Source organism: Pleurodeles waltl, chromosome 3_1, assembly GCF_031143425.1.
Source record: "Pleurodeles waltl isolate 20211129_DDA chromosome 3_1, aPleWal1.hap1.20221129, whole genome shotgun sequence".
Lineage (NCBI taxonomy): Eukaryota > Metazoa > Chordata > Amphibia > Caudata > Salamandridae > Pleurodeles > Pleurodeles waltl.
The window spans coordinates 161,822,975-162,334,486 of NC_090440.1; the positions used below are offsets into that span (position 1 = coordinate 161,822,975).

The 511,512-nt window shown below is 45.9% G+C and overlaps 1 protein-coding gene across 3 annotated transcripts; it reads left to right on the forward strand.

Annotated features, from left to right (window-relative positions):
- Positions 1-30,857: 30,857 nt before the first annotated feature.
- ACSBG1 (acyl-CoA synthetase bubblegum family member 1) lies at positions 30,858-481,248 on the forward strand. Of its 3 annotated transcripts, none has more exons than XM_069222050.1 (14): positions 30,858-31,049; positions 216,226-216,329; positions 251,742-251,962; positions 266,576-266,664; positions 328,936-329,056; positions 333,606-333,686; positions 338,812-338,961; positions 339,971-340,147; positions 385,035-385,216; positions 403,866-404,099; positions 445,080-445,297; positions 453,066-453,205; positions 456,805-457,051; positions 480,484-481,248. In XM_069222050.1, exons 1-14 carry the CDS (start codon positions 30,970-30,972, stop codon positions 480,558-480,560), a joined length of 2,121 nt encoding a protein of 706 aa, XP_069078151.1. In that variant the 5' UTR covers positions 30,858-30,969; the 3' UTR covers positions 480,561-481,248. The 3 variants fall into 3 exon arrangements, with proteins under 3 accessions (XP_069078151.1, XP_069078150.1, XP_069078152.1); XM_069222049.1 differs by lacking the exon at positions 30,858-31,049 and adding an exon at positions 47,994-48,269; XM_069222051.1 differs by lacking the exon at positions 30,858-31,049 and adding an exon at positions 176,129-176,232.
- Positions 481,249-511,512: the final 30,264 nt, after the last annotated feature.

Consider the following 511,512-nt stretch of genomic DNA (forward strand, 5'->3'; position numbering starts at 1 on the left):
AGTGACAAATGACACCCAAAACAACAAACCACATATCCTGATTGATCACTGCACTCAGCCATGTGTTGGCCCAGGAGAGTAAATTGTTTGTGGACTGTACACTGTTGTGTCCTAGGTCACTGGGCCGATAGGCAAGTCACATCAGCATGCACCAACTTCCATACCTACACAAACAATTACTCATCTTGTGTGTCACACATGGCTCATCTCCAAACTTCAGGAGGAGATGGCAGACACTAACTTGGCAATGTAACAGGCAGGAATATGCCCTGGATTCACCCTCTTATAGCTGTTGTGCTCCCCTCAAATGCCCACCAAGCTCAGGGTAGGCCACCGGCAGAATACGGGCCATCAGGGCGGTCAGGCTCTGACGTGCACCCCGCCTACGTTGGGAGGACAGCCCCAGCTGGACCTCCGCAATCTTCCAGGCTCAGTGCTTCAGGTCCTCCCACCTCTTGCGAAAGTTGGCGCTCTGCCGGTTATGGACCCCCACAGTCCGCACCTTCAGGGCGATGGCTCTCTAAATCCCTTTCTTTTGATGGACGTTGACCTGTATAGATGCAATAGACAAATAAAAAGGTTACAGTTCCACTGTTTTGGCCAGCTGGTTATAACAAACACATTTACGAAACACCAAGCACAAACATTTGGTAATTGTCATGCTGATGAGTACAGGGACATTAATACACGCTTTTGGAGTCATCTGCAGACTAACCCACTACCTTGCTCATGACCTACACTAACTAAGAAAGCCTACTGACATAAGGTATCCCAGGCTCAAGAAACATGTACTTTTTGAACCACAATGAAACACAATACACCATTGTCACCTTCTGAAGGGTCAACCCCTTGGGCCTGACTGGGCAGACACATTTACATCCAGCCACATTGACTCACAGCATATAGTCCCTACAGTCAACTTCCATAGTACAGACTATTTGCCTGACAGTTAAGTGACAATGAAAGGGCTGCCCTGGGTGGCATGGAGAGTCTCTTCTTTGCCCCTGGCCTGAAAACACAAATCCAACATGCATACTACCCATTGTTAGACTCATGGCAGTATTACACTTCTTGGCCACAGTGCCCTTCCAATATACAGTGGCTTTATCTGGTGGTATGTCTCAGCCTCTGTTCAGTGGTGTGTTAAGAGACAATGATGAAACACATTGACAGCTATATCTAGTTCCCCAGACGTGAGGATTTAGCCAATGTGTAGACAAACTTCTATGTTTTTTAGCCTCCCACATGTGGTGGGAGTGATTGATGGCACACATGTTGCCTTGGTGCCACCGCACGCTAGTGAACAAGTCTGTTGCAAAAGGAAGAACTTCCATTCTATCAACGTGCAAGTTGTCTGCTTGTCAGATCTCTATATCTCAAATGTCTGTGCCTGATTCAGCCCATGATTCCTTTGTAATGTGGAACACTACCATTCCCCAGCTGATGTCACAACTGCAACGAGAGAGGACCTGGCTGGTTGGTAAGTCACATCTGTCCTGATTTTGTGTGTGCAATGGCAGGTGCTACAATCATGAAGTGAGTAACTCTTTGTGGCACTTATGTCTCATTCATAAACAGGAGACTCAGCATATCCAAACCGTCCTTGGTTATTGACGCTGCTGAGGAATCCAACTACGCCCGGGGAAGTACGCTTGAATGAGGCCCATGGAAGAACACAGTGGGCAGTGCAGCTGGCTTTTGGCCTCCTGAAGGCCAGATTTTGCTGTCTGGACAAGACTGGGGGAGCTCTCCTCTACCTGCCCGGGAATGTGTGTCAGATCACTGCGGCATGCTATATGCTTCAAAACATTGCCCTGCAGAGGAATATCCCTTACATCACAGAGGAGGGGTAGCCTGAGGTGCCTCCTAGTGAGAATCCTGAAATGCCAAATGAAGATGATAGTGGTGAAGAGGAAGGAGCTGATTCGCAACAAGATCTCATCAACAGCTTCTTCTCATGAGTGTAAGTATGCCATGAGATGTCATGACTTTGACCGTACAATGAACTGTAGTTGTGATAATGTGTGAAGTGTATTTTTGGAAATAGTTAGAGAGCTGATGCTCAGGCAAAATCTTCTATAGAGTGTTTGATGAGCAAGCTTTAGACACATTTTGATGATGTTGCTTTGGTTGTGTCAAATGTTTCTAAGTGACTTTGTTCTCCAGACATTTTCTATGGGACTTGTGTCATAGGTATGTTTTCATAACTATACTCCTTGTTTTGTTCTTTGTTCGGGTACCTTCACCATGAGATCTTCGTTTGGGCACTTCAGAGTTGTGACATTGGCAGGTATATTGTGATATTGGGTCATACAAATTGGACATGGATTGTTCCTGGGAATATTATTCACAGACTTTGGGTGTAAAAGACCTGTGTCAACACAACTTGCACAGTAAAAGAATGGAAGTGCAGAAGACTCCATTCGACTTGTTTGTTGTTGTGTGGTGGCTATCATACATCATGTGTGTCAGGATGTGGTCAGTAAAAATGTTGTTATAGGCCAAATTCATGTCAGTCCCCCTTCACATTGGCTAAACACTCTTTTAGTCAGAAATATTTGTATCTGTCAATGTGTTTCATCATTGTAGGCTCATGTGCCTGTGGCACATCACTGACATTTGTTTGTGTCACACTACCAGATGCAGTAGCACTGCATTGTAATGACCATGTGGTCAGGAACTGTTGTACAGCCATCTGTCCGAGTGTTGCATTCTATGAGGTGGGCTTCCTTTTGAGAACTAGGGGATATGTCTCCAGCTCATGACATCAACCATACTCATTTTTGCCCATTTAACAGGACACTGTCTGACATGTCCATTCCTACAATGATTTTGTTACGACTCGGTCGTCCCATTTCCAGGGGGCGCTGTAAGGGGACTGTCAGAAGCCTGGGAATCACCTTGAACTCCTATCTAGAGTCCCTTGCTGACTCCTGTTTGTTTCTCTTTTCTCCATGGTACACTTGTGTAGGACTACATTTGCTTCTTGGGACTGCAAATCCCATAATGCACAGCTTGGTAGTCAGGAAAACCCGGATTCTGTTTCCCATTGTTTTCAATGGGAGAAGTCCAGTTGCTCCTTTTCACTGGATCCTCTCCTCCAGGACTTGCAAGTGTCCGAAACCACACACACCTGAAACCTCTCCTGTGCAGCCCAGCTTGGAACTGCTTATAAGCAGCCATTTCCTCAAGCTCCCCGTCGTGCATCGGACTTCAATTCCTTTGTGTTACAGACCCCTTGTCGGATGGTGTTCCAGTTTTGTTCCAGCTTTGTTCCTGTTCTGTTCCAGCCTGATCCTGTTTCCTGTTTCTCTGCCCTGCTCCTGATTGTTCCAGCCAGAGTCTGCTCCCTATTTCTTAGCCTTGTACCTGTTTGTTTCTTCCAAAGCCTGCTCCCTGTTTCTCTGCCCTGCTCCTGCCTTGTTTCAGCCTGAACCTTCTCTCTGTTTCCCAGTCCTGTTTACTGCTCATTTCCTACTCCCTGTATTCCAGTCCTGTCCTTGCCTGTTCCAGCCAGAGCCTGTTCTCAGTTTCCCAGTCCTGTCTCTGTCTGTCCCAGCCAGACGTTTGCGCCCTGTTTTCAAGTCCTAGACCCGCCTTTGCTTCAGCCTGAGCCTGTTCCTAGTTCTTGCCTCTGCCTCTTTGTTTGTTCCCTTCTGTTTCTGTTTCTTCTTGGTTCTTTGTGTCTGGTAAGTGTTCTATCAGTCTTCACCAGTGTATACGTGTCCTCCTGTGTACTGGGGTTGGCTCCTGGTTTCCAGGAGGCAATTCCAGCCCCCATCCTTGTCCAGTGTTATACGTTGTATTTCGTGCCTAACAGTGACAGTGTGCTATTGCTGTTTTCTCAGGAATCGCCACTGTGTTTCCAGCTGGACCCACAAGAGCATGTCCTGTGTATGTAAGTACTATCCTTGTTTGTGCTCTAGGGTCCAGAGACAGAATCACTTCTGCTGCCTCCTTTCTATGGGGCTGGCAGGGTGACTATCTGTAAGAGCAAACTGCACAGAGGCATTGAGATTCCCTGTCACTGTGGGAGGTTCTGCGCCTTACTCTGTGTACAACCCCAGCGTTTTTGTCCACTGGTAATCCGTTTCCTGTTTGTTCACACAAGGGTTGCTCTGCTTTCACTTTCCTGTTTCCTGTGCCTATCCATAGCTGTCCTTTCCGTGTATGCCTTTAGCTGCTCCTCTGCCCCAGTGTACTACCTCTTTAGGATATTCAGTGACCTCAAGGGGTGTCCCAACCAAAGTCCTGATCAGACCCGCCCGAAACCGTGACAGATTTGGGGGCCTGTTCCAGAATATTTTGTGGCCTACACAGTCTGATATGGTCATGTCTGATTTTCTAAGTATCTGACTTCTTGACAGCCTATGTGCTGAACAATGCAATAAAATATAATCTTACACAAGACACTTGTGTGTATGTTTTCATGCGTAATGGTTGGTGTTGGTTGTAATCCTGAGCTGGACACAGTAACCATGTAACATTTCCCTGCTTGCACAAGTAGCTTGTAGCTTCCTCATATAGTTCACATGGTCTTACATTTCTACATTGCTAAATGTGAAATTGAAGACAGCAGACAATGAGTTAGTGATGGGTGAATTTATTACAATAATAATAACTAAACAAATACATTTGTGACATGAAGAAATGAAAACTGTAAAGTGAACTTCATGGTGAATGACATTATTGGAGTAGATGCCACACCATTGGAAGTCCAAAGTCCAGAGTGCTCTTCCCATTGGAACTGGAATGTGGTTCAGGATCAGTCCACACAGTGAATGTGTGACACACAAAGGAGGACATTAAGGGAAAGGTTTCTTGTTGGCAGTTGTGGTGTCTTGCCATCCGCACCTCCTGGATTCTTGCATGGACGTTCCCGCCTGCCAGGGAGTGGGAGGATCAGCTGCTGCAGAGGCTGGGGTGTCTGAGGGTGGTTGTGCCTCTGGTAGGGCCTCCCTTCCTGTGGCTACTGCAGATGTACTCAGCTGTGTGGTAGTTGGCCCACAGGAAGGGGTTGATGTTGGTGTGAAAGCCCCTCAGCACCCCTGTTAGAGTGTCCATGTTGGTATTATGTTGATCCTTTTTTTGGATCATGTACCTCTGCAGCTACTTCATTTCTTGGAGTTCAGTTAACACCTGGCCCATAACACCTTGGGACTCCTGATGGACCCCCCAAGACGTGGCTGATGTTATCCTGGCCCACAGCATCCCTCCCAAACACCCTACCCCCACAATCCTCAGCCCTTGGCCCAGGGTGCCCTCTCCAACTTGGTCTTTGACCCTCAATGTCAGGATTGTTAGGTGGCAACTCAGGATCTAGGCCTGGGGAGCACGAGATGGTAGAAACTGTGCTAGGTACACAGGCTGGGTGGCGAGTTGTTGCGACAGGGCTGGGAGGTGTCATTGTGGGACTCACTGTGGCTGTCTGACCAGGGTGCCCAGATGTGCCAGGCCTGTCCTCCACATCCAGGAGTGTTGTCATCACTGAGGGCTTTAATCCAAAGGGGGGGGGAGTGGGAGTCTGGTCGGTGGATGAGGTATGTCCAGGTATTCTAGCAGCTCGAACTGTTGAGAAGGAGATTACATTATTTGTTGTAATGTGACATCTACCCCCATAGGTATTGTGTAACAGTAAGTAGAAACATTGGACATTCATAATTTGCAGGTTAGCCTACTGTGCCATGTTACCATGTTATTGGAGTATTTGACATGACATGTGTGAAGCTTGCATATACTATTAGCCTCAAGCAGCACAATAAATGAAAATGACATCTTATCAACAGTGAAGCCAACACAGGGGAGAGGCAACATGTGCATTTCAACATTAGGAGGCCTAGTTGAGTGAGATACAGGGAAACACACAACTTTGTTGCAGATATAACTGCAGGCATCATGTGTGCAGTGCTGTGTCAATGTGTTTGCTGCTGCTACCAATCTGGTGATGCAGCTTGAGGCCTTAGGAATACTTGGTGTACACACTTGGTAAGGTGTAATTCATGTCGTCAATAGCTTTATCTTGGGATACCAGGTCAAGATGGAGCTAGGTAGACGGACACATCTCTGACTTGAGCATGATCTGTATATTACCAACCCCAGGTGAGTAAACAACATTTGAGAGTTAACAAACAGGTGTCTTTGAACACTGGGCTGGTAGTTGTAGTTACAGAAACAGAGCCTATTGAGCTTTGTAGTCAGGTCACACCCTCTACTTCACACACTTGACAAATAGTATCCTCCCAGGTGAGTTAACAGCATTTGAGAGTTAACAAACTGGCGTCTTTGGGCATTTGAACACTGGGCTGGTGGTTGGAGTTACAGAAACAGGGTCTATTGGGATTTGTAGTCAGGTCACTCCCTCTACTTCACACACTTGACAGATGTTGAGTATTAGTATCTGTGATGTCATGTCCAACAATGCACATTGACAGTCTTACATCTCAGATACTCTGGGCATTGAATGTGGGTAAGCCCTACCAGCCTGTCTCCAGCTTCTGAAGCCCCTGCTACAAAAAGGCTATACATCCTGCAGGACCAGCGACCCCTTAAAAGCCTCAAGAGGACTTCCTGCACACCAGAGGACCATGATCTCCTGTGGACAGCTGCCCTGTCCAGAAAGAAACCCCAACAAAGGACTCCAGAGCCGCCTCGGATCCGTGAGCCCTTCCCACACTGCACCCGACAACCAAGGCCTGTGTCCAGGTGGCCCAACGGACTAGAGCTGGTCCCCATGTGATTCTGACCTAGTGCCCACCCTGGGTGGACCCCTCCTGTCCACCACAATGACGCCTGCAGACTATATCCAGAGGATCCCCTTGTCTGTGAGCGATCCAGATGAAGATAACTGACACCAAAAGGTAGCCTGCTCCTGCAGCCTCCTGGCCTTGGGGAACCCGACATCCAGTGCAGCAATGTGCAGCAGGCAGCTCTCCCTACTGTCCAGCCTGTGGTTTCTCCGAACCGACCTTCTGGACCCAGCCTGCAGCCTACTTGTGACCCCCGGGGTCCCACAATTGAAAAGCAAAGGGAGTCCGACACTCAGTTTGCACCCTGCACCCGGCCGCCCCAACGCTGCTGAGGGTGCTGACCAGTAACCCCCCAGTGCTCTCCTAAGCCCCCCAGGTTTGCCCTCAGAAGACAAGGGTACTTACCTGCAAGTAGGCCTGATTTTGAGTGCCCCCAATCTCCATAGGTCCCCATTTTTAAATCCTGCAACAACCTTGACCACCCGGCTGGCCCTGTGTAGCTGGTGGTGGGTGTATGGGGTTAACTTAAAAAACAACCTGTGGACAGCCTAATCCCCGGAGACTGGAACTGTAAGTCTTGTACTTAACTTGAAACTGTACTAACTTTTCTTCCCCCAGAACTGTTTGAAAATTGCAGTGTCAACTTTTAAAACAGATTATTGCTATTAATTTGAAAACTGTATAACTTGCCAAATTGAAACAAAGTGGTGTTGATACATATGCTTGCTAGTTACTTGCAAATGTACTTACCTGCAAACTGAAACTTGTGGTTCTAAAAATAAAGTAACAAATATATTTCTGCTATATAAAAACCACTGGCCTGGAGTTAGTCATTGAGTGCGTGCTTCCTTTATCGCCTGTGTGTGTATAACAAATGCTTTGCACTACCTTCTGATAAGCCTAACTGCTCGACAACACTTTCACAAAAGAGAGCATTAGTATTATCTATTTTAGCCTCTGTTAAGCCTCTGGGGAGCCCCTGGACTCTGTGCACACTAAATCTCATGTTGATATAGTATATACACAGCCAGCTTCCTACAGCTATACACTGTTAGTTGTAGTGGTGATGCATAGGATCATGGTCAGTAAAGGGGTGTGTTTTATAGTGTGCTCTGCAGGTGTGTCGACTGGGCCCCTGATTTACAGCTGTGTTGTTTTTTAATTCATCCAATGGGCATTTGTCTGTTGCTTTGCTGATTACATACCTTGGTGGTGGTCGACAGCAGTTGGCTAACTGCCACATGGGGCATTGACTGTGTTTATAATAGGCTTGGTGTTTGGCCGCGACGCTGGTGGTATCGGAGTATGGACCGCCAAGATACCAGACTGCCGCACTGCTGGCAGTCGGCTGGTCTGCCTATATACATCGTAATATGGCAGTCTGGGGTTTGCCAGCGCAGCAGTCTTTTGGGGACCGCCCTCTTGGTGGTCTGGTGGCCAAACTCGTAATCAGGCTCAAAGACTGAATTTATGAGTTTAAAAATGTTCATAGTTAGGTGGAGATCAGCGCCACTCTGGCAGAGCTCTCCTTATGGAAACAGTAGGAAAAATACTGAAGTTCATTATCTTTTTTAAGTATTAAAAATATTTTAACGTAAACTATAATTGTAATATACTTTAAATTAACATTTTTTAAACTGCAAGTAATATAATATAATGTTACAACACTTTCACCCTTCAAAATACATTTTTAATAAATAATTTAAGTATAATAAGTGATTTTATAAATATTGTTAAACAAATAAAACCCACCCTTACCAAATTTTTTATTTTAAATTAATATTAAGCACATGTACAATAAAATATCAAATATTTAATTAGCAATTTTGTGTACATTTTACTTATACATACCTATAGTTATAGATGTAGGTATTGATATAGGCATATCAACCTTATTGGGACATATCCAATTATATTGCTGAATTTTTCAGGACCAATGTACATTACACGCAATCACTTGTTTGCAAGATCTTACTTATTCTGAAGGTTTTGATTGTCATCATTTATTTAATAATTTATTTGAGTGTTTGTTTTCTCACTATTTTGTAATTATAGATATCTTTTCAATGTGTGGCAATTTCCGTCCAAAGGGCACAACTGCTTGATTGATTTATATGGGGATTTGACTATTTAATGGGCTCTGTGAGTTATGCCAATTTTTGTTGTTTATTGGAATTATTTACATTTATCCTGTCCCCTTATGGGCTTATTGTTTACTTTGCCCATAAGTATTGACCCTCAGTCATTATCACTGTTTTATTAAATTCCCGGTAGGGCTTCTTTGTATTTATTTACTGCCCTCCTACATGTTAATTCTTTAGGATTTATCCTTCCATGCAGTGGGTGACCGAGTGTTTTCTTGATTAACTTCTAGTTCAATTATGTTTTGGATGCATTATTTTCTGATTCCGTTTAATGTACGGAAATCATGGTCATAGTACAATCAACTAATGGGTGTGTAGACAACAACACTGAAAAGATTGACCCTATGTACTAAGAATGTTACCAATTTGGGCACTCTAGGGGAGAGTCCAAGTGCCCCAAGAAGGCACAATCCCCCACTGATGGGCGTACCCCAGGGTTGGCCAGTGTAGCATCCTGGGGAAGAGATGGCCGCAAATTATGTGGGATTCAGCTGAGGTTGGCCTAGTATCCCTGGGTGTCAAGGAGATGGTGTCCAAAGCCCATGTGCCATCCATAACTTCCAAGTATAACCAGTGGGTCATCATCAGTGGGCAGAAAGTGGAGGGTCTGAGGGACACAGGATCCAGTGGGGTTACTGTTAAGTCATCTGGTATACTCAGAGCAGATGATACTAAATACATTCCACCAGGTTGTTGTAGCAGACAACCGTGAGAGCCACTTCCTAGTGCCTCTGTTCCTTCTGGGTAGGGGACGTTAGGGTAGTTGTGAGCCCTGCCATGCCTGTGGATTGTTTGCTTGGGAATTATCTGGAGCACACTGCCTAGAAGCAAGTGGAGCTGAGGTCACATCTGGAAATTTTGGAAGTTACTTGAGTGGGTCTGCATGACCACCCTGTTCATGAATGGCCAGGAGGGGAGTCAAAGAAGTCTGCAGCTGGTAAAAATGGCCTAGGCAGCTGATAAGAAAGGGCAGGATGGGGGCGTGGGTAGCCAGCCCCCAAAACTCTCACGGAACAGGTTGGTGGGGTACCAGAGGAGGCTGCCCAGAGCCTATAGGTTGATAGTGGTTCATCCAGTAAAAAGTTCTGTAACGCACAGAGACAGTGCCGAACCTTAGTGGGCATGAAGTGGCAAGCTGTAGCCCAGGCAGCTGGTGACACTTGTTGGGATCATCTCATCCACTGGGAGAGTCTAAGGCACCAGTGCATGGGCAACACATGTTTTTGTGGTCCCTCTGTACTACAGCGCCTTCCTACTGGGATGGCTCATGACATATTCCTGGCAGGAATCTGTGGCAGCACAAGACCTTTGCAAGGCTTCTCTCTCACTTTTATTGTCCCTAAATGAAGACAGCCTCAGATACTTACTGCAGGACATGTCCCACCTGCCAGTTCAGTGGGAACACAGGCAAAAAGCTCAAGGCTTCCCTGATTCCCTTACGTGTCATTGACATGTCCTTTAAAATGGTGGGCATCAACATTGTTGGACCCTTTCACTCCAAAACTGCCCTAGGCTACAGTTTTATCCTGATGTTGGCAGACCATGCCACTAGATACCTAAAGGCCATCCCTTTGAGGTCTGTAAGTGCACCTGCAGTGGCTAGGACCGTGATAGGGATTTCTATTGGAGTGGGGTTAGTTCTTCAAGGAAGTGGTGTCTGACAGTGGCACCAACCTTAAGTCAGCCTACATGAAATCCATGAGGGAAGAGTGTGGGGTAACCTATAAGTTCTCCACATCCTATCATTCTCAAACCAGTCGGCTTGTTGAGAGGTTTAACAAGACCCTGAAGGGCGTGACTATATGCCTAACTGAAACCATGAGGCAGAATTGGGACGTCCTCTTACCATGGCTGCTTTTGCCTACAGGGACGTACCACAGAAGGGAGTTGGGTTTTGCTCATTTGAACTCCTCCATGAAAACCCTCTTAGAGGACTTATCACTCTGGTGAAGGAGGGGTGGGAGCAAGCTTCCAAAAAAAACCTCTTTCCAGAGGTGGTTAGCTACATGCTAACTTTCAGAAACCAGATGCAAAAATTCTGGAAGAAGGCTTTCAAAACTTAGATGTCAGTCAGAAGGCCATGGCACACTCATATGACCAGAAAGCCACTCTGGTCGATCTTCAGTCTGGCCAGAAAGTATGGGTAATCGAATCAGGGAACCTAAGGACCCTCCAAGACCATTAGACAGGGTCTTTTGAGGTGAAGGAGAGAGAGGGGGGGCACCTACTTGGTTGATCCTCAGACCCCTACACATCCCCTGAGAGTACTCCATGTGAATTTTCTCAAACCATACTATGAGAGGTCTGAAGTCATTGTGCTCCTGGTGATAGATGATGGAGTGTCGGAGGACATGGAGCGTCTCCCTTATGTCCTATCATCCAAATAGAAAGATGGAATACTGTTAAGTCCCTACCCGTCTCCTACCCTGACCGCAGAACAGCAGAAAGACCATTGCTAGTTTTGACACAGACAGAGTGCCTCCCTGTTCTCCCTCACTCCTGGGCTTACACATCTGTGTAGGGGGGGTATTGGGGCAGATGGGGGTATACCCGGAAATAAACAATGGAGACAGTATGTTTGTAAAGAACAACATGTACAGACTGCCAGATAAAGTGAGAACCAACATAAAGGAGGAAAGCAAATTGCTTGAGTTGGGAGTGATTAAGCAGTAGTCCCTGGTCCAGCTCAATAGTGCTGGTATCCAAACCTGAACCCAAAACCCAGGTTTGGTGTGAACAACAGGGGGCTCAATTCAGTCACCAAGACTGATGCACACCCTTTCCCCCTGAGCTTAGGAACTCATAGAAGGGTTCGGGGCTGCCAGGTTCATGAGCACTTTTGACTTCACTTCAGGATAATGGCAGCTTGCTCTAACTGAGAGGGCAAAAGAGAGGTCAGCATTCTCTAAACCAGAGGGCCACTTCAAGTTTCTGGTGATGCTCTTTGGACTAAAGTATGCCCCTGCAACCTTCCAGTGATCGGTGAACAAAGTCCGAGCCTGGATGAATGGCCTTCAGTGCTGCTTACTTGGACGACATATGCAAAAACAACAAGGTGATGAATGGAATGCTTGAATTACTCTCAGCCACTGGCAATCGCTCGGGCCACACCCCAATCCATTGTTTTTTTGCCCACCATGCCACCTCAGTTTGGTCCCAGCCACACACAAATAAGTCTCAACCTGCTCCTCATGAGAACAGTCCAGCCCAAACTGCCATGGCCAGGTCCTCCCTGAACCGGAACACAAGCAATCTAGGATCCGTTTCACTCTAGTTAGGGTTCTTAAGCCAGGGATAGCTTAGTTCCAATGGCACAGTGAGGCCAGGACCCACATCTGGCCATACCTGCCACACTTAGGGCAGAAAAAAATCAAAAACAGCAAGGTGATGGATGGAATACTTAAATTAATCTCAGCCACTGGCAATCTTACTTGGATGACATAGCTATCTACAGGAGCAGATGGGAAGCCACCTATTTCACCTCGGGGAGCTACTATCAAGGCCAGTAGGTGCCAGATAGGGCAGGATTCCACAATGTGCTTGGATACCTTATGGGTGGGGATAAGGTGCAGCCCATTCAGGCCACAATAGAGACTATACTGGCTGGCCTGGGAACCCCCTCAAACCCCAACCAGAAAGTCTTTCCTGGACCTCACTGGAAATTACAAGAGGTTTATTTGGGGGTAAGGCACTATTGTTGCTCTCTTAGCTGAGCTGACTTCTAAGAAGCGGTCCAAGAAGGTGATCTGGATGGAGGCCAGCCAGAAAGCATTTGACACCCTCAAAGAGGCTCTGTAATGAAGGCCCCTGATGTTTCTAAGGAATTAATTGTACAGCCTGATGCCTCAGAGCATGGCATAGGGGTTTTGTTATCACAATGGAATGAGGAGGTCTATGACCAACCTGTAGCCTTTATTAGTAGGAGGTTACTCCCCAGAGAAAAGAAGTGGAATGCTATTGATAGGAAAGCCTTTGTGGTTGTCTGGGCACTGAAGAAGCTGAGACTATAAGTGTTAGGGACTGACTTCTGGGTTCAAGCAGATCACAGGACCACATGCCCCTCAGATGGCACATGCACATGTGGGGTGAGAATCCCAAACTGCTAAATTGGTCCATCTCTCCCCAAGTAATTGATTTACAGAGGAAAACTATCCTTGGTCAGACTACTCCAATGCCAATGGTCTGCCTAGGTTCTTCCACCTTTCAGCTGGGGGTGACACCTTAGACCTTTCAGCCTTAGTGTAATCTTCCCCAAACCTTCTTGCCTTCACCGCTCCTATTTTTCTGAATTTGTTTCTGTTGGCCTTAGGACTCTGTGGTCTTTATCACTGCTTACCGGTGCTAATGTGCTTGTGCTTTCGCCCTAAAACATGGTAATATTGGCTTACCCTAGCATATGTCTAACGCTAAGCGGTTTTGCAAAACTATAGATCTAATTGCAACTAGTTCTGTATTTACAAAAAAATAGTGTTCCAGAAGTGCTGGTTGCCAATTTGTCTACTACTGCTGAAAGCTTTCTAATTTTCCCATCATTTAGAACAACAACTACTGGTTGGATAATTGCTCCAAACATATCTCCAACTAATTGATTTCCATCCCTTACACTAGGCGGGTGTCTGTGTGAACGTGTCATTGTCAAGGTATCTATACTGGTTGCATGATACATTTTAGGAAATATTAGGCCTATATAGCAAATACCTTCCCAGTCAGTCGGTAATTGAAACTAAGTATCCTGTCCACAAATTAAATAAACTCCAGGACATTTACTCCCCATCATTTCAAATGTGTTTTCACAGCTGTTAATCCCTACATGTTTCTATCTAACTTGGTTTCTTCTTTTGTATACACAAATTTTCCCTTTTTTTTCTCCTGTCCAATTTTGATTTAGGACAAGCCATTTTCTTCCTAAACGTGTCTTCTTCCTCCTCCACACATTTTTCAAAATATTGTTTCTTTTATTTCTACTGTGTGAACTGCTGGTTCTCATTTGCTCTAACATCATCACAAATATCTTTTCTAATGGTCTTATTAAACAAGTTCAATTGTTTGCATATACCTTAACTGTATCCATTGGGTGGAGATGATAACAAATAAAGCAAAACAGTTTCCTTTTCTTTTGCCTGTGGGTGTAAATTCATTCTCTTCTGTAAAGGAACCTTAGAAAGAATCAAGTGAATAGTAGAACATATTCAAAATTGTCATGCCTATGTATTAAGCATAATACTACATGTAATTGCATATGATAAAGGACTGTTATGGTATGTTAACTCCCCTGCAGCTGTTGCCCAACATTGTTGTCAGTGTGACATCATGGGGGTTCAAACAGTTCTTTGCTCACATGAAGCAAATTTGATTTTGGGACATTTAGGACTTGGTTCATGTAGTGCAAAATACCTTCTACAAGGTACTCTTGATCTCTTTGATCTCCTTGGTGTCTGTTAATCTCCTTCTGTGTCACTTTTAGCGCTTGATTCAGCCTCTTCAGCAATTGTTGGCAGTATGAGTTCAACTGACACAATTGATCTCAATTTCTTCCAACTATAGCTCTGTGGTCAATCAACACTGTATGGGACTCTTCTAGATCCAGTACTTGTCCCTTCGCCTGGATCTAATGCTTGTTCTAGTGGTGTCTCAACCATCACTTCAAGTTGAGCTCTTTCTTCTTTTTCTTCTCCTTCACCAGAAGCTTCAATACCACTTTGTGAAATTGCAGGAATCTGGATTGGTCCAACTATCTGTAGTTGCTTTTTGTCTCTCTGCTGTTGTACCTCTTCTTGCGGGTATACAACTTGTGGCAGTACTGACACCAGTGCTCTTGGTTCTGGTTCGAAGAACACTATTTCTTCATATGGGGTCCTTGTTCTGTGTGTGAAGCATGCACCCTGTTGAGTATTCCATCACCTTTAACAGCAGTATTGGTGATTAAGGTCGATGGGTAGGTGTCCTTTCGACCTGGTGATTAAGGTCACCGGGTAGGGGTCCTTTCCACCTTGGCTCCAGACAGAACTTTCTCACATGATTCTTGATCAACACACAGTTGTCAGGGGTGAGGTCAAGACACTGCGCTTGACTCGGATTTGCAGTGACAGTTCAGTCTGTTGAGAAACAGAATGCGTCAGCTAGTCCTTTGAGGTAATCGAGTATCATGTCATCTGTGATGTTCACGAATGCATTTTCAGGTACAGCGGGCAATCTTATTGCAATAACGTTGCATGCCTCATGAAGATTTCCTGAGGCGATAATTCAGTTCTCCTGTTGGATGCTCATCAACACTAAGGGCACAGCATCAGGCCATTTCAATGAAGTGGAGGCACAAGTGTTTGCCAACCTTGACTTTGTAGTACAGTTAAGCTCTTCATAAATTCCAGAGGCTTCTGGACGGTAACTGGTGTGTTATCTCTGCTCCACTTGTAATGCTGCAAACAACATCCTAAGGACCTCATTTTAAAATGAGACCCTCGATCTGACTCCAGAGAAACCAGAAATCCAAACTTTGGTGTGAGCTCATGCAACAGCAGTGTAGCTATAGTGAGACTGTCATTTTGCCATATCGGGTAGGCTTCCACCCATCGAAAGAAAATGCACACTATAACCAGGACATATCTCAGCCCATTGCAAATAGGCATGTCAATAAAGTCCATCTGCATCCTGTTAAAGGGACCACCTGATCTCTGTACATGGCTTAGTGTAACTGGTGTCTTTTCCTTACATTCTTCTGTTGGCATGTCACATAGCAGTGACACAATTCTTCTGCAGGCCTCTTGAATCTGGGGTTAAACTAATTCTGTCTGTATAACCTAACCATTGCATCTCTCCTTAAGTGTGTAGGGCCCTGAAAATGTTGTGTCAGGGGAAACAGTAAACTATCTGGCAATTCTGGTCTTCCATTAGCTGAAATCTAAATATCATTTGTGTGTTTCCCACATCCTGAGAGGATCTATCCCTGTTGTTCTGCATCTTTCTGCAACACTTTTACTTTTCCCTCTGTATCAGCAATTGACAACAATATTGAAAAAGCAGTGTCTTCATCAGATTCATTTGTGTAGGTACCATGAAATGTGCAGGCCATAAGTACACCATACAGTGCAACTTTATCAGTGGATCGATTTCCAATTGTGATAGACCCATTGTCATTTCTGTGAGGTGCACATTTAACAACTGCAACTTCTGTGGGTAACTGCAATGGATCATCTCTTCATATCCTCTCCATTCCTAATGGGGCTGCCAGGCGAGGTCATGAAACCCCTCGGTGACCATACCTGTGCAAAGTCATGGACCACACCAAAGCCATATTGACTATCTGTAAATATAGTCACTCTCAATTGGGTTGATGGATTGCATGCTTTTGTGAGGGCAATCAGTTCTGCAACTTGTGCTGAGGTAACACCTTGAGGCCATGAAGCTTGTACAACTTCTTGAATTGTACAAACGGCATAGGCTGCTCTCAGAGCACTTTCATTGGTTCTCATTCATGAGCCATCTAAAAAAATTACATAATCAGACTCAATTTATGGTTCATTTTTTATGTCTGGTCTTGGCACATAAATCCATTACATCTGGACAATCATGCTCAACTTTACCATCTTCAAGTTAATTTTCAGGGTGTGGCAAAAGAGTGAAGGTGTTCAGTGTCTGACAAGGTTATAAAACAATATTACCTGCAGCTAAGATCTGTTGTTCACATTTAGTTAACCTGCTGCTGGTCATGTATTGGGTTTTGTCCTGGCAAGCAAGATTTCCACAGAATGGGTAACAGTTAAAGATGTCCCATCAATATGTTTTTGCATCTGTCGATTCTGACACTAACCGCCTCAACCTCTTTAAAGCAGCTGGGCAGACCTATGGCTACATGGTCAAGGGTAATTGAAAAATAAGCCGCAGGTCTTAGAGAATCTCCATGCATCTGAGTAAGCACTGACAGAGCACAGCCCTCCCTCTCACTAGAAAACAAAGTGAACATTTTACTGTAATCAGGCATTCCTAGTTCCGGGACATGACAGAGACTTTCTCTCAGCTCTAGGGCAGCTTTTGAGCACTTGTTAGCCCATAGAAGTGGATCAGGCACATCTTTGTGCGTCAACCTTAGTTGAGGCTTAGCCGTTTGGGAAATGTTTGGAATCCACTGTCTACAGTAGCCAACAATTCCCTTGAACATTGTGACTTATCTCAGAGTTCTGGATGAACTCATCCGTAGTATTGTTTCCACTCTCTCCTGTAACACCTTCTGTACTCCTTTCTCAATGATACGTCCCAAATATTGGACCTCCTCTTGCCAGTATTGCAGTTTGTTTGATGTCAGTTTATGTTTGCTCTCAGCAGGGTAATTCAGGAAGGCTACGGTATCCTGCTTACATGCTTCTCAAGTTCTCGATGCCACAAGTATGTCGATATATTTCACAAGAACTAAATCACAGGGCATCTGTAAGAATTCAAGGTTTTTCTAAAGAATCTGATTAAAAACGGATACCGTTGTGGAACTCAACACCCTGCAAGACGTCTCTCTTGAAACATTAAAGCTAACAAGAATGGGCTGTCTTCATGCAATGGTATGAAGAAAAAGGTTTGGCAGAGCTCCAAAACAATAAACCATTCTGCATTACATGGAATATGGAAAAGGATGGTGGCTAGATTCAGCACCATGGCCCAACATGGAACAACAATGCTGATAATTTTGCGGAGATCCTGAACAATCCGCTATTTACCATTAAGGTTTCTGTAATCCCATGATCGGAGAGTTGCAAGGACTCCCAACAATCTTTTTTAGGATTCCCTTTCTCAACATGTCTTAAATTATTGGTGTTATTCCCACCACTGCTCTGGGGTCAGATTACATGGTGCCGTTCTTGGAAAGATGGCATTAGGTTTCACTGTGATCCAGACTGATTATACACCTTTTATTAGTTTGATACCCTTCCCTGTCAAATTCCAAACTTCTAGGTTCACATTGTCTTTCAAATCTGTGGGCAGTTCATCCAGGGGTCTTACTAGGTACATTCCTACAGCTTCTTGTTGGACCAATTTAAAGTCTGCATCCTCATCATATGTTTGAGATTCAACACCATCCAGTGTACAGTATATTTTGAAATTTAACTTGCACAACAAATCTATTCTTAGCAGGTTCACATAACTCAAGTCACACACCACAAACACTGGACCTATTTTTACTGGTACTTCTTCTGAAAATGGATTTGCAATCTGTTTATTTGTAGCTCCTTCAGCTTGGATATTCTTTCCATGAGGGGTAGGTTGGGAACTTCCTCTGCTCTAACAGTGGAGCGGGTAGCACCAGTATCAATCAAGAAAGATATGGGGTCGTCATTCACTTCTCCTTCTACAAATGGTGCACTCTGGTTTACCTCCAAAATTGCACCAAGTATGCAATCTTTTTCCCACCTCAGGCTCCGTCATTGTGAATTGTTAGAGCCAAAGCTCACACTGTCTAACATAGGGAACTGTTATAATGGGTTCTGGTTCTGAATCTGTCCATGGCACTTTAGAAATCTTACAAATATGAAGGATTCTCTCTCATATTTGGAAGATAATTTGTAAATGCTGAAAGATCTCCCCTACTCCATGGCACATGGGCATTCACTCTACCTGGTATCTTCCCCATTGGATAAGCCAAAGCTTCTTATTCATCTGGGAGACCTGAAGGTGGTTCCCCATTTAATTCAGCCATCCATGGTTGTTTCTTTTCATATTTCTTTGCCCGTTTGCTCTCTAATTTTCCAAAATAGCTCCATTTTGATGGCATTTTACTAATTCAGTAATGTGTGAACTCATTCCTGAAGAATGCATTGTCTCAATGGCTGCATCATCCAGTTGTACCTTAAAACTTCTCTGTAATAGAAGACTCTTTGAGAACTCAACCTTATATTTGTGCTCTAATTCAGTTAATTTATCATGTGTAGGAGCAGCACACCTTGCAATTTCTTTACACAAATAAACCAATATTTTTTTCTTGATACTGGTTCACGTGCTCAAGATCTAAACATCCCCTAATTACTTCTTCTAGTTCCACCTTTAATCTTGGGACATTTATTGGTCTCTCCTTCTCTGTCTCCTGTATGATAACAACCTGATCTACTGTAGTTCCTGTCTTTTATTGTTGACTACTTTGTTAAACCATGGGAGAAAAATCTAATTTTCACACAAACTGGTCTCTCCCTGGGCTAAAGATGTCGTAAGGAGAATCCTTCTCACTTCTCAATGCCCGAACAGTTTGCGGTGGTGTCCAAGCAACAATCTGTGAATTCTGCGAACTGCGAAGGTAGTCCTTCAAGAGCTCCTTAAGTTACAGACCTTGGGAAAATATTAATCTGAGCAGTTTTTGTGCTAATCTGTATTGACTGTGCTGTTATAACTCTAGTAACAGGTGGTGGTACAGTCCCAATTGAAGCAGCATCACCCGGAGGAATCATTGTCAGGACATTTTTCAACTCCTGTGGGCACAGTATTAGTAATAGCAGGCTGTACAACAGGTTGTGTCACTGGTAATGGTCTCTCAATTTGTATTGCATTTGGGTCAACACATTAGATGTCGGTGTACTCTTAGTAGCAGGGGCTACATAAGGTGGTGGACGCGCAGCTAATATGTCCTCCAAAATGCCATCCCATGAACCAGTTTCGGAATCTGACTTATTTTCTTCTTTTTCATCTTTATCTCCCTGTGCTTTTGACTTTTTCGGTTTCTCTGAGTTCTCAGTGGTATAGCTGGGAATAATCTAGCTCCCTCAACTACAGCTTTCCTCCATCTCTGCTGTTGCTCATCCCATTGAGCATCTGCATTGAGCATCTGCATAATTCTGCACTCTCTTTGCCTTATTCTGGTAGTTCTCTATATCCTTAGTATGAGCAACTTTCAAAGTGTAGTGTCTTGCAAGTTTTAGAATGGAACCTTTCTGGCTCCAAACTGATTCTGTATCAGTGGAGTTCACAGGTACACGCTGAGAAAAAAAGACATGGGATTTACAGCTCCGTATATGGCGTAGTCATTGGTGGGTATCCAGGCTGGGGAAGACGTTACCACTGACGACGAGATGCGGGATGAGTACCCCGAAGAAGAACGTGCTCTCATAGAAGGTTTGGCATGGTCAAAGCAAACTGCTTGTGTCTGCCATGTGTGCCTTCATCAAAGTGCTAAATTGATGATTTGCGTATGTGAAGTCAAAACAAAACTCCAGGGGTGTGAAGCAGTGGAAAACAAAGAAAGCTTTATTCAGAAGGCTATGTATTGTTGGTCTAGAAGCTACGACCAAGACCATACAAAAGGTTACTGTGCTGCCCCTCAAAATAAAGTTATACATTGTACGGAGCATTAATGCTGAAGACCAATATAATAAAGTTTGTGAACTGCAATCAAGGACAACCATAATTTACCACATAAAATTGTGAATAATAGTGCTGGCTGACAGAATAGGTAAAAAGGAAGTATAATGTTATCACAATTACCAGTGTCATGAGAAATGGAGCATCACGACCTAAGCACCGGACGGGGAGACCTAAGAAGAAGCACTGGGGTTGTGGTTACTGAGCTGTCCAATACCTGAAGCGGCACACCACCAAAGCTGCCAGGTGGCGGCTCAGAACAACTTCAGCGGTCTCCACCAGTGACGGGGCTCCAATGGACTCCAAGAAGAAGGTCAAATCCCAAACGACAGTCCTGGATGACCAGGAGGTCGAACTATTGTCCGGCCTCAACAATACTGGAGATTCTAATGGATAGCCAATAGCATCTGAAAGAGCTCCAAACTCAATACCAGCCACACCCATGAACAGTTACAATGCTGCTGCTTTCCTGAAACCACCACCACCTTTCGATATAGATGAAAAACAAAATATTGGCGATAGATGGACTACGTGGATAGAGACATTTGAACATTTCATTCATGCTCTTGAAGAGAATGATAACAGAAAAATTATCAAATATCTTAAAAATCTTGCTGGTGATGGTGTGAAAGAAGTCATAAAGAAAATGCCAAGAACTGACGTAGAAGTCATGTACGGTCAGATTACAAATGCTTTTCTGACAGGGGTATGACTCCTGATCCTGCAAAAGTACAAGCTTTGTCAAATGCTGATACCGCACAAGATATTTCAATGGTACGCTCATTTTTTGGCATGGCAGGTTACTGTTTAAGAAACATATAAAAGACTTTGCCACTGATAGTGCTCCAATATGTTCAGCAGAATGTGAAAGAAATTTCAAGAGAATCATTCACACAATTGAAAATGCAACTGAAATGGCATACTTTAATCCAAAGCTTCATACAGAGGTTGTGATCGAAGCTACTCTGGTCGGGTTAGGCACTATCCTTGCACAGCATAGTGGATGCCCAAATGCTTGATGGTGTACTCTGGCCTATGCTAGCATACGTTTGACCCAAACAGAACGTGTTTACTCACAACCTGAGAAAGAAAGCTTGACAGTGGTATGGGCTTGTGAGCATTTCCATGTATTATTGTATAGAAAGCCCTTTACCCTGGTAACTGTTCATCAGTCTTTGCTGACCAACTTTGGCAATCCAAAAGCCAAGATACCTCCTCACATTGAACAATGGGGACTATGATTGCAGGAGTATGGTTATACAGCTCTGCATCATCCAGAAAAGGAGCATAATCTTGCTGACTACTTTTTTAGAGTACAGATACAAGGTCGTGGTTCCCCATCCAAGACGGCTGAACCCTACATTAACTTTATCATCAAGTGAACTACACCAGCTGCTGTCTTGTTAGCTAGCCCAGGTCAAAACTATCACGAGCTATGATAGTGACATGCTCAAGTTAAAAGACATAATTACACATCAGTCGTGGATCAAACACACTCAACCTCTCACCAATAAGGGGGAAGTTCAAAAATGCCAAAGATAAATGTTCCATAACTCATGAAGGGGTTATATTGCGAGGGTCGAGAATCCTGATTCCAGAAAGTCTGCAACAGAAAGTAATTGAAGTGGCTCATGAAGGACATCTTGATATTTTTTATACAAAGAGAGCTCTCCGAGACCGAGTTTTGGTATCCATACTTAAAAGAAAGAGTTGAAAAGAAACTCAAGGCCTGTCATATATGCAACTGCCTTTTTATCAATGTTACTCAACATACTTTGAACATGTCAGAAATCCCTAAACATTCATGGGAGAGAATAGCCATCGATTTCTTTGGTCAACATGACAATGGACATCATTTGATGGTGATTGTGGATCTCTGACACTGAAGACAACAGCTTACAGTAACCAGATTGGGTTCTACAAGCAAAGTGCCAAGAAGATTGATTGAAGACATACAGTTGTACATGTTTCTAAAATCAATACTGATTTTATTAAACAAATGCAATTTAGCATTCAGCAGAGGGGGAGATGTTGTGTCCTGCATGTTTTAGGAAGGAACATTTCTGGCTCCAAACAGACTCTGTATCAGTGTGATGTAATTGCTAGAATAGAATGTAATGAAAGCTTAGTTTAGAATGTTGGAGTTCACAGGTATACACGGAGGAATAAAGAAGTGTGATTGACACCTCCCTGCATAGCGTAGTTATTGGTGGGTATCAAGGCTGGGTAAGACAGTACACACCAAACATTCAATGGGTGACATTCCAGTCACTAGGCCAATGGGTCTTTGATGTTAGATGAAATTAACCAGGACTGCACTTAAGTTCTTTTATTCAATAATGAGAGTTAATTTGCATTTTAAAGCTTTATTAGTCAAATCTTTTAGTAGCTCATCTTTTTTGAATTGGTATTAAATTCATCAATTTAAATCATCAGTTTAGCCAATGATCAAAATAACATCCAGTTATTCATAATCAATGCATACATTAAAGGAAAGAATCCCTATTCTAATTGGTGAGGATTGTTAGTGGAACAGTAAAAAGGTGTCAGCCAGAACTCATACACAGTTCTAAGTCAAGTGATCAAAGCATAAAGCTTTAGTTTCAAATATCAGAATCAATCAAAGCAGAACTTCCCATACAGAGAGGTTCAAGAAACTCAGTAGAGTCTCAGCATGAGCAGCATAGATTTTGGCAGGAACGTGGCATATGAGCGACTCATGAACTACTCTAAGAACACGCACAATTATAGATACTATAATCTGAGCTTTTGCAAAATGTTGCTTCTTCGTTCTTCAGTCAGCCAATCATCTTTTGATGGCTTCGTGGGAACAGGAGCACTCCTTTGTCTTCTCACCAGGACAGATTACCAGAGATGGCAACATGAAGTGACCACTACCACTTCTTGTCACTAAGTGCCCTTATTTTTAATGTTGTATGATTCAATCTTTTATTCAGAAAAACACAATTTGTATATGGGAAGACTCATCTCTAACCTTCTAAATAATTACTCTATTCTTCTATCAATAGCTGCCCTTTTCTTAGTAGAAAAACACATTTTTATCAACACAATGTTTAGTTTTACAGCTGATTCTCACCATTCATTTGCTTGTAGAAATTGCATTTTTTAAGTATAAACTTCTGTATTACCTCAGTAAAAGATAGATGGCCTACACAGTATCCTACAATGTTCGTAGTGTAATTAGAACAATTGAATGTTGGGAGCTCCATTGGAGACAATGGAGTGCTCTGGGCTTTTACTGGCTGGTAAAAGCCTGGAGCATCAACATTCCAATATTCTTTGTTCACAGCAACAGCTGTGAACAAAGGCCTCACAGGCTCTGTGATGCGTTTGTTTTATTTATTAGAACATTCTGACCTCTAGTGGCAGAATTTTCCTTATTGTCTTATAGCCCTTCATAGCTGGGCTATAGCCGCAATTAAAGTCCCGCTTCCTTGTTATAGGCCCAAGCCGAGCAGCCCCTTAAAAGCCGGTATAGCCTGCTCCGGCGGGCTTTAAGGCTATAGTACAAACTTTTGCAGGGTTAAACGACAACAACTGATTCAGTTAGTACATTATGAAAAATATGTCCATGGGAGGGTCAGAAAAAAATAGCATTTCACATTTTTGTAGTAGGTCAGTTTATCAGAAAATGTTGCTTCAGCTATCTAAGCCTAATAGTCCATCTATGGTCGTCTAGAACATTTTACTCTGCAATTTAAAAGTGTTTATTTATCTTATGAGACCTACATGTTAATTCTGCATGTTACTGCATTAATTTCTCGACAATTAAAAAGTGTCAGCAGAGACCAGCATCTGAAATTGCGTTTTTCACATACATTTTTCATTTTCTGTAATTACGTATCATGAATGCTAACTAGGTGCCTTCAAATTCAGATTTTCCTAGCTTTAGTAAAGGAAAGTCTAGATTTTATTAAAGAAGCGGAGGCGAGTATTATGCTTCCTTTTCTTGCTTTATTTTAAACAGCATCCAAGACAACCAAACAAAACTACATATCCCATGAAACATAGCGAATGATGTAAATGATGAGGTCATAAAGAATAACCAATGGAAAATGTTCAACCACAATAATTATCTTAACTGCGAACAACAAGTCCTCTTTTCTTGCAGGAGCAGATCAAAGTGGACGGAATAAAGGAATAATGATCAAAATAATGGAAAAAGCCATTAATAACGTGAAAAAGTCCTTGGCAAAGTCCAGGGAAGAAGGAGGAGACGACTTCAGGTGGATATCACAACATCCGGAAAGCATTGACCGCTGATCGTGGGAGCAACCAGAAGATAGATCTTTCAGAGGAAGGGTCTTTGACACAAAACCAGCATGTTCAAGACGAAGCGGTTGGTGCAGGGGGAACCGGCACTGGAAAAGAAAGGGTGGGTTAATAAAAGCGGTGGTATAATACTCGCCTCCGCTTCTTTAATAAAATCTAGACTTTCCTTTACTAAAGCTAGGAAAATCTGAATTTTATTACAAGAACGGAGGCTCCTATTATGCTTGTTTAAAGCATATTAACAACAGAATCAGCCATCGAAGAAATAGGTTTGCAATAAAACGTCTTAAAAAGGGAAACATTAGACCAATCTGCCGATCTAAGAATGTCCTCCAATCGAGCTCCAGCCAAAAGAGCTTTAGAAGCCATAGCACCTCTGGTCGAATGTGCTCCAAAAGAAGCAGTGTCAATACCCGCAAGGGCCATGACCCACCTAACCCAGCGAGCAAGGGTAGGAGAGGAAACAGGTTTATGAGGTTTAGAAAAAGATATTAGCAACTGGGAGAAAGAGGACATTCTTAAATCAGCAGTTCTAGCAATGTAAACTTTTAAACATTTAGCAACACAGAGTTTAGGACGTGAAGGGAAGTATGGATAGTGAATCACAGAAATGTTAGTCTTAGTTCTTCTATAAATCCTAAAAGACACATTAGAAGGAGAAAACTTGACAGAGGAGACGTCCAAAGCTCTAACATCAGAAACACGTTTCAAAGAAACTAAGCATAACAACATAGTTAACTTTGCAGACAGATACTTCAAAGAAAGCGAATCATTATCAAGCCAAGAGTTAAATAAATCCAAAACCAAATTCACATCCCATAAATATGTGTATTTAGACGTCGGAGGATTAGAAAATCTTACTCCCTTCAAAAGCCGGCACACCAAAGGATGTTCCCCAACAGGTTTGCCATCAATCCGGATATGTTCGGCAGAAATGGCAGATCTATAAGTATTCACCGTTCTGTATGCTTTCCCCTGGGAGGCTAGAGAAGCTAAAAAATTAACGATTAAAGTCACATCGGCTGAAAAGGGATCTGAATTCCTGTCCAAACACCAGCCACACCAGGCCAACCAGGCAGACCTGTAAACCTTAGATGTTCCTGGGGCCCAAGAATGGCGGATATACAGGGCAGCTTCTTCCGAAATTCCGGGGGTTCTCCAGGCTGACCCGAAATCTTCCATGCCACAAGGGTTAGAGTTTGGTTGAGAACCATATCGTGAGGACGACCCTCTGGATCGAGGAGGAGCTCTGGAAACGAAGGAATCAGAACCGGACAATCTATTGATAATTCCAGAACCGAAGGGAACCAAGGCTGTGTCTGCCAAAAGGGGGTCACTAATACCAGGGAGGCTCGTTGACGACGAACCTGGGCGAGGACTCTGGCTATCATCGCAAAAGGAGGAAAGGCATAATTCAGATCGGGAGACCAGTCCTGGAGAAAAGCGTCCGTAGCGAGAGCCTGAGGATCCGGTCTCCAGCTGTAAAACTTTGGAAGGTGAGAGTTTAACCGTGAAGCGAACAGATCTATTGACATGATACCGAACTTTGAAGAAAGATTGCTGAACACTGAAGGATGAAGCTGCCAATCGCTGGAGTCTTTTAGATAGCGTGAACACCAATCTGCTATTGTGTTCATTTTCCCTGGTAGATATTGAGCCGTGACCGACAACTTCCGAGGGAGGCAAAACTCCCAAAAGCTTTTGGCTAGATCCGCAAGGGGCTTGGATCTCGTTCCTCCCAGATGATTGATATACTTTACTGCGGAAATGTTGTCCATCTTTAAAAGAATAGAACGACTTACCTTGTCCTTTGCGAACGTCCTCAGAGCAAAGGAGCCTGCAAGCATCTCTAAACAATTTATGTGCAAGACAGACTCCCTCTCTGACCATACGCCTCCAGTCGAGACGTTGCCACATCTTGCGCCCCAACCTGTCCGACTTGCATCGGATTCTAATACTAGATCTGGGGCCGAAGAGAAAATAGCTCTTCCGTTCCAGGCTTCCAAATGATCGAGCCACCACTGTATCTCTGCACGAGAGTCTTGATCCAACAGGACTATTTCCGAATACTGAAGACCTTTTCGGAGATGGCGAATCTTTAACCTTTGAAGAGCCCTGTAATGTAACGGACCTGGAAATATGGCCTGAATGGAAGAGGCCAAAAGACCTACAATTCTCGCCAGAGACCGAAGAGAAACATGGGAGAGACTGAGGATCTGTTGTAATTCGCGTTTTATTCGCGTCACCTTCTGAAGCGGTAGTGATAGAGATGTAGTTTGAGAGTCTATGAGGAAACCTAGAAACTCTACTTGAGTGGAGGGAATTAGAGAAGACTTCTCCATGTTTACCAGAAACCCAAGGGACTGTAACAGGTGAAGGGAAACATGTAAGTGTTGCAACAGGGTATCCTTGTTCTGAGCCATTATAAGAAAATCGTCTAGATAGATGATTAATCTTATGCCCTGGGCCCTTAAAAAGGCTACCACCGGCTTCATTACCTTTGTGAAGCACCAAGGAGCCGAAGCGAGCCCGGATGGGAGAGCTTTGAACTGGAAAATCGAACCTTCCCATTGAAACTGAAGGAATTTCCTGTAAAAGGGATGGATCGGAATCGCAAAATAAGCGTCTTGAAGATCCAGACGGACAAACCAGTCGCCCTCTAACAGAATGTCTCTGAGATGGAGGATTGTCTCCATTTTGAAATGGTTGTAAACTACGTAGTTGTTGAACAGTCTTAGGTTTATAACTGGCCGAAACTTTTTGTTTTTCTTTTGAACCAAAAATATGGTACTGAGAAAACCCGAGGGATGAAAACATGTCTGCTCTATCACATTTTTTGAAACCAAAGTTAAAATTTCCAAATTCATCAGACGGGATTGTTCCTGAGAAAATCTTAGAGGAGGAGGAGGGGAAGTTTGGGAGGGAATCTGATAGAGATCTATGCAATACCTCTGAATGGTTTGAAGAACACAAGGGTCCGCGGTAATTCAAAACCAATTTGAAAGAAAATGGGTTAACCGACCTCCCACCGGAAGATGGCCAAAATTTAAAACTCTTACCTGAGACTTGTCCCCCTCTCTGACGGTAACCTCTGGTCCTGAAACCTCTCCCTCTTTGAGGATAGAATTGAGGTCTGAACTCGGGGGAGTAGAAAGAGGAGCCTCTGAAGCTGCCACCACGGTAGGTGAAGCGGCCGGTAAAGCGGCTCCTTCCTTTACGAGCCCTGCCAAAAACCCTAGAGTTGAAAATCTTCTTCATCGAGGTTTGGGCTTTATCCAGTGTTGTAAACGTAGAAACATATCTACTGAGTTCTTTGATGAACGAGTCCCCAAAAAGAAGACCGCTAGCCTGCAGTCCTTCCTCTCTGGACGCCAAACTGCCCAATTTAGGTTCTATTTTGAGCAACAGACTCTTTCGTCTCTCCTGGGACATGGCAGTGTTCGCATTTCCTAATAAACAAATTGCCTGTTGGGCCCAGTTGGACAAAGCATCAGGATCAATTTGTGTACCCTCCAGCCTGGCATCTTCAGCTAAATCGAGAATTCTGGTTAAAGGACCAACCAAATCTAAAAGCTTGTCCTGACACACGGACCACGCACGATCAACTCCTTTTTTCGGATCCTTTCCAAATTTAGAGAAGAATAAAAGCATATTAGGATCTATCGCAGGAGTGGAAGTTATGCTGTGCGGGAGGGAGAGACGGGGACATTATGATCGCAATTTGTTTCTTGTGGCTTTATCCAAAGAATGCCTTAAATGACACAAAACTTATTCCGCCACATGATCAGAAGGAAACCATTCGGTGGAATTTGGGTGATGAATCAAAGTGGGATCAAACATTGGTTCTCCCAGAGCATCGAGAACAGTAAAATCATAAACACGAGAAGAACTCGAATCAAATGGAGAATTTTTTTGCCTTTTCTCCGAAGGCCCTTGCCAGAGATCATCAGGATCCTGAATATCATCAAAATCCCCACCATTATAATCCATATCGTCATCAGTATCCCTCAACTGCGTTATTTCAAGAGGAGAGGGATCCGTTTCCACCGTATTAAGCTCCTTACGGGGGGAAGGACCAGCAACCTGGGGAGAGTCATCAGCGCTTGATTTCGCCTGAGCTTTTGTAAAAGAGCGTTTTTTGCCCCTGACAGTTTCAGAAACATCAGAGTTTTGAGCGGACAATTTTTTTAAAGATGATTCCAATTTTTTGGACATTTGTAACATAGATGTAGATACCGCCTGTTGAACCGTATCCTGAATAAAAGAATTCAAATCTGCACGTAAATTGTCCAAATCAACTTTACTGGAGCTATCCTCTCCTTTTTTAGCCATTATTAGCTAAGAAAATAAATAACTAGTTAACAAATAAATGAAGATGCTAGGCAGAAAAATATCCACAAATTGAAAAGAATGCTAAATAAATTCCAAAGGAAATGCGTGAAGAAAGGGTTAAGTTAAATAACACCAAGAAAAAAGAGTGGGCGTGGAGAGGACAACACTCTCTCAGGGGAAAGAGGTGTGTCCGGTCTCGCAATCCCCGAGCCGGAACAGACGTGAAAGGAAACCTCCTCAAAGCCGCTAACAACGTTGGACCGAAGGGGAGAAACTCTCCGATAAAGCGAGAGTCTCCCGTGAATTCCCCAGGACTGCCGAGCTGCTCCGAGGTAAGCGCTGAAGTGAAAGACGCTTACCTCAGGAGCGCGAGGCGGGAGAGCCGAACGTTCTTCAGAACTTTCGGCTCGGCCGCGAAAGCGCGACGCGAGCGCTTGAAAACGGCAGTAAATGTTAAAGAAAAACAAAGGAAACGATTCAAATATACATCTTAAAAACAAAGGTTTTTTAAAAATAAACAAGTAATGATTATAAGAAAAAAAACAAGTACTAGAAAATATGACAATACACAACATGTAAATGTAAGATGAGGTAAAAGAACTTATCTTGACTGCGAGCAGCAAGAAAAGAGGACTTGTTGTTCGCAGTTAAGATAATTATTGTGGTTGAACGTTTTCCATTGGTTATTCTTTATGACCTCATCATTTACATCATTCGCTATGTTTCATGGGATATGTAGTTTTGTTTGGTTGTCTTGGCTGCTGTTTAAAATAAAGCAAGAAAAGGAAGCATAATAGGAGCCTCCGTTCTTGTAATAAAATCACCTGGAGTGGCATTCACATTTTAGATCTGCCCATAGGACATGTAATGACTGGAACATGCCCTCTGTCCATTGCTTTTTTTGGCAGTGCCATTCGTGTTTTTGAGTCGGTCCACAGGACAGATATTGAGGGCCTGGTTTAGATCTCAGCAGAGGGAAATACTACGTCACAAACGTGATGGATATCCCGTCCACCGTCTTACGATCCCATTACATGCCATGGAGATTGTAATACGGCGGACAGGATATCCGTCACGTTTGTGACGGAGTATTCCATCCACTGAGCTCTAAATCAGGCAATATGTGTTTGGAGTGTCAGCAGCCATGAATGATGGCATTTTGCACCTTCATGTCCAATTTTACACTGAAGTTGGAGAGCATCAATGGGTAGTAAAGAAGTCCTTTTCCAGCAACCACCATACCACACAATAGCCCACCAAGGAGCTGAGGGTTGTTGTGTGCAGCAAAGGTACAAAATATAGAGACAACAATGCAATTTCATAGATTGAGCATCACTTGTGTAGCTTGGCACTAAATCCACAAACAGCACCACAATTTCTACTGAGTATAATGTAAAAGCTGCCCAATCCAAGATGGCCGCTCTACACTTGCAAGATGATGGGACTTAGCAGATACATTACTGGTATACTGATGAAGGGCTCTGAGCCTGAAGATTCCACTGCTTGAAAAGCAGCCAAACATATTTGATGCTTTTGTTAACGTTATTGAAAGGTCAGCTAGAGTTTAGTTTCTGGTTATGGCACTTCGAGCAGTCAGCTGTGGTACAGTCATCTGCATAGTTTCCACAAACATTTAGTGCATTGGATAGACATGCTAACACTTCATCAGTTTTCTGTTTCATGAAATAAAAGTAGTAAGGCAATTTTGTCTGCTTCTGAAGTGTGAATATTTTTTAACAGAAATAATATTTTCTAGTTGACTCACTTTTTGTGAATAAACTGACACGCCTCTGTTTTAGGATGGCTGCCTCTCATACTCTAAACTGAGGTTTACTTTGTCTTTCTTTTATTTTCATAACTTCATTTTGACAGACAACTCTGAAGGTGTACATATAGCACCACACGTTGCTTAGTTTGCAGCTGCAGCGTCAGTCAAGGAGGGAAAGTGTGCAAGCTGGAACAAGCAGCGCTGTTCCCGCTGGAGGCGTGTCGGTCTCAGTTTATGTAGCTCCACTGCTAGCTCTAGGAACGAGAAGCCGACGCCTACAAGAGCAAGCATACTAAACATTATTCACAGGTTACTGACCTCAGCAAACTCTCAGCCTGCTACCTCTCCCTCCGCCACAATGAAGATCCTGAAAGCTGCTGCCCTGGCGCGGATACTGGGCTTCACGCGCACCAGGCAGATCCTGTTGAACGACTTCAGGTAGTGTTTTGGAATTTGTCCAAATTAAACCATATGCAACAGTGCTCATGTTGACTCTGGCAAAGCCAGCCCAACAGAGAGAATTATTTACTACACTGTTTCGTAGCTCAAGCCCATGAGGTAAGAGCATTCGTTGCAGTTGGTGCTGGCAAGCCTGCTTTGCAACATTTGATCGCTTTGTATATGGAAAACGAAAACAGCCATCGTTGCAGCCACATGAGTAGATTTTACAGTCCTGTTGAAGTAGTGATACTGTTCGCCTGAGTGACAGCTCACTATTAGAAGTACATATCTATGCTTCCTTACAAAAGCGCATGCGCTCCCAAGACATCCTTAAGATCCCGAATAACCAACGCTACGAGCGGCCTTCTAAGCATACAACTTGCTTTTGCAATGAAAACGGCACCTTCATGACTACTCTTGGCGAAAAGCATAATTATTTGACAATGGCAAACAAGAAATATAGGTGAAATCCTGTTAGCAGCTAATATTTTAAATCTTAAATGTTTTTCTTAAGAATGTAATCTCTTGTGTTTCAAAAATACTCACAAGGAAATTACCTGCTTCCCAAAGGACTCTGGCTTTTTACAGGTTGCGAAGACTATTCTGTGTGTGAGTGTATATGAATATATATATATATATATATATATATACTGCATATTCACTGAAAAAACAAACATGTTATAGTTAGGTTTTGAAAGAACACAAAAACTAATGTTTAAAAAACACTGGAATTCACCAGTTATAGTTAACTTAGCTGTCTATAGCTTGTGTCCCGACATGCACTGCTTAGGACCTCACATAATTCGTCACTCGTGACATGTAAAATGTCATCTTTCCTGACAAAATGTCATAATTGATAGCCCCGGATGACATAACTGATTACATGATCTGGCCTACTGCTCCTCAGATTACTCTATGAATTGATAAATAAAAATAAAAAAAAGTAGGTAGTAAAGGTCCACAAATATATTCAAAATAAACTGACTATACGCATATGTGTTATGTACCAGAAATAAACAGTGCAGTGCTAGAGACAAGTCTAATTTAGTTTGGTACAAGTTATATTGTGCACACTTTAGCTACCAGTCAAGTTTTAAATGCAAGCAGTAATTCTTTTGTACACGGTAATGACTGAGCACAACTAGTGTGAGTTGCACACATATGTTTTACATAGTTTGTGGTATACATCAACGGCCTTTTGCCAAAAGGTGCAAAAAACTAAAGCTTCTCTTTACAATTCAGTATTCACCTGTGGATGTCAGTGCACAAACTGACTTTAAAGAGTGGTCATGTAGCGCTACCATCATTTTTTGTATAAACCGGAGATTTATAAAATGCAGATATTTATTTCAATTCTGTGACATACATTGTTGTAGAATGTCTAATATATTGGAGACTCCCCCACAGGCGGTTCAAGTTGCAGTACGATTTTAAGTGTAGTTCTGATGGTGGATGCCATTCTGCTCATTTCAGGAAAATGTGTAGGGTAACTTTTGGCTTCTTGGGCTTGGCCTTTAAACATATATTCTCAATCTCAAGTCTTCTTGGCAACATTTCTTACATCACAGGTAACACAAGATAAGCAATTAGCGGCATTCCCCCACTATTTGTCAATGCGTGACATTTATGTCCCATGGTATGTTCTCCCTGTAATGACTTAAGGTTCTGGGAAAGATTTTCATCTGTTCGTAGTTTCTTAATAGCTTGCAACACAACTTTAACTGTAAACTGAGCTAAGCCTGTCCGGGGAGCCCCTTCTATTGGGTATGTATGTGTTTGAGTAAAGGCATACTGTTGGCCTTTATGGTGCACGTAGTCAGACTCGCCATCAGAAAGGGTCTGGGGCAGACTATCCATAATGTCATGTTCTGGCCACTCTCCTCTTGAGGTGCTGTTTATATAGTGGGTAGGGGGCGCTGCATGTTCACGCTGATTAGGCCTTAGTTTGTCGTCCCCCTCACACCTCATGGTTCACAGTTATCCCATCTCTGGTCTAGCTCCTCTTCTGCACTCCCGGCGCTTGTGCTGTCTTGTTCCCCTTGCGACCCCAATTCTGGTGTGGTTTCCCAACCATTCAACTATAATCCCAGTACCAGATTTCCATGCCATCGCTATTCTACATGTAGCCAAGGCCAGGGCTAAGTCTATGAACCTTGTACCCAACCTACGCGTAGCAGGTCTTGGGAAATTCCCCAGGAAACACGCTACCATTGTCTGTGGGGGTGCCCACCCAATCCGGTCCGCAAGCTGCTGTAGTGCTGCCACCCAAAACACTTGAATAAGGGGGCACTCTCACACCATGTGTTTGAAATGGGTATCCAGTGTGTTACATTTCAGGCAGTGCCTATTTTCCCCTCCGTAGATCACCTGGAGTCTGTGTGGGGTGAGGTACGTCATGTGGAGATGATGAAACTGTATGCATTTTAACCTAATATTGTGCAATAATGTCGAGGGTAAGCAAAAATGTTATCCCATTCCGTGTCTAGTACATCATGCCCCAGCATCCCTACCCATCTGGTTTTGAGTGCGTTCATGGTCAATCGCGTCATGGCAGTCAACGCCTTATATATCCACGTCACCTGTCTTGTGGAGGTGCCCAATGTTAACAATGTGTGCAGTACTAGGTATTGTGGGGGTTCTTCTCACCCCGTTCCCCATAGGTCTCGTAATGCGCACACTAATGCCTCATATAGCAGAAATTGACCAGGTGGGAGAAGATATTTTTCAACCAGGTTGGCCAGTCAAATCAGTGTCCCCATTTCAAAGCAATCTCCTGTCGTTGCCATCCCTGCCTCTGTCCATACCCTTAATTGTTTTTTGGTAAAATAGCACAAAGGTCTTCCCAATGGTAATGCTCGTGTATACATCGGGGCTCCCCGCGCTCGTCTTGTTCCCCCACGCCATCCATGTTTGGCAGCCTGTATCAACACTCCCAGTTGATGCAGCTGGGTCTCATGGCGCAACAGTTTAGCAAGAAGTATGTTCTGCTGAGATGCTAGCCCCAACCGACACAAGCTCCGGTCCTCTATTTCATCAGTCCATCTGGCCACCCATTGTAGTTGGGCAGCCTGATAATACAACTCTAAGTCCGGCATCCCCAGTCCTTTGTAAGATATGCAGTGAGACTCTGTGCCTGCCCCCATTCCAGATGAGGTCTCCTAGCAGGCTATTACATTGCTTGAACCACGTCCTTGGTAATTTCACAGCGATGTAAGCTAAATAATATAACAGCCTAGGCAGCTTCACCATCTTGGAGAGTGGTACCCTAGGCATCAGTGGCAGGATCAAAGTTCTTCAAAATGCCACACTAGCATGTACAGAGCACAGCGACCTATCTAGGTTCCCTTCCTTCATATCTTCTAGTTGGTGGTATATTTGTATTCCTAAATATTTAAAGGTCACTGGAGCTCACTGTAGTCCCGCCAGGATATCACATGAGGCTGGTGAGTCCCGCTGGCATGGGAACAGATAGGTCTTGGTTCTGTTGACCCTAGGGCCTGAAATCATGTTGAAATCCTCCAGGCACTGAATTGATTGAAGCGCTCCCGCTCTACCATTGGATAAATACAGTAAAATATAATCAGCATATAGGGATATGTTGTGTTCCAGGCCCTCTATTTTGATACCCTCTCTCTTCCCGTTTTGACGAAAGTGTTATGCGTTGGGTAACTTAATTCACTATAGAGAGTGCTGCATAGGGCCTGAGCATACCTTATCATCTAGTAAATAATGACCAAACTGTTTTTTGAATGGTGTTCGAGGCTTAAAAAGGTTGCTGATTGCACTAACGTCTACAGAGTCATTACATTTCTTACTTACCCGAATAACACTAAAAACAGATCATAATATCTACTCAGTGATTTCACAACTATGCTTCATGGCCTGCAAGTTGAAACGAGTTGTGCCCATTAGCAGTAAGGAGGAGATAGAAAACTGCTTCTAGGTGTTGCTTGCTGATCAGGCCCCATTATAAAAATGTATAGCAAACTATTACATTTATTAGATGATGTCATCTATGATGCCATCAATTATGTCATTTGAGATGTCATCAGTGATACAACCAATGATAAAATTTAACATGTCATAGGTGAGGTAATATGTGAGGTCGTAAAGAGGAGCAAGCTATAGTTAGTTCACTAAACTATAACTGGCATTAATTCAGTGTTTTCTGATGTTATTACAATTAGCCTCTGTCTCAATCTAACACCCAACTATTAAGTCAATTCAGCTGTTGTTTTTTTTCAGTGACTTTATCTGTGTTTTTAAATACATGGTAAGGTCTTAGGGCCTAGCGTAATTATAGTGTTACTGTAACCTTTATTTTTTCAGTTAAAATATATATATACTTGTTTACCAAAATGTTAATATATTAAAATTAGGCAGCTACTAAGCAACTGCGAAGGTGGATAGGGTGTGTATGCAGATCCGGAAAGGCGATGCAGAAGTCTTTCTCTTTAACTAATTTAAGCCTCCTTAAATAACCTTATGCCTCATATTACTGAAAACCAAAACCTCCCCTCACATTTTTAGCCTGCTGTTTGCATGCCTGCATTAACATCTCAGCACTCATTTACTTCAGCCAGCTCTTCAGGAAATTATTTAAATTCAACTCCTCACAAAATGGCATTCATGAGTGCCTCTCTGTTGTCATGAATACAAAATGTTAGCGCTCTAGTTCATTATAACTCTGGTGTCCTGAATTTGAACCGATAGACTCCTACTAGTGTTGCACATACCTTTTTCACTCTCCCTGTCAAAATGTTTTGCTGAAATGGACAAGGAAGATGCTTGAGAACTCATAGAAATTTTGATCTCATCTTAGCTTTCTAGAGCATCCACCATAATTTCTATGGCAAAAAGAACCTCTTAATTTTTCTTTTACTGCTGTATCCTCTATAAGAAATGCTTACAGCTTTACAACTTTGAATCCATCAAGATGGTGTTATGTCACAGGTTGTCAATATGGCACACATTTGTCATAAATGCAGAATTCTAGTTACTCATTAGAACTCTGTGGCAAAGCTGCAGTTGATCACAAAGGAGTTTACTGGTAGGGTGCTGCTAGTAGTGAACGTGCGTTTTTCAATTTGCAGGTCAGGATGTTTTACAGAAATGGAGGCAAAAGAACTTATAGAAGATGTGTCCTCATTTTAGTTTTGTAGAACACTAACAATAAATCCTGTGATAAAATGACCCCTTCATTTTGTTCATTTCTAAAGGATATGTGTTACTTGTTATAGGTTTGATTCCGTCAAGATGGCGTTGGTGTGTCACACTTTTATCATACTTACAATTCAGAATGTTAGCGCTGTAGTTGTTTATTAGATCACTGGAAACTGTAGTTGATTACTAGGAAGTTAACTGACAGATTCCTGCTGGTGTTGGAAGTACTTGTTTCACTCTGCATGTCACAATGCTGTACTTAAATGGATGTAGAAGATATTTGAGAACAGATAGAAAATGTGTACTCATTGTAGCTTTTAAAGAGCACTAGCCAACATTTCTATGACATAGCGAACCCTCTCATTTTGTTCATTTCTAAAGAAAATGCTTTACTGCTTCAATTCCACCAATATGGCATCCGGTGTTGTGCCACTGTTTTGTCGTAAATACAGTGTTAGCAGTCTAGTTGTTCATTAGAAACACTCTGGTCAAGCTACAGTAGAACACTGGGGCATCAAGAGGCAGATTGCTGCTTTTGGAAGTACATGGAAGTACATGGTTTATACTGAATATCAGACTTTCTTCTTTCATGGTTGAGGAAGCTAGTGCAAACATTTGGAAAATGTGCCATCATTTTAGTTGATGGACACATCCATATAACCTCTATGAGGAAAGCATAAAGGAAAATAGTTTCCTTCCAAACACGGTCCATCAAATCCCAGTAGGGTCTGCATTTTTCAAAGGGGAAATCACTTTGGAAATCACCGTATTTCCTAAAATTAGCATTGGTACCACAAACATCTTTTATTATCCTTTATATGTGCCGGTTTTTGTGAACTTCAGAACCTAGCAGTCCCCATAATTCATTTTAGTGGGAACCATGTCCCAGAGTCCTGTATTGACTACTAAGACATTTCTATGTTTTTACCGGACAATCAGGGGAGGTGGTCCCTCTGGGACTCTCCCACATGCCCCTGAGTGTGAAGGTAGGCTCACCTTGCCTCCTTATATATTTTCTTTTTCAGGACACCGGGACCATAGCCTAGAGTTATCTAATGGTGCCACAGCATATTGTTGAGGTTGTGGATAGCCAATCAGGATTGACTAATCCCCATTACAATGGCTAATTAGAACATATCTGTACAGGAACAATCCAAAAATATATTTTCTTTAACCCCTTTGTGACCACCAGAGCATGCCTTTAAATGTGAATTTCTCAAAAACAGTTGACCAGATATACACCAAACAATTAAGCGCAGACTCTCTGTATACAAATGTTCAAATTTTCTGCCACATTTGGTGTAATTCCATTCAGCCATTTTTTTCTGTATCACTTCCCAAAATGTCCTAAGGTAATTAACATTTGAAATCAACCTTTTGCATCCCTCATTTGTCTTGGCCCCCGGTTGACAAATGGGTACTAAACTTTCCTGGAAGAAGTTGAGTGTGGTGAACTTTTTTAAACACGTTTTGTGAAGCCTTCAGCAGGAACATTATTATCAAAACAAAAGCTGCTCTTCCTCTTGAAACCGTGACCTAACTACAACTACACAGTGACCACTGCAGTTGTGAAATAGGCAAAAATATTTGCAGGTGCAAATCGATGTGATATGTTAAGGACACCTTTGGCAACAATACACTGACATTCTATTGAGAGTTTCAACAGTTGGCTTATTAACTTTCTAGTGATACTGCTATATAAGTTAAATGTCATATCTGGGCTACTGTGTGGGCTCTATCTTATGTCAGAATATCAATACCAAAAATATCACCTAAGTATTGTGACTTAAGTATTGTTCACAAAAATATCAATCTATTGGTTGGAGAATTTAATTAAATGATATTTAGGACACTATAATTTTGTCAGTCAGTATCTAGGTACCATACCACAGTGTATGCTTACACCACGCACACGTATGGCTAAAGTATATCACTGCAGAGAAGACCATTCTACTCTAGCTGGCTGTAGTTGAAAACCATAGCTGTGACACATTGCAAGGAAGAGTGTTTTGCCATATAGGAATCCTACTTTTATATATTACCTAATTCACCCGAAGTGTGTTTTCTAAGCTTACAAGGCTGATTATTTAAACATATACATAAAATGGGGCATACTAAAAATGAAGAAAATGCGAACAGTTGTATATCAAAAAAGTTGCTTGTGTAACCCAAATTACATTTTCCAGGAACAGGCCTGATTGTGAATAAAAAATATTTTTCATCACTCAGCATCGGGAAATGGCAGGGAAATAATTCAGAGTTGTTTTTCAGCGGTTACAAAGATATAATTCCATGACGAAAGTAGATTAGTGAAAAAGCAACTTTTGAAAAGTGTACTGTGTGGTGTCCGAGAGCAATGTTGATTCAAACTAGTTTTCCGGGGGCAGAGCTAGCTGTCGAAGTAGATGATGGCGCCTTCTTAGAGCTATGCTTGGGTTACCCTTTGTACTGGCAATAACATTCACTAAGTGACACTGGAGATATCAAGTCCGACCCTGAAAGAAGTGTGGCAGTCTCAGGAACTGAACAAGAAGTATCCTGATGGAGGTGAGGCATGAATCAGCATGAAGCCCTGTTAGCAAGTGGCTAGTAGGTGTGTATTCGCAGAGAGCGCAGGCCCTGAAACAATAAGACTATAATTGTGAGGCTTGGACTCTCCCTAGCCCAGAACAGCAGTGGTGAAGATTGGCTATAGCTATAATGGTAACTGTGCACAGACAGGGCCTGGTGGGGGTCATGGTTACAGAGAGAAGGCTGGTGTCCTTGAACTGGCGTGGTATTTTTTGAGGGAAGCAACTCACTCCATTGTGTCATGCCTTAACTGCAACCTTAAAAAACTTTGATTGGGACAAAGAATGGATGCTATCTGTACAATGGACTGCGTAGTTGGCTAAACTGTTGCAGTAAACAGATGTGGAGGCCCCAATAGAGTGCTGTGGTATGTAATAAATGACCTTACACTTTGAAGCAGTCTGTCTGATATCCAACATTTCCACTATGAAGACCTCATAGACACCAGGTGGGGGTTGGGGAAGCCACAAGTGAAACAGGTTCACCCAACGTGAGAATTCTGTCTACATTAATCGGGTAGAGTAAGGCCAGTGATACGACCGCTTGACAGTAAGTGCCAGAATCTACACAGACACAGAAAGGTACCATACGTAGCTTCCAAACCATAAAATCCGAAACAGAGCCTGAGAGTCCAAGATGTGAACGCTTCCTGGACTGAATGAGATCTATACTGGCTACATCTGGCCCCATGAAAGCACCCCCAGGTGGACTTTTTATTTATTGATTCTCTTGTAGCTTCTCAGTGCCATAGTCTCTGAATTAGAAGCAGTTCTTACTCTAGGCAGTGCAAAGAAACATTTCCTGAAATACTAGCACTCAATGTCCTGATGTTGAGACCCGCCCACCAACTCATTTAAAGAGGCAGTTAGGGGAAAGTAGCAGAAACAACCATAAGAACGAGTAAAGTTATGCAGGACTCAACAATAAAAACCATCATTAAAGAACTATTGGCAATGCAATCTTCCACCTCATCCATTTAAAAAAACACCTCCAAAACCTCAACAGAAATTGTCTCCATACATTCACACCTATTAGCCTTCAACTCATGCCTGAATGTGACTGAGAAAAGGCTGGCAAGTATTGAACAAAAGTTAACAGCCACAACAGACTGGGAACAAGTCCATTACTACATGCAAGCAAAATGTATGGATCTGGAGGACAGAAACAGGCGGGATAACCTACGTTTTTCAGGTGTTCCTGGGAAGATAGAGGAGATGACCACATGGGTTTTATGCTTCAGGTTATTCCCGAAATCATCAAGCTAGAGCTGTACCCGCCCCTGGAAATGCAAAGGGCCCACAATCCGAATTCAGACCAACCCCAACAAAGGCACTCCAAGGCAGGTAATCATCTGCTTTCTATGTCATCAGTAAGCATGGAATGTGATTAAGAAAGCCAAGTAACAAATTCTTTTTATATATGAGGGTCATAAAAGTCATTTTAATCAAGAATTTTCCTGTAAGACCTTGCTGAAATTGAAGCGCTTTCTGTCCTTGAGACTCTGGTTGAAACAAATTGACATCCACTTTGGCCTGCTGGATCCAGCCACTGGCTACAATGCTGGTCACTAAAGATTACTGCACAAAAGAATTTGATCACCCTGGCCAACTTAAACTGTTCTTGGTTACTTTGGCTCCTGTGGACATGGATACAGCACAACCAATAGAGATGCATCACTGACTAAGAAACAGCACAGATGAGATAAATCAGTCTCATCAGCACAATAGAATAAGGCTTGAAGAAGGTACTAAGAAGTAGTCGATTGGACCCAAACGCAGAGACTGGTTGGTGGCAGCTAGAGATATGTCCAGATTACCTGATTACCTTTGAAGTCGAACTGAAACAAACATCCATATTATGTATTGTCATCAGGCCCCACTGAAGGGCAGAGATGGAATGAGTCGGTCTTATGACAGATCGGTACAACACAGGGATATGTGGCACTGGTGGCAAACCGACAGGCAGTACTACAGTATGGTGAGGGCTCAGGGTTTGATTGGGGAAAACATGTTTTGTTGAACGTCCCATATCCTATATAAGGTTGTATCTGGGGGAAGGGTCCAAGGCAAATTGAAGCAAACAGGTGACTTTCCAATTATTATCAACCCTGTCACTTAGGGTGCCCCATTGAGGTCATGCAACACTCCGACTTGCCAATTGCAGTTTCACAATGGCATAATGCAAAGCATGTTTTTTTCTGTAGATGACTACTTTACCACCAAGTAACAGTGGGTTTACCAGTAACGCTTGCGGTTCCCTCCTGAGAATCACATATCTTCCACAGACACGGGTCTTTTGGACAAAGAATGGATACTTTTATGCAGTTAACAACTCTGGTCAATTTTAGAGGATACAATTGTGACCACACTATGTAAAATCAGTATCTTTTGGTGCCAATACTATGCACCGACTACACTAGCCTAATTACGCCCACAGTAAACCATCCTATCTGATACTACCATTCCATCTGACATATTATTTCTACTGTATTGAACTGTTGCAGAGCACCTTTATGTAAGTCACAAGAGATCTGGTGATTCTCTCAGTCAATGTAAAATGTCTCACTCACTCACAGCATTCAGCATAAGAAAATATTATCACTCCTTCATAGATCCCGACGGGACATGTCTTTGATTAAGGAGACACATTATTTCCAAATGGAAAGCGGGAACTTACGAAGAGACTAGGTTGGAATAGAATATCATGACTGCGGTAAATCTAGGCCTGATGATGCAACCCCATTGGAAAAACCTTATCATAAAAGGGGGAAGCTATTCTGATTCACAAAAGATTACCAATGAGAGTACTTCATACGTGGTTGAATCCAGAGGGCCATTACATACGAATTAAGCCCACTGCCCAACATCATACACTGATCTAAGGCTCCATCTATGTCTCGATCAGGGATGAAAACCACCCAACTGTCCCAGGTGCTAGACAGAATATGAATCCCAGTGTCCAGTACCAAAGTGCTTCTGGATGAAGCCTGGTACCTTGTCCTGGACCTCATACTAGATAAATCTGACCACCATGGGACACCCAGCCATAGAGACAGACACATGTTCAAAACATTTGTGACCGACTACAGACTAATGGATCCATGACTATTGACCAATCCCACTACTCGCATTATGCTTTCAATTTTTGTGTACATGGTACATGGACTAGAATAGACTTTTATTTGGAAACAGACACCTTTTTGCAAACTGTAACAGAAGTGGAAATTGTACCAAATGGCACTTCAGATCATGGTGCAATACAAATACGATTATTACTAGATATTTCTTCACCTCATTAGGACAGTGGCAGTTCAGTACCCCTAGATTCAAGGTACCTGATGCTAAGTGTAAAGTGCAGGGACTACTGAAGCAATGTCTAGAAGAGAACTGACTCTCAGTGAACTCCCCTCATATCTTATGGGAGAAGGGAAAAGTCTAAGTAAGAGTAAAACTGATGTCGGACCAGACTATTAGGAGGCAACAAGCGCTTGCTACCCAGAAAGCTTGCAGTAAGGAGAGGATATGGCTTGTGGCTAAGTGAGGATGTGGCGTTACGGCCAGAGCTGCCAACTTTGGAACTGGGAACCCAGGTTTGAGTCTCAGCTTTGTGTCAACATCCTGTTATTCTGGTCAAATCACTTAATCTCCTGTGCCTAAAAATGAATGTGACCTTTGTAATGTAACTGGTGCTCATGTAAATTGTTCCAGCACTTTCGGGTCAAGTTTGCACTATATAAAACTTCAAAAAAAAAGCTCTAACTATGAGAGGTAATTCTACTTACAACCCAATACGCCAACATTTCCAAGACAAACTTAAGGAGCTATTACAAAAGAAGTCTGAACTCAACTAACTATACACTCCACTAGCAGAAAAGACTGTGTTTTACTTATAGATATTTTATCTGCTTTTGGTGGGTTTTATAAGAACTTGGCCATGGTAGAGTGCCTTGAAGCCCAATAAGAGGAGGATGACTTTCTCTCTCAGGTTGTCTTACCCAAGATGGCCCTAGAAGATGCTGCAAGCCTATGTGAAGTTATAACAGAACATAAAATTGGGCAGGTTATTGATTAACTCCCTTTCATCAAGGCTCTGGCAATGGACGGCTACCCAGCTGAATTCTACAAAAATCAATAAATCCTATTTGCTACCTGAGGTTTATAACGCCTTAAAAGCTGATATCCTTAAACCAGACAAAGATCCATGTAGCTGTTGAGTTATAGACCCAATTACCTACTTAATGTAGATCCCATGATTTTAGAAAAAGTATTACTTCACAAATTGAAAGGAGTGTGCCCAAACTTGATACACACAGACCAAGTTGGTTTCATACCAATCCACTTAAGGACACTAGCACATGTGTTGTAGCAAGTACGTCTTGACAATGAAAATAAACTAGTGGTTTCACAACATGCTGAAAAGGCCTTTGACTGGATGGAGTGGGGTTACTTATTCAAATTTTGAAAGGCATGGGAGCTCCCCCTCCACTTCAGAGCCACCAGCTCCCTCCTAGAATTCATAAAGAAACTGAAAACCTGACTGTTTAACTAGGCTCCACTGATACAAGTCAGTTCACACTTTCTACAGCATCTGGTTACTTTCCTAGGTGTAAGTACACATTAAAAATAAACATAACACAAGATAACATAACATAACACACCATTGCCTAGTATAACATAACATAGCATGACATAACAGACTTGACTCTATCTGCAGGGTCATCCCCAAACTTTTTGCCTTTTCTCTCCTGTTTTCTGAAGCCATTTTTGTTGACTTTTAGGACTCTGTGCACTTTACCACTGCTAACCTGTGCTAAAGTACTTGGACTCTCTCCTGTAAAACACAATAAAATTGGCTTACACCCAATTGGCACATTTAATTTACTTGTAAGCCCATATGAAAGAGGTAATACATGTACCCCAGGTACTGATTGTGCCACCCACTTAAGTAGACTGGCAAACATGTCTTAGCCCTGCCATTGAAGCCTGTGTGTGGAATGTTAAACTGCCACTTCAACCTGACAAAATAAACCTTTTGCCATGGCTAAACATTTTTAGGTGGAACACACAAGCGCTTCCGACCTGTTGTCGTCTATTTTGTGGGCTTCAACCATGCCCATCTTGCACCCATCACTTTCATTTATTTGTGGGTTTGCCTTTCAAAATTCCCTTGATTTCATTTGTCAAAGGCATGCATACATGCATACATCATACCTTTTCCGGTGTTTAACCCTCCTCGAGAGCACTGGCCAAATACTGTTAATATACGCAGCATGTTTTACACATGGTTTCTGGACTGCTTTCTTTTATTTTTAGGTCGAGGTTCTGTTTTGTTACCCCCCTTCGTGCCCCGTGGCGCTCCAAGGCTGCAACCTTTCCATTTGTCCGGCGTTTCTGAGGGAATGCGAGCAAGGCAAGTGAAACAGTGGCATTACTGCTCCTCTCTACTGTGACATTGGGGTAGTTGTTGACCTGCGGCACCGGGTCTGTGTCAGTGGGTGCTCACCACCTTCCCCTCAGTCACTCCGGAGGAGCTGCCATAGCTGGGCCTCAGTTCCAGTATAGACGGTCTTCTTTTATTTTTTGTTGCAAAAACAGTTAATGAAATTGGCCGATTTAGCATATCTTCCTGGTGTCCTGAAAACCAAACTGTGGGAGGCTCCTGTGTAGCATTTAGGATTGCTTCAACTGCTCAATGCTAATTCGACAGGAATGTAAGCAACTCGCAATCGCATCTCACCCCACAACAGAGACCAAAATACGTTCTCTCTCTAGAAAGAACATAAATTGCCAGAGTTATTTTGACATTTTTACATTACATGCACTTTTTGCCTAGTACACGTTCTTTGCAGCAGACATATTAATCCTGTGCACTACCTTATGATGACTCCAAGCTTCCACTAGACAAAAGTGCATTGTGTTTCCAGAAAGAACAGGGTTGACCAGTTAATGTAGCAAAAAAAAGTCTAGTTATGTATTTACAATGCCAACTCAAGTAAATGCGAGACCTATTGCATTACAAATGCTTGTTTAAAACATGTAAGATACCTGCAGGGCAGGTACTACACAGCCCAGAGGTCAGGGTGCAGTGCAGTTATAATGTTGGCCATGCACTTTTGAGTTTTACATGTCCTGGTCCACTACTTCAAGGCATACCTTTCCCATAGGATAACATTGGGTTACCTTATTACATATAATAAGTGATAAGTTTAAATTGGGAGCAGGTAGGAATGTTGTGTTTGGGGGCTACAGGATTGTATTTTAGAATCCTCTTTAGTGTTAAAGCCTGATATTAAGCCACAATTCTGTAAATGCTGCTTTTAGAAAGTAAGCCTTTTCTTGTCCCAACTATTTGGTGCCGGCAGGCTGTACCCTGGGTCACATGACTAGGTGTATCTGGCAGTTGGTCTTTATGTATTACTCCCAGACCATGAGACAAAGGTGAAATAGGTGTTGACAGAATAGACCATCTCTGAGTTGATAAGAGGCGAAGTTGTCACCTATCACACATGCCCATCAGAAATACTCTGCCTCAGCACACTTACAAAGAGTTCCACACTAGTTTTTTGTGCTCCCCGACAAGCTGGGGGTAGACAGGGAGCGGGAAATTCCAGACATCTCTGTATTCGGGAGGGTTCCAGAAGCTTCTCTCTCTTCAAGGTGGGCACCGGGTATAAGTAATGGACTCTCAGACCCAACTCTAGATCACTTCTGGACCTGTGGACTTTGCAGGGAAGGATTGCCCAGCATATGAAGTCTGCCCTGCTGCCCAAGCTCTCTTCTGCTGACCAAGGACTCCTTACTGCTCAAGGCCTGCTGTTGCTGCACCAGGAGTCTTCTGCTGCAAAGAGCTGCCCTGCTGAATCCAGCTGCCTGTGTGGACCCAGAACCCAAAGAAACCAGTGCTGCTTATCTTATCCCCTGCACAGACGCATATCAGTGCAAGTCACTGCAAGCCCAACTAGCTTCTTCGACAACGACGCAGGACTTCATGAAGCAGGGCCTCACATTGCAGTTGTTCATTGACAGCCATCAACTCTGGCGCTGTGCGACGCATCTTAACCCGGGACCTTTTATTGCAGCTTTTCATTGACAGCTTATCAACTCTGGCTCGTGCAGCTTGATGCAAGGACTTCGCATCTAGACACCCAGACCCCAGGTACTTTTCAGCAGACTGAACTCAGTCCTGTATCTGACCTGCACTCTATTGCAGTCGATGCAATCTTGTGACTTGGACCAGGTCCACGGCATCAAGATTACGCACTAGTGGGTTTGGGGTTTGCTTGTGTTTCCCCCTGATAAGATCTCTAGTTGCTGCTTGTATAGGGTTTCAGCTCCCTCAACCAGCAACCCAATATCTCACAATAGCATGACAAGTTATTATACAAACCCAAATTGCCTGGTAGCCCCACTCTCAAGAGTGTAATCTACTTCCCCAAATAGGGCTTAAGGATTGGCCTCCTGGAGGTAAATAGAGCTGACTCTGGTAGCCATGAGGCTAAAGTGGTATTAGCTGCGACCTACTATCACAGACATGCTATCTGAGAGGGGACATGAACAGATGCCATCAAGACTGTTACAGCTGTTCTTCCTTTGAAGTGGAGAACCAACATGGGTGTCCAGGATCTGAAATCATTCGTTCTGAGAGCCTCCTCAGACATTCATCTGTGTTCCCAGCTGGATGTGAAGCTAGTTCTAGCACACAGGGATGAGCTGTTCCCTCATTTCAACAGGACTGTGCCTGAAAGGGAATGCCAGGCTCGTTCATGGGGCAGAAGACAAGTGCCAATTTGAATGAGGGCCTCTATAAAGGTTTACACTAAGTTGAAAAAGAAAGTGCTGAATAAGTAGGAACGTTGCCAGCGTTAGGTCCATGGTGTTTTCCAGTCATTGGCTAGTCCACAAGATAAGCATGGCATCTCAACACCACCTCCTCATACATTTCTGGACATATCAAGACATCTGGAAGAAGAAAAAAGATTCTGCATGACCACTGGTTAAAGATGATTGAATGATCTCCTGTGGCTGACTGGTACCAGGTAATGGAACTATTCTCTAAGTGTCAAATGGGTGGCCTCTGTTGCTGTCCCATGGACGCTTTCTGAACAACAAGAAACTTCTTAGATTTGGGTATTGAGGCAACCTAAGACAGTAAGCACATTTGGTGGGCAGAACGTCTACGTTTGTCCTACACAGAGCTTTTTGGGGGAATTGAAAAGATATAGCCGGACCGTTCATTAGCGGTATCCAGCCTCATGGAGCCCTCCCAAGCTACAGCCTCCACTCTTGCCACGCTAGATGACTTTGTCTTTCAAAAAAGTGATTAAGTCAAAAGGTAAAACTTTTGTGGGGTGACAAAGCTACCCCAGTGCCAAAGCGATCCAAACAGCAACGAGTCTGCTTTGTACCACTCAGAGCGTTTGGCTCCAAAAGCAAGGAGTCAGTGGGATCTCGACTGTACTATATCTGACTTCAAAGGACATTCACATGCTTCAGCTTCTTGTCTCGCCCTAAAGGATTTTGGGAACTAGAAAAGTAACAAAGTCCCAAAGTGAAAACTTTGATCTGTGTGATCCATCAGGCTCACCCGACCCTGCTCCGTTGTGGTTATCATGAGAATCGTGCCTAGTTCATGGTCTACCTTGAACGTTATATTCAGTGGAGGTTTGTGTTTTCTTGGCACTTTTTTCCTTAAAACTTTTTAAATCTATATCTCTTGTGTTCCTTATCTGATTTGAACAATTTGTGTGTATTTTTGCATGTTAAGATTATCTTGATATTTCTAAATTGATTTGTAATTTTTATTGCGTTGTGTTCTTGAATTGGGTGATGTGTGGCACCGCTTGAATCTAGAAGACATTTCTCTAGGGAACTGCCTTCTATTTGTGCCATAGCCACCAGGGCCTGCATTACAAAGGGGATGCTCTATTCCTGCTTGCAAGGGCACACCTTTAAAAAGGTGCGCCGGGTGCAAACAGGTGAAGATGGGTAATGAAAAAGGTACGAAGGTACTCTTTACCTACCACAACAGGCTTCCCGGCCACATTCTTTGAGCATGTGCTGACTACCAATAGCGCCCTGCCCAACTCGGCTACAATTTACAGCTCACTCGTCACTTTGCATGTTAAAAGACTTCAGAGCTCATTGAAATTCTTCTCATGTCGGAATAGAGAAAACGGAATAAAAAGAGAACTTTCAGCAGTAAAAAGTTAAAGATATGGCAAGTTATTCGTGGAGACGTTTCTGTTCGCGAGCCACCGTCCCTTGCGCTGTTTCCCTCGTTTTACTTCAAGTGAAACAAACGCGTACTGTTGTTTGCCTCGAACAGCTGAATGGAGGGTTTGGCTAAGCCCGTTTAATTCAGGAGCTCTCTTGTGAGCAGCTTTCGGTGGGTTTTCGGCATGCCTTTCAGTGCAGAGCACGTCAGGAAAGAGGCAACAACGCCTACCGTCCGGCTACCAGCAGTTCAAGGCGCCTGCACGCACAGGTAAGTACACTGTGAATACCTTATGCTAATGTAGGCTCGAGTGCTATGTGTGGACTCGTGCGGAATTGGGAAAGTTCTCTGATGGTGTGATTTCACATGCAAGACCAAGCAGAGCAATTAGTCTAACTTGAATTCCTAGAATTGTTCATGTTGTATACTTGGGGCACGTTTACGACTGTTAGTTCCTCGTCGCCACCTATTACTGGTAACACACAAATAACACATATTATTCCCCATTCAAAGGTTTCCCAACTCAAAAATCCGTGACGTTGGTATCTGTTCCTGGGGCTGTAATCCTGCTCGTAAGCAGGAGGTTATGAATTATTCTTGGGGTTCTAAATAAACTGAGATCCCAAATCCTGGTACATAGAAAATCGTAATGTTTCAGCCATTGTCAGTTCCAGAGATATTTATTTTCACATCTGCATCGTACTGAAAAGTACATCTGCAATACGAAATGTATGTGCAAGCAACAAAAGAACCAAAATAGTTGCAATACCGTTTTGTCTTTTGAAAGTGACTATCAGGGTAGCTGTATTGTGCATGTAGCCAACAACTGCATGTGAGGCATTTTGCCAGTGTCCTTATGTTGAAGCTTTCCCCAGCAGGAGCACCAGATCTTTATTTCATGTCTATGAACAGCTCTTACCACGCACTGTCAGAAAAACAACTACTCCAGGATTAATTTGCATCCCCCAATGCGCTGAGTTGGTCAGTCAGTGGTGCTATTGCCTTCCTTTCAGCTGTCATTTAGCTTGGCAAGCAAAGTATTTCAAAGATGCGTGTGGGCAGGGCAAAAGGAACCGACACTTCAAACAATAGTGGCTGAAATAGATTGAACCAAAGCCCTCACTCTGTGTATTTGGGTATGTTGATGACGTGTATTACGGCAGACAACTAAAACTTCCTGTAGCCAGACCTAAGAAGATGACTATCTTTTCCACCAAGGAGAGATGCGACCGTCTCAACAGGTATAGAAATTGAGCATGAGGAGGGTTCCAACTTTCAGTTAAAACCAATTGTAATAAATAAAACACTATCAAAGGGAACCTTACCTTTTTAGTAGAAACCAGAGAACACCAGATTTTCCTGCCTCTTCCTATAGGCAGTTTTCTGTTATGGGAGTTCCTGCTATGACCCACTGAAAAGTCACCAAATTGGCCCTTTCGACCGTCTGCAAAGTCTTTGAAGCCACGTCCACACCTATTTGGGAACATGGCTCAACCCCTATGGATTTAGCTCACTCTTCAGTGCATGTTGCTGTGGAGTGGTTAGCAGGTTCACTGCTGAGTTCTGAGCAGCACGGTCTTAGTAAGGGCAAGCAAAGCTTTGTCCTCCTCACCTTCACTGACAGCGGTACTAAGCTTTCCTTTCCGAAAGCTCAGGTATCAAGGCTGTCAACAAAGATCACTGTGCATACAGACACCTCTAGAATCATTGTCCTGCACCCTATGCTCCTGTTCCTAGTTTTACATAGTGATGGTCTAAAAAACATGCATTTAGGAGCTGTATCTCCTTATACAGAGGGATCTCGTAAATTACTTGAGGAACCATGCTGAGGCCCAGAAGAGGCACAGTCACTGGTTTTGCTGAAACAGAGCTACCTACAGCACATACATTAACACAGAAAATCTGGGAGCTACAGACAGACTCTGAATAATTAGGTGACACACCCAGCTCTGTGTTTCCAAATATCTGCTGCAGACCGCACAATTTGAGGAAAAAACATGTGCAGGGACTAATTCTGCATCTGCATAATTAAATAGAGGGAACATCTTCCTGATTCAGCCCCAGATCACCAAATTACATTTGTGGTCGTACTACCTCCATGTCAAAATGGAGCTTGAAACCTGTGGTGCAGACACAAGACTTGACTCTTGACAAAATCACCTATAGAAACGATGTCAATGTATTTACTCTAATTGTAGAGGTGTGCTAGTTCCTTTCACTATGATAGAAAATACACCACAACAGTGAATGCTCTAAAGAGTAGTCACTGCACTGATTTAAACAAAGGCTTACCTGCATGGTACAAATCAGTTCTCAGTGGTCCCTGTATTGATTTTCAGATCAACATAACAAAACCCATGCCTATGGCCCAATAACATAAATTTATCTTCACTCATGGGATGAAACGCACAGGCAATTTACTCAAGACATCCTACTGATCATGAAGTTTCTTTACTACCTCTTCTTCCTCTTTATACATCAGAAGAATTTCCTTTCACCAAAGACCCTGTAGCACATAGTAGTCACATTAATTCCTCAGCATTAATGTAGAGCAAGAACAGGCTCAGATTATCACATTTATTAGCCCATTCATTTGTCGGTATCTCAAGGGAAAGAACAGGCCATTGTGACTCTCTTACTGTCTTACAATAACAGAGATATGAGCATCATGCAATATATATCACATGTCATAGATCACATGTTACACGTTCAGATTCTTCATTCTGTCCATCTTTGAAGAACACAGTAGCAGAAAGGTGTGTTAAATGCTAACCATTAACCATTTATCGGCTGCAATTCCTCCTTAAGGAATTGCAAACATATCAGCATTCATGCACAACTTGGACACTGGGTGGGAATGGACTGCTACAGATTGGTGTTTGACTGCTGGGAAAAGTGAGGAGGCAGTGAGGTGAGGAACATAATGAAAAGTTACTTGGAAGAACAAATTCGAGGATAAGGTACAAAAACAGGAATTGACAATAGCATTGTGCAAAGGGAGAAAATAAAAGCTATATTTTTTAAAAGCACTGGTAAAACACCATACCTATGGTTTTTTATGGTGCAAAAAAGATAAACACTGATAACTACTAAGTTTTACGATTTTTGAAAACATTGGAAAACACTGAAAACCCCCCACTGGAAAAAGAAACTCAGAACAGGACACAGTTTTTGGAGCATCTCATCCTGGAAATACTCCAAAATATACTCCTGTCACTGGGAGGAAGGAGCACTTTTTCCAGGTCAGGAGTTGCTAGAACACGTCCAACTTTCATCACGTTTAGGAGAAAATGTACTGACATTTGAACATATTTTCCACCCTGCAAAACCAGGAACAAACATCATTTATGTCACATTTTCATTTTTAGGGCTTTATAGACCAATTCATTGTTTTTTAGAGTTGTTGTGTTAACTTTTAGCAGCAATGATTTGTAAAAGAAAAAAAACTGTGAACCGAAAATCTATTTCCTGGTGACATGGAGCGAGCTGACATATTGGCCTAATTTTCGATATCTTTGACCTTGGGGATTCTGTCTCCTCCCAAACGAGCATTGATTGATGTAGTCTCTGATTCCTTGAACTAGCTTTGCAGTGCTTTCCCAGTGACATCTGCATTAGATATGTGTTCATCACGGCTTGGAATACATTAGGGAAACCTCTACAGCGCTTTCCTCCGCTCCTGGGTGGATTGTTTTAGGATGCGAAAATATCAATACTCTCCGTTGTTGCTTCCTTGTTGTTGCTGCCAACCTTATTGCTGTCCTGGGGTCAGGCAGCATCGTAAGCAACTGAGCCGACTGTCACTCCTTATTACAAAACAAGGGCTCGCCTGTGTAACCCCACCCACCTGGGCTATTCACAGCAAAATCAAGAAGTGGTGAAGAAATGGGGATTAAATATTAACAACACTAGTTAACTGCAATAAGGCATTCAGTGCTTATTGTACCATGAATAAATAAAGCAAAGCATTTAATGCACAAACTTTAATGTTGCCATCGTGCATTTTATCCCACAGAACTCCAAAGTCCCTGAGTATATTTCCATATTACAACAAAATGACATTTTTATTATCTACATGGTTCACCAACAAGTCCTTACTCTCTTGTCCCCTCTAGTGATTTGTATTATGGGTGCCCAGAGTTTAAGTCTGTGCAAAAGTCCACCGCAGAAGTAGTCAAATAAGGAAAATCAAAAATCACAAAATCCTTAATTTATTTATCCTCCCTTTTTCCGCCACTTGGTCAGTTATTTTCATCTGTAATGGACTCATCTAAGCATAATCGATGCGTTTCGGGCTAGTCCCATTCATGGCCTCTTCAGGATGGAACAGAAAAGACAAGAGGCAATTTGCTTATAGCAAAATCTTAAAAACACTGAATCAAAACTAATTACCAAGACCATAGTGACTTGCCTACACACACATGATAGTAAAAAAAAAATACCGGTGATGTGATGATACATACTGCACAATTGTAAGCTAAAATATTAAATTTGTGTATGATCCAAAAGTACACAAATTTAGGAGGCCACCTCAGGCCACATAGTGAAAGTGCACAGATGACTGCGAGGTTCTATGGGGATATAAGTGAACATAGTTTATGTGGGCCCCTGAGGTCATATATATACACCCCATCAGACCCCTTTCGACAGACTGGGGAACCTTACCCCCCCAAGGCCATAAGTCACCAAGTACATAAGGCCCACATGTGTGTCACAGCCAGGAACTCATCCTGGACAACATACCACAATTACCATCTGGGGGAACCCCTATTCGCCCCTCGGGTGGTACGTGTGGGGAGGGCAAAAGAAGCAGCAATATAAATCACTAGAGGGGACAACAGAATAAGACTTATTGGTGAACCACGTAGATAATGAAAATGTGGTTTTGATGACTGTCACTCCGTCAGTGCCACTTATTTGCAGCTAGAATATCCAGAGCATTTCCACCATTATGCCACTCAAGTTCACCTCTGGTTCTTTATCCTTTTTGGGAAGTAACTGAAGGTCCTTTTTCATTCCTATTACTAAGCTTCTCCCCAGAATAAGCATCATACGCCTTCAAGAGCAGAGACAGCAACCACTGCGGGTCCTGGAGGCCAGAGAACGTGTTCTGTGTCACTTGTGGTTTAAACAGCTGGCTCTACTGCATATATCGTGATCACCGTGATTTTCACTTCTTTCTCAGCTCCTTGTGTTGGTACATTCTAGAGATGACTTCACAGTTTTGATGACTGTCCGAATGGTGTCCATTTGTTTGTATGTTACGCCCCGTTTGTCCTTGATCATCCCCACTAACCTCGGCTGTGGGTCACACCTGAGTGTGCTTTCAGTGTTATCTTTGATCAGGATGGTGGAACTTGGTTTACAACAACTCAAGATTAGGGCTGCCCCTGGGTTTGAGTTTTTTAATGAATTCCAGATACCAATGGGACAACTGTTTAGCCAGATTGTTTCTTCTGTTTAGCTTCCTTGACTCCCTCCAAATCTTAGACTAGTGTCCAGTCAGATAATCTTGAAACTAACATGGGCCTAAATTATGAGTATCGAGTGGTCGCAGCTGCTCCTCTTGGCTAACCCTTTGATACCTCTGGCACCATCCTTGTTATTCTGGAAATAGGGCCCACAAAGGCAGCAGTAGGAACAGAAAGTACACAAGGTTGTAAAGCCATTGCCAAATGCATGCATTTTCCACTCCTTACCCTTCCAGAAGACCCTCATCAAGAAATGATAGGCTATCAATGGGTTTATGGTGGGTCAACACTGTGATGTCATCAAGTATCAAACAGTGTACTCTGTCACTATCAATACCCTTTGCATTTTTGTGAATTGACGTCCATGAAAGCATTAGGAGTATGCCCCAACTACATCCCTATACAAAGTCTTGCAGCTTGACTAATTCCTCCTCAAACGCTGCACATTGTTTATGGGAGCATCACATTAGCACTAGCACTGATGGGAAAGTACATATAGTTTTATGTAAATAACAACTAACAATGGTTCCTGTGGGGTGATTGAAAGGCCCATTAGAAAAGAATCAAGGCAAGCTGGTCTTAGGCATCTTGTGCAAATGATAAAGATCAATAACAGCACCCAAAAAAATGCAAGTGGGCTTTAAGGCATTTGATAAAACAAAGTTATCAAATATAGATGATGGGTGTTAAAAAAATTACGTTGCAGTGCTCATAGTGCTCAGCAAACATGATGCAACAAGGTGTGTAACCAAACTGTGCTAGATAATGTTGTTGGTTTGGCTGTTTCTAACAATTAGTTCTAACAAAGATGTGATTTACCTCATTCGGTCAGTTCATAGCAGGGATTTTAAATGATAGGTCACATGTCCAAACAGGGAAACTTGGTCAATTTGCTTGTATGTTGATAATGCAATTGATTTGTATAGTATGTATGCTACGGGTATGCCTTCCTAGCCTTCAATTGGGATAGCTGTGACTTTGAATGATTCCCCAGAAGCATAGTTGTCGTATATCGTAAACATCCAAGTTACATTGGGATATAGGGTCCCCAATGTTTTTGTATACAAACAAGTATTTAGAGTGGCATCGTGGAGTAAGAAGGTGAGAGGGCACGTGGACTGGACGATATGCCACAATATAGCAACTGGTACATGAAAATGGTAAACATGCATTTTGAAAAATCCAGTCTTACCTACAGTGGTGTTGGATGTAGGGGTGCTGGAAATGCTGCAACACCCCCAAATAATGTATATTTGTATGTGGTATTTGCATATCACAAACCAAACCTAAAGGCAGTGGAGAGCTGTAACAATGTCTCAGTAAGGATAGAGTCAAAAACTAAATTGAGGTAGATGCTTTGTGAACTTACTGCATTTGTTACTGGTACTGCATCATGATGTACATCTTCAACTCTTCCCTGAATTGGAGCAGGGTGGGGGGGTACTAATAGATATGGGGATGTTGTCCCACAGTCAGTATATGAAAATGGCCTGTTGCCTTATTTGTTTCTTGTTTACGCTTCTCTGTTGCCAGTGTGAAGCAGACGTGCTGAGAGCCACCAGAGATGTTGAGTTTGTCCGCCCCCTAGACAGAGGTGCAGGTCGTGGTGGCTTTAAAAAGATGCAAGTGGTTTTGAAGACAGCTTGGCAGAACTAAGGAAGCTGGTGGAGTTCTGTCAGGATGGTGACGATGTGATCATATTTCTTCAGGCCCTAGATGAGACTCACAGTGGCATGTAGGAAGCTCTTAAGGAGGATGTGGGGGTGCATTGGGGATTCAGAGAGAGACAGTGAAGCAGGGTGGTTTCACCACCAAGATTCAAGACTACGAAGGCCTGAACAGTAGTTTTAAACTTGATTTCTAGGAGAAACAGTTTAACTTTCGTCAGTAGGAAGAGATGATACCAGACCGTCTATGTTTTCTTAGCAAAGTGTTTCTTGAGGATAACGTTGGTGCCCAAGGTGAATCCAAATTGACTTAGTATTGGGTGAAAGTTGATATTCAGTGCTATTAAGGTGCATGTTTTTAAGCCACATTTGTCATATTTCTTGCTTATTGTTCTTGGCCAATAACAGTTGTTCTTTCTGGACATTCAGGTATGGATGAGATGTAGGTTATGTGTGAGCCGTTGGATGACTGGAGCCAAGGAGACTTTCAAGAAGATTCCATATGTTGTGTATTTGTACTTATTATTAGTAAGTGCAGATACACAAATGTCTCACAGCTGTAGAAGGATAAATAAAAGACACAGAAGCAGAAGAAAGATACAGGCTAGGTGTATGGGGTTGCCAAGTGCCTTAGAATCACACCTGTTTAAATATGTGGGTTTTCAATGCCTTGCACGAAGAAAACAGGTGGACTCTTGAAAAGATTTCTTCTGGAAGCCTGTTCTATTTTCTAGCAGCTCTGACAGAGAAAGCTCTGTCCCCGAAAAATTACATCCGGGTTCAAGGAATGGCCAGCATCCAGTGCCCTCTAGATGTCCAAGATTCTAGGAAGCTTTACAGCATAATTGTATACTTTAAGAACTGTGGACAGTGCCATGGAGATATTGATAGGTTATGGGCATGACCTTGATTAGGACTCCCTTACTGAGTGCCAATAAATTTGGTTCAAAAGTAGTGAAATGTGCTGAAACCTAGGTCTGCCTGTAATTAAGGTGGCTGACACATTCTAAAATAACTGTACCTGCTTTAGAGTCCTCTCTGATATCCCCATTGCCATGGCCAAGATGAAATAGAACTAGTGTTTGTATTACCAGCATGTAATATGTATGCTTCAAATATGGAAGGATTTGTTGAGAAGCAGGTTCTAGCAAGTGACCTGATGTCCTAGCAATAGCTCTGAATCAAGATAGAAGCGCAGGCTGGCACAATCCTGGCAGTGGCGGGCATGGATTAACACACTCTGGCCAAACCTTTTTGTTGGTGCAGTTTAAATATAGATGCTGAACAAAAGTGGTGATAAAATTGACCCCTACGGAACTGCACATAAGGAGATATTGGGCGATATTGTGAAAGGTGACATTATTGTGGACTGTGTACCACCAGTTAGAAATCAGCAGAACGATTGTAAAGTCAATAAATTACATTCAAGCTGTTTTTAACCTCTGCAGTAGTATGGCTGATGGTGTCAAATGCTGGTGACAAGCCCAACAATGCCAGGGCAGCAGTTTCCTTCCTGTTGATCATGAGCAATATGGCCAAGAGGATAAGCAAGCCAAACGATATAGTTTACCAATGTTGTTTCTAGTAATCAATACCTCTATTTTCCATTTATACAGAGTATCTATACTGGCGAGATATAAATCAGCCCCTATTTTTTTTAAAGGGTAGAGTTATGAGAGAGTTTGAGTATTAACAGGAGTAGATCTCTGAGTGATTCTGTGCATTAACAATTGCAGATCTCTTTAGGTAGATTGTGTATTAGAATTAGTAGAACTTTCGGTGATGATTTAACTGGGAGCAAACATTTTGGTGACTGTGCATTATAAACGCCAGAGCTATGAAACAGACAGGGTATTATAAAAGCCGTTAGTATCATGGTTGAGCAGAAATCCATATCTCCAGGCTACAAGAGGCATTATCAAGAATAGAGTCTTTGTTTTCAAGAGCAAAACTTAACAAAAGCAGATCTTTTAGTTTGTTACAAAGTGCAAGACTCCGACGACTCTACTGTTTCTACACACAGAGCTCAGAGTTGCCTTGGGAATCATCAAGGTCAGTGCTTACGGTGATATCAGCCTGGGCTATATTGTTAACACTGTTCTATTTGATTGCAGATATAATTCATAGACGTTATCAGAGGAGTTTAGGCAATTTTAGGAAAAAAAACATTAGGTGAGCCAAGATCAGACCTTTGAGTACCTTGTTGTAACATCAAGATTAAATCAAGTTTCAAAACTTATAGTGAAAAAAGAACAATAGCAATGAAAAACATCTGATCTGGGTTTCTTTGTACCAAACAAACATTTAGAATCTTTAAAACAGTACTTTATTCTACATCTTCATAGAATATGCTGGTATGATTACATGTACTTACATGTGACAAGTATGGCTTTTTTAGATTGTGTTACAGCTTCAGACAGAAATCTGTACATGAACAGAAAGCTATGATGAGGGCTTTATTCCACTACACACCTATGTCAGAGACTCACAAAAGCACACATTCTAGCCTAAACGTTTTTGCTAATTTGTTTGACGTGCAGATTTAGTGACCCAACCCGTTTTTCCAACTCTCTGTAATTTTGTAGATCAGCTCTGAAATGTGTGCCAGCTCCCTTGCTTAGATGTGGTGCATAGATGTGTGCAGGTTGGCTGCGGTGCTGTCAATGCTCCCACATGCGGGGTCTTTTATATGTACTCCACCTCTCTCGTACTTGGTGAATATGAGAAAATTATCCTGAGTATTATTTATACTAGTATTCAAAATGCATTTGGTGAATGCATTGTATTGACTTTTACACACATTTGTAGACATTAGCTCTACTATACACCATTTATTGAGTTATAACTATGCACTAATGTGTAAGCTGTGCTTCCAGTTTTTCATGACCTACACATCATAATCACTGCCTTAGTGTTATCAACAATTGTACTAGGCATGATCTTTAAACAGACTACTTGTTGCTGGAAATCTTTTATCTTGGGATTTGTTTTTGTATTCCTTCTGCTTTGTACTCCTCCACTCTTTACACTCCCCGTCTTCCATTTATGCAGGGCATTTTTCACCCATTGCTTTATTTTATGTTTGTTTTGAAAGTAAGCCTTCATGGCCTTGCCCATGTTATATGTAATATACATATAGATTTTTTAAATTTTAAAATACTCCATTGCTTGCCGTGGCCTGGTTAGCTCGCTAAAATGTCTTACACAAATAAATATTGACAACTCTTAACACCACATATAAAGCAGTTATTTGCGTTTTGGTGTTTGCCAACGCAGGCACTAGAGGTGAAATATATAGGACAGACATATTACAGTGGTCAGAGGATCATTGGGTAAAGAAGTGACCTGAAGCACTGTGTATTTCTATAGTCACTTTTCTCATGCAAATCCTGATCTCCTTCTGCAAAGTAATCCTACTGGTGCCATCATCATCATAATTTGTGTTATATACATATGAATAATACCATACTAGATCAGGATGCACTTCCTTCAGTATTTTCTGATGGTGGTTCTCACCAAACCCCCTAATCAAACTCAGTTGTGCCCATTTGTTACCTTAAATTCATCATTGTGCTTCATCACTTTTGTCACTCTCCTCACTGCTTGTCTGTATCTGATTTAGCTCTGCGTTCCAGTGACAAAAACATTAGTGCTGCTGGCTCCTGTATGACTGTCTGCCTCAGTGTGCTGGCACCAGGTGTAAAGTATCAGGAGATCCAGAGGCACTGTGTGAATGAGATCATTGCTGTTGAGAAGTTTTTTTTTCCCAAGGCTGACTCTGTCTCACTGGGCTCCACTTGCACCAGATACTTTAATGCAAACTCAGTGAGAGATGTACTACTTATCACTACCTCATTAAAGTTTTAGGGCCACAAGTACGAACACATTTTCCCATAGACACAGAATGGGTAAAACCCTTTGATACATCTGTTCCTTACGTCCTACAACCTCCCCATTCCTCCCCATCACTATGTACAAGCCAAGTGCTCATTCTCTCCTCTTATGCTGGTGCGGCAGTGTCCAGTGGTAGCCCAAGCTAACCCCCATTGCTACCACCTCGAAAGTCTCTGTCCTGCTCTTACAGTCATGACATATTTTCTATGCTGCTGCTTGTGCTGTACTTCTACTGTGTGCAGCAGTTTTCGCACCTTACTCACCCACTTGATTCTGGTCTACCCCTTGCCACTGCCTTCCTGCTAATGCATCTTTTCAACCTCCTTGCAACCTGCACTACCCTTCTCCCCACACCTCTTAATATTGCCAATAGTTTTGGCTTTTGTATGGTGAATGTTTGTTTGCCAGGCTTCACTGAGGTCGGTAACCTGCAGCAGTGGCAATGCAACAGCAACTCCATGTCTATCAGCAGTGCAAGATTCCTCGGATGTGAAAAGTAAGCATCCGCTATTTCTATGCAATGGTTCAACTTCTTTGTATTGCTCAAAATTATGAATCCGTTTCCATTATAGGCATTGATTGCCATCAATAATGCATAGTTAGAATGGCATTGGCTTCCATCTCCTCTCTTGACTAATATAAGTACCAGTGTCTTGAAAGCACTAACTATAACTGCTGAATTTCTATGGGTTTGTATGAGTAAATTCAAAACCTAACTATAATGTCCCTATAACTTTTGTTTTTTAGTGAATTTCTATGTTTTTTTTAACATAAAGTCATTCTATATACTATATGTTATTCCAACCCAGGTCCTTATAACCAACCCAACCCCCGCGCCAAGCATGGCCTTTAGCCATGCGCAGCTCAGTTGGCCACAGGGCCTGTCTCAGTTAGTGGATCTGTGAGTGGTTGTGTGACTGTCTGAGTGGGTCTGAAAATGGGTGTGTGAGTCTATAAGTGGGTCTGAGTCTATAAGGGGGTCTGAGTGGGTGCATGAGTGGGTGTGTGAATGGGCACATGAGTCTATGAGTGCATGTATGAGTGAATTAATTAGTGTACGAATGGAATGAATTAGTGTTTTTTTTTCAAATGTTTTCAAAGTCACGAATGGTCACAAATACAGTGCAGGGTGAGGCAAAATATTTCTTAACCCATAATTTGCACCTAAAACACACCTATATCACACCCCTTGGGTCAGGGTGCCTTCACCCTGACCCCTTATGCCACTTTCAATTAGGATTTTCACCCCAGGGGACGTGTCATGTGAAATAAAATGGCAGCCACAACTTTCTAATATGGTTCTGGTCAGTCGATTACAGTGCTTCTTTTAGCATGTACATTCACCAAAATCAGCAAATTTTCATGAAATATTCACAGAATTTCCTAATTATAATGTCCCTGTAACCTTTGCTTTTTCAGCTTATATGTATATATATTACCTACTGGCAGTTGCCAGTAGGTAGTTATAGTTAGGACCATGTTTCCATACAAAAAGTGTTTTTTGACTTGCCTATATCTTTTGCACCATTTGATGAATCTTCACAAAATTTCCCCCCCAAAAAAGGCCCAGTGATTCCTGTTGCGCACAGGAAGTTTTGGGGTGATCCGTCAAGCGGGGCCAAGAAAACATGCGTTTCCCATGTTAATTCTAATAGGACCTGTCAACATGTCTACATCATGAACCACTGGATGGAATTACACCAAATTTAGCAGAAAGCTAGCTGCCAGTATGCAGACTGTTTTTTGTTATTTGGTGGAAATCTATTCAGTACTTTAGGAGCTATTTAAGGGCAAATACATTTGTATATCTCTGGCTGCTAATATTTCATGATTATCATGAATAATTTGAGAAATGTTGTGACTTTTCGCAAATACACATGCGAAAAGAAGCATTGCAATTGGCTGATGCAACCTGACTACAAAGTTGAGACCGCCATTTTATTTCATGGGACACGGTCCCCGCGGGTGAAAATTCAAATTGAAAGTGGCATAAGGGGTCAGGGTGAAGGTACGCTGGCCCCATGGGTGTGATATAGGTGTGTTTTAAGAACAAATTATAGGTTTAATATAATCTTGTGTCAAGTCGTGTGGTATTTGTGAAAATTCACACATTTTTGTGAATTTCAAAGAATTATTTGCAAAATATTCGCAATTATGGAATTTTTTTAAAGAATAACCACGGACTCATTCATACACTCATTCATTCACTCATACATGCACTCAGAGGCTCAGGCGCCCACTCACACCCTCATGCACACACTCAGACCCTTTCATAGACTCACACACCCACTTTCAGGTCCACTCAGACACTCACGCACTCACTCACACATCCACTGAGGGAGACAGGCCCTGTGGCCAACCTGCCCTGCGTACGGCCAGAGGCCATGCGTTGCAGGTTGTGGGTGGTTATAAGGGCTTGGCTGCAAGGCCAGGCCTTGCCAACAACCCCCACAGCGCATGTCCAAAGACCGTGCATGGCGGGGTTTGGAATAACGTATACTACTTAAAACTGCTTTATGTTATAAAACAATCGAAATTCACAGAAAAAAAACAAAGGTTATAGGGACTTTATAGTTAGGTTCTGAATTTAGTCGTACAAAACCATAGAAATTCAGCAGTTATAGCTAGATTTCTTTCAAGTAATTATAACTTGCACCCTAAGGTAACTATAACTTGCGCCTTCGCCACATACAGCTAATTACTCCACATGTTATGCCATTGATGAGATCTTGTATGGCATCATTGCTATCACTGCAACGTTTGCAATAACTTTATTGATAAGAAAGCTGTGCATGACAAGGGCACGAGTTATAGTTCTCTTAGGGCACGAGTTATAGTTACTTGAAAGAACTCTAACTATAACAGCTGAATTTCTATGGTTTTGTATGAGTAAACCTAACTATAATGTCCCTGTAACCTTTAGTTTTTTCAGTGAGTATAATAAATATTTAGTTTGCAGTGTTACTTTGCATTTTCCCTGACTTTCAATGTTATTTGCATCACACTTTCAAAAAACGCTTTTCCTTTTGAAACTAGGTCCTAACTATAACTACCTACTATATATATATATATATATATATATATATATATATATATATATACATCTGTTTGGGATATACATGTATATCTCAAACTAAATATAAATATCTCAAACAGATGTATATATTTTACATACCTCTACCCCAACGACAGACGTTCTCACAAGCTTCTTTTGTTTTAAATGCCCAGTTTAGACTTACCTCTATGTTCATAGTAATAGACCATAAAATACCCCTCCTCCCACCATAATGGGCTGCACATATAAAGCTTATATAAAAATATACGAGGTACTGACAAACATAGGGTGGGAAGGTGTATTATAGCCTAGGATGAGGAACCCCTAACCTCAGGGTAATGAAGATTACCTGTAACTAACATATTAGTTGCTCCTTTGGAGGTGCTCCTCGTCCTAGGCTTAACATGTCAAGGATGTACAAACTAATATAATGCGTTGGCATCAACAAATGTAAATATATTCTGTTCTCTTTATTCGAACATGATATGAACATGCAATTACCTATTTGCAGTTTGGAAAATACTAGAAGGAAAATATTAACATCATTACTAAACACATCCAACCCGTAGAGTTTTCTAAATGTATTTGGCGATGACCTGCTGACAGATGGGTTTGATTTCTAGTTTCCTGTACTGTAAAACCTTTGTCCTTTCCAACTAAACTAACAGTATATTTTTTAATATCCAAAGATGAAGTAATCAAACCAAAAAGTCCCCTCCAAAAGTGGCGTAGATAATCTCCTTTAATATATGGTAATGTTTTTGGATCTTCTGTCTGAACTTTAGATCTGTTTTTAAACATCATTATCCAAGAACATTATCAGATATGGAGAAGATACCACTTATGATCCTAAATCAGAAGTTCTTCTGGCCAGTGCTATTGATATAAGGAAGGCTACCTTAACTGAAAACCACAAAATACTTACCTCTTCCATTGGTTGAAATAGTTTCACTTGCTGACCCTTTAAAACCATTGTTAAATCCCTTTCAGCTTCTGGATTTAAACAACTGGTGTCTTCAATGTAAACCTCTTAGGCGGGGTAGAGGCTAACAGAATAATATTGTTGAAAGATTCTCTAAGGGCTCTAAACGCTGCCTATTCAACGAATATAGTTGCTGAAGCTAATCTTTTTAGAAACCCTTCTCTTAAATTAAATCAAATACTCTAAATGGTTCATAGGTTTTCGGGACTAAGCTGTCTACCTGAACACAATTTGCCCCATATTTAGAGTAGTAATTAAGCATGGAAAGCTTTCTTGAGGCTTTGATATTAATTGCTACTCCTCTGGAACTTGCTAAGTTCTCTACGTCAGCCTTTCAGTTTCCAAGTTATTACAGCTAGATTTCTCTGGTGTTTCTGCAGCAGGTCTGGAAATTTGAGAGCTGAAGGATAAATTAGAAGATGATAATATTGTTGAAATTTAGTGATGAAAGCATGTTCCCACTGTACTTGTCTGTCTGGATATTGTCCATCCGTGGAATATACATCACTCTCATGGAAACAACATGGGTTTCTGCCCAAGAGCCAATGGTAATTGCAGTCTGCGCTAGAGCTTCAATTGTTCATGTCCTGCCGCCTCTTGATACAACTCTTTGCCACTTCATTGTTGGTCCCGATCAGTACCGGCCATTGCTCCAGGTGACAAGCAAAGACTTGCAGAGCACTGCAAAGAGCCACCAACTTCCTCTAATTCAAAGCCAACTCCACCTGTGATAACTTCTGACTTATTTCCCTGCTGTGTAGAGTCGTCCTGTCAACCTCACCGACTGACAACCGTTGTTATTGTCAAACGAGCTGAGTAATGAAAACAGATTCCCTTCTGTAGGTTTTCTGACACAAACGTTTGTCCAAGGACGTTGGAGTACTTTACATGAGCACAAACACATTACACTGAGTCAAACTCTTTTTTGTTTACGCACAGGGAGATTAAGTGATTTGGCCAGATTCACAGGTTTGGCCGACGACAGGACTTGGACCTGGTTCTCCAGTTCGGGAGTCAGCAGTGCTGGCGGTAACTTTACATCCTCTTCTTAGGGTCTGATAGTTGCAACTGAAAAGATGGTGTCTTCTGTTCTGGGAGCAAGACCCTCCCCTGATTGGTGGCCAAGGTAGCTATGAATAGCTTTTTTTTTTTTTATAAAGATTTTTTTTATTTATTTTGGTTAAAAGGAACAATTAAAACACCTTATAACAATAAATACAAATACCGACAAACTGACACCATCTTTGGGATATAACACCTGTCACATCCGACTTGTTCGTCTTTTTAGTCTTAATGATCTTGACAGCCCCCACGAGTTCCATGTAATTGGGATAGGGATTAGAGTCTGGGCATGGTCCCATCTCCAGAGCACAGGGTCTGCAGTCCTCGTTATGAATAGCTTTTACTAAATTTTCCTGATACTTGACTTATTGAAATTTACGTGAGACTACGAGGTATAAGAAATCAGCAAGGCTTTCACACTGGTTTCGGCCTGTAAAAAAACAGAACTAGAAATCAGCCAACCACCAAGATAAGGACAAATCTGCATGCTTTGCAACTGTTAATAAAGCAACCACTGGAACCAACACCCATGTGAACATTTTTGAAGATGCTGAAAAACCGAATGGGAGAACTCTAAAATTGGTAGAGATTGTCCTTGATGACATCTGAAATATTGTTGACGTTTTGCACGAATTGGTATGGGAAAAGAAGAGTCTTCGTGATCTAACATTACTGAATAATCTTAAAGGAAGTATTGTCTGTAATGTCATCTTTCTCAATGTTGCGGACATACTTGTTCACATCTTTCAAGTCCAAGACTGGTCCGCACGTTTCATTCAACTTTAGTACTAAGAAGTTTATCAGACGCGGTCCATATTCTTTCTGCTGCTCTAGAACTGGGATGCCCCTATATTGAAAAGTCTGTATCACATGCAGCATTGCTCGTTTCTTTTTCTCTGTTTCTGGCAGAGGCATTGCTCTGAACAATTGATCTCGAAATGGTGTCACAGATTTGATGTAATTACCACATCTTACTTTCCAGCTGAGGAAAAACAATTGCAATTCTTCCTTCCTCTTCACTATTGCTGTGGGTTGGATGGTTGTGACCACGATTTCTCAGACATGACCACAGGCGTGAAAATGAAAAGGACGCTTGCTCTGGAGAAAGTGAAACGGTTTTCTCTGCAGCATTTTTTCACTGCAAGGCTTCTAAACTGTTGTAATATCTTCCTTTCCTAAGTTGAGTTGTCACTTATTTCTGAATGAAGTAGTTTTTGCCCCAGGAATGGTAGATGATGAATGAAAGATCTCTGGCCCCGGTCCATATTCCAGAGTTTAAGCTACAAACACCTTCTTCCTGCTATTGCAGTTCCTGTCGCTGTCGATTAATTTCACAAGGCATCAAAGGTGGTGTCTAATAGAAAGTGTATTAATAATTGCATATTACTCAAAATGTGGGAAGGATCTCCTCTTTCCTGCAAGCGGTCAAACAAGAACTGGAAATCTTTCAGCGGCACCTGGATGCTTAAGATGCATAGGCCCTCATTCTGACCCTGGCGGTCGGTGATAAAGCGGCGGCCAAGCCGCCAACAGGGCGGCGGTCTAAAATATGCAATTCTGACCCTGGCGGGAACCGCCAACACAGCCCGCCAACTTAACACTCCGACCGCCACAGCGGTACAAACAAACAGCGCGGCGGTTCCCGCCAACAGCCCGGCGGCAGACAAAGTACCGCCCACCCTATTACGACCCACCAATCTGCCACCTTTTCCGGGGCGGGAGCACCGCCGATAAGAACACGGCGGAAACAGACTACGAACGGGAAAACGCTCACCTCTACGCACTCCACGCGAGATTCCGGCAGTATGGAGCCAGAGTTACAGGTCATCCCCGCACTCCTATTCCTCCTCATATACCAGGAGCACGCCCGGCGGCGCGGAAGACATCGGTGAGTACTGCACCTACGACACAGGGGAGGGAAAAGATTACCGGCACACACCCACCCACCCACACCCACTACAACACACACATCAATGCATTCCCACAGATCACTGTCACAACCCACAAACCACCCCCCTCCGAAATAATGCAAAGACCAAAAGAAGAGATCATAAACGGGCAGATATATTGAAATATGTACGCCATTAATCCCAATAAATAAATAAACTATGTACAAAATATATACAGCTACTAAATGTAGTCCAACCACTGTCCGTGGATCACAAGGGTCCTGTGCAAAGGGGCAAGGCCCAGTCCCACGACAAGAACTCCACGGAGAGAACACTGCAGGGGCATCAGAAAGAAAATAGGACAGGCACCTCAGGGGGAAGGGAAGGGGGGGCACCTCAGCCACTTGAGTACACGACGCCAGATCCACGAGGGGACTCCATGACCACTGGGCCATCCTGGGGAGAGCAAAGCCACAGTCCATACAGTCCATACAGTGGGTGGCCTGCCCACTGGGCCATCCTGGGGAGAGCAAAGCCACAGTCCATACAGTCCATACAGTGGGTGGCCTGCCCACTGGGCCATCCTGGGGAGAGCAAAGCCACAGTCCAAACAGTCCATACAGTGGGTGGCCTGCCCACTGGGCCATCCTGGGGAGAGCAAAGCCACAGTCCATACAGTCCATACAGTGGGTGGCCTGCCCACTGGGCCATCCTGGGGAGAGCAAAGCCACAGTCCAAACAGTCCATACAGTGGGTGGCCTGCCCACTGGGCCATCCTGGGGAGAGCAAAGCCACAGTCCATACAGTCCATACAGTGGGTGGCCTGCCCACTGGGCCATCCTGGGGAGAGCAAAGCCACAGTCCAAACAGTCCATACAGTGGGTGGCCTGCCCACTGGGCCATCCTGGGGAGAGCAAAGCCACAGTCCATACAGTCCATACAGTGGGTGGCCTGCCCACTGGGCCATCCTGGGGAGAGCAAAGCCACAGTCCATACAGTCCATACAGTGGGTGGCCTGCCCACTGGGCCATCCTGGGGAGAGCAAAGCCACAGTCCAAACAGTCCATACAGTGGGTGGCCTGCCCACTGGGCCATCCTGGGGTGAGCAAAGCCACAGTCCATACAGTCCATAACAGACCCCACTGCCACTGGAGGAGGCAAGTTGGCCAGAGGACATCCTGCAGCCCTGCCCGAGATAGATCCTGCCCTGCCACGTCTGCCAAAGGGCCAGCGGTTCTTGCCCTGAAGGGCCCAGTTCAGCGGTTCATGAGACGGCGGGCCCAGTTCAGCGGTTCTTGAGACGGCGGGGCCCAGTTCAGCGGTTCTTGCCTTGAAGGGCCCAGTTCAGCGGTTCTTGAGACGGCGGGGCCCAGTTCAGCGGTTCTTGAGACGGCGGGCCCAGTTCAGCGGTTCTTGCCTTGAAGGGCCCAGTTCAGCGGTTCTTGCCTTGAAGGGCCCAGTTCAGCGGTTCTTGAGACGGCGGGGCCCAGTTCAGCGGTTCTTGAGACGGCGGGGCCCAGTTCAGCGGTTCTTGCCTTGAAGGGCCCAGTTCAGCGGTTCTTGCCTTGAAGGGCCCAGTTCAGCGGTTCTTGAGACGGCGGGGCCCAGTTCAGCGGTTCTTGAGACGGCGGGGCCCAGTTCAGCGGTTCTTGCCTTGAAGGGCCCAGTTCAGCGGTTCTTGCCTTGAAGGGCCCAGTTCAGCGGTTCTTGAGACGGCGGGGCCCAGTTCAGCGGTTCTTGCCTTGAAGGGCCCAGTTCAGCGGTTCTTGCCTTGAAGGGCCCAGTTCAGCGGTTCTTGAGACGGCGGGGCCCAGTTCAGCGGTTCTTGCCTTGAAGGGCCCAGTTCAGCGGTTCTTGCCTTGAAGGGCCCAGTTCAGCGGTTCTTGAGACGGCGGGGCCCAGTTCAGCGGTGCGTGAGACGGCGGGGCCCAGTTCAGCGGTTCTTGAGACGGCGGGGCCCAGTTCAGCGCTCCTTGCCTTGAAGGGCCCAGTTCAGCGGTTCTTGCCTTGAAGGGCCCAGTTCAGCGGTTCTTGAGACGGCGGGGCCCAGTTCAGCGGTTCTTGCCTTGAAGGGCCCAGTTCAGCGGTTCTTGCCTTGAAGGGCCCAGTTCAGCGGTTCTTGAGACGGCGGGGCCCAGTTCAGCGGTTCTTGAGACGGCGGGGCCCAGTTCAGCGGTTCTTGCCTTGAAGGGCCCAGTTCAGCGGTTCTTGAGACGGCGGGGCCCAGTTCAGCGGTTCTTGAGACGGCGGGGCCCAGTTCAGCGGTTCTTGAGACGGCGGGGCCCAGTTCAGCGGTTCTTGCCTTGAAGGGCCCAGTTCAGCGGTTCTTGAGACGGCGGGGCCCAGTTCAGCGGTTCTTGCCTTGAAGGGCCCAGTTCAGCGGTTCTTGAGACGGCGGACGGTCTATGGCCAACTGCTAAATGCCTGGTGGTGCCCTCCTGGGCAGCGGGGATGGTGCTCCTTCACTGCCCACCTGGGCTGTGGGTGGTGGGGCCCTCCTGGCCAGCTGGGCTGGGTCCTCCCTGGGCAGCAGCTATGGGGCTGGTGGGCTCTCCCGGGGCAGCTGTGCCGGTTCCTCCCGGGGCAGCGGCTATGGGGGTTGTGGGCTCCTCCTGGGCAGCAGGCCTGCTGCCTGACCTCTCCAACTTGCTGCCCTTGCCCTCCTTAGTCGTGGGCCTGTGGCCCTTTCCTCCCTTTGGAGCTGTGGCTGGTGACTGTCTCTGGGTGGTGTCCGGGGGGGATGTAGAAGGCGGGCTCCTGCGGCGCCCCTTCCGCCTTCTGCTCCTCTTCCCAGGGGGTGGGCTGGCTGTCCCCTTGCTGCTGGGCGAAGATCCAGACATGCGGGCTGGCGGGCTCCAATACCCCTGCACCCTTGTCAAGGGGGCTGCAGGGCTGGTGGTGGCTGAGGTGCTCTTCTTACCCCGACGAGAAGGAGGGGGGGGCTCAGGGTCAGGAAAGAAGTTAGTAGTGGCGAGGAAGAGCTTCTTGGGACAATGGAGAGTGGTAGGTACAGTGGGAATGGGAGTGGAGGGAGAGGATGTGGTTGTAGGTGAGTCACGTTTGCTGTCTTTGGGTGCAGGTGCAGGAGGGATAGGCTGTCGTGAGGTGGATGGCTGTTGGGTGGGTGGGTGGCTGCGTTTGTGTGGTGTGGAAGAGGGGGTGACAGACACAGTGGGAGAGGACACAGGGGACGTGTAAATGGCAGTGGGGGTGGTGACTGCACGTGTGCGGACTGGAGTGGAGGGTGTGCTGGTGATGGAAACACTGGCTGATGGTGAGGTGAATGGAGGTGTGAGTGTAGACGTCACAGGGAGGGAGGAGGGAGACGAGGAGGTGGGGGTCACAGAGGTGGTAGTGACTGTTGGCATGTCTGCATCGGAATGTTGCGTGTGTGAATGTCTGCGTGATCTGTGGTGCTTATGTTTGGATGAGCTTCTCTTGGGTGTTGAGGTGTGTGCAGGCTGGTCTGATGGTGTGGGTGGGACAGGCAGAGGAACAGGAGACTGGGAGGAGGGAGTTAGTAGAGGCAGGCAGGAGACAGGGACAATGGCTGCCGTCAGTGCTGAGGCCAGAGCCTGGAACGATCGCTGATGGGCAGCCTGACCCGAATGAATGCCCTCCAGGTACGCATTGCTGCGATGAACCTCCCTCTCCACCCCCTGGATGGCATTCAAAAGGGTAGTCTGCCCAACAATGAGCGTTCGGAGGAGGTCAATGACCTCCTCACTGAGGGCAGCGGGGGTAACAGGGGCAGGGCCTGAGGTGCCTGGGGCGAAGGAGATGCCCGGCTTCCTGGCAGAGCGGGCACGGGGCGAACGCGGAGGGGCTGCTGGGAGGGCGGAGATGGTGCGCTGGGTGGCGGCTGTACCTGTAATGGCGGGGGGCACGGATGGTGCCACCCCCGCAAGGGAGCCCCCTTCCGAGGACGTGTCCGTGTCGCTGCAGGCTCCAGTCGTCCCCGTCGTGGAGCTCCCCTCGCCCTCCGTCTCACTGGTCCAGTCTGACTCTGTGGCATGGCCCTCCTGGGCCATGTGAGATGCAGCTCCCTCCTGCCCCGATGCCACTTCTCCTCCGCCTGATGATGCTGATGCACACAAGCACAGAAAGACAAACAAAAAGGGGGGGGGAGAGAGAAATAAAGGGATATTGAGTACATGGATCTCCGGTACAGTTAGCGGACATGACAGACACAGATGCCCCCTGCACTAAGTTGCGCACTTGGGGTACGCTACGCATTCCGTGGAACATGCCCTACACGCCTAGAGTTGACAACTGCACCCATGGATGACACGGCCCAGGGATGGCTGTACTGACAAACTACTGAGGGTGGTGGCTGGGGACACAGGGGCTTACGGGGGTGCCCAGCCTACAGATATCGCCCTGGCCTAGGGGGACCCCCAGCCCTCCTCCCCCACCCAGACACCTCCACTGCGCGACAACAGAGTAGATAATGCTTGTACTCACCCCCTTGTGTCTGCTGTGCTGCCCTCACGCGCCCATCCAAATCAGGGTAGGCCACCGCCAGGATCCGGAACATCAGGGGGCTCAGTTGACGGCAGGCACCCCGCCTACGTTGGGAGGCCATCCCCAGCAGAGACTCGGCGGTCTTCTTGGTCCCGCGGCGGATATCCTCCCACCTCTTGCGGCAGTGGGTGCCCCGTCGATGGTGGACCCCCAGGGCCCGGACTTCCTTGGCAATGGCACGCCAAATCCCGATCTTCTCATGGGCGCGGACCTATGTGACACGTACAGGGAGGGAGAAATACCACGTTCAAGTTACTCAGCATTTTCCTTTCCAGTGGCCCAACGCCCCCCATCCCCGCCAGCCCCCCCGCCAGGCCCCCCGCCATGCCCAACATGCCCCCCATCCCCGCCAGGCCCCCCGCCATGCCCCCGCCATGCCCAACATGCCCCCCATCCCCGCCAGGCCCCCCGCCAGGCCCCCCGCCATGCCCAACATGCCCCCCATCCCCGCCAGGCCCCCGCCAGGCCCCCCGCCATGCCCAACATGCCCCCCATCCCCGCCAGGCCCCCCGCCAGGCCCAACATGCCCCCCATCCCCGCCAGGCCCCCCGCCAGGCCCCCCGCCATGCCCAACATGCCCCCCATTCCCGCCAGGCCCCCCGCCAGGCCCAACATGCCCCCCATCCCCGCCAGGCCCCCCGCCAGGCCCCCCGCCAGCCCCAACATGCCCCCCATCCCCGCCAGGCCCCCCGCCAGGCCCCCCGCCATGCCCAACATGCCCCCCATCCCCGCCAGGCCCCCCGCCAGGCCCAACATGCCCCCCATCCCCGCCAGGCCCCCCGCCAGGCCCCCCGCCAGCCCCAACATGCCCCCCATCCCCGCCAGGCCCCCAAGCCAGCCAGTGGCCCCAAATCCATATTGAATTAAACTCACTTGTTGGTCTGGAGGACCGTAGAGTAGCGCATACTGGGGGAGGACCCCATCCACAAGTTTCTCCAACTCCTCTCCAGTGAAGGCAGGGGCCCTTTCCCCAGTTGCAGCAGCCATTGTCCCTTCCAGACCGAGGTCACAGCAACACCTGCAGTATAGGTCCTCTCCTGTGAAAGTTCAAGTCGCAAGTGGATAAGTAGATAGAAAATGGCGGTCACGTCCGCGGCGGTGCGTCCCGCCACCGCCGGCGCCCTTCGCCATTGGCTCCTGAAACCCATAGGCTTCAATGTTAACCAATGCGGCTTCGCGCCGCGGTCTTCGCCCGCCGCCCGCCGCGGTGTGCCACGCCAGCGCATTGACCTCACATCCCATTGTCACACTTCACAGGTCAGGCAGCCGCCATTTCCAGGGCCCACATGGCTCAATTTCAACTGCGTCACACAGGCCTAGGCCTTGCATAGCCACTCAGACACGCCATTCACTGCATAGAGAATCGTATACTGTGCTAGCTGTGAGTACGTACCTGTGGGTTGCCTGACTGTGTGCTCCATGTTGTCCTTCCTAGGCACCGTCCGCTGGGTTGGGCGAGGAGACGGATGAATCCTCCCGTGTACCGACCGCTGGTGGACCTGTCGACAATGGAAGAACGCCACATTATCCTGACCTACCGTCTTAACCGTGCCACTATCCATGAACTGTGTGCCTAGCTGGAGCCCGACCTGATGTCCCCCATCCGCCAACCCACAGGGATTCCCCCTCTGGTGCAGGTCATGTCAGTACTACATTTCTTGGCAAGTGGGTCATTTCAGACAACCGTGGGAATTGCTTCCGGGATGTCTCAGCCCATGTTTTCGAAGGTGTTATCCAGAGTGTTGTCTGCCCTGATGAAATCCGTGAGGAACTACATCATTTTCCCTGAGGTGGGCGAATTGGCTACAGTGAAGGGTGATTTCTACGCCCTTGGACATATTCCCAACGTAATTGGTGCCATTGATGGGACCCATGTGGCTTTGGTTCCCCCAAGAGACAGGGAGCAGGTGTACAGGAACAGAAAAAGTTACCATTCAATGAACATCCAGGTGGTGTGTTTGGCTGACCAGTACATCTCGCATGTAAATGCCAAATTCCCAGGGTCAGTGCATGACGCCTACATCCTCAGGAATAGCAGCATCCCTTACGTGATGGAACAGCTACAGAGACACCGTGTATGGCTAGTGGGGGACTCTGGGTACCCCAACCTGTCGTGGCTACTGACCCCAGTAAGGAATCCCCGGACCAGGGCAGAGGAACGGTACAATGAGGCCCATGGGCGTACTAGGAGGGTGATCGAACGCACCTTTGGCCTCCTAAAGGCCAGGTTTAGGTGCCTGCATATGACCGGTGGATCCCTAATGTACTCACCTAAGAAGGTGTGTCACATCATCGTGGCCTGCTGCATGCTTCACAACCTGGCTTTGCGCCGCCAGGTGCCTTTCCTGCAGGAGGATGGTCGAGACGGTGGTGTTGTGGCAGCGGTGGAACCTGAGGAGAGTGACGAGGAGGAAGACGACGGGGCTGAAACAGACAACAGGGACAGAATCATTGAACAGTACTTCCAATAGGACACAGGTAACATTTCAAAGATAATTTAGTAAATGTTAACTACTCTGCAGCATCTCTGCTGCCTGTCTATTTGCCCCAGTGTATGATGACTGAGTTTTGGCTTTTCCCTCCCTATTTCAGATCTGGGGTCCCCACTACGAGTCCTGTGCTTCGTTTCCCCATGGACTACAGCTTTGTGGCAGCTGTTTGTTGACTTCACCATGTACAAGGACATATTTGCACTGTCATGTCAATTACAATCTATTGAAATCACAGCCAGACTCCAGATATTTTGGTGCAAAATAGGTGTTTATTGAAGTGCTCAAAATGGGATGGGTGGTTTCAAGTGGGTGGGGGCTATGGTGAAGGAATGTCCATGGCAGAGTCCAGAGTAACAGTCACACAGGTGCATTGTCCAGAGGCCTGTGGAGAGATGGAGCATGGGCAGTTCAAGGATGGACAGGGTGACAATGTGGGACAGTGGGATGACATCAGGTGGTATCCTTTGCTGGCGGGGGTCTTGACATCCTACTCTGTCTTCTTGCGAGATCTCAGGGCCCTCTTGCGGGGTGGTTCTTCTCCTGCAGGAGGTGGGGGTCTGGTGGGCTGCTGCTGTGCTGGGGCCTCCTGTCCACTAGCGCCGGCGGAGGTGGATGGCTGTTCTTGGTCCAGGCTAGTGGCAGGGGCCCTTGGGTGTTGTTCAGTGTCCGCCCTGCTGTTTACGAGGTCCTGCAGCAGCCCTACCATGGTAACCAGGGTGGTGTTGATGGCTCTGATGTCCTCCCTGTACCCCCGATAGTGTTCCTCCTGCAGCACCTGGATCTCCTGGAACCGGGCCAGTACCGTCGCCATCGTCTCCTGGGAGCGGTTGTATGCTCCCATGATGGTGGTGAGGACCTCGTGGAGAGTGGGTTCCCTGGGCCTCTCCTCCCCCCCCTGTCGCACAGCTGCCCGCCGAGTTGCCCTGTTTCCCTGGGCCTCTGCCCCCTGGCCGGTGTGCCCACTACCACTGCCCCCAGGTCCCTGTTGTTGTTGGGGTGGTGGGTTATCCTGGGTGCCCTGTAGTGGTAGACACACCGCAGATTGACGCGCCCTGGAGACAGAGGCATGGGCCCGCTGGGTGGGAGCTGTGCTGGTGTTCCCAGAGGGGTTAGGGTCTATAGTGGCCTGTGCCTGTGTGAGGGGAACCGACTGTCCAGAGGTCCCCGATGGTCCGGGCTGGTCATCGATGTCCAGATCGACAGAGCTGCTGTCATCGCTGACGGCCTCTTGGGTGGGGGGTGTGGATAATTCTGGCCCCTCCGCCGCGGTGTGTTGACGGTCGGGTCCTGCAGGGGTATAGAGGTATGGTTATAGTTTCAATGTGTGGCATATGGGTGTATCTGTGGGTTCCCGTGTCCCCAAGTGCTGGCATTCGTGTGTGGGGGCTTTGGTGAGGGTGGCTTGTGGGGGGGATGTGTATATGCATTGGGCATGCTTTGGTGATGGGTGTCCATGCTTAGTGGACGCATGCAGGCCTAGGTTTTGGGATGTGTGGGTTGTGATGGTGAGACATTGGCGGGGAATAGGTGTGCTGGGGGTGGGGGTGAGGATGGTGGTGGGGGTGAGGATGGTGGTGGGGGTGAGGATGGTGGTGGGGGTGAGGGTGGTGGTGAGGATGGGGGTGGGGGTGAGGGTGGGGTTCGAGGATGGGGGTGAGGGTTGGGGTCTGATTTGGCATGCAGGTGGGGGGGAAGCAGTATTGAAGCTTCAACTTACCAGTATCCATTCCTCCGCCGACTCCTGCGAGGCCGTCAGGATGCAGGATGTTCAAGACTTCCTCCTCCCATGATGTGAATTGTGGGGGTTGAGGTGGGGGTCCTCCGCCAGTCTTCTGCACGGCGATGTTGTGCCTGGATACCATGGAACGCACCTTCCCCCGTAGGTCGTTCCATCGCTTCCTGATGTCTTCCCGATTTCTGGGGTGCTGTCCCACTGCGTTCACCCTGTCGACAATCCTCTGCCATAGCTCCGTCCTCCGGGCAATGCTGGTGTATTGTATCTGTGTGCCGAACAGCTGGGGCTCTACCCGAACGATTTCCTCCACCATAACCCTGAGTTCTTCGTCTGTGAAGCGGGGTTGTCTTTGGGGTGCCATGGGGTGGTGTGTATTATGTGTGGGGTGGAGTATGTGTATTTAAGTGAGTTGAGTGTGGTGGTGTGTGTTGTTTTGTGTGTGGATAGTGTGTGGGTGATGGTGTTGAGTGGCTGTGGCTGTTATGTTTTGGATGCTGGTGTCTCGCTCTTGTCTTCTTTACGAATTTTTAAGCGTAGGGGTTTGTGGGTGATGTGGGTGGGTGTTTTATATTGTATTGTGTGTGTGGGAGTGGTGTGTGTATGTGTATCAGGTGTGTGGGATTCAAATCGTCCAATGTGGGTGAGTTTTGTTCGTTTGTGTGTATTCTGACCACGCCGGTGTGTCCCGCCAATGGAATACCGCGTTTGAATGACTGCCGCGTGGATTCGTGGGTCGAAATGGCATGGGCGTATTTCTGTTGGCGTGGCGGTGGAGGTTTGGTCACCTCCACCTTTCCGCCGACCGCTGGTCTGGCGGTCTGTTGTGGCGGTCGGATTTTCGGAGGTTTGCCTTCTGCGGGTCAGAATGACCGTGGCGGGTTTCCGCGACCGCGGCGGGATTATGGAGGATTTCTGACCGGCGGTAGGCGCCTTTTACCGCCGAGGTCAGAATGACCACCATAGTCTTGTGTTCTTAGAAAATTCAATGCTGTGGATGGTCTCTTACAAGATGCTACCACTTTCCTTTCTGCTGCATCTGGAAGAGAGACTTTTTCACAGGCTAGAGATGAAGAAGAGACCATACTGTACAAAATAGAATTCATCTAGGTAGTCTGCGATAAACAAAATCCTCAACTCTAGCTTGTAGCTAGAAACCTGGGAAAGGTGTTGTGTCTTGGGTCCTAGGCCCACATACTTCATAAATTATGACACGGACACGGTGTGTATCATTGCAGAACTGGCCACGAGCATATGCACTCGGGCTCTTTTATTAACAGTGTCACCTGACTGGTGATGCCTGTGTTAGATGAGTGAAGGGTGTGTGTTAAGGCCCGCCCTCTGGGGGTGGCTATGTAGCAAAACACTAGAATGTGTCCAGCAGGACACTACAGAAAAGATTCCTTGTCAATGTCCTTCCCCTCTTTGAGAATGATATCCTTTTAAGCATCATGCAGCAGGAGATCATCAATATTGTTTGAAGTATATCGGGCAACCAATTCATCTTCAGCTTGTTACACCTTTGATTTAGGACCTCTTTGATGTGCGTTAGTATGTCAACAAACTGATGTCCTTGTAGATATTTCCCTCTTGAAACTTCCTCTTGGTCCTCCTCCATATCAACATTAAGGCCTTCATTACAACATTGGCGGTAACTACCGCCTACCGCCATGGCGATGGCCGCCAGCATACCGCTGCCGTGGCTACCAGCCGTCTACGTGTATCATGACCGCGACGGTATTCCGCCAAAACACCGCCGACGGTCATGGCGGCGGACGGCGGTAAGGCGGAACTGCTGACAGCAGCACGGCCAAGCAAGCAAAACACCGTAGACTGTAGCATGAGCAATGATAGGGCCTGCCGGTGTTTTGCTGGCGGACGCTGCTGCTTACAGCAGTGCCGCGGACCGTCTCCTGCCGGAGGACCCCCTGCAAGCAGGTAAGTCAGGTTCTCCAACAGGAGAGGGGAGTGGGGGGGTGTATGTGGGGAGGGTGAGTGTATGTTTTGGAATGCATGCATGCGGGCGTGAGTCGCGATGAATGCGTGCGTGAATGAGTGATTGTGAGAGTTGTGTTTTGAATGCATGTGTGTGACAAGGTATATTGGTGTGTGTTGGGGTGTGTGGGTATGTATGTGTGCATGCGTGGGTGGTTGGCATGCATGTGTTCATATGTGTATATGGGTGCACGTGTGGGTGTGTATATGTGCGGGGGCAGGAGAGGGAGGGGGAAGGCGGGGGAGAACTGTGGGGAGGGGGGAGACCCCTATCAGTGCCATGGAAAGGATTCCCTGGCACTGATAGTGCCTACCACCATGGTTTTCGTGGCTGTAAGTTTGGCCCGAAAACCATGGCGGTAGGCCGGGTCGTAATTCTGAGGGTGGCATTGTGACGACCGCCGGGCTGGAAACCGAAGTCTCCAGCCCAGCGGCCGTTACCACCCTGGCGGTCGGTGTGTTAAAGTGGCGGTCTTTGATGGCGGTTACCGCCAGGGACAAAATCCCTTTTTTTTTTTTACCGCCGGCCTCGGGCGGTATTAACGCCGCTTTAACACCGACCGCCAGGGTTGTAATGAGGGCCTAAGTCTATGTCTTTTCTCTGGAGGATCACTCAAAGCAGAATTAACTGCTTCTTTATTCAGCCCTTCTAGATCCTTCCTAAATAGGGAAATCACATCCTCAACTTCTTTCTCAGGTTCTAAATGTTTGCAGTGCTCAGAGCACTTAGCGGTCTCTATATTAGCGTTTCAAACAGAGCTATGCTAAAGCAGTGCTCTTTGTTTGTATAGATAGCTTAGCAATGGATTCTTATCTTGTAAGACTAAAATTCCTGCTAAAAATACCTGTGCTGCCTTGTGTCAGGTAAATATGTGCTTAAGTCCATTACCAGAAACTGGGAGCACTGACTCGAGTCAGCGTCCACATGGCACAACCCTGACTGCAGCAGGGCTCGCCACCCCAGTTCAGCATGAGCGGGGAAAGCACCCGACTCCTGCACTCCTAAAATAATGTCCAGTGTAACATAACTGTAGCAAGTCTGCTTTTTCTGCATGGTCACCCCAGGTTTCTCACATTTTCCTACAACCTATTTTTGCTGGCATTAGACGCTATACTTTATCCATGCTTAACGGGAGTAAAGTGACTGTGCTCCCCCCTTTAAACAAGGTTAACCTGGCTTATCCATAACTGACATACATAACTTGCCTATAGGAAATGCACCCAAGGCCTGGACGTTATTTGCCACCTGTGGACTGCAGTACCTGTTGTGCCATCCACAGGTTTAGCCTGTAATAGAGAGATACAAAAAAAGAGATAAGGACAGATAGAGATACTGGCAAATAGAGGCAGAGTGATAGAGACAGAGATAGGCATTTTATAAACAGAGACAGCCAGATACAGACAGATAACGACCAAGACTGATCAAAACAGATAACGTGACAGCTAAACCGAGGCATGTAGAGACAGCCAGTGAAAGGGACAGATAAAGACAGAAACACTACGAGATTGAGAGAGAGAGAGACACACACACAGATAGAGACAGAGGGCCTGATTACGACCTTGGCGGGTGGTTACTCCATCACAAACGTGACGAATATCCTGTCCGCCGTATTACAAGTTCCATTATATCCTATGGCACATGTAAAACGTCGGGAGGGATATCCGTCACTTTGTAACGGAGTATCCTATTCGCCAAGGTTGTAATCAGGCCCAGAGTCTGTAGAGGTAATGATAGACAGAGGTGGAGACGGATAAAGACTGACAGAGCGATGGAGATAGATAGGAAGAACAGATCAAAATTGTGACTAGTGATCGCCATATTGACGTATAGAGACAGAGATGGGTAACTAGAGAGACAGAAAATGATAGATATATGCAGAGATGCAGATATAGGTAGATAGATAGATAGATAGATAGATAGATAGATAGATAGATAGATAGATAGATAGATAGATAGATAGATAGATAAATAGATCAGCTAAAGAGGCAAGCTAAGGACACACAGACCATAATATTGTTTTTAAATCGCCGAGATTTGACACAGCACCATGTTACCAACAGGAACAAAACCTAAACAAATTCGATGGATGTTTCCATTATCAATTGGTTAGCTAAAATATAGGAATCAAAATAGAAAAGCAATAGCAAATAGTCCCAGAGACAACAGAAAAGAACACATCATGGCCAATGCAGTACTACTTTTCTTTAACAGTTAAACTAACCCGCGGCAAGGCAAGGTTGGGCCAATACCCACTTTTCCTGTATATGATTATGGCGGTCATTCTGAATGGGCGCTCCGCGGTCAGAAGACCGCGGAGGCCATTCTGGCTTTCCCGCTGGGCCGGCGGGCGCCCGCCAAGGGAGCGCCCGCCGTCCAGCGGGCGCCCGCCAAGGGAGCGCCCGCCGTCCAGCGGGAAAGACCCTGCAACCCAGAAGCCGGCTCCGAATGGAGCCGGCGGTGTTGCAGGGGTGCGACGGGTGCAGTTGCACCCGTCGCGATTTTCACTGTCTGCTAAGCAGACAGTGAAAATCTTTCTGGGGCCCTGTTAGGGGGCCCCTGCACTGCCCATGCCAGTGGCATGGGCAGTGCATGGGCCCCCAGGGGCCCCACGACACCCGTTCCCGCCATCCTGTTCCTGGCGGTAAAAACCGCCAGGAACAGGATGGCGGGAAGGGGGTCGGAATCTCCATGGCGGCGCTGCTTGCAGCGCCGCCATGGAGGTTCTGCCCAAGCAGGGGAAATCCGTCGGGAAACCGCCGGATTCCCTTTTCTGACCGCGGCTTTAACGCCGTGGTCAGAATGGGCAATGAAGCACCGCCAGCCTGTTGGCGGTGCTTCCGTTGCCCCCGGCCCTGGGGGTCTTGGACCGCCAGGGTCGGAATGACCCCCATAGTGTGATTATATATCTTGTAGAAGCTAAATCTATTGTCAGGCCAGACTTGATGAGTAGTATTTATTTTTGAAGGTGCAGAAGTGAAGAGACTAGAACATTTATCCTACTGGCAGCAACACCGCAAGCATTCACAAAATATGCAGAAAAGAGCACAGTGGTCTGAAGCATCAAAAATGTGCAATCTATTTATTCATAAGTCAGAATTAAGAAAAATGGTAAAGAAAAGTCTAGCCTTAATGGAAACCAAAATCAATTTATCATGTGGAAAGGAGTGTAAATGTCATCAGACTGTGGTCATCTTGATTAAGTTACACGGAGCACGAAAATGACTTCACATTGCATAGCATCTAGATGTCAACACAGAGATGGAAAGTATGTGACATTGAACAGGAACACCTATATGATGTCAGACAGCAGGCACCATAATTCACATAAGAGGGCATTTATGTAAGATCGCACAGTGAACTACTAGATAGTAGCACACCTCCGATCACATCTCACAGGTGAAGCCCATTTAGCATTACATTAAGTGGCATCGAGATAATATAACTTGGGGCTTATCTAAAAAAAAGGCCACACAAAGGCATCCAATTGGAGCACCAATTTGACATGAGGAGGGAGTCACCTGGACACCTTTACATGAGCATGCAGAAGCATGACATCGTAGGGGCAGGCACCGAGATGGTATCACATTCTATTCTATTCTTTTCAAGTTTTGTATAGCGCAGGGCCTTAAGACTTTCCGAATAAAGATGGAGACCCATTACATGCATTGCTCGATGGGCCATGCGCTGAACTTTAGAATGGATCCTCTTATGTACTGAAAGGCACTGCCTAACACACGATGATGGAGTGAGACGCGCTTCTCCGTCCCTTTGGGCTCTTGTTCTGCTTCCACCGCCATCTGAAGCACTGGGCCCGGGCCTCAACCAACAAAACAACGGGAAAGGCTTCCTGCACTAACCCTCCCCTCTGATAAACTACGATTGCTGCAATCCCTGGGCTGAGGTCAGCTGCCAGCAAGACGCAGTGAGGCTTGACCAGGGCAGGCGGCTCTGCCATTTTGAGCTCTGCGCCAGCACTCCTGCAGTTGGCCGAGGGCACTGGGGCCATGCGGCGAGCGCTGACTGCGGAACCCTGTGCTTTCTCAACTGAGCGGCCCACTGGAGTGGCCACAGACGGGAACTGTCTACCTCCACTGTATCGGATCATCGAGACCGCCGAGATCCCTGATCTCTGGGTGGCCCATCGGGACAAAGCAGGAGGCGGGCCAATGCGGTGGAGATGCCAAGGATGATGCCTGGGCCCAAGTCATACAGGAAGGGCCCAGTATGGGCGCTGATGGGGCTCTGACACCCAGGTGAGCCTGCCTGATCGCCACTGGCCTGGGGGAGCGCCCTGAGACTAGTTGATTGTCTGGATGGCAGGCCTAGATGGGGAATGGTCCCGCCAACTGACACTGCATGAACCGTAGGTGAGGGCTGTAAAGCTGCTCGTGACCGCAACTGCTGCCCACAGTGGGCCTTGGAATCCGCACCTCACTTAGCTGCACCCCAGAGAAAAGCTTTTACACAGCTTACCCACACCTACCTGCTGAGCTTCCTGGAACACTGCATGAGGGCATTGTCACTGGCCCATTGTTGACGGGGTGCCATACTTGGAGAACCATTTGCAGACCCACCTGGAAGGCAGTGCAGAGCTCACCAACACCATGGGGGGCCTGGGAGTGCTCGCTGGACTCCCTCCACTGCCTCTGACTCAGCCTGCTATTCTCTCCCTGCTCAGACATTGAGACCTCGGCCTGGAACACACCCCTCCCACTTTTCCGGGTGGCCCTGCATTGACTGAGAACCTGGAGGCATCGCACTGGAGACTCCGCGGAGTACAGCCCTACCAAACACTTAACAGGGCAAGCTCGGATAACTCGCTTTGGCCTTCCTGCCCCCCAGCAGAGACCTCGTAGTGGCCAAAGTGGGATGAGGTTGGCACCCACTGCCTGGAAGATTGGATTGCCTGCACATGCTTCAGCGGCCTGGGGCCCAGTGGTGGGGGAGTGAGTGGGCGCCCATCCAGCAGCTTCAGCTGCACATTGCTGTGGTCATCTGCCCCCTGCTCCTCAGCAATACCTCTCCCAGCACTGTTTGACTGTAAACCTTGTGCAATCCCCCCGACCTCCCTTGGCTGAGAGCATCTCCCAGCAAGGGCGTCCCTAAGGGGCAGAGATCTCACCTTCAGGCCTAATCACTTATAGGAACTGGACCTGGGGTGCTTGACCTGTTGCAATCACGGCTGCAGCAGGATAGGTGGGGGTCTGCTGTATGGCCTTGTGGGGAAGAACCTTGACGCGGCACTCATGAGATCCTGCTTGCTGGGCACCTAGTGGAGGTGACTCCACACTGGCATGCAGGCCTCCCTTTGGCAGGGGCTTAGCATCACTCCTTGACAGCGGGTAACCACTCACACTCCTCACTGTCCAGTGGCGGCTTCTCTGGGCGCTGGCTCCTGCACTGGGGTGTGCCTTCCTCTCTCCCTGAACTGTGCCCCGCAACAAGCCGACCAAGAAGGTTCTGCGTTTGTCCCTCTTTAATAAACCTGCTATCGCAGAGAAGGACAAGGAGAGCTCTTCCCATGACGATCCTGACAACCCTCCCTCTCTTTTCTGATTACACAGGACTTCATGGCGCAATTTCTATAGGAAATCTGCTCCCTTAAAACAGATCTAAAAACTTGCATCAAAGATATCAGGAGGGATGCTAATTAGCTAAGGAGGAAAATCCTCAGTACCACGGACGTCTCCGTTTATAGTACTGAGGTGTCTTTGTATGTAGTGAGACAGAGATACTCAGGAGGACCCGAAAATTAGAGCCTGACCAAACGTTGCCGGAGCCATGTCGCATAAGCTCTCATTATTCCAATAAGACTACTGGATTTGGGCGGCAGAATCACTTGCACTGTGGGAGTCTGAACCCACTACAGGTGACACCTGTCGGCCTATTCTGGGGTTTTCTCTTGCTAACTAGCAGTACCTCATCTCCACCCAAGAGCAGGGATGATCGGGCAGCCAAGCGCATGACACAATGGGTTCCTCAGGGAAATCGTGGTCACTCAGATCACATCCTTTTCTCTCAGTTACATTAGTCTTATGCATACAAGGACAATCAGAGGCAGTATATGTTTCAATAAGGCTTTAATGAAGCAACTGCATCTTAGATAATAAAGCATGTACTACAATAACTAGGACGATAAAGCATGACAGGATTAAAATTGTGACAAGGAGATTAAAGCATAAAAATAACGCTACCATATTGTCACTAGAATCATTCAAATAATTCCTACCTAGGCTATGTTAGAGCACAGCATGTTAAGCTCTAGTTCTGCCCTTTAGATTCCCCTGGAAAGACATCATCCCTCATACCTGAGCAAGAGTCCTGTAGTCTACATAAGCAGCTGTAGCAAAGCACTCAGCAATCAGCATACAGTTGTGGTCATCTTGCTGGAATCTCCCTCTAACGTACATGGGTCAAAGTAGTGTTTTTATAATAAAACAACTGATGTTCCAAGAAACGATCCCTACGTAAGAGTGTGTATGATTCGATGAACACTAGAGACAAAGCTTTACCGGCAATCTATCTTACCGCAGCCTTGAGAAAGCACAGAGTGAAAGAAATTTCTTGATTAAGAACGCAGTGCTGACCTAGGCAAAGAACAGCTAGATAGAGAAAAATAAAACCAGACCGCAAATGTGGCTATTGTTGAAAAGAAAATGAATTTTTTTTTATCTAGGTTAAAGTGCACAGCGGCAGGCCTAGTTTGCGAAAATAACATCTATGGAGCTATAACTAAAATGGCTACACAACACCCTCCCCTTGCCGGTTCAAAGCCTAATTATGTATAAGATCTACTAAAACACAATCTAAGACATATATATATGAATCTCAATAATGACAAGTCAAAGGGACACTTGAGCATGTATAAAAAGGACAATTTAAAATGGTAACTGTGGTGTAAAAAGGCCGAATTTCAGAGTCATTTTAGAAGTTGCCAGTCGAATCTGGGATAATTGAAGACAGGAAATCTTCCACTTCAGCAGGTGATAAAGTAGGAAGTTCATCCCCAAGGAAAACCAAGAAGCATTCATGTTCCAAAGCCTGAGCTCCAGCCAAGGCAGCAACATTCTGTGGTGTGCCCAACAATAAGTTTAGATCTGCATCCTCCATGAATGGCAACTCATAAGCAGCTTCCCATAACAAACTCACCCTCAACGCGCATGTCTGGTAATGAGCCCTTAGCTGATCAACAGATCAGCGTCCAATGAAAGCACGCCCCGCGTAGAAAGACAGACTTACAGTGCATGTTCGAATGAGCACCAGAGGCACCGAAACACAGGCTGCACACAATGCAAAACCGGTCTGAATGACAGAGACCAAGCACACTCCAATTGCTTCAGGAGTGTTGCTCCAAAGTACTGCATCATGCGTTTACGACACAGCTGCGCTGGTGGGAGCGCTTTCAGTCCTCCTTGTTGCAGCATGACAGCCATTGCGCAGAAAAACTGGGAATATTGAGTGGATGGCTGATGGTATTAAACCGAATATAGAGGACAAGGTGTGAATGAAACCAGAACCAACAGCCTTAAAGAAATTTGCAATTCCAGTAGTACTGGATGCATTAAATATTCGTCCCACGAGCTCACCAAAGTGTCTCGGAAAGTTGGTACTTAAAAGGGACTGTATCTCTGCTGATCACCTTGCCACCTGAAGTGCAGATGTGGGCGCCACATGTTTTGGAATAATAAAGCCTTGAGTCTGCTCAACTTGTCAAAATTCACATTTGAAGTAGCGATATGGGGCCAAATCTCTGCTACTTCCCTCTGTCTTGTGGGAGTAAAAAGTATGTTCCCGCAGCATGTAACAATCTTACAGACCGAAACAGCATAAACTATTCCTTGAGGAGGACATAGCTGCCATTGGAGAGCACCTGGAAAGCAATTCAATTGGACTGGAACTCCCTTCAGATAACAAGCCAAGTTTGCTGCTGAAGCGTTGCACGCCCCGGGCAAGGACAGCTGTTTACACACCATTGAAAGGCTGACAGAAGTCTTGCCTTTACTACCGCTAAGACAGACCTCTTTCATGCCACTGAGATATTTGTACGAGAAGGGTAGCTCCCACACCTCATGGATGTAACTATCTCCCAGCCTTTCATATCTGCCTACTGGAAGGTGTTTTAAACAGGACGTGAATTGAAGTGTTGAAATAGGCAGATTAATAACCCCGTTTTATTAACCACTCAGCAGATGGTATTTCGGCCACAGTAAAAGGTACCTTTTCTAACTTTGCTCCTGATCTATTTGCCTTAACCGGGCAGCAGCTTCTTTTTGGGAAAGCTTCCAAATGTCATTATAGACTGCATATAAGAAGCGCTTTCTGCGTTGTTTTCTGGGGCCTAACAGGAAATCTTGTAAGTCAGTGTTATTAGACAGGAGTCTCAGGTGTTCTCTAACAGCATCTAGTGAGTAACTCTTCAACCATTGCTGGCATAGTTTGCCTACACTGTATGTTGTTACTATACCCACATGTTCAGATGACACATAGCGAGGGTCCGGCCTACTTGTTCTAAAAAACCCTGTGGAGTTTATAAAACGTGTATGACACCCATTGGTATATGTTGGCCACAATAACATCCCTAAAGAACGTGACAGTGCCATTCTGGACCCATTCATCAAGCTGGTCTTCAGTTGCATTTATATACTTTTGCCATTTGTAAAATTTTTGCAGGGGAAGGAATACTGGGCACATTCAATTCCTTAATCTTTGCTAAGCTTAAACATCTTGTCTGTTGTACAGTTTCATTAAAATATATAATTTGAACAGGTATCAGGCATGCTCTAAATAAAGCTTCCTTCCCCCTTATTTGCCAATTTCTTGTTCCCCACACCCTTTTTAAGTCAATCGACTTCAGCCAATATTCATAGCCTTCTATAGCCAACGGGGAAACAACGGAATCTGAATAAATTAATTTCTTATCTGTCAATAATATATGTACATTTTCCATCCATGGCAATTTGAAATAATGTGACTCAGCATTTTTAACACTGTGCCCAGAAAAATATGCACATTTTTCAGAATATGTTTTAGAACTCCCTTGTGGTAGAGTTGGGCAATGTTCTCATTGTGAGTAAATAAAAATAGTCTTTGGGGTGCTAGCTCTGTGAATGAAATCGTGCCCATAATAATTGTAGCACACCATATCACCATATTTCTCTTTAGATTGATAAACATCCTCAATTTCAAATACAGCAAAATACTGCAATTCAGTCATCATAGAATCAACTGTTTTCACATCCCAGTCATCAGAAACAACTCTGGGTATTATTACATCGTTCATTGAAAGTTTAAACACATATGGTATTTGAATGACCTCCGTGGGGCCGTATATATCAAATGTGACTTAATCCTAAACAATCCCATCAGGAATTGGTATAGCGGAAATGTTCACGAAAGACAAGTCTCTGCGGACTTTGTGAGAAGAAAAATTGGGTTTTAGGACCTCCTCCACCAGTTCAACTGTTTATTTTTCAGGAAGAAAATGACCATGTATTAATAGCCAGAATGTTATGACAAAGCCAATCCAAAGGAGGAAAGCTAATACAGTCAAGGAAATCCACAGATAGTTCCATGGGAAAATAAAGTAATTTGTTTTAAGCCAGGTTATCAGCTTACGTGTTTTTGGTAGTTCAGATGTAGAAGAGGCAAATGAATCAGAGAAAGTGTGGTTGATGTCAGCAATGTATCCAGAAGCAGTTTGTTCAAAAACTGGAGCCTTATTTGTAGGAGGAGAACTGGCGGGGGTCTCCCGCGGTGGTTCACAGTAAATGACGCCATCCATCTGTGTTGAAGTTATGTCAAATCGATCAGTAATTTCTATATAATTTATTGTAATAAATGTTAGTGGAACTAATGCAAGAACATTTTCAGCCCTCCCCAAGCTCGGAGAGGTGTCAGCGTTCCTGCTCAAAACTTGTACAGGAACGTCTTGACCAGTAGTGAGAGGGATTCGGGAACTACTGGCTACTCCTCTTGGTCTACTGTGCAGGATTGGCCACATGGTGTAACTTGACATTGTCGATAGATACAAGGCGATTTTCTTTAGCACCAGCCATCGGTGGTAGAATGCCAGTTCTGGTACTGTGTATTCCCAAGACTGGGACCGGTGCACGATAAGAAGGACTGAACTCCTTTTTCACAGCAACCTTTTCACGTACTAGATCCCCAACTTTTGGAATCCAGCTGGTGGATGTTATTGGTAAATCCTTAATTCCTGCGGAGGCAGCACTTGCAAAATCGTTGTTGTCACGGAACTGTTGTAATTCCTAGAAGACAGTGACACGTTTGTTTATGTCAAAAGGTGTTTCTGCCTCCTCCACGCCAGATCTATCAAGATCTGGAACATACATTTGAGTTCCAAACAGGCACTCGTATGAAGTATGACCCCCCCAGGACCGTCTAGGCAGATTGTTAAGTGCTCTCTGGACTCCATACAGGTGATTAAACCAACTACGACCCGTACCTAGTACTCTGGCTGTTAAGGACTGCTTTAAGTCACGGTTTCGTCGCTCCACTACACTATTTTCCTCAAGATGAAATGAAGACGAGTAATGGAGTCGGACCCTTAACGAAGCCATAGCGTTCCTGAATGCCCTTGAGGCAAAAGCAGGGCCCTTGTCCGAGTGGAAAGCCACAACTGCAAATGTGCTGATAAAGACTTGCAAATCTTTAATAACAGTCCAAGCGTGAGCCAAGCGTTATTGCTACACCCATAGAAATCTGGAGCAAGAGTCATCAGCGACTAAGATGTATTTGTATGCACTGTCCGGTGTTAGGGGACCGCAGTGGTCCAAGTACACACATTGTAAAGGTTTGTTGGAAATTAGGAGAGGTGTCTGCGGTGGGCGTTTGACGGTGGAGCCCTTTATTTGTTGGCAGATGTCACAACAAAGGGCATACTGCTTGGTCTGTTTGTATAGACCTGGCCACTAATAACGTGCTTGCAATAATGATATTGTAGCCGCCACACCAGCATGGGCAGACGCAATCCCCTCATGCGCTGCTTTAATCAACTCTGGTCTCATGTATTTTTTGGGAATTACTCGAACCCCCACACCTGCTATTTTTACTTCAGCTTCATATAAGCCTGCCATTCGGCAGGAATATTTAGCGGGAAATGCTTTTGGAGAGGGCGTGCCTTCAGCCATAGCTTTTACGACAGCCCATATGTCATGGTCTGGTTTCGTTCCAGAACGAGTTACTGCAGCAATAGCAGCCATAACTACTGTGATTTGGCTGCTTCATCAGCGAGTGTATTCCCATCAGCGTGTATTCGAACATGCTGGTGTCCAAGCGTATGTTTGGTAATGTTTCTTTCAGATCTGCTACTTTCTCCCACAGAAGTCTGTATTTCATGGTGTTGCCTTTAGAATCTCTGAACCCATTCTGGTGCCAGTAATGCAGGTATTCATTGAAAGACTGGACACAATAGTACGAATCACAGACGATTAGTGTTCACCGTGCAGGATCCGTGGGTTCCAGTGCCATCACCAGGGTCTTTAGCTCTGCTAGTTGTGCTGTGCAATCCCCTAGGGTTTGCATGAATGTATGCTGGGGACAGAATTTATTATCCTTTATGTAGCCACTTATGACTGTGCAAGCAGCGGAGTATTGATGTTTTGTGCCTCTTACAGGTTGTGCTGAGCCATCGGTGTACATGACTCTTTGATATTGATCAATAGGCAGTGTATTTGCCGGAACTGGGTATTCTAGTTCATATGGCAAAAATTCTTGAATTTGTAATTTTGGGTTGAAAATATAGTCAACATCAGTGTCTGTCAAAGACGTTGCCCACTGAATCCAATGTGGATGTAATGCTTTAGTGTTTGGAATGCTGGCTTTGGTAAACATCCTCAAGGGCTGGAACTGGAGATACAACAATAATGCGTTTCCCCTAGGCCAGTCGTCTTCCTTTGATGACAGCCATCTAAACATCAGTGAGAATTTTCTCAGTGGGAGCAAAAGATTGTTCTGCTGCTGAAATCAAATGTGATTTGTATGCAATCGGGACTGTCTCACCATCATTAAATGTTACATAGGTGAAACCAATAGCATCATCAATTAGTCTGATGACCAGATGTTTTTTGTTGTCCCTCGTGTGTAAATGTTGTGCTGCAAGCATGTCTGTTTGCAAAGCTCTGAGAATGTGTGTGTGTTCAACTGTCCAAAATTTACTGTCAAAGGCTGGACGTATTAAAAGTTTTATGCGTGATGTGTAATCTGGAATGTAAGTTCTGCCAAAATTTGGAAAACCCAATAGGGATTGGAGTTTTTTTATGGTATTTGGAGGTTGTAACTGTGCGCATTTTTCCAAGAATTGTGGCGCTAGGCTCTTTCCTTCACTTGATAGCTCAAATCCCAAAAACAGGACGCTAAGGAAGGCTATTTTTGTTTTCTTGAAGCAAAATTTATAGGCAGATTCGCCAAATCCCACAACAATGCTTGCTACCTGTATTAGATGTTGCAGCAATTCATCATTTGTGAGATAGATTTCATCTACATAGGGCAATGCTTCAGGATCAATGTCGTGCAATATTGAAGTCGCACGAGCCGTGAACATTCCTGGACTGTTCTTGTACCCCTGGGGTAAATGACAGAATTTTTTCTGGGAGCCTAGTGCGCTGAAACTTGTTAAGTCTCTACTCAAAGGCGCTATATTTTGGCAGAAGAAACCATTGGAAATATCCAGTGTTGTTTTGTATTTTTTGTGCACTATGTTGTTCATGAGTGATATGCTATGTGAGTTTTGTATAGCGTATGTGCATGTATGACTGTTTAAATGTCTGTAGTGTAAGACTATTCTGTACGAAAGGTCCGGTTTAGCTACTAGGAATAAGGGATTATTCATTGGTGAGAAGCAGGGTTAAATTACGCCCTGGTATTCCGGTTGTGTGAGGATTTCCCTCACGGGTGCTTTAGCATCATGTTTAATTAGATACTGGGGTTGTGGTTGGGTTGATTTTTAATAGGAATTACATGATAGGGGGAATCTCTATCCCATCCTACGTGGTTGTGATATTACGCAGGTGGCTGCGCTAATGCCCAATCGATGGTGCAGGATTCTGCGAACTCATCGGGAGCAAGGGGTGAGAAAGAAGGTTTGATAACATCTTCCCCATATGGGCAAGTACGGATAAATTCAGGTGGTCAATCCCTTTCGGCCAGTAGAATATCATATATATTTACGACATGGTCCTGAAAGATTGCGTCAATTGTGCGCTCAGTGTCTCATTCTAACTGTAACGTTACTTTGTACACCCTCACAGGAGACACGCATGTCTGCAGTTTCAACTTGTAAGAAGTCATCAGTTGCTTTCACCTCCAGATGCTCTAGAACATTCTGGCGAACTATTGTGACCTCTGCATCGCTGTCTAATATCGCTAATGCCCTCTTCTTGTTCTTCAATAGAGCCCTTTTCTTGAATGGTATGTTGAACTGCAACTGCTACCACTTTTTTCTTTTTGTATTGGGGTTTTTGTTGGGGAAGTTTCTCTTCTTTTTTAACAAAACCTTCTGTTAAGCGTTGCAATTGCTGTCTCGGTTTCACGTACTCAGTTCTTCGCTCTGACTGCCCACCTCTCTCCCTGCATATTTCCGGTGAGTCCTGAAAGGAACGAGATTGGCGTGTATCAGTATATTGATATCTGTCAGACATTTTTATATTATCTCTATTTCTGAGGTTATATCTATTCTGTGGGGTCTCCGTATACAGAGATTCTCCCCTTTCTTTTTTAGGTGTTTGTTGTTTTTTATCCCAGCGTTTCTTAGCACCCTCAGGAGCTTGCTTGGTAGAATATTTATTAGATGTACCCTGAAGTTGTGTTTTTTTTGGGTCTGTCCTCCAGACTATCTCAACCAATCCTAGAGTAGGTCTCCGCGATAATCTTTGGCAGCTCCCGTTCTTGATCCTGTGGAGGAACATCCTGGAGCTGCATGCGCACCGCTAGTGCAACTGCTTCCCCTTCAAGGTTATTTAATATAATTGAGGATACTGTGGCAAAATTGTCCATTAGTTGCATCCCCAAGTCCAGGGCCGGGGCAGCCCCGTATTCACCTTGAATTTGTTTCAACACTTCCTGTAAATTGGCAAGTGTCGGTGTACCATGTGCGGTAGTATAGAGCGTGGCAAATACTGTGCCCCATGTATTGCTGTTTCATATAGTGGGAACCATCCCAAATGGCAAACACATAGTTAATATTCTATGCTTATCCGAAGTTCCCGTATTGGGAAATACTGCTTCCTGTGTGCTTATTTTTTGAGCTAACCAAAACTGAATTTCTTCTCGTTTTGTGGGTACTTTACCCATGATCGAATGTACAGTTGCCAGATTAATACCTGGTGTTACTGCATGTGGTTGTGCCAGAGCAGCACATGCTGGGTTTGTATTTAATGTTTGCATTACAAACTGTACTAATCGTCTGTATATTTCAGTCAGCTTAGCATATAAGCGGCGGACTTCAGCTACCATCAAGGTTGCTGCATCAGGGTGGGGTGTATATGTGGCCAATAAAGGCCAGGTAGGACCGTCATTACTTAGAGGACCTAACCTAACGTGTAAAATTGTATGGGGTAGGGCACCATCAAGCCAATTCATGTGTTCTTGATAAGATAGAGGTATTTCTAGATATGCATATGCTTTGTATTGTGCAGGTATATTTGCAGGTGAATAGTGATGAAATGTATTTGTGTTCCCATCAGCTGCTGCAATGTGACTCAAGAATAAAAAATGTCTGTTCTATAGATTGAATGAGCCTCAACAACAATTGTAACTGACCCCCCTGGGCCATGTGCCAATAAATGTGCAGTAAGGGGTGGTCGCATATTGACTGCAATTCCTACTCGTTGCGGATTCGCCATAGAGAATGGTAAATTTTGTTCAGTGATAAGCACACCAAATGGGGATTATCCTTTTAGAGTTCAAGCTTGAACAACCGACAGCGTTAGTTAGGTACTCCCTACTTAGCTGAGGAGGAAAATCCTCAGTACCACGGACGTCTACGTATATAGTACTGAGGTGTCTTTGTATGTAGTGAGACAGAGATACACAGGAGAACCGAAAATTGGAGCCTGATCAAACATTGGCGGCGCCATGTCGCATAGGCTCTCATTATTTTAATGAGACTACTGGATTTGGGCGGCAGAATCACTTGCACTGTGGAAGATTGAGTCTGAACCCACTACAGGTGACACCTGTCGGCCTAATCCGGGTTTTGCTCTGGCTAACTAGCAGTGCCTCATCTCCTCCTAAGAGCAGGGGTGATTGGGCAGCCGGGCGCATGACACAATGGATTCCTCAGGGAAATCGTGGTCACTCAGATCACATCCGTTTCTCTCAGTTACATTAGTCTCACATATACAAGGACAATCAGAGGCGGGATATGTTTCAATAAGGTTTTAATGAAGCAACTGCATCTTAGATAATAAAGCATGTACTGCAATAATTAGGACGCCAAAGCATGACAGGACTAAAATTATGACAAGGAGAGTAAAGCATAAAAATAAAACTACCATATTGTCACAGAATCATTAAAATAATTCCTACTTAGGCTATGTTAGAGCATAGCATGTTAAGCTCTAGTTCTGCCCTTCAGCTTCCCCTGGAAAGACATCATCCCTCATACGTGAGCAAGAGGTCCGTAGTCCACATAAGCAGTTATAGGACAGCACTCAGCAATCAGCATAAAGTCGTGGTCATCTGGCTGGAATCTTCCTCTAACGTATATGGGTCAAAGTAGTGTTTTTATAATAAAACAACTAATGTTCCAAGAAAGAATCCCTACCTAAGAGTGTGTATGTTTCTATGAACACTAGAGACAAAGCATTACCACATTTACTGGCAACCTATCTTACTGCAGCCTTGAGAAAGCACAGAGTGAAAGAAATGTCTTGTTTAAGAACACAGTGCTGACCTAGGCAAAGAACAGCTAGACAGAGAAAAATAAAACAAGACCACAAATGTGGCTATTGTTAAAATATTAAACAAAGCTGAATAAAATATATCTAGGTTAAAGTGCACAGCCGCAGGCCTAGTTTGCTAAAATAACATCTATGGGGCTATAACTAAAATGGCTACACAACAGGTGAACAGGTGGATGACTTAGAGCACACTGTCAACGCATTATCAAAGAGATTAAGAGATGCTATGGTGATGAATAGCAACCCTGGAGAAACAACAGGTTGAGCTCCAAGCTAAACAGGAGGACCTTGAAAATATGGGCCAGCACAACAATATCCATATCTGAGGAGTGCTGCGAGGTGCTGAGTGCTCTGATATCATGGCAATCACAGAACCATTCCTCCAATCAATAAAGGGAGACCCAGATGACCCCCCTACCAACCCTGCACCGTGCCCACCAGGTAGCCAGTGCTGCAGGCCGTCCCAGTGCCGTCCATGACATTTTGACTCATGTCCACAAGGTTACGGAAAAAGAAGCTATCCTACGCATAGCATGGCAGAAATCTGATATGATCTTCCAGGGACACATGCTGAAATTGTTTCAGGACTTATCCCCCACATCGCTACGCCGCAGGACTTCAAAACTCTGACAGAAAAACTAAGGAGCATGGACATTAAGTATCAGTAGGGACAACCATTCGCACTGCTTTTCAAGTGGGAAGGAAAGAGGTGCTACCCGTGTCTCTCAGAGAGGTGTAAAGACTGCTTGGCATCGCCCCATCTGACACTCCCACTGGGACACAACCTACTCCAAATTCCACCTGAAGCCAGCTTGGTGCACAGTCCGGAATCAACTCTCTGACAGATGCCTGAGTCTGTGAACCAGGAAGCAAAATTAGATATTATTCAACGGCTCTGCACGATGGATGCCAGCACTTTGTCAACCGCATCTGCTGTGGGCTGTCTGTGACCAAGGCGTGACACCAGGCCGATAAACTGCTGCCCTACGGACTACACCTCCATACTTGGCCACTGCTCTCTCCATATGCTGCGCCTTTCTGAACTTCATCTGCTGCTGATCTGATGGCTCCCCCACAGCGATCCGGTTTACGAAAGGGTGACACTTCTGGCAAGATGCAAACACGGTTGTACCAGTCTACGTAGACACCGGTCGCACAAGTTGGACTTGGTTGGTCAGTAATTGTTGTATTTTTCCTATTTCCTTTTCGGGTCCAGAAGCTTCTCTCTATATCATGATGGTCTTGCTTTTCCTACTCTACCCATTGGCCTATCCTTGTCCTCTACTCACTGGGACCATTACCCGAGGGTGACTATGCTACAGACCGCACTGCAAACAGGTTTCCCCACATGATGTCTTTCACTAGTGGTTTTAAACTTCTCTCACTTAACATACGCGAACTCAACTCCCAGAGTAAGTGCAAATGCGGACTCAACTCCCAGAGTAAGTGCAAACAGGTTTGGGGCTACATTTTGCACCATGACTCTGATGTTGTTTTTCTACAGGAAACACATCTTTGGGTGATTGACTTCCATAGAATGGCCCATCAAAAATACCCTGTATGCCACTGGGGCTACACAGACTCCAAAATGCTGGGGGTAGGTGTGCTTTGCAAGTCGGCCTTTGGATCCCACATCACCAAAGTAATGAGGGAAAGAGGGGCTGTTCCTCACATTCCAGCTGCTTTGTGGGGAGAATAAACTCACTTTGCTTAACTTATACGTTCCAAATACAGCACAGGATGCCTATATCCGGCATATCCTACGGGAACAACTCCGGGGGTTTGAAGGGGAAATAATAGTCAGAGGGGACTTCAGTTTGGTCTGGGATCCAGAGATTAATCAACACTCCACTATCTATCAGTGAGCAGGAGCTATGTCCTCACATTTAAAGAGGGATATTGCAGATTTCGGTTTAATGGATGCGTGGTGCCACGTACACCCGTACTTTCACTTCCATGTCCACTCTACGTATTCCCACATTGATAATATTTTTGTCACCGATGCCCTCCTGCACATCCTAGGCTCTGCAGAGATCTCAGATATCTCTATACTGGACCATGAAGTAATCCCTGACTACTTCCCCAGTAACAATGAGCATGATGTATTCCTACACTCATGCTGGAATGGGTTTAAAGCCCATATAGGGGGAATCGTATCCTCGGTGACCATTGCACAGGGCAGGGAGGTCCGGCTAGTATACGTTGGTTTAACCACTGATATTAAGAGCTTGGAGCTGAAAGACAAGGCTAACTCCACCCAACGGAAGACCCAACACTTTGCTCCCACTTAATCGCCCTCTTGAACACAAACGCAAAATATCTACACTAAGGTACTCGCCAAGAGGCTGGAGTGTTTCCTCCCGGGCCTTATCGATCCTGACCAGGTGGGATTTGTCTGTAATCGCCAGGGAGCAGATAATGGCCCTCATTCTGACCTTGGCGGGCGGCGGAGGCCGCCCGCCAAAGTCCCGCCGTCAGGTTACCGTTCCGCGGTCGAAAGACCGCGGCGGTAATTCTGACTTTCCCGCTGGGCTGGCGGGCGGTCTCCTTCAGACCGCCAGCCAGCCCAGCGGGAAAGAGGCTTCCACGATGAAGCCGGCTCGGAATCGAGCCGGCGGAGTGGAAGCTGTGCGACGGGTGCAGTTGCACCCGTCGCGTATTTCACTGTCTGCGCAGCAGACAGTGAAATACATTTAGGGGACCTCTTACGGGGGCCCCTGCAATGCCCATGCCAGTGGCATGGGCACTGCAGGGGCCCCCAGGGGCCCCGCGACCCCCCCTACTGCCATCTGGATCTCGGCGGTCCGACCGCCGGGATCTGGATGGCGGTAGGGGGGGTCAGAATCCCCGCGGCGGTGCAGCAAGCTGCGCCGCCGCGGAGGATTCAATGGGGCCGCGGTACACTGGCGGGACCCCGCCAGTGGTGCCGGTCCGACCGCGGCTTTACCGCCGCGGTCGGAATCCCCATTGAAGCACCGCCGGCTTGTCGGCGGTGCTCCCGCGGTCCTCCGCCCTGGCGGTCAAAGACCGCCAGGGTCAGAATGAGGGCCAATGTCCGTAGGGTAGCACACCTGATAGAAAAGGTCTACCACCATGAAATCCTGGTTTGTCTTCTATCACTAGATTTGGAAAAGGCATTTAATAGAGTGAAGTGGACCTTCTTCTACTCATAACCTGAAGAAAATCAGACTTAGCTCCAATGACCACCACGATTATGGCCTTTTATACCAGCCTAACGGCCACTATCCAGGGCAGTGGCCAAGCCATAGACCCCATAACTTTAGGCAGCGGTACTATACAAGGCTGCCCCTTGTCACCACTATTGTTCGCGCCATTGGTCATCATAATTTGCTGCACCAGGGAGATCGAGGGAATCCCTTCTGGAAGACAGGTACATAAGGTTAACCTCTTTGCAGATGGCCTCCTCCTTACCCTGGCATGCCTGACACCTCACTCCTGGCTGTGGTGTCTTGCCTACACACCTTTGCTGCAGCTTCGGGCTTTAAGGTCAATATGTCAACGTCAGGCATACAAAACCTGACTATCCTGCTCCTAGGTGTACCTATACTGAGGAGACTGACTCTCTTCACTTGGTCCTCAAGTGCGATCAAATACACGGGTCTCAATCTAACACCTACATTCTCCACATAGACGGCAGCGAACTGGCCACCATTACGCTCCGTGATAGTGGAGGACCTCGGGCTCTGGGAGAACCTATATATCTCGTGGCTGGGGAGAATAAAGTGATCAAAGTGAATATCCTCCCACATGTGCTATACCTCTTACAAACCATCCCCATCCCAATACTGCAAGACGACATCCTATGGCTCTAGCGTGAGCTGTGGATGTTTATTCAGGGGAGGAATAAGCCCCACATTTCTACTGCACTCCTGCGGCTCTCCTGATGCAGCCCCCTGACAGAGGTGGACTGGGGTGCCCTATTCTGCTGGAGTACTACTAGGCAGCACTCTTTCAATACATCTCAGGTTGGGTATCACACTTAAGTGAAATCCATTGGTTCCATATGGACAGGGCGGTAGCATGTAGACACTTGTGGGACCTGACTTGGCTCCCTACCCATGCTTGCCCCGGTAGAGCGTATGCTGCTACCCCGACCAAGACATGCTAGATATTTGGGGCAAGCTTGACATATTTAGAGGTTTGACCTCCTTTCCCTCTCTGAACACTCCAATTTCCCATAACCCTAGCTCCTTCTCAATCTACCCATGCCTTCTGGGCTTGGACCGACAGGGATTGTAGGACTCGCTGTGACCTCTTCCAGGAACCCGCAATGAAATCTTTTGAGCAGTGAAAGACTGGATACCACCTCCCTGAAACATCTAGACTGCAAACCCTCCAGGTCTGGCACTGGACACTTCATCCTTCCGTTTACCCAGCAGTCACTCAACACTATACCCCATTCAAAATTCTGGTGAAAACATGTGACGGCTCGAAAGAGCTAACCTCCAGCACGTACCAAACACTCCAGCACGCAACACATGCTGCTACGCATCTCGCATCCCTATCAAACACTCTGGAACAAAGAAACCGCTGAGGAGATTACACCAAAACAGTGGCATACTCTCTGACGTGATATGGCTAAAATATACTGCAGCCTGTCCCTGAGGAAAACGGAATAGGCTCATGTTACAATGGTATTAAACACCTTTCGGCTATCTACCCCGGCACATCAGCCTTATATTGGAGGTGCAATCTAGAAGTGGGCGACTTCGTGCACATCTGGTGGTCCTGCTCCCCTATACACAACTTCTGGAAAGAGGTCCTGAGCCATATAAAAGCCGTGGTAGGTTACCCACTTTCTGCTAGTTCTCTCACTGTCGTTCTGGGACCCGACCCCAGCACCTGGTTGGCATGATGCACACTGACTGGGTGCTCATTAGCTACATGCTACAGGCGGCGAGGCAACTGATTGCATTAACATGTGAACAGAAAGCCCCACCATCATTAGTGCAGTGGATCAACTGCCTTTGGCATGTAATGGCATTAGAGCAGCTTACCCACAAACTGTCTGGCATGGATGCCAAATTTTCAGAGAATATGGCACCCCTTACTCACCTACTTTTCATGAATAGAATTCTCCTGCTTCACTCCGCCAAAACTGAAAGCACTGGAATTGTTCCTTTGACCTCCCTTCCCCTCCGCTACACATTCTAACATATCCCACCATGCACCTAACAGTTACCGAAGCCCTCCCAATGATAAATGACACTCATTGAGGCCTGAATAATGATTATTCTTGACTCTTGTTATGATATATTGTTTATCTTCCTCTCCTGAATCCCTCTCCTGGCCCTCCCTTACCCCTAAACAGGCAATGCTTATGTTCTTAATACTGTGCGCCACACATGAACTGTAGGTGCGCCACTCGTTTTTTCATTGCTATGTATAGTTGAGCCTTCTTTGCTCTTACCTAACAACAATGTGATCCTATAATTGTTTTGCCGTTGTATTTCTTGCATACATTGCTTTTGCGATCTCACCTATTCCTGTATACCTGTAACCTCAATAAACAGAATTCAAAAGAAAAGCCTGAAGCAAGTTGCAGACAGTTTCTTAGCTTTTGCCAAGGGGAGAACATGTAAATTACAAAGCGTGGGACTTAGGGAACACCCCAATTAATTGGATAAATGGCTAAAAAGAAGGGCTTATCACAGACTTGAAAGGCTCTCTTCTCTAAAAAAAAGCTGCAAAACAATTGAGGGTAGTACCTGTAATACTTGCTTCTCTTATTCTTTGAACGAGAAAAGGATGAGAGACAGTGTTGAAAGCTGCACCGAGATCCAGCATAATCATAGCTGCTGAGTCACCACAATCCAAGATGGTAAGGAGTTCTTCTGTAGCTACTACTAATGCGGCTAAAGTGCTACTTCCTGGACTGAATCCTGTTTGAGAGGGATGAAGAAATGATTTATTTTTTCAGAAAGCTCGATAGATACTTATTAACATGATTCTCCTAGATTTTAAAAGCTATCAGGATTATGGAACTCGGCCTGTAGTTCTCAGTCAGAGCAGATCCGCTGAAGGCATCTTAAGTAGAGGTTTAACTGTGCCATGTTTCCAAGCCAGGGGAACATTGCCGGTAACCAAGGAGTTATCGGAGATTCTCATTAAAATTGGTACGGTGGTATCACCTGCTTTTAATAAAACATATAATGAGTCTGGATGTAGCAATGAGCCTGATTGTATAGACGCTAGAATCCCTTCAATTTCTTCAGTATTTAAGGTAGGAAGTGAGTTCAACTGGGCTGTCGTTATTGGGTCTTCAGGGATAATGAGGCTTAGTGCTCCAGTTCTTGGCAAGGAATTTAAGATATGTTTTATTTTATTACTGAAGGAGTTAGCAAACACATCACAGCGGTCTGTAGAGGGAGGTGGCCCTGCCATGCCGGTAGGTATCTTCATGAGGCTATTTACTACTTTATACAACTCCTTAGGGGAGTTATCATTTTCAATTCTAGTACTGAAATGAGAAACCCCAGCCTTTCTTATCGACTGTTGGTGTCTTTTTGTGACTTTCCCATGCATAGGAGATAATTCAGTTACATCAGAAGGGGCATCTAGTACCATGCCAGAAAAGGCAGCTAAATAGTATGACTTAAGAGGCAGATAAAAAGCATCACTCGTAGACACCAAGAAGAAGCCATATATTATTAAAGCAGGATATATCACAAATCAGTAGTGCCTCTCAATGACATCACATCATAGGTGCTCCCACTTTATCTGTGGGGTCTTACATGGCATCACAAACATGGTGATGGTTTCCTGCATACAAGCTCAAAGCATGAAGGGCGTGTTTCCAGAAGTTTCAGGTATGAATCTACAGAAGACACCACAGAGAAAGCAAGGGTTGCAGCAGAAAAGTTCAGTGTACAGAGATGTAATGCAGGCCCCACCAGCCCCTGTGGCGCAGAGGGCCCCCAACCTTTAGGGGACCTCCTTCCAGCAAATGTTATAAATGTCTGTGAGCTACTGAAGTCCCAGGGGGCCCTCAGCACATGTTTCTTTCTGGGAGGCCCATCATGTTTAGTTACACTACTGTCAATATGCTACCGATCAGAATGACCTCACAAGCCATCATGGGGCATTCTAAACACAGGCTCCGCTTCTGAATTTCCTATTTATAACCACACATGGGCGGTTCTAGTGAAAGACATGACAACATGGCTGCCAGCTACACCACCAGCAAACGACACCGTCCGCAGGTTGCAGCTATTTTTCACTACATACTGTACAAGTAAAATGTCACTTCACTTAGAGCGGCAAAACACTTTCACGTGAATGTGAAAACACGCAAAGCATTATGGGCCTGCCTTTGGCGGCCTTCGCTTATTTTACACTTATATACCAGGTCATCGCTATTTTAGCCCCTTTATGACACAAAAGAAGCTTGGGGAGCTTTCATCTTCTAACACGGGCCACGTTTTATGACTTCGTGTTTAGATGTATGTAAACATACTGCATCCCAGAGCTTTGGTTGGTCGCATTCTTGAAGTTAAAATGCCTGTCTACAAAAATGTGACACATCAGTCTTCACTGAACCAAAGAAAGAAAGTTCCTATCTTATGGCAAGCTCTTAGACCTGACGTGCGCGCTGGTAACAACAGGGATAAAGCTATTTTCTAATCCTGTTACAGTCCTTGAAATTTCAATTCCTTAGTAAATGCAAACATAAATGTTTTGATCAATTGAGACAAGGTGATTCCCCCATACCAGTGATATTTTCTTTAACATTTTCACTTCCTGTGAAAATGTTTTTGTTTCTTCTGGACACCTTTGCACAGAAGCCTGCGTGCCATAAAATAGATATTTCTCAAGGTTTGCCTTTTGATGTGTTTTGCTGCTATGGAGTAGGTCAGCAACTATGTGAAATTGTGTGAGCGCAGACTAGCCTGAACCATATTTCCGGACCCTGAAGTGCAAGAAAAATCTCATGCAGTGACACAGAGGAAGGGGGGTGTTGGACTCAACAAAAGTTCCATTGATGCAGACCGGTCGGAAAGTGAGCACAGAGCCTTCCAGCCTTTGTTTTCTGGGACAAGACCTACTTTCCCAGGAGCAGCATTCATGGCATGAATGCGGAACATTTCACATTAAAGAAAGAGCTGTTGCTGGTAATAAAATCCTTTTACATTGTGGTTCGTGAAACTTTTAACTTAGCACTATCAAACAAAGCTGCAGCAACAATGTATAACTCAATTATTTGTTCTAAATTATTCTAATTTTCAAGTGAACTTTTCTTTAGTAAGATTTGCAGTTATTATACGATTTTCTAAAGGTGAAGTGCATATCCACCTTTTATTTTGCATCTTATTGCCATTAACGGCTCCTCCGCAATGGCGGAGGATCGTCGCCCCACTGGCTAAGAGCCATCAGCTGAGAAATAAAACAATATTTCAGTTGAGCCTGCGTGTTAAGGTAAGGGAGGGGCGGGCTGGGCCATGGCGGCGGGGGGAAGGGAAGAGGGTGGGTTAGGAGTGGAGTGCAGTAAGTGCGCATGTTAGTTTGCCCGGCCGTCTTAGGCCAGACAAACTGACATGCACACTTAGGTTTCTCCAACTTGGCAGCCAGGTTCTAGAAACTGCACAGACCCCAACACAGTGTCTTAGCTGCAGACCAAGCCGCTCAGACCAATCCTGACGCTGCTGTCATACGAGGTATAGCATGAAAGCAGTGCCAGGATTGCGTGGATGTGCTGATGCCAGAGGGACTGCTGGGACACCGTCAGAAGAGGAGCGCGAGGCGGCCGGTAGTGTCAGGAAAGGTACGTATATTTTTTATTTTTACTTATAGCCCCCATCCTGTCCTGAGATTTGCAGTGGCTGCTTATTGCTTAAAAGCAAGATGGGGAGGTAGAATGCACATTAAAGGGGAGATACTACAGACACTTGGCAAATTAATCAGTAGTCCTTACAGATCAAACATCATATTATAGTGCCTTGATGGAGACAACTTTTTGATTATTTGGGAAGGCAGCAAACAAGAAGCAGAAAAAATACCCCATTTGTTGAGTGTGGTTGAACCCTATTTAAATTTTCTGCCAATTATCAAAGAAGTGAGTTGGCTTTCCTGGATCCATCTAAAATAAAACGGAGGTAGTTGAAAGACTGCACAATCTGTATGAGACCCTCTGTCTGAATGGTCAATAAGAAGAAACTAGTCCTTGCTCACAATTACCCTGCAGTCACACACAAGTGGGGTTGTGAAAGGACTCTCAGCCACAGATTATCTGTGGCATGCTTCATCATCGAGTCCCTCATCCAGAATGATTCTGTTCCTTGGATCTGTCACAACAATGGAGTGGCGGTTGCACTCAAGAGTTTCTACTAAATCCACTTGTGAGAAATTGGGTTGTTGGTTGAGTAGTGTGAAAACCCTGCTCCAGCAACAGTCACAATCCCTGTCAGGGTGATCCATGGAAAGTCACTAATTTAACCTTTCCTTAACCCTCTGGTAGCTTGGCAGAAAAGCAGCGAGGCTTAACTTAGAGACAATGTGTAAAATATTTATGCAACACACAAAAAGTAATAAAGTGAAACACATCATAAGGAAAATCTCACCAATTTAGAAAAATAGGATACATTTTAATAAAGGATTTGACACCGAAACGACAAAGATCCAACCAGTAGCCGTAGAGGTATGATTTTTCAAAGTTTGAATTGATATCTAGCACTTAAAAGATCAGCACACCAACCTGAGACTTATAGTTGCACAAGACCAGGGCAAAAATCAAGGTTATGGCCGAAAGCAGGGGAGTGCGGGTCGGATACAAAGGACTGGATTAGGCCCGGTCTACACTTATCTTTGGGCTTAGAAGAAATTTTGTGCAAAAATGTCTGAGAAGGTGAAGTTCGGTGGGGCAAGGCAGCTAACAGTGTCCCAGGAGGAGGTGTCATCATTGGATAGCCTCTGGGCGAAGTTGCAGTAAAGATTTCTACATTTGGACTTAGTCTCATTTTTTGGAAGTTGAAAATCTCCAGCAGGATGAATGTGCGGGCTGTAGCTGATAAGGAATTCTCAAGCCCAGATACCCCTTCTGTGAAGAGCCACTAAAAAGGATTTGCTCCTGCAGAGAAAGATGGATGATGCACCTTGGGTGGTTCAACAAGCAGGTATGTTCCGGTCTCCTCTCGGAGCACTTTTTAGCCAAACTTTTTTAAGTCCCAAGTTTTCAATTTTTTCCACTGAGGCACCTTTAGTACCACTTCCAAGAGTCCCCCCTTTGAAGGTAAGGACTCACTCAGGCTGGGTCAGGGGCAAATTCACAATTGTTGAAGCCTTTTCTGTACCTGAGGCCCTGACCAGGAGGCACACTTAATCCCCCTATTGTGTGGCTGTCTTGAAGGAATATACAAAGGCCAACTACTACTCACACCTAATCATGTGACCCAGGAACAGACTGCAGGCACCGAATGATGTTGACAAGAAAATACCAACTTTCTAAAAGTGACATTGTCAAAATTGTGACTTCAAGTCCAACTTTATCACTAAAGAAGATTTTAAATTTCAATTCCTCAGATACCAAACATGACTTTCCTACCTATTCCCAAACAAAAGTTAGCACTTACCCTATGGGCAAGCTAGGCCAAGCAGCAGTGAAAAAAAACTTTTATGAGTTTTTCACTACAGAACACATACATCTTAAAAGTACATGTCCAACGTTTTAATTACAGTGCACCCTGCTCTATGGATTATCTAAGGCCTACCTACAGGTGACATGTGGAAAGGAGAGTTTAAGGCTTGGCAAAGGGGTTTTTACCAAGTCGAATTGGCAATTTAAAACTGCTAATAGACTGCAATGGCAGACCTGAAACTTGTTTTAAGGGCTACTTAAGTGGGTGGCACAGTAAGTGCTGCAGGCCCACTAATAGCATTTAATTAACCAACCCTGGGTATATGATATACCTAAGTCCTAGGGACTCATAAGTAAATCAGAAATGTTAGTCGGGTATCAACCAATTTACCATGATTTTAAGTAAGGAGTGAGAACACGCGCTTTAGCAGTGGTTAGCAGTGGTTAGGGGCACAGAGTTCTGAGGCCAACAGAAAAAGAATTCAATACAAATAGGGGTGAAGGCAAATATTTTGGGGGGTAACCCTACTTAGATGGCCAAGTCCAACACCACTGATAGAAGCTCTATCTTGAATTTCAAAAGCCATCAACCTTGCACTTTAAGGGAAAATGTGCCACTAGGACAGTTTTTAAAAGTGAGATTAAATTGTTCAGATCTAAATTCTTATGACATACAAGATGAAACTGTCAGTGATAAAATAACAGACCAACACCTTGCTAAACAGTGAGTCCCCGATTACAAGTTAGATGATATACATGAGAACTTCTGAGTGGAGTGGAATGCTACGTAACTTCCTAATCCCTGCCTGATGCACCCTCAGGGATGCACCACCAGGAAGGGGTCATTAATGTAGCATCATTAATGTGACATCATTAATGTGGTTGTTCCTGGCCATTATAGCCTGGTAGCCTTGGACACGAGTTAAAAACAATAATAGCTCTATAAACCACCGTTTTATGCATCAGTATCGCCATTCGGCCATTGTAACAAATTGCCCATTCAAACAGATTGCAAACTCGGACCCCTTGAATGTTACAGATGTTCAGTAAGATCAACCAAAGCAGGAAGAAACTATTTAGTTTGTGTTAAAGACGCTACAATACAAGTATTTTAGCTTAAGCTTGTTTATGAACATACAGTATAACACGAGGACTCAGAACTACATTTTTCAGCATCACAGTGACCCCTTGGTTGTTCACGTTTCAAGTTTCTTGTAATTGCTCAGTCACTTAACACTATTACAAAAATGTAAACATTAGGAGACATAATTAAAAGGCCAAATTCAGTGTCAAATAACACCTTGCCTCAGTTTACAATATTAACTGCAACAAGTGTAAATAAAATGAAATAAAAGTGCCAATCAAATAGCAAAAATACATTTGAAACCTTAAAGTGCACACTGAGCAGACCAGCAGTACTTTGCCGTCCTCTGCAGCAGCAGGTACATTAACATGTGTGAAAACCCACTAGAGTAACCGCAGGCGCACAATAGGCTGCAGCTTCTCGGCCAACATGGTTTTGTTAAAAAATGGGGAGCATGTAAATTTACATAATGATATATAGCTGCCCAATAGGAAAAATGTACTCGTAAAAACAAACGAAGTGCATGCAGGAGCGAATCTGCCCTCTGCTGCAATTAATTCTTGACAAAATGTGCAACGTCCCAAGGGGGATCAGGAAGAGGAGTGTGCTTGGGCTCAATAAAATACACCTTCCCAGGCGAGCAGGTAAAATGCTAAGGAGGATCTAACCCAAGGTCTTTAACAAGCACTGCTAGCTTTCAAGCTTTTCCCTCTCTTCTAGATCTCATTTTGTCTCACCTTTCATACACAGTTGTGTATGAAAGGTGAGATCCAGACTATTAGCTGTTTAGCAAAAATGTGCAAAGCCGCAGTGGAGATCAGGAGCAGGGATGTGCCTAGACTCAATAAGATACAGCTTCGCAAGGAAGCAAACAGTGTTAAGCAGTGCTTAACTTGTACTTGTTATATCCGGTGCTGAGCACCGGCACTTATTTTTGAGGGCCGGGGCTTATTCTTCTGCCTCAAGCATTTGCTGCGAGCAAAAGACACATATGGGAAAGACGGAGGAAGAGAAAAACGAAAAAAGCGTCACAAAGGGAGAAAAGAGAAAGCTGCAAGAGTGAGCTGAAGGGGCAGGGAGTGGCTTTATATCGATTGAAGAGGCCCGAGATGGCTTCAGGATTACGCCACCCCGGAATTCCGTGTTCCCACATTGCAGCAGCCGCGTGATCAAAAGGAAGGCTCTGAGCACCGGCACGTTTTTATTTACAAATTAAGCATTGGTGTTAAGGAAATGTAGCCCAAAGCCTTTGCAAGCACTATTAGTATTCAGCCTTTCCCACCACGTCTAAAGTCTTGTTGGTTTAAACAAAGGGGTAAATAAACGATAAGTCCCAAGTAGAAAAGTACATTAAATCTACATGCAGTCCGAGAAATAAGTAACCATGAACAAGGATAAAATAAGCAGACCCGTGTCTCCCCCTATTACAGCCCTCAATATTACCAATGCTACTGGGGGAAACTGAGGAAAACCCCTTCTCGCTATTTCGGTACTTATTTGCTTTATATGTGATTAGCTACACAGATTAAAATATGCACAGTCAGACAGGTTACAAAATACCCCATAAGGGCTTCCAACAGGGCGGAAAGTTTAGGGGGAAATCAGGGGGGCTTAGCAGACCCCAGTTGTCTGTCCTGTGCTGCCATTTTCCCTTCCACGTTTTTAAGGAACTTCACAGGGCAGCAGTTCAACTGTAGATCTCCTGGGGTGAAAAACAAGAACATAGTAATGCGGCTTGTCGTCTTCGACATAGTCTCATTCACTGCAGCTGCTCAAGCCTGGACTTCGCTGCCAAGAAGGTACATGTAATTGCGACGGAAGCAGGCCTAGGCGATATCTCAAAATCAAACAAGGGCTCTTCTTGCTAAAACGACCTTATCCTCAATCATCGAGCGGGATTTATTGGTTTTGCTGACCAGTTTCTTTAAAGCATAGGTGACTGATGGAAGTTTCCCATGGGTGGGTTAACCCAGTTATAGATAGCGACTCATTGAGGTATTCTCTGTCAGCCTGAAGTGTCTTTGTTCTGCAACTCATTCCACAGGTGGAAATTCAAGGTGTTGAGGGCTGCCTTCCTGATTTTATTCCAACAGTTTATGTAGGTCCGCCTTCTAGCCAGAGTCTGCCTCTGAAGACTAAGGGCCATATGTACCAACGCATTTTCCCATAGACACACAATAGTTAAAACCCTTTGATACATCTGGCCCTAAATTCCAACCTTATCTGCGCTGGGGATGTACATCTGAGGAGATTGAAAATAATTCTATACGTTCTGATCATGATGCTGCCCAAAATGGTTCCACACCTCCCTCTTAGAGGTTCTCTCCCACACGCTGTAGAAGATAGCAACTTTGCGTGGACTATTTGAAGAAATAGTGCCAGCATTGGACCTGATTTTTTCCTCTTCAGATTTTTAAAGGTTATGACCAGTCCGTTGCCTTTTCTTTTTATTGCCTCTTTCTGGGGGCAAATGCCCCATTTTTGTTGATGATCTCTCCCAAATATACTGTATGTATTCATCTACTGGGTCAATACGCCAGTCCCAGCTTGGTGATATTCTGCATTGTTGATTGACTGGTTTTAGCTTTTTCAAAAATGGTAGCGAGGCTGTTTTTTACTGAATATTCCTGCGTGATGTTAAGCAAGTGCTGTAGCCACACCTGAGTGCAGCTTATTAAGACCAAGTTGTCAGCATATAAGGGACTGGAGAGAACCATGCCTCCTATTTTTGGAGCGTGGGAGTTACAGATGTCTAGATTTGGTGTTAAGTCTTCCAAGAAGAAATTGAACAGGATGGGCACAAGAACATACCCCCTGCTTCAGGCCTTTGGTTGTTGGAATTTGTCTAGAGAGGTGTGTTCCAGTGCCCAGCTTAACCTGCACCCACGTATCCGTGTTCAGAAGTATAATCAAATACAATATAATAAAAACAAAAAAGTTCAAATTTACCAGTTTACACCAAAGTTTACCCAAATTAATGTGATCAAAAGCTGACCTATAGTCAATAAGGCACAAATACAAAGGCAGTCTTGATGCTTTTGCTGTATGAATCATAAAGGACAGGTGTAGGAGGCTGGCCTGGCTTGTAGTGGGTACCAGAGGTACTTACACCTTGTGCCAGGTCCAGTTATCCCTTATTAGTGTAGAAGAGGTGTTTCTAGCAGCTTAGGCTGATAGAAGGTAGCTATGGCAAAGCAGCTTAGGCTGAACTAGGAGACATGTAAAGCTCCTACTATACCACTGGTGTCATATGAACAATATCATAAGAAAACACAATACACAGTATACTAAAACTAAACGTACTTTATTTTTATGACAATATGCCAAAAGTATCTCAGTGAGTACCCTCAGTATGAGGATAAGATATATACACAAGATATATGTACACAAACCAAAATTATGCAGGTAATAAGCAAAAGGAAGTAATGCAAGCAATGTAAAGTTACAGTAGATTGCAATAGGAGCACATAGGTATAGGGGCAACACAAACCATATGCTCCAAAAGTGGAATGCGAACCACAAATGGACCCCAAACCTATGTGAGCTTGTAGAGGGTAGCTGGGACTGTAAGAAAACAGTGAGGGTTAGAAAAATAGCCCACCCCAAGACCCTGAAAGGTAGGTGTAAAGTGCACCCACAACCCCCAGGGAGCCCAGAAGTCGTGATAGGGGGATTCTGCAAGAAAAACAAACACCAGCAATGCAACAACAGTGGATTTCCGGACCTGAGTACCTGTAAGACAAGGGGACCAAGTCCAAGAGTTGCGACAGTGTTGAGAGTGGGCAGGAGCCCAGGAAATGCCAGCTGCGGGCGCAAGGAAGCTGCCACCGGATGGAAGAAGCTTGGTGTTTTGCAAGAAGGAAGAGGACTAGGAACTTCCCTTTTGGAGGATGGATGTCCCACGTTGTGAAGAAGCTTGCAGAGGTGTTCCCACGCAGAAAGACCGCAAACAAGCCTTGCTAGCTGCAAGGGTTGCGGTAGGGTTTTTGGATGCTGCTGTGGCCCAGGAGGGACCAGGATGTCACCACTTGGATGAGGAGACAGAGGGGGCGCCCAGCAAGTCAGGGAGCCCTCAAAGAAGCAGGCAGCACCCGCAGAAGTAACTAAACAGGCACTTAGAAGAAAAGTGAACCAGATTCCACCCGAAGTCACAAAAGGGAGTCCCACCACGCCGGAGGACAACTCAGAATGTTGTGCACTGCAGGTAGAGTGTTGGGGACCCAGGCTTGGCTGTGCACAAAGGAAATCCTGGAAGAGTGCACAGGAGCCGGAGCAGCTGCAAATCACGTGGTACCCAGCAATGCAGTCTAGCGTGGGGAGGCAAGGACTTACCTCCACCAAACTTGGACTGAAGAGTCACTGGACTGTGGGAGTCACTTGGACAGAGTTGCTGAGTTCCAGCGACCACGCTTGTCGTGCTGAGAGGGGACCCAGAGGACCGGTGATGCAGTCTTTTGGTGCCTGCGGTTGCAGGGGGAAGATTCCGTTGACCCACAGGAGATTTCTTCAGAGCTCCTGGTGCAGAAAGGAGGCAGGCTACCCCCAGAGCATGCACCACCTGGAAACAGTTGAGAAAGCCGGCAGGATGAAGCGATACAAGGTTGCTACTAGTCGTCTTGCTACTTTGTTGTGGTTTTGCAGGTGTCCTGAGCAGTCGATCCTTTGGCAGAAGGTGAAGAGGGAGATGCAGAGGAACTCTGGTGAGCTCTTGCATTCGTTATCTAGTGAGATCCCCAAAGCAGAGACCCTAAATGGCCAGAAAAGAAGGTTTGGCTACCTAGGAAGGAGGATTGGCTACCAAGAGAGGTAAGAGCCTATCAGAAGGATCCTCTGACGTCACCTGCTGGCACTGGCCACTCAGAGCAGTGCAGTGTGCCACAGACACCTCTATTTCCAAGATGGCAGAGGTCTGGGACACACTGGAGGAGCTCTGGGCACCTCCCCTGGGAGGTGCAGGTCAGGGGAGTGGTCACTCCCCTTTCCTTTGTCCAGTTTCACGCCAGAGCAGGGCTGGGGATCCCTGAACCGGTGTAGACTGGCTTATGCAGAGATGGGCACCATCTGTGCCCATCAAAGCATTTCCAGAGGCTACTCCTCCCCAGCCTTCACACCTATTTCCAAAGGGGGAGAGTGTTACACCCTCTCTCAGAGGAAGTCCTTTGTTCTGCCTTCCTTGGCCAGGGCTGCCTGGACCCCAGGAGGGAAGAAACCTGTCTGAGGGGTTGGCAGCAGCAGCAGCTGCAGTGGAAACCCCGGAAAGGCAGTTTGGCAGTACCCAGGTTCTGTGCTAGAGACCCGGGGATCATGGAATTGTCCCCCTAATGCCAGAATGGCATTGGGGGGACAATTCCATGATCTTAGACATGTTACATGGCCATGTTCGGAGTTACCATTGTGACGCTGTACACAGGTAGTGACCTATTTACAGTGCACGCGTGTAATGGTGTCCCCGCACTCACAAAGTCCGGGGAATTTGCCCTGAACGATGTGGGGGCACCTTGGCTAGTGCCAGGGTGCCCTCACACTAAGTAACTTTGCACCCAACCTTCACCAGGTGAAGGTTAGACATATAGGTGACTTATAAGTTACTTAAGTGCAGTGGTAAATGGCTGTGAAATAACGTGGACGTTATTTCACTCAGGCGGCAGTGGCAGTCCTGTGTAAGAATTGTCAGAGCTCCCTATGGGTGGCAAAAGAAATGCTGCAGCCCATAGGGATCTCCTGGAACCCCAATACGCTTGGTACCTCAGTACCATATACTAGGGAATTATATGGGTGTACCAGTATGCCAATGTGAATTGGTGAAATTGGTCACTAGCCTGTTAGTGACAAATTTGGAAAGCAGAGAGAGCATAACCACTGAGGTTCTGGTTAGCAGATCCTCAGTGAGACAGTTAGTCATCACACAGGGAACACATACAGGGCACATAGTTATGAGCACTGGGGCCCTGCCTGGCAGGGTCCCAGTGACACATAGACTAAAACAACATATATACAGTGAAATATGGGGGTAACATGCCAGGCAAGATGGTACTTTCCTACACAACCCCCCCCAAATGAAGGACAATAAGACTAGCCATGACCTGATGAGTCTTCATTGTCTAAGTAGAAATATCTGGAGAGTCCATCTGCATTGGAGTGGGTACTCCCAGGTCTATGTTCCACTGTATAGTCCATTCCCTGCAGAGATATGGACCACCTCAACAATTTAGGATTTTCACCTTTCATTTGTTTTAGCCAAAGTAGAGGTTTGTGGTCTGTCTGAACAATGAAGTGAGTGCCAAACAGGTATGGCCTCAACTTCTTCAGGGCCCAGACCACAGCAAAAGCCTCCCTCTCTATGGCAGACCAACGCTTTTCTCTAGGGGTCAACCTTCTGCTGATAAAAGCAACTGGTTGATCCTGGCCCTCAGAATTCAGTTGTGATAAGACTGCCCCTACCCCTAATTCAGATGCATCAGTTTGAACAATGAACTTCTTGGAGTAACATGGGCTTTTTAGGCACATGGCCTGTTTGAGCTCCTCAAAAGCTTTCTGACAGCTAGCTGTCCACAATACTTTTTTAGGCTTCTTTTTGCTAGTGAGATCATTAAGTGGGGCTTCAATGGAGCCATAGTTTTTAATGAATCTCCTGTAATACCCAGTGAGGCCTAGGAAGGCTCTCACCTGGGTCTGTGTTGTAGGGGGAACCCAATCCATGATTGTTTGGATTTTCCCCTGAAGTGGTGCAATCTGTTCTCCACCTACCAGGTGTCCCAGATAAACCACCTTTCCTGCCCTATCTGGCACTTTGAGGCCTTGATAGTGAGGCCTGCCTTTTGCAGGGCCTCCAAAACTTTCCAAAGGTGGACCAGGTGCTCATCCCAGGTGGAGCTAAAGACAGCTATATCATCTAGATATGCTGCACTAAAAGCCTCCAACCCTTGCAGGACTGTGTTCACCAACCTCTGGAAAGTGGCAGGTGCATTTTTCAAACCAAAGGGCATCACTGTAAATTGGTAGTGCCCTCCTATAGTTGAAAATGCAGTTTTAGGGTTAGCATCCTCAGCCAATTTGATCTGCCAATACCCTGTAGTCAAATCAAAGGTGCTTAGATACTTGGCAGATGCCAGTGTATCTATGAGCTCATCTGCCCTGGGTATAGGGTGAGCATCAGTTTTTGTTACCTGGTTGAGACCTCTGTAATCTACACAAAACCTCATCTCCCTTTTTCCATCTTTTGAGTGAGGCTTTGGTACAAGCACCACAGGACTTGCCCATGGGCTTTCAGAAGGTTCAACCACTCCTAGATCAAGCATTTTCTGAACCTCTTGTTTTATGCAGTCCCTGACATGGTCAGGCTGCCTATTGTATGAGGCTGGCCTGGCTTGTAGTGGATACCAAGGGGTACTTACACTCTGTGCCAGGTCCAGTTATCCCTTATTAGTGTAGAAGAGGTGTTTCTAGCAGCTTAGGCTGATAGAAGGTAGCTATAGCAGAGCAGCTTAGGCTGAACTAGGAGACATGTAAAGCTCCTACTATACCACTGGTGTCATATGCACAATATCATAAGAAAACTCAATACACAGTATACTAAAAATAAACGTACTTTATTTTTATGACAATATGCCAAAAGTATCTCAGTGAGTACCCTCAGTATGAGGATGCCAAATATACACAAGATATATGTACACAATACCAAAGATACGCAGTAATAGCAAAAGGAAGTAATGCAAGCAATGTAAAGTTACAGTAGATTGCAATAGGAGCACATAGGTATAGGGGCAACACAAACCATATACTCCAAAAGTGGAATGCGAACCACAAATGGACCCCAAACCTATGTGAGCTTGTAGAGGGTCGCTGGGACTGTAAGAAAACAGTGAGGGTTAGAAAAATAGCCCATCCCAAGACCCTGAAAAGTAGGTGTAAAGTGCACCTATATTCCCCAGAGAGCACAGAAGTCGTGATAGGGGAATTCTGCAAGGAAGACCAACACCAGCAATACAACAACAGTGGATTTCCGGACCTGAGTACCTGTGAAACAAGGGGACCAAGTCCAAGAGTCGCAACAATGTCGAGAGAGGGCAGATGCCCAGGAAATGCCAACTGAGGGTGCAAAGAAGCTGCCACCGGATGGTAGAAGCTGTGGATTCTGCAAGAACGAAGAGGGCTAGAAATTTCCCCTTTGGAGGATGGATGTCCCACGTCGTGAAGAAGCTTGCAGCGGTGTTCCCACGCAGAAAGACAGCAAACAAGCCTTGCTAGCTGCAAGGGTCGCAGTTCGGGTTTTTTGGTGCTGCTGTGGCCCAGGTGGGACCAGGATGTCGCCACTTGGATGAGGAGACAGAGGGGGCGCCTAGCAAGTCAGGGAGCCCTCACAGAAGCAGGCAGCACCAGCAGAGGTACCGGAACAGGCACTTGGAAGAGGAGTGAGCCGGAGTCCACCCGAAGTCGGAAAAGGGAGTCCCACAACGCCGGAGGACAACACAGAAGGTTGTGCACTGCAGGTTAGAGTGTCGGGGACCCAGGCTTGGCTGTGCACGAAGGAAATCCTGGAAGAGTGCACAGGAACCGGAGCAGCTGCAAATCATGCGGTACCCAGCAATGCAGTCTAGCGTGGGGAGGCAAGGACTTACCTCCACCAAACTTGGACTGAAGAGTCACTGGACTGTGGGAGTCACTTGGACAGAGTTGCTGAGTTCCAGGGACCACGCTCGTCATGCTGAGAGGGGACCCAGAGGACCGGTGATGCAGTCTTTTGTTGCCTGCGGTTGCAGGGGGAAGATTCCGTTGACCCACAGGAGATTTCTTCAGAGCTCCTGGTGCAAGAAGGAGGCAGGCTACCCCCAGAGCATGCACCACCAGGAAACAGGCGAGAAGGCGGCAGGATAAGCGATACAAGGTTGCAGTAGTCGTCTTTGCTACTTTTTTGCGGTTTTGTAGGCGTCCTGAGCAGTCAGCGGTCGATCCTTTGGCAGAAGGTGAAGAGAGAAGTGCAGAGGAACTCTGGTGAGCTCTTGCATTCGGTATCTGAAGAATTCCCCAAAGCAGAGACCCTAAATAGCCAGAAAAGGAGGTTTGGGTACCTAGGAGGGAGGATAGGCTAGTAACACAGGTAAGAGCCTATCAGAATGAGTCTCTGATGTCACCTGCTGGCCCTGGCCACTCAGAGCAGTCCAGTGTGCCAGCACACCTCTGAGTCCAAGGTGGCAGAGGTCTGGGGCACGCTGGAGGAGCTCTGGGCACCTCCCCTGGGAGGTGCAGGTCAGGGGAGTGGTCACTCCCCTTTCCTTTGTCCAGTTTCGCGCCAGAGCAGGGCTGGGGGATCCCTGAACCGGTGTAGACTGGCTTATGCAGAGATGGGCACCATCTGTGCCCATCAAAGCATTTCCAGAGGCTGGGGGAGGCTACTCCTCCCCAGCCCTGACACCTTTTTCCAAAGGGAGAGGGTGTAACACTCTCTCTCTGAGGAAGTCCTTTGTTCTGCCTTCCTGGGCCAGGCCTGGCTGGACCCCAGGAGGGCAGAAACCTGTCTGAGGGGTTGGCAGCAGGAGCAGCTGCAGTGAAACCCCAGGAAAGGTAGTTTGGCAGTACCCGGGTCTGTGCTAGAGACTCGGGGGATCATGGAATTGTCTCCCCAATGCCAGAATGGCATTGGGGTGACAAGTCCATGATCTTAGACATGTTACATGGCCATGTTCGGAGTTACCATTGTGACGCTATACATAGGTAGTGACCTATGTATAGTGCACGCGTGAAATGGTGTCCCCGCACTCACAAAGTCTGGGGAATTTGCCCTGAACGATGTGGGGGCACCTTGGCTAGTGCCAGGGTGCCCTCACACTAAGTAACTTAGCACCCAACCTTCACCAGGTGAAGGTTAGACATATAGGTGACTTATAAGTTACTTAAGTGCAGTGGTAAATGGCTGTGAAATAACGTGGACGTTATTTCACTCAGGCTGCAGTGGCAGGCCTGTGTAAGAATTGTCAGAGCTCCCTATGGGTGGCAAAAGAAATGCTGCAGCCCATAGGGATCTTCTGGAACCCCAATACCCTGGGTAACTCAGTACCATATACTAGGGAATTATAAGGGTGTTCCAGTATGCCAATGTGAATTGCTGAAATTGGTCACTAGCTTGTTAGTGACAATTTGAAATGCAGAGAGAGCATAGCCACTGAGGTTCTGGTTAGCAGAGCCTCAGTGAGACAGTTAGGCATCACACAGGGAACACATACATATAGGCCACAAACTTATGAGCACTGGGGTCCTGGCTAGCAGGGTCCCAGTGACACATAACATACATACTGAAAATATAGGGTTTGCACTATGAGCACTTGGCCCTGGTTAGCAGGATCCCAGTGAGACAGTGAAAACACCCTGACATATACTCACAAACATCCCAAAAGTGGGGGTAACAAGGCTAGAAAGAGGCTACTTTCTCACATCTATAGATTTTACTTTTGACAGGCACGCTGTCTCCAGTATCAATTGTGTGTTCACACCAAGATGTGGTGCCTGGCACAGTTGAAAAGAGTTCAGAAAATTGTCCAAGGAGATTTATGCAGTTGTCTTTCTGTTCTGCAGTCAGACAATCTGCTAAGACTACCCCCTCCACTAAAGCATCATCTTCAGTGGAGGAGAAGAGATCAGGGAGAGGGTCACTCTCTTCTTCCTGTCCTTTATCTGTTGCCATGAGCAGGGTGAGATCAGCCCTGTCATAGTAGGGTTTTAGGCGGTTGACATGAATCACCCTAAGGGGACTCCTGGCACTGCCCAGGTCAACCAAGTAGGTGACCTCACCCTTCTTTTCAACAATTAGATGGGGTCCACTCCATTTGTCTTGGAGTGCTCTTGGGGCCACAGGCTCCAATACCCACACCTTCTGTCCTGGTTGGTACTGAATCAGAACAGCCTTCTGGTCATGCCATTGCTTTTGGAGCTCTTGGCTGGCCTGAAGGTTTTTACTGGCCTTTTTCATGTACTCAGCCATTCTAGATCTTAGGCCAAGTACATAGTCCACTATGTCCTGTTTGGGAGCTTTTAAAGGTTGTTCCCAACCCTCCTTCACAAGTGTTAGTGGACCTCTTACAGGGTGCCCAAAGAGGAGTTCAAAGGGGCTGAAGCCCACTCCTTTCTGGGGTACCTCCCTGTAAGCAAAAAGGAGGCAAGGTAACAGGACATCCCATCTCCTCCTGAGTTTTTCAGGGAGTCCCATTATCATACCTTTGAGAGTTTTATTAAACCTCTCTACCAGTCTATTAGTCTGTGGATGATAAGGTGTGGTGAATTTGTATGTTACACCACATTCCTTCCAAATAGCCTTCAAGTATGCAGACATAAAGTTGCTACCCCTGTCTGATACAACCTCTTTTGGGAAACCCACCCTGGAAAAGATTCCCAGGAGGGCTTTTCCACTGCAGGTGCTGTAGTGGTCCTTAGAGGAATTGCTTCAGGATATCTTGTGGCATGGTCCACAACCACCAAGATAAACCTATTGCCTGAATCAGTAGGAGGGTCAAGGGGGCCAACTATGTCAACCCCTACCCTTTCAAAGGGGACCCCAACCACAGGTAGTGGAATAAGGGGAGCCTTTGGTGTGCCACCAGTCTTGCCACTGGCTTGGCAGGTCACGCAAGACTTACAGAAATCTTTTGTGTCCTCTGACATCCTAGGCCAGTGAAACAGGGGGACAAGCCTTTCCCATATTTTGATCTGGCCCAAATGCCCAGCCAAAGGAATGTCATGTGCCAGAGTTAGGAGGAACTCTCTGTACTGCAGGGAATGACCAATCTCCGGGCTGCTCCAGGTTTTGGGCCCCTTGCCTCTGTGTACAAGAGGTTGTCCTCCCAGTAAATTCTATGTGAGTCACTGACATCCCCATTTTGCTGCTTGACAGCTTGCTGTCTGAGACCCTCTAATGTGGGACAGGATTGCTGTGCTACACTCAGCTCTTCCCTGGCAGGCCCCCCTCCACCCAAAAGCTCAGCAGTGTCTACTGCCAGCTCATCTGGTGAAGGTTCTGCACAGCGAGGAAATTCTTCTTCCTCAGAAGGAGAATCATCTGTAGAGGGAGGGCTAGTGGGTAGGGATTTACCCTTGCTACCCCTAGCTTTAGGGAGCACTTGGTCCATTGTTCCAGGATCCAAGTTACCCTGTCCTTTTTGCTTTTTGGCCTGAGCCCTTGTCAAAGCAGAAATATGCCCAGGAATGCCTAGCATTGCTGCATGAGCCTCCAACTCCACTTCTGCCCAAGCTGATGTCTCTAAATCATTTCCTAGTAGACAGTCTACAGGTAAATCTGAAGCAACCACAACTTTCTTTGGACCAGTAACCCAACCCCCCCCCCCAGTTGAGATTCACAACAGCCATGGGGTGGCTAAGAGTGTTGTTATGAGTGTCTGCCACTTGGTACTGGTGACCAAGTAGGTGTTGTTCAGGGTGTACCAGTTTCTCTATTACCATGGTAACACTGGCACTTGTGTCCCTGTAGGCCTGAACCTCAACACCATTTATTAGGGGAAGTTGCTTGTACTTATCTATATTAAGGGGACAAGCAACCAAGGTGGCCAAATCAATGGCACCTTCAGAGACTAACACAGACTCTGTGGTCTGGCTTTTAGTAGGTTTGCTCCCACCACCACTGCTATTACTAGGGTCACTAGAGTTTGCAGTAGGGGTTGTGGTAGTGGGAGGTTTGGTGTTTTTCTTTGGTCAGCTGGCATCAGTTGTCCAATGGCCTTTGACTTTACACAAATAACACCAAGGCTTTTTAACTTGATTTGAAGAGGATTTGGACCCACCACCCCCACCAGAGGATTTTTGTGGGCCTGATGAAGACTCAGTTTTACTTTTGTCCCCACCCTTGTCAGAAGACTTACCATCCTTCTTCTTGCCATCCTTGTCACCCCCTGTATGAACTTTTCTGTTCACTCTTGTTCTGACCCATTTGTCTGCCTTCTTTCCCAATTCTTGGGGAGAGGTCAGATCTGAGTCCACTAGATATTGGTGTAACAAGTCAGACACACAGCTATTCAGAATATGCTCTCTCAGAATAAGATTATACAGGCTTTCATAGTCAGAAACTTTACTGCCATGTAACCACCCCTCCAAGGCCTTCACTGAACAGTCAACAAAGTCTGTCCAGTCTTGCGAGGACTGTTTTCTGGTGTCTCCGAACTTAATCCTGTATAGTTCAGTGGTTAAGCCAAATCCATCCAAGAGTGCATCCTTCAAAACTGCAAAATTGTTAGCATCACTTTCTCTAACAGTAAGGAGCCTATTCCTACCCTTTCCATTGAAAGATAGCCACAACATAGCAGCCCACTGCCTTTGAGGGACCCCCTGTACCATACAGGCCCTCTCAAGTGCACCAAACCACTGGTTAATATCATCCTCCTCCTTGTAAGGGGGAACTATCTTGTGCAGATTCCTGGAATCATGCTCTAACAGGAGTACTATCAGGAATACTTCTTCTGCCACCATGGGGTCCAAACCCCAATCCCTGTCTCTCCTTCTCCAGGTCTAGGGATTCCCTGTCTAGAGCCAGCTTTTGCTGTTTAAGCTTCAGTCTGGTCTCTTCCACTCTCAACTTTTTGAGTTCCCTTTCTAACATGTTGTCTTCAGGGTGGGTGGGTTGGTAATGTTTGGACACTGAGGATAAATTAGAAACAACAGAGGGAGATCTGTCCCTAACAGATTGGACTCTTAACAACCTGGCCTCCAGGAATAAAAACATCCCTACTATGATGGGAGCTCCTATTACTACCAGCATTGCTATGTGGTCTGCTGAGGGGCAGATTTGGAATAGAACCCTCCTCACCTCCCTCAAGGGGTTCCCCTGAGTCAGAATGGGAGCTATCTATTAACTTCTCATTTGAAGTGCCAGCTAGGGACTCATCATTTACAATGAGCATGTTATACAGAAACTCTCTTGTAGGGTTCTTTCCTATCACCAAACCTCCATCTAAGCAGAGACTCCCTAGGCTCTTGAAATTTAAATTGTCATAGGTAGTATTGACCATTTTAAGAGCAGACTCTACAGCAGACATGATAAAAGAAGGTTCAGAGACAGTGAGAAGAGAGAAAAAGTTTCAGAACTTTTTAAAGAACAGAGAAAATAAACTTTTTCAAACTTTTTAGAAGTTTTAGAGTACTTTTCAGCACTTAGTAGAAAGTGTCAGAGGAGAAAAGCAAAACTTTTTGGTTAAGTGTACATACACTGAACTTGTTTTGTATATTATTCTCTTATGAAAAGTACACAATGACAAAGTGGTAAGTAGTTACAAGTACTTATCCCACCGCTGCACAACCAATGTATGAGGCTGGCCTGGCTTGTAGTGGGTACCAGAGGTACTTACACCTTGTGCCAGGTCCAGTTATCCCTTATTAGTGTAGAAGAGGTGTTTCTAGCAGCTTAGGCCGATAGAAGTTAGCTATGGCAAAGCAGCTTAGGCTGAACTAGGAGACATGTAAAGCTCCTACTATACCACTGGTGTCATATGCACAATATCATAAGAAAACACAATACACAGGTATACTAAAAATAAAGGTACTTTATTTTTATGACAATATGCCAAAAGTATCTCAGTGAGTACCCTCAGTATGAGGATAAGATATATACACTAGATATATGTACACAAATCAAAATTATGCAGGTAATAGCAAAAGGAAGTAATGCAAGCAATGTAAAGTTACAGTAGATTGCAATAGGAGCACATAGGTATAGGGGCAACACAAACCATATACTCCAAAAGTGGAATGCGAACCACGAATGGACCCCAAACCTATGTGAGCTTGTATAGGGTTGCTGGGACTGTAAGAAAACAGTGAGGGTTAGAAAAATAGCCCACCCCATGACCCTGAAAAGTAGGTGTAAAGTGCACCTATATTCCCCAGAGAGCACAGAAGTCATGATAGGGGGATTCTGCAAGGAAAACAAACACCAGCAATGCAACAACAGTGGATTTCTGGACCTGAGTGCCTGTAAGACAAGGGGACCAAGTCCAAGAGTCGCAACAGTGTCGAGAGTGGGCAGGACCCCAGGAAATGCCAGCTGCGGGTGCAAGGAAGCTGCCACCGGATGGAAGAAGCTTGGTGTTTTGCAAGAATGAAGAGGACTAGGAACTTCCCCTTTGGAGGATAGATGTCCCACGTCGTGAAGAAGCTTGCAGAGGTGTTCCCACGCAGAAAGACCTCAAACAAGCCTTGCTAGCTGCAAGGGTCGCGGTTAGGACTTTTGGATGCTGCTGTGGCCCAGGAGGGACGAGGATGTCGCCACTTGGATGAGGGGACAGAGGGGGCGCCCAGCAAGTCAGGGAGCCCTCACAGAAGCAGGCAGCACCCGCAGAAGTACCTGAACAGGCACTTAGAAGAAAAGTGAACCGGAGTCCACCCAAAGTCACAAAAGGGAGTCCCACGACGCCGGAGGACAACTCAGAAGGTTGTGCACTATAAGTTAGAGTGTTGGGGACCCAGGCTTGGCTGTGCACAGAGGAAATCCTGGAAGAGTGCACAGGAGCCGGAGCAGCTGCAAATCACGCGGTACCCAGCAATGCAGTCTAGCGTGGGGAGGCAAGGACTTACCTCCACCATACTTGGACTGAAGAGTCACTGGACTGTGGGAGTCACTTGGACAGAGTTGCTGAGTTACAGGGACCACGCTTATTATGCTGAGAGGGGGCCCAGAGGACCGGTGATGCAGTCTTTTGTTGCCTGCGGTTGCAGGGGTAAGATTCTGTCGACCCACGGGAGATTTCTTCAGAGCTCCCGGTGCAGAAAGGAGGCAGGCTACCCCCAGAGCATGCACCACCTGGAAACAGTCAAGAAAGCCGGCAGGATGAAGCGATACAAGGTTGCTACTAGTCGTCTTGCTACTTTGTTGCGGTTTTGCAGGCGTCCTGAGCAGTCAGCGGTCGAACCTTTGGCAGAAGGTGAAGAGGGAGATGCAGAGCAACTCTGGTGAGCTCTTGCATTCGTTTTCTGGTGAGATCCCCAAAGCAGAGACCCTAAATAGCCAGAAAAGGAGGTTTGGCTACCTAGGAAGGAGGATTGGCTACCAAGAGAGGTAAGAGCCTATCAGAAGGAGCCTCTGACGTCACCTGCTGTCACTGGCCACTCAGAGCAGTCCAGTGTGCCACAGACACCTCTGTTTCCAAGATGGCAGAGGTCTGGGACACACTGGAGGAGCTCTGGGCACCTCCCCTGGGAGGTGCAGGTCAGGGGAGTGGTCACTCCCCTTTCCTTTGTCCAGTTCCGCGCCAGAGCAGGGCTGTGGGATCCCTGAACCGGTGTAGACTGGCTTATGCAGAGATGGGCACCATCTGTGCCCATCAAAGCATTTCCAGAGGCTGGGGGAGGCTACTCCTTCCCAGCCTTCACACCTATTTCCAAAGGGGGAGGGTGTTACACCCTCTCTCAGAGGACGTCCTTTGTTCTGCCTTCCTGGGCCAGGGCTGCCTGGACCCCAGGAGGGCAGAAACCTGTCTGAGGGGTTGGCAGCAGCAGCAGCTGCAGTGGAGACCCGGAAAAGGCAGTTTGGCAGTACCCGGGTTCTGTGCTAGAGACCCGGGGGATCATGGAATCGTCACCCCAATGCCAGAATGGCATTGGGGTGACAATTCCATTATCTTAGACATTTAACATGGCCATGTTCGGAGTTACCATTGTGACGCTGTACATAGGTACCTATGTACAGTGCACACGTGTAATGGTGTCCCCGCACTCACAAAGTCTGGGGAATTTGCCCTGAACGATGTGGGGGCACCTTGGCTAGTGCCAGGGTGCCCTCACACTAAGTAACTTTGCACCCAACCTTCACCAGGTGAAGGTTAGACATATAGGTGACTTATAAGTTACTTAAGTGCAGTGGTAAATGGCTGTGAAATAACGTGGACGTTATTTCACTCAGGCTGCAGTAGCAGGCCTGTGTAAGAATTGTCTGAGCTCCCTATGGGTGGCAAAAGAAATGCTGCAGCCCATAGGGATCTTCTGGAACCCCAATACCCTGGGTAACTCAGTACCATATACTAGGGAATTATAAGGGTGTTCCAGTATGCCAATGTGAATTGCTGAAATTGGTCACTAGCTTGTTAGTGACAATTTGAAATGCAGAGAGAGCATAGCCACTGCGGTTCTGGTTAGCAGAGCCTCAGTGAGACAGTTAGGCATCACACAGGGAACACATACATATAGGCCACAAACTGCTGCAGCCCATAGGGATCTCCTGGAACCCCAATACCCTGGGTACCTCAGTACCATATACTAGGGAATTATATGGGTGTACCAGTATGCCAATGTGAATTGCTGAAATTGGTCACTAGCCTGTCAGTGACAAATTTGGAAAGCAGAAAGAGCATAACCACTGAGGTTCTGGTTAGCAGAGCCCCAGTGAGACAGTTAGTCATCACACAGGGAACACATACAGGGCACATACTTATGAGCACTGGGGCCCTGCCTGGCAGGGTCCCAGTGACACACAGACTAAAACAACATATATACAGTGAAATATGGGGGCAACATGCCAGGCAAGATGGTACTTTCCAACAAAAGGGTCAAAATGTTGGGTATAGTTCAAGTTTGTTCGGAAAATCATGTCTGATTTGGCAGGATTATGGCGTTGTCAGAGGCCCAATAAATTAGTTCCTCAGGAAGTGTCCCAGCAAAATATTTGGCCCCATTGTCAATGAGCGCTACAAGGCAGTAACTTTTTGCAGAAGATTTATCTACACCTTTAAAGATAGGGGAAATAATGGACCCTCTTCAGGAAGCTGGTATTGGTCCCTCAATTGCAATTTGAAGGAAGACAGGAACAAGTTTCTCTGCCCAGTATCCTGCATCATACTTAAACAGGGTTGGAGGGTTACCTTTTGGACCCGGGCCCCCTCACGTCTGCCTTTTTCTATTTGCCGTCTGATTGCCCCACTGTTTATCAGAGGTGTTTTATTAAGATGGGCTACGAAGGAACGAATGGTTGGCGAATTGCCTTAGAGTTGTGGCTGTTTAGAGTTGTTGTCAGTGTTCCGTCAAGGGCCTGACTAGTGGCTCCTGAAGCAGGCAGCTGATTGAAGTGTTCAGACAAAACTTAGCCCAAGTCGTCCGTAAATGTCTGAAGGCCTGGGGCTTTCCAAAGGCAGCAAAAATAAATGACATACATTGTAATGAGTCCTTAGATTTTAGAGGGTGAGTAAATGTGTCCATCACCCTGTGTGAAAAAATGAAGAAAAAGAGTGAATAGAAAAACACCCAGTAACAGGGGTGCGAAATGTCTATACCCTGACACCCAGGAGACATTGTTAGGGTCAAGGACAACAAGTTTTCATGCTTATTTTGTCTTTGGGACACAAAGGGCAAACCCCCTGCAGCACAAACCCTTTGGCTGTAAGTTTACTGGCAAAGGAACTGTCTGCAGTTGAAATTATATTTTTGTCCATATGTTAATACTGTTTAAACTCGTATTTATTGTTCATTAATGGAAAGCCTTTATTATTAGGGTGAACGCTTTAAATAAATATTGTACGGTCGGACTGCACAACTGACACTGGTATAAAAAAAAAATGTTTACACTCATGTTTGAAACGTTTAACAATATGAGGATACGTATAATGGTCCCAGAGTGCTCTCTGATTAGATACAAATGTTTAAAGAAGCTTGTAATCAAGACTGATGATTCTTTGCTTTAAAACAAATGTTCAGAAAAAATGCAACTAGAAAGAATGTTTTCCTAATTACTGTGAAATTTTAGGTACCACTTCTTTGCAGTATCATTTAGTAAAATGTATTGATTCATGCTAGTATTTCCAAAATAATCATAAAGGAAAATCAGTGTAACCAGTTTCAACAAGATTATGGGAAACATGAAAATAAACAAGCACTGGCAAAGCAAACTGATCTGACATTGGTGGTACGTCTTTTGGTTTTGTCAATGTGTGTCTTGTTTTGACATGGGCTTTGTAAAACATTACTGATGTGGGAGGTGTCAGACCCTTACCGTTGGCAAACAATGGCAAAAAGCAAAAAAAAGTTAGCTTTTTCTCAAAAAGCACACATTTCCACAGTAGTTAGTGGCACTGAAAAAAACTACTTTGTGTGCCAATAGGCTCCTTGTGAAAGAGCAGAATGTGATCACTCACAGTAAAACCATACGATAGATGGATAGAGAGAGAAATATAATTTTAATAAAAACAAAAGGTCTGGTTAACGCCAGACCTAATTAGGAGCCCAAGTCTTAAAAAAAGTCACAGAAGTGCATCCATGGTATAAGTTTTTGCATTAGTGCAGAAGTATGGCTTTCATAAATTAACAGGAATTTACAGAAGTAGACCAGGAAAATATTTGTGAACTGTATTTTAGCTTGAGCAAATATGCATGTGTTGATTTGCTCATGCGAAAATCTGTTGAACTTTTACAAGTTCATTTTCCATTCAACCACTTTTTTCCCCAACCCTGGAAGAACTTTTACTTCTGTCCTTGTCAGGAGTAAATTTCCAGCTTTTCTTAGTATGGGAAAATTTTAGAGAAGAGCTGGTGAAAATCTTTAAAACACCCAAGTCAGTAGGTTTGCACATACTCAAAGGCATTCCAACCCTGGAACTATTGCTTACTGCTACCTCCATCCCCAGTATGTAGATATGCGGAAGGGTGGCACAATAAAGAAATTGCTAGTATTCAAGCCCTATTATAGAATTAGCTCTGTCATTATCAGAGGCTATTATCAGAGCTCTTATATAATGAGATTGCTACCATCATTTGACGCTGCACTACATGTCACCAAAGAGACAAGTAGATTTTTTTATAGGACAAGTCGATTTATGAAGCAACCTATCCCATGGACAAGTAGATATTCTATTACATTCCACACGCCTGAAGTGATAATCCAATTAACGAAAAAGAATAATGTTTGATTCACAGTGGGCTATATCTACAAAATTACAATTAAGTCAGGTAAAGAGATAATATCCAAAGTTCTCTCCTTAGTGATAGAAAAAGATATTATTAGGAAACAGACTGTGCTGAAGAGGAAAGTATGAGCCCCCATCACCATGCATTATGTAAAGTTACACAAATTGGGTACCAATTTGCAGAATGAAGTGAGGGTACCTCTGTGTACAGTAGGCCAAAGTATTTCTCTTTCATTGTCCAGTAGTTTTCGCAGCAGCATTTTTAGGTCACAAACCATAAAAAAAGAAGTACATCTGTATGTAAGAATAATAATGATAAGTCCAGGATATGTGGGCAGTATGCAAGCATATAGTTCAAAACACATACATTTGTTGAAATATTGCATGTAAAATAGATAATATTGTTAAGTAAGAAAGTCCTATACAAACCAGGCCATTGTTAATTCACTCTGAAGGCAATATACATTCCATTACTTTGTAAAACGTACTTAGTATAGGAAGGCAACCTATATATGGACAATAGATGTACCGTAGTTAGGACTAAGACAGGCTTATTACATGTAAATTGCACTGGATTAGATGGTACGGAGGCGCAGGGGCAAATTTGGGCTTGATGGGAAGGGGAGAGAGCAAAGGCCATGGTGTAGTTATAAAAATCCTGCAACCACTCATTGCCATAGCATATGTAAGGAGCAATAATAAACAAAAGCAAAACACGGATAATGGTAAAACATGTGTATCTTAGTTGATGAAGGTGTCAAACGATAATTGAACTCAGTATCAGGTGGGAAGATGTGCTGAGATACAAGCATGTTACTGTGACATATTTGAAGGGGCAGAGAACAAACTAGTGCCAAGACGGACAGTGATTAGCCATGCTATTAAGGGTAGTAATTAAGTCCATCAGTTATTTGAACTCTGATTAAAAGCAAAAGCAAGAACAACAACAACAAAAGCAGAAAACAAGACAAAAACAAACAAAAAAATCAGCCCCCCATTTAGGAATTGTGGCCTTCCTAGGTCCAAACTTCCCATACCAAAAAGGTTAATGACCAACTCACAGCCGTTACAGAAAATGAGGGCTTCAGCTATTAACAAGTCCAGGGTAATCCCGAAGTGTCACAGGGCATCGGTTAACCAAAGGTAGATTTGGAGTTCTGTTGGGGCGCCATGTTTTATGTTCAGTTTTTCCCTCTTCTATTACAGTTGATCTTGTCTATGGGCTAAAATGAGCACCACAGGATGGCCGCCATCAGGGAGTGGCTGATGAAGGAAAGGCTAACCTGACATGTATTATTGTAATAAGAACAATGCTAACAGTTGCGGGACTGTATAGGACATTATGCAACAAAATCAACTACATGTGTCACACCTACCTGAGGAAGTTAAACTGTGTCCAGTATTCAACAAAGTGGAAATGGATCTCCTGATAAGTGTAAAAAAGAACTCTGTGGCAATTAAATTATATGAGTAACCACATCGTAGGCGGAGAGGTGGCCGCCATCTTAGATGTGTGTATGGTTATATTCCGTAAAATGTCTTGATGAGTTTATAGAAGGTTTTGAAGAAGTGCCCCTCTAGAATGGATAAGCTATGGTATTAACCAAAGCTAATGAGTAAAGCAAAACAGGTAAGTGAGGATAGGAAGTGGTGCCAAATGGGAATATTTCTAAGTACCATATAGATGGCAAATTGTTAGCCACCATCTATAGAGGTGTCCGGGGTAATAGAAAGTGCAACAGTAGCATCTTATATAATTTATGAAACCTTCCCCACTTATGATGTTAACAGTAGGCTCCGGGGACACTAGATATTGAAGGAACAAACAGTGTTAGTTAGATGAAACTCCACTAAGGTTTTTTTAATAGATACCACCTGGGTCTATATATGCTGTTAATGTATTTAAAACATGAGTGAGAGGGGTTCTCAGTGAGAGATAGAATCTACGGACTTGTCATTTGGTTCTTTAAGAGATAGAGCCTACGGATTCAAAAACGGTCATTTGATATGGTACATGTAGAATACATATCCCCTAAGTGAATGGGGCAAAGGAATAGAAAAGAGAGTAACCCTGTATTGGGCAGTGTAATACAGACATGTACAGGCAATCAGATGAAACAAAAAAGACACAAATTAAAAACAGCATGTGCAGGTGAGAACTCTAACCAGAAAATTGTTCCTTAATTGAGTGGTATTAGATTATCAGAAACATGAATTTAGAGAAAAAAAATATTTAATCTCCTCACGAAAATGATGGTGATAGTTAGAACCAGTAGTGCCATTCAGCATCTTTGTTTAGTTCATGTTGTACTGTGTCAAACCAGATGATTAAGATGCTTTCCTGTTGACGTAGTTTAAGTTCCAGGTCCACACCCCAGGGCTGTTGTTTTAATTTAATAAGCCTACAGTTTTTGATCATTTTTATGGATGCTTTAAAAATGATCCTGGATTCTTGTTTTAAAAGGTCTGATGGTACTGCTGATGTAGTTCTGGTTGCATGGACAGGTAATAAGGTAGACTACATTTGTGCTTTCAAGGTTAATGAAATTGCGTATAGAAAATGTCTGCCCATTGATTGAGACTTGGTTGGTTTTTGAAATGCCGAGTTTGCAAACGGAACAATTGTAGGAAGTTGGCTCTGTATGCACTATTTCAAAGTAAGGAATAGTATGCACAGAGGCCAAGGGTTCCCCTTAGAGGTAAGATAGTGGCAAAAAGAGATAATTCTAATGCTCTATTTTGTGGTAGTGTGGTCGAGCAGTCGGCTTATCAAAGGAGTAGTGTTAAGCATTTGTTGTGCACACACAGGCAATAAATGAGGAACACACACTCAAAGACAATTCCAGGCCAATAGGTTTTTGTATAGAAAAATATATTTTCTTAGTTTATTTTAAGAACCACAGGTTCAAAATTTACATGTAATACTTCAAATGAAAGGTATTGCAGGTAGGTACTTTAGGAACTTTGAATTAGCAAAATAGCATATACAGTTTTCACATAAATCACATATAGCTATTTTAAAACTAGACAGTGCAATTTTCAACAGTTCCTGGGGGAGGTAAGTGTTTGTTAGTTTTTGCAGGTAAGTAAACCACCTATGGGGTTCAAGTTTGGGTCCAAGGTAGCCCAGCGTTGGGGGTTCAGAGCAACCCCAAAGTTACCACACCAGCAGCTCAGGGCCGGTCAGGTGCAGAGGTCAAAGTGGTGCCCAAAACGCATAGGCTTCAATGGAGAAGGGGGTGCCCCGGTTCCAGTCTGCCAGCAGGGAAGTACCCGCGTCTTCGGAGGGCAGACCAGGGGGGGTTTTGTAGGGCACCGGGGGGGACACAAGTCCACACAGAAAGTACACCCTCAGCGGCACGGGGCGGCCGGGTGCAGTGTGCAAACAAGCGTCGGGTTTGTAATAGAAAGCAATGGGAGACCAAGGGGTCTCTTCAGCGATGCAGGCAGGCAAGGGGGGGGCTCCTCGGGGTAGCCACCACCTGGGCAAGGGAGAGGGCCACCTGGGGGTCGCTCCTGCACTGGAGGTCGGATCCTTCAGGTCCTGGGGGCTGCGGGTGCAGAGTCTTTACCAGGTGTCGGGTCTTTGAAACAGGCAGTCGCGGTCAGGGGGAGCCTCGGGATTCCCTCTGCAGGCGTCGCTGTGGGGGCTCAGGGGGGTCAACTCTGGCTACTCACGGTCTCGTAGTCGCCAGGGAGTCCTCCCTGAAGTGATTGTTCTCCACAAGTTGAGCCGGGGGCGTCGGGTGCAGAGTGCAAAGTCTCACGCTTCCGGCGGGAAACGTGTGTTGCTCAAAGTTGCTTCTTTGTTGCAAAGTTGCAGTCTTTGGTGAACAGGGCCGCTGTCCTCGGGAGTTCTTGGTCCTTCTAGATGCAGGGCAGTCCTCTGAGGCTTCAGAGGTCGCTGGTCCCTGGGGAAAGCGTCGCTGGAGCAGTGTCTTTAGAAGTGGGGAGACAGGCCGGTAGAGCTGGGGCCAAAGCAGTTGGTGTCTCCGTCTTCTCTGCAGGGTTTTTCACCTCAGCAGTCCTCTTCTTCTTAGATTGCAGGAATCTGAGTTCCTAGGTTCTGGGGAGCCCCTAAATACTGAATTTAGGGGTGTGTTTAGGTCTAGGGGGTTAGTAGCCAATGGCTACTAGCCCTGAGGGTGGCTACACCCTCTTTGTGCCTCCTCCCTGAGGGGAGGAGGGCACACCCCTAATCCTATTGGGGGAATCCTCCATCTGCAAGATGGAGGATTTCTAAAAGTTAGAGTCACCTCAGCTCAGGGCACCTTAGGGGCTGTCCTGACTGGCCAGTGACTCCTCCTTGTTTTTCTCATTATCTCCTCCGGCCTTGCTGGCAAAAGTGGGGCCGTGGCCGGAGGGGGCGGGCAACTCCACTAGCTGGAGTGCCCTGGGGTGCTGTAACAAAGGGGGTGAGCCGTTGACGCTGACCGCCAGGTGTTACAGTTCCTGCAGGGGGAGGTGTGAAGCACCTCCACCCAGTACAGGCTTTGTTACTAGCCACAGAGTGACAGAGGCACTCTCCCCATGTGGCCAGCAACATGTCTGGTGTGTGGCAGGCTGCTCAAACTAGTCAGCCTACACGGATAGTCGGTTAAGGTTTCAGGGGGCACCGCTAAGGTGCCCTCTGGGGTGTATGTTACAATAAAATGTACACTGGCATCAGTGTGCATTTATTGTGCTGAGAAGTTTGATACCAAACTTCACAGTTTTCAGTGTAGCCATTATGGTGCTGTGGAGTTCGTGCATGACAGACTCCCAGACCATATACTCTTATGGCTACCCTGCACTTACAATGTCTAAGGTTTTGCTTAGACACTGTAGGGGCATAGTGCTCATGCACTTATGCCCTCACCTATGGTATAGTGCACCCTGCCTTAGGGCTGTAAGGCCTGCTAGAGGGGTGGCTTATCTATACTTCATAGGCAGTGTGAGGTTGGCATGGCACCCTGAGGGGAGTGCCATGTCGACTTAGTCTTTTTATCCCCACTAGCACACACAAGCTGGCAAGCAGTGTGTCTGTGCTGAGTGAGGGGTCCCCAGGGTGGCATAAGACATGCTGCAGCCCTTAGAGACCTTCCCTGGCATCAGGGCCCTTGGTACCAGGGGTACCAGTTACAAGGGACTTACCTGGATGCCAGGGTGTGCCAATTGTGGAAACAAAAGTACAGGTTAGGGAAAGAACACTGGTGCTGAGGCCTGGTTAGCAGGCCTCAGCACACTTTCAAATCAAAACTTAGCACCAGCAAAGGCAAAAAGTCAGGGGGTAACCATGCCAAGGAGACATTTCCTTACAACAATGTTTGCAGGTGTAGAAATCAACTGTTTGCTGAAGGAAGTATGTTGTATCTTTCTTCTCCTGAAGGAAAGAGGGGCATCATTTTCCCCTTAAATTCCCCTTAAGTGTTGGGCTCTTTTAAAGTTCAACTATGAAAAGCTTTAGATATCATTGGCAACAGCTGGATTGCTGGTGAAGAGGGACTAATGTTCACGTGGTAATTTATGAATGTAGTAATGTCCATTACTGAGTTTTGTGATAAAACAAATTGGTGTAATTTTAGTATAATGCAGAATCATGTTCAAGTCAGTGGTTGCAAAGTACTCCTGAGTTTTGGCCAATATTAATGGATCATATCCTCTCTTACACAGTCTGTCAATGATTTCCTGCTTTCTGTTCATAATCTTCTAGTCTACTGCAGTTCCTTCTTGCATGTCTGTATTTCCCATCCAAAATATTGATTATTGTGTTTTACAGTGGCAACTAGAGGCATGAACTATTGAATTTGCAGCAGTCTGTTTCCTGTGGATCGTAGTTTGTAAGCAATTCTGGTCAATAAAGAGAGTGAGACCTCAAAATTCAAAAGACTTTTTTGAGATTGTGTGAATTACTCATTTCTTGGGCCGGAGGCTGCTGATAAATTGGGTAAGGTCGTTTTCACATCCTTGCCAGATAAGAAGAACATCATCTATGTATCGTCCCCAAAAAATGATGTTGTTTGAGAAACGTTCATCATTGTCATTCCAAAAAGCCAGTATCTCCCAACTTTTCCCATGATTGAGGTATACAGACATACTACTTCTTTGGTAGCAAGTATGTAATCAGGCTGCCAATTTATGTCCTGGAGTTTTTGAAGTATGTTCTTTGTGTCTTTGATAAAGGAAGGCAATTTTTTCATGAAAGGTTGCAGTTCTTCATCAATGTGTTTCCCTGGATTTGAGCATATTGAGTAAATTCCTGCAATTATAGGTCTACCCTTTGGTGGGGTACCTACTTTGCAAATTGTTTGTAATAAATATAATGTCAGTGTGGTTGAATGTTTAATAAACAGGTAGTGCTTTTCTTCCTAAGTGAGAAGGTCTTTGGAATACCAGGTGGTCTCTTAGTTTGCTTTGTATTTCCTTTGTTGGATTGCTGGATAATTTCATGTAACAGGTGGTGTCATTCAGTTGTTGATACAGCTCATAGAGATAATCCTGTTTGGTCCAGATGACAATGTTTCCTCCTTTACCCCCGTCCTCGATTATGATGATGTTATCCTAACGGAGTTCTTGCAGTGCTTGGATTTGTTTGTGTGTGGTATTTAGGGGGAGTTATTTCCTTTTGGATACACATCTTTCGTGCTCCTTGATTAGGTCCCTCATTATAGCTGTAAAGAATAAGTCTATTGTATTGCCTGGTGATAAAGTAGGCGTAAAGCAGGATTTAATAGGGAGATTGTTTGGCTTGGAGTGTGAGATGTCAATACCTAGTTCAAATGTTGTCTAGGAAAGGGACATGGATTGATCAAGTCCCTCATTGCTTGACAAATTTGCCAATAAATTAATTCTTTCAAAATCCTGGATGGTAAGATCACTTGTTTTAGGTTGGTGAGAGGTTAATGGTCTGGTCATGTCTTTGTCAGCAAAAAAGGATTACATTTTCTAGTAAACTTAAGAAGATAAATTTTAGTTAGGTCCCGTCCTGCAGTCAGGCAAAAGGAGAAGCCTGTGTTCAAAATCTGGATATTTGTCTTAGAAAGGTTTTTAGTTGTTAAGTTCACATCTAATTGGTTGTCTGAGTTTTGTTCCTGGCTTTTTGCTTGCTTCTGGCCCCCGTCTAGACCCCTGGTGTACTTGGTTTTTGGGTTTTTGTACTTGGTGGTCTTGTGCAGTTGTCTAGTGCTGTGCCCAGAAGATGTCTTCTTACTTTCTTGTAAAAATTTACCCCAGGACATTAGTTCTACCAGGGTCTGTTCCCTCAATAGGTTCAACATCCAAAGAGGTAATAATTTCAGAGGAACTAGCTAGTTCTGTGGTAGTGTTGGTTGTCTTTACGTTGACGTAGTTTTCCCAGAAGTGTGTACAGTTTCTAGTTTGTAGTCTGTCAGATCACGCCTAAATTTCCTATTTTACCTCTGGATAATGTCTTCCTCATACTCATCTATGACTTTATTGAGGATTTCATAATTCTTTTTAGTTATATCTTCTCAGTTTGCTTCCTCAGTCCTTTTTATCAGGGTATCGACCTTCTATCCATATTTTTCAAATTCCTTTTATGCTATCTCTACAAGTTGACTCAACATGTTATTTGATGCTGTTTGTAGATTATCTTCCCATTGCTTGGGTCTCTCTGTTGGTGGAAATATAAGGATTCTAAGGCCCCTAGAGATGAGGCAATTTTCCAAATATTTTTTAAGAGATGCAGCTTCCCACCACTTGGAAGTTTCCTATTTTCACAGCTCTTTCTAGTGCTTGGAATGTGATTTTAGCTGGAAGTGGATTGGTTGGATTTGATTGACTTGTGCTAGCCCCAGATGCATCAAAAACTTCATTGGGTCGAGTCTTCTTGAGCTCTCTGTGGCTCTGATAGTCCGCCATACGTGACTCCAGTAACAGATTCTTGTTGTTATCAAAGTAATCTCAGTATCCTGGATTGTACAGGTGAAGGTAGTGTGTAACACGTTATAATGGTTTTCTCATTCTGCAAACTGGCACCCAGTTTATATAACTTTACATTCTGCATGGGGCCGAGGGCTCATACTTTCCTCTTCCTCTCGCACTTTTACCTTAATGTTGACCCCATTTTTAAACAGTACATATTTTGGCACAAACATTAGTCTATCCCATTTAAGGTATCGTAAACACAGCAGCACCGCCTATTTCCTACTAATATATTTTTCCATCATGACGGTGTGCACTTTGGATATTATCTCTTTACCAGACTCATTTGTAATTTTGTAGATATAGAACACTGTGGATGAAACATTATCCTTTTTCAATATTGGGATTATCACTGGGTGTTTTTCCATTCACTCTTTTTCTTCAGTTTTTTCACATCGGGTGGACACATTTATTCACCCTTTAAGATCTAAAGACTCATTACACTGCATGTGATTCATTTTTGCAGCCTTGAGAAAGCCCCAGGCCTTCAGCTGTGGAGAGCGCTGAAACATGTGTTGGCTGTGTTTTTTCCAAATGCTTGTTCTTCTTGCAGGTACTTTAGAATTTCCTCTACCAGCAGTCTTAAAGCCTTTGACCTATTTATGCAGTGTACATAGAGATTGACGATTTCAACCTCAGTTTTAGCATTTTGGCAGTGAAATGTTGTCCTGATTGCATTTATTGGCATCGACTTTGAATATAACGCCTTGGTTGACCCTACACTTGTCAGCGACATGTAAATTGCCAGGTCACCCTTTAAGTGGCTGTATTTTGCTCCTCTGCAGGCCATTACAGAAACATTTGTAAAGCCCTGTTTATGAAAAGGATCTTTAAGTCATGTCTGGAGGAGGATGATGTTGAAAGATTGCAGATGAGATAAAAGTTCTGGATCCAATGTTTTGCTTGCAAGGCCATTAATGTTCCAAGAACACAATCATAGAGATCCTAGCTGTTCCTTGGAACTTGTATAGTTTGCCGAGTTTTGTCACAGGTTCTGTGATCCACAATTTATTCTTTGCCAGAGCCATCTCCATTTTGGGTCCAGAGCCTTGATTGTTTCCTGGGTGCTGCTCTTGTTGGTGGTGATTTTGCCAGAGCCCCCTTAAGGACTGAGGCCCTCATTACGTGTTTGTCTGTGGTGAACAGGGCTTTAACGTTGATGCCGGTTCGTAATCGAGTCAGCGCTAATGTGGTGGTGTGGCGGGTGCAGCAGCACCTGTTGCGCTTTCCACTGCCCGTAATTCTGGCAGTGGAAAGCGCAACGGGGCTGTCCATGAGGGCCCCTACACTGCCCATGGCAAGTGCATGGGCGGTGCAGGTCCCCATGGGGCCCCCGGCATCCCCTTTCCGACAGCCTTTGCATGGCCGGGCTACCACCATGCAAAGACTGACAGAAAGGGGACTCGTAACCCCCAGGGCAGCAGTGCAAGCAGAGCTGCCCTGGTGAATTACAACCGCTTAGACCGCCAAGCTGTCGACTGGCGGCAACCTGGCTGTGACGGCGGTCCGACTGTGGCACTTTCGGCACAGTCATATTCTCGTGGTCGGACTGCCACTTTGGCGGCGGACCGACCGCGACCGTGACCCTGGCGGTCTGGTGACCCCCAGAATCATAATCAGGCCCAGAGTGTGTGATTGAGGGTGGCCGAACTTCTTTTCTAGTTTGATCCATGCTTATCAGAGTAACAGGGTATCCTGGTTCGTGGTAGTGTCTCAGACTAAGTCCCTATTTCCTGAACGTCGTCCACTCATTCAGCACTTTCTGGGCTATTTCAGGAGACCGCCAAGTAGCCTTAGGTGCTCATTCTCTAGTAGATTTCCAGAGCAAACTAATTCAAGTGAAGCAAAGTTTGCTGATTTTAGCTTTTCCAGATTGGTGGTCAGGGCTAATAACCATAATATATTGCCCCTTTTTAAAGTGTTGCATTTACCTTTAGGGTTATATTCTGGTAAACGTATTATGATATTTCTGTCTGGCTGATTGTCGGGCACTCTATGAGGATCACATTGAGTTCTGCTGATATGTTGTATGCTTAGTAAGGGAGCCTCTGGCGGGTTGGGTTTAGTGGTTCTTAAGATTAGGAGATCTTCATTTGATACAGTGGGTTTGGGAGACACTGTCTGAGCATGCTCCTGCTCTACAATGGGCCGTTCTTGTGTCTTATTAGCCCTTAATGTTGATGAAAAGTTTTCCGCTAGATCACCTCCCAATTGGAAATTAGACAGGACCCTAGTTGTGACATTAGCCCCTATCTTTGTGTCCTGGGAATGACCTGACTGTTGTGCTTCTGTACTTGGTGGAGAAATGCACACATCTTCTAAACTTGGAGATGTGTGGCTCGAGTGCGTGGAGTTTCTATTATCCGTTACTAATTTTTTCTTCCAAGGCATCAGCAGTTACTCTGTCGCAACATTTGCAGCTACCACCTGCAGCTTCATTCCCGGACTCCTTGCCCACTACTGGTGAAACTTGTAGTTCGAGTGACATTGTCAGGTCTTTGTTCTCCTTAGACCTTGTAGCTATTCTAAATATAGGGTGCTCCACAATGCAGTTGGTGGTAAAGTTTTTTCATTTCGGCCTTTCCTTCTTTGCTTCCGTGTAGCTTGAGCATTCTTCTTCTGCCCTAAAACCTTGATATCTGTTGAGTTAATTTCTGGCTTATTTGAAAATATTGCCTGCTCATTTGATGAAAAATTCTGAGTCCCTTTGGATGTATCGATTATATTTTGCTCTGGACTGCTCTTAGCAGAAGGGCTAACAGTGTTATCTTGTAGTGAGCCTTGACCATCCAAGGTGGAAACAGGAAGCTGTCACTGCGCTCCTGTTGCAGGCCTGCTGGTTTGTTTTGAATCTGCAAGTAGGTCACTGAGCATAGTAGCGAGGGAGGATAGTTTGTCCAGAAGTGGGACACAGGTGCAGCTTGCTTGTAGTAATTGGGAGTCAGATTGGACTTGCTTAGTAAGATTATTTTGGTTGTCTATTTTTTCATCAGTGCTGGCAACAAAGACCGCTAACATGATAATTAATGATAGCTGGATATCCAGTTTGTTGGACTAGTATTGTAGGACTTCCACTGATAACTGCATGGTGTTTAAAAGGGATGTCCAGACGCTATCCGTCTGCAGTTCTTCTTCAGGCCATGGTTTAGTTTTGCTGCATTGCATACTGCCTGTGTAAAGTGAGCCCTGATTATACAAAGCTATCATCTCCTCCCATTCCTGAATTGTGAGGTAGGAGATGTCCTTGTTTGTCACCTGGGCCTCTTCTGGGACTTGCTGGCCTAGATGCTCTCTGTTGACATTGACCTTTAGACCGTGGTTGTGCTGAGTGGCCATTGTGAATGGAGTGGCCAGATCACTTGCCCCTTGATTAGATATTTTATTTGGCTGCTGTAACTCGTTAGTCAAAGTTGGTGTTGCGCGAGGCGAGGCCCTGCAATAACCTGAGAAGTCCTTGTGGTCAACATATATTCCTCCTTTGGTACCCCCAGTGGAGTCATTGGTACTGTTAGGTGAGCTTCCTGCCACTAGCTGAGAGGTCTGCTGACTAAGAGGGCTGATGCTTGAGGACCTCTCATAGCCTGAGTCTGTGATTTATTACATGTTCCCTTTGGTATTTCCATCCTCAATGGAGGGAGTTTTCTGAATGGTCAGGTCACTTTTGCTGGAAGAGATGCATCCGGTGACAGCTGCCCCTTTTTGCAGTCCTTGTATTGGGATGCCAGATAAACTTGAAGCATCTAAGTGACAAGAGACCCCTACAGACGGGTAAGAAGCAACCTCCGGTTTCAGCGGTGTCAGCAACCCGGTCCGCTCCTCATTGCTGAAATAGGGGAGAGATCTGGCGTCCTTCAGGAAACTGCATTTTGTATATATTTTTGGCTGAAAGCTGCAGATCAGTGCCTTTAAGGTGGAGGCACCCTCATTAATACTGTGGACCCCAGTTGATAAGCTTTCTCCAAGCTGGTCCTTAGGCTCTTTATCAGTAAGAACTAGAAAGTTCTCTCTAGTGGTGGTTGGTTGTGTTGTTGGGTGGCTTGGCTGGTGCATCTTTTCCTGGAAGTCCTGGTGGGGATCACTCCCCTGACCTTCCACAACGTCATTGAAGCTCGGCCTGAAAACTGTTTATAGGAGCCTGTGGGGATGCTCTGGGTAGGAGAGGGCTGGCGCAGAAAAGAACTTGTGTGCAGAGACCCTGCACTTACTAAGGCTAGGATGTCAGTGCCGAGGTGACAAAGCATCTCTCAAGGTGCTGGCAGTTGTTTCAATAGTGGTTCAGCAGTGTATGTGCCTGGGGAAGCTACAGTTTACACCCCTGCACAGAACACCAGACTCAGGGTGTATAAGTGCTAAGCCCAAGCGCACTGCTGAGCACAATCACTACTCTCCTGATTGCAGTTAGTCTGCATGACAATTGATTTGTCATAATTGTGAGAAAATGGGTTATTAGTTGACTGGGGTGTGAACCCTGGTCAAGCAACAGCCACAATCCCTTGCAGCGTCCACCACAAAAAGTCACTAAATATCCCCATGCTTGACCCTGGGTAGCTAGGCAAAAGAAGCAGTCAAGCTAAACTTAGAGGCAATGTGTTAAGTATTTATACAGTACACAAACAGCAACAAAGTGAAAGAAAATGTTAATACTTTGACCCCAAAAGCATCAGAATCTGATTAGTAGATCCAGAGCTATGAGTTCTTAGAGTTCAAGGGCCATAGGTACGAACACGTTTTCCCATAGTCACAGAATGGGTAAAAACCTTTGCTACATCTGGCCCTAAGTTTCAAAATAGCAAGGGGCTTATTTAAGAAATGTGGCACTGTACACAGTGCAACACCACTTTTCTTGTGCCCCTTAGCACCCCCCTAACACCACCATGTGTGCGCCATAAATAAAATACAGCACACCATGGTGCTAGTAAGGGGACTTGCATCAGAATTTTTTACACTAGTCCTGAGCTTTGCAGAATTAGCAATTGAACTTAAAAGTGCAGAAAAAAATGATGCAAAGAAATCTCTTAGATTTCTTTGCTTCATGTTTTCAACCCTTCTAACATTAGAATGCTCCCTTTGCGTACATTATGCCTGGTGCAGGCATAATGTAGCACAAAGTGTTACAAAGTGGAGCAATGCATGCATTGCTCCACTTTGTAAATATAGCGCTGTGATTTTGGCCTCGTTGGGCCACATTAGTATAAAAAATAATTGCTAATGTGGCACATGGAGGCACTAGGGGCTCTAAAATATGCCCCCAAGTCCTCAGTTTTAAAACATGATCATCTGGGCACCTTTAGCACCACAACCAGGGGTCCAGGAGTGGAGGGAGACCTCTTGGGGGTGCAAGACTCCCTTAGGCTGGGTCCAGGTGCAGGCTTAAGATGGTGAGAGCCTCTTATGTCCCTGTGGCTCAAAACAGGAGACCAGCTGAACTAGCCCTTGGAGTCACTTCTGGAGTCCTGGGTGTAGGTGGTGAGGCAAGGCACTGCAGCAGGGCTGGTCTCTGAAGGTCTCAAGCAGAAAAACAGTCCTTCCAGGTACAGCAGCAGTCTGGCAGAGTGCACAGCAGGTCACAGCAGCAGGCAGTCCAATGAGAGTCCTCCCACAGGTCTAGTAGTGAACTGAGGAGCAGGCCTGAGAGTGCTCTTTTTATATCTTGGTGCCCTGCTCCTAGAAGTTGAGAGAAGTTCCAGAAGGGTTCTCTGAAGTTGCAGGAATTTCCTGCCTAGTCTGCCTTGGCTCCTAGCTTGCTGCATTGACAATACATGGTTGTTACGCCTATTGTGAAGTGGCAGAGCCCAGCCTATTCAGTTGCAAGCGGAGCTATGCTTAGCTCCGCCCCCTCCATCAAATCAGTTAATGGCCCTGCTAATCCCCCTATTGCGTGACTCTCTGGGATGAATTTACAAAGTCCCAAATGTCAGTTACACCCAATCATGTGACCTAAGGCAGATTACAGGCACAGAGGGCAGGAAAATGCCAACTTTGGTATTTTCAAACTTGTGATGATAAATCCGACTTTACCATTAAAGAGGGTTTATCATTACAAGTTCATAGGCAACAAACATGATATATCTATCACCTCTGGTTTAGGAATTACAATTTATTAATTTTAATGAGGAATCCCCAATGTCACCCTATAAGATGAGTATGCCTCTCAGTAGGGAGAAAAGAGGTTTGGGAGTTTTTCACTACTGGGACATGTAAAACTAAAACGTACATGTCCCATCTTTTAATTACACAGCACCCTGCCATATAGGCTGCTGGGTGTTATGGGTGACTTATATGTAATAAAAGGGGAGTTTAAGGCTTGGCAAGGGGTTTTAAATTCCAAGTCGACACAGCATTTGGAAACTGCCTTCTGGTTGCAATGACAGGCATGGGACAAGTTTTAAGGTGCCATTTAAGTGGGTGGCACAATAAGTGCTGCAGGTCCTCTGGTAGCATTTAATTTTCTGACCGTGGGTATATGGTATACCACTCTACAAGGGGCTTACGTGTAAATTAAATATGCCTATCAGGTATATGACAGTCAAACTATGTTTAGGGGAGTGAGCACATGCACTTTAGCACTGGCTAGCAGTGGTAAAGTGCACAGAGTCCTAAGGGCAACAGAGCAAAAATCCTGACAAAATGGAGGTAAGCAGACAAAATGTTCGGGAGAAGTCCACCCTAGGGCTGACAGCTTTAACAGTCATCGTTGGATGCAAAGGTGTTAGAGAGCAGGCTTCCTCAAGTTGTAGCACCCTCATGAGGTGGTGACTGCAAGTGGACTCCTGGTGGCTGTGGTACCGTGTTAAAAGCAAGTGGTAACAGCAATGACATTAGCAGAGCATAGTGGAGCTCAGCAGACCTTACAGAGAGGCGCGGGCCACAAGCTGTACCTCGACCTAGAGTATCTGCGTACATGGCACGAGCCCTCCTTCCCTAGCGCGGATGCCCTAATACCATTTTGCGCCAACTAGAAGCCAGCAGGCCAGGAAGCCAGGAAACTTGGAAGCGGAGCACTTAGCGTGCCCTGCCTCAATGCAGCTTCACTGCTTACTTCTTTGGGCAGGGGCGAGGCGGACAAGGGAGAAGAAGGCGGCTGAAGGAAGCTGCCAGGATGTGATAGATGCAGAGTGCAGGCAGGCAGTTGTGTGGGCACAGGAGCCGCAAGACTGTGATGCAGCAGTAAGCCTGTGTCCTACCTCCAGGAGTTGCGTGGAGTTTCTGCGGGCTCTTAGGTGCTTCAGGCTTCGGGTCACCAAGTTATCTGCTAAGCCCCACTGTCCTCATCGCCTTCCACGCTCGTAGCTCCAGTGTTCCTGCTCCAGTGTCCCTGCTCCAGTGTCCCTGCTGCTGCCTCACACATCTTGCACAATCACATTGGTTGTTCATTTATTGATGTGTATGCTAGACACCGCAATAACATAGTGCATTTACACATATTTATGAATGTAAAAGCTGGAGCCTGCATCAAGCAGGGCAAAGAGGTCTTCTTGAAAAAACTCAAGCCTAACTCTTTTGATAGTTTCTTTTATCCTGGCTGGGGGAGACCATAGTGAGTTGTACAGGCTACAAGACTCAAATATTTAATTTCTGGTGGTGCCACATGCAACATACTTCTACAACATTGGTATTATGGTGCTCGACCATAAGGGTGAATTATGCCCTTATTTTGTGTGTCATTTTTACAGCAGTATAGTGAACCGTTCCCCCACAGGGATGCACGTCCCCACTAACCCCTAGCCTAAAATACAATCACACATCTATATAGGTGTAGTGAGAAAAGCTTCTAAGGTAGAACTTTTCTTTGAGTGCAATTGCGTTACTATGCATGTTTTTGTGTGTGAACATGTGCGGTGTGCTGTGCTAAGTCCGTCATTATCTCTACGAGTGAGTATACTTTTCCATATATAAATAGTTGATCAAGGTGCTACAGTATTCTTACACCTTGTTGACTTCAGATTGTTTGGGTATGCACATTAACCCTAGGAGAGAGGTATGAGCAAATCCTGGTTTTCTCTGGCACACAGGTTATACATGTATTTTTTCGACTTCTTTTCCTCTGCACTTTACATTAGTAACTAAGGTTAAATGGGACCTTTGGAAGGAAGTGTCATCCAAATGAGCCTGTTCGATTCAGAAAAATGCCCCCCTCCGTTTGGCATGGCAATGATGTCCAAAATATGTTGCTACTCTAGTCAATTAGTAAGATCACTCACACACCTCCTTGTGTCTCAGTACTTTGTCTTCTTGAATTGATTTGTCAATAAAACTGCTTCTGTCTACCTCCATGCAGGTTTGACCCAATAGGTGATCACTGCACCCACCTACAATAGGGAGTATCTGCTGCTCAGTAGGATAATCACAGGATAATTCCTCAAAAGACCTCATGGTGATCCTGCCAGCAACAACAGTTGAAGGCAAGGAGTGTCCTTGATGATGAAGCATGCTACCTAGTGTGGGTGAATGGTCCATGCCCTTTTTTATTACAATCTACATCAGTCCAAAGTGTACAGCCTCAACTAAGGCAGCCAAGTCTTGAATCCTGAAAAACGTAAGATATTCCTTAAGGGCACAGTCTTTGGGTAGGTGAAATGTATTGACAGGGCCATTCCTACATTTAAGGAAACCTTTGGTTTACTAATCAATCATCTACTTTCCTTGTGGAGTAGAACTAGAGCAAACCAGAGATGCAGAGGATTACATATCGAAGTTTTCACATTTTGTTACCACAAGGCTCCTCTTCAGGCTTCACTGCATATATGTGTGTAACAGTTGTAGCACCACCAAAGCAACGGAATGTCATAGACAGTGGGGATTTTAGTGGTTAGTGTAGAATAGGAATAGGGGAAAACAGTGCTTAATTTGAGCCAGCAGTTATAAGTGGGGTCCAGCTTTTACTGATCAGACTTTCACCCAAAGCAAAACGCAAAAGGAGACCCAGAGAAATACACCAAAGAGGAAAAATATGTAGAAGAGAAAGAAGGAAAAACAGTAACAAAAAAGGAACCAGGGATAAACAAGAACCTGCAATAGTGAAATAAAGGGGCAGGGAGTGTCCGGTGCTGGTAGAAAGAGGCAAGAAGTGCAATCTGTACTACTCTGCCTTGGTATTTGGCACCCTGGACATTTAATAGCGCCAGCAGCAGGCTTCTGAGCAAAACTTGGGCCCCATCACTTATTATTTTATAAGTTAAGATCTGGAGGAAATGTAGGAGTGAGGATAATGCATCAAGGACTTGAATTCCCTATGAACAAGGGGAAAGGTGCTTGACTAAAGTTTGCAGGGATTGCTGGGCAGTTAGGGTAGTGTCTTGAGTTGTGGGTTGGTAAAGCAGTGGGGTGAGAATGAGTGGGGTTCAGAATCCTTCTGTGTGGTCTGGCATCCGGGTGGTAACCTTGTGTTGAGATGCTGCATCAATAGCTACATTTCCAGCACCTTGCAGAAGTGGATGAGCGTTGGAGCGTAGGAATTGTTTATTGGGATTCAGTTTTAGATCCTGGAAACATAGCACAAGAACACTTTGTGTCCCATATTTTTCATCCTGCATTTCCTGACTTTTAGACTAGATGTGGGAGCTCCACCGAGATCTTAATCTTGAGGACCAGGTAGGGGAGCGATCTCAGTGGCAATGTATCTCAGTGGCAATGCCTAGAGCACCTTACTGCAGATGGCATAGTAAAACACTGTCTTCTCTAAACGTTTTATCTTGGGATGCTGTCTCAGATTTTAGAAGCATTCTCATAGAAAAACTCTTCCTGTTTTGACTATTAGAAGGGGAGGGAGGGGAAAATAAACATATCAGTGCTAGCATGGATACCTTATAAGAAGCCATCAATTTAATCTGTTTAGGGGCTAATTTTGAGTGCTGTGCAGAATCTTTTGGTGATGACAGTGGCACTAAAAACTTTAGTACCAAATATTACCTCTTTTGAAGAAACCTTCAGCAGACCTGGAGGATCTTAAGAACTTTTACCCTGTGTCAGGTATGGCGCAGGCATAAAGTGACGCAAGGGGTTACAAAGTGGCGCAATGCTGTTGCCCCACTTTGTAACGATGGCGCATCGGAAATTCCTACCTAACGCCACATTAGCATAAACAAAAATTACTCTAATGTGGCGCAAAGAGGCGAAAGGGGCTTGTAAATATGCCCCTTGGTGTCTGACCACATGGTACAAGACTATTATGGCATAGATATAATTTACAAAAATATTGGCCTACTGGAGTTAATCACTAAAACCTACACCCACTGGAGCAACATTTTTGTAGACAAGATTTAGACCACTATGTTTACGACGACAATATTTTTGTAATTGATATTCTGACATATTTAGCACCATCTGGCCGAAGCTATTTTTTTCTCTCAGTTATTTACCGCCTCCTTTGTGAAGTTTCTAATGTATATGTCCAACTCTTTGTTTCCTCAGTCCCCTACTGCACCCTCCCCAACTCAGAACTCGTTTCTGAGCACAATCCTTTCATGCTGCTATTGACATTTCCAACTCATTCTGTCTTTTTATTATTTTCCTGTAAACTATCTCTCTCTCAAGTGGTTATCTGACTGAAATCCACATTTATTTCCTATTTTTAAGACATAGCGTTATCTCTGCTCGTTGGCTGTTATCGTTGTGATCTCTTTTCCCTTTTTTTTGTTTTGTAACACTGGCCTTTGTCTTTATAAAGCGCACTAATGCCTTTGGGCATGCTAGCGCTGTATAAAACTGGAAAAAAAAAAAAAAAAAAATACCTCTATATTTACAGTTAGCATGAAAACAGTTAATATAACAAGCTTTTGGACATTTTTACCTTTCTGGGTTACCATCCATAACTTTTGTGTCATTAAAACAAGTGCCACAAATTCCATGCAGAGTTGCACAATTTGGAGATCACTCCAAAAATCAGTGCAGTATGTATGATAGCTGAATTTCATATTTGTCCCTCCCGCTGGACTTTAAATTACCCCGTAAATTTAGGTGTACATAAACTGGTTTACCAACATCACCCCCCTGAGCAATGCATTGCTCCATTGATGTGCTTGTGTGGCATCCTATGGAAGGTAGGTGTGGAATGTTTCCAAACAAACAACAGCATTCCATTCTGGACAACTCCTTTCAGCTTCCCTTTTACTATAGGTGCTTATGACAGAAGCTCCAATAAAAGTTTCTTTAATCCACCCACCTGTCATATGAGCTGTACCTCTGGGCGTTAGAGTTTACTTTCCTGTCCTCCACTACTTTAGGTCTAAAAACTTTTTTTTCTTCTGGAAAAGTGATTTCCAATGTGTCTGTTTTAGAGTTTGTTTAATGCCACCCAAAGAAATTGTGGTGTCATTGAAGGATTATCATCTTTACCTTTCATCCATACAACTTTCAGTCTAATAACATGTCCTTTCTGTAAGAATCCAGGTTGTCGGGAAATGGTGGACTGTGAGAACCCTGATTGACACATACACATCCTTACTGGGAATGAATGGCCTTGATCCAGGGTAATACCTACAATCGTAGTAATAGTACTGTTGCTCTCGATGAGCTAGGCTGTAGTGGAGAAATGTGCGTACAGTGAATGTGGTGAGAAGCACGGTATCCACAGAGTGACCTGCTAAGAGATAATCCAAATTCCATTTGCAATAGTGCATTCAACCACTATCACTGGCTGGATGAAGACTGGGTGGAAGTGATACATAAGTGAGTGTGAGATCCCTTTTCCTTGACATCAGATGCCACATTTACTAAAGTTTATGCTGGTACTCATGCAATGCAGCACAATTTAGTGCTGTGCATGCTTGCCTTCACAGTGGTGAGTAATTATTAATTACCTTTTGCGTGGCGTCGTTGCATGAGTATCCTTCTAAAACTAATGAAAGTGATCCCAGATGTATAACCAGCAACAAAGAAAAGTTTGATCATATGTATGGGAATCCTCTGTTTACCACCACAGCTTTCAGCAATGTCCACTCAATGTGTCCGTAACCCACATGTTTGGTTCATCCGTCAAGACCTATGTAAAGTACTTGATTGTCCCAAAAGCCCACGCTATATAAATATGTCACACTATAGCCTTAGCTGAAATACAGAGACCCTTTTAAACTTACTAAGTGTCTAGTCTCTGAGGAATGTAGAGCAAATCATACAACGTCCTAGAACAGAAACGGGGAAACATTTATAAACTTAATGTAACTGAAATACAGCTAAGGGTTATCCATGAGAATCGAAGAAAGATATATTGTAATGAAAATACTGAAAATTAATACAACTTGAATATTTGTGAAAGAGATAAAAGTATGCTTGACTTGAAGGATTCAGGTGGGATGGGAGAAAGCAGGGGGAAGAAGAGATATGAGATTGTAAGATAATTCCAAAAAATCGAAACTTTTCAAGCACTAGTTCTAGTCCTGAATTGGTTGCTCTCCTGACTAAGCAAGGAGCCAGGAGAGGCGAAGAAAAAACTCTGAAACCTGGTAATCCTAATTCCAGCTTGGTCATAGCTGGAGAATACATCTGACTTGTACACACTACTCCACCTGGACCAGAAAAATCTTCCTCCAGTTTTTCGCCACTCTGGAGCACAAACGTCTTTTGTGTCAGAAAGGAAGGAATAAAACCTGACAATAATAATGTCTCTCAAATGATGATATAGGGTGTCTGTGAAGGAAAGACCAAGGACTTGAAGAAAAGATCTTCACATTTTAATGGATTGTATAGCACAATTTTGAGGGACCAAAGTACTAGCTTGCCGCATTGTTGTATACAGTATACAGAATACAACTACCGTCTTCTCCTAAAGTTTTATTAACATTTTCATGAAAAAAAAAAAAAAAAACATTAAACATGGTTCAGTGTTTTTAATAAGCACATGCAGCACTAGTGACACTTTACAGAAGCAAAACAAGTAGACCGCATCCTTCTTTCGCCTCTGCCGCAGTCTAATTCAGAATGGTAGAAAGCCTCTATAGTCTGATGCAGTCAAGGGAATATAAAGGATGTTTTCATTGGACTCGTTTGTTGACCTGTCCTTTCATTTTGTAGGTTAATGCAATTTCAATAGTTTTAACTTATTAATCAGGCTTTACATCCTTTGAGCCTCACAGGTCACGATAAAGTGCATGGTTTAGTGGGTTCTGGGGTACGCCAAAAGGGGCATTGAGTTTTAAGATAGCGTAGCAGTGGATTCCATGTTGTAAAAAATTAATCTCTTTAATTTTTCACATTGGCATTTCCATTGCCATTGTAGTCCATATTCCTCAAGCCTGGTCATGGGGTTGCTGACTTCCATTTGAAAGCGCTTTTTTGCTTTGCTGCCAGTAGTGTATTGACGATTAGTGACCGGTCTCATCTATCCATCCCTTCTAACCTGGAGAACGCAATCCCAAAATCGCCACTCCCTGGTTCGTTGGATTTGTATCCCCATTACATTCTTTATATGGCTGAGTACTTCTATTTAGTATAATTTCAAAGTTGGGCAGCTTCACCACATTTGTTTGGTCACCACATTGTCTCTAACAGTGTATATTTATGTTTAACACCATTTTTCGGAATCTCACAGCAGTCTTGTCTCAATTTGTCTTAATTTTGGATGGCGTTTCTCTAGTTTGAACACTACCTGAACTTTTCAGTATATCTATCCAAAGTGTTTGAAGTTGGTTTTGTGCTTTATTTCCCCCTAATGCTCTTCCCCATGGTCATTCTGCTGTTTTGTTAGATTCTATTAGTATTTTATATAAGTTAGATACGAGGCCCCTGATAAATTCACAGAATGATATGTATTTCTCAAAATGTTTTAGCTCCCTATTTCCTGCTCCTTTAAAAGTAGATGAAAGAAGTCAATATATTAACTGTACGTAATGACATTTTTCAGAATTTCCTATTGAGAATTCATTTTTACAGATAAATAGCCCCACTTAAGAGAGGTTTGTAGTCATTAAGCAGTCTCCCATCCCCTCACGCATTCTAGCCAGTCTGGGTTTTTATACCCCCTTATACAGTTGTCACATGCCTTATGGAGATCTTGTACCTTATTCTTCAGAAACTGGGTAGGGTGGGCCTTGAATGACTATAGTATTCTTGGTCATATATTAATTTTAATGCCTGACACTTTCCCCAACCATGACATAAAAAGGGGCTGCTAGTGCCTTAAGTCGATTTTTATTTCTGTTAATAGTGTAGGGTAGCTTGGGTTGCATAGCCCCTGAATAGTTGGTGTTACAAAGATCCCCAAATACCTGATCTCCCTTTAGCCTTTCTGAAATGTATGATCCTATCTAATTGTTCCTTTGACCCTTTTGCTAGTTCTAATTCCAATATTTCAGATTTCTCCAGGTTTACCTTAAAGCTTGAGACCTTTCCATAATTCTAAATTTCCTCCATTGCTGATGGGGTAGGCTACTGTGAGTTTTTTACCCTTATCAGTATATCATCAACAAAGAGGTGTATTTTGTATGTCTTTTCTCCAAACAGCATCCAGTCTATCTCCTCTAACTCTCTGATCTTTTGTACTAAGGGTTTAATGACCAACGAGAAGAGCAGAGGTGCTGGGGATTCCTGCCTTGCACCTCTCTGTAATCTAAAGCTGACAACTGTTAACTATCACTCTAGCCATAAATGCTGGGTAATTCACCATAAATATCTAATTATCTTTGATCCCAACTCTATCTCGAGTAAGATGCATTTAATAAACAACCCGTATACTCTATTAAATGTATTTTCTGCATCCAAGTGTCCAGTATGACCATTGGTGTCTTACAGTTGTTGTATTTTTCTGTGGGATACATAATCCTTGTCCATTATTGAATGTCTATTTTAGTTTTATAAATTCTGATTGGTCTGGTTCTATCAGATTATGCATTAAATTGTCCAGTCTATTAGCTAAGACATTTGTGTACATTTTGAGGTCTAAGGTGAGTAAGTCTATTAGACTATAGGCCCATTACTCCTTTGATTTCCATTCCTTATGGGTCAAAGAGACTTTAGTCTCCTGCATCGATTGGATAGATGTATCAGTTTGTTTAAATGTACTGTATCGTCTCATTAGCTGGGGCACCAAGAGGGAGCTAAAGGCCTAATTTAGAGTTCACCGTATTACAAGTACATCATATCCGTTATGTTTTCCAAACTCTAAATTAGGCCCTAAATCTTTAAAAAAATGTGTTATGTTGTGTTGTGAAGATACGCCCCAGGTGCAGACTACTTAACCCATGCCTACGGCTTTTTAGAACAGTTCTGAAATAATGTTTACAACAGTTCTGAAATAAATACCATCCTTTTCATTGCCTGGCATCATTATGTCACTGAAGTCCATGCTCAGTTTCTAGCGACTTCCTCCCTCCTTCTTAGTTACAGTGTGTAATTATTTCTATTTCATTCCTCTTCTAGTTGATTTGGTACATTTTTGTCTTCCTTTATTTCTTGCCCTAATTCCTTGTCCTAAGGCCTTTATCTTTAAAATGTTCTGTTCTGTTCCCAAGCACAGCACCTGTTTTCTCTTTCTCCGGTTGTTTGATTGTATAGTATTTTTTATTCAAATGAGGAGTTTTAAGCAAATGAGAAGGCCCATCTGCATTTTATCCTTTTCTGTCTCAGTTCTTTTGTGGTCTCCTGCACGGCTCGTCTTTTGTTTAATTTGTTTTGCTATATGTGTTAGAACACCTGGATCTGTCAGTTTTCATTCTTGGAGTCATGTCGTCTGGCTTCTCTCAAAATGTTTTCCTTTACGAATGGTAGGACCAATTTCACCAATATATATTTTGGCCAGGTTACTAGTGAGGTCCTTGGTGGGCCCACTTTATGGACTCTGACTATTTGTCTTATAATGGACACCTCTTCTTTCACTACATAGGCAAATAGGTTTCTGCAGATTTTTTCTACATGGGTACCTTTCATATTATCCTTCACATTCTTGAGTGTACTTTTGTCTCAAAAAGACATACCCTCCTAGTCATCACATCATTCTTTCAAGTCTTTCGAGTGTTTACATCTGTCAGTGTTTCATGTGTTTCCTCCATCAGTGTGGTGAGTCTTTCGATGGTGTCTCTGTCTCTCATTGACTATATTTCCGTAGTCAGTTCAGATATCTTTGTGGTCATCTCCACCATAGTTTTTTGTTATTGTTATGACAAAACTTTTCTCAACTTTTCTTGGAGGTCCACTATGCATCTCTGAAGGTCTCTTTTGAAAAATATGTTTTGTTTTGTTTGGTTCCTAAGGATTTTCCATTGCCTGTGTAGTAGGATCCAGGCGTCACCTACATCTCCACTGAGGATCTTTTAAACTCCTGTATGTGATGGTGCAAAGCTCCTGTTCTTATTTTACTTGTAATAAGTAAGTGTGTTTCCAGGTATTTCACAAAGTTTTACACTCTGCCTTCACTAATTGTATTGCATAGTTCATAAAGCCATCCACATTCTCAGGCCCGTATTTTAGCTTTTAAGGGCTCCCCGTCAACATTTTTGGTCTGTCTGTGGCCCCAGTCCTTCTTCTAAGGCTGCTTCCTGGTCTCCCCTTCTGGTTTCCTTTTATTTAGTTTTCTACTCTTATCCAAAACCTATGTCCTTTCTTTTCTTTTCGCTTGTTATTTGTGTCAGGCAATCACCTCTTGGGGTTTGAGTCCATACCAACGAAGTCCCGAATGAGTGTGTATCTCTCCTGCCTCCAGCATCCAGGTTTGGTGCGGTGGTCCTCCCTACATTAACCCTCAATGTCCTCTCGACCTTGGCCCAGTCAGTTACCTATGAGTAAATGATTCAACCACAGGACAGGAAAAAAAGAAGGAGTGCAACCAGGCCCACCCACCCTAAGCTGGGTACTAGAAAGGAACAGAGTTCCCTAAGTGCTTCCTGTTTGTTACCTGTCACATTGTTTGAATATGGGAATGCTGAGACCTTTGCTGGGCATAGGTTTCGGATGCTGCAGAGGTAGTTGTTCCCCCTGCCGGGATCGAGAGTACACTCCTCTGCCACTGCTCTGAGGGACTGAGAAAGGATCCCTAAGCTTGTGAAGACAGTGGTAAGCACATTTCATGTTGGGCGGTTTGCATTAATGCTGTTCATTTCAGCTGTCTTCTGGTTACCCTGTCGACAATTGAGTGCGGGCTGCAACTAGTCAATCAGTCATGTTGCGGGCAGAGGTTCAGAACTTACCACATTTCTTCTCATCAGCATTTAGACACGATTTGCAGCTGCGAGTTCTAGTTTGATTGTGCATGCATGCACTTTGGGACGCTTAGCAGTGTCGCATTTTTCACATATGCACAGGAGTTCCCAATTTGCTTCTTGTTCACGGGGCAACCAACAAACAGCATTCTGTATGAATTAACCCACCGGCCTTCAGGTAAGTGCTCCTAAGAGCTAAGGCACTAATTCTGAATTTGTTGCCAGTGTTTCCATAAGGTCACATTCTTTCTTTTGCATTGTGGGGCCTCATGGGCAACATTCAGGAAAGAAAAGGCATCATTTTCCATCCTCCGCCGCTTCCTCAGACAGTTTCACCTCATTACCGCCTTAGCCAAAGAAAGGTAGATCTAAGATAAATTTTCAAGGATTGGCAGCACTCCTCTTCTTTTTGGAAAAAAACATCAATCAAATACATTTTCTGCTTTTAAAAGCAAGTCTTTTCAACAACCTTCTAGAAAGCAGCAGAATTTGGACAAGGCGTCATGATTTCAAGGTAAATCTTTCTCATCCAAGTTTCAAAAGATGCAGAGGCAAGACTCCTCAAATCCCAGTCAGAGCTCTCAACTATTTCAGCAGATGGTACGAGGTGCGAGATGTGTGGCAGAATCCATTATTATCAAAAAACCTGGCAAATGACCACTTTAGATAAATGGGTTCTCAATGTGACCAGTAGGGCTTACAAAATAAAATACTTCTCGTCTCCAAGGACCTCCGGGATCATTTGTACTCCTGTTCCACACTATCCAGTGAGGCTCCTGCCAATGAAGGAAGGGATCCATTGTTGGATTCAGAAACAAGCCATTGTTCCAGTGCTGAAAGGGGAAAAGGGGAAGCAATCTGTTCAAATGTATTTCTGGTTCCAAAGCACAATGGCGGATATCAGTTGGTGATAGATCTGAAAGCCTTTAACTAGTTGGTGAAGACATTTCTGTGAAAAACGGAAGCTCTTCAGAGGATCATTTCTTTGGTGCAACCCAGATAATTTTTGGCGAAATTGGACCTGGTAGAAGCTTATCTCCATGTCCCAATGTTCAAATCTCATCAGAGTTATTTGAGGTGTTATGTACTGGGTCGACATTGGCAATACAGGGTGTTCCCGTTTGGTCCAAGGGTATTCACAAAGCGGGTGGCTTCCCAGGTTGCTCATCTCCATCTTAATGGGATCTCTTTTTTTCCTTCCCTGGATGATTGGTTTCTTTAAGCTCCTTCTCTACAGACCATAACCCATCATTTGTCCATGACCATAGATATGCTACATCATCATGGGTTTGTTCAGAACCTACTGAAGTGTCAGTTGAAAACATCTCAAGAACTGGTGTTCATTGGAGCACGGTTCGATAAACTCCAAGCGAAAGTCTTCCTTTCAACTGAGAGAATGATGTGTGTACGGAATCTGATCACTCTCCTTCTTCAAGAAGAGGACCTGAGTTTGTTTAAATGGAAGGAATTACAAGGTCACATGTTAGCATCAGTAGTCACGGTTCAATGGGCACGTTTACATCTGAGGCCTTTGCTTTTCCATTTGAAGAAGTATGGAACTCTGCAGTCGAGGGACATGGACATGATGATTTCATTGGTGTTTGGACTCCAAGAGTCTTCACAAGGGATTTTTGATGCACCCAGACCCTCCCTTGGTTTTCAAAACAGATGGCAACACCTCGGGCTGGAGTGTGACATTGCACGATCTTGTCAGTACAAGTGAGGTGGTCTCGGACAGAGGCCTTAAGATCATTGAACTGGAGAGAGATGGCAGCAGTGTTTAATGCTCTTTGATTTGTCCAGCCACAGCTACACCAGACCAATGTATGGGCACGATCAGAAAACATGGAAATGCCGCGTATACCAGTCATCATGGCAGCATTCATTCTCACCAGCTGAACAAGGTGGCCTGGTCTCTGCCACTCTGGGCAGAACAGAGCCTCCTTTCTCTCTCGGCGGTCCATATATAGGGTCTCGACAATGTGGAGTTCCTTTAGGAAACTATGCAGACAATTTGGCAAACTTTACATGGACCTGTTCAGTTCCAGTACTAATGCTCTTTCTCCCATGGTTCTGATCCCGGTTTCTGGAGCAGGGGGGCATGTGGCATGGTAGATGCTCTACATCTTAAATGGTCGAAGAAACTTCTGTTTGCTTTCCCCACTTTTCCTTTGATGCAGAAATTGTTGATGCAAATTGTTCAAGAGCAGGCCAAAATGGTGCTGGTATTTCCATTTTTACTGAGGTAGACTTTGTTCCCTTTGTTGAAGGGGATAGCCCTTAAACCTCCAAAGATTCTACCCCTGTATCTATCTCCTGTGAAGTTCTGTCGACCTCTTCTCCCTGCACATCGGTTTGGATGTTGAAAGGTTAACTCTGGAGAGACAAGGGCTACCTCCAGAAAGTATTCAGGTGGTTCAAAATTCTAGGAGAGCTTCCACCATTTCTGCTTAATTTTAGCCTTTAAAACATTTTGATGACTTGTGTGCCAAGATTGAGTGTTCCTCTGTCTATTGTTCTGATGCTTCTATTTGTCAATTTCTGTTGGATAGCTTTAACAAAAACGTATGCCTATCCACTTTAAGACCTCACTGGCATGTGATCGAGGCCTTTTATGAGTAAAATGATGTCATTAAGCAGGCATCATCTTTGGTGTCTAGGATGTTTATATGTTTTGCTCCTTCTAAACCTATTCTCCCTCCTGCTGCTTGGGATTTACCTTTGGTTCTTTGTTCCTTGCAGGTTCCTCCTTTTGAACGTTTGACCACAGTGGATGTCACATTTCTCTCCTATAAGGTTCTATTCTTGGTGGTGGTCACTACTGCTGGATGGTTGGGGGAACGATCAGCTTTACTATATTATTCTCCTTTTTTGACTTTATTGGGGATTGCGGTGGTACTTAAGTTACATCTGGCTTTTATTCCTAAAGTGAGTCCTACATTTTATTCCTCTCAGGAGCTAGTTTTTCTGACTTTCTTTCCTTCTTCTTCTTCTGAAAAGTAATTGCTGCATTTATTGGATGTTTAGCACACTCTGTCCATTTATCTTGACAGATCAAGAAGTTTCTGAAAGACTGACTCTTCATTTGTCATGTTTAGGAGACCAGGACAAGGTGAAAAAAACTTCCAAGGTCACCTTAACATGCGGTATTAAAGAGACTGTTGCTGTCGCTTAGCCTCACCCTGACTTTCCTCTACACTCTGGGTTGCAGAATCGCTTTACGGGAGGGGCAGTGATATTTTGGGCAGAGCTGTATGGTGTTACAGTGGAAGAAATCTGCAGAGCAGATATTTGGGAGTCAGAGCATACCTTTGTTAAACACAGTAGCGGCTGGTATCAGGGAAAATAGTGGGGCAGCGCAGGGGGCCAATAATAAAACTAAAAACTTAAACAACAATAAAAGAACTTACCTGGTGCTCAACGCTCTTCTGCTGCTGTGCACGGCTGAGGCTCCCAGACTCCCCTATAGCCAATCCAGGGGCAGCTCTCATACTGGTAATACCCATGAGAGCAGCGTGGGGATTGGGCGAAGCTGGCTGGTTTTGAGCTCCATCAGGGACTGGGAGCCTGCACTTGCTGTTGTTCTCCAGCCAGCAAAGCAGCTGGGTTGGAGCGATGTCAGTGCGCATGTTGGTTCAGCTCTTCTACGACGGCCAGGCAAACTGACATGCACACTGACAGCAGTGCCCTCCACTCCTCCACCATTCGGAGTATGACCCCATCCCCAAGGCTCGGTCCTGACAAAAAAAAATAATCATAATAATATTATTATTATAATTGTATTTTTCTTTTGCCTTTGCTGGCAGTGGGAGATGCTCCACGGCCATAACAGTCGAAGCTGCCGCTAGTTAAACATTGCAGTTTGAAAGAAATGTGTAATGTACATGAGAACTTTGGTGAGGATGTTCTGCATTCAGTGCTTTTATAAGTTATTTATGCTGTCTCGATACTGATAACTGCAAAAAATATTTGTGGTGTTGCTTTATATCCTGATCAGTTGTTCTTTGTAATTTCCCATTTTTAAAGGTCTGTCTTTTGCTTTTGTATATCTGATAGGTAGTTGACTGGGTTGAGGATGAGGGGCCGTAGAGGTAATGCCCCGATTGCTTACTGGTAATCTCCATTACTCTTAGTTCTCCTTGTCATCACCTCAGGTATTATCCCACCCACTGTCCCTTGTTCCCAGACCTTTGATAAAGAGGCTCTGGATTACAGAAAGCACGGGGGAACTCTGTTCCTTTATAGTACCCAACTGAGGGTGAATGGGCCTGCTTGCATTCCTGTTTTGTTTCCTATCATGTGATTCGATCATTTACTCATAGGTAACTGACTGGGTCGAGGATGTGGATGGCTAAGAATGATGAAGATTAAGTAAGTAATTGGGGCATTCCCACACCTGCTGCTGTCTCTTTCCTGCTTGGTGTGAAACTTGAACTTGCCCATGATGTCATCAGTCTATAGCTCTTTTTCAGTGCACCACCACCAGACCTCTCACCTCTGGTGGGGCCTTCACAAAGACAAAGTAAGTGTTCCTCGCTTGTCTTAGGCACTGCCCATGGCATATCATCCTTTATGTTTCTGCTGTAATTTGGATATCTGAATCTCCATTGTTGTAGAGGGATGGGGCTGATGCATTTTTCTTTTATTTGTTGGTCATCACCACCACCAACATGGATGAACGGGTCTTCCTGCCGGCCCATAGATCAGTCGTTCTGGAACACTAAGACCATTTCTATTCCTGAAAAGGCATATATGGCGGTCACTACCTCTTCTGACGTCTGCATTAAATTGTTTTCTACTTCATTTAGTGCTTTTTAATGCTGTGGGGATGATCTCAGTTGGGAACTCATCTCTAAGTCATCTTCTTTGGCCCGGTTCTGGCCATGTTCTTTGCTATTCTTAACGCCTACCTGCAAACTGACCATTGAAGGTACATAAATGTGGAGTTAAGAATTGTATATCTCTACTTATTTATGTTTGCTTACCTTCTCAATAATGTGGTAGTCGATGTTTTGGATACACAATTTTCTATGAGCATTAAACCTCAATACATTAATAGGCCATCATTTTAATGCATCTCAGAAGTTGACTTCTTCCAAGCTCACTCCATCTTAGTTTGAAGCCGAAGGGAGAATCCATTAAGTTTAATGTTTGCTACTTGAACAAAGTGGTGATCGCAACTTACAAGCTTGAACCCTAGCAAAGCTGATTCAGCATTCCAATCCCCCACAGGGCAGGAAGTTGAATGCTAAAAATTGGGTAACAGTAACATCTGTTATTTTCAGCGCAACAAATTATTTGGGGCTGTTTCAAGAAGAGCAGTGCTTGCGGTTGTTGTATAAACTGTAGACTGCACAAGTTGGAGACAGAAAGAGGCAAACTCTGCTCACTTTTTCTCAGCTGTTCTGTCTGAAACTAAAGCCCTAACTCAAGAGATAAATTGGGTTAAATTAATTCATTTTACATACTACAGGCACATGAAAAGAGGCTCTCCGCTCTGCACCAGTGTAGCCCGATATGCACCTAGCAGTACGAACAGTTGAGTATGAAGAAAAGTTCAGAATAGAGCTACATACCTGTTCCGAAGCAGTTGTCTTGTCCACAAGTCATATAATAGCTAAGTAGTTGAGCAGTTGTACAAGCCCATCTAGAACAGCTGAAAAATGTGGAGGGGGAGCCACTTGAGTGTTTTACGCAGCCTCCCTTTTTGACCAATAGAATGAACGAATGGAACCACTCTTGAATCCCCACAAGGAGAATAAATTGCTTACTACGCTACCGGGATCCTGACTGCTATATGTGAGACCTCAGGAGGCAACATGTGCTGGTTCAGAACATCGAGAAGTTGAAAGAAGGTCACAGAGATGGCAGACAGCTGGTACAGGCGAGGGAAGCAGCATGACACAAGGGTTCAGAATAGATAAACAGACTGTAGCAACAGACTACTGAAAGGCACAAGAGGTTCTGGTGCTGCTTAATCTCCCCCTCCTCGGAGGCCAATAGAATGCTCCATCTACTGAGGGTAGAATGTTCTAAATTAAAATGGGAGAAACAGAGACAAAGATTGAAATGTTGGAGCCCAAGGCTTATACCAGCCATTATCAGTGCTGAGCCACTTTATTGTCTTCAATGGAGCGCTCAACATTCCAGTGTTGTAATTTTGATTACTGCCACACCAACAACAGAATCATTTTTATGGTAACTTACCCTTGTTTCTCCTGAGAGGTAATGATATTGACTCTATTGTATCACCAGGTAGTACAGATCTGGAGCCATAATGGAATACTGAATATTAATTCCTCATTTGCTGAATGGTAGAAATAATATGGGACAATAAATCAATGTAATCACAATAACTAATCACAACATTTCTTTTTTATATGCCGACTGCCTTCACAGTGAGAATCAAATACATGAGTGTGGAGTTTTGTAACCCTACAGGTGTGCCTATGTTTGATAACCACACTAAAGGGCATATTTACAAGAAGGTGGCGCATCATAGATGATAGACTTTTTTTGCCCCACCAAAACTCCAATAAGGCACTGGATGGATGGATTTCTCTAAACTGGTGTGGTGTCCATTTTGTAGTGTTTTCACTGTATTACTGTGTGTGTTGGGACAAATACTTTACACATTGACTTTGAAATAAGCCTGACTGCTTGTGCCAGGCTACCAAGAGGGTAAGTAGGGGTTGTCTTAGGAGTGTAACTCCCTTACCCTGACTAGAGTGAGGGTCCCTGCTTGGACAGAGCACAACCTAACTGCCAACCCAAGACCCCATTTCTAACAGTTCTCACCCTATGAGATGACCTTTGTTGACTCTGGTCACATACCTTTGCTTCATGCTCCCTTGTGTTAACACCTAAGTTTTCACACACATACCAGGACATGGAGTAAGGCACAACTGACACCAAGCTTTTGTTTTATACTTTCTTATTTTTGAGAACAGAAACATGTTCCTTCACTTCTCCCACTTGAAGTGGATTTGAATACTGAGAGAATTCCTTTTGGATATGACTCAGTTTCTTAATTCTTAACCAGTTACCTGCCTTGACTGGCAATTTGTTCTGACCTTAACCAGCAGTAACATACTTCTTTTGTACTTCATGTCTCACATCCACCACACACCCCACCTTCTTAGAATTATAACCTTCCTGCCCATTCATTCTTTGTTCAGTTTAAAACCAGCAACCGTACCGCTTAACAATTTAAAAGGTGGCACTCTTGTGCTGATGTGAGGTGTAGTCCTCAAGGTCCACACCATGTCTGTAGCCACAGGCTTCAATTCCAACCCTTTTGCCAATGCTAAATGCAGTTCATCTTTAATGATACGATTTGTCCTCTCCACCAACTCATTACTGCTGGGATGATATAAAGATGGTCTTAAGTGCTTAATGCGAATTCCAAAAAGTCTTGCATCTCCCTAGATACCAACTGGGCACTATTGTCAGTCACTAATTCTTCAGATACCCCTCCATCAGAAATACATCCTTGAAGAAATTAATGACAGCATTGGAATTCACTCTCTAAACAAGTTTAATTTCAGGCAATTTGGTAAAATAATCATTCAGAACAAGGTCATACTTTGGCACAGTGCCCAAACCACCATTTAGCCCTGATACATTGAAAGCTAACTTACACTATGACGAATCTGCTGTGACACTGGGAGTGACAGGACTGGGGTGAGTTAGTTGCATATTGTTGATAAGAGCACATGTGTTGGAAAATGGGTCATTGGCAAGGGCAGGTAGGTACCTACACCTAGCAATAGGCCACTAACCTCCACTTAGGTCCAGTTAGGTCTCAGTAAATTAAACCCAGCTCAACCCTTGGTAGCTTGGCAACGAGCGACAAGCCCTCCTCGGATACGCTGACTGGGAGGTCAACTTCCTACGCTCGGACTTAGTCTCTTTTTTGGAGATTTTCTTCACTGGGACGAACCTGCAAGTCAGGCTGGGTCGCGGTTGAGGCAAGCCGGCTAGAGTTGCCGCTGCGGGTCGGTCCCTCTATGGAGCTTTTTTTTTTCAAAAGTTCTCCAAACTCCTGGATCTTCTCCCAGGTGTTCTTTTAAGGTTCTTTTGGGGTCCACAGCTCACCCCAAGGTTCCAGAAGCTCTGAGATGATCCTTGGGGGTGTGGACTACAATTCCCAGAATGCAGCTGGCACAAACTCCTTTTTGTCCACTGGACAGTGGTCAGCTGGTTGATTTCTTCAGGAGTTGGTGCAGGGGACTCTGGTTAGCAATTTTTCACCTGTAGCAAACAGGGAGTCCCTCCTTGGACCAGTTGAAGCCAGGCAAAGTCCTTTTTATGGTGAAGCCCAAGTGTGCAGCTGGTGCAGTCCTTCAGAGTTCAGGGTCCAGGTGCAGGCCAGGGGTCCAGCAGGGCAGTCCTTCTTCTCCTGTGGTTCTTCCTCGTTGGAATCTGATGGGGATCTGAGGTGTGGGTGCAGGTCTGCCAGCTTTATCCTTGCTCCTGGGTGAAAAACAGGGGGTCCTGGTTCTCCAATCAGGTGCAGGGTCCTTCCCCCTGTGATGACCATTTCCTGGGAAGTGTGGCAAAAATCAGTCCCAGGAGGCAACATTCTTCAAAAATCCATCATGGCTGAAAGTGATTTTTGGAGGTTACATCTGGCTGAGCCCACCCACTGGTGTGGATAAAAATCCTAAACACACCCCTCTCCTAATCTAATCAAGGGGGCACCTAACTGTCTGGGTTTGCAGGATGTGGGGTGTTGCTGGTTTGCTCCAAATGTCCTTCTCTGCCTTTGAAGACCAGTTTGGCAGCCCTCCCCCTTCCTGCCTCACCATCTGCTGAGGGGAGATCTCCTCCTACAAGCACATCTCTTTGTGTGAAGCCAGGCCACTTCTTATCTCATCAAGGCAGCCTGGCCAGGCTGCCAGAGGTTGGCCAATCAGAGCACAGCAGCAAAAACACAGCAGGGCTGAAGTTGGCAACTTCTTAGGTAAAGTTTAAAACTCTTTACCTGAACAAGTTATATTAAATCCAACAACTGGAAGTTGTGGGATTTATTATAACAATTAATCTGATACCAAACTCTTGGTATCTGTTACTTAAGGGAAATTTTAAAATTAAAATAAAGTCTCCCCATTCTAGCCTATGGAGGCCATTCACTATAATGAGGGAAAAACAAATTTGGCTGTTTTACCTCACCAGGGCTTATAAAACTATTTTTATAAGGTCCCTGCTTATAGTTACATGGCACCCAGCCCTAGGGGCACATAGGGCACACCTTAGGGGTGACCTATATGTAAAAATAAGTTTGTTTAAGACTTTGGAACTAATTTTAATTCCAAAGTTGCATTTGCATGTAACTTTAATTTAAAAGCAGCCAGCAAGACAGGCCTGCCTTTAAAATGACACTGGGCACCTCAGCAGTGCACCTATGGGGGCACTACCTATGCTGGGGTCCTTAAACCTCCATGCCCTACCATATACTAGGGACTTATAGGTAGGTTAACTTTGCCAATTATAATTAGCCTAATTTGCATATCCACTTTACACAGAGCACCGGCCCTGGGACTGGTAAGCAGTACCCAGGGCACAGCCAAGAGTCAGTAACCACTAGTATCTGTCCAAAACGTTTGGGGGTGACCAGGGCAAAAAGGAGAACTTTCCTACAACATGCACAACAATTCCTTAAAAAACTGTCAGTGGCCATGTCGACTCGAGGCCACCAAAAATCTTCCCTAATTTATGGCATGAATGCAACTAGACCTTTATAAACTAGAGTTAACACTTTGCCACAAAGGTTTGAAGGAACTACCAAAAATCCACATCTGCATAAACATCATTCACAATGGATAATTATTCTGAAACTTGTTGGTGAGGAACAAGATGCTCATGAATTTCTTTGGTAGCAGGCCAGTGGTTTCCGGAACAGATAAAAATGGTGCACAAGCTGCAATTCTCTCGATGAGTATGGCCTAGTGTGGGTGAGCTGCTACCAATAGTTAGTTCTGCTGTGTTATCTTCACTATGCAACTTCTCTGGTAACAAGATATGGTAACCAAGATATAAATGTTGCAAACGTGTGCCTGTCACCGCGATGGCAGGCTTGAAGTGTCCACTTGATCGTACCAGCTCAGCTAAAACCACGTCTTTGCTACTATGAAACCGTAAACATAAGGTTAGACAATGAAATGTTTCCCCAACCACTGAAATAGCTGCCAAAAGAGTCATTGACTGACTTCTTTACATCAGGTTGGGGACAAATTCCATCCTAACCTCTTAGTATAGCCACCAAAAGGTGTGATGCACGCAGGAAAATGGCTGTTTCAACATGAATTCAGGCCTGAACCTTGCCTGCACGGACCTCCTAGTGATGCACGTGCAGACACCAAAATCCACAAAATTGCAGCCAATCACGGCATAGGAACGCTCGCAGCTCGGGTAGGTAAACTGAGCAGATTGTGAGGTACTGCCCTCCCCACTTCGGGAGAGAGTCTGAACGTAATCCCCGACAGCCTATGAACTCTAAAATACTGCAGACGCTTATGCCTACCAGTAAAAGGAGCAGACTTGGTGCTAGTGGCAAATCATAGCCACTGAAGAGTAGACACATGCAGGTAAGTAGAACAGGTTTATTCTCTAGCCACCTACGACCAGGGCCCAGAAACAAATTCCTCACTAGGAACCTTCAGCCCATAATATTCTCCAGCAACAAGGCAACATCAACATTTGATGATACCCAATATGTGTTTTACCCTCTGTTTGCAAGTTATCAGTGGTAATCCCCTTTAAGCCATTGTGTGAGGAGAGAAGGTCCTGGTCCTTAGTGAAGCCACCAACGGGAGCTGATCCTGGGCCAGAGAATGACAAGAGACCCCTTAGGAAAGCTGTCTAGCACTGGAAGCAGCTGTTTGAATTGCCACAGGCAAACCACTGTGCTTCTCAGACTCTGCAGCACCAAGTGAGGTTAAAGTTCCTGTGCAAAGGCCGATCCATGGCAGGCACAACTCCCCAGAAAAACTGGTCAGTGCTTCCCCCCCATCTAGTACTTACAGGTGGCACCAGAGCATCAGCTGGGTCTTCATCTTTTCTTTCTTCTGTGGCTCTCACCAGGAGTTGGACTCCTCGATTGCTCCTTCAATCTTTGGTTGTGAGTGGCAGCAGGGGGATGCTGGACCCAGCAATGGGTTATGGCAAAATATAGTTGGCAAAAATATTGCCTGACATAAGTATAGTCCTAAGTAGTGATTATGAAAATATAGACAACTTTAATCTTTTATTATTAATTCCAATGGGGCAACATTTGTGTAAACTATATTTGGAGCACAAAATGTCAGATGATATCTAGACCATACCCAGCTTTGGGGAAGATTGACATCATCTCCAGTTGGATGAAAGGGCAGCTAAAATGGCAGCGGTTGCAATAGCATCCCAGCCCAACCACCTCACAGGTGCATAAGGTCGATGACAGACCATGTTTTAGGCCACATTCCCCTAAATAGGAATGCATAGGGCCTAGGGAGCAACTTAAATGATAGAGAACACAGTCACTAGCAATCAGGACTCAACAGAATCTGAGTTCTTCTCGCTCCAGAAAGGCATAACCCAAGAGAGTGTGTGAGGTGTATCAAGATACAGTGCGAAATCACCTTTAAAGTCAAAATAAAATATAACAGTCCATTCGGATGGTGTGATGTCTCAGCACTTTTAACAATAAGAAAGTAATTTATTGGCAAGCTTTCACAAAATGCTCACTTCTGCAAGTAGTGTCCAAATGAGCATTCGAACAAAACGTGCGCAACTTCTAGTATGACAAGGATAATGTCTCACACCACTACAAATTATGGTAAGAAATGTCAGCCTCGCAGTCTTGGTAAACAAAACAGTTCGTACTCAGAACGTGTAAACTCGCAGTCTAGAGTTTAATGAAGGTATCAACACTTGACATTCTTCCAACTGGTGATGTCTAGCTTCTCTTTGGCTAACAGAGTGCACTGACTCTGAGCTGCATATATTTATGTATTTGGCCCTCGGATGATACAATGAGCTGCCTGGCTGTTATGCAGAGGGACTTCTGTAGAGTGAGATTGTTTTTTTTCTCCATTACTTTGTTTTCTGTAGATGGGGAGAGCTCTTTGGTATACTGCAGAACTGAAGGGCTTAGCTTGCACACACATATTTTAGTTGGAGTATGGCTGTTCACATGATTTTTCCAGAAATGCACGGCCGTCCTTTAGAAGGGTTTTGATGCTGGACGCGGAGGTGGCATGTCAAGAAATGAGTTTAAGTTTTAATGTTGTAGATCGAGGAGTTTTCGAAGGATCCAACTGTTTGTTCTCAGGAATTACAGAAACCTTAAAAAAAATCATGAACATTTCATGAAAGTATTCAAGTGCTTAATATACTTCCCACTACGTCCTGGTTATTGTCTTCTGCGAGTTCGGTGCCCTTTTCTGCAGCCAGTGGTATTATTATAAATAGATCTTACACTTCTCTAACTAAGTACAACTTTCAATTTCAGTGTAATTTTGTGAGAATGTTTGCAGGATTCCCTCCTCATTCACAAAAAGTAGCTTGTAAAACACACATTATTACAACTGTATTATTCCTCTTTCCTTTTCTGCTTAAGGAACAAACTAACTGAACATCTTTCTTTTCAATGCATGCTTTACAGAGAAGAGCTAAGGTTGATTGCCCAGTGCTCTCAAACCCACCCTACTTATGACAGTTTCCACTCGTTCCTTATCAACCCCACCGCTCACATGTGGGAGTCGAATATCCCTCTCTCTTTCAGCCAAGGCCCTTATCAAGGCCCCAGCAAATTATACTGTATGCCTTCCTCGCCCTGCCAGACTCTCCGTCCATGCAGATTGATGACCAGTACCTGCTTTAAGTAAAGTTCTCAAATATACCCTCCATGTCAGAGTATTTCTAGCTACCCCCAGAAACTTCTCCTTGCAGTATTGATTCTCTCAACTTACCTCCCCTCCAAAAGTTACTTTTTGTTGCATGCAAGGCCCCAATCCACTTATCCTTGGGTATAATTACAGGGACTATACTTGAAGGCAACATTCCTACTGTCCTCTTTCCTGGTGGCCACTTTGTGACGCCGCTCCATCAACCTACTGTCAGAGGTTTCAAAAAATAATTTGACAACGATCATGTGTTCAATGTTCCCCCTGTGCTTTCCAAGGTCTTGGCACAAATCTTTTCCAAACTGTCCATAAATGTGCTGGCATGGCCCACTAGTAAAGTGGTCATAATTGTTATTCTCTGCTATTCTGTCATGGACTTATGCTGTGGTAACAAGACTTCTGGATTTTGGGTGACAGCACCACCGAGTATGGGGACTGAGTACGTTCTCACACCGTGTGACAACTGTCGATCTAACCCTTCCGGCTAGCTAGCAGCACCTCACCAATACCGAGAGGTAGAAGTGGTTTGTGGCTGTCCATTGCATGACACTCAGACTCCTCAGGAAAGTCGAGGTGGAACAGATCGTACCCCTTGCTCTCAGATATACTAGTCTCATACATGAAAAGACAAACAAAAGCTTAGTCCAGTATATGTTTTATTGAAGCAACTGTATTCTACATAAAAAGGCATGAGTTGTGATTATGAGGATAAGGAAACACATGACTATTACAACAGTAACCAGAAAAGAGAAACACTAAGATTCCCACCATATTGTCACAATGGTGTCCCTAATATCCCTACCTACACTACTAAGTGTCTACATGAGAGTGATAGCAGTGTTGGCCCTAATCTGTCAATCAAGTCCTGGGAAGGAAGCCCAATCCCCAGAGGTAACAAAGAGGTAACAAAGAAGTGTGTTAGTCTGCTAGCAGTCCTCCCATACAGACAAAAGAGGAAGTGTGAGGTTTCAGCAGAAACTGTAACGGCGTGCACCTTGAGGTGGCAAGCTGGCTGGAATGTCCCCTCTGCCTTTTTTTCAGACAGCCTTCTGTTTTATACTAAAACATGGTGGTATTCTGATAACTGTCCATGCATGATAATATGTCTTGTCTGTCAGGTAGACATTGCGCTCTCTGGATCGCCAATACCCGGTAAACTATTGTGTATAGCCTTGGAGTGAGCACAGGACGAGATGTTGTGCAGAGAAATTAATAAAAATTCTGCGTGGAAGGGCAACTGACATAAACTAATAAAACATTGCCACTAAAATGAAGCCTTTGCTAAAATAATAAGAGAAATAAAATTGCAAGTAACTAGTTGAAAGGGCACAGACCTCAGACCCAAGCTAAAATAAATATGCCTACATAAGACGCTAAAGTAACCTCACGACAATTCATCATTGCAAATATTGAGGTAAAATGATACAAAGATGGGCAGTGACACATCTTTCAAAAATACTGTTAAACTGATTTCTTGCCCTGCTTGTGTAATGCCGTGCAATGTAACACATGCAGTAAAATGGGAGTATGTCGTTTTGTAATGCAGCATAGCACAGGGCTCACTTCAGCATAGCACTGTTCAGCTGTAGTTTCTCCTTCAAAAGGGAGGGAAATTGCACCCAAGAGGATTCTTTTAACACTTAGAGCCAAATATATATATTGACAGATGAGTTATGCTGTCACAACAGTGATGGATATCCCGTCTGCCAAAATCTAAATCCCATAGGATATAATGGGATTTTGCTTTCGGCGGATGGGATATCCGTCACCATTGTGAGGGAGTAACTGGTCCGCCAATATTTAAATCAGACCCTTAGTTACACAGACAATTAGACTGAAACGTACTACACAAGGGAAAATAATCATACCTTCATAATATAACGAATATTGGATTAATCCACTAGAATCAAAAAAGTAAATGCAGCCGTAATGACAGAGACCTTTAATGCAAAAGGACAGAATATAAATTCACAGGAGATAGGGGGTTCAGTAATCGCAAATAGCACATAAATGCGATTTCGCATTGAGTCCTGAGGATGGTCTTACTTATGCAGTAACCTATAGACCGAAATGCTGAGGCAAGTGTCACTTCTTGCTTTGCACGCAACTTTTCATATATAGTCATCACCCAGAATGCACAAGCACAGTGAAGGAATATTAATAAGGACACTTCAGTAGGCAACAGTGGGCTGGCACATGTGTATCTCAAAAAAGAATAGTCAAAGACTTTCATTATTGTTGAACCTATATGTGCTATTTGCTGAACCTCTTATTTGCAGTGAATTTATATTCTGTCTTTTTGTATTAAATAACAACAGTGATGGCGTAGCCTTCCCGTCAACATAATGGTCCACCCGCCTGATTTAAGAGCAGGAGACTACTCCTTTCTTCTGTGGTTAGACCCCCTCTAGCTTCCCAACAGAGTAATAGATGTCGGACGTTGCCCTATATCTGCTCACCAAATTAATATGGCAAGATATACAGGTCAGTTGTCATTGTCCGTAGCAGCCAGGAAAACCTTGGCTGTAAGGGGCAGTAAAAACTGCAAATTGCCCCCCTCGCCGTGGAGAGGGGGCCTTGTGTTATTTTTATTTTCAAAAACAAATTCCACTATGGGGTTTTGAAAATAAAAAACAATGTTTCCATATGGCTCCGACATGTTTGATGGAGCCGTATTGCAAAATTACAATGCCGTCATAGGAACCACCGTGAAGAAGGTTCCTGTCAATGCATTAAATATTCACTGACTCAAGGGACATTTATAAATTTGTCAGTCGGGACTTCCGCCAGGGCGATCGAGTACTGGCAGAGGACAGGCCGACTGCCAATATATAAATCAGACTCTTAGGGGGTTATTCTAACTTTGGAGGAGGTGTTAATCCGTCCCAAAAGTGACGGAAAAGTGACGGATTTACCACCAGCCGTATTACGAGTCCATTATATCCTATGGAACTCGTAATACGGCTGGTGGTATATCCGTCACTTTACCGTCACTTTTGGGACGGATTAACACTCCTCCAAAGTTAGAATAACCCCTTAGTGCTTAAATACTCCCCCTGGTTGCAATTTGTTATATGCTCTGAAGGGTTTCTGGGATACACTTTTTCAAGTACACCTACCGAAGTAAAGCAAAGTAAAATCACGTGAAATTAAGAAAAATAAGTAAACTAACCATTATACTTTAAAGTGTATTCACCGACAATGACTCTTTACATTTGACTGCAGTGTCTGTTACAACATTTGAATAAGAGGCACCTATCGTCTGTCCTTATTTACATATCATGCTGTGCGGATCCACAAACCTGGGTTAGTACAGTGAGCCGCAGCCAGGTTCACTTTCCTGTTCTGCCAGTGGGCTGTTGCAGCTCTGAGCATGGCAACCAGAATATAGATGGTAAATCGCTTTCCATCTTCAGTAAAACCTTTATATTTTTTGTAAGACTGCTCATAAAAATGCATCACGTAGTGAAAAATTATAACCAGTTTGGAACAATAATATACAAATTGGTATTCAAACTTCCAGTATCTGGGGTATCTCTATGTACTATGAAAGCAATTTTACTGATCTGCTCAGGAAGTAAAAATTAGAATTTCTTACACAGCCCTATGGTGCTCAAACAAGAATGTGTGCAGCAGGGTTTTAGTGAGAAAGTTTGTCCTTGTTTATCTCCTGCTGTCCAAATATCTTTGAAGACTGAACAAGGTGAGACAGTTGTAGGCTTTGCTGGGCTGTGGAGTTGAGAGTGCTGCATGAATCATGAATGGGTCTGTGCATGATGGTTCAATTCTGGAATCAGAGGATGGTTTCTGCAGTTCATCAAAGCCCAGAGATAGGCTAGGGACCTTATGTAACTAAAATGAAGTCTTTGGAGTATGGAGCCACAGGTAGGGGTTGTGGGTATTGGGGCTTGGCTTGATGACTTCCTGTAGGTTTTAGGGCCAAAATGTCTGAGAACAGGGAGTTGAGTGACCATAGAGAAAATTACTTTGTATTTATTTGTTTATTTATTAGTTTTGGAGACTGTTGCGTGTCCCCATTTACTTACTTCAATGCATTAAAACTCTAGATACAAGAGACTACTTTATGTGAGTGTAGTGCACAGGAGACTGATTGGTGAGATAGGAACAGTACCTAGTGTTCCTCAGTTACAACCTCTTTTTGGTGAAGAGCTCAAGTGTAAGGGAGTTTGAAAGTTCAGTTTTCTAAACCTAGCTTCGGCATGTTTAGCAACCTCTAGCCCTGAATTCCAAAGGCCCAGGCTTCATGTTTCACCAGTTTGAATGTGCATTTGGTGATTAGATGAGCAGTCACTGAGCATAGCTAGGCACATAAATGGGTTGGTGATGGTCTAGCAATTTGGGCATTTTCCCCTCAAGGCTTTGTGAACAATCCAAAGGATCTTAAAGCTGATCCTTACATACAGTGAGAGTCAGTGAATTTGTTTACTGCTGGTTTAATGTGGTTAGATTTACAGAGGTTCTGGCACATTTTGGTTCGCCTATTTTGCAACCTTTGAAGTTTGTCTAGAAACTTTTGGGAGCAAGGTGTAGATGATGATGCAATAGGCAAGGCTCTTGTGACTTCCACATAGTGGGGTGTGCACCCTGAATATCGACCTCAAAATATTGATGAGACAGACTTTCGAGGAAAAAATATTAAAAAACACATTTTGACAGGTAAGCAAGTTTACATTTTCTATACCTAGCTCAAAATATATGTACCTATGTGGTACATATATCAACTAGATATGTACATGGAGAGTTAGGAATAGGGAATCCATATTTCCATATATGCAATTACCTTACCATATTTTGTCCCTCAGTATTATTGTACCAAGATATTCTCGGGGTTGACATTTAGTAGTACAACCCTGAATGGTCACTTTGAAGTAGGAGGATTGTTCAAATGAGCAAGAGCTGCATATTGACCTCCTTGACCAGTGCATTGATTTGGTAGAGTTTGTCATAAAAGAGGATTCCCAAGTTCCTTTTTTTGGTAGTGTTCCAAATTCAAGGCCCAGAAAATCATAACTTACTTGACTCTGCCTCTGCCAAAACCAATAATTGTGTTAGGTTCATTCCTGCAGAAAGACACCTGGGCCCTCATTACGAGTTGGCGGTTCTCGGGCAAGACCGCCATGAAAAATTCCTGCGCCATCTCTAGTGTTGGCGTTACAGTGTCCGTCATATTACGAGTTACAAACACCAACCTGACGAAACACAGCCATAAATCCTACACAGCCAGTGCCACTGACGGCGAAAGAGCGACTGACCATCTGCCTGGGCCGCCACGCCAACACCATTCCGGCCTCCATATTATGAGTCAAAAGTCAGCACAGTTGAACCTGCACGCCGGCAAACCATTGCAGTGCTCACCGTGGCGGGACAGGAAATCACCGCCAATAGAAGGCAACACCAGATTGGACAGCCCGAGTACCCAACACCTGAAATACATACACACACCTGTTCACCGCACTGTAATACACATCCCCACAAACCCTTGTGAATATCACCATGAGCTAGAGACCCATGACCCACGAACCACTGCACATTGAGCATAAATATCACACTTGGCATGCACCCCAACAACCAGCCGCCCTCACAGCATCTCACACACATAGCACCCCCCCCACAACATATCACACCCCAAGCACCTACTCTTCACCGACAATGAGTTGGTGGTCATGGTGGACGAGATCATCAGAGTAGAGCCACAACTGATGGGAGCACAAGTCCAGCAGACATCGATGGCCAGGAAAACAGAGCTATGGCAGAGGATCGTCAACAGGGTGAACGCAGTCGGAAGCTGCCCACGCACAAGGGAGGATATCAGGAAGAGGTGGAATGACCTAAGGGGAAAGGTCCGTTCCATGACTTCCAGGCACAACATCTCACTCATCAGGACTGGCGGCAGACCCCCACCTCTCCCCTTAACTTGACATCCTGGGAGGAGAAGGTCTTGGACATCATGCATCTGGAGGGCCTGACTGGAATCATTGGAGGGCTTGACTCAGGTAAGGAAACAACTCCTCCCGCGCACTTACCACTCAAGCCTGCATGCCTTCCAAGCACCCACCACTCCCTATCCCATCACAAACCACTAGAATGCACCCCCCACTATCACCCCACCTTGCCACTCTGCATGCCACACCACCCCTCGCCCACCATTCACATACCCAGCCCACGCAATGCATGCCAAACCTTCACTACCTCCCCAACTACCACTCCCACAACCCATTACTACGCACGTCCGGATCCGAGTCACACCCACACCTCACAATGGAGCACCTGCATAGACAACCATCCCACAGCCCACCCCGACTGCTAGCCAACACTGCCTCACTATCTATGGCAATTACAGAAATGTCAAACAGCAAACCCACAACCACAAATGAAATGACAAGCATGGCTCAAAGCCCATATACCATGCAGTGTCTGCATTGCTGCAAATGTCATTGCCATTCCTGGGTAACCAATCCACCCACTGCAGCAGCACACCATGACACCACAACAACATATCCATGTACTAACTCTCACCCTTTCCATCCACAGCTCACCCTGCTACTGCCACTCAGTAGAGGATGCCAGAGTCAGACAGCCCTCCTCAGGATGAAGGCCCAAGTGGATGTCTGAAGGACGACGATTTGCTGGGCCATCTGGGGTGACTGGCCAGTCCACCCTCAGCAGCCGCAACCTGGACACCCCGGACTCACCCTCCTGTGGCTACAACACCTCAGCTAACCCCTCCTCCCCAAACCTGTGCCTCAGGGACCACTCATTTAGAGCTGTGCCCCACAGTACAGGAGCCTGAGTCAAGGCCACCTGCCTCAGACAATGAAGGCCCTGGTGCTACTGGGAATGGACAAACTGTGCCACGGCCACAGGCACAGGTGGCCAGGGGTAGTGGGAGGGAAATATGGTCCCAGGGAGGGTGCAGCAACAAAAGCAGACCGGCTCGGAGCCCCTCACCCAAGTCCTGGGTGTGTACCACCAAACCCAGGACACCATGGCCCAGATCCTCGATACCCTGCAGGAGACCCAGAGGCTACAGAGGGTGAACCATCAGGAGGCCATGCAGCAGTGGCAGACCCACAATCCCACCATGGCCTTAATAGCAGGGGTGCTGGCAGACCTAACCACCATCCTGCGTCAATCCACCTCCCACCAGCAGGCCCCTGCCATCAGCCTGAGCACTTCTGGGTCATCCATGTCAGCCACAGCCAGTGGAAAGGAGGCCCAGCCACAGGACACAGGACACGCAGAACACCAGCACCCCCTCCCCTGTAGCTGAGGAGCCCCCCTGCAAGCGAGGGTGTCCAACCAGACAACCAGCCTGCACTGATGCCAAGACTACCGCAGGGAGTGAGCCACTTCTGGTCATACACCCTGGTGCGTCACAGCCACACCCTGTTGACTGTCCACTGTCAGAAATCTGTTTTCCAAAGGCCATCATATTGGACTTCAACTCCCCAAAGGTGGGCTAACTACTCTTGATCCACTTGCCATGACCCCACTCATCAGCCCTTGCATTTGTTAAATCATTAAACCCCTTTGAGCACAGTACTGCCTACGTCTTCATTTACCATGAGTACAAAATGTACAGTCATGACATGTGTAACAGCCAGACCATTGTCCTACCAATGTATGTGATAGTGCCAGAAGTGGGAGCAATCATTGACAAGTTCAGCAATACAGTTAGCAGCACCACAAGCAAAGTAATGTGTAAACCCAATGCCCACATTGAACACACAACCCTGGTAGCAGCCGTGCACACTGCAGAGATTGCAACTGGTCACATAACATGGCTGTTACACGTACCTGTATGTCAGTGAAAGTATTGTTGTATCAGCTCTGCTCTGGCATCAGCTGCATCCTCGTCATCCTCCTCCTCAACACTCCTAATGTCCCCTTCATCAGCCACTGGCACAGCTGTACCCTCCTCAGCATCCAGTAATGGGATGTGACGTCTGAGAGCCAAATTGTGTAACATGCAGCACGCTACAATGATTTGGCACACTTTTGCTGGTCTGTACAGTACGGCCCCCTCCAGCGAGGTGCAGGCACCGGAATCTTGCGTTCAGCACTCCGAAGGTGCTTTCAATAACCCGTTGGGTCCTACCATGGGCCTCATTGAAACGTTTTTCCGCTGCTGTAGTCGGATGCCTGAGAGGTGTCAGTAGCCATGGCAGGTTGGGATACCCAGTCACCTGTGTGCACATAGGTAATAGGCATATTGGAAACTGTAGGTAAAACTGGAAGGTGGTGTAGAGTGTGCAGAATACAGAGGCACTCATATGACACGTTACATACTGATGAGCCAAGCACTATCCCTTTGCAGTGGTGCCATCAGGTGTTGGATGCAGTTGTTCCGCAGAATGTAGGCATCATGCACTGAATCTGGGAACAGGGCAGTCAATAGTGTGATGTAGAGGTCTGCAAGAAATACCACCTGAACATTGGTAGAGTAGTAGTTCTTACTCCTGAGTGGCACCATGGCAGTGTGGGTCTCATCAATAGCCCTGATCACATGTGGCACATGTGCGACAGCGTAGAAGCCTGCTTTCACAGTGGGCAAATTGTTACGTTGGGGGAACCTGATGTAGCTGACCATTTGTTTGAGTAGGGCACATAGGACATGCTTCAAGACGTGGCGGAACATAGGCTGGGACGTTCTGGCAGCCCAGCCCACTGTAATGTGGAAGGACCCTGAGGCAAGGAAGTGGAGGACTGCCAACATCTCTGTGGGTGTGATGGCATTAGGACGACGTATAGCGGGCCGCAGATCTGGTTCCAAAAAGCTCACAAGCTCCATTATGGACTGACGGTTCAGCTGATAGCACTGGATGACGTGCCGCTCCTCAAGGGTGGCAAGATCGACCAGGGGCCTGTAGACGGGTGCATTTCTCACCATCATTCTTCCACCGTACCTGGGAATAAGAGGGAGTAGCAATCATAATGTGCGTTGAGGACTGTGTCGACGTAGTGGAGCTGTGCACAGGTCACTGTTAAACATCCATGCCCCACTCCATGAACCCTCTCTATACACATTGTAGCTGTAAAATAGCAGCCGCCTGTCAGGACAGATGGAAGTGAGCGAATCCCGCTGGCGTAAGATGTCATGGCGTTAGGCAGGTGGAATTGCCGTGCAACTCCTCATTGGTTAACATGGTTGCCTATGGGACACATGAGCCAATGACGATCACCGCCAGCGCTGACGGTGCTGTCCGCGGCAGCCGTGACCGCCATTTCATGTGCTCATGTTCACATGACTCCTGGCACTTGTGCAAAGAAGACCTCCACTGCATGTGCTGCTGTGCTCTGCCACTGGTAGGCAAGATGCCACGTGCTGCAGGGGATAGGGCCTCATCCTTGTCACAGGAAGAACTAGAGGACTAGTGAAGGGTGTCCTACCCCTGTATGCCCAGTTATATGGGGCACCAGGGCAGCAGGTGAGTCCACAATGATTGCACTGTCTGTGAGTGGATACGGATGTGGACGGGGCCATGGGAGCAGGATGAGTGACTTGTTTAAGAGCCTGGCTGAGGGCTATGAGGCTAACTGGAATGTTGATATGTGCGCATGTCATGAGATGTGCTGTGTCCAATGCAGTCCCTTAGATGCCACGCTACATGACAGTCTCCTATTCTCCATGTCATCCCTGCAGGTGAGCGCCCATCAGAAGAAGTGGATTTGGCGTGCCATCGCCAAGCAAGTGCAGACCCTGGGGGTCTATGCCCGGCGGAGCACCCACTGCAGGAAGCGGTGGGAGGACCTGAGACGCTGGGCGCGGAAGACCGGTGAGACCCAGCTGGGGACGTCCTTCCAACGAGTCAGGGATGCACTTCGGACCCTGACCCCACTTCGGACCCTAACCCCCTGATGTCCTGCATTTTGGCGGTGGCGTACCCTGAGGTGGATGGGCGCCTTAGGGCAGCACAGCAGCCACAAGGGGGTGTGTCCACATTCGTACTCAGGTCATGTCATGTGTGATAGGTGCAGCCTGTGCTGTGTGCGAAGGCAGTGGAATGTGTGCTAGCTGGCTACTTTCAGATTAGGCCTGGGACACATTGAGGTCAGATGTTCTACATCCATGTGTGAAGATGCTGTGCAGGATGTGAGTAGGTAAACTGAACTGCTAAGGAGTATCGATGACATGGCAACTATGAAGTAGATAAGCTGGGTATCTGTTGTGGACAGGGATCGTGCATTTGGAGTTCACACACATTGTACTCCCAACTATCCAAACTGTGTTGCTGGGGCCATATCCCTATTTGCTGTTTGTTGCATGTGGCGTATGTGTAGTTTGCGTAGTCTGAGGTTGCACATCACACAGCTAGATGTGCATGGGTTATGTGGCTGTGCAAGTATGCCTCCAAATGCCCATAGAATATATACTTTGGGTCTTGTGATCTTGAGGAGACATGGTCCAATAGGCTGGTTCCGCCATGTGTTGAGGGTATGGCTTTCATCCTGTGCAGGATTGGATCTGTGTCAGCATGAGTGATATTCATGTGCATGACAGAGGGGGCACGCATGGGCTGCTTTTGGAGTTGCATGTGTGAGTGAAGGCATGGCAGCTATTGTAGTATGTTGTGTATGTTGTGTTGAGTTGTATGGGGCTGTTGTGGTGGCATTTGCTCCCTGTCTCTCTTTCTCCCACCCTGTCTGTCACTGTACCACCCTCCCTCCCTGTCCTCCTCTGTCTTTGTGTGCATCAGCATCATCTGGCGGAGGAGAAGGGGCACCAGCGAGTGGGGAAACTGCATCCCACGGGACCTAGGAGGCTGACACCAGCAGAGCCGAGGGGACCAGTGGGACGGAGGGCGAGGAGAGCACCACGGGGAGACAGGATCAACTACACCATCATCCGATTCTACCTCCGATGGTGACTCCCTGGTGGTGGCGGAACGTTCAGGCTCTATGCCTGCACCATATATGTCCCCCCTTACCAACACCGCCCTCCCTATAGCTCCCCACCCAGTTGCCCATGCACACTCACCCTAAAGGGTGGGCATCTCCTTCGCCGCAGGCACCTCTACCCCTGCCCCAGTCAGCCCTGCTGCCCTAAATGGGGAGGCTATTGACCTCCTGAGGTCTATCTCTGTTGGGCTGACGACCATTGTGAATGCCATCCAGGGACTGGCATCCCAGATGCAACAGTCTAATGCATTCCTGGAAGGCATTCACAGTGCCCTGTCTGCCCTTCAGAGATCGTTTCAGGCTCTGGACTCCTCATTGCCGGCAACCAGTGTTTCTTCTTCTTCCGTCCCCCCTCCAACTACCTGTTCCCACTCCCTCATCTCTGTCCCATTTTCCATCCTAAGCACACCGTCATTCCAGCATGCATCCCCTCCAACAGACCCAGAGTACAAGGACCATCACATGCACCACAGACGCCACCACCTACATGCACACAGACACCATCCAGACGCACACACAACAACATCCACTCCCTATACTGACTCCCCCGCCTCCTCCCCCTCACAGTCATTTCACCACTTACACATGCAGACACCACGTCATCACTCGCATGTCCAGACACATGTTCCGTCACTGCCACCATCACCACAGCAGCAGACCCCCGTACATGCACCTCATACACCACATCTGCACACACCACAACAGTCACTACAACCATATGCAGCACATCCACCCTACCTGCAGACACCACCCCAACATTCACTCACACATTCCCCCTGCCATCTCCCTGTCTTTTCCCCTCCTTCTCCCAGTACATGTATACGGCCACACTCATCCATCTAACACACACCCAGCACACACATGTCATACACCCACGCACCAGCACCCAAACCACATCCACGTACACACCAGTCAACCATCCCCTCTCCCTCCACTCCCAAACGCCTTACTAATGACTTACCCGCTGCCCCTAAAAAAAAGATTTCTCCATGAGTTTTCTTTGTTCCCGTCCCCTGGTCCAGTTCTTGCCCCTTCCAAACGCACTGCAACCCTAGCCAGACCTGTGCTTTCCACCTCACTGTCTTCCTTTAGGCTGAGCCATGCCCCGTAGACAGTAGTCTGAAGTGCTGCCAATACAAGCACACCTTCCCCTCACACCTCTAGCACCGGTAGCACTCCATCTGGCTCCCCTGCTGTTGTGGCTTCCACCGCTGTCTCACCCAAGAAGGCAGGTAAGCAGGGCAAGGCTAAGGTGTCCCCCCGTACGCGGGACAGTAAGGAGGGGAAGCCTGGTGGCAGGAGGAGGGACCCCCATCCAAGGCATGATCACCCCCCCATCCCTGAGGTGCCTGCATGCCCCATTGCTGCTCCTGCCGTGTGGAGGTCTGCACATTGCAGTCAGGATTCAAGCTGGGCAGTCCTTATATGCCCAGGACTATTGGACAGTGATGCACTGGCCCTTGTGGCATTCTGTACATAGTGTTATTTATTGCGCTTTTATCCTTACAAATAATATTAATCTGAACCAGCACTGTTGGTGTCGCTCCTACATCGCTTGTGCTGGCTTTCCTTGCGCATGTGTGTGTGGTGACTGCATTTGTGCGTGTGTGTGTGTACTAATGTCCTTCCCTCCAGTGTGTGCTAGGCTGGGGTACTTACAGCTGGTGTCTATGTCGGCGTCGCTGTTCCTGGATGTCAATGGCCAGCAGGAGCATTGGGAAGACTTGCAATTTGTGTGCCATGGCGCCTATGGATGTGCGTGTGTTCCAGAAGGTGAGTGCTTCCTTTCATGTTGTTCGTTTCCACCATGTTGCGCCGGAAGTCATGGTGGTGTGCAACCTTGTAATACAGTGGGTGAAAACTGTCTCACCACCAGCCTGAAGAGGCCTTCCGCCGGCAACAGCGGTGTGTCCACGGTGCCGGTCCGGACTGAAACTTGATTGTGTTCTGCAGGTGCCTTCCCAGTACTCGTAATATGGCGGTCTATACTGCTGGGCCCGTGGCGGTGCACTGCCATCTCCACCGCGGCGGTCCACTGACTGCCAAACTCATAATGAGGGCCCAGGTCTGTGCATGAGGTGACGTTGATTTCTAGGTTCTCTAGTCTCTTTGCCAGCCAGAAATGGATCTGAATGTCACTTGCATGCATTTGGACATTCTCGTGGAGGCACATAAAAGGCATGTACATTTTCAAAGGTAGGCAAAAAAGGAGTCAACCTTGTGGTAGTCCCTATTACATAAATCGCATGCTACTCAACGGTAGGGGAATTTAATCTTAATTGGTGATTAATAAGGGGGTGGCTTTAATCTATGTGTTTTTTGTAATGTTTCGTAACCTCTCATTCAGTGATTTGCCAGAATAGGCTTGTGGCTGGTGATTTTTTTTAGGAAGGAAGTAATAATGTTAAGTACTCAACACTTATAAATGGGGTTGGTTTTTGCAAAATACTGTCTGCATGTGGTTCTACACAATACTTGCTTTTAAGAAAGTTGGACCACCTCACATTATTGGCTGATAAGAAAGCTCAATCAAAGTGCAGTCTGATAAAGTGAAGGGAACTTATGCACAAAACTAATTGTGAGCTCTGGCACAATTTCCATTCCGGTTCAGTAGAATTTTACCTGAATTACCAGAAGCTATTTTGGTTATCAAAGGAGACAGAAGATCACTATAACATAGGACAGAAGGGTTTTCTCGTGTAATAGGAATGCTAGACTGAGACATACATTCTCTTTATAGCAATTTTTCAACAAGTAAAGGATTTTTGGTCACTAGCGACTTCTTTAGTGAACTCTAGCTGGAGACCTCACTGGAGGTGAATACTCCTGTAACATTCTGCCAACTGGGTTAAACAATCCAGCTGTCAGACCATAACTTAGCCTATGCTGTTCTAAACTGACCATTCTAAAGTCCACAATGCCTTTGCTTTCAAATTAAATGTGTTCCTAAGTGGTTGCATAACCAGTGGGCTTGCCACATCCTTACCCTGTGAGCAAAAAAGGGATCTGCCAAGACTCTATCACCCATTGCCAGGATAAACATCTCATATGACATCGTTTTCAGACCAACACCGTGTTGGCATAATGCAGGTGGGCACATAGCTGTGCAGTCGTAACTACCTTCAGCTACCAATTCATGAGGTCAGTCGGAAATTTACTCATATTCTCACACAAAGCTGATATTTTCAGAAGTGGGGGTATGTGAATGTTTTGTGTGATGTGCTTCCTGTGAATTAGATTTTAAAGTTGCTATTGAAAATGGAGTTTATGATCTAAAATGTATGGTATGACTTTGTATGACTATTTTAATCCTATCTAAGAATTAAGATGAGAGCTGAGTTCAGTACTGTGGGTATTAAAGATCCAAATGTTCTCATCAGTTTTAGATTAACATAAAAATAAATACAATTTATTTTCATGATTAGCGATTCATTAAAGTCTATAATACACTCACAGCCTTATAGGTTTTCACAACCTTGCTAACGTGTATTTGGGAAAGCCCCCAACAATAGGACTAGATTTAAACATTTGTGATAAGAAAAAGGTAGCATTTTGCAGGAAACTTTACGTTGTGTGCACTTGTAGATAATTAAAATAAGCATGCATGTGGTGTAAAATTACAGAATTTGTTTTGCCTTATTGATTTAAAGTACATTGTTTCATACAAGATCATGGGTTTATCCTATGAACACTGATAATTTGCTTACCAGATTTCTACAATATCCAAAATTAGCATTGAATTGTAATTCAGACCAAATAAAATAAGTATGAAATGGTGGAAGTCATATCATCACATTTACAGTGGTACGAGGGTGCAACAAAGTTCCACAAAAAAAAACAAATGAAATAAGATACAATCTGAAATTCGGTTCAAATTTTTAAAATGGACAACATAATTTTTTTGTGCTTCAAACGCAAAATCAGGCTGGAGGGATCTGGTTATTAAATATATAGAACCCCTATAGGTTTATCATTACATTTAGTGAGAAGTAGCAACACATGTACTCTTTGTTACATTGAGTAAAATAGTTGTCTCTACTAATATGTAAACCACCATCCCTTAAATGATCATGCAGAAAGGACTTACATTCATGTATGCCTTCATAAAAGAGGTTGAATTTCAATGTGAAAGTTGTATTAGGCATCCAAATCCAATACAATTGGGGTACCATGAAATCACAATATAATAAATTAGTATGATTCCTACTAGTTCACTGCTTACCGAAGGTAATTACTGGACATTTTAGAGAGTGTCATATCATTGGCATAGGCATCAAGAAAAGGATACAATATGTAACCAAACAACTATTTGACAATTATTGACTTTTAAGAAACAAAAGTTTGATTTCCCAGCCCAACATCGAAGTGGCATATAAATTAATGAATCCTTCAATCCTAAATTGTTTCTTGACACAGCAGTGCACTGTTGATATTGTATTTCATTTATTTCCATCTCTACTCTGTTGAGGCAGCTTTTTTGCATGCCAACATATATATCAATGTGTGGTTTGCAGTGATCAATTTATATGTTGCGGGTAGATGAAGAAGCATGTAACAAATCAAGGAAAGCCTGAAATATTGCATTTAGACCCCCTTTGATCATTTCTCAATAAAGAACCATCACTAAGACATTTGTTTCTCCTCTTGTGATGATATAATTTGCATCAGGTTTAGACTTTGGTGTTGCATCATAGACGAATGGGTTCTGAGGATGTAAGTGAAATGTATAAAGATTTTTTCAGACACATAAGGCCCCATTATGAGTGTGGTGGATGAAGAATTTCGTCTGGCAAACTCCCGACAGGGTGACCGCTGTGTGCGCGCCGACCTCCCCACCCGACCTATTATGGATTTCCTGCTAGGGCGGCGGGTAGAAATCTGAGTATCCGTCCGCCGGCCTAGCTGGAAACAGACTACAGCATTGTCTCCTGCTCGAAATCGAGCCGGCTGCAATGCTATCACCTGCAGGGTGCACAAGAACCCTCACAATGTTCTTGCAAAGCAGACAGTGAACATTGCAACGGTGCTGGCCAGGGGGGCCCCTGCACTGCCCATGCCAAGTGCATGGGCAGTGCAGGGGCCCCTCTGGGGTCCCCTGCACATGTTCTCCGCCAGCCTTTTCATGGCAGTTCTACTGCCATAAACCACTGGCAGAAAATGGGGTGGATTAGGACAGCCTGGTGGATTAGGACAGCCACCATCCTCCTGACCACTGGGATCTGAAATCCTGGCAAAGCTGGCAGTTCCCTGGCGGTCCGACTGGCAGGGTTGTAATGTGGCAGTTGGATCGCCCCATTGGGACAGTTCAGACCGCCACCGCGAGTGTGGTGGTCTATAGACTGCCACACTCGTAATAAGGCCCATAATGTTATTGCTAATGTTATTGACAAGGTGGCCCTCAAAACAGCAACAAATGTTTTATCACTTGATGATATGGACTAAAATTGTCGCAAACAATATTTGCTCCAATGGTAATTAAGAGGATAGGGTAAATTTAGTTCAGGGTTTTTACTAGCATTTACCACCAGCTTCCATTTGGTGATAACAGCAGGTGTAGACTGGACAAAATGAGGCAGTAAATGCAAATTGTACACAAATACTGTTTTTTCACTTCCTCCTTTCCAATGAACATCTTGTTTTCCAAAAACTTGCAGTATATTTCAAAAGTCCTCCATTTTAGGTTCATAGGGGTGGCAATTTCGTTTAAGCAAAAACGTAGATTTACACATAAAACACTATTAGTTAGACAAGTATGCAAGAGAACTGATTCGGCACAGGGTCAGTTAAAGGCAGAGTTTGATGGTCTTGAATGTTTATGCCCTGCTCCCATTGTACAAAGCCTGTTTGGAAATTTTTCGGTGCATGATGAGTGGAGATTATAATGGAAAAATTAATGTTTTTTTTAAAAAGGTACAGCACACATCAGACATAGACCACTGGTCACTTCTGCCGAGCAGATTTTGTTTCCTAAGTTGACATAGGTAATGTCTGACATACTGGCTCTTACTTGTCTTGAATTTGTGATTTATTTGGGGTGCATGCATCTTTCTCCTAGCTAGATTATGTTTTTATTTCAGCACATGGCCTCCATTTAGTTTTACGGGTGTGTATGCTGGCAAGTGGCCAATCTGAACGCTCACCACTCAAATTCACAGTGAGAAATGTTGATAAATCCACGTAAGGGGTGCAGTGCCGTAATACTTGATTGTGAAAAGATGAATGGTGCAATGACTTCCTCATAGAAGAAACTAGTCAAGTCAGTCATCAGAGCCTATTCTATTGCATACATTTCAAGAGTAATAAAGGGCAAGCTAAAGGCCACAAAAACATTGGAATCTCACATCCTCAATCTTGAGAGGCAATACCAAGACATGGGCCACTGTGCCAGGCTTAAGGACTTGAAGAGTAAGAGAATATCCCTACACTTGATGTGGCTACAGTTTTATAGATGGCATGCCAGCAGCAGATCTACGAGTGTGATAGTAATATTGGGAAACTATTTGTTTAAGTACAATAGGGGAACTCAATCACATTTCATTGGACTGCTGAATACATGGAGTGCTGGACCTGGAGTGCTGACTACATGGTCACAGAGGCTGGCCAATGGCTCAGCCATTCGCAGATTACTATCAGACATTATACTCACAAGATCACATCACCCAGCTGTAGCTAACGTTATAATTGAGATTTTCCTATCCTTGGTGTCTGAAAGGCTAGATTTTCATAAAGACACGGAGGCGAGTATTATGCAGTCTTTTCTTGCTTTAATTTTAACAGCAGCCAGGAAAGAATTAACTACATTTCCCAAGAAAAGGGAAAGGAAAAACTACAAAGTGACATCACAATGGGTGAACAACCAATGGTACGTCGTCAAGTATAGCTATTAGTATATTGACTGCGAACAACACAACCTCTTTTCTTGATGCGAGAACTAAAGAGGAGGATAAGTAACTAATAAAACAGCATAAAATATGGCCATAACAGCGAAAATGTCCATAAAACAATCTTGAAGCTGGTGAGCGGAGAGACGAGCCCAGGAAGGAGAACTGTTGAAGAAGCCATCTTGTTCTGAAGGGAGAACATCATGTGGATTAGGCGGAACCAACGCTGGAAGAAGGAGTTGGAACTGAAATAAAGAAACAGGGAAGGGTTAATAAAGTGGAGGGATAATACTCGCCACCATGTCTTTAATAAAATCTAGCCTTTCAGACACCAAGGCTAGGAAAATCTCAATTTTATTACAAGACCGGAGGCTCATATTATGCATGTTCAAAGCATAGCAATAACAGAATCTGAAACATGAGAAATTGGTTTACAATAAAAGGTTCTAAACGTATTTTTATTGGACCAGTCTGCAGACCTGAGAATATCCTGCAATGAGGCTCCAGCCCAGAAAGCTTGAGAGGCCATGGCACCTCTAGCAGAATGGGCCCTAACGGAATCAACATTAATCCCAGCTAAAGACATGATCCATCTGATCCAACGGGCTAAGGTAGGGGAAGAAACAGGTTTATGAGGCTTTTGGAAAGAAATGAGTAACTGGGAGGCGAAGGAGGGTCTCAGGTCTGAAGTACGATTCACATAATTCTTTAAACAAGTTGCAACACACAATTTGGGTTGAGAGGGAAAAAACGGATAATAAACAGAGGCAAGGTTAGTTTTAGTGTGCCTTCGAACCTGAAAAGAAACACCTAGAGGAGAAAAGAAAAAGGAGGACACATCCAAAGCTTTAACATCTGAAACACGTTTAAGGGAAATCAGACATAAAAGCATAGTCAACTTTGCGGACAGTTGCTTAAGGAAAGGAAAGCATTATCCGGCCAGTCAATGAGGAATCTTAATACCAAATTAACATCCCACATTATGCTGTACTTAGGAGATGAAGGAAAACATATCTTACTCCCTTCAAAAGCTGACAAACGAGATGGTGCTCACCAATCGGTCTCCAATTGACTCTATAGTGCTGAGCAGAAATGGCTGATCTGTAAGTATTAATAGTATGGTAAGCTTTACCCTGGGAAGCCAAAGAAGCACGGAAATTCACAGCCAATACTACATCAGCTGAAAAGGGATCCGAATTCCTGTCCATACACCAGCTGCACCAAGCGCCCCATGCAGATTTATAGGCCTTGGTGGTACCACGGGCTCTAGATTGTTGGATGAGTTTGAGAGCATCTTCCAAAATTCCTGGGGTTCTCCAGGACGACCCGAAATCTTCCAGGCTGTGAGAAAAAGGGAATAGTCGAGGACCATGTGGTGCTGACTACCCTGGAGATCGTCGGGAAAATGAGGAAGCCAGACCGGACAGTCGGCCGCTAGTTCCAAGAGAGTTGGATACCAAGACTGAGCTTGCCAAAAGGGGGTTATGAGAACCAGAGCGGACTGCTGCCTGCGTGCCTGTGCAAGGACTCGAGGAATCAAAAGGAAAGGAGGAAAAGCATAAAGAAGAGATGATGGCCAGATCTGAAAGAAAGCATCCGTGGCGAGAGCCTGCGGATCCGGTCTCCAGCTGAAGAAGGAAGGAAGATGGGAATTGAGGAGTGAAGCAAAGAGATCTATGGAAAGGTCGCCAAAGATGGAAATAAGACGATTGAACACTGAAGGGTGCAGCTGCCAATCGCTGGAATTCTGAAGATGTCTGGAGTACCAGTCTGCAACTGTATTCAATTTCCCTGGCAGGTAAACAGCTCTGACTGAGATGTTTCGAGGAAGACAATATTCTGACAGATGCTTTGCTAGGGTTGATAAAAGCTTGGACCTGGTACCCTCTAGATGGTTGATGTACGCGACGGCAGTAAGATTGTCCATTCAGAGAAGAATGGTGCAACTTACCTTGTCTTTTGTAAAGGAGTGGATGGCAAAGGAACCTGCAAGCATCTCTAAACTATTGATGTGCAAGAACGACTCCTTCTGAGACCATGTGCCTCCAGTTGAGAACTGACCAAATCTTGTGCCCCAACCAATCCGACTTGCATCGGATTCTAATACAAGATCTGGGGTGTCAGAGAAGATAGTTCTCCCGTTCCAAGCATCTAGGTGCGTCAGCCACCAAAGTAGTTCCTCCCTGGACTCGGGGTCTAGAGCAAGAGGATCAGAATAAGCAAGGCCCCTGTGAAGGTGGCGAATCTTCAAACGTTGAAAGGGGCGATAATGGAGGGGACCTGGGAAGATAGCCTGAATCGAGGAAGCAAGAAGCCCTACCAGGCGAGCCAGAGTTTGGAGAGAGATATGAGGAAAAGATATGGATTGACAAATTTCCTTTTTGATTACGAGGAAACCTTGTGCTGGGGAAGTTGAAGAATAGAAAGAGTAGTGTCTATGAGAAAACCAAGGAATTCCAGTTTTTGAGAGGGAACGATTGCAGATTTTTGAAAATTGATGAGAAATCCCAACTTGAGGTGAAGATTTTGACAAAGATGTAAGTGGGAAAGAAGCAGATCTCTCTCTTGTGCCATAAGGAGAAAATCGTCTAGATAGAGGATGAGGCGGACATCTCGAGATCTGAGGAAAGCTGCTACGGGCTTGAGAATCTTGGTGAAACACCAAGGGGCCGAAGAGAGGCCAAAAGGCAGGACTTTGTATTGATAAAAGGAGTCTCCCCATTGAAATTGGAGATATTTCCTGTGAGAGGGATGAATTGGTACCGTGAGGTAAGCCTCTTGTAGATCTAATCTGACCAACCAATCGTTTTGTAGAAGAATGTCCCTGAGGTGGAGGATAGTCTCCATTTTGAAATGGCGATAGAATACAAAATTGTTGACATTTTTGAGATTTAGAACTAGCCGAAACTTCTGGTTTTTATTTTGGACCAAGAAAATGGTGCTGAGAAAACCGGAAGAGTCAAACTGAACTGGCTCTATGGCCTGTTTGGAAAGGAGAAATTGAATCTCGTTGTGGAGGAGTTGGTGTTGTTCTTGTGAAAAAACCAAGGGAAGAGGGAAAGAAGATTGGAATGGGGGTGATAAAATTCTAAGAATGGACTGAATCACCCAAGGATTTAACGTGAGAAGAAACCATGAATCTACGAACAAAGCTAATCTGCCTCCTATCGGAGGTAGGCCAGAATTGAAAACACTTGCCGGACAATTGTTCTCCTTTATTGGAGTATCCTCTGCTTCAGTAACCTCTTGAATGGCGGGGGTAGAAACGTGGCTTATATCCTGAGTAGGCAACGGGCTGGTGCTGCTGAGAGTAGGAGTCTCGGTTGGGATATTGGCCCCTGAGGGAGAGCCGGCAAAGCGACTCCGGCCTTTGCCGGCCCTGGAGAAAACCTGTGATGAACAAATCTTCTTCAGAGAGAGTTGAGCCTTATCCAAAGTGGCAAAGGTGGAGACATACTTGCCAAGTTCTTTTATAAAGGAATCTCCAAATAAAAGGCCATTAGCCGAAGGACCCTCTTCTTTGGAGGCCAGCGATGCCAAATTGGGGTCAATCTTCAGAAGTAGACTCTTCCTTCTTTCGATGGATAACTGGTTGTTTGCATTACCCAGCATACAAATAGCACATTGTGCCCAATTAGAAAGAACTACAGGGTCTATAGGAGACTGCTCCATTTTTGCCTCTTCTGCCAAATCGAGAATCCTGGTTAGAGGACCCACTAAGTCCAACAGCTTATCTTGGCAACCAGACCAGACTTTATCCACACCTTTTTTAGGATCTTTGCCATATTTTGTAAAAAAACGTAAGCATGTTCGGGTCAATGACAGGGGTAGCAGTAACATTGGTGGATAATGAAGGACGGGGACACTCAGACTTTAGTTTATTTCTGGTAACCTTGTCTATGGAATGACGTAAATAAAAAGAAACATATTTTGCGTCATGGTCAGTGGGAAGCCATTCTTTAGAGTTGGGATGAACCATGAAGGAAGGGTCGAACATAGGTTCACCAGAATGGTCCACTAAAATTTGAGACACAGGCTGAGCGGCACCACTGTCAGAAGGAGAAAATTTCTGCCTTTTCTCCGGAGGCCCATAAACATATTGATCAACAGATCTATGCACATCATCAGTATAACTGAGGGAGTCATTATCATCATCATCATCCATGTCTCTCAAATGGGTAATATGGATGGGGAGGAAGGGGGTCCCGATTTAAGAACCTCTCGGGTGGGAGGACCAATAGAAACAGAAACTCCTTTTGAGGGCCCCGGAAGGGAGGCTGTACGTTTCTTGCATTTGCTAGAAGGCACCTCATTTGAAGAAATGATTTTTTAAAAAGAGGCTTCCAAAGTCTTTGACAAATCTAATATTGAAACAGACACACCCTGTTGGACAGAGTCTTTTATAAAAAAAATTAAGGATTCTTGGAGAAACTGCGTGTCTTCTTCTTCAGACATATTGAATTAACACCAAAAATATATAACAAATGAATAGAAAACTGGTCAGCAAAAACGGGGTTAAAATACAACCTAGGAGAGGGGGGAGTGACCTGGGGATAGAGGCGTGTCGAAATACCAGAGAAAAACCCTACCGCAACAACAAGAAGAGGCGGTAACCTAATGTTAAACCCCTCCCAGGGGGAAGGAACCAGGAAAAAACCGAAGCGAAGAGCGAATGCGACCGTTGGAAGACGCAAGGCTGCAGAATGGCACACGCACACAAGCGCTAACAAGAGGAAAAAAAGCAGAATAGCAAGAAGGTATGCACTCAACAGATAAAGTAAAAAACACAATAACTGTTAATAAATATATAAATCACTGAATATGAATAAAGATAAAAGGAGCGAGTACTTATCTTGACTGCGAGCAGCAAGAAAAGAGGTCTTGTTGTTCGCAGTCAATATACTAATAGCTGTACTTGACGTCCCATTGGTTGCTCAACCAATGTGATGTCACTTTGTAGTTTTTCCTTTCCCTTTTCTTGGGAAATGTAGTTTTTTATTTCTTGGCTGCTATTAAAATTAAAGCAAGAAAAGACTGCATAATATGAGCCTCCGGTCTTGTAATAAAATTGACCTCTCCATGGAACATTTTACCCAGATTAAAAGAGAAAAGCTGAAGGGTGTGATGTCAGCCAGTGAACTAAAAAATGCAATATATCAACTTCAGTCAGGGAAGACCATAAGTCACAGCATTCTCCGTGGGTACATTTTATAAAGGGTTTGCATTTGATTATTCTGCACGTGTTAGGAATTGTTACAAGATTCACTTACACCAGGCGAACTGCTGCCAGACATATGTGAACCACTAATCACAATATTTCTCAGATGTTATACAGCGCCAGCTACCTTATAAATACTAGGCCAAGGTACTTTTCAAAGCTTTGCAAAGTGCCTCTTTGGCGTAATTGGTTTCCTGGCCCATGCCAACCAGGACCGTTTTATTCCAGGGCAGTCAACCCATCGAAACAAGAGTATCTCTTAAATACCCCTGAAGTTGCTCATCGGCTGGAAAGCCCATGGACATGTATCATGGTTGAAACACAGAAGGCATTGGCATGGGATTATTTTTTTGCAGTCCTCCAGAAAATTAATTTTTGACCTGTGTTATTTAAGTAAGTTCAGCTCTTTTGTTCAGCTCCTAAGGAGCTGGTGACCAAGGTGAAGGTTCAAAGGGTGCTGTCCAAACGTTCCCCATTGTCAAGGGTCCAGGCAAGCCGGTCCTTTGTTGCCTCTGACTGTTAGCAGAGGCTCTCCCTGTCTCCCTATCTAAATGATATGGTACTCTGACAGACTTCAACCAGTTAAGAACAAAACTTATGATGGGTGCAGTAGCCTGTAAAAGGATCTCAGTCTGTACGACTGGGGTCATACACTCGCCCAATATTTTTCAAAAGCTTTGGAGAGAAGGAGAAGCCAATGTTAGTTTGCAACAAAAGAAGGGATGTAGTAACATTCTCATGAGAGTGGTTAGGGGTGATCCATGCTCAGTACAGAAGTATTCAGCTAAATTATACACAGGTCCTTCTGTGGGGAATGCAGTGGGATCCCTTCCCTCTTTTTCTTCATTGCCACATTGTTGAGGTCCAAAGGGCCTGGTGAAGTGTGGTTTTCCAAAAGTTCTTGGTGGCAGTGGCAAGGGTTATTTTGGACATGCCTGGATGGCAGATCACTCTTTAGCTCAATAATGGAAATCATGGAGGATGTAGAATGTGACAGACATGTCAAGATCTTTATTAACGTGCGGTTAGCAATAGTTGAAAAGTGATTTATCAGAATTGTCAGCGGGCATGCTCCTACCATAAGGTATCAATGTACTGATGTTTGGCTTTTGAAGCTGTTGACAATGACTGTAGAAGAACAAAAAATATGTGGTTCAGTGATGTACACTTTTAACATTATTGTAATTATCTGATTACAACAGACATTGAACGTGGATATTTATTGTGCTAACTCGATTAAGAGTATGAGCCGAAGACAGAAGGTGCAATTTGAGGATTGGACATTTATAATGTACGTCGCATGCTGCGGCATGAATGTATATCCAGATTTACAGTTCTTTACTTCAAAATGAAATTGTTTATTTAAAGGTTAGTGTAAGTCCAGCTTTGAGGATTATCCACCTGATTTGTATTGTGCATCATGTCTGTCAATCTCAGATGGTAACTGTAGACCAACAGACCCATTTTCCCAAGTATGTTTCTAAATCCACCATTGGAGTTTATGGTAGCAAACACATTTTGAAGACAGGTTTTGTTGTTTGCTCAAATAAGTTAGAATAAAATAGGAAATATAGTGATGGAAATGGGACACTTACTCAAATAAGTTAGAACAAAATAAGAAATATAGTGATGTAATGGGACAGTATCACCGGGAATCACCTGTGCCACTTTTCTGGATGTAGCCATTTATTTCAGGCTTGGGAATGCAGCTGTCTGTGAGACGTATTGTTACTATTTTTTTTAAATACACAGAGTCGACTTTGTTCCATGCTGATGAGTATTACTGCCTCCCCTCCTGCTGTTAGCTCCTTCTTGTAGTGTTCCCCCTCCTATGAAGTCCTTGCTTTGCCAAACATGATGGGCTATTTACATCTGAAAAATGCACTCAATCATCACAAATTCACTCATTTAGCTCATACGTGCATTTATAAAGCAGTCCAATATTTGTTTTAGCAGTAGGCTTTAATTTAATGTTTTGTCAGGACTCATATATGAGCCATTACCACCACCACACTGACTTCCACCATCACTAACACTGCCAAAATCCTCACCATCACTATCACCCCCCCTTACCACTGTCACCATTACCATCACCATTTGTACCACTTCACAGGTGCTCCTCCTACTTTTACAGTCAATGTCAATTTGTTTTAAAATGGTCATCTCCAGGTCAGAAAAGAACCCTTAACACCTGTGGAGTACCCCAAGTATCCTTACTGTCTCCTGCCATCTTCAATCTTTACATGGAGGTGCTTGGTATTCTAGTCACATATAACAGCTTCAAGATTCACCCGAAGGTCTATGATACAGAGCTCTACTTGAAAGTCTCCTGTTCTTCAGACACGCAATGCCTCAAACACTGCTTGCACACCATCCAGACCTGAATGTACAGCGCCTTCATAAAGCTCAACTTAACTTGTTAAAATACATGTTTCATACAAATAAATATCGCACTACCCCATTACAACATCTTTTAGCTTTCCAGGGAGCGCAACAGCTCTTCCTGATAAGGTCAGATTGGATTTCATGGTAACCTCAATATTTTTCTTTGATACTTTGGCAGACTTTACTGGAACACTATTGTGACAGGTTGTTTGTTCCAGCTGAGAAGACATTTTCCAGCTCTCCAAAAACACTAGAAGGAACATCTCCATTCATAGATGGAATTCCATTACCAGGGCATCCATCATTCTCCTCTTCCCACAACCACAGTTTGGGACTCCCTGACTCCTACCATTCTTCTTATAATTTTTCCAGGACATGATAGTTTACTAAAAGTCCAAACTTTGCCACTGCTTAATTTAGCTCTCCTGCTCTTCCCCATAATTAAGACATTGTCCTGGATGTAGGCTATTTCAGAAATGTCCTGCAACAGTGTGTGCATCTTTTGCTGGAATACAGAAATAGCTGAAGCCAACCCAAAGGGCATACAGACAAACCTAAAGCACGCAAAAGTTGTAATAAAACTGGTAAGGTAAGGTAATTTCTGGGTGAAGAGGTACTTATTGGAATGCCAAAGCTAGGCCGATAGTAGAAAACCAAGTAACTCCTTTGGTCTTGGCTAGTAACGTATTGATTTTAGGCAAAGAGAATTTATCAACTATGATATTTTTGTTTAGATTTCTAAGATCTATACACAACCTTATCTTTCCACAAGCACTCCTCGCAAAAACTAAGGGTGCAAGCCAGTTGTCCCTTTCTTCTGCAACATTTCCAATTCATGGAAAACTTCATCCCTGACACTCAACTGTGTATTCCTGACTTTATGGCTACAAGGTGTCGCCCCTTCCTTGAGTATAATTTGCGTACAAAATTCTTCAATTCACTCACCTTACCCAAAAATACTTCAGGAAATTCCTTCTTCAGTTTCTCTACAAGGACCGATTCAGATTCCTCCATCAAAATCACTTGGTCCATGATGTTTGGATTCAATAAGATATCTAAAGCTATCTGGTCAACATATAACTTACTTAAAGTATTCCTGCCTTTAAACTCAAAGGGTAACGTCCTGTAACCCAACATGGGAATCTCTTCATCCTTTAATGCTACAGGGTGTATATCCGTTTCTTTTAAATCATTGCCTAACATTTCCACAAACTTCTCTTCCCACACTTTTCTATTATTGATAATGTAAGGTGAGCCTGAGTCAACTACAATTACAATCTTGACTCCACTCGTAGATATAGCACACCTGGGCTTGTTCTTAGACACAATGTCCAAATTTAACACTGGGCAATCTACACATAACACTCCCTCTGTTTCATTTATATTATCATCCTCAGAGTGATATGAATCAACTTCTTCAGATAATAGTTTCATATTCTGCGAAGATTTTTAATTTTTTTCTTGCATACCTTAGCATAATGTCCTATGACTCCACAGAACAAGCATTTGGCTGTGAGTGCTGGACAGTTCTTGTCTCTAGCAAGGTGATCTTTGTTACTGCACCTGAAAGAACTGAAACTCTTTATCTCTTGATGCCCCTTTGACTTTACGCTTCACATTTTCATTCTCCTTCCATTTGCTCTTTCGTGTTCCTGAAACCTTGTACACTTTTGCATCCTACTTATCCTTAATGTCAGATATTGTGGATGTTGTGGCAGCCTTGCACACCTCCTAAAGCATCAGTACTCACAGATCTTTTCCCAGGGGTGACAAAGTTTGGTCTGTCATGTCACTGAGGGCCACATTGATGCCAGCAGGTTTGCAATTGGACGTTAGGGAGGGGATTGGCGGTAAGGTGGGTGGATAGGAAGTGAAACGTATGCATCTAGTGTCTGAATTGCACAATGCGAAACCAAAACGTGGGATTAATCCTAGCTTCTCCACTTAACTAAATTGTGTGATTGATTTATTTCGTTTTCCCTCTTTTTTCTTCTTTGACACGTATGAGGATTTCGGAATACATGACTTCAGGATTTGTACTGTACAAAACCTTCTGCTGTGTTTGATTTAAAAAACTAGAATGTTGTTCATATATCATAGGAACCTAGGCCACTCAAAGAGTGCATGGAACAGCTGACTAAACCCTTAGTTCACTATTGGTGTTGTTGTCAGGGTGGGAGAGAAGAATGAAAGTTTCTAAATTCATGTTTGAAAACTATTACTTTAAAAAATACTTCTCAGTACACTTAATCTAATGTACTAAGGTGAATGGTTTTGCATGTCAGTAAAATACGCTTATTGAATTTGGAACAGGCTTTATCATACCTTTTCACTTTTGCTGCAAGATGTCTTTAAAAATTAAAGTGTTTCTAGATTTAAGTGGTGCAGGACACCCTAGTTACTTCCATTGTATAATTCAAATTAACCTTTAAATAAAGGCTTGTCTCTTTATTTAACATATTTATAATGGTTGTGCTGAGCCAAGTGAGCAGCTGTTCAGTGCTGCTGATGACCAGGGGGCCACATGTAAAGGTCAGGTGTGCCGCTTGCGGCCCGAGCCATACTTTGACTATCACTGTCCTAGAGAGTTCATTCTTTTTAACGGATGCTATGGTGTCCTTCAGAGATGAATCACCATTTACCTAAAGCCTTTCTTGTAAGTTTGAATTGCTGGTGTGCATAATGATTTGATCACAGATGAACCCACCGTGTAATACACCAACCTTACAAGAAATTGCTAACCTTTTGAGTGCGGACACATAGGCCCTCATTATGACTTTTGCGGTCCAAAGACCGCCAAAGCCACGGTGGCGGCCGGACTTACTCACTCCTGGCCATCCGACCGCCAGATTATGAACCTGGCGGACGGACCACCAGGGGGCCACCGCCAGGATCATGGATCCTGACGGGGTGGCAGTGGTCGGAGTTGTGGTTAGCCATGGCAGTGCTGAGTTCAGCACCGCCATGCTGATTACGAGTCCCCTTTCCTCCAGCCTTTTCATGGTGGGGTCCCCGTCATGAAAAGGCTGGTGGAAAGGCAGTCCTGGGGGCCACAGAGGGGCCCCTGCAATGCCCACGACCATGTTTTGGGCAATGTAAGGATCCCCCTCCCCTGCACCTTCCTAATGTGCATTGTCGAGGCAAATGACACTGCACTGGTTCCACTGGGTTGACCGGCTGAAGGCTGAAACCTGCTAGTACAGGAGGTTTCCACTGGTCACCCCAGTGGAAACATCGTAATAGGACCAAGGGGAGACCGCCTGCTCCGCGGCAGTCGGCCCATCAGCTTTGAAATGAGGCTTATAGTCTTCAATATGTTCTGATCTCCCTTGTTTTCTCTGGAAGAAATTGTTATCTATCTAAGGCCGCACACAAGGCTGGCTGGTAATAATTGTCAGGGTCCTCTAACACATGTAGAAACGCATTCTGTTCGCCCCTGTTCCGGCTTTCTGTTCTAGTTTATTATATATACGTAACCCTTGGGGCCCAAATTGTGTAAGGGAATTTTCTTTTTTCTAGAAGTAGGAAAATTCCTCCAAACCTTTCTCCTCGATGGCCGAAATGTAATTAAGAAACTATTCCTTTCACTCTGGCTATTTCATTTCAGGTTCACCAGGACAGGGAAGAAATGGTAGGGGAGGGGTGAAGAAAATGTTTGAGCACACATGTTGTTAATACTCAGTCACAATCCCTTAACTTTTATGGTACGCTAGTAAAAATATTAAAATGCTGTTACGTTTATACAACGTGAAATACAAGTATTAATTTGCACTTTCACTTATAAAAATTGAGATAAAATTCACTTATACTTATAACGTGAAACGTGTTTCTAATCAACGTCATACTCAGGTCAAAATGTTACTAATAAGGTTCTATATGTTCTGGCATGTGTATCGCCGTCGTTGGTCTGGCAACACGCTGTAATACTGTGTCACAATGTGCAATTTATCAACAGTTACCTGAAGTAAAGTTGTGTGCATCACCATGCTGTAACTGATGTGCATTTTTTGTGACCTACTACAGTGGTGTGTGCACGTTGTAATAAGTGTGCGTGTCAGCTTCCTTACAGCTGGCTTCTGCCTCGTAATACTCAGCAGATGGTGTGCGCTCATTGTAAACAGAGTGTGTGTCACCTTCCTCACAAGCCGGTCTCTCCCTTGTGACAGACCGTGAGTGGTGTGCACGTCACCTGTATCTCTTGAAGAGTGTGACGCACTGTAATCCATGTGCATGCCACCACTTGTGTAATATTTAAATTGCAGCCGTTACTGTTGTTTTGTTGATGCCATTAATATTTTCCTCCTAAGCTGGCCGCCATATATGACATTGCTGCATGGCGCTGCGTGGAGAGCTGAACCTGCAAAGCCACATTTTGCTGCTCCTTTCAAAACGGCCACTGCAAGTGACATCAGTGCAGGTGATTGTCGTACGTGAGTTAACGCACGAGGCCGGAGGGACAGAGCTAGTCTGTCTTCTATGTTTAGACGCCTCATGACGCCACGACCAATCTGTAACGAGGACGGTCGTGACGTCAGGGGGCGGCGCGGCGGAAAGGCAGAGGCGCGAAGAAAGCGCGGTGTTGCGGCCGGCCGGCTGCTCGTGGGCCTTATTTCTTGTGGCAAGAATAAAAGATATTAACATGAAATCTGCCTCCTTCGCATCCTTCATACTTGCCACTACAAATGGCGACGAGGGTCACAGCTTCTACCAAGGCCCACGAGTGTAGCCCACCTTACCTGGTGTTTCGGGAGGCCAGTGGAAAGCGCTGATATCTCTTCACTGGGACTACGTGCAACCCCTAAGGCGCTGATGCTGCGGTCTCCACACGATTGACTTCGACGACTCCTACCGTTCTGCGCAGCCCAGTAGCCTCCCGCTTTCCGGCCATGTCGCAGACAGGTCATATCTGCGTACCTCCTCTCTTCCTGGACTCTCCCGGTAAGCCATGCATGAAGTGGAAAGGATGGCTGCGCGCATTTGAGAACTATATTATCTCAATTGATGGTCAGGGGTATAGCCCCGAACGGAAAAAGTCTTTGCTATTCGAACTGTTGGGGAAGGCTGGACAAGAGGTTTTCGATAGCCTGCCGGTATATGTGAATCCCCATGGAGCCACAGCTCCGCTGAATGAGTACCAGGAGGCTATGCGGCAGCTTGAGCTGCAGTATGCAGAGGAGTGCAACATCATGGTGGGGCGCCATAAATTCGCACTGCGGAAACAAGAGGAAGGAGAGACTATCGAGGAATATATTGCATGTCTACGTGTCCTAGCTCAAGATTGTGAATTTGCAGTGATGACTGATACGTACATTAGAGACCAGGTGGTGTTCTACTGCCATTCAAAGAAAGTGCAGGAACGTTTGCTTTCATGCAGGAATCCTTCGCTGAAGGACGTAATTGCCATTGCAAAGGCAGTGGAACGCTCCATGGTATCTTCCAAGGAACTGGCGAACACTAGTCAGGCTTCAAATGTGTTCTATGTACAGGACAGCCGTAAACATGTGCCCGGAAATTCAGAAAGGGCAGCGAGTGATAGAGGGGGAGGCAGGAGGCAGCTCGTCTGTTATAGATGTGGGTCAAAAGATCACTTAGCGGATAGCAGGGCCTGCCCTGCCGTGCACAAAAGCTGTTCTAAATGCAGGAAGTTGGGCCACTTTGCGGCAGTATGCAAAGCAAAAAAATATAATACGGGCATGAAAGTGAGCTCGGTAAGCGAGAATGATACTGATGCGGATGCGGACATGGTGTTGTCCATTGATGGTGAGGACGGTAGAGTGAAGGGTCCCATTGGCTCCGTCATGATTGGTGTGATAAAATTGCCATTTACGGCTGATTCTGGTTCCCCCCTTACCCTGATCTCTGATAGGACATTTGATTCGAAGTGGCAAGATGTACGACTGCACGAGACGGATGTGAGTCCAAAGGCCTTCGTTGAACACGACATAGTGATGAAAGGTTACTTCTGGGACTCCCTCACCTTTCGAGGGCGCACTGTGAGAACAAAGATATATGTGGCTGAAAATGGGAGGAGCCTTGTAGGATGGAAGGACCTGGCGAAGCTAGGTGTGATGCTAGTCCCTGGGGCGGAAGATCCCATAGTTCTGAGAGATAACTGGGTCAATTATGTGCAGCCTGATGATTTACATGATGGATTAGCTGAGGTCCTCGAAATGTTTGACTCCGTTTTTGAAAACAAGGTAGGGTGCGTAAGAGGATTTGTGCATGCTATACGGCTAAAAAAGGGTGCCCTACCCATAAAACACAAAGTCAGAACAATTCCTCTTTCAGTAAGGGGGGAGCTTAAGGCTGTTCTTGATAAGCTGAAAAGGGAAGGAGTAATAGAGGAAGCAGGTGCATCAGAATGGGTGTCCGCAATCGTGGTGTCCAAGAAGAAGAGGACAGGGGACATTCGGTTGTGTGTAGACCTGCGATCACTGAACAGAAATATCCTGGTGAACTGCCATCCACTGCCCAACATTCAGGAGATATTGTCGGCCACAGCAGGATCGAAGTTTTTCACCCTGATAGACCTGAAGTCTGCATACCACCAAGTATGTCTCACGGAGGAATCCAAGGAACTTACCACCTTTATTACCCCGTTTGGAGCATACAGGTACATCCGTCTTCCATTCGGCCTTGCATCGGCCTCGGGCGTCTTTCAAAAGCTAATGGACCTCCTCTTCTGCGATATGAAGGGGGTTGAAGCATTTCAGGACGACATTCTGATACACACGGAAGACGAGAAGGGGCACTTAGAACTGCTGCGCAGAGTGTTGGAGGTGCTACAAAAAAGGGGGATGACAGTCTCCAAAGACAAGTGCAAATTCATGAAAAACAAGATAGAATACTTAGGGCACGTGCTTACCCCTAATGGCATCGCGCCGAAAGATGATTTAGTGAGGGCCATACGAGATGCCCCTTGCCCAGGAGACAAAGACACCTTGCGATCGTTCCTGGGACTCAGCGAATACTATTCCAAGTTCATGCAAGGATACGCAACCACTGTGGAGCCTCTAAGGAAACTGCTACGGAAGAACGAAAAGTATACGTGGACACAAGAACAAAGCGCTGCCTTCGAATCCGTCAAGCAGGCAATCGCCGCGGCCCCAGTATTACGACCGTACAACAAGGACCTCCGGAATGTAATCACGGTTGACGCCAGTGCCAAGGGAATCGGTGCAGTATTTTGCCAATTCCAAGGGAAGAAGGAGAACACTGTTGCATTTATATCGCGGTCATTGAGCGAAGCAGAGAAGCACTACAGCACCATCGAGCGGGAGACGCTCGCGTGCGTCTGGGCCGTGGAGAAACTGAGAAAATATTTGTGGGGCAGGGAGTTCGAATTAGTCACCGACCACAAACCCTTGATATACATGATGGACGGAGAAGGACGTGGCAATGGCAAAGCCAGCTCTAGGCTCCTACGTCTACTGTCTAAGTTGCAAGAATATCACTTCACCGTCAGACACATCAAAGGGGGCCTCAACTGCAGGGCGGATTGCCTATCTCGCATACCGATCCCGGACGAGGAGAATGATTCCCTGGACGACACGGAGTGCGTTGTGGCAATGGTTGACGCAACAGCCATGTGCGAGGGATCCATATCAGAGGAAGAATGGTTGACGGCTCAGGAGAAGGACGGGACTATGCGGAGGGTGATGGACCACATGAAGGCTCATTGGCCCCCTATCCGGAACTTGCACGGGGCACTCAGAAGTTTCCAACAGATTAGTCCCGAACTCACCATCGAAGGCGGCTTTGTGAAGAGACACGAGCTGTTCGTACCTCCGGAAAGCTTAAGAGACAAGCTAATCAGGATTGCCCATAAAGGCCACCCGGGCAATACCGCTACAAAGAATCTCCTCAAGCAGTACTACTGGTGGCCAGGGATGTGCAGCGATGTCAGCAGATTCATTGATCGGTGTGGACCGTGCTTAAGGGCCGATAAGCACTGGAAGACGACAAAAGGAGAGTTGCAGCTGGTGGACATACCTGCCGGCCCGTGGAACAAGATTGCCATTGATTTTGCGGGCCCATTTACAAGGCTACCTGACGAGTGTAGACATCTCATCGTCCTTACGGATTACTTCTCCAAATGGATTCACTACAAGTTCGTCAGGGAAGTTACCACTGAACGAGTGATCAAGGCATTGACGAAAATTTTCGCGATTGAGGGACAGCCGAAGATCATGGTGTCGGACAACGGCACCCAGTTAGTGTCCAGGCGGATGACGGATTTTCTGTCCAGGTTGGGGATTAAGCAAGAGAAAACCCCGCTGTACAGCCCGAAGAGCAATGGGCAGGTTGAGCGTATGAATAGATTCCTCAAAGAGGGCGTGCAACAGGCGATCGCTTCCAACATGAATGTGAAAGCGTTTCTGGCGGACAAGGTGAACACTTTCCACAACACGCCCAGTGAGGTTACTGGACACACTCCGTTTTATTTGATGAGAGGGAGAAGATGCATGAGTGAGCTTACCCCAAATTAAATAAGTGGTATGACATGAACCGGGAAATTGAGGCAGAATCTGATGAGAGATTGAGAGTCAAAGCAAGAATAGTGGCCAAACAGGAAAACAATAAGAGGTACGCTGACATGGTGAATAGAGCCAAAACTAAAAATATAGCGCAAGGGGATTGGGTATTGGTGAAGAAACCCAACAGGGTGATGAAGGGGGAGTCTGTGTTTCAAACCCCGGTGCGTGTGCAAGGAGTGACAAGAGGGGCAGTCTGCCTGGAAGGAGCGGGGTGGCGGAGCAAGGACGACATAGTTAGGCTCGAGGCTGGGCAAGAGAAAATCATCATGAAAGATGTCCGTGTGGATGGGGCCGAAGGCACGGATGATGTTGATGAGTGGCAAACTCACGAAGCCAGGGATGTAGTCATTGATGAGGAGGAATGTGTGAATACGCCTTCCAGGCCAGGAATAAGTGGACAGGCGAGTGCGGAGCGATGCGAGAAGGCATGGCGTGGCTTGACGGCTGCCTCAGGACAGAATGGCTGCAGGCCCGAATCTGTGGAGAGCGACAGTCACAATGTAATGGGGTCAAGCCTAGAGGATGCGTGCGCCGTCAAGGCGAATTCACTTCAGTATGTTACTCCGAGCAGGCCAATTAGGCGTATCCGAGCACCCAAGAGGTTCGAAGATTTTGTTATGAGGTGAAGTTCCTTAAGTTTCTTGTTCTGTTGAAAAGGGAGATGTCGTACGTGAGTTAACGCACGAGGCCGGAGGGACAGAGCTAGTCTGTCTTCTATGTTTAGACGCCTCATGACGCCACGACCAATCTGTAACGAGGACGGTCGTGACGTCAGGGGGCGGCGCGGCGGAAAGGCAGAGGCGCGAAGAAAGCGCGGTGTTGCGGCCGGCCGGCTGCTCGTGGGCCTTATTTCTTGTGGCAAGAATAAAAGATATTAACATGAAATCTGCCTCCTTCGCATCCTTCATACTTGCCACTACAGTGATCCACTAGTGGTTGTCGTACTGGCGTGCCTGCACGGTTAGTTTGTGACTACAGGCTTGCACGAAGATGTGTCAGAGATAGGGTGACCAGATTTTGAGGAGCAAAAACCGGGACAGGTCAGACATAAAAGAAGGACTAAAGACATTACTCTCACTTTTATATCTGGCCTGTCCTGTTTTTTGCCTAGCTTTGTGAATGTGTGCCTATACGTGTGTGTGTGTGTGTGTATGTGTATATATAAATATATATACACATACACACACACACACACACACATTTACAAGACTACACATATAAAATTTGCTATGGCTTGACCTCCCACCCGCACCCCCAACCCGCCTTTCTCTGCTCCCCACTACGTCTCTCTGCTGGGAGTAGACAGGGGCATGGGCGTAGGAAGTGTGGGGGATGCAGGGGATGTATCCCCCCCAGATTTTGGAGGGTGGGGGACACGGAGGACACGGGGGACAAAGGTGGGGGGGGACAAGGGGACAAAAAAAATTCCCTTCTCACTTCTATTATTCAGAGGGCCATTAGTGCACAAAAGCGCTACTTATAATAGCCCTGTACCGACCATCCTCCAACCTGATGGTAACAGAATGAAGGTGAGTCCGGAGGCCCCCTGCGCCCTATGCCCTTTTGTCATCCTGTTTACAGCTGTGAGTATTAAGGGTGCTCATAAGAACAAAGGGCATGAGGAGGAGAAAGGAGTTTTGGATGATTACTGTCTGCATCACCTGCCCCCTTGAAGAGGAGAGCAACAGGACGCCTTCAAGAGGAGCTGCAAGACAATGAGGAATATCTAAAGAGGAAACAGAGTCCCACTCACCCTGATGCCTACAGGCTAGAAAGGAGACTCTGTGAAACACAATATTTGTATTTGCCTAAGATCACACCAGTTGGTGAAACAGTGAAGTCGAGATTGGGCCCAGATTTTACCTTTTCACACAACAATTTAGCTATTAGAAGGTATATTTTTCTAACATTTATGTTTAATGTTTTGTTTTCTAGGTAATGAAGCGCTTGATTACAGCGTGGCTAAGAGGGAGAAGCCATATTTCATTTTGGGCCTAGTGTTATTATTTATGTTGTCGTTATCGTTACATACTTTTTGCATATTGAAGTATATAATAATTTCTAATATCTTATCCTCGCTGTACTCTGAAACAATCTACCCTATGCCACTGTACCCTACACCACTTTTCTCCACTCTGTGCTACTCTATGGCACTGCAATCTATGCTGTACCACTCCACTCTACACCACTCTACTCTGCATCACTCTACACTACGCCAGTGCAATCTATGCTGTTCTAATCTAACCATTGTACACTACACCCCTGCACTCTGCCAGTGCACTCTTTACCACTTTACTAAAAACCAGTGCCAGTCTACTCTGCACCACAGCACTCTATTCCACTGCTTTCAATGGCACTGTACTCTGCGCCACAGCACTCTATGCCACTCTACAATACACCACTTTGCTCGGCGACCCTCTAATCTGCAACATTGCACTCCATGCCACTCTACTCTGCACCACTGCACTCAATGCCACTGTACTCTGTCCCACTGCACTCTTTTCTGCACCACTGCACTCTAATCTACTCTACACCACTCCACTGTAGGGCACTTCATTCTACTTTGAAATCATCTCCTCTATGCCACTGCAATCTATGCAACTCCACTCTATGCTATGCCAGTCTAATCTACCCTGCACCACTCCAATGTACCCTGCGCCACTCCAATCTGCTCTGCACCGCTCTATGCTACTGCACTCTACATCACTATGCTCCACGCTGCAACAATCTACTCTTCAACACTATACCGTACTCTGCAGCAATCTACTCTATGCCTCCGCACTCTATGCAACTGTATTCTACTCTGCACCACTGTACTCTAAGCCACCCTTCTCTACTCTGCATCACTCTACATCACTGCATCTACACCAATGCATTCTATGCCACTCTACTCTACACCACTGCCCTTTATGACACTATACTCTGCAACACTGCATTCTGTCACTGAACTATACTCCTCTCTACTCTGCACCACGGCACTCTACTCTGCACCGCTCAACTATATGCCACTCTACTGCACTCTACACCAACGTACTATATGCCACTGGACTCTATGCCACTCTACTCTGCATCACTGCACTCCACCACTGCACTCTACACCGGTCTACTCTACCTTGCACCACTCCACTCTACCATGCACTGCATCACTCTATGACACAGCACTCTGAACCACTGCAATATATGCTGTGCCACTCCACTCTGCTCCCCTCTACTCTCTACCACTCTGCGCTACTGCACTGTACGCTAAACCAGTGCAGTCTTCGCCAATACACTCTACACCACTTTACTCAATACCACTACACTCTACACCAACCTACTTTGTACCACTGTGCTTTATGCCACTTCACTCTAGACCACCCAGCTCCACTCTATGACACTTCACTCTGACATTACACTCCATGATACTAGACTCTGACACGCTATTCCATTAAACTCTAACACTTTCTCCACTCTGTAACTCCCTACACAACTCCCTATACGCCACTCCATTTCACTTTACTCCACTTTATGCCACTCCACACCACTCTATGCCACTTCAATCTACGATACTCTACTCAACGCCACTTCACAACCCTGTATGCCACTCTACTATACAACAATGTACTATGCTCAACAACACTCTACCCAACTTTCTCTATGCCAGTTCACGTTACTTTACTTCACTCTATTCCAGTTCACTCTTCGTTACGCCTTTCCACTCTACAACACTCTGCCACTCCACTCTATGACACCATATTACACTGTGACACTACTCCACTCTACTACTAATTTATGTCATTGGCGCTTGATTAGAGATTCAGATCTCCGTTGATTGCCTTGTCATTTATATGAGACGTGAGTCAGATTTATCTTCACCGTTTTGGTTGCAAGCACTCTGTAACATTTTTAACTCAAGCTTAACGAAGGCTTAGGATGATCCTGATACTTTTCTAGGGGATTGAAATATCGTCTGCCAAAGTACCTTGACTTGAATTTGTGATATTGTACATAAGTTGGCTTAAGCATAGGTACTTTGAGCTGATGACTTCTTGATTCACTATTTGAGTCATTCATGTAAAAGTCGGTGTATAAAACTTGTAAATCATTATTGTAGATGCTAACCTTGTAGGAAAGTAGCCTCTTTCTAGCTTGGTTACCCACACATTTGTCCTGATTGACAGTGTGTTTGAGTGTGTCTTCTGGGATCCTGCTAATCAGGACCCCAGTAGTTATGCTCTCTCCCTTAAATTATGGTTGTTGCATACTGGTAACCCAGTATTTCACCCAAAATTGGCATACTGGTGCCCCCTTATAAGTCCCTAGTATATGGTATTTAGGTACCCAGGGCATTGGGGTTCCAGGAGATCCCCATGGGCTGCAGCATTTCTTTTGCCACCCCTAGGGAGCCCATGCAAAGGCTTCTGCAGGATTGCCATTGCAGCCTGCGTGAAAAGGTGCATGCAGCCTTTCACTGCCAGTTACACTGCACCAGGTCACTTATAAGTCACCCCTATAGCAGGCCCTCCAGCCCTGAGGGCAGGGTGCAGAGTACCTGTGTGTGAGGGCACGCCTACACTAGCAGAGGTGCCTCCACGACCTCCAGGACCATTTTCCCAGACTTCATGAGTGCGGGGATGCCATTTTACACGTGTACTGGAAAAAGGTCACTACCTATTCCCAGCTACATAATGGTAACTCCGAACATAGGTATGTTTGGTATCAACATGTTGGAATCATACCCCAAGGCTTTTGCAAGCATTGGTTGTATGATTTCATGCACTCTGGGGGCTCCTTAGAGGACCCCCAGTATTGCCATTCCAGCCTTCTGAGGTTTTCCAGGCAGCCCTAGCTGCTGCCACCTCTCAGACAGGTTTCTGCCCTCCTGTTTCTTGAGAAGCTAAAGCCCAGGAAGGCAGAACAAAGGATTTCCTTTGGGAGAGTGGTGTTACACCCTCTCCCTTTGGAAATACGTGTTACAGGCTTGGGAGGGGTAGCTTCCTTCCCCAGGCCACTGGAAATGCTTTGAAGGGCACATTTGGTGCCCTCCTTGCATAATCCAGTCTACACCGGTTCAGGTACCCCCAGTCCCTGCTCTGGCACGAAACTGGACAAAGGGGAGTGACCACTCCCCTGTCCATCACCACCCCAGGTGTGGTGCTCAGAGCTCCCTGGGTTTTGCAGTCTTGGATTCCAAGTTGGCAGCAAACTCTGGGAGCATCTGAGTGGCCAGTGCCAGCAGGTGGTGTCAGAGCCGTCCCCTTATAGGTGCTTACCTGTTTAGCTGACCAATCCCCCTTTCAGGGCTACTTAGGGTCTCTCCTTTGGGAGGTTCTTCATTTTCAGATTGCAAGACTCCCGCAGGAATCCTATGCATCCTTTACTTCACCTTCTCATCAAAGAAACTGCATCTGGACCCTCCAGGAACTCCACAAACTGCAACAACGAAGCAAGGACAACTTCTGCAACATTGTACCTTCAGCTCTTACCAGCAAATGCAACTGTTTCCCGGTCGTCCATCCTCAGAGGACAGCCTGTCTTCAGCCTGCACCAGAAGAATGAACGAATCTCCCTTGGAGTGAAGGAGTCATTCCCCTGCTTCAGCAGGCACCTCTCTGCAATGACGACCATCTGCGTGGGTCCCCTCTCCTGACAAGTTGCATGGATCCTGCATCAGGGGTGGTGGACTGAAGTGGTCCTGTTGGTCTTGACCTCCTACTGTCCAACTTTGGTGGAGGTAAGAGATTGCCTTCCCAAGCAAGACAGTACCCCTGTGCACCACGTGTTTTTCGGTTGCCAAGGCTTGTTGGCATCCCTCTATGAAATTCTTTGTGCACAATGTAGCTCTGGCCCCCAGCACTCCTTCCTGCGATGCACAGCTCCCTGAGTGGTTCTCTTGCGGCGTGGGATCCTTTGTTTTTGTGCTGCGTGGGACTCCTTTTGCAACTCTTTTGTCCCTGTGCTGGGGGACTCCTGTGTGCGCTGGCTGGTCTTCTGTGGGCTCTATGAGTTGCTGAGAGCCCCCTCTGACTCCTCCTCCTGGGTAGAGTCCAGCAGGTCCCTCCTGGTCCCGGGCAGTGGCATTTTCCGCTAACTGTGAGCTTTGCGTGTGCCAAGGCTTGTTTGCGGAATCCAGTGATGCAACCAGACTGCAATCATCCATCCGGTGTGGGATATCATCTGCACCAACCAGGAACCCGCATCCATCTTCTTGAGTGCAGTACTAACTGTTGCTCTTCATCAGTGGTTCTTCTTTTGCACCTTGATTCGGGTTAGCAGGGGCTCCTGTCCTCCCTGGACTCCTCTGTGTTTCTTGGACTTAGTCCCATTCTTCCACAGGTCTTTAGGAACAGGAATCTACCCTTTGTGTCTTGAAATATCTTCTGGTTCATGCATTATCTTCTTTCCCGTGTTCTTGTGTGTTCTAGGAAAGTTACTGTGATTTACTCCTGCTTTCCTGGGCTCTGAAGTGGGTTCTATTACTTACCTTTGGTGTTTTCTAATACTCCCAGCGCCCCTCTACACACCACACTTGTCTAGGTGGGAAACCCACATTCGCATTCCACTTAGTATATGGTTTGTGTTTCCCCTAGGTCCACTTCTAACCATTGTGATTTTCACTAATTGCACTGTTTTCTAACTGTTTTTATTGCTATTGCTGCATACTAGTGTATATAATTGGTGTATTACTTACCTCCTAAGGGAGTATAGTCACTGTGGTATTTTTGGCATTTGTGTCACTAAAATAAAATACGTTTATTTTTGTAACACTGAGTATTTTCTTTCATGTGCCTGAGTACTGTGTGACTACAGTGGTATTGCATGAGCTTTGCGTGTCTCCTAGATAAGCCTTGGCTACAGCTACCCCTAGAGGGCCTGGCTTCTAGACACTGCCTACATTTCACTAATAAGGGATAACTGGACCTGGTATAAGGTGTAAGTACCATAGGTACCCACTACAAACCAATCCAGCCTCCTCCAAACCACTGCACTATATAGCTTACTTTTTAAATTTTTCTTGTAATTGGTGACATTGGGTCATCCAGATAACTTGTTTAATGCTCGAATACCAGTCTTTCTTGATTTCCCCTGTCAATGTTTTCCCACTACATTTGATCTTTTATATTTTGATTGAATAAATGCATGAAACATTTCATTTGCATACTACTTTAATATCATTGTTTATGGGAGTGGTGTTGCAATTTATTCAAGGGACCCCTGTTCCTTTAAAGTTAGTTTACTGCTCCCTTCTAAGTCAGTCTACTTACTCCATGACACTACGCCATACCAGTCGATGACATATCATTCTCCTTTAAGCCATTAACTTTGAGCCATGCTGAATAGTAGTCTCACTGGTGTACAGCATGGCTAAAACACATTGGCAAAGGCAATAGAACTTGCATAGGCAAGACCTATTGGCTTTGCCAATGCTTGTTTTTAAGGTATGAACTTCAGGGTGACTTGCAATATCCTTATGTACGCAGGGAGTATTTTACATGGTCACACCACCAACTTTCCCACAAACCACTTAAAACCTTAGTGCATAGCTTCTGTCATTCCAAGCTATTAAAGTAGAGCAGAAGAAAGAAAAGCAACATTCCATTTTCTGCTTTAAACAGCTGCATTAATTATGCTCTGTGACCTGATCTGCCCTTTACCTTGGCTGCTAGCTCTGGCAGAAGGCATTGTAATGTCAGAACTCGACTGTAATAACCCTATCATAGTCATTTTCTGATGTCTTTTCTTTATAATTAGTGAATGTCTTTTATTTATACGCAGTGACTTTGTTCATCCCAAACAGCCGTTTCTACAGAAATTAGTGACTGCAGTTTATACAGAGATTAGAGAATCCATGTTTATATAGCCTGTAACTCCAAGGGCTTCTTCAGTTGAAATGCTTCCAGTTATGACTGATATGGAGCTGAGCTTCCCAAGATCACACACAGGAGTAGAAGTGTTATTAGAACTATGGTTTCCGAAGACAATTTACAACTGTTGTACCTAATCGCTTTTGATATCTCCAGTGCGGTTCCAATCGGCATGAGGCGAGGGGCATGATGGGTGTGGGGTGCAAAGGGTATGTTCTTCCTTTTTACCCTCCCACCTTTATTTGCTTGGTGCTTGGTGCATGAAGATGCAAGGTTAATCAGCATGTTATTTTCATATGTGAGCGAATTACTTTGTAAATGTAAATAAAAATAAAAGATACTTTCAGACTGTGATAACATGCCTTCCTTCCTCCCTATTTCACTTCCAATATATATGATTGTGTATATTTATTGTAGCCTGCAGTTCGTAAACAACGAGCGATTTGTATAGGGTTGATTGAAAGTCCCCAAGGCTGTCCCTGTCCCCCCCAGAAATGTATTGTCTCCTACGCCCTTGGACAGGGGACTGTGTTGCCTGACAGTAACAGACAAAGGGGGTTATTCTAACTTTGGAGGAGTGTTAATCCGTCCCAAAAGTGACGGTAAAGTGACGGATATACCACCAGCCGTATTACGAGTTCCATAGGATATAATGGACTCGTAATACGGCTGGTGGTAAATCCGTCACTTTTCCGTCACTTTTGGGACGGATTAACACCTCCTCCAAAGTTAGAATAACCCCCAAAGTACTTTCATTATTTCATACTTTGTAGGCCTCTTCAGCTTATGCTTCCATAGATGATCTGACCTTTGTCCCAAAAACCGGGACATTTATGTAATGATCTGACCTTTGTCCCAAAAACCAGGACATTTATTTAAAATTAGGAGAAGCGTTGGGACACCGGGACAGTGCTCTAAAAACCGGGACTGTCCGGGAAAATCCGGGACGTCTGAACACCCAAGTCAGAGACGTCTTGCACAATGCTGAGTCTTGTGCACTGCGTCTTGTGCACTTCCCAGCCGCCACTTGCTCTCCCCAAATCTATTTAAAAAACTCCAAAATTACCATGTTGAGCACCCAAAGGCCTGCAGTGCCAATCAGCCTTCCCTCACTGCCTTCGAAAAATGCCCCACCATATCAGAAGCACCCAGAAGACTACCGTACACTCAGTGGTAGGATGGTCGTGGAAACAGTGCAGGCAGGGTTCCCTGTACGTGTCCACTACTCATTGCCAATTTGTAGTGAAGACAACTCATGGTAGGATGAGTTAAAATGCTGTTAATTGGTTAATCAAGCATAGGAATCTTCATTGCTCAGAGCTTAGCCAGCAGCCACACCCGTAGGTTCTAGGTACTAGAATAGAGTTATTGCTATGAAATGAAACATAAAAATATTAACAATTCAATTCTAAAACATGAAATAAATGACTAAACGAGTAAAATATTAAAAAACTAAAAAAACATATTTACAAAAAAAGTGCTTAAAAGTTTAAAACAAATACAAATATACACAAATAATGGAAAATTAAAATTGTAAACACATTTCAATAATTAATATATTTAACCAATATAAAGAAAAGTATTGGAGTCTGGTAATAATAGACCTACTAGTCCCACTCCATTGTATGCAACATTAGAGAAAGAATAGGACTTCGGATGGGTCAACTTTATTATTCCCACTCCAAACAGTGCAATAGTGAGAAAAGTGTTGGACTTCGGAGGGGCAATATTTACTATTTCCACTCCAGTCTGTGCAACAGTAAGGAAAGCATTGGACTTTGGAGGGGTAAGATATACTATTCCCACTCCAGTTTGTGCAACAGTAGCGTAAGCATTGAACTTTGGAGGGTTAAGATTTACTATTCCCACTCCAATCTAACCAACAGTAGGGCATTAGATTTTGGAAAGGTTACATTTACTATTCCACCTCCAATCTGCACAAGAGTAGGGAAAGTTTTGGACTTCGGAGGGGTTTGCTTTAATATTACCACTCCAAACAGCACAACAGTAGGGTAAGTGTTGGACTTTGCAGTGGTTTCATTTACCATTCCCAATCCAAACAACGCAATATTACTAAAAGTATTGGACTTCAGAGTTGTTAAATTTACAATTCCCACTCCAGCCTATACAACAGTAGGGAAAGCATTGGACTTCAGGGGGGTCAGATTTACTATTCACACTTCAGTCTGTGCAAAGGTAGGTAAAGCTTGGGACTTTGGAGGGGTAACATTAACTATTCCCATATAACTTTAAGCAACAATAGGTAAACTGCTTAATTTCAAACACATAATGGAGGTTATTACAACTTTGGAGGAGCTGTTAATCCATCCCAAATGTGACGGATATACCACCAGCCGTATTACGAGTTCCATAGGATATAATGGACTCGTAAAACGGCTGGTGGTATATCCGTCACTTTACTGTCACTTTTGGGACGGATTAACACCTCCTCCAAAGTTGTAATAACCCCCTAAATGTTTACAAGGCCCTATTAATTTTGACAAAAATATAAAACTCTATATAAACATTATTACTTAACATAAAATATATGCATATATATTTAAACAAATAATACAATTAAACAGTTTACAGAACTCTTAAACAATGTAATAATTAATTTCCAATTAAAAAAGAATTGCTATTTAATTATTACTTAACTAACTTACCACCTTGCACCCCTACAAACCCAGCAAACCTCACCTAAAATATAAATAGAATAAATAAGTACACCATAATTTACACAATTAATCATTTACATAATTAATTAACAATGAATTATTAATAATCAATTATTATTTAATTAACTTCCGGCCCTATTCCCCGACAAACCTACCAGCCCACATGTAAAAATATAGCTAAAATGTATAATTATTTCACAAATTATATAATTATTACTTAATTAACTATTTAATCATACATTAATAATTATCATGTAATTATGACCTTATTACCTTCCCACCCTATTCCCCTGCAAATCTGGCAACCCGCAACTAAAATATAACTAAAACAAATCAGTATTACATGATGTACGTAATTAATATCAGTCACAAACGTACTTAAAAATTAAATAATTCATTAATAGTTCATCATTACTTAATTAACTTCCCACCCCTTCCTCCTACAAGCCCAACAACCTGTTTTAACACTAAAAATTACTGTTAGCAATTAAATTAAAAAATCTAAATCACTTAAAATTACAACCTGTATTAAAAAAAACAATTTATCAGAGACAATAATAAAATAAATATATACTAATATGTACTAAAACACAATAAAATAATTAAAAAACAACTTCTTTCTACAACTATATTTTTAAAAATGATATTAACAACAACAATATTCTTAACAGCATTATTAATTACTTGAAAAAATATTCTTGATAATATTTCTGCATCACAATGTTTATGTATCACCACATTTTTTCCCCTGTTTTCCCCATATTTACATCAGACTTACAAGTGTAAAACAGAAAAAAACAACATAGCAGGCCTTCTCCATCTATTCACTCATGATCTGGAACAACATCTCTGTATCTATCAGGACCCACCCTAGCGCTGCTACAATTCAGTAAAGAGTTAAAGACTCACTCCCTAACAGAACACTGCATCAAAATGCATTACCACTGTCACCATTACCAAGAACACCAGTATCATCACAACCATTACAGCACAGCAGAATTTGTGCATCCCTATGTTTGGTTGCTTTACCACAAATAAGCCAGACTGATTGGTTTTGCCAGTGGATGTTTAACCTGAGCAGTCATTGTGTGTGTGTGTGTGTGTGTGTGACTCTTCATCTTGTTAGGCAGTGCATATTTGGCTTCTTTGCGTATTGCCTTCCAGCTGACGCTTTGCAGTGAAAACACCACCCAAAACACACCACCACACCTAGTTAGAAACATAAAGCTTAATTTTATGTGTAAAACAAGAACCAAATGACAAAATCCAATAAGTAGAAGTCAATATATGAATTTTTAAAGGTTAAAATGTAATATAATGCTTAGAAGCATTAAGCGCCAGTTTGGGGCTTTCTGGTCCTACTAAACTGGGTTAAATCCAAAAATTCAGGCCAACCATGATAGAGCGTGGGTCTGATACAGTCGCAGACAAGTCCTGCTGAAGTTTTACCATCTCAGAATTGAGCCAAGAGACCTGTTTGCAGGGAAAAAGTTTGTAGGGAGCAAGGAAAGCATTGCTGGCAGTGGTCTGTGGGCACAAAGAATCGGCCGGGCGTTGCAGACGGGTAGAATGGAGCCTCAGAGTTGTGAACGAAGCAGAGAGACAAACTTGTGGTGGCTTGTGCTGATTCTTTTGGTGAGTGGTGGGCCCGTTCGCAGTTAGAAAGAGCCCAAAAGCTCGATTTCAGGAGCCAAAAACCACTTCCAAGGGCCCAGGACTGGAGAGGTGACTATTGGGGGTCAGAAGCTAGTTGAAGACAGGTTCAAGAGCTGTAGCAGGTGAGTAGGAAGTGTAGGTCCAGTCCTTCTTACTTCCAGGCAAGAGGGCAGCAGGTCAGGTTAACAAAGCAGTAGCCTGGGAGAGTAGCTGCTCAGCAGAGTAGCAGGCTTTATAGCAGCTAAACAGTTCTTCTTCCTGGCAGTTTCAACAGGTCCAGAAGTGTACTGAGTTGATGGTGTCAGAGGTCCAGTACTTATACCCAGTTGTGTCAATAGAAGTAGGGGAGACGTCACAGAAAGGTCTTTGAAGTGCACAGAGGTCCTCCCTGTCTTCCCTGACTCCAGACTCCTACAGGGGGATATGTAGCTCTTTGTGTGGGGCAGGACACTGCCCATTCAGGTGTAAGTGTCAGCCCCTCCCTCCCATCCTGCCCAGGATGGCCCATCAGTCACACCTAAGCTCCCTTTGTGTGTGTCTGTCTAGAGGAAATGCACAAACCCAGCTGTCAACCCACTCCAGACCTGTATTGGAGACAGACACCAAGCACCAAATGGCTAAAGTAAGAAAATGCCAGCTTTCTAAAGTGGCATTTTCAGAACTGCAATTTAAAAATGAAGTTGTGATTTTTAATTGTGAGTTCAGAGTCACCAAACTTGGCAAACTTATTGCTTCCAGATTGTGAATTACATTAAGATGTAATAAAATAATCCCAATGTTATGCTATGGGAGAGATAGGCCTTGCAGTAGTGAAAAACAAATTCAGGAGTTTTTCACTACCAGGGCATGTAAACACTAAAAGTGCATGTCCTGCATTTTAAATACATTGCACCCTGCCCTGTGGGGACACATAGGGCCTACCTTGGGGATGTTTTATATGTATTAGAAGGGAAGGTTTAGGCCTGGCAAGAGATGTATCTTTCCAAGTCCAAATTGTAGTGTAAAACTGCACACACAGCCTCTGCAATGGCAGGACCCAGACATGGTTAGAGGGATAGTTAAATGGGTGGTACAAGCAGTTCTGTAGGACCACAAGTAGCATTTAATTTACATGCCTTCGGCACATGTAGTGTACAACTTTTTCACTACCAGGGCATGTAAAATCTAAAAGTACATGCTCTGCCTTTTAAATTCATTACATCCTGTGCATTGGGGCACTTATGCCCTACCTTGGGGTGACATATGTATTAAAAAGGAAGGTTTATGCTTGGCAAGAGGTTTATCTTGCCAGGTCCAAATGGTAGTGTAAAACTGCACACACAGGCTCTGCAATGGCAGGCCTGAGACATGGTTAAAGGGATAGTTATGTGGGTGGCACAACCAGTTCTGTAGCATCACAAGTAGCATTTAATTTACATGCCCTGGGCACATGTTGTGCACGTTACTAGGAACTAGGGACTTATAAGTAAATTAAATATGCCAATTGGGAGTTAAGCCAATATTCCCATGATCTAGGGGAGAGAGCACAAGCACTCTAGCACTGGTTAGCAGTGGTAAAGTACACAGAGTCCTAGTCAGCAAAAACGAGATCAGACAAAAAAGGGAGGCAGGCAAAACATTGGGGGGAAGAACATCCTAAGGCTATCAGGTCCAACACTAGTGATGGTCAGTTTTTCAGTAATTTTCACTCCCATTTGATCAAGTTTTTTTTTTTTCTCTTACCAAACTGGCATAGTTAGTGAATGGTTTTAGAATTATACTACTGAAAAATCTTAAAGTACATTTTGGTAAGAGCAAGCACACATTGGAGACTTGCAATATCTTTTTTGGGTACTTATTTAATAGAAGCCTGAAATAACTGTATTAAAACGTGAGCATAATTCCCGCTTCCGATTGAACTGTGAAATAAACAATTATCTTTTCAGCTATTTCTTTTGAACTATTTTTTCTATAAGACCTTTTATTGTTTAGCAGATAAGGAGAGATTTACAGCAGTGGGTTCATTTGTTGCACTGCTGAAGTTTCTTTACAAGAAAACAGGATCTGCATGTTATCTTACATTCTAAACTGCAACGGCTCTTGAAAATAACATTTATCTGAGCAATAACATGTTTTCAACAGTAAAGATGGCACATTTCTTCTAAATAACTGCAACCTTCGTCTGTCTTCTTGAAGAAGGAATAACAGGCTAAGGATTTAAGTGACCACGATGGCCTTGTTTATAAGAAATAAAAAAGTCACTGCACTTCATAAGATTTTAGTAAATTACTTCGGATTTCTGTGGCTTTGTAAAGAAAGTCAACCTTTGACCTTGTTTACCCAGAATTCCTGTGTGACTTTTAACATTCTTACGAAGTATAGTAGGGAGTTTCTTTATCCCATATATTCTTCATTTGACTGTGTAGGTTAGAACGGAATACAACTGAATAGAACATCATATTGTGTCTAGGGGAGATGAAAACATGCCTGACGGACATTATGAAAAGAGATGCGTGAACATCAATGTTACAAAAGTTTAAATACTTTTTGTTAAGAGGATAAAGAGTCACACATCAAGAACGAGTCCACAACGTATATGCTCAAATTGTTTATTCCTCAATTAAAATGTTACAAGTACCACTTCCAGTTCATGAATGCCATTCATAGATCTATCCCCACCATTTATGCCCTCTGGGCATTCTCTAGCTCTCATGCACATAATTCATGCAACAATAGTCAACCCGCCAACAGTTCAAAAAGCAACATGTCATTTGTTACATATACAACTCCCAACAGTTCAAATAACAACATATGTAACATATCTCCCCCCCAAAAAAGTTAAAGCGCACAATGAAAAATAGTTCCAGCGAGTAATCACTAAATACAGACAACTAATTATGAGTAATTACAGAACATAGTCTTTGAACCTTACAAGTAATCTGCATACTCTGCTACTTGTTGTACATTCACTATTGGCATTAGATCTTCCTGAGAGAAACGGATTAGTTGGTGCACTTGTGGATGGTGTTACTCCATCATTGTTTCCAAATCTACATGCCGTATTTGGTACATCGAAAAAAAAACATCGTTGTCACTTTCTCTACTTTCCGCTTCATCCTCCCCACGTCTTCCTCCTTCCTCTATATTCTCTTTGAATAGAGAAAACACATTTAAGATTCCACACTGTTCCTGATACTGACATGGACTCTGTAATAGTGGGGACAAATGTCTAACCATGGGAAAATGGGGGGTGAGTGGTTGTTGTGACTGTAATGTTTACTGAACCTGTTGAAATGAAACTAATGAAACATATACCAAAAAAAATCCACACTGTTCCACCAAATAAATGCACAGCATTTCCAAACACTTCCAAAGGTTTAATCTGATCTGACCAGCACACTGATCTCTTGCTTACTGGTGTGTTTCTCTTGAGAAGAACAAAGCCACAAACATTCACTTTCACTTTGCTACAAATGCCTTTTCTCATATCCATCTTTCATTTTGTGCTTATATTCCTCTACCACCCTCCTTATTTTCTTGAAATCTACTTCAGTATCATGGCTCTTCTTATTCTTCAACCACCATGGTACAAGACTTGGTTTACACCCTCTCAACAATGCAAGTGGACTAATGCCAGTCAAAGAATAGGGAGTGGTTCTATACTCTAAGAGCACTGCTTGCAATGCCATCCTCAAACGTAACCCTCTATTAACAGATAACTGAATAGCATCTTTCACCACTCTGTTAAATCTCTCCACTTGACCACTGGATTCTGGATGTAATACAGAGATCCCCCTATGAATGATACTACATCTAGATAAATAATTTTGAGTATAATTGCTAGTAAATTGCGGACCATTGTCTGAAACAATTTCTTGTGGCGTTCTCTCTCTTCAAAACAACTCATCCAAGAACTCTAACGCACTCGCCGATGTAACCTCCTTAACCAGTCAGACTTCTGGCTACTTTGAGAAGTAATCTATGAGAACCGTCCCAAATGCCTCATACTTAGGTAAGACTGCAAAAGGACCAATGACGTTTATGTCCAATTTAACCCATGGTCCTTCGGGAAATTCACTTGGGCACAAATCAGGAATGAGTGGTTTGGCTGACTCATCACTAAACGCATAGTCACTACACAATCTTACAAGTTGATCACCCATGACATCAATTCCAGGCCACCAAAAATTGTCTCTGATACGTCTCCTGGTTCTCGATATTCCCAAATGACCTTGATGTGCACAATCAATTAATTTCTTCCTGAGACCAAAATGAAGAATGAAGTTGTCACCTCTCATAATTAGTCAATTTCCACACTTAACGTCTATTGTACCTTGAAGAACCCTTTCAACTCTCCCAGAACCTTATGTTCCTCAGGCCATCCACTTACCAGAAATTCAGTTAGCAACTTCAAAACGGAGTCTTTCCTCATTTCATCACCCCTTTCAGATTCAAGAGTGGCAATATTGTCTATAACTGTCAAATTCACATCAGCGTCTGTAAATACTACTTTATGTTCTTCATCCGATTCATCAACCGGGTTTGCAAAAGACATTGGTAACCTTGAAATGCAATCTGCATGAATATCGTTTTTCACTGGAATGTAATCAATTCTGTATTGAAACACTTGTATTATGGATGCCAATCTGGCCAATCTAGCAGTCATTACACGTCCTCCACCTGGAGATAAAAATGTGCACCAATGGTTTATGATCTGTTTTTGTATCAAAATAAATCCCCCACAAAGGCGTTTTTGTAGTGTTCCGAATCCCACACATACGCAAGAAGTTCCCTCTCTATTACAGAGCAATTATGCTCAGCTCCACGGAGTGTTCTTCAAGCATATGACACTATCTATTCTCTTCCCTTTTCTGTCTGCATGAAGATTTCTTATAGACTGCAGTGACTTGTACCACAGCTTCTATACATTCATTTCCCACAACATATAGTTTAAGACAAGGTACATTGCTTATGAATTCTTTTAACTCATTGAAGGAGCCTGTCCTTGCTTCATTCCACTCAAATTTTGCATTCTTCTTCAACAGCTCCCTAAAAGGCTTCACCTTCTCAGCGTAGTTTTGGATGAACTTAGCATAAAACTCAGTTAAACCTAAAAAGGCGATCAATTGCTCTTCGGTGTCTGGTAAAGACACTTTCAAAATCCTTTGACATGACTACATTTTGGTCTGATAGCTGAGCCACTTATGAGATTGCTCCCATATACCAAAATAGCCCTGGAAGGCAATTACCCTAGGTACTCCCTCAAGCATTTATCTCATTAAAGGCTGTAAAGCAGAGGCTGCACTGCCTAGACCAAATGGCATTCTACAATAAAATAATAATCCTTCCAGTGTAATGAATGATGTTAGCATTTTTGCTTGACCTGGTGGTATGCACTAGCTAAATCCAGGCTAGAAAAGACCTCTGCACCGGCCAGAGTTTGATACCATTTTATGTAGATTTGGCAGGGGATGGGCGTCCACCCAAATGGCATTATTAATACTGCGTAAGCCAATGCAGAGCCTTATTCCCCAGATACTTGCACTAAAATAACAAGAAGGAACATCCAAGGAGATGATTCTAGAGGCTCAATTACACCTTTTTCGTATAAATCCTTTAGTATCATTGTAGATTGTTCCCTACACGGAAACAGTACACTTCTGAACTTATGTCTTGCAGGTATTGCATCACTGTTCAAAACTGTATGATGTTTAAAACCTTTATATTCACCTACATTTTCACTAAAAACCCATATTTTTTTTACAATTGTGACATAAACTCATTCACTTGTGTTGAATTTCCACAAGTACTGCCTTTCCATTCTTCAACTACATAGACAGGTGTACTTAACTTAGGATCCAGCCTAATGCCCATTTCAACTTGTTGAGGCCATCCAAATAATGTGCACCCCGTTCATGCTACATATACTTTTCCTCTAGCACTGCAACCCAAACAATCCAGCCCTCACCAAAACTATCCTCCCAAATCAATTTTATGTCCTGTATATCCCCCAGGAGCAGCATCAGGTGGTAGTAAACATCTATCAGGCCATACTTCATCCATAATCCCTTGGTCAATAATAGTGTACCAAGAACAGGAATCAACTAGAACAGAAATTTGTTTACCATCAGTATCTATATTGCAAGAAGGAAACTCTTTTTTGACCGATCCATCACTTACATTCAACATAGCATTTGAATCTTGTGCCACTTCTTCAAATTCTAACTGGTCCTCACATACATTTACAGATTTTTTTTGCATACTTTAGATCTACACCCTCTACTGTAATGCCCTTTTTAATGCATTTATAGCATACTTTACCCATGGCAGGGCAACCTTTAAAATGACTGAAATGTGAAGGATTTATGCACCTACAACACGCTATAGTTTCTTGACCTCTTCCTTTTTTAATATATGTTTTTAAATTTGTCATTATGTTTCGTGACAACATGAATCCCACCACTCGGTGGACCACTTATCTCTTGTAAAAAAACATTTGAAATGTTCTTTTGCTTTGGCAGTCTCAATGACCGCATTAAGTGACCTATCCAGACCAGCCCACAACCTCTCCTGGACTTTCTTACTAGTGACTTTCTTCATGATCTGATTTCTTAATACCTGCTGATACCTAATATGCTCAAGATCACAAGTTGAAGCAAGTGACTGTAACTTTGAAACAAATTGATAGGTTCATTGACATTTTGCTTCCTGCAATAAAATTTAAATCTCTCCATAACAACAATTGTTTTTTTCCATATCTTAAGTATATTTTGAAACGTACTGATAAACATTCAAGCCACCAGCACTAAGTAAGCCTGGTAGATTTTTATACTCATTTAGCCCAAAACCACCTAAATAGTGCTTTAATAGAGACACCTTCCAAAAATTCTACATACGCAAGAAACACTGCTTTCCAAGTTTCCCAGTCCATGGGAGGTTCCCAGGTGCTAGCAGAAAGAGAGGGGATGGTGCAATGTTTGAGATAATAATGCTTAATTATATATATAAAATAGCAACATTTCCCACAGATGATTGTAATACAGTATATGCAGTTACTAGGCAAAAGAACAATTTAGAATACAATAAAAATGCACTTCACTGTTTCATTCCTACTTATGTATGCGCATTACTGTAAACCGGCAAGTAAACGTAATTAATAATTACTTGGGTGTGTGCATCACCCTCAATGTGCTTGTCAAATTGGAAGCGTCCACTCGCCTCCTCTTCATACCCAGAAGCAATCCCAAATGACCACTACATTTTTAATGCATGGTGTGAGGATGTCACACCAGCCCAAGAAGCTTTGCAGTGAAATGCATTCAAACCGCTGACAACCAGCAACTCCTTGAGATGACGCAAACGGAATCTCGCACCCAAGGCGGGTGCCGATCATTTCAAAAGTGCAGAAATTTGTTCCTGCTATGCCTGCAGAATACATCATGTATGGGTGCTACTCAGGATGCAAGCACGTCTTGCAAATACTTTCCCTCATTGTCCGGCAACCAATACAGTTAAATCAACGATCTCCTGCAGTCGTTCCTCCATGATCAACGTGGATCCAAATTAAAGGCCATGGCTACCCATCCTCATCACCAGTGTTAAGAGGATAAAGGGTCCCACAGCAGAAACAAGTCCTCAATGTAAATGCTTCAGTTGTCTATTACTCAGTTAAAATGTTATGAGTACCGCTTCAAGTTCATGAATGCCGTTCAAAGTTCTATCCCCACCATTTATGCCCCCAGGACATTCCCTAGCTTGCACGCACATAATTCATGTTACAATAATCAACCCCCAACCAGTTCAAACAGCACCATGCAATTTGTTACATGTATAACTCCCAACAGTTCAAACAACATATGTAACATTTTTGTATGCTTTATGTATTAGACAATGTACATTTAATTTAATGTGTATATTTTTATTTCATTTTTGCTGACCATGATGATATTGTGTTAGTATTTTGGCAGGCATACAGAAAATGTCAGCAGAGCCGCCATTAGTTGCTGAGTCGTCACAGCATGTGAAGCAGGACACACAGACCAGGCCTGACGAACCTTCAGGTAAGACTTGAACACTTTGAAAATACAGTGATGTACCACGGATTAACGTGTAGAGAAATGGGGGAATTTCTCAACAGCTGGGGCCTTTGAAACCGCAATGCCCCGTAGTGGTCCAGCGGAATCAGATTTTCAGAAAAAAATAATCTTGCAAAGTGTGAATCACTGCTACACCTGAGGGTTGTGTTTTGTGGCCTGCTCAGTTACAGTTCTGCGTTTTATGATTTTTAATGGAATTTGTACCAAACAAATGGCCTGATTTAGATTTTGGCAGAGGGGTACTCTGTCACAACAGTGATGGATATTCCATCTGCTGAAACCTAAATCCCGTAGGAAACAATGGGATTCAGATTTTGGTGGACGGAATATCCGTCACTGTTGAGACAGAGTAACATCTCTACCGAAATCTAAATCATGCACAATGTCTCCTAAACAGGTTGTTGACAGTGCCCTCTCTTGGTATTCTTGGTCACTGACTCTGTTCTGCACACGGGCAACGACCCAAGTGCAGCAGCTGTTCCCTCACACCTTGCACCGAGGTCCACTCAACAGAGCTCCCCACTGGAACTTGTTCCCTCCAGGTGTTCTCCTCTTCCTCACAGGGGACACCGGTCTTTGTAAGCATTCAGGCGCTGGTGCTCCAGGCTTTAGGGCAGGTGGTGGTGATGACACAGCCTACAGGGAGAGTAGCAGGCCTTAGCACCCACTCATAGTCACAGACAGTCTTACAGAGCTTCCCCTCCTCATAGAGCCCATCTAGCTGCTTGGCAGGTGACCATTTTTGAAGTCCCATTTCGAGACACCAGGTGTGATCTAGGGTCTGGGTTGTTGGAATTTTGAGGTTCTGCTTCATTTCAAGTACATTCTTCTCCTCTCCCTCTTCCTCATTGAAAGCTGTCGGTCACAGCAGAAGGGACTCTGAAGCTGATAGTCCCACAACGCAGGCTGTGGGAGTAACTAGAGTTCACACCTTGATATCAGCCACAGTGATATGTGCATCAAAAGGTTAATCTCGGGCTCCCAACCCTACTATTTATGATTCCTTTATCAGTTCTTCCTAAGATGTGTTAAGGCCCCTTCCTTGTGATCTCTCACTGAATCAAAGTGCACACTTTAAAGTATACAGGGGAAGCTTTACTCTCTTCTCCCCAGTGTGTCCCACCCAGTTCACAGAAATGAAGCAATAAAAAATCTAAAGTAGAAATGCATTCCTACCTAGCTTGTATATTTCTCACTGGACACTACTCCTCAGAAAACACTTACCCACTAATATCCACAAACCTTTTTTTTCATTTACTGTGATTTTTTAAACATTTTATATATTATTTTAAGTAAAGTGGAGCCTTTTACTTATTTGGGAGCTTTAATGGATTCTAAACTTAATAAGAAGAAAGTGGGTAAATTGATAAGGGTTGCGCGGATGTATGTGATTTTTCTTTGCGATTAGGTCACAAACCCTTGAGGCCTATGTTGGAGATTCATAATGCCACATGGTTACCTATGGCCACCTTTGGTTGATACATCTGGGGTTACGTGAACCTAGATGCCTTGGGAGTGGCAGAAAATAATTTTTTAAAGGGCCTCTTGGGTGTTGGGCAAGGTACCACGTCAGAGATTCTTCATGAAGAGCGGAGAGTGGGTTATATTGGTGATTATATCCACTTGTGCCCACTCATGTTGTGGTGTGCTAACTGGGGGAAGGATGAATTAAGTCTTAATAGGGCAATTATTGAGGATTGTATGCAATTAGATGGCATGGCAAATATACCTTGGTTGTGGTGTGTTAAGGATAATTTTAAAGCCTTGGGGAGGCCTGAGCAAGCAGGATGTCGCTTGGCTGAGGGAAGCTTTTCTTAAGAATGTGGCTGCAGACAGGGAAGCTTCTGCCCTACAAAAATTGTCTTTTAAGAAATTTGCTGTGATAAAAACTGTGCCTGATATTGAGTGTATTTGTTTCTGAATATGCCCAGTGGTTCATGTTGATTACTTACTTATTTTAGGACTGACCTATTCCATCAGCTGATTGCCCCAGCTGGGACATGGTGTAAAGCTTCTGACCTCCCAGCTGGCTCTTGTGATATGGTCTCTATTAATGATACTATGCATGGTGTACTGAAATGCCCTTTTTATATCCCCTTAGGCATAGATATATAAAGCCCCCTTTTTGTAACTGAGTATTTTACTCAGGTGAGGCCTGCCTTTTTGTACTTGCAACCTTTAGCCACAGAAAAAGTTTTTTTTTTAATCAAAGTTATTTATGACTGTATTAACTGCTGCAAGATAAAAATTAATTTATGTCTTTCCCATGTGATTTATAAATGCTGTAGACAACTGTGTTTAAGTTCATTGTTCTGTTTTATGATATTTTAATTTTGCAAGATCACTTTTTATTCTGTATATTTATGAGGAATATTTTTATGATGCTTGTTTATGGATTTCTGAATCCGAATAAACTTTTTTTTTTATTGCTTTTTATTGGTTTATTGAAACAAGGTACAAACATTAGGCATGAACCAATTACGTTTTAAACAGTTCAGTGCTTTGTGCATTTCCAGGTGGGAGGACAGCTATTCGCTCTTGTTCACAATGCAAAGAGTTAAATTTGTGCTGTAACATTATTGTGCGCTGTTTTATGTGTGTATACTACATGATGTGGGAATGCACGTCAAGTTATAAACAATATGTATGCTTCAAAGATCACAGAACTTGGTAGGACTAAGGGAGATGGAAGTTAACTGTTTATAGACATATGGGGTAGAATCAGCACATTGTCATAAGTTGTAGGTTTTCAGTATGTCATGTGTAGGGGTGCAGGTGGGGGGCATGTTGGTTGGGGACGCTCGTATCGATTAAATCGGAAGCGGGGGGTCCCTAAAAGGATAGGGGGGGTCTGCATCTCTGATTGTATACCAGAAAGTGTTACCTGGAGGTCACGCAGACTAGTCACGTGTCCAGCTTCCATAAAATGTCACAGCTTACGGAGGTCTGGTATCGTCACGGGAATGCTGCCCGAAATGAGCGAGAATAGTTGCCCAATTTTGTGAGATGGGCCGAGGGCAGAGGCCCCCCACCTCCTCCCAGCGTAGGGCTTCCTCCTCCGCTGCTCCCCATTTATGTTCGGCCTCCCTCCAGGCCTACACCAGGGGTGGGACAGGTGATCGCCAGTGTAGCGTGATTGTGCTGACTGCCAGGAAGGGGGTTGAAGCTGGGAAGCGAGACCGCACTTTATGTGTTTTCTTCCGTTTAAAAATGCCTAGGGTGCTGGATTCCCATGTGTTCAAGTCTGGTAGTTCCAACAGTCCCAGTAGGGTAGTGTGTATTGAGGACGAGTAAGGGTGAAGTGTTGGGCAATCCCAAAGCATGTGGCCCAGATCCGCCTCCTCTTGGGGACAGCGTAGGCATGTGAGGTGTGCTGTGGGATAGTATTTATTGAGACTGGCTGGGTTAGGTACGCTCTGTGTAGGAGGTAAACTTGTATATTCTTGAAACAGGAGTTGTAGGAGACTTTCCTGGGATGGGATAGTGCTGTTCCCCATACCCTATTGGTTAGTTCCCTGCCCAGGTCTGTCTCCCATCAGCACCTGAGCGAATCTAGGGATACACAGTGAACGTCAAGTATGGCTCTATGTAGCAGGTGGCGACCAGGACCCTTGGTGTACATTGTTTGTATGACGGAATGGTGCTGTGGTTCAGTGTCCGCTTGTCCCCAGAGTGCCCGTATGGTAGCGCATAGTTGTCGATGGGTGAGAAATTGCCCTGGTGATATATTGTTATTCTTCATGAGCTGGTCGAATGTGAATAAACGGCCATCAAGATATAGGTTGCCCATTACTGCAACGTCATTGGCTGTCCACTCCACTAAGTGGCGTGATGTGTAGTGGCCTGGGGGCCGGGGCAGTCCCACCAGTGGAATATTAGCTGCATAGCACGGGTGGTCTCAGGAGAGTCAATATATCCGTAGCATGCAGGTGCGGGCTCCTGAGACCTGCAATGGGCAGGAAGCGGGGGCATCAGCCTCGGAAGCAAGAGGCCGCAGACAGTGATTGTATTGAGAGGGCCCTAAGGACCTGCCCACTGCAACAGCCATTGGAGCTGCGCTGCTAGAAATTAAGCCTCAAACACTGGGGCTCCCAGTCTGGCTTGGTCTTGGGGAGTTGCAACTTCGAAATCCCCAATCTATGGCGCTGTCAGCCCCAGATTAGAGTTCCCATCAATGTATCCAGCTCTATGAAGAAAGCACGGGGGACAGCTAGGAGGTTCGCAAAGTAATATAACAGTCTAGGGAGAATGAGCATTTTTGTGAGTGCTATTCTTCCTATGGGGGGTAAGGGGAGGGACTGCCAGAATGCCGTCGGTGTTTTGATGCCTGCCATCGCTCTATGCAGATTGCCCTCATATAGGTCTTCCGAGGTTTGATATAGTCGGATCATGAGATATCGAACCACCTGTGGCCCCACTGAAGGAGGGCGAAGCCTAATTGAACATCAGGGCGTGGGGTCGCTGAGTGGAAAGGGTAGACCACTGACATGGCCCAGTTGATTCGTGAGCCCAAAGCAACAGTGAATTCCTCCAACGTGTTATATAGCGAGGTGAGGGGCATGTTGATATCCCAGCAATATACCAACATAGCATCTGCATACAACGAGGTCACATGTACCCAGTCGCAGGGGTCCCCCTTCTGTCTCAATCGGATCGCCACAGGCTCCATTGCCAATATGAACAGGAGAGGGGATAGTGGGCAACCCTGGCGAGTGCCTCGCTGAACTGGGAACGAGTTGGAAACTAAAAGACCCAGCCAGACCCAGGAGGAGGGTGCATTGTAGAGGAGGCGGTATATGCCAATAGACGTTCTCCCACACCTACCCATGTCAGTACCTGAAATAAGTATTCCCACGATAGCGTGTCAAACGCCTTCTCCACATCCAAGATAAGGGCTTCTGCATGTGGGAAAGAATCTTGGAGTTGATCCTGTATGTGAAACAGGAGGCGGAGATTTTGCAGGGTATTCCGCGTCCTGGACAAATCTATTTGGGGCTTCATCCACTAGGGTGGGAACTATTTGTGCGAAACGACTTGCTTGAACTTTGCCTAATACTTTTTAGTCTGCTCCCAGAATAGCTATCGGTCGGTAGGAGCTCAGGGTAATCAGGTCTTGATCAGGGTTAAGGAGAGATTCTCGGAGTGTTCCGGGCACAGTGCCTCGCTGCAGTGCTTCATTGTAGACCGCCACAAGCTGCGGGCTGAGCTTAGTCGCAAATGTGGAGTAAAACTCCAGCGGCACACCACCTAAACCTTGGGCTTTATTTCTGGCTAAGTCTTTAATTGCTTGATGGACCTCTTGTTCCGTAATTATGGCTTCTAGGTCCCTCCTGATGATTGCAGGGATACATGGAATGGTATTTTGTGACAGGAAGTCGGTGACGGCCTGGGTAGAGGCCGCAGTTGGGGCATCATATATTTGTGCATAGTAGAACACAAATTCTTGCAGGACTGATTCCTGATCCCTAAGTGTCTCTCCCGACTGACAGCGTATTTCTGTAATTGTGGTGGTGCTTGTATCTTGTCGCTCTAGCCAGGCGAGCATTCGTCCAGACTTGTCTCCCTCCTGGTGTACTCATGCTGCATGGGCTGTAAAGTTGAAGCGCCGCAGGCACTCCCATTGAGTGAGGAGCGCTTCACGCACCCGAATTTGCTGTGTGGTGGTGTCCATAGGAGAATCAGGGTGCCTGTCCAACTCAGCCAGGCGCACCTCCGCCTCATCCAACTCACGTTCTAATGTTCTGTGGACATTCGTGACTTCTTTGATGCATATTCCCTGTGTGACAACTTTGAAGGAGTCCCATTCTATAGCACGAGTCCCCGCTGTGTTATGGTTTTCGGCGAAATAGTGTTGTATGTAGGTGTCTAATGCATGCGTAAGAGCAGAGTCTTCCAACACATCACTTCTAAAATGCCAGAGGGGAACAGGGGGTCACGGTGGTAACCAGTGCAGGTCCACCACATGGGCGGAATGGTCTGCCACGATTCTGCCTAGGTAGTCGCCGTGTGTCACCAGTGGGATTATAGTATGAGAGCTCAGGAAATGGTCCAACCGGACATAGAGGTGGTGGGGTATGGAGAAATAGGACTAATGTTTGTCATGTGGGTGCAACACACGCCAGATATCTTTGAGAGACACTGTTCAGCCCAGATTGTGAGATGCGCCGCTTGACGACACAGTAGTGTACGGGGCAGGGGTGGGATCTCTTCAGGAAGATGTCCAGGACATGGTTGAAGTCGCCTCCCAAGAGCCATGGGAGATGTGTCTAATGGGCGAGGTGTGTCGACAGGCTGTCTCAGAGATGGTGCTGATCTGTGTTAGGGGCATATATGCTGCTTATCAAGAGTGGTTTCCCATTTAATCAGCCCTCTAACAATAAGAAGCGGCCCTCAGTATCAATTATGACCTGGTTTCCTGAAATGGAAGGCCTGGCCGCACCCAGATCAGTGCCCTTTGTGCAAATGCAGAATAGGTGGTAGCACGAAGAATTCCACGGCAGCGGAGCCTTGGTGCCTCCTCCTCAGTGATATGTGCCTCTTGTAGTAATACTATGTTGGCGTTTTTATGACGGACATAGCAGTAGACTGTGTAGCACTTCAGTTCAGTGTGCATGCCCCTTACGCTAAGTGTGAGGAAGCGGACTGCTGTAGGTGTTCATTGAGCTGATGTGGATTTGTTTGGGGGTAAAATGAGGGGGTCCCTTCTGTATACGCCTATACTTATACTAGCTGCTTGCGCACTGTCATGTGCTCCTGTCTTGTAAATGACTTGATAGATTGCTGTCCGGATGGAGAATAATCACATATCTTAGGAGAAAACAGTAGTAGGGGGTTGTCAAATGGGGGGCGCCCCTCGCAACGGGGGAGGCACTCAAGCTGAGAATGCATGATGTCAACTGTTAGAGTTAGGGGTGTAGTGGCCAGTGCTGCAGGGGTGGTGTGGGTGTGAGCCATGTATACTTCTATGTATGGTGTCTTCTGTAGCGCAGGGTAACTGGGAAATAGGGCAATTCTGTTAGCCTTGCTTTACATTTTCAGATTGAGCAGTTCAGTTTATACTCGTTAATGGAGCACTCGGTCTGGCGACTGGCAACAATGGGGGGGAGGCCTCAGTGTAATATGCGCTATGCTTGTAGCAGTCCTCATAAATGTCAAATGCCTTCCCCACTGTTTCCAAATGTGCAGCCTTTCCCACGCTACCCCGGGCAGGGACCGCCAAACAGGGGTGCGGCGCTCCAGTCTCTTAGATTGAGATGGTTGAGTCCGTGGACTAATCATCTGTCGTGAAAAGGTGATGACCCATGTCATCTTTGGTTGTTGGGGTTGTCGCTCTCAGGGTGGCCGCAGCAGTCAGCGCCGCTTTTCTCTCCTTACTGATCTGTTCCAAATCTGGAGAGCCAGCTGGGATTCCCCAGGAGGCCACCCTCTTATGCAGCCGTGTCGTTTGATTCCGCCAAAGGCGGTGAGATCGGGGGTCCCCCACCACCATGTACTGAGATGTCATTGTCTCGGTGGTCCAACCATTGCGTCACCGCTGATGGATCCGTAAAGAAGTGCGTCTTGTTGTTTACAATGATCTGCAGATGGGCTGGAAAGAGTAGAGAGTACTGTAGTCCCTATTGCCGGAGGCTGCGCTTGTCTGCCAGGAATGCGGAGCGACGCTGTTGAACCTGTTTGATGTAGCCCGGGAACAGCATCAACGTTTTGTCTTCAAGCCGATGAGGCGCTGCCTTTATAGCCGCTCGAAGATAGCATCTCTGTCCCACTAGTGTAGAAGTTTTACTAGCATGGGATGTGGAGATGACCCGGGGGTGGCAGGCGAGCGGGGTCTCTATGTGGCCTCTTTAATGTGTAGAATGGTGTAAGGTCCGAGTCTGGCGTGAAAGAGTGGAACCAGGTTTCTAGAAAGGCTAGGGTGTCCGACCCCTCTGCACCCTCAGGCATCCCGATGATTCTGATGTTATTTCTTCGGGAGTGGCCTTCTGCATCATCCGCTCTCATCTCCAGGCTCTGGATCCGAGTGCGAAGGTCCCACAATTCAGACTGATTTTCCGTTATCTGTGATAGCAATTTGGTGAGGGTCTTTTTCCCATCTGAGACTTGTCTACCAGTTTTCGGTGGTCATCTCGTAGGAAACCAAGTTCCGTGGTCAGTGTTTCCAGATGGGCTTCCATAGACTGCTTGACTTGTGCTATGTCTGCGAGCACTTAGTCTAATTTATCTGACATTGTCGGGGCATCTGCATTGCCCTGGGCCAGGGATGCTGCACCCGCAAGCACCGGGAGTGAGATGCTGAGGTCTGTGAGGTCGGTGGAGTGGGGCGCTGTCTGCCCATTGTAGTTGCAAGTCCTGGTTGGGTCCCTTTCCTGTCTCTCCTGATACCAGAGATGCGCAATAGTGGACCCAGTGCGGTGTGATCCCCCGGGGAGCTGGTCCCGTGAGTATCTCAAGCTCAAAGGGCATAAGCACCACTAGTCTGCTGCTGTCAACTTAGTACTGTGGCACCGCTGTTTCGCTCAGGGACTCTTTGGTACAGTTCAGTTCATCACAGTCATTCCCATCCACTCCTACGGGGGTGCAATCAATAAGGTCCATTTGGGTGTCTACAGCGTTCTCACAAGGCCTCAGGCGTACCTGATTAGCTGCCAGCTAGCGGGGGCCTTCTCTCCAACTGTTCCCCGGGCCCGGCTGGCTGCGTTATCTCTCTGGGGGTCTCCCTTTTTTACCAGTCCGGTTGATGTTGGCCTCGGGGCAAGGCTACTGCTCCTGCCGCACACCCCAGGTCTTGGGCGCCCTCAATCTCTTCCAGGCACTGCATGGTCCAAGGGCCACCGCCGCTTGATCCCCTCCACATCCGATCCCGCACCTTACTCAGGCCGCCTGTCTCAGGGGGCCCCTTTGTCTTCCGCTGTACCACCACGCTTCCCGAGGCCTGTGCTCCAAATTATCCCTCTCACCTTATGACTCCATGGCATGTGGATCATGGCTGGTTATGATGCAGCCCAGGGTGGGGAGTGCTCTCTCGGCCGCATCCAGTGGTCCTCTTCATCAGCGGAACGCCACCGGTAATCAGGCCCAGGACATATCGAGCCGTGCCTCATGACCGCCTGGTTTCTGGAGTCGGGCGGCCTAGCGTCAATGCTTTTCGCTGTGGGTTAGTGCAGCTGACTCCAGAGGCAGTGGATCACGGCTACTGATCCTCTCGACTGTGTAGCTGGGCGCACCGCCTCTGGCCGCAGGAGCGCGCACTGGTAGGCCACACACTTGTGTGGGTGCAGTAGCTCACCCTCCGGCCGGGGCCAGCTCTCTGTCCTCCCGGGGATCCAGTGCGCGGCTAGTTGAATGCTGCTGCCACCGCACACAGGATATCTCCTGGCGAGTTGGCGGCCCATGACGGAGCTGCACTAAGGTGCATCCGCCATGTTGGTTTGCTTGGCCCGGCTCCCTGATTCCGAATAAACGTATTCTACTACTACTATACTATTTTACTTTACAGTGAACAAAATACACACACCGTTGCGGATTTATAGTTTGATTAGTATGATTTTCTCAAAACAATCAAATCATCAATAATGAGGCAATATATCAATATATATTTTAATTATATTTTGGATATACATATATATCTAACTCTCTATATTTGTTTATATATATATATATATATATATATATATATATATATATATATATATATATATATATATATATATATATATATATAAATTCGTCAGAAGGTGCCAAAGATATATGCAAGTTAAACAACGCTTTTCCTATGGAAACATAGTCCTAACTATAACTACCTACATAGTATATATATATATATATATATATATATATATATATCGAAGAGCAAAGCGGTTCACTGACAGGCGCTGCGCTCGTAAATACCGGTGCAACTGCTCTGGGTGAACCAAACCCAAAAATAACTATTCCATCCAAATATTAGCAGGAGTGATGGAGTGCACTGCTAATATTTGGATGGAATATATATATATATATATATATATATATATATATATATATATATATATATATATAGCTATATGTATTACCTACTGGCAGTCACCAGTAGGTAGTTATAGTTAGGACCGTGTTTCCATAGGAAAAGCGTTTTTTGACTTGCATATATTTTTGGCACCGTTTGACGAATCTTCATGAAATCCTCTAAAGAAAGTGTTGCACTGATTCTTGTTGCGCATGGAAAGTTTCGGGGTGATCTGTCAAGCAGGGCAGAGAAAAAGGGGCCAAATAAACATTGCGTTTCCTATGTTAATTTCCATAGGATTCTTTAGAAACGTCTACAGGCCGAATAACAGGACGGTATTACACCAAATTTGGCAGAAAGCTAGCTGTCGGTATGCAGATCACGCTTTTGCTTATTTGGAGTAAATCCGTTCTGTAGTTTTTGAGAAATTTAGGGAAATTTGAATTTGTATATCTTTGGCAGCAAAGTATTTGTGAACAAAGACTAGCTTGTGCAGGCAAATGCACAGCTCTAATTGGCTGCCAACACTTCAAACCAGGAAGTGTTGGCAGCCATCTTGGGACTCGGCTTGAGCCGAGTCCCCAAAAAAAAAGTCCCCACCCACAAAGAGGGACCCACCCAGAGCAAAAAAAAAAAAATTCAATTATTTTTTTGCCACACACTCACAATATATATATTCACGGAAGAAACTAAAGGTTAGAGGGACGTTATTGTTAGGTTTTAAATTTACATGCACAAAACTTTAGAAATTCAGCTGTTATAGTTAGTTATTTCAGTTAACTATGACTTGCGGCCTAAGATAACTATAACTCACTCGTGCCCCTGCCTTGCACAATTTTCTCATCAATTATTAAATTGCAAATTTTGCAGTGATAATATCAATGACGCCATAGAAGATGTCATGAATGATGCAGTATGTGGGGTAATTAGCTGTGCATGACAAAGGCGTAAGTTATAATTATCTTAGGGCACAAGTTACAGTTATAGCTCAAAATACTGCTCTTTGCATGCAGGAGCAATCCTTTTATCTGTGTCCTGCCCCCCTTGACAGCAGGCAGGAAAATAGATGAAAAGTCTGCTCCCAGTGAGCGGAAACAGTTTACCTGCTCCCACCCACTGGGAGCAGACTTACAATTTGCTCTCTCTTGACAGGAGCTGTCAAAGCTCCTGCCAGGCGAAAGCAAACTGCTATCTCCCGAGGGTGGATAGCTGGGAGATAGGGAGCCAGCCCTGAGGATGTGGTCCCCAGGGCCATTAACGACTTTAGGTGGAAGGAGGGCACACGGCCCCCCTCCTTTCAGTTTGCAGGGGCTGGCCCCCCAGGAAGTGGTGGTCCCCAGGGCCGAATATGGCCCGGGAGGTGGGCTGTGTGGCACTCCTCCCTTTATTTGGATTTCAGGCCCTGGGGAAGTGGTGGTCTCCAGGGTCCTACAGGGCCAAGGGGCAGGGAGTTTGCACAACTCCCCTCTAAAGTATTACTTAAGGCCCGGGGAGGTGGTGGCACCCAAGGTTCTTTTGAAACATAGATAGAGGATCCGACTGGCCCACTCCAGTGTCTGTATCAAGCCACAGGGAGGTGGTGGTCCCCAGGGTTCTGAAGAGCCAGAGAAGGGGAGGCCCGGGCAGCCTCACTCCTATGTTTAAATAAAGTTCCCGGGAGGTCATGGCCCCTGGGGCTCCAAAGAGCCTAGTGAGGGGGCAGCGTATGCCCCCCACACTAATCGCTTTATATGTGGCATCGCCAGGGACGTGGCCCACCCGGGGGCTAAACTGTAAAAAAGCGTGAAAGACCGCTCTTAATTTTTTAAAATTTTTGCCCAGATTTGCATATCCTTTGCGATTTCCAGGCATTGCCCTGGTGGAATTTCTTGGGGGGGGGGGGGGCAGAACCAGAGCTAAGGGGGTCAGGGTATTCCTAACCTGGTCCCTTTTTTTTTCTTTTGTTTTTTTACTTTATTTTTAGGAGTCATAAAATAGCTCCCAACACTTTCTGGTTGAAGTGTTGGCAGCCATTCACATATCAGCACAGGGACTGTAGAATCCGTGGAGGATCCGCGTCTCCCTAGATAGCTCTATTTGTTTTCCTTTAATGTCTCAAAAACTACTAAACAGATTTATACTAAATAACAAAAAGGGCTCTTTGTAGACCAAGAGCTACCTTTCTGCCAAATTTGGTGTAATTCTGTCCAGTGGTTTGGGCTGTAGTCATGTTCAAAATCCCTACGGGAACATTGCATGGTGAAAAAGTGTTTTGGGACCCCCCCCCCTTTTTCTCGGCTCCCGCTTGACGAATCACCCCAAAACTTTCAAGACAGCAGCTGGATTGGCAAACTAGTTTTGAAAATTTTGTGAATATTCATCAAACAGCGCCAAAGTTATTGGCAAAACAGAAAACGCTTTTCCTATGACAGACCCACTCAGACACTGACACACCCATCTCTGAGTTGCTCTTCATGAGCCAGTGCCAGCAACGACAGTCTGCGTCGACTGCCAGGGCGAAGCTCCATAGACGACTCTGCGTGCCAAACAGTGACCATCCCTGATGCCCGACCAGCTCCACACGCGGACAGCAGTCTCCTTGTGTCGACCACCAATGCAAAGCTCTGCTGCAGCTCCCAATGTGGAATCAGAGAGAGTAAAATCTTCAGCGGGTCGATCCTTGTCCCTATTGCCCACCTGTGCTCCATCGCAGTCAGCTTAAACCTATGACTTTATCCCAGTTCAGCGCGACCAGATACCACACAGAGCAGCTGGTATTGTCAGTAAATTGAATATTCTCAATTTAGTGACCTTGGATAGATACAAGGCTGAATTGACCTTGATATGATTCAAACTCCTGCCCTTCAAGTCATCAGAAGCAGGTATTTAAAAGAGTGTCATCTGGCAAGCTCGTTGGTGTGCTAGGTTAGCAGTGTGTGAGTCCTCACCTTGCTTGACAATAGCTCACTTGGAAGGTGCTCAGATGGAATCCAGGCAAGAAAAAGGATTTGTGGTCATCCTTTTTCGGACAGTCCTCACACGAATGAGTAGAGCAGACTTCACAGGCATCAAAGTAGCATTTGCTGAATGACAAGTGGCGAATTTTGGCTTTACAGCATTAGGAAGTGTGTTTTTCAATAATTAATTATTAATTGATTGGATCAATTAATGTCCATACATTGCAGCCAATTGAGCAAGTATTAATGCTACTTATATTAAGTGTAGATTTAAAGTGCACTAAAAATAGCATCTTGACTTTGACGTAAGGAAACCCAGAGCTAAGAAACAATGCACAAGGCAGCGTGTTAGAAATTGGAAAAAGATGATTCTTCATCTGTTTCCTGAATGCTAGAGAATCGTCTGTGTCTCTCAGAGAGAGTCGCAGGGACTTCCTAAGGGGCCTAAGTAGGAAAGAGGGTGCCCAGGATCTCTTTCTTCTGATGGTGGCTCTGTTCAATTCAAACAGAAGGTTCCTGAAGTGCAAAAGAGGCGAGGTGGACCATTTCACTCAATTATGGTGACCAGAATGGCCATGTGCATAAAAAGCAAAGGTGCATTTTAGAGATGACTCTGAGGTCCAGGTGGTTGTGAAACAGGAGACAATGCGGAGTGCGCAGAGGCTGACAATGGCATGTTTGGAGCCTGGCAAGACCAAAAAGAAGCCATTGGCATAATCTTATGGAGAAGTAACAAACGTAAAAAGTGGCCATAACTCCGAGGTCAAAGTCTACTATTTTGAAAATCACACGGGTGTTTCGGATTGTTGTCTTACTGGGAGCCTGATGACAAAACAGAATGATATAAGGTGTCTACCAAGTTCCTGAAGCTTACTTCTTGTAAATGAGACGGGGTGCCTTTGTTGTTACATTCAAAGGTAGCAGAAAGGTCAAGAAAGACCAAGGTCACACACTAGTGTTGTCAGTGCCAGCCTGTCAGCAATCACCCGAGATAGAAGCCTGCCACAAATGGGTCTAAGATATTTTTTATTGGACCCCACGTAAGATTTCTGTTGGCTGCGCCCTAATGTTTCCATTATCTTTGCTGGATTTGATATGTTGCAGATTGACTGAATATTGTGTAGATCCCAATGACCGAGACTCGGCCTCATCATAAAAAGCAGTAACAAGTGTGTATTAGTGAGGAGGGAATCCTGCTGTGGTATATTGTGATACAATAATAACTTCCAGTATTATGTGCAGCTTTTGTATGGAGTATAAGTTCGTGGTAATAGTCTACATTGGACACATTAGACTAGGTTTGCCATTATTTTCTCAAACACCGACAGGTGACCATTTAGCTTTGATTAGTGAGAATGAAGACCATTTTGCAAAGCTGTTACTCCGAAGCATATTAGGAGATAGTGGGATGAAAGTAATAAAAACATTGGGTAGCTGACTTAGCAAGTGACGTTGGCTGTTCCCGGATACATCGTGTTCGCGGGCTGGTTTGTCACTTTCTAACCTCCTTACATTTTGAGGCTGATAAAGCCAAGCAATGAGGAAGTAGCAGATGAGAATACATTTAAATGCCAACTCAGGACCTGACCACTTAGGCTGTAGCACCAACTGCATTACTTAGGCTGGCAGACAGTGCTCAGGCAGAAATGTGGCATGGTGTTTGACTAAAGCAAAATGGCCACCATAGCGGGCAAAATAAAGCAGACAAGTTGAATGGAGCAGTGTAAAAGAGCAACAGGACAATGGCTTATCCGTTTCATATAAAAGCTTCTAACACTGTAATTTACTGAAATTGAAGAGCACGTTCTACAAATTAAAGGGACATAAATTAAAGAGCACTTTCTACAAATTAAAGGGCCATACCATACCACTGAGTAAGGCATTTCATTCAAAAGAGGTCCTCAGCAGGTATAACCAATTTAGAAGTGCAAATGTAAAAAACATTACCCTTGCATCCTCAGGACCTTAGCTAATTCGTGGAAAGGCTGGTGTGGTGGCTTATGCATCTTGTAAGGCTGGATAGGATATGGAATTTATTAGGGTCTTCTTCTAAGGGTAGAAGGTAGAGGTTTGTGTTGCCAGCTGGATGATGTCTGCTTCTCCTTGTCTTAGCTGTGGAGAATAAAGAACCCATTGCTTATTTCTAATAATTTCTTCCGTGTGACAACAGGGGACGTGTCCCTTTGTGCATTCAGTCGCTATTCAAAATTGTTTTTGAGACCCAATGAGGACAGGGAAGAAGTCAGGGTCTGTGCATGACTCCATATATCCTCAAGATCGCTCTCAAACTGACTTCTAAGGGACTCCAGTAACAATCAACAATAAGTATGCAACTCTACCCGGATACGTGGAAATGTAGTAGAATTCCAACCAGATCTCCTTTCAGTTGCCCCAGAGACATCTTCCAACATGTAGATACGAATAAACCAAGTTCCCAGATCTCAATACAGTGTCCCACAACACCTGCAGGAGCACAACAAGAACCAGCTCCTTACTCACACGGATGAATGTAAACCAGATGGTGAGTGCAAGTTTTAGTTGTGTGGCAGAGAGACCTGAAAGAAATCTAGCATCCTCTAAAATACATAAAAAAATTATGACAGTGATGAAACCAAGGGATGCAGCTGTAATAATTTACAGTAGCAGACAATTTGTGGAAATATGATATTCAGAGTAATTTAAAACTAAGCAGTTGATGGGCAGTGAAACAAAATCAGGATACTGGTGTTCTGACAGATGCTCAGCCTACAAAGCAAGATAAATCTACCTCCAAAGCACTCAAACCATGCTGGTAAAGCCTGATGCATGATGCAGTTAAGCTACAAATCCCTAACAAATTATGTCAGTGGGTAAGCAAAATCTATAAATTCAATAAGATAGCACCAGGTTGCCAGGCAGCACTAATAGACGTAATAGTGGCCAGTTATGTAAAGAACAAAGAGGTGTTAGACCACTGGTTGAGAAGACATGATCCAAGCCTACAACACAACCACTTTCAAAAAGAGAATTTAATGCGAGCTAACGTCATTCCCTTATGCCATCTGTGCGCCATATTTTTAAAATGACGCACAATGGCGCTAAAGAATGGCTAGCGTCGTAAAAGAAGACGCTAGCCGTGATGGATGGCATTAGGGGAAATTACACTACTGGGTAAAAAATGATGGTAGGCTGAGTAGTGGCAAAATATCTGCCGCTAGTCAGCCTAGCGTCATTTTTTGACGCACAAGCAGCCAAAAAATTACTCCTGTCTAAATATAGACAAGAGTCATTACCACTACCCCAATGCCCCCAACAGGGAACCAGTGTCCACAGTGCAAGCCCTACATACCCAATGCCAGGCAGGGGGCCCCATGTAAGGGGCCTCCAGTGGCACATCACACACATACACTTACCTGCAGCTTACCTGGGATGGGCTCCCCCCAAAGTGGGTTGGCGCTTCCTAGAAATGGAGTCTATTATCAAAACATAAATATGGAGTTAAGTTAGCGCAGCTGTAGCTTCAATATAAATGACGCTAAGGCGATGCTTACTGTCCATAAGTATGGGCCAGGTCTATTACAAAGGTTGGCATCTGCTGACAGTATAAGAAGAAATATAGCTAGAGACAACTTAATGTGCTTGACCAACGTGGGACCCATATTGGAACCTCTAAACTGCTTGATATCCATATAATCTTTAGATCCTGTGTTGATGAGATCCATTTTGAGCTAGCTAAAAACTGATGTCAATGCTTATTTAATTTTTGTCCTCTGGTTGAAAAAATAATAACTAGTGAATATTGGAATACCTCTGTCTCCAGCATCACTGAATCATAACTTTCCTTCAAATGATCAACTTTAGGGAGCAGTGTAGTTCTGGCTGCGTGCTGTTTCCTTCCTTTACCTTTTTGATATAATCAACAAATGTTTAACTGCAGTTATGTACTCTCAGTTTTTCAATACTCATGTAAGAAAAGCCTATGTTTGCCAGATTGCTCAATTCCCTCCAAACATTGCACTCAGTCCTTTACTTCTTTTTACAAATCATTGATAGGACATGGCCTGGTTAATTTACGCAAATGATGACTACAGGTTCTAGAAGTACTGACTTGTTAAATGAAATAACAGGACCAAAAGCATAATGCTTAGCCTGCATCAAACAAGCCAGCAAAATATGTGCTAACATTCAAACAAACGTGTCTTTCCTTTTAGAAGCAAGAAAAAAGAACGACATTTTAAAGCATTCTTTTGATTTGTTTTACTGTGTTAGGGAGATATTTGGAGTTCTCGATACCTTATTTTTATGAGTCTGATTAGAAACTAGTTGCGTTTCTACTTGGCAACAAGATGGGGTAAATAGCAAATGCTACAGCAAGTCTTTGTAATTCTTTTACTCTGCCTAGCTATCCCCACCTTTTTTTATTTGTATTGCTGAAGTTTGATACCATACAACACAGATAACTCTGCTTTGGGAATGAGGGTATGCCCTTTAAGCTAGCTGGCATCCATGTATCACATAGCTCCCATCCCAAATGCCTGTCTCAAAGTTCTCTCTTCATAAACTGTACTTTTTGTCGGGCATCAGCAGTTGTCTACCAATGACAAAAGCGTCATGCTAGCTTGTTAGAAAGCTTAACTTTATTGTGGAGCCATGGGGCTTCCACAGCCCTCTCGCTAAATATCTTATAGAGCCCAAATTCTATTCCCCAAACCCAGTTTGTTATTTGTTCATTTTAATATCCAAGCCCCATTAAGTCAAACCTAAAAGAAGTGTATGCGGTATCTGAACATACACAACAGAGGTGCATACATAGAACGTAAGACTGCCATAAACCCGAAAAACAGACTCACTCCATAAGTCATGAGTCTGGTCGGATTATGACATCACTTCCTAGACACCCCTAATTGTCATGTCACTGCAGACTGCATAGTCTGCACCTGTGGCTGGTCTAGATGCGCTCGTGATTGTTCATGGTCATCTTTGACTGCAGTGACCATGAGGTAACCATGAGGTGAAGACCTCCCTGGTGAGTTCTCAACCAGGGGCTACCTACTGTCGCCTCTCTGACACTGTGTGCTCCTGTGGCAGGCATGCAGATAGTGTGTTCTGGTTGCACCTGAGGGTCGCTTTTTGTTCTTTCATTAATATATTTTACCATCAACAGGGGAAATGTAAAAGTGTCATATAGATACAAATTGAGATTATCCAGTGGAGATTTTGGGAAGTGCTCAGAGAACTGGGCTGATTTTAGATGTGTTTTTCCGTGGGCAAAGTACCTCAAATAATTTGTGTTTATTGAGTGATCTGAGGGCCAAGAAAAATATGGAAGCAGAACTTGAAATGTTGCAATTCAAGACGGAAGCCAACATAACTAGGAAAGGGCAAGGTCAGCTTGACTCACCTTTTGCAATCAATGTCACGAATAAGCCAGAGAGCTGGATACTTCCCAGATGGGTCAGGGGCTCTAGCTCACATTCTGAGAGGAAACCCTGCTTAGATATTAACACCCAAAACACCTTTTGAGACAGTAGTGGAAGAGAGTAACAGAGGGGAGAGAGAATGAAAGAGAGAAAAAGAGATGAAACCAAAAATGAGAGGGATGCATAAGTATACAGAAAGATTAAAGATACTATTTTTTACCTTTTTCTTTCTAATATGTAATTGATTACAAAAGCAGAAAAAACAAAACTCTGCTAACTATTTAGCTGAGTTGTGACTAACACCACAAACAAAAATGTATATTATATTTGCATAATCCCAAAGCAGAATATTTTGCCGGTCAGGTGGCCCTTCATATGTAAATGTCTTTGCTATTTATATGCAAAACTTTAATTTCTTTCCTTAAGAAAGTAGCAGGGTCTTTTGCTGTTGGTAGCAAGATAAATATATATAGCTTAACAGGAATCTTTCTTGATAAAATGGTCATTATTTACTAAATTCTATCCCTGGGATTTACTAATAGCCAGCTGTCTCAATTTCGAGGAAAGCATATGTTGTATGTATAAAAATTATCGTTCCAGGATACATTGCATTTCGTGATTGAATCTGATGCGTGTGAACATCTAGCAACACACAATAAGCACCATCAATAATAATAGAGAGAGCATATAGAGATCATCGAAGAAAACTATGGCAACACAGTCTTACTTGTTAAGACTTTTACAGCCATAACATTCAGATGAGGGGTCTCCAACCTTCCTGTAACAAGAGCTGCTTATGTTCAATGAAAATCACCCTAAGCTTCTCAGATTATTAGTGATGGAACAGTGATCACACCAGACAATACAAGATTTCATTAGTGCCCATCATGATGAAGATTGCTAGCAGTGATCACCTCTTTACATCCGGCACGGTTTCCAGCAAGAGGTAAAGAACAGTTTTGTCAATTTCAAATGCCTCTACACGGGGCATACATAAACCAATGCCCTGGCACAAAGGGTCTGGTATAATAATAATAATATTCTGCACAATGCCGCATGATTTATCTCTTAAATATCAGCTTTAAATATATTTGAAAATTGAGCCATTTTTCTCCAGGTGCCAGTTTATGAGTTGTGAAAATGCACGCAATTTCGTCTTGAATACACACTCTCAATTTTATTATACATAAGCTGATTCAGCAATGCAAAAGCTAAGTCGTGCACAAGAAAATATTTAGAGGTAGCTGGAGAGCTACGAGGAGCTCACAAGCTACTGGTGGGGAAGCCTGATTCAGATTCGTTTGTGGTGGACATCGCTTATAAAGTTTATGGACCCAGCTGAAATTATGATATATTAAGTAATGGACATACTTCCTCTTTTTTCCTTCTCTTTTTAGTGTTTCTGTTTTCAAAATGCAGTCCTTGTAGTCTCATCACTGAGTCTAGATCCTGAATTGTCCTTAAGACCAAGACATTAATGATTACAGATCCCTTTTTCAGCCAGTAACCTAAGAATTGATGGTTTTGTAAAGTTAACAAGCCAATTATCTCTCTAGATTTCAAAATAAATGACAATGTAATACTCTTTAAGGGGGCTTTTACTAACACATCCTTTCTTCCGAGCCACTAAAAACTGTACTTGGCGTGAAAGTTCACAAAATACCAGGAAGGCCAAGACCATGCTAAAAATAATCCTGTTGAAGAAATGATATTGTGATACTGTTAACATATCATTTGATAAGATATGTAGACAATAAGTGAAGGCAAAGGCTACAGGGTTATCTAGTATGCTAGTGTCACTGCCTCCTAAAACACCGCAGAATCTACTAGGCGGACAGCACTGTCAAGTGCACTATGGCAATTTCTCTCTCCCCGACCCAGAACCCTGTGTTATGGCCTGATATTTTTTTTTGCTTTGGTCTCTAAGCGGTGGTTCTTTTTGCACAGCAATTGGTTCGTTCCCCGAGAATATTTTTGTGCTGTGGCAGATTCAGTAATCTGTCAAAACACAACAAGTGAGAATCAGTAGAAGTTGACAATATTCTGGCACATGCATATTAATAAGGCGTGAGTTCGACTGTAAATCCCACCATAATATGAAGATCCTAAAGGAGCATGCAGTGGTCCCTTATATTTAACCAGCAGGAGAGTGTTATTCATTCCCAAATCAAATCACCTTTCTGATATCTCTGTTGTCAATAGGTGTGATGTCAAAAGTAAATGGGCTGTCCAGTGCAGTCCCAATTACATCACGTCCTGGTTTTGACTGGAGCCCACACACACAATACTGGTTTATGTACAGTACGTCCTTTTAGAAACAGTATTGGTGCAATGGAAGTTTTTTCTGCAAGGCTTCTCCCTGCTCCTTGGAGTTAGTTGTTTGGTATTTTAAATACTTAAAATAAATGCCTGCAGTGCAGAGCATTGGTAAATTGGCCAGAATGGTGCTAGGTGTTGTGCTTTGGCTTTTGAGATGTCAGTAAAGACGGTCCTTAGAAGATGGAGCACAATTTTCTTTATGTTGAATATGTCTGCTGTTCTGAAGAGATTTTATGGATACTAGACAATATTGATGGATTTCCTTCTTCTGTAGAACAAGACCGTGCCAATCTTACTGTATTTCTCAGTTCTTAACAGTTACCTGAGACCTACCTGGATTCCACAGGCCTCAGTAATGCCCCCGATCCAACTGGATTGTTTGTGGGAGCCAGGTGAATGCAACATCATTGGCTGAAACCAGACTCAGCAACTATGCCAATGATTGCTGTGTTGGAAACCAGACTGAAGTTGCAAAGCAGTTAGTCAAGCCTCTGGTAGTGACGTTGATTAGTCATTCGTGGGTGTACAAATATGGGATATTATCTAAAAGGAGTCTCAACATGTTTAGATCTTGATTTTCATTTGTTTTAGGTCATTCATAGCTACTGCTAGGATGCTTCAGATAGGAGGAATGGAGCAAAGCATAGTGTGGCAACTGCTGTCAACTGAGGCAACGTCAGGGAAAACCCTATTCTTCTTCTGCTCCAGACACTGGATGACCAAATACCTCTCTGCAAGTATGGTTGGATTTTCAGAACTCCATAGCATATCAGAACTTATGCCGGGAAACAGACCTCAGATATTGTAGAAGCCAGCAGCTAAAACATTGAAGCCCTTTGCTTGCTTCAGCACATGAATACTATTCAACAAAATGAACACAGTTGCTGATGAGCATTGAACTACTGAAAGAAATAATTCATGTTAGCATAAATTATAAAGGGACTAAAAGGGAATAGGGAAGCAGGCCATGATAATCTCTCTGTGCACCTTTTTAATCCGGTTTATGAGCATATGAGCAATTCTTGATATGTGAAGGGATGCACTAGTTAGATCTATTTTTAAGAAACAAACATCAGAAACACTATGCCTGTAATATTACTGGATATTTTCAGTAAATAGGAATTTGACTTTCTAATAGACCCAGTCCAAGATCATTGGCGCCATACACAATGCCAACAGTTTATTTCTTTTAAAACATGAATTCCAAGGATGTCTGATTGTGTCTGGGTGCAGCTCTATCCTGGAACCTATATGCCAATATGTGGATTTCTTTATCAAACCATTTGTTCTGCATATCCAGCTTATATGTAGACAGGATGCTATTTATGCATACAGTAAAAACTTCAACATTTGAAGCTGATGTTCAGTCATTAGGTTCTTTAACCTTTGAGTCTCTTTACACTAACATCTCCTTATAGGCAGCATTAGAAGTAATTCATAGTACACCTGAGGTGAGCCCAGCTCCAATCCATCTACTCATAGAATCTAATGTGAAATTGAGGAGGTTGCTCTGAAGCACAACTACTTCTTGCTAAAATACAACCAGTAAGAGTGTACTTCACTGGGTTCTTGTTTTACCTCCAAATGATCATTGACACAGACATAAACCTATATCATTAGAACATGAAAGTATGGTGCAGATATATAGGTGGTCATTGAAACAGGGAGAGTGCATCCAAGACGTAGAGGTATGACCAATCTACTGGTTCATCATTATATTGCACACCATGCCTCCTCAGTCTGAACCCAGCCATATGCAAATGAGTCTTGACCCTACTCCAATAGGAACGGTCCAGCCCAAACTGTTAAGTCCTTCCTGAACCAGAACACAAGCAACCCAGGTTCAGATTCTAGGAGGACCTGGCCTAGTCTGAAATACGAGGCAAGTCAATTGTAATGTGCAACAAATATGTGGTTTAGATTCTTATATTTGCAGCAATGTTATTGTCCAATAAATCAAACACAATGGAGCTTTTTGGACCGTACACATTCTAAACTCATGCATTTCAAAGTGTTCCTACATGCAAAAATAAAAAACAACTCACAGTGAAATAAAATATGTGCATAGGAGTACACCATTTGCTCAAGCAGGGGAGCTGGGATTAATACCTAATTTTCTTGTTTCACATTGTACAATCCAACCTCTAGATGGATATTTCTTTCACTCTCTTGTTTTACATCAAAGTTAATGCTCTATCTCTAATTCTTACACATGAGGTTTGAGCATGGGCGGCAGCCACATGAAAGCTCGGCTTGTTTTGGGCTACAGAGTCCATGAGGACCTCGAGCAAACCCAGTGCCAAGCATCTGGCTCTAGCCCGGCTCCTGCTTTCAGTGGCTTGCCCACCTCTACTAATTCTGAACACCACTTCCACGGTCAGTCCCGATAAGCCTTTTCAACAACAAAATACAAAGGTCTGTTGTGTGCTTGACCCCTTTCACTCAGGGGAAGATGTGGAAAGGAAACCGATCTTTAGTACAGGGTCCACTTACCAATGTTAATCAATACACAGCTTCCTCAGTCAAGCAATGATATTCACGCTACTTCCTTTGCTTCGCTAATTAGTTCCATTGACCTCTGACCTCTAACCACTTCTGTATAAAAGACATTCTGAATTATTATTAATTCATTAGATTATATTGCTTTCCGAAAACCTACTGGTTTGAGTCTACAACTGGTTGTAAAACACTTTATGCAGAGCCACGTGGATGCAAGGATAAGTAGACATCACATGTATGTGTGAAGTTTTAGCAATGTGCAATAAAAAATAGTTTCAAACATTCTGCCTAGCAGAGCAGTGTTTTTTTTAAATTAAAGAATAGGAAACATGCGTAGAGGCGATAGAAAAGAAGCCTGGGCAGCCTATTTAGACTACAGTGGCAAAAATGTGCGGTATTGGTATCATGGCACATTTATGCACTGGCTCATATTTATAGCGCTACAGTAATACGGCATTAATGCACGGTAATGAACAATAACTCTCCTTATCCTTTGGCTTTTTAGGAAAGCCTCAAGCCATTTGCCTGAGGCTTTGTCAATCATATGTTTGCTCTTCCCAGAGAACTATTTCTCTTTCATCTGTACTATCCGCTAATGGATGTATCCTTCCGCCTCCAATGAAAAGCTTGAGGGACTAATTTACAACCTTATTGCTCATTCGGCACCATCCACTTTTTCCTTATATGTCCTCCCTTCGCTGCACCCTCACACTCTTTTCACCTGTATGTTGGCTGATAACTGTTCCACCACCACTTCTCTCTCCCCTTGCACCCCTTGCTCCCTCCAAAACTCCCTCTTTCACCCATGGATCAGCTCCTTGTTCTTCCTGGCCACCCTTCCTTCTAGTTGCTGCCCTCCTTTTTCCTCGGTGGTACTTATTCCCCTGGCTTGCTCATTTATCACTTTGTTCCCCAGTACTCCTTCCTCTTTCCCCTGATTTATTCACTGATGCGCCCGGTCGACACCGCCCCTTCTTTAGTGAACGGTAAGGCAGTGCTTAATTTGTGCTTGTTCTTTTCCGGTGCCTTTGTGAGGGCCGGGGCTTGTTCGTATGCCTCAAGCATTTATTGCGAGCAAAAGACACATACGGGAAAGACGGAAGAAGTAAAAACTAAAAAGATTCTTAAAGGGAGAAAGTAGAAAGTTGCAGGATGAGCTGAATGGTGCGGGGGTGGCCGTAAATGGATTGAAGAGGCACGAGATGGCTTCAGGATTACGCTGCCTCAGTATTCAGTGCTGGTAGATTTAATTACAGCAGCCTCGTGTTTAAGAGAAGGGCTTTGAGCACCGGCACCTCTTTATTTACAAATTAAGCACTGCGGTAAGGGATTCTCAAATACATCCCTGCATCTCTTACTGTGCAGTAAAAACCAGTACAGGCCTTTAATGAAGCTTCCCTTTGCATCCTGCCTTTGTTTTTTTATAGAAACCGATGTATATTGAAGGCTCCTTTTGCTTCATTGCAGCCCTGACATTGTTCCCATGTGAAGTGGAGGTCGGTGGCAAGAGGGCTTCTCTTACAGTCCTGTGTTTCTTTATGTGGCATTTAAACGGCAGCATCACAGCAATGCAGGCTCCTTTGCCACCTAATCTCCATTCCACATAGAGATAAATGAAGCCTCGAATGAAGGCAAGTCTGGCTTTTGTGTCTTGTTTGGTTTATCTGTGCTAAGGATGGGTTGGCATGGGCATGGTTAGCACTTTAAACCCAGAACTATTACTTTCCTTGTGAATGTTAAATATCTGCAAATGATAAAGGGGGGTAAAAGAGAGCAGGGATTTTTATGGATTTTAAGTGAAGGAGAAACACAAGCTCTGATGGAGGCAGAGGGGTTGTTCTGTAGCTAGTTGTCTGTTTTAATTCAGATTGGTGTATCAGCCATAGCCAACGAAGCACAATAGGACAATAACAAAATACAAGTATATTGTTAGATATATTTACCTGAGATGGGGGAAGGCTGCACTGGGAGGGTCCGAGGATGCTACATGCTTTGAAAGAAAGGCGTAATGTGTGTGGATCTTCCATCAAGCCTATCACCGCACGCCTCATCCTTTCGACCAGCAAAGCCTGAGGGTACTTTTGAAGGGGACATATATGGTCAATAAAGAGGCCCTTTTTACCATGATATAACGTCACAGACAGCTCAAGGTTTGCAATTATTTTCTACAGTTCAGTACTGTTCTGTCTACAGTTCAATATACTCTGCACAGCGGCCAGATGTTGCGGTTGCCAGTGGGGAAGCCAAGGCCGATCATTATTATTCACTGATATTGGTTTTATATCAGAGGGGAAATATTGCTGCCAGTATGTTTTCTCCATGTTGGCAAAGGCAAGGTTGTGTCTTGTCTATTGAGGTCAGTTTTCTTTGGACCCTTCGTTCTTCAGAGCCCGGAGCTGGTGCATCTTCCAAAGAGTACCTCCTGCTGTGCTGATGATGAACACTATGGTTACATGAAATGTAGAAAAGCACCTAGAAGAGGCCAGTGGAAGAGGGTGGTTCAGATTAGGACAACAGCAGAAGTAGGGTAATCCAGGAAGAGGCAGTGGGAGGTAGCAAGATTCTTTTTTTCTGGCATCGTCTCTGCTCACCTATTTAGGGCCCCTAACCATTTCTTAAGGGGTTTTCCTTGAGACAGGTGTGAGTCAAATTGACAGACCTATCTGAATATAAAAGACTTAATGACTGGCTCATTGCGATCTAGGGACCCCTTATTCAGCCTCTGGGAGGCCATATTCGCTCTGGATTGTTAGTCATTCAAAATGCAAATTGATAAAATCCTGGATTACGACTGTTTCTTTGTTCATATATTTTGTATGGAAAAATTCAAATGAAAGTAGCTACAATGGCTTTATTACTGGAATAAATTGTTTGTTAATTTTATTGTGAGGTGAGGCATGTTTGAATAGTTGCATTTCAAGCAGAGGTGATTGAAAAAGGCGGATAATAGCACTTTCTGTAGTGAGAGAATCCCTTACTTACCACCAAGTACTGTTCTTTCATGAAGCAACCTCCACCCTAATACGACTCAGCTTGCTGCCAGATAGGACTGGACAAGCCAGCTCTAGGACTGACTTTTTGTTTATTACTCCCAGATTGGTCCTGCCACAGTCTTCAGTCCTAAAGCATTCTGGATGCTGTAGTCCTGTATTGCTCCCTATAAACCAATTAGACAAATACATATGAACCCACCTGTAGGAGAAAAGTTAATGAGACAGTGCCCATATTGACCTTGAATAAGGAGGGTATCTCCTTAAACAGAAGGGAGGTTAAATCTACCAGAAATCCAGCAAATGTTAACCCACCTATGCCCGGTTCCCCTCCACCAAGGAGGATATCACCACCCCGTCTCCCAGGAGTCTTTCAGGAGGCTTATTAGATTTGGCCTTTGAGACAACTTCAAGTGCTTCACCGGACTATTGTTTTCCAAAAAAAGCATACATAATATGCATAGATAAGGCGGCTTCAGCTCAGTGAAGTATATTCATTGGTTTGTTAAACTATCATTCACATGTTGGTTCTACCCACCACAACATATGCCATGCTGAAACGGATCAGCCCGCATCAGTCACTGGCTCTCTTCACTTTGCGTGGCCGCATTTTGCTTGAGCCCAACGTGTACATCTGCCTTCAAAGTAGTTCCTTTCACTTAGAAAATTCAAATCACTAAATACAAATGGTGGTCAGTGGATGCCTCCACGGCTTGGAGTACGTTTCTGTAGCAAGCCGCGCAATTTTGCAGTCTGCATGTGCGAAAAGAATAACATTTCCCCTTCAGCCTATTTTATTTAAAACCAGATGCAGCTTCTTTTCTTCATGTGTGTTGCTTTGCACCCTGATCACATAGTTTTCACTGGTGTTGATTATATTGTGGCTATCATGTTGTAAATTAAGTTGCCCCTCAGGCATGGGCGTCCACAGAAATGTTTTCAGGGGGTGGGGGGTCATAATCTTTCATCCATCCTGAGGCCGTAGTGTTACGCTGCACTGTGAGCCTGCACACCAGGCTGTACCTAAATCTGGGGGAGGGGTCAAGCACCCCCCCTAACACCCTCCTGCAGACACCCATGCTTTTAGGATATTGCATTTCAGAGCTTTGCATAGCTTTGTCTAATGTGTGATGTCAGCAGCACCTCAGGAGCGCTGAAAGGTCATGCACTTTACATAAATATGCAAGGGGAAGGGTGGCCATTGCACTATGGAGGGCAGGCACTACATGTCTGCACAGACAGCTGGTTTCCCTTCCCAGAAAGCTATCACACTGAAGTGTCCTCTGATCTATTTGCTCACCAGCTGTGAAAATGAACAGCAGAACCATGAAGAATTAAGGTTGATGTCTTTGGAAACAAGATACCATTTAGGGTCACTTTCAGTCTTTGGTGACATGGCTCAAAAGTGCTTGACGCTTCTATAAATCTGCCTAACAACTTAAATTTACACCCTAGTGTGTGTTTCCTTTGTACAGCCATGCAGGCCAGTGAGGTCCATATTCTGCTTCAACAGCTGTGAATACAGTTGGCAGGATCACACTTCTAGGGGTTAAGTGCTAAATTATACAACTTCTGTGCCAGACAATTCAAACGTGAAAGTTGTAGTGTGTCTATTACAGCATTCTATAATCTTTATAGCAAATCTGCCAGCCGAGTAGGGGGCATGCTAGGGGAAGAGAGAAGATGCACTCTGGTGCCTAAATTGTGACTTGGGAAAGCTAAGATACCACTTGTGGTCCTGAGCATCTCTGTGTTATTTCATTTGCTCTTTTAGAGTAGCCCTACACCAGGTCGGCCTAGGATCCTTGTCATACCAGTATTTTTTATTTACATTCATACTACATCTTAGCCGGGCCGGACTGGGTCAGAAAATAGGCCCAGGCACCAAAATAAAACTGAATTCGAGACCTAAAAAAGCGGCCCATGTTTGCAAATCGGGGCAGTTTTGAATTGCTAAAGACACTCTATATGAGTGTTTTGCAAGATATAGAAGACTGCATGGATTTCAGCATGCTGCAGGCAAGCTTGTTTTAATATCAAGGAAATCAACCGTAAAAACTGGCCCACCAAGTCAGAAATCAGCCAAAAAACAGCTCACATTCTGACCTCTCTGACCAGCCCTTTGGGCATTGCCTGGTTTCCCTATAGACAAGGCCACTGGAATTATACAACAGGTTTGACTGAATCATACTGCAAGAAATGGCAAATTATGTGGCATAATATGGCGCGCTTTGTGATCGTTTTTCTTTATTATTTTGTCATTTTTATACCTGGTAGCAGTGTCTGAGATAAGAGTTCACCTTAATTGGAAACAATTTAATACCCAAGTACAGCAATAAGAAACTGAAAGATGACTAGTCAATCCTTGCGAAAAGCGTTCCGGTGTACAGGAACCCTAGTCGCCATACTTTTTGTAAATCCATATTTATGGAAAAATCACTGCAGCCGTCAAATCACAAAATTCCAATGGCCCTGTCTATAGGTCAGTCAGACCCTGCATCGCAGTCACTGGGAGAGAGTAGGTGTTGGTCAAGAGCATTAATTTTTTGGAAGTCACTGGGAGATTAAGGGCCAGATGTAGGTAGCCTTTTGCACGTCGCAAACTGCGAAAAACGCAGTTTGCGACGTGCAAAAGGCCAAACGCGATGCACAACCGCAAATTGAAAGTCAGTACCGACTCGCAATTTGAGGCTGCGACTCGCAAATAGGAAGGGGTGTTCCCTTCCTATTTGCGACCGCATCGCCATGCTGAGTTGCTTTGTAACCGCGAATGCGGTCACAAACCAACTCGCAGTTACCATCCACTTGGAGTGGATGGTAACTCATTCGCAACCCTTCCCCTTTGTGAATGCCCAAAAAAAAATTTTTTCAGAGCAGGCAGTGGTCCTATGGACCACTGCCTACTCTAAAAAAACGAAACCAAATGGTTTTGGAAGTTTTCCTTTTTGCAGCTCGTTTTCCTTTAAGGAAAACGGGCTGCAAAAAGAAAAAAAAAAACAGCTTTATTAAAAAAAGCAGTCACAGACATGGAGGTCTGCTATCTCCAGCAGGCCACCATCCCTGTGTGTGCATGGACTCGCTATGGGGTCGCAAACTGCGACCCACCTCATTAATATTCATGAGGTGGGTCTTTGCGACCCCATAGCGAGTCGCAGAAGGTGTCTGAGACACCTTTCTGCATGCACTTTTGCAAGTTGCAATTTGCGAGTCGCTATGACTCGCAAATTGCAAGTCGCAAAAATATACCTACCCACATCTGGCCCTAAGTGATTGGTCCAGAATCAAAGGATGTTGAGCTGACACTGAGACTTTAACCTAGTTCCCCAGCTCCAAAAACAGCAGCTCCAGCCATTACGCCACATCCTCTCCCCAATCTACCTCACTCCAATCCACCCCACTCCAGTCCAATCCAAGCCGCCCCACCCCAGTCCAATCCACCCCACCCTAATCCAATCTACCCCAATCACATCCACCACACTCTATCCAATCCACCCTAATCCACCCCACACCACCCCCTAATCCACCTCACTCAATCCAGTCCACCCCACTCAATCCAATCCACCCCACTCAAGTTCACCCAATTCCAGTCTACCCCACTCCAGTCCACCCCACTCCAATCCAGTTCACCCCACGCCAATGCGATCCACCTCACCTCACCTCAGTGCAATCCACTGCACTCAACCCCAATCCAATCCACCCACCCCAATCCAGTCAACCTTCTACAGTCCAACCGACCCCAATCCACTCCACCCCATCTCATTCCACTCCACCCCACTCCACTCCAATCCACCCCACTCTACTCTATTTCACCCCACTCTACCCCAATCCAATCCACCCCTCTCCATCCCAGTTCAATCCACCACACTCCAGTCCAATTCATCAAGACTACCCCAAACGAATCCACCCCACTCCAATCCAATCCACCCCAATCCACTCCAAACTGCCCCATTACAATCCACCACCACAATCCAGTCCATTCCCACCCCACCTCAGTGCAATCCACCATCCCTCACCCCGCTGCAGTGCAATCTACCCCACTCCAACCCAATCCTCCGTTTCCAACACACCCCAATCCAGTCTAACACACCCCACTCCAACACATTCCATCCCACTGCTGCCCACGACACCAAAATCCACTCCACTCCATCCAATCCCATTTCAATACACCCCACTCCAATACACCACACCCCACTCCACTCCAATCCACCCCTCTTACTCCAGCCCACCACACACTATCCCAATCCACTCCACCCCATCCCATTTCAGTCCACCCCACCCCAATCCACCCTACTCCAGTCCAGTCCATCCCACTCCAGTCCAATCCACCCCTCTCCAGTCCAATCCACCCCACTCCAGTGAATCCAATCCACCTCACTCCAGTCCAATCCACCCCATTCTAGTCCAGTCTAATCCACCCCACTCCACCTCACTCCAATTCACCCCACCCCTATCAGTCGAATCCAAACCACCGACCTCAATCTAGTCTAATCTACCCCACTCACATCCACCCCAGTCCACCTCACCCCATTTCAATGCACCCCACTACAATCCAGTCCACCCCACACCAATCCACCCCACTCAATCCACCCACTCTTCCCCAATCCAATACACCCCACTCTACTCCAGTCCAATCCAATCCACCCCACTACCTCAGTCCTCTCCAAACCACTCACCCTGCTCCACCCCACTCTATGACACGCTTTGCCACTGAACTGTAGTCCCTTCTACTCAGCTCTACAAAACTCTACTCCCCCTACTCCACTATACAACACTTCAACACATCTACTCCACAACACTCTACCTCCACACTCCACTCCGACTCTCCATGTCACTAACTTTTAGCGATGCTGAACAGCAGCCACACTGGTGAACAACATGGCAAAACACATTGCCAAAGCGAATGGCTCTTGTACAGGCGAGACCTATTGGCTTTGCCCATGCTGGTGTGTGTGCAAATGTCAGTCCCTGGATGTTTCCATCAGAATTGTTACTTTCCTCTGAACACAAACATCTCTGCCCTCCTGCAGCTCACCTGAATCATCCATAGATTAAGTCCTCAGGCGGTGCCACATTGTTTGTTAGAGGGGGGTGGGTTCATAGTGTGAGGCAGCAGGGGGTGAGAGAGAGATGGGAGGATACCAAAGCAGGCTTGATGCGGTGTTACAAAGAGCACGTGCAGCCCTGGAGCCTGTCCATAGGCACTCCGCTGTCTGCATGACCTTAATAGGCAGCTCCCTATACCCCGTCTGAAGATTAGCGCCCTGTGCCTGAGCCCAGCTCGCCCATGCCAAAATCCGCTTCTGCATCCACCGAGATACCAGTTAAAATGCCATTTGATTCATAAACACACATATATATATATATAGCCAGAAGTTCCAATGCTTATTTTTATTTCATTTTGGAACTGGCTTTTATTGGCAGCAGCAGTCTGTCAGGATAGTTAGCAGTTGAACTTCCACGTCCAAGTGTGATGTGATGCATTTTTACTCCATTTAGTGCACATTTCACGCACGCGCTGCCTTCCCTCTTCACGCCGCCATGAATGAAAGGTTCACAGCCCTGACACAGCTATCGCTCACTGACAACTGCGGCCGCTGGGAGGGGCGGGGGCTGCTGGAGACCGAGGGGATTTTTAAAGCCACCTTTGTCTTTGAGAAGTTGTTGTTTCAATTGTGAAGTGTACTAATGTTCTGGCCAATAACTTAGAAGCAGGCCTTTTACGGGGCGCACTGTAGGACTGTAGTAGTACATACTGGGACGTACTTCACTATCCTATCGTGAATTGGGCAAGTTTTAGTCACGTATAAATTACACCAGGGCCGGCTTTAGCGCTGGTGGCGCCCTGTTGCGACAGTCTTTTGGGTCCTCCTCGCCCCCCCCCATCCCATGACCACCTCCTCGGATTCCCTCACTACCACCCAGCAAATGTACCCCTCATCTCTCTATAGCCCCGCTTTCACATACATTCATTTGTTTTAAAGCGCTTGTAAGGGCTGGCTTTACTAATCCGCTCAGCTATCCACATAAAATATAGTTCTGTTCTTTGCGGCAGGCATATTAACCCTCTGTGCTACTTTATGGCGAGTCAAAGCTGCCCCAGACAAACCTCCGATCTCTCTCCCTAGCAGGCATGTTAATTACAAAAGGTATCTTGACATTTTAATTGTTTCCTGAAGGCTGGACGACAAAAACACTTTCCAACAGGTGCTTTTAAATCGCAAGTGTCGTAAGTTATTGCTAAACACAGCGCTCCCCTGAGGTCACTGCCCCCAAATCGAGGTCAGAACCGGGTGCGGCCGCACCGCTCGCACCGCCCTAAAGCCTATTGTCAGTGTTAGTACAGTTGTGTCTAAGTGTTCCCTTTGCGACGTCGACCCTGCTCCTTTTCTTCCATGTTCTGTATTCCCGGACGATGTTTCACCTATAGCGCTGGAAACGCCTAATTACAACTAAGAAACGTTATTATTGACTATTGAAAACGTATTTGTTCAGCCGAGGCGCCTGGTCCGTTTGCAATCACAGGCTGGCATCACAACAAAAGTTTCCTAAACCCAGAACAAAGGCATGATCAGGTTATCGCAAACTGAACTACACCGAGTCAACAGTGTGACCTAGAAATGTTTATCCTGCCGATATAACCTCATAACCCTGTCAGATCAACTTCACAAACAAGATTCATTAAGGTGTCTATCTTTTAAATGATAACAGGCAATTTTTTTTTGCATTAGTGAGTCCGTTTTGAGTCACACTGTATTGTTGGCTTTTGTTGCCGGAAAGTTATGTGTAAAAGTCACGTGACACCAAATATTGACATTAGTCAGACTTGCCAACGCAAAGGCCCTTTATTATACCCGATGTTCTATTTTTCCATTTGTCCTGGTGCATGGAAGGTGTGATGTGAGCTTCAGGATCCACAGTGATGCTCAATAAGTCATTTACCCTAAACCACAGCCAACATTATATACAATATGCCAAATTGACCCAAGAAAACCCCGTATGCTGTGAGATAGAGGGCTGTATTGTCTGGTAAATCCTTATACCATCCACATTATGCCCAAAGTAACTCTCAGCGAGCTGAACACAGATATCTAGTGCCACACACAATACTTGCTGCACAGAAACAATATTCACTGCTACTGTGCCGGACCCAGAAGTCATTGAATATTTCATGAGTGTCTTGGCTGGGTTACCTGCAAAAATGAAGCTCTATTTTTGTAAAATGATACATTTTACAAAAATGAATCATTTACTTTTCCTTTCGAAAACAATTCTTGGGGTTTGTGGTGATCGAGTTAGATTACCCAAGACCTTCTCGGGAGCGCCACGGTTGCTCACCACAATTTATTGATGCAAGTTGGATATGGTCCATGAGCCCCATGGCCCAGGTGATTGGATGTCAGTGCTTATCGTTGGAAAACCAGTGCCATTCAGATTCATCTCTGGTCACACTGGGGAGCATTGAAACCTGGTAGCACAGCATAATGTTTAGATCTTTTCAGTTCAGACCTGTCCCTCACCCTCCAGGTGCAGTATCATCTAAGGAGCCCATTTACAATTGAACATGCACCTAAAGTGACACTCTTCATAAACTAGACCACTAGTGGAGATGACCACATCAGAAGTCATGTGACTCCAAGGCTCTGTAGTATAATATATGAAGGTCGACACGAAGTCACATAAAAAAAGTTAACTATCAGATTCGGCAGAAAGATCCTCGGTGTGACCAGATAAGGTAGAAGAAAGCAGCTCCCAGTGAAATAAAGGATCACACCAACTGAAATACCGTACTAGAGAGGGTGGGGTTCGCACCAGCGGTATGTGCAGAAAAGTCAAGCCCATTGATAAACTGTCAGGCGGCCAGAATAAGATCAAGAGAACACGTATGGAGGCAGGCCCTAGGTTCCTCAGGCTCCTCTACTCTGGAATGCCCGAGACCAGACTGTGAAAGCAGAAACCAGCCACCTGCTAGTCTGTAAACACCAGAAGGCTGCCTTGTTCGATCAGTCCTTTAATAACCAATATGGGAAGCATCTCTTAGACGTTATAGTTTCTTCTTCTTTTCAGTGGTCACCTGCACTTCCACTGGAAGTTCTTGTGCAAGGTTTGTCACAAAATGTTCTGAAGTGAGTAAAGGGTGGCATGTTTAGCGCTATATACATTTTTTTAAATTATGTCCAAAAGTTACCTCCCTTATCACGTTGCTGCAAGGCTGTATCACTTCCCAGAATGCTCTTCTTCATATTGCTGGCCAGTTTTGGTGGTTCGGATCACTATTTCTTCTCTTGACTATTCTGGCAAACACTCAGGTCCACGACTCCCCGCTCAGCATCATTCCACTTTTTTCACGTTCTCTTTCCACAGTCAACCACCAACAAACATATAGACTCTGCCCCTTTGGCGTATATAAGTAGATGGATAAATGAATGAACTGCTTTTAACATTGTAGGTGGCTGTAGCTGAATGTATAAGTATGAATCAAAATATACGTACAATACAGAGCTTTTTGCTTGCCTTTCAGACCACAGATTCTGGGTATTTGTTTAGAACAGTGGTTCCCACCCTGTGGTCTTGGGACCCCCTAGGGGTCCACGAAGCCTCCTCAGAAGGTCCGCAGTTCCTTAGAAAATGTAATAATACTAACAGATTGATAAAGTGTATGTAAATAAAGTGGCAAAATGTACATCTGAACATTTTAAAACATACTGTAAATGCCTAGAAATTTGAATTTAAAGGCTAAAAATTAAATTAGTATTCTCGGATTGATTCATGGGAGCCGGGCAACTGCATCAAACAGAATATAGTATGGACGATGTGTGGCTTCAGTTGAATTTAGAAAAGCTCCAACCCTTCTATTAATTTTTCATTTATTTACATTTGTTTACAAATGAAATAAAATGTGTTATCGTTTGTGTATGTATCTGATGAATAATTGTATCTGTATTTTTTGTGTAGTGTTTTGCATTTCAAATAATCAACAATGTTTAGGCCGGGATCCCCAACTTCCAGTAATGACTCAGTGGAGGGGGTCCCCAAATTCAATTAATGATTCAGTGGGGGTCCCCGGGTTTCAGTAATGATAAAGTGGGGGTCCACAGAAGTCAAAAGGTTGGGAACCACTGGGTTAGTATATGAAGTTGCGCTACTGATTACTGTTGTTTGATGCTTTTGCATGCAGAATGTGTATTGTATTGTCTTTGCATGCAGAGTTGCCGCCTCTAATGTATATTTTTATTTTCCTTTTTTTGCAGCGGAGCCTCTGTGGACCACGGCTGTTGATGGAAGGGTCAAGATTAGGATGGACGCTTCTTGCCCACAGCCCCCCTTAACCGTGCATCAGATGTTCAAAGAGAGTGTGGAAAAATATGGGACTCTACACGCTCTTGCAAGCAAAGAAAATGGCAAATGGGAAAAAATAACCTTTTCTGAATATTACCAACTGTCTTGGAAAGCAGCTAAAAGCTTCCTTCAAGTAAGACTAAAGCATAGGCATTTTGTGAGATGTTCCGTTATTATTCACGTTTATTTATAAACACCAATCGCAGTTTAAGATGAGGATTTATGAAAATACATTCAATATACTTTGCATGCACAAGTCACACAGACCTTTAAAACTGAATTCCATATAATTTGCACTTTTCTGTATTGGCACAGATGTGTCAAAAATTGGTAGAAATAAACGCTACCTATAGGAGTTGGCAGTAGCTAAGGTTGATTCAAACATCTGCATCCATCACTGTCTGCGTGGGTGATCATTACTTTGAGGGATGTGCCCAGATGTTGGTCCAAAGCTGGCAGTGACGTGGGCACTCTAGGCTTCAACTCACCAGTGATGTGCAGTGATGTTCACATGTATCTAGTATCTAGGGGGGTATGGCGTAGGACTTGTGGTGTGCACTGGGCTGCTCCTTTGGGGAATGGTAAAGATTGATTTGCTTGTTGTTGGAGCTATCTATTGATGGCACATGCGAGATAACAAAACAACGGAATGCAGTGGCAGCATGAGGAGTGTGTGTGACATTTGCAAAGGCTTTTTTTGTAAAATGTGCCTGAATTGTGAAATCAATTTCACCGGCATCTTGAAGAACTTGTTTCCAGGAAGGCATGCCGCATGCAAGAAAAAGTCACATTTGAAAGCATCAGGAGTCTGATTGGAGAAGGCAAATGTGTATGGTTTGAGAAGACAATGTCTCTTGGCTACATATCTTCTACTCAAACCAGTCATTCTCAAACATAACCCAGTTAGATTTTCGCATTATGCATAATCGCGAAATATGTGCACTTTTAGGCAGCATGATAAGAATTTCACAGAGGTGTAGAACACATGACAGTAAAATTGTCCTCGGTTCCTTTTTTCTGCGGTTCTCATAGCAAAGAAGGATGGAACCTTCTAAATAGGATCCAGTGTCCTCCAGGAAGCACCGATTCTGCCAAGTGGCGCACAGGGCCTTGCTGTGATTCCCGTCTAGTTCCGTGATTGGTAATTCAGTGAATGATGTATTGTTCTGCAATGGGCAGCATTCTGATTTACCTTGCTTTGAATGTCCGGAAATGGCGCCTCCACAGCCAACCCCAGAGTTCACCACCCCACGTGTATAACCCTGAAGAAGAACATCTCACCAGCACAGGTCGAGGCACTGTGTCGCCTGGGCTGAGATGGTTCAGACATCAAGCGAACTGGTTTGTGGTTCAGTCGCTTCCTCCTTCTAGGAATGATCATGTCCACCAGCAGACACCTTATGCAAGCGGCAGTCCATAAACTCAGTATCAGAGGGCTGGCAGCATTTAATAAGTAACACAGGTATATTATTGCACTTTTTAAGGACACGCCGTGTGGCTGAGTAAGAAAGCGTGGACAATATACTTCAAAATATAGTATTGAGAAACAACACAAAACACATTGGCTTTATAATAGGGTTCAGAGGAATCGATATTTGAGATATTTTAATTCTAAACACATACTTAACAAAGATCAAAGATAATGTTTGAAACATAATAGCTTCGTATAAAACAAACATGTCTTAGCCATCACCACCATCTTTAAAGCATGGTGATAATATAAATATTGCTTGTCTACTCTACTGCTGGCACTTACTACATCTATCCCTCCTCCTGTAGCTACTCTGCCGGATTTACCCTCTGTTGCTGAGGTGGGGGCTCTCACACGACGAGACTTCGCTGTAATAATGAGGCTGCTGTGCTGCAATCGTATTGGCAGCCTCTACCGAGCAGGCTTGTTTTGTTACCCAACAGCCGGAGGATAGGCAAACCATTTCGGCTACAGTTGGGGCAGGCATGCTGGTAGTGTGCAGGGCCCACTGGTAGGGGACTCAATCACCTCTAGACTTTGTCCCCCCTACCTATGAAGTCGTCCTTAACTTACCTCCAGAAGTCCCACCCTATTTTGTAGTGTTGAGCAATGCCCCCTGCTTAAACCTGATGTCTTGGAAAGTCACGACCAACTGAAAAACAAGGTAATTCACTGGATGGGTTTGCATTCTTCTCTGTGGGTTCATGTTTGCGGATGGATCAATTTAGTAAGAAGGGTAAACTGGCTTGGAAAGGCTGTGAAAACCTTAAAAGGGGACTTTTCTGATAATAAACCTCAACAGGACTTTTCCCGTGGATAGAGTTCTTGCATCCATCGGGCGCCCACCAGTCAGCAGTTCTCCAACTTCTACATTAGCTTTTCTGTTGGGTTTCTTCTATAGACCTGAGGGAGTGGACCCTGTCTTGTGGCACATCCCAAAGTATCAAGCTCAGGAACGAAATTGACAGTACGCAGCCTCTTATCAGCTGGATATTTCCAACAGGCATGCCCCTCTGACCTCCCTTGATGCTTGTGATTGACTGGTAAGGTATGATCATCTGGGCGATGTCATCCTGGTACCCTCTGGTCTGTGTGCTGAGGTCCCATCAAAACTTAATCCTAAGGTGCTAAACCTTATCAGCTGGAACATTGCAGGGCTTGCTGCCAAATTTAAGGACCTTAACTGGTTGGATTTTATTGAAGGAGTTGGGGTGATTTGCCTTCAGGAAATTTGGGCAAACTCTAACTGTTTTTTCCTGGAATGGTATTTAGACCTTTTTGGTTCTTGCTACTGAGCCCCGGGCTGGTAGACCGAAAGGATGTCTGATTATTTTTGTTTCTCTGGCAGTTAAAGGAAGGCTTGAAGCACTCCCCTCGGGGTTTCTACCCTGCAGGCTTTAACACTTTCTTTTGCTGAGCCCTCGAAGCTGTTGTTGTTGAATTTTATATAATGCCAAGTCCCAGCTAAACGATGCCTTTAACATTGAAATCTTGGGCTCTTTTTTGAGAAAGCTGGATGGGTCTAAATTGTCTACGGCTAATATTATTGTGCAGGGGACTTTAATATTCATATGTGTGGGGATCCTAGGGAGGGTGGGAATTGAGTCAGTTGTTGTATGTCCGTACTTGGTTGGCACATGGAACACTCTCACCAAGGTTTATTACTAAATGTGGTTTAACCAAGTTTCCTCTCTTGACAAGCTTATTTCTTCTAAAGCCAGGGATATCAACCTCACCTGTACAGGAAGGAGATGCAAGTTAATTATTGATTTAATATTTGTCTCAGCATCTTTACTTTCCCACATTCCTGAGATCGCGATCCCATTGAGCCACTTTAGCAACCATAACCCAGTTTGTTTATCATTATGCAGGTCTCAGGCGGTTCAAGAGCATCTTTCAGTTGTCGGAGGGGTTGTTAAGGCAACAAGTCAGGGAAGAAGGCTAAGGTGGTCTCAGGTAGCCTCTGATAGTTTTGACAAGTCTCTTTACCCCTGTTGTGAAAGTTAGTTTATAATTTGTATATCAGTAGCTCTAACCCCCAAGAGATTTTGGGGGCCTTTGCAGTAATCTCCAACACAGTGTCTGCCCTTCTGGAGGTAACAGTGTCTTAAAAGAATAATGCCATGCCCAAATGGTTTGATAGAGGGTATTCCCAGGCGCTTAAGGAATATTAAGAGTACCTTGAATATTGAGCCTAGAGATTCTGCCCAGATCAAGAATTGCCGCAAAAAGTGAAAGATGGAAACTGCAAAGCACAAGAAAGTTTTAAGGAACTCTGCATGGGAAAACTTATTAGAGGTGAGCGCAGTGCCAAATTCTGGAGCATAGTTAACAGCCTCTTTCTGATACCAGAAGTCGTAGCATCACTGGGCTCACATATTACTGAGAATAGCTGGGATTCTCTTTTTGAGGGGTCCTGTAACAACATTACCCCTCTAATGATTGTCACAGGGGGCATTTGGTGGAAGGGATTTTGAAATTGTCATTCTCCTTTGACAAAGTCAAGAAGGGTATAGTTGGACTGACTAAGAACAAGGCCCAGGACCCAATGGAATCCCACCAGATCTGTATATTAATGATGTTTTGGTCTGGGCTCCATTCTTGACTACAATCATGAATGCGGCAGTCATAGAGGGATCTCCACAGTCCTGGGCACACTCTGTTACTGTCCCGCTATTTAAAAAGGGTAACGGGGACAACCCCTAATGCTACATGCCTAATTCATTGCTTGACTCAGTTGGGAAGGTGGTGGGGCAAGTTCTCCTGGACAGATTAGCGAAACGGGCTGAGGAATATAGGCCCTCATTATGACCCTGGCGGACGGCGGTATTTTGGAGAAAAGTACTGCCAACAGGCTGGCGGTACTTCTCCCCAAAATATGACATTAGCAGTTTGGCTCAAGCCCGTAGCCGCAGCAACATTGTTTTGCCGGCCATTGCCGCGGCTGTAGGCGGTCATTACCGCCATTGACATAATGAGCGCCATAATGTAATTTCTGATGTGCATTATGGGTTTCATTTAGGCAGGTCAACAGTGGAGCAGTGTTTGAACTTATATATGGTTTTAAGTAAATATACTGTTGCCCGCCCAGGTTCCATCATTCAGCATTTATGGATCTTACCTCAGCCTCTCACAGGTAAATAGGGATAAACTATGACATATTATGTTATCTATTGGGGTGGACTGGAATTTTGTTTTCTTTTTGGGAGTCCTTGGTTCCAATAGAATCTGATTTGGTGGGCGTTGGGGTCCAGTATTTATACTTTGGTGCCCTGGTTCTGGAAGGTGGGCGAAGGCCCATCAAGTCACACTTAATCTCCCATTGTGTGTGGCTGTCTATAAGAAATGCACAGAGCCCAGCTGTCACCCAACCCAGGCGTGTATTCAGAGGCAGGCAGAGACACAGAATGGTTAAAGTAAGAAAATGCCAACCTTTTAAAGTGGCATTTTCAGACTTACAGTTTAAAATCCGACTTCAGTTGTGATTTTAAATTGTGAATCCAGAGACACCAAACTCCACATTTCTATCTTTTTCCATTTAGAAATTACACTTAAAAGATGTTTTGAGGTAATCCTAATGTTATCCTATGGGAGAGATAGGCCTTGCAAATGTGAAAAACAAATGTAAAAGTTTTTCTCTTTCTGGGCATGTTAAACTTTAAAGTACACGTACAACTTTTTAAATACACTGCACACTGCCCTTGGGGCTAACTAGGGCCTACCGTAGGGGTGACTTACATGTAATAAAAAGGAAGGTTTGGGCCTGGCAAGTGGGTGCACGTGCCAGGTCGAAATGTCAGTTTAAAACTGCACACTCAGGCCCTGCAGTGTCAGGCCTGAGTCATGTTTAAAGTGCTACAGTAGCAGGTGGCACAATCAGTGCTACAGGCCCACTAGTGGCATTTAATTTACAAGCCCTGGGCACACATATTGCACTTTACTAGAGACTTACAAGTAAATTATAAATTATAAAATGTGGCTAAGCCAATGTTACTATGTTTAGAGGAAAGAACACATGCACTTTAGCACTGTTTAGCAGTGTAAAGTGCCCAGATTCCTAAAACCAACAAAAACAGGGTTAGAAAAATAGGAGGAGGAAGGCAAAAAGTTTGGGACCATGTAGAAAGGGCCATTTCCAAAAGCCCCTCTTTTTTATTTAACTTATACGTTAATAAATTGGAGCAAGCCCTGATTGACACCAACGCATATTGTACTCAGGAGCGGTCTAGCTCTCTGCTGGTGCTATTATATGCAGAAGATGCTGTCCTAATGGCTAAGACTGCAGAGGATCTGCAGTTTCTATTGGATTTCTTTGCTGCTTTTATAGATGATCTGGACCTATCGGTCAATGTAAATAAATCCTCTGTGATTGTTGTTGGCCCTCGTTCTACAAAAATGAAACAGTTCCTTTTGGTGGCTCGCATATTGCCTAAGACTAGAGTGTTTTCGCACCTGGGTATGTTGTTCGACTCCTCTTTCACCTGGAGCCCTTTGGTGAGTGGTAAAAAGGCTGAATTCATAAAGGCTAACACTGCAGTTTTTAACTTTGCTTCGAGGTTGTACAGAAAACCCATAAGGGCTTTATTACACGTTTATAGTGCCAAGTGCATCTCAGAGGTAGTCTATGAGAGTGAGGCCTGGGGGTATATCAAACAAACTCAGCTGCAGACCATTTCAAATGTTTTTTGAGACAATTTTGTGTTCCCCAAAGCATTTCAGTACTTGCAGTGCGTGAAGAATTGGGTGTTGACTCCATAACTGATATCATGGCGGTCCATCCTCTTTACCTCTGGATAGATATTTGGTCAAGGGTTGAGACAACATTGAATAAAGATATTTTAAAGGATTGCTTGTGCCTTGACTGTTCCCATCATCTCCCTTGGCTCACGTATGTTAATGAAATCCTGCAGAGCCTATGAAGGGTTGAATTATTCAATACTCCTCAGAGAATAGTTAACTTAAGGCGGATCGTCTATAGCTAAAAGAACATTTTGAGGCAAAGGCCTATGGCTAGAGAACAGGTAGCCCTACGGATGCCCCGAGTCCGTAGATATATTGTGTTGAAATCAATTCCAACATGGAGCCACATATCTCAGTTGTAAAGAGCACATGTGACTGTTTTTTGTTCACTAGATTTAGGAGAGATTTATTGTACTGTTAGCTTTTGCCCAAGGCAGGAATGGGGGGCCATGTTCTTGAACCCTGTGGCTGCGACAATATGTTTCCGCAATTTTTATGTGGTCCCGAGGAAGGCTTACATTATTCCCTTTTTAAAACAGGCAAACATTTTTCAAGTGCGCCCTATCCCCATGTGCTCTCTGGAGAAATTATTTTTAATGTAGTCAGCTTTTTGAAAGCCTCAATGAGACTGAGAAGCAGTTGTGATTTGTAATTCATTATGACTACCGGTGGACACTTTTTAATGTGGGCACGTTGTGTGTTTTCATAAATGTTTTAACATATTTTTGGTACGTTATGTCTGTATTTTGTCTTTAGTTTTAAATGTGAGTGGGTATGTTTGTAATTGTACTAAATTTGTACTTTTTTAACGATTTGTTTCTTGTATAATAACTGTTTCACATGGTGTTGCTTTTATGGTTTGTTCAAAAAACGAATAAAGCTTTTGTTGATGATGTTGGTTATTAAATAATTCTAAAAAACGTTCGGTTGCTATTGGAATCCTTGAAAGATAGCTCTCTCTTACCCTAAATTGGCAGTTTTGCAAGAGTTTACATTTCAGCAGCAACTTGAATCATGCCCACACAAAAGTAGCAAAAGGGAGAATTAATAAACAAATAACAATTATAGCGGCTTGAGAGCGGTGACTGCCGTGCACAGTCATGGAGAGCTGTGCGACAAATTATAAAATGATTCCCTCACATCTGTAGTGGAAGGATACAGGTCAATTCAGAAACAATGTAAAGAGATGCTGTAGAGGAAGAACCAGAACCAGAAGAAACTGGCGAAAAGCGATGAAATATTGAGCAGGGAAATGAGATAGACTTGATCAATGATGACCAAGAGACTGACCCGAAGTCCACTCTATGCGTATTTCACTGTAAACAATATGACTTGAACATTTCTGGACACCAGACATAAAAAAGATGGCAGACCTTGTCGAAAGGTAAAAGAAATCATATCTGGGGAATTATTTGTTTAAACCTCTGACAGATCTGTGTTCTGTAATGACGATTAGCTAACTACATTTATATTTGATTGAATTGTGCTCTTTCGGAATGAGTTATAGATTCCAGATTTGTTTTATTTTATTTGTTCATCACTTTGTCAGGGTGGCGCACACATCTGTTATGTACAAGGAGGAGGGAGCACACTTCCTGTCATACCAGCACACAGTTAGCTCAGATGCATTGTGGTAAATGAAGTGCGTGATAATGCTCACTTCACTCGAAAGTCTTCAATATTCACCATTGTTGGTGCAGCCACGTGTTTCAGGATTGTTGTTCTTCAGTAGAGAGTAACAAGTGAAATTTGGGGGTGCTGACAATGCTGCTCACAGGTTTCTCTACCACTCCCAGAGCGCAGGTGCATCACTGAGCTCATCAGCACAACTCATCAAGGAGCTAATCCCAAAATGAGGAGGGAGGACACTGCCTGGCACACCAGAACACAATTATCCCAGATGAATTTGCGTAAATGCAGTGCCTTTTAGCACTCACTTAAGGTGAAAGTCTTTAATATTCACCATTGTTGGTGTAGCCAGTAATATGTATCGCTAGGCAAGTGTTTCAGGATGGTTGTCATTCCGCATTTGAGAGTATAAAGTGAAATTTGAGGGTGCTTGCAAAGCTACTCACAGTGTTCTCAGGTTTGAGTACCACTCCCTGAGCGCTTGTGCATCCCAGACCTCGTCACCCCAACTAGTCAACAAGGGGCCAGTCACAAAAGGCATACTGCCTGGCATACCAGCACACACTTAGCCCAGATGCATTGTGGTAAATGCAGTGCATGATAACACCTACTTAAGCTGGAGGTCTTTAGTATTCATCATTGTTGGTGCAGACAGAGCTGTGTATCTCTGGGCATGTGTTTCAGTATTGTTATCCTTCTGCAGTAGAGATTCACAGTACCCTCAGGTTTGTGTACCACTCTCAGAGTGCAGGTGCGTCCCAGAGCTTGCCGCCCAACAACTCAACAAGGATTCAATCACAAAAGGAGTTATGCAGTTCAAGTGCCTCTGAAATATTCTAAAAACAATGAACTGGCCACCAAGTATCCCACTGGAGCACTCTGTGACAGTTGTAAATGTACAATATATCTATTACAATGTAGGGATTCTGTAGCTCTAACTCTGTTGGTCTCTTGTTGGTCTTATTGTAACATTCGTGACTGTAGCACTCTATATGTTCTGTTGTCAGCGACATGTTTGACAATCAGTGAACACATTTGTGGTGCCCACATAATAATTTAAGTGAAGAGCGGGGGCTGAGGATAAAGGCTGTTTTAGTACCTATCAAACAAACATTTCCACTGTCAGTACCAATTATACTATCCATAACTGCCCACTATTGTGTCTGTCTACAGATGCTTCGGTCAGAGGACTGTGATTATGGCCTTCTTCAGGATTATAATATTACAAATAATTACTCAACAACGAAAAGAAAATGGCAGTAGAATAATACCATTCTCTGTCGAGTATGACAACCTAATAGTAGAGAAAACCTCGATTTGCAGTTAGTTATGTTCTGATCATCAGTTGTTGTGTTTAGAATCAAGTACACTCTTAAGCAATTATTATTATCTAAATAAAAGTATAAACTCTGGACATCACAGAGTCAATGACATAAACGTAACTTGATGGCAGTGACTAAGTCACTGAATGCTGCCTATATCATGAGATGCTATTGTTAGAAGCTCAGTCTAATGGCAAGGATCAATTCACATTACTTGTGATTTAAACCCATGTCCAAGTGTAAAATCGGACGCAAGTAACATTTGCGCCATTTTCTTCACTATTTTGTTCGGCCTCATGTTTGCATGCCCAAGAACGACCAGCTTCTTACTCGTGGTAGTTGCAAGAAAAATATTTTCTTCAAAGAAATCTTACGTTGTGAACAAGAGCTGTAGATAAAATGCCACTTGTTTCAAGATTGCTGTGGTGAGCACTTCCCTGTGTAGTCCTGCACCTGTAGTTGGGGGGTGGTGCGTGTGTGTGTTTGTATAACACCTGCACCAACATGACAGTTACAAAGTGTCTAAACTGTCCTAAAGCCACATCTCATGGAAAAGAGAGTTATCCACAGACCTAATCCCACCCTCCCCAGTTCTTGCTCTCATTTTGTTTTAGCTCGTCTGGAGGGCATACGCATAGCTTTTCGTCAAATAAGCCCCTAAAGTGTTCATCTGAGCCCTGCATGTGAGAGAGGCTCTTGGTATCCATTTTTGAGGAGGAAAGCTTGAGGTCCTCTTTGATTGTCTGGACTGGAGTGTGAAATGCACTGGACATTGACTGTAAGTGTGGCTTCAGTGAGCTATCCACCTCTTTTGCAGCTGCCCAGCAGCTCAGGAATCACTTTCTAGAATTGGACCGACTTGGACACTTGCTGATGAAGTAGCCACTTTCAGTTGGCCAGGACTAAACCTGTACCCTTGCAGTCTGTTGGCTGACCTGCCTCTGGTTACCCTGCCCTGTGTGGAAGCCACTACCCAGCACAGGTAGCCCTGAACTAAATCATCCATGTTGGCTGCAGTGTCCATACTGAACTTTCCGAACATTAGATGAAGCACTCGCAGACCTACACCTTCACAAACATTGTAATTCCATATTCAAACTGCATTGAGTAGGTTTTGTTCATTTCCATTCTAGGTACATCATGCGATTTGCCAACAACAGACCTTGTGAACAGTATGTATTTGTGAACATTGTGCATTGCTTAGCCAGCCTTGCTTGTAGTATTGCTCTAACTGCTGCCCGGTGAGTCCACATGAGGTGACCTGCCTCACTGTGAGATTACTGATTTAATCAATCAATCTATCAATCAGCATTTGTTAAGCGCAGCTCTGTCACCCCTAGAGGTATCTGGGTGCTGAGGGTGCTGTGTCTCTGCCGAAGTGCTAGGTTTTGAGTTTCTTCCTGAAGTCCGCTAGGGCAGGTGACGTTCGAAGGTGGAGCGGGAGTTCATTCCAGGTTTTGGCAGCGATGTAGGAAAAGGAGTGGCCCCCGCTGCGGCTGCGATGGATGCATGGTGTGTGTGAGGATGAGTGAGGTGTAACGCAGGTGTCTTGTGGGCAGATGGAATGTCAGTCGATGGTTGAGATATGAGGGTCCTTGGTCGTGTAGTGCTTTGTAGGTGAGTATGAGGATCTTGAACTACCATCTCTTCTGGATAGGGAGCCAGTGGAGGTCTCTGAGGTGGAGGGAGATGTGGGTCCTTCTGGGGAGGGCCAGGATGAGTCTGGCTGCTGTGTTCTGTATGTTCTGAAGTATTCTTCTGAGTAGCTGGGTGGAGATTCCAGCGTAGAAACTTCAAGGAGTGGTTTTGAAGTGCATCAGTTCCCCTTTCAACCCAGTCCTGTCTGCCAGGAGATATGTAGGGGGTTATCAGTCCTTTGTGTGAGGTCAGGCCACTAGCCTTTTAAGTATAAGTGACAGCCCCTTCACTCTTACTACCCAGGAAGACCCCTCATTATGCAGATGAATGCAGATGCAGCTGAGTGTCCTTTGGTTATGGCTGTCTGGGTGGAATGCACAAGTAGAGCTGTCCACCAGCACAGACCAGACGTGGATTGGAGGCAGGCTGTAAGGCACAGAGAGCAGTAAGTGCAGAGAAATACCTACTTTCTAAAAGTGAAATTTCTAAAATAGTAATGTTAAATCCAATGTAACCAGGACTTCTCACTACCATTCCAACCACACCAAACATGGCAATACCACTCCTCTCAGATCAGAAATTACCATTTAAGGGCATATAAGGGAATTTCCACTGCTGGCCAATGGGAGGAGCAGGCTTCACAATAGTGAAAAGCGACTTTGGGTGTTTTCCACTACCAGGACATGTAAAACCTACAAGTACATGTCCTGCCTTTTACTTACATAGCAGCCTGCCCTGTGGGCTACCTAGAGCCTACCTTAGGGGTGATTTATATGTAATAAGAGGGAATTTTAGGGCTTGGCAAGTAGTTTTAAATTCAAAGTGGCAGTGAAACTGCACACACAGGCCTTGCAATGACAGGCCTGAGACATGGTTAAGGGGCGACTTATGTGGTGGCACAATCAGTGCTGCAGGCCCACTTGTAGCATTTAATTTACAGGCCCGGGCACATGTAGTGCACTTTACTGGGACTTATAAGTAAATTAAATATGCCAATTGGGTATGAGCCAATGTTACCATGTTCAGGGGAGGGAGCAAAAGCACTTTAGCACTGGTCAGCAGTTGAAAAGTGCCCATAGTCCTAAAACCAGCAAAAACAAGGTTGTTAGGTCTCACAGTGTGTATGCTGTACATAGTGTGATTTTAAGGAGATGGGCACAGGTTCTGAGCATGAACTTGAGACAGCCCCTAGTCCTTTATCTGCTGCTGCATGCTGAACTTGGCATAGTAGAACTAGTTGTTCTGACTTTTGCAGTGTATGGAAGAGTGTCATAGAGGGCAAAGGAATACAAGATAAGGGGTTAATATTTGCAGATGTTGACGGGGAGATGGTAAAGGCATTATTGTTTTCCGAGCAGCTTTTCCTAGTGATGTTACCACAGTGTAGCTTGTGATGTTACCACGGCAGAGCTTGTGATGTTACCATGTTGAAGCTTGTGATGTTACCACAACAGAGCTTGTGGTGTTGCCACGGCAGAGCTTGTGATGTTACCACGGCAGAGCTTGTGATGTTACCATGGCGAAGCTTGTGATGTTACCACGACAAAGTTTGTGCTGTTACCACAGTGAAGCTTGTGTTGTTACCATGGTGGAGCTTGTGATGTTACCATGGTGAAGCTTGTGATGTTACCACAGCAGAGCTTGTGATGTTACCACGGCAGAGCTTTTGATGTTGCCACAGTGAATGTTATGATGTTACCACAACAGAGCTTGTGATGTTACCACGGCAGAGCTTGTGATGTTACCACGACAGAGCTTGTGATGTTAGTAGAGCAGAGCAGGGCTGGCTTTAGTGCTGTCGTGCCCAGCGAGAAAATCTTTTTTGCCCCCCCAACCTTCTCCTTAGATTCCTTCACTACTACTCAGCAAAAGTGCCACTCATCTCTCCATAGTCCCTCACATACATTTCATTTGTTTTAAAGCACCTGTAAATGTTGATTTTACTAATCCACTCAGCTGCCCACACAAAATACAAATCTGTTCTTTGCAGCAGGCATATTAACCCTCTACGCTACTTTATGGTGAGTCAAAACTGCCACTAGACAAAACTTGTGATGTTACCATGAAAGAACTAGTCATGTTACAATGGCAGAGCTTGTGATGTTACCACAGTGGAGCTTGTGATGTTACCATGGCAGAGCTTGTGATGTTACCACTATGGAGCTTGTGATGTTACCACCGTGGAGCTAGTAATGTTACCACAGTGGAGCTTGTGATGGTACTCTGGAGGAGCTTGTGATATTACCATGGTGAAGTTTGTGATGTTACCACTGCGGACCATTGCGGAGCTTGTGATGTTACCTCTGCAGAGCTAGTAATGTTACCAAAGCGGAGCTTGTGCTGTTACCACTGTGGAGCTAGTGATGTTACAACAGCAGAGCTTGTGATGTTACTATTGCGGAGCTAGTGATGTTACCAAAGCAGGGCTTGTAATGTTCCCATAGAAGAGCTAGTGATTGTACCACAGTGGAGCTAGTGATTGTACCACAGTGGAGCTTGTGATGCTACCACAGCGGAGCTTGTGATGTTACCACAACGGAGCTTGTGACGTTACCACTGCATAGCTAGTGATGTTACCACAGTAGAGCTTGTGATGTTACCACTGCAGAGCTAGTGATGTTATCACAGTGAAGCTTATGATGTTACCACTGCGGAGCTATTGATGTTACCACAGCAGAGCTTGTGATGTTACCACAGCGTATCTTGTGATGTTACCACTGCTGAGCCAGTGATGTTACCACTTGGAGTGGGATACAAACTTCCATGACTTGGGAGGATTTTGCCCACCAGATATTAGTTGGTATTAAACCCAACCAAAAACAGTGCCCTATTCTGCAGTTAAAATATAAATGGTACAGAAAAACACTGCCAAATTCTTGTGCAAATTTTGGGCCATATTTATCAAAGAGTTGCGTTCCTCTTGCACCACGCAACATGGTGCAAGACTGACACGACTCTTGAAACAGATTTATCAAGCCAGGCAAGGCCACCTTGTGTGGCTTGATGAATCTAGAGTAATGTAACACAGCACAAATCGCTGCTTTGCGTTACTCTTCCCTGGGAAGGCATTCCATTGGTGGAGCATGGGTTCCCAAGGACACATCCATGTACTTTGGGGCATTCCCAGATTTACCATTACTGGTAGACCTGGGAATGCGTTAAAAAACATACGCCTCACCGGGTCTTCAACTTTATTTCTCCTTGTTACTTCCTCTGTCTATGTTTGTTGCACTCTGCAGCACACATAGAAAGAGGAATATACCTCAGGGCTTGCTTGTTGTGCAGGAAGGTGTCTGTTCCTGCACAAATACAATCCTGTTTACGATGCAGGCACCTTTGCACCATGGTACAAGGGTGCCTGTGTTGGAGCTAGGCAGTGCAGGGAAAAGCCAGGAATGTGCTGTACAATGTTAAGTATGTCCATTACTGCCCTTTCCCTATCATGCAGCAAGGTCATTTGCTGCACTGCGTGATTTAATGATGAATATGCTCCTTTATTTGCACGAGGGGCATTTGGTGCCAACTTTTAATTTGTTTCAAAGAGTGAGGACATACGTGCTTTGAATTAATGGGTGAGTCATGTTACTTTTTAATCCTGCTTCTGTGATGAGAAGTTTAGGGCCTCAAGACAGAGGGCACTGCCGCATATTGTAAAATCACATTTATAAGCCCACTTATTAGCAGAAAGATGTACAAAGTCTGACTGAAAAGTTCCAAACAACCACCTCTGGATGCCCTTTAAGGTATTTAAGGAGTGCCACATAATCTGTGGGTCATGAGCAAAAACTGCTGCAAAAGATACTTGCTCACTCTTAGGGTTTATACAACTTCATGTTTCACACCATGGTTACATCTAAAATGTTATCACCACAAAATATATCATTTTGTTTGCCATGCTTGTTTTCTAGTTGCACTAAAACTGTTTATCTATCTTGTTTTTTTCTAGCTTGGTCTGCAGCCTTTCCACAGTGTCGGAATACTTGGATTTAACTCTTCGGAATGGTTTATTTCAGCAGTCGGTACTGTTTTCGCTGGGTATGTTTTCTTATTAAAGTATGTTTTTGCACTAAACTGCTGAGAGAGTTATAGGGAGAGAAAAAATTGAATAATAATTGGCAAAGTCAATCAGTCTCGTTGTGCTATTGATTGTTGTTTTCCTGCATGATTGTAGTGTTGAATGTTATGTTATAATGTTATAAAGGTTTATATAGCGCCTAACTGCCAACGGCCTCGTAGCGCTTAAACAGCCATAACGGTGACATACTGTTTACATTTATTCAAGGGATTTAGGTTTTAAATAGCCAAGTCTTCAGTTCCTTTCTGAACGACATCTCTTGAGGGTTTGCTCTCATCTTGAGAGGAAGATTATTCCAAAGCAAAGCGCCTTGATATGCTACCGATCTTCCTCCCCATCTGGCTTTCCTCGTGGTTGGAATTATGGCTAGGTTAGCTGAGGAGGATCTAAGTGGCCTAGCTGGAATATAAGCCTGAGCCAGGGTTTTCAGCATTTCAGGTCCCTTATCAAATATGGATCTATGAAAGTGGCACAGGGTCTTGAACTGAATCCTTTCAGCTACCGGGAGCCAGTGTAGGGAAACAATTCCCGGCCGTATTGAATATTGTTTAGGAATATTCAATAGCAGACGAGCCGCTGCATTTTGTACCCTTTGCAATCTCTGAATTACATATTTCGGGGAGCCAATAAACAAAGCGTTACCATAGTCAATCCGAGCACCAATCAGTGCCTGGACAACCACTCTTCTAGCTGGGAAAGGTAAAATAGTTACAACCTTCCTCAGGGTCCTTAGCAGAGCAAAAGCAGTTCCTGCTATTCTATTCGCATGTTGGGCCATTGAGAGAAGGGGGTCCAGCCATACCCCTAAGCTTTTAATGAGGCCTTTAGGGGGGGAGGGTCGATACTCCTCTCAATAGGCTGGAGTTTAAAGGAGGAATTTTATTTCCAAAAAACATAACCTCTGTTTTGTCATCGTTAAGCTTTAGTTTACTATCAGCCATCCAGCTTGCAACTGCTTTCATACATGGACCTAGAGCTGAGCCCATATCTGGGTGGGAATTAGAAAAGGAGACTATCAGCTGCGTATCATCTGCATATGAAACTAGGTTCAATCCGAAAGGCTCAACTATGCCTGCTAATGGCCTCATGTAGATGTTGAAAAGTAATGGACTTAAGGCCGAGCCCTGAGGAACACCACAACTACTGAAGGTGCTCCTAGAAATATACTCTCTATCGAGTACCTGAAATGACCTCCCATATAAAAAGGAGCCAATCCAGTCTAACGCGGAACCGGCAATTCCACATCCTTGTACCCTTTCTATGAGGATTTTTAAGTCAACTGTATCGAAGGCCGCACTTAGGTCAAGGAGGATAATCACGGTTTCCATACCTATATCCATCCTCTTCCTTGCCTCTTCTGTTATGGCGATCAGAGCAGTTTCTGTACCATGTTTAGGTCTAAAACCCATCTGGGTAGGATGTATAAGATTCTTGTCTTCCAGGAATGTGGATAACTGAGCGTGTACATGTTTCTCCGCCAGTTTGGCAATTAGGGGCATAAATGAGATTGGTCTATAGTTGCTCAGGATCTTGGGATCTAGGCTGGTTTTCTTCAAGAGTGGCTTGACAATGGCTTGTTTCCAATGGTCAGGCACTATGCCGTCCCTCAGAGAGGTATTAATAAGATTCTTTATTATCGGCCCTACTACTGAAATTCCCAAGGATAGAATTTGGGGGGGGGCAGGGTCTAGTGGGGAGCCCGATTTTGTTGACCTCAATAGATTGGTAACTCTGTCCAAACTGATGGAAGTAAAGTTTGTAAAAAGGGTTGCCTGCCCAACCTCTTGGCTTATTCTCTTCTGCCCTTTATTAGGGGAATTAGGAAAGGCTAGGTAAATATTCTGGCTTTTATCCAGAAAAAAACTAGCCAGATCTTCTACATGTTGTTGGGGGGAATCCCTAGTTTCTACTTCCTCTCTTGGATGGATCAGATCTTTTAGGGCATTAAAGATCTCCTTGGGTGAGTTGGCCGCTGCTTCAATTTTTCCTGAGTAATAGGTCGCCTGAGTTTTTCTAATTTCCAGATGATAATCTCGAATTACATTTTTATAATCCCTTTTCATGGATTCATCTTTGGTGCAGCGCCATCTCCTCTCTAGTTTCCTACACTCTCTTTTCTTCTCTAATAAGTCTGCATTGTACCATGGAGCCGACTTCTTACGCAGGGTGCTTTTAAACGAGGAGAGGGGTATAGTCTCCTCTAGGCTGTTCTCTATCCATTTATTAACAGAAAGCGAAAAATCTGTTATATTATTTGTATTTATACTTCCTGGTCTATTTTTCTCCAGAGCGGAGACAAAATCTGAGGATTTTAATCTGTGCCATTTCCTTCTGCGTGAGAGTGCCCCCATATATGAGACCTTGTAGTGCGTAAGATGTAATTCCATTTCTACAAGGAAGTGATCCAACCATGCTAGCGGGGAGGATGATAAAAATTTTATATTAGGGTTATTAGAAAAAGCCAAATCAAGTGTATGACCCTTAACATGGGTGGGGCCATGAATAAGTTGTTTTAAATCACATGCATTCATCTTTGCTATCAGCATCTTAGAAGATGCATTATCTGTGTTCTCCGCATGAAGGTTAAAGTCACCCAACACTAAAAAGTTGGATTTAGTGTGTATTACTTGTGAAGTGTGTTCTGCTAGTGACATTATAAAATCTCCCATGGGACCAGGTGGGCGATAGATCAGAACACCCGAAAGTGTGTAATGCGGGTTTACGTTGATGGCAAACAACATACTCTCGCAGCCTTTGATTAGAGTAGGGGCGGAATTGATCTTACATGTGTCTCTAATAATGACTGCAATGCCTCCCCCTCTACTAGGTCTGTCCACTCTACTGATCTTATAGCCTGTGGGAAGGGCCATAACAATATCTGGTGCAGAGCTTTCATCCAGCCATGTTTCTGTTAGAAACAAGGCCAGGGGTTCAGTTTGTTCTATTAAAAGCTGAATGTCCATTGTATGAGCTCCTAGTGAACGACAATTAATTAAGCATATGGGAAATTTATCATAATTCTCCGCTTGTCGATGGTCTGTGGATCCTTTAGGTGACCATGCACAACTGGGGCATCTAACTTTGACCTTATATGGGTCTAGGCTGTTGCAACACCGGGCAGGAGGTTTTTTGTTAAGGAGAAATAGTTCCTCTCTCGAATAAGTTATAACTATCTGTTCAGTTAGAGCTCGGGCATAATTTCTAGGCTCTTGGCTTGTTCTGGCGCGGACGGGCGCAGACGGGCTTGCCTTTGGCGCGCCCGCTGCGCGCCGCGCTCATAGTGTGGCTAAAATAGCCCTCCAGCACTAGAAGCTAGAGTGCTAACCCCCCAAAATGGCGGCAATAAAAACGAAATAAGTTTCTATTAAAAAACGAGCGTCTCGCTCCTTCAAATACACAAGTGCAAAGTGCAGTTTCAGTTCGATTGCAAATTCCTCAATTCAAATTCAGGTTTAACAGTTCACATAAATTTTAAAATTCATTTAAGCAGTATTTCGCCGTTTCAACTAAGCGTGGGAGAGGCACAGGGAACCTCTGCCTACCTTCAGCTGCGCGCCACGCTCATAGTGTGGCTAAAATAGCCCTCCAGCACTAGAAGCTAGAGTGCTAACCCCCTAAAATGGCGGCAATAAAAACAAAATAAGTTTCTATTAAAAAACGAGCGTCTCGCTCCTTCAAATACACAAGGGCAAAGTGCAGTTTCAGTTCGATTGCAAATTCCTCAATTCAAATTCAGGTTTAACAGTTCACATAAATTTAAAAATTCATTTAAGCAGTATTTCGCCGTTTCAACTAAGCGTGGGAGAGGCACAGGGAACCTCTGCCTACCTTCAGCTGCGCGCCGCGCTCATAGTGTGGCTAAAATAGCCCTCCAGCACTAGAAGCTAGAGTGCTAACCCCCCAAAATGGCGGCAATAAAAACGAAATAAGTTTCTATTAAAAAACGAGCGTCTCGCTCCTTCAAATACACAAGGGCAAAGTGCAGTTTCAGTTCGATTGCAAATTCCTCAATTCAAATTCAGGTTTAACAGTTCACATAAATTTTTAAATTCATTTAAGCAGTATTTCTCCGTTTCAACTAAGCGTGGGAGAGGATGCAGAGCATGCATTGCCAAACACTCTAGATGTGACTCACAGTCTTGGGATGCTGTTTTGTATACCTCTAAGAGGGCTGTCACCTCGCTTGTAAACACAACATAGGGGTCATCTTGCACGCATAGAAGATAGCATTTGTCCATTTTGGATATTTTATTTTGTATTCGTCCAAGATGGCTGGCAAGTTGTGTATACAAGCAACATGGCAGCTGTCTTGGAAGAATAGAAAATGCATTCCGAGATGGTCAGCGTTGCAATTAGCTGTGCCAGTGCTGCTGTAATTTTACAAGCGTTAGCAAAGGTCATTGTAGGAAGTTGGCTCTGTAAATACTATTTCAAAGTATGAAATAGTGTGCACAGAGTCCAAGGGTTCCCCTTAGAGGTAAGATAGTGGCAAAAAGAGATAATTCTAATGCTCTATTTTGTGGTAGTGTGGTCGAGCAGTAGGCTTATCAGAGGGCAGTGTTAAGCATTTGTTGTACACACACAGGCAATAAATGAGGAACACACACTCAAAGACTGATTCCAGGCCAATAGGTTTTTATATAGAGCAATATCTTTTCTCAGTTTATTTTAAGAACCACAGGTTCAAAATTTACAAACAATACTTTAAATGAAAGGTATTTCACTCAGGTATTCTAGGAACTTTGAATCATCACAATAGCATGTACAATTTTGACAAAAATGACAATAAGCTATTTTAAAAGTGGGCACTTAGTGCAAAAATCAACAGTTCCTGGGGGAGGTAAGTAAATGTTAAGTTCACAGGTAAGTAAAACACTTACAGGGTTCAAAGTTGGGTCCAAGGTAGCCCACCGTTGGGGGTTTAAGGCAACCCCAACGTTACCACACCAGCAGCTCAGGGCCGGTCAGGTGCAGAGGTCAAAGTGGTGCCCAAAACACATAGGCTTCAATGGAAATAGGGGTGCCCCGGTTCCAGTCTGCCAGCAGGTAAGTACCCGCGTCTTCAGAGGGCAGACCAGGGGGGTTTTGTAGGGCACCGGGGGGGACACAAGCAGGCACAGAAAGTACACCCTCAGCGGCACAGGGGCAGCTGGGTGCAGAGTGCAAACAGGCGTCAGGTTTCTATTAGGAATCAATGGGGAGACCCGGGGGTCTCTTCAACGATGCAGGCAGACACAGGGGGGGGGGGGGGCTCTTCGGGGTAGCCACCACCTGGGCTAGGCAGAGGGTCGCCTGGGGGTTGCTCCTGCACTGGAGTTCGGTTCCTTCAGGTCCTGTGGGCTGCGGGTGCATTGTGGTTTCCAGGCGTCGGGTTCCTTGAAGCAGGCAGTTGCGATCAGGGGGAGCCTCTGGATTTCCTCTGTAGGCGTCGCTGTGGGGGCTCAGGGGGTTCAACTCTGGCTACTCACGGGCTCGCACTCGCCAGGGAGTCCTCCCTGTAGTGTTAGTTTTCCGCAGGTCGAGACGGGGGCGTCGGGTGCAGAGTGGAAAGTCTTACGCTTCCGGCGGGAAACGTGTGGTCTTTAAAAGTTGCTTCTTTGTTGCAAAGAGTTGCAGTTTCTTGAACAGGGCCGCTGTTCTCGGGAGTTTCTTGGTCTTTTAGATGCAGGGTAGTCCTCTGAGGCTTCAGAGGTCGCTCGACGCTGTTGCAGTTTTCTTCGAAGTAGGGTGACAGGCCGGTGGGGCTGGGGCCAAATCAGTTGTCGTCTCCTTCTTCACTGCAGGGCTTCAGGTCAGCAGTTCTTCCTTTTCTTTAAGTTGCAGGAATCTATCTTCCTCGGTTCTGGGAGCCCCTAAATACTGAATTTAGGGGTGTGTTTAGGTCTGGGAGGGCAGTAGCCAATGGCTACTGTCCTTGAGGGTGGCTACACCCTCTTTGTGCCTCCTCCCTGTGGGGGAATCCTCCTTCTACAAGATGGAGGATTTCTAAAAGTAAGAGTCACCTCAGCTCAGGACACCTTAGGGGCTGTCCTGACTGGGGGGTGACTCCCCCTTGTTTTTCTCATTATCTCCTCCAGCCTTGCTGCCAAAAGTGGGGGCAGTGGCCGGAGGGGCGGGCATCTCCACTAGCTGGGATGCCCTGTGGCACTGTAACAAAGGGGGTGAGCCTTTGAGGCTCACCGCCAGGTTTTACAGTTCCTGCAGGGGGAGGTGAGAAGCACCTCCACCCAGTACAGGCTTTGTTCCTGGCCACAGAGTGACAAAGGCACTCTCCCCATGTGGCCAGCACATGTCTGGTGTGTGGCAGGCTGGCAAAAACTAGTCAGCCCACACTGGAAGTCGGGTATGTTTTCAGGGGGCATCTCTAAGATGCCGTCTGGGTGTATTTTTACAATAAAGTGCGCACTGGCAACAGTGTGCATTTATTGTGCTGAGAAGTTTGATACCAAACTTCCCAGTTTTCAGTGTAGCCATTATGGTGCTGTGGAGTTCGTGTTTGACAGACTCCAAGACCATATACTCTTATGGCTACCCTGCACTTACAATGTCTAAGGTTTTGCTTAGACACTGCAGGGGCATAGTGGTCATGCACATATGCCCTCACCTGTGGTATAGTGCACCCTGCCTTAGGGCTGTAAGGCCTGCTAGAGGGGTGACTTACCTATGCCACAGGCAGTGTGAGGTTGGCATGGCACTCTGAGGGGAGTGCCATGTCGACTTAGTCATTTTCTCCCCACCAGCACACAGACGCTGGCAAGCAGTGTGTATGTGCTGAGTGAGGGGTCCCTAGGGTGGCATAAGACATGCTGCAGCACTTAGAGACCCTCCCTGGCATCAAGGCCCTTGGTACCAGGGGTACCAGTTACAAGGGACTTAACTGGGTGCCAGGGTTGTGCCAATTGTGGAGACAAAGGTACAGTTTAGGGAAAGAACACTGGTGCTGGGGCCTGGTTAGCAGGGTCCCAGCACACTTTCAAATCATAACTTGGCATCAGCAAAGGCAAAAAGTCAGGGGGTAACCATGCCAAGGAGGCATTTCCTTACAGTCATACAAAGAGAGGCAGGTGGAGCGAGTGAAGGATAAGAGGGGAGAAAGAGGGCTAACGAACCACAGCAGTGCTTCGTATTTGAGAAGATGTGCGGAGAGAGAGAAATACACAGTATTGGGAGACACTGGAGAACATAATGATTAAGGGGAGGATGGCGAGCACACTCCCATCGAATGCTAAATTACAAATGCGACAGAATAAAGCAAAAAGAAAACTAGTTCCCTGATGGTAGCAGTCAAAGAATACAATAAACCGTAAAAAATCAGGATGATACCTAAATGTTCTCGAGGCACTAAATAGGGAGGAGCGCTACTGAATTGGGAGTATGCATTTGAAATGGACAAGACAGTCCCACAATTTAGATAAAGTGGCTGACCAAAAGGGTATTTACAGTGATGTGGTTCAGTTCAGCTCCCTCTCTGTGCTGGCGCACTTGTGGCTGCCTAGCACCAACACAGGCACCCTTCTGTCATATCGCAAGGGTACCTGCATTGTGGTCAGGATTTTAATGCAGGAAGGGATACATTTCTGAACAAAAAAATCCTCAGAGGCACATTCCTCTTTCTATTTATGCTGCAGAATACAGCACATGGAAAGAGATAATAGCAAGAAACAAGCATTTGCAATGCAATGGGTCCCGCGTTTGCTCGTGTTAGAGCTATTAGCGTTGTAAACTCCTAACCGGACTTTTCTTGCCACATGAACTAATAATGAAAAGTAAAACAGTTTCACATATGCGAGCAGATGGTCGCCATGAGCGTGAAGGAGACATAGAAAAGGAAACAGAAGTTCGCTCTCAGTGAAACTTATTGGCAAAAGTACAATTATCCATGTTACCAACCAAAGTGCGATTATCCATGTAACAATCAAAAGTGCAGTAATCCATGTAGCAGCGTTGATGTCATGTAAAGTGCTCAACTTCTGTTCTACCCAGAGAGATCGCGATTCGCAGGAAATGAAAAGATAAAGTAGTCCAAAATGGTTTGAAGTTCCTGAATGGGATCGCAAGGGACCTGCCTCATTAATATTCATGAGGCAGGTCGCAATTTGTGACCCGTTAGGAATGGCCAGCACTCAAAGGGATGGTGGTCTGTTGGGGTCAACAGACCACCATGTCTGTGACTGCTTTTTAAATATAGCAGTATTTTTTTTTTTTAAATGCAGCCCATTTTCCTTGAAGGAAAATGGGCTGCATTTAAAAAATGAAAATTAAACTTTTCAGTTTCATTTTTTAAGAGCAGGCAGTGGTCCGTGGGACCACTGCCTACTCTTAAAAACGTTCTTGCTGCCATTTACAAAGGGAAAGGGGTCTCCTTCTCAATTGCGACATGCTTACCACCTGCGATTGTTTTGCGACCGCATTGGAGTCACAAAACAGTTGTACTTCCCCCTGGAACTTGCTATTGGAAAGAGACCCCCTTGGCATACCGCTTCCTAATAGTGACTCACAAACCCTATTTTGCAAGTCGATAACAGGTTACCAAATCGCAAAATTGATACATGCTGCAACCCTTTTTAGCAGTCGCAAACGGGCTGAATCTCTGTTTGCAACAGCTAAAAATGGTCATACATCTGACCCCTACCCTCCTAAAAGTGAGGAAAAGGCTGCTCTAATCAAGCAGGCGCACACTAACAAACACAAACCTGGCAAAGAGCGTTACAAAATTACCTTCTCACTAACAAATATTTTACTGACCAAACCTATCCTCCACCACCCCAATATCCCCAATTTACTAGTTATATAAGCATTTCCAACTTTTAACTTACCCCTTCATCCTAAAACTGTAAATCTTACTTTAAACAGCAAGCCTCTAATTAACTTCTTCTTAACCTTAAACTTTCTACCTAACCCCATTCTCTGTGTTTTACCAATGGAAACGCAACATCACACTCTGTGACCTTCTGTAAAACCTTCCATGCCACGGCCACCCAGAAAAGGCATCCCTGACTTTTTCTGCCCCCTCACCTGAGTGGTTCTGGCTTCCCCTTCATTTCTGTAAATTGAATGCTCTCAACACCACCTCCCTTAATTCCAACAAGTACAGTACCATTCCCAATCTAGACAAATGCACCCTATCGCTTCTCAAAAATTCCACATTATCATACTGCATGTCAGTGGCACACTCCCCAGACCCGAATTCTCTGCAAAAGCAGCTCATCTCACTGTTAATCTTCCTACGAGCCCTGTCCACTGCTGTGGGCTTCACCTGAGACAGCATCGGCTTCATTTTCCCACCTTGCCCCATACGAGGCTCCATTGCGGGCTGCAGGTTGCTGAGGCACCCCCTCCCCAGGAGACACCACCAGGTCGTGAGAGGCCGCTCGAGTGGGAACAGAGCAGCCTCTCCTTACTTGCACTACTGTGGCCAAACTTTTGCGGTGGACGAACATGCCACCATGGCTGCCACCACACGTTCCGAGGCCCGCTGCATGGGCCTTGCTTTCCGATCCTCTTTCAATAGGTCTATGCGGCCGGCCTCGCGCAGTAAGTCCATGGCCTCCTCAACTTTCTCAGAGCTAGATGCCATAATTCTCAAGCTATAAGGAAATCCTTAACAACCTCGACTGAAAGCTAACAAAAAAAGCTATTTTATATACCGATTGCCAGCCACCAGGTCACCAAACCTTAAATTGGTGGCCTGGTAGTCCAAAGTAGCCTTTAATAAAGATTACTCGAGCTATATTGAGCTCCAAAGTAGCCCAACGCCCAGGGTGCACTCTTAAAGAGGCAGTCAACTTACTACTGCACCTCTTTCCCAGAATGCCCTGGGGGGCAGACCTCACTAAGCTCGGGTGGCCCCCAAGGCCCCATTCCAGTTTGTAAGTAGAAACATAAAGCAATTTTTCCTCATAGCACTTGACCATGAACAGATCAGTGCTTCGGACTTTTGAACTTTTGTTTGATTTTACCAAGCCTGGTGCTTTTGGAAAGGTTTGTGAAAAATCCTTCAATGTTCATTTTATGCGCTGTCACATAAGCAAATCGTGCTTGTTTTAACTTCCATCTCCTCTTTTTAGGTCCAAGGCTTCTTTTTTTTACTTCAGTAATATATTTTACTTACTTATTGTGACGTTCAACCAGTCCTCTTCATTCATTTGTGTCTGTTGCTGTGTCATTCACATTTTTCTTCTGAATTCCACGGCATGCAGCATGGCTTACTTGTCAGCCCACTTTAGCTGATGGCTAATTTCACTGTGACAGCATTCTGATCTTTACAAGGAGGATACACACACACACACACACACAGTATTTTCCTTTAATACTATGGGATATTATGTAAATATGTGCTTTTGAGCACATTTTGTTATATTGGTTGGCAGTTCCCCCAGCAAATCACGTTTATATAAAACATGGCAAATCAGAAAGCATTGGCAGTAAATGCCAGACCTTTTGTCTTTGTCAGTGCTTCTTAATTTGTTCTTCTGGTTTGTAAATAGGTCACACAGTCAGCACTCTGAGTTAGATGAGATTTTGGCGGCTGCTAATGTACGGGCACATTAAGCAACTAAAGTAGTTCACACTTCCTTCCCTGATGTGTTCTAGAAATTTCTTTAAAAAATTTGATAAAGTATTTTCGATGTACTTTTGCTGCATAGTTAATAATTGCAAGAATATTTAGAGGTAATCCTCATTTCTGTGAATCCTAGACGTCTTACTCTGTGCAGCCAGTCAGGTAGAGCCAGGCAGTAATGGTACCCCTTTATTTCGTTATAAATATAAAAATATTTTTTCTTGTTTTACTATTCTTCTGTTTTTATTTCCCATAAAAGTTTCTTATATATAACCTACATAGGGCCAGAATTACAGGGAACTGGCGCAGCGTGGCACTGCACCAAAATTGGCAGCGCCGCACTGCATCAGTTTTGAAACACAGGGATGCTATATATTTACAAAAATACAGCACACCCCTGTGTTTCCCTAGCGCTGGCACTAAATTTACCTTAGCAACACAAAAGGATTTTACCTGCCAGCACCGATGTAGGCATCCTTGCACCATAAGAGCAAGGGTGTCTGCCTTGAAGGGAATGATTGTTTATGTGCATGAACATAAACAATCTACAATGTTGATTTGATACTGCTATGTACACTGCAGCAAATCATCATTATTGAGTGATTGTTTATGTGCAGGAAGGGACACCTTCCTGCACATAAATAGTCATTAATGGTATTTTGCAGAATGCAGCACACATTGAAAAAGAAAAAATGAGGAGAAATAAAAGTATTTCATCTCATTGCACCATGCTAACGCCACCCCTGTGGTGGCATTAGTTTTTAGTGTTGCCACAGATTTACAAATTCTTGTAAATCTGGGTCAGTGTCAAAAGCAATGGGTGTTGCAGTGGATTGCACACAGCAACACCCCTTACACGCCCCTCTGCCGCAGAAAACTGCATCGGAGGTGCCTATATTTACAAGGCGGCGTTAAGCCACAAAAAGTGGCTTAGCGCCGCTTTGTAAATATGGCGCAGTGCACAGCACCACTGGAGCGTCACAGAAAGTGACTCTATGGTGATGCTAGGGGATTGTAAATGTCCCCCAGTGTGCCTCAAACACTAATGCTACCATCTTGCAAGGCACAGTAAAAACAGGCAGGGCACGCAAGAAGAGCGGCAAGGAAAACTAGGGATCAACGTGATTAACATTTCTAGTAGGTAATCAAGACATTATCCAAACAGCACAACCAAGGTACAAATTTATGTGTAATGACCCAAGTCGCTGTACTGAAAATATCTCTTAAAGTGATCTCAGTGCATCCACTCAGAAGGTGGACCTACCTAAATCAGTCCCTGGTAAAAAATATATATTTCTGCTTTACCTGCTTTGAAAACATCAAAGCGAAGTCATCATCTAATGATACAGACTGATGGTTTCTTCTTTTTTGATGTTGGACTGTAAGAAACAAGTAAGGGTTGAAATGTGCAAAACCAGGCTGTCCTCTCTAAATAGACAGAATGACAGATGAAGTTCCAATGTCACATAACCTCCTTTCAGGAGCACGTCTCTGGAAAAGAGGAAGAAACAATGTCCTGTTTCAGATGAAATGCTGATCCGGTCGTAGGATAGAACCTAGGAGATGCTGAAAACACCACCCTGTCTAGGAAGACACAGAGAAACAGCTCACAACACAAGAGTTCCCTCAATCATGTAATCCTGCTGGTTGAGGGTTTTGACAGCACAAAAACAATTCGGGCTGATAACAATAATAAAACTACCTCCTCAAGAGGTATAAACCCATACCTAGACCTACTTACCAACTATGCCGGTTTAGGTGGTAGGCTACCACCTTTGTGACAGCACAATCTCCTCCGTTTTTTTACTCTCATTTCCTCACGCCTTTAAAGCCAAGGTAGGACATCACACAGCAATTCCGTCCCGATGCTGTGAAAAGAATAGAAAAAAGCTTACAGCGCAGCCTGGAAGAGTTTACCATAGAATTATTGTAGCCCAGCCAGGGAGAAACCAGAAGGACTGTGCTAGGTATCTGGCACTTCCTTCTGTTTTTTTGACGTATGTAGTCCTCTAACCGTGGATCCATTGCGTCATAGAGCTTTTCAGTGAAGGAACTATAACCCCTTCCTGCCTCTAGTTTCCACAGTCATGTTAATAGGGCTTTTGCGACACATTCCTACTCCAGGTTAAACTTTACAGAGTATTCTTAGCTGCTATACTTACTCTACTTGTCCTATCTTTCAGAAGGAAGCACCAACTTCGTCTGTAGCATTCTTCCTTGCAGTATGAGGGGTCTGGTTTGGGGAGAATGGAAGATCATAGCAAGAGAGAACATGGAAGGGTGATGAGGAGTGGGGAAATCTGAAAGTAGCGTTGCCAGGAGACTCCACATTATAGAAATATTGTTTCCAGGCTGGGCTTCTAATTTAACCAATAACTGCATTCTGTGAATTGTTGCATCAGTTCGACTGCATTAATTAAACTGACATACTTTGTTTGCAATAGGTACCATAACTCGCTAAAGATAGATGAGATGGTTAAGTCTTGTCGGAAAGATCTATGTTTAATAAAGCCATTGTCACAACTTCGTAATGCATGTTGGTCATAGGCCATATGACGCCTGATTCAAAGATGGTATGTTAATTAATATTTTTAAAGCCTCCAAAAATCCAACTTCTTCTTAGTCAAAGAATGTTGGCAGCTATGATAGATATTTGCATTCAATCCAAGAGAAACATTACCTGTTGCATCTTATCATCTGTTAGTGGATATGAATTTAATACCTTTTGGAATTTATCAAAGATATTGGGAAGAATATGTGGGGAGAATGGTTCAGGGCTGAAAGGGCGCTCTCTCTTGTTGATTGCTTCCTGTTATGCGTCTGATCAGGCATTAATAAAGCCCAGTGTTGAATGAGTCAGAATAACTGCCCACAAAGAATTAACCTTGGAACTGTTGGAAATCACTTGATCCTGAGCAGGATATGCAGAAAGTTTGCATTTCCTATATCTCGTGATTCCTTCGGTGGCAAATTCTATAATGGTTTGGTGCACAGGTAAGACATCTTTGTGTTGGTCAATACTGATATCACTAATCATCAGTCTAAAGTGTTTCTGTATAGAATTGACTCAGAGGTAGTACACCTTGTGTGTTGGCCAACATTGTTATCATAAATAGTCAGTCTGTGTTGTTTCTTTCTGGACAGCCTTGGTACAGAAGTAGGCTGATATTAGCCTTACAAATCATCCATCAGAGGTGAAGCAATGTTTACGTTGATGTGGATATGTTGGAATACTGCCGCCAACTGTGGCCAGTGGAATGTGTTTGCTTGTTAGTTACAATTCAGCAAAATCCTTTTGCTACCCAAGCTGTCTGAGACAGTGGGAGCAGTGAATGAAGTTGCATATATTGTTACCCGCAATTGCACTCGTCTCTTTCTTTCTGTTGCCTTTGTTGAATGGAAATGAAACGAGATAGACCCATTTTAACACAATGCAGTGGCTTCAGCCTGCGTCAGGTCTCATCTCCTGAGACTAGCACCTTCTTAGGTCTGGCTTGACAGTGCTGCTGTCACCTCACCTTACTTGATCAATAGAAAAGGGGCATTAAGCATTACTGAAGAGGGAGTCTAGCACCACCCACATACTCATCTTTCTCCTTAGTTGATTTGATTGGGCAGAAGGTGTGTGATTCCTCTGAAAGAGATTGCTTGTATGGCACAGATTATGCACAGTATTTAGGCCTGGCTTTGTTATGCTGCTAATCAAACGATCAAGCCTGTAGGCATGATTTGTCCATCAGAAAACATTATGTCCAGTGTCAAAAGTCAGTCTGATCTGTTTATTATGAAAAGTTATGAGAGATGTAGTAATCCTGAATTGTTTATTGTGAAGTGGTATGGGCCCTTATGGAACTGCTTTCCTTAAAACCATATTAAGTGACTACATATAGTGTAAACTCTCTGAGGAATACAAAGCAATGGTTTCACATTGTGAAATCCTTCGCCAAATACTTTAGGGATGGGCTTTACATATTGAACAGTCTGACGTATAAAATAGGAATTGAGTACGAAGGGATTTATTGCACATGAGCCTTTTAGATCCGACCATAGTAAATTCATATTGTTTTTGCAAGGTGATCTAATGTTCATGGGAAAGTATACTTAGAGCCTGCCAAATGATTTGAAGGGACTCTAGGCAAAGACCACAGTGTCATGCTGTATTCATGTTAACAGACTTAGGCAACAAGCCTCTCATTTTACCTTATGAACAACTTGATGAAGCCTGTAGACTTAAACGTTTGGTTGTGGAAAGCCTCAGGTTTTCCTGTGAGCTCAGATAGGATCATTGCTGATTTTACATTTAGAGCCTACTCACATATAATGGAAGGGTATTACATATGCAGGGATATTTGCCCCATGTGATATTTCTTTAGAGTACGTGATTTTTACCCTGGTTAGTCTACAAAGCCCCTATAAGTGGGGCTGCAGTTTAGAGATCCACTGGTAATCTTGTACCTTGTGAATAACTTGACAGTCCCTGTAGGCTTGACCAAGCTGATCATGCAGATCTTTGTGTTACAATACGCCATATATGGGTATTGCTGTGTTTAGGGTATGAGCTCGTTGGTGTGCAAATTGTCACCTGGTACCACACAGCGAATGGGAACATACTATAGATACATGCATTAGCTGACACTGTGATATTTCTTTGGAATATGTGATTTGCACCCTGCAATTATGCAAGGCCCCTGTATGAGGGGGGTTAGTTTGCAGTTCTAGTTGAAATCCTGAAAAATGTGTAATTGTGTCCATTGTGTTTAGTTGTGTGCTCCTTACAGTACTTTTCTGTTTCAAAGCATTGGCCATTCATTGAGTTGTTGCTACTTTTGTGCGCTACTGAGTTTCAATTTTCTAGTCCACATCAGCTCGCTGAGTCAGTCCCCGACTGCTTTGCCTCATTACAATTAAATTTAAGTGCTAGAGGGAGTACATGATCCCCATTTTGAGAGGCCCCGGTACAGAGACTCCAGAACACCAAAGAAGAAATACCTTCATTGAAAGAATAGGGGCCAAGTAACTACCAACTGCCCTAAGACATTCCAGCCGGATTTCTAAGACACAATATAAAGGGGTTTTGCACTGTGGAATTTATGATAATACAATAGGAAGGTATTTTTAATTAAGAATCCCTTGTCAAACACCATAGGAAGTAGTTTTATATTAAGACTTCTTTGACAATACAATTGGCACATGGTACCTCACAAATACCGGACACTGACTAAGTTTAAAGAGTTAATTACACTCTGTGATATTCCTTTAGGATACATGATGCGCACCGTGGTTAGTTTGCAGCACTTTTCAAGGAGGGGATCCTGTTTGTAATTCCACCTGAAATCCTCTGATTATTTATTGTTTGGAGTATAGTATTCAGTTGTGTGTGCATTAAAGTACATTTTCTTTAAAAAAGAAACATTTCTTGCCAATTGGCTTATTATGTGTTAATTGTGTGCATTTCTCAGTTCTGAGTCTTGGACTGCTCTGCCTCAATAGGCTAAGAGCCAAGTCTTTATATTGTGAGCTCTTTGACAGATCCACTGGGAAAGCGGTTTATATTGGGAACTTTGTGACATATGTAAGAGGAATGGGTTTTACATTGAGAACGTGTGACAACTGCAATAGGAATAACTTCTCATTGTGAACTGCTTGATGAGCTCTCTATGGAGGGTCTATACACTGTTTAGCACTAAGAGACCTTCTTTAACAAATCTCTGGTTCAAGTGGTGCCAGAAGGTCTCAATTGCATTAAATACATTTACACTTCCATGTTTAGTATGGAGTTGTTTGGGAATTAAAGTAATATTTATTTTAATAGGCAAGGCACTAGACATTTCATTACAAAAATTATTATTGTTTAACCCTTTTATTTGCTTTAATGTGTTCTTTTGATTTTACGTTTTTTAACTGCACTGTTAATGTTCAATTTCTGATTCAACAGCGTGGTAGTAACACTGTTGTTCCTCCTCTCTTAAACTTCAGGAATCCCTTGTTTCTTTTGAAGCTGAATGTAAATAAAATGGAGGTGTTGGTTATACGGAATCAAACTTAGACCTTGACCTCCATTCATAGTCACTGGCTCTTGGCACACTACCAGCCTGTGACGCTATGATAAAAAATGTTGGTGTTACCATCAATACTGATTTTACCTTCTGAATGACTGCCAGCACTGTCTTTGGTATATGTTACTCCCTTTTGAAAAGCTTAAGGAAAATTCTTCAACACCTCTTTTTTAAAGGCAAAAAGTTGATGATCCAGGCAGCTCTCTCAATCTGTTTGTATTCTAGAAATGCAGCCTTGCTTGGCTTACCTTATTATCTTATCTGTCACCTTCCGGTTGTGCAAAATGCATTCTTCAAGTTAATTTACCTTTGCTGTCATCAGTTAAATCCCAATTTTACTTCCTCCAGAGGTTACCAATGAGTAAACAGACCTTTTGTGAGACATTTTGCATGGTGCACAAGGCACTTGCTTGCACTTGTCCTGAGTAGCTCAGCTCTCATTTTCAGACCTGCATGCCCTCTTGCATATTTCATTCTTGTTCTCACACACTCCTGGTTGTGCTTTTAATTCATTTTATCAGAGTACACAGATACACTTTCCTGCTTCTCGCTTCTATTCACAGTTCACCAGAGGTAAAATTCTCTGCTAGTGTCATGACAGACATATTGGCATTGCCAAATTTTGCATTAAGGTGAAACCTAAAAGCTGGTCATCTGTATGAGGAAATGGCAAAACTGATTTGTGTGTGCGTAAAAGAAGTAAAAGTCTGTGAGAAAAGTGGGCAACCAAGATTATCTGTCTCTCAACTCATCTGGTAAAGACTGAGATGAGGAAGGTGGAAGAGGTAATATGAACTTCTCAAAAGGTTTTGAAAAATAAACATTGTGTTTTGGGGAAAACAAAAGTTGTTTTGTACTAACAAAGGAACACTCCATCCACTGTTCTCCAACGCTTTTAAAGTGCACTTTCAAATCGAGCTTTTAACTCATAATACTTGGCCATGAGCACACAACCTACTAACAATGTGAGACCGCAGTTGTGTCATGAAAGAATTATGCCAATTTTTGGTATAATTCATAAATGCATTTGTGCAATGTGCCGTAGGAAAATGAAAATGTTTGTGAATCATTCTCCCCGAGCAAACAGGCGGGTCACTCAAACGTGTTCATTTTTATGACCTGCCACACAAGCAAATTATAAGTTAAGTATAATACGTTAAGCATGACATAGCTTTACTGTAGAAACAGGCTTGTACTTTGACAATGCATCTCCCATATTAGTATCTTTTATTTCTCTTTCCTTTCTATCCTCCAAAGTCCGATATAAGAGTGACTTACCTGTGATGCAGGTTATGTAATACATAGGGTTGGGACTAAGTCCCGATGAATGTCATGGACTAGTAAAGGTATAACAAGTAAGAGGCAAAAATATGTTGACACTTCACTAGGAAATTACATTTAATAGAGCTTTTTTTGTGCATTTGGTTTTATTAATGTGATAGGGAGGTATCAAAACTTCTGTATTACTTATCCATCCAAACACATTTTTTTCTCCTTCACGTCGCAGTTACCTGACTGAGAAAGACACCCTTTCAGCATGTTCACCCCAATGTTTCTGACTGATACTGATGGTAACTGATCCTGACTGTGCCCTGGGCTCTGCTAAACAGGCCATGTCCAGTGCTCTGAATAAAAGGTACATGGTCCAATGTTATAATTCCAATTGGCATGACAGACCCATGTAAGTCCCTAGTAGGTAATAGGGCAAAAGGGATTCAGACTACCTATAAGCCCCTATTAGATAATAGGGCATGGAAGTTTAGAGGTCCAGTAGATGTGTGCACGGCTGCGTGCCTGCCATCATTTTTAATGGCAGCCCCACTGTGCATACTGTCTTTGAAAAGTAAAATGTATGCAGATTCCACTTTGGCATTAAAGGTTCTTCCAAAGTAATAATCTACCTTATTTTTACATATAAGTCACCCCAAGGTCTCCCCTAGATGCCCCAGGGGTGGGGTGCCATGTAACTATAAGCAGGGACATCCTAAAGTATATTTTATATGCCCTGGTGAGGGAACTGCAACTTTCATTTTCCCCCATTGTAGAAAGTTAGCTCCATAGGCTAAAATTGAACTATTTTTCATAAGCCCAAGTATGGCTAGGAAGAAGCTAAAAATGCCATGAGAGGACTCACATGAATGTTAATGATAAATTCAACAACTTGCCATTGTTATATTTATCATAACTGTTACAGAAAATAAGTTATATGACTTTCTTTGCTGTAAGTCAAATTCCAGCCTGCTAATGGTCTCTCCTGATTGGTCAGCCCTAACAGAATTAGCCAATGAAGTGATAAGTGGCCTGCACTGAGCAGAGGTTATCTGTGGGGAAGGTAGGCAGATGGTGAAGCTAGGCCAGAAAGGGGGCGGGCAAATCAAACTGGGGCTTGAAAAGGAAGCCAGTCAGAAAGGAATGCTGCCAGGCCTGCCCTCTCACCCTTGTACTCCACAGATAGATGGTGGGGTTAGGAAAGGAATTTGCAGATGTCCAACGAGGGAGTTAATGGAAATGAGCTACTCCAGGGGGTTGGTTTAGCCAGATCTTATTCCTCTGGAGGAAAATCATCCATCCTGGAATGTTAAAGTACAGTGCTTTATGGGACAAGACAATGCTACACTTTGGAGGAAGTTGTCATACTTTTGGGTAGCACCCTACAGCTCATTGGACAAGGATGCCCACTGACTGTCCCCCAAAATGATTGAATAAAAGTGGCTGATCTGCATTGGAATTCCAACCTGCTGCCTGAAACCTCAAGAAGAAGAAAGATTGCCCATTTGGAACCATGGTCTGCAACAGAGAGGCCTGCATATTGAAGTATTGCTCCTGTTGCACACTGGAACAACAGCCCAAAGGACTTTGCCTTGCTTTTTGAAGGACTCAGGAGTGGTCTCCCTGAAAGCAGTAGGTTAACAGAGCTTCACCTGCATCATCTCCATCAAGAAGACCCCAGGTAGACAGCCTCCAGTGGCCTTTGAAGGGATTGGCCAGGTGCATTCTAGGAAACGTAGTCCCAGCATCCCAAGTACCATCTCAGAGCTTCTAGACCCTTGGATTGGTGTTTTGGATGCACAAAGATCTGCTGCCTGAATCCACAAGAAGAAGAAGGACTGCCCTGCTGATACCCTGGTCTGCAACAAAGAGAATTGCATACTGCAGTATTGCTCCTGGGCACACTGGAACAACAGCCCAAAGGACTTTGCCTTGCTTTTCAATGGACTCAGGCGGGAACTCCTTGAAAGCAACAGGTTAAAGGAGCTTCCTTGCACCAGCTTTCACCAAAGTCCCCAGCCTGGAGTGCGTCCAGAGGACTTTCAGGGATTTGGCCAGGTGCATTGTGGAATTGTAGTCCCAACGTCCCAAGGAGCAACTCAGAGATTCTGGAACCTTGGATTGGGGTTGTGGACCACTTTCCTGCATCACGAAACACTTCTGGAAGTAAGTGTAAAAGTGTTACATTGGAGGCGGCTGGAACTCTGGAAGATGTCCCGGTCCAGGGCAATCTTCCCTTTGAGCTCTATTTTCTTCTAAGCGCTAGTTTTACTTTTAATCTATAAAAATGAATATCTCTGGTTCACTATATTGGATATTTGTTGTTTTGGTGTCATTTTAAAGATAACAATATTTACTATTTATATAAAATGGTGTGGGATTTTTATTGTGTGTTGTGTCTGACTTACTCACTGCATTGGTGTATTTAAATGCTTTACATACCCATCTCCTGAGTTAAACCTGACTACTCATTGCCAAGCTACCAGGGGTTGAACCATGGGCTCCTTTGTGGGACCTTGACTGGGCACAACCCTGTTTTGGGCGTGTATTGCTAGTGGTTGGTGTATGCTTACCCCTACCAATACCCAGCCTCTAACACTGACCACCAGGAAAGTAGGCTTCACAAGATTCCTCATAAAGAGTTCCTATCTTAAAGACCTTTGTGATGTCACGGTGAGGAGGGATCCGATGATAAAGCATGCAACCTAAGTTGGTGAGGGCTTTCGTCTTTTTTAGAAGAATGCCTACGAGACCCACCAAGTTAGAAAGACCCAGGCCAAAATAATTGGATTGCCGAGCGGAAACCTTATTCTAGTGTCAGATAAGCTTTTGGGGTTATTGCTGGGGCTAGCAGGGCCCGCTTTAGTGCTGGTGGCGCCCAATGAAACAATTTTTTTTTTGTGCCCCCTCATTACCTCCTCCATAAATTCCTTCGCTGCCACTCACCAACAGTGCACCTCATCTCTCCATAGCCTCTCTCTGACATACATTTCATATTTTAAAGTGCCACTTATAGTTCACTCACACAGTTCTGTGATCTGCATGGTACACGTTCTTTGCAGAAGGCACATTAGCCCTCCGCGCCACTTTGTGATGGGTCAAAACTGCCACTAGGTTAAAGAATATATCTCACTAATAAGAACATTCATCACCAGAGTTATTTTGACATTTTTTTTGTTGCATGAAAACTTCTGGACCACAAGGAAGTGCTTTTAAACCAATAGTTATTTTTAAATATAGCGTCCCCCACCAAAGTCAGCACCAGGTGGCTGCGCCAGTTGCACTGCCCTAAAACCAGCCCTGTATGCTAGGGAGGGTTTACTCTGGCACTCTAAAGTTAATCTCCCCATTTTTGTGTGTGAGCATAAATGGTAAAGCACATATGTACATAGAACAAATGTATAGATGTTTACAGCCAAGACTCCAGTGAAACTCCCGTGGATTAAACGGAAAAAAAGAGACATCGCAGCTGTGGACGAACTCCATGGCACAGAGTACATTTGGCCTTCAAAATGATACAGAAATGTAACGTATTAGCATTGAGCAAGCTACTTTAGAATTGCCCTGTGATACTGCCAAACATGTAAGTGAGGCTCTACACATCAGATGGGGCACACCTTGGTACTGTGGTTAACATTAGCAAATAAGATTGCAGCTGTGAATCACAGTGGCATTAAAGCAAATACAAAAACTCTCACAACCACAACCCATACTTGAAGATTGTAGATCCTGTTCTTTATGAGGTGTATACAACACATCACTGATGTGTACTGCACAAGTGCAGATGAAATATGTGCCTTAATTTTCTGCACTGTGTACAAATGCTACATTCAATGCATCATACACAGACATACATAGAACATAGTGCATTGTGACTGACTGTGGGCTATGATCCCTGTATATCAGTTAATTGTACAGTGTATACTATGTTTCTTAATTGTTCACAATGAGTGTGTGCATTTCGACAGTGTATGATACACACCAATACTCACAAAATAGCCCAGAGACTTCAGGCTACATTTCATGAATGGGTGTGTATGCAGTAAGCAACCTCCTTCCCCACACAATCCTAGCAGTCTGGGTGCTATGTGGAATACCTGTGGGGAACCAGCAAAACCACAAGCCCCTCTCATTAGCAAATATTGGCACCACATGTAATCTAACAGGAGATAGGGTCATCCCTCCCGGGATAACAAACGTCAATAAATTACATTATTTTATTGTATATTATTTGGATTCTGATCTCTCTCTCTTTTTCTCTCTTTCTCTCTCCCTCTCATCATAGCTGATCTTAAGGTGCCAGTGGCTGTATATATATATATATATATATATATATATATATATATATATATATATATATATATATATATATATATATATACATATAAGTACATATATGTATATATATGCAAAAAAGAAAACTCTGGCTAGTTCCCAAGTTGAGGTGGAGAGCAGCTCCATTGAGGCGCATCCTGCAACACCAGCGACACTCTAGATTTGTTCACCTCAAATGTCAGTTTATTTAGCAAAGTTTTTAAGCATAGGATCAGCACAGTGCTATCCATGCCGAGCCAGATAGGGCCAAAGTATTTTGCCATTTGTACAGCAAAATCTTTAAGCATAGGATTGGCACAGTGTCATCCTTGCCGAGTTGTAAAATGACAAACGCCATTCACCACTCTAGGCACAGTATTACAGCTTTGGACTGGTAAAATACCATCCAAGCCAACCTAGAATGAGTAAAAGCAACCCCTGACACGTGTTTCGCTCTCATTAGAGCTCTTCAGAGGGTTTTAGCGTTGTCCAGACACAAGGGAGCACCCAATATAAGTCAAAACAAATCCCTTTCAGGGTTAGAGTGATGCATAAATTATGCAAAAAAGAAAAGAGAACTCTGGGTAGTTCCTAAGTTGAGGTGGAGAGCAGCTCCATTGAGAAGCACCCTGCAACACCAGCGACACTCTAGATTTGTTTACCTCAAATGTCTGTTAACTAGCAAAGTTTTTAAGCATAGGATCAGCACAGTGCTATCCATGGCGAGCTAGATAGGGACAAAGGTGGTCATTCCAACCTCGGCGGTAAAATGCGCTTACCGCCAGACAGAAGACCGCCATAACACCGCCGCGGTCGCGGTAAACCGCCACGGTCATTCTGACCCACAACAGGCAAACCGCCAAAATACCGACATCCACAAAAGTCCGCCACACCAAAGGTCAGCGATAAACTGGCGATGACCAAACCTCCACCGTCACGCCAACAGAAATACGCCCATGCCATTACGACCCACGAATCCACGCGGCGGTCTTTCAACCGCGGTATTCTATTGGCGGTACACACCGCCGCGGTCGAAATACACATACTTGTACAAAACACTACCACATTGGCCAATTCGAAATACACACACCTGATACACATACACACACCACTCCCACACACCCAATACAATATAAAACACACACCCACATCACCCACAAACTTCCACTCCTAGAGATTCGTGAACACGCATCGAAAAAAGACATCCGAGCACCCAGACGCCCAATTCACTGTCACCCTGCAATATTAGCACGCACTTCACACAACACAACAATACACATCACCACACTTAGCACCACACAATCCATCCCACACATCACCCACACCACCCCAGGTTCTCAGATGATGAACTCAGGGTCATGGTGGAGGAAATTGTACGAGTAGGGCCCCAGCTGTTCGGGACACAGGTGCAGCACACCACCATTGCCAGGAAGATGGAGCTATGGAGCAGAATAGTCGACAGGGTCAACGCTGTGGGACAGCACCCAAGAAATAGGGACAACATCAGGAAGAGGTGGAACGACCTATGGGGGAAGGTGCGTTCCATGGTATCAAGGCACAACATCGCGGTACAGCGGACTGGCGGCGGACCCCCACCTCCTCCCCCAGATTTTACAACATGGGAGGAGCAAGTCTTGAACATCCTGCATCCTGAGGGCCTCGCAGGAGTCGGTGGAGGAATGGACTCTGGTAAGTCTCATCTTCACTACTTCATCCCCCCCACCCTACCTGCATGCCAACTCATACCCCCACCCTCACCCCCACCCCCATCACAACTACCCCTTGCAAATGTCTCACCATCACAACCCACCCATCCCAAAACTTAGCCCTGCATGCGTCCCCAAAGCATGGACAGACACCCATCACCAAAGCATGCCCAATGCACATACCCATCAAACCCCCCACCCCCAAAACACCGTCACAACAGCCCCCACAAAGGAATGCCAGCACTGGGGTACACGGGCACCCACCCATTGCACGCCATTGGCACACACAGAAGCAATAACCATACTTTTATACCCCTGCAGGACCCGAACGCCAGGTCACCGCGCAGGAGGGTCCACAAATGTCCACTCCACCCCCAGAAGAGGCCCACAGTGATGACAGCAGCTCTGTCTCCCTGGATCTAAATGACCAGCCCGGTCCATCGGGGACCTCGGGACAGTCGGTTCCCCTCAGACAGTCACAGGCCACAGCAGACCTTCCCCCCTCTGGGAACACTAGCACAGCACCCACCCAGCGGGCCCATACCTCTGTCCCCAGGACACGTCAATCAGCGGTGTGTCCACCACTACAGGGAACCCAGGTTAACCCACCACCCCAACAACAACAGGGACCTGGGGGCAGTGGTAGTGGGCACACGGTCCAGGGGACAGAGGCCCAGGGGAACTGGGAGGGCTGCTGTGCGACAGGGGGGGGACAGGCCAAGGGAACCCACTCTCCACGAGGCCCTCTCCTCCATCATGGGAGCATACCACCGCTCACAGGAGACGATGGCGACGGTCCTGGCCAGGTTTCAGGAAATCCAGCTTCTGCAGGAGCAACAGTATATGGGGTTCAGGGAGGAACTAAGAAACATCAGTTCCGCCATGGGTACCATCGTAGTGGCCCTGAATGAGTTAATCACCACATTGCGGAACACTGTGGCACCTCAAATGGCCCCTGTCACTAGCATGGACCAAGAACTGGCTACCACCTCCGCCGGCTCTAGTGGACAGGAGGCCCCGACACAAGACCAACAGGCCACCAGAACCCCACCCCCTGCAGAAGGAGAACCACCCCGCAAGCGGGCCCTGAGATCCAGGAAGAAGACAGAATAACATGTCAAGACCCCCGCCAGCAAAGGATACCGCCCTGATTGTCATCCCACTGTCCCACATTGTCACCCTGTCCAACTTTAAACTGCCCCTGCTCCACTTTCCACAGGCATTTGGACAATGCACCTGTGATACTGATAGTCTGGACTCTGCCATGGACAATCCTCCACCATCACCCCTCACCGATTTGCAACCACCCATCCAAATTAGAGCACTTGAATAAACACACTTATTGCACATAAACAATCTGGAGTCTGTCTGTGATTTTAACAAATGTATTAGACATGACAGTGCCAAAATGTTTATTCACATTGTGATGCCAACAAACCGCTGTCACACAGCTGTAGTCCATGGGGAAACAAAGCAGATGTCACGCAGTGGGGCCCACAGCTCTGAAATCGGAAGGGAAAGTCACAACACTGTTACCATACACTGGGGGAAAAAGTCAGACAGTAGAGAGGTAGGAGTCTTTAGGTAAATGTAATATGCCGGTGTCTACTCTTACCTGTGTGTCATTGAAAATACTGCTCTATTACTGTGTTCCTGTTGTCTATGTCGTCCTCTTCGGCTTCCTCCTCTTCACTCTCCACAGGCTCCACAGCTGCTACAACACCACCATCTGGACCATCCTCCTGCAGAAAAGGCACCTGGCGTCGCAAAGCCAGGTTGTGAAGCATACAGCAGGCCACGATGATCTGGCACACCTTCTTTGGTGAGTACATTAGGGAACCACCTGTCATATGGAGGCACCTGAACCTGGCCTTCAGGAGGCCAAAGGTGCGTTCGATCACCCTCCTAGTCCGCCCATGGGCCTCATTGTAGCGTTCCTCTGCCCTGGTCCTGGGATTCCTCACTGGGGTCAGTAGCCAGGACAGGTTGGGGTAACCAGAGTCCCCTAATAGCCACACCCGGTGCCTCTGGAGTTGACCCATCACATACGGGATGCTGCTATTCCGCAGGTTGTAGGCGTCATGCACTGACCCAGGGAACTTGGCATTAACATGGGAGATGCACTGGTCAGCCAAACACACCATCTGTACATTCATGGAATTAAAACTTTTCCTGTTCCTGTACACCTGTTCACTCCTGCTGGGGAGTACCAAAGCCACATGTGTCCCATCAATGGCACCTATGATGTTGGGGATATGTCCAAGGGCATAGAAATCACCCTTCACTGTAGGCAAATCCCCCACCTCAGGGAACATGATGTAGCTCCGCATGTGTTTGAGCAGGGCAGACAACACTCTGGACAACACCTTGGAAAACATGGGCTGGGACATCCTTGATGCTATGGCCACTGTTGTTTGAAATGACCCACTTGCTAAGAAATGGAGTACTGACAGCACCTGCACTAGGGGGGGATCCCTGTGGGTTGGCGGATGGGTGACATCAGGTCTGCCTCCAGCTGGGCACACAGTTCATGTATAGTGGCTCGGTCAAGCCTGTATGTCAGAATGACATGTCGTTCCTCCATTGTCGACAGGTCCACCAGCGGTCTGTACACGGGAAGATTCCTCCATCTCCTCGCATGTCCCAGCGGACGGTGCCTAGGAAGGACAACAGCGAGCACAGAGTCAATCAACCCACAGGTACGTTCCCACAGCTTGCACACAACACGATTCACTATGCATTGAATGGTTTGTATGAGTGTTGAGGAAAAGCCTAGGAATGTGTGACGCAGTAGAAATTAAGCCATGTGGGCCCTTGAAATGGCGGCTGCCTGACCTGTGAAGTGTGACAATTGGATGTGATGTCAATGCGCTGGCGTGGCACACCGTGGCGGTAGGCGGTCGAAGTCCGCGGCGCAAAGCCGCATTGGTTAACATTGAAGCCTATGGGTTTCACGAGCCAATGACGATGTGCGCCGGCGGTCGTGGTACGCACCGCCGCGGTATGCACCGCCGCGGGCGTGACTGCCATTTTCTATCAGCTTAATCACTCGATACCTGATCTTCCACAGGAGAGGACCTACACTGCAAGTGCTGCTGTGACCTCGGTCTGGAAGAGACAATGGCTGCTGCGACTGGGGAAAGGGCCCCTGCCTTCACTTCTGAAGAATTGGAGAAACTCGTGGATGGGGTCCTCCCCCAGTATGCACTACTCTACGGTCCTCCAGACCAACAGGTAAGTACACTGGGATCATGCTTTGTGGCCAATGCCTAGGTTGAGTCGGGTGGATGAAAGATGGTGGGGAGGGGAGCGATTGAGGCATGCATCAGACGACAGATGAGAGCATGTTCCACATGGCAAGGGTGGGGATGGGGGGCCACTCACATCGAGCATGCAGAAGGTGATGACTATTTTTCTCTCCCTGTACATGTCAGCGCCCACCAGAAAATCGCGATTTGGTGTGCCATCGCCAAGGACGTCCGGACCCTGGGGGTCCACAAAAGACGGGGCACCCACTGTCAGAAGAGGTGGGAGGACATCCGACGCGGGAGCAGGAAGACGGCGGAGGCTCTGCTGGGGATGGCCTCCCAACGTAGGAGGGGTGCCAGTCGTCAATTGACCCCCCTGATGTCCCGGATCCTGGCGGTGGCCTACCCCGATTTGGATGGACGCGTGAGGACATCACAGCAGACACAAGGGGGTGAGTACAAATACATTCTGCTGACTTTGCGCGCAGTGGAGGTGTCTGGGTGGGGGAGGAGGGCTGTGGGTATCCCTAGGCCAGGGCGATTTCTGTAGGCTAGGCCCCTCCGTAAGGCATGGCCCTGTGCCCCCGCCCCCCACCTCTGTAGGGTGCCAAGTACAGGTATCCATGGCCCTGTGTCATCTATGTGTGCAGTTGTCGTCCATAGGCTTGTAGGCCATGTCCCACGGATTGCGTAGTGGACCCCAAGTGCGTGGCGTAGTGCAGGGGGCTTCTGTGTCTGTCTTGTCCGCCAACGGTAGCGGTAACCCATGCACTCAACATGTCTTTATTTCTCCTCACCCCCCTTTTTTGTGGTCTTCCTGTTCATGTGTGCATTAGCATCATCAGGCGGAGGAGAAGTGGCATCGGAGCACGAGGGAGCTGCATCCCACATGGCCCTGGAGGGCCATGCAACGGACTCTGAGTACACCAGTGGGACGGAGGGCGAGGGGAGCTCCACAGCGGGGACTCGTGCTGATGTCAGTGGCAGCGACTCGTCCTCTGAAGGGAGCTCCCTTGTGGTGGCGGCAACATCCGTGCCCCCCGCAACAACAGGTACAGCCGCCACCCAGCGCACCAGCACCGCCCTCCCAGCAGCCCCTCAGCGTTTGCCCCGTGCCCTCTCACCCAGGAAAGGGGGCATCTCCTTCGCCCCAGGCACCTCAGGCCCTGCCCCTGTCACCCCTGCTGCCCTCAGTGAGGAGGTCATTGACCTCCTGAGGACCATCATTGTTGGGCAGTCTACCCTTTTGAATGCCATCCAGGGTGTAGAAAGGGAGGTGCACCGGAGCAATGCATACCTGGAGGGCATTCATTCGGGTCAGGCTGCCCATCAGCGATCGTTCAACGCTCTGGCCTCAGCACTGACGGCAGCAATTGTCCCTGTCTCTGGCCTCCCCCCTCCAACTTCCTCCACCCAGACCCAATCCCCTGTAACTCTGCCTATCCCAGACACACCTACAGACCAGCCTGCACACACCTCAACACCCAAGGGAAGCTCATCCAGACATAAGCATCACACAAGCATTCACACAAGCAACATCCACATGCAGACACACCAACACCCACTGCCTCCACTGTGTCCCCCTCCTCCTCGTCTCCCTCCTCCCTCCCTGTGACGTCTCCACTCACACTTGCATGCACAACATCTTCAGCCACTACGTCCATCACCAGCACACCCACCAGAACACTCCGCACACGTGCAGTCACCACCCCCACTACCATTTACACGTCCCCTGTGTCCTCTCCCAGTGTGTCTGTCACCCCCTCTTCCAAACCACACAAACGCAGGCAGCCACCCACCCAACAGCCATCCACCTCACGACAGCCTCCAGCCCAAGCACCTGCACCCAAAGACACCAGACTTCACACTCCTACAACCACATCCTCTTCCTCCACTCCCATACCCACTACACCTAGCCGTCCCTCTCTTTCCAAATTGATTTTCCTTTCCAAACTTGACCTCTTTCCAACAACTCCCCCACCCCGTCCATCTCATAAGACTGCAATCAGCACCTCAGCCACCACCAAACCAGGACCGATCAAGACTGTTGTCCAAGGACTGTGGAGTCCCCCACCCTCAAGGGCAACTAGTTCTGCTAGGAGCCAAGGCACGGCCAGCCCACCCCCGGAAAAACACCCAAAGATAACCAGTGCCCGGCGCGAGAGGCCAAGGACACCAGGGACCAAAATCCCTACCCTTGCTCCGGCTGGAAGTGGGGTGGCACCTGGCACACCGCCAAAGGTGGGAAAGGGCCACAGACGACCAGGGAAGGTTGGGAAGGGCAGCACGCCCGACAAGTCCGGCAGCAGGCCAGCTGCCCAGGAGGGCCCCACCAGCCCCATCCCAGGTGTGCAGGAGGACACCCAGAGGCCCGGTACGGCAGCCCAGGAGGGCCCCGCAAGCCAACAGACAGATGGGCAGGAAGGCCCCGCCAGCCACATGTCAGGTGGCGAGTGACATCCATGCCTGGGCCGGAACCGCTGCACTGGACACTCATCTCAAGCACCGCTGAACTGGGCCCTTCATCTCAAGCACCGCTGAACTGGGCCCTTCATTTCAAGCACCGCTGAACTGGGCCCTTCATCTCAAGCACCGCTGAACTGGGCCCTTCATCTCAAGCACCGCTGAACTGGGCCCTTCATCTCAAGCACCGCTGAACTGGGCCCTTCATCTCAAGCACCGCTGAACTGGGCCCTTCATCTCAAGCACTGCTGAACTGGGCCCTTCATCTCAAGCACCGCTGCACTGTGCCCTTCATCTCAAGCACCGCTCCGCTGGGCACCGCCGTCTCAAGCACCGCTGAACTGGGCCCTTCATCTCAAGCACCGCTGAACTGGGCCCTTCATCTCAAGCACCGCTGAACAGGGCTCCGTCGTCTCAAGCACCGCTGAACAGGGCCCTTCATCTCAAGCACCGCTCCGCTGGGCACCGCCGTCTCAAGCACCGCTGAACTGGGCCCTTTTTCTCATGCACCGCTGAACTGGACCCTTCATCTCAAGCACCGCTCCGCTGGGCACCGCCGTCTCAAGCACCGCTGAACTGGGCCCTTCATCTCAAGCACCACTGAACTGGGCCCTTCATCTCAAACACCGCTGAACTGGGCCCTTCATCTCAAGCACTGCTGAACTGGGCCCTTCATCTCAAGCACCGCTCCGCTGGGCACCGCCGTCTCAAGCACCGCTGAACTGGGCCCTTCATCTCAAGCACCACTCCGCTGGGCACTGCCGTCTCAAGCACCGCTGAACTGGGCCCTTCATCTCAAGCACCGCTGAACTGGGCCCTTCATCTCAAGCACCGCTCCGCTGGGCACCGCCGTCTCAAGCACCGCTGAACAGGGCCCTTCATCTCAAGCACCGCTCCGCTGGGCACCGCCGTCTCAAGCACCGCTGAACTGTGCCCTTCATCTCAAGCACCGCTGAACTGGGCCCTTCATCTCAAGCACCGCTGCACTGGGCCCTTCATCTCAAGCACCGCTCCGCTGGGCATCGGCGTCTCAAGCACCGCTGAACAGGGCACCGCCGTCTCAAGCACCGCTGAACTGGCCCCTTCATCTCAAGCACCGCTGAACTGGGCCCTTCATCTCAAGCACCGCTGCACTGGGCCCTTCATCTCAAGCACCGCTCCGCTGGGCACCGCCGTCTCAAGCACCGCTGAACAGGGCACCGCCGTCTCAAGCACCGCTGAACTGGGCCCTTCATCTCAAGCACCGCTGGTCCATTGGCGGAAGGGGCAGTGCCGCATCTGTGTCGGGCAGGGCTGCACGAAGCACTCTGGGCACCAGTCCCCCTCAAGAACCAGTGGACACTGTCATCCACTTGAGAGACTGTGGCTTTGCACTCCCCAGGATGTAACAGTGGGCAAACCACCCACTGTAGAGACTTGAGAGACTGTGGCTTTGCACTCCCCAGGATGGTACAGTGGGCAAGCCACCCACTGTATGGACTTGAGAGACTGTGGCTTTGCACTCCCCAGGATGGGACAGTGGGCAAGCCACCCACTGTATGGACTTGAGAGACTGTGGCTTTGCACTCCCCAGGATGGTACAGTGGGCAAACCACCCACTGTATGGACTTGAGAGACTGTGGCTTTGCACTCCCCAGGATGGGACAGTGGCCATGGAGGCCCCTCGTGGATCTGGCGTTGTGTACTCATGTGGCTGAGGTGCCCCCACTTCCCTTCACCCTGAGGTGCCTGTAGTTTTTCTATCTGATGCCCCTGCAGTGTTCTCTCCGTTGGTGTCAGGTATCCTGTGTGGGCCTTGCCCATGTGATTTGGGCCCAGTGGTCCACGGACAATGCCTGCTAAAAGTATCGGACTTTTAATATTTATGTATATATTAGTTTTAAATGTGTGATATTTTTATATGCTGATAATACAATATATTCTACTGTTTATGATCATTTCCTTTTGCCTTTGCATTCTTCCGGGGGGGTTGGGGGTTGTAACAGTGATGTATTGCTATGCATTGATGTGTGTGTTGTAGTGGGTGAGGGTGGTGGTGGGTGTGTAGCGTATGTGTGCCCGTAATATTTTCTCCTCCCCCCTCCCCTGTGTCGTAGGTGCAGTACTCACCGTAGTCTTCTGCGCCGGCGTTCGTGCTCCTGGTAGAGGAGCAGGAATACAATAGCTGGTAGGATGTGTAGTTCGGGTTCCATGCTGTCCAGATTCCTCGTGGGGTGTATGGAGGTGAGCATTTTCCGTTTCAAATGTCTGTTTCCGCCGTGTTTTTATCGGCGCGGCTACCGCCCCGGAAAAGGTGGCGGATTGGTGGGTTGTGATAGGGTGGGCGGTACATTGACTCCCGCCTGTCTGTTGGCGGTGACCGCCGCGCTGTTTGTTTGTCCCGCCGTGGCGGTCAGAGTGTTAATGTGGCGGTCTCTGTTGGCGGTTTCCGCCAGGGTCAGAATTCAATTTTTTTAACCGCCAGCCTGTTGGCGGGTTAGCCGCCGCTTTAACACCGACCGCCAGGGTTGGAATGACCCCCAAAGTCTTTTGCCATTTGTACAGCAAAATCTTTAAGCATAGGATTGACACAGTGTCATCCTCGCCGAGCTGTAAAATGATAAAAGCCATTCACCACTCCAGGCACAGTATTACAGCTTTGGACTGGTAAAATACCATCCAAGCCAACCTAGAATGAGTAAAAGCAACCCCTGACACGTGTTTCGCTCTCATTAGAGCTCTTCAGAGGGGTTTAGCTTTGTCCAGACACAAGGGAGCTCCCAATATAAATCAAAACAAATCCCTTTCAGGGCTTTAGTGATGCACAAATTTTGTCAAAAAGAAAAGTGAACTTTGGGTAGTTCCCAAGTTGAGGTAGAGAGCAGTTCCAGTAAGGAGCACCCTCCAACACCAGCAACACTCTAGATTTGCTCACCTCAAATGTCTGTTTATCTAGCAAAGTTTTTAAGCACAGGATCAGCACAGTGCTATCCATGCTGAGCTAGATAGGGACAAAGGGGGACATTACAACCCTGGCGGATGGCGGAGAACCGGCGGTAAGACCGCCAACAGGCTGGCGGTCTCACCTTGGTGAATTATGACCATGGCGGTTACCGCCATGGCCATCCGCCGGTTCTCCATCCCGCCCGCTGGGCTGGAGACCTGGGTCTCCAGCCCTGCGGTCATCAGTATACCGCCGGCGGTATTTGGACCCGGCTTACCGCCGTGGATTTCCAGCGGTTTGAACTGCTATGAAATCCATGGCGGTAGGCACTATCAGTGCCAGGGAATTCCTTCCCTGGCACTGATAGGGGTCTCCCCCACCCCCCACCCCCACCCGACTCCCTCGTCTACATCCCCCACCACCCCTGCCACCGCCCAAAGGTGGCAGGGCCCCCCTCCCCACCCCAACCCCCAACATAACATTACTGATACACACCCGACACGCATGCAGGCACCACCAACACACACATGCACACACCCCGACATACATGCCCACAGCCACACACACAGTCAGGCACGCACACCCACATTCAAACATACACGCACACATCCATACAGACATACCCACAGACATACACGCACTCATTCCCATACACACAACACCCCCGCAAGCATACACGCACTCACACACCCCCTGTATATACACACACGCACACCCCCCATGCACGCACACAACACACAACACCCCCCACGCCCCTCCCCTAATGGACGATCGACTTACCTGTTCCGTCGATCCTCCGGGAGGGGACGGGAGCCATGGGGTCTGCTCCGCCGACACCGCCACGCCAACAGAACACCGCCACGGCGAATCACAGGACGTGATTCGCTGGGCGGTGCTCTGTTGGCGTGGCGGTGGAGGTGGAGCAACCTCCACTTCCCCGCCGCCCGCAAGTATGGCTGTTGGCGGTTCTCCGTCATAATAACGACGGAGAGCAGCCAACAGTCATAATACGACGAGCGGCAAACCACCTGCACAGGTGGTCTTCCGCATGGCGGTCCCTCGGCGGTCTTGCAAAAAGACCGCCGAGGTCGTAATGACCCCCAAAATATTTTTCCATTTGTACAGCACAATCTTTAAGCATAGGATTGACACAGTGTCATCCTCGCCGAGCTGTAAAATGACAAAAGCCATTCACCACTCCAGGCACAGTATTACAGCTTTGGACTGGTAAAATACAATCCAAGCCAACCTAGAATGAGTAAAAGCAACCCCTGACACGTGTTTTGCTCTCATTAGAGCTCTTCAGAGGGGATTAGCTTTGTCCAGACACAATGGAGCTCCCAATATAAATCAAAAGAAATCCCTTTCAGGGTTATAGTGATGCACAAATGTTGTCAAAAAGAAAAGAGAACTCTGGGTAGTTCCCAAGTTGAGGTGGAGAGCAGCTCCAGTAAGGAGCACCCTGCAACAGCAGCAACACTCTAGGTTTGCTCACCTCAAATGTCTGTTTATCTAGCAAAGTTTTTAAGCATAGGATCAGCACAGTGCTATCCACGCCGAGCTAGATAGGGGCAAATCTTTTGCCGTTTGTACAGCAAGATCTTTAAGCATAGGATTGACACAGTGTCATCCTATAAGTCAAAACAAATCCCTTTCCCTATATATTAAACAACAGTCCACTCCACCTCCTTTGGATGTAAAAATACTATTGTTTATTAAAACACACAGGCACCGGAAATGTATTGGGTTAGTGTCTGAATTTCTCAAACTTTATTTATAGCCATCCCTTATTCCACCCATTTTTAAAAAAATCTTTTTATTGATTTTCATATTATTAGTTGTGGTTGCACATTCAAGTTACATGACAGTGCTGTTAAGCAATTCAGCAAGTTAGTGATGTGCAAAATTTACTTTAGGCTAGCAAGGAAAAATTATACATCAGTCATGCAGCACAGCTGTTCAGTTGCCTAGAGTGTACTTATCCAATCATGCAACAAATAACGAAGGCATATTTAGCAACAGTGAACATTTAGCAGTTTGCTAAGCAGGTCACATATGACTCTTGTACTCAATGACACAAATAAACAATTAGTTTGTTAAAAAAACAGCATATCTAATACAACATAATTATGGGATAATCTAACTCCTAGTCCCTCATTCCCTACATTTGTCACCAAACATTCCATAAGTAGATAAAAACAAGCCTAAATGGACATCCTTAGGAATAATATCATTTGACTTGAGTGATGGATATATACATATGTGGCCATGGATTAATGTTTAGTAGGGCGTACCGATTGGGAAGGACACGGGCTGCTCCCCTTCCACTGAGGCCACATCAGTAGAGGGCAACGCGCATCCTGAGTCAGTGGTGCTATGTACAGGGTTGTGCAGGTCAGATACTATAGCATCCAGGCATTGGATATGGGGTATTTGCGAAGACCAAGGTTGTCCTCCCTGTGAAGAGCAATGCTTTTGGCCTGTGCCCAATCCGTCAGTGATTGTATCCAGGACGTTAGCGGCAGTGGATCAAGCGACTTCCACCTACGGTTGGTGAGTCTCTTGGCCAGTATGAGGCTGAGATCTATGAATCTGGACGTGAATCTATATTTTTTTACTCCTACGATATAGCCCCAGTATGCATGATTCCCCTGTCTTTACTATGGCCCTCATTCTGACCCTGGCGGTCGGTGATAAAGCGGCGGCCAAGCCGCCAACAGGCCGGCGGTCTAAAATATGCAATTCTGACCCTGGCGGGAACCGCCAACACAGCCCGCCAACTTAACACTCCGCCCGCCACGGCGGTACAAACAAACAGCGCGGCGGTTCCCGCCAACAGCCAGGCGGCAGACAATGTACCGCCCACCCTATTACGACCCACCAATCCGCCACCTTTTCCGGGGCGGGAGCACCGCCGATAAGAACACGGCGGAAACAGACTACGAACGGGAAAACGCTCACCTCTACGCACTCCACGCGAGATTCCGGCAGTATGGAACCAGAGTTGCAGGTCATCCCCGCACTCCTATACCTGCTCATATACCAGGAGCACGCCCGGCGGCGCGGAAGACATCGGTGAGTACTGCACCTACGACACAGGGGAGGGAAAAGATTACCGGCACACACCCACCCACCCACACCCACTACAACACACACATCAATGCATTCCCACAGATCACTGTCACAACCCACAAACCACCCCCCACCGAAATAATGCAAAGACCAAAAGAAGAGATCATAAACGGGCAGATATATTGAAATATGTACACCAGTAATCCCAATAAATAAATAAACTATGTACAAAATATATACAGCTACTAAATGTAGTCCAACCACTGTCCGTGGATCACAGGGGTCCTGTGCAAAGGGGCAAGGCCCAGTCCCACGACAAGAACTCCACGGAGAGAACACTGCAGGGGCATCAGAAAGAAAAAAGGACAGGCACCTCAGGGGGAAGGGAAGGGGGGGCACCTCAGCCACTTGAGTACACGACGCCAGATCCACGAGGGGACTCCATGACCACTGGCCCATCCTGGGGAGAGCAAAGCCACAGTCCAAACAGTCCATACAGTGGGTGGCCTGCCCACTGGGCCATCCTGGGGAGAGCAAAGCCACAGTCCAAACAGTCCATACAGTGGGTGGCCTGCCCACTGGGCCATCCTGGGGAGAGCAAAGCCACAGTCCATACAGTCCATACAGTGGGTGGCCTGCCCACTGGCCCATCCTGGGGAGAGCAAAGCCACAGTCCAAACAGTCCATACAGTGGGTGGCCTGCCCACTGGGCCATCCTGGGGAGAGCAAAGCCACAGTCCATACAGTCCATACAGTGGGTGGCCTGCCCACTGGGCCATCCTGGGGAGAGCAAAGCCACAGTCCAAACAGTCCATACAGTGGGTGGCCTGCCCACTGGGCCATCCTGGGGAGAGCAAAGCCACAGTCCAAACAGTCCATACAGTGGGTGGCCTGCCCACTGGGCCATCCTGGGGAGAGCAAAGCCACAGTCCATACAGTCCATACAGTGGGTGGCCTGCCCACTGGGCCATCCTGGGGAGAGCAAAGCCACAGTCCAAACAGTCCATACAGTGGGTGGCCTGCCCACTGGGCCATCCTGGGGAGAGCAAAGCCACAGTCCAAACAGTCCATACAGTGGGTGGCCTGCCCACTGGGCCATCCTGGGGAGAGCAAAGCCACAGTCCATACAGTCCATACAGTGGGTGGCCTGCCCACTGGGCCATCCTGGGGAGAGCAAAGCCACAGTCCAAACAGTCCATACAGTGGGTGGCCTGCCCACTGGGCCATCCTGGGGAGAGCAAAGCCACAGTCCAAACAGTCCATACAGTGGGTGGCCTGCCCACCGGGCCATCCTGGGGAGAGCAAAGCCACAGTCCATACAGTCCATACAGTGGGTGGCCTGCCCACCGGGCCATCCTGGGGAGAGCAAAGCCACAGTCCAAACAGTCCATACAGTGGGTGGCCTGCCCACCGGGCCATCCTGGGGAGAGCAAAGCCACAGTCCATACAGTCCATAACAGACCCCACTGCCACTGGAGGAGGCAAGTTGGCCAGAGGACATCCTGCAGCCCTGCCCGAGATAGATCCTGCCCTGCCACGTCTGCCAAAGGGCCAGCGGTTCTTGCCTTGAAGGGCCCAGTTCAGCGGTTCCTGAGACGGAGGGGCCCAGTTCAGCGCTCCTTGCCTTGAAGGGCCCAGTTCAGCGGTTCTTGAGACGGCGGGGCCCAGCGGAGCGGTGCTTGAGACGGCGGGGCCCAGTTCAGCGGTTCTTGAGACGGCGGGGCCCAGTTCAGCGGTCCTTGCCTTGAAGGGCCCAGTTCAGCGGTTCTTGAGACAGCGGGGCCCAGCGGAGCGGTGCTTGAGACGGCGGGGCCCAGCGGAGCGGTGCTTGAGACGGCGGGGCCCAGTTCAGCGGTTCTTGAGACGGCGGGGCCCAGCGGAGCGGTTCTTGAGACGGCGGGGCCCAGTTCAGCGGTCCTTGCCTTGAAGGGCCCAGTTCAGCGGTTCTTGAGACGGCGGGGCCCAGCGTAGCGGTTCTTGAGACGGCGGGGCCCAGTTCAGCGGTCCTTGCCTTGAAGGGCCCAGTTCAGCGGTTCTTGAGACGGCGGGGCCCAGCGGAGCGGTGCTTGAGACGGCGGGGCCCAGCGGAGCAGTGCTTGAGACGGCGGGGCCCAGTTCAGCGGTTCTTGAGACGGCGGGGCCCAGCGGAGCAGTTCTTGAGACGGCGGGGCCCAGTTCAGCGGTCCTTGCCTTGAAGGGCCCAGTTCAGCGGTTCTTGAGACGGCGGGGCCCAGCGGAGCGGTTCTTGAGACGGCGGGGCCCAGTTCAGCGGTCCTTGCCTTGAAGGGCCCAGTTCAGCGGTTCTTGAGACGGCGGGGCCCAGCGGAGCGGTGCTTGAGACGGCGGGGCCCAGTTCAGCGGTTCTTGAGACGGCGGGGCCCAGCGGAGCGGTGCTTGAGACGGCGGGGCCCAGCGGAGCGGTGCTTGAGACGGCGGGGCCCAGTTCAGCGGTTCTTGAGACGGCGGGGCCCAGCGGAGCGGTTCTTGAGACGGCGGGGCCCAGTTCAGCGGTCCTTGCCTTGAAGGGCCCAGTTCAGCGGTTCTTGAGACGGCGGGGCCCAGCGGAGCGGTTCTTGAGACGGCGGGGCCCAGTTCAGCGGTCCTTGCCTTGAAGGGCCCAGTTCAGCGGTTCTTGAGACGGCGGGGCCCAGCGGAGCAGTGCTTGAGACGGCGGGGCCCAGCGGAGCGGTGCTTGAGACGGCGGGGCCCAGTTCAGCGGTTCTTGAGACGGCGGGGCCCAGCGGAGCGGTTCTTGAGACGGCGGGCCCAGTTCAGCGGTCCTTGCCTTGAAGGGCCCAGTTCAGCGGTTCTTGAGACGGCGGGGCCCAGCGGAGCGGTTCTTGAGACGGCGGGGCCCAGTTCAGCGGTCCTTGCCTTGAAGGGCCCAGTTCAGCGGTTCTTGAGACGGCGGGGCCCAGCGGAGCGGTGCTTGAGACGGCGGGGCCCAGCGGAGCGGTTCTTGAGACGGCGGGGCCCAGTTCAGCGGTCCTTGCCTTGAAGGGCCCAGTTCAGCGGTTCTTGAGACGGCGGGGCCCAGCGGAGCGGTTCTTGAGACGGCGGGGCCCAGTTCAGCGGTCCTTGCCTTGAAGGGCCCAGTTCAGCGGTTCTTGAGACGGCGGGGCCCAGCGGAGCGGTGCTTGAGACGGCGGGGCCCAGTTCAGCGGTCCTTGCCTTGAAGGGCCCAGTTCAGCGGTTCTTGAGACGGCGGGGCCCAGCGGAGCGGTGCTTGAGACGGCGGGGCCCAGCGGAGCGGTGCTTGAGACGGCGGGGCCCAGTTCAGCGGTTCTTGAGACGGCGGGGCCCAGCGGAGCGGTGCTTGAGACGGCGGGGCCCAGTTCAGCGGTCCTTGCCTTGAAGGGCCCAGTTCAGCGGTTCTTGAGACGGCGGGGCCCAGCGGAGCGGTTCTTGAGACGGCGGGGCCCAGTTCAGCGGTCCTTGCCTTGAAGGGCCCAGTTCAGCGGTTCTTGAGACGGCGGGGCCCAGCGGAGCGGTGCTTGAGACGGCGGGGCCCAGTTCAGCGGTTCTGGAGACGGCGGCCGGTCTATGGCCAACTGTTCATTGCCTGGTGGTGCCCTCCTGGGCAGCGGGGATGGTGCTCCTTCAATGCCCACCTGGGCTGTGGGTGGTGGGGCCCTCCTGGCCAGCTGGGCTGGGTCCTCCCTGGGCAGCGGCTATGGGGGTGGTGGGCTCTCCCGGGGCAGCTGTGCCGGTTCCTCCCGGGGCAGCGGCTATGGGGGTTGTGGGCTCCTCCTGGGCAGCAGGCCTGCTGCCTGACCTCTCTGACTTGCTGCCCTTGCCCTCCTTAGTCGTGGGCCTGTGGCCCTTTCCTCCCTTTGGAGCTGTGGCTGGTGACTGTCTCTGGGTGGTGTCCGGGGGGGATGTAGAAGGCGGGCTCCTGCGGCGCCCCTTCCGCCTTCTGCTCCTCTTCCCAGGGGGTGGGCTGGCTGTCCCCTTGCTGCTGGGCGAAGATCCAGACATGCGGGCTGGCGGGCTCCAATACCCCTGCACCCTTGTCAAGGGGGCTGCAGGGCTGGTGGTGGCTGAGGTGCTCTTCTTACCCCGACGAGAAGGAGGGGGGGGCTCAGGGTCAGGAAAGAAGTTAGTAGTGGCGAGGAAGAGCTTCTTGGGACAATGGAGAGTGGTAGGTACAGTGGGAATGGGAGTGGAGGGAGAGGATGTGGTTGTAGGTGAGTCACGTTTGCTGTCTTTGGGTGCAGGTGCAGGAGGGATAGGCTGTCGTGAGGTGGATGGCTGTTGGGTGGGTGGGTGGCTGCGTTTGTGTGGTGTGGAAGAGGGGGTGACAGACACAGTGGGAGAGGACACAGGGGACGTGTAAATGGCAGTGGGGGTGGTGACTGCACGAGTGCGGACTGGAGTGGAGGGTGTGCTGGTGATGGAAACACTGGCTGATGGTGAGGTGAATGGAGGTGTGAGTGTAGACGTCACAGGGAGGGAGGAGGGAGACGAGGAGGTGGGGGTCACAGAGGTGGTAGTGACTGTTGGCATGTCTGCATCGGAATGTTGCGTGTGTGAATGTCTGCATGATCTGTGGTGCTTATGTTTGGATGAGCTTCTCTTGGGTGTTGAGGTGTGTGCAGGCTGGTCTGATGGTGTGGGTGGGACAGGCAGAGGAACAGGAGACTGGGAGGAGGGAGTTAGTAGAGGCAGGCAGGAGACAGGGACAATGGCTGCCGTCAGTGCTGAGGCCAGAGCCTGGAACGATCGCTGATGGGCAGCCTGACCCGAATGAATGCCCTCCAGGTACGCATTGCTGCGATGAACCTCCCTCTCCACCCCCTGGATGGCATTCAAAAGGGTAGTCTGCCCAACAATGAGCGTTCGGAGGAGGTCAATGACCTCCTCACTGAGGGCAGCGGGGGTAACAGGGGCAGGGCCTGAGGTGCCTGGGGCGAAGGAGATGCCCGGCTTCCTGGCAGAGCGGGCAGGGGGCTCAGTTGACGGCAGGCACCCCGCCTACGTTGGGAGGCCATCCCCAGCAGAGACTCGGCGGTCTTCTTGGTCCCGCGGCAGATGTCCTCCCACCTCTTGCGGCAGTGGGTGCCCCGTCGATGGTGGACCCCCAGGGTCCGGACTTCCTTGGCGATGGCACGCCAAATCCCGATCTTCTCATGGGCGCGGACCTATGTGACACGTACAGGGAGGGAGAAATACCACGTTCAAGTTTGTCAGCATTTTCCTTGCCAGTGGCCCAACGCCCCCCATCCCCGCCAGGCCCCCCGCCATGCCCCCCGCCAGGCCCAACATGCCCCCCATCCCCGCCATGCCCCCCGCCATGCCCCCCGCCAGGCCCAACATGCCCCCCATCCCCTCCAGGCCCCCCGCCAGGCCCAACATGCCCCCCATCCCCGCCATGCCCCCCGCCATGCCCCTGCCAGGCCCAACATGCCCCCCATCCCCGCCATGCCCCCCGCCATGCCCCCCGCCAGGCCCAACATGCCCCCCATCCCCGCCAGGCCCCCCGCCATGCCCCCCGCCATGCCCCCGCCAGGCCCAACATGCCCCCCATCCCCGCCAGGCCCCCCGCCAGGCCCCCAAGCCAGCCAGTGGCCCCAAATCCATATTGAATTAAACTCACTTGTTGGTCTGGAGGACCGTAGAGTAGCGCATACTGGGGGAGGACCCCATCCACAAGTTTCTCCAACTCCTCTCCAGTGAAGGCAGGGGCCCTTTCCCCAGGCGCAGCAGCCATTGTCCCTTCCAGACCGAGGTCACAGCAACACTTGCAGTATAGGTCCTCTCCTGTGAAAGTTCAAGTCGCAAGTGGATAAGTAGATAGAAAATGGCGGTCACGTCCGCGGCGGTGCGTACCGCGGCGGTGCGTCCCGCCACCGCCGGTGCCCTTCGCCATTGGCTCCTGAAACCCATAGGCTTCAATGTTAACCAATGCGGCTTGGCGCCGCGGTCTTGGCCCGCCGCCCGCCGCGGTGTGCCACGCCAGCGCATTGACCTCACATCCCATTGTCACACTTCACAGGTCAGGCAGCCGCCATTTCCAGGGCCCACATGGCTCAATTTCAACTGCGTCACACAGGCCTAGGCCTTGCATAGCCACTCAGACACGCCATTCACTGCATAGAGAATCGTTTACTGTGCTAGCTGTGAGTACGTACCTGTGGGTTGCTTGACTGTGTGCTCCATGTTGTCCTTCCTAGGCACCGTCCGCTGGGTTGGGCGAGGAGACGGATGAATCCTCCCGTGTACCGACCGCTGGTGGACCTGTCGACAATGGAAGAATGCCACATTATCCTGACCTACCGTCTTAACCGTGCCACTATCCATGAACTGTGTGCCCAGCTGGAGCCCGACCTGATGTCCCCCATCCGCCAACCCACAGGGATTCCCCCTCTGGTGCAGGTCATGTCAGTACTCCATTTCTTGGCAAGTGGGTCATTTCAGACAACCGTGGGAATTGCTTCTGGGATGTCTCAGCCCATGTTTTCGAAGGTGTTATCCAGAGTGTTGTCTGCCCTGATGAAATCCGTGAGGAACTACATCATTTTCCCTGAGGTGGGCGAATTGGCTACAGTGAAGGGTGATTTCTACGCCCTTGGACATATTCCCAACGTAATTGGTGCCATTGATGGGACCCATGTGGCTTTGGTTCCCCCAAGAGACAGGGAGCAGGTGTACAGGAACAGAAAAAATTACCATTCAATGAACATCCAGGTGGTGTGTTTGGCTGACCAGTACATCTCGCATGTAAATGCCAAATTCCCAGGGTCAGTGCATGACGCCTACATCCTCAGGAATAGCAGCATCCCTTACGTGATGGAACAGCTACAGAGACACCGTGTATGGCTAGTGGGGGACTCTGGGTACCCCAACCTGTCGTGGCTACTGACCCCAGTAAGGAATCCCCGGACCAGGGCAGAGGAACGGTACAATGAGGCCCATGGGCGTACTAGGAGGGTGATCGAACGCACCTTTGGCCTCCTAAAGGCCAGGTTTCGGTGCCTGCATATGACAGGTGGATCCCTAATGTACTCACCTAAGAAGGTGTGTCACATCATCGTGGCCTGCTGCATGCTTCACAACCTGGCTTTGCGCCGCCAGGTGCCTTTCCTGCAGGAGGATGGTCGAGACGGTGGTGTTGTGGCAGCGGTGGAACCTGAGGAGAGTGACGAGGAGGAAGACGACGGGGCTGAAACAGACAACAGGGACAGAATCATTGAACAGTACTTCCAATAGGACACAGGTAACATTTCAAAGATAATTTAGTAAATGTTAACTACTCTCCTGCATCTCTGCTGCCTGTCTATTTGCCCCAGTGTATGATGACTGAGTTTTGGCTTTTCCCTCCCTATTTCAGATCTGGGGTCCCCACTACGAGTCCTGTGCTTCGTTTCCCCATGGACTACAGCTTTGTGGCAGCTGTTTGTTGACTTCACCATGTACAAGGACATATTTGCACTGTCATGTCAATTACAATATATTGAAATCACAGCCAGACTCCAGATATTTTGGTGCAAAATAGGTGTTTATTTAAGTGCTCAAAATGGGATGGGTGGTTTCAAGTGGGTGGGGGCTATGGTGAAGGAATGTCCATGGCAGAGTCCAGAGTAACAGTCACACAGGTGCATTGTCCAGAGGCCTGTGGAGAGATGGAGCATGGGCAGTTCAAGGATGGACAGGGTGACAATGTGGGACAGTGGGATGACATCAGGTGGTATCCATTGCTGGCGGGGGTCTTGACATCCTACTCTGTCTTCTTGCGAGATCTCAGGGCCCTCTTGCGGGGTGGTTCTTCTCCTGCAGGAGGTGGGGGTCTGGTGGGCTGCTGCTGTGCGGGGGCCTCCTGTCCACTAGCGCCGGCGGAGGTGGTTGGCTGTTCTTGGTCCAGGCTAGTGGCAGGGGCCCTTGGGTGTTGTTCAGTGTCCACCCTGGTGTTGACGAGGTCCTGCAGCAGCCCTACCATGGTAACCAGGGTGGTGTTGATGGCTCTGATGTCCTCCCTGTACCCCCGATAGTGTTCCTCCTGCAGTACCTGGATCTCCTGGAACCGGGCCAGTACCGTCGCCATCGTCTCCTGGGAGCGGTTGTATGCTCCCATGATGGTGGTGAGGACCTCGTGGAGAGTGGGTTCCCTGGGCCTCTCCTCCCCCCCCCTGTCGCACAGCTGCCCTCCGAGTTCCCCTGTTTCCCTGGGCCTCTGCCCCCTGGCCGGTGTGCCCACTGCCACTGCCCCCAGGTCCCTGTTGTTGTTGGGGTGGTGGGTTATCCTGGGTGCCCTGTAGTGGTAGACACACCGCAGATTGACGCGCCCTAGAGACAGAGGCATGGGCCCGCTGGGTGGGAGCTGTGCTGGTGTTCCCAGAGGGGTTTGGGTCTGTAGTGGCCTGGGCCTGTGTGAGGGGAACCGACTGTCCAGAGGTCCCCGATGGTCCGGGCTGGTCATCGGTGTCCAGGTCGACAGAGCTGCTGTCATCGCTGACGGCCTCTTGGGTGGGGGGTGTGGAGAATTCTGGCCCCTCCGCCGCGGTGTGTTGACGGTCGGGTCCTGCAGGGGTATAGAGGTATGGTTATAGTTTCAATGAGTGGCATATGGGTGTATCTATGGGTTCTCGTGTCCCCAAGTGCTGGCATTCGTGTGTGGGGGCTTTGGTGAGGGTGGCTTGTGGGGGGGATGTGTATATGCATTGGGCATGCTTTGGTGATGGGTGTCCATGCTTAGTGGACGCATGCAGGCCTAGGTTTTGGGATGTGTGGGTTGTGATGGTGAGACATTGGCGGGGAATAGGTGTGCTGGGGGTGGGGGTGAGGATGGTGGTGGGGGTGAGGATGGTGGTGGGGGTGAGGGTGGGGGTGAGGATGGGGGTGGGGGTGAGGGTGGGGTTCGAGGATGGGGGTGAGGGTTGGGGTCTGATTTGGCATGCAGGTGGGGGGGAAGCAGTATTGAAGCTTCAACTTACCAGTATCCATTCCTCCGCCGACTCCTGCGAGGCCGTCAGGATGCAGGATGTTCAAGACTTCCTCCTCCCATGATGTGAATTGTGGGGGTTGAGGTGGGGGTCCTCCGCCAGTCTTCTGCACGGCGATGTTGTGCCTGGATACCATGGAACGCACCTTCCCCCGTAGGTCGTTCCATCGCTTCCTGATGTCTTCCCGATTTCTGGGGTGCTGTCCCACTGCGTTGACCCTGTCGACAATCCTCTGCCATAGCTCCGTCCTCCGGGCAATGCTGGTGTATTGTATCTGTGTGCCGAACAGCTGGGGCTCTACCCGAACGATTTCCTCCACCATGACCCTGAGTTCTTCGTCTGTGAAGCGGGGTTGTCTTTGGGGTGCCATGGGGTGGTGTGTATGATGTGTGGGGTGGAGTATGTGTATTTAAGTGAGTTGAGTGTGGTGGTGTGTGTTGTTTTGTGTGTGGATAGTGTGTGTGTGATGGTGTTGAGTGGCTGTGGCTGTTAGTTTGTGGATGCTGGTGTCTCGCTCTGGCCTTCTTTCAGAATTTTTTAGCGTAGGGGTTTGTGGGTGATGTGGGTGTGTGTTTTATATTGTATTGTGTGTGTGGGAGTGGTGTGTGTATGTGTATCAGGTGTGTGGGATTCAAATCGTCCAATGTGGCTGAGTTTTGTTCGTTTGTGTGTATTCTGACCGCGGCGGTGTGTCCCGCCAATGGAATACCGCGTTTGAATGACCGCCGCGTGGATTCGTGGGTCGTAATGGCATGGGCGTATTTCTGTTGGCGTGGCGGTGGAGGTTTTGTCACCTCCACTTTTCCGCCGACCGCTGGTCTGGCGGTCTGTTGTGGCGGTCGGATTTTCGGAGGTTTGCCTTCTGCGGGTCAGAATGACCGTGGCGGGTTTCCGCGACCGCGGCGGGATTATGGAGGATTTCTGACCGGCGGTAGGCGCCTTTTACCGCCGAGGTCAGAATGACCACCTATGTATCTTCCAGTGCAGATGGACAGGTGGTGTTTCACTCCTTGCCAATAATGATGTAAACAAGGGCAGGACCATAGCATGTGTAGGAGATCAGCATGTACCAGACAACAGCGAAGGCAAGCTACATTTGTGCAATGAAAATATCTGTTGATTTTGGCAGGGGTGAGGTATGCCCTGTGTACAACGTACAGCTTTATTAAGCGGAACCGGGCATTTTGAGGGACAAAAGGGGGACCCTCCAGCACAGTGGGTCATTCTTTATCTGAGCAGGGCCGGCCAAGTTCCCGTTCCCAATGGGCACAGAGTGAGGTAAGTGGTGTCTCTATGTGGTTGCGCGTGAGTCTGTTAGACAGTGAATAAGGTGCCTGCCGCAGCCTAACACATGGAGGTATTAAATAGTTTTGTTGTTGGGGTTCCTGCGTCAAATCACCCCATTTCTTTCTTAATGCTTCAAGAAGTGAAGTGTGTAATAGAAGCTGTCCAGATGGAAGACCCCCCTCCTCCATCAAGGCTTCCTGTGTGAGTAGTGTCCCATCCCTGTATAAATCTCCCCTGTATGTAGTCCCACTTCCTGCCAGTGAGCGATCTTGGACCTGGAAGTAACATGTTGCCCTCTCGGTGTTCCCAACAGAGTTAGCGCTGGGGCATATGTGGACATTCATTTCATGAGATAAAGACAGCGGTGAAAGCAGTGATATGCTACTCTCAAGAGTGTAGGACTGGATATTAGTGTCTTAGTGCAGGGGTGTAATAAGGGGCGATATGCTACTCGCAAGAATGTAGGACTGGACATTAGTGTCTTAGTACAGGGGTGGAATAAGTGTAGAAGGCTTGTAAGATCCCAAGTAGGTGATGTCATGGCAGTGTCGATATCTGCAAGTCAGCCATCTAGCATGACACCCACTACATCTAGGATGCCACATAATAGTGCTCAAAGTTAGGCACCGCTAGCCCACAGCGGTCAGCCGTTTGATTGATTGATTGAAATTCCTTTATTTTGATTATTAAAAAAATAATCATAAAAGTACAAAACATTACAATTTACATAATTCATATGCTGAACAATCAGACATGTTAAAAACCTTAAAACGTAAAAAAGAAACAAGGCCATAACCTGGCCATAGGTTCTTAAATAAAAAATCATATATTCTATCTACGGAAGCCATGAAAATCTAAGGCCCAAAGTTCATAATCTTGTTCCAACGCAAGGCATATTCTTAAAAAGTTAGAAACTGACCCTGCAACCGTGGAATCATGCAGCAGTTTTAAATATAAGAAAGCAGGGCGATATTCATAAAAAACGTTGGTTTTAAGAAAGGGCAGAAGAAATATTCTAAGGGAATCATAAAAATTACAGAACAAGACCACAAGGTGGTCATTACAACCCTGGTGGACGGTGTTAAAGCGGTGGTAAAACTGGCAACAGGCCGGCAGTAAAAAAATTGCAATTACGACCGTGGCGGAAACCGCCAACTAAGACAGCCACTTTAACACTCCGACCGCCACGGCGGTACAAACAATCAGCGCGGCGGTCTCCGCCAACAGACAGGCGGGAGACAATGTACCGCCCACAGTATCACAACCTACCAATCCACCACCTTTTCCGAGGCGGATTCACAGCGGATAAAAACACGGCGGAAACAGGAATTTTGAAGGGAAAACGCTCACCTCTACACACCCCACGAGGAATGAGGACACCATGGACCTGGAACTCCAAATTCTCCCTGCGATAGTCTTCCTGCTCCTCTACCAGGAGCACGAACGCCGGTGGCAAAGACCACGGTGAGTACTGCACCTACGACACAGGGGAGGGGGGAGGCAAAAAACAGGGGCACACACAAGCAACACCCCCACCCTCACCCACTACAACACACACAAATGCAAATCTATACATCACAGTAACACCCCCAAAACCCCCCGGAAGAATGGTAGAAAAGTAGTGTAACCATTGTAATATATTAAAACAAGTAGGCAGAAACATATATATACACCATGTACAAAATATATACCAAGCATAGTAGTCCAGGTAGTGCACTAAGATAGTCCGTGGAACACTGGGACCACACGGTATGGGCGAGGCCCACACAAGATCCCCGACCATGACGGAGAGAACACTGCAGCGGCATCAGAGAGCAAGAAAACAGGCACCGCAGGGGGAGGAAAAGGGGGGGCACCTCAGCCGGTTGAGTGCACGACGCCAAATCCACAAGGGGGCCACATGCCCACTGTTCCATCCTGGGGAGTGCAAAGCCACAGTCTCTCAAGTCTCTACAGTGGGTGGGTTGCCCACTGTTCAATCCTGGGGAGTGCAAAGCCACAGTCTCACAATTGGATGACAGTCTCCACTGGTTCTGGAGGGGGCATGGTGCCCAGAGTGCTTCATCCTGTTAAGGACAGATGTAGTGGATGGCAGTCTCCACTGGTTCTGGAGGGAGCATGGTGCCCAGAGTGCTTCATCCTGTTAAGGACAGAGGTAGTGGATGGCAGTCTCCACTGGTTCTGGAGGGGGCATGGTGCCCAGAGTGCTTCATCCTGTTAAGGACAGAGGTAGTGGATGTCAGTCTCCACTGGTTCTGGAGGGGGCATGGTGCCCAGAGTGCATCATTCACCCCGTGACCGACTCAGTTGCGTCAGTGCCCCTGCCGCTCATGGGCTAGCGGTGCTTGAGATGGCGGTGCACTGTTCAGCGGTGCTTGAGATGGCGGTGCACTGTTCAGCGGTGCTTGAGATGGCAGTGCCCTGTTCAGCGGTGCTTGAGATGGCGGTGCCCTGTTCAGCGGTGCTTCAGATGGCGGTGCCCTGTTCAGCGGTGCCTCAGATGGCGGTGCCCTGTTCAGCGGTGCCTCAGATGGCTGTCTCCATTGCAGGGTCTCAGCTGCTGGTGGTCCTTCATGGCCCAACGGGCCTTTTGCTGGCGGTCCTTCATGGCCCAGCTGGGCTTGTGCTGGCGGTGGCCTCCTGGGCAGCTGGGCTGTGCTGGCGGTGGCCTCCTGGGCAGCTGGGCTTGTGCTGGCGGTGGCCTCCTGGGCAGCTGGGCTTGTGCTGGCGGTGGCCTCCTGGGCAGCTGGGCTGGTGATGGCGGTGGCCTCCTGGGCAGCTGGGATGATGGCGGTCTTCTCCACCGTGCAGCTCTTCCCAGACTTGCCGGGTTTCTTGTGGCCCTTCCCCACCTTGGAAGGTGTCACAGCTGACTCCACACTCCCAACGGGACCCCTCGGAGTGGCTTTGGTGGCTGGAGTCTTCCCCCTCTCCCACCGGGCACTGGCCAACTTCTGATGATTCACAGGTGGGGGACTGTCTGTGCTGTGGCTCTGTGCCACATTGGATGCCCTGGTGGCTGGTGCACTCCAGATTCCGGTGACTACAGGCACCACTGCTCCCGGAGATGTTGTGGCTGAGGTGCTAGTTCGGGACCTATGAGACGGACGGGGTGGGGGAGGTGTGGGAAAGAGGTCAAGGGTAGACAGGAAAAGTTTTTTGGAAACACACGGGGACGGGTAGCTGGAGGGGGTTTGGGAGTGGAGGAAGAGGTGGTTGTAGGAGGTGTACGTTTGGTGACTTTGGGTGAAGGTGCATGCACTGGAGGCTGTCGTGAGATGGATGGCTGTTGGGTGGGTGTGTGCCTGCGTTTGTGTATCTTGGGAGGGAGTGTCACAAAAACACTGGGAGAGGACAGAGGAGACGTGTGAATGGTAGTGGGGGTGGTGACTGCACATGAGCGGGGTGTGGTGGTGGGTGTGCTGGAGTGGGACGTAGTGGCTGTAGAGGTACTGCATGCAGGAGTGTGTAGATGAGACTGGGAGGGAGACGAGGAGGAGGGGGACACCACAGTGGAGGCAGTGGATGTTGGTGTGTCTGCATGTGTGTGATGCTTGCATGAGTGCCTGTGGGATGTGTGGTGCTTATGTTTGCCTGAGCTTCCCTTGTGTTTTGAGGTGTGTGCATGTTGGTCTGTAGGTGTGCTTGGGATAGGCTGAGGTACAGGGGATTGGGTCGGGTTGAGGAAGTTGGAGCGGGGAGGGGGGAGGCTAGAGACTGGGACAATGGCTGCCATCAGTGCTGAGGCCAGAGTCCGAAAAGATCGGTGAAGGGCCACCTGACCAGAATGAATGCTCTCCAGGAATGCATTGGTTTGTTGCAACTGCCTCTCTACACCCTGGATGGCATTCAAAATGGTAGACTGCCCAACAGTGAGGGACCTGAGGGGGTCAATGGCCTCCTCACTGAGGGCAGCAGGGGTGACTGGGGCAGGGCCTGAGGTGCCTGAGGCGAAGGTGATGCTCACCCTCCTGGTTGAGCGGGCACGGGGCAAAGGCTGAGGGGCTGCTGGGAGGGCAGTGCTGGTAGGGGGGGTGGCGGCTGTTGCTGTAGATGCGGGGGCACAGATGTTGCCACCACCACAAGGGAGCTCCCATCAGAGGATGAGTCCGTGTCGCTGGTGTCAGCTCCTGTCCCCGCCGTGGAGCTCCCCTCGCCCTCCGTCCCACTGGTGAATTCAGACTCCGTATTGCGCCCTCCAGGGCCATGTGGGATGCAGCTCCCTCCTGCTCCGTTGCCACTGCTCCTCCGCCTGATGATGCTAATGCACACAAGAACAGGGAGTCCACAAAAAGGGGGGGAAGACAGAAGAAAGACATGTTGAGTGCATGCATTTGCCGCTACCGTTGGCGGACATGACAGACACAGAAGCCCCCTGCACTACACCGTGCTCTTGGGCTCCACTGTTCAATTTCTGGGAAATGGCCTGCAAGGCTATGGACGACCTCTGCACACATACCTGCCATGACTACCTGTACTTGGCACTCTACAGAGGTGGGCTGGGGTACCACATGGCCTGACATACGGAGGGCCCTTGCCTACGGAATTCGCCCTGGCCTAGGGAAACCCACAGCCCTCCTCCCCCACCCAGACACCTCCACTGCCAGTCTATTAGTCTCACAGGTGCATTGCCCATATGGGCATAGGAAGTGGGGCTGGGGCAGTTTCAGTATGGACAGGGTGACAAAGTGGGACACTAGGATGACAATCAGGGTGGTCTCATTTCTCGGCGGGGTCTTGGCATCGTGCTCTGTGTTTGTCCTGGATCTCAGGGACCGTTTGCGGAGTGGTTCTCCCTCTGAGGGGATGGGGTGCTGGTGTGGTTGTCCTGTGGCGGTGCCTCCTGTCCACTAGCGCCGGTGGAGGTGGTGGGCAGTTCATCGTCCATGCTAGTGTCAGGGGCCCCTTGTAGTGCCACAGTGTCCCTCCTGGTGTTCACAAGTTCCTTCAGCACCCCTACGATGGTGCCCAGGGTGGAGCTGATGGTTCTGAGTTCCTCCCTGAATCCCATATACTGTTCCTCCTGCAGGCGCTGGGTCTCCTGAAACTTGGCCAGTACCGTTGCCATCGTCTCCTCGGAGTGGTGGTAGGCTCCTATGATGGAGGAGAGGGCCTTGTGGAGAGTGGGTTCCCTTGGCCTGTCCACCCCCTGTCGCACAGCAGCCCTCCCAGTTCCCCTGTGGTCCTGGGCCTCCGTCCCCTGGACCGTGTGCTCACTACCACTGCCCCCAGGTCCCTGTTGTTGTTGGGGTGGTGGGTTATCCTGGATTCCCTGTATTGGTGGACACACAGCTGATTGACGTGTCCTGGGGACGGAGGTATGGGCCCGCTGGGTGGGTGCTGTGCTGGTGTTTCCAGAGGGTGGAAGGTCTGTAGTGGCCTGTGACTGGGTGATGGTAAACGACTGTCCCGAGGTCCCCAATGGGCAGGGCTGGTCATCTAGATCCAGTTGGACAGAGGTGCTGTCATCACTGTGGGCCTCTTCTGTTGGTGGTGTGGACATGTGTGGACCCTTCTGTCCGGTGACATTGGGTAGGGGTCCTGCAGGGGTATAAAAGGATGGTTATTACATCTGTGTGTGTCATGGTGTGCAATGGGTGGGTGACCGTGTACCCCAGTGCTTGCATTCCTGTTTGAGACCTTGTGTGAGGATGGTTTAGGGGATTGTATGGGTATGTGCAGTGGACATGCTTTAGTGATGGGTGTCCATGCTTTGTTGTTGCCTGCAGGGCTTGGTGTTGGGATGGGTGGTTTGTGATATTGGGACATATGTGAGGAGTTGGGGTGCTGGGGGTGAGGGGTGAGGGTGGGGGTATGTGATAGCATGCAGGTAGGGTGGGGGTTGTAATAGTTAAGATTTGACTTACCGGAGTCCATTCCTCCACCTACTCCTTCGAGGCCCTCAGGATGCAGAATCTCCAAGACCTGCTCCTCCCATGTTGTTAGTTGTGGGGGAGGAGGTGGGGGTCCGCCACCAGTCCTCTGAACAGCCAGGTGGTGTCTTGAGACCACGGAACGCACCTTCCCCCATAGGTCATTCCACCTCTTCCTGATGTCCTCCCGATTTCTTGGGTGCTGTCCCACTGCGTTGACCCAGTCCACTATTCTTCGCCATAGCTCCATCTTCCTTGCAATGGATGTGTGCTGCACCTGTGCTCCGAATAGCTGTGGCTCTACCCGGACGATTTCCTCCACCATGACCCTGAGCTCCTCCTCCGAGGACCTAGGGTGTCTTTGCCGTGCCATGGGGTGGTGTAGGTGATGTGTGGGGTGGAGTGTGTGGGGATATGTGTGCTGATATGTAGTGGTGTGTTGTTTGAGGTGCGTGGAAGTTCTGTGGGTGATGGTGTTGTGTGTCTGTGGATGCTGTTGTTCTTGCTGGTGCTCTCTCTCTGGCCTTCTCTCCGTAATTGTGGTCGTAGGGGTTTGTGGGTGATGTGTATGTTTTATATTGTATTGGGTGTGTGGGAGTGGTGTGTGTATGTGTATCAGGTGTGTGTATTTCAAATTGTCCAATGTGGTAGTGTTTTGTAAGAGTGTGTGTATTTTGAGCGCGGCGGTGTGTACCGCCAATGGAATACCGTGGTTGAAAGACCGCCGCGTGGATTCGTGGGTCGTGATAGTGTCGGCGTATTTCTGTTGGCGTGACGGTGGAGGTTTTGTTTTCGCCAGTTTATCACTGACCTTTGGTGTGGCGGACTTGTGTGGGTGTCTGAATTTTGGCGGATTCTGAAATGTGGGTCATAATAGCTGTGGCGGAATTCCGCGGCCGCAGCGGTGTGTTGGCGGTCTTCTGCACGGCGGCATGCAGCTTTTACCGCCAATGTTGTAATGACCGCCCAAGTGTTCTAAGGTTTGGAGTGAAAAGTTGTCACATGGGCAAATTTTTATCGCAGATGGCTCATACTGGCCTGGCGGGAAGCATAAGTTGCAAAGGATGGAACCTAGTCTGAACCTGGTTAGAAGAGCTCTTTCCCATGGGTTTCTAACAAAGGAAAGATAGGGTTCTGTGCCAAGAGTAGTTTATAAAATCATCTGGGTCCTGGCTGACTTACTACCCAAGGCTGCGTTTTCTCTACTTTCACTGAGCTGCGTTAATAGCAGTTCCTTCATGGTCTTTTTGTCAGCCCGTTTCAATGCTTCAGGATAAAAAAATAATTCTGGGTGCCCTGCTGATAAAGCTAAAGATCTAATATAGTTAAGCCATGGGATTTGAAGGCCTAAGTCACAACTGAGGCAGTCCTCAATGACTTTCCTGTTAAAAGTTGCCATTTCCCCACTCCAGACAGATATCCACAACAACATAGGCACAATTTTAGCATGATCTTCCGCAAAGACCAGACCCAACTCCTCATGCATAAACCGGCTTGGGCTAGCCGTTCCCACCCCTACTAGCTTTCTGCAAAAACTATTTTCTTCGCGCTGAATAGATATACAGTTGGAGTACCCCCAGATTTCAGTGCCATATAATAGTACAGGTAAACATTTCATCTTGTAGATCCGCAGCAATGGTTAAACAGACTTGCTTCCAACTAAACGAGCAAATCTAAAGAGCGCCCCACATGACTGGTCAAAGTGCAGACAGCGGTTTGCAAGACATTTGGTCCACATACAGTGCTTATCAAAGGTGATACCCAGATATGAGAAGGAGATTACCCTTGCTACCACGTGATCCTTAAATAAGATCGATCAGAGTTTTGGGTTCCTCTTCCCACAAACCATAAAATGTGTCTTAGAAGTGTGAACATTCAGTTGCAGGTCACCCATAAAATCAACAAACAGATCCACCAGAACTTTAAGACCGTTCAGTGTGCAAGAAAGGATGACAGCGTCATCTGCATATAATAAAGAGGGGACGGGATTATTTTTGACTTTAAAAAATCTTTGTCATGGGTAACTAGATGTGAATTCAGGCCATTGATATATAATAAAAATAGGACTGGTGCCATAACACACCCCTGCCTGACTTCCCTAGCTAGTTTAAAGACATCAGAGCATTCCCCTGCTTTTCCAAATCTAACTGAGGAGTTAACATCTTGGTGGAGCGCCTGAAGGAAATTTTCCAAAGGTTGGGGCAGCCCAAGACCTTCCAGGATTGATCGTAGCTTTGATCAAACAACCCTATCAAAGGCACAGCTCAGGTACTTAAAGGCTAGGTAGACAGCACCTTTCTTGCTACCACATATTTCCCCACTAATAGATTAAGATTAAGGCACTGTTCCATTGACCCTATAACTCTCTAAAATCATATTGGGCCGGGCAGTTGATATTATTTGTTTGGATCCATTCCTCGATACGAAGGAGGATAATGCGTCCTACTATCTTAACCGTGGAGTCCAGCTAAGAGATGGGGGGGTAACATGCTGGGTCCTGTCTACACCCTTTTTTTAAAACCGGCACTATTACTGCTGACTTCCATGAGCTAGGGATACCAGTTTGCGATGCAGCGTTAAGAACATTCATCAATAGCGGAGCCCACAGGGCAACGTTTTCCTTATATAAGTCCATAGGGACGCCATCTGGGCTGGGGGCTTTATTGGAAAGGCTTCCCATGATGGCAACCTGAACTTCCTCTATTTTAAATTCTAGGGGCAACGGAGAGGGAGCAGTGTATTGTTCTACACTGTCCAGTTAGTAAACCCTCTTGAAGTGGGCAATCCATTTTTGGGCTGGTATGGTGGTCCCTACAATGTCAGGGGAAGCATGATAAGCAGGCTTCCCATTCACTATATGCCAGAAGGATCTCACATCCCTGAGCTTACAGACACCCAGCAACTGCCCCACCTCTCTTCTTTGAGACATTGCTTCCTAAGTTTTATTGCCTCCTTGTAAGCAGCCCTAGCTTCACTGAGAGATTGGTGATTCCTTGGGTAGTCCTTAAGGACTTTGTGGAGGCGTTTCCTGGCAATACAGCAATTCTTATCAAACCATTCACCTTTATGCTCTTTTAATAGTCCTTGAAGATTCAACAAAATACATCTGAGGCTGCTATTCAGACTGAAAATCAGCCAGAATGGGCACTGGTGGGGCCTCAAATAGTAAGAAGGAGCTAGAAAAAACATTCCTGCATCTCTTAACAACCTCCACCAATAGGATGGAGATCAAAACTTTCCGCCAGCTGAGCCTCCTACCTTGGTCTTTTGGAATCAGCCCAAACACACCTGGAGTCAAGTTCACAGTCCCAGTAGTGGGAGTAACCATTCTAGCTTCTATGGCATTATGGGCAATAGATGGTTGGTTGTGGATCAGCCCCTTGGTAAAACACTCAGCAAAACTATTAGAAATAAAAATATGATCAATTATAGTCCCTTTTCCACACCCAACAAAAGTGGGTTTGAGTAAGTCACGACTTGCCACTCTCTCCAGCATATCACAGAGACAGGCATGTCTCACTTCAGTCACCAGCAGTTTACCTCTAGGGCCCGGGGATTCTGTAGGCGATACCCAATCATCCATAAGGAGGGGATCTACACCCAAAGGGGCTGTTCCTATCTTGACATTAAAAGCTCCTGCTAAAAGGACATTTAAACACCCCTACTGAGGTGCCAGCTACTTATCCAAGATCAGAAGTGCTTGGAATTAGAGCCCTGATCTGACACCCAAGTAAGAAACTGAGTTATAAAAATCTACAACAAAGAAATCAAACTTATAAGAAATCACAACCCAAGATATCTGTATACCACTGTGCCTAAAAGGGATTGGAACAACTCGCAGCTGTGCAGTTACTCGAAATAATAGAGCCAAACCACAACTAGCTCTTGACCCTTGTGAAGGAGTTGCTAATACAACATGGGTCTCAAAACCCTCTACAGAAAACAGCTCCTGTGCCCATGTTTCTTGAAGTAATATGATGTCATACTAGGAGATGGACGTAATCCACTGAGGGTCGGAGAGTTTATTCCTCAGACCCGCACAGTTCCATGAATGGAAACTTAGTTCCCTGGATGTGCATGCGGAAATACCCTCCTAAGGAGCACAACCATCTGGCTAAACCCCAGCCGGAACACCCATGGGCACAGTGATAGTTTGTCAATCTAATTCACCAAAATCAGACAGGGGGGTGAACCTGGTGGATATCGTGTGAGCAGAGCACAGCCCTAATCTCTGCTACGGATAATTAAAACCCATAGCTACCGACGGGATGGTGGGCTTACAGAAAATACCTAAGAGCAGAATCCTAATGCCGGGTCCCATCATAGAAGGTTGCCTGGCAGTGAAAATCAACCTCCCCGCCATATCCGGGGTTCTACAATTAATCACCACATAGTCACCCTCAATGGACTTATTTGTAGGACCAATCCACTCAACTCTTCACGCAAATAGTATATATCGAGATTCCATGGGGTGAAAACCAGTGTTTTGGCTCAGCCAGTGACAGACCTTGTTCTGCAGGTTTTCCGTTGACTCACCATGGGGAAACTCAATTTGGGGGGGGACACCAGCTAATACTGCAACATATTGGCAGCACTCAGGTGGCCGATTGAGACGGGAGAGTCTTCTGAATGGTGCAAATCGAGCAACCCTACCCCCCTTATTTCTAGAGTCCCCCTCTATGGATTGCCCCTGAAACACCATTTCCCTCCCAACTTCACGAAACAAAGGGCCCCTTATAATACCTAATGAGAAGCCCGCAGCACAAGATTGTGAGAGTTGAACATTAGAAGGAGCTGAAGGCAGAACTCCCGAGAGAGGACGGCCCCCCTCCCTAAACTCTAGATTACTAACAGCTTCTCCCTGCAGGCGACTATCCTCACATCTTCTTTCCTCCAGCACTGGGGACCCATGAGTGGTCAGCGCGGGATCTGACCAATTCAAAGTGGAGATCAATGTGTCAAATTTGGATAACCTTTCTAGGATTGGAGCCAGACACTGCTCGATAATGTTTTTAAATGTATCCAGTACAAGATCCCACTCCTGGCTACCATCCGGGACCCCCACCTTGCTGCTCATAAAACCTCTTAGCTCTTGATGCTTGGGCTGTCGCTTCCCTTTAACTGGTGGAGCACTCTTTTTGGTTATAGGTGGGGTCTGTACTAAAGAGTCCACCAAGTACTCCCTCCCAGCTACTACCTCTCTTGGGTGGGAGTCATCGGGGGGGTCCCAAGGGCGAAATATACGAGTACCCTATGGAGTAGTGGGACCGTGGAAGGACCCTCAAGTGGCCTGCAACTCCGGCCCTTCCCCGGCTCCAAATATAACCTTCAGCCAAGTCGATTTCTTTTGCAATCATGCCCATACCCGGGTTAGGAAGGAGTCAATTGTAGATCCCTTTTGAGGTTTTGGGGATGCTACTTTACTCTCCTGCAGTTTGCGTCTTCCTATATTATGGCCCTGGGCACTAAAAGCCTCAATACACCTCTATGAAAATAAGAATGAGATTATGGAGAGGGCAGGCCCACCTATTAGCTTATACCTTACATCAAAACATACATGATAAAATAGGGCGGGAGCCAAAACCAAGAGGGCAGGCCCAGCCCAGCATCCTTCGGGCTCTGACGGGTGTGTACGTTCCTGCCCCTGGCCTGGGCACACCCCGCGCATTTCCCGTGCAGCGGTGTGTTCCCTCACGCTTTAAAGCGCTCGTTGGAAATGGCAAGTGGGAGCAGGTGATGTCAAAAATGGCCGCCTCCTGGGGCCACAAAGCAGTCTGGGGTATATAGTCCCTTGTAGCAGAGTTTAGCATTTCCTGCGCTGTGGTGTGCACCCTCGCACTTTATGGCGCTCATTGGAAATGGCAAGTGGGAGCAGATGATGTTGAAAATGGCCGCCTCCTGGGGCCACAAAGCAGTCTGGAATATGTAGTCCCTTGTAGCAGAGTTTAGCGCTTCAGCCAGTTGGTAAAGTCTGAAGAGTGGTAGTTGACAGTGGGAGGCACCCCATAAAAAAGTCTCTAATGGTGCCCCTCAAGGACTCGAAAGAATGGAGGTGAGATCTATTTCAGTAGATTTGCAAAATAATACAGGAGTCGAGGCAGGGCAACCATTTTAAGTAAAGCTATGTGCCCTGCCATTTTCAAAGGTAATGACTTCCAGAATATCATGTGTCCCCACAGTGAGGTGACAGAGCGTGTAATCTTGCCGTCAAATAAATCTGGGTGTGTACGATACATCCTGACACCCAGAGAGCGAAACGTAGTGTGTTCCCAGATGAGTAGAGAATCACCTAGAGTGACCTGCAGATTAGGCATAGCTTGGTTCAGCGGAAAAAGACAGGACTTAGTCCACTTAACTCCCAGACCAGAGAGGTCAGCGTATCTATGGAGGGTGTGGGCTATTGTGGCAGGTACTGAATAGATGTCTTACAGGTAGATGAGCAGGTCGCCTGCATAGAGCGAAACGGCATGTATGCCATCGCTTCGGGGTATGCCCCAGTCACTTCCCTGTGCATGTAGGTCTGCCGCCAGGGGTCCAATGTCTAGGGAGAAATGTAATGGAGAAAGAAGTCAGCCCTGGTGAGTGCCCCTACACACATCAATATGATTACATATGAGGGATCCTGTCCTAACTCTGACAATGGGCATTGTATATAATAGGCGTACTAGACGTAAAAAGCGGTTTCTGAGACCAGATTTTGGCAGAATCGCAAATAGAAAGAGCCACTCCAGAGAGTCAAAGGGTTTCTCCAGGTCCAAGACTAGGCATCTCGAGTGGGCCATCTGTCTGGTGCATACTCAAGAATTCTGCAGGTTTAGAGAAATGGTACAGGCTGGTACAAAGCAACTCTGATCCTGAAGCACCAAAATGGTCACCAAAGGCGCCAGATGATCTAGCACTATTTTTTTCCAGAATTTTATAGTTTGGAGTTAAGTAACCCTAGCCCACGGTTGTGGCATCTCTATCTGTAGAGCCTCCTCATACATTACTTGTAAGCATGGGGCTAGCCACGGGGCATATGCTTTATAAACCTCTCATGGAGGCCATCAGGCCCCGGAAGCTTTCCAGTGGCTACGGCGTGTATGACCTCTTGGATTTTGAAGAGTGTAATTGGTTCATCTAGATCCATTTTCTGCTCTGCTCATGTGTGACGCAAGTCAGGTGCACTGACTTTAGGTAGTAGGTGATAGGTTTCGGAGCAGTGACTGTTGACGATTTATATAATGAGGTGTAATGTCGGATAAGTTCTCTATGTATCTCATGCTGTGTTTATCCAGATCACCCACAGCCGAGCACAGTTTTATGATCGGTCAACTTGGCTGCTCCTGTCGAATCAGCCAGGCAAGAAGAGCACCAGCTTTATCAGCTGCAGTATATGTCTTGGCCGAATAGGCAGCATGGTTTAGACAATACAATTGCTCCAACAGGGATAAGCGGTCACATTGTGTCGCTGCTAGTTGGGGCTTGCAATGCATGTCACGCGCTTCTTCGCTTTCAAGGCCAGGAGTTTAGTCTCCTTTATCCAGTCCACAACGCATGTTCCTGCTGATGCCCAAGCAAGGCCTTGTAACATTACTTTAAATGCATCCCATACTGTGGATCGCGCTTACAGTGCGAGTGTTAAAATCAAAATAATTCTCAATGGCTGCGCCAAAAGAGAATTGAAATGGTGGGTCCTCTAACGCCACAGGTTGTAAGCGCCACGTGGCACTAAGGGCCAGATGTAGCAAACATTTTGCATGGTGCAAACTGTGAAAATCGCAGTTTGCGCCATGCAAAATGCCGTTTGCGATGCTCATTCACAATTTGCGAGTCGGTACCGACTCGCAAATTGTGAATGCAACTCGCAAATAGGAAGGGGTGTCCCCTTCCTATTTGCGACTCGCATCGCTATGCTAAATTGCTTTGTGACCGCGAATGCGGTCGCAAAGCAATTCGCAGTTACCACCAGTGTCACACTGGTGGTAACCCATTCGCAAAAGGGTTTTTCAGAGCAGGCAGTGGTCCAATGGACCACTGCCTGCTCGGAAAAACCGAAACCAAATGGTTTCGTTATTTTTTTTATTTTGCAACTCGTTTTCCTTTAAGGAAAACGGGCTGCAAAATTTAAAAAAAACTGCTTTATTTAAAAAGCAGTCACAGACATGGAGGTCTGGTGACTTCAGCAGGCCACCATCCCTGTGAGTGCAGGGACTCGCTATGGGATCGCAAAATGCGACCCACCTCATTAATATTAATGAGGTGGGTCTTTGCGACCCCATAGCGACTCACAGTCGGTGTCTGAGACACCGTACTGCATCCGATTTTGCGAAACGGAAAATGCTACATCTGGCCCTAAATCCCTTATTTCACCCATTTTCAATTCTGGCATGGGCAACAATTGTCTCCCCTACAGAATAAAAAATATAAGAACACCATGGGGGGGGTCATTACGATCTCGTCAGGATTCCCTGCCGAGATTGGCGCCAACGGTCAACAGAAGACCGCCAGCGTGAAGAACCCTCTCCGGCCACATAAAGAACATCCAGCTGGGCCTGAACATTGATGCCGGCTCCAAATGGAGCCGGCGGCAATCTGGCAGTGCGGCGGGTGCAGCAGCACCCGTCGCACATTTCATTGCACGTAATTCGGGCAGTGAAATGCGTGACGGGGGTGTGCGTGGGGGCCTCTGCACTGTCCATGCCAGGTGCATGGGCAGGGCAGGGGACCGCAGGAGAGGCCCGAGTCACTCATTCTGCCAGCCTTTCCCTGGCAGTGTAAACCGCCAGGGAAAGGCTGTGGGAATATGACTCATTATCCGGAGGGCAGCGCTGCTTGCAGCGCTGCCCTGTTGGATCTGAAACGCTGCCACCGCCAGGCTGCCTGGTGGCGGGACCCTGGCGGTGGCGGCGTTTCATCCGTGGCGGTTCAGCCACAATAGTAATATGGTGGTCTGGACCGCCATGCCGTTGGCAGCAATTACCGCCACCGCCAGCATGGCGGTCCAGACTGCCATGTTCATTATGAGGGCCTATGTTTTGAGATTTTTCCTTATGTTGATCCTAATAGTTTCAGAGCTTCACACCAGGATTTTGGGCATGAAATCACAAATCAACGTCATCTCCTCCACCTGCTTCCTCACTTTGCACATGGTACATAAGATCTTCAAGTGGCTACCCCTATACATAAGACTCACCGTGACACAGGCCCTCATCACCAGCCGACTGGACTATGGCAACACCTTCTATGTATCGCTGCACACATCATACAGAGACTTCAGACCATACAGAACGTGCAAGCCAGACTCATCCTCTGGTTTCCTTGACGAACCCACATCACACCCCACCTCAGGCAACTCCACTGGCTCCCCGTACAGAAGAGATGCTAATTCAAGCTGCTGACCCACGCACACAAGGCTCTACACAACCAAGGACCCGCATACATTGCTCACAGCCAGAACTTCCACCAACCGTCAAGAAGACTACGCCCGCCTCCCTTTCACTTGCCCATACTCCCCGCATCTACTGAAGCAGAAGTGAAGGATGCTTCTTTTCTCATAGTGCAGAAAAAACCTGGAATAGCCTCCCCACGCACCCCCTGACCATCACCTTACTTCCAGAATTAAGAATGGCCCTCAAGACCTGGCTGTTCGAATAAGCCTCAGGACCTGCAAGTGCCTGGATACCCTATTTGGGGCCATATGTATGAACACATTTTCCCGTAGACACAGAATGGACAAAATCCTTTGGTTGGTGATCAGCCGTGCTTTATAAGTCCTGATTGATTGATTGATTGATTGATTGATCAGCTCCAGAGCTTGGCTCCAAGAGACAGCAGGATCCAAGGCCTTCCTCATTTCTTTCTTCAAGCAGAAATCAAGAATTCTTCTTGCTTCATTCAAGTCCAGTGCTACTCTGATTTCTAGGTGGGCATCTAAGATATAGTGGTAACTTAGCAGTGATTGGTGGAGAGTTACAGCCTTACCCTCTAAAACGTCTTGCACTGAGCCCATCTGTAACATATGGCTAAATCTATCCTAAAAAACTCTTTTCTAGGGGTTTTGTAAACTGGCTGAAGGCTGTTTCACTTGAAGTTACTCCGGAGTATGCAACGGGCCTGACGATTTAAATGAGGCACCTCCTTGTTCCCACTAATGAAAAACCTACTTATACTGGCTCGGCCCCTTCGGTTCCCTCTGTGTGGAAGGTGCCATTGCGTGCAACATTGTTTTGTGGCAAAAGCGATTTTGCCTCTTAACCTATTAGAACATACACAGCATCAATTACTACATTTTCTAAGGTACGAGACAACTACCCTAAAAGATCACTCTGTTCCAAACTTTTCAATTTGTTATACAATGTAATGAGTTCTGCGATTCTTATGACCTGAATTAGGCATGAGTAAATGGTTGCTTCTTTTTCAAGCTTGTATTGGATTTACTCGTGTAAAACGCTTTGTGAATTAGTCCTTAAGCGATTTTGCTGTTCATCGATTGTCTCAATTCTATATACTTCAACCAATCAACCTTCAATTTTAAACAGGGGTATCGCCACGGGGATCTATTCAACCAATTCCCCAGAAGCCTGTCACTACGTCGCCAGTGACTCAAGAGCCAACATAATCATGGTTGAAAATCAGAAGCAGCTGGACAAAGTAATGCAGGTAACCCGTTGTATGGACGTATGTATGTATATGTATGTATACAGCTCACACCTAACAGCATAAACAGACTCAGGCTGCAAGGCTGCAGGAACAATGGGGGCATTTTAGCGATCCGGGCAAATATGACCTTCCTTCTACATGGAGTGAGCGACATACACTTAAAAATGTTCTGCCTTTTAATAATTTGGGATTGCCACTAGATGGTGCCCGCAAACCCTTGCACTACCTCGCCTTCTGGAAGTCCCAGCCCTGCAAGAGTGTATTGTACAGTAGCCAAGATCAATTAGCTATTCAGTAAGCTGAAAGAAGGAGCAAAGTTCTCTCTGTTAATCAATTGCCAAAATCTGGGCACTTATCTGAGTGCTATGAGGAGAGAGAAAAGCAAAAAAACTTGCATGGGTAGTCAACCCTTTTCCAAACTATTAAACTAATAATATAAATATCATTCTTCCTGTTGCTGAATGCCAAAGTTAAAACAATAGTGAAATTGTCTTTATTTACATGCCTAACATATATATATATATATATATATATATATATATATATATATATATATGCCCTGTTTGTTTCTTAGCTTTCGTTATACAACAAAGTAAGCGCATATTTGCATTATCACTATAATTATTGTAAGTCGTGTTTACAACGTCCTCATACCATTGGTACATTGTCTTTAGGTGGTGAGGGTTTTCTGGCCCACGTTTTAGTGTCTTCTTCTGCCTCGACCATAGGCGCAGGCTTGACTCCTCCGGGTACATGCAGTCAGTAATTCACCCCTGGTTGATTGTCTCGTGTGACAGCATTCGTCATTGTTGTGGGGTAATTTTATTTCCCCTGGTTTAGCCCATTTCAACATTCTCCTCATTCATATGTCGACCTGAGGTAACGTCGGGTTTTTTCACCGCACCGTCTCTCTAGTGTTTGGCTATTTCCGGGCAAATTCAAACAGGTGCACGAGGTCCGCGCTGGCACCCGCGCTTCTACTACAAATGCTGTGGTAATTTCCATAAGATGAGCAGTGCTAGCTAAACACTGCGTAATACATTGAATTAAATTATTTTAAATCGTGCGTTCCCCGCAGCTGTCATCCGACTGCCTCAGTCTCCGTGTAATTTTTCTCTGGGGCCTGTTACGTCTGCCTCTGACATACCAGTTACACTATGATACCTAATGGTTATCGCCTTTCAGGCCTGACCGCCTCTGAGGGGTGTGTGGAGTACAGTGAGTTTTGTGGGTTCGGATTGTCCACAAATCCACGTTTGTTTCATCAATCAAGCAAGTGTGCCATAGAAAGTGCTTAATTTGTAAATTAAGAGGTGCCGGTGCTCAAAGCCCTTCTCTTAAACACAAGGCTGCTGTAATTAAATCTGGAAGCATTGAATCCTGAAGCCATCTCGTGCCTCTTCAATCCATTTACGACCACCCCTGCCCCTTCAGCTCATCCTGCAACTTTCTACTTTCTCCCTTTATGACGCCTTTTAGTTTTTCCTTCTTCCGTCTTTCAGATATGTGTCTTTTGCTCGCAGAAAATGCTTCAGGCATAAGAATAAGCCCCGGCCCTCACAAATAAGTGCAGGTGCTCAGCACCGGAAACAACAAGCACAAATTAAGCACCGGCCATAGACCAAGAAAAGTCTCGCCAATATGTTGTAGTGTTGGAGCAACCTGTCCAGTGTTTGAAGTATCCACAATTGGTGTGATGTTGGCCCTACGCCATTGTGCAGTGTCAGCCATTTTCGACGGCACCTCTCTGTGGTTAGGAACCTGGTGGTGGTGTAATGTGTTGAGGTAGTGTTAGCATGGCCAAACAAAGTGGAAAATATAGGTCCGCTAATGTATCTAGTGTTATCTAGTAGACTTTAGTATTTCGTTGTCCCTAGAGATAGTAACTTTCACAAGTGATTTAGAGCTTGGGGGACAGTGTATTTCGCCCATAAAACTGACCGTTCACATTCTCTATTTGAAGTTGGATGAACCCTCATGTTTCTGCTAGAGCAGTGGTTCCCAACCTTTTGACTCATGAGGACCCCCAATGAATCACTACTGGAAGCCATGGACCGCCAACCACTTTCTACAATTCAAATTTCAAACATTAAAATAGTAATTTACAAAAAATACACAAACAAGTTCAAACCAAACAAATACTCAAATTACTAAGGATATAAATATTTTATGTTGACAAAATATGCAAAAATTGAAAAACCTTAATGGGAAGGTTGGTGCTGCATCTCAGCAACTAACTTTTCAGTGTTTGATTTTATTTAGGAAAACTGAATCCTCAGGTCAGATTCTACATTTGCCAAGCGATTTTTGTTTTTATTTTTAAGGTACATAACATCTGAGAAAGATTTATCATATAATATCTGGTAGGGAAAGGAAGTAAAACCATAAGGGCCTCTCATCTCTCCATAGCCTCTCTGTCAAATGTATTTCATTTATTTTATAGCACCTCTCATACCAGCGTAGGGTGTCGGAGCACTTTACAGGGGACTACAAGGTAGGTGTAGGATTCACATGCCATCTGTACTGGTAGGCGTTTTCTAAGAGTGCTTGGTTTGGAGAAGCACAAACTCAGGATTCAGAATATAACACAGTGGCTAGCGTTGACTTTAATAATAATGTATTCCTATGCAAGCAAACCTTTTTTTATCAGCTTAAGGATAATGAAACACTGTGGAAAAACATAACTTTCTAATTTGTTCCATGGAGTTCTTTGTTGGTAGTTCATAGCTCACTGTGCTCGATTACGATTGTAACTTATGAATTGCACAGTAACAAAAGAATCTCTGTGACAAAAGCAGTAACCCACTGTGCTATGCACATAAAATACTTTTCTTTTGCATGACAAACATTATTTGCAGCAGGTATATTAACCATGTAGGCTACCTTAGCTGAGCCAAAACTGTCACTAGACAAACCTTCCATCTCTCTCCTGCAGGGTCAATAATCACTAGAGTTATCTTGATGCATTTGTTGGAAAGCTTACAAGATACTTTGCAGTGCTTTTAACGCTGCTGCACAAATGAACTAACCAATATAAAAACACACATGTTTCTGTAGAGACCCCAGCTAGAGAAGTGCCTTCCTGCCGGCCAAGGCCTGCAAACCCCCAGAGAATGTGTCACGGAGCTAGGGTTCCGCGGGCCCCAGGTGGGGAACCTCTGTGCTAGAGGAGAACCCACTGGCTCCGCCTGTGGAATCCTCATACTCGTAGCCAGACAGACATCCAGCGTCACTGTTAATGTCTAGGACCATCCATCATATTTAGGGCGGATGCTCTGATGTTCTTTTTTTCAGCTGGCGGTCCCAAACAAAAAAAAAGATAATTCCCACACCCTTCTATCAGGATTTCAGGATCATTTCTTAAAAAAAAAAATACTGCTTTTTGAAGTTTGTTTTTGAAAAACAAAAAAGTTTGTTGAGCAGACACATGAAACATCGAGGGCGCTTACCAAAGTTACTGTGCCTTGAGAGGATTCAACGTGGTCCCTTTCCCCATATATCCCATTGTTGTTCGGTATGTTGGCGTCAGGATTGGGCATCATCGGCTGCTCCCCCCTGTGAAGGTGGAAATCATTGCGTTCAATTTACGGTGTACAGTTAAGTTTCCTTATCTCTCTTTCGACTTCCATGTGCAGTAACGAGATCTCTCATTCAAATAATTTATTTCAGTACTTCTGGCATTCACTTGATGACTCTCAACCCTCCCACCACCTTCCACTTCATTGCTATTTGGCATTACTGGTGAGTGGAAGGAGGCCTAGTAACCAGGCTTTCAGTGTTCTCATCACTTGTCTTTCTGTGACTCTGACACACTATCTCTTCCTAAGATGGCTGTAGACTTGGCCAACTCCATACCATGTGGTAAAAAATTGGCATCTTTTTCCATGAACCTGTGGCATCTCACCTGAGCCGGGGTCGAACTTGTTGATTTTATGTTAAATTGTATCAGCTTGTAGGCAGTGTTCCTCAAAGTTTGGTGAGGTAATCAACAGTCGGCCCCAATCAACATCTTTTTATTAAATACTATGACCTGCGAAATGCAAATTAGCAGAAGTTTATCAATTGGCCAAAATAAATAGTAAAGCTTAAAATTACATAAATACATCTTTGGTTACTTCACACAGGTTGCAAGCATCGAAAAATGGGTCAACAGTAGGGGCCTGTAGATTACCCTACACGTTAACACTTAACTTGTAGGGTTTTCACGTAGCACAGAGAATAGGGTCATGGCTCTTTCAGAATGCTTTGCCTATTAAAATGTTTTATATGTTTTTATAATTGGAGAAACCCCTTTATACAGCACCTTTCATGAATGGTAACATCCAAGTAACTACAAATAAAGTCAGCAAATAGTTCTATTTAGTGGCCATAGTGGTATTAACGGTATCGGCCCCGGTGAGAGGTGGAATGTTAATCACACCGCAAGGTAATGATTTAAAAGTAATATTACAGTACCCCAGCAAAGATGTAATAAATGCAAGCCTGCATGTAGTTGTATTGGTTATGTCAAGTTCCTTTTCATGAAAACCTAATCTGCTTCTCTTCCCAGATTTGGAACAGATTACCTCATTTGAGAGCCGTTGTTCAGTATAAAGGTGCACTGACAGAGAAACATCCCAATTTGTATACGGTAAGTAAAGAAGAAGTGGCATGCTATTTGTATACAGTAAGTAAAGAAGCACCGCCATGCTATTTGTATCCGGTAAGTAAAAAAGCACCACCATATTATTTGTATACGGTAAGTAAAGAAGCACCACCATGCTATTTGTATACAGTAAGTAAAAAAGCACCGCCATGCTATTTGTATACGGTAAGAAGCACCGCCATGCTATTTGTATCCGGTAAGTAAAGAAGCACCGCCATGCTATTTGTATCCGGTAAGTAAAGAAGCACAGTAAGTAAAGAAGCACCGCCATGCTATTTGTATACAGTAAGTAAAGAAGCACCGCCATGCTATTTGTATCCGATAAGTAAAAAAGTAAGTAAAGAAGCACCGCCATGCTATTTGTATACAGTAAGTAAAGAAGCACCGCCATGCTATTTGTATCCGATAAGTAAAAAAGCACCGCCATACTATTTGTATGCGGTAAGTAAAGAAGCACCGCCATGCTATTTGTATACGGTAAGTAAAGAAGCACCGCCATGCTATGAATTCAGTCTTGGTGTGGGGCTGCTTTGAGGGATTCTGGAAGATGAGCAGAGTGGTGCTGAGCGATCACTTAAGATATGTCAATCAGGGCCAGACCGGGGAGCCAAAAGCAGCCCTGGCAAAAATGCTAAACCAGCCCACTCACTTTGTCTCCGTGTGCAGTTTCTCCCCTTTCCATCCATCCAGTCTCTCTATCTCCTCTGCTGTCTCTCTTCTCCCTTTGATTGTTTTATCTCTACACCCTCCCTACCTTTTTTTCTCTCTGTCTTGAGACCTGAGCAAGTGACACAGGCACCAGGAGAAGCCTTGGGCTTTCAAAACCAGTCTCCAGCTTGCCGGTGAAATGCCAGGTGGAATAAAAGGCCAGTCTGGCTCTGCTGTCAGCTGCAGATCTCCTCTAGTAGCTGCTGAATTAGGGAACGCCTACGAATTTCCCAAGACATGAAAATGTCCCTGGATAATCTGAGTTTGTGATATTGCAGATGCATTGGATTAGGGTATGCGGTGCTTAAACTTCAGAGCCTGCTTCCCAATGCCAAGTTTGCTAAATATCAAGGATGTCTAGTCTTGGATCCACCACTTGCTTCTTCTTTTTGCATCTGACTTGGTCACTGTTCTCCTATCTTTTTTCCTTCATCGTTATCAATTTTCTGCATTTCACTCTTTTGCTTTGGCTCAAAATCTGATGATGATAAATTAATCACAGTTCCCAACAAGTAATGGTAAAGTAAAGAGAACTTGGCTTAGCCAAAAGGTGTGGCCTTGGCAAGCTGGTGTATTTTTTTTATTGTAAGACACCCACAAAATTTTAAAGAAGAGAAAAAAAGAAATCATTCCACCACATAACCATATCATGTCCCAGTAAAATATCATTCTTATTGTCACAAAGAAAAGGTACAGTGGGATTTGAATTACTATGACAAGAAGACATAGTTTAAATGCCTTGAGGCTTCATGCGCTCTCTAAGATTTTACTTATTTACTTACAAAGAGGAATTAAAAGTACATAAATGACTTAAAAGGGAAAAAGTGCTGAAAAAATAGAGTGTTGGCTCACCTAACTTAGGGCCATTGTGCACATCTTTTTAGGAGGATTTGTACAGGTGATCAGGAAAACATCCATCATAGTCTAAGAGAAACAATAGCTAAAATGGCTGATTTACTGCCTTTGCTGTATGCTGTGGAATATGCTGCGGAAGATCCAAGGGAAATGTGTACATGTGTATTTACACACTGACACACACACAGACACACACATGCACACATATAGGTAGATACATAATTTATACATGGATATTGTAAAAGGTTTGTTGTGGGAGCTGCCAGGCCCTCGACAATATATAAAAATTGTCTCAAAACAAAAATAGTGTTGGTCTCAAAAAGTACACATTGCCATAGCATTCCCTAGCACTGAAGTGACCTACTTTGGATGCATGTGTGCTTCTTGTGAAAGAGTAGAATATGGTTATTCAGAAGAAGGTTAGCCAGTATATATATATATATATATATATATATATAGAGAGAGAGAGAGAGAGAGAGAGAGAGAGAGAGAGAGAGAGAGAGAGAGAGAGAGAATGAAAGAGAGGGAAAGAGAGACAGATAGATAGATAGAGAGAGAGAGAGATAGATAGACAGATAGATAGATAGATAGATAGATAGATAGATAGATAGATAGATAGATAGATAGATAGATTGATAGATGGATGGATGGATAGATAGATAGATAGATAGATAGATAGATAGATAGATAGATAGATAGATAGATAGATAGATAGATAGATAGATAGATAGATAGATAGATAGATAGATATGGAGCTGCAGTGCCTGTGTAATTATGGTAAGACCAGAGTTTCCATTGAAAATGAGCCATGTTTTATTTTCTTAATAACTTTGATACTGCAGGTAACTTTCAAAAACAAAAGTACGTTTATATGGTGTTTCTCAGCAGATCTGTTAGGCTAGGGCCAAAAAAATGGGAGGTCCCCCAGATTTCTCATTTTACCTTCCATGAAATCTTTTCTTGATACAGAAAAAAAACCTGAACAGAATTACACTGAACTTGGCATGTAATTAGAATATCACTCAAAGAAGTGCCTTTAGTTAGTTTGGTTCTGCAGGTCTGAAAAAAATAGCAGTTAAAAAGTGTTCTGGTCCATGAACAAAGAGGTTAAATTCTAGAGATATCTGGAGCATTAATCAGAGAAGGTCAACAAATTTGGATTCTCATACCTCCTGCAAGCCCAAAAATTTAAAAAACTTTCAATACTGATTGAATCTAGAAGCTTTGTTTATCGACAATCATTTCGGTTCTGTAAAAATCGAAAGCCAGCCTCTCAGTCCTGAAGCTTGTTGGCTGGCTGGCCACACAAACAAAAATCTGTTGATGCCGCCATGCAGTAATCTCTTATTCCATTCTTGAGTCCTAAAAAATAGATTAAAAAGAGCCAAAGGGGGTTTAAGGGTAGCATCCCCGATCCCCTGGCAGAGGTGAGATGGTCCCAAAACCAACCCCCAAAACCCAGAATTTATGTACATCCAAAGGCAGCTTTGAAACCACTGGCAAACATTCAATAAGAAGGCTTATCCAAATGAAAAATCTATAGATTAGACAGACAGACAGGTAGGTAGGTAGATGGATGGATAGATAGATAGATAGATAGATAGATAGATAGATAGATAGATAGATAGATAGATAGATAGATAGATAGATAGATAGATAGATAGATATGCACAATAGAAACAAAGAATAGTGAGAAACTTTGTGTTTTGAAACACGTTTTCGGTATCAAATTATTAAAATGACTTGAAAAGAAGAATTTGCATGTCAATCTGCAAACCTAAACAGCCAGCCTGGCAGAAAGAAGTTGTGCACACACATTTGTATATGTCATGTTTATCAGGAACCAGTGACTGTGTGAAAACCATGTCCTCTGCACTGCGGTAATCAGATCAGAATACTGAGAGATATGTGCGACCACATTTCAATTGACGTTTAGGAGGACACACACACACACATACTCACACACACACACACGTGTGCGCGGTTACCATTTCATACTGCCGGTGTCTAGCAAAGGGAACATTCAGGTCACAAATCAGAGAATCTTGTTGAAAGAACTGTTGTGATTTGATTTTATTAACCTGTTATTACAGTGTGGTGTGATCAGATTTGAGGCAAAGAACCAGCTCCCACACATAGAGATGTACCTGCATTAGCAGAAATTTGGACAATACTTCTTGTTGGACAACCTAAATGTGTAACACACTTTTGAATCTCTTGGGTTTCTTTACCACTTTCTTCCAATACTTCCAACTCTTGAGAACCACTTTTGCAAACTGCATCACATACTAAGATGTGATCTCACAATAACTGATGCCACATCTATACATATTTTAGATTTAGTGATTGTGCAGGTAAATGTACATTTCATCCTGGCACACTTCTAGATCTGTTATTTAATTTGATTAAACAGACCACTGTGAGACCTTGTGGACTGGTTATTAACAGGAGCTATTCTTCTTTAAGTGAAATGGCCAGAGCTTCCTATGTGATTTGTACAGTTTACCATCTCTTTTGTTGATTTGTGTGGACTAAATTGTTCCATCGTCTCAGTGTGATAAGGTATATTACCTTATTTTTAGAATTTCATGCCTTTGTAGGTTTTTTGCTGTAGCCACCGTTGAACTCCACAAGCAACTCCCATTAACTTTAGATGTTTTTCAGGGAGTTTTTTATTGTTCTACCGCTCTCTTTCTAAGTGTGAAGGAGGTTCCGAGACAAATGCTAGCTGGCCCCATGCCTTGTTTGCAACTGAGCATAGGGTGCCAATGTCAGGCGAATAATCCTTCCACTCCAGGGCAAAGTAGGAGTTCAGCTTTGTAAATCTTAGTAGATCTGGAGTAACCTATTCCTTCTGACTTCTCGGCAAGCCCGGGTTAGTTATTTTTTCTTTTGCTGTGTTGTTAACATTAGCACTGGCACACAGCTAAAGCTGTATCTAGCTATACCTAAAAATTTACGTAGTGGGTGGCAATACTGTTTAAATGGATCACTATTGCTACATGCAGTATTATCAATAAAACGTTCGAGTGACCCTGTCCTAAACACATTCATTGATTGACTGATTGCATGGCTTACACATACCTTGAGAGGTCTCTTGTAGCGGGAAAGAAGTTTGAGAAAGAAGGAATGCCTAATTGGTGGGCATGCGTAGAAGCTGCATATGGAAAGAGTATAATTTACAGGTCATATTATGCCAACAAGTGACAACATTCTAATGATGCTGTGGCTCCCAGCATCAGCTCTGTAACACTAGACTGCACGGTCATCATTCATAACTAGTGGTGCTCAGGATGTATAACTCTTGATATAATTAACAGCTGCAATCCAACAAGAGACACTCCATCTGTAGAATTTAACACACCTGATTTCTTGCAGGTAAATCTGCATGGCCACTTTGGTCCAGTACTTCTTCGTCACACATTTCTGTTGCCTGGCTTTAATTGACTTCGTACTGAACCTTCAAGTTACAAGACATGTTTGCATGTTATCTAGATGTTCCTTATCTCACTCAGGATGACTAGAATTTCCTTTCCCTATTTTTTAGTGGAAAGAGTTTATGGATTTGGGGAGTGCCATCCCTGATGCAAAACTGGAAGAGATCGTCAGGTCCCAGAAGCCGAATGAATGCTGCGTGTTAATATACACCTCAGGAACCACCGGGGAGCCCAAAGGAGTGATGCTCAGCCATGACAATGTATGTTCAATGCACACTTTTAGTTTGAAATGGTTAATGAAGGCATCTACCTGGGGGAGATGCTGGACTGAATTAAATTGATACAGAGACATAGTCATTGAACTACTGTGCATCAGGGTGTAATGTGACATCAATGAAGGGCCATCTAGCTTGCATGTGCTCTGCTTGTTGCTATACTCAACTGATTACATTTATAGACCTATACAGTGTATGTAATGGAGTTGGCTATATGGGAACATGGGTCTCTGCCATAGTGATCCTAGCATACAGGCAAAAGAAGGCAAAACAACCACCAGAAACACTAGACAATGGAATAAGGCCACTGCTTCTTAGGACTGTACAACACCTGACAAGCACCCACCTTCCCTTGACTCTCCATCCCTGAATCCACAAAGAGGTATGAGAAGCAGAACAATTCATTCAGGAGTGGAAACTTTCTCGGCCTTTCCTCTCGCTTCCTCCCACTTATCTTGAAGCTACTATCTCCTCAAAGTAGCCTTACCTGAACCCTTATAACATGACATTGACATTGATATATATATAAATAAAATTAAAGACGGGAAAAGACCATATATATATATATATATATATATATATATATATATATATATATATATATATATGTATATATATATATATATATATATATATATATATATATATATATATATATATATATATATATATACATATATACATACAAAACACACACCTGGGGGTTGACCAGAATTATAATTTGTCCAGTTCTAGTGCAAGCATCAAAGAGTTGTTGTTGCCTACTGGTGTACTTTCTTATCATCCACTATAAAAGTAATACAATCTCCATCTCACAAAAAATACGTTTTTTTCGGACTCGTTTATTACAGAGAGACCACTTATATCATAATGATTGTGTAGCGTGTGACCCAAGGGTGAAGGACTTCAAAAGCCCAGGGAGAAAGTATGTCACAATAGCTATGGTGCCCTCTGTTAGCCACATTCTAAAATGTACGCCATATTTCTCCTACAGATCACCTGGACAGCAGCTCATGCCAGCAGAGCTGGAAATATGATGCCAGCAGAAGTTCAGCAGGAGACTATAGTCAGTTACCTCCCTCTGAGCCACATCGCTGCTCAGATGTACGACCTCTGGACCGGAATTAAATGGGGAGAATTGGTTTACTTCGCAGATCCAGATGCACTGAAGGTATGGCGGTACAAGTGTGCCTAGGTGTGTGTGGGGTTGTGTAGTCGCTGAAATACACATAATAAGAGTTGATGAAAGAATTTAGGTTACTCGTTGAGGGAGTTTAATGCCCTACTGAACCAGCAACCACAATCCTTGTCAGGGTGAAACCACAAACAACTCCCAAATTAACCTTTGCTCAGCCCTCCGGTAGTTTGGCACAGAGCAGTTAGGCTTAACTTGGAGGCAATGTGTAAAGTATTTATGCAGCACTTCAAACAATAATAAAGTGGAAACACAACACAAAAAACATCCCATTCCAAATTAGAAAAATAAAGTAGAGTGAATTTTAATAAATAAAACAAGTCTAAAATAACAAAAATCCAATCAATAGAGCTGGAGATATTCTGTTTTAAATAAATAAGTGAAAATAGTGCCAAACAGCACAAAGTGCCAACTGTGGACATAAGGTTGTGCTAGACGGGACAAAGTTACAAGTTTAGGCTGCAGGTGATGGAGCGCTGGCTTGCTACAGGGACCCAATTAGGCCCACTGATTAACAGTACCTTAAATCCTGATTGCGAATAGTTGTAGTGCTCCGTGTCATGGATACACTGCGCAGCCAAGGCAGTGCGAAGTCCAGGCCACAGATGCACCAGTCAGCGCCAGTTACGAGGGGCTGCAAAGTTGCAATGTGAGATCCTGCCTCATGGTCAAGGATATTGTTAATGAAGGAGCTTGCGATACAAGGTCCTGCATTGAGGAAGCGTCACACAATGGCAGTTCCAATGAGGCTGCAGGCTGCAAGGACAATTGCAGAGTCCCTGCACCAGGAAAGTCCACTTCCAGGGGTCCAGAACTGGGATGGCACCACTTGGTAGAGTTTGACGCACAGATGGCAGAGTCCAGGTGCTGGCTTCAAGGTTGTTGGAGTTTTCTGTCCCTGAAGCTCTAGTCGGGAGGCCGGCGAGCTAGCCCTTGGAGTCACTCTACCGATCCTGGGCTCAACTGATGCAGGGCCAGTCCTTTTCACCCAGGCAAGGGGCAGTAGGACAGCAGTCTTTCAGAGCAGCAGTCCAGCAGAGTGGTAGCCCTTTCAGAAGCACAACATTCCTTCTTCCTGCGGGGTCCACAGATCCAAAGTGTACTAAAGAGTTGGAGTCTGAGGTCCAACATTTATACTTGGTGCCCACTTTGAATTGGAGGAAGTCTACAGAGGTTTCCAATCCCTGAGGTGTCAGGCACCTTCTTCCTCCCTGTCCTGGCCCCAGCCTGTCTAGGTTCACATTAGACCCATGTCAAGCCCTTTGTAGGAGTGCTCAGGTAGAGCCTATGTGAAGTGCAAGTGTGGTAGGTGACAGCTTCTCCCCCTCGTTAACTCTGTGTGGCCCATCCTGCCAACACCTATCTTCCCTTTGTCTCATGGTCTGGGAGCAATACACAAAGATCATCTGCCAGCTGCACCTAGTCATGTAACCCAGGATCAGGCTGCAGATACCAAATGGATAGGGCAAGAAAATGCCATCTTTTTAAAAGAGTCATTTTCAGAAATGTAATTAAAATCTAATTTTACCATTAAGGAGGGCTTTTAATTAACATTTTGTAGGCACTAAACTCAAAGGGGGTGATTCTGACCGTGGCGGACGGCGGTCGCCGCCCGCCAAGCGGTTCCCGCCGAAAGACCGCGGCAGTCATTCTGGCTTTCCCACTGGGCCGGCGGGCGACCGCCGAAAGTCCGCCCGCCAGCCCAGCGGGAAACACCCTTCCCACGAGGACGCCGGCTCAGAATGGAGCCGGCGGAGTGGAAGGTGCGACGGGTGCAGTTGCACCCGTCGCGAATTTCAGTGCCTGCAAAGCAGACACTGAAATTCTTCGTGGGGCCCTCTTACGGGGGCCCCTGCAGTGCCCATGCCATTGGCATGGGCACTGCAGGGGCCCCCAGGGGCCCCGCGGCACCCCCTACCGCCATCCTGTTCCTGGCGGGAGAACCGCCAGGAACCGGATGGCGGTAGGGGGTGTCAGAATCCCCATGGCGGCGGAGCGCGCTCCGCCGCCATGGAGGATTCTCAAGGGCAGCGGGAAGTCGGCGGTACACCGCCGACTTTCCGTTTCTGGCCGCGGCTGAACCGCCGCGGTCAGAATGCCCAGCGGTGCACCGCCAGCCTGTTGGCGGTGCTACCGCCGACCTCCGCCATGGCGGTAATTACCGCCAGGGTCAGAATGACCCCCAAAGTGTCTTCCTGCTTTTAATTGGAAAGTTACAGTTTATTAAATGTAATAAGGCACTTCCAATTTATCCTACGGGAGAGGTATGCTTTGCAGTAGTAAAAAACGAGTTTAGGAGTTTTTAATTACCAGGAAATGTAAAACTTAAAATTCCTACCTTTTAAATACACTGCACCCTGCCCTCTGGGCTATTCAGCGCCTGTCCTAGGGGTGACTTATATGTATTAAAAAGGAAGATTTGGACCTGGCAAGATGTTTATTTTTTCAAGTCGAAATATCAGTTTAAAACTGCACCTACAGTCTGCAAAGGCAGGCTTGTGACATGTTTAAAGGGTTACTTAAGTGGATGGCACAACAGTGCTACAGACCCATTAGTAGCATTTAATTTACATGCCCTGGCTACAGGCAGTGCCACTTTACTAGGGACTTACAAGTAAATTAAATGTGCCAATTGGGTGTATGCCGACTCTATCATGTTTTAAGGAAAGAGCACAAGCACTTTAGCTCTGGTTAGCAGTGCTAACGTGTGCAGAGTACTAAAGCAAGCAAAACATAGTCAGCAAAAACAGAAAGCAGTAAGGCAAAAACTGGGGAAAACCACCCCCAGGATGTCAGGTCCAACATGATGTTTTCTGTCTAGTGCAGCCATTTCACAAAGCACCTACCATTTTGGCCCATTTCACAAAACACCTACCATTTTGGAACTTCTCGTTTTCACATTTATTTAGTAAAAGTCCCAACATGTATAGGGATGTTGGCTGAAAAGCCAGGATTGACCTGAAGACAACGTAATTTTTTTTAGAATTAAATAAAACCATTAAACACAAAGAGTTTATGCATTTGAAACAAAGAATTCACATGTGCCAAGCATATATCGGGTTACTGAACTTAAAAAGGATGTTCTGATTGTGGGCAAGAAAACCTTGTGCTATCCACGCAATGAACCCCTCCCCGGGCTCCCTTGGTTGTCTAGTTTCCAAAAATCTGTGGTTCCCAGGTTTACATAGTTGGCGCCACAGAGCAGCCCCAAATGCCTACCCCTATTACTCATCTCTCAATATAGAGATTTAGGGACTTTTGTGTCCTTTTCTCTTGGGCCGCCCATACAACTGGGGTACCGTTCTTATTGAAGAGACATGTGGGAACTCAAGGTGGTAGGAAATCTGTGGCTTCACACAGATTCCATGTCTTTTCCTCACACAAATGTGATGAAAATGTATGTTTCCTACCAACTGTTGATGTTTGCAAGGACTTCTGGGTAATATTACCTTGTGAGAGCCACACAAATAATGCACCCCTGGACTCCCCTGGTTGTCTAGTTTTTTTAAATGTGCAAATTAGCCTAGGTGCCAGCTGAGCTAGGGCCCAAAATCCATAGCTACCCATAATGAGAAAACAAATTCCTAGTAAGAGGCATCTTACTGTCACAGGTATAAATCTGGTTCTAATTTTTTTAAGTGAATCCAATACTTACACTGGGTGGTTTTAGCACCTCCAGAAACAATGGCTTTAAAGCACAAATATTTATTAAAGTATCTGAATATTAAAACCAAAACTTCTGAAGGTGAGCCATAACGCCATATCAAGGCCTCCTTCTCCCTGAATATTACCAAATGCCTGCCAAGTGAACCCTTACTAATGGCTCCCATGTCAGCCACGTGGGGCTCAGGATGACATGTCTTACATGCATCTTTAGCAAACTCACTGTGAAAAATCCATATCCTTCCAATTTGTAGATGCAAGTTGGGGGTGTCTGAACATGCCTCTGAGACGTCATTTCTCAAACTGAGTGAGCATATCTACCTTTGAAACTAAGGCAAACATGCAGAGGAAAACTGACAAAGTTCCCTAAAGAGAATGTCATAAACTATGAAGAACTGTAGTTTTAGACACAAAGGGGAGACCGTGAGAACGTACTATATGTTTCATCCACCATTATGTGCAGTGCTGTGACTGTAATGCACTTATTATACAACAAACTGAAAATCTACTAATTTCTGACAGAGGATTAGCAGGGCAAGCAGATCAAGCATTTACCCATACGTGCCATAGTAATTTGGTATCGGGGCTAGTGCAGCGCCAATAGGTTTGAATACGTAGGTGAAGATGAAGTCATGGCATGTGTATCTATATTACCTTTAATATCTGCCTTCTACTTATGACCTATACCTGTAAAAGCACACCTACTGTAAGATTTTATGACCCGTTCATCTCTCGATCCTCATCAGAGTCCTGACTAATCCTGAATAATTGCCAAGTGAACCTATACTAATGCCTTCCGTCCCTAGCTACTTAAAGCTAAAAAAAGTGACTTTTATGCACCATCAGTGCACTTACTGTGCTAAATCCATCTCCTTCCAGTTTGTGGATGCAAGTTGAGGGTGTCTGAGTATGCCTTCCAATGCCTCATTCGTTGAACTGAATGAACATATCTACTGTTAAAACTAAGGCAAACTTGCTGGGGAAACTGCCTTAGTCCCCTAAAGTAATAAACCAAACAAATGTTCACCAATACTACTTTTGCTTTGGAAGTGGGAAAACTCAATTACTAACTTGTATCATACCCAAAAAAGGTACAGGACACAATATCTTGTATCTTATACTAAAGATGTGAAAACAATCATCATACAAGATATTGGCTCTCATCACTACTCGACGGACGAGGTAAGTGGATCATCGGACACGGGAGGGTGCGTGTATGAGCGTGTGAGTGCGTGTGTGAATGTTGTGAATGCGGGGGGAGGAAGGTGTTTTGTGGGTGCATGTCTGCGTGTGTGGGTGATTGTGGACCGGGTGAGGTGGGGTGAGTGATTGTGGACGGGGTGAGGGGTTGAGTGTTTGTGGATGGGGTGGGGGTGTGTGTGAGTGTTTGTGGATGGGGGTGAGTGCCTGAGTGTGTGTGTGCGGGTGTGATCGATTGAGTGCGTGAGTGAGATTGAGTGGATGGAAGGGGTGAGTGCATGTGTATGTAAGTGGACGGGGTTGGGGGTGCATGTTTGTGTGAGTGAGAGGGGGTGCGTGCTTGTGTGAGGGGTAAGGGAGGCGTGAATGTATGTATGCGTTGGGGAGGGAGGGGAGAGTAAATGCGTGCATGTATGAGGTGTTTGTCAGTGTGAATGGGTGTGTATGTCACGTTTGTGTGGGTGAGTGGGGGGGTGTTTTTGTGTAGAAGTGCGTGAGTGCATGTGTGCAGGTATGTGGACGTGTGTGCGATGTATCCTGGCGACAGGAATGCTTATGACCGGGAAAATTCTGTTGGTCTACCGCCTCATGATACCACTAGCGGTATCACGCCATCTGCCGTGCTGGAGGTGCTCACCTCCACCCCGGCGGAACACTGTAATGTGGAGGGACCGGTGGAGGCTAGGCGGGTTGGTTTCGGCTAAACCGCCAAATTCCTAATTTGGCGGTTCACCGTCGGCAATGACACCACCACATCAGCCCTGGCAGTCTTCGGACCGCCAGGGTCGTAATGAGGACCATTGTGTCCTTTACCCTTTTTCAATAACATTGGGTATAATACAAGGTACTAATTGAGTTTGCATGCTTTCAAAGCAAGTAGATATGTTGGTGAAAAAGTACCACTGGACATTTGTTTGACTTATTGCACTTATTACACTTCATCTGGTTCTTGTGGGCAATCAGGGTGGTCCTTGTGTAGTATACATAGATTTCCCAGTACTTCACTTCAATCAGAGGCAGTATATCTTTCAATAAGAGTTTAATGAAACAACTGCATCTTAGATAATAAAGCATGTACTGCAATAACCAGGACGATGAAGCATGACAGGATTAAAATTGTGACAAGCAGAGTAAAGCATAAAAATAACACTACCATATTGTCACTAGAATCATTAAAATAATTCCTACCTAGGCTATGGTAGAGCACAGCATGCTAAGCTCTAGTTCCTCCCTTCAGGTTCCCCTGGGAAGACATCATCCCTCATACCTGAGCAAGAGGCCTGTAGTCTACAGAAGCAGCTGTAGTGAAGCGTTCAGCAATTAGCATACAGCAGTGGTCATCTGGCTGGAGTCTCCCTCTTACATGTATAGGACAGAGGAGCACTGCACTGCCCCTGCGTTCCCGCCATCCTGTTTCTGGCGGGGTAAACCGCTAGAAACAGGCTGGCGGGAAGGGGGTCGGAATCCCCATGGCAGCGCTGCAAGCAGCGCCGCCAAGGAGGATTCTCCGGGCCAGGGGAAATCCGGCGGGAAACCGCCGGATCCCCTTTTCTAACTGCGGCTTTACCGCCGCGGTCAGAATGGCCCTGGAAGCACCGCCAGCCTGTTGGCGGTGCTTTCGTGTCCCTCCACCCTGGAGGTCCATGACCGCCAGGGTTGGAATGAGGGCCTATGTGTCCTATCCCTCTCAGCGCGGTCAACGAGGTCCGAAAATACAGCAGCCAGGGAGTCGTCTCACTATCGCCCAGTGCCTCACACCCAGCCATACCCCGCTCCCCTCAGAGTGTTACCGGCTCCTACACATGGAAAAGATGCAGAGCCCTGAGGCATGGGCTACAGGCTGTAAGAGGTAGGCCCATGGAGAGGAACTGCTCCGGGGGATCCCAAATGTAGTCAAAGCTTCTTCTGGATTTGTCCATTTTATCTGTTAAATGTTCCATGGCGAGGCCGTGCCACAGTCTACTATACCACAATGCTATTGGAGGTGGGTCCGTTTTTTTCCAGAATGACGCTAATGCCGTCTTCGCAGCCCCCAATGCTAGCCACATAATGGAGCGGTCTCCAAGAGTTTAATGTTGCAGTTCGGGGCGCGCAGGCCCTGCAAAATATGTACCGGAGATGTCGGTATGGGGTAGCCCAGAATCTCTTTTAGATGTGACAAGATTTCCTCCCAGCAAGGGCGGATAGCAACACAGCTGTCGGATACCTGGGGATATCTTTTTCAAAGTTTTTCTGGGTAGAGGTACCAATTGTATAGTATCTTATAGTGTGCTTCTCTAGCCCCCATTGAACGGTTGTATTTAGCTATAGCGTGAAACAGTTGGTGCCTCCACCGTAAAGACCCTCCTCCACCGTAAAGCCGAGCACCTGCTCCAAAAAATGGAATATGCCGTGGGGCATACGGCCATTGCCGCGAAGTCAGTAGTTTGTGCAGTGTAGACATACTACACCTCGCCACCCCTCCCTGCTGGACAAACTTCTCAATGGGAAGAAGATCCCTGGTGGCTGCGATTCGCTTGTGAGGCTGAGTAACCCAATGTATTAATTGAGTGTAATGGAAGTGTTCAGATTGGGGTAGCTGAAAGCACCTACAACAGTTTTCAAACGTACGTATATGTTCCCCATGATACAAATCTTCGATCGGCAGACATCCTCCCTCCCTCCATCTATCAAATGGTCCTGGGGTCACTCCAGGAAGGAAGGGCATATTATAATGAATGGGGGTATGCGGTGAGGGAAAAGTTGTAATCTCATCTAATCTCATAGGCTCTTGTCACTGTGTCCAACACCTTAAGGGTGGTAGCGGTAGGGGTACTGAGGTATGCATTCTTTGGTTGTTCCCCTTTGGGTTTCCACAGTACGTCCTATAATGTCCGTCCCGTTATTGCCCTGTCCATGTGTAGCCACAACTCGTCCGACTCTCGGACTGACCACTCAGCGATGATACGGAGTTGGGCCGCTCTATAAAACATGAGGAGATCTGGGAGAGCCAAACCGCCCCTGTCTCTGGAGCACATAAGCAATTTATTGGAAAGCCTAGCTCTAGTACCTTGTCATATGAACCGGGTGATCATTCTACGGGTCTCTATAAAAAAGTCTTTAGGAATGTCGATATAAGATATAGGAATCGTGGGAGTACCGTCATCTTGATGGTGTTGATATGACCCAGCCAAGTAAGCCAAAGCCACAACCATCTTTTAAAGTCTGCTCGCCGGGTCCTAAGGAGGGGCGGAAAGTTGGCTCTAAACAGGTCAGTGACCCTAGGGGTGAGTTAGACACCCAGGTCTTCTTTGGCCCAAACAAATGGAGACGTGGACACGATGTCCCCATCTCAGAAGTGGGTTTGTCAAATTGAGGATATATGATTTCCCTTTGTTCACCTTAAAGCCTGCCACCTGCTCATAAAGAGCAAGCTGCTCCTGGACTGTCGGGAGGGTTGTGCGCGGTTCAGTAACAAAGAGCAAAATATTGTCTACAAACAATGAGATTTTATGTTGGTCGGGGCCAAACCGGATTCCCGTAAAATCTGGACGGGCCCTTATCCTTGCAGACAGAGGTTCTGCACTAAGTGCAAAAAGCAATGGGGAAAGAGGACAGCCCTGCCTCGTTCCCCGTGACAAGTCAAAAATTTCAGATACCACCCCGTTTACCAGTATTCGCGACCGGGTACAAGAATAGTTGCTCATCACCATTGCTATAAACTGGTCCCCGAACCCAACCCGCCGCAGAGTCGCTACCAGGAAGGACCACTCCACCCTGTCAAAACTTTTTTGCCATTTAGCGCCAGTAGCAGTGCCGGTACCTGTTTCTTTGTCACTTATTCCATCAGATGAATGACTCATCTCAAATTGTCGTGCGTTTGCCGGCCCTTAATGAAGCTCGATTGGTCAGGATGAATCAGATCCGCCAACACCTCCTCGAATCTCCTGGCTAGGATTTTGGAATATAATTTGCGTCGAGATTGAGTAGGGCGATAGGCCTATAGGAGGCACAAAGCCAAGGGTAAATCCCTGCCTTGGGAATAAGTGTAATCAGGGCTTCTCCTATAGTGGGGGATAGTGTATGCTCCGTTCGTACATAATTGAACAAGTCAGTAAGGTGTTGTGTTAGTTCGCACTAAAGGATTTGTAGAAATGCGCAGTGTACCCATCAGGACCCAGTGCTCATTGTAGGGGAAGAGAGTCGACAGCCGCCTGTACTTCGTCTTTTGTGAACGGGGCCGTCAGGAAGTCACTGGTATCTCGGGACACCTGTGGATGGTTTGTGTGTTGTAGGTAACTCTCTTGAGCGAGGGTGTTCGGCCTATCTGATTGGTATAGTCGGGTATAGAAATCCCTAAGAGTTCGTCTGCATAGTGTTCCCCTGACTCATTATGCACTTAAGCTACATAGGGGGTCATTCTGACCCCGGCGGTCTCTGACCGGCGGGGCCAGGGTCGGCGGGAGCACCGCCGACAGACCGGCGGTGCCCCGCAGGGCATTCTGACCGCAGCGGTTCGGCCGCGGTCAGATGCGGGAAACCGGCGGTCTCTGACACCCCCTACCGCCATCCTGTTCCTGGCGGGTCTCCCGCCAGGAACAGGATGGCGGTAGGGGGTGCCGCGGGGCCCCTGGTGGCCCCTGCAGTGCCCATGCCAATGGCATGGGCACTGCAGGGGCCCCCGTAAGAGGGCCCCACAAAGTATTTCAGTGTCTGCAATGCAGACACTGAAATACGCGACGGGTGCCATTGCACCCGTCGCACCTTCCCACTACGCCGGCTCAATTCTGAGCCGGCGTCCTCGTGGGAAGGTTGATTTGCCCTGGGCTGGCGGGCGGCCTTTTGGCGGCCGCCCGCCAGGCCAGGGCAAATCCCAAAATACCCTCAGCGGTCTTTCCATAATGAGTTTTCTTAAGTCTCAACAATGCAATTTCTGCTCTATTTGTGTATATAGATTGCAATTTACCTTTAATGGAAGTCACCTTCTTCTGGGCTTGCCAAGGAGGGGAGAGTTTATGGGCCTGTTCTGCTACCTTCAGTTTGCTTTCTAAAACCTGTCTTTCTTCGGACTTTAAGTGCTGTAGCAAAGTCGCTAATGAAATGCATGTACCCCTGAGGACAGCCTTGAACGTATCCCAGTTAATGGGGGTGGATAGTGTCCGCCGCATTATTATTTGGGAAAAATTCTCTAATAGCTCTCCACAAGTCATCTCGGGTCGTTGGGTCACGGATTAAAATGTTTGGGAAATACCACTGCCTGAATTTCGAGTGCGAGATGGACCAGTCCAGACCCACCTCCACCGGGGCATGGTCAGATATAATAAATTGGGTGGATAGTTGCTGATCTGATAGTCTGCTGAAGGGGTCGACTCATAAATATATAATCTATCCTTGAGTAGAATCTATGAGAGTGGGAGAAGGTATAGTCCCTCACCGTGGGGTTAAGGGTGCGCCAAGTGTCAAAGAGACCTAGGTGGTCATTACAACCCTGGCGGACGGTGTTAAAGCGGCGGTAAGACCGCCAGCAGGCCGGCGGTAAAACAATTGCAATTACGACCGTGGCAGAAACCGCCAACAAAGACAGCCAATTTAACACTCCGACCGCCACGGCGGTACAAACAAACAGCTTGGCGGTCACCGCCAACAGACAGGCGGGAGACAATGTACCGTCCACACTATTATGACAGGCCTATCCACCACCTTTTCCGGGGCGGATTCACCGCGGATAAAAACACGGCGGAAACAGGAATTCCGAAGGGAAAACGCTCACCTCTACACACCCCACGAGGAACAAGGACACCATGGAACCAGAACTCCAAATTCTACCTGCGATAGTGTTCCTGCTTCTCTATCAGGAGCACGAACGCCGGCGGCGAAGACCACAGTGAGTACTGCACCTACGACACAGGGGAGGGAGGAGGCAAAAAACAGGGACACACACACGCAACACCCCCACCCTCACCCACTACAACACGCACACTAATACATGTTGATACATTACAGTTACACCCCCCAAACCCCCCGGAAGAATGCAAAGACAAAAGGAAATGAGTGTAACCATTGTAATATATTAAAATCCAGTACTCTAAAATATATATACACTACAAACAAATATATACACCAATAATACAAGTCCAGGTATTGCACCATTTATAGTCCGTGGACCACTGGGCCCAAAATGCATGGGCGAGGCCCACACTCGATACCCGATCAAAACAGACAGAACACTGCAGGGGCATCAGATAGAAATACAACAGGCACCTCAGGGGGAAGGGAAGGTGGGGCACCTCAGCCGGATGAGTGCACGACGCCAGATCCACGAGTGGGCTCAATGCCCACTGTTCAATCCTGTTCAATCCTGGGGAATGCAAAGCCACAGTCTCTCAAGTCTCTCCAGTGGGTGGTTTGCCCACTGCATTATCCTGGGGAGTGCAAAGCCACAGTCTCTCAAGTCTCTACAAGTGGGTGGTTTGCCCACTGCATTATCCTGGGGAGTGCAAAGCCACAGTCTCTCAAGTCTCTTCAGTGGGTGGTTTGCCCACTGCATTATCCTGGGGAGTGCAAAGCCACAGTCTCTCAAGTCTCTCCAGTGGGTGGTTTGCCCACTGCCATATTCTGGGGAGTGCAAAGCCACAGTCTCTCAAGTGGATAACAGTCTCCACTGGTTCTGGAGGGTGACTGTGCCCATAGTGCTTCATCCTGTGAAGGACAGAGTTAGTGGATGGATCTCTCCACTGGTTCAGGAGGGGGACTGGTGCCCAGATTGCTTCATCCTGTAAAGGACAGAGGTAGTGGATGACAGTCTCCACTGGTTCTGGAGGGGGACTGGTGCCCAGAGTGCTTCATCCTGTGAAGGACAGAGGTAGTAGATGACAGTCTCCACTGGTTCTGGAGGGGAACTGGTGCCCAGAGTGCATCACTCACCCCGTGACGGACCCAGTTGCGTCAGTGCCCCTGCCGCTCATGAGCTAGCGGTGCTTGATTTGGCGGTGCCCTGTTCAGCGGTGCTTGATTTGGCGGTGCCCTGTTCAGCGGTGCTTGAGTTGGCGGTGCCCGGCCAGCGGTGCTTGATTTGGCGGTTCCCTGTTCAGCAGTGCTTGATTTGGCTGTGCCCTGTTCAGCGGTGCTTGAGTTGGCGGTGCCCGGCCCAACGGTGCTTGATTTGGTGGTGGCCTGTTCAGCGGTGCTTGATTTGGCGGGCCCTGTTCAGCGGTGCTTGATTTGGCGGTGCCCTGTTCAGCGGTGCTTGATTTGCGGTGTCCTGTTCAGCGGTGCTTGAGTTGGCGGTGCCCGGCCCAGCGGTGCTTGATTTGGCGGTGCCCTGTTCAGCGGTGCTTGAGTTGGCGGTGCCCGGCCCAGCGGTGCTTGAGTTGGCGGTCCTTCATGGCCCAGCTGGGCTTGTGCTGGCGGTCCTTCATGGCCCAGCGGGGCTTGTGCTGGCGGTCCTTCATGCCCCAGCGGGGCTTGTGCTTGTGGTCCTTCATGGCCCAGCGGGGCTTGTGCTGGCGATGGCCTCCTGGCCAGCTGGGCTGGGGCTGGCAGTGGCTTCCTGGGCAGCTGGGCTGGGGCTGGCAGGGCCCTCCTGGGCAGCTGGGATGGGGCTGGCGGAGCCCTCCTGGACAGCTGGGATGGGGCTGGCGGTGGCCTCCTGGGCAGTGGGGATGATGGCGCTCTTCTCCACCGTGCAGCTCTTCCCAGACTTGCCGGGTTTCTTGTGGCCCTTCCCCACCTTGGGAGGGGTAACAGCTGACTCCACACTCCCACCGGGACCCCTGGGAGCGGCTTTGGTGGCTGGAGTCTTCCCCCTCTCCTGCCGGGCACTGGCCAACTTCTGATGCTTCACAGGGGAGGACTGGCTGTGCTGTGGCTCCGTGCCACACTGGCTGTCCTGGTGGCCGGTGCACTCCACATACCTGTGACAACAGGCACCACTGGTCCCGTAGATGTTGTGGCTGAGGTGCTACTTCAGGACCTATGAGATGGAGGGGGTGGGGGAGGTGTGGGAAAAAGGTCAAGGCTGGACAGGAAAATTCTTTTGGACACACTGGGACAGGTAGCTGGGGTGGGTTTGGTAGTGGAGGAAGAGGTGGTGGTAGTAGGAGGTGTACGTTTGGTGACTTTGGGTGCAGGTGCATGCGCTGGAGGCTGTCGTGAGGTGGATGGCTGTTGGGTGGGTGTGTGCCTGCGTTTGTGTATCTTGGGAGGGGGCATCACAGACACACTGGGAAAGGACACAGGGGACGTGTGAATGGTAGTGGGGGTGGTGACTGCACGTGAGCGGGGTGTGTTGGTGGGTGTGCTGGTGAGGGACGTAGTGGCTGTAGAGGTAGTGCATGAAGGTGTGAGTGTAGATGAGACTGGGAGGGAGGAGGGAGACGACGAGGAGGGGGACACAGTGGAGGCAGTGGATGTTGGTGTGTCTGCATGTGTGTTTTGCTTGCGTGAGTGCTTGTGGAATGTGTGGTGCTTATGTTTGCCTGAGCTTCCCTTGTGTGTTGAGGTGTGTGCAGGCTGGTCTGATGGTGTGCTTGGGATAGGCAGAGGTACAGGGGATTGGGTCTGGGTGGAGGAAGTTGGAGGGGGGAGGCTAGAGACGGGGACAATGGCTGCCATCAGTGCTGAGGCCAGAGTTTGAAAAGCTCGGTGAAGGGCCGTCTGACCAGAATGAATGCCCTCCAGCAATGCATTAGTTTGTTGCAACTGCCTTTCTACACCCTGGATGGCATTCAAAATGGTAGACTGCCCAACAGTGAGGGACCTGAGGAGGTCAATGGCCTCCTCACTGACGGCAGCAGGGGTGACTGGGGCAGGGCCTGAGGTGCCTGGGGCTAAGGTGATGCCCACCCTCCTGGGTGAGCGGGCACTGGGTGAAGGCTGAGGGGCTGCTGGGAGGGCGGTGCTGGTGGGGGGGGTGGCGGCTGTACCTGTAGATGCGGGGGCACAGATGTTGCCGCCACCACAAGGGAGCTCCCATCAGAGGACGAGTCCGTGTCGCTGGTGTCAGCTCCTGTCTCCGCCGCGGAGCTCCCCTCGCCCTCCGTCCCACTGGTGAATTCCGACTCCGTAGTCTCGCCCTCCAGGGCCATGTGGGATGCAGCTCCCTTGTGCTCCGTTGCCACTGCTCCTCCGCCTGATGATGCTAATGCACACAAGAACAGGAAGACTAAAAAAGGGGGGGGAGAGAGAAGAAAGACATGTTGAGTGCATTGATTACCACTACCGTTGGCGGACAACACATACACAGAGGCCCCCTGCACTACGCCGCACTCTTGGGCTCCACAGTGCAATTCCTGGGAAATGGCCTACAAGGCTATGGACGACATTTGCACACATAGATGATACAGGGGCATGAATAGCTGTACTTGGCAGTCTACAGAGGTGGGGTGAGGGGCTGCAGGGCCATGCCTTACGGAGGGGCCTAGCCTACGGAACTCGCCCTGGCCTAGGGAAACCCACAGCCCTCCTCCCCCACCCAGACAACTCCACTGCGTGCAAAGTCAGCTGAATGAGAGTGTACTCACCCCCTTGTGTCTGCTGTGATGCCCTCAAGCACCCATCCAACTCCGGGTAGGCCACCGCCAGGATCCTGAACATCAGGGGGGTCATGGTTCGACGGGCACCCCTCCCACGTTGGGAGGCTATACCCAGCTGAGCCTCCCATCTTTTCCGGCAGTGGGTGCTCCGTCTGTGGTAGACCCCCAGGGTACGGACGTCCTTGGCACGTCAAATATCTTTCTTCTGGTGAGCGCTGACCTACATGAAATGTACAGGGGAAGAAGAGAAGTCATTACCAACTGCACTGTCAAAGTGAGTGGCCCCCATCCCTACCCTTGCCATGTGGCACATGCACTCACCGTCTTACATGCACGCAGCACTCTGCTCCCTTCCTTCTTACATCCAGCCCTCTCCACACAGGCATAGCCCATACAACATGCTCCCTGTGTACTTACCTGTTTGCAGAGTAGCGTGTACTGGGGGAGGACCCCATCAACGAGCTTCTCCAACTCCTCCGATGTGAATGCAGGGGCCCTTTCCCCAGACGCACGAGCCATTGTCTCTTCCAGACTGAGGTCACAGCAGCACTTGCAGTGTAGGTCCTCTCCTGTCGAAGATCAGGTATCGAGTGATTGAAGTGATATAAAATGGCGGTTACGTTGCGGAGGTGCGTACCATCACCGCCGGCGTACATTGTCATTGGCCCCTTGTAGTGCCACAGTGTCCCTCCTGGTGTTGAGTACTTCCTTCAGCACCCCTACGATGGTGCCCAGGGTGGAGCTGATGGTTCTGAGTTCCTCCTTGAAGCCCAAATACTGTTCCTCCTGCATGCGCTGGGTCACCTGAAACTTGGCCAGTACCGTTGCCATCGTCTCCTGGGAGTGTTGGTATGCTCCCATGATGGAGGAGAGGGCCTCGTGGAGAGTGGGTTCCCTTGGCCTGTCCTCCCCCTGTCGCACAGCAGCCCTCCCAGTTCCCCTGTGTTCCTGGGCCTCCGTCCTCTGGGCCGTGTGCCCACTGCCCCCAGGTCCCTGTTGTTGTTGGGGTGGTGGGTTAGCCTGGGTTCCTTGTAGTGGTGGACACACAGCTGATTGACGTGTCCTGGGGGTGGAGGTATGGGCCCGCTGGGTGGGTGCTGTGCTGGTGTTTCCAGAGGGGGGAAGGTCTGTGGTGGCCTGTGCCTGTGTGAGGGGAACCGACTGTCCAGAGGTCCCCGATGGTCCGGGCTGGTCATCTAGATCCAGTTGGACAGAGCTGCTGTCATCACTGTGGGCCTCTTCTGTGGGTGGAGTGGACATGTCTGGACCCTCCTGTCTGGTGACGTTGGGTAGGGGTCCTGCAGGGGTGCAAAGGCATGATTATTGCATCTGTGTGTTCCATGGTGTGCAATGGGTGGGTGACTGTGTATTCCAGTGCTGGCATTCCTGTGTGGGAGCTTGTGTGATGATGGTTTAGGGGGTTGTATGGCTATGTGCAGTGTGCATGCTTTAGTGATGGGTGTCCATGCTTTGTTGTTGCATGCAGGGCTTGGTGTTGGGATGGGTGGTTTGTGTTATTGGTACATTTGTGAGGAGTTGGTGTGATGGGGGTGAGGGCGAGGGTGGGGGTATGTGATGGCATACAGGTAGGGTGGGGGATGTAATAGTAAAGCTTTGACTTACCAGAGTCCATTCCTCCAGGTACTCCTGCGAGGCCCTAGGATGCAGAATTGCCAAGACCTGCTCCTCCCATGTTGTTAGTTGTGGGGGAGGAGGTGGGGGTCCACTGCCAGTCCGCTGAACCGCCAGGTGGTGTCTTGAGACCACGGAACGCACCTTCCCCGTAGGTCGTTCCACCTTTTCCTGATGTCCTCCCGATTTCTTGGGTGTTGCCCCACTGCGTTGACCCTGTCCTCTATTCTTTGCCATAGCTCCATCTTTCTTGCAATTTAGGTGTGCTGCACCTGTGATCCGAATACCCGGACGATTTTCTCCACCATGACCCTGAGCTCCTCCTCCGAGAACCTGGGGTGTCTTTGCCGTGCCATGGGGTGGTGTAGGTGATGTGTGGGGTGGAGTGTGTGGTGATAAGTGTGGTGATATGTAGTGGTGTGTTGTGTGAGGTGCATGGAAGTTGTGTGGGTGATGGTGTTATGTGCCTGTGGGTGATGTGGGTGTGTGTTTTATATTGTAATGGGTGTGTCGGAGTGGTTTGTGTATGTGTCTCAGGTGTGTGTATTTTGAATCGTCCAATGTGGCTGTGTTTTGTAAATATGTGTGTATTTTGAGTGCGGCGGTGTGTCCCGCCAATGGAATACCGCGGTTGAAACACCACCGCGTGGATTCGTGTGTCGTGATAGTGTGGGCGTATTTCTGTTGGCGTGCCGGTGGAGGTTTTGTTATCACCATTTTATCACTGACCTTTGGTGTGGCGGACTTGTGTGGGTGTCTGAATTTTGGCAGATTCTGAGATGTGGGTCATAATAGCTGTGGCGGAATTCCGCGGCCGCGGCGGTGTGTTGGCGGTCTTCTGCACGGCAGTAAGCGGCTTTTACCGCCAATGTTGTAATGAGGGCCCTAGTCTGATTGTGACTGATTTTGCAAAAGCACTTGTAAGCGTTCTCTGGGGGTGGGTTGTGTCCTGAGCGGCATCTCATATCAAGTTGAAGTCACCCAGTAACACTATCTCCCCCTCCACAAACCCCTCCAACCCGTCCAAGAAACCCAAGACAAACTGCATTTGTCCACTTTTGGGAGCATATAGAGTAGCCAACATACAGACCCTCCCCCCCAAGGCTGCCTTTGACCATTAAAAATCTACTCTCTTTATCTTGTCTCGCCCCAGTAATTTGGAAGTGTGTGGAACATCAGGGCGGCCCCACAATGCTTTGTTGTCGCTGAAGCACTGTATACCTGCGGGTATTGTTTGTGGTGTAGTCAATATCCCTCTCCCTTCTTGAGATGCGTTTCCTGCAGGGCCACAATATCGTAATGATGCTCGTCAAAGAACTTTCTCAACTGCGACCGCTTATTGGGTGAGTTCAGCCCCTTAACATTCCATGATAGTAATTCTAACATATTGCCATTTTGACCAGTATCCACTTGCCTGTGTCAGCACCTCCCTTTGGTTGCCTCACGGACCCTCCCACCCCTACTCCCCATCCCAGAACCCCAGAGGCATTGTGGTCCTCCCAGATAGCCTGCCCACGCTAAGTAGGTACAACAAACAATAACAAAACAGAGAAAAGAACATCGGAACAAAGATGAACCCATAAACAACAGGTCGCTGGTTCTCAAACCTCCCTGTGGTCTTCATGGAGGGGAAGGGGTTTCCATCCACTCCCATCCCCCATACAGACCTTTTACGAAAGCTATGTCAGCGTCAAATGTGAGGTCCTCCACTATTGCTTGTCAGGAGCACGTTGTAACTGTTCATCTTGCAGTCTTACATGTCCCAAACCGTAGTTCCTTCGGTTCACTTCATTGGGGGGTGCTCCCGCCCCCCGTGGCTCATTGAGAACTCCTGTGTGACCTCCGCCTGAGTCCCCCTCTTAGCCCTTAGCTTGTCTTGCCACGGCCTCGCGCCTGGCGAAGGGTTTTATTTCTTGGGAGTCTTCTTCCCCCTCCTTGGCTGCTTCCACTGATCCACAGAAGTGATAGGGTCCTTCCATCGCTGTGATTCTCCAGGTGCCGTGAGCATGACCTCTGCGTTCTTCTCCTGTAGACCCAGTGAGGCTGCTGCCTCCCCAAGATCTGGGAAGTGATATGACTTGTTGTTGAGCTCAAAGGCCAGGGCAGAGGGGAATGTCCATCTGTACCTAATAGTTTTTGGTCTCACTCCAAAGGACAGGCCAGCAATGCTGGAGCAATGTCCTGGAATAAGGTGCATTGTGCCCCCTGGAAAGACACGGAATCCCGCGGTCTCGCCTGCTGGAGGATGTGTTCCTTGACTTTGAACAAGCTCAGTTTCACCAGGACATCCCTGGGTCTCTTTCCCTCATTGGCGAATAGGCTCCCCACCATATGCACCCTCTCCACCTATACTGCTGGATGCTCATCACCCAGGAGGGTGGAAAAATGACCCAACACAAAGGCCTCCAGATCCGCTCCCTCGCTGCCTTCCTCCAGCCCCTCACTCTAATGTTGTCTCTGCAGGAGTGGTTTTCCAGGGCTTCGCATTTAAGCATTGAGAGCTGGAGTTGCGACTTAAGGTGTGCAACCTCTCTCTCCATAGGATTTCCTTGTTGTTTAATCTCTTGGACTTGCGCTTCTAGATCCAAAATACAGGTCCCCACTGAATCCACATCAGCTTGGAGAGAGGACAGATGAGTATTATTGTCAGATTGGAATGCATCCAGTGTAGCCTTAATGTCGGCCGTGAGCTCTTCTCCCAACTCTGCCTTAAAAGTACAGAGGGACGACAGGCGGTCCTCCTTCATTAGTGCTATCTCACCTGCCTCCGGCGAGGGAGGCCCACCTGTTCTGGCTGGGGCGAAGTAGTTGGAGACCCTGTTAGTTTGCAGTTTCCGTCAAGGCATAGGCGCCCCTAAGGGTCTTGTCGCACTCTTGCTCCTATCGCCGCCCCCAATCACGGCTCCCGTCACTGGAACCACTGCTCCCTTCACTGGCCTGTGCCTCGACCCGCTCCTCCTCCTCACGGCGCGAGGCGGCCAGCACGCCTGCCGGGCACCACCACCATGGCTCACCTCGCCCCCGGTACTTCAAGCACCTTCACCGGGGCATCGCTGTTGAGGAACCCCCATCAAGACACTGGTTTTCACGTGTCTGTGAGGGTTTTTTGCAGAGCCTCCGGGAATCACGTCCGGACGGCCATGTTGGTTGGCCCCGCCCCCTAGAGGAGTGTTTTTATAATAAAACAGCTGATGTTCTGAGAAAATGTCCCTACGTAAGGATGTGTATATTTCTATGAGCACTGGAGACAAAGCGTTACCACGTTTACCGGCAACCTATAATACTGCAGCCGGGAAAAAAGCACAGAGTGAAAGAAATTTCTTGTTTAAGAACGCAGTGCTGACCTAGGCAAATAACAGCTAGATAGAAAGAAATAAAACAAGACTGCAAACGTAGCTATTGTTAAAATAATAAACGAAGCGGAATAAAATATATCTAGGTTAAAGTGCACCGTGGCAGGCCTAGTTTGCTAAAATAGCATATATGGAGCTATATCTAAAATGGCTACACAACAGGTTTTGAGTCTGTTGCAGAGGTCCTGTGAGGGTGGAATGTCCGTTGTTTCACTGTTGGGTTGTGCGAACTCCTTGATGATGCTGAAGAGTTCCTTGCTGTTGTGTGCATGTGAGGAGATTCTGTCTTGAATAGCTTTCTTTCTGGTGTTTCCGATAAGTTGGTGGTGTGCGGTGGTGGCTGCTCTGAAGTTGCTATGGGCTTCTGTGGATTTGGTGTTTCTCCAGATTTTTTTGAGGCGGCGACAAGTGCTTCTAGATTCTCGGAATTCGGGGGTGAACCAGCTGGCTTTCTTTGCGTGGGTGCTGTTGTTTTTTTTTTAGAGGGGCTATGGTGTTGGATCTGCCGGCGATCCATTTGTGGAAGGTACGTGCTGCGGTGTTTGGGTCGTCGTCATGTGCGATGGTGGGGGCGGCGATGGCGAGGGCGGCAGTGAGCTGATCAGTTATTCTTATCCAGTTTCTATGTGATGGTTGGTATTGGGGTTTGATGACGGTGGGAGCATTGAAGGTTAAATGGATGCATCAGTCGTCTGTCCATGGGAGTTCTGTGGTGTGACTGAAGTTAGCGGAGGTTCCTGTGGTGAAGATGGGATTGAGAGAGTGTCCTGCTGAGTGTGTTGGCTCCGTCACGATCTGTCGGAGTCCTAAGTCGTGGAGGTTGTCTAGGAGAGATGTGGTGTTGGGGTCTTGTAGATTTTCGAGGGAAGTTGAGGTCTCCCAGTAGGGTGTAGTTGGTGGCTGTGATGGCTTGTGTGGAGGTGAAGTCCGTGATGGAGTCGGCGAAGGGTGTACGTGGAGCCGCGGTAGATGAGGGTTCCCCTGATGGTGGATGTCGGGCTGGTGTGTAGTTTGAAGTGGAGGTATTCCATCAGGTTTGTGGATTCTTTAGAGTCTTCGGTCGGACTGTGTGTTCAGGCGGAGGTTGGACCTGTGGATGATGGCGATTCCCACCCCCTCCCACCCCCCCCACCCCCCTGCAGGGCGGCTGGGGCGGTCTTTCCAGGTGATCTTGTATCCCTGGGGGATGGCGATGTCCGAGCCTGAGGTGGTGTTGGTCCAGGTCTCGGTTAGGAATGTGACGCCCGGGGTGGTGCTGTCAAGGAGGTCCCAGATTTTGCTAGCGTGTTTGTGGAGGGAGTGGACGTTGAGGAGAAACCACTTCAGAGTTTTCGGGTTCGGAGTGTTGTTGCAGGTCAGTGAGGTGGCTCTTCCTACTGCGCAGCGGCCACCATTAAGTAGGGAGGGGGAGGAGAGGACAGCTGGGAGGCTTGAGCGGGAAACGGCGTGAAAAAAGTGGGCGGGCAGCAGTGGCGGGAAGAGTGAATAAGAGAGAGGAGGGGGCGGGCAGCAGAGAGTGAGAGGGTGGAAGAGCGAGAGTGATGTGAGAAAGAGCAGAGCGAGGGGAATAAAAACGAGGAAGAGAGGGAAAAAGCGCAGAAAGCGAAAGGCACAAAAGGAACAGCACACAAAGAATAGAAAGAGGAAAAAAGAGGAAAAAAAGAGAAAGAGCCAGAGGGCAGCCTAGCAGAAGGGCAGAGCTCTCCCACTAGACACCAGGGATGAGGCGCAGGCAGAAGTGTAGAAGGGCCTTGAACTCCTGACAGAGGTCAGAGTTCAGGGAACAGAAGAGCTTCCCTTGCCAGTGGATTTATGCGGTGGCAGAGCAGTTCACTGACCTGGTCAGTGAGGTCGCTCAGTGATCTCCCAGAGGGCCACTTCCTAGCTAATGGCCAGTTGGTGGCCGAAGGTCGTCTTTGGCAAATCACTGACACCGAGATTAACACCCACTGGTGCACACCTTGCATATTATAGCAGTAGGTTGCCGCTTGATAACACGGCTCCCATGAGCCCTGTCATACAAAGTACAGGACACATTATTGTGACTGAGCAGGTGCTGGGAGAAAGACATAGGCCACAACTTGATGCAGGAGAAATAGGATAGGATGCTCCTTCATCCACGTAAAAGTTCCTTCCCACAATGCTAAATTTCAGTGTATCCAACACAACATTCGACACAAGGCTTATCTCACCCCCCGTCAAGGCTCCACAGGATATTTGGATCTCCCTCACACTGTTCATGGTGTCAAGAACCTGAAGCTGACATTACACATATGTTCTGGAAGTGTCCCGTGGCTGCAGTATTTTGGCTTGAGGTAACAAACACACTAGCTGACATAACAGGCAGGACTGACCTTCATGCCATGGGCAGTGTCGTTTTGGGACTGTTCATGCACTGGAAGGTGGGGAGCGCGGCAAATTGTTTCATAGATCTGACGATGTTTATGGCTCCTAGGCTGATCGTCATGCACTGGAAGGCTGCCACCAGGGCCGGACTGGTCGTAGCGAGGATCAGGCATTTCCCCGGGAGGCTGGAAGAGTGGGGGCTGTTTTTTCAGCAGTGGGAGGCCAGTTTTGTTACTTGGGGGCGGTTTTACAGCAGTGCTGCAATATTGCCCCCTAGTATTAAAATAGCAAAAGCAGCAGTCATGTGTCCCCTTCCAAGCGCCCCCGCCCCACTTTCACCTCCCCCACAGACACCCCAACTCGGGGGCCTGGTCTGACAAAATTGCTAGGGATGCTTTGGGTTCCTAGTCCAGCCCTGGCTGCCATGCTGCCTGGGCGGGGACATTGGCACGAGGCGTCACTCAAGCGGGACAGCGCTGCGGTGGGAGGAAGCATGAGGGCTGCGCAAGACACTCATTGCTGCAGACTGGAAAAGCTTGTTGAGAGACTTAGAGGCGACTCAGGAGGGGCTCTCTATGCTGGAGTGAAGCGTTAACCCAGCTGGTGAAGGGCGTTGTGCTGCGGGGCGCTGCTTTTCTTCCCCCCTTCTTGTGGTTGATTGCCTGATTTGCGAGAGGACGGGGAATTTCGTTATGTCTACATATCACTTTGTTAGCACTGTAGACATAACTCAGCTGCCTTATCTGGACAAGCTGTTGTTTTTTAGTCAAAGTATTTGTAAATTTTTTGCTATGCATTCCTGTACTTCAGCTTTGTATTTCTCTTTTATGTTAAACTGTTTATTAAACAATATGAAATAATACATACTATCATAAACGGTTGCTGGGAAAGAAATAAGTAGGATACAATACATAACTATATGAATAGGGAAACTATTAAATTATCATGCATATGGAAGAAGAAAGAAATAACAGGAAAGAGTATAGGAATGAGAAGACAAAAAAAGAAAACAAAAAGAGACAATTTTTTGCATGAATTATTAGGAACACAAACAATCTTCAGCACCTGTTACATAAATTTGTAATGTATACATAGCGTGAAAAAGTATGGATTAGTATGACTATAAATGTGAATAATATTAAGAACAGCAAACTCAAGGATATGTAATTACTTTTTGAGATTTCAATATTCTTTCGAAATTTGCATGGAAATGATGTGCAAAAAAGACCATAACCATTGATTTCAGCAGTAATATCCATGCAAGACAATGAAATTCTGTCCACTTCATGAACATAGCAGACAATTAGTTTGGTGTTTGAAGTTCATAGTAATTTATTGAAGCACAATAGCAATAAGAAGGTCGGCAAATTTGACTTTTCAAGTGAACAATTGAAGACACACCTAAGGAAAGAAAACACTAGAATAAGGGGTGGATATTAGCCAAATGGAGCTATAGGCAAACTACTCATCGCCGCTCCAGACAGAACACCGCGTAACAATCTGTCAAGAAAAAATATTTCTCCTAAACATGTTTAGAATAATAGTTTAATTAACAACATTATGGGGGTCATTATCACCCTGGCTGTCTTCTGACTGCCAGGGCAAATGTAGCGGTTCCTGCGCCAACAGGCTGGCGGTGAAGACTGCCACATTATGAGTGTGCCAATCCGCCACATCTCTACTCATACCACCAGGGTGGTTGGAGCCGCCGGGCCAGAGATGAGCATCTCCGACCCGGCTGTCCACAGAAGATTGCCAGTGGTATTAGGAGCCGCCTTTCCACCAGAGTTTCCGCTGTGGTAGCACCTCCATGAAAACCCTGGCGGAAAGGCTACCGGTGTCACCTTGCTGGGGGGGTCGTCTACCGGTGACAGGGAAGAAATTCCCTGTCACCGGTAGACGACCCCCCCCAGCAAGCACTAAACCCCTCCTCCAGACACAGCGCACCCTGACCCTGTCCCCCACTCCCCCTCCAGTCACAGTGCCCCCACCCCCCTCCAGACACAGTGCCCCCTGCCCTCTCCAGACACAGCACCCCCACTCCCCTCCACATACATGCACACGCACACAGGCATGCACCACTCAAACACTCATTCACCTGCACTTACATACATGCATTCACTCACATGCATCCATACTCGCATTCACCTCAGCACTCATACACGCATTCAACCACGAATACTCACAACCATCCAAACACGCATACTCACACTCATCCAAACATGCATACTCACACCCATCCAAATATGCATACTCACGCAGACAAACACGCATTCACCACAGCACTTACACTCACATACACACCCACATACACACTTACATGCATACACGCACTCACTTCTACATTCAGACTCGCATACAACCATGCATACTCACATTCATGCACACACGCAGACACCCCCCCCCACACACACACACAAAACACCTCTCACCCTCTCACCCCCCTCCCCTGTCGGATGATCAACTTACCTGGTCCGAGGAGGAGGTTGTCCGTCGGGGAACGTGAAGGGGTGCTTCCACCACCGGCAGCACCCCGCCAGCAGGACACCGCCAGGCCATACTATTTCTCATAATACAGCTGGTGGAGTCCCTCTGGAGGGGCGGGGCTGGTGGTGAAACAGCCACAGGGCCTCTGCCCGCCAGCATGACTACTGCTGGATTTCCGCCACACTTTGGGCGGAAATCTAGCAGTACCCATAATATGGTGGGCAGGCGCCTGCGGCTTTGGCGGACTTCAAGGAAGATCGACAAAGTCATAATGAGGGCCTATGGGGGTCATTCTGACCCTGGCGGTCTTTGACCGCCAGGGCGGAGGACCGCGGGAGCACCGCCGACAGGCCGGCGGTGCTCCAATGGGGATTCCGACCGCGGCGGTAAAGCCGCGGTCGGACCGGCACCACTGGCGGGGTCCCGCCAGTGTACCGCGGCCCCATTGAATCCTCCGCGGCGGCGCAGCTTGCTGCACCGCCGCGGGGATTCCGACCCCCCCTACCGCCATCCAGATCCCGGCGGTCGGACCGCCGAGATCCGGATGGCGGTAGGGGGGGTCGCGGGGCCCCTGGGGGCCCCTGCAGTGCCCATGCCACTGGCATGGGCATTGCAGGGGCCCCCATAAGAGGGCCCCTACATGTATTTCACTGTCTGCTGCGCAGACAGTGAAATACGCGACGGGTGCAACTGCACCCGTCGCACAGCTTCCACTCCGCCGGCTCGATTCCGAGCCGGCTTCATCGTGGAAGCCTCTTTCCCGCTGGGCTGGCGGGCGGTCTGAAGGCGACCGCCCGCCAGCCCAGCGGGAAAGTCAGAATTACCGCCGCGGTCTTTCGACCGCGGAACGGTAATCTGACGGCGGGACTTTGGCGGGCGGCCTCCGCCGCCCGCCAAGGTCAGAATGAGGGCCTATATGTCTTGCAATTGATAATATGAGAAGCAATCAGAAACATATGACTAACAGACATCTACTGAGGTTAAACCTACATGTGTCTATTTCGTATTATTTTTAGCCAAAATATATGTCTAAAGTTTCTATGGATCACCATAAGTTATAGTTTTGTTTTTAGAAGTAACCTTAAATAAACAAGAACGATAGGGGCATAACAGATATCAAGATTTTGTAGGACAGGCAATTTTTGTTTCTATATTGTGACCCAATGCGACATTCTTTGCATGCATTTCTGCATGTAGTACCTGTCTGTAAGAGAGGGACTACTACAACCAGCGCTATCTTTGTTGACACTCTAGTCTTTCTCCCTTGGAGGAAAAGACTATTTAAACTTGATGCTGATGCAACCGTGCAGCGAGCGCACGCAGGAGGTGCAACATTGGTGCGCCAGAGACGTGCCAAATGCATGCCTATCTGCACCGTTCCATGCACCGGCCACACACAGCGGCAGCCATGATGCTGGTTGCTTTAGTGAAAGCTCTGGTTGCCCTGACGGTAGGCTCACTTCTATTTCATAGCAAGTGATTGGGAAATTATACTTATAGCTGGAGAGAGGTAATTGCAGAGATCTCTCAACCTCTTGGGCCTGTTTGGTCCTCCCCCTTGAGCTGTGGTCTGCTAAACACTACAACTCTGATTTAACACTTGACTGAGATCAATTTACTGATTATCTAGTGAGAATCTCGACATACTTTTCATTACACAAAGTTGGACTTCCCCTGATTCCACCATTGATCTTGGCCTGGCATGCCCTACGGGATATAATATTCTCCACAAGCCATGCATTAATAAAAGGGGGGGAGTTGGAATCATTTAAAAAAATGCTGGAATCTGGTGTCTGTAAGACTAAATGAAATCTCTGGCCCTGACACTATGGGTTTCCCCGCGAAATCCGAGAAAGGTTGCGTTCTATCAGGTATTCGATGTTACTGGCCTTACAGCATCCCCCTCACAACCTATAATTGAGTTAATTTCAAATATAACACTGGCCCACCCTAACTTCCTTGTATTAGGGGATTTCAATTTCAACTACGCCTCTCTTTTGCTGTCAGAGAATTATGTAGTTCTTGTAACGCTTTGGGTCTTCAACAAATGCTCCCTAGCCCCATTCATTCCAGTGGCCATACATTAGTCTTTATCTTTGCCTCGGAAAAGATGGTCTCCACTTTGGATACTATTCCTCTTTGTTGGACAGATGATGCCCTGATAACTTTTCTTCTACATTTAAGTGTATCTAGACCTGCCAAAAAATGAATATTCCTCAAGTTAGTAGCAGAGCCTGACACAAATTGGTCAGCTTCTTTCGCAACAAGCTATCTAATCTTTCCACCTTTTTTGCCCAAGATAAATCAGTAGATGAAAACTACACAATTATGGAGAAATTCCCAAGCAATCAAAGAGAAAGTTATACCTCCCCTCCCCCCCTTGGTGCAATTTCTCCTAAAACAATCAAAGTTAACTTTTAAATAAGCCAAAAGAAAATGGTGTAGATCTCTGAAACATGATGATAAAGCTCAGCTAAAATCTTTCTTACTTACATTTAAGAAAGCGATCAATGCAGCCAAAGCAGATTTTTATGTTACAGCCCCTAACAAATCTAAAAAGGTATTTAATATGTGCCATCTCAGGACCTATGTAGCAATCTTGCAACATTTTTTGAGGAAAAGATAAATAAAATGATGTTAGAGAACATTAATAACTCCCCTCGCCTCACTAGCCATTCAGTACCTGGAATAGTTTCCAACAATAACTGACCACTGCTCCTCTTTCTCATGTGCCAAATAATTCATCTGATTTAACCAACTCACAGATTAATTCCAGTGGTATAGTGGAGTAATTTGAGGCCATCTCTGTTGCTTGCTTCTACTCCCTAGCTAATTCTATATCTTCACAGTCTCCCCTTGATCCTCTTCCTAACAAGATTTGAAAAGATTTGGCAGAAGAGTCCTTCCGGCTACTACGTCACATTTGTAACCAATCTTTGGATACTGACGTAGTTCCTCTAACTTGGAAAAAAACTCTTGTCTCTCCTATTTTGAAAAACAACCTTCCCTAGATCCAGCTATTCCTGGAAACTATAGGCCAGTTTCTTTGCTGCCTTTTCCTATCAAAATATTGAAACTCCATATTAGTAAAATTGCATCTCATAATTTTGAACATAACACACAATTTGGCTTTAGGCCTGGACATGGAACCAAATCAGCTCTCCTTATGGCCATGGATGAGCTCTAAATGCTAGTCGATGGCGGCAGATCAGTTATTCTGATTTCTTTAGATCTTTCTGCTGCCTTAAACATGGTAAATCATAATATTCTCTCAGAAAGACTCTCCTCTGCTGGAATAAGTGGTATTGCATCGAGCTGGTTGCAATCCTACATGTCAGAGTGTGGCCAGGCCGTTGCTCTCCCTCCATATCAGTCTGCCTTCAACGATGTAAAACATGGAGTTCCCCAGGGTCTGCTCTTAGTCCTCTTCTGTTCAGTCTTTATATGAGACCCCTGGTGACTCATTAAAAATCATAACATCCAAGTAGTTATCTATGCCGACAATAGCCAACTAATTTTGTCGTTGGACAGAGACCACCAGGCAGAGACCATGATTTTTCACAACTGAAGGAAAGACATTGCCCCTGTGCTGAACGCTGTTAGAAATGGGGTCTTTGGTTGACAGTCAGGTTACCGCCTGTCCAAGCAATGACCCTCACTCTAGTCAGGGTAAAGGAGAATCACCCTCAGCTAACCCCTGCTTACCCCCTTGGTAGCTTGGCATGAGCAGTAGGCTTAACTTCAGAGTGCTAGGTGTAAAGTATTTGTACCAACACACACAGTAACTTAGTGAAAACACGACAAAATGACACATCACAGGTTTAGAAACCTAGAAAATATTTATCTAAATATTTATCTAAACAAAACAAGACCAAAATGACAAAAATCCACAATACACAAGTCAAGTTACCACTCAAAATGCAAAAAGAGTCTTCATGTAATTTTAAACACACACTAACGCTGTTACTGTGAAAATTTAAAAAATGTGCGTCAAAAAGGGCTTGCGATGCGTCGACTTCACTCACGAGCGAGACCTTGCGTCGTTTCTCCTTTTGTCTGGTCTGCATGCGTCATTTCTTCTCTCCGCAGGAGAGCGATGTGTCGATCAGGTCAGCACTCTTGGGTCCGGAAAGGCCTTGCGTTGTTTTTACACGTCCAAGGGTGTTTGCGTCAGAAATTCAGCCGCACGATGGTCCGAAAACCACGCAGCGTGGGTTGCGATCTCACCAGCCTCTGTCAGCGATGCTGCGCGTCATTTCTCCAGCCACGGGAGTCGATCTTCCGGTCGCGTTCAGGCGAACGTTGATTTTCAGTCGTGAAGCCGGCCGCGCGTCGATTTTTCAGCCGCCGACCAGAGTCACATCGATCTTTTCCCCGCACGGCGGTCTGTGCGTGGATTTCTCACTCTTGGGCTGCCAGCTTCTCTTCTCAGGGTCCCAGGAACTGGATGGGCACCACTGGGCAGAGTAGGAGTCTCTCCAGAGGCTCCAGGTGCTGGCAGAGAGAAGTCTTTGCTGTCCCTGAGACTTCAAACAACAGGAGGCAAGATCTAAATCAAGCCCTTGGAGAGTTCTTTACAGGAAGGAAGGCAACACAAAGTCCAGTCTTTGTCCTCTAGCACAGGCAAAAGCAGCAATTGCAGGAGGGCTCCACAAAGCACAGTCACAGGCAGGGCAGCTCTTCTTCCTCAGCTCTTCAGCTCTTCTCCAGGCAGAGGTTCCTCTTGGTTTCCAGAAGTGTTCTAAAGTCTGTGGTTTTGGGTGCCCTTCTTATACCCATTTTCTCCTTTGAAGTAGGCCTACTTCAATGCAAAGTCTCTCTTGAATGTAATTGTAATTGTAATCGTATTTATATAGCGCTTACTACCCCTGACGAGGCGTCGAATAATGAGTTAATTTGAGCCGCAGATATGAGAGTTTGTTAGTTAGACTGGAGTAATGGAGGGGTGGAGGAGGAAATAAATCCAGAGGTGTTAATTGGGAGTATAGCCTTCATTTACTCAACCCAAAGGCTTGGGATGAGTAAAGGGGGGTGGAGGGGAAGAGTATGTGGAAGGGTTAGGGAGAGCATAGTAGCAGGGTGAGATGAATGCAGGAGAATTTAGTAGGGTTGTGTGGGAGGTCACAGAGGTAGAGTGAGGTTTGGTGAGTTAGATGTGGAGGGAAGAGCTTAGGCTGTCAAGAAATATAACCCCCCCCCGGCCCTCTCCAGGGCCTACCTTAGGGGTGTCTTACATGTCAGAAAAGGGAATGTTTAGGACTGGCAAGTGGGCCCAATTGCCAAGTCGAATTTACAGTTAAAACTGCACTCACGGACACTTCAGTGGCAGGTCTGAGTCATGACTACAGGGCTACTTATGTGGGTGGCACAACCAGTGCTGCAGGCCCACCAGTAGCATTTGATGTACAGGCCCTGAGCACTCTAGTGCACTCTGCTAGGGACTTACTAGTAAATCAAATATGCAAATCATGGATAAGCCAATTACATACACATTTTGTAAAGGAGCACTTGCACTTTAGCACTGGTTAGCAGTGGTAAAGTGCCCAGAGTAACAAAAACAGCAAAAACAGAGTCCAGCACACATCAAAAACCGGAAGAAAAGAGGTAAAAAGTTAAGGGAGACCACACCAAGGATGAAAAGTCTAACAACGCCAATTCCTTGAAATTTAACAGAGACAAAACTGAGATTCTTTGTTCTCTTCCAACAAAGCTTTGACCTTCTATGTTGTCTTCCATCAAAGTTTTGGCATTTACTCACTCAGGTAGAGCTCTCCCCTTCGGATTCTGTCCGTAATTTCGGGGTGATCTTTGACAGTAAACTATCTTTGGAAGCCCATGTTACTTAATTAGCTGGGTCTTGTTTTTTGTTGCTACGGCAATTGTGAAAAATCCTCCCTTTACTACCTCCATTTGCCAACTCTCTGGTTGTATGCACTGTGATCTTGAGCAGGTTCCTCCTCTTAGGAGCCCCTGACCTTTACTGTAAAGATTACATAGACTCCAGGTTGCAGCAACCAAGCTGGCCCTGGGTAGGCCCAGAAGATCATCTGCTTCAGAAGCACTGAAGGAGCTCCATTGGCTTCCGATTATGCAAAGGATAGTCTCTAAAGCCCTTTGTATTGTGTTCAAGGCCCTTCAGGGTTGATGTCTGATGTGCTTCCAGAATAGTTTTCAGAAATATGCATTGGGGACATATCTCCATTCACCTTCAGCCAATTTCGTCTGTATTGCTAACGATAGGAAGGCTAGACAGGGTGGATGTGCCTTTCTGGTGAAGGCGGCCCAACTTCTGAATCAACTCCCTGCTTTCATTAAACACTCAACTAATCTCTTATGTGTCAGAAGGACCTTGAAAACCTGCCTCTTTCCCCACTGATTCTTTTACGTGTCTTCAGTGTTGCTATCAGATGTTCAGTTGTTGGTTTCAGTGCCAGGATACCTTTTAGGTGACTGCTGCGCTCTATAAATGTCTAAGGTAAATAAATAATTACTATATCCTGAATACTGTTCACTGAAGGAAAAATATACTTAAGAACTGCCGTAACCGGCAGTCATGGAGCTCCAATTCAGGGCACCACCATCTCGCTCGACGGTTGAGCTAGCTGTACTTCGTACATTTCCAAAGAGAAAAGCAAAACTAAAAGCATCAGGGTGCAAGAAACAATATGAGTTAGTGAATTTGCAGAATAGTAAACATTTTTTTCACTGCATTTAAAGATGGCAAACCTCTAGCATAAAGTACTGCATATTTTATTTTTATGTTTCCAAATATTTTGTAGAGGTTTACCAAAACTCATACAGGTTTGGCCTCTGACCGTGCGTCTTACCTAAAGTTGAGAAATCTAAATCAAAAAACGTTCTCACTAGCAAAATGCCACCTGAGGCTGGAATTTACAAACATTGGCAGTAGTAGGCTTGGAAATCTTTGCTCGTCTCAGATTTCTAGGCATACTTCTGGCAATCAAATATTCAAAAGATGATGGAACAAATGCTGATTTTTTTTCAAACTTTATTTTTTGGTATTTTCAAAAGCGTTACATCTTGTAATCAGTGTAGGTATAGCATAGTAGTTGGTTTGTATACAAAGTCCAGTAGTATTATTGTCTTCTGACAGGTATTACAGTGGGCTGTGCCCAATCCAGATTCATACATTGAGTCCAGTTTAGACATTTAGCATGCATTGACCCTTGGATCGTTACTGTAGGGATAACGTATCAGAGGTCTATTATTCCACATTGTCTTGTTGTTACCAATCAAAACTTTGAACAAAACTATGAACAATAAACATAGCCTTTCTGTGCTAAGATGTGCAGTTGTGGATATAGTGTGGTGGGGGCTCCCAGTTGGTGGGACCATTGACTCTAGGTCATGCAGCCTCCAGTAGTGGAGGAAGATTTTACTTCTTAGGTGTGGGGTGTATCTAGCACCTGCACGCTTAACTGGCACACTTTGCGGCGGTGTACCACTAGCCTTTTCCACCCATCTCCTTCTGCTGGTGCTCGCACAGGCTGGTATCTGCGGAGTGCTTGTTAGTTGTGACCATTTCTTAGTGTCCCCTACACTCGGGGGTTAAGCCAGGTCTTAATCAAGCTATCTGCACCCTGTCCTCTGTTTCCCTGCCATCCTCCCGCTCCTGCATCTCCCACATCTCTAGTACCTCGGACGACAGGGGGGCAATGGGGTGCCTGTGCACTCCGCGTGCCTCCTCCCGTTTCAACACACACATCTCCGCCCGTGCCCACCTCTTTACATCATGTTTCCAGTATGCCAGGGTTATGCCTATGGGGGATTTCAAAACTATAGCTATTCTACGTCTAGCCAGGACCAAGGCTAAATCTAAAAACTTGTTGCCAACTTTCCTAGGGTCTGGTCTGAGGAATAGGCCTAGCAGGCAGAGAGTGGGGCCCGGCGTTAGGGGCCGGTTCAAGACTTTCCCCAGGGTTTCCAGCTCCTGGCTCCAAAACTGCTGCACTCCAGGGCATTCCCATGTCATGTGGTCAAAATCTGGGTCCTCAGCATTGCATCTGGGGCATGTCCTGGGCTCTCCGCCAAAGATTGCCCTAAGTCTGTGTGAGGTTAAGTATGTTCTATGAACATAATTATACTGAGTGTATTTAAATCGAGAATTACTGGATACCCTGTGGGGGGAGGCCAGCGCCCTCGCCCAGTCTGTGTCAGCCATATCCCTTCACAGCGTCACCTCTAATTTGGTTCTCAGCGACTGCTGCGACTTCCGAGTCATCTTGTTGAGGGCTCTTTAGAGCCAGATGACTAAATGAGCACCCTCTCCCATTGTCAGTAAGAGCTGGAATATTTTGTGCATGTTGTGTTCTGTGTTCACAGTACCCCAGAAACCCTTTATAGCATACATCAGCACTCTGTGGGTAAGAATTGCCCTGAGTATTCCAGTGTCTGCAGCGAGCTCTTCGAATAGGATTAAAACACCGGTCTGGAAGCAGTCCCCCAGTGTCATCACTCCCGCCTCCGTCCAGGTCCGCATTTGGTACCGTGAAGGAGTGGGCTGGGGTTCCACGAGGTACTCCCGTCAAGGGCAACTCGGGGTGTATGGGACCTTCACGCCAGTGCGACTCAGGCTCTGTCGCAAACAGGTCAGGGCTGCCATTAGGAGTGTACTCTGGGCGAGAAGAGGAACCTTGGGATCAAGCATCTTGGCTAACAAGCGGTCATTGCTGACCCTCCCCTTGGATTAGTCTAGGTCTAGGCGGTTACCGCCCACAAGCTATTTTGCAATCCACTGTAGTTGGCTAGCCCGGTAATATAACTCTAACTCTGGCACCCCAGGTTGGGGGGTCGGCAGAGAGTAGAGAGGGAAGTCCGTTGTCAGTCACCGTCCCAGAGGAGTTCCCTAAGGAGGGTGTCTAGGTCTTTGAACCAGTGAGTTGGTATGTTCACTGGGAGATTAATAAAGAAGTATAATAAGCGGGGTGCATAATCATTTTAGATAAGGACACTCGTGCCATCAGGGAGAGTCTAAGGGAGCGCCAGAATGTTACACAAGATCACAGGGATCTAAGCGTTTTACCTAGGTTTCCATCACAAAGTCTTGAGGGTCGTGAAATATTTGTATCCCCAGGTATTTGAACATGCGGGGAGACCAAGGAATATCAGGGGGACAGGTGATGGGGCGTATCGCGTCTGCAAGCAGCGGAAACACGCATGTTTTTTTCCTGTTCACTTTAAGGCCTGAAGGGCCCCCAAACTCCTCGAGTATATGTAAGGGATCCCGGTCGTACCATCTCGCACATAAATTAAGAGGTCATCTGCATGCAATGAGATAATGTGGTTAGTGGTACCCCACAGCACTCCTTTGTCCTGTCTCTGCATGCGGAACTGAGCCGCAAGGGGTTCGATAGCTATAGCGAATAGTAGGGGGAAGAAGGGACAACCTTGTCTCGTTCCTAGGAATATTCTGTAGGCTTCTGATATTGTCTTGCCTGTCTTCACTCTTGCCACTGGGAGACTATATAGTAGCTCCACCCACTGCACCCATTGTTCACCTAGTCCCATCCTGATCATCACTGCCTGCAAGTAATCTCACCTCAGGGAGTTAAATGCTTTCTCCAAGTCAATTGAAATGAGCATAACGTTAGGCTGTTGATTGTCGTGGGAAACTTGCAAGAGTGAGTATAAGCACCTAAGGTTCAGGGAGGTATTGCACGTGGGTATAAAACCATTTTATTCTTCATGTATTAGGTGGGAAATGTGAGGGAGTAGTAGATTAGCTATAACTTCGCTCAGTATCTTGAAGTCACAGTTCAGCATAGATAGTGGATGGAAATCGGTCACCGAGGCCTCTTTAGCTTTGGTTTTGGGCAAGGGGACCACTAGCGCCTCCCTCATTGTCTCCAGAAGTATACCCTTATCGTACACTTCTGTGTAGAGTTCAACCAATTTGGGCGCCAGGATCTCTGTAAATGACTTATAGAACTTCATAGGGAGTCCGTCTGTGCCTGGCGTTTTGCCCGCTGCGAGTTGTTTAATGACGACCTTAACCTCCTCTAATGTTATTGGCTCACCCAGGAGGTCTCTGTCTGCCTGTTCAAGCATTCGTAGTGGCAGTGTCTGCAATTGGTGTCCCAGTTTCAATGGCAGTCCATCCTTGGGCTGCCTGTAAAGTGACATGTAGTAGGTTTTAAATGCGTCATTTACCCCCTTCGGGGAATATACACACGTCCCATCCGCCACGCGGAGGCTTGTAATTGGGGTACACTCATTCCAAGGGCACACCAACCAGGCTAGTATTCTACCGGATTTACCCTCCTTCTCATGTACTTAAGCCAGGTATCTCTGGTAGTTGTGGCAACGCAGCCTTTCCATTGCTCCATGCTCATTATATGCCTCACGTGTATGAAGTAGCCGCGCCCCCTGGCTTGCGCCTTGTTCATTATCTCTATCGTGTATTGCTCTCTCTAGGCGGTTTCGGTCTCGCTCGAGTGTTCACCGGATCCCACCGACTGACCAATACAATGTCCTTGTATCACTACCTTCAAGTCCCCATTCTGTACTTCGGACCGTGGTGGACCCTTTATTGTTGTTAATGTGTTCTATTAAGTGGTTCCTGAAGGAGTCTCTAAAGGCAGCGTCTTCCACCGCCAACGGCTGGAGTCTCCACGTAGGGATTGGGGGGGGGGCTGTCGCTTGCGCAGCGCCATCTGAGCAACAACGGGCTGTGGTTTGTCAGAGATCGCCATAGATATTCGGTGTGCACAACCTTGGGGTTGAGAGTCTTACTGCACACCACCTGCTGTATTCTGGTATTTAGGTGGTGCAGGCCCGAGTAATCTGAGTAGTCCTTGTCTTGAAGGTGCCTGGTCTGCCAGATATCTTCCATGCCCCAGTGGGTTACCCATTCGTTCAGTCTCTTCATCATTTTGTGAGCTACAGCCCCGGCTAGTGGGGGGTGAGAGCGGTCCATTTCTATATCAAGGGTGCAATTAAAGTCTCCTCCCACCAGTTATTGTGCCCCCGAGAGTCTAGCTAATCAGCCCGAAAGGGTATGCAGGAACAGGACCTGGTCCTGGTTGCGCGCATAAATACATCCCAGGGTGACATGTCTCCCGTGCAATCTGCCCTCCACTAGAACATATCGGCCATCCTGGTCTATGTCAGTAGCTGTGTCAACCTCCTGTGTGGTGATATTTGTCTCTTGGAGTAATGCTATGTGGACCCCTCTTCTTTTCAGGTATGCTAGGGTCTTGTGGCGTCTAGTGATGGTCCCCTTCCCATGAACATTCCATGTTACCAGCATGTTTTCCGCCATGGTAGTGGGTCATGTTCAATGTGAAGTGTATGTCTTCCCCAATGGAAGCACCCCACTGTCCTCTTCTCTCGTCCTCGGCCCACCTGGATCCTTGCCAGATCAGTGATATTTGACCTCATCTGCGCACTTTGGTAATACAGTAACAAACCCCAACTCCCACTTCCCTGGGCAATCCGGCAACCGCTAATTGCCCATACGTGATAACTAAACTTAACAATTGGAACAAATCCAGTAGTGATCTGCCATCAGCTGAACGTTGGGCAAGAATCTGGGGGTGTACGTGGCCGCCGTAGCCAGACAAGTTGGGGGAATTCCCCATCATGGGGCTCGTGTAGAATCTATGATAATGAGGACTGCGTTAATTCAGTTCATCCGTAGTCTGGGGAGTCACTGTCGGGGAGGCGATTCTGAGTCAGTAGAGTGTGCTCGCCAGTCGGTATTCGCCTCGCTGGAGTCTCCTGTCGGTTTGGTGTCCCAGAACATTGGCACTGCATTCAGTGCCGCCCTCCTGTCTATTTCGCTCTGTGCTGGAGTAGGGCCAGGTCTCCGTAGGGGACGGTCCCGTGGCCTCTGGGACCTCCCACACTTCTGCCGGGTCGGCTTTCCCGTGTTAGCGGAGGTGTCTATACCTGCTTTGTATGCTTCCAGCAAAGTCCACGCTTCCTCCAGCGTTTGGTAGAAGTTTGTATGGCCTTCTGTTATTACCCGCAGTCTGGCTGGGAACAAGAGCGAATACTATAGGCGCTCCTCCCGGAGCGCTCGTTTTCCCTCTGTGTCAGAGGCACTCCGGGGCTGTACCTCAGCTGTAAAGTCTGAGAATAGGGTAACCATGCTAGTCTCCACCTTGAAAGGTCCAGACTCTCTGGCACACTGCAATAGCAGGTCACTGTCCCTATAATGCAACAGTTTGGCCGCCAATGTGCGGGCGGGCGGCCCAGAGCTAGAGGTCTCGATGGCACTCGGTGCGCCCTCTCCAGTGCAAAAAAGGGAGTGAATTGTCCCGGGCCACCTCTGTTTTGCTCCAGGTCAGACACCATGTCAGGCCCTTCGATGCCCTCCGGAAGATCAATAATACTTACAGTTTCTTCAGTTTTGGCCCTCCATGTCCATGGACCCGATCGGTCAATTGTACCAGTTGGGCTTTCAACTCTTGGTAAGATGGATGTAGGTCCGTGAGTTTGGTCTCGGCTAGCTTCGGATGATTGGCTCTCAACAGACCCAATTCAACAGAGACCTGACCTTTCTCACACTGAATGGTTGTTTTGGTGTCTTCAATAGCCCCCAGATTCTAATCTAGGGTGGCTTGTAGTGGGATGTGGACAGGTTCCATCATGTCTGGTTGTGGCACCTCAAGCACAGGGATCGCTGCTTCCCCCCGTCGCCAACTCAGCCCTGGTTCCAGCTGTCGCTTGCCTCTGCTCACCTCCTGGTCCCCTGTGCTCCAGGGGACCAGTCGTGTCATCGTCCTGGCAAGCAGCTTCCCCCAGGAAACTGCAACAGCATTGCGGGGCTCTCCTGTGCGCCGGGCGGGGCGCGACAACACTTCGGTGCTGCGCATCAACTCGTCTAGTGACAATGGGGGGCAGCTCTGCACAGCCCCCGGTGCTCCCCGTCCGGTCTGCTGCTCCCCCCCTGCCTATCTCATCAGCGATACGTGGAGAAGAGGTAGGCCCAGCACGACGCTCCAGGTCCTGGCCGCGGCCTCCTCCGGCCCTACCTAGGCCACATGGCCATGCGCGGTCCTCAAGCTCTGGTCGCACTATCCATTCACATCCCTCTGGCTCACTGCGTCGTCTTCCTATTGGGTCCCATCCTCTGGGCCCTTGCCTCCACTCATCCGCGCCCGTCCGTCACACCAGCTCTCCGTCCGGCTCGGGCCTTCCCATCGGTATCGCCACCACTTGACCAAACCCAGCCGGTGGGCTGCCTCTTTGATGCCTCAAATCAAGCGAGGTTCGTGCACCTTCTTCTTTCTGCTCCGCGGACGTATCGGATCAGATTTCGGGCCCCGATGGGGTAGATAATACAAGATATTTGTTAGGCTGGTGCAAGGCTAACAGATCAAGCTTTCACCATGTTAGCCAGCGTGGCCACGCCCCCATTGAACAAACACCGATTTAGAGTTTGGTGGATGGAATAAAGTCAAAACAGGTTGGAAGAGGACTTAGTCAGTTACCCTGTTCTTACTCCAACTGCCAAATTTAGAGATGTCCGCTGGCCCTACGGATACCACTCTACATTGACAGGAACCTTCATCATGGCGGTTATTGTTAATGTAGGAAACATTTGATGGCTAGCTCCATGAAGCATGATGGCCGGCGATCAAACTTTTCCACAGCTGGAGTTTGTTTTTGAAACATAAAAAACGAATGGCGACCACACCATGGAGGTTCTCCCATGGGTTGGGTTCATTTTTAATTTTTTACTGTCCATCACTGCAATATCTGGGGGTGACGGTACAAAAAAGCCATTTCTTATTGGAAATTGAAGTCCTTTTCTTCCAGCAGCGTAAAGCAACAGGCTGTGTCCAATGATGGCTCTATGAGCTTGGATATTTTCACTCCAAAGGCTCACTGAAACGGATTTGCTAATGTGGGGAAGTACAAGCGGGCAGGACCTGTTTTTTTCAGCCTGGCAAAGTCACACCTTGTGCTGGATCGGCTCTTGTGGTTGGTCCCAGTTCTCCTTGCAGGGGTACGTCTTTTTTTCCTCATCTCTTCACCTAAGGCTCCCACACTTCAAGGAAGGCTATTAGAACTTTAGAGCTTGATCCTACAAAGGCCTTGACCATGGTCACATGCAGATCCAGATAGGACTGGGCAACAAGGAATCCAGGAAAAAGTAGTTCTTCAGCTTTTGTGTACCTGTAGGCACACTGGTACAAAAGCTGACCCCGGAGTCCACTTCTTTGTCCTGGGTACAAGAGAAAGCAGATCCAGTTCTTCAGATCTCCTCATAAGTTACAGCAAACAGGGTCCAGTACTCTTATGATATTTTACAGGTTCAGAACGTGTTCTGAGGAGGGTTCCTGGAGGTACCACATTTGTGGGATACATTAGACAGTGGGCAGGGCACTAGCCAGTGGGAGCTTCTCCCTAACCAATGTGGTAGAAATTCCCAGGGAAATTAACAGTCCCCTCCCTTGTCTCCACTCCTGGTTTTGCAGACAGCCTGGCAATTGTGGGCCTGGGTACAAAGGCTTGCCGGCCTCCAGGCTTTACTGTACACCTCCTTGTGAAAGGACAGGTCTCAACTTACCCGCTTTCAAGTTAATGAAGTTACTAGTCCCACCTCACCTTTGGCATGCCCCAGATGTACTAGGAAGAAAAGCACTACCCCATAACCAGACTGTTATCTTTAGTGTGGGAGCAGTTTCTGCACCTCATTGTCAGAGAGGTACTGGCAAGCCAGCTGTCCCAGACCAATGCCAATTAGCCAAACTGGGGCTCATGCATGAAAAGTATACCTTCCAAAAGTTATGTTTCCAATATATTTCATAAAAAACAAACTTCACTGAGGGATTGGATTTATTGCATATGATGAATAGGCTTTCAAAAACTGTTCTAGCTGTTTCCCCATCAAAAGTTAAAGATTATAGTTTATAATCTGTACTTTGACATTTCCCAGGATCCAGCTACAGCCTTGCCAGTGAAAATAGCCTTTTGGGGTTATTCACTGGCGAAACATGCCAACTTTAATTTTACTTATATTCCACTTTTAAAGGTCTAGCTCCCAGCCTAGAAGTCAACAAAATGTACTTAGAGGCGACTTATTAATATTTGAAGGCATGATTCGGCAAACCAACCTGCACTTATGATTGGTGCCTGGCCGTCCTGTTTTTTTTATTGTGTATGAAGTTTTAACCTGTTTAATGGGTTATCTATGAATCAGCCGGATTTTATATTGATTAGACATTCATGTTATTAATTGTTGCTTGTAGTAGTTTGATTTCCTCTTTTTATGGATTTTAACTGTTTTAAAAAAAATGCAATTCTTGCTGCTAGTAGTCTGATTTCCTCTCATATATGGATTTTAATTGGTGTTTTTGAAATGCAATTCTTTTTTGACTTTGTCTGTATTTAGTTGTGCTTTTATGGGAAATTGCCGCAATAAAGGATATAATGATGATGATGAAAAGCCGGGTTTCCCACTTGTCAAAAAGGAATATTTTGATGGGTATGGCAGCAGGTTTTTAGGCTGCTGCTGTCAGCCTCCACATTTAAGGCCTCAAGCCAAGGTTTACAGTCGCAGTCTGTGGATGGCACAATAGGTGCTGGAGTCCACAGGTGTCATTTATCTTCCAGGCCCTGGGTGCATTCTCTGCACCATATACTAGGAATTTGTAGGTAAGTTAAATATGTCCATCAGGGGCATGTCCATTTAACAGTGATTAAAAGCAGAGTAAAGGAACTTTATTCGTGTTTGACACTAAGGGCCATATTTATACTTTTTGACGCACAACTGTGCCAACGCAGTTGTGTGTCAAAAATGTTAACGCCGGCTAACGCCATTCCAGAGCGCCATGCGGGTGCCTTATTTATGGAATGACGTTAGCTGGCGGAGCTGACTGGTGTGCGTCAAAAAAAATGACCCACACCAGGCAGCGCCGGCGGAGGGGAAAATGGAGCTTGGGCGTCAAAAAATGGGGCAAGTCGGTCTGAGGCAAATAATCTGCCTCAACCCGAGTTGCGCCATTTCTTTTGACTCCCACCCTCCATTGACATGACTCCTGTCTTAGCAAAGACAGGAGTCATGCCCCCTTGCCCAATGGCCATGCCCAGGGGACTTCTGTCCCCTGGGCATGGCCATTGGGCTTAGTGGCATGTAGGGGGGCACAAATCAGGCCCCCCTATGCCACAAGAAAATTTTTAAAAAAATACTTACCTGAACTTACCTTAAGTTCCCTGAGATGGGTCCCTCCATACTTGGGCGTCCTCCTGGGGTGGGCAAGGGTGGCAGGGGGTGTCCCTGGGGGCATGGGAGGGCACCTCTGGGCTCCTTCCGAGCCCACAGGTCCCTTAACGCCTGCCCTGACCAGGCGTTAAGAAATGACGCAAAAGCGGCTGGACGTCATTTTTTTTGACCCGCCCACTCCCGTGCGCCATTTTTGCACGGGAGTTTAAATAAGGCGCACATGCCTTGGAGTAATTTTTTAGACGGGAACGCCTACCTTGCATATCATTAACGCAAGGTAGGTGTCCACGCTAAAAAATGACGCAAACTCCAAGATCTTTGGCGCTAGACGGGTCTAACGCCAAAGTATAAATATGGAGTTAGCTTTGCGTCGGATTTGCGTTAAAAAAAACGACGCAATTCCGGCGCCAACAGAGTATAAATATGCCCCTAAGTATTAGGTCCAGACAAACAGGTAAGACAGAAATTGGAGGCAATCACACCGAAGATGGTAGTATCCTACACCACGATTTACGAAGCAGAAGAGAGTTTTATGAAGAACAATTTTATGATTGCCATAGCATCATAAAGATTCTCTGCATAGAATTGCATCACAAGCATGCCCCAATGGTTATTGAGGTATAGCAGCCGGAGGTGAGGAAATGAAGCATGCTTAAATCAGCACAAGACAGTGTGCTGTTGTAAAGTAGATACTAGTGTCTGTCTGAGTAATCCCACCTTGTTAAAAGTTTTATTAGTGATATCTGCCTCTGCTGGAGCCACAGTAGTTGCTAGGATCTTCATTTAAACAGCAGGAACTGTCTCCATGGGTAAACACGAAATAACCCACAAGCTATGTTGCCTCTTCCAATGAAACCCTTCTCCTTACGCCCTGTAAAACTACAGGACTGATCAAGTGAATTTGTTGTTTCCACCTGTTCGCGGGAGTCTTGAATTGCTTCCAAGTCTTTTTTCCTCTGCTTCCTTTATATCTTTGTACAGTCACTTCACATCCGGCTAATTACTGCCTACAACAATTAGTTGTACTCATATGTTTTGAAACCATTCTTTTTTACTCTTAGCTAAAAGGCTTTTCCTCTGTGGTTAGTAAAACATTTAAAACCCTGTAATTTCCATGCTGGATTCAGACATGATACTTTGACATTTTTTAGATGAGTCTGTGGTAGACCTCTAGGAAGTTGGCGTATTCCGCTGTTTGAATAAAGTCATTCAGATGCTGGTCAGACCCGGATAGAAGGAGCACTGATGACTTAGATGAAGTTCAATTTGCTTTTAAACTCATAGAATCGCCATGGCAACTTACTAGATACTAAAGTGACATAGAGTTGTGAGTAATGTAATGTTGGTACCTTTAGAATCCAGAAAACCTTTCAGCTTTTTAGGGTATAGAAGCCCAGGTGGGCTTGACACCACATGACCACCACTGGTACAGGAGGTCTCAGGATACTTATCTCTAACAGAGCCTGCAATAAACAACTAGCATCAAGCTGTAAGAACAGCTACTGCTACTCCTGTCAGCTGCTTTATATTGGCATCTCTTAGATGCGAAGGTTCAACTCCAGTCAGTTCATGCTGGTGACTCCGTAGCTTGAATTAACAAAAGATGGGATATTCAAAAAGCCGGACCAAGAGCAAACATTTTCGTGACCTGTGAATTAGATGATTGATAAGATCCTGGAAAGAATACAACATCCTATAAACGACCTATGCTCATTTCCAAGAAAGTTTCAGGTGCCCCCTTTTAGCATATATGGAAAATGCATACTATGCATTTGGAGAAGCTAAAAGAAGGTGGAGAGTCTAAAGGCAGTGGTCAAGCTTTGCCGATGACTGCACAGCAGAACAATACCAGTTCAGGACTCAATGCCACTATTCGAAGATTCGCTCACCGCCCTTGCTGGAAGCTACAGGTTATCAGCACTGGACTCCAGAAGTTGTTATTTCTAAATGGCCATGATCAAGCTTCACACCAGCCTTTTATGGGTTGAAACAAATACCCCAATCCTTAAAGGGGCAACTCTAATGTTTCAGAGATGTACGAGGAGATTGGTAGGTAATTTGAACTCACTGGAAGTGTTGTCTGCAGAAAAATGACATAAGGTCACTGCTGGGCTTGTTGACCAATATGTATGTGAGACGGGTCACATAATGCCTCGGGTCATGTGCCAGTTCTAGCTTTCTAGAATGAGCCATGATAGCCACATCATTCCCATGGTCTGAAGAGAAGTGAATCAAAACAAAGAGTATGCTTTGCACTTGTGGTCTCACCTGAATGCTCTGAAATGTCTGCAGCCTTTCCTGGGATTCTACAACTAATTCCACTGACAACATCCCAAATGTGATACTATTTGGAAACCACTCACTGAACCAAAAAATGGGCACCTACCCACCAAGCAAAAACAGGCAGACTACTTGTCCTTCAACATAACCTTATTTAAAAGAGCACGTGCTTTTTGGTTTAAGTGGAGAGCCTACTATAAAGAGGCCTTTTGCAGCATGTTATTGGCTGCACAGCCCTAGCATTCTTTCACTGCTGTTATTATTGCGTACTCATATCATTTAACTCTGAGAGGTTAGGAGCTCTACTTATCAAGTAGAAACCACCACTAAAGGCTGGCAATGGAATAGCACAATTCTGGCTGTAGCATAGAAAATATACAGTGCAAACCAGAGTCCCTAGCTTTGAAGTGGTTTGTACAGAGAGGTTCTGTGAGTGCTTCTGAAGAGCAAAGTTCACTAAGGACTGGCAACAACTTCTTATCCTCTATAAAGTCAAGTGCAATGCAGAAGGACACTGATGGTAAGTTACACACTCTGTCTATGACTTCTGACTCTGGTACCAATTTATCAAGAATAATATGAATGTTGACAGTCTCTCCAGCATTCTCTTCACCCTGAGTTTGAAACAGCATTGAATCGGCTGCTAACGTCAAGGACTTCTTCAAAGTCTCAGAAGCACATCCGGCTCCAAGATATCAAACAAGATGTGTACTATGCAGGTTCCAGGTGCAAGTCATGATGCCAAACCAATGGGATACACCAACATCACTAAGTTGAGTCTGACTTAAGTTCCTCAGCCACATTGTCAGAGCTTCAAAGCAGCACAAATGGCAGGCCCCAATATCTCTCTTGCCCTGAATAGCTAGAAGTTGGGGAAACTAGTAAGGTATATAAGCTGTGCTGTCGATCAGACCTGCATTGTCCACAGTGACTGGTGCAAGCTAGTCGTGCAGAGAAGAATGCAATGGGTGGGGCTACACCAGGAATACTGAGAGATACTGTTTAAGTCATTCCATGAGGAAAGAGGGTATCTGGAAAATGACACAACTTTGAAAAATCCCAAAACTGCTCTTACTCTGTTATCGTTGACAATTACAACAGTCTTCTCAGAGAGTGGAAAAAAGACCTGAGAAGCCTTGAGCAGCATGGCCAGCACCCTTAAAATAAAGTGTTACTCTCCACTGAAGAAGGAGAATTATCCTTAATCACGTATCTAGAGATACACAGCACTGACTGCACCAACCATGGGGAAAACAAGACTTTTATTTTAAGTGACTGTTACCATGCACCACATTTGCCATAATGCACCTGAGCGAAATGGATTCTGGGATGCCAGGCAGTGCACTCCCCACCCCCTTTATTTAAGTAAAGTTTCATATGGAAGTTGAACTTCCTCAGGAACAGTAGGAAAACTCTTGCGTGTACCCCCTCTTGTCATCCAAGCAGCGGACAACCATACGGTCTATTGGAAAGTCACTATTAAGAGTGATACTCTACAAAATTACATTAATCAGTAGACCACAAAATAAACCACAAGACAGCCAACCACATCTGCCAATCACAACCCATAACATAATCAGTACTTTTGAACAAACAGAATATTCGCCTTTGTGATAATATTATTAATAATAATAATAATAAGACACCCTACACCTTCTCAACGTTTTGCTGGAGATTAGTGGGTAAACTCCACAGCCCTTTGGTTACAGCATGGACGTCAGTTAGGCGTTGAGCGACCCCTGGCTTGTCCCTTGCGACCCTTTGCACTGTCTTTGCGACCCCTGGCCTCAGATTAGGCACCATCAGTGCCAGGAACACAAGGGCAGCTCCAATTTCCTTGTTTTCTGTCAGTGTTTTATTACTCTAATTGTGAATATTTTTTCACTGATGTCTATTGGTGTAATAAAGAGTGAACTACAATTTGCTGGAGTATGACCCTCTACGGCAGCAGATGTAAGTAAAAAAAATATTTTAAGTGTATGCTGTTTGAGTGCTTGCAGGTGAGAGTATGTTTAAGTGAGAGCGAGTGTGCGTATGTGTAAATATGGGCGTATGTGTAAACATGCATGTCCGAGTGAAAGGGAAGGTTAAATGGCGTGTGATGTCACCTCCGCCATCTCTGGAATTTTGGTGAATTTACATACATGGGTTACAGCCTCCTTGACATGTTGGTTTCAATTTTATTTCCCAAACAGGGAAGTTTGGTGAACACTCTGAAGGAAGCTAAGCCCACATCGCACATGGGAGTCCCTCGGGTTTGGGAGAAGATTATGGAAAAGATTAAAGAAGTCACAGCCCAGTCTGGATTTCTCAAAAAGAAAATGCTGTCCTGGGCAATGTCTGTGTCCTTGGAACGGAACCTCAACAGCCCAAGAAGGTAATCTGCACTGTGCCAAAAAAACATGTTAACTCTTCTTCTGTGTTCAGTTGCCAGAATCACAATTAATGTCACATTACTTGTCAAACGCGTTTCAAAAATGTGCAGTGATTTCTTATCTAGAAAACTTCAACGTGCACACATGCTACAGTCAATGACCCTTTTACAATAATACACTTAGAAAGCTTATCCCGGACAAGTGGTGTTATTGTTAGTTTGCAATATAGATATTGTAAAAAAGTTGAAAATGACAAGTAATAGATTGGAAAAAATTGTTCATAACAACGTTTATTTTTCCATTATGCTCTTGCACAATTGTGTAAGGAAGGCACTCGTTCATATGGATCTTTTCAATAAAAATTGCACCAGTGACGACAGTTAAAATATGTTCCAAAGTCTCTTCCTCAAGCAGCCCACGTTTATACATTATGGCGGTCATTCTGACCCTGGCGGTCAAAGACCGCCTGGGCGGAGGACCGCGGGAGCACCGCCGACAGGCCGGCGGTGCTCCAATGGGGATTCCGACCGCGGCGGTAAAGCCGCGGTCGGACCGGCAACACTGGCGGTCTCCCGCCAGTGTCCCGCCGCCCCATTGAATCCTCCAAGGCGGCGCAGCTTGCTGCGCCGCCGAGGGGATTCCGACCCCCCCTACCGCCATCCAGATCCCGGCGGTCCGACCGCCGGGAACCGGATGGCGGTAGGGGGGGTCGCGGGGCCCCTGGGGGCCCCTGCAGTGCCCATGCCACTGGCATGGGCACTGCAGGGGCCCCCGTAAGAGGGCCCCTACAAGTATTTCACTGTCTGCTGCGCAGACAGTGAAATACGCGACGGGTGCAACTGCACCCGTCGCACAGCTTTCAGTCCGCCGGCTCGATTCCGAGCCGGCTTCATCGTGGAAGCCTCTTTCCCGCTGGGCTGGCGGGCGGCCTGAAGGCGGCCGCCCGCCAGCCCAGCGGGAATGTCAGAATTACCGCCGCGGTCTTTCGACCGCGGAACGGTAACCTGACGGCGGGACTTTGGCGGGCGGCCTCCGCCGCCCGCCAAGGTCAGAATGAGGGCCTATATCACTTATATGCATTTGTCTATCTACCCTGGGCTTCTGTGAAATTCAAAAGCCTAAAACTCTGTTTTAAAGATGATGTATATCATTCTACCTTATGTCACGCGGTATATAGCCTTGTTTTTTTTCCATGGCTGATTTCCAGGAGTGTAGTTTAGTCAGTGGGCTGCAGAGTGAATGAGCGAAGTGACCAAGTACTGGGACGAACTGTTCTCTGAGGAGCAGGGTCAGTACTGATTTGCATTAGGTGGGCCTCTGTGGCTGGTTTATAGTTTGGTGGGCGGAATACCCCGTCGGCCAAAGTCAAGGTCCGCCTGACTATTTTTGAGTCTGGCAGACGGCAAGTTTTATGCAGATGGAGTAAAATTTACTCAGTCAGTGTTACCATCATTCCGTCAACCCTCACTAATTTAGATTCAATTTTCTTGTTTCCAGTCATTGAATCAACATCTCTCCTAAATCCGCTTCATCCAGCACTCTGATCTACCATCTCCTTGGCCCCACGTCCAACTTCTGCCCATCTCTAGCTGACTTTGTCAACCATACCCACTTCGTATGACTAACTTTACCATCTTGCGAGACCTTAATATTGTCTTGACGTCCCCTGTCGGCTCGGAACTATTCCTCTTTTTGATATCTTGACTGTGCCAATTTACAGTCTAATCACACTGTAGGGCACCTGTTAGATCCAGTTTGACCTAGCTGCAACACTTTCAGCGTCTCCCCACCATTGTCTCTCATTGTACAACCCATATTTGTAAGACACATGACTTAGTGGTGTCAACTCTATATATCCACCTGTTCGGGTGTATCTTGTACTAAAAACTAAACAATCAATCGATGCACGGCTGTCCATTCTGTGGGTACCAGTCATCCGGGAGCTGTGTATGTTATATATGGGAGCTGGGGATGTGTAATACTGTTTGGGGTCCTCTAGGAGGATGGCGCGGACATAATAAGGACAGGTCCAAGCGGTGCGGCTACATCATGCGTGTGTACGATGCTGAGAGGTGTATTCAGCACATGGTATTTTATCTTGTTTGACATCTCTTCCTTCTGTCTTCCTAGGCTGAAAGTAGCAGCCCCTTCATTATATGATGTCTGTGGCGTTTAATATATTACGTTGTTTTTTATTTGTTATTTAATCGTGCAACAGGTGCTCCACATCTGTGTGTGCTGTCATCCTCAGTGCCTTTGAGGTGAGTCAAAGAGATTCAGCAATGGCCCGGTGTTCGATTAAATAGTAGGGTTGGATCTATAGTTCCATATATATTTCGATTATGTGTCTAGAGTCGTAGGAGTTCTGTAGACACTTCCTGAGTGTGGATGTGATTTCCATTCTCCAGTGTCCAAGGATTGAAATCTTTGCAACGGATAAGGCTGTCCTGACCCATCTCTGTCAGTATAATGTAGCATTATCAGGGCCTGAATTACCGTGTAATATGGGTAACTTGCTGAGGGGCGGACAGGAAATTCACTAGTGTCACATAGTAAATGCCACACATCTTTCCCGTAGTCAGCTGCATGCATGTCCATAAAATGTGCATGAGGTCACATGTGGTCACCCCGCATCTCAAGTACAGGTTATCAGCTGTCATTTTGGCCCTGTTCCATTTATAGGGGAATAAGTACCAATCATGTAGTGTGTCAGATCTCGTTGAAGGGCTACAGGCAAGCACGGGGCCTCAGCCATGGAGCTAGGGTGAGTTGTCTTTGATGTCTTGGGGGTGCCCTATTATGGCTCTGCAAAACTCAGGGAGCTAATGTGGAGTAGTGGAAGTTCAGAACTTAAGAATGACCACTAGCACACTGACTGATTATCCCACACAGTGCTTTACTTTAATTAAAGAAAAGTACTTTAATCTACATACTTGAAAGTAATAGTATACAGAACATCTAACAGGTACAAATAACATACTAGCATTTGGGCTACACGCCTTGTATTTGCCCCAGCGCGCCTTCTCTTTCGGCTTTTAATGGTAGGCAGATCTCCTCTTAGGGTTTAGAGTTTATGTTTGGCATGTAGCAAGGTTCAGGTGCAGATTATGTTTTTGTTCAGTGTGGAGTGCTCGGCTAATCAAAAAGAACCCTTTTAGCACAGTCTCACCACATCACGGGCATCAGTCCTTTCCTTTTGGCTCGTGGGGACCTACAGCATGCTTCCTCTTTGCTTCTGCTTCTGGAAGAAGACGCACAGCCTGTTATCCAGAAGAGGGGAGGGCTGCAGCAGAACAACAGTGGGTGCTGCCGTCTGACATCCTAACAGGTGGGTGCAGACTCAGGAGGAGCGGAGGCCTGCGGCAGTCAGTGGACCCACTTCGGTGTCTCAGGTAAAGAGCAGCAGATGGGTCTCCAAGGGCCATGGATCCTAGCAGGGCAGGAGCAGGTTGATCTTTGGTTGTAGTGGCAGAGCCCGTCTAGTGCCCAGTTCTTGGCAGCAGCAGCACCATCCTTCTTAGTCTCTGTTCTTGATGCAGTGACACAGTCCAACTTGGGCACAGTTTCGTGGTGGCAGCACGGTCTGGCACAGTCCACCTTGGGCATAGTTCTTGTCCACAACAGTGACAACTGCTGTCCACGATTCCTATCTGGAACTACTAGCATGGAGAGACTGCAACCCTGCTCCCCAGGGCACAGTCTTCCTTTTCTGGGGCACACACACAACCCTGGGGTCAAGCTGGATCTGGCACTCGCTGGACAGTGACACCTTCTACACTGTTGGAGGCACTTTCCCTCTCTCAGCAGGAAGGCTGATTTTTATGTGCTTCACGTCAGGTGACCAGCATCTCCCAGGAAGGCAAGAATTCAGGTGATGTTCCCTCACCTCTGGGAAGATGGTGTCAGTCAGAAACAAGCTCTGGTTGCTTAGCAGTCTTCTGAGTTCTCTGCGGAGCGCACTCTTTCTTGATCAAAGAGAAATTGGAACTGGAACAACAAGTGGGTCAGTGGCTCAAGTGCTGATGGATTCTCTGCACTTCTAGAATCGGTTTGGGGTGGTTTTTTTCCCAAGAGTCCTCATGCAGCGTTACACAGGCACAGCTTTTTTGTAGAATGATGATCCTCACAGCAGGCTAGTTTCTAGCTTGGAGCACCCACAACAGAGGCACAAACAGGTGGGAGCTCTGCGCACCTGCCTATCAACAGCCACACTGAACAGTGATCGGGGAAGGCTGGGCTCACTTATAGGGGTTTTGTTTTAGCTTATGTATAGGCTGTAGTCTCACCCTTCACCCCCGCCATTTACCAAATAGCAGTGCTACCGAAATACTAATCGGCACGCCTCTAAACAAAAAGCTTAATTGAAATTCTAAAGGAGCCTAATCTTCTTTTTCCCTGTTTCATTATATACGTTTCCTTCCTCCAGCTTTAAGGAAAGACAGCAATACACTTCCACTGTCTGGGAAACAATTTCACTTCCGTCTTCTGCACAGGAACTGGAAACGAGATTCCAAAGTGGAGCCCTTTGGTCGCCCATTACTCTGGGTTGCTCACAAACAATGCATGTATTACCTGTCAGCCACATACACAAACATGAACAACATATTCTTGTGATATTAGCACTAGGATCTGGGTTAGCACATAGAAGCAAGGAGGCCAGTAAGTTTCCACTCCAGTGACACAGACAAAAAACTACTATTCAGTATGCTAAAACCATGACAGGGAGAGGTGTATACTGTCAGTGAAATGAGGGCACACTTGATTCACCTGTCCAGGTCACAGAACAAGTCCAGGACCTCACTCTTGTCAAGGGAGAGTCCTAGGCCTCTGCAGACATTGGATTAGTATAAGGCTAGAGCCAAAATCAATCAACAATGGCAAAGCCAGTAGGTCTTGCCTTTGAGACTTATTAGCTTTGCCTGCGGTTTTTAGCGGTGCTGTACAGAATCCTCAAAGCGGTGCAGTGTAGCTAAAAAGTAAAGAAAAACAGTCACCATGATGTGTCCATCTGCCTCATTTAGTACGTGTATGCAACAGGCTTGCACGAGCCTACAAAATGATGCAGGGACTTTTTCATTTACTGATTTGAGTGGGATCAGCAAATAAGAAATAAAAAAGTAACGTCCTTTTTGGAGGCTCTGGTGTGTAACATGGAGGGTGTGAATGTGGGAAGCAATATAGGTGAGAGAGGGGCGTGGGACATGGGGAGAGAAGTGCATGGCTAGGGAAATGTGGAGCTGTTGGAGGGTGCACACATGGGTGAGAAAGCAACGTGGGGGGAGAAGCACATGGGGGGCACAACAAGGAGGAGGTGGGGGAGAAGCACATGGGGGCACAACAAGGAGGAGGTGGGGGAGAAGCACATGGGGGCACAACAAGGAGGAGGTGGGGGAGAAGCGCGTGGGCAAAAGAGTGCAACACTGAGCACAGAGGATCGTGGAAGGGCAGTACACAAGGGAGACAACCGAAAACATATGCACTCTCACGTAGTACTTAACCAAAGAGAAAAAGTAGTGCTTCAAAAGTGAGTAATAGAAGGACACGAGTAAGGCATTCACGCTCCAGAGGAGGGACAAACACAAGCTGAGGAAGTAGAGCCCACACAAGCTGATGGATGAAGATGCAGGCAAATGAAAGTGACAATAAAGTCAGCCAATGGTATTTTATTATATTGTATTGCAACATTTATATAGTGCTTACTAACCCTGTGTGGGGCACTGAAGCCAATGTTAAGTGTGGGATCTAAGCCCTCTGTAAGCTGACAGTAGGTCACCAACAGATAGCTTGCACTGTGTGGTAGGTGAGACCTAAATATCAAGATACCACTGGCAGGGGAACATAACTGCACAACATGCAGAGCACATTCCCGTCCCAACAATTTGAATTTAAGCCTAGCTTCACTCAGGTCTCTGTCGTGTATACCCTACAGCTTCTTCCAGTCTTTGTCTGTGATGTACTTTCCCAGCAGTGCCTGTCACCATCGTGATGAGAACAAGCACAGGCCGACACCTTGCCTTTGTTTGACACCAGTGTTACTAAATAGTCACAGATTAGAGATCTATGTATTGTTATATGGCCAGGGCCAAGTTTCTCCCTTAAGCATTGCCAGAGCTGTGAGGTATTTCCACCTTTGTATTTTGTATTCCGATCATCTATCATGAAAATTCCACACTTTCCCATAATTCCTACTGAGTTGTCTCTCCATCAGTTTTATACCTGCATTGTGCTAAGATAGTGCCCCCGTGTGCACAGTGCCATTCATCCCCAGAGCCTTAATTCTAGCATGGCTGTCACAGCATGTGGGGGTGGAGGGTCTCCATTTGTTTGTTGTCGTGTGGGATATGCATGTCGGGTAGGCTGCCCAGGAGCTGATGCTGCATGGCCACCCACAGCGGTGGATCTTCTTGGCCGTCAGCCACATATAGGAATTGTGAAAGTTGGTGAGCTAGATAGGTTGTCAGGTAGCCTAGCCCCCTGAGGTTGCTTCAGCATGTAGTTTGGCGGTTTTAACCTGGGTTTGATACCTGCACAGATATAGTCCTTCATATATGTGTTTATGGCACTCAGTGTGTTCTTGGGGATTGCAAGTGGCAGCATTCTTAGCAGGTAACTAAAACCTTCTGGCACCACCATTTTTACTACGTCCACCCTTTAACATAGTGGCAGCTAAAGGGACAATCATTTGGAAAAATCATTGTCCGGTTTTGATATTAGTGGTTGTAACTTGTCCGTGACCGTGGTTTCTAGACTCCTGGACACTCCGGTGTTTCAGTTTGGATGGGTTCCCTTGAATCTGCGTTGGTCTCCTATCGTCATTACCTAACCCCTGGTTAATAGTTAGACCGTGCTTTTACCCAAGTTTATCAGACACAGAATGCGGAGAAAGCTTAATTCAAGGAAATTAGGTGCGGTACTGAAGAGTCTGAGACAGAGGCAAAGGGTGATATCATCTGCTTAAAGCATCCTTTTAGATTGCCCTGCGCTGGTGTGCGTACCCCTAATAAGGCCTGTTTACTGATGGCTGCTGCAAATGCAAGGAGAAGCAGGAGTAGAGATAAAGGGCGTCTCTGTTGTGTGCACCTGCGAACAGGGAAGGTGTAGGACTAGTCTGTTTGGGAAGCATACAACCATTTCACTTTGGCTGTCATGTTAGCCCTCTACCCACCCTCTACAATGTTCGAAATAGATAAACCCATTCACTTAGTCGAACACTTTCTCTGCTTTGAGAGACGGTAGAATCTTTTCCTCTGGGGCATCCTTCACCTTCCATATGATGTTTGTTCATAGACATTTGTGGTTCCGGGACAAATGACCAGAGAGAAGGCTGACTTGGGAGCCACGAATGAGGTACGTTTTATCCTTTCTTAAGCTCTGACCTGGCATTTTAAGGCAGTATTTTGAGATCAGCATTGTGCCTGTAATTGGCACGCTGCCTGTGTTGGTGTCCACCAGTGCTGTTCAGTCTACGATGTGTCCATAGTTCCAATGTTAGTGAACACAAAGCTACTCAGAGACAGATCCAGGCTTTTATTGCATCATACATATAGGGCCATATTTACAAGAAATTGACACATCGGTCCTGATCCGCCACTTTTCTTGCATCACCCCTGCTCCACCTGACACCATTGTTGCGCCATATTTACAATACAGCGCACCAGGGCGGTCGTTAGGACAATAGCATCATAATTCTTGACGCAGTTGTGGCGCTTTGCTGCACTAGCATCCTACATTTTTACGCTAGTGCACCAAAGCACGGAGAAGCCTGCTCTGAGCATATTATTTAAAATGACGGAAAAAATGGAGCAGTGAAATGTAAAATTTCACTGCGCCATTTTTTCGGGCCTCCCTGCGTCGGAATGCCTCCCTTGCATACATTATGCCTGGAGCAAGCATAATTTTGCATCAGGGGTTACAAAATGGCACAATGCAAATGGTGCGCCACTTTGTAAATACAGCGCGGGAGAAAGGCCTCTTTTACACCGCCTTAGCGTAAAAAAAAAATTACACTAGGGTGGCACAACGTGGCGCTAGGGGATCTCCCAATATGCCACACCGTGTCTGTTTTTTATCTAAATTGCAACACAATAGCATTCTGAAGATAATTTGTCTTGTTTGGTCCCAACTGCATATCTGTTTTGTGGTTGCGTTTGAATACTCCCAAGCTGTCTCGCTTGAGCTTTTCCAGTTTCCACTTTGATAATTAGCGCAATATGTCAATTCTATGTGACACTATTTCATGGCTACGTAAGAAAGGGCCTTTTACGTTTAATGTAATTTGATGAAAGTAACCAGAGAGGTACAGTATGGGGCGATTTGGTCATGTTGATAGTGATATGGTACAAAATCTATATGAGTATGGCATTAACCGTAATGCTGGTTCGCAGATCAAGTGTTCCTGATGCAAAATTGAAAATATAGGAATCGAGAGGGACATTTTCCACCTCTAACTTCTGGGAATACGACATTTTTGTAACCAAGTACTAGAAGAGTATTTCAAGTGGTTCATGAATACCTATTGTTGTCTCAGTGGGATTTTCGAGGGATTGTGGTAGTGACATAAAACAGGGCACAGTGATGGTTCAGTGAAAGCAGTTGTAAAGTGTCTCTGCCTAACTATACACTGAACTCCTACTCCCAAACTTTAGAGCTCTAAACAGGCAAGCTATCCTCTGGTGACACAGCATTCTTCGCAACTTTACAGAGCGGGACGATATTCCCTAAGTGTGATGAAGGTAATGTGTTTGCTACCTACTTAGAGGCAGCCTAATTTATTATGAACAAAAGAGGAAATAAAAACTCTCCCAAGTACTTTCCTAGTGGCTTTGATATCTCTCTGGCAGTCTGTCCCACAGGCTGTCTACTTCTAGGGACCTTCCACAATGCCTTATACACTTTTATTAGTATCATCTCCTACATCTCCCCTCTTAGCTCATCATCCATGCAACTACTACATAGCACATTATGTTGACCTGGAGAAGTTCACACTTTAATGGAGGAGCGGATGCTTGTCTCTTTCTCTGTTTATGGCGCTGGTATCCTCTAGTTCCTCGCAGTCCACAATTTCTTGGTGACAAATTCTCGTTGCGCATGCTCTGAGATTGCCACTTCTGATCTGTGGTCGTCTCTTGTACTCGTGTAGTCATCATGTTCTCTGGTTTGGCCACAGTTAGAATCTGTGAAGGCTGTGGAATGTCCACTCTGGAAGGGTCAATAGATTCTAAGAATTGTTTTCGGACTTCTGGTTCCACTCATTCCTTGTTCTTACAGCCACGGATATCAGCATTGGAACCAGTACTAACAACCCGTACCGAACGTACCGTACCGAGTGCTAGGAGTGTCTTTCATTTTCTCTTGGTCTTCTTTCAAAAATCAGCTGCAACGTCTTTCTACTGGAGAGGAACACTATTTTCATTCTATATTGATCACTTGTATGGCCTGCTGATGTTGAAGGGGGTTGCAGGGTGTTCCATTTCTGCTGGTGTCAAAGCAGATTCTATGTGCTTTTTGGAATTCTACGAGGTATAGTTCATGTTCTAGTAAAAATGAAGTTAGAAAGCAGATTCCGTACCCCCAGATATTCCTATAAAGCCTGAAATTGTTCTGGTGGCTTCGGTCTTCCATGTCAACCAGAAAACTGCCTAAGATTGCTCGCCCTCCTGCTTTCGGAGACTGCTGGAGTTTCACTGCCTTGCAGCCCCAGGGTCAGCGTGATCCTGCCTTTATCTCTTGTGGTGGGCAGTGATTAATTTGGAAAGAGAAAAAAGTGCCACTCCCTCATCAGGAAGCCACCACAGCTTGCACCCCACATTGCCACTGTCAGCACTGCCAATGACAGTACTTACACATCTTCTAAACATCACAATGCTACAAGTGTGACAGTTCAGACTGTTCGAGGCCCCCTAAGCTATAAGAATGGCTTGGCGGCAGGTATGAGTTGTTTTTAGTGTATATTGAATTAATAAACAACTATTGTTCTGCTCATCTTTAAATTTTACAAACAGCGCACCCACGTTGCAGCTGTCCTAAGTGCCGGTGTCAAGCACCAGAAACCAGAGGCTCAAATTAAGCATTGGTGGCAGGTCACAGTGGATGTATCCTTTTACAAGTGTCTCTGTTTGCTAGCGGTGCTGCTGTGCTCCATCAGCTTCCCTGTGCTGTGGGCATCACAAGGCCCAGGCCGCAGACCACTGCACTGCTCTCTGTTTGGCTGGCCCCTTTTTATTCATTTATTGGTGTTGCTGCTTCCTTATCTTTCTGAATGCCTACATTCTGATTACAGATCCGTTGGGATAGAAGAATCATTGGTGCGGTGCTGGGATGTTTGAGAAATATCAGACGTTACAATGCAGGGCTGCACTCTGCATCTCTCATGTGCATTACATCGTATTTACTCTTACAATGCGTTGCAATACCATGCAGGACTTTGGAACATATGCTTTTACCATGCAGTGCAGATGTAACTTCTGATATTCATGTATATATATATATATATATATATAAATATATATATATATATATATATATATAGGTGTGTGTGTGTACATTTATTTATATATGTGTATACACATATATACGTATAGTTGAAATAAACATATAATTTTGATGGGGGGTTATTATCCATCCCCGTTTCTTTTCTTTTTCTCTTTTGAGGGTAACCACTCCAACTTTTTTTAACCCCTTACCTCCCTTTACCTCTTCCTGACCCTAAACACAAACCTCCCTTTATCTGCACTTGTTCCTGAACCCTAAAAAACCCTACTCTCGCTTTACCTCTACCTTCCCTATAACCGTAAAAACCCCTTTTACTTCTACCCAACCCTAAACCCTAAAAATCCCTTACTTTCGTTTACCTCTGCCTATTCATGAACCCTAAAAAACCCTTACCTCTCCTTTGCCTCTACCTGCCCCTAAAGTCTTAAACCTCTTACCTTTACTGCTACCTGCCCCTGAATCCTAAAACCCCTTACCTCTGTTTGCTTGTAGCCTCCTCGAACCCTAAAAAACCCTTACCTTCGTTTAATGCTGCCTGCCCCTAAACCCTAAAAAACTTTTATCCCCATTAGCACTACCAACCACTAATCCTAAAAAACTCCATACCTCTCTTTGCCTTTACTATTTATTACCCTTTCCACCCTAAACTCTTAAATCCCTTTTTTAAAATGACATAATGATGACATTTAAAAAAGTATTATTTACTTGTGTAGAAACGTTCCGCAGGGTAAATTACCAAAAAAAGGCCTGTGTGGTAAAGTCCAGCAGAATAAAGACTGAATGGAAAAGATTGTGGGCCTTATTTACAAGCCCCTTGTGCCGCTGCATCATTTTTCTGTTATGTAGCGGTGGCACAATCAGTGCTCTACACTGCTTCATATTTACAAACTGACGCATTGGGCCTAATGCGTCAGTTTGTAACGCTCTGCGTCACATTTTACCAGCGCCAGGTGTAATGTAGGCAGTGTAGGCGTTCCCAAGTAAAAAGTCACATATAACTGACACAGTGAATATTTACAACTTTTCAATCTATGACTTCTCTGCGTCAAAAGTTTAGCGCCTTCTCAGACCAGGCGTAAAATTAACCCAGGGCTTTTTTACAATGGGACTGTCCTCTGTGTTCTGACGCATTGCTTGAGTTGCGTCAGTTTTACAACGCAACTCCAGCAATGTGTCACTTTGGTGCCCCAGAGCAGCCCAGAGGGAGGCAGCCGCTGAGACTTGTCGCCATTGGATGACGAGGAGAGGAGGATCCCCTGGAAGACCCAGGTAAGTCATTGTCTCTTCTTTCTTTTGTTGTCTTTGTTTGTGCACACTGGTGCACAAACAGTGTCTGAAACGGCAGCTTTTGCTGCCTTCGACCCTGGCCTGAATTCAGGCCGGGGCCATAGGCAGTGAAAGCTGTCGTTTAAGGCCTCTTGTGCACCGTCCTGTCCTGTGTACACTGCACATGGGACAGGCCGGTGCACAAGAGGCCTGAAACAGCAGCTTTCACTGCCTACGGCTCTCCTGAATGCACCCGATCTCTGAAGCGCTAAGCAGTGCCCTGCTTAGCGCTTCCAAGATTGGGTGCATTCAGGACTCCGCAGGTCACGGAACTCCACTTCCGCAGGATTCCACAGAGTATTTTTTTCAACTCGTGGAAAACCGCAGCGTCAAACTCTGTGAACTCCGCCCAGTCCTAATTAAAGGTACACCTCCTGCCACACTCTTCTCCCTCCCACAACTTTTTTCATATCACGTGCTTTTAATTTAGGTAACATACTAGGCCCCTCGTCTTCAACTCCCCTTTAATGTGCTGCCACTTAGCAAAGGCTTTAAAAAAAACATCGGCTCTTACAAGTTGTGTTTTTTTAAATACATTTATTAGGCCTCTTGACCCTGAGTGCTCTTTTGCCCTCTTTCTGAGATGGCTTGTAAAATCAGGCATAAACACCTCTCGGGCTAAATTACTGTGTTTGAATCAGATTAGCGGCTTTATTTGGAATACGAAAGCTGCTGTTTCCTGGTACAAAGTCGTTTTTGCAGTCTATGGTGTTAGAAGAGGAAGTGCGACATCTGCTGGCTCTATAGGCAAACAACCGCGTAGAGAAACATTCAAAACTGTAATTGAAAACAGGATTTAAGAACTTTCTAAGAGAATTCTCTTATACTGTATCTAATAAAAATACTTATATTCTTACATCTTTAGAGACCATACACCTAAAATGAAAGGAGAATCAACCCGATGCATGCAGTTTCCCAGATTACTTACCTGTAACGCTCAGTTGCCTGTAGAAATATCCAGCAGCACATGTCAAAGAATTAACCATCTTAATAAAAAGCATGCAGAGGTGGTTTTGTGACTAGAAAGAGTAGGGTGGATTATCCTTATGAAACTATCTTGCACGGCATTCTGAAGATCTACCTGTGCCAGATGATATATAAGTGAAGTAAGGAATCGCTCTAATGAAGTTAAGGGCCCCTAGGAACTCTCAATGTGATAATAGTGTCTCTAGAACTCTCAAGCAGGGCCAGACTTAAGGCGCTGGGCTGAGGCGGGGAGGTGCTGTGTTTAGAAATAATGTATGGCATTAAAAGCACCTGCTGCACAGTTACTTGTGTATCCAGTAGTTTTCAGGCAACAAATAAATGTCAAGATAACGCTGGTGATTAATGTTTCTACTGGAGAAAGACTGTGGTTTTGTCTAGTGGTAGTTTTGATTGGTGGTGCAAAGGGTTAATACCCTGCTCCAGAGAACATGCACCATGCAGATCACAGAACTGTATTTTTTATGTGGATAGCCCCGTGGGTTACTGCTTCTGTCAAGGGGATCCTTTTGTAATTTACAGTTCATAAATTATAATCCTAATGTACAACAGTGATCTATTGACTGTCATCAAAGAGCTGCATGTAAACTTTATAACTTTATGTTTTTCCCAGCAGTGGCGTAGCGTGGGGGGCGCAGGGGGGGCCGGCCGCACCGGGCGCAACATCTGGGGGGGAGGGGGCGCGCTCGCACTCGCGAGTGCTAAAATCCACGGGTTAGGGGGCGCAAATTACTTGCCTTGCCCCGGGTGCTGACAACCCACGCTACGCCACTGTTTCCCAGTCTTTCGTTATACTAGCGCTGCTAAAAAGGGTTTGTTTGGGTAGAAATACCTTCTTATTAGTAACACCAATCACTGAGGTGCGTTTTTAAATCCTGAGTTGTGCTTCTCCAAACTAAACACTCTTAAAATATGCTGTCTATGGCCGTATGGGGCAACGAGGCCCTGGACAGATACACACTGCTCTTCTGTATGTGGCATTAATGGTGGCAACGCATAATGTCATCAGAATGTGGGGGAGTAGCAAGGTCGCGAGGCAGAGGAGCTGGAAGGCCAACGTAGGCTAGTGCATGCGTTTCGAAAAAATGATGTACAAGGTGGCTGGCTGCCCACAGGAAGTTGATGGGAGCCCTGGCGCCAGGCCATGGTGGAAATCATCTGCACAAAGGGTGTGGGTGGGGACCCTGGCAGAGCACTGGTTGAGTCCGGGATTTATAGTCAATAATATATGATGGGGGTCTCTGCAGTGTCCATTCTTACACTTGGGCTTTACACTAAGACTAGTCCCTCAGATGAGTGATTCGTTAACTTTAATTAGACTTTATTTCGGCTGTTGCCATAATAGCAGGGTAGAACAATATATAAAAATAAAAAAAATCATTAAAATACATAAAATCATGACAAATAAGAAAATTAGGAAGGCACAAAAGCATAAAACCTAGCAGCATATGAGGGGGGCATCACGCAAGTTAAAATATAGACCAAAAATTCATTTCAGAGCGCCGAGTCATAATTATACACTACAGTGGTTGTGTAATAGTATATGTTTTATGCCCCAAGGTTTTTTTAGTGTTTGTTTGCAGGATGGTGACTGCTTTCCACCTGGCTGTATTAAAATCAATAGAGATTTTTTTTTTTTAAATAGAGATTCTAAACTTAGACATGATCCTGCAGAATAACTAAGGAAAAGGGGAAATAGGCCAACCAGGGGACATTTCCTACTCAACACAAACAGCAAGGGAGGATATGCCACAATATCTCTTGAAGGTTTGACTCTCCAGTGCTGATTGACATGGCTAATCACACTCTTAGGCCTTCATTTTATCTACAGAATCTACATAAGGTGTGATAGCACAATGCTGCAATTTGGTCCCCACTTTATGATTGCGGTATAACTCCTGATTTCACGCATTAGTGATTATCCATAGCAGTAGCCAATGTTACCACAGGTTTTCCACATTACATGCAGAGTGGTTGCCACATGCAATTTGCTGATGGTAACATTTATGGTCTTCCACGTGTTACTACTATCAGGCAGACATTATTAGTTCATTAGAAAACATGAAAACATCTTTATGGTATAATGTATTGCCATGCCTTCCTAACATTGCTCTACCTAAATGCATGGTTCACTGGTCATAACAGAACGTGTATCACATTTCTTAGATACTCTGGATGAGGCCTGTAGAGTCAGTTGGCCATGGCGGAAACCTACTGTATTAGTGCCGGCAATGTTAATTCTAGCGTTGGGATAGAATTACAGTAAAGAGCCCCTCTGGATTAAATCTTCAACATGCCTGAGTGACTCTATGCTGTTTCACAGAAGACTACATTTAGTAGCTAATCTAGACAACATCATGTTGACCTTACTTGAATCAGACTCTTGGCAGCATGCCCATATTCATACAGATGTGTCCCTGCTCAGGAACAGTTGATTCAGGGCCTGATGACTTGAACCTGTAGGTTTCCAAGGAATAGACAAAGGTAACAAAGCATAATTATTACTAACAAGAGAAGATCGGAGAAGCATCTTGTCATTTAGTAAGAGCGTTTCAGAAGAAAAGGTTTGCAGTAAAAGGTCATCTTGAACAACGTCATCAGTGTGATTGAAATTTCTCAAGCACTTTCCGAGAAACTGACAGCATCATTGTGAATCAGGTCTGAGCAGATTCATGGCATAGTTTCCACATGAGGAAGGCACTAACAATTGCCAACTAAAGGCAAACCACACATGAAGCAGTTGATGCAAGAGTAGGTCCCGGTAGACTAGGCCTTGCTCCATAAAAGTTTTACCAAAGTGGTAAGGTAGATGGGACACGTGCGAGCTTACGACAGGGAGATGGAGTCAAGACAACTCTAGATGAGACCCAAAGTCTGAAGGTGAAGCAGCTGGAGTCCACTCTGTACTTTGGGGCACCAAGTCTGAAATGCTTCATTCCAGTACCACATACAGGATGTTCTGCTGAATGCAATTTAGAAGAGGTCGGTCTTCAGGCCCTTCCTGAATCACATGTAGTTCTTCTCTGCCTTCATAGCATGCTACAGATAGGGACCCTGAGTCTCAGGGCTCTGCCTCCGTGTCTTATCTTTGCGTGATAAGATGTGCAGATGTGGATCTCACCCTACACAGGTGGACTGGTGGGCTTCCCTTCCCCAAAAGAAACAAGCAATGCTGTCCTCCCCAGGGGAATGGGAATTTAAACAGGGCCTTAGCACGTCTGGCCTGCTATGGCTAAGGGTAAACACCAATGGTTCCGTATCCACCATCCATTACATTAAATATTTATTGAATATGAGGCCTAACTCACCTGTGGTGGAGGGCTGCGTGTGGTATTCTTAAACGAAGCAACAGGACCCCATCCTGTGCCGGTAACATGGCCCGACAGTGCCTCCTTTAGACCCCTTTATGTCCTCGGAGACCAGGAGGCAGTCACAGCGCATCTGAGATGGGTAGATGGTGAGCTGCCCCCTCCCCATGTATTGGGCTGGGTCCAAGCACGCCCCTCCACCACCCCCCAACCACCCCCTGCTTTAGTTTCCCTGGACCTTTCAGTAAGCCATAGAGTTGGTGGTAGGGCACAGGCAGGTTGGAGTTGACGGGAGCAGGAGCTGGCTGCCCCTGCCCCTCTAGGTCTCTGGATGCCCGAGACGCTGGCTACAGCAGGCATCACTCATCTGCATAACATCAGTGAATATGCTGGCCACTGGCTAGCTGGTATGAGTGTGCGTGGTCTGGCACAATGAAGGAGAGGTGACCTGCCCATACCGTAGGAGCTGATAGGCTACTCGAGAAGAGACAGTCCTTTAGCTAGGGCACAATAGACAAGAGGAGCCTGAGGCACAGCCAGTTTAAAAGGTCATAGGTCATTGCTTACAGAATCTTGAAAGGTAGGCACTGTACTCGATCCCACATACTCACAGAATTACTCTGGGCCTTTTACCACAATCACCACCTACTTTTTCCCAGTATGCTGTCCACCCACTCTATGAATGCATTAAGGAGGACTCCACTTCTCACATACAGATTTTTATTTCGACCATTCCCACGGATTGATATGCGGATGTAAGAATGCGCGGATATTTATGTATTTTTAAACCACAAATGTACCAATAAAGTAATTGAGAGAATTACAATAGATGGAGGATGATACAATCTGATTCTAGTCCCACCTGTTTAGAAATGGAAGGGCTGACATCAGTGGCGGCCATTGTGGTATTCAGTCAGATTGGTAACTTGTGGCAGTTTGTGGACGACAAGTCTCTTTGGCTCCTCCTGAAGTGGAGAAATGAAGGTGTTTCTTGGTTCTGGGGTGTGATGAACTTCCAGATCCTTGGTGCACAGCAAGAGAACGTCTGACTTTAGGTATTTTCCTTCTTTCATTTCTGCCTCTCAAACCTGGGTGTGTCCTGTCTCAATGTGTAGCTTTTACCACTGAAGGCCTTAGTCTGATAGGTGTCTTCACTGCCAACATCTACTCTTCCGGGATGCCTTCCATCTCTATCCTCATTTTTCCAGAATTCCCGTTATCACTGTGATGCCAAAGTAGATCATTCTGAAGGCGGGCTTAATTCATAGAAACAAACCACCTGCTTGGCTGATTCACAACCTGGGTACGTTCATCCTTTGGTAACGGATGACCCCTGAGGTGAGGGACTGCACCTTGCATGACCCTTGTCCTTTCCATAGTGATCTGAGCGTTGATTTTCCCTGCCTGTTATGAAGGTGTCCTGCTGCGTAACAGTGGATCTACCATCCCGCTGTGTATCTTCTCACCTTCCCTTCCTCCCACTGACCTAGAATGCGCTGCCACGCCCACTGCAGCGTCCACCTATCTCCGCTGAGACCCCTGCACTCCCACAGCATCTCTGGAGCACTCACTTTAATTGACAGCTCATTGGTCGGTACCTGACCCCTTTTCTTCAACTCTTTGCTAATACCTCTTCTAGTGATGGGGTCTTGAGATGTCACTGCGTATTTCTCAGGCCTTTAATTTGACTTTTTCGATATTCTCAGCAGGGCCTCCTATTGGCCGTCTCCTGATGATTGACTTATTTTAATGCTTTATGTTTTGGAAAATGTTTGTGCAAACCCATACCAAAATTATAAAATATATCTCTGCTGATTGTAAGCTTTATTACATGTGCTTCTCATGCTCAGTGCTCTGAAACCCTAGGATCCTGGGTTCTGGAGAGTGTGCCGCTCTGCACTTTGGAACGTGCAACAGAACCATTGAAATTGGTGCTGAACAACAACAAACAACTTTACGTTCAAGTAAACAAACGTCTTTTCTCAAACTCATCATCAGTTTACCTTTTATTTCGGGAGTCATTTTCATGCATTAGGTCTAAATATTTTATATACACTGTAGTGATTTGTCAGACAAAATAGGTAGACTTATAGAATAGTGTATTCATTTTTAAGACCGATGAGGTCCATTCACCAGAGGTCACAGCTTGTAATGGAACAATTTGGTAAATCCATTATTACATGATGTGACCCTAAATAGGGATACCTTTACACTCAGTAGACCTTGAAGTTAGAAAGTTCTACTCAAACAAAAGATGTCTAGTATATAGTCATGCTAATTACATTTTGATGTAGATAAATAGTTTTTGATGTCACATCTAATACATTTGTGTACGTTGTGGTAACAAAAATGTATATATCACAGACACATATTTGGGTTTCCAAGGAAAAAGGCTAGAGTAGTGCAAGGTGAAGATCACGCCAATACACCATCGACTCTATATCACAATTTATGCGAAGTCCTTCCAGTGCGTAACTAAATGTATGGATGTTACCAATGTCCCAAATCCAAAAGAATTAATTGCGGTTTCCTTTCCTACCAGAGGTGATCTCAAGCCTTTCCTACCCACCGTGGCGGATTATTTGGTGCTTTCGAAGATCCGCAGCGCCTTGGGCTTTGGACAATGCGAGAAGCACTTTTCCGGAGCCGCTCCACTTGCAGTGGAGACACTGGAATTCTTCCTGGGGCTCAACATCACACTGTATGAAGCATATGGAATGAGCGAAACCACAGGCCCACACTGCATGTCCAGCCCCCTGGTTCACAGACTTCGAAGGTAAGTCACAGATCTAGGGCAGATGATCAAACAAGCATCAACATAACAAAATAGTGATTCCCATTTCTTTCCGATGGTTCTAGTCAATTCTCTTCTAGTTGGTAGTTTATGGTGAGAAAATACCCTAACCAGATGGAGTCATCCCGCTACACAAAAGGGTCTTCTAATTCAGAAGTGTGTATCTCCAAGACCAGACTGGCCATATGGGGCATCGGGCGTTTCCCTGGGAGGCTGCAAGGTTGGGGACCGCTTTTGGTACAGAGGGGCCGGTTTTGTAGCAGTGCAGCAATTTTAAAGGCACTGCAGAGTACCTTGTATATCCAACAGTTTTAAAGCAACAATAAAAATGCCACAATAACTCTGGTGATTAATGTACCTGCTGGAGAGGGATCTTTGTCTAGTTGCAGTTTTGACTCATCTAAGTTAGTTCAGAGGGTTAATATGCCTGCTGCAAAGAACGTGCACTACGTAGCTCACAGAACAGTATTTTATGTGTATAACACTGCTTTAGTCATAGAGATCCTTTTGTTACTGTGCAATTCATAAATTACAATCATAATCTAGCACAGTGAGCAATGAACTGCAATCAAAGAGGTGCATGCAAACTGCATGCTACAGGTTACAACAGAGGTTCCCAACCTGTGGTCTAGGGACCCCTGGGGGTCCGCAAAGCCTCCTCAGGGGGTCCGCCACTGCTTAGAAAATTAAATAATATTAACAGCTTAGTCCCCCAGCTTTCAGTAATTAATCAGTTGGGGGTCCCCGTATTCCAATAATGATTCAGTGGGGGGTCCTGGTGTTCCAGTAATGATATAGTGGGAGGTCCAGAGAAGTCAAAAGGTTGGGAACCACTGGGTTAGAAAGTTATGTTTTTCCACCAATCTTTCATTGTCCTAACTTTACTAAAAAGGATTTGGGTAGAAATAAATTCTTATTTGTAAAGTCAACCCTAACCACCGTGTTATGTGCTGAATCCTGAGTTTATGCTTCCCCAGACCAAGCATTTTTAAAAATGCCTACCAGTATGGATGACATGTAAATCCTCCACCTTGTATTCCCCTTTGTCTTATCTAACATTTTCTATACATTGATTCACACACATATGATTCATTGTCTGTGTGTGTGTATGATGTAAAGTGCTCCAATACCATACGCTAGCAAGAAGTGAGCTTTAAAACAAATGAAATACATGTGAGTGAGAGGCTATGGAGAGATGAGAGGCACTGTCAGACGGTGATGGTGAGGGAATCCTTGAAGAACCCCAATAAAGATTGCCGTATCCTGGAGCTCTGTAAGGTCATTATTTATTATGCTTTAAAAACTAACACACTTGAATATATAATGAAAAATGTGTTGTAGAATGCACTGTCATTTTTTTCCAGATTTTCTTGGGTATGGAGGTCCCAAGCCCCATTGTAGTGTGTAGTGGTTAGGCTCGCTCGCTATGTACCGTGTGGGGGCTGGTCTGACAAAATTTGCTAGGGCTGCTTTGGGTTCCCAGTCCGGCCCTGTACATCTCTGCAAAAGTGAAAAGGGATTACAGTTATAATAGGAAGGCTTTACGAGTTGAATATCTATTCATTGTCGATGCCTGTAATACCTGAAGTATATATTATGTTATGCAATGCCTGTAAAATACCAATATATTGTTTCTGCTATGCTTTTGCACCGGGTTTAAAAAAATAAAAATGAAATGTTTAAAAAGCAAAATACGAAGGTTTTCAGCTCATTTCAGCGATGGAAGGATCTGTTCCCCTATTTAGCATACCTATATGAGGGTGCAACAAAGAGGGGGTGATACTCCGAGAGGAGAATTTATTTAGAACAATATTTCCTAAATTTGTTAAAAAAGGGCTTTACACCTACTAGAATTGTTGTCCCTTTCCCGAGGCTACTAACCAGATAATTCGGGCACAAGTCGAAGGTACACGCGGGTGGACGGCATCCGCCCACTATTTTCACAGGGTGGATGACGTCCACCCTGCAAAGAAGTTGTGCCTCACTTTAAAATAGGCTGAACTCCTCCCAGTGTAATTTACAATCACAGGGACACATTCAGCTGAGTCTGCACGTTGTCTGCTTTCGATCTAAGCAACAATGGGCGGGCAAGGAGGGGCCTTTCTTATTTCAAACATAACAAAGGCCCATGTCAAAGACTGAATTTAAGGGCCCTCTGGCCTCCTTTTGTTTGAGTATCCTGTCCAGGAGCTTTCTGGAGCCTAACACCTAGATGTAAATGCAGTGGAAGGGAAACAAAAGCACACAGCTTGTTAGCACTTAACTCTTGCTTAAGAGAGCCATTATTTTGACTTTGTTCAGCTCCTGTTTATGAGATATGCATGCACTGTAAGAATGTCAGATATGTTGCTATGTCTCAGTATTTACACAAAATAACAATTTAAACACAACTATTTTAGATTTCTTTCATAGCATTATTTATTCCACTGCAGGGTGTCACAGCGCCTTACATCACATGTACACATTACATTGACAACAAATCATTCAAGTTTATAAATCAGTGTACAGGATCTGTTACATCATAAGACAGTGATGGTTACAAGGTGTAGGAGTCACATAATCTTTCATAGCTCACTGTGCTATTTTAGAATGATTGCAATGCAGCTGGAAGTAACAAAAGGATATCACTTCCTGTAAAGTCATCAACTGTGATGTCACTTCCTGTGATGTCACTTTCTACGGTGCCATGTGCAATGTCACATGCCGTTATGTCACTTGCATACTACCTAAGTTGGTTAGTCCCCCCACTTCTTTTGAGACTAACCCTAACCACTGGTTGTTCCCACTGTAGTGCTCCACATAACCTTGTGATTAGCCCTTGGGTAGCCCCGATATAGAGCCTGACCTCCAGCGTGAGAACAGACTGTGGGGTTGGAAGGAAGCCAGGCCAAATTTTGGCGCCCGTTTTTGTGAGTTTAGCGAAGTGTAGAAATTGTCCAGTTCCACCCCAAACACCTCTCTTGCCTCCTCAAACGTGATGCACTGCTCCCCCGGGTACAGGTCCCCCAGCGTTTCACAATCGCCCACAATCCACCCCGATATGGATCTCAACCACTACAGCAGTAGGCGTGTAGAAAATGGGGCTTGGGGTGGGACTCGGTGGACCGCTGACACCTATGTGTGTGCCGTCTGCCGTACCATGTATGCGTACAGTGTATGCACCTGCCATGAGCCAGAGGGGCAGTTCATCTTCTCCCACTGTGCCTGTCAGTACTCTCTTCTCCCCATTAGGGCCTTCAGTGCACCAATGAGCAGCATTTTGCAACTGAGATGCCTTGTAGTATAATTCTGTGTCTGGCAGTCGAAGCCCCCCATGTCCATATCTAATTTAAGGACCCCGAGCTCTACCGTACTGTGTTTGCTAGCCCAAAAAACTACTCCAGAAAGTACAGAGGTCTCTACGCCTGCCAGGACTCTGCCCATATTGTATCTATAATGCTTCTTGGCCATATGTGCCACCTGTAAACCCAGGTAGCAGAATGTTTGGGTTTCCCAGTGCAGGCCTAAGTCCAGACCATGCATCCTTTACCACGCAATGTATCTACCATGCATTGCCTTACCATTCATGCCTTTACAACTAAATGGTAAGTATGCATCAGGCAATTGTATATATATATATATATATATATATATATATATATATATATAGTTATATATGTATAAATATATAAATTCCCTAAAAGAAAAGGTTACTGGAACGTAATAATTAGGTTCATGTTTTACCCACTCAAAACAATAGAAATTCAGCAGTTACAGTGAAACTTATGTTAAGAAACTATGGTGGTCATTAAAACCCTGGCGGTCGGTGTTAAAGCGGCGGTAAGATCGCCAACAGGCCGGCGGTAAAAAAATTACAATTACGGCCGTGGCGGAAACCGCCAACAGAGACAGCCACTTTAACACTCCGACTGCCACGGCTGTCACCGCCAACAGACAGGCGGGAGACAATGTACCGCCCACACTATTATGACAGGCCAATCCGCCACCTTTTCCAGGGCTGATTCACCGCGGATAAAAACACGGCGGAAACAGGAATCCCGAAGGGAAAACGCTCACCTCAACACACCCCACGAGGAACGAGGACGCCATGGATCCAGAACTCCAAATTCTCCCTGAAATAGCCTTCCTGCTCCTCTACCAGGAGCACGAACGCCGGCGGCGAAGACCACGGTGAGTACAGCACCTACGACACAGGGGAGGGAAAAAACAGGGACATACACACGCAACACCCCCACCCTCACCCACTACAACAGACACACTAATGCAAATCAATACATCACAGTTACACCCCCCAAACCCCACGGAAGAATGCAAAGACAATAGAAAATGAGTGTAACAATTGTAATATATTAAAAGCAAGTAGGCAGAAATATATATATACACCTTTACAAAATATATACCAAGCATAGTAGTCCAGGTAGTGCTCTAAGAAAGTCTGTGGAACACTGGGACCACACGGTATGGGCGAGGCCCACACAAGATCCCCGACCATGACGGAGAGAACACTGCAGGGGCATCAGAGAGCAACTAAACAGGCACCTCAGGGGGAGGGAAAGGGGGGGCACCTCAGCCGCTTGAGTGCACGACGCCAAATCCACGAGGGGGCCACATGCCCACTGTTCAATCCTGGGGAGTGCAAAGCCACAGTCTCTCAAGTCTCTACAGTGGGTGGGTTGCCCACTGTTCAATCCTGGGGAGTGCAAAGCCACAGTCTCTCAAGTCTCTACAGTGGGTGGGTTGCCCACTGTTCAATCCTGGGGAGTGCAAAGCCACAGTCTCTCAAGTCTATACAGTGGGTGGGTTGCCCACTGTTCAATCATGGGGAGTGCAAAGCCACAGTCTCTCAAGTGGATAACAGTCTCCACTGGTTCTGGAGGGGGCATGGTGCCCAGAGTGCTGCATCCTGCTAAGGACAGAGGTAGTGGATGACAGTCTCCACTGGTTCTGGAGTGGGCATGGTGCCCAGAGTGCATCATTCACCCTGTGACAGACTCAGTTGCGTCAGTGCCCTTGCCGCCCATAGGCCAGCGGTGCTTGAGACAGCGGTGCCCTGTTCAGTGGTGCTTGAGACGGCGGTGCCCTGTTCAGCTGTGCTTGAGATGGCGGTGCCCTGTTCAGCGGTGCTTGAGACGGCGGTGCCCTGTTCAACGGTGCTTGAGACGGCGGTGCCCTGTTCAGCGGTGCTTGAGATGGCGGTGCCCTGTTCAGCGGTGCTTAAGACGGCGGTGCCCTGTTCAGCTGTGCTTGAGACGGCGGTGCCCTGTTCAGCGGTGCTTGAGGCGGCGGTCTCCATTGCAGGGACTCAGGTGCTGGCAGTCCTTCATGGCCCAGCGGGGCTTTTGCTGGCAGGCCTTCATGGCCCAGCGGGGCTTATGCTGGCGGGCCCCTCCTGGGCAGCTGGGCTGGTGCTGGCGGGCCCCTCCTGGGCAGGTGGGCTGGTGCTGGCGGGCCCCTCCTGGGCAGCTGGGCTTGTGCTGGCGGTCCTGTCCTGGGCAGCTGGGCTTGTGCTGGAGGTGGCCTCCTGAGCAGCGGGGATGATGGCGGTCTTCTCTGCCGTGCTGCTCTTCCCAGACTTGCCGGGTTTCTTGTGGCCCTTCCCCACCTTGGAAGGTGTCACAGCTGACTCCACACTCCCACCAGGACCCCTGGGAGCGGCTTTGGTGGCTGGAGTCTTCCCCCTCTCCCGCCGGGCACTGGCCAACTTCTGATGCTTCACAGGTGGGGGACTGTCTGTGCTGTGGCTCTGTGCCACACTGGCTGCCCTGGTGGCCGGTGCACTACAGGCACCACTGGTCCCGGAGATGTTGTGGCTGAGGTGCAAGTTCAGGACCTATGAGACGGACGGGGTGGGGGAGGTGTGGGAAAGAGGTCAAGGTTGGACAGGAAAAGTTTTTGGGACACACTGGGACGGGTAGCTGGAGGGGGTTTGGGAGTGGAGGAAGAGGTGGTGGTTGTAGGAGGTGTACGTTTGGTGACTTTGGGTGAAGGTGCATGTGCTGGAGGCTGTCGTGAGGTGGATGGCTGTTGGGTGGGTGTGTGGCTGCGTTTGTGTATCTTGGGAGGGGGCGTCACAGACACACTGGGAGAGGACACAGGGGACGTGTGAATGGTAGTGGGGGTGGTGACTGCACGTGAGCGGGGTGTGGTTGTGGGTGTGCTGGAGAGGGACGTAGTGGCTGTAGAGGTAGTGCATGCATGTGTGAGTGTAGACGAGACTGGGAGGGAGGAGGGAGACGACGAGGAGGGGGACACAGTGGAGGCAGTGGATGTTGGTGTGTCTGCATGGGTGTGATGCTTGCGTGAGTGCCTGTGGGATGTGTGGTGTTTATGTTTGCCTGAGCTTCCCTTGTGTGTTGACGTGTGTGCATGCTGCTCTGTAGGTGTGCTTGGGATAGGCTGGGGCACAGGAGGGTGGAGGAAGTTGGAGGCGGGAGGCTAGACACAGGGACAATGGCTGCCATCAGTGCTGAGGCCAGAGTCTGAAAAGCTCGCTGAAGGGCCGTCTGACCAGAATGAATGCCCTCCAGGAATGCATTTGTTTGTTGCAACTGCCTTTCTACACCCTGGATGGCATTCAAAATGGTAGACTGCCCAACAGTGAGGGACCTGGGGAGGTCAATGGCCTCCTCACTGAGGGCAGCAGGGGTGACTGGGGCAGGGCCTGAGGTGCCTGGGGCGAAGGTAATGCCCACCCTCCCGGGTGAGCAGGCACGGGGAAAAAGGCTGAGGGGCTGCTGGGAGGGTGGTGCTGGAAGGGGGGGTGGCAGCTGTACCTGTAGATGGGGTGGCACAGATGTTGCCACCACCACAAGGGAGCTCCCATCAGAGGACGAGTCCGTGTCACTGGTCTCAGCTCCTGTCCTCGCCATGGAGCTCCCCTCGCCCTCCATCCCACTGGTGAAGTCCGAGTCCGTAGTGTGGCCCTCCATGGCCATGTGGGATGCAGTCCCCTGGTGCTCCGGTGCCACTGCTCCTCTGCCTGATGATGCTAATGCACACAAGAACAGGGAGACCACAAAAAGGGGGGGGGGGACAGAAGAAAGACATGTTGAGTGCATGCATTACCGCTACCGTTGGCGGACACGACAGACAGAGAAGCCCCCTGCACTACGCCGCGCTCTTGGGCTCCACTGTTCAATTCCTGGGAAATGGCCTACTAGGCTATGGACAACATCTGCACACATAGATGACACAGGGGCATGACTAGCTGTAGTTGTCACTCTACAGAGGTGGGGTGGGGTACCACATGGCCTACCTTACGGAGGGGCCTTGCCTACGGAACTCGCCCTGGCCTAGGGAAACCCACAGCCCACCTCCCCCATCCCGACACTTCCACTGCACGCAAAGTCAGCAGAATGAGAGTGTACTCATCCCCTTGTGTCTGCTGTGATGCCCTCAAGCGCCCATCCAACTCCGGGTAGGCCACCGCCAGGATCTTGAACATCAGGGGGTCCACGTTGGGAGGCCATCCCCAGCTGAGCCTCCGCCGTCTTTTTGCTCCAGCGGCGAATGTCCTCCCATCTTTTCCGGCAGTGGGTGATCCGTCTGTGGTAGACCCCCAGGGTCCGGACGTCCTTGGCGATGGCATGCCAAATATATTTTTTCTGGTGGGCGCTGACCTACATGAAATGTACAGGGGAAAAAGAGAAGTTATTACCAACTGCACCGTCAAACTGATTGGCCCCCATCCCTACCCTTTCCATGTGGCACATGCATTCACCGTCTTTCATGCACGCAGCACTCTCCCCCCTTCCTTCTTACATCCAGCCCTCTCCACATAGGCATAGCCCATACAACATGCTCCCTGTGTACTTACCTGTTTGTCTGGAGGACCGTAGAGTAGCGTGTACTGGGGGAGGACCCCATCCACAAGTTTCTCCAACTCCTCCGATGTGAAGGCAGGGGCCCTTTCCCCAGACACTCGAGCCATTGTCTCTTCCAGACCGAGGTCACAGCAGCACTTGCAGTGTAGGTCCTCTCCTGTCGAAGATCAGGTATCGAGTGATTGGACAGATAGAAAATGGCGGTCACGTCCGCGGCGGTGCGTACCGTCAGCGCTGGCGTACATCGTCATTGGCTCCTGGGACCCATAGGGTCCAATGTTAACCAATGCAGCATTGCGCCGCGGTCTTCGACGGCCTACTGCGACGGTGTGCAGCACCAGCGCAGTTACCTCACATCCCATTGTCCCACTTTACAGGTCAGGCAGCCGCCATTTCAGGGGCCCACATGGCTTCATTTTCAACTGCGTCACACATACCTAGGCCTAGACTCAACACACATACAGGCCACCTTTTGTGTATGAATGGTGTTCTGGTAAACTGTGGGTAAGTACCTCTGAGTTTTTTGACTCTGTGCTCGCTGTTGTCCTTCATAGGCACCGTCCGCTGAGACATGTGAGGAGATGGCGGCATCCTCCGGTGTACCGACCGTTGGTGGACCTGTCGACAATGGAGGAGCGACGTGATTATCACATACAGGCTTGACTGTGCCACAATCCAGGAACTGTGTACCCAGTTGGAGCCAGACCTGATGTCAGCAATCCGCCATCCCACAGGAATCCCCCCTCAAGTGCAGGTGCTGTCAGTGCTCCATTTCCTTGCAAGTGGGTCTTTTCAAACAACAGTGGCCATAGCATCAGGGATGTCCCAGCCTATGTTTTCCAACGTATTGTCAAGAGTGTTGTCTGCCCGTCTGAAACACATGCAGAGCTACTTCGTTTTTCCTCAGGTGGAGGATTTGCCTACAGTGAAAGGTGATTTCTATGCCCTGGGACACATCCCCAACATCATAGGTGCCATTGATGGAACACATGTGGCTTTGGTTCCCCCCCCCCCCCCCCCCCAACAGGAGTGAACAGGTGTACAGAAACCGGAAGAGTTATCATTCGATGAATGTACAGATGGTATGTTTGGCAGACCAGTACATCTCCCATGTGAATGCCATGTTCCGTGGCTCAGTGCATGACGCCTACATCCTGCGGAATAGCAGCATCCCTTATGTGATGGGTCAACTCCAGAGGCACCGTGTGTGGCTATTAGGTGAGCACCTGGAAGCTAGTCAGTGGGAATGGATGTCCGGGTCTGGGGATATCCCTCCAGGTTAGTGTGTGTCTAACAGTTGTCCCTCACCATTTGCAGGTGACTCTGGTTACCCCAACCTGTCATGGCTACTGACCCCAGTGAGGAATCCCAGGACAAGGGCAGAGGAATGCTACAATGAGGCCCATGGGAGAACTAGGAGGGTGATCGAGCGGACCTTCGGCCTCCTGAAGGCCAGGTTCTGGTGCCTCCATATGACAGGTGGATCCCTATTCTACTCACCAAAGAAGGTGTGCCAGATCATCGTGGCCTGCTGTATGCTTCACAACTTGGCTTTGCGACGACAGGTGCCTTTTCTGCAGGAGGATGGTCCAGATGGCGGTGTTGTGGCAGCTGTGGAGCCTGTGGACAGTGAAGACGAGGAAGCAGAGGAAGAAGACATGAACAACAGGGACTCAGAGATCCAGCAATATTTCTAGTGAGACACAGGTAAGAGTACAGACCTGCCTACTACATGTACTTTAACACTACTACCTGTCTACTGTCTGTCGTTTTCACCCAGTGTATGGTCACTGAGTTGTCACTTTCCCTTTACGATTTCACAGATGTGGGACTCACTGTGTGACATCTGCTTAGATTCCTCATGGACTAGAGCTGTGTGACATAGGTATGTTGACATTACAATTGAAATAGCATTTTGTCACTGTAATTGCTAATACACTATTTCGAAATCACAGACTCCAGATTGTTTTGTGCTGTAAGTGTGTTTATTTAAGTGCTCAATATTGGAGGGGGTAGTGAAATGGTGAGGGGTGATGGTGGAGGAATGTCCATGACAGAGTCCAGTCTATTAGTCTCACAGGTGCATTGCCCATATGGGCATAGGAAGTGGAGCTAGGGCAGTTTAAGTATGGACAGGGTGACAAAGTGTGACAGTAGGATGACAATCAGGGTGGTCTCATTTCTTGGCGGGGGTCTTGGCATTGTGCTCTGTCTTGTTCCTGGATCTCAGGGACCGTTTGCGGGGTGGTTCTCCCTCTGCAGGGGGTGGGGTGCTGGTGTGGTGGTCCTGTGGCGGGGCGTCCTGTCCACTAGCGCTGGCAGAGGTGGTGGGCAGTTCATCGTACATGCTAGTGTCAGGGGCCCCTTGTAGTGCCACAGTGTCCCTCCTGGTGTTCAGTACTTCCTTTAGCACCCCTACGATGGTGCCCAGGGTGGAGCTGATGGTTCTGAGTTCCTTCCTGAAGCCCATTTACTGTTCCTGCTGCAGGCGCTGGGTCTCCTGAAACTTGGCCAGTACCGTTGCCATCGTCTCCTGGGAGTGGTGGTAGGCTCCCATGATGGAGGAGTGGGCCTCGTGGAGAGTGGGTTCCCTTGGCCTGTCCGCCCCCTGTCGCACAGCAGCCCTCCCAGTTCCCCTGTGTTCCTGGGCCTCCGTCCCCTGGACCGTGTGCCCACTACCACTGCCCCCAGGTCCCTGTTGTTGTTGGGGTGGTGAGTTATCCTGGGTTCCCTGTAGTGGAGGACACACAGCTGATTGACTTGTCCTGGGGATGGAGGTATGGGCCCGCTGGGTGGGTGCTGTGCTGGTGTTTCCAGAGGGGGGAAGGTCTGTGGTGGCCTGTGACTGGGTAAGGGCAACCGACTGTCCAGAGGTCCCCGATGGAACGGGCTGGTCATCTAGATCCAGTTGGAAAGAGCTGCTGTCATCACTGTGGGCCTCTTCTGTTGGTGGTGTGGACATGTGTGGACCCTCCTGTCCGGTGACGTTGGGTAGGGGTCCTGCAGGGGTATAAAAGGATGGTTATTACATCTGTGTGTGTCATGGTGTGCAATGGGTGGGTGACCGTGTACCCCAGTGCTTGCATTCCTGTGTGGGACCTTGTATGATGATGGTTTAGGGGGTTGTATGGGTATGTGCAGTGGGCATGCTTTAGTGATGGGTGTCCATGCTTTGTTGTTGCATGCAGGGCTTGGTGTTGGGATGTGTGGTTTGTGATGTTGGGACATATGTGAGGAGTTGGAGTGCTGGGGGTCAGGGTGAGGGTGGGGTATGTGATGGCATGCAGGTAGGATGGGGGATGTAATAGTTAAGAATTGTCTTACCAGAGTCCATTCCTCCACCTACTCCTGCGAGGCCCTCAGGATGCAGAATCGCCAAGACCTGCTCCTCCCATGTTGTTATTTGTGGGGGAGGAAGTGGGGGTCTGCCGCCAGTCCGCTGAACCGCCAGGTGGTGTCTTGAGACCACGGAACGCACCTTCCCCCGTAGGTCGTTCCACCTCTTCCTGATGTCCTCCCGATTTCTTGGGTGCTGTCCCACTGCGTTGACCCTGTCCACTATTCTTCGCCATAGCTCCATCTTCCTTGCAATTGAGGTGTGCTGCACCTGTGCTCCGAATACCTGTGGCTCTACCCTGACGATTTCCTCCACCATGACCCTGAGCTCCTCCTCCGAGAACCTGGGGTGTCTTTGCCGTGCCATGGGGTGGTGTAGGTGATGTGTGGGGTGGAGTGTGTGGTGATAAGTGTGCTGATATGTAGTGGTGTGTTGTGTGAGGTGCGTGGAAGTTCTGTGGGTGATGGTGTTGTGTGCCTGTGGATGATGTTGTTCTTTCTGGTGCTGTCTCTCTCTGGCCTTCTTTCAGAATTTTTGGTAGTAGGGGTTTGTGGGTGATGTGGGTGTGTGTTTTATATTGTATTGAGTATGTGGGAGTGGTGTGTGTATGTGTATCAGGTGTGTGTATTTGGAATTGTCCATTGTGGCTGTGTTTTGTATGTGTGTGTGTATTTTGAGCGCAGCGGTGTGTACCGCCAATGGAATACCGCGTGGATTCGTGGGTCGTGATAGTGTGGGCGTATTTCTGTTGGCGTGACAGTGGAGGTTTTGTTTTCGCCAGTTTATCACTGACCTTTGGTGTGGCAGAATTGTGTGGGTGTCTGAATTTTGGCGGATTCCGTGCTGTGGGTCATAATAGCTGTGGCGGAATTCCACAGCCGCAGCGGTGTGTTGGCGGTCTTCTGCACGGCGGTAAGCGGCTTTTACCGCCAATGTTGTAATGAGGGCCTATAAGTCGTAGACTAGTTACTTCACGGCATGAGTTATAGTTTCTTCAACTCCTTCGCAAAGTTACACGGGGGTCGTGTTGAGCACCGCAGTGGATCCGCATATCGGGCACAAAAACTATTTGGGCAATTTCCTGGCCCATGAAGGGGTCCCTCATTGATCCCTCCATGTGTCCTATGGGGTCATGGTACCTGAATCCTGACCCCTTATGCCATTTTTCACTTTATACCCCCCCTCAGGCCCACGAAAAACTAAATGGTAGCCGTAACTTTTCTCTTAGGTTGCGGGCAGCCAATTAGGACCGTCTTTTTCGCCCAGAACCGCGGATCCCCCCGGGGCAGATCCATAGAGGATCTGTGTTCCTAGATAGCTATATTCTTTCACTCTAATAACTCAGAAACTACCAGAAACTACTCAACATATTAACACCAAACCACAAAAAGCATGATCTGCTGCCCAACATCTAGCTTCCTGCCAAATTTGGTGTAATTCAGTTCTGCGTTTCAGGCTGTAATTGTGTCTAAAGATTGCAAAATCCCATAGCAATAGAATGGGGAAAAAGCGTTTTGGGACCCCCTCCTTTTTCTCAGCCCCGCTCGACAAATCACCACTGAATTTCCGGACAGTAGCTAAAGTAACTTGTGCACTACTTTTGACATTTTTGTGAAGGTTCGTCAAATGGCAGCAAATTTATTAGCAAAAAAAAAAAATGCTTTGCCTATGGGAAAAGTTGGTCCTGACTATACCTACTGGCTATCGGCAGTATGATATGTATATATGTGTGTGTGTGTGTATATATATATATATATGTATATGTATAACCTATTGGCAGTCACCAGGTAGTAGTTATAGTTAGGACACTTTTTTCCATAGACAGAGAGGAATATTTATGCTCTGTTAGCGCCGAACGTGCGTCAAAAATTGTGACGCACATTCGGCACAAATCTTGCACCATATGTAAACTTTAACGCCCGAGCCCGCGTATGTCAAAATTCCTTCGTGTGCGTCATTTTTGGGATGCTGGAAACTGCCTTGCGTTAATGACATGCAAGGTAGGCGTTCCCGCCCAAAAAATGACTTTAAGGCTTGTGCACCTTATTTATACTCCTGCGTCATTTTGACACACAGGAGTGGGCGGGCCTTAAACAATAGCGCACAGCCTGATGTGAGCTGTTTTTAACGCCTGGCCATGGAAGGAGTCCAGAGGTGCCCTTCTCTGCCCCCAGGGACACCTCCTGCCACCCTCGCCCACCCCTGGAGAACACCCATGGATGGGGGACCCATCCCAGGTAAGTACAGGTAAATTGAGGTATGTGTTTTTTTTTTAAAGTGGCATAGGGGGGCCTAATTTGCCCCTACATGCCACTGTGCCCAATGACCATGCCCAGGGGACAGAAGTCCCCTGGGCATGGCCAATGGCCAAGGGGGCATGACTCCTGTCTTTGCTAAGACAGGAGTCATTTCAATGGGGGTTGTGTGTCCAAAAATGGCGCAAGTCCGGTTTGAGGCATGATTTTTTACTCAAACCTGACTAGCGCCATTTTTTGACGCTCAACCCCCATTTTCCCCAACGTCGGAGCTGCCTGGTTTGAGTAATTTTTTTTTTACTCTGACCAGTCCGCAGCGCCGGCTAACGTCATTCCTTAAATAAGGCGCCCGCATGGTGCGTAGGAATGACGTTAGCTGGGGGTAAAAGTTTTGACGCACACTAGCGCCGGCGCTGGTTTGCGTCAAAAAGTACAAATATGGGCCAGAGTGTTTTTTCATTTGCCAAACACTGTGGCGCCGTTTGATAAATCTTGACAAATTTTTCAAAACGTGTACTTTGGTCAGTTCAGCTGCTGTCTTGAAAGTTTCGGGGTGATCTGTCAAGTGGGGCCGAGAAAAAGGGGCGTGCCAAACCACCTTTTCCCCATTCTACATCATTGGGAGTTTTCAAACTACCGAACACAACCATAGCCCAAACCGCTGAACGGAATCACACCAAATTTGGCAGAAAGCTAGCTGTTGTTCAGGAAAGTGTGCCTTTTGTGGTTTGGTGTAAATCTCTTCAGTAGTTTTGGAGATATTATAGTTTAAAAATATAGATATCTAGGGACGTGGATCCAGCTGTCTACGTGCTGATATCTGATTGTCTGCCAGCACTTCAACAAGGTAGTGTTGGCAGCCATCTTGGGACTGGGCTTCAGCCAGGTTCCACAAAAAAAGTTTTAAAAAAAAGAAAAGGGGCCAGGGTAGGGTCATCCTGAGCCCCTAACCTTGGTCTAGGGTTCCCTCAGGGACCCAGACAAGGCTAAAAAGCATTTTCTTAAATGTCCCAATATATATATATATTTTAAAGGCGGTCTCCCTCCCTTTTCTTTTCTTTTGCTCCCGGTTGGGCCAGGTCCTGGGGCATTTGCGCTTTAAAAAGGAGGGGGTACCCAGGGCCCCTCTCCTATGGGCTTGCATTATCCCCATGGATCGCCACCTCCCTGGGATGATCAGAAATAAAAATGAGGGCCATTTCAAGTAGCCCTGCACCTCCCCCCCCCCCCCGGCAACCCTGGGGACCTCTAACTCCCCGGGGCAAAGATTGAATTGTGTGCAGGGGAGCTGCACAGCCCCTCTGCAGCCCAGGGGACTGCACACCTCCCAGGGAAAATACAACATTGGATGGGGGGTCTTGCGGCCCCCCTGGTGCTGCCATACATGACCCTGGCTACTGCCGTCCCCAAGGACCGATCCTACTCTGTCTCCGGGTGCCCACTCAGAGAAACAACTATTTAGTTTTGCTGGGTAGGAGCTGACAGCTCCGACCCAGCAAAAGAAAACATAACTCCGCTTTCTGTAAGCAGGAGATATCAAACAGCCCTGATTGCAGAAAGCAGAGTTTTCATCTTTTCATAAAAATATTGCTCCTGAAGGAGCCAGGAACCGGCTAGGACCGGGGGGGCCCTTCAGGCTCCCCCTTGCGACCCTGTCACTTGCTCTCTCTCTTCTATCCCATAAAGGGACGGAAGAGAGAGAGAGAGAGAGAGATTGTTATTTCAGTCGTCTCTCCATGCAATAATTTCAAAGTGTCACACTGGCAACATGTTGGGTTCAAATGGTATAGATACATTTTGATGAACAACAGACCAGGGACATTTTAGGCCTTATAGTAAATCTCTTGGACTGCCACTCAGTAGGTTGAAAGTTCAAATGCTAGTATCTCACAGAAGAGTGTCTATTTATTTTCAACTGTTTTGAATGTTAAACATTTCTAGTAATGGAACATTAAAGTCTTTTTCCCATCAAAATCTGTGGATTGAAGATGTGTTGAACTGTGGACACAACACAGTAAGGACTCACCTCTGGCCTTGTGGTTAAGGTCTCAGACACTCCTACTGAAGGTTGAGGGTTCCAGTCTAGGTAAGGCTGTGGTCATTTCCCTGTCCTAGTTTCTTTTCAACTTGAAATATTTAAAGTACACACTGAAAGGTGATTTCACTCTTTTTAATTGACAAATACATTTTTCTTTTTAATTTGTCCAGAAATATCTCATTCTACGTATATCATTCATCAAGGCCTTAAAAAACTCGTTATCCCTCTCTCAGCTTCTCTCTTTCAATCTATTTCTCTAAATCGCTGTCTCTCTCTCTTTCTCTGTCTCTCTCTTTCTCTCTCGCTCTCAATTTCTCACTTCCTCTCTCTCCCTCACTCTTCCATACCATCATGTGATGGAAGAGAGAGAGAGAGAAAGATTGTTATTGCAATGGTTTCTCCATACAATGACTTCAAAGCGTAAAACTAGCAAGATGTTTGGTTCGAATGTCATAGTTATGTTTTGATAAAGAGTAAACCAGGATCACTTTAGGCCTAATGGTAAAGTTCTTGGACTGTCACTCAGTTGGATGAAGGTTCAAATCCTAGTATCTCATGGTCTTGTGTCTGTTTATTTTCTAGTGTTTTGACTGTTAAACATTCCTAATGATGGAACATCGAATGCCCTGCGGCCAACCCCACAGCGCATGGCCAAAGGCTGTGATTGGCGGTGGTTGGATTAGTGTATAGTAATTAAAATTACTTTATGTTAAAAAAAACATAAAAATTCACTGAAACCAACAATGATTACAGGGATGTTATAGTTAGGAAATAAAATTAAAAAAACTTAGAAATTCACTTAAAAAGAACAAAGATTACATGGAAGTTACAGTTAGGTTCTGAATTTACTCGCACAAACCAGAGAAATTCAGCAGTTATAGTTATTTCAAATTTTCAAATGGTTTTGTGCAAATATGTTCCGAACCTAACTATAACGTCCCTGAAACCTTTGTTTTTTAAGTGAAAAAAAAAAATATACACACACATATAAATAGTTACCTAGTGGGTGTCACCACTAGGTAGTTGCAGGTCAGCTGTACCATAGGAAAAGCGTTTTTGTGTTGATAATAACTGTGGCACAGTTTGACTAATCTCCACCAAACTTTCCAATAAGAAAGTTTCGAGGTGATCCATCAAGCGGGTCCACAAAAAAAAAGGCGGGTCCCAAAATGCAATTTCTATAGATTTCCTTAAGACATGCTACAACAAAAACTGCTGAACAGAATTACACCAAATCCAGCAGGAGGCTAGATCTTGGTCCACAGTGCTTCATGTGATTTTGTGTAAATCTGTTCAGTAGGGTTTTTTAAAAAAAATATTTTTTATTGATTTTATGTTTCAGATATGCAATACAGTCTGTTCAATTTCAACAACAGGATCGCCCAGAGCAATATCTAGTATCAAAACCATTTAACAATCGCAAACCCCCCCAATAAACACGACACGGAACACTTCCAGTTCTACAGTATCATTTCTAGATGCACTTGCCATGAGTTTATCATTCGTTATTTATCTTTTAAAGGTGTTCGCTCGTGACCAGTGTGGACCCTATTTTGCTGAGTGTAAGTTCCCTGGCCGACTAATGGGGGCTCCATTCAGATTGGTGAGTGCGGACGGCTACCCGGGTGATGCTGCGCCCCGTGCATCGGTGGTAGTCTTGTGTTGGAGAGCTGGTGGGTTGTTACTACAAGTGGGGGTAGGGGGTGAGGTGTATGTGCTGTAGTGCCTGGGCGCTCTGTGGGTTATATCTCTCTGGTGGGGGAAGCAGAGAGATTTATATCGCAGTTATTACGGGTATGTGTTCCCTGGTTCATGGGGGCATCTCGTCGTTTTTGGCCTCCAATTTGGTTACCAGATTTTCCCAGGTAGTGCACCCTGTATGTTGTTGCCCCTCGCGCACCTTTCTTTTTAGTACCTGGTATTCAGTACGAGCCCAACGTAGTATTAGAGGTTGCCAAGATTTACAATCAGGAGCTTTGGGGGCTTTCCAGTGTATCGCTATTAATCTTTTGTTCATTAAATTGGCTAGGTCTACAAACTTGTGTAGGTATCTTTGTTTTTTGGTCTCTTTCTCAGTCCCAGTAGGCAGGACCCGGGGTCTGCTGTCAACACGAGCCCCGTTAACTCGGATGTCTCCCTTACCACCTCCGCCCAGGCAGTTTGTATATTAGGGCAGTCCCATACCATGTGGTAGAAGGGTGCTGACGGTGCTTTGCATCTAGGGCATACTGGCTCAGAATCGGGGAACATTCGCTTTATCCTGGCTGGGGAAAGATATGTTTGATGCGTGAATTTGAATTGGGTGTACCTAAATCTGGGATTCCTTGACACGCCGCGGGTGGCTTTTGGCCAGACCACTAGTGGGATCGGGGCTGGGAGTACAGCGTTCCATCTCCCCAGGCTTTCTCCGCCTGTGGCTCTGGAGTTTTGTTGAGGGTTCTGTATAGGCTGGGTATTATTTTTATTTGGTCATTATGTTGAAAAAGATGGTGGACCACAGGGGAGATCGCCGGTTCCGAGATACCTGCCCCCCATATTTTTCTAATTTCGTAGCATATGACGTGGTATGTCAGGAACTGTCCGGGGCTTATCTCTGTGAGGGCCTGGAGAGCCTCGAATGACATTAACTTGCCATCTTAAAAACAATCTCCCACTGTCTGTACTCCTGCTTCACTCCACGCCCGCGCAGCTCGTATTCCGGTTGCAGTCCCCGCCAATAAATAGTTCAGTGGTATGTGTGGGGAGTAAGGGAGCTTATCCGCTCCTTTTTGCACAAATTTAGCCCAGCACACGTGCGCAACTGCAAGCAGTGGGTTGACCTGTTCCGTCTTGGGGAGCTTAGATGTCAGCCATCCTATAAGGGGGTTCCCATTCCGCCGGGGCTCCAGGCTCGTGGATTCTGCCTGCTCTGGTTTGTGGATCCAATTCTGGACCCACTGAAGTTGTGCAGCTGCATAGTATCGTTCAAAGTTGGGGGCTCCCAGGCCGCCATTATCCAGCGGGCGTTGCAGCGTGGTTAGAGCCACCCATGCTCTGCCACCGCCCCAGATGAGCTGCAGCAAAGCTGTGTTTAAGTTGCTAAAGAAGCTATTGGGAATAGTTATCGGCAAGGCCGCAAAATAATATAGCAGCCTAGGTAGGATCAACATGTTGGCAATCACCACCTTGCCGGGCGGCGAGAGCGGGAGCTTGTTCCAGAACTGCAAGGAGCCTTTTATGGAGGTTAGCGCCCTCTCTAGATTCCCATCTCTTAGATCTTCTGTGTCGTGGTATATGTTTATCCCGAGATATTTGAATGTTGTCGGGCACCACTTTAGGCGCCCTATCTGAGGAACATCCTGATTATTGGGTGCCCTCTTTACCAGGGGAAACGCACAGGACTTTTCCCAGTTTACCACAAGGCCTGACAGGCTTCCAAACTCAGCCAATAAGGATATTACAGAGGGAATAACTGCGCGGCCGTTCCTGATATATATTAAGGCATCATCTGCGTATAATGAGACCGTGTGATATAGCCCGTTCCTGATTATTCCCCATTCATGTTCCATGAGACGTATTCTTGCCGCTAGCGGTTCCATTGGTATGGCAAATAATAGCAGGGATAGGGGGCAGCCCTGCCGTGTGCCCCGGGAGATTGTGAAGCTGTCGGAGATCACCCCGCCCGTCTTCACCCTCGCGCTTGGATTGGAATACAGTGTCCGGACCCAGCGAATATAATTGGGGCCTATTCCCATGCGAGCCATCGTGGCCAGTAGGAAATCCCACTCAAGCGTATCGAAGGCCTTTTCAATATCTAGTGAGAGCACCATTTCCTCTTGTGCATCACAGGGAGTGTCCCCCACTATGCTCAGTAGTCTGCGAATATTTAGGAAGGTGTTGCGCCTTGGGATGAAGCCATTTTGGTCTGCGTGCACCAATAAGTGCATGAGGGCAGCTAGTCTGTTAGCTAGTATTTTGCCTAATATTTTGCAGTCTGTATTTAGAAGCGATAGTGGTCTATAGGATTTGACATCCGTGGGGTCCCGGCCCTGTTTAGGGAGTACCGCTATCATAGCTTCCCTTTGGGATATGGGCAAGCTTTCTTTAGTCCACGCTTCTGTGAACACTCCTAGCAGGTGGGGTTTCAGGCAGGATAGGTAGGCTTTATAATATTCCGAGGGGAGGCCGTCTGCCCCAGGCGCTTTATTCCTGGGCAGCTGCGCAAGGGCTAGTTCTATTTCTTCTATTGTTATGGGGGTTTCGATTATATCTCTATCTGTTTGTGATAGTTGGGGCAGAAGGGAATCGGCGAGAAAAGCCTCGAGTTGTGTAGCAGTGCATGAGGTGCGTTTAGTGTATAAGTTTGCGCAATATTTCCTAAACGTCTCGTTTATTTCTACTTGTGTGGTAGCCATATCCTGCGCGCCCACTCGGATGGCACCTATCGGAGCTTGCTGTCTATCTTCGCGAAGTAGCCATGCTAGCATTCTGCTTGATCTGTCCCCTTCCGTTTGCAACCTAGTTAAGTAATAGTGGTAGTCATGACAGCGGAGTCTGCTATCTGCGTCATTATATTTTGAGCGATTTTCTTTTAGGACAGTATTGGGGATTTCCCCTAGTGCTACCACTATTTCCGCTGCCCTGAGCTCCTTCTCTAGTTTGCCAATCTCTGCCTGTAAAGAGCGTCTCACTCCCCACATGGTGGATATACATACTCCGCGTGCTACTACTTTGTGGGCGTCCCACTCTGTCGCCCGTGTTGTTGCGGACATAGCATTTATATCCCAATACTGGCTTATAGATTTTCCCAATGATTCGGCAAATGCTTGGTCCTGTAATGCCTCCGCCTGGAACCTCCAAGTGGGGACTGCCTGGCGTGTCCTTCCCCAATTCAGTGTTACTCTCAATGGCGCCTGATCCGACAGTGTCTTTGCTAAGTATTCCGATTCGGTAACCAATGCCTCTATTTCGCGAGTGCCCCATATTATGTCTATTCTGGTGTGGGTGCTGTGTGGTGCCGAGTAAAATGAATATTCTCTTTGTTTTGGGTGACCTAGTCGCCATATGTCATGGAGTCTCATAACGCTTGCCCATTCTTGCAGGGGACCTGTGGGTTTCCTGTTAGTTAGTGAGCTCGGATAGGCACTAGTTCTATCCAATACTGCAGATGGGGTGCTATTGAAGTCGCCGCCCCAGAGGGCTAGGGACATGGGGTGGGACAGTAATGTTGGAGTGAGGGTGGTGAGAAAACCCGTGATGCCACTGTTTGGGGCGTATATGCCGAACACTGCTATTTGTCTGCCGTCTAGTCTGCCCTCCACCACTACATATCTCCCTCCTTGATCTATCTTGTGTGTCGCTACGTGGCCAAAAGACCGCTGCCGGCATTCCAACCTTCCCGCTGGGCCGGCGGGCGCTAACCATGTTAGCGCCCGCCGGCCCAGCGGGAAGGAGGCCTGCAACACAGAAGCTGGCTCCGAATGGAGCCGGCGGTGTTGCGGCCGTGCGACGGGTGCAGTTGCACCCGTCGCACTTTTCACTGTCTGCTAGGACGTTACCTGTTACCCCGTGACAACCGCCAGAAACAGGCTGGCGGTAAGGGGGTCAAAATCCCCATGGCAGTGCTGCTTGCAGCGCTGCCATGGCGGATTCGCCCAGCCGGGGCAAAAACGGCGGGAAACCGCTGGCCCCGGTTTTCTGACCGCGGCTTTACCGCCGCTGTCAGAATGGGCTATGAAGCACCGCCAGCCTGTTGGCGGTGCTTCCGTCATCCGCGACCCTGGCGGTCATAGACCGCCAGGGTCAGAATGACCACCTTAGTCTGCTAATACCATTGGGCGCCCCTCGAGACGTAAGATTGTTCCATCCAGCACCGCTCCGCCAACCGTGATATTAAAGATACACATTGTTGGAGGCGCATTGTCCCCACGCCTCGCCGGTACCACAGAGTCTCTGTAAGTTTTCAGGTTACGAGCATCGTCGCTGGAGGTCTCTCAGGGTGAATGTGTGTAGTTTAAAGTTCGTCAGCGGATCTGGGGGTGACCTTCGGCCCACCTAGTTCTCCTGTTATTGTAGATGTGGAACTGGCCGTGTCTGAGTCCGATCCCGGCTCTGGGGGTTTCCTAGCAATTGCACAGTTGCTTTGCATGTGTAACGGCGTCTCTTTCAGCACTTTTGCTCTTTCTTCTGCTGCCTGCCAGTCGTTAGGCTGGCCTCTGGTTCATCTTTTGGATCGCTTCCTTGCAGCAGGAGTTTGCCATTTCTCATCCCCTTCCGTGTCTTCCCGGGGATGGGCTAGGCCCTTGGCATGTAGCCATGTCCAGGCATCTTCAGGGTTTGTAAATATGTGGGTGCGGTCCTCCGCTACTACCCTTAGTTTCGCAGGGAAGAGCAAGGCATATTTTATGTTGTGCTCTTGTAGGCGTAGTTTAATTTTGACGAAAGAATTGCGTTGGTTCTGCACCTCCTGTGTGAAGTCTGGGTATGCGTTAATAGTCGAATCTTCATACTTAAATGGGCCTTTGCTGCGGAATTGTTGCAATATTGCATCCCGATCTCTGTAGTTCAGGACTCTAGCAATCAGTGGTCTAGGGGGCTGGCCAGGGGCCGGGGGTCTACCCGGGATTCTGTAAGCCCTTTCAACTGAGAAAAATGTGGATGGAGCCCCATTTAACACCTCCTTGATTAGCCATTGTTCCAAGGAGATTTCCGATTCCGGTTGTCGCATACTTTCTGGAAAGCCCAGAAACCTCACGTTGTTGCGACGCGCCCTGCTCTCCATTTCCTCCGATCTCCTCCAGAGTACCTTCAGCTCCGCGTCCATGCGTTGGATCTGTTTTTGGTTTCCTTGCGCCATTGGGGTTAAGTCGGATATTTCAGCTTCAGTTGTTTTCACTCTTTCAGCTAGACTTCGGTGGTCCACTCGTAGGAGGTTCAAGTCTTGTGCAACTGCGTCAATTCTGTTTTCTAGAGATGACTTAGGGCCTCATTCTGAGGCTGGCGGGCGGCGGTAGCCGCCCGCCTGGCGGGAACCGCCAAATGGCCGCTCCGCGGTCGAAAGACCGCGGAGGCCATTCTGGTTTTCCCGCTGGGCTGGCGGGCGACCGCCAGGAGGCCGCCCGCCAGCCTAGCGGGAAACCCCTTCCCACGAGGAAGCCGGCTCCGAATGGAGCCGGCGGAGTGGGAAGGTGCGACGGGTGCAGTTGCACCCGTAGCGTATTTCAGTGTCTGCAAAGCAGACACTGAAATACAAAGTGGGGCCCTCTTACGGGGGGCCCTACAGTGCCCATGCCGTTGGCATGGGCACTGCAGGGCCCCCCGGGGCCCCACAACACCCCTCACCGCCATCCTGTTCCTGGCGGTCGGAGCCGCCAGGAACAGGATGGCGGTGAGGGGGTCGGAATCCCCCATGGCGGCGCAGCAAGCTGCGCCGCCATGGGGGATTCCCAGGGCAGCGGAAAACCGGCGGGAGACCGCCGGTTTTCCTCTTCTGACCGCGGCCAAACCGCCGCGGTCAGAATGCCCTGCGGGGCACCGCCAGCCTGTTGGCGGTGCTCCGGGTCGGAATGACCCCCTTAGTGTCCAAGATCGCCTGTAATACTTTCTCCAACTGAGCAGAATGCGTCATGAGTGTGTTTTCTAGTGACTGTAGGGATGGGTTAGATTGTTGGTCTGCAGGTGTTGGTCCTTGGGTAGTTCGGTCCGAGTTCTTGGCTGATTTGGCTCTGCCGGCCATTTTGGCTGTCCCGAGGTCTCCTCCTAGTCCGCAGTATTTTCGCACTTTTTGGCCCTTTTAGTTCAGTGGGTTAAACTTTTGCTGAGTGTCCTGGATATGGTGTGCACGTACGGCGTTGAGAGCGTGGGGTTGGCCAGCAATGTCAAGGGAGGGTGTAGTCTTGTTTATGCATGCTTGTAGCCTGTGGCCATGCGTTCATTAACAGGTGCTGCGGCCGTCGATTTTCACGACGGTCCGACGTTGAGTTCCCATGGGGCTGTCTGCGGGGCCCGCCGGTGTGCGTGGGGAGCGTAGCAGCTGGCGGAGAGCACTCTCACCCTCATAGGTGGCGGCGGAGCCTGGTGCCAGAGGTTTCCCCAGAAGGAGGGGGAGCGTAGTTGAAGGCCGAGGCAGGCGGCGTAGCCCGGGAGAGACCGAGGAGTGGGGCGAACGTCAGAAGCCGCAGGTAGGTTCCGTGCAGCGCAGGGCAATCAAAGCAAGTGCCGACCGTGGGGGACCGGCGCGGCCCTAGCGCCCACAGCTCGCACCAGCCGTCTGCGCTATACAAGTTAACAGGGCCAAGCCTATGGAGGCACGCAGCGCTTATTAGTCTTGCGCCCTTTTTTCTCCCCCCCCCCCCCTTTTTAGGGTTCAAGCGTTGCCTGTCTCCATCCTAGGTGGCGCGGGTGGGTTGCGTGGATGATGGGGCGGCGAGGGGGGGGTGGCTGGGAGTCCAGGAGTGTCCCCTCTGCGTGGGATTTAGTTATTCCCCCTGGGTTTCCCCCCTCACCGCAATATGCTGGGCCCTGTTCATGCTCCTCTGCTCCCTCCTGGGCTGTTTGCAGCGATGTGTTTTGGTTCTGGGCAGAAGTGCCCTTTCTTTGTTTAGTAGTGTGTCCACGCGGCTCCGCTGCCACGATGTCTAAAATGGCGCCTCGTCCCCCCGGGCCGGCTCCAGCCCCGCGCGCCTCGGGGGTGCAGTGTGGAGGTCCTTATTTGGCCCGCGCGGTCGCGGCGCCACGGCTCCTCCGGCCAAGTATGGAGAGGGCGGAGGCCGGCCGCGCGAGGCGAAAGCGCGTCCGGAGCCGCAGAGGCAGCTCCTCCTGCCGGTCGCCGCATCCGGCGCGAGCCCCCAGGGTCCGGCCGTGGCTCACTAGCACCTCAAGGGCCACGCTCGGTCTGCGGCGTATGCCCCGGTCTCTCCCGATCGGGCCACCGCCCCGGCTGCTTCAGCAGAGTTGCGAGGGGCTCCCTTCAGGATATCTTGGTTGAGCCGGGGACGGAGCGCTCGAATCAAGCGACCGTCCCGGCCGCCATTTTGGCTCCTCTCATCTGTTCAGTAGGGTTAAAGATATTAAGGTTTAACAAATATAGCTATCTGGAAGGTTGGGTCTGCTAGCGGCTTGAAGGAGTCCTGCAACAGAACATATTAAAAATGGAGGCGTGTGATTAATCGAGCGGTTGTTTTTCCATTGAGCCTTAATTCTCTTGTGGGAGCATGGGCCTCCCATGAATCTCACGATAAATAACGCTCTGAGTGACTGGCTGTTGGATTTTTATAAATGAAACAGACGGCATTACTGTTTTCTGTGAAAAATTGCAGGTGTTGTGGAAATTAAGTAAAAAAAGCTTTATGAGGAGGCAGCAGAAAGGCATCCTGGCCCCCTAGAATTTTTGAGGAGGCCTCTAAGCCAGTGGTTCCCAAACTTTTGACTTCTGTGGACCCCCACTTTATAATTAATGGAACCCAGGGACCCCCACTGAATATCATTGGAATCCAGGGACCCCCACGGAGTCATTACTGGAAGCATGGGACCTAATTTGTCAATATTTGTTAATATTTTTTAATTTTCTAAGCAGTCGCGGACCCCCTGAGAAGGTTTCGCGGACCCCCAGGGTTCCCCGGACCACAGGTTGGGAACCACTGCTCTAAGCTATAAGTACTGTGTTGAAAGTAAATTTGTATTGTTTTAAGAAAAATGTACGATCTTGCGAGACTCTTGCTGGAGCGTGAATAATAAAAAGGAGTAGATGAGTTGTGAATGTACTGTTTAGGAGAAATTAATGTTGTGCCCATACTATTGAGAGGAGGTGTGTAAGACATAAGTATTGTGATGAGCTTGCGAAGAGGTCTGAGTAGACAGTTAAGTCTCTCCCTACATTCTACAGTGCACACCCGTCATACAATAGAGAGGTCTCAGAGGAGAGGCAAGTCTGTCTGCACACCCTACCATGGACACTCGTCATATTTGAGAGAGGTCTGAGCTGAGAGGCCAGACTCTTTATATACCCTACTATGCACACCTGTGATCTGAGAGAAAGGTCTGAAATGATAGACCAGTCCCACCTCACAGACTACTACACACAGCCATCATCTGAGAGAGAGGTCTGAAAGGAGAGGCCAGTCCATCCCCACATCCTACTATGCACATCAGTCATCTGAGAGAGATACTTGACAGGAGAGGGCAGTCCCTCCCCACACACTACTATGCACACCTGTCATCTGAGAGAGAGGTCTGAAAGGAGAGGTCAATCCATCCACACAACTTACTACGCACACCTGCCATCTGTGAGAGACATCTGAAAGGAGAGGCAGTCCCTTCCCACACACTGCTATGCATACCCGCCATCTGAGAGGTTTCAAAAGATAAATACGCTATTACTCACAGTTGTCATCTGAGTGAGAGGTCCAACAGGAGAGGTCAGACCCTTCCCACATACTCCAATGCACACCGGTCATCTGAGAGAGATGTCTGAAAGGGGAGGTCAGTCCATCCACATACCCTACTACGCACACACTTCATCTGAGAAAGAGGCCTCACAGGAGAGGTCTATCACTCCCCACAATGTATTACACACAACTGTCATCTGAGGGACAGGTCTGAAAGGAGAGGCCAGTCCATCCACGCACCCTACTACACACACTTGTCATCTGTGAGAGAAGTCTGAATGGAGAGGGCTGTCCATTCCCACATACTACTAAGCACACTTGTCATCTGAGAGAGAGGTCTAAAAGTAGAGGCACTCCATCCACACACCCCACTAAACACCCCGTCACCTGTGAGAGACATCTGACAGGAGAGAGGAGTCCCTTCCCACACACTGCTACACACATCAGTCATCGGAGACAGAGGCCAGTCCATCCACACACCCTACTGCCCACACCTGTCATCTGAGAGAGAGGTATTAACCGCTTTGGTGCAGACATCGGCCACTGGCCGACGCCCACACTACCTCCCTGGTGCGGGTCACCACCAGAGGCCAACAGCAGGGGGGGGGTTAAAATGCACCCGAGGATTTTTTTAAATTTAAAAATACCCCGGGAGACACAGAAGATCTTCTGTGTCTCCCGTAGCCCCCCCCACCCCACCCTTTGTGACGTCAGCGCGCTACCACTACCACTATGGCCCCCAAGGAAATTATATAGCTGTTAAAAAAAATATATATATATATATATATATCTCTATGTATATCTATATATAGATATATCTATCGATACAGATAGATATATCTATATATAGATATGTATATATATAGATATGTGTATATATATATATATATATATATATATGTGTGTGTATATATATATATATATATATATATATATATATATATATATATATTTACACATATATAGAGATATATATAGTGAGAGAGAGCGATCACTTTTGTCAACGTGTGTGGTTCCCTGGGGGCTGCGACCGGCCCCCAGGTATACCACACCCAAATATAAAAGTGATCTCTTTATATATATATAAATATATATATATATATATATATATATATATATATATATATATACTCGCCACCAGTTCTCTTGCAGTTACAGCTTGCGCCTTCAAAGCAATGCACATACTTCAACTGACACATTTCAACTGTAGCGTTTAGGCAGCAATAAAAAAAGTCAAGTAACTCTTGTGATTTTGCTTCTGCTAGAAAAGGATCTGACTTTTGTCTAGTGGCAGGTTTGATGCCATAAAGTAGCGCAGGAGGTTTATATGCTTACTGCAAGGATCACAGCTGTATTATATGTGAATAGCTGAGTGGATTAGTAAATCCAGCTGTTACCTGCGTTATAATACAAATGAAATGTATGTGTGGGGGGTTATGAAGAGATGAAGGGCACTTTTGCTGGGTGGTAGTGAGGGAATCCGAGGAGGAGGTCATGGGAGTGGGAGCACCAATAATGATTGTTGGGCTGGGCGCTAGAGGCACTAAAGACTGTGACGATTGGTATGTGACAAGGTGAAGTAATAGTGTGTCTTTTTTGTTTTTTTGAGTGTCTTGAGAGAACATGCTGATTGAGGGAAGAAGTGAAGGTAAGGTGCCCTCTACTGTTGCAAGTATCACACACACACCCACCAGCAATTTTGTGACTGTCTACATAGGCTAGTGTTTTAGAGCGACAGTTTAGCCAGTAGCAGAGATGGATGACTGCTGCTCAAGCCCTAACTCGGGTAATAGAGCACAGCTCTGACGTAGGATCAGAGACTGAGACAGCATCTGAGGGATAGGGCAGTGGCACAGACTTTGGGAGTGATTTTTCAGTTGGAGGAGTCCCATTCGATAACTCCTCTTCCAGTGATTATGAGGGAGGTGATGAGGACAGTTCTGCTGTCCCTTCTCAAGCACAGTCTGTGCAGCGGGACAATAGCAGGTTAGCCCAACCCAGAGAGGAGGTGCACGCGGCGGCAAGCACAGAGAGAGTGTTCTCTTGGGTGCTCCCCAATTTAGTTCAGCCCCAAATTCCACTGCTCAAATCGTATTGTGGAGACAACAAAATTATCTATCACAAAACAAACTGGTTTAGTAAGGCAGGCACCTACGTTTTTGGTCCTGGGCACGGCGGCCATACCAACATACCAAACATATCAAACCCAGACATTTCTGGAAACTAGACATCCGGGGAGTCCACAGAGGTGTGACTTGTGTGGATTCCACAAAGTTTTCTTACCCAGAATACCCTGCAAAGCTGAAATGTTGAATACAAACTCTTTTTTTTTCTTGCATTTCTGTTACACAAACTACAGGAATATGCTGGGATCCACAAAATTCCTACCACCCAGTGTTTCCCCACCTGTCCTGATAAAAACACCACCCCACTTGAGTGCCTGTACCTAGTTCCTGCGTCAGGAATGGATCACCCCAGGCTCAACAGTTGCCCTCATGTAAGGACCAGCATTGACCATTGTGTGGTCTATTTCTGTTGCGGGCACTAGGCCTACCCACACAAGTAAGGTACCATTTGTATCGGGAGACTTGGGGGAATGCTGGGTGGAAGGAAATTTGTGGCTCCTCTCAGATTCCAGAGCTTTCTATCACCGAAGTGTGAGGAAAAAGTGTTTGTCTGCCAAATATTGAGGTTTGCAAAGGATTCTGGGTAACAGAACATGGTGCGAGCCCTACAAGTCACCCCATCTTTGATTGACCTAGGTGTCTAGTTTTCAGAAATGCACAGGTTTGGTAGGTTTCCTTAGGTGCCGGCTGAGCTAGAGGCCAAAATCCACAGCTAGTCACTTTCCAAAAAACACGTCAGTTTTCAGTGTAAAAATGTGATGTGTCCATGTTGCGTTTCCTGACGCTGGCATTAGGCCTAACCACGCAAGTGAGGTACCATTTCTATTGGGAGACTTGGGGGAACACAGAATAGCAAAACAAGTGTTATTGCCCCTTGTCTTTCTCTAAATTTTTTCCTTCCAAATGTAAGACAGTGTGTAAAAAAGACGTCTATTTGAGAAATGCCCTGTAATTCACATGCTAGTATGGGCACCCTGGAATTCAGTGATGTGCAAATAACCACTGCTTCTCAACACCTTATGGAAATACAAAGGTTTTCTTGATACCTATTTTTCACTCTTTATATTTCAGCAAATCGAATTGCTGTATACCAGATATAGCATGAAAACCCATTGCAAGGTGCAGCTCATTCATTGGCTCTGGCAACCAAGTAAAATGCCAAAATTGTGTTGAAAAATGTGGTTTTCTGATTCAAGTCTGCCTATTCCTGAAAGCTGGGAAGATTGTGATTTTAGCACCGCAAACCCTTTGTTGATGCCATTTTCAGGGGAAAAAACACAAGCCTTCTTTGGCAGCCCTTTTTTCCTATTTTTTTGTAAAAAACTAAATTTTCGATGTATTTTGGCTAATTTCTTGGTCTCCTCCAGGGGAACCCCCAAACTCTGGGTACCTTTAGAATCCCTAGGATGTTGGGAAAAAAGGAAGTGCGAACTACTCCAAATAGCCAAAAAAGGGCTCAGCACTGGGGGGAGGGAGGCCCAGCAGCTAAGGGGTTAAAGGAGAGGGCAGTCCTTCCTCATATATTACTATGCACAGCTGTCATCTGAAAGAGAGGTCTTACAGGAGAGAGCAGTCTCTCCACACACACTACTAGGCACACCCGTCATCTGAGAGAGGCGTCTGCCAAGAGAGTGCAGTCCTTCCCCACACTCAACTATGTACAACCATCATCTGAGAGAGAGGTCTGAAAGAAGGGGCTAGTCCATCCACAAACTCTATTATGCACACCCATCATCTGAGAAAGAGATCTAAAAGGAGAGGCCAGTCTAGCCACACATCCCTACTATTGCCACCCATCATCTGAGAGAGAGGAACAAATGGAGAGGGCAATCCCTCCTCACACATTACTATCACACCTGTCATCTGAGAGAGAGAGGTCTCAAAGGAGTGGTCAGTCCATCCACACACCCTATTACAAACATGCATTATCCTGAGAGATAGGTCTGACAGGAGAGGGCAGTTCCTCCTCACACACTACTTGCACACCCATCATCTGAGAGAGAGATCTGAAAGGAGAGGCTAGTCCACCCACACATCCTCTACTATGAACACCTGTCATGTGAGAGAGAGAGGTCTGACCGGACAGACTTTTCACTCCCCACACATTACTACGCACACTCGACATCTGAGGGAGAAGTCAGATGAAGAAGCCAGTCCCTCCCCACTCACTACTATGCACAGCCATGTTCAGGGAGAGGTGCAAAAAGAGAGGCCAGTCCATGAACACACTTTAGTATGCATAACTGTCATTTGAGAGAAAGGTCTAAAAGGAGAGGCCAGTCCATGCTTACACAATACTATGCACACCTGTTGTCTGAGAGAGAGGTCTGATAGCAGAGGCCAGGCCCAATCCACTGACTGTTATGCACAGCCATCATCTGAAAGAGACATCTGAAAGGATAGGCTTATCCATTCACACACTCTAACATGCACAGCTGTCATCTGACAGAGAGGTCTGAAAGAAGAACCTAGTCCATATACCCACCCTAATATGCATGCCCATCATCTGAGAGAGGTCTGAAAGTACTGGTCAGCCTATCCACACAGTCTAATACGTGCATCTGTCATCTCACAGAAACATCTGAAAGGATATACCAGTTAATGCACACGTCCTTCTACGCAACGCGTAATTTCAGGGATAAGTCTGAAAGAAGAGACTTGCTACTCCCCACATACTACTATGTACACCGGGAGAGAGAGAGAGAGATCTGATAGGAGAGGCCTGTCCATCTACACATTCTACTATGCACACCTGTCATCTGAGAGAGAGAGGCCTGAAAGGAGAGGCCAATCCATCCATACACTGTAATACGCATACCCGTTCTCTGAGAGAGGTCTGAAAGGAGAGACCTGTCACTTCCCACAAGCTACTGTGCATGTGTCATCTGTGAGAGATGTCTGACAGGAGAGGGCAGTCCCTCCCCACACACTACTACCCACACCCGTTATCTCAGAAAGGTCTGAAAGGAGAGGTCAGTTCAGCCACATATCCTACTACACACACCAGTTATCTGTGATGAGAAATTTATGAGAGGAGAGGGTAGTCCCTTCCCACACACTACTACGCACACCTGTCATCTGAGAGAGAGGTTTGAAAGAATAAGCCAGCCCACCCCACCCTCCCACACACATGACTATGCATCCGTTATCTGAGAGAGAGGTCTGTAAAGAGAGATCAGTGCATCCACACACCCTACTACACACACCTTTCATCTGTGAGAGACGTCTGACAGGAGTGGCCAGTTCATCCACACACCTTAGTAAGCACATCTTTCATCTGAGAGAAATGTCTGACAGGAGAGGGCAGTCCCTACCTACACACTACTATGCACAACTGTCATCTGAGATCTCTGAGAGAAGAGGCCAGTCCATCCACTAACCCTACTACACACATTTGTCATCTGAGACAGAGGTTTGATAGGAGAGGCCTGTCACTCCCCACACGCTACTATGCACACCTGCTATCTGAGAGAGAGGTCTTATAGAAGAGGCCAGTCTATCCACACACCCGTCATCTGAGAGAGTGGTCTGAGAGGAGATGTCAGTCCACCCCACACCCTTCTACACATATCCGTCATCTGCGAGACAGGTCTGACAGAAGAGGCCAGTCCATCCACCCACCCTGTCATGATTTACTTTTTTTTAAAACTCTCTGGAAAAAACAAAGGTTAAAGTAATGTTATGAGCACTGCTTATGACCTCACATATGACATCATTCATTATATATTCTGTGACATAATTTATGACATCATTGATGACATCTTTGATGACATCACTGATAACATCATCCAACAAGTGTGTGTGTATGTTTTATAGTTTACATAGTGGTGAGTAACTATTACATCACTTTTCTATGTCTTTTTGTACAGCACTGATACAGATAATGGGTGTTTAGGGGTGGGTAGTGAATAGGGTGGTAAGGGTGTTTTTAGTGTTTAGGGATATTAAGGGTATTGGGTGATAAGAATGTTTTTAGGGTTTGGAGGTGGGTAAGTGAATATCGTGGTAAAGGTGTTTTTAGGGTTTAGGGGTTGGTAAGGGAGTTGAATGATGGAGTTTTTATGTCTTGGGGTGTGGAACTGAATAGGGTGGTAAGGGTGCTATTAGGGTTCAGAGGTAGGTATGGCTATAGGGAGGTAATAGTGTTTTTAGGGTTATGGGGTGAATAAGGGTATTGGGTTGTAAGGCTGTTTTTAGGGTTTAGGAGTGGGTAAAAGAATATGGTTGTAAGGGTGTTTTTAGGTTATCAGGTGGGTAAAGATATAGGGTGGTATGGGTGTTTTGTGGTTTACGGGTGGGCAGGGGTGTTGGGTGGTAAGGGTGATTTTAAGGTTTAGGGGTGAGTAAAGGAATATGGCGGTTAGGCTGATTTTAGGATTTAGGGATGGGTAAAGGTATAGGATGATAAGGGTATTTTTAAGGTTTAGGTATGGGTGATTTTAGGGTATAGGGAAAGGTAAGGGTATTGGGTGATAAGAGTGATTTAGAGATTGAGGGGTGGGTAACGGTGCACGTGGTAAAGGCTGTTATTAGGATTTGGGGGTGGGTAGGAGTTTAGGGTGGTAATTTTAATATTTAGGGGTTTGGGATTTTAGGGGTTAGGGGTTGATAAGGGAATAGGATGCTAAAGTAAAATAAAAATGGGGGGGTTACGGGGTCTTCCACAATTAGAATTTTCAGTTAGGACCATTTTGCCATAGAAAAAATTGTTTTTTGACTTGCCTATATCTTTGGTGCCCTTTGATGGATCTTCACAAAAGTTTCCAAAAAAGTGTTAGGGTGATTCTCGACATGCACAGAAAGTTTCAGGGTCATCCGGCAAGCTGTCACAGAGAAAAAGGGGATGTCAAACAAAGTTGCATTTTCCATGTTAATTTCCATAGGACCTATAGACACGACTATAGTCCAAACTGCTGGACAGAATTTCACCAAATTTGACAGAAAGGTAGCTTTCTGTACGCAGATTGTGCTTTCGCTTATTTAGTGTAAATTCGTTCAGTAGTTTTTGAGAAATTTAGGGAAATCCAAATGTGTATACCTGTGGCAGGAAAATTTCGCGATTATTTTGCAAATATTTCACAGAAAGTCTCAAATTTTCACGAATGCGCATGCAAAAAGAAGCGCTGTAATTGGCTGACTGCAACCTGATTAGAAAGTTGCGGCTGTCATTTTATTTCACTGGACACAGTCCCTGGGGGTGAAAATTCTAATTGAAAGTGGCATAGGGGGTCAGGGTGAAGGTACCCTGATCCCAGGGGTGTGACCTAGGTGTGTTTTAGAGGCAAACTATGGGTTTAAAATAATTTTGTGTCACAATGCCCAGTATTTGCGAATTTTCACGAATTAATTCGCAAAAAATATATGCGACTGTGAAAACATTTTAAAGAAAAACCACACTCATTCGTACACTAATTCATTCACTCATACATGCAGTCAGAGACTCGTGAGCCCACTCACACACCCATTCAGACACTCATGCACCCACTCAGATATCCACTGAAGGAGACAGGCCCTGTGGCCAACTTGCACTACCCACAGCCAAAGGCTGTGTGTGGTGCAGGGTTGGGTGGTTGTAAGGGCATGGCTGCAAGGCCTGGCTGCAGGCCAGGCCTTGCAATCAACCACCGTCGTGCACAGCCAAAAGCCATGCTTGGCGGGGGTTGGAATAAGGTATAGTAATTAAAATTACTTTGCGTTAAAAAACAATAGAAACTCACTGAACAAACCAAAGGTTACAGGGACGTTATAGTTAGGTTCTGAATTTACTTGTACAAAACCATAGAAATTCAGCAGTTATAGTTAGAGTTCTTTCAAGTAACTATAACTCACACCCTAAGGTAACTATAACCCGCGCCCCTGCCATGCACAGTTTTTTCATCAAAAGTTTCACTCCAAATATTACATTTATATTATCCATGATGTCATGAAAGACGGCATGAATGCCGTAATTTCTGGGGTAATTAGCAGTTCATGGCGAGGGCGTGAGTTATAGTTACCTTAGGGCACAAGTTACAGTTTGCTCCCCCGGGGAGGTGGTGGTCCCCTGCATTGAATTAGAATAATGCCCAGGGGAGGTAGCAGTCCCTGGGGTTGTGGGGGGGGAGCGGGTGCCCCCCATTGAATTAGAATAAATCCCCAGGGAGTGGGGGTCCCCATGGGAATGGGGCGCCTCACCATCCACTGCACTTATTTTATGAATCTCCCAGGGAGTTGGTGGTCCCCAGGACTTCAAGGGGGCCACACAGCCCCCACATTGAATTAGAGTAATGCCCCGGGGAGGTGACAGTCCCTAGGACTGCAGGAGGGCCGCGTGGCCCCCGGCATTGAATTAGAATAATGCCCCGAGGAACTGGTGGTACCCGGGGTGCGGAAAAGGACATCTGAGCCCCGGGGAGTTGGCAGTCGCCTGGGCTGCGGCGATCCAGGTGACCCCCCGCACACATAATATTTTTAGCCCTGGGGAGGTGTATGAAATGTTAATGCCCCCGGTACTTGGCCCGCCCGCTGGCACCTCTGAAAGAAGTGCAGGAGCCTGTGCTTCCTTTTTTTTTTTTTTAAAGTGGCGAATTCACGGATATGCCGATGGGTTTAAAAAAATGCTTTTTTGCTCTGTGGGTCCTGAGCACCAGAACTAAGGGGTCAGGGTGACTCTACCCTGGCCCCTTTTTTTTTTTTTTAACACTTTTTTCTAGGACTAGGCTGAAGCCAAGTTCCAACATGGCTGCCAACACTTCCTTGTACAAGTGTTGGCAGCCACTCAGATCTCAGCACGAGATCAGAAAAGGTCACGAATCCTTCGCGTCCTTATATTGCAAATTTGGATTTACGTTAATTTCAGTAAAACTACTGAATGGATCTACACCAAATAACAAAAAGCAAGCTTTCTGAACCAAGAGCTAGGTCTCTGTGAAATTTGGTGTGATTCGGCGCTATCGCTGTTCTAAACCCCTATGGAAAAATGAATGGGGAAAATGCGTTTTGGCCCCCTGCCCCCTTTTTTCTCAGCCCCCGCTTGATGGATCACCCCGAAACTTTCCCGATAAATGCTGAAGAGAGCTTCGTATTTTCTTGGAAAATGTTGTGAAGTGCTAAGGTTATTATAAAAACAAAAAATTATTTTTGTATAGAAACTAGGGCCTAACTATAACTACCGAGTGGCGACCGCCACTACGTTTTATATAAATATATATATATATATATATATATCTTGTGATTGCGGTGAGCTTCCTTCCTCCACTAACAGCTGCACTACAGCATCCGTTTACCATGCCATCAAATTTGTAAAGCATATACTAATGCAGCACACGATCAATACATTTCGTTTAATTTGAAAACAGTACTTCCCCAAACAAAATATCAACGGGTTTCAGCTGAACACCTTCCACTGGACAAGCGATACCACTAGGTATTTTATATAGATATACACACATACACATACACCCCCACACACTCCCACCCACACACACACACACACATATATATTTTTCACTGAAAAAATAAATAGTTACTTGAGATAATTATAAATATAACTGGTGAATTTCTATGGTTTTTAGAGTTTAAAATGTTATGCTATTAAGGAACATTTCACCTAACTATAACATTACTTTAACCTTTCTTTTTTTCAGTGAATATATATTTTTTAATGTAAAGTAATATTTAATTGTACTACCTAAAATCTAACCTCCCACTGTGCATGTCCTATGGCGTGGCAGAAGGAGGTTGGCAGCAGGATCTGGCCGCAGTCAACCCCCTACATGCAGCGAAACCCAGGCTGCGCAGGGTCTGCGGCCAGGCCCTGTGCCCAACCCCGTAAAGGCAGCCAACCCCACACTGCGGAAGGCTTTCAGTCATGCATAGCTGGGGTAGCAATAGAGTCTTGGTCTTGGGACCCCATCACCCAGATCCTTTCTTTTTAAAGGGGAAAGGGGCCACGTGGCCCCCTCCCTGAACCTATTATGGCCCTTGGAAACCCACGTCCCAGGGCCATGTATATTTTAAAGTGGAGGGGACTGCATTGCCCTCCTCTTTGAGCCTCATTAGGCCCTGAGAACTCCACCCCCTCAGAGGCTTATTCATTTTCAAGGGGAGAGGGGACATGTGGACCCCACTCCCCAAGCCTTATTAATTCCTGGGGACCCCAACTCCCAGGTCCTTTTTTTAATTAAGAGGAAGGCGGGCTGTGTGGCCTGCTCCCCATAAAAAGTGTCTCAAGCCCCAGGGGGTGGGGTCCCTCGGCCAAAAGCAGCCTTGGAAAGGGAAACCGTGTGCCCATTGCCCCCCTTTAAAAATGTGCTAGGCCCCAGGACATTAGGTCCTTGGGGCTGAAATGGACCTGGGGTGGTGGCCAGATGTGCTGGGCCCCTGGGGATAGGTCACCAGGGCCGAAATTGGCTTGGGGAGGGAAAGCCGCATGCTCCCCTCTTCCTCAAAAATGCATCAGGCCCCAGTGAATGGGGTTTCTGGGGCTAAAACCATAATCCCCTCTTCCCCTGGGCTCTAATCCACTCCGGAGTCTTTAAATAAAGAAGCATGGTCTACTGATTTTGTGGAATTTAATAAAAAAAAATGTTTTTGGGCTTCAGGCAGGGATCCCACAACCTACCCTGCCCCTTGTGTCTTTTTTTTCTTTTTTTTACAATTCGGGACTGAGTCCTCCGGTCCTAAGATGGCTGCCACCACTTCCTCATTGAGCCAATCAGATCTCAGCTAGAGATCTGTCGGGATGCGCAGAGGCTCCGAGTCCCTAGATATACAAAGTTTTTGAGCATTGATTGCTACCAAAGTACGGAAATGATTTACATCAAAACACAAAAAGCACTCTTTCTGGACCTAGATCTGGCTTTCTGACAAATCTGGTGTAAATCCATTCAGTCGTTTAGGCTATAGCTGTGTCTAATTTTCCTATGGGAAAATAAATAGGAAAAATGCATTTTGATCTCCCCCATTTTTTCTTGGCCCCCACTTGATGGATCACTCTGAAACTTTCCATGTGCAAACTTAGCACCAAAGAGCTCTTTTTTGGAAAGTTTTGTGGCGATTCATCAAATGGTGCCAAAAATATTAGGAACACAAAATAAGCATTTCCTATGGAAACATGATCCTAACTATAACTACCTACTGGCAACCATCACTGGGCAATATACATATATAAATTCATTGAAAAAAACAAACGTTACAGGGATGTTATAGTTATATAGTTAGGAAATAGAATTCAAAAAATTTGAAGTTCACTAAAAAAACTAAAGTTAACGGGACGTTATAGTTAGGTTCCGATTTTACATGCACAAAACCATAGAAACCTATTTTCTGAGTTCTCAAATAGCGACAAAGCACTTTTAAATGATTTGCTATCTTTATGTACCACAATGAATGTGTCCCTGTGTAATGTAAGTGATGCTCATGTAAAGCACTCCAATATCTTTGTGTCAAGTCTGCGTTATATGAAATGTCAAACAAACTACAAAATTAAGGGCCTCATTTACTAGAAACTGTTGCATCGGCGTAGATGCACCAGTTTTTTTGCGCCAACCAGACCCTTTAACAACGCCATGGTAGTGCTGTATCTATGACACAGCGCTCCATGGTGTAAGATTCCACAGATGCACCAGAAAATCTGTCACATCTGTTGGTGCAAAAGTGGTGCAGTGCTGGATTAGCGTCGGTAATCTGAGCAATGCCAGGAGGGTCCCCTGTTGAATAGCCCAGCTCTGAGAAGACGTGTGGTGCAGAACTTTACAAACTGACACAATGGTCCCATTGCGCCAGTTAGTAAATGTGGCGCAGTGTAGGGGACTGCTTGGTCCACCCCAGTATCACAAAAAAGTGATGTTACAGCAAGGGGGTTGTAAATAAGCCCTGTTTTGCACACTTCTGTCATTGGGCTATACTTGGGCTGCATTTGTGTGATATGTGTGCTATATTTGGGCTCTTTTTTCCCCTGATGGCCATCTTGAGAGACTTGTTTGATATGACGATCCCTAATTCCCTTATTTTCTGCAGTATCCTCAGTAGAAAATGCTTTCAGTTTTCCATTTCGATTCCATAAGGATGGCATTTAGATGTGCCACATTTTTTGGCATGAATTCAGAATGTCAGCAATGTAGTTGCTCATTAGAACACTGTAAGCTGCTGCTCATCAGGGTGTTAACTGTCAGTCCGCTGCTGGTGTTGAAAGTGCATGTTTCAGTCCACATGTCAGAATGTTTTAATAAAACAGAACAGAAAGATTTTTTAGAACTCAATTTAAACATGTTCTAATTTATATTTCTACAGTGCTAATCATAATTTCTATGACAAAATGAACCCCCTCATTTTGTTCTTTTCTAAATTAAGTGTTTTACGTTTTAACAGTTTGATTCAATCAAGATGGCTTTAGGTGTGCCACACTTTTGTCATAAGTAAGACTGTTAGTGCTCTAGTTGTTCTTTAGAACACACTGGGGGCTGCAGTAGAGCCAAATGACAGGCTGGTCCTATTGGAAGTACATGTTTTACTAGAATGTCAGACTTCATTCTCATATGACTGAAAAAGATAGTGTGAATTTACAGAAATAATGCCATCAGTTTAGCTTCTGGAGGAGCTTCCATCACCTCTATGGAAAAATCATAAGAAACAGTTTTCTCTCAAACATGATTCATGAAATCCCAGTATGCTACCATCAATAAATGATATGTAATTGTAACTAAAATGTATTAGCATTTGTGGATATATATATGTGTATATAAATACATATATATATCCACAAACTGCCATCCTGCAGCACCTCCGATTACGTCCACCTACATGAAAATCAAGATATCGTGAGGAAATATGGCACATAATATAATTAGACCACCATGGTTTATAAAAATTATTATAATAATCTAAAATCAGGAATTACAAAGTGAACATTCCACACAGCTGTCTAGTGGCAAAATGATAAAAGAAACCCACATTACTTACCTTACTAGTTCACCATCGAGCCTATAGACCCGCCAGTTTGCATAATTTCACCTGTCAGATATTACTTCATCCAAATGTCTCCTAGCCAAGTGGCTTACGGTTCAAATCTAGAATCAATTAAACTTTTGTAACACAATACCAAAAAAAGTGCTGACAGAAAAACATGTAGTGCAATGTCTAATCCCAACTGAAGTAAAAGTGAAAAACTAAAGAAAACAAAAGGAAGAAGACAATTCACAAAAATACTTGGTGAGGGCATTATGAACAATATTTTCAATATTTTTAAATTCACAGATGGACTAAAATGCAAATATATGGTAAACAATGTTGGCATCTACCAGCAGTTCAAGTCACATTGGCTGATCCAGTTGATTCAATGGAAGCATTTGCTTCTTCCATAGGCCCACACTAAGAAAGGCACTTCATTCCTTGATGTTACCTCACAAGGTGAGCTCGATTTAATATTTGTAACGCTTCCATCACCCACTCATCCCTTCAAACCCTTATTATATGATCTACTTTGCATCCATATTCCTGCATACCTTTGTCTCCTTCTTTTTCGAGTTGTAGACCTTAATATCAAATTCCCTTTGCTCGTCCTTAAACATAACTCATTGTAGTCATTCTTCTCTTCTTTATTTAATTCATTCATGGATCCAACATACTTTCGGAGACATGTTTATCTAATAAGTGCCCATTTTTGTCTTCTGAGGTGGGAGGAGAATGCGCTGAAAATGGCTGCAGAAATAAAAAAAGAGAGTAATATAGCCAATATGTTTGCCAGTCTTTCACAATGACTATCTGTGGATAAATTCTTCTGGCCAGAAGGAAGAGTCAGGATATAGAAAAGGTATCCGAGGAAAGGGAGCTAAATCACAATCAAAGTGCCGACTTTGACTCAGAGAAAAAAACATTCATACTAAATCGACTATGGGTTCTTTTGATGCAGCACAGTCAATCCAAAACTAACAAGCATTTACAATGCAACGGGTCTCGCGTTTGCTTATGTTAGAGCTGATCGCGTTGTAAACTCCTAACCCGACTTTTCACCTATCGGGCAAAAGTGCATTTATGTACATAACCCGAAAAAGTGAAATTAACTATGTAAAGCGCTCGACTTCTGCCAAGCGAGATCACGCTAGTAAATTAGAGAAAAAGAAGTCCACGAGCCCGATGGAAAACAGCAAGTCTCGCATGTTTTCTGTACTTGGTCGCTGCGCTCGAGGAGGGCTAGCCACAGGAAAAGGCATGCCGTATGCGTGCCTTCGACTAATTAAAGCAAGCAGATTTTATTAAGCAAGCCCACGAACTGATGTGAAGTTGACAGGGCTCCGAGCCCTTTTCTGAACACTAAAGAGTCTCGCTGCGATACGCATGCGCGAGCGCATGCAACGCATGCTCGACCCTAAAAAGAGAGTTTTCAACTAGGATGTGTAGTAGAGAAAAAGACAAAATCAAAAAAACATGATTAACAAGCTGGCTGACTGATCAATAGTGATTGCATGACTTCTAAAAATGTAAGTATCTATTGCCTATTTAGTACCTGTAGATTAAATACCTTTTTGACAGGTAATGTTGGTGTTGTCTGAGTCGAGCCGTTCACTTGGAAGATGATGGCACCCTGTAGTGGATCCTATTTAGTTTTAATGGGCCTGTTCCCCGTCACCTAGTGACTTTTAATCTACTTAGTTTGATCTGTTTTAGCCCATTTATTTTATTATTTATTTTAAAATGGCTGCTGTGCTTCTATTTAGAGAAATGTTTTGATTTAGCTATATCAGTGCCATTCTGTAAAGGCGTCCCTGGAGTCCAACTACGACAACCCTTCACAATTTTCAGGCATAATAGTTTCTAAAGCAATGCCATTCCGGTCTTTTCGGATACCTTTCCAGTGCATGTTTGCTGATGCAGGGCGGATTGATAACAGTAGGTCACAGAGTGCTGCATCCCAACTCCAATGAATAACCCAGTAGATGTCCTAATTAGACTCTTCTTGAAACAAGCTACACATACATTGTGGAGGTTCAGATAACCTATTTTGATTTTCATGCCACTGCCTTTTTTAATGTTGCTTACAGTGTTGGTAAATCAGTGCCTGGCAGTAAAGTGAAACTAGCCAATGAAGATGCTGAAGGAACTGGAGAAGTCTGTTTCTGGGGAAGGACAGTATTCATGGGATATTTAAACTTGGAAGACAAAACAAAGGAGGTGTTTGATGATGATGGATGGTTGCACTCCGGAGACCTGGGAACAGTAGACAAGGATGGCTTCCTTTACATTACTGGTCGGATCAAAGGTAAGAAGGAAATATTAACTTCTCTCTCAAATTTAGTCATATCAGCAGCTTCCAATTTAAGTTGACTTTTTGAAGAAAAGACTCTCACGTCCGTTGAAAATAAAAACATACAGTTGCCTGTTTCTACTATGTGGTTCTCTGGAACTGTCATTGCCACTAATATATTTAAGATTCAGATATTTCAGATATAGTGGCCTGGTTAGCCTGACTACATAATTATTTTTCAGTTCTTACAGAGCAGTCACTATTTCATGTCTTTTTATTGTAGGCGTCTATTACATTTTCAAACAAGGATATGGTAGAGAAGACCAGGACAGTTTCTGTAGTTGTTAGAAATGGGGTCTCTGGTTAGCAGTCAGTTTGCACTCTGTCCAAGCAGGGACCCTCACTTTAGTCCGGGTAAGGGAGATACACACCTAGAATAACCCCTGCTCACGCCCTTGGTAGCTTGGCACAAGCAGTCAGGCTCATCTCAGAGGCAATGTGTAAAGTATTTGTACAGTCACACACAGTAACACAGTGAAAACACCACAAAAGGACTCAACACCAGGTTAAACAACTAGCCAATATTTAAGTAAAACAAGACCAAAACGACAAACATCCAACATACACAACCAAAGTTATGAGTCATTCCCAACAATCCAACGCTAATGGCGCTGGTCACAGAGTCACACAGACCCCCTATGTACAGTACCTTGTGTAAATGAGGAAACAAGCCGGTGCACGGAGTCGGGGATCGAGGCGTCGCTGGAACTGGAGGCGTCGGTGTGAGGCGTCGGGTCCTTGCTGTGGGGGTGAGGTGGCGTCAGTGAAAACGTTGGATCTGCACACTTCCGGCAGGATCGATATCCGGCGGTCACAGCTTGGTGCGGCAAAGTCGGATGTCACGTATGTCGGTGACATGCCACTTCAGGACTCACGGAGCGATGGACTTCAGCGAGGCTGCGGCAGCATCAAGCCTGTGGGGTCGTCGCACTCCAGCGAGGACCATGGCTTCAGTTGGAGGCAGCCGTGTGGAATCCGGCAGTGGCGTTAGTCCTGAGTCTTCCGAAGTCGGTGCACTTGGTTCTTCTTGGTTTCCCACCAGCTTCTCTTTTCAAGGGCCCAGGGTCTGGGTTAGGCACCACTTGGCAGGGTAGGAGTCTCAGCAGCGAGTCCAGGTGCTGGTAGCGGAAGTCTTTGATGTCCCTGAGACTTCAGAACAAGGGGGCAAGCTCAGTCCAAGCCCTTGCCGATACCTCTCAAGCAGGAAAGCACAACAAAGTCCAGTCTTTGCCCCCTTTCACAGGCAGAAGCAGCAACTGTGGGGTAGCCCAACAAAGCACAGTCACAGGCAGCACTTCTCCTTCAGCTCTTCTGGCAGAGATTCCTCTTGAAGCCTTGAAGTTATATGATAAGGAATCCACAAACAGGCATAGTCACAGAATGGTTTAAGCAAGAAAACGCCCACTTTCTAAAAGTGTAATTTCCAAACTAACAATCTAAAAACCACCTTCACTAAAAGATGTATTTTTAAATTGTGAGTTCAGAGACTCCAAACTCCATATTTCTATCTGCTCTCAAAGGGAAACTACTCTTTAAGGGTATTTATAGGCAACCCCCATGTTAACCTATGAGAGAGATAGACCTTGTGACAGTGAAAACGGAATTCGGCAGTATTTCATTGTCAGGACATGTAAACCATGTCAATACATGTCCTACCTTTAACATAAACTGCACCCTGCCCCTGGGGCTACCTAGGGCATACCTTAGAGGTGCCTTACATGTACATAAAGGTAAGGTTTGGGCTGGCAAGTGGGTACTCTTGCCAGGTCGAAATGGCAGTTTAAAACTGCACACACAGACACTGCAGTGGGAGGTCTGAGCCTTCTCTACAGGGCTACTCAGGTGGGTGGCACAATTAGTGCTGCAAGCCCATTAGTAGCATTTGATTTACAGGCCCCGGGATCTCTAGTGCACTTTTTAGTGCACTTTACTAGGGACTTAACTAGTAAATCAAATATGCCAATCATGGAAAAGCCAATTACACAGGGACCACTTGCACTTTAGCACTGGTCAACTTTGGTAAAGTGCCCAGAGTACCAAAACCAGCAAAAACAAAGTCCAGCACACAGTCAAAGCACAGGAAGGAGTGGCAAAAAGACAGAGGAGACTACACCAAAGATGCCAGGTCTCACATTAGTCCAACGTCCACAGTTTAGTCCATCAGGTTGCGAGTATACAGAAGCTGATGCTCCTTTGATCACATGATGAAGCCTCATGCTTAATTTAGTTCTCTGGCCTGGAGCCAGGAGTTCTTTGCCAAAAACCTGCATTTGGGGCACAGTGCCTCATAAAGACACTTTCAGAAAAATAAAAAAACAGTTTACTAACTTTGACCAAGTCTTCATAGCAAAAATCACCAACTATCCGTTTTCTGTAAGTTGCATTGCAGCTAGCGTCTGATAGAATCACAGGCAGCAACTGTTGAAATAAACTCCCAATGCTATCCTATTCTGGAAAACCATTCACAAAGCCAATAGACCTGACCATTACAGTGTGTTTGTTATGACTTTGTATATTGTTTTATAAGGGCAGTATAATAAAGAGAATCATTATAATGGTATTACGTTTTTTAAGGAGCATTTTTTGTTATAATTCTTATATTTGTAGACATGGCAAAGAAGGAAGCTTGTGTACATATTTTTACTTTTTTTAGTTGTTTTATTGTGTGAAAGGTACAAAAATAAATGTTTTCATTTGAATGTGTTGCTAGAATCTGGCACAAACCACAAATGTCTAAATACAAAGTAGAGATATTGAAAAAGCAAAAACAACTAAGGACCCTACATTTCTACTCTCTATCGATGCAGAAAAGGCCTTTCATCGGGTCCACTTGCCATTCCTGTCGGAGATACTGGGTAAGATCCGTCTGGACACCAGGTTTAAATCCTGGCAATTGGACGGTTACTCTGCACCAGTGGTTAGAATTAGAGTAAATGGGCTCCTGACACAACCATTGGCTGTGAGAATAGGAAAGAGACAGTGATGCTCGTTGTCTCCTCTCCTAATCGCACTATATATGGAGCTCTTGTCGGAGAGGGTACGACTGAACTCTCTAATGTTGTAAATACAGTTTTGGACCCCACACTGCAAACCAGCTCTGTATGCTGATGACGTGATGGTCATGCTATTGGATCCCGTTACCTCCTTCGGCCAAGCATCAGGATTTAAAATGAATACTCTTAGGTCACGTATTAACAAACACTCATATCCACTATTGTGGACACAGCAACATATTCCATCCCTGAGTATAAAAATATGTCCCACCACTGACAAAATAGCCTTACATAACTACACCAACTTACTTGCAACAACGCACAAAGATCTGCAGAGCTGGCAGATGGGGGAGGGGTGGGTTTTGACATGGTTTGGCCTCATTGAGGAAATCAAGATTACCCTACTGCCTACAACTTTATACATGATGCAAACGTTACCCGTGCAGCCACCGTCGGGTGCACTGCAGAAAATATAGCAAGTCATTGACAGTTTTATTTGGGAGGTTAAGACACGCCTGCGAAACGACAAGCATTGCAAATGGTTGAGAGAGGTGGTTTTGGGGTTCCTTTTTTACCACTCTGTTATAGAGTGGTGCAGCTACGCTGCATAGTTGAGAGGCACCGTCTGACCTTGGAGAAACGTTGGTGTTTCCTGGAACAAGCAGTTGGCGACTCCCACATCTGGAAGGTAGCATAGTTAGCCAAAAAGCATAGACCCTGGGGTGTATACATCTCCCCAATACTAAGGGCTACCCTTGACGCATTGGGACAGGGTGGCTATCACAGGGGGATTGATGACCATACCATCTCCAATGTATCGTGATGGGTAACCTTGAGTTCTCAGCAGGGGCAGAAGGGACGGAATATAAAGACTGACACTAATTAAAATGGCGCACTGTTTGTATTATACGCCCGAATAGGTATCCAAGTGGTACCCTGGTACGATCGGCAAATTGCTGGAGTAACTATGGAAGCACAGGTACTCTCACCCACTTACTGTGAAATTGTCCTAAACTACATTGTTACTTGGAAGAAGTACTCACTAGTATTAACAACATGTTTTTTGCTGATATGTATGATTCTCTGTCTACAAATTATTTGGCCTTCCAAATAAGCTGACTGTTCCCGTACAATCAGTGAGGGGTATGGCCATTCCCATAGCGCTGTCTGCTGTGCGACAGTCCATAACAGCACTTTAGAGCAAGGAGCAAACACAGGAGTGTTGGGCCTGGCTTCAAAGGCTTTGTAGCGTACTTGATATGCAAGGCAAAAATAATATCTACACTGGAGGCTGTCAGATACTGTTTTAGAATCAAAGATAACCGGGCAATTATAAGACTAATGAAATTTTTAGACAATGTTTACAAAGTGTTAGTCTCTCGAGTTTAGAAACCTTTTACTACAGATTTTAACTTATATAAATATGTTGAGTACCTTTTTATCTTTTTTTGATATTCATGGTGATTGTGATACACTGTCTTTATTTTATTTTTTGGATTAATACAATACATTTCTTGACATAACATATTTGATATGAAGAAGCTCTCTGCATCTCTGGAGGGAAAGTTTGAAAGCATGTGGGAGACATGTATTGACTTTTTGTCAAAGGAATACAGAGAGCTTACTTGTCCCGGGTACTTAAGAGTCCTTCTTCTGACGCGCATCCACTCTCTTTAACATATGTAAACCCAGGTCAGGCTTACCACCGAAACACAAACCTATGGATGGTCCACAGAATGGAACTGTTACTCAAACAACATATCATACAAGCTAATCAGATGGCGGGGGACAGCGCAGTGGCGAGGGGGGAGTTGAAGAGTTATTTTCTTGTTCATCATACTATATACATTTTCGATTGGTAGCCACACGAAGGTCTCTTGGCACCTTGTAAGCCAAGTGATGTTTATGGTAATGTGCGCTATTGTACCCTACTCATTTTAAAATAAATTAAAAAAATATAAAGTTCTAAACCATACTTGGTTTCTGAAGTGATTTCCCATGCTTAGCCTTCTTTAAATAGGGCATGTACCTTATGTGTGATACAGTCAGTGAACAAATAGACTTTTCAAAATGGTCTCTTCAGAACAGCACCACCAAAATGCCCCTTTGGGATGCCCACCGCTTTCAATGTGGTGATTCTGGCATACAAAGTAGGATAAAAAACAGTTAAAAAACCACACAGTACTTGCTAAAAATGTAAATAGGGAAAAGAGCAAAAGTGTGTTTGTTAGCTATTCTGAGTATTTTTGGGTGTTGTTAGGAAGTGAAAGTTTATCCTCTTAAGTATAGAAGACTTGACTTCGATGTCCTCTGCGCTAGCCTTACAGTGCGGGCGATGTAGAGGTCACTCCCTCATACCCGTGGTTCGTAATCCCAGGAGGATTCTCTATTCAGGCCCCCACCCGGGGCTGCAAGGGAAGTGCTTCCTTCCTAGTCCAATATATTTCTCTTATTTTCCGTGAGGCTCAGCGCACCATGCAAACTGACGTCACTGAAGGTAAAACTGCAAGCGGGCGAAAACTAAAGGGTCCAGCTGCTTTCAGTGTGATGAGTGCTCAGGAGAACAACTCAGTTACCTGAGCACCAATGGCAATGGGAGAGATAGCATGGGAAAGGGGAGATTCACCCTTTTTCAATGGCAGCTCCTCCCAGTTGCTTTTTCGCAATAATGCTCAAGGAGGGTGATGCATAAGCGGGAAACCACACCATCAGACCACAAGGGTTATAATCACAGTGAAAGAAGCCGCCCTGGCTTGGCCTCTCTACCGGGGATGGGAAGTACCACCAGGGGCCCACAAAGTCTTTCTGTCACCCTGGTTGGGAGAAGAATAAATGGTTAATTCCAGTGAAGTATCATTCTTGACAGATATCTTGGATCAGTGTCCCAGTAGGCGTTATGTATGCTGCAGATAACTTTGAACTTAATGTCTGTCCACCTGGAATATCTACAGTCCTTTAAGGGTTGGATGTACTTAACTGGATTTGAGCAGGTTCATTCTATTGGCCTGATTTTCAAACTTTGGAGATTGCCAATGTGTCAATTAACTTTTCTGGCAGCCGATTCATCGTAAACGATGCTGCATCAGTGCATGCAGGTCATCATTGGGGCTCTCAGCATCCTCACACAACAGCCACTTTGGGAGACCGGCAGGAACGTGGCAAATAGGAACACTTAGCCATCAACCAAGGCTCCTAGATGTGTTAGTTTCAGCAAGATTGATACAGGTGGCTCTAGGTTTGGCAAAGGGGAATATATTTCTCTCCTCTAGAACTAGAATCTCTAGTTTGACTTCATACTCAGGGAGCTCCCTTTCATCCAATGGAACACTTAGTTCAGGAATGCAGTAATGTGGCAGGGTTAGATGCTCTGTTATCCAGCCACAGGTGGATTTAGATGCTTTCTCTGTACAGTTGGCACTAGTTTCCGACATAAGGCAGATTAGAGTTGACCACTCTGGTACACAGCATGACAGATTGCTTTTAGACAACTCCACTGACCCAATCCAAGCCTGGTATCTGAATTTTAAGATGAAAAATGTGATGCATTCCACTATGGATCCATACATTCCTGCCCACTCATTTAGTGTTCACTGCAGTATGTGGTGCTTTACGGTTCCACAGATTTCTAGGAGGACAGGTCGTATTAGGGCTGTTTTTCTGTTTTTGTCGAGGGTGAGCTATTCTCTTATGTTGGCCACTGCCGAGTCATGGCTCTTACAGGCCTAAACCAGATTGATGATCATGAAAGAGGTGATGTAAACCATCTGTTCTTGACACTGGCAATAAACCACCTCATAATAATATAAACGTGTTCTCTACTCTTATTGTTTCTCATTTTGGACTGAATGTGTTTGTAACTTCCACAGCTTGAGAAATGACTAGATCCCTTCAGCTCCAGTGGGAGTTTCGCCCCCTGTAAAGTGTAAAGTCTTGGGTATACAGGAACATTCAAAGCAGTCTTGCTGATGACACCGACAGGTACTCTCAGTGGGATATATAACTGATTTGTGCACTATATTTTCCTCCTCAGTAAATTTAGTAACTGCTGTCTCACTGGGAGTGCCTTTGCAAAACTCTGTGGTCCACCATAAAGGGAGAAGACTTCCCAGCTAGTGCATTGAGACACTGACTGCCCTATTGACGTATATGTGTACATTATAAAAAGATGGACCCAGTTTACCCTTGTGATGTCATAGCTACATGGTAGAAATGTGATGGTAGTGCCTCTCCAATGTTTGCTCAAGGCCTATGCAAACACTGGGAGATGTGCCTGAAGCAGTAGTTTGCAGACATCCCAGGAGTCTAATTGGTCTCCAAAGTGTGGCCATTGAAGTAGTTGGGTAATCCATCTCCTCTGTGTCCAACCCCATGATTAACTGAGTCGGGATGCTGTAGAAGCTCAGTTAGTGCATGTTAAAGCTTCTTCGTGTGCATCCTGATTTTTAAAGATTCACAGGCAGTGTCAACCACGCAGACATTATGATAAAAGGCCCCAAGGTTTACAGAATTCTAGTCTTACATCATGCCCTATTAGACTAGACAGGTCATGTTTGTGGATCCACATAACTCTTAAATTCCGAGCACTTCATGCAAATACAAGAAGACAAAAAAGTAAAAGAGAAGGAAGCCACCTCATGATGAGGAATGGGGAGAATGACGGGAGGGCTGTAGAGTTCATTTGTAATGCGGATCTTTGAGAAGTAATGTTTGTTGTTTTTTTTTTCATTCAGAGTTGCTTATTACAGCTGGTGGTGAGAATGTCCCGCCAGTGGCAATTGAGGATGCTGTGAAGAAGGAACTGCCAGTTATAGGCTACGCTGTGTTGATTGGAGATAAAAAGAAGTTCCTATCAATGCTACTAACACTGAAGGTAAAATATGGCTCCTGGGTTATATCATGTCAGCAGATGGGAGGTTTGGCGTAATGATTAAGCTCATACGGAGGAAGATCATTGAGTTCAAATGCAACCTCCAGACTGCCAACGTGTGTCATTCTTTATAAAACATTATTTCTTTCTGCTGAGGATGTAAACTGTGAATTTTTAAATTCCTAATAAAAAATGTTCCCCTAATTTACAAGATTAAGTCGATAACAATGAAATATATTCGATGCTTGTGTGGGAAACTGCATTTTGAACTTAAAACTGAGGTGGAGAGAGGACCACCTTGTGGGTCACCCTTGGTCACAATAGGTTCCTCAGGATAGTAGTCTCACATTTGGACAGGAGAGGAGTTGTCAGAGAGGTTGCTGTCAATTCATCAACTATAAGTATCAGGTGGCATGATTTGTTTCTGCATCAGGAAATCCATACAATGAATTTCTCTTGATAATGTCAGCTTTTCAAAATCAGTCTACATTCCTCCATCCATACCAGGCAAAGGTACATGAGACACAGGGATAGAGTATCTGGCACTAAACCTCAGACACAACAAAACAGGAATTTTACTACCCAAGAAAACAGAGATGTTCCAAGAAAGGGACATAACTCTATAAAGAAATGGGGGACCAAGAATCCATTGTGGCATGATCAGGCACAATGCACAGCAGATGAGAAACAGAAGACCACAAATATTAGAGAGTCTCACTCAGGGCCAGACTTGATGTAGTGGGCATTAGGCGTTTCCCAGGGAGGCCTGAAGGGTGGGGTATGTTTTTGCAGAGGTGGGGGCTGGTTTTGAAGCAGCACTGCAATATCACACACAACCTGCGGCTGGCCCTGCAAAATTGCCAGGACTGCTTTGAGTTCCCAGTCCGGCCCTGGTCTCACTCATACCCACCAACGTAATTTGCAAGAGCACACTGTCATGTTGGCTCTCGTTATCCTAATGAGACTGCTGGATTCAGGCGGCAGCACCGCCAAGTCGTGGGGAACTGAGTCAAATTCCACAACGTTTGACAACTTTTGGCCTAACCCTTTTGGCCAGCTAGCAGTACCTCACCAGAAGCTGAAAGGAAATCGTATTGTAACAGATCTCATCCTTTTCTCTCACGTTCGCCTCACACATACAAAAAAAACAGAAGAAAGAAATGGTTCAATATATTTTATTGAATCAACTGCGTTCTAGATAAAATTGCATATACTGCAATGATTAGGATGTTAAAATATAAAACATAACAATAGCAATGCAGTGACAAGGAAAGTGAAACATAAGAAAAGTCCCACCATAGTCTCAGAATGCTAAGTGTTGGAATTCCTACCTAGGCAACTAAAGCACTACTAGAGCACAGCAGTGATAGCCTTAATCTGGCTTTCAGGATCCCCAAGAAGACACAATCCCCCATACCCGGATATGGGGGCAGAAGGATGTTTTACAATAAAACAGCTGGTGTTCCGAGAAAACTGCCCTAACGTAAGAACACATATGTTTCCTGTGAAGTGGCAGGGACTTTGGTGTTTCACTTTGTACTGACAACAATACAGAGTACAGCCTTGAGCAAAGCACAGAACAAAAATATCAGACTAAAAGGAATGAAAACAATTTCTAGGCTGAAAGTGTGTGAGATAAGAGAAATAAAACATCACAGCAGAATGAAGCTTCTGTTCAGAAAATAAAATGAATAAAAATAAATTGTTACTAAGGTAAAGGGCACAAACTGCAGGCCTATAACTACAATAAGCTGCCCATAAAAAGCTGCTAAAATAACCTCAAGACAACACAATCCATTCCTACTACACAACAACAATGCCATAGCTGCCATGGGCCTCAAGACCTAAACCTCTACTGCAACCCACCATGCAGAGGCTCTACATTGACATTGGCTAGGTTGGAAGACACACTTCCTCTTCATATTCATGAAGATAACCCACGCACCCCAAGTTTCCTGCCCGCACCACTGTAGCTCAGGAATGAAATCCCTGTTACAAAATCTCTTCTGGATAAATCACTGCAACAGGTTGCTGTTCACACAACTAACAGGATGTCAAATGCTTGGTAATATCTCCACTACCTAAATTAATACTTAGTGGAAAAAAAAGATAAAATAACTTAACATGATATCAAGGCAAGGGGCTTAACGCAGGTCCCTGCAGCCCCTGAGGTGCAGTGGGGACTCCAGACCTCCCGGGTGGGCCCAACCATTTTAAAGGGACCCCTCAGCCGAGGGCATATTAATATCTCTGAGTTATGGGAGATTATGAACCCCTTTTCACATTCTGCAGGTAAGCCCCATCTTTTGCATTACGTCACTGATCAGGGCTTACACCCTGTTATTTTTGCATGAAAAAAGGGAGTTCCATTGTAAGAATATGTAGTTTGCAATCAGTAGCAAATAGGAACCTTTAATCCTTATATATTTAGTATATATCCCAGTTTTACTGGGTGTGGATCCGCACTCAGTAAAACTTCAGGAAGCACAGTGCTCAGCCCAGATCCCTAATGAAACTGGGAGGGGGAGCATACAACCCTTATCCCTAATGCAGGAGTTTGCTCTGCTCCCTGACGCCCTCCCATCCCCAGTTGCCACTTGCTTTGAGCACATGGTAGACAGTAGCTCCAAAGGGCATGTGTTTACACCCAATACAGGACCTAGTAATGCCCCATTCTGTATCCACCTCCCATCACCTGAAAGACGTTTATCAGAAACACTAATTGTCTTTGGTGTTTGTGTGAATTTATAAATATTCTTTGCTATATTGGTTGACGCATTCACGAAATGTGAAATTTTGTATTGATGCTGTCTTTGCAACCCATTATCCCTGACCTGTTGTAAGACTTCAGGAGTTTCTGTCTATGCCGCTCTTGCGATAGTTCATCTGCAGGGGTGGTCTCTTCGCTATGGCGAAGAAGCGTCGCCCTACTCGCTGTGCCAGAAGCAGATAAATAAAACAATACATTGTTTTATTTATCTGCTTCTGGCACAGCCCGCAGTGCAGGGAGGGGCAGGGCTGGGCCACGGAGGTGGAAGTGGGGAGGAGGGGAGAGTGCACCTAAGTGCGCATGTGTGTTTGGCCGGCCGATGGAGGCCGGTCAAACACACATGCGCACTTAGGTTTCTCCAGCCTGGTTGTATACATAGCCGGGGTGAAGAAACTGCACAGACCCCAGGGTAATGTGTGATTGGCAGTCACTGCCGCTCAGACCAATCCTGATGCTGCTTTCATGCAAGGTTTTGCATGAAGGCAGCACCAGGATTGCTGGGGAGCTTGTGCTGGTGTCACACCAGTGCATGTTGGGATACCAGAGGAAGAGGAGCGCGAGGCGGCAAGATGCGGCAGGGGTGGAGGCAAGGTACATTTGTATTTTTATTTATTTTTTACCTTGTGTCTGACGCCACCCCCAACCCCAGCCCTCCCCTTGCTTTATGCGGCTGCGACCGCTGTTCATCTGTTGTATTAAACTCTGAAGAAATACTCTTGCACCTGCTTTGATCAGAGTAGTGGGGATGCTTATCTCACTCCCGCCGCGTCTTAATTTATCTAATACAGAAAGACTTCATCTGGAGAATCCTGAAAGTTTATTTCTTTTACAGAGTACAGTTGACTTTGAAACGTCCGAGCCCACCGATAACCTGACTCAAGAAGCAGTGGAGTTCTGCCAGGAGGTGGGCAGCAAAGCAACCAAAGTGTCGGAGATTGTAGGGAGCCGGGACCAGGCTGTGTACCAGGCCATCCAGGATGGAATCAATCGAGTCAACGCCAAAGCAACCTCACATGCCCAGAGAATCCAGAAATGGACAGTTTTGGCAAAGGACTTTTCTATATCTGGAGGAGAACTCGGTAAGTGCTTTACTAAACTTCAATTTAATATAATACAATAACATGTTTTAAAGGCCTTTGTCCTTTGCTAAACTTATGACAAATATTTCAGTGTGATGTAAAATTTTATAGTATTTTTTTATTTCCATTTTTTTCATTTATTTTCGATTATAATATGTCCCTTACCCTCTCCTGCCACCTACTACCAAACCCCTACCTCACAAATAGATTTGAGTTACTTTTTCCTAAGGCATCTAAGAAAAAATTTGTATTTAGAATTTCAGAAAGAACACTTCACTTAAAGATTCTTCCATGAAAAGCAATTAAACTTTTTCCGTAGTTTACCAATTTACAAGTCAGGCATAATAACATAGCATGTCTAGATGAACTTTTTTAAAATTTATTAATGTGTACTTATTTGTAGCAAGTTGGTGCTTGGTACCTAACAACATATTTATAGCTGTCTGTAGCAAAAAATCAATTGTCATATGTTGTCCAAAATACAAACACAATATAATACAGCACTGACTCATGCACAGAGAAATAGATTGCACACCACTTACAAATATGTAGTATTATGTCAAAATAGCGCCCTGGTGCCAGTTAGTTCAGATCACACACATAGCACCGTTCAGGCAGTTAATGTAATCCACCCCGCTGAGCTGAAGCATTCTAGATCTGCGGTTTATAACGTTTTGACTTCTGTGGACCCCCACTGAATCACTACTGAATTGAGCGGAACCCAACTGATTCATAGTTGCAAGCTAGAGACCCCTTGCCAAGCAGTTTTTATGATTTGAATCTCAAAACTATACACAAAAATACAAAACGAGTATACTTCTCAAACATTGAACCATTTTTTTGATTTGCAATCAAATAAAGAAAAAGTTTTTAAATATTCTATTTTCATTCTGTATTTGTATATACTTTATGAATTTAAATTTTAATTGTAATATTATTTAATGTTGTCAGACAGTTGTAGACCCACTCAGTAGGTCTCACCGACCCCTACGGGTCTGCAGCCACAGGTTAAGAACCACTGCTCTAGATTATGTAACTTGTAACAACATTTGATTATGCTCACATGCATGATAAATCCCTTTTCCTCCAACAAAAATGTGCAATTTCTTACTCCTTCAATCATTACAAAAACCTAAAGCTTGATACAAAATATCTAGATCATCTCCACTTAAAAGAACAAGCAGCAGAAAGACGGTAGGTCTGGCCTTAACTGTGTCAGGAAGTGGGGAAGAGGGAAGAGAATAGGGAACTGGACTTGAATGTCACTATCAGTTCATTGAAGGATGTAATAGTCACGTATTATTTATCACAGTACTGCTAAGAGTAAAAGCTCAGAAGCAAGTATTAAATAAGTGAAGTTAATTATTTTTTATAATTTTCTGTTTAAGACACTGTTCATAACTTACAAAGTGATGACATACACTCCATCAGATCACCCCACCTGCACACACCACAGTGTATTATTTGATGTATTTTTTCACCTGCAGAAGTAGCTGTGTTGTGTAGGGGCAGCATGCTGCATACCAGTCAGAGAATAGTTGAAAGTTTGCTTCCATCCAGAATATTTCTCTGCAATTCTTTAATAAAGTATGGCCTCAGTCTTAACAGTACAGATGACTGCATAAGACAATAGTTCAACGTACGCTTTCATCAACAACATAACTTCAGGATGCTTCTCTCTGATCCAATGATCCATACAAACTATATACACTATCCTTTAAGAAGCAATTGAACTCTGTGAGGGAAATCCAGAATTCATGTTGCGATGTCCTCTGCAGCAACATTGTAGCAAGACTGCTGTGGACGCATGTAGAAAGTTATACCAGACATTCCAAGATGACTACCCTTTTAATTGAAAATGTTGAGGGTTTTTGGCCTGCTGGGAAGTGTAGTTCACTGACAGCTTGCTGCCGCACAGCGCATCCTCCACTCTTGCACAAGTTGAGCCCAGTCAGTGGAAGAACTTTTGATGACTGTCTCCACCCACCTGGGCCTCATAGAAAGGTATGCAGAACCTCCTGCCTCACTTCCCGATATTATCAATATCAAGAGGCTGAAAGGCAGAGAGGAGCCACTGGGAATTGAGCCTATCACCATAACACAAAAATGGAAGTATGCTGGAAAATAAATAAAAGTCTATGAAGAATTTACATTTTCACTTACTTAATCGTCTCATTAGAGATGCTAATTTCAATTAATCGGATTAGGTACCTCCTTAAGCACCGCTGAATGGTGAAATATTATACTTTTTCGAAACTACAACCATATAAATTATAATCCTTACTAATGTTGGTGGAATCGTTAAATACATTTACCTTACTGTTAATTTTGTAGCCAGGTATTTTGCAATATTTGATGGCTAATTCATTAGTTTTACGAGTGGGTATACTATGCCAGTTGTGCTAATAAGTCATCTACGTATAGTTTGATTTTATGGTTTGATTATTTAGAAAAAAGGGCAGGAAGAGATAGAAACCATTGAGTTTTCTTGACCAAGGCTCAGTGTGAAAAGCAACCAATGCAGGTCATAGCACTTTTGCCTAGTTCCAGAAAAAATAAGAAAGGATGGGCCTTCGCCCTGATTCATACACTTTGAAGCCACAATGAATGCTGAGTCAGTAAGATTAGAGCAACTTCTGAATGTCAAGTAAGGGCTTGTTTTTCTTGTATTGCTTCATGCACTGCCAACGGGATCAATAATAAGATAAAATATTGGTTCATTTTGGCATAATTGAAAGCATACAAAGCACAAGTCATTTTTCTGCAAGAGACTCACCTCAAGACCCCAGAGAACCTGCTTAGTATACCAGGATTTATCGTGCATGCGCACTTCGCATCAACTAGTGCATCGTTTTGGGGGGTGGCAGCACTGATGTCATGTGATCTTTTGTGTGAAGTACAACAGGTGATAAGGGATCCCAGAGCAAGATGGATTTAGGTAAGCACTACGATTCACCAACAGCTGGTTCATTTCATAAGCTATTGTGGTCCCATTGAAGATGATGCTTCCTCTCTTGATGAGCTATATAATAACCTTATGGTGCACGCGGGGCAGGTGATAGTGGTTTAAGGAGGGGATTTTAGTGTAATAAAGGATGTCACACTGGTTTGTTCTCGAGCAAGCAAGTAGCAAAACAAGCTGAGTTCTTGCTACTTTTTAGAAAAGTTGAGATGCAACTTTGTATCAATCAATCCTTGGCGGGCTGACCATCCTTTGTGAAAAGAGGACACCTATTTTCCCAAGCGATATAATTCTGCCTCTAGTATTGCCTTCTTTTTAGTATCCCATAGTTACTATAGAAGTAAAACCGGTACACTAGCCAACCCTTTTTTCTGACCACTCAACCCCATACGTAGATCTGCAGTTGGTGGATCGCAGAGCTGATGGTGCTTTGAGAAGTATCTATTACCTGACACAAACTGGGTTGCAAATATTGATATAGCAATAGATTATTTTTTCATACGAAATGTTGGTACAGCTTCCTCTTTTGCCATTTGAAGTGCATGGAAGGCCTTTATTCTGGGGGAGGTGAACTCTTTTAAGAAGCAAATTAATTAGCAAAGACAAGCACAGACCATAGCCTTGCAGTCCGAACTCGATTTGGCCACGCTTGAGTAGCCTACAATTCACACACTTGGTTACTAAAGCTAACATAAAACAAGCACGTTTAGATTTAAAAAAAATATTTCATGTCAATAGAAATAGTAAACCAGAACACATGCTGTGACGCCGCGCCTCACCATGATGTCTCTTTCTCCGACCGCGCTCGGATCACGCCCCCGATTTTCGGGGAGCCGTCCTCTGTGTTTTTTTCCCGTTTTGGCGACGCGTTCCAGGAAGCATGTTTTGTGCTCCAGGTCGCGTCGCCCTTACCTATTTTACGGAATCCTTTATTTTTACTGTCGATGGTCGTCTCTTTCTTGTCTTTTTTTCCCTTTCTTCTTGGTTTCTGTGCACTTCATTTTCTCTGCATTCCTGCTGGTCTCCATGTTGTCTTCTTCCTGTTTCTATTTCCCAGCATGCCATTTTCTTTTATACTACAAACTTTTTCCTATTCTTTTCTATGGGCTTTTCCCAATTCAAGATGGTGTTGTTTCACTTTCCTGTGATGTCACTTCCAGTTTTCCAGTATATGAGTCACTTAGGCCCTCATTCTGACCCTGGCGGTTTGTAACCGCCAGGGCAGAGGGCAGAGGAAGCACCGCCAACAGGCTGGCGGTGCTTCCGGGGCAATTCTGACCGCGGCGGTAAAGCTGCGGTCAGAAAAGGGGAACCGGCGGTTTCCCGCCGGTTTTCCCCTGCCCCAGGGAATCCTCCATGGCGGCGCTGCATGCAGCGCCGCCATGGGGATTCCGACCCCCTTCCCGCCAGCCTGTTCCTGGCGGTTTACACCGCCAGGAAGAGGCTGGCGGGAACGGGTGTCGTGGGGCCCCCTAACAGGCCCCCATTAAGATTTTCAGTGTCTGCTTGGCAGACACTGAAAATCGTGACGGGTGCAACTGCATCCGTCGCACCCCAGCAAATCCGCCGGCTCCATTCGGAGCCGGCTTCATCTTTGCTGGGGCTTTCCCGCTGGGCCGGCGGGCGATCTTTTGAAGATCGCCCGCCGGCCCAGCTGGAAAGTTGGAATGCTCCCCGCGGTCATTTGACCGCGGGGTGGTGTTTGGGTGGTTTCCACCCAGCGGGCGGCGCCCGCCGCCCGCCGCCCGCCGGGGTCGGAATGACCCCCTTAGTCTTGCTCTGCCTTGCGTTGCAAACACTTCCCTTCGGTGGTGCTCTTCGCTCCTGTTAATCGTTTCTGTTTCGCTGTTGGTGATTTTTGCCTGTTGTCCTGTTTTCAAGTCCTGTTCTTTTCTTCCTTTTCAGGAGTTCCTGTTTTGAGGTTTTTTCCCCATTTCTTGGGGTTTTTCCTCTAGGACTCCTTCTGGATGGTACGGTCTGCTTAGGCGTTTTCTGTCAAGCGGCACCGTGGCTACTAGAAAAGGTCGCCCCTATCTGGGTTTATCCAGAACCAGCAGAAGACCGGGTGTCCTTTCAAATCCTGCATCCAGAGGTGAGAAGCCGTGTGTAGTTCGTGACAGATTGAAACGCCTAAAGATTCTGCGTTGCGAGGCAGCCATGGAAGGACCACAGGGAGATGTGGCAGAAAATGCACAAGCCATGCTGCAGACAGTCCAACAAGATCAAGAGTTACAGCAATTGCGGGCTGAAAACACTGCACTATGACAATTCCTGTCTTCCCGGTCAGTGGACATACCACATGTATCTGCTGCTACTCCTCGATATTCAGGAGATCCTCAGAAAATAAAAGGAGTTTCTGGATGCCCTAACGGTCTTCTTTGCTTTTTGTCCACTCCAATTTTACTCCGATAAGGCTAAGGTGCGCTATCCGATCAGTGCCTTGTCTGGTCCTGCACTTACTTGGGTGACTCCCGTGGTCTCTGCGGAAGATCCAGTCCTGACTAATTATCCTGCTTTCTTGAATCTCTTCAAACAGATGTTTGAAAGGCCTGGGGTGGAAGCAGCGACAGAGGAGGCCTTCTGTGACATACAGCAGGGCAATCAGGACGTTCTGCAGTATATAACCCATTTCAAACAATTGGCAGCCGAAACCTCTTGGGTGGAACGCACCTTTGTAACCTTGTTCCGCCGAGGTCTGCATGAAGAAATTAAGGATGAATTAGTACATTCCACTCCAGCCCGGTCCTTAAAGGAATTGATGGACCAAGTCATGAACATTGAATATAGACTACGAGAGCGCAAGATGGAAAGAAGAAGAACGCGAGTTCCATATCAGCCTGGTAATTATCGTACCAGCAGTCAGCGAACTGATGATGTCCCTTCTGAAGCCTCTCCATCTTCCACAGAAGTACCCATGCAGATTGCCCTAGTCTGTGGTCCGTTAACTGAGTCAGAAAAGGAGGATAGAAGACGAAAAGGACTTTGTCTTTATTGTGGTAAAGCTGGCCATCTGATTCGTAGTTGCCCTGTTCGTCCCTCCAGACCTTCAAGAAACGCCAACTCCCGTCCCCTGTAAGGAAGAAGGAGACGGGAGGAGCTGAAGTGCCATCGATATGTTCCTCCAGAGAAAGTATGTCCACCCTGTTTATCCTTTCGGTCATGTTACAATGTTCACAAGGTCAGGAAAAACAACTCCTAGCGCTTATAGACTGGGGAGCCAGCGGAATCTATTTGGATGAGACCTGGGCTAAGAATAAGGGAATTCCACATATTCCTAAAGAAAATCCTGAGCAGGTACACACAGTTGATGTCTCTCCTTTAACCTCAGTTCCTGTGGTGGCCTCTACTCCTACACTCTGTTTGACTTTTGGAGGGCACCAAGAACATGTTGCCCTTGACCTTATTGCCTCACCGAATCACACAATGATTTTAGGAATACCCTGGTTAACCCGGCACAACCCCTATATCAATTGGGAGACGAGAACCATATCTTTAACGCCTTTGTTTTGTCAGCATAATTGTTATTCAACTAACTCTTGTTGGTCTCCTAAAAGATCCTTTCAGTCAACTAAGGATATTAATAACACTATAAATATGATTCAAGGAGTTCCATACTGGATCTTTCAGAAACCCAGTAATCCCATTCTACCTCCTTATCGAATCTATGACTGTGCTGTTCCCTTGGTTCCCAATGAAGTAGTACCTTTTGGTTGAATGTATTCATTGACAGATCAAGAAAAGAAGGTGCTCAAGGAATACCTAGATGACAACTTAAAGAACGGGTTAATTGCTCCTTCTACGTCTCCTGCTGGGGCTCCTCTTTTCTTTGTCCCCAAGAAGACGAAAGATCTGCGTCCATGTGTCGATTTTCGCGGACTCAATAAGATAACAATCAAGGATCGTTATCCCTTGCCCTTAATTCGGGATATATTGGATGCCATCCAAGGAGCCAAGATGTTCACCAAATTAGATCTAAGGGGTGCCTATCATTTTTTATGAATCAAAGAAGGAGATTAATTGAAAACAGCTTTCCGTACTCCCTTCGGCCACTATGAGTATTGTGTCATGCTTTTTGGACTGACCAGTGCAGCTTCAGTTTTCCAACGATTCATGGGTTCAGTGTTCTCTGACTTATTAAATCACTATGTAGTAATCTATCTGGATGACATCTTGATATATTCCCGTTATCCTGAGCAACATACGGAACATGTACTGCAGGTCTTGGAAAGACTTAAAAGGAATCAGTTATATTGTAAACCAGAGAAGTGTACATTTCATAAGACCGAAGTGAATTATTTGGGATTCAGTATCAATCAACAAGGAATATCCATGGACCCAGACAAAGTAAGAGCCATCCTAGACTGGCCTTCTCCATCATCAGTAAAAGAAACTCAATGCTTTCTAAGGCTATCAAACTTCTATCGCCAGTTTATTCAGGACTTTGCCTATCTACAAAGTTTCATTACCCAAACTATCAAGAAAGAAAATTTGAAGAAGGGCTTTTTTCTGGACCGAAAGTGCTGAAAGGGCCTATCAAGAATTAAAGAAGTCCTTCACCCAAGCACCCATTCTGCGACATCCGGACACTACTAAAAATTTTATAGTGGTGACAGATGCCTCTGACAGAGCTATAGGAGCAGTTCTGCTTCAGAAACAAGACGATGATGGATTAGAACATCCTATATTCTATCTTTCTCATATTTTGACAGAAGCAGAACGTAATTATTCAGTAGTGGAACGAGAATTACTTGCTCTCAAAGTAGCATGTAAGGAATGGAGGCATTTCTTGATGGGTACCAGAGAGCCTTTTGAACCCAGGACTGACCACCGCAATTTACAATGTCTTCGAAGTTTCCAGTGTTGCAACAGTCGCCAAGCAAGATGGGCCTTCTTCTTTAGCCAGTATGATTTTGTGATAACTTACATACCTGGATCCCAGAATTTACTGACAGATGCTTTATCCTGTCGATATCCTGACGTCGCTAATATCTCCTCTCCACACATTATTGAGTCCAGTAGAATCATAGGAGCTACTCAATCTTTTCAAGAACGCGTCAAATCTGAGTAGCAGTTTCTTCCTATTGCAGAATGGAATAAAGTGACACCCTTCTTACAGAAGGAAAATGATTACTTCTATCATCAGAAGTCTCTTTTCTTACCTACTAAAAAGGTACAGACGGAGGCATTACAAATGTGCCATGATTCCCCGGTAGCTGGAATTCAAGGAATCAAGAAGACCCAGGAGCTGCTGCAACAATCTTTTTGGTGGCCTTCCCTTAAGAAAGATACAGAATCCTATGTCTTAGCATGTCCAGTATGTGCCCAGACCAAGACACCCAGAATTAAACCAGCAGGTTTATTAATGCCTTTACCTGTTCCGTCAGCTCCTTGGTGTACTCTTTCCATTGATTTCATTTGTTACTTACCATCCTCTACTGGTAACCATGTAATTATGGTAACAGTTGATTCCTTCATCAAGATGGCACACTTCACAGCCTTGAAAAAATTAGCAACAGCTCCTGAAATGAGTCGCATATTCATGCAAGATATTTTTCGCCTCCATGGTCTTCCACAAGAGGTAATTTCGGACAGAGGGCATATGTGTCACGATTCTAGAGAGCTTTTTGTTCTTTGTTAAATATTGAGGTGTCCTTGTCCTCTGGTTTCCATCCACAAACTAATGGTCAAACTGAACGAGTGAATCAGGAACTTGAACAATACTTGAGATGTTACTGTAATACCACTCAAAGTAATTGGTCGGATTTTCTTGCCCTTGCCGAATTCTCCTACAACAACACAGTTCATAGTGCGACCAGAGCCACACCTTTTTATTGCACCTATGGTTTTCATCCTAGGGCCATGTCCACTGTTCCCTGTAAAACTTCACTTGTTCCTGCAGTCACTTCTTTTGCACGACGGATCCGCCAAATCCAGGGCCTAATCCATACAACTCTCTTAGCTTCTAAACAAGCAATGAAACAAAAAGCGGATTGTCATCGACAGACAGCACCCTCGTATCAAGTAGGACACAAAGTGTGGCTTTCCTCCAGATTACTACCCTCTTGATTCTCAATAAATTCAAACCACGTTTTTATGGACCCTTTTGGATTTTGCAAATCTTTAATCCTGTTGCTGTTCGCCTGCGGTTGCCTCATACTTGGAGGGTTCATCCTGTTTTTCATGTATCCCAGTTGAAACCTTTCATTCCTGATCCATACCACCAACACTTCCAACGACCTCCTCCTCTTTCTGTGGACGTCCATCCTGAATATGAAGTACAAGAGGTTTGTGATTCCCAATTTCTTCGGAACAGACTGCAGTTTTTGATCCACTGGAAGGGCTACCCTCTCAGTGACTGCTCTTGTGAGGATGCCTCCTCCGTCCATGCTCCCCGCTTGGTGTGCCTATTTTTTGCCCGTCACCCTGACAAACCTGGGGCCTCGGGGAGGGGACCTACTGTGACGCCGCGCCTCACTGCGGCATCTCTTCCTCCGCTTGCGGTCGGATCGCGCCTCCGATTTTCAGAGCGCCGTCCTCCGTGTTTTTTTTTCCCAGTTTGGCGACGCGTTCCAGGAAGCATGTTTTGTGCTCCCGGTCGCGTCGCCCTTACCTATTTTAGGGAATCCTTTCTTTTTCCTGTCGATGGTGGTCTATTTCTTGTCTTTTTTTTCCCTTTCTTCTTGGTTTCTGTGAACTTCATTTTCTCGGCATTCCTGCTTCTCTCCATTTTGTCTTCTTCCTGTTTCTATTTCCCAGCATGCCCTTTTCTTTTTTATACAAACTTTTTCCTATTCTTTTCTATGGGCTTTTCCCAATTCAAGATGGTGTTGTTTCACTTTCCTGTGATGTCACTTCCTGTTTTCCAGTATATAAGTCACTCAGTCTTGCTCTGCCTTGCGTTGCAAACACTTCCCTTCGGTGGTGATCTTCGCTCCTGTTCATCGTTCCTGTTTCGCTGTTGGTGATTTTTGCCTGTTGTCCTGTTGTCAAGTCCTGTTTTTTCTTCCTTTCCAGGAGTTCCTGTTTTGAGTTTTTTTCCCCCTTTGTTGGGGTTTTTACTCTGGGACTCCTTCTGGAGGGTACGATCTGCTTAGGTGTTTTCTGTCAAGCGGCACCGTGGCTACTAGAAAAGGTCACCCCTATCTGGGTTTATCCAGAACCAGCAGAAGACGGGGTGTCCTTTCAAATCCTGCATCCTGAGGTGAGAAGCCGTGTGCAGTTCGTGACATATGCTTCCAGAATAGCAATGAGGAATGCAAGTATGTGGGGCGGTTCTTGGCATGGTCAGTTAAAAAGAAAAGGTGTAGTGATACTATCAAAACTAATTATGATGTGGCTGAGTATAAAGTGGTCACACAGTCTGATTTAATCAGCAAAGTGTTCATTGATCACTAAACAGGGCTATATGCGTCAGTCCATGAATCCACACCTGCAGCTAAAAAAAACTTTTCACAGATGATATGATATTATATTTGGTCCCCGAGGAACAAAACACCGAATTGCGTTTGCTAAGATCCAAAAATGTACAGACATCGGTGAGTCTAAAATGAACCAGTCCAAATCTGAGGCTTTGTTACTCAGCAGTGCCCCTCCGTCCTTCCTGTTGAAATGAGAGAGCACTATTCCCACACTCGCGCCATTCAATGTTTTGAGATCTACGTTACAACTAACATAGCAGACTTTATTCACCTTAATTACACAGCTACTTCGAATAAGGCTCAATGCTTACTACTTCAATAGCATTCACTGTCCCTTTCTATTGTTGGACGTGTAGCACCAGGTATTTGTATTTATTTTTTAAAATATTATGATTAAAACCCAGCAATCGTTTAGAGAGATTGACCAAATGATAGGTAATTTTTATAGAAAGGGAAGAAGTCCTGTGCTAGCTTGAAGACATTACAGCTAAATCTTCATATTAAAATGTACTACCATGCTGCCTTCCTCGACTGGCTTGTTCGGGCTATATCCAGTCAGACTCACTCTCACTGTTTCTACCTTCAGTTGATGTTTGGTGAGGCTGGTACTAAGCTCCTTCTCTTTTTAGGAGTACCTAAATTACCGAAGCTTACTAGATACAAGCTACCTCATATTCTCTCTTTCAGATCTGAGAAGATAAAACGTGAGTTTCAGATGCCCAATATCATCCATCTCTGCAGCTAAGAGACTGCTTTCTTCTAGGGATACAGTTAGAGAACTAAGCCATTGAGGGTTGGGAACATGTAGGGTGTTGCAGACTCTGTGATTTTTTGTTGGCTGGCGAAGTGAAGCCCTACCAACAATTGACTTTCAATAACTTGGCGACCTCCTCTAAATTTACATTGCCTATCTACAAATCAGCCATTTTTTATGAGAAAGCCGTCATGCCTCCAACGAGATTGCTGAAGTTACCAGCAAGGCTTTTTTTTTATGACCTGTCTTAAAGGGATTGGCAACTGGTATTGTCAACTGTATCAGAGGTTGCAGGAAAAAGTGGTTCCTTCGGTTCTTGCTATAGCAGTGGCCTCCGCAGATTATAAGAGCAATGGCCATCTCTGGACATGTTATAATCAAATGGCCTAAAAAGCCATTTGAGGAGCAAATTATAAAAGGATGTCCTTTTACTCAAAATGGATGTTATATTATACTCCACATTGAATACAAAAGATGTATTCTACTGCTTTAGCCGTATGATTTAGGTGTTGTAATATTAAGGGCAATTGGTCACACATTTGCTTTACATGTTCCTCCTTGTACCTTTTTTGGGATCATATTTTTCACTTTATTAGCCGCAAGCTTTAGATCGACCTACGCCCAGATCCCTATGGCTCTAAGGCCTGTATTTATACTCGGTTTGCGCCGAATAAGTGTCTTTTTTTTTTTAACGCTAATTCGACACAAACCTAACTCCATATTTATACTTTGGCACTAGACCCGTCTAGCACCAAAGTTATGGAGTTAACGTAATTTTTTTACCGTGAAAACCTACCTTGCCTCAATGAGATGCAAGGTAGGCGTTTCTGGGCAAAAAATGACTCTAAGGCCCTTGCGCCTTATTTATCCTTCCGTGCAAAAATTGTGCATGGGAGGGAGGCGGGCCTAAATAATGGCGCTAAGCTTGCTTAGCGCCATTAATTAACGCCTGGGTCAGGGCAGGCGTTAGGGGACCTGTGGGCTCCTTTCCATGGTAGAACACTATGGAATAAGTCCACAGGTGCCCTCCCCAGGCCCCAGGAACATCCCCACCCACAACAGTGGGACAGTTGAGGATGGGGGACCCTAACCCAGGTAAGTACAGGTAAGTAAAGGTAAGTATTTATCTTTTTTTTTTAAATACCACAGGGGGCCCATACATGGCACAGGGTGCAATGGCCATTCCCAGGGGACCCTTCTCCCCTGTGCTGGCCATTGGTGTGGTGGGCATGACTCCTGCCTTTTGTAAGTCAGGAGTCATGTGGTATGGTAGGTTTAGCGTCAAGAAATGACGCTACTCTGGTTAGTCATCTTTCTCTAGCCCACCCTTTGCGTCGGCTAGCGCCATTCCAAAAACATGGCGCCCGACCGGCGTCTTGGAATGGCGCTAGCCAGCACTATACTTTTTCACGCAAAACTGCACTAACGCAGTTTTGCGTGAAAAAGTATAAATCTGGCCCTAAATTTAGTATGACGCCTGCATATAGGCAGATCACTATACGGCAACAGCAATTTATTTTTATAGCCTCGCTGGCCGCTAGATCTTTAATTTTACAAAAAAGGAGAACTACAGAGGTGAGAACTGAGGCTAGCAAAACATTCAGGGAAATCTGGCAAGTTTTATCTGAATGAAATGTAATCTAACGCAATGAATTTCACTACCTGATACTGCATGAAGTTCAGTATTTTGATTTTAGAGAGTGTTCCATGCCTGTACCTGTTCTCTATGCTGCTTTGTATGAATATGGTTTTACCTTTGCTATGACAGCTTGTATAACATTTGTTATACGTATAAGCATGGTGAGGAATGCTTATAATGTACTTTTTCTAATGAATAAATAAAAAAGAATGCAGGGACAATATTTATTCTAACCACCGTAGCCTTATAACATTATTAAAAATCTTCCAGAATTTTCCTTTGGTCTTTGACATGATAAATTAATACAAACATATCAAAAACATGCTGGGCAGTTTCCCTCTGTGGATTGAATCACTGCTGATCCTTGTTTGCAGTTTCTCCAGTAACATCATTTGAGCATTGCTCTTTTATCCTACTCTCCTCATTGATCAAAGAAATTGATCTGAAAGGTGTACAAGCTTTTGCATCTTTGCCATTCTTGCTAAAACACATTTTCCATCTCAAGCGTTTTGGACATTTTAAAAGACAAGCAACCTGACGACCTGTTGTCGCATTCCTTTCCCATACTCCACTGCTTCCACAATCTCCTGAGCAGTAATTAAAGTGCCAGCATTGTTACTCTCATTTTTTGCTCAGTGCAGAGTTATTTTTGTTTTTCAAAATATTTCCAATTTCAGTATGGGCATAGTTGTAATCATCCTGACAGAGGAGTTCAAAGAATGTTTGAAAGGTTTGTGTGACCTATCCATTGTGTACACTATCAGGATTGAATATGGGTCATATATTTGCCTGCTGAGTTTTGAGGATTTTTTCGACTTTGTTAGTCTTTACAGGAATTTGCTTGAATTGGTATTATTCTCATAATACCCGAGACGACTAAAGTATCAGGCCACTTTCTTTTAATGACCATTAAGTTTTGAAACTGTTGCTGTGGGTAAAAACATTTTATCACCCAGCACTTGTCGATCTTAACATCACATCTTCCAGCAAAGGTTTCATGAGCTGAGAGATTCCTATTGTTTATTCTAGAGTCAAATATTAAACTAAGTTGTAAGACTACTGACATTTGCTCTACACAACTGCATGTGGTGTCAACATTTATTGTGATCAATTCTTCCATTTGTTTACTTAGAGCCTCACTTATAGGTTGGCAGTTGGGTCATCCTCGGTCAAGGCAATGGAGTAAATTACTATGTCGCCCTGACAAAGGTGCACCCACCAAATTTGGAAATGTTCGCTGTCCCACCAGACATTTCAAGCATTGCAGGAAGCGCTGCCATGGCGGTTCCTGCTAATCCATTTTAACTTTGCCGGATGACTCCATCAAACTTAACAGAGTAGTCTGGCAAGATTACCTTTCGTTTTTGAGTTTCAAAAACAAAATTGCATTAGTGGATTTTATTTAAAAATAAAAGTAAAAAAACAATGCCCCCTTGCCATGGGAGTTTTCTCCTATGGCGATGAGGCATTGGGCACTTTTCAGTGGCTCCTTAACGCCAGGTTTTTCCTGATCGTGATGAGCATTGAAAACAACTAAATGTCTTCTCATCTAAATTCGGTAGCCAAACATATAGCCAGTAGTCTCCGCAATCATTAGACTATGGTCTGTCTGAATCAAAATCTGGTGTATTGACCATACTGTTGGTAGGGAGGGAGGGTGCAGAGTTCCCACTTTACCAACATTTAACTCAGGCCCTCAGTTCTCAGTGTAGACGATGTTACTAACCAGTGAGTGAGGAATTTCCACATGATCATATTTTGGATTTTCTCACAATTATTATTAGCAAAGATTGCTCGGATAAGCACATTTGGGAATTCTGACCTTGCAAGAGTTTAAGAACTAGCTAGTTTGTGAGAATTGATTAAGCTTATGCAAACAGAAGGTGTTGTCACGGTCATTTAGATTTAGCATTTTACATATATCTGGCAGATCCACAGTCAGTATAGGATGTTTGACAGTCCTGTGAACGTCTACAGAATGAATTACCCAAATCTACATAGATTTGCAAACCCATTAGGAATTGCTATTTTATTTATACCTATGTTGTACATTAGGAACTGCGATCCCCTAATTGAGATTTGGTAAGAATTACAATTAGAGAATCGCAATTCCTATCTTCGGTACTGTTAGAGCAGACATTTTGTTTGGCACAGAAGTCAGCATTGGGTGACTTTATATTCCAATTTAAAAGCCTAACAGAGATGCACTAATATGTATTTGAAAGTGTACACATGTTGTTCTATGATGGACATTATGCCTTACGTTGGTGGACATCCTGCTTACCATGGAGGACGTTGTGCCCAACCGTGTTTAATAAAATGCTAACCTGATTTATAACAATGTTTGAGAATAATTAATCATCAGCGTGAATTATTATGAGTAGGAAATAATTATGATTTAAGTTGATTTATGTGAGTTATTAGTTTAAAGTTACATGGGTGCAGAAAAATAAATGCATGTCTCCGTCATATTTGGTGTAATGAAAAATGTCCTAGCTATCGTAACGGAAAGTTTAAATTCTATTAAGGACTTGGAGGCGAGGATTATGCCTTATTTTCTCCACTTTATTGAACAGCAGCCAAGAACAAAACGATAACTACAACTCCCATGAAGACTTGGGAAAATGGAGTACAGTCTCAACGAATAAAAAACAGGCATTTTGTCCAATCAGCAATAGGCAGTCCATAACATAGTCCTTCCTTGCTATTTGTCCAATCAGCAATAGGCAGTCCATAACATAGTCCTTCCTTGCTATCTCCTCCTCCTCTTTCGAAGCGCGAGCCCGTCAAGAACCATCATGAAGTATCTTGTTTTGTTGTGTCAGATCCTTGAAAGAATGAAACAGATTAAAAGAGAGCTAATTGTGATAATTTCTCGTTGCCCTTTTTTTTATTTTTATAAATGCAACATATTCATACATGACAAGCGTGAAAAAACATGACTCAAAATTTACTTACTAAGTACGGGGAGGGATCACTTAAAACTGTGGTATTATAAGGTGAGCAGGGTGGGATAATCCTCGCCTCTGAGTCCTTAATAGAATTGAAACTTTCCGTTACAATAGCTAGGAAATTTTTCATTCTATGTCAGGACCGGAGGTGAGGATTATGCTAGTTTAAAGCTTGTTTACAACCAACTGAGCAATATTCGAGACTGGTTTGAAATAGAACCTCTTAAAGGTAGAATCCGATGACCAGTCTGCTGCATTCATGATATCCTCCAAACAGGCACCTAAGTTGAATGCTTTAGAGGCCATTGCTCCACGAGCAGAATGTGCACCAAAAAGGGAAAGATTAATGCCCGCTTCTTGCATGACCCAATGAACCCAGCGAGCAATGGTAGGAGAAGAAACAGCTCAGTGAGGTTTACGCAATGCAATAAGGAGTTGATTTTCACCAGGAGGACGGAGTTCAAAGGACATGTCCTCGTATGCCTTAAAGCATCGTACCACGCACAGTTTTGGGGCATCTGGGAAAGACGGATGAGAGATAATTCTGGTATTTGTCTTTGTACGTCTACCTACCGTAAACGAGACTCCTGAAGGAGAAAAGGATCTGTGAGAAATATCTAGAGCACGGACATCAGAAACTCTTCTACAAGATATCAAACAAAGCAGCATGGCTAACTTACCTGAGAGTTCCTTTCTGGAAAGATGCTGATTATGTTGCAAAGAAAGGAAGAGGTTCAAAACTTGATTAACATCCCAAAGAGAAGAGTACCGGGGTTACGGAGGTAAAGAGAGTCTTATGCCCTGGAGAAGACGACACACCAGTTTATGTTCTCCACAGGAAAACCATCCACCAAAACGTGTCCAGCTCAAATAGCGGATCGGTAAGAATTAATAGAACGATATGCGAGACCTTTGGAAGCAAGGTCAGCAAGGAAGTTAAGAACATGAACTATATCTGTTTCCACGGGATTAAAACTCCTTCACAAACACCAACGGGTCCATCTTCCCCACGCCGATTTGTAACGTTTACAGGTGCTGGGGGCCCATGCTTTGGATAATAGGTTCTCAGCTTGTTGCGAAAGTCCCTGGACCGACCATCGTCCCCGGAAATCCGCCACGCCATCAAGGACAAGGAACCCTCTAGAACCATTTGGTGAGGCGTACCATTCGGACTGAGAAGAAGCAAGGGAAACAGGGGGTGTCGGATTGGAGAATCCCAAGAAAGTTCCAGAAGCACTGGAAACCATATTTGAGACCTCCAGATTGGAGTTATCAGCACTATGGACGCCAGCTGGCAACGCACTTCGGCAGATGTTCGAGTAATCATCACAAAGGGAGGAAAAGCGTAAGCTTTCTCTTGACTCCAGTCCTGTAGAAATGCATCTGTGCCAGTTGACAACGGATCTGGTCTCCAACTGAAGAACCTGGAGAGTTGATGGTCCAGTCAGGAAGCAAAAATATCGACCGAAAACGGTCCCCAAAGTTGGGACAGAGAAGAAAACACTTCTGGATGAAGTTTCCATAGACTGGAGTCTTTGAGGTGTCGGGAGTGAAAGTCTGCAACTTGATTCTGGCTTCCCGGGAGGTATTGTGCTGTCACAGAAACCCGTGGTCCAGGCAGTACTGCCAAAAACTGGACACCAGATTGGAAAGTGTTTTGGACCGAGTGCCACCCAGATGATTGTTATACCGGACCGCAGAAATATTGTCCATCTTCAAGAGGACGCTCGATTGGATAGAGTCCTTGGTCCAGCATTTGACTGCAAATGAACCAGCTAGAAGCTCGAGACAATTTATATGCAAGTTCTGTTCCTCTAAAGACCAGGTTCCCCCGGTGGAGAAATCCCCGCATCGAGCACCCCAGCCTATTCTGCTGGCGTCTGACTCTATGACCAAATCTGGAGCGGAACCGAAAATAGCTCTGCCGTTCCAGGCTTCCATATGTGAAAGCCACCAACGAATTTCCTCTAACTCTTCCTGTGAAAGGGTCACTTTTTGAGAGTACATTAGGCCTTTGCGTAGATGAGCTGCTTTGAGAGGTTAAAGAGCTCAGTAATGCAGCGGACCCGGGAATATTGCCTGAATGGAGGAAGAAAGAAGTCCTATGAGGTGGGCAATTTGACGCAGGTAGACTTTTTGTTTGACCAGAGTGCGACGTAATTTGTGACGTATTTTCGTCATCTTGCGGAAAGGAAGACTTAGAGTGGCAGACACCGAATCGATGGTGAAGCCTAAAAAGACCACTCTTTGAGAAGGGGTTAGAAGGGACTTGGCTTCGTTTATGATAAACCCTAGGCCTTGTAACAAGTTGACTGTTACCTGTAGGTGGACAGAAAGTTGTTTGGGACATTGAGCTAGTAGTAAAATGTCGTTGAGATAAACAATTGGTCGAATTCCCTGAGCTCTGAGGTGTTCCACCACCGGTTTGAGGCCCTTGGTGAAGCACCACGGAGCTGAGGAAAGTCCGAACGGAAGGGTAGTGAACTTGAATGTTTGATTTCCCCTGAAAATTTTAAGAAAATGCCTGTGGGGTGGGAAGATAGGAATGGTGAGATAGGCGTCTTTTAAATCGAGATGAGCCATCCAATCCAGAGGGCACAGCACATCCCGAAGAAGGTGGATCCCTTCCATTTTGAAGTGGCGATACACAAGCCACTCGTTGAACTCCTTTAGATTGATAACCGGTCATCGACTGCCATCTGTTTTGCCCACTAGGAAGATATTGCTTATGAAACGTCAAGGATGTGGGATTGTTGGACAGATAGCTTGTTTGTGCAACAAGGCTGTAATTTCTGTGTCCACTAAAATGGCGTCTTGCGAAGAAAACACCAGGAGTTTTGGAAGGGAAAATTGCTCGGGAGTTCCTACAAATTCTATATGGAAACCTTGTATTGTCTGTAAGACCCATCCATCCTGTGTAATTTGCCTCCATTCGTGGATACAATTCGCCAAACGACGCCCTACTTTTAAAAGGGAAGAAGGGATAACACTTACCGTAAGAGGATGTTGATGTAGATCCTCTACCACCACAATGTCTGAAGCGTCTGGCCCTGGTTGGGTAGAAGTTGGCAAAGCGGTTGTGATCTTGGAACTGTGTCTGCCTGGAGCCTTGCCCTCTGAAGGAGTTGGTTGATTGTAGACGGCCGGACGAGCAGCCCCTGCCTCGGCCTGCCCAATGGAAAATTTGAGTGGGAAAAACCTTTTTTATTGAGGAGTGTGCTTTGTCCACGGAAGTGAAAGTATTCACAAACTTCCCTAACTCTTTTATGAAGGGTTCACCAAACAAACCTCCTTGCGCTACCGGACCTGCTTCAGAATCGGCCAGATCTCCTAGCTCCGGATCCACTTTAATTAACAAAGAACGACGGCGTTCGGTGGAAAGAGCACAGTTAGCATTTCCCAAACAAATGATAGCACGCTGTGCCCAGCCTGACAGGTCCTCTGGAGAAATTAATGTACCAGAGGATTTACCGTCTTCCGCCATGTCAAGGATTTTTGTCAAGGGGCCCAAGACATCAAGAAGTTTATCTCAACATGCCCTCCAAGACCTGTCAATTCCTTTCTTAGGATCTTTTATACATTTTTGAAGGAAAGTAGACATCCTGGGGTCTAACTCCGGAGTGATGGCCACCTTATCTGCTAAAGAAGGTCGAGGACATTCTACCCGTAGACAATTACGAGAATCTTTTTCTAGCGGTTTCTGATGTGTCCCGCTACGCAAGATGCCACCTTGTCAGACGGAGCCCATTCAGATGACCCAGGATGTATAATGTCATCTGGATCTAACATGTCTGAGAGTGCAGGAGCAGGCTGCGACCCAGAAGGAAGCCAAGGTCTGGATTGACTGGCGTCTGTTTCCTAGTCCCCAGAAGAATCACTGTTAGGGAAGACAGGTGACAGGGCCCTTGAGGTATCTAAAGGAAAAGGGGGATCAGAAGGGGAAATTAGGGAATTCCTGACTTTATCAAAGAGATCTACGTCAATACCCAATTCACAAGGACGCTTAGAAGGAGGTGCGTCTGTGAAAGTCTCACTGGAGGCAGGAGGGGCCGAAGGTATACCAGTAGAGGTTGAGAACTTTGCGCATTTGCGTGCTATTTGTTGAGATAATCTGTCCTCGAGGTGACCAGTTACTTCAGAAACAGCCCTATAAATGGACTTATCCACAGCATCAAAACATTCCTCCTCCTCATTAAGATCCATATTAGAAATATGGGAAAAAAATTATAGAATAATATAAATAATAAAATATTTAGAGCAGTATTAAAGGAATAATATATATATAGCTGGGTGTCAGCTTATAAATTGAAGAGTGTTATACAGATAGTAAGAGAGGCTAAAGCCAGGGACACTACACCCCAGTGCATAGTAATATCTAGAGGGGTAAAATAGCAATATTTATTGCTTACCTGGGAGTATGTCCCATAAAACGGCAATAAATATAACCAAAAGGGTTAAATTTAATTAAATTGAATAAATAAATACAGACCCCGATAAAGCAACAGGCCGTCAGAGCCTTTTTTAAGCTTTAAATTATATGAATACCGACCCTAGAAGGCAGGGCGTCTCTCTCCAGGCAGGGAACTAATCAAGAAAAAACTAACGCGCTGAGGAGAAAACTCGTTTCACGCTGAGGTAAGTAGCAAAACGTGCGTCTCCTTCAGCGCAACTCCTTCAGCGCGTCCGTTGCTAAGGGAAACCTTCCCGACGAGCGCCCTCTGGCGGTCACCGGGAAGTTCTCCCACAGTGGAAAACGCTCGTGAAGGGGCGAAAAACACTCCTGCGAGTAAAATAAACCAATATACACATAATAAATATGAATAACAGTACAAATACTATATAATGTAAAATAATCATCGACAGCAAGAAAATGGTGACTTAACTCGGCTGCGAGCAGCGAAGAAAGAGGATGAGGAGATAGCAAGGAAGGACTATGTTATGGACTGCCTATTGTGGATTGGACAAAATGCCTGTTTTTTATTTGTTGAGACTGTACTCCATTTTCCCAAGTCTTCATGGGAGTTGTAGTTATCGTTTTGTTCTTGGCTGCTGTTCAATAAAGTGGAGAAAGTAAGGCATAATCTTCGCCTCCGGTCCTGACACAGAATTTGTTAACAAAGGTTGCAATTAATATTGAAATGCTTTCCATATTTTATGAAGTGTTATTAATGAGATACATTCAAGAGTTTTAGGCCCGTATTTATACTTTTTTTGCGCCGCATTTGCGTAGTTTTTTGACGCAAAAACAGCGCAAACTTGCAAAATGCCATTGTATTTTGTAGGTTTGCGCCGTTTTGCGCCAAAAAGCGGCGCAAATGCGGCGCTAAAAAAAGGATAAATACGGGCCTTAATATTTTGCATTTTTATTAATGGTTATATGAATCAATTGAATTTCTTGTGCTAGCATAACTAGGCCTGAAGTTTTACATTTGCAGCAGTAATGAAAAGCTGAATTGTTTCTTTTCCTTTATCCTGAATTTTTCCATTAAGCCATCTCACTTATTTAGCAAAAAGTTATATTGTATTATGTGTAAGTCTTTTTCTGTTGACCTTGGAACTGGTACATCGAGAGCAGGAAATTTAACATCAACACAGACCCCATTGTTCAATCATTCTGGTCTCATGTGAATCGTTGGAACTGTTGTGAGCCCTGGGAAGATTTTGGAATGTTTTATTTAATGTATAGAGTTGCTAGTTATTGCCGGTGTCACACTGAAGGACAGATGACTTCATATCTACCCTGAGAGAATCTGGAGATGTTGCAAACTTAATGGGTGCTCTAAATTTCATTGGATAGTGTCCTTTTACGAAACGTGGTCCTATTAAGTTGACCAATCAAATTGGTTTGGACATTTCTAGTTAGGCAGAGACTTTTGCAACTTTTAGTTAGTCCTTTCATGCTATTTAGTCCTAATTCTGTCTCCATTTAATCCTCACCCCATTAAGTTCCCCATTCTATTCTCATACTGTTAAGTTCCTTCTTGTATTGCTAAACTGCCCCTTTAAATTCAATTGTTAACTTGTCCTATGCATGTTCCTGATGTGCAGCTTGTGTTCTGCACTTTCCCCTGATGATGTTTCTGATGAATTGTGCTGAATCTGACATGTTCTGCTGACAAGCCTGAAATTGTATGCTGTTCTGGGGAGAGGTATAAAAAATTGTAATGTTGTTTGTCCCCTTGCCGTATTTGAATGAGTTGATCATGCTGTTATATTTTTTTTATTTTTAATTAGTCTAGTCTAACATGAGATAGATGATTTTTCGAAATTATTTTTGTCTTTGCTTTCTTTTTGCTTTTGCCCGTATGTGTTAGCCCATTCCCACACATGCTTGTCTTAATTTGCAATAGTAGTAGGGATAATCATCCTCATCAAATTTTATGTATTGACCTATGAATTTGGAGTTGACTGATGTCACCATCTGATGAATTGAAATAATTTTCTGTTGCACAAATATTATCATTGCTTGTGTGTGTAATTCTTCTGGAATGTGTAATGGTATTGATGTTGAGTAGATTAAATTTGTCTTGCAGATTTGGACAGCCTATGGTTTTCATTTACTTATATTTTATAGTTTTACTCACTATTTACTTGACTTTGGCTTTGTGGTTGTAATAAAGTTTTGTAACCTTTTGATTGGAGTTTTGTTTCCAATGCCCATTTGGTTATGGTGTTTAAATTTGTTGTTGTATTGATTGAGACTTGAGTGAATGTATTTTATTTTACCACACTCTTTACTGGGTCCAAAGATCCCATCGACCTCGGTGGAAGTGTTTTTAAATCCTGACCAGGAGGAAAAAACGCGATCTCAGTACACAAGCACCAAGTCACCTGTTCAGACTAAGGACTTCTGCACACAACATATGTTTACTGTGCTTGCTTGAAACAAAAATCTTTTTATCTCTCTGACAAAGGTTAATTGAAGGCGTTCCACCACACAACCTTACTAGGCACTTACAAGTGTATGTGAAATTAAAATGAGTATTGATGTGAACATGTTGCAGCCTGTAATCCTTGTAGTATTCTGAGGTAGAGAATATGATTACCAAACACTAATATACACATCACACAACTCCCCTGCAGTACTTGGTCAATGGGATTTATCCCTAATTCAAGGCTGACTAGACACACTAGGTATGCATACCTTAATTGAGGAACACTTACATCTTTTGTAAGCCTAAGTGGAACCTCAATCAGTGAGAACTGCACCACACAAGCGTGCAGCCATTTGATTTCACTGGTTCGCAACAAGAAATTCTTTTTGAGAAGCAGCCCTCTGACGCTGACTGCTTGCAACCCCCCGTGTTAGAAAATCGAGCAGGAAGCCCTCCTAGCGACCGGAAATCGCACTGGGGGACGCCAAACCTTGCTTGCACTCCCCACCTCCAATTCTGGAGCCTCTCATTCTTTTCCATTGTCCTTGCATTGCTCAAACATGAAACAAATTCTGCCACGTGGCGACTGGTAGAATTTGGTGGGAACGCTGCATTACAGGACTAATGTAGTCGCCAAATTTCTCCAATTCCGCAACCAGAATTGAAAGTTCTGGCCAAGCTGAATTTTGCTTGACATGGATACTTAAAGGCTTCCGGTGGTGACATTCTGTGAATAGCTACAGAGCTTGTGGTGTTGGAAAAATACTGATGGTGTCTCAGATCAGCAGTCAAAAAAATATATGAAGTAACCTATTTGTTTTTTTGGTTTGCAGGTCCTACAATGAAACTCCGACGGCGAGCTGTTCTTGAAAAGTATAAAAATGAAGTTGAACTGTTTTATGAAGCTTAAGAAGCAAGCATCCTCCTTCATGCCTTCCCTGGAACAGTTTACATGAGCAAAAGTCGACAGTATTGGGTCCTACACCTTCACCAACTCTATGCAGAGAAGAACCCCCAATGAAAGAGCAACCACAAACGTCCAACTTTATCAATCACTCTGAATGTAGAAATATTATGAAGAAAATGGTCTGTAAATATTTCGGGTTTTATCTATATTAACAATATATGTGTTTGATTAACATACTGTTTACTGTGTGCACAATAATCTGTGGAAATGAAAGCACAAGCTGCTTGTTGTAAATGTGTTCTCAGTATGTGTTAATACTGTGCTTTTGTGTAAAGAAACCATCCTTGTTAGTGTACCCCTCTACAGTCACTGTTAAGTGTTGCATTGCACTGAACTGGTATGAAATACAGTGTTCATCATCCTGTTGTTATAAAATTTCGCGTGTTTTGTCCTCTCCTCGTGATCTTCCACCATGCCCAGTTTTGCTGTTTCCATTTGTATTATGTATCAGTATCGAAGCCTGATTGATAAATTAATGGCCGGAATGAATGAAAATGATTTGTTATTTTTCTTGCTTGTTCTGGTTGTTTTTATGTTAAAGTAAAACGGAATATAAAGTGTATATCCCGATTCAGAATGGCGGGTTCATTTTTACAGCTTATATTGAAATAAAGAAATATTCTCCGTACCACTAATGGCCAGACCTCTCCATTTCACACCTCTCCTCTCGAGGTTTCATTCATACCACCTCCAATAATGGAAGTACGTCACTGGGCACGATTGCCCGTAGTTATGATGGAAAAGGAGAAGCCAAAGTAAACAACACTATGGCAAGTACACCATATTTGGCACCCTGCTTTTTTCAGATAGTGTTATTATTTTTTCTTCCGTATGTTGATTCCTTAATGTTTGAGCTATGCAGCGCTGTGGCATTTCTGCGACAGCAGCTTTCTATATCTGTACTTCAAACATTGTTATTTATTTATTTTATTCAGTACACTCTATCTGTCTGCCCGTCTGGAAAAGGGCTCGTGACCCACATTTTTTATTTAATAAGAACAATTCCACTCCCAGACTTTTCATCATAACTTCTGGAAGCCCCAGAGGGCCCAGGGTTTGGGTGCACCTACACCACGATTTTTGGCGCAAATACATTTTGGTGGTGTAATGCTATTGCTGTCATCCATGCTGCAGCTGCCAGTCTGCTTGGGAGAGGGCTTTGAGAGTGTTGTAATATGTTTCTGTCCGTCAGCGTCTCTCATTTCCTTTCAGGTGGCTGTGAGGGACTGTGGGAAGTCGGTGTGTCCCATGAAGGGGATGTGGACCTGGTCGGATAGTGTGATATATAATGTTTTACTACCACACTATATAAGGGCCATAGATGAGCTGCAGCCACTATAGAACAAATGTACCAGACCCATTACAATGGAAGATGAAGCCTCTGCCGATTACAGGTGACTTGGCCCGGGACCCAAAAACAGAGAAACCTAGTGGTGGGAGATGCTACTTCTGAATAATGACAATAGAAATTTTGTGGTACAAGAATATAGTGCAAAAAATATCGAAAGGCACATGGGAATAGAATATGTATAGGCTTACTATTCCTAACTCCACTTTTACATACTTTGGAGATATATATATATATATATGAGTTAGGTATAGAAAATCTGTACTTATTTATCTTTCAATGTTTTGGTTTTGATATTTTGTCCTCAACATTTCCATACATGATATTCTGTCTCCGGTCAGGAGGGGAACGGATTAGGTGTTCAGGAGGGCTCCTCCCTTTGGAGTATGTGTGACTATAAGGGGACTCCCCCCTCCCATAGACGAGGGGCAAATAGCCCAGCAGGAATAGGACTGCCGTGGTTTAGCTCCCCACAGGTAGGCTTTCTTCTTGTTTTCACTAGAGCACCTCCTAATGAGGCAGCCCTACAACTCACCATCCCTTCACACTTGAATATTTAGTGCATATACTTAGGGATCCCAGGCCCTGATGAATGTCCCCAGACCTTCTTTGGCTCTCGGAAGTGGGCAGAAACATGTTGGCCATTAATCAATAAATAGGTGACCCTTCGAGCCATTATTCTCAGTAGGTGTCCCATCACTTGCTTTTAACCATACCAGCAGTCACCACGAATAAAGGTGTACTATCACACAGGTGACAGACTAGGTGTTTTTATATTTTCCATAGCACAACTGGATCGCTTGTTTATCCAGATAATTCTAATTTCAGCATTCCCTCCAAGTTCTTTTAACAGTGAGGTTGAGTCCGTCCAGGTGGCACTGTCCTACCCAGATGGGGCTAGGTGGTCATATGATGAAGCAAGACACTATATAGTGTGTGAGACCACCTAGTCCGTAAAGGAAAATTCCTTTCCCCCTTCACAGCTACTTTTGACACACTACCAAGTCTCAAAGTCTGAGATCTAAGGGCCAAGGGAAATTTCTTTGCCACTGATCCCCAAATCAGACCCCATACTCCTTGTGTATATGGTTCTGAATGTGGGGAGACGTTTGGGGCCCTGGTTCTTTTTCTGAGCCAATCTCTCCCCCACTCTCCCTTTTGTGTTATGATCCTGTCTCTGATATTCTGGGGCACACTCGGAGGGAGTACAGTGGGTTTGTGGATACACTGCTGTCACAACGCCACTCACTTCCTTCCCATCTTCAAGAACATCACCTTGCATTCCATTTACCGTTTTTAGGTTGAGCGTGCAAGCGCTCTGACCTGTTGTAATCTATCTGTGGGCTTTTAACCACACCCACTGCATGCCCATCACTATCACTCATTTGTAGGCTTGCCTTTCAAATATCCTTTGTAATCATTGGTAAATACCTTATGTTTGTCCGTCCTTGGGGCGGTTTGGTTACTTCCTTGGACATCAACCCTATTCCATGGATAATTGCACGATTGCCGATACGTTTGACTGCTAGCGAACTTCTTTTTCTTTTTGTGTCTCTCCTTCGGGCTCAAGCTCATGGCAGCCATGGTGCTTTGAATCGGCTGGCTTATGTCAACTGTTTTACTTTTCATTTTCAATTTAAGTTACAAGAAAAGTCCAGTTAGGAATTTACAACGTTATCAGCTCTAACTTGAGCAAATGCGAGACCCATTGCATTGCAAATGCTTGTATTACCTTATATTGAGTCAAGGGGTTTGCAATCTTGGTCAAGCAAAATTCTGGAACTAGAAGTTTCCAGCCTGATATTACTGGTTGGTCGGCAACAGCAAAAGTTTAAATCAGTGACCCATTTTCATCTGTGTAGGATTCTTCAACCCTAATGTAGACAACCCCGAACCATTTAAATGTGTGTTTTCCAATCTGTTAGTCTATTCTTTCCCTATTATTATTGGGGGTGATTTTATAACCCTATTAGAACATTGGCATGTTGAGAGCTCCATTGAAAACAATGGAGTGTGGCTTCTAACAGCCAGTTTAAGCCCGGAGCTCCAACATTCCAATGTTTTCGTTCACAACTGTTGCTGTGAACTAAGGCCTCACGCAGCCTGAGGGGATTTTAATCCCCTCAGGGCTCTGTAAGGACTTTGTTTTATTTTTAGAAAATTCTGCCCTCTAGTGGTAGAATGTTCTAATAGCCTTATAGCCCTCCATAGCTGGGCTATACCGGCGGGCTATAATTGATAATTGTTGTGTTAGAGCTTCACGATAGTTGAGTGTGAATTCATCCAAGGTTTGGACCTATCCATTAAGTGCAATGATTTATATGAGATTATGTGATAGTTGGCGTATACAGGCTGGCACAGTGACAGATTATACCTTACACTGTAAAAAATATTGTCAATATTCAAGACTGATTTTCTAAAAAAGAAAGGCAGGAAGTGGATTGGGTGAAAGAAGTACAACACCTAACACTACACTTACCTAATTATGCAGCTGTTTGTTTAAAACTTAGGAAGCCCTATCAGAAGTGTTGACTTAGATTGATGATTGACTAAAAATTAAGTTATGCAGGCAGATCAGTTGAGAGGAGTGTTTTCTATTTTAATCTGGCATCTGCACCCATTAGAATGGTCTGGTACTCTGACAAAGCGTACCTAAGCAAGACGATCATAAATATTACCTGAGTTAATGTAAAGAAAATGGAGAATAGAAGAATGTCATTGAAGAGGAGATTCAAGAGTTGAAAAAAATGTTGTAAAACACAGACTTGGCGGAGATTATCAGACAGTTACTAGTCTCTACGTTGGAAGAGATTCAGATGAGACTTAAAGTGGGTATAGAAGACAAAATATGGAGGCATTAGGAAGTCAGTAGGGTGCATCATGTTGAGTATGGAGAGAAAAGTGGCAAGTTATTGGCTTGGAAACATAAATCATAGTTTAGCAGAAATTAAATTATAGTAAGAGAATATCTGTTTACTTTACTGAAAAACATTTAGCCAGATAGAAGAAGCTTTCTGCAAGTTCTTTCAGTGCCTATATGTAGAAGAAAAACATCTGAGCCGAGCAAAATAAAATATGTTTAATGGAAAGACACATGTAATAAAAACAAGCAGCTGATACTGAATCATGAAATACTAGAAGAAGAGGTAGGAACATCTATAAAGAAGCTTAAGTAAAGGTAAGCAGCTGATCCTAGTGGTATTCAACAGCAAGGTGTAATTAGAGACTGGTGAAACAATAATAATTTCTAATAAATCCTAAATGGAAAACCCTAATTCCATTTTATTAAATGGTGATTAGAGACTTTCTCCTGGGATGACACAATCATAATTGATTCTGACATCAAGTGACCAAGTGAGAGTTATACTGGCCTATATCTCTACTTAACTGTGAATACAAAACTTTTCTAGTATTTTAGCTAAAAGGCTACATTTGGTTGCAAAGACATTACTTCATGAGTACCAAAAGGGTTTTTTACCTGGCAGACATCTGCATGATTTATTGCATACACTTATAGGATTGATAGACTTGGCAGTGGCTTTTAATAGACCATTGACAGTAATAACGTTTGATGCTATTAAGCTTTTGACAAAGTTAACTAAATACATATTAACAAAAGTTTTGATGCATTTTGGGGTGGGTAATAATGAGTTTTGTAGGAAGATGTAGTTGCTATGTAGTTCTCCTACAGCATAGGTTTTAGTGAATAGGAATCGAACCCCACAATGGAACCGGAAGTAGACAAGGGCGTCTTCTCTCCCCTTTATATATTGAACTGCTTGCACGGATGCTTAGATCCAATACCAACATCATTCCATTTTCATATAAACGCTATGGCAAAAAAATTGCTTTCTATGACAGCTGCCAACCCAGGTGGGGTTGACGGAGTTACCCACAGGCAGTGGTGCTGCTGCCCCGAATCCAGTAGTCTTGTTCCAATAACGAGAATCCTATGACAACAGGACAATTGCCTACTGCCATTGCCCCACCCCAGAGGACCCCAGTTTCCTCTCCCAGCATCCCTTCCCGGAGAGCTTGCTGGTCCAGGCATCCACCTCCAAAGTTAACTGCGGCGTATTCCGTACCACTTCACCATACAGGGAATCCAATATGTTGGATGCCTTCAGGAAGAGGATGTTCTCGTCCTCCAGCCTGGAACTGTGTCTTAGTTGTGCAAGTGTTGCCCATGGTGTCGGAGGAGGCCCACACCATACTCTCTCAAGCCATTGCTGTTTGGAGGGACGCAGCCAAGTTCACTATATAATGTGGACTAGATACGACCGACTTGTTGTGGAGAGTGATTTTATCGTCAGTGGCCCTTGGGCACCATGCCTGGCTGAGAAACACTGGCTTTTCAGGAGATGTCCAAGCTTCTCTCATGGACATGCCCTTTGATGGCTGTTGGTTGTTTGGAGACAAGGCGGACTCTGCGCTCTAGCACTTCAAGAGCAGCAGAGCGACATCCAGGTCCTTGGGCCGTTCCATGGCCCCTCGCTAGCCCCAGTCTCCCTATTGCCCCTTTTGTGGCCACAGAAGTGGCTTTGAACTGCATCTTTATAAGCCCAGCCACCCCCACGAGCAAACCACACAATCTTTTTGTAGCCGAGGATGCGGTTCCCACAGACCATTTTGGATAGGCAGCCATAGGACGACCCAGTCCACCCCTCCCAACCCAGCAGCAACAGCTCAAAATCCCTTTAAGGTGCCCTCCAACCATCATGGGCATCCAGTGGAGGGGCAAGATAGGCCATCACCTGCACCACTGGAGGTCAATAACATCCAACCGTTGGGTTTTGGAGCTAGTCTAAAGGTGCTACTCCCTCCTCCTTGTGACCAACCCACCACCCATGCCACCTACTTGCGATAAGCTGACGGAGGAATACCTCTCCTTGCTTTGTCAGCTATAGAGAAGGTGCCAGCCTCAGAAGTAGGTTGTGGTTGCTATTTCCGCTAATTTCTGGTGCCCAAGAAAGACAGAGGCCTTCGTCCTATTTTAGACCTGCACCTTCTCAATCTCTTCCTGAGAAAGAAGAAATTCAGAATGCTTATGCATGTCCTGTCTGCCCTGGACCCGGGAGAATAGATGGTATTGGTGGACTTACAGGATGCTTAGTTTTACTTTTCCGTCCTGTTTGCCCACAGGTGAAAGCTGCAGTTCAACATGCAAACTTCACACCTGATTCCCTCTCAGACACTCCCTTTCATCAGAGCTGTTCTGGACACTGCAGTTTCGGGGCTTTTATCCTAAGCAGGGAGTCCTGTATATTCAGTCTGTGATACTGATGTTTCAGCCTCTATCCTGTATTTCAGTGATACTGACTCTGAGGCTATTAGGGCTATGGCCTTCTGTATCCTTCTTGTCACAAATACCCATTGGCATTCGAGGGATCTGCAGAGAGACCTGAGGTTCCAGTGAGCACAGCATCAAGGGAATCACTTCGACATGGTCCAGATCTCGGAGGCTCTGCAAATGCAGTGATGGCTAACGATCCGCGACTGGGTCCGTGGCAGACCCCTCTCCCATCCCCAACCAGAATTGAATGTGGTGACAGATGCATCATCTTTCGGTGGGGCAGCCATCTGGGAGAGGTGGAGATCAGAGGTATCTGGTCTGTGGCAGAATCCAGACTCCACATCAACCTGTTGTAGCTCCTAGTAATCTGGCTGGCATTGAAGGACTTTCTTCCTTCAATCAGGGGAAGGCTGGTTCTGGTGTTCACATACACCACCGCCATGTGGAATTGCAACAAACAGGGCAAGGTGGGGTTATTGACTGTTTGTCAAGAGTCTTTGCGCTTCTGGACATGGCTGGAATGTCAGGGCCTTTCCCTGGTGGTTCAACACCTGGCCAGCTCTCTGAATGCCAGGGTGGACAAACCTAGATGGTAGACAGGTGTCCCTCCACCAAAACCGTATACACCTGCCGTTGGAACAGGTTTGCAGCATGGTGTACAGACAGACAAGTTGAACCTCTTTCTGTACTTTTTTCCCAGGTTCTGTTGTTTATCCTTACGTTGGCCCAACAGGGCCCTGCTTTGTGCACCTTGAAAGGCTATCTTTCTGCCATCTCGCCATTCCTGAGGTTGCCAGATCAGCCGCCCCTGCTCAAGTCCACTATTGTACACAGGTTTGTGAAAGGCCTTCAACACATGTTCCCACCTTCACCCTTCATTGTGCCACAGTGGGACCTTGATTGAGTCCTCACATTTCTGATGTGTGCTCCTTTAAAGCCGTTAATTAACTGTCCTATCAGGCTCCTTCCTATAAAGATGGCCTTTCTAGCAGCTATAACATCTGCTCGGAGAGTCAGTGAGCTTCAGGCATTGTCATCTGAGCCTCCGTACCTTTCCACCTCCGTACTTTTCCATCTACCGAGACAAGCTGGTATCCTTCCTACTGAAAGTGGTAACTTCCATTCATTTAGGGCAGTCCAACAACCTGCCTGCCTTTTATGCTGTGCCTCAACTTTCTAAAGAAGAGGAGCAACTCCATCAGCTGGATCTAAAAAGAGCGTTGTTGTTCTATCTTGATCGCCCAAAAGAGTTCCGGCTGGCCGATCAACTCTTTTTTCGGGAAACTTGGAGCCAAGAAAGAAAAGGCGGTGCAGAAACAGACCATCTCACAATGACCATGTATCACAATCTGCTACGCATTGGCCGAAAAACAACCTATTAAAGGTTTATAGCCTTTTTCCAAAAGAGCCAAGGCTCCAACCACAGTTTTAGCTTGTGCAGTACCTGTCCTGGATATCTGTCAGGCAGCCACGTGGGCTTCCCTGCAAACATTTACAAAACACTACTGCCTGGACAGTCAGGTCCACCGAGACAGACACTTTGCCTGTTCAGTAGTGGCTGCTTGTCTGAGGGAAAAGGGGCCAGGCAGCGGGGCAGGGGGAAGGGGGAGGAATAAAATATTCTTTTTTTTTAAAGAAAAAACTTACCTGAATTTCGCGCCACGCTGCTCCGCTCCTCCGCTCCTCCTTCCTTGCTGCAGGCACAGGCTCCCAGCCTGCCCTGTGGCCAATCCTGACGCTTCTCAAAGCAGCATCAAGACTGACTGTGAGCACCCAACCAGGGTGCTCCCAGGCAGACTGAGAGCCTGTGCAAGCTCTCTCCAGCCTGACAACACAGTGCTGGGCTGGAGAAAGCACACTGCGCATGTGTGTTTGGCCGGCCCGAGACAGCCAGCCAAACATACATGCACAGTGACGGGGAGTGCTGTGCACTCTCCCTCCGTTCCCGTCACGACTGTGGCCCCGCCCCTTATAATACAAATCGATGATAAACATAGTTTATTATCGTTTTACAAAATGATAATAAACATTGTTTATTATCGTTTTGTCTTAAAAGGTTTGCAGCTGCTGCTGCTGGCGGGGGATGACGCTCCTCCGCCCTAATGGAGGAGCCGCATCTGCTGTTCAGACCTGCAGGATTTCCTAGTTTAATCAGTGTTGCAGCCTCTCCTCTGGGAGGTATTGCTTTGGTATCCATTCTAAGGTAAGGATTCTGTGCCTGCAAGTCTCTATCAGATGAACAAGTTACTTATCTTTGGTAATTCCTTATCTGGTAGAGACTCTGTCTAACCACAGATTTCTTACCGACCCACATTGTGCAAGTCACGTGCTGCACGGACAACGCCATATGGGGCCGAATTATGACACCTACTGGTGCACAGGGGTACTGCTCTCGTAAAACTTCCACACCCAGTCTGACTCCTGGGGATTAGTCTAAGGTAAAGAATCTGCGGCTAGATAGAGTCTCTACCAGATAGTGCATTACCAAAGGTAAGTAACTTGTTCTTCAGACCCAGGAAAATTTCTACCACATACATAAGAGGCTGTGCATAGTTTTGGTCAGTTGTATGGATTTCAGATCAATGACACAAAGCCCAAAATTACAAACTAGAGTTTAACTTTCAAAAACATGCCAACACATGAAAAACACCTTGGGGTAACTGTTGTATATGCTATGGGCAGAATCAACCTTAATAAGAGTATCGAGGAGGGAGAAGACTGTTTAGTAAGTGGTGTAATTTCCCATTAACTTTGTACTGGTGTGTAAATTGAATTAACATTTCTACCTTATCCACGTTACTTTCTCAATTAATTGTATTCCTTTGAGCTTGGATAAAAAATTCTATAGTAAGTTGGCCTCAATTTGGCATACCTGAATGTATAAAAAATTGGTTACACCTTCCCGCTATGGAAGCTGACTTCAGTATTTGGGGTCAGCTACGAGTTCAGTTGAATTGCACTCTTGGGGCTACTAAGGAGAAAAAAAAGAGGAATTCCAATAAGTTTTGATTATCATCAACTGACTTCCTGGTCTGCAACACAAGATTGGACTTCGAATGAGCTATGCCAGATGGAATCACACTTACAAAACATATTGCCTTGGGAACTAAGAAGTTTCTGCCGCCTGTTGGGAATTATGTAAGACAGATGATAAAAGTCAGATGTCACCATCTAGTGTGTGGGAAGGACACTTGTCAACAAGAGAGTCAGAAGACGTACGGCAAGTATTTCTTAGCACTCCTTAATCTACTGTTGAATGCTGCACTTAAAAAGAACCATTTTTTCACTCTCCACAGGATCTACTGGAATCTGTTGTCATTAGCTGACATCAGAAAACAATCAGAATCACTGCTGGAAATGAAGGATGTTGGAAGCAGATGACTTGCATATGTTGGTGAATTGGCCGAATCTGAGACCTAAGTCCCTGATTGGTTTGCGTCAAAAAATATAGCGATGGCTTGCGGCACTCCAGGATGCCAGCCGGGCGCCATATTAATGGAATGGGGCAATCCGGCGCAAAGGGTGGGCTAGCGTAAAATTTTTTTACGTTAGCCGGGTGGGGGTGGCGGTGTGGGAGATGTTTTTTTAGCACCAAAAAATGACGCTAGGCTGGTTAAAATAAAAAAGATGACCCTAACCAGATTAGCATCATTTTATGGCGCTAAACCTACCATGCCACATGACTCCTGCCTTAGAAAATTCAGGAGTCATGCCCACCACCCCAATGGCCAGTGCAGGGGAGCAGGCATGGCCACTGCACTTTGTGCCATGTATGGGGACCCATATCTAGGCCCCCTATGGCATTTAAAAAAAAAGGTAAATACTTACCTTTACTTACCTGTACTTAGCCCACAGGTCCCCTAATGCCTGCCCTGACCCAGGCGTTAAATAATGGCGCTAAGCTTGCCTGCCTCCCACCCGTGCACAATGTTTGCACGGGAGGATAAATAAGGCGCAAGGGCCTTAAAGTCATTTTTTGCCCAGGAACGCCTACCTTGCATCTCATTGACGCAAGGTAATTTTCCGCAGGCAAAAAATGACTTTAACTCCAATATTTTGGCACTAGACATATCTAGCTCCAAAATATAAATATGGAGTTAAGTTTGCGCAGGATTTGCGGAAAAAAAAATGATGGCAATCCGGCGCAGATTATAAATATGCCCTAAAATGGCAAGATGTGGATAAGATTTTTAATGAGCTTTTCAACCAGCAAATGGAGGCCTATTCTTGAAATTTCAGAAACAAATGGGATTAAATATATTCAACTGACTAATCAAGAAAGGCTACTATTTTATTCGATACTCTTGGCAGGAATTTACTGGTTGGTTAACATCTGTCTAATAAACTTGTGCGATGGATATGCAGAGTTCCACAACTAGGAGAGAGCAAATTGGAATTTTTGAGAATTGGTCAGTTGGTCTCATTAAGGTATTAATCTGAGTCGGATGGTTATACTTATGCAGGATTTTGAATTGCAGGAGCCTGATGGTTCATGTAGAAGATACTGGATTGGAATAACAACTGTGGAGATGCCCACAGCACGTTTACATGTTTAATGTTATTATGGTGCATTTAGGGCTGATATGTGGAGTAGAAAGAAGGAAACCCCAAATAATACATTTATTCTGTTTCCTAACAATTTCATAGATTATGTTCCTTCTACGTGTTATGTTTTAGTCATTTGCTTCTAAATACACAAGAAGTTGTTTCATGTTCTGATTTGCTTACATGTTATAAATTGTACAATTCAGTTCTCTATTAAGACCACTTGGCTTTTAGACAGTTTACTCTTAACAAACAAGCACTGGCAAATCCATCATATCTGGTCTTGACAAACAAGCACTGGCAAATCCATTATATCTGGTCTTGACAAACCGGTGCGGTGGCTATTTATTGTTTTATTCCAAGCATATGTCACAAGAATAAAAAGAGTAAAAAAAGATGCAGTTGCCTGAATATAATGGTATATTATTTTAGTTCTTATCAGGCAGGAGTACCTAGAACAAGTGTAGAAACCCTTTTTAGTTTTAAAGCACATCACAGAGAAGTGTGATTCTTATTTGCACAAATAAAAGTACTGTTGGCTTTGAAATACTGTAACTTGACATAGTTTAGTCCCTCTACGATGCGTAAAAAACATAAAACAGAACAATGAACAAAAATAATTAATTTATCAGCAAAGTTACTGACCCATCAGCCCAAGACTGAAGCACTTATTATTTAGGTGCACGTGCGCGTGTGATCAGGCTAAATGCTATTACTCACAGTGCAAGCCAATTAAAGGCCGAAGTGGGCTGACCAACTGTTCTGTATGTCGGAGGGGGCAGAAGCAAAACGTGAATGAGAACTGAATAGGCCAGTGGATGAAGAAGGCTGAGCCAAAGTCCCACTAGTATATAAGTGTATTTCCTAATATGTTTTTTTTCTGCAAGAGGCTCTTGAAATATCTAAAGCTGTCTCAAGGCCAGACCTAAAAACACTCATGCAAGCGGTATTGAGAGTGTGCATGGAAGCATCCACGTGCCTTTGTGAGAGTGACTTTGTGACACCTCCCATGCTACTCCTTGCAAACACCATTGGCATATGGACGAGCAGCTACCCCGTTTTCTTGCCTGCATTTGTTAATAGAGCACCAGGGATGCTGTGACATGTCCCGAGCTTCCAGTGCTTAATTTGTAAATACAAAGGGGCCGGTGCCCAAAGCCCTCCTCTTAAACATGCGGCTGTTGTAATTAAATATGTGAACCTTGAATACTGAGGCGGCGTAATCCTGAAGCCATCGCGGACCTCTTCAATCCATATAAAGCCGATCCCTGCCCCTTCAACTTTCTACTTTCTCCCTTTGTGGCGCTTTTTCGTTTTTCCCTTCATCCAAGACTAAGCACCGGCCCCCAAAAATAAGTGCCGGTGCTCAGCACCGGAAACAACAAGCACAAATTAAGCACTGCAAGCTTCCCTAATCTTCAACAGAATGAGGGCAAAGAAAGTCGGGACATGTGGTGCAAAGGATGAAGAAGTTCTACGCATTTACTACAACGCGCACTGGGACACCTATGGGGTGCCCTGAGAAATCAGTCTTTTTTGGTATCTTTGTTGCAAAGATGTAAACTCCCCCTGCCCTTGAGCAAGGCTGAGCGTGGGGAAGGCCCAGTCACATTTCCGTGGATTGTAAAAGCAGTTGTCAAACAAAAATATTTTGTGACGCTTCCCATCACCGCAGAGCAGCACAAGGGCGAGCGATTAAGCAAAAATGCACTGGCAATGCCAAAGATGTAGGTTATGAATGAAAGTGCCTATTCTGTCATTTTTTCGCTTTAGGCACTGAATTAGTTCTCACTAATGCACTCTGACACTCATCTTTGCACTGACGCATTCTTTCATCCACCCTCTGACTCACCTTGCATTCACTCACCTACAGAACCACAACAATGCTCAGGCAAACATATGCAAGGTAAGCAAAGAGAAGAAAAGTAGAAAATGGAAAGCAAGCTGCCGCCTAAACATGGGGGCATATGCTTGTGCTAAAATACATTTAAACATTTGAAATACTTTAACCTGAGGACATAGTTTAAACACAAAACCACGAATTAATAATAGGGTAATGAGTGGAATGAAGAAAAGTATTTGCACAGTAAAGTCATGGACTATCAGCCCTGAAACTGAAGTCAACTTCTTTTTTTAAGGTGTGTGTGATCATGTGATCAAGCAAAAAGCTGTCAAAAACTGCTAAATTTGGCAGCTTAAACTGTGCTGCATATTTACAGAAATAATGCTAAAAAGAACAGATTCAGCGCTTTATCCATTGCCATTTAGTGCAAGTACTTAAAAAGACAAGCAAAGACAAAGCCAATAGTTTTGAGTTTGGTACAGGAATTGGACCTGCACACAAAGGCGCACAACAAACAGACAATCAATCAATCAATCAATAATTTATAAAGCGCGCTATGTACCCTTTAGGGTTTCGAGGCGCTAGGGGGGGGGGTGTGGGTGCTGCTAACGTTCGAAGAGCCATGTCTTGAGGAGTCTCCTGAAGGTGAGGAGGTCCTGGGTCTGGCGTAGTGAGGTAGGGAGTGCGTTCCAGGTCTTGGCGGCGAGGTAGGAGAAGGATCTGCCACCAGAGGTCTTGCGCTGGATTCGGGGGACGATGGCGAGGGCAAGGTTGGCAGAGCGTAGTTGACGTGAGGGAACGTAGAAGTTGAGTCTGGTGTTCAGGTAGGTGGGTCCGGTGTCGTGTAGAGCCTTGTGTGCGTGGGTGAGGAGTTTAAAGGTGATCCTCTTGTCCACGGGGAGCCAGTGGAGGTCCCTCAGGTGAGGGGAGATGTGACATCGGCGGGGTATGTCGAGGATTAGGCGGGCGGATGCGTTTTGGATGCGTTGGAGTCGTTTGATGTCTTTTGTTGGGATGCCTGTGTAGAGTGCGTTGCCGTAGTCGAGTCCGCTACTGACGAGGGCTTGGGTTACCGTCTTTCTGGTTCCTGTTGGAATCCACTTGAAGATCCTGCAGAGCATGTGGAGGGTGTTAAAATAGGAGGATGAGACTGCGTTGACCTGTTTGGACATGGTGAGGGCGGAGTCGAGGATGAAGCCGAGATTTCGTGCGTGGTTGGCTGGGGTGGGAGGAGGGCCTAGGGCGGAGGGCCACCACGAGTCGTTCTAGGCCGAGGGGGTGCGTCCGAGGATGAGGACTTCCGTCTTGTCGGAGTTAAGTTTTAGGCAGCTGTTGCTCATCCATTCGGCGATGGATTTCAGTCCCTCGTGAAGGTTGGCTTTGGCGGTGAGAGGATCTTTGGTCAGGGAGAGGACGAGCTGGGTGTCGTCGGCGTAGGAGATGATGCTGAGGTTGTGCTGGCGGGCCAGTTGTGCGAGGGGGGCCATGACGTTGAATAGCTATGGGCTTAGTGAGGAGCCTTGGGGGACGCCGCAGATGAGGTTGGTGGCTTTGGAGTGGAAAGGTGAGAGTCGGACCCTCTGGGTTCTGTCGGAGAGAAAGGAGGAGATCCAGTTGAGGGCTTTGTCTTGGATGCCGGCTTCGTGTAGACGGGTTAGTAGGGTGCGGTGGCAGACTGTATCGAAGGCGGCTGATAGGTCTAAGAGGATCAGGGCTGAGGTTTCGCTGTTGTCCATTTGTAGTCTGATGTCATCTGTGGCGGCGAGGAGTGCAGTCTCTGTGCTGTGGTTTCGTCTGAACCCGGATTGGGAGGGGTCTATGATGGAGTTGTCTTCTAGGTAGTGGGCGAGCTGTGTGTTGACGATCTTCTCGATGACTTTTGCTGGAAAAGGGAGGAGGGAGATTGGACGGAAATTTTTGAGATCGTTGATGTCAGCCTTAGGTTTCTTGAGGAGAGGTTGGATTTCTGCGTGCTTCCAGCTGTCCGGGAAGGTAGCTGTGTTGAAGGAAAGGTTGATGATCTTGCGGAGTATGGGGGCGATGGCGACGTCGGCTTTGTTGAAAACGTGATGTGGGCAGGGGTCAGATGGAGATCCTGAGTGGATGGAGTTCATGGTTTTAAGGGTTTCGGCGTCGTCTACTTGGGTCCAGGTGGTGATGTGGTCGGCGTGGGAGGAGTTGTTGGGGGTGGGGTCTGGCGGAGGTGAGGTGTTGAAGCTGTCGTGGATGGCTGCGATTTTCTGGTAGAAGAAGGTGGAGAGATCGTCGCAGAGTTTCTGGGATGGAGGGATGTCGTTGACGTTGGCGTTGGGGTTGGAGAGTTCCTTCACGATGCTGAAGAGTTCCTTGCAGTCGTGAGCGTTGTTGTTAAGGCGTTCTGTGAAGTGGGAGCGCTTGGCGAGTCAGATCAGTTGGTGGTGTTTCCGGTTGGCTTCCTTGAGGGTAGCAAGGTTCTCGGGTGTACGATCGAGGATCCATTTTTTCTTGAGTTTCTGGCAGGTGCGTTTGGAGGTGGTTAGTTTGTCTGTGAACCAGGCTGGTTTTTTCTTTTCTTGGTTGGCGGTGGGTCTCTTGAGTGGGGCTAGGATGTTGGCGCAGTTGAGGATCCTTTGTTGGAGGTTGATGGCGGCGGAGTCCGGGTCGGTGGGGTCGGGTGGAGGGTTTTTGGCGAGGTTGTTGGTGAGTTGGTCTTTGGTGACTTTTCCCCAGCGGCGGTGAGGCGGAAGAGGGGTGCGGTGGTGTTCGGTGTTTTTCTTGAAGGAGAAATGGACGCAGTGATGGTCGGTCCAGTGGAGTTCGGAGGTGTGGCTGAAAGAGATGTGGTTGCTTGAAGTGAAGAGTGGGTCAAGGGTGTGGCCGGCGATGTGGGTGGGAGTGTTGACCAGTTGACGGAGTCCGAGGTTGGAGAGGTTGGTGGTCAGTGATGCGGTGTTGACGTCATTGTTGTTCTCCAGGTGGAAGTTTAGGTCTCCTAGGAGGATGTAGTCTGAAGAGGCGAGGGCGTGGGTGCTTGAGAGGTCGGAGACGGTGTCGCTGAAGAGGGCTCTTGGTCCTGGAGGACGGTATATGAGGGTTCCTCTGAGGGTAGTGTTGGGGTCCGTGTGAATCTGGAAGTGGAGGTGTTCGGCTGTTTTGAGGGTGTCGTCCGTGTGGGTATTGATCTTGAGGGTAGCTTTGTGGGCGATGGCTATTCCTCCGCCGATTCCGTTGGTGCGATCTCTTCTGGTGATCTTGTAGCCGTCAGGGATGGCGATGGCGATGTCAGGGGCCGAGGAGTCGTTCCACCAGGTTTCGGTCAGGAAGGCTACGTCTGGGGCGTTGCTGTCGAGCAGGTCCCAGAGTTCTATGGCGTGCTTTCGTGCGGAGCGTGTGTTGAGGAGGATGCAGTGCAGATGGTTAGTGTTGGTTGTTGCTGGGTTCGTTGTTCTGTTGCAGGTGAAGTTGCAGGTACGGCAGGAAAAAGGTCCTTTGGTGTGCTTCGGGCTGGCCTGGAAGCACTCTGTGGAGGGGCCAGGCTTGAGGGCGAGGAGTTCGCTGGCCCAGTAACGAAGGCATGGGGCGCGAGGGCCAGGGGGGGTTTCGCTGGGCGCGGTCCAGGCGCGGACGGGCGCAGAAGGGCCAGCCATTAAGAAGGGAGGGGGGAGGGAGGAGCAGCTGGGAGGCGGGAGGGAGCGGCGAATGGGGGCGCGAGGGGGGCGGGGCCGCAGGGAGAGAACTGCAAGGGGGAGCGCCCAAGGGGCGAAAACAACAAAAACAAGGCACAAAAAAGTCGGGCACAAATTAGAAAAACAGTCACAAAAATACACTAATGGCACAAAATACAATCGGGGCACAGCAATCAGAGGGGCACAACGGGGGCAGACGCGCAGGAGGCAAGGCGCTTGAAAACAATAGAAAAGCACTTACAGGACGGTGAAAAGTGGCACAATCAGAAGGGGCACGACGGGGGCAGAAGCGCAAGGAGGCAAGGCGCAGAAAATATAGAAAACACTTACAGGACGGCGGAAAGCGGCACACGGGTCAAGTGAAGCTTACTAGAGCCCACTAGACACCAGGGATGAGGCGCAGGAGGATGCCTGCGGGTGGAGGAGGGCCTCGAACACGCTAGCAGCAGCGTGGGCGGGGGTCAGAGGCAGGAGACAGCAGGTTGGTGCTGCGGACGTGGGGGGCGAGCTCTAGACCTAAGGCAGGTCAGAGGTCGCTCACTCACGACGCGCAGCGCCAGCCATTAAGAAGGGAGGGGGGAGGGAGGAGCAGCTGGGAGGCGGGAGGCGGGAGGGAGCGGCGAATGGGGGCGGGCCGCAGGGAGGCAGCGGCAGGGAGAGAACTGCAAGGGGGAGCGCCCAAGGGGCGAAAACAACAAAAACAAGGCACAAAAAAGTCGGGCACAAATTAGAAAAACAGTCACAAAAATACACTAATGGCACAAAATACAATCGGAGCACAGCAATCAGAGGGGCACAACGGGGGCAGACGCGCAGGAGGCCACATATGCATGCAGACAAGCATTTCTACAGACACTAATATTCACAAAGGCCAGTAAACTAGCAGGCATCAATGTACACAGACCAACAGGCATACACAACTCTGTGCAGGAAGAGGCACAGACTTATATGCACTGGTGGAACACAGGATGATATTAAGCAGTGGATCGCACGGTTATGTCACCAGATGACCACTGGTTGATGCACCAGATGGGGAACCATGTTTCATGAGAGCAGTGGATAGTATGCGTTGGGAAACACAGGGTGTTGGGCAGGAGAGGAACCCTGAATTTAATGTTTTACTTTAGGAGAACCCATATTGATATATAGATCCTAGGCACAGGATTCAGTACATTATGGAGATGTGGAGTGGGGACACTTAAAAATATAATATACGTCACTTTTTAATGTGTGTAGGAAATTGGTTTATTATTTTGAAAGGGTGAATGCCCACTCCAAGAAATAATCAAAATTCATGTCACAGTGAACCAGTCACTAAATTAACCTGAATTCAGCCTCCTAGTAGCTATGTAGCACAGAACAGCAGGTTTAACTTAGGGCACTGTGTGAAGTATTTTTGCAGTACCACAACAGTAATAAAGTCAAAACAACAAGCAATAATAATCCCAAACTGTATTAGAAAAATAGAGTAAAATGTAATAAACAAAATTACATCAACATGTCCAAATAGGGGAACCAGAAATATGAATTTTAAAAGTTTTTAGTAAAAAAAACACTGTTGAAAAGCAAACAAGAACTAATGATAATCAATGGTCACGGTAGAACAGGACCTTAGTGCAATTTGAGGCCAACCGCAATGGAGCAGTGGTCAGATTCATTAACCATGCTTTTACCTTTCAACTTAGTCTTCCACGTTCCAGCTAACCACAGATGTTGACTTCTGTGGCCCCAGTATGTCAGGGAAGGCTCTTAGAGACTCACAGGGTGTCAGACAGTGTCAGCTAAAGGGCCTCTTGCAGCTTGTTGCTCCCAGTAGCCACACAGATGGCCCGCCAACTGGCCCTTGGAGTCAATTGCTTTGCCCTGAGTACAAGAGGGAGCGGGTTTAATCCTTCAGGGTGACTCTTCTCTAGTCACAGAGAACAGGTCCAGTTGTCTTCTGATCTTCTGCAGGTACAGAAGGTATTCTAAAGTGGGTGCATGATTGTGCCATACATTTGTCTAGCATAGCCAGTGGGTGGGGTTGACCCCTTGGCACTCCTTTATCAATGGGGTGAATGTTGAAAGGGCCAACCCTACTTATTTTGTTCAGTTCTTCCGGTTTGCTTTGCTGCAAGCAGGCTCAAAATGCCATGTGTTTGGTCAGGGCATTTTCAAGATGGTGAATGTCTTCAGCCACACTAAACTTGGGCTCTTAGGGCTGGGTGTGTCTTAGGCAAAGTACCACTGTCCACCCACATCTAACACTAAAATCCAGTTTGAAGCAGGTACTATACCTACAACAAGCCCAGAGTCAATCGTCTGGTAGGACAAAAGCAGGACCCTTCAGCAACCAGACGGAGGATCCACAAAAATTGTCTTGGCATCCTCTTCTTTCCCATTCAAGTGTGCCGTGAGTGTTACATGTGGCTCAACACTGTGTCAAGGAGGATCTGACAGTGTGATGTCACAGAACGCCCACAGACCCAACTCTGAATATTCTGTGGAGTTCAGAGAAGTCATCTCTTGACATTTAGGTCAGCCTTTTCTTTGCTCCTAGGAGGCATTTCACAGCTTTCTCACATCTGGTTAAAGCTGAGCACAAGCTGAGAGCCGACAGAGGCTTATGCGAATTAGACTTCTGACAATTCAGACAGGTAAAGGTTAAATTTATAAAAGTTACTTTTTCTTAATGTTTATTAAAAATCTGATTCCCCCCCACTGAATTTAATTTTTAATATCTGTTAAAAATGGTGGTTTAAAAAAAATATATATATATATAAAAAAAATAGTGGTTTAATCATATTTCTAGCTGATTCTCGAGATACTGAATTAGTATTTATTAAGTACTCTGGTGTCAGAGCCTTTTCAGACGGCCACAGAGCACAGAGGGGTTACTTGGCCCAGATCATGGTGGTTGAGGCCTTTCACTTCTGATGTCCCAGGGTCCGACATACCACTGATCATGAGCAACTGGGCCAGATACCCCTCCTGCACTTGACTCTCAGTGGTAGCTGTAAGCACGCAGTCAAAGGCTCCCTCAGGGGTGAGTGGGGGGAATGGAAGATACAAGTTAGTGAACATGACTCATAAGTGCACACAGTAATACCAATAAATCAACATGCAGTCAAATACTTGCTTTCATAAGAAAAAGAAGTATGTTATTTGTAACTCTGCACATTCAAAGAAATAACAACATTCGTAAGCAACAACACAATCTCCTTGAAGTCAGGCTCTAGTGTTTTTTAAGCAAATCCCTGTCCAACCCTCTTCCTTGTAACATGCTTGAGATTATTCCACATTCATTAATGGCTGCATCCATGGAATGCTCACTAGGCGGTCGTACTCAAACGTTACCCTTTGACTCTTTAGGAATTAGTCAAAAGTGCCTATGGTGCAGCAGCACGGTCAGCAGTGAGTCCCTGGGGCCCACCCAGCCCAATTCAAATCGTACCTGCTGCTGCAGCATGGAAGCATTCAGTGTTGTGGCGAGTGCCCTGACTATGGGCATTTGCAGGACCTGATCCTGCTCTGAGAAGTAAGGCTGCTCGCATAGGGCTCAAAGCATGGTTCAGTTCACAGTGGCCTTCTCCTGTGATACAGGGGTCACCAAATCATCCTGCACATTGGCAACGACCTGATTGGTGCACAGCCATATCCTCACACCTCACTGATGAAATCCTCTCAGTAGAACTTCCCAAAGGACCTCGCTCCCTCCAACACTGCTGTTTCATCACAAGTGTCAGATCTGGTATGACTAACCTGTGAGTTCAGCCCGGCAGGAGTGATGGACGAAGACTGCCTGTCTACTCCTACTGATGCTCAACCAAGAGAGCAATAGGACCACTCACCCAGGTAGGTCACTGAGGGGAATGGGATAAAAGACAGCCACCCGGTTTCCTGTGTGGTTGATGATCATCTATGGTCTCACCACCAAGGTTACTTCTTCATTATCTCTTGAATACCATTTTTTGTATCCATGTAAAAGACAAAACAGTATGAGTCACATTACATTCACTCTACATAGCCCTTGATTAGCCACGAAGTACATTTCACATTTGACATTACACTCACATTTATACGGCTGTTTAAATATCAACATCTGTGTTGGCTACTTGTGGATTTAGGTTGGTGCAAGAGCACGAGTCACCCAATTAGTCTGTAGTCTCTTTAGTATCACTTCATCAGTATTTTTAGTCGCAGGTTTGGGAAATAAATGTTTTCCCTGAATGCTTTTATCCAACTTATAGCCTTGGATATGTCTTAGATACTGTGCATTTGCTTTTCCATGCGTGCACATACAAGCCTGACTGTAAGGCACTTAACCTAATTTTAGTTTTCTTTCTTCCTAGGTCGTCATTATTGGATAGGTGTCCCGCTTCAGAAGAAGCAAGAAGCAGCCACTGCTATCGCCAGGTAGGAGGGACCAGATGGATGAACGAGAGCACTCTGCAGTTCCTTAGGTAAGTTCACAGAGCGAAGGACTGTTTTCTCCATGAGACCAAATTGCCTAGCAGGGGCATGGTCCATAGGGAGGGGTATTTATATATCTAAAATGGCCACCGATGTGCAGAAATGTTTCAGTGAGTTCTGGAAAGTTCCAGAAAGTTTCAGAGAATTCCAGAAAGTTCCACAAGGCCAGTGTTCAATTTAATACAAGCAAAACCCAGCAAAACCCCTGGTAACAGCTAGGGTCCCTGTAATTATCTACATCCCATTATACTTGGGCCACATTAATATCAACATTGCACCATTAACTGGGATCATATTTTACCAATGTTATTGTGCTATTTTTTGGGGTCATTGTAGCCAATGTTAATGGCCATATGATCATACCAACTCTTGGGAACCAGCTCCCAGGAGCTGGAGCTACCAGTTGCGTACCTGGGAAATCCACCCTACATTCCTATTAGGAAAAAAGTTTTTGGGCGGGTTCAGAAAGGGACACGTGGCCTGCATGTAGGATGCTCATGATTACAGGGCACACTAGTCTTGGCAGGCTGGCGCTGGTGCTCCAGGGCAGGTGGTCTTGGTTTCCTTTGGTGATGCCCCTTACACAGCAGGGAGACCAGCAGGCTAAGGCCTCCAGTCCTGGTCACAGGCAGAAGTCTTGCATAGCTGCCCCTTCCCGCACAGCCAGAGTATCTCGTGGGCAGATGACAAATTTTGGTAAATGAACCTCCTCTTCTTATAGTCCATTTCCAGACACCAAATGTGATTCAGGGTCTGAAGATTTAAAGTTTTATGTTGAGGTACTGCTTCTTTTGAAACGTACCATTTTTTTTCTCTTCATTGCTCTTGAAAGGTTGTCTGACACAACAGGAAAGACTCCACAGCTTTATTGTCCCACCATACAGGCAATGGGAGTGACTGGAGTTCACACCTGCATGTCAGCCACTGAGATATGTGCATCAAAAGGTTAATCCCAGGTTCCCCGGCACCACTCTTTGTGATTCCCTTATCAGCCCATCTCCCTCCTGAGATGTCTCCAGGCCCCTTTCTTGTGATCTCTTACTGAGAGTAAAGGGGGAGTCTTTTTCTCCCATCCTCCACTGTGCCCCATCCAGCTCAGAGGAATGCAGCAAAACACAAATCTGCCTGGGGATTCCTTTACCCCACGTCTGCACCAGGCAGGCCTGGGCCTCTCAAAATGGAACAAAGTGTCCTCCATCTAATGTACCAATGCAGGCACACTTGTACTCAGTGTACATTCAAAGCTCTCATACTGTCCAGCACTGTTACTTCTATGTATTGTGCCACCACAGACACATATATTCAACACACACATTCCATCTGCTCACACTGTTCAATACTGTAACCTTTCTGTATTGTACAAGCATGCGCTTTTGCAAACACAAACACTGTCAACACACACACTCACTGTCTGAGCGTTGCACAACACTTAACCCATCATTTATTGTTTTTCTCGCAGTCACACATACCCCCAGCACATGCTTTTCAATGTGTATACATTGCACAGCACTACATCTTTCATGTAAAGTATTCTTCACAGCTATAAATACACTCAGTACATGCACTAACCATTCATGCACCACACAGCACTGCTCCCTGTACTGTACCCTTCTGAGGCACACATACATCCTGCGCAGTTACTACTCCTACACTGCGAAGCAATCTACATTTACCTGATGAAGGCCAAGGGTGAGTTAAGCATACAGCAGCAGAACTTTAAAAAAAAGGTGGCCGAGCCTGTAGGCCTCACTCCAGTGATACAGGGTAAAAAGGACCTACTGATCACTACATGGTATGCTGCTGCCACCACGCTCGTGCTGCTTAGCTCTTGGTAAAGGCAGTAGCCTTCCACCACTATGACGGTAGAGCTTTGGGCACCCTCAGATATGATGAACTTCGCATTTTTAATGCACTGTTAGGAAGTTTCTGTTACCAATAACAGACTGAAGGCAGACCATGAAGCAAACATATGTTAACTAAAATGGAGTCTATCATGGCCCTTACAGTAGGATGCCTTGTGTGCAGTCCTGAAAGACTGAAGCAGTATATCGGTTTTGGCTGCAGTCAACAGTTTGAGGGTGACAGTGTCACACTATGTACATGTGGAACACGATGTGAAGGTGCAAGTGTGATTGCAATAGAAGACAGATTTCCAAGTGGAACCAAGTACAAAAAGTGAATGGGTGCAGAATAACTAAAAACAATAGAACTCCATCAAAATTGGGATAAAAAAATAAAAAGTGAAAAATGAAATTATGTAAATTTAGAAAAGTAGGTAATCAGCTATCAATAAGGACAAAAGATGCCAGAAGGCACAAGAGTGGAAAATATCAGATGGATGTCACTTTGATAGGAGAATTGTAGGACATGGAAGAAGAAATTTCGAAATAATGTGGCAATTGGAGAATTTGATGCTGCCATGCAGGACGTAAGCAAATTAGAGAAAAAGTCCCTGCAGCTGTATAGATAGATAGAAGAAATCTGGGTAGACAGCATTGATGTGGTATGATCAAATTGCCATAGGTTCACTAAAAAACAAACTGACTTTACAGAAACTTCATACAAGAAATTTTAATACCATGCATGAAATTTGAATACAATAAATTTAAATACCACTATTATGCTAAACGCTGCAACAATTTAGTGGGAAGTGCAAAAGATCAAGATGAAATGGCATCAATATGATAAACATTGATTCACAGAAAACAAAATACCAAGGCCCAAATTTATACTTTTTTAGCGCTGCATTTGCGCCGCTTTTTGACGCAAAAGCGGGGCACACTTACAAAATACCTTTGTACTTTGTAAGTTTGGGCCGATTTTGCGTAAAAAAATGATGCAAATGCGGCGCTAAAAAAGTATAAATATGGGCCCAAATGTTTTAAAAGTACTTAATGTAACCAGATCGTAATGTTAGGAAATGTACAATTCTGCAAATCACATTGCTATACATAATAAGCACAGACAAATTTAAAAACAATAAATGTGGGTCCTTTGTACGTGATGCTTGAGAAAGATGCTCAATATATCCAGTGAGGCTTTAGTATTAACAAAAAGGTGAAACAGTGAAAGAAATCAACAATTAACAAAGCCAAATAATATTGTAAAATGAAGGTGCAGTTGAGATTATTTATACTGCAACAGTCATCTAAGGTATTAATGTCTCAAGCAATAGAGTCGCACCAGGAAATGCATTTACTTTCAAACAACTCCAGCAAAAGAGTTGTGTCACCTCCAAGGTGTGGTGAGATAACTCTTTCTTTCGATTGATTAAACCCAGATCTGTGACTGGGGGTGAGTGTTTGCATTGTTCAGCACTCCGTCCATCATCCTTTTGTGTTTTTGAGTTGCCCTGAGTGGGAAGGGTATGCCCAGACATGGGTCTCGTGCTCACTGTGCCACTGGATGCAAGCTAGCCTGGCTGGTGAAGGGTGATACCCTGAAACCGGTCCCAGGCTGCTTGTTTTTGGTCCACGGAGGACCTGGCTTGGCAGTTTGGGCTGGACTGTTCCCATGAGGAACAAGGTCAAGACTGATTTGCATACGGCTGCGTGCAAACTGGGGTGGCATGGTGAGCAAAAGAACAATGGATTAAACCCAGATCTGTGACTGGGAGTGAATGTTTGCATTGTTTACCACTCCATCCGTCATCCTTTTGTGTTGCTAAAGTTGCCCTAAGTGGGAAGGGTATGCCCAGACATGGGTCCCATGCTCACTGTGCCACTGGATTTAAGCTAGCCTGGCTGATGAAGGGTGACACCTTGAAACTGGTCCTAGGATGCTTGTTTCTGGTTGAGGGAGGACCTGGCTTGGCAGTGAGGGCTGGACTGTTCCCATAAGAAATAGAGTCAAGACTGATTTGCATACAGCTGGGTCCAAACGAGAGTGGCATGGTGAGCAAAAAAAATGATGTATTAAACCCAGATCTGTGACTGGGGGTGTGTGTTTGCATTATTCAGCACTCCGTCCATCATCCTCTTGTTTTGCTAAAATAACTCTTTCTTTCATCTGCTATTCAATAGATGTTAGTTTGTGGTTACTGGTGATTAAATATGCAGCCAGGGGGTCATTCTGTCTTGCATTTTATCCTGCTTTCATGTTGGCGTATACAATCACTCACCTTTTCTTTAGTCTGACCAAGGTAAACAAACCTACAACGGCACCAGATGGAATACATGCTCTAATGTTGATTCAAAATGCATTCAAATGTAGACATGAATGGTCCTGTCACATAAATCTTTGCAACAGGATATACAAGAGGAAGGAGACTCACAGAACTCTGTCACTGCAAAGGCAATACATCCTGTGACTCAAATAATTACTATGAAGACTGGATTTTCTTTTAACAGTGCACAAATGTAAACATCAGATGCAATGGTAGCAAGAGCTAAAGATCACTCATGCAGTCTGATGCTTCTATTCCTGGTCAGCGAATGTCTAAGCCAATAAACACAGGTCCTTTGTCGTCTTATGAGCCCCAAAAGCGAACTGAATAAATCACTTTCAATAAGGGTGGTACAGGAAGAATGTGTCATGCAGGAACAACTTGACCATTAACTTAATACGGTAAACATGCTAGTTTGGCTTGATGCCTCAAAGCATCCACTTCTGGTCACCTGCTGACTTGGGGTTACATCATCAGAATGTGATCACCATCTCTCCATTTCCATCTCAAAACAAAGGGCACTATTAACGAGGCAATACAGTGCACTAGTACCTCAAAGGAATTACAATACCGGAGTAGTGCATAGAGCCTTCTATTCTACAGAATCTTTCCCCCACAGTCATCTGTGAAAGCAACCAGATCAAAGACTTATTTTTCAGTATCACCACTTGACTACTTAGCGTTCAGAATGACACTTGCATAAAGGACCTGGTATGAATTTGTGGCTCAGCTGTCGCCACGTACTGCTTCAGCTCTTGCCATCTGTGTGCTTCTTTGTCATGGCACACATTTTAAAAATGGAGCAAAAGACTGTAGGCATCTCTGTACAATCAGGATTGTGTAAGTGCTTAATTCGGGGTAAAGTCCCAATTGCCCATCAGGGGCATATAGGGGGAGGGGAAGGTCAAAAGGGTTGCAGTCCTCATGGGAGAGTCTTACACTCGCATGCCTGGCTTCAGGAGCTCAGTATAGTAACAGACTGGTGGCCTGGCCTGTTTGCGAAGCCAAGATACGTCCCATGGCGCCCGGTTCATCACTGCAGGTTCTAAGTGGATCCAGTAATGTTCCCTCTCATGGAGGGACCATTCAAAGAATAAATTGTTGGGCTGCTGTAGGAATTTGGGTAGTTATATGGTATATCAAAATTAGGTATATCGTGCAAAGAGTCCAGGGGTTCCCTTATAAGTGGACAGGTGCTTCCTCTAGCAATCCCAAGGTGCTCACTTAGGGTCGTGTGGTCAACCAGCTTAGGCTTATCAGAGAGGAGTGTTAGTCATCTGCAGTAGTCACACAGTCAATAAATAATGCACACAACTCAATAAGGCGATCCACACCAATTTATTTTAAAAAATAGCAGGTATCTTTATATATGATTAGGCACCAAAATCAATATGGTCAGATAAGTATGTTTCGCAATAAAAATTATTACATTTTTGAAAAGTCGACAGTGCAGTTTTCTGAAGCTGCAATTTTAACCTATGGAGGAAAAACATTTATGGCAACAGGTACTTAACAGTGACTTACAGGACCAATCTTCCAGACACAAGGTGAGTATAGGACTGGGTCCTAGGCTACACCACCAGGTCACCTTGGGCGGCCGGGTGCAGAGGTGCAGTTTAGTGTGGGTGCCCTGTTGAAGTCAATGGGGATTGGTCCGGTTAGAAAGATGCCGCAGGTAGGGACTAAGGGGCTAGTCCAGGTGAACCAGACAGTTTTTGCAATGCTCGGGGATGGGAGGACACCTTTGGACCTCTTCTGGGTCTGGAGCAGCCAGGTGCTAGGTGTCCATAGGCGATGGGTTTCTGTCACCAGAGGCAGTCACAGTAGAGGGGGGCTGCAGAAAAAGGCTGCAGGTGAGGACTGAGGGTCCAGTCCGACAGAACCAACAAGTGGCCTCAGGTCTCACGAGGCTGGGAGACATGGGGACACCTTTGGTCCTCTTCTTCTCGGTCCAGGGCGACTGGGTTCAGAAGTGTCCTGAGGTGTCGGGTCTATGTCTCCAGGTCACTCGGAGTACAGGGGAGCCTGCACAAAGAGGCAGTAGGTGTCGTCAGTGGGAAAATCCAAGGTGGGTTTCGTCTCTGGATGGTCTGGGGACCACGCTGGCACCCACTGTTGGCCCACCTTGACTCGGGTTAGGGGGCAGTGGTGCTGTCCAGTTTCTTGTTTTGGAGGTCTGGCGTCCCCTCATTTTCTCTTGGGGTGCCTGCAATATGCAGGGGAGCAGCCCCACTACTCCACAGAGTTCCTGGTTCTTGGGTGGAGGCTGGCAGTCCTCCTGGGGATTTGGAGGCACAAGCAGCTGTAGGGCGAGGCGTCTTTGACGCAATTGTCAAAGTCAGTGAGCAGGCTGGCAAGTCGGCACCAAGTAAGTCACTGGTCTTCAGTTATTGCTTTTGCATCTCTTTGGTGTCCTTTTTCTTCTTCCAGGCCAATAGGATCTAATTTTCTGGTGCCAGGGGCTCCCATAAATACCAGATTTTGGGGCATAAGGGAAGTGTAGGGTAGAAGCAAATGGGCTACTTACTCCTAGAGTCACCATGCCCCTATATGACCACTTCCAGTGGGAAGTGGGCATAACCATGCCCCAGAGTTCCTAGTTCTGCCATTACCAAGATGGCAGACTTGTATATTCCATGTCCACATCAGGTAGCTCACCTTAGGGGTGGAACTGGCCTGAAGGTGGACAGGCCTCTCTCACTACTAATTTTTCCATCTGTCCTGGTGTCAAATGGGTCCTGGGTGGGGAGGGGGGGGGGGTTGGTCGGCATCTCCTCCCCTCTGAGGGAAGCCAGATTTGCATACTAAAGGTGGCGGGGTCTTTGATGTCCCCTTTCTTGGAATGCTAATTAGCAGGTCATCCTGTTGGTAGGGCAGACTTTGTTCCTGACAGCCCGGGAGCGGAGGCTCTCACCCCTGGTGATCAGAAACTTCTCTACTGGTTGTGGAAGGTTGGTTAAGGTCAGTCACCCAGCACACTAGTAGTTGGTAAGTTTTCAGAGGACATCTGTAAGGTGCCCTGTGGGTGCAGGTATTAATAAATCCATCACTGGAATCAGTGAGGGTTTATTAATATGATATGTTTGATACCAAATATCTCTGGTTTCAGTGAAGCCATCATGTAGCTGGGGAACTCATATTGACCAGTGTCCAGACAAGTACTAATACAAATGGCTTGTCTGATCACTTACTGTGTCTAAGAATCGATAAAGACATAGCAGGGGCATATCTGCTCTGGCAGATATGTCCTCACATGCAATCTAATGCACTCTGCCTTAGGGCTGAAAGGTCTGCTGAAGGAGTGACTTACATATATTGCATGCAGTGTTAGTGGGCATGGTACACAGGCTGTGTGCCATGTTGTATGTTCACTTTTAGCTGCACCAAGACACAGCCTGTAATGGCAGTCTGTATGAACTAGGTGAGGGGCTCCTGAGGGTGGCACACTACATGCTGCAGGGACTTTCAGGAGGGCCAAAAGTAGTGGCAATTGGTGAACAATTGTGCAGTTTTAGGGAAAGAGATCTGGCACTGGGGACCTGGATAGCAGGAATCAAGTGCATTTGCTGTCACAATTGCATCAAATACCAGGCAAAAAGTGGGGATGACCATGTCAAAAAGGGACACTTTTTTACAGCTGCCTGATAATATTTAGTGATATCTGGCAATTAAATCCCTGTATCTCCCCACTCCTGCCCAGAATGTCAGTTGGCTTGCTTGACCCTTCTGGGGACCTGCACCTGTTACCCACCCCAGATGAAGGCATTTATGTTTTTTGAAAGGCCTGCATGGTCTCTCCTGGGATAAGCACCGGTAAAGCCTAGAAAACATACAGTAAGCATAGCAGAACATTTTGGTTGACAACTGCTACTCTACCCAACCAGAACAAGAAGAGCCCCTTCCATTTCAGCAGATCATTGGTAATCGCGTGGATGAGTCTAGGGTAGTTCACCATATACAGCAGCCGGTGCGAAGATGTAATGTAGATCCATAGGTATTTAACCTTAAGCTTTGTCCAGCACAGGTGTGGTCTTCAGAATAACTACTTTAGAGGCAGAAGGGATCCCTATACTAAGCATTTCTGTCTTACTAAGATTATCCTTGAAGCCAAACACCTGGGCATAAGCTTCCAGGGCTTCCATCGCATAGGAAATAGAGTGTTCATGGCCTGTCAACAGGATATCGTCCACAAACAAATGAATCTTATTATGATCATCCCCAAATGGCAAGTCTCTAATATCCCGGTGGCGGCGTATCATGGCCACTAGGGGCTCGATGGAGAGAACGAAAAGTATAGGTGAGAGGGTCCTGTTGCGTCGCCCTCTTCAGAGGAAGCACGCAGAGCACAGACTATTCACCCGAGCAGATGAAGTGGGATCCTTGAAACAAGCTGCTACCCAGGTTTGAATGTTCGTCCCTAGGCCGATGGCTGAGAGCACCTGGAAGAGGTCGGCCCAGTTGACTGTGTCAAAGGCCTTTTCTGCATCCAGTGACAGGATCACCATAGAAATTTTCCCATTATTGGTCTTCTCAATCAGGTGCAGTACCTGTGAGATATTATCTGCAGCCTGTCACTTGGGGACAAATCTCACCTTTTCTGGATCTACCAGGAACTGGAGATGCGGCAAGAGCCTGTTCTCGTGAAAACTTTTAGATCAGAGTTCTGAAGTGCTATGGACCTGAGGGATTCGCACCGGTGCGTAGGTTTACCCTCTTTGCAAATTAAAATAATATGCGCCTGCTGCATCGAAGGTGTAAAGATCCCCATTTTCAGAAAGAAACTAAACATTGTTGTCAATCTTTGGGACCACCTCTGATGAGAAGTATTTATAGAAATCGTTCACGAGCTAGTCTGGCCCCGGCGTTTTATCAGGATGCAGATCTTTTAGCGCTTTTAGGACCTCCTCAGGTGAGATAAATTTTTTCCATATTGCCTGCGTTGGCCCACCACAATCTATTAAGGGAAGCATCTTGCAGGAATGCCTGCACTTACTCAAAGTTCACTGGCTTCTCTGCATAGAGGGTCTCATTATAATTATAAAAACCTCTACATTTATCAACCATGTTGCTCTCAAGGTGGCCTCCTCTTCTCTCCACTGGTAGGACAACACCCGCCGATTGGCGGTGCCATAAACGGTTTGCCGGCAGGGCTCCTGTCTTATTGCTTTACTCAAAGAATTGCCTCAGGTAAAATAGCACCTTTTCCGTCCTTTCCATGGCCTCCAAATTATTTTGCCCCTGATGCACAACCATTTGGCGCTGAGCTTCTAAGAATCCTGTCTGCCAGTGCCGAACAGCTGCCTCCTTAAGCTCTGCCTCCACAGCATTTCGGACACCTTCTCAGCTATACACCGGCCCCTGAAGACTGCCTTAAAGGGGTCCCGGATTATAGCAGTGGACATCTCTTCCTTCACTTTTTCTTCCTTCACATTGTCCCAGAAGTAGTTCCCTATAGATTCATGTAGTGCCTTCTGACAGGGGTGATCCCTAAGTAAGATCTGATCGAATTGCCACAATGGTGTTCCTCATCTTCCTCTCTGTTCATCATCTCTCTCCCACAGAACCCATGCATGATCAAAGAGTA

What these genes read in the sequence shown, in the direction of transcription:
- ACSBG1 (XM_069222049.1), top strand. Translation starts at nt 48,184, where the DNA reads ATGCCTTTCAGTGCAGAGCACGTCAGGAAAGAGGCAACAACGCCTACC. An exon ending in GTCGGTACTGTTTTCGCTGG is followed by an intron (nt 266,665 to 328,935) that starts GTATGTTTTCTT and finishes AATTTTAAACAG; the next exon opens with GGGTATCGCCACGGGGATCT. An exon ending in AACATCCCAATTTGTATACG is followed by an intron (nt 333,687 to 338,811) that starts GTAAGTAAAGAA and finishes CCTATTTTTTAG; the next exon opens with TGGAAAGAGTTTATGGATTT.